A 576,716-nucleotide genomic window follows, 5' to 3' on the forward strand; every position below is an offset into this window, starting at 1 on the left:
TGGGGTGGATGAGATCTATCCTGGGTCTCTCAAGGCTTTGGATGTTGTAGGACTTTCATGGTTGACACGTCTCTGCAACATTGCGTGGTCATCGGGGGCAGTTCTATTTCGTCTAGTCTTAGCCCTTAAGCTAGCTGCTATTGGAAGGATGATCTCCGCATCAGCCAATCATGAAGAGCTTAAATGTACGCCCACCAATAGTGGGCCCCCTCGTGGTATATAACCGCAGTGACCCCACTGCTCACCTCCTTTTTCTCTTCATGCCAAGCTTGAGAGCTTTATTAAAGAGCAAATATTATCTCAAAAGAGCGAAACTATCCGAAGACGACTTACCAGCCATGTCCAGCGACGCCAGACCCTGCCCGACCTGCCAGACGGGCTCCATTTCCAGCGGCGACCTGCACGCTAAGTGTGAGGTCTGTCTCGGGGCTCACCACGCTGGCCTGGCCTTGACCCCGCAGGCCTCGTGCCCGTTCTGTGCCGCTCTGCCCGTGGCAGAGAAGATTCGCCGGGTCGAGTACTTCACTCCCGCCGCCGACGAAGAATTTCCGGTGGCTGACTCCTACCCGCTGGACAAGGCTTTGGTTTTCTTCGACGCCGGTCAGGAGCCGGCTGGCTTTAACCGGCTGGATGACGTCACCGACAGCGAAAACTACGATGAGGCGGCATCCCTCCTAGACATAACGGAGGTCGACGAGCTTCGCTCAGCGGGTCCTTCTGCCCCAGTGGCTTCTCGCTCCTCCCTGCCAGCAGTAAGAGCACTGCTCCAGGAGCTGCCCGCCATCATTTCTGCGGCAGCAGCCCGCAAGGGGCTAGCTGTGCCAGAACCGGCCCTGCCTGAAGCGGATGATTTGGCGGGAATTTTCGGGGCAACTCAGACACGCTGTCCAGACCCTGTCTGGCCGCGCTTCCGAGCTGCTATGAGCTGCTGGTCTGCCGCCTTCTCCGAGCCTGCCAAGCTCAAGGCGCCAGTCTCCACGTATGCGCCCATCACCAAGGTCGAGGGGTTCTCTGACCAAGGCTGGCCGTCCGTTCCTCCACTAGAGCCGGATTTGGCCTCGCTGTTCGGCGCCAAGAACCACCTCGCTGGCCCGCGAGCTGTTCCCGCTTCAAAACATGACCAGCTGCTGACGCGGCTCACCGACCGCGCACATCAGTGTGCCTTTCAGACCGGCGCTGCAGGGAATAACATCGCCCTTCTTGCCTTCGGCGTCTCCAAGATGATGGAGGAGCTGGAAGCTCCCGAGGAGTTGAAAGCCGTCATAACTAAGACTGCTGATGCTATCCTCAATCTGTGTGCTGCTGTGCTCACCGGTTCCGCTCGCATCGCTGCCTGGCAGAACCTCATCCAGCGAGCGATCTGGCTGAAGGCCCTGCCCTCCATTCCGGAACATCTGCAAAGGGAGATGCTGGATGGCCCCATCACCACCGATGTTCTGTTTGGTCCCCATCTTAGGGGCGTCATTGAGAGGGCTCAGAAGACGGCCGAACTATCGGCTATGGTGCGAGACCTGGTCCACCCTCGGTCAGCCTCGCACTCCGGCCGTTCAGAGGATGGGACGAACGGCGCGGAAGCTTCAGACGTCCAGCTGCACCGCCCGCTCCACGGAGCCGGCCTCCCGCTTCGGCTCCACATCAGCGGGACCAGCGAGATGGCGGACAACGGTTCCGGCGGGGCCAGCAGACGCCGTCTTGGCAGTCCCAGGTGCAGGAGCCTCGCCGAAAGTAGCCACGGAAGTGACTCTTTGGGGGGAATGTGTGTGTTACTGATTGTTCTGATGTTGTTGGTTTTGAAATAAAACCCAAAAAACGTCACTCAAAGAGCTCAATCCTACAGTCCTCCGCAGAATCCTCTGCCGAGTTTTCACACATGTTCCCCATACCAAGCACTGCTGCACACGCACATGTTCCTGCAGGTAGTCATAATACACGGCCAGCCGTAAGGGTGCGCTCCATTTGCGCTCTGGCCCCAGCATCCGGCCAGGCCCAACTCTTCCCGCTCTCCCCATGCCGTTGGGTGGGGCGGGATGTCATGTCGCTGTCTCGACCACGCGCGGCGGCACAGTGCGTGGCTCCATCCGCTAGCACTCTGTCGCCCCCGTGCACAGGCCCGGCTCCCACTCGTCCTTCACTCTCGGACTCCACGCTCCGCGGTGTGGACCAGCCTTTTCCAGCTGTTTCGCACTTGCCCTTTCGAGCGCAGCCCTCCATGGGTCGCCCCCAGTTCTCTGGTACGGGCGACGGCGGTAAGGGCGCATGCACAACCCTCAGACGTTGTTCACGTGACCGCGCACACGCGTCCACTGTCGGAATGCGCGCACGAGTGGCGCCGCCTTTGCATCATGAGCAAATGGATTTCGGACACCATTCATTGCGGTCACACACTTCATTTTCAGGCCACTCCACCTCCCTTCAACGGGATCGTGGAGACGACGTTCACATCGCAAGTACAGTCTCAGGCGCTAGAGCTGGAGCTGCGGGAACTTCTGTCCAAAGACGCTATTTCCCGAGTCCCTCGCGGACAAGAACTCTCAGGTTTCTACTCCCGCTACTTTGTAGTACCGAAGAAGTCGGGAGGAATGAGGCCGATTCTCGACCTGTCCCTGTTCAACTGCTCCATAGCAGTAATGCATTTCCGCATGTTAACGATGAGACAAGTCCTGGAATATGTGCGCCCCGGGGATTGGTTCACGTCAATCGACCTGAAAGACGCATACTTCCACATACCAGTAGTTCCAAACCACCAGAAGTTTCTGCATTTTTCGTTCAAGGGAGTTCAATATCAGTTCAATCGCCTCCCTTTCGGCTACTCGCTAGCCCCGCGCACCTTCTCCAAATGTCTGGAGACCGCACTGCAGCCACTGCGCACTGAGGGAATGAGGGTCTTATTTTACCTGGACGATCTTCTCCTGTGCGCTCGGTCCAAGGACGAGGCGTCACAGCAAACCAGGAGGTTGACAGGGCATCTGTCAACCCTAGGGTTTTCTATAAACTGGGAAAAGAGCTCCATCCTTCCATCCCAGTCGATTGTGTATCTCGGGGTGGAGATGGACGCCTCCCTAATGAGAGCACGTTTGTCGCCTGCAAGAGCGGCAGATCTCCCCACGGTGGTCTCCCGTGTTCAACCCCGCAAGATCGTGAGAGCCCGGTTAGTCATGAAACTCCTGGGCATGATGTCCGCAGCCCATTCAGTAGTGCCGCTAGGTTTGCTGCGCACGAGGCGCTTGCAACGCTGGTTCGTCCGCCTCCGGGTACACCCGATACGTCAGAAGAGACGTATGTTGAGGATTCCCCCTTCAGTGGGCGGGGACCTCGCTCACTGGGGGAACCCCTGCATCCTCTCACGCGGGGTTCCCATCGGACGTCCTGCGTCACACGTATCTGTGTTTACGGATGCGTCACTGTCGAGGTGGGGGGGCACGTGCTTGTCCCATACGGTGGCAGATCGCTGGCCCTCCCACACGCACGAGCACTTAAATGTGTTGGAGCTTATGACAGTGAGGAAAGTGATCATACACTTTACTGCCCTTCTAGAGGGCCGTCATGTCGAAGTTCACACAGACAACCGGGTAGCGGCAGCCTACATAAATCGCCAAGGGGGAGTTCGATCCCTCCCACTGTTGCGTGTCGCCACAGATTTACTGTGTTGGACACATGTCCACCTGCTGTCCATCAGAGCCATCTACATTCCGGGGGTACTGAATGTAGCGGCAGACATCCTGTCGAGAGGGGGACCCCGCGACTCCGACTGGCGTCTACATCCTGCACTGATATCACAGATCTGGATCAGGTTCGGGGAACCGTCTGTGGATCTGTTCGCGGCTCGCGAAAACACTCAGTGTCGCCTGTGGTTTTCCCTGAGTCCCCGGGACGGACCCCCGCTCGGGGCGGATGCCTTCTCACACCAGCCCTGGCCTCGAACGCTCCTTTATGCGTTTCCACCAGTCCCTCTGATTCCCCGTCTCCTGGACCGAATTCGGTCGGAACAGCTCTCGGTGATTCTGGTGGCTCCCAGACGCGTGTCCGCGTCATGGTTTCCGGACCTGCAAGCGCTAGTGTCCGGCTCCCCGTGGAGGCTCCCGTGGAGGGCGGACGCCCTTCTCCAGGCGGATGGGATAATCAAACATCCTCCGGAAATAGGCCAACGGCTGTGGGTCTGGCCGCTGAGCGGTCACGCTTAGAGGCTTCTGGGCTGCCGCATGATGTGGTCGCCACGATTCAGAGTGCGTGGGCGCCCTCTACCATTGCGTCTTACGCTGCTAAATGGGCAGCTTTCCAGAAATGGTGCGCAGAACGGAATGTTCAAGCGCTCTCCTGCCAGCTGGCGGATGTCCTATCGTTTCTGCAGATACTGATGGACAGGGGCCTCGCATTCAGCACTGTTAAGACATATGCTGCAGCTATCTCATCATGTCATCAGGGTTTTGGAGATAGATCTGTTTTCAATCATCCCCTCACAAAACGTTTTCTAAAAGGTGTCAGGAGGAACAGACCTGTGTCCCGCCCGCTTTTTCCCCAATGGGATCTAACGGTGGTTCTGCGTGGCTTATCTGAAGCTCCATTTGAACCCTTGGACCAGGTCTCACTCAAGTTCCTGTCGCTTAAAACTGCATTGCTGCTGGCGCTAGCATCAGTTAAGAGAGTGAGTGACCTAATCGCCCTCTCAGTGGCTCCCGCATGCCTCAGGATCCGGGAGGATGGCGGGTCTGCTGTTTTATGCCCCAACCCAGCCTTTGTGCCCAAAAGCATTAATGCTTCCTTCAAATCCAGGTCAATTTCATTGGCTGGACTTTTTCCTCCTCCCCATAATTCTGAGGAGGAGGCGGCTTCTCACCTTCTCTGCCCGGTGCGCGCGCTTGCACGATATGTGTCACGCACTTCAGGGATTCGTCGCTCACAAAACCTGTTTGTGCACTACAGGGAGTCTTCCCTTGGTCAGGCGCTGTCGGCCCAGCGCCTTTCACGCTGGCTGTGTGACGCCATTTCCCTCGCTTACACATCATCAGGGCAGGATCCCCCTGAGGCACTCAGGGCTCACTCAGCCAGAGGGATTTCCTCTTCGATGGCGCTCCTCAGTGGTGTGTCAATGGAAGACATTTGTCAGGCTGCTTCATGGGCTTCACCCTGTTCCTTTACTCGTTATTATTTACGAGATGTGTCTTCAGGATCCATCACTCGTTCAGTGCTTGGACCCCAGCAGGCTAAATTAATGCTTATGACACCTCATTGGCCTTGCTGAGATGGATTTCATCCTCTTGTGGATGATGTTTTTTAGTGGGGGCCCCTCTCTTATCGTGCCTGCCTCAGTCTTTAAGCCTGGTCTGAGGCTGAACGTCCCCCACTAGAGGAGATTTGATTGGGTGTGTCCATTGGTTGTGTTAACCAGTGGGGCGTAAACCCATCCAGCTGCGCTTTATTCCAATAGCAGCTAGCTTAAGGGCCAAGACTAGACGAAATAGAACGTTGGTTACGTATTGTAACCCCAGATTCTATGAGTCTAGTCGCAGCCCTTAAGCCACAGGCCCCACTGGTTATGATGGGAATAAGAGCCATTGGACGTGAGCAGTGGGGTCACGGCGGTTATATACCACGAGGGGGCCCACTATTGGTGGGCGTACATTTAAGCTCTTCATGATTGGCTGATGCGGAGATCATCCTTCCAATAGCAGCTAGCTTAAGGGCTGCGACTAGACTCATAGAATCTGGGGTTACAATACGTAACCAACGTTCTTGTGGAGTGGCAGACTGGAATGGTGGTCCCAATTTTTTAAAAAGGGGGACCAGAGGGTGTGTTCCAACTACAGGGGGATCACACTCCTCAGCCTCCAGGGTATCAATCAAAGGGGTCAAATTTTCACCATCGAATTGACACACCATAACCTTTCCATACACCAGAGCTGCAAAGTTGAGGCTGCACCAGCTGGAGGATCCAGACGCACAAATCAACCCTTTGCTCACTTCTTGTTTCTCAACGCAGACAAAATAAACTGTCAAGGTCTCCCGCAAAAGCCCTTATCTCTCTACGTAAAAGTCAGAATGCTGTATCCGTCACGCTGAATAAAAAGTGAATCTACACAAATCCTGCAAGGCTTTATAACTTATAAGTTAATTAATCATATGGTTGAATGAACAAGATGTTTAAATGAAATGTTTGAATAATCTGTGCTTGAAGCAATGATGGCTTTAAAAATGAATATTGCTCTTACAATGATTCATTTCAGATCTTATGATCAGTGTGTGTTTGATTTAACAAGTTAATCATTATTTACACTCACACACATTACAATAAGATACAAATTAAGGTTAATATTCACCTTACGTAACTGTTTTAAGACATTCTCATTCACAAAGTGTTAAAACCTTTTGTATCCAGAAGGCGTGGCTTTCTGAGGGATGTTGGTAAAACTTCAAGACATGGCACATTCTGATTTGCCAGAATATGTCAGAAATGATAAATAATTAGTCTATTAAAACAGGAGTAACTTCCCAACTAATTCAGTTTCTAGCTGAGTTTCAAACCGGCCAATTCGGGACAAGCATCCTTGAGACGTCTCTTTTGACATACAGTCAGAAGCCTGTTTGTACGCTGCAAGCTGACACAGCCAGATGGCTCCTTAAGAGCCACATCCACTTAGGATGCAAACAAGCATTCCATCTGTTGTGACCCTGAGATATGCCAAGACTGGACGGGTCATCCAGGAGCGAATCTACGGGCTCCAGGTACTGTGAGGCCAAGGTCCACCTGACTTTTGGACACTCCAGACCTGCTGGGAGTCACCGCCAGGGTTTGTAGAGACAACAGATTGCATCTGATGCTGTTTTATTAATAATCAACTCTAGTATAACAAATTCTTTTACACCCAGATTTCACAATTTCTGTCAGATTCTAAGATTCTGATAAACATCTAACTTACATCACACCACCTCACACATCACATTCCATCACCACATATCCACTCCATCACATCTCATTATTCATAGCTTGTCATGTATAATCATTAGTTTAGAAAAGAATAAAATTCATTTTTAACTATAGAACTGACTCTGTCTGAATTAATAAGTGTGTTTATGGTCCATGAACAAGTAAAAGTAACAATAAACTTCTGATTAAACTTCAAAGATCAATCAGGTTGATATTTCATATTTATATGGAATCATCACATCTGATTGGTCATAATTAATTTGCAGTCGTCATGGTATAAAGTGTGACTGCTACAAGGGAAAGGTCTACTCCAAGGTACTGGAGAGGAGGGTCCGGTCAACAGTTGAATCTCAGATAGAGGAGGAGCAGTGTGGTTTTCGTCCTGGCTGTGGAACTGTGAACCAACTTTTTACCCTTGTTAGGATGTTGGAGGTGTTACGGGAGTTTGCCCAACCAATCCACATGTGTTTTGTGGATTTGGAGGAGGCTTATGACCGTGTCCCCAGAGGCACCCTGTGGACGACACTGCACAAGTATGGGGTGGATGGTCTTTTACTAAGGGCCATTCAGTCCCTGTACCAGAACAGTGTGAGTTAGGTCTGCATAGCAGGCAGTAAGTCGGACTTTGACTCAAATCCTGTCAAACAGTGATGTAACTCAAAGCCGTGAATGAGTCGTCCAACACAACTAATAGTTCTGTGTGTTTTAAAAGCAAACAAAAAGAGAAAGTTGAAATGTGTCCATGAAGGAAACATCTTCAGAGCCTCAACACCTCTTGTCTTGCACTCTAATGATTTCTCAGTAGTTACCTAATTAGATGCTCACAGACAGGGTCAAGTTCTCCTTCAGTTTCTCACATTAAACTAAACTATAATTTCACTGATTAAAGGAGACACAGAGGACTGATTGTGGACCTGACCTGCACCCTGATTCAGGATTAGTGGAGGACTAACATAATAAGGTTCTTCAGTGTAGCGTCATGAATGTCCTGTTTTTGACCTAAAGGTCTGCGTCTGCTCGAGCAGAGACATACAGTCTCTGACAGGCTAATCTACATGCGATAGTGGCCAAGGTCTTTCATGCACTCTGCTAATCTGAACTGCCTCACCTTTGTTACAGCTCAATACGAAGACGAAGACATACATAATCAACAACTTTGTTATTACTATTAATAATGTGAGCCCAATGTTCAATCAAACTGTGAAATGACAATGTTATTACTTGATATTATAATCCTGTGATCAGTAGTATTTTACAAGTTATTATAATCTTGGATATTTGCACTAGACACTAATGACACGTAATGCTAAAGCCACACGACACATTTCCTTTTGTCTGATCCAATCAGAACCTTCGTTTCTGGTGTGAGGCTTGGTTATCTGTGATGTTTGTATAAACCCTCTTTTGCATGTCAAATTCTGATTCGCCAGTAAACCAAAATATGACAATTATAAAAACTATTGCACACCACCTTTTCTTTAGTTCAAGTGTTCCAGAGAAGTCTCGGACAGGCCATCCGGACTTCCTCTTCAGCCAAAAAGAACCTCGACAAGCTGGATTAAATCTGTTGCAAGTTACACCTGGCCGCAATGGTTCCTTCAGAATAAAAGCTGAACCTCACGACCCCTTCAGGGTGTCAGAGACGCCTGTGATAGCCTGTCGTGACCTGGAAGCAGGGCCGGCTTTGGCGACAGGCGACACAGGCGGCCGCCTGGGGCGCCATCTGTTGGACAGGGCGCAAAATAAAAAATAAAAAAAAAGTTTATTAAATTTGTGTTTGTAATATGAAATGCACTCTCTACATACTCAAAATTCCCCTCTGAAATGCAGTAGCGGTTTTAGGCACGGGCAGACAGGGCAGTTGCCCGGGGCGGCATTTTTTCATGACACAAAAGGGGCGCACAAGCGCGGAGTAATAAAAAAAGGAAATCTGCGCCGCACCGAGGTTTTCTATTATCTGTCATATGACAGTGTCTGGATTGGAAACAGCAAGTTGGCGCCCCCTGCAGTTGCAGGCGCTCCTGCTGACTTAGAACGTTCACGTGCTCCGTGTGTCTAAAGAACAGGAAGGGGAGGGGTGCGGCGGGGGAATTCACCTCTGCGTCTTTCCCAAATGAAATGAGCGTGCAGGGGCTGAATCAACTGTATTAACATGGCTAAAGTCAATCACATCTTAACGTTCTTCCATATTTCATTCATAATATCATAAACACAGGCCTATCATTCTTTCAGGTTTCTCTGAATTGTGTGAAATGGCCGAATAAAAAAAGGAAAAACAAAACGATTTTGTGGTCACCCCCCCATCAAGGTCAAATTGTTTAGTCCTGACTAAAGGAAACTTACTGAGTCAGGAGCCAAACAGAAGAGATGAACATAAAAAGGCTAAAACCACCAGGTGCCCAATTCAGGGGAAAAAAAAAAGAAAAAAGAGCAGAAAGATAAAGGTATGTAGCTCTCATGATGCATGTTTTCAATTTTTTGAACCAGTTAACTGGGATTTTAACGGTTAAATGCGGTCAACTAATTGCTAACAGAGCTAATAGGGCTGAAATATTTAAACGAATATTCAAATGGTTTGAAAAAAGTCCTTGAATCGTTTTTTACTGATTCAAACTAGGATTTGTTAAATGCTCACTGCAGCCCGTGGCCTGCCTGAACAACAGCAAACACATGTTGATCATGTTCACATACCAATAAATAAAACAATTCTACAAGCAGAAGAAAACACCCCAGTCACCACTAACTATCCTGTTTATTTATTGCAGATGGCTGCACTGATTATTTTTTACATGATTTGTTCTGTAAAAGTTGGCATTTTTGGTAGTCTACAGTTTTTTATGTCAGTTTAAATTACAATTTCAGAGGCAATTCTAAAATATTATGGATCATGAGATCTATTGGAGATCTACCCCAACTTTTGGACTGCTCTGCCAGTCACTGTGGCTCAAGCTGAGAGGAGCTTTTCAAAACTTGATCAAGTCATACCTGAGGTCACCTAATTTTCAGGGGCGGCTCACTAACCTGGCTCTGATTAGTATCAATCACTCAGTAGGGGAGCAGAGTTCATGTGATGACATTATTGATGACGTTGCATCAAGGTTAGGTTTTAATTTTAGTTTGTGTTTTCTATTCTAAGTGCAGTGCTGTAGTGATTATCTTTAGTTTGTTATGTGTGAAATATTTTTGCTATTTAGAATATTTATTATCTATTATGTTCATATATTCTTAATATTTAGTTATTGTTTGTTTTTGTATATTTGATTCTATATATTTTGATACAGTATATAATGCATAGTGCTTTACATTCTGACAACTTCATAGTAATTAATGTAAATATGTGCAACTTAGAAAAATGAATGTTCAATAGTCGTTCTAATAAAACATGCCTGTTTGTAGAAAACATGAGTGTGTTCATGCAGGTGGGGTGGTGTGGTGGTGGTGGTGGTGGTGGTGGTGGTGGGGGGGGGCGGCGCTCAAAGGGGGCCTCGCCCGGGGAGTAATTCGATGTAGAACCGCCACTGCTGAAATGACATGAAATTAAAACATCAATATTTAAATTCTAATGATCTGGCTGCATGACGAGCTCCCGCTTGGGCCACCGCTCCGATGCATTTGACCATTAAGGGTGCCGTAGATCACGTGCGTGGGTAGCGCTGTAGGACATCCTGTTGTCGTCGCGTTTAAACTTTTGATATTTTATGATGAAAAGAACACCTAAGCCATCGGGATCAGCATTCCCAAAGCGAAGGAAGGAGGAAGAAAAAAGCGGGCCCAAAGCAGAGGTATGTAGACTTTATAAATTTGGCAAAGGAACTTTTTGCGTTCCAATTTTAGCTAACTGCCTCTCCTGCCACACACGGTCCATGGACGGACCCTCGCTAGCTGTTTACATTCACAATACATTATCTCACAACTTTAACCAATTAATTTTACTTTTGAATCGTCGTGTCCAGATGCAGTGAGACAATATCTGCAGCCTGTCGACAGGCACCTGTGGACACCACGGGGGTGGGACTGTCTTCTACACCTGTTGAGTCTCACTGTGATGATGAAGAATGTAAGATTATTTACCGTTTTTTGGAGTATGATTGCAGCCTTTTTATGAACTTCGATTCAAGTTTTAAGTACGCATACAATATGAATTTAATATTTTCATATCAGAAGAACGTTAGGTGTGAGTGTAGCAACATTTCAACTTTGTCAGACACATCGGGCGGGCGGTGTCGGTACAGAATCTGCTCGGGTTCAAGATCGGCTCGGGGTCCTTCGACTGCCGATGACGTCAAAGTACGGCAAACCGACTCGGACAAAATATACTACACCTCTATACTGTTGGAAAGAATTTAGCACTTTCGTTATTAAAATAACGTTTCTTAAGACGTAAGTTTGTGTTTATAATGGTATTAGTAAAATAAAACACTATATCTTATTCATAATGTTGAACTCCTCTTTGAGCACATCCCTTGAAGAATCATAGGTATTAGCAACACCTGTGAAATTGTATTTGCAGGAAAGAAGTGTGTCCCGTTTATTTAAGTATTTTGTGTTTAGAGTTTTTGACGTCTTGTCATAGACTGTAGCTGCTAGCCAAACCTCTGGAGTTAAAAGTTTTCTGGCTTTACTAAAAAACCTGTCTGTATTTATTTGATTTGATGGTATTTTTACTTTCTTTTAGACTCCAAATGTAATCATTTGGCACGTTTGTAATTCATTATTTGCAATAATGTAATCGGCGATATTAGCATTAGCATTCCTATGGGTTTTTCCATGTATATTAGCATTGCGCTAACCACTCGCTGCCAAATTGCAGCCTTTGAGATTAGAAAATCTCCTGGCTTTACTAAAATACCTGTCTGTACTAATTTGATTGATGGTATTTTTACTTTCTATAAGACTCCAAATGTAATCATTTGGCACGTTTCTAAATCATAATTTGTAATAATGTAATCGGCGATATTAGCATTAGCATTCCTATGGGTTTTTCCATGTATATTAGCATTGCGCTAACCACTCGCTGCCAAATTGAAGCCTTTGAGATTAGAAAATCTCCTTTTGTCACATCGCAATTTAATTGCACATGCAGTTAATCGTTCAGCCCTAATATACATGCAGCTCTATGCTACAAGCGTATTTTCAAAGAGGTAATGATGGATTTCTTTGTAAAAGTTGTCCATCTTTCCATTAGAAAGATTTGCCTGGACCAACGTAACATGATAACAACGTAACGTGATTACGTAATTCCGTAAGGTTCATGTTCAGCCAATCAACTACTTAGACGTCATCGGCAGTCGACGGACCCCGAGCCGATCTTGCACCCGAGCAGATCCTGTACCGACAGCGGCACCGCCGTGGCCGTGGCGGGGACTCCCCCGCTACCGCCGGTCCCACGTCGGTGTTTCCTTGTTTAATAAATGAAATCCTCAGAGTGCCTCAGATCACCGGTTCTTCTTCCTCATATTCTACATTTATTTGATGCTGAAGAGCACCTGAGAGTGATACATACGTTTTTTCAACTATTCCCCATGGCTGCACTCACTTCCACCTGTTTTTGATAATTTTATTCATGTTTTCATAGAACAGATTAAAAAAGATCAATAACATTAAAAACATTAACATTAAAAATAATGAAAAGCATCACTGCACATGACTGAGGAATATTGAATGTGAAAGTGGCACTGTTCTTAATTCATGTATCAGAGGGTTAAGTTGCTTTGTGTGTGTGTGTGTGTGTGTGTGTGTGTGTGTGTGTGTGTGTGTGTGTTTGTGTGTGTGTTTATTTTCTCACAGAAGAACCCAACACCAGCAGACTCAGTGCTCCAATCCAACAGCCTGAAGAGACACCATCATCAGCTTCAACAGATGTCTGTGAACATGTATGAGCTGCTGGCCCCATGGATCCTGCTGACTGGCCACAGCAGTTGAACAAAATGGAAAGCAGAACTTTCTTTATGATGACACCAATATTGGAGTTTTGCTTTTGATTGCACAGTTTAATGCTGCTTTTGATTTTGCATCACCCCCCCCCCCCCCCCAATAACATTTGCACAACATTTTGAGTTGTCGGTTATTGTAATATTCCCAGGTTACTTATCTTTCAAGCTTACATTTATTCTTCAGGCTGTTGACTTTAAAGAGTTGCTGTGTGAATATTTAAAATAAAAAATAGTTACTAAGGAATAACTGTGGAGTTGCTTTTTCCAATGTGTGGTGGGTGGGTGGACTTGGGTTTAGGTGAGAGGCGTGCGGGTGGGGGGGGGGGGGGGGGCAAATGGGCAGCCTCGCCTTGGGCACCAAATTACCTAGAGCCGGCCCTGCCTGGAAGCATTCCAAAACTAGTTTGGTCGGCACCGCTGCTTTTCTACCGACTTCTGTACCAAGGAGGGTCCAAGAGGACCTGGGCATTCTGGATCTAACGGAGGCTTCCCCTGGGGTCCGTAATCCGACAGATGGTTTTCATGTGTGTTATAAATCTCCTACTAAAGTTTAGAGTGAAACATTCACTCCCACTCAGAACTAAATGCTTCTCCAGATCCCAAGGTTCCGATGACCACATTCCACACATACATCGTTCATCTCACGTCTCACTCCACCTTAGTTCCATCAGTACACAGCAGTGGCGGCTCCAGAAATTTTTTTCTGCAGGTGCTATGAAGGAGCTAGTCTTTTCATTGAGGGTGCTATGAAGGAAGTGGTCATGCTTACCTATTGTTCTCTAAAACACCTTCAACACTAGCAGATACACATGCGTGCACAAAACCTCAACAACACCTGAAACAATCATTAATATACATCGTAAACATATGAACAATCACTGACTTGTCCATGAAATCATAAACACATACAGCTACACAGAAAATCATCTATAGTGTTGCAAGGTTAGCTAACGTTAGTGTTAGCATTTCCAGCGGCAAAACCCTCGACTGCTGCAGCGGTTGAGGGTTGACTCTCTTCATCCAGATCCATAGGTTTTTGTGGGTCTGAGATCACTTCCCAAGATTCATTTGTTTCTGACTGAACCTGTGGAAATTTGGGCAACACAAACCGATCCATTATACCACTGGCTCTAACTTTCAGTGGTTTGCAGGTGGAAAATGAGGTCAAAGGTTAACTTCAATTTCCTGTTTTGTTTAAGTTTTTACTATCTATATGATAATTTACTGATCATTTTTGTTGTGTATGTAAAATATTATCACATCCACACATTAAATTAAAATAAAATTGTAAAAAACACAAATCTAACATTTACATGGGGGTGCTATGTGGGTGCAATGACTAATCCAGGGGTAGCTATAGCACCCCCTAGCGCCCCCCTGGCGCTGCCACTGGTACACACTATGTTTAAGTTAGTCCTGTCTAAATTGTCTAAATTGAGTAGAAATAAATTTCTTAACTATTTTAAACCCGACCCTCTCTCTTTCCTTGGAGTTAATACGAAGTGTTGCTTAATCCCTGCAATAAAAAGTTCCGATCTTCTGGTTGAAATATTCAAAGATCCATCAGATTGATATTTCATATTTCTATGGAATCTCACATTTTATGGTTCATATATAAGATGCAAATGACCCATCCTTTACATCAGTAACAAATAGCTTCATGCAAAGCAGCATCCATCCATCCATCCATCCATCCATCCATCCATCCATCCATCCATCCATCCATCCATCCAGTAAAACCCAGAAAGTTTTTATCCTTTAATGTCTGTCAAGTCAAAAACAACAAAAATCATTTATACACTGACGCCCAGATTCACCAAAAATACCCTGCTATTAGAACAGCACATTAGCGGACACACGCAACACCATTATGCATTGGCGCAAGGGCTCTGCAACATGCTGACGGAGATATGCTCCAATGTTTAACTATCCACTGAAAGCGACGGAGACAGCAAGCTTGTGATTGGTCAGGACGCCAATTCCGGTAAATTCGTCAAAAGCATTGTCCAAAATGCTTCAAAATGCCGCTTCAAAAAAATGAAAAGACATTTAGCGGCTGAAACGGAACAGACTGAAGAACATCTCGTGGAAAGTTAAAACATTTGAGCATTTATTCACCCTTGACTGAAGGAGTACAAAGATAAACAGCAACCATTTTTTAAGGACGCAAATGACGAGAAATGTGGGGTTAGAGGTGCAGATCACAAGAAGAAGTGGAGGAGAATGGAGAATGAGTGACCGTAATGGTGGTAGGGTACCCCAGAATAGCGCTAGGCCCTCTGTTGCCCAGGCGAAATGCTCTGCAACACTACCCAGGTGATGGAGAAGGCCAAAAGTAAAATGTCTCTATCAATGCGTGTGTGTCTCTCCCTCGCTGAGCTGATGGAAAAGTATAAATAAAGCTTTGTGTTAATAAAAATGTAACAGGGTGTTTTTAGAGGCAGTAGAGACCCTCAAGGAAATGCAAAAAGATGCAAAACTTAGATTTGCATTAAAAAATTGTCACTGAAGGCTTTTGTGACCATCTTTTACATCCACAACCCTGTTGAAAAAAAAATTCTATGAGGCAAAACCTAATAAGTTTGTAGATCAGTTGTCAGATACATGCAAACATATTTTCTCACTGTGTGAGGTTCTGAGACTGACACAAAGAGAACAGGCAACATTTAGCTTCAAGCTCATTAAGTATTGTCTTTGGATTGAAAGTTTCTCTCTACTGCCATCCCCCCTCCCTTGACACACACACACACACACACACACGCACACACACGTACACACACACACACACACACACACACACACACACACACTATACAGGATGTGTGTCAGGAAGCATACAGTGTGTGTGATAAGGGAGCAGCAGGTTGCCGTTGATTCAATAAGAAAGCCATTTTCTCTCCCCCTGCATCTGGGCTGGAAACAATCAGTCTTCAAGGTGATGTTCCTCTTCCACCTATTGATTTTGTACGTGTATGCAAGTGTGTCAACGTGTGTGTAGAACCAACAAATAATCCTCATTCATCCTCTTATTTCTCCTCTCTGGTCCAGCTGAGTTAACCTACACAATTGTAGAGAAGGCAATCAATGACACCCCCCCCCCCTCCACACACACACACACACACACACACACACACACACACACACACACACACACACACACACACACACACACACACACACACACACACACACACACACACACACACACACACACACATCACTTAGCTCAGCTGTGCGATGATTCGGCAGACTTGAAGATGCTCAGAGTTTGTGTTTACTGCTGCCAACTGGCTTTTAAAGATTTATGACTGTTGCACTTCAGGCTTCTTCAAACTTTCTCACAGTCATCCAGTGCTGGATGTTTGAGGCTTCCGATTCTGTTTCATTTTCAAAAAGATGCCAATAAAACATTAAGGACAACAGACTGACATCCACTTTAGTCGTAATATTGTTTTTCAGTTCTATAATTGGTCAGTTTTCTATTATTTATAAGACAAGTAAAACATCATTTTTCAAGATATCCCCATGTGTCACGTTGCGGAGTTGGTATGACCCAAAATGCAGTACCCAAGATGACATGAGGCAGGGATGAAGATTAAGTAAAATCCTTTATTTAAAGGTGAGCCAAAAACAAAGTAAATCCAAGGCTGGGAGCCAAATTCCAAAAACCAGATAACGATCTGGAAATCCAAAAATCTTAGAGAACTCGAGAAGACCAAAAAACCCCTAATAATCCAAGAGAGACAAGACTGAGAATTACAAACAATGGACCGACAAGACAATGAGAAACAGACAGGGCGTTATAGACCACCGCTGAGGCAGGGTGCGATGCGTCCTCTTGGACCACCGCTGAGGCAGGATGCGATGCGTCCTCTGGGACCACCACTGAAGCAGGATGCTGCGAGTCCTCCGGGACCACCACTGAAGCAGGATGCTGTGAGTCCTCCGGGACCACAGCTGAAGCAAGATGTGATGCGTCCTCCGGGACCACCGCCGGAGTAGGATGCTGTGAGTCCTCTGGGACCACCACTGAAGCAGGATGCTGTGAGTCCTCCGGGACCACAGCTGAAGCAGGATGCTGTGAGTCCTCTGGGACCACCACTGAAGCAAGATGCGATGCGTCCTCCGGGACCACCGCCGGAGCAGGATGCGATGTGTCCTCTGGGACCACTGCTGGAGTACGACGGTTGCGGCGTCGTCTGCGTGTTTTTTTTTGGCTCAACAGAGGCATGGAGATGATGCTGGCAGGAACCGAGGAGGAGTGACAGCCCACCGGAGAGGACGCAGCAGCGCTGTCTGGTCCAGGCGAGGGTATGGTGGCTGGGCCCATCAAAGATCCCGAGACGGCTCCAACCGGTTCAGAGGAAAAGGAAAGGAAGCCGGTTCTGATGTTTTGGACCGGGGCAGGAACGGACTGGAGTTCAGGAACAGGAGGAGGAAATGTGGAGGAGGAGGTGGCAGGAGCGATTGGTGGAGGAGGGTCTCGGCCGAAAGTGTGGAGGAGCAACAAAGCAAAGTCCCAAAACGACACAGTCTTATGATCTTCTATATCGAATAGATCAGCAACCCACCGCATGGCTTTACCTCTCAAACAAAGCACCATAAACGATACCTTGTTGAATTCAGAGGATTCCAAGTCCAGACAACGGGCACAGTCCCGAATGAAATCCACACACACGTATGGATCACCATAGTAATGGTACATCTCCTTTTGTGTACCTGGAGGTTCTGCTGGGTCCTGGGTTGGTCGGTCCATTTTGTCACATTGCGGAGTTGGTAGGACCCAAAATGCAGTACCCAGGATGACACGAGGCAGGGATGAAGATTAAGTAAAATCCATTATTTGAAGGTGAGCCAAAAACAAAATAAATCCAAGGCTGGAAGCCAAAATCCAAAAACCAGATAACAATCTGGAAACCCAAAAACCTTAGAGAACTCGAGAAGACCAAAAAAAAAAAAAAACCCTAATAATCCAAGAGAGACGAGACCGACAGAATTACAAACAATGGACTGACAAGACAATGAGAAACAGACAGGGCTTTAAACTGGGGCATGATGGGAGGCAGATAAGCTGCAGGTGTGTGGGGAGAGAACACGGTGAAGGCAATAATCAGGGAGGAGGAGCAGGAAGGAGCAGGGGAGGACACCAGACCTGACTGGGGAAGGACACACACACACACACACACACACACACACACACACACACACACACACACACACACACACACACACACACACACACACACACACACACACACACACACACACACACACACACACACCTAGCTGAGAAGGACATACACACACACACAAAACTGAAATAATAGACCAATAGAAATATGGTGGGGAGACCAAGAGAACATGAAGAAAACCAGGAGGGAGCTGGGGACAAAAAGGCTGGGGCTACAACTGGAGGGGCTGGAGATGACCTGAAGGGCTACAAACAGAAGACACATAAATGAGACGCAGACAAAGGACACACGAGGGCGGTATGGGACACAAAAGGGGAATCTAGAGCAGGATGGAGAACACCAGGAGACACATGGGGAAAGACGCAGACCATGACACCATGTGGATTCTCAGTATTTATTTTTCTGAAGTCACCAGCAACTGAAAAATATCTCAAGATGTCAGATTCATTAGAAAATGTAATTGATTTTAAAAGAGGAGGCATCATTTTCAGGTCATTAAATGATTCTTCCAGTTTGCATATATTGGTGAACTGTCACAGTTCTGCATCTGGACCTCCACTCCAGCCTAATCACCCCTGAACTACTCCAGTCCACGTTTGAGTCTTAACAACATGCCACATCCAAACTTAAGCTTCTGTATTCTCAGTCCTAGACAGATCCTGACAGGATGACTGAGCTCAAGATTGACCCAGTGGTGCTTGCTTGCCTGCAAATGGAGGCTACCTAGCTGCGAGTCCTCGTTGAGTGTGTAACGGAATAGAGTGATGTAACTATCTAGAGTTGTATTTTAACACACTGTAAGTAGATCACTTGTTATAATCAGAAGATGGGCTGTTTTTATCATCAGGGAGTTTAATTAAACACTCTGTATTGACTTTGAGACAAGAAAAGAGAGAGAGTTGGGATCGTTTAAGAATCTTTAATTTCTTAATTATAAATTCTTAACAATCTACCAGGACTAACTGTGATGGATGTAAATGGATTTGGATGTTGTGTTGGTGCGTGTGTGTGTGGGTGTGTGGTTGGTTCAGACTCCTTAGGCTGACGTCATTGAATCTGGTAGTCTTTGTTATGACTAGATATCACGAGGCTTATAAAGTGATGACATGAGCTGCTATTTTGCCGTGTACGTACCCAGTGGGGGGCCTCCCAGGTAGATCAGGAAATGCCAGGTCCAAGAACCTCGGATGTGTACTGGAGCTGTTCGAAGCAGCGGTCGCAGCACGTCAAAGCCCGTCTGAAGGGTCGACCCCGGTACCAATCGGCAGCGTCAGCAGGTGCTCTTATTTTGAAAGGATGTCGTCTGGTTGTTAAACGACAAAAATCTCCAACTTCACAGTTCTTAGTTTAAAGAAGAAAACACATCTGGCCAGGCTGTGCTTTTCTTTAGGATGACGGTGAATAGAACTGAAGTCAAAATGGAACTGAGCTTAAAATGGCGTTGCCTTGTTTTATATCTCTGAATTGTTGATAAGTTTTAGTAAAGCGGATTGGACACTTTAAGTCAACAAGCCAGATTCTCCTGCGGCAGCCGAAAGCTCTGATTGGTTGGAACAATGTGTCATGCGTTTCTATGGAGATGAGGGTCAGTCTGTCTGTGCAGTAGTCCTGTTTTCATTAAACACATAAATCATGACAACTTTATTCCACAGATCATTCACTTGATTATTATTGATCAACATCTGTTTCGAATAGCTTTAATCACAAATTAAGTACTTTGATTATTGAAAAGCGTTCTTCTTCTCCTTCTGGCTCTTCTCCTGGAATGTAAACAGTCTGAGGAACACCCGACCTTGGCGTTTCCTACACGGGTGTTACTGTGTACAGGGGCAGCTGTGTGGAGCTGAAAATAATGAACTTCATAACCTTACAAGTGCAAGGCATCTCAGATTGACTTGTCAACTGCCCTGGCTCTCCAGCTGTCTGTCATCCTGCAGCACCAGGCTGGTAATGACCGAGGCCAGCCCTACATTAGCCTCCATGAGAAGAGGCATGATGCACAGGGCTCCTCCAAAGGCTCATCTGAGCTCCGGCCACCGGCCGTTAATGAGGCCCCTGCTGTGACACCCCAGACAATCCCAGTTGTGCCACCTAAGGCACAGGTCCCAGCTTTACCACCCTCCATGAACTTGTCCAGCCAGTCCTCTCCAGAGATTCTGCCCAAGCCACCCTTTCCTGTGTCCCAACCTTCTGAGTTCCTGTCACAGGTGTTCCTGCCTCCTCCTGAATTCCAGTCCCCTGAGTCTCCACTTCCTGCTCTTGCAGCTTCCTGCGTCCACCTCCCGAGTTCCTGTCAGTTGTGTTTCCATTTCCTCCTCAGTTCCAGTCCCCTGTGTCTTCACCTCCTGTATCCCAGCCTCATGTGTTTCATTTTTGTGAGTTTCTCTCCAAGGTGTTCCTGCCTCCTCCTCCTCGGTTTGAGTCTCTTGTGTCGCCACCTCCATTCTGGTTTCAGTCTAGTCAATCTGCCATCCAGTTCAGTCAGTCAGCCGTTCAGTTCAGCCAGTCACCTGTCCAGGCCTGCCCATGACCCCCCGCAGCCCTGCAGTCTCACCTGGTTCAAATCAAGGGCTGCTGGTGCCAGGCCAACTCTGGCCGTGCCAGTTGGCGCCATTGCCGCCGCCCTCCCAGGCCTTTGAGGTTCCTGTACCTCTGCCACCGGTCCCCCAGGCCCCCAATGTTCCGTCATCTCCACCGCTGGCCCCCCACACCCCTGAGATTTCTTCTTCTTCTTAGGTAAATAATGAGTACACTAACCATAACAGCCAGTAGAGCGGGCAATCAATGCCCCCCCACACACACACACACACCTTTTCTGTGTGAGAACCTTAACGTCCATTCCATACAGCTAATGTGGATTTGGGACAGTGAGGTGGAGAGGGAGCCAGATTGTGTACCGAGACTCAGACTGTGTTTTAGTCCTTTAGGTGTCCTCTTTGCCTACATATCTTTGGACAGTAGTCTCCTTTTGGGTTCATAAATCTTTACCTGACCTGATTTCATGACAGTTTTGGGTTTCATTTTCTTTGTAGAAAAAAAGAAGAAGCGTTTACCGTCGTTGCTATTTGGCTTTCCATTTTATAAAATCTGATTTTATAGTTATTGTAGATTTTGTGCTAGAATACTTTTTAATTTCTATATGTTTTACTGATGTCAATAAACTATAGCTTTAGTCTTTTTGATCTCTTTTGCAATCATAATTTTGAGTGTCTGTTGCACGTTCTTATTCTTTAAAGCTTTCATGGATGAGTAGCTGCAGTTTTTATTTGGCCACTGCCATTTTAGTAAATAATCTGGCCCATCTCTCGCTTGGATTATTATAATTCCCTCCCCTTTGGTCCAGAACAGAGGACCCTACGTTAACCTGCAGCTTCACTGGTTGCCATTAAAGTTCAGGATAATGTAAAAATCACTTCTTACATATAAAGACATTCGCAAGCTTGCACCTACATATCTTTCTAAGCTCCTATATCTACACCCTCCTATAAACTCAGATCCTCAGCCTCTATCAATTTTTTTAACCCCCACTCAACTGGTCACCAGGGGAAGTCGAGCATTCATTAGATCTGCACTGTCCCTGTGGAATTCTTTACCTGTTGAAGAGAAATACACCTCATCTCTCCATCCCTTTAAAACTAAATTTAAAACCCACCTGTTTATTTGATGCAATCATTTGTGATCAAGTATCTTAATTCTGTCCTGGGCTTGAAGCGCCGGATGTGGCGGTGCTGACTGGGCTTGAAGTGTCGGACGTTGCGACGGCTGGACTTGAAGCGCCGGACTTGGCGACGACTGGACTTGAAGTGGAGACATCGGGGCGGAGCCTTTTGGATAGGCTGGGCCGGGGCGGTGCCGCTGCAGGAGGTGATGCTGACTGGACCTGAGGCGGTGCCACAGACCGGACTGGAGGCGCTGACCGGAGTACCACCTCCTGGAGAATCAGGGAGGATAGAGTGTCCAGCTGGAACTCCTGGAGGCTGATGAGATTTTTTAGACGGACCAGCTCAGCCTGGAGAAGGGCAAACTCCACCGGGTCGACCACCGGTTTGGTCCCTCTCCTTGCCTCCTGGAGTGGGAGGAGACCGTGCAGCCGGGGATGACGTCAGCCAGCACCGCAGCCCGCCCGTGGCACAGCTCTTGGGCTGGAGGTGAGGGCGGGACCTGGGTTCCCTCCCAGTGCCGGGGACCAACTCCAGGGGAGCACACCGCCAGTCTGGTGCCCAGAAAGCCGGAGCGGTCCAGCTGCGGCTCCCAGGCCATCCTCCCATCTGGCTCCGGGAGGGTGGAGGGATCACCGAGGCCGAGGTTCGACGGCGGCATCTGCGGCGAGATGGTGGAGGAACTTCACCGCTGGATCCTTCGGTTGGTCGGTTCATTCTGTCACGATGTGCGGGTGAGGTGAGCGGACGTGAGGATCCACACGCAGGTGAAGAAGGCAGATGGGAATGGTTTAGCAAGGTTTTTAATATAAAACACGTTGGACATAAAACAATGAACCGACAATACAAAAAGGACTGACAAGGTTTAAATACAGAAGGAGCTTGGACCTAGGGTGATTGGGTGACGAGAGGCAGGTGGGAGCAATCAGGAGACACAAGACTGAACAGAGTGGGGAGACAGGACAGGTGTGACAATGGTGACCTTCAGTTTCTAGAAAGGTGCCATAAAAAGTATTATTATTATTATTACTACTACTACCACTACTACTACTACTACTACTACTACTACTACTACTACTACTACTACCACTACTACCACTACTACTACTACTACTACTACTACACTACTATTACTACTACTACTACTACTATTATTATTATTATGATTATTATGATGATTATTATTATTATTATTGTTATTTCACTGAAATGCTGAAATAATACATGATTCTAAGGCAGATTCAGGGATACTTCATAGAAAGCATTCTTCTGATTATGTGTGCACTTCCAAGATGGACAATCTTCTGGATTTCTTAAACTGTTGGATTTCCAGGAATCTGTTTTGTTCTGTTTTCCGATCCCTTCTTGATGAGGCCAAGTGCTCCCACTAGAATGGGCATTGTTGTCAGCATTGTTGTACTTTGATAGCTTCTCAAGCTTCTTGATGGGGAAATTGTTTTCAGATAGGATGGTCATATCAATCATGATGCAGGTCTTTGTTCTTACTGAAGATGTCTCGCCTATTGGCCATGATTTTTCTAACTATGTTAATTGTTATGTCCCATATGTGATGTTGCTTTCAGTCATTGGCGGTGGTTGGTGTTCACATCAGTCATCTGTTAATGATAGATCTACATTGGCTGCCTGTTAAATTCATAATAGATTTTAAGATCCTCCTTCTCACATATAAAGCTTTTAACAATCAAGCTCCATCATACATCAGTGACCTGATTGTTCCATAGGTTCCTAACCAAGCACTTTACTTTCCTTGACATTGAATGTGCTACTACTAGTTTACCCATTTAATTATAGATTCACTAATCTGTCTTTATCATATATCTATATTATTTTTTCATAAGCTTGCTTTACTTTTATAAACCTGACTCTTTTCTGAACCAAAACAAAGTGTGTACAATCCCCTGATAAAGCAAGAATCCTGGATCTTCTGACTAAACACCGAAAAGGCCAAGCAGTGTTGATATTCTATATTTGAATAGAGTATCACATCTTATTGGTCACAAGTAGAGGTAATATATATCTTGAGCTCTTAAGGCACTAAATTTGCCAAACCCAACACTCTCAAAAAATATCTGTAAACAATTGTGAAAAACATAATAATAATAATAATGATAATTATTATTATTTATTATTATAAGTATTGTTATTATTATTATTATTATTATCATCATCCTGAGCAAGTTGGCCTCAGAACTAAAGTTGTAACAAACTTTCACTTTTATTAGGTTAACCATAAATTATTATGCTAACTATTATTAGGGAATTAGGTTTTCTCAAACTATCTAGAGACTTAAATGATTTAAATAATGATGTGATGAGCCTGTAGTCTGTATCCAAATAGTAAGACCTCTGCAGATCTAATACAAACAAGATGTTTTTTGAGTGTTTCCATAAATTCATAAGAACATGCAATACTTTTATATAGTTAGTCGGCTTGCCTGTCATCTATAATATGATAGAAGGCTTAATGCACCTCTAAAATTCATAAATCCCAGTAAAATGTGAAGGCAAATCTGAAGTTGATGACTAAATTAACTTAATCCTGCTCACAAGAAAAACGATGCCAGCTTTTAAATTACAAGACAGATTGCCTTGGACTCCTAATGTTCATCAGTTCCTGTCTTGAAAACTGTGAAATAAACAAGCTGAAGTTTCATTACTTTAGCTCAGTATTAGAACTCATGATTTACATTTTAAAAACAGAGTCATTGTTATGGAATAGCCTATTCTCTGTATTTGCATCAGATTAAACCACTCACATGGCTTTATTTCTCTAACGTTCCTCTCAGTGGGATTGAAGATTTACACAAAGCCCTACAGTCACTGTCTAATTAGACAGCCAGCATCTTTTCCAACAAATCTTTTTCCGTGCACTAACATCTGATTGGAGTTATACTTGTGTGTGTGTCTGCAGCATCACACCATTGTGGTTCTGAATGCTGGCTGGGAATAGCGTCCACCTCTCAGCAGCTCCTGTGTGATGCTGTTGGTGTTTACAGCAGCATTTATAAATGCCAGCTGGCAATATGAAAAGGCAGAAGTAGGGTCGGTACGCAGAAGCAGATGTGATTTTAAAATGTCAATCATCAAAGGGAGAAAATAAAGTATGACCTGCACTGCTTTCCATAGATTCAAACAAATTCTCATTAAAATAAAGTCCTTTTAATAAACTGGAAAGAAAAATTGCATGAGCAGAAAAAACGTGAGTGTGTTTCTCAGATCTTGAGCGACTAAGGAGGGCGCCGCTCGTTACGGTCAACAAGTGAGACATGCAGATACTCCGATCCTCTTAGCAAATCAGCTTTAATCAGCCCAATCAATCTTCACACCCATTCCCATTCTCCGTACTAAACACACACTTGTCTGCCTGCTCTCCACTGCTGCTCCTCTCCCCTGGAACATTTATTTGCGGGTACTTGACTCCCCCTCCAGATGAGCTGGTCTACAAGCAAGCTAATAAAGCGGCTAATTGTATGGTTGTCGAGGCAAGATTGATTTGTCTGTTTCAACACTGATAACACAAGCAATCATCTCTCTCTGTGAAGCCTCCGCAGTCGGCAGCGCTCTGCTGTAACAGCTGACATTTGACAGCCAGGAGTGTGTGTGCGTGTGTGTGTGTGAGAGAGAGAGAGAGAGGGGGAGAGAGAGAGAGAAGAGAGAGAGAGAGAGAGAGAGAGAGAGAGAGAGAGAGAGAGAGAGAGAGAGAGAGAGAGAGAGAGAGAGAGAGAGAGAGAGAGACAGGGTGTGTCCTCACAAGATTTCTGTCGCAAACCTTTGATGGCAATGCAAGTAAATTTGCAAAAGTTTTTGTTTGTTTCTAGAATATCAAACTACTAAATATATAAAAATAAAAACATGCAGTCATATATGTATTTGTACCTGCTATTTCCTGTTTGCAGCTGTGTACTGTGGAAGGAAGACTACATCCTGGACCAGTTTATCACAGACACCCAGCTACATGGTGGCCTCGCAACACGAAGGTCGCAGGATCGAAACTCGGCTGCGGCCTTTCTGCGTGGAGTTGCGTGTTCTCCCCATGCATGCGTGGGTTTCCTCCGGGTACTCCGGTTTCCCCCACAGATCACAACATGCCCTATAGGTAAAAAAAAATTGTAAGTCGCTTTGGGTAAAAGCGTTTGCTAAGCACATAAACATAAACATAAACAACCAGACTGGATCAAGAAGCACTCATTATTCTAACCAGCACTTCTTTAAAAAGTGGGAAGAAAAACCTGGAAAAAAATCCTATTGCACATATGAAACCTATTGTTTGAAATATGAAGATACAAAGATTTGAAAACTTTATCATCATTCTTTACATACAGAGAGTACAGTTGATGACATGTTATTTTGAGCTGACTCCCTGTGTAATACATCAAGTGACAATGCCCCCCCCGCCCCACACACACACACATTTATGTTGAGACAACAACAATGTAAAAAAAAGACACAATGTCAACCTGCAAGAGAGTTTCTACAGCCTAGTCAGTCCAAAATGTGAGTGCACTGCGAGGTTTTTATTTCCTTGGGGGTGAAGGCAGAAGGTTGTTTGTGTTTAAGGCTCTGAAGGTTGGAGGGAAGAAGCTGTTAGAGAACCTAGCAGTTCTAGTCCTAATGCACTGAAGGCTCCTGTCTGATGGCTGGAGGTCAAATAGTCCACAAGAGGTTCAGGAGGGGTTCTTGACTATTTTATGCTCTTTGCATGCAGCGTGTGAAAAAAATGTCTTGAATTGAAGGGAGACTCTATGCTTTTCTCACGTTTTCACCACTTTTTTCAGGGTTTTTGTCTTGAGTGCTGCAGTTACCCAACCACGCCATGATGAAGCAAGTCAGGACCCTCTCCACAGTGCCCCCATAGAAGATGGTGAAGATTGGAGGAGGGAGGTTGGCTTGTCTCTGCCTCCACATGAAATAGAAATGATGCTGCACCCTTTTCACCACAGAGTTGGTGTTGCTGAAGCACGAATCTCAAACTGAAGTAAAAACTGTATAGAATGTATTGATTTCCATGGATGATAAAGAGAATACTGCATGCTTTACATTTGCAGGTAAAACAATTTAGTGGTGTTCTGGTTTAAATGTGATGGTTTAAAGCACTTCTCTTGCATTGATTACTCAAAATATTTTATTTACCCAAGCCACCACTCACACACTAGGAATACTAGCTTTGTTTGAATGTCTCCCCCTTTAGGACGCTGACACGAGAAGCAAGAACTGAACCAACAACCTTCACACTGGTAGACAAACAATCGAAGTCACAGCCACCACAGCGAGTGACATGTTATGTATAAATCTGACACCAACAAAGAGCCATATTTCAGTGTGTAATAAATAATGGGTAAAATAATAATCCAGTGTCTCTTTTTCTTTCTTAAAAATTTTTAACAGTTCCCAATGATTTGAACAACAAGCATAAGCTAAAGGGATATTTTGATAATTTGGAAGTTGTACTTCAGATATTCATTAGGACCATCTTCAGGTGACATGCCTCAAAGCAACATGAGGAAGCCCTCTGACCAAAGAAATGCTCATGATGAGCCAGATCAATAACATAGTAAGAACAGTTTTACAGTATTTACCCATTTTATTTGTTTGCTTAAAAAAGTTATTATAAGCAGAGTGACGTAGCAGCAGCAACTGAATATATAGCGTAGTAATGTGGACGGTGTTCAGTTGTGATGTGTTGTACAGAAATAATTGGTCAGTTAAAAAAATTAAAACAAGCAAATGGCATTCTCATGCATTCATATGAGCTTGAGCATGAGTTGTTTTTAATTATGAGAAATTAGCCACTGACTAGTGAATGATCTGACTAACCATCATTTGTATTACAGTCAGATGACTTGAGTGATCTCACTTTGAGTGAGATCACTAGTGGATCCTTACAATTACTGATCACTTTATCCCTTTTTAAGGGTTCAAATTAGATTACTCTATTCTAATCTACTCTATTCCCATCTACCTGTCCCTAGCTTGGATGACTTCCACTCTGTTTCTCTCGTGTTGCTTCAGCATAACAGGGCGAGCAGTAGCTCAAGAGGTAGAGCGGGTCGTCTATTTACTTGATGGTTGTAGGTTGGTAGACATGTTAAAGGCATGTAAAATCCCAGTGTGATGTAAGAAACTAAGATCAATGTTCACAGATTAGGTATCTGTTGGTCAGGAGCCCTTTGATAGAGTATAAAAACTTCTATGACATCTTAATGAAATGTGCCTAGGGTATTGTCGCTTAGCAACACAGAACTTGCTTTCTGAAAAAAAACCGCCAAAGAAAATGAGTTACACCAAAGAAGACCAGAATGTTCTCAAATGGATCAGTGTTGTTCATTCCTCAGGAACTCATCCAGCAGCTCTTCAGCAGAGCAAACAGAGACGCTGCTCATAAACACAAACAAAAATGTTTTATTCCTTCAGAATAAATAAAAGTCATCAAAAGAGTGAAATGCTGATGGGGAATTTGTAAAAAAAAAAAAAAAAAAGAATAGAAACCTGTATCTCAATCAAGAGAGAGGATATTCCTATGGGTTCAGGGCGATTTAAATTGAATGGATCCGAACAGAATTTGGAAAAATATTAATTTCCAAAATTGTATTATTGGTATGATTTGTTTATTCATTCACATCTCTACCCAAGCTATCTTCTACCAAGCACTTGAAATAATTGATAAGAACTCTACACCTTTTAAATGAATGAATAAATAAACAAATAAATATCTTGCTAAGTTCATAGACCAGAAAAAAACCTGCTGTTAAACTTGTTTTTGTTCTGACTTTTTCTCAGCATAAGACTACATTCCCTCTTACTCATCGAACTGTAAGAAAAGGTTACGTTTCCATGTTCATCACAGCTCCATTCAAAGCCACACACAATCAGAGGATAGCCAGTGTGTTGAAATGTCCATGTATAGTCTGGATAAAGTGTAGAAGATTCTTACATTCAACAATACAATTATTATTAATTATAAAGTTTTCATTTAGAACACCAGGGGACCTCATTTTCACAATCACTTATGGATTAAATGATCAGTCTCTTGTTCTAAAAGTGTAAAGTTCTCTTTCTTTTTTCCTTTGATAAGAATACATCAGACACATTTTTAATCAAATGAAGATTCTTCAACATATTCCTGAATAAATGTGATGAAAAACGTGAATGTCTATCAATCAACTTGTAAAAGCAAATGACAATCAATTTCCCTCTGGGATTAATAAAGTATTTTTGAATTGAATTGACAAAATGTACTCTAGTTTAAAATATTACATGTAAATCAATCTGAAGAATTTCTGTGGTAAGAAAGTAGTATTGCATCAAATATTGGTCAACACTGTAGCGGAATTCCACATTTCATATTCTCAGATTATCTTTAGTTGGATTCACATGAAGGACATAACCATTTTCACACAAATCTTTTCTCACACACACACACACACACACACACACACACACACACACACACACACACACACACACACACACACACACACACACACACACACACACACACACACACACACACACACACACACACACACACACGACCATTCACTTTGTTCCCCTGTAGAAATGATCCCCAATTCTACTATAATCTTGTATGTCACCAAATTTCCACTTTTATTACAGATCAGTTACTTCATATCACTGCCTTAAGGCTTTGGGTTTACCGATTTACTTATTCCCATGCATGAAACTACAAATATGTTAGGTCCATTTGTCATTTGTATAACTGATGTTTGTAATAAACTCACAAAACGTAAATAAAGCCTGATCATTTCTAGCAATCTCGAGAATAGTCAGTGCATTCTGGCAGGAATTCATCCTTTAGATTAATTTGTGGTGTTAAATTTGAGACTGATTACATTGAACAAATCTGAATATCAGTTCAACTGTTCACACTAACTATGACTTGGTGGTGCCCTGATTAATTAATATAAGATTATAAACAACTAGACAAGCTAAATCTACAATTTGATCTACAATCTACATTTGAAATATAGATATAAATCTATATTTATCGCAAACTCATAAACAATCAATATCTTTTTTACTCTACAAATGGTAAATGGTTGTATTTATATAACACTTTCTTAAGCCTGATTTATATTTCTTTGTCTGCGTCGGTGCGGAGACACGCAACGCCATTATGTGTTGGCGCAAGGGCTCTGCAACAGGCACACAGAGGGTGACAGAGACATGGAAGATTGTGTGTGGACATTCTGCCCAAGAGGCATCCACTGTCTGATGACTGATCTCGCCCAGCAGTAGGAGGCTCTCAGCTGGCAGGACTCGCAGAGAACTGAGCTGACTTTAGTACTTAGGTAGACACAAATCACCAACCAGAGTCAGAGAGATGTGGGTGGATGCTCTGATGCACCTGTTCAAAACTACCTCAAAACATTTTGAGAAAAAGTAAGAGTAATATTTGCTTTACTGACTCTGATCACTACTTCAGCCTGTTAGTAGCCTCGGTAGTTTGACCTTGTACCAAATTTCCAAGTTTCTAAGTTATCATTTGGGTGAAGCCTTTTGTTAGAAAAATATTGTTTACCCTGATCAAACAATCGGCTACAGATTCTGGGCTGAATCTCAGTGTGGACTGAGACTTTTATTGTTTAAAAACAACTCCCTCACCTCCACAAGCTATCCCTCTGAAGGAAGCTATTGATATCAGAGACTTAATTTGATAATCCTTATTCTTTTGTGATATTGTCCCCCCTTGACTTTTGTAATGCTTTTATATGCCGGGCTGAGTCAGGCAGCGACTTCACGGCTCCAGCTAGTCCAGAACTCTGCTGCCAGATTCCTGACCGGTACAAGAAGGAGGGACAACATCACGCCAGTGCTGGATTATCTGCACTGGCTCCCGGTGTTTTTTCAGGCCAGATTTAAGATTTTACTCCATGTTTTCAGGGTTCTGCAGGGTAGCTCTCCCCTATATCTGGCTGAGCTGCTGTCCCTGCTCATGCCCTTTGCTCTGCTGAGCAGGAGCTGCTGGAGGTTCCCCTCTCTAAGCTGAGATCAAGGAGGGACAGCGCATTCTCAGTAATGCCCCCTACACTGTGGAACGAGCTCCCCCTGACAGGGAAGCAAGCGCCTTCTCTTCAGGATTTCAAATCACGCCTAATTTATCAGCTGGCTTTCCCCAACATTGACACTTTCTCCACAACTTGACCACCATTTAGATTGATTGGGAATAACTTTTCACCTAAATGTAAAATAAGCCAAAGAAAAAAATCAACAGATCTTTCGCAAAGCCTTTGGATGGCACCAGAAAGCCATACCAATGTCTGATCTGAAAATATCTTATCCTCACCCTTATCATGCTGATTTATCACAAACACTGAATAGTGTGTGAAAAAACTTTCTAAAGCTCTAAACTACAACCACAGAGCAAACATATATGAGCAAATGCTTTGCTCTGTATACAGATACAGACAACTGCAACACACAAAACAGGACGTTTGTATTTAAGGCATCAGACACCACATTATCCACTGAGCAAACACAAATTTGTTGCAGCTCACATATTAGGTGTGTGTTGGAGATTCCAGCTCTAGTTGTATAGAGGGTTGCCTCTATAAAAGTGGGAGTTTGTGCTGCATCTAGGTGTGAGATTCCTGTTTATTTCACAAAACAGACCAGAAACCCAGTAAGCTGATGTACTTTTATACATTGGTGGAATTAAACTGCTGCAGCAGCCACACTCTGGATGTAAAGCTATGTAATGAGAGATTTTTGTATTTTGGTTGCTGCCTAATTTATCCTCAGCTCGGTTCACAACACATGCACCTGAGTTTTCCTCACCTCTGTTGCTGCATGCTTGCTTAGAATGAGGATTGCTGTAAAGACTCGGACACTAAGTCAGTGACTCGATGCAGCCTGCTGGGTTCCTTATATAGGAAACTTTTTACTGATTGGCTTAATGAACTGACCTGCATTGGAATGTTTACTGCGTGAAGTGCTTTGAGATGACTCTTGTTGGAATTTGGCTCTAAGTAAATAAACTGAATTGATAAGCGTTCTATAGAACTGTAGCCTAGAAATCTGGACAAACTGTAACAGTAGCTATGGATTTTGCTCTGAAGTTCAGTCCAGCTCCATGGCCACAGCAGGTCTACCATTAGCTCAGTTTAGCCTGGGCCAATCAAAACGCTCTATAGAGATGTTGGGAGGGCTTAGTTCTATTACAGGAGAGCTGCTCTTCTATGAAGATGAAAAACTGCAACAGAGAAAAATGATAAACATGGGGTGACTCAGGAATGGTGCTTGTTTGAAATGTTTTTGCATCATTTTTGGATGATTTATACTTGGGCCATTTATCAATATGCATACTTGTCTGCACTTGTGTACTCCTGTCCGTGTGAAACGTCATCATCATTGGACTAAGGACTGTTCCTGTCCTAAGAATGCTCTCATGCTAGTATGCTCCAAGTTACCTGATGTGTTATATCGTTATATCAAGGATATATTGGATGCATCAACTTGTGGACTTGGCCGACATGGCATTAAACAATGCACATTGTGGCAAACCGTTATGTTTTAAACGGCTGAAGAGGAAGCTCATAACTGTAGAATTTTAACTTGCTAGGTTAATAGAACTGTCAAAAAAAAAAAATAATCCACATGCATTGACACACACTCAACTCATTTAAAACAAACAAGACTAGATACTTGTGAAATCCATGAACCCAGATCAACAACATATAAAGGGATAGAAATCAAGAGTTCAACTTAGTTTTAAAAAACACTGTTTGTACACGGAGCGGTATGAACAGATCAGTTTGTAGAGTAGATTTATGGAACGGCATGAGAAGAGTTGAAGCAGAGATTAAATATAAGCAATTCTGCAGAACAATATAAAAAGAAAATGTTTGAGAAATAAATGTTGGATGAGGTATTGTAACAATGATTATAACAGAGGAAATAGTTAAGTTAAATATTTAAAAGATGGGACAGAGGTGTTGGAAAGAGTTATGGAGTGTTTGGGTAGCTTTAGATCCTATTAATCATCATTTATCTGAATTGTATCACATATGTAATCCAAACATCCCTGTGTTTGCTGTAAAGAGTTAAAAAGGGGTATGGGAAGAAGTTTTGTACCTCTACCCCTTTGCAGGCTCGTTGTTTTTTGTCTTCCCTGTTTTGTATTCCACTACGCTTGTTTGTGATAGAAATAAATCAAATAAAGAAATTCTCATTCAAGCCAGTAAATAAAATGCACAAATATGAATGACAAAATGGAGTCATTTCAAGTAACCATCACTGCACACACACACACACACACACACACACACACACACACACACACACACACACACACACACACACACACACACACACACACACACACACAGAAGTACTAATGCATTAGGCTTTAGAGATTTTTATTGGAACACAAACTGATAAAAGGTATCATGAGTAAAAACTAAGTTTATTATGATTATCACCATCATCAGAAATAATAACTCTCTATCCACATTCACTAAGTCAGGCTCCCAGTGAGTGGCGTGTGTATTTGCCTTTATTTATCCTTGTTATTTCTCTACCAGGTATCTTTCTTCCTTCTTTACTTACCTGATGTGATGCTATCTGAATCTGACAGGTTTTCCACAGCACAGGTGCTAAATGTTACGCTGGTCAGTGGAATACAATCATACACTTAAGTCTGATTTGGGAAAATGTGCAGCCTTTCGACACAAACACTGAAATATATATTCTCTGATCAGTGACAGAGCCAGTATAAGATACAAACTGATGGGTGATGAACAATAAAGGATGAACAGGCTAAGAAAGACGAAAATAAAAAAGATTTAACTGTTTTAAATAGCTGCTTCTGTACTCAGAATTCCCTCAGTCCTGTTTGAGATGTGATACCCTCAATAAACTGAACTTCCTTTTGGAAAGTCGGGCTAATTAAAATCAACAGACAACCAAAAAGTCAAAACTAAAAGGTTATGGCTGCATGGTGGCACAGTTGTTAGCACTGTTGCCTCTCAACAAGAAGGTTGCAGGTTCAAAACTCAGCTGTGGCCTTTCTGCGTGGAGTTGCATGTTCTCCACATGCACGCGTGAGTTTCCTCCGTGTACTCGGGTTTCCCCTACAGATCACAACATGCCCTACAAGTTAAAAATTGTATGTCGCTTTGGATAAAAGCGCCTGCCAAATAAATAAATAAATAAACGTAAACATACAACGGTCAATTATTCCAATTTAGTCTTGAATACAAACTACTGTATGTATGTCCCTTTGTTTCACTGTGTTCAAGAATCACATTGACGGACAGCGTCTTCTTTTTGATGTCAAGGTGTCCATATTTACATCAGATGTTAACTTTAGAGCATGTGTGAACAAAGATGAATTTGCCTAAAGCGAGATGTTGGTTTTGAAAAGAGAACTGAGCTGTGCTAATTAGTCTGCATTGTTTGTCTGCTTTTGTTTTAATCTGTAACTGTTCTGACAGATGTCAAAACCAGAGGCCACATTCACAAAGGATCTTATCGCACCCCTGGAAATCCTTTCAAATGACTCAACTGTTTCATGTGTCGCCTCCTCAGTTAGATTTTCACAGAGAAACTTTCGCCAACAAAAACAAAAGCAGAAATAAGACAAGAGAGGCTTTGGTGCTTTTGTTGTGAAGCTCATCCATCAAGACTCAGAGTTAAACTACTTAGAGAGAGTGGATCTGTTCTGATTTATGGATGCACTTACAGTAATATATATATATATATATATATATATATATATATATATATATGTATATATATATATATATATATATATATATATATATATATATATATATATATATATATATATATATATATATATATATATATATATGTCCATCCATCCATTTTCATCCGCTTATCCGGAGTCGGGTTGCGGGGGCAGTAGCCTAAGGCGAGAGGGCCAGACTTCCCTCTCCCCAGCCACTTGGGCCAGCTCCTCCGGGGGAATCCCAAGGCGTTCCCTGGCCAGGTGAGAGACATAGTCCCTCCAATGTGTCCTGGGTCTACCTTTAGGTCTGTTCCCGGTTGGACGTGCCTGGAAAACCTCACCAGTGAGGCGTCCAGGAGGCATGTTGACCAGATGCCCGAGCCACCTCAACTGGCTCCTCTCAATGTGGAGTAGCAGTTGGTCTACTCCGAGCCCCTCCCAGATGACCGAGCTTTTCACCCTATCTCTAAGGGAGAGCCCAGCCACTCTTTGGAGAAAACTCATTTCGGCCGCTTGTATCCGCAGTCTCATTCTTTTGGTCACTGCCTAAAGCTCATGACCATAGGTGAGGGTAGGAACGTAGATCGACCGGTAAATCGAGAGCTTCGCCTTCTGACTCAGCTCTCTCTTCACCACGACAGATTGGTACAATGCCCGCATCACTGCAGATGCAGCACCAATCCGCCTATCGATCTCACGCTCCAGTATTCCCTCACTCATGAACAGCACCCCGAGATACTTAAACTCCTCCACTTGGGGGAGGACCTCATCCCTGACCCGGAGAAGGCATTCTACCCTTTTTCTTGTGGACCAAGCTCTGACATCAGTCATACAGGGACCTAACAGCCCGTATCAGAGGGCCTGGTACCCCATACACCCGGAGTACCCCCCACAGGGCCCCCCCAAGGGACGCGGTCAAACGCCTTCTCCAAATCCATAAAACACATGTAGACGGGTTGGGCAAATTCCCACGCACCCTCCAGGATCCCCCTAAGGGCCTAGAGCTGATCCAGTGTTCCACGGCCAGGACAAAAACTACATTGCTCCTCCTGAATCTGAGGTTCAACAATCTGACGGACCCTCCTCTCCAGAACCCCTGAGTAGACATTACCAGGAAGGCTCAGGAGTGTGATCCCCCTGTAATTGGATCACACCCTGCGGTCCCCCTTTTTCTCCAAGGTCTCCAAAAAGGGTGGATAGTCTGAACTGTAGTTTGGTGCATAAGCACAGACCACAGTCAGAACCCGTCCCCCCACACGTAGGCGGAGGGATGCTACCCTCTCATTCACTGGGGTAAACCCCAACGTACAGGCACCAAGATGGGGAGCAACTAGTATGCCCACCCCTGCTCGGCGCCTCTCAGTGGTAGCAACTCCAGAGTGGTAGAAAGTCCAACCCCTCTCAAGGAAACATGCGTTGAGGTGAGTCCGACTATATCTAGTCGGAACCTCTCAACCTCACACACCAACTCAGGCTCCTTCCTCACCAGAGAGGTGACATTCCATGTGCCAAGAGCCAGCTTCTGTAGCCGAGGATCAGACCGCCAAGGTCCCCGCCCTCGACTACCACCCGTCACACACTGCACCCGACCCCTTTGGCCCCTCCCATGAGTGGTGAGCCCATGGGAAGGGGGACCCACGTTTCCTCTTTGGGATGTGCCCGGCCGGGCTCCATGGGTGAAAGCCTGGCCACCAGGTGCTCACTAACACGCCCCACCTCCAGGCCTGGCTCCAGAGGGGGGCCCCGATGACCCACGTCTGGGCGAGGGAACACTGTTTCCATTTATATAATTCATCATAAGAGGTCTTCGGGCTGCTCTTTGTCTGATCCCTCACCTAGAACCTGTTTACCATGGGTGACCCTACCAGAGGCAGAAAGCCTCAGACCACTTGGCTCCTAGGATCTTTGAGACACTCAAACCCCTCCACCACCGTAAGGTGACAGCCCAGGGAGAGGGCTATATATACAGGTCCTTCTCATAGAATTTGCATATTGTGATAAAGTTCATTATTTTCTGTAATAAACTGATAAACATTAGACTTTCATATATATTAGATTCATTACACACAGCTGAAGTAGCTCAAGCCTTTTATTGTTTCTAATATTGAAGATTTTGACAGCTCATGAAAACCCAAAATTCCTATCTAAAAAAATTAGCATATCATGAAAAGGTTCTCTAAATGAGCTATTAACCTAATCATCTGAATCAGCGAATTAACTCTAAACATCTGCAAAATATTCCTGAGACTTTTAAAAACTCCCAGCCTGGTCCATTACTCAAAACTGCAATCATGGGTAAGACTGCCGACCTGACTGCTGTCCAGAAGGCCATCATTGACACTCTCAAGCAAGAGGGTAAGACACAAAGACATTTCTGAACGAATAGGCTGTTCCCAGAGTGCTGTATCAAGGCACCTCAGTGGGAAGTCTGTGGGAAGGAAAAAGTGTGGCAGAAAACGCTGCACAACGAGAAGAGGTGACCGGACCCTGAGGAAGATTGTGGAGAAGGACCGATTCCAGACCTTGGGGGACCTGCGGAAGCAGTGGACTGAGTCTGGAGTAGAATCATCCAGAGCCACCGTGTACAGGCGTGAGCAGGAAATGGGCTACAGGTGCCGCATTCCCCAGGTCAAGCCACTTTTGAACCAGAAACAGCAGTGGAAGCACCTGACCTGGGCTACAGAGAAGCAGCTGTTGCTCAGTGGTCCAAAGTACTTTTTTCTGATGAAAGCAAATTTTTGACGTCATTCGGAAATCATGGTGCCAGAGTCTGGAGGAAGACTGGGTAGAGGGAAATGCCAAAATGCCTGAAGTCCAGTGTCAAGTACCCACAGTCAGTGATGGTCTGGGGTGCCATGTCAGCTGCTGGTGTTGGTCCACTGTGTTTTATCAAGGGCAGGGTCAATGCTGCTAGCTATCAGGAGATTTTGGAGCACTTCATGCTTCCATCTGCTGAAAAGCTTTATGGAGATGAAGATTTCATTTTTCAGCACGACCTGGCACCTGCTCACAGTGCCAAACCCACTGGTAAATGGTTTACTGGCCATGGTATTACTGTGCTCAATTGGCCTGCCAACTCTCCTGACCTGAACCCCATAGAGAATCTGTGCGATATTGTGAAGAGAAAGTTGAGAGACGCAAGACCCAACACTCTGGATGAGTTTAAGGCCGCTATCGAAGCATCCTGGGCCTCCATAACACCTCAGCAGAGCCACAGGCTGATAGCCTCCATGCCACGCCGCATTGAAGCAGTCATTTCTGCAAAAGGATTCCCGACCAAGTATTGAGTGCATAACTGAACATAATTATTTGAAGGTTGACTTTTTTTGTATTAAAATCACTTCTCTTTTATTGGTCAGATGAAAGATGCAAATTTTTAAAGATAGGAATTTTGGGTTTTCATGAGTTGTATGCCTCGTTACGCCTCGCTTGGTAATAATATTGCGGTAATGGTCTGTCGTATGCGCCCTGGCGCAATAGAGGCAGATGTCATGATGACGTGGAGAGTTATTGCTGAGCTCTGGCTGGCAAATTTATTGAAAATGAAAGTAAACACAGGCAATAAGGTTTGCTTTTTGAACAAAATCAGCTGTCATGGCAAACTGGAGAGCCACAGCGCTCCACAAGCCTCTCTGTTCAATTCAATTCAATAATACTTTATTAATCCCAGAGGGATGAAGCTCAGATCACCAGAGACTGCACAGGGACTGATGGGGACAGACACCTTTAGGAGCTGCTTGTTATAAAAAAAACTTAACAATCACGGCTTCAATCGCAATAAAAAACAAGTTATGCCCAAGATAAACGGAAGTCTGCGGCAGCGCATTGACTGCCCCCAAACCCCCTTTATGCCGCATCACCTAATCTTTCATAAAATTGCCACGATTGCGCCACATTACCGCCATGGCCTGATCTTATAAACGACCTTTATCCTCCCCAGGAAGCTGCAGCAAATCTCGTTTTGAAAACGCTATAGTCCTGTAAGGTGAGGCAGCGGAGATAAACGGGCAGGCGTTGTAGAGGAGGATGGGACGTGGTTCTGGAAATCTGGGGTTCGAGCGGCGAGAGTAGTGTGTAGAGCGGAGTTTCCTGGACAGCATAAACAAACAGGGTTCAGAGGAGAATCCAAAAAGCGTAATCCAGAAAAACAGTCCAAGGTTCAGAGCCAAAAAAATCCAATATCAAATTCTAATGAGCGAAACGAGCAAACGAAGTCAAGAGGCTGGGGCTACCTAACAGGTGCAATCATCCAGCATAGTGTGGTGTCTCCATCCTCCCTTTATAACCGTCCTCCGGATTGGAGATTAGTCGTACCTGCAGCTCCCTCCGCTCCTCACCTGTGGAAAATTGCCTCAGAGTTGGTTAGCGTGGAAGGAGCACTCACCTCGGCTCAGGAACATGACAAGAACACAGATTGCGTCTAAATGCCTGTTTTATTAAGAAATAATTTAGCTTAACCGCAAACCAAATTCTTTCACCCAGAACGCGTTTTTCTCTCTCTAAGATAAAAACCTTCTGAGACCTACATTCACACATCCAAACAGACACACTTCATGTTTAGTTTCATCCAGACACGGATTGCTTTAATACCAAGTTTTTAATACCAAAGCTTTTATAAATTGTCATTTATGAATTGTCTTTTAACTTGTCATCTTTAAATTGTTAGTAATAAATTCTTAACTTTTTAAACCTGACTCTTCTTTGAATAAAACACAGAGTGGTGTCATGTCCCTGAGCAGAGGTGAGTTCCATCCTCTCCTCTCACCAGAACCTGAGTTCATTCTCCGCAGGTGGGGAGCAGAGGGAACTACAGCTGCAGACGATTCCCTAATCAGGAACGTGGGTTTAAAAGGAGGACGGAGACACTTCATTTCGCCGGATGATTGTACCAGTTCAGGTAGCACCAGCCACTCGACCTTGAACCTTGAAACCTGTTTAACTCGTGTTTGGATTATTGACCTTGGATCGTAGTTTCGGATTTGGATTTGGATATTCCCTTATACCTGTTTGTCTCGCTCAGGATCACCTCATCATCATCTCACCCTCGCTGTCTCCAATTCTGGATTATTCTACACGTCCCGTCCTCCTCCGACGTTCCGGCTCGGATTTCCCTCTGCTGCCTCACTCCTACGACATCTCTCATCCTCTGCTCAGCGTCCTTCCCGGCTACACTTCCTCTCAGCACCGACACCTCAAAGACTCGAGCCGTCTTGGCTCCTCAGCACAGGACTTCCCTGTTGCAGTTCTTAGTTCCGTTTATAATAAAGACATTTTACTTTATTCTTTGGACTTGTGTGATGATTCTGCATGTCTTGGGTTAGGCACTTACCTCGAGCCATGACAGAATCATCCGGCCACGTAGCTAACCCAGCGGAATCAGCACTCGCGGATCTGGCTACCCGGATGTCCCAACAGGAGCAGACACTCCCCGTCCTCGTGGAGCAGATCACCATCTCCAACCAACGTTACCAACGTTTAGAGACCGTACTGCAGCAGCTCCAGGAACAACTCTCCTCTTCCGTCCTCGCTCCAGCGCCAGCCGCCGCTCCGGAGTATGGAACAGCACTACACGCCCACGCCTCTGGAGGAGTGGTTTCACCCGGACAGGAAGCGCGCTGTCTTCCGGAAATCACCCACTGCCGTTCGGCTCCTCCTCGGCAATGCCCGACTTTTTCCGGTGAGTTCGAGGATTGTTTTGGATTTTTACTGCAGTGCCGCCTAGCGTTTGAAGAATCCCCCAAGTCTTTTCCTACTGACTCTATGAAGATTTCTTTTATTATTGGACTTCTTAGAGGAAAAGCACTTAGGTGGGCAGAGGCTAAGAGTAGAAATTCCGATTTTCTGTCTGGTTCCTACTCTGATTTTCTGGAGGAGTTTAAACTCACTTTTTGCAGTTCCGAGACCACCACTGACATCAGGAAGAGACTTTTGCGCCTCTCGCAGGGAAGGAAGTCAGTGGTTGACATGTCTCTGGAATTCAGGACTTTGGCTGCGATGACATCATGGGGGGATGAAGCTCCCAAAGCAGTATTCATCGAGGCTTTAAACGACAGGGTTAAGAACCAGCTGGCTCTTTGCCCCGAACCCCCAACTCTGGACGGGTTGATCACCTTATGCATCTCCATCGACAAGAGACATCGGGAGCTTCTGAAGACATCTTCCAGGGATCTGTCACCACCATCAGCACCTCGCCCATCCTATAGGTCTCCTCCTCTGGATGCCTCCGAGGAGCCTATGCAGGTGGGACGTACCCATCTCACCCCGGAAGAACGCCATCATCGCTTCAGCAAGGGGCTGTGCCTTTACTGTGGTAAACCAGGACACATGGTGCAATCCTGCCCTGCGGCGTCAAAAGGGCATGCCCACCAGTAGTTCCGGGAGTCCTGGTGGGCAGTCAGACAGGTAAAGAAACCTCACGTTTCCTTATAGAATGTGCATTGACTGTTAACGGTCGTCGCTACCAGACGACTGCTCTTGTGGACTCTGGATGTGAACAGTCATTGGTGGACCCGCAACTGGTCCGCAAGTGGGGTCTGTCTACAGTTCCACTGCTGGAACCATTAACTGTGTCCTCCCTAGACGGGAGGTCTCTGTCCACCATCACTCTCCGAACTGAACCACTCCAGCTCCAGGTCTCAGGTAACCACACAGAGACAACCTCACTGTTTGTGTTTCCCTCTCCGCAGAACCAAATAGTTCTAGGCCATTCCTGGCTTGAGGAACACAACCCATGTCTGGACTGGAGGTCTAACCGTGTCGAGACCTGGAGTCCGGAGTGTCTTCTAACCTGTTTAACCTCTGCTGCAGCTGGATCTAAGGACTCTGAAAGGACTATTAGGGAGCCGCCAGATCTCACCCAGGTACCTAGTGAGTACCATGATTTACAGCAGGTGTTTAGCAGAGATAAAGCAGCCACGTTACCACCTCACCGTCCGTTTGATATTGGCATCGACCTGTTGCCAGGAGCTCCGCTCCCAACCAGCCGCCTCTACAGTCTGTCCAAGCCTGAACAGGACAGTATGAGACAGTACATCCACGAGGCCTTGACCAATGGCATTATCAGGCCATCCACCTCGCCTCTGGGAGCTGGTTTTTTCTTCGTGGCCAAGAAGGATGGCTCGCTCCGCCCTTGCATAGACTACAGGGGTTTAAACCAAATAACGGTAAAGGACAAGTACCCGCTTCCTCTGCTTTCGTCTACCTTTGAATCTGTGCAGGATGCCACCGTTTTTACGCGGTTGGATCTCCGCAACGCATATATTTGGTCAGGGTGCGCCAAGGTGACGAATGGAAGACTGCGTTTAAGACACCTCTGGGGCACTTTGAATATTTAGTGATGCCTTTTGGTCTCACCAATGCTCCAGCGGTGTTTCAGAGACTTGTGAACTCTGTGTTGGGGGACTACATAAATGACTTTGTGACTGTATATCTTGACGATATTTTGATTTTCTCTAGGTCCTTGGCCCAACACAAAAGACACGTTCGGTTGGTTCTCCAACGGCTGTTGGAGAACATACTTTTTGTGAAAGCTGAGAAATGTGAGTTTCATGTGTCTGTTGTTAAGTTTCTTGGATTTGTTTTAGAGAGTGGACGGTTGAGGGCGGATCCTGATAAGGTCCAAGCTGTAACGGAGTGGCCTACCCCTACCACCAGGAAACAGCTGCAGCGGTTCCTGGGCTTTGCAAACTTTTACAGACGGTTTATCCGCAATTATAGCCAGACCGCAGCCCCTTTGACAGCCCTAACCTCTGTTGTCAAGCCCTTTTCTTGGTCTCCAGAAGCAGAAGCCGCATTTCGGACACTTAAGAAGAAGTTCACGGAGGCTCCCGTCCTCTCTAGACCAGACCCCAAGCGGCAATTCACCGTGGAGGTGGACGCCTCGGACACCGGGGTCGGGGCAGTGCTCTCTCAGGTATCATCGGAGGACCACAAACTCCATCCATGTGCCTTCTACTCTCGGCGCTTAACACCCACTGAGAGCAGGTATGACGTTGGGGACAGGGAGTTACTGGCTGTAAAACTGGCTTTAGAAGAGTGGAGACATTGGCTGGAGGGGGCTGAACTACCTTTCATCATTTGGACTGATCATAAAAACCTGATCTATCTAAAGGAGGCAAAAAGACTAAATCCTCGACAGTACAGGTGGTCTTTGTTCTTCTCCCGTTTTAATTTTGTTCTATCCTATAGACCGGGTTCTAAGAACGTGAAGCCTGACGCCCTGTCCCGACAGTACGCCGCTGAGGATGAGACGGCTCCTTGCACCATTCTGCCTACCTCCTGCATTGTCGCAGGAGTAACCTGGCCCATAAGAGACCAGGTCCTGGAGGCCCTTAAGACTGATCCCGGGCCAGGTAACGGACCCTCTAACAAACTGTTTGTTCCCCAAGGATTATGGGGAAAAGTTATCCACTGGGCTCACACCGGGAGATTTTCCATCCACCCCGGAGTGGGACGCACAGCGGCTCTGATCAGGCGATCTTTCTGGTGGTCCTCCCTCTACAAAGACGTGAAGGAGTATGTGTCGGCCTGCCATGTCTGTGCTCAGCAAAAGGGCTCTAACCAGCCTCCTGCAGGTCTGCTCTGTCCTCTACCAGTACCGTCCCGTCCTTGGTCCCATATCGCCTTGGACTTTGTTTGTGGTTTGCCACCTTCGCGTGGTTTTACTGTTATTTTGACTGTGGTGGACAGGTTCTCCAAAGCCTGTCATCTGGTGCCGTTAAAGGCCCTCCCTACCTCTGCCGTTACGGCCCAGTTGTTAATAAAACATGTTTTTCGTCTGCACGGAATCCCAACAGAGATCCTCTCTGACCGTGGTCCCCAGTTTGCATCCCGCGTCTGGAAGGAATTCGCCACTGCCTTGGGTGCCCAGGTGGCCCTGACCTCGGGGTTTCATCCACAGACCAATGGACAATGCGAGCGGATGAACCAGGAACTGGACGCTATGCTTCGCTGCGTCTGTGCCACCAGCCCGTCCACCTGGAGCGAGCATTTGGCTTGGGTCGAGTATGCCCATAATAGCCATGTCTCCTCCGCCACAGGTCAGTCTCCCTTCGAATCCTCCCTCGGGTATCAGCCCTCTCTGTTCTCCCTTCAGGCAGAGACCACCCTCACCACTCCTCAGTTCCTTCGTCGGGCCCGTCGCACCTGGGTCGCCACGAGATCGGCCCTTCAACGGACCGCGGAGAGGAACCAGCGACTGGCTGACCGACACCGCCGCCCAGCTCCCACTTACTCTCCTGGTCAGAGGGTCTGGTTGTCTTCCAGGGATGTACCGCTGAAGGCTACCTCTAGGAAGTTCTCTCCAAGGTTCCTTGGTCCCTTCAGAGTATTGGCGGTTCCTAGCCCGACGACCGTGCGTTTGGAGCTTCCTTCGTCGCTCCGGATCCATCCTGTGTTCCACGTCTCCCTGGTGAAGCCCGTCGTTTCCAGCCCTCTGTGCCCGGCCCCGGCTCCGCCTCCTCCTGCTCGGCTCTACAGAGGGGGACTGGTGTACAAGGTTCGGCGCATCCTCGACTCCCGCCCCCGTGGTCGGGGTTTCCAGTATCTCGTGGACTGGGAGGGATACGGTCCGGAGGAACGTTCCTGGGTTCCCCGTTCCTACATCGAGGATCCCTCTCTAATCTCCGACTTCGAGGCCTCCAGATCCCGTGCTGGGACGCCAGGGGGCGTCCGTTGAGGGGGGGGGGGGGGGGGGGGGGGGGCACTGTCATGTCCCTGAGCAGAGGTGAGTTCCATCATCTCCTCTCACCAGAACCTGAGTTCATTCTCCGCAGGTGGGGAGCAGAGGGAACTACAGCTGCAGACGATTCCCTAATCAGGAACGTGGGTTTAAAAGGAGGACGGAGACACTTCATTTCGCCGGATGATTGTACCAGTTCAGGTAGCACCAGCCACTCGACCTTGAACCTTGAAACCTGTTTAACTCGTGTTTGGATTATTGACCTTGGATCGTAGTTTCGGATTTGGATTTGGATATTCCCTTATACCTGTTTGCCTCGCTCAGGATCACCTCATCATCATCTCACCCTCGCTGTCTCCAATTCTGGATTATTCTACACGTCCCGTCCTCCTCCGACGTTCCGGCTCGGATTTCCCTCTGCTGCCTCACTCCTACGACATCTCTCATCCTCTGCTCAGCGTCCTTCCCGGCTACACTTCCTCTCAGCACCGACACCTCAAAGACTCGAGCCGTCTTGGCTCCTCAGCACAGGACTTCCCTGTTGCAGTTCTTAGTTCCGTTTATAATAAAGACATTTTACTTTATTCTTTGGACTTGTGTGATGATTCTGCATGTCTTGGGTTAGGCACTTACCTCGAGCCATGACAAGTGGTGTACATTGATCATTGAACGAGCAAAGATCTCTTTAGATCTTCTGAATTAATAAATAAACTTTTGCTGTTATTTTAAATCTCTTAAATTAAATATTAATCTTTTTGCCAATTCGTTTAATCTTTCTCAGGGTTTAACAAAGCTGAAATGGCAACAGCGTGAAATTCTAGTTATGTAGATTAATAATGCTACAATAGAATAGAATAGAATAGAATAGAATAAACTTTATTGATCCCACAGTAGAGAAGTTCTCTCTTTACAGCAGCACCAACACTTAAAAGAATAATTTGAAGAAAAAATAACAAAGGTACATGGATATATACACATAAGCAGCAATCTAGTATTGTAACAGTTTCAGCTCGATGAATCTCTCCATCCCTACTTTACACTACAGTGTATCATTCACACACACATTCACACACTGATGGTGATGAGCTACAATGTATCCACAGCTGCCCTGGGGCGCACTGACAGAGGCGAGGCTGCCATACACAGGCACCACTGGTCCCTCCGACCACCACCAGCAGGCAAGGTGGGTTAAGTGTCTTGCCCAAGGACACAACACAATACTTCTCCCTAGTCTTTAACTCCTAAACCATAAATCATTAACTCATATTCTGTCATCCTTCTTTCCACCTCTGATGTTCAATTTAAAATCTGATTAGTTTCTTGTGATTTTACTGTTTTTATGACATATGTGGCTGTTTCTGCCTGTATTGGTTTATTATGTGCAGCGCTTTGGTCGGTTGTAATGTCGTGTTAAAATCACTCTATAAATAAAGTGGTATGGTATGGTACCATCGCCGCTGCTGCTGTGTTGAAATTCACCAGTCTGGAGCGGGTCAAAAACACTTAATTCACTTTAAGTTATTGTGTATTTTTTGAACAAATGTGTCACGATTCAACGATGGTTAGGACCCAAAATGCAGTTACCCAGGATGACACGAGGCAGGAGTTGAATATAAAAGGAAAAATCCTTTTATTTGTAGGATGTACCAAACAACAAAAATAAATCCAAAAGGCTGGAAGCCAAAAGTCCAAAAATCCAGACAATGATCTGGAGATCCAAAAACACTAGAGACACGAGAAGACTTGACAGAATTACCACAATGGACCGACACAACACAGAGACAAGACAGGGCTTAAATACACTGGGAGGAACAATTAGGGAAACAGGAAGCAGGTGTGTGGAGAGAGGGCTGGAGGGAAGGCAGGTGACAACAAATATCTAAATGGGGAACCAGAACCAGAGGAGGGAGATAAACCTAAAACTAAAACACAAAACTAAACTTAAGGACTGAGGGAAGGACTCTCTCTCTCTCTCTCTCTCTCTCTCTCACACACACACACACACACACACACACACACACACACACACACACACACACACACACACACACACACACACAAACACCGAACTGGGGCAGGACACACACACACACACACACACATACACACACACACACACACACACACACACACACACACACACACACACACACACACACACACACACACACACACACACACACACACACACACACACACACACACACACACACACAGAGAGATGGGGAAGGACAAGCATACACACGCATACACACACACACACAAACACTGAGCAGGGGAATGACACACACACACACACACACACACCGAGCTGGGGACAAAGAGGCTGGAGATGAATGAATGACACAGGACCTGGGAGGAATGATTTTAAAGGGCTACAAACAGAAGACACATAAATGAGATGCAGACAAAGGACACACAAGGGCGCTATGAGTATGAAGGTCAATCTGTTTCAAAAAGCACAAACCTGTAGATCTGTTGTGTGTATTTGTACTACATGATGGGTGCTTGAAAACAGTGTGTGTGTGTGCGTGCAGTACAGTGTGAGGAGCTGTACACCAACACCCGTAAACCTGTAAAGCTAAATATGCACCTGTAAGAAACACTCACATGCATTTGAAATAAAATACAGTTGTGTGTGACATTTTCAACTACAAGTCTGTAAACACAAGTGTACAGATCTGTTTCTGCACACGCTCAACTTTTTTATTACAGTTGCACAGCTTTCCTCTCACACATCTGATTTTTGAAACTATTTTCACGATTAATATGTGTCAAAATGCACAAGTTTGTAAATTTGTTGTCTGATTCCGTACAACACAATGTGGGCTTGAAGATTGGATGTGAGTGTGTGTACCGTAAAAGCTGAGCTTGAAGTTTTGAGGTGAGTGTCTGTGCATTAAAATGTGAGAAGCTGCACATCAACATGTGTGAAATTGTGAAGATAAATAGTACTTGTAAGAAAAAGTAAATTGTATGTGAAACAAAATAAACTTACATGTAAAATTTTCTTCTGCGACCCAGTAAATACAACTTCTCAAATACGTTTCTGCGCATGCTCAGTTGTTGTTTTACAAGCGCACAACTCTCCTCTCGCGAGTCTGACTTTTGAAACACTTCTGGCAGGTTGTGTGTTGCAAATTGCAGCTGTGTGTATCTGCAGAGGCGAGTGGAGCAGGGGATGAGGGCGAGGGTGGGGGCGGAAGGAGGAGCCACAGAGGAAGGGTTGTCATTGGCCGGCTCTGGTTTCCAGGACAACAGGCTCAACCAATCAGAGTGAGAGCTGCGTTTTTCCCTCGGCTTTCAGTCCGCTGCTGTCTGCAGTTCGCGATGGCTGAACGAGCTGGGGTAAGTACATTTCAAAGGACTTTCTAAACTTATTTTAGTCATTTCCTCGTCTTTTTATTTAAACAAGGTGACACACTAACATAACGTCATGCTATTTATACCATTATTAAGGCCTTATAAGATATTTGTACAAATATGTAGTCTAGCTAAAGTTTATATGAGCTGCTTTGCTAAGTTAGCAGAAACAAAAACGTCACTGCTAACACTGAAGTCTTGCATTAAGGCCACTGTGTTTGGGTATAATCCCAGGGGTGTTTCTCAATGTCAAGGCTTTGAGGACACTGTCCTTCCTTGGTCAAAGAAAACAGTTAAATGGAGCTGACTTGCGTCACGTGACCAGGGCTCCCGTGATGGTCACGTGACGTGCGGCAAAGTTATAATTATACTTATAAGTTGTATAATGAGCATTTTACTTTTTAAATTGCGTGTATATTGCTTGAATTACATGTATAAGGGAGTTACTAATTGCTGGCCATCGAAGCTGCAACGATTAGGCAGCACCAACTAACCAACTTCTGATTAAAAAAATAAACATTTTAGATATCAGCCTGATAGTTGCAATTAGTTTTTTTAATCACCAGTAAAACAATAAAAAGTAATCATTTGAAACCTTTAACTCTTGTTTCCTTTCTCGGGGATCCTATTAATAACAACTGTTACATGTGATATTTAAAATTGCATTTGATTGCTCTTTTAGTAACCCTTCATTTTTGTTTTTCAGGAACTGCTGCTCAACTATCTGCTTGAAAGACTTTACAACCGTTCCTCTAATTGGCTTGATCGAGTTCCTCTAGATCTCGATTTTTTGGAATTTGTATGTTGTCAGGAGCTGGTTATTCTGGGTGCTATCTCAAACCAGTTTGACGTCCCTCAGGACATTTTAAATGCACTTGCCCAAGTTTATCAGAGACCTGCAGTCAAAATAAAAAAGCACAAATTATTGTTGCTCACGAAAGAGGAGCCATTGGTCGTCCCAAACTACTTATTCCTGAGAAATACACAGAACACCTCATTTCTTTAGGTTTACCTGTCACGTGTATTGCACAGCTGCTGGGGATATCTAGAGTTACATTACACAGGCGAGTGAAAGAATGGGGTTTAAATGTGAGCCAAACTTACAGCACCATGACTCACGATGAGCTAGACTCTCTAGTGTCACAGATCCATGCCAGAAACCCAAATGCAGGGTATAGATTGATAATAATAATAATGCATTGAACTTATATAGCGCTTTTCAAGTCACCATTATGAAAGGTCTGCTGAAGTCACAAGGATATAGACTTCAGTGGGAGCGTGTTCGGTCCTCTATGTGCAGATTAGACACTGCAGGCGTGGTTTCCTGAACGTCCCATCTCCGTTGTGTGGTCAGAAGAACGTATTCTGTGCCTAGCCCACAATCATTTTATTGCAGGAGCTTTACATTCCACAGATTGAATGGGAATCCAGTGGACTCATCGACAATGAACACAACTCTGGTGCTCAAGTTCCAGAAGTTGAATGCCCGCTAAGTCCAGGAGAATATTCTGGACTCTGTGCAGCTGTGGATCCACTGAGGTCAATCTTGGGATTGACAGTTATTTAGCCACACGGCATTACATGCAAACCATTGGCTATAATAAAATCTTTCATTTTTTGCATCATGTCATCAATGACTTGTATAAAATGTCTGTGAAGGATCTTGATAAGTCTCCATTATCTAACTGAACACGTTATTTTAATCTCCATGTTTTCTCTTACCACATCTGAACTTGAAAGTACAGATTAAATGACTCATGAGCATTTGAAAATGTTTGCATGTTAATATTCTTCGATGGCAAACTAAAAGAATTAAACCTTCTTAAGTTAAAATTATAGTAATCTTCTTGTGTGTACTAAAAATCTAAATGCCCTTTCTTATTCTCTTGGATATTGAAATTCCCAAATTTGTGAGAATAATGAAAGTTTTGTTGCAATTTGATGTTTTTTTTATTATTTAAAACCTGCAAGTCTAACGTGTTAATATAGGTTACAATCATTTGTGAATTCAATAAAATGTTTTAAGTTTTTTTTTTTAAATTTTATTAATAACATCTTGAACTTAAGCAAGTGACAGGAAAAAAACATTTAGCATTAAGCTACAAAAATATTGTTCTATTGTCATGACCCTGGATGCAGCAATGTTTTGTTTGTTGCATATGTATAAAATGCAATCTTGAAAATGATTTCTCTACTTGTAAAATTACAATAAAACTTTTATCATATAACACAGCTGTGCCTTACTTGTAACTCAATATTCCTGAAACTTTCAGCTGTAACTTGATGATTAAATAAAAAAAAGATTTGTTTGGTATAACCTGAACAGCACTGGCAAATAGCATGACGTTAAACTTTAGATCAATCCAAAACCATGAACATTGGTTGCTATGCAACTTTCAAGATGATTGCGAAACATCAAATGTTGTGTAGTGGCAGGGCAGACATAGAATATGGAAGCAGCTAGATGAGGTTGGATGGTCTGCCTGCATTATTTCCACTTTCATATCCTTCATGGGTTTCTCCCATCCAACCCAAAACTTCACGAGCTGCTTCCTTTGCTCTTCATACACTGAAAAAGAAAAGAAAAAATGGCAAAGACAAATGAGATATAAAAGATCTTCTGTGCCATGTTTACACAAGATACTTAGAATGTAGCAAACCCACCTTATCTGCTGTGTCATATAAAACACTTTACTCATTTTAACCCTCCCACTGTCTACATGGGTGACCCCACCAGGAAAGTTGACCACTGAGCAGGGTTGATGGTTTATCTCTTGAGGTCCATGTGGCAGGGGTGAGGTCTTTCCTGGTGGGGTCACCCATGAAGACAGTGGGAGGGTTAAGGCTTCTAAAATAGTTTGATTGTACACATTTTGTGAAAGACAACTGTTTAAAGATAGAAGTGGAATAAACCTATAATGACTTTAAGGTTTATTCCAATGATTTTCAGGTTTTTGTAATGGTTTTAAAGTGTCTTAATGGTCTTGGCCCTTCTAGCCTTTCTGAACTGACTTTACCATACAAACCCTCACGTCCTCTGCACTCCTCTTGCAGCCATCGCCTTGTGATCCCGAATGTCAGGACAAACAACAATGGTCAGGCGTCCTTACAATATAATGGCCCTTGCCTCTGGAGCAGGCTGCCCGAGGACCTCAGGACCAGAGAGAAACTTTAAGAACAGGCCGAAGAATGAACTTTTTTAGCTTAGCTTTTAACTGCTTATTATTTATGATTAAATTTCTTATATTTTAAGAAAGTTTTGTTATATATTTATGATTTGATATTGTTTTACTATTTCTACAATTATATTGGTCACTACTTATTCATACATTACCTCTTTTTATTTCATTCTTTTACTTATTCTAATACTTTACAGCGTTTCCTCAGTGGGAGCCCTCTGCCTCAGGGCCAGTGGTAAGCGGCAGTGGCCTGGGTGCTCTCCAGGTAGTGCTTGGGTGTAGGTGGGGGCCCTTGTCCTCCCTCCTCTGTGAGACCTGTCTCGGTGCCCTGGCTGCTGCTGTGGATCTACTGGAGTTGGGTCAGACGGCTCGCCTGATGGCGTTTCCTGACTCATCTGAGCTCTGCCCAGTGTTTGCATATGTTCTCTAATGTGTTGTGTGTGCATGTGGGTATGTGTGTGTGTGTATATGCGTGTTACTGGGTCGGGGAAGGGGGTTTCAATTGACAATGAATTTTGTGGGATATGTCAGGTCTTTTCAATCTGTGGGTCATTTTTTTTCTTCCTCTGAAGCTACTTGAGTTTCATTTTTTTGTTTGAAAAGCACTTTATAAACAAAGCTGTAGTTTGAGTGTAACCAGAAAAAAGCCAAATACCTGTCTCAACAAATCTACGCAAGTAGCTTGTGATCTAACATTTCACAGCAAGAGGAGATTCGCTGTCATCCTCCAGCTCTTCTTCATCCGGCCAGGTGATGTGGTCCAGAACCATCTGAATGTGACAAAATAAAATAGCATATGATTAAAAAGTGAAATTAGGAAATGCTCATATTTATTGAGTTTTAAGAAATGAATACCTCAGCATTGCAATCTGCCTTTTCCTGGCATCGGAATACGACAGATAAGACATCTGACCTGGCCAGATGTCAGTGCATCCCTGTCCTGGTGGACCAAGGGCCACAAAGAATGAACCTGCGGGCTGGACGTGGCCCACAGGCTGTCAGCTGAGCACCGCTGGTCTAAACAGTGCCTGAAAATAGGATCCCCGAGAAAGGAAACAAGAGTTAAAGGTTTCAAATGATTACTTTTTATTGTTTTACTGGTGATTAAAAAAACTAATTGTAACTATCAGGCTGATATCTAAAATGTTTATTTTTTTAATCAGAAGTTGGTTAGTTGGTGCTGCCTAATCGTTGCAGCTTCGATGGCCAGCAATTAGTAACTCCCTTATACATGTAATTCAAGCAATATACACGCAATTTAAAAAGTAAAATGCTCATTATACAACTTATAAGTATAATTATAACTTTGCCGCACGTCATGTGACCATCACGGGAGCCCTGGTCACGTGACGCAAGTCAGCTCCATTTAACTGTTTTCTTTGACCAAGGAAGGACAGTGTCCTCAAAGCCTGACATTGAGAAACACCCCTGGGATTATACCCAAACACAGTGGCCTTAATGCAAGACTTCAGTGTTAGCAGTGGCGTTTTTTGTTTCTGCTAACTTAGCAAAGCAGCTCATATAAACTTTAGCTAGACTACATATTTGTACAAATATCTTATAAGGCCTTAATAATGGTATAAATAGCATGACGTTATGTTAGTGTGTCACCTTGTTTAAATAAAAAGACGAGGAAATGACTAAAATAAGTTTAGAAAGTCCTTTGAAATGTACTTACCCCAGCTCGTTCAGCCATCGCGAACTGCAGACGGCAGCGGACTGAAAGCCGAGGGAAAAAACGCAGCTCTCACTCTGATTGGTTGAGCCTGTTGTCCTGGAAACCAGAGCCGACCAATGACAACCCTCCCTCTGTGGCTCCTCCTTCCGCCCCCACCCTCGCCCTCATCCCCTGCTCCGCTCGCCTCTGCAGATACACACAGCTGCAATTTGCAACACACAACCTGCCAGAAGTGTTTCAAAAGTCAGACTCGCGAGAGGAGAGTTGTGCGCTTGTAAAACAACAACTGAGCATGCGCAGAAACGTATTTGAGAAGTTGTATTTACTGGGTCGCAGAAGAAAATTTTACATGTAAGTTTATTTTGTTTCACATACAATTTACTTTTTCTTACAAGTACCATTTATCTTCACAATTTCACACATGTTGATGTGCAGCTTCTCACATTTTAATGCACAGACACTCACCTCAAAACTTCAAGCTCACCTTTTATGGTACACACACTCACATCCAATCTTCAAGCCCACATTGTGTTGTACGGAATCAGACAACAAATTTACAAACTTGTGCATTTTGACACATATTAATCGTGAAAATAGTTTCAAAAATCAGATGTGTGAGAGGAAAGCTGTGCAACTGTAATAAAAAAGTTGAGCGTGTGCAGAAACAGATCTGTACACTTGTGTTTACAGACTTGTAGTTGAAAATGTCACACACAACTGTATTTTATTTCAAATGCATGTGAGTGTTTCTTACAGGTGCATATTTAGCTTTACAGGTTTACGGGTGTTGGTGTACAGCTCCTCACACTGTACTGCACGCACACACACACACTGTTTTCAAGCACCCATCATGTAGTACAAATACACACAACAGATCTACAGGTTTGTGCTTTTTGAAACAGATTGACCTTCATATAGAACGACCTATTGCAATATTAGAGAGGGCGGTTAAGTCTGTGGAGCACAGGTCAGTTTAGGGCATCATATTAACATGTGGCATCAATGCGAACTTGAGTGAAGTGCAGATCAAGGGCGCAAAAAGGGCGTGATCAACTTCCGCACTGGAGAATCGGGAAACCCTTTGTGCTCACAACCTTGGCCGGGATCGCACAATTGAAGGGCGCAAGTGTGAGTAATGGGATAATGCCTTTCTAACATATATCTTCTAAAATAACACCTGCTGTTCCATTTTTGAACCACACAGAAACAGAAGATTTCACCAGTCTCTCATTAACTCTCCCAACTGAAACAAGTCTCATTAGCAGAAACAAAATCTTGTTTTTCAGCTGATGACTTGAACAGTAACAGCAGCCACTAAATGACATCAGAGTCAAACACAAAGCAACAGTAAAGTAAAAACAAAGTTGGAAAAGTTCAGCGCTCCGGCTAAGAACATCCTCAGAGATTCACGCTTTAATCCAAGTGTTTAATAACTTTACTATGAAAAAATAAAGACACACTATGAGTGTGTGAGCACATGGTGGTCAGCAAGATGATTACAGTGTGTGTATTCAGTTTGTGCTGCAGTGTAATCTCATTGCGGCACCTGAAACACTCATTAAACCAGCTTTATACCTCCCATAGAGGGAAAAGAAGATGAATGGGAATGAGAAAAGCATTTTAGTTATGAAATAAATTAATTAGAATGAGTTTTTCTGCGTCACTGAGTGTACAATAACAATTAGCTACTTCCACAGCCTTGAAGTCAACAGTTAATAATTAGAAATTAAATGCACAGAGTATACTAGATCTGAACAAACTTATAATCAGTGTTGGGAACGTTACTTTAAAAAAGTAATTAGTTATAGTTACTGATTACTTTGTCAAAAAAGTCACTCAGTTACTAACTTAGTTACAAGATCATAAAAGTAACTAATTACCAAGACGAGTAACTACTTAGTTACTTTTTTCATTAAAGAATGCAAGAATTACTACAATAGTGAAATATAAATGACTAATGAATGGAATATAATAAAGTGTGTGTCCAAATGTTTTTTATAAACCTGAATATTTTAAATAAATAAGCACTTAACAGGAGGAACTACTAACAGGAACATTACACTAATCTAGACTATTAAAAGGTCACTGTGTGATATTTAACAAGACCCCAATCAGCTAAAATTTATGATTGCAAATAGAAACACCTGTACAAGTTACTGAGCCTTTAAATGGTATCTCAGTCTAGTTAAAATACAGAAATAAACGTAATTTTGCACAGTATTCTAATTTTTCCAGCTTCACATAATTGTGTGTTTTTAGCAGCATTTCTGTTGCTGGTAATCTAGTAACGGTTAAATAAATAAATAAAGTCCTTTAAAATGACACTAGAAGAGGCACAAGCCTGATGGAGGACTTACATTTACTAACTTGGGTCAGACCCAACCACAGAAGAGCTGAAGCTGGGCGGTAAACACACACAGGTAGTTCTAATAACACCTGAGCTCCATGACGTCTGAGACTAATGCATCAGTGTTACAGCGGGACTAAAGACATGATCAGGAACAGGTTACAGCTGGATGATCTAGGAAGGTAGAAGATCAGGATGTCTGAGCGGTGAACAGGTGAGCGGACCTTCGGGACGTCCCGTTGTCGCGCTAAGAAGGGCACGGCTCTGCAGCCGTAGATATTCATCACGTCTTCCTCGTTCTTCACGGGCCGTGATGCGCTTGGATGAAAACATCTACCTCTTTAGCTCCTGATCAGCTGATGACAGCTTCAACACACCACGCTGCTTAACGCACGCATTTACTTATCAGTAACAGAAACAACGTTTTGATAAAAGAAGACGGTAATTAATTAGTTTGCTCATTACTGAAAGAAGTTTTTTTAGTAACGCGGTTATTTTAAACGGTGTTATTCCCATCACTGCTTTGTTGTGTCTGCAGCATGCAGATACTGAGACGGTGAGGGTCTCCGCCCACCCGGCCAATCATCATCGTGTTTGTAAGTGCGTTACCGATACCTCTCTCTCCCTGGCTGCAGCTGAAGTGTGGCGGTCAGAAAGCCTCACACTGATGCTCAACGTTTGACAAGCACATAGTAACGCACAACCTTCCGTCCCCAGTAACGGTAACGGCGTTGCAACAGTGGGAAAAGTAATTAGATTATTCCGTTACCTAAAAAAGAACGCCGTTATACTTGAACGGCGTTATTCCCAACACTGCTTAATATATATATATATATATATATATATATATATATATATATATATATATATATATATATAATTACCTGAAAACTTCAGTGTCATTTAATGTTTATTAAAGTTCAGCAAGATCTTGGATCATCTTATAACGTTAATTAGCAGGATTAGATTCCTACCAGGGCAATGCTTGCCCAGGAATGGCCGCAGAGGCTTCTGGAGGAACGTTTAACAAAGTGCAGCAAAACGCAAACTCTTTGTTGAGCCCTTCTGCATCCGTTTGTGAAGCTCATTTTGCACATCAGTTGTCTTATTGGACTTGTCTAACTCCTCCCCCACATGAGAGCATGCATTACCAACAGGAGCTCTGGTTTTGTTCTTATTTTTATGGAGTCTAGTTTACCTTTTCACTCAGGGTAGAGGTTAGGGTTAGTATCTTACAGTCCTGTGTGGCCTGGTGTAGGTGCTCTCTCTTCTTTCGTTCATTTGGGCCAGCTCGTCACTCTTCTTTTAATTATAGAGTTACTTTGCTGTTGTGGTGTGTGAATGTGTTTGTGTGTGAGCGCTGGGTGGAGTGCTTGCTGCTCTCTACCCCTCCCTTTCTGTTTTACAGGTTCATAGGTGTGACTGGACCAGACCAGAGGCTCTTTGGCTTTGTCCTGGTGGGTTTCTAGAGGATTTCTTTTGATGGGGGAGGACTTACGCCCCTCTGGCCTGGCTGTGTGCAGTCCTTGCTTGTACTGAGTGGCTGCATCTGAGGGTGCAGGGCACAAGTCTGCTTGGTTCAGCTAACCTACGCTACCCGGCCCGGGCCGACCCGGTACAGGTGGGAATGGGGCTTTAGAGAAATCACATTAGGGGACTTTGGTCTGTGTTAGCCATGTTGGTGAGACTTTTAAAAGGCTGGTTTTAATAATAGATACTCCAAACCTTCTACATTAGTTTAGTCCTCATTTTATGTTGCAATCCCACAAGTCATGAAACCCTTCCACAAAAAAAATAAAAACCCTGAGATTTCCTGCTAATAGTACTGAGATTGAAATTATGAATATTCTTGAAAAATCATGTTCTCTGATGAACCCTCTAAAGTCATTTTAAGGCATTGTCAGATTTCCTTTCTTTGCCCCCTTCAGAAAACATTTCCGTGGATAGGAAGGGCAATGCTGCTGGACCGCATAACAAACATAATTTTTAGGTGCAAGAAAGGGGTGGAAAAACACAAGTTTGAGGGGGTTAGAATAAGATTGTTTCACTGTTTTTGTAAATTGATGTTCTCCAGCAGACCCACGAATGTTTGCAAGCAAGTGTTAAGCATTTGGAAAGAAAACCAGCATCTGGACACATGGTACAAGTTAGAATAGAGCTACGCAGACAGCAGCTCCCAAAGGAGCTCCCTAAGATCAGTCTCATCTCTCTGGAGTGGCACCAAGCAGCAGTTTAAGCTGCACCCACAGGTGCAGCCACTCAATGCAATTATAGGTTGAACACAGCCAGACCCATGAGAAAGAAGAAGAAGAAGAAAATATCATTTCTATAGCACCTCTCAAGATAAAAATCACGAGGCGCTTCACAAAAACAAAAACAAAAAATAAAAAAATATGTAAAAATATAAAAAAGCATTTAGAAAATGTTTAAAAATTTATTTAAAATGAGCAAAAATAAGCAATTGCGATTTAAAAGAAAAAATGTTAAGAAAGAGAGAGAGTGAATAGGAAAGAGGGAAATCAGTGGATCCTGAGGAAGGTGGAATAGGTGGGGAGAGCAGAATAAGAGAGGGGGTGTCGGTAGGAGCGTCTAAATCAGCAAATCAGCCGGTCGCTCTGGCACAGCAGCATTTATTTGCCAGTGTCCAAGGGTGCTTTGTTTCTCACATTGGCAGGGGCCGTAATAACTTCACAAGAATAAAAATAAAAATGTTAAAAAATATATTGTAAAAATGGGAAAATAGTGGAAAAAATAAGATTAAAATGTGAAGGAAGACAAAAATGAATAAGAAAAGGCAATCAGGTAGACCTGTAACTGGAGATAACGAGCCACTGCTCCAGGTGGAGGAATTCAGATACCTTGTGATCCTACTCAAGAGTGAAGGTGAAATGGAGCAGGATATTGATGACTATCATCTGCTGTGTTGTAGATACTATGCTGACCTGTTGGCGTGAAGAAAGCTGAGTCAAGTCAAGTCATTCATGTTCCAATTTTCATTCATTTTTATAAGCAGTGACATATCCAAAAGAAAGAAAATATGAGTATAAAATGCTGGAATGGGTTTTCTTACACAGAAGGGTGAGGAGCTCAGAGTTGCTGCTCATCTGCATCAAATATCCAGCTGAGGTGGTTTGGTTAACTAGTAAGCATGCTTTCTGAATGCATTCAATAACAGAATGCTATGCCCGCTCTTGTCTAGGAGGTCATAGAGAGGGAAACACAGGAAATAAAATGAACTGAGGTGTTTGCAACAATTAAGATATTTGTAACAACAATGGTTGACTCGTGAGGAGAGGCTCTGCAAAATCACAAACAAAAACAAATATCCTGCATCTAAGAATAAGTAACTAAAAGAAAATCTTTTATATATGAATTTCAACCCACTGGGAGAAAACCGGCTTGACCAATTAAACACAAAATGCTGGATATACCCACAGCCAAATTACTCAAAAACAAAACAGGAAGGCTCTATTCTAAAGGCACTCTTCCACCCCCAAAGCAGGAAAGTAAACTAAAACAAACAAAAGCTAGAACTGCAAAGCTACTCAAACACTTGTGGAAAACTGATTGCAACAATAAAGAGAATGGATACTAAGGAAACTGCTCCAAAATTCTAAGTTGTCTTAAGGATAACAGTAAACTAAGCATAGTCAAATACTATAAGTTCTCCAACAATTTATTCTAGTAACAGCCAAGTCAAGGGGACAACCAATAGGATCTGCACCTCTGAATGTCTAAAAATCTTGAGCTGCCTAATTTCAGGTTCCTTTCAGCTGGTGCTGCGCAGCAGTGCGCCTCTCTCCCTGGTGCTGAAAGTGCAAGCTGGAACAGAGCCGGAGAGGAGAATGGCAGCTTGCAGGAGCTGTCCAAGGTACTGAATCAGGAAAGACTTTAAGTCTAATTTATGCTTCTGCATTGGTGCGGAGACACGCAGCACCATTATCTGTCTTGGCGAGTTCTCTCCTTCAGACTAGCTAAAATTAGACGGAGTCGAGCCCACTTTTCTAAACACCCTCTGTTGTCCTGGTGGGTAACTGCTTTGCAACACTCCCCAGGAGACAGAGAAGTCCGGAGGCAAAAACTAATCCATCCATGCGAGTGCAACTCTTCCTCGTGGAGCTGACACAGAAGCATAAACTAGGCATTGTGGGGGTCGTAAGACAGGTGTTCAGACATGTCCCATTCAGAGACTTCAGGGCAGGTATGGAAATCACTTGAGATTTTTTTTCTTACAGCCCGGCTAGCGCTGCTGGAGAAGGTAGCTGGGAACAGGTTGGTCTAAGATTCTCTGCTTAAACGCTGGCGTTTGTAAACCAGTTCCAGTAAAGGGTCAGAAACAGATAAATGCATCATCCATCCAGTGTTCAAGCAAGAGAGAAAAAAGGGTAATGAAAAACAAAAAAATAACGGAAACTGCTGTAAGCTGTTCTGATTGGCTGAAAGGAAACTACTCCGCTTTGCCTGATTTGTAAAAATCACTGAACTTTGTACATTTTTCATCAGTGCTGACCTTTAAGGACACATATCTGAACAAGAGTTTAGTGACTACTGATCTAACAGCGATGTGTCCGAAAAAGTCAAAGAGATACGTGACTGATTTTAGAACTTAATTATGGTCCAGCAACATGATTCCCGTAATTCCGCTTGGGAATTTGATAAATGCCAACACGTTATTATCATGCATGGTTGGTTGATGCAAACTAATGTGTGTGTGTGTGTGTGTGTGTGTGTGTGTGTGCGTGCTTGCCAGAGAGAGAGAGAGAGGGAGAGAGAGAGAGAGAGAGAGAGAGAGAGAGAGAGAGAGAGAGAGAGAGAGAGAGAGAGAGAGAGAGAGAGAGAGAGAGAGAGAGAGAGAGAGAGAGAGAGAGAGAGAGAGAGAGAGAGAGAGAGAGAGAGAGATGGCTTTGAAAACACAACACAGGCTGTGGCAATGTCGTTTTTGTGACTGTATGCATAAGTCATGAATAGCAAATTGCATGACTAGAACAATTTTACTGTGGCATTAGTGTATTAAATTGTAGACTGTTCATATATTATTGACATAAACAGAATACACTTTAATTCCACCAAAATGTCCTTCTCTGTAATTTTACAACCTTTACCTCTGACTGAAGGTTGACAAAGCTATAACTATCATCTATCATTGGTGTCATATGTGAAATGACCAAGGCAGAATGAGGGATATGCAGTTAATCCATCACTTTCAAGTCTCTGAAGCAGCTGGGGAGGTAGTCACAGAACTGAGCTGATTAGTGTGTGTGATGTAGGAGGCAGTATGCGCAGCTTTCCCTTGTAACAGCAACACCCCTGTCATTTCACTGATCCCTTGATGCCTTCTCTTTCTTCTTCATCCTCACATCCTCACATGGCCCATGCAGCCGCCAATGTCAGCCATGTGTGAGGTTCCATAAAAAAAAACACGCTATACATTTATTTTCAATTCCAGGCACAAACACTATTAAAAAAACTTGTGTTTTCAACATAAAACCCAGGACTGCAACCATATACAAAAAGAAAAAAATAAGAGCCTCATTAAAAAATGAGTTTTGAGAAAAATATGACTAAATGTCTGCCCTGAGGCTGGGAGATCGGGGGTTCAAATCCCATTTGGGTCATACCAAAACCTTTAGAAATGAGTTCCTCATGTCTCCCAATGGAACTTCTAGTTTTATGACGGACTCTAGGAAACAAAACTGTGTAACTATTCCCAACTTCTACCCAGTACTCTGTATGATGACTGTGTCGACAGTGTGGGTTTAGCTCAGTATGTAACTCGGCTGGATCTTTTGAAAGTGTACTAGCAATATCCTCTGACATCTCGTGCATCAGAACTCTCGGCTGTTGTCACACCTCACTGTGATCCAACGTGTAAACACTGTCATCTCTGTTCATGGTGTTGTGTCTGTGTCTCCTTATCTCTATTGCTTCTTTAATGCATCTTCTGTATTTTTTGTTGTTCCATATTTACAATCCGTGTGCTGTTCCAATCCATTATGTGAATTTCCCTTGTGCAATGGTCCATTACTGATGATTGTTTCATAGAACTTTCCGCTTCCTGTTTTGCTGCTCTTGTGTGTCTTTGTTTTGTTTTCTTTCTCACACTGTTTTTGATGTTCTGTTTTTTTGTGTGTTGAGTTGGCGTCCTGTTTCTCCTATGTTTTACTGCAGAGTTTACATGGGATCTTGTAGATAACACCGCATTTTTGTCCAGCTGGTATTTTGTTTTCTTGACCGTCAGGTATGGTTTGGTTGGTGTGTTGATATTGTGTCTTTTCATCACTGTCCTTATTTTTCTGTTATGTTTTTGATGTAAGGAAGGGTTATTGCTGGTTTTGGTTCTGCTCCATCGGTTCTCCTGGTTCTCCTAGATGGTTCGTTTTTTTTGTTGTTTTTTTTCATTTTGTTGTTTGTTGTTTTCCTTTCTTTAGTGCCCATGTTGGGCATCCACATGTTTTCAGTGCATTTTGCATCTAAGTACCCTGGTTAAGCTAGTCGATCCTCAAGAGCACTAGCCGTGGTGCTGGAACTGGAGACAGACAGCCGTAACAGTCTATGTCAGCTGAAAAAGAAAATATGTTTCAATAAAAACAAACTCTTTACTTAGGACAACTCAAGGTGTTAGCAATAATTGTCTGTACCATTCCTTATCACAACGTAGCAGAGGACATTCCATGAAGCTGCTGAATACATCTGGTCCTCTGATGCCTCTGGGTAGTCATACAGAGAAGCCTTTAAGAGAAGACATTCCTGCAAACACAATTTGGATTCCTGATACTCCCAGTGTGACCTTGTCAGCACCCCATTCGTATCTAATATATTTACTTCAGGATAATATTCCTCAAAGAGATCATGGCAATACATTATTAACTGCTTTTCAACTTGACAGGGAGATAAAGTCTTAATCTGGGTATTAGTGGATCTTTGAAAAGGTCAGTCAAGATCAACTTCTTCATTACAATTATCACTCATAATAACAGATGCTAGAGATGCAAAAACAAATCCTTCAGTAAGGAAAATCATTTAAAAAAGAATTTTTGGAAAGTTTTGAATGTTACAAAAGGAGCAGCAGCAACAAGCCGTCACCACCGCTGAGCCGTTCCAGTCTCCTTGCTGAATAGACTAACACAACCTTTTACAGTAGTCCCTCGCCACAATGTGGTTCACACTTCATGGCTTTGCTGTTTAGCAGATTCTTCCAATCAATGAAAAAAATGCGAAAACGATGATTGACATGAACAAAAATTCAATCAGAGAATGAAAAGTGTAGAAAGTGTGTAGTGAGGGCTTTACAGCCTTAAAACATCCATAATAATTGTAAAAAAATAAAGCTGGCTACTTTGCTGATTTCACCTTTTGTAGGTCCTTTCTGAAACATAATTCCCGTGATAAACGAGGGACCACTGTACTTTTCATTGTGAGGTTTAGAATATCTTTAAAAACAGAAAACCATGGGCAAAACTGTATTTCAACAATTTTAAACAACAAAAATCTCTATGTCTTTGCAGAAAGGAATTTCTTATTTAAATGACCTACTTCTAAGTCTGAGTGAAAGCTAGCTGTGTGTGCTTACTTCTGTTTTGTAGATACCATTTACTGAAAGCAAAATGAGCTTTGAACGTGTGCAAAATGGTGTCTAAATGACATTTTTAGAAACCTAGATGTGACCATGACTGTGTTGTGACCTTTTTAACCATGATCACGGTGTAATATAGTCATGCTGCATCAGGCTGTTAACAGTATTAAAAAGAAATGCTTACTGTCTGAGCAATAAAAATGTCATCATGAAGTGCTTCTTGCACTTGCTTCTTTAATTGGGTTTTAATTAATTTTTTGGGGCTGTGAGCTTCATTGGAATTTGAGCCAATTTTCATCAATTTTTAGCAGCAACAAATCTATTATTTCATCAGTGTGTTCAACAGGAAGCCTGACACTTAAATAGCTACAGCTGCGTAGTCTCTGTCTTTTCACTGGCCCATTTATTTCCCCGTCTTCCTCCCCTCTGTTTATTCACTCTGCTGGATTTGAACTCCCCGTGCAGCAGCACGGCTCACAGAAATCACATAAAGTAAATGTTTATTGAGCAGCATCTTTTTCACACCTCAGAGGGGTTCGCGTAGGAATGACAGACCACAGATCTATTTTCATGTTTCTTCAAACACTTTAAAGCGACGGCTTTAAAAGAATACCATGCTAAACAGTGAACGGCAATTTCACTGCTAATAAAGTGGTTGCTAGGAAACAGGTATGTCTACTTTTCTGTATGGTATACACAAAATGTTCCCACAAACAAGCAGATGGAACTACGGTGATACCGGTTGGATGTGGTGGAGGGTAATCCCAGTGTATGGGAAATGGGGGAAAACATCCCACAGGAGAAAATGTGATAAAAACATGTAAAGAAATTCCTGGCAAATGCAGCGAGTTTATCTTTATAACACTGTGTCCCTCTTGTAGCACTCAACCAATAAAAAACATGGCTTTAAAAACTACGACAAATTATTACAAGAGCTTTGCCACAAATCCTCATTCACAATTTTAGTGGAAAGTCTTCCTCACTTTAAATTCTCAGGTTTCACCAGTCAGAACATGTAAGAGTTCATCTTATGTGGTCAGTACAATCTTAAGTAAATAACCTAAGTCTGTCCTTGCTGCACCAAACAGGTTATAATCTCTACTTTCATTAAAGCTGCAATAGAAAATTAGCAAAACAAGCTAGCTTTTGAACACAAACACAGAACCTCACTCCTCCCATCAGCTATCATACCTAGGCCACGTCCGCACATTACCAGAGGAAATGAGATAGCGCTAAACACCAGTCGCTGCTTTCTAGGAAGTCTAAGTGACTTCATTTTTTTTCTCAATTTTTTTAATCCCTAAACATTTATAGTTATACTAAAGCCTAGGGCACACTGAAGACAGGTGTGCCGTGCTGCATAAGTGCAGCAGTTAAATCAAATGGTCACACAGGAAGCACTGCTGAGCGCTTCTTCAAAAATCGCACGATAGCCACAACAGCACGCGGGAATCGAGAACAGGAAGCAGAAAGTTACTTTTGTTTTTACGTGATCAGACTTGCCGTTGTGTTTTGTGAGACTCAAATTTATTAAAAATCGGTAAGTACACATTTATTAGAATATTTTAGGATCGATAGTACTTTAAAGTTATCAATACTGCTGTTGGGTTCCTGCCAGCGGTTGGGTTTGAGCCGTAAAGCTGTTTAGCATCGTAATGTCTGTTATAAAGTACTCAACGGTGTTGTAAACAGCCGCGCCACGGCGCTTGAAATAGAACTGGCGCCTATCTTTAGTGCCTTGGTGTGGCGCTGCACGCCTCGTGTAGCCACTCTCAGCGACCATAGTGGCTTCTTTTTAAAATGGCGGTGCGAGTGGGGCGTGGTGCATTTGTGTGCCCCTGGCTTACTGCTTTGAAGTGCCTTGGGGAAGGGGGGTTGTACAACCCTAAGAAGGTGCTATACAAATACAGGCTTTTTATCATTTATATTTTGTTAAAACACTGTTAAGCTAGCTTGTTTTGCAGATTGGACATTGCAGCTTTAAGTGGTAAAACGAACATTTTCCTCTCTGGAGCATGAAGGTTTGTGTTAAGCCAATGAGGAAACAGCAACGATTACATCCTGACTGGTGAAAGGGTGATTTGAAATAACACCAAGCCAGCTGAAACTAAACCTGCATCTTTTTTTAACGATATCAAACATCAAACACGAGAATGTCATACAGGTCTGACTGCTGATCAATCAATATGTTATTATGTTCTTTAGTTTAGATGTGCAGTATGTTCCTGCTGATGTTGCCGTAGAAGTACAGTACTGTTGTCTGTCTGCACATTGTGATGTTTACATAGTTTCCTTACCGTTATTTAAAAAGTTCTTATTCAATTCCATCACCTCTGGGTCCTGTTTTAAATCTCTTAGCATGCATATCCTTGGTTAATGTCTTTGGTTAATATACAGGGTAAATAAACTTTCACTACTGAAAAATCAAATAACAATAAACAACATCCATTATGAAGTTTTACATTTTTAAAGCTTCTTGGAAAAAGATAATGAAAAACAAACATTTGACCTGAGCTGCTTATTCACATATATTTTCTCTACAGCTGCCAGCAGCATATTTTGCATCCAAACCTTCAACAGCATCCTTTCTAGTGGCCTTCAAGCTGCCGGCTGGAAGGCAGGTGATTTCTGAGCTAGCTTCCTGTACATTTCAGAGTTGAGATGATCTTTCTCTGGCCATCTTGGTCATTGAGAGTGTCAACAAGAAACCCTATGCAAGTCCAGCAGATGTTATGCTTCTGGATCTTTGGAGAGTTTCAAAGCCACCCAGTGGACAGTTAGTAAAGGACTCTGTTTAATTTTAAATATCCATGTTCTCTTTCTTCCACTCAGTTCTCTCCTGATAAGAGACTGATTCAGCTTGTTCCACTGGCCCTGTGCAGCTCGTTTGTTGCACTGTTATCAAAAATAATTACACCAGTATGATGATACTGAGTTTACAGATGTGTGACATTATTATGTATTCTACTGAGACTTCCCTGCCTCCATCATGATCTCCTCCCATGCTGATGCTGTTTCTCTTCTTGCTTCTCTTCAGTAGCAATGCATGCACTTCAGTGTCAACTCTTCATCCAGCAACTCAATTTATTTATTTGCCCAGTTCACAGAGTTGTCAGCAGCAGCCTTGTCAGCGTGTAAATCTCTGTCTGAGAGCACCGTGTGTCACACCACCATCCTGGATGTCCGTCTGTCCCTTTTGCAGCTGCGTGCGTGGTAGACCAGAATGCTCAAATATCCAAAGAAACAATTAAGCTGTCAGAATTGGCTCATACCTGAGTGGGTCCTCTTTGTACCACATTTTCTTTCTGTGTCCTCTCAGGCTGGCGACTTTTGGAAAGACTCAAAAAAAATTCTGAGCTTCATTTTTCTCCCACTAACACAGCTCTTTGTTTTCCCACCATTTTACTTTGTGTATGGTTAATAAATTCTTGATCAACACAGATGTCTTCAATTCTACATCATTACTTCATGTAGCATAACAGACATCTAACAGCCCTTGTCTCTACCAGTCTGTATGCTCGAACTCTTCTCTCTGTGGCTTTGATGACCTCTGCAACCTGTTCTAGAGCTTGACACTTGCCTTTTTACCTGACCTGTTTGTATTGTCAGCTGTCCTGCTCCCAGTGGGTTGCTGCTGTCAGCTTTAGAGCATTTGAAACAATCAGCTCAGCATAATTTCTGTGTATCAAGCTTTTCTGGTGGTCTTTGGTTCTCTGGTGCTTCCAGTCTAATTTTTCAGTCACAAATATGCAACTGGCACCATCTTTGCTGCAGGCCATGCAAAACAAACAAACAAATAAATAAACAAACAAAAAAACCCAAACAAACATAATTTTTGTTACAAAAACCTCCAGCCATTTTCTGATAGGCCCATCTCGTAGCTTGTTGCTAAATTATAGCATGAATTATGGCTGGATGCTCCCTGATTCTCTTCTCTCCTCAACCTTATTAGAATAACAAACCTGAAAGAGACAGAGAAAGTGACAAAAATGAATGTTTTCTAAGTTTAGTTTGAATTTTTCTGTTTCTATATTCCACTGCCAAGGCTGAGTCATTTGTTCAACATCCATTGCTATTATTTCTGCACAGGCTCAGTAAGAAACATTCAGTTGAGACACATTTTAAGATGACAAAAGTTATAATCTTATTTACATATTACTTGTTCATGCATTTCTTTAGAGAAACAAAAAGAATAAATTGAAGATCTTTTGAAGAAAGAGAATGTTCAAGGACTTGAACAGGCCGAGTCAACCTGGAAGTTCATGACTGTCAGATATTAGAGGTAATTTCCTGACAGGTGGTTGTGAACAATGAAATTTTTTTAGTATAATTATAGGTTGAACAGAAACCATCATTAAGATCTAAAGCGGTTTGTGGTTGTTGAGGATGTCGACTGGATTGGTGTTATCTAGTGTGCTTGAGTTTCTTTGATTGAGGCACTTAAGCCTAGTTGACATAGAATGATTTCTAATTTTCTTTTTTTTTCTGTGTCCTGTCCGACTGGAAAGGGGAAAGAGGAAAGGAAGCGGTCGGGGAACAAAGTTTACAAAAATAAACTATAAAGGATGCACAAGGCTTCTACGCCTGCAGAAAAGAGAAAAAAGGAGACACAAAAATACAACAGAACCAAAATATCACTGCACCAACCACATGAGGTCAGTAACAATTTTTGCTGAAAAGCACATAGTAATTATTTATACTGCATTTAGTGCCAACCACAACCTTAGGTTATGTTAAAAATGACCTGGAGCCTCATTTATCAAGCTTGCTTATGCACAAAATGGGGTCGGACAACTGCGTAAGCAACTTTTTACGCAAACTTTGGGATTTATAAAAGAAAACATAGTGGAAAAATTTGCGCAACTTTAAGGTGACTAAGGACCTGGCTTGCGCACATTTTGGACATGGAGAGCACCTGCAGTGCTGCTGCTGAGAAGGATACAATTATGAATCCCAGCAGTATTACCAATTGTACCGCTTCGTGAGCACACAGAACAAGCCCTGTTTTCCATGTTTGATAGATCACAAATGTACTTGGCGTACGTACTTATTAGGCCCGAGCAGCGAAAGCGCTGCGAAGGCCTCTTGTTTTTGCTCTGATTATTCTTTCTTTCTTTCTTTATTATTCCGGTGCCGCTTTGAACGGCTTTTTGGGGATCTCAGCATACCCCAAAACTCACAATATTTTGCACACTTGTCAAGCCTGGTGAAAAATTCGATATTTTAAAGGTTCCAAAAAAATCGCAAAGAAAATGGCTAAACAGCGCCCCCTACAAAGTGAAAAATACCCCTCTCCATAAAGCTTAGTTTATCGTACAGTTATGAAATTTGGTACACTTGTAGTACTCAACAGTCTGCACAGAAAAGTCTCTTGCAAGCATGGTCAATATCAAACAGGAAGTCGGCCATTTTTGGTTGAAATGGCGATTTTTAGCCGTTTTTGCCGTTTTTAGGGTCCGTTTCTGAATGGATTGCACGATCATCTCAAAAATTGTGTAAAATTGCTCAGAAGGGATGGGCGAACAAAATGAGACAAGGATTCTGACTTTTCGTATATGTTGAAGGGGCGGGGCCAGGCCTCGAAGTTTGACTACTCGCCAAAAAATTTTAAATTACTATAACTTCATAACTGAATGGAATAGAGATACCAAACTTTCTGTGGTCATTCGACATCCACCCACAAAGTAATTTGAATGGTTGGATGATGATATCACACAAACCCCGCCCCCTCAGGACCACAAAGGTCAAGTTTTACTGTGAAAGGTCCCAAATTGTCCCATTTCACTTAATCACCACAAATTTGTAGCTTTTAACTCAAGACAAGTGGGGGTTGCTTGGCGTCACTTTATGGGAGTTTTCGGCAGAGGGCGGGGCTGTGGCGGCGCGGCGAAGTCAGGCGTACCGCCGTGGCCTTACGTTTGCCTCCCATTTCGTCATTTCTAAAGATATCGTCACGAAACTTCTTGTGAGTGATCCTAGTCCAGCCCCCCAAAAGATCTGATGTGCACATCCGGTGGGCGTGGCCTATTTTCTGAAATAGCGCCCCCTAGGACCATTAAAACTGTCAGCCCCAAGCCATGCTTTGACTGAGGATTATGAAATTTGGTACACTAATGTGGTGTCTGGGGACCTACAAAAAAGTCTCTTGGACCCAAGTTCAAAGTCGTACAGGAAGTCGGTCATTTTGGTCCAAGTACGCGATTTAGTGGTTTTCGCACACGTTGTTTGGAGAGTGATGCTCCGTCGCCCTTTTCACCAATCGCCTTCAAACTTCCGCCATATGCTCTTAAGACATAGAGGAAAAAATTCAACCGTCGGATTTTGAATAAGTATAAAGGTGTGGGCGTGGCTAAGCCTCAAACTTTGACCTTTCGCCAGGCCACTCTTTTTTTCACAGCTCCCTATTGGACTCCTTTTACCCAATCAACAGGAATCTCTGGTAAATAGCAGCAGACAAGTTGAGGTCACTTGGTCTCCAGTACTGGAAGGTTTTGAAAAAAGGCGGGGCTTTGGGAGCATGGCGAAATTCGCCATCACGTGATGGAAATACGTTTGCCTCTCATTTCTTCATTTATCGTGATATCACCTCGAAATTTGTTGTGAGTGATCCTAGTCTGACCCCCAATAGACATGGTCAGCTTAAGTTTGTGGGCGTGGCCTATTTTCTGAATTAGCGCCCCCTAGGACCATTAAAACTGTCAGCCCCAAGCCATGCTTTGACTGAGGATTACGCAATTTGGTACACCAATGTGGTGTCTCAGGACCTACAAAAAAGTCTCTTGGAGCCAAGTGCAAAGTCGCACAGGAAGTCGGCCATTTTGATCCAAGTACTCGATTTAGTGGTTTTCGCACACGTTGTTTGGAGAGTGATGCTCCGTCGCCCTTTTCACCAATCGCCTTGTAACTTCTGCTAGATACTCTTAAGATATAGTGGAAAAAATTCAACTGTCGGATTTTAAATAAGTATAAAGGTGTGGGCGTGGCTAAGCCTCAAACATTGACCTTTCGCCATTACATTACTTGACTTAATAACTCCCATGTGCACGATCAGATCTATATCAAACTTTGTCTGTGTGATCACTGACCACATCTCAAGGCAACGTCATTGTGGACAGCTGACATCACCTAAGCCCCGCCCCCTGACAACAGGAAGTCTATTGTTTCATGGTGAAATGCCCATATTTGTCCCCTCTAATTTAGTCAACATGACACTAAGGTCATGCACTGTCTTCATGATGTTGTAATGACCATTCAGATCTGATAGCTTTCCAGATAGGGAGGGGCTTTGATGCCATGGCGAATTCTGGCATGACGCCGTGACCTTACAATTCAATTTAATGGTGAGCTCAGAGGGGATGCTGAGTCAGGGTGAGGTGCGGACTAGGAGGCCATTTGCGGTTTCTGGTGTCGGGGTGGTTGATGTTTCTGTTCTGCCAGACGTGCCCTGGTGCCCCGGGCTGCCGGCCAGGCCGGAGCGGCGCGGAGCTGCGAGGGCCGAACGACGCTGCTTGCAGCTTTAATTATTATTATTTTTTTGCTGAGCTTAAGTACAGTTTGAGTAAGGATTCTATGTTTTATAAAAGAGACCCCTGGACCATACTGGTCTCTCCCAGAGCACAGAGACCCCAGTCTGCTTAGTTTAGACCAGCAAAAGTGACTTAATGCAGCAGAAACCTTCACACGAAGCATTAACTGACATCATTATTTTTGAAAATTATTCTAAATCACCTTTTAAAACTAAAAATCAAAGTGCCTCACAAACAGCATTAAAACAAAAACACGATAAAAGGTTTAAAATCACATGAAATAAGACAGATAGCTAAAATCAATTTTGTTAGAATTGATTACATTTGTTTGTGTAGAATGTGTTTGTGTGCAGCTGCAGAAAGCAGGTGTTGAAGTTGCAACCAGTGAATATTTGCATACCAGGAGTTTCATTTTAAACTAAACATGTTTAAAAAAGATGAGGGAGAGATAGTGAGATAGAAACAGGATGAGATGAGCTGAGCCACTCTCAGTGACAGCTGGGCCACCTAAAAATCAAACGGCCACACTGAACTGAAAAAAGGACACAGATGCTTGCTCCCTTTATTAATATATAACGTTAAATCATCTGTCAAAAGGAAATAATCAAGAAGAATAACCGTTTATGTTGCAGGAGGGCATTGTAGATAATATTTATACAGCTGACAGCTTTGCAAGAATATTCAGCCAGGTTGGTGTTGGACACAGAGCCGGATTAACGCAACGGCAAAGTAGGCAGGTGCCTAGGGCCTGATTGGCTGGATGGGGCCCAGACAGAGGGACAAGATTAAAAATAAATAAATTAAAATAAAATGTACAAATGTCCTATGACAGAATTTGTGGATAGGACTCCTATCTACAATTTATTTCAATATTTATTAATTAATTAACTAAAAATAGTGACAATGTTTATCTTAACCATAGACCGTTACATTAGCTACGTCACATTGACGCCAGCCCATGACTGTAGCCTACAACTTGGATGCCACCCAATTAAGGACGTCAGAGAAGCGGTCAGAGTCACAGCGGGACACAACAACGCTAGTAGGTGTTTTTGAGTAGGCTGACTTTCATGATGCTTTCGGGTGCGGCAAAACATAAAAAGAAAAAAAAAAGAAGAGGAACTAAAGAAGAGACAACGGGGGACGTTACAGAAGTTTCTGTCGGGCTGCTCGGGCAGCCGTCCGACAGCTGTGAACCTGCTCGAGTCAGCAGAGCCAGGGGCCGGGCCCGAGCCAGACCCGGAGCAGAGACGGCCCGAAGATGCGGCGGGAAATGCGGCAGAAGACTCTGTGGCGCCAACGCCGTCAACATCAACGCTGTCACAGAAGGACGAACTGGAAGAACAGCAGCTAGACAGAAGTGAGCTCAATATAGTCTTACAGCAGCCTGCTGCAAGGGTCTGCAGAGGCTGTCAGCAGGAGCCTCTAGACCCAGAAAGGGTGTTAACAAGCTACCCATCTGATCCTGCAAAGTGGTGCCAAATTGATGACAGGATGCGTGAGTACTTTGCTCTAAACCATCCCTCTCAAAATATTGCATATTTCTCTGCATCACAGAGGAAATCTGGAGACATAAACCGAAGCTTAACCAAGGAACATTTCTTAGACGTGTTTCTGCTGTGACTGAGGCCTGTGATGCTGGAAGGCTGAAGATTGTCCCGGAGTGGAGCATGCTAAATGGTTTCTTTGGTAAGTGTTGCTGGTTTTATTAATTATTTTTCTAATATGTTTTATTAATGTTCAAATAGCATAACAAACAATAAGTTCACATTCAGAAAATTCACACAGAATTTCTGATTCAGCAGAGGCAACAACAGCCTGAATGAGCATAAAGCAAGATCAAAACTTAAGATAACGTTTTCATTTTATTAAAATACTTTCTTTTAAGATTATAGATTGTATTGAATTTATACTGTAATAATTTAAGCTGCGTGTTTATAGTTTGTTTTTGCACCTTTAAAACATGCTTCAGTGCATTCAAATTCATCTATTTCTTCTTGAATGTCTTTCCACTATCATGCGATTAATTTGTCAACATTTATAAATGTTGTAAGCTATTGTATTTTGCAGAAAATATTTTTAATTAAATGTGTTGATTAATTCAATGACACCTAGTGGTTATTTACTGGAACTACTGCCTTAACAACGACACTCACAATGGATGAGATGAGGATAATTTATCAGCATTTAATACAGCTGTGTAATGACGTATAAATTATTAATATCAAAAATAGTCTGATAGAATTTTAACGTACAACACATGACTTATTTTGGCATACAAACAACCAATTTGTAACCAAAGTCTAGGCTGTGTAAAATGTGAATGAACTTTTATTAGTAACTTTGGTGAGTTTCAGATTTCATTTCAAAAAATAACATCGATGGGGGGGGGGGGGGGGGGGGGGAATGCAGCCTGCCTAGTGTGGTCCATTTATTTAATCTGGCTCTGGTCAGAGGTGACTAGACTGAACTAACATCAGCTTCAAACCTGGTTTAGTGAAACCAGAACTCGCCACGCTGACTGAGAAAAATCAAGAAGACCAGATGTGAGCAGCTTCTGTTTTTAGGATGTTATCTGAGTTTCTTTTGGACACACACCAGCTCCGAGGGGACAGCAGGAATAGTTATTTGCTTCATGTCAGTGATAGGTAGTTGTCCACACGTTGGTAGCATGCTTCTGTGATGTGAAACATTTAGGAGCATGGGATTATCTGTTGTTTCCACAAGCTGCAAACATTTAGGAATATTTAAGGACAAAAACTCCATAAGGCAAGGCATTCCCCAGAGCTAGCGCCCATTATTAGACACAATAATCAAATCAAATCAAAGATACTTTATTAATCCCAGAGGGAAATTAGAGTTTCAGTACACACAATTCAGAGATCAGACATACATGGGCAAGACACATGACAAGAACTGGTGACTGTGGTCATTTGCAACCCTGAGTCGTGCTACCTTAATGGAGATAAGAGGGGTTACATGAGGATCCCTAATATAGTCGTTGTTTAACATACAACACATGACTTATTTTGGCATACAAACAACCAATTTGTAACCAAAGACTAGGCTATGTAAAATGTGAATGAACTTTTATTAGTAACTTTGTTAAGTTTCAGATTTCATTTCATAAAATAGCTCCAGGGATTGGACTGTTTAGAATAGGGGAAAGTATTTTGTCCAATGAATCCACTTTCTGATCTTTGGAATGTTCAGAAAAAGAACTGCCTGCAGAAACGGTGAGTTTTCCCTTCAGTCAGTTAGTAAAGCATCCTGAAACCATTCATGTGTGGAGTTTCTCAGCCAAGGCAGTGGACTTACTCTCAGTTTAGCTTCAGAACGATGACACGAATAAAGAATAGCACCTAAATATCCTCCTAGGAGAACTCCTTCCATGTATTTAACATCTGCATAACATAAGAGCCTTTTACATGTGTGAAGTGCTTGTAATTAAACTTCAGTAATCATGGGGAAAAAAACTGGACAAGGTTGATAAACATACAAACACTTATGGTATTTTCAACACGGTTGAAAATATTTCAAATACCTGAACTGGAGTTTTTTTTTTGGATGAGACTCCCAATCAATGAAGGTGACTTTAGAGTGACGGAAGAACTTTCAGGAATGTGCCAAACACCAAATCATCTATCCACCTAACTCACATAAACATAACCTGCTGCCTCTCAGCTCTTTCCTGCACACTGAGCTGTATTTTATACTAGATCTCCAGGTTTTCTTGCTGTCTTTTTCTCATCCATCTCTCACATCATTATCAGGTGTCCACCTGTGGGAATGTAAACACTCGTTCTGTCATCTGTCTGCATGCATCAGGATCAAATTCAGCCTGCGACTCCCTGTGGGACAAAAACCAGTGGTTCTGTTTACACCTGTGCAGACCAGTAGCTTAGATGTGACATTTTATAGGATTAATACGTTGTCATGCACAGTTGGATATAAACTTCCAGATGATAGAAGAGGGAAAACAGCTCTTATATTAGTTTATATTTGGGAAATAATAATAAATTAAATGTGTTTAAAACAGCGATGAGTTTCATTAAATAATCACAGATAATAATGATACAAATTAAGAAATAGAAGATGGGAAGGAAGAAACTATGCAAAGTTTATAATGTTAAACTTTTTATTCAAACTTCCATCTACCTAGACTTTCTTTTCATTTTTCTTTTTTCTATTTGTTTTCTGTTTAAGTATGCCACAGAGACAAACATTTACTCTTCCTATAATCATTTAGAGCAACATTTTGTAATCATTTTTTTACCATTTTTTATTTATTTTTAATGTTTTTTCTTGTGAAGCACCTTGTGATTTTTATCTTGAGAGGCTCATTTTCTTTCTTTCTTTCTTTCTTTCTTTCTTTCTTTCTTTCTTTCTTTCTTTCTTTCTTTCTTTCTTTCTTTCTAGTCTTGCTTACTTCTTTCTTAGTTTTTTCTTCCTTCTTTTTTCTCTTTCTTTCTTTTTAACCTTATGAAAACTTGTTGGGGCGCACAGTAGCCTTAGAGCCCAGATAAATACCGAACACAATCCTCTAAAAAGCCCTACCATGGAAAGGCAGTTTTTCTCAGAACAAATCGTTTCTTCATGGTCTTTACTTTTTTGTTATACTACATTAGACACCCCAAGCCGAGTTGCTTCCATTCAAGAAGCAGCAGTAGCTCAGGAGGTAGAGCGGATTGCCCCATGATCAGGCGGTCAGGGGATTGATTCCAGCTCCCGCTAGTAGTATTCTGATGTTGTGTCCTTGGGCAAGACAATTCACTCGACTTGCCTGTTTTGGTGGTTGTCAGAGAGACTGATGGAGCAAAATGGCAGCCTCACCTATGTCAGACCGCCCCAGGGCAGCTGTGGCCACATAGTAGCTTACAACCACCAGCAGTGTGTGAATGTGAAAGTGTGTGAATAATGGAAAGTGCTTTGGGTGTCTCGAATAGCCTGGTGTATATCCAAGCCTTTATTTTATTAGATGTGGTTTTAAATTCTAGAGGCGCTTTAATCAAGAAAGAAAGAAAAGAAAGAAAGAAAGAAAGAAAGAAAGAAAGAAAGAAAGAAAGAAAGAAAGAAAGAAAGAAAGAAAGAAAGAAAGAAAGAAAGAAAGAAAGAAAGAAAGAATGTCATTGCGGAGATGAAAAGACAGTAAATGGAAGAACTGGATAACAAGGGTAGCAGAATTGATGCCCAGATAATTTTTTAAAAGGTGAAATTTAAGCTAATAGCAAGGATGTGTACAGATGGGAGGGTTTCAACTTCCTTGAGAACATGTTGGAAGCTGCACAATCAAGCAAAATGTCCATAGTAACAACTAAGGCAAGCTGACATTTCTTTGAAGAGAGGTGTGTATATCATTGTCCTTTTAGCTTTACATTTGAATACCAGGCTGGTCATGTATAACTTTATTGGACTTAGGGTGATGAACTGAAGACACAAGCATTCCTCTAACCATCCACAGTGGGTCCATTCTGACCATGATAGTGAGACAAATTGTTGCTAAGGATGAACATAACATGTATTTAATTGATCTGTGAATATTTTAGGTACATACATGAAATCACATGTTCAAACCTTTCACCTTTTAGATTTCTAAACTATTATTAGCTGCAGCAGTGGTGCATTTTCCTCCACAGCTTCTGAGGCAAAAGAAAATTACAGTCCTGCCTGTTCACCACAGTTTGTCTGTCTCACTGTGAGCAGCACAGATAATACATAAAACTGTTTCCTCGTGTGAAGTAAACGATAGTGTTTCACTCCTGGTAGCTACAGTGGAAGGAAAACCAGCTGTTCATTAATGTTCAATGTTACGGATCCTGGGCTCTCGCTCCCTGAAAGGCCCAAGTCTGCTCCTTCCTTTGCTGTTCAGGACCTTGGACAGGTCCTCCAGTGGACTGGTTTCCTCCTCTGCTCGCCTTCGGCACCCCAGCTGCGAGCAAACCTCTAATGAGCGCTGATGGCTTAAAAGACGGCAGATCTCACTTCTCTGGGAGAGAATCACAGTTTAACTCCCTGTCTTTCTCTCCTCAGTTTGGATCTTTGTTGACCAGCGGTTTAGAATTGGATAAGAACTTTGACGATAATGATAATTAAGATAGATGGTTCTTTTTGTTAATCCTCGAGTAATCATTAGCCGTTTTCGTTTAGAGATCCATTTGTCTGCTCTTGAGCTTGAATTTTTAGACCTTATTTCAGCTGTAGAGCTCGCTTTTCGTTTGTCAGTTAGATTAATCTATAAACTAAATAGCTGTCGAGATTTGTTATTTTTCTAGTTAGTCAACTCCGGCACTTTTGTTTGTTAAATTATTCTGATGTCTTTTTCCCTGAGGCCTTTTGCCTCAGGTGTTTTGATTTCCCCTCGTCGCCTTTCATTTTATTAGTGTTTGTTGTGTTTAGTCATTTTTTTCTCCCAGTCTAGGATTGAGTATCTGTGTTCAATTTTGGTAATAAAACACATTTTTATTTATACTCCTCCCTTTTCTCCACTCCAGTTATTATGTTACCCCTCCACCACAACGCCTAACACCTGGGATTTGTAACATTCAACATGTAGAAAACAAAAGTTTTTACCCACTGCTGATACAGTTTTCCCATCCACAGTAAACAGTCATACATTATTCATAGGCCGGTAAGGAACTCATGATGTCTAAATAAAAGTGTGAGTGACGAAAAATGATCCATGTCTGAATGATGGAACGTCATTTTGTCAGACTGATGAAGCCACAGATGTTCAGTAATGAGAACATTAGATCCATTTATTTTCAAGCTCAAACATTCCAAGATCTGAATCCAAACACTAACTTGACTAATTACATTAGTCCGAGTTTGTGCTTAGAAATCCTTTATAAAATTTCTTTATTCTGCTTTTTAATTAGAGCCAATCCTCCATCACCAATAATGTGAGAGCCTCTTGTAAATATTAGAGAATGCAGCAAATGAATCACTCATGTTGGATCCCATGGAGTCGTAAAGCAGTGCAAACCTCTCAAATGCAGCATGCCTCATTGTGTTTCAGTCTTACTAGAAAATTTCAACACTTCCAGTCTAACATTGATATATGAAAAAAATAACCTGCATTTAGCACCAGAAAGAGGTAGCATGTTAGCAGGAAATGTTACTTCATCATTAGACAAAGTAAATTAAAACTTAGCGAAAATAGGGTTACTTAGCAACTCTTTAACATTTTAAATTGTTTTCTTGAGCCGTTATGTGCTAAAATGACCCTTTACAGGGTTAATGAAATGTCACTCAGACCCCCACCGCCCTCTTTGGCCACTGGCCAGAATACTGCATTTGCAACTTCAGAGTGCCGTTCTGGTCTGTTGGATTTAAAACAAATTTGAGCTTACATAAAGTGGGTACAGAAAGTATTCAGACCCCCATCACTTTTCATTCTTTGTTAAACTGCAGCCATTTGCTAAAACAAATTAAATTAATTTTTTATCCTAATTAACTCATTCACTGCTAGTTGTTATCTGAGCAGAAAGACCCTCACTGCCAGTGTTTGAGCATTTTACAGTTTTTTGTAGTCATAGAATATTGTGTTCTATGACCATGTTAATACCAAAACTATCAAAAGAAGAAGAAGAAGAGTAGACTCACTGCTAACATCAGGAAAAATTTGTATTTTTCTAGCTTTTTCTGTTCTTTCACAATCCGTTGTTGAAATGTGAGCTGCAGAAGCTCCTCCGGTTAGCGCCTCGCTTATTTCACAGCAGCATTCCAAAACGACCTCCTAATTCATAAGTTTTCAACTTCCTGATCTGGTGACGTGTTACACACTTGGGTGGAGATCAGCTTTAGAGCTGTGACGTTTACTCTCATGGTGCAGGAGCTCATCTTCATGCCCGCCCCATTAAAGAATGCAATTACAGTGAGCGGTTGGATTTAGAGATACAACTTTAGTCATTAATGTACACACAGCACCCCATATTGACATAAAAACACAGACATTTCTGCAGATGTATTATAAATAAAAACTGAAATATCACATGGGCCTAACTATACAGACCCTTTGCTCAGTATTTAGTAGAAACACCCTTTTGAGCCACAAGTCTTCCTGGTAAAGATGCAACAAGTTTCTTTCACCTGGATTTGGGAATCTTCTGCCATTCCTCCTTGCAAATCCTCTCCCGTTCTGTCAGGTTGGACAGTGAACATTGTTGGACAGCCATTTTTAGGTCTCTCCAGAGATGCTCAATTGGGTTAAAGTCAGGGCTCTGGCTGGGCCATTCGAGAACAGTCACAGAGTTTTTTTTTCTTTTTCTTTTTTTCCAACTTTGTTTATTAGTTCAGTATAGTACAAGCATTAAGAAAGACACCAGTAAACTGACAAATATAAATAATGTGATGTACCATACATTTTTTCTCCCCTCCCCCTCTTCTTTCCCTCCAGAAAAATGGATAAAGCTCGCCCCAACACGCACAAGCACAAGCCCGCACAGTTGCAACGACACAGAATAATAAAAATAAAATAATAATGTGCCAAAAAAAATTATAAGAAACGAACAAACAAACAAACAACAAAATAATCAAAATAATAACAGGTACCAGAGTGGCGGTTGTGTCAGAGCAGTCACAGAGTTGCCATGAAGCCACTACTTTGTTATGTTAGCTGTGTGCTTAGGGTCATTGTCATGTTGGAAGGTAAACCTTTGGCCCAGTCTGAGGTCCTGAGCACTCTGGAGAAGGTTCTTGTCCAGGATATCTCGGTACATGGCCACATTCATTGTTCCCTCAATTGCAACCAGTCGTCCTGTCCCTGCAGCTGAAAAACACCCCCACAGCATGATGCTGCCATCGCCATGCTTCACTGTGGGGACTGTATTGGACAAGTGATGAGGAGTGCCTTGTTTTCTCCACACATACCTAGAATTAGAAGTTCAATCTTGGTCTCATCAGACCAGAGAGTCTTATTTCTCACCATCTCGGGGTCCTTCAGGTGTCTTTTAGCAAACTCCATGCAGGCTTTCATGTGTCTTGCACTGAGGAGAGGCTTCCAACCGGCCAATATGCTATGAAGCCCAGACTGGAGGAGGACTTTCTAAAACTTTCTCCCATCTCCTGACTGCATCTCTGGAGCTCAGCCACAGTGATCTTTGGGTTCTTCTTTACCTCTCTCACCAAGGCTCCGCAGGGCCTACTCTAGGAAGGGTTCTGGTCATCCCAAACTTCTTCTACTTAAGGATTATGGAGGCCACTGTGCTCTTAGGAACATTAAGTGCAGCAGAGATGTTTTGTAACCTTGGCCAGATCTGTGCCTTGCCACAATTCTGTCTCTGAGACCTCATGACTCTCATTTGCTCTGACATGCATTCTTCTTCTTCTTCTTCTTCTTCTTCTTCTTCTTCTTCTTCTTCTTCTTCTTCTTCTTCTTCTTCTTCTTCTTCCTTGCTCCACTACATATTCCTAAAGCCTGATTTTGTAAACTTTCTATCCTTTTTAATAAAGTCTTGCAAGCTGAACCATACATAATACTACCATAATCTATCACTGTCCGAATCACGAATATATAAATCTGCTTCAATGCCTGTGCACTAGCACCCCAGTCAGTTCCTTAGAAACATCTCATTATATTAATTATTTTTTTACATCTTTCTTCAGTTTTACTTATATTCTCCTTCCAAGTTAATTTAGTATCAAAAATAACTCCCAAATACTTAAAACTCCTTACTTGCTCTAAATTTTCTCCATACAACTTAAGATTAACCACCACATTCCTCTTTCTTGTAAAAAACATAATTTTAGTTTTGTCTACTGAAAACTTAAAACCCCAATCATAAGACCAACTTTCCACCTTCTATGTTGCTTCTTGCAAGTTCTTCTGTAAATGTTGAATATTTCTTCCCCTTTTCCATATGGCTCCATCATCTGCAAAAAGTGCTTTCCCAAAGTCATAACCTATATTTTCAAAAGCATCATCTATCATTATAGAAAAAAAGTGCTGGGCTAATTATACTTCTTTGAGGAGTCCCATTCTCAACTAGATACCTATTTGACATTGTATCCTCTAACTTCATTTGAATACATCTATTAAATAAGAAATTCTTTATCCACTCATATATTCTACGATTAAGTCCTACTCTATTTAGTTTTATTAACAATCCTTCTTTCCAAACCACATCATGTGCTTTTTCAAAATCAAAAAATGCAACAACTAAACTTTCTTTATTAAATTGTGTTTTTCTAATTTCATTTAAGATAAACCAATGGATCCATTGTTCCCCTACCTTTCCTAAAACCACTCTGATATTTTGTTGTTAAATTTCTACTTTCAAGAAAATAATTCATTCTCTCCATAATCATTTTTTCCATTAGTTTTCCAACATGTTAAGTAAGAGCTATTGGTCTATAGTTTTCTGGTCTATTAAATATCTTCCTGGTTTCATGATAGGTATTATTACTGCTTCTTTCCAAATTTTTGGTATTAGCCCCTCTTCCCAAACTTCATTATACAAATCTAATAACAACCTTCATTTTACTCCCCAAGTGTTTAAGCATCTCATAAGTAACTTTATCATTCCCAGTAGAAGTTGTTCTACTCTTCATCAATGCTTGCTTCAACTCAAAGTAAACAGAACATCCATAATGACAGAATATGTCCTTGATCACGCTCTACCTCATTTTTCTTTCTAGTTTCTTCTCTTCTAATCCTTCTGTCCTCTGATAAATTATCACTACTATTAATTTTAACAAATATTTTAGCTAAGAGCTCGGCTTTATCCCATTTTTAACGGCCAACTCATCTTCCATTTTAAGCACTGGATATCTCCATTCTCTATAAATTCCTTTCATTTTCTTTATCATTCCCAAAACATCACTGAATGGGGTGGTTCTCCCAATTTTATCACCCCCCCCCCCCCCAACTATCCCTTTTAGCACTTTTTATAACTCTCTTTGCTTCTGCTTGCAGCCTTCTATATTTTATTAATTTTTCTAAATTATGAGTCTTTCTTCATTCTTTCATACTCTATTTCTCTCCTTAATTGCTTTTTCACAGTGATCTTGGTACTGACAAGGCACTTTCTTTCTTTTCATACTCCCTTTGCTTTTGGGAATTGCTATCTCAGCTGCTTCAGCAATCACTTTTCTAAATGTTTTCTCCACCATTTCAACATTTTCTCCGTGTTTAGCCTATCTTTTTTTTCACATATACATTAGAATTTCTTCCAATGTGCCCTTTTTAGTACCCACCTTCCTTCTCTTTCTCCAAATGTTAATTCCTTAAATCCAAAAACCTGAATAAAATTTGGATAATGGTCACTCCACAATAAACTATCCTGAACATCCCACTCACTTCTCCCCGCCAACTCATTTGAAACTAAAGTAATATCAATTGCAGAAATGCTACATGTGTTAACATTTATTCTTGTCCCTCTTCCATCATTTAAACACAACAAATTCAAAGCATCCATTAGCTCCTCAGTTACAGCACCATTTTGCATCTGTCTTTGTTCCACACCATGATGTGTTATGTGCATTAAAATCCCCACATATCAAAACATTTTTATGGATAGACTCTGTCATCAGTTTAAGATTATTTAGATCTAACTTCTTACATGGATTATAATGATTGATTACATGGAATTGCCCACTACTTGCATGCATTTCTATTCCAATAAACTCTTCTTTCCCCAGTTTTGACAGTTCTATAATTTAAGTTAGTATTAATAAAAGTAGCACACCCTCCTCCCATGCCACCTTCTCTATCCCTTCTAATCACAGTATGTGGAAATAATGTAAAATCTAATTTTTTATTTAACCAAGTTTCTTGAATACATAAAATATCTGGTTTCTCTGTTAGTTCTTCTATATACACCTCTTAAATTCCTGACTGTTTTCTATTAAGCTCCTTGTATTCCATTGTAAGATCAACACCATTTACTAGTCTATGCTTCCACCATCTTGACTTGAGCGGGCCCCGAGACTCTGTGCAGCATGAGCAGCACTATGTTCTCCTCCACAGTTACAACATTTTGGTTTCATCTTGTTTCCGCAGTCTTTAAAGCCATGATTCTCTCCACACCTACGACACCTCTTCCTCCCTTTAAAAACATTAGCCGTATGTCCAAATCTCTGGCAGTTGAAACACCTGATGGGTTTTGGAATGTACTCCCTCACACCATATGACAAGCAACCTAAGAAGACTCGGTATGGCAGAACCTCTCCTTCAATCACTAACAAAACTGCCTCCTTTTCTTTCTTCACCCCATCCTGAAAACCAGTTAATCTTTTGGCAACTTTCACCTTTGCTTCTCTCAGATTACCCTTGATTTCATCCACTGATACCTCATACCTCCACAGGTATTCCCCAATTCACTCCTTTTGGCCCTTGATCCCCCATTCCCACCTTGCTCACACTGATCTCTTTGTGTTTCCCCACTTCACTCATTTTACGAGCCTTCTCTCTCTGTTCTTGCACACAATTAGCAAATTTCCATCTCTCAAGACTTTGGCAAGTTTTATGTCTCCAACCTGATTTTTCAAAGTAGATGTCAGTTGGACCGGACTCATCAAATTCACTCCATTTCCCCCACTGAATCTCAATATGAGTTTAAACTCACTCTCATCTTCTTCTGCACTTTCATTTGATGCAACCTTTCTCTGTTTCCTTGTTTTATCTTCATCCGAATTACTACCTCTCTTTCCCTTCATCTCACACTGTACAAAACTCATCTCCATCCTGTCCTCACTTTCATACATCTCCCTACTCCTTCTCATTCACTACACAGCCGCGCCTACCCGCCGTTGCTTGTGCTGCCCTTCTTGATCTCGGCATATCGTCCAAATGAAGACCTTTTCTTCTGAGCATCAGAATATTCCCAATACCTTTATGTTTTCCATTCAATATCACCTTATTATTCCCCGACAACTGTCCTTTTATCATTAACTATTTCCAGCATGAAGCAGCCCACAGCTTGTAAACAGCGTCTTGTTCTGCTTCCACTTCAGCTGTCTGGTCTCTGACATGCATTATGAGCTGTGAGGTCTTATACAGACATGTGTGTGGCTTTCCTAATCACATCCAATCAGTATTATCACACACAGCTGGACTCCAGCAAAGGTGTAGGATCAGCTCAAGGATGATCAGAAGAAAGGGAAAGCACCTGAGTTAACTGAGTGTCACAGAAAACGGTCTGAATACTTAGAACCATGTACGTGTTTTAGTTTGTCTTTTTAAAAGGCACAGTGTGTGATATTTTTACATGTTTACTATCAAACCCTGTATTTCCAGTTCACAAACGTGTCCTTTATCGCTAATATTTCTCACCAACATCAATTCTAAACATTCCTCTCAACTTGAAATTATAAATTTTTATATACATGAACTGTGGTCGATGCTCCATGGTCATCCACCATCTTAAAATACAGTAGCTGTTTAGGGACATACAAGCGCCACGTTACTCGTTTGGACTATGACTTTAACCTGAAAGAACCAGCAGAGGGCAGCTTGCACCCTGGAAGCATGGAGTCCGCTAATTAACTAAGAAATAGAAAAAGATAGCTACACTGTTGCTTTACTTGTTAATTTGAATAAAAACAATTAAATCAAAAGACAAATAAAATTTGTCAGCTCGTCATCATGTCCAACACAAGAAAGCCGCATATGTTCAGACCCCCGCTTACTATTATCTGGACGCCAGCCTCCGATCAGTGTCTCTGACTCCCAAACTCACCTCAAGTTGTTCATTCATCTTTTCCTAGTACCAGAAATCCCGATCCAGTCCCAATGTGTCAGTACCAGAACTCCCGATCTGGTCCCAACGCGTCTGTTCCAAAGTCTTTCTACTCAAGTTTCCTCTCTTCCTGCAGCCTGCCGTCTCGCCCAGCACGCTGGACAATGGGTTTCCATAGACTCCAATAACAAGTTTTTTGTCTGAAATGGGATGTGGCCACCACCGCCATTTTGACCGTGTCACAGGTTCCTTCCAGCCCAGACAATTCCATAAAAGGGAAGAGAGGAGGAGCTGAGGGTGGGGCAGTAAGGCTGAGATCGACTGACGACACCCGGTCGAGCTAGCCACAAGCTAATCTGAAGCTAACCCTGGCTAACCCAAAGCTAACACGGAGGTGGGAGCCGAGCTAACAGATGTAGTCACCTAGCTACAACCCAACCGGAGCTAACTGTGGAACACCCATCTACCTGAACCTCACACGAAGTTTAGGTGGAGGTTTTTGGTGCTTTTTCGTGAAAAGTACCTGGATTAAAAAAGTACTAAATCAGTGAGTTTATAATTTATTTCCGTAATGAACCCATATTTTGCTTTGAGCAAGTTTTCAGTACCGTATTTTCCGGGCTATAAGTCGCTCCAGAGTCACACCAGCCATTAAATGTATAATCAAGAAGAAAAAATATATTTAAGTCGTATTCACAAAATCTGAGACCAAGCGTTTGCAAGACAAGCACCAGTAACCATAACAGAAAGAACAACTCGGGCGCAGCAGCGCTCCATGGTCTCCAGCCAGCAGAGGAGAGGATGGCGGTGTTTCAAACCCTCCCGGCGGGCAAGGAGAGCTCATTCCTGGGCTGGAGCCGGCCCTCAGCACCCCGCCACAGGCTACAGCAGATGCTGGCGGTGTTTGAAACCCTCCCAGCGGGACAGGGAAAGTCATTCTTGGGTCGGAGTCGGCTCACAGCAGCGCGCCACGTTCTCCAGTAGAGGATGGCGGTTTTTGAAACCCTCCCAGCGGGACAGGAGAACTCATTCTTGGGCGGGTGGGAGTCGGCCCGCAGCAGCGCGGTGTAGCCTACATATTTTGTTATATAAGTCGCTCCGGAGTATAAGTAGCAGGACCGGCCATACTATGTAAAAAAGTACGAGTTACAGTCCGGAAAATAAGGTAGTTATTAGTATTAGAGCTAAATTAGCAGCCTAAATCCATTTAATATATTTCCAAAGTGTAATACTTGTTTGTATTTTGTACAGCCAAGTAGCCTTTATTCTGGGACTCAGTACAATTTACCAAAAGTAAAGAGACATTATACAGATGAAGTAAGCACAAGATAACTTACTGGAAGAAACGGAATTATCATGAGAACCAGAACAAGACAGCCTGATAACAGTCATGTGAAAATAACAGTTAAAAAGTATTTATGTGTAATAGAAATAAAAAAATATATTAGAATTAGTGTAACTCACTGTGTTCCAAACAATTAATCAGCCATAGCTGATTAGCAATCATGAAATGAGGTCTGGGAGTTTTTAAGTTTCATTCTTTTATTACATTTTTTTCTCAGATCTGTTTAAAGGTTGTCGCGTGCACGTCCCATTTGCCGGTTCCGTTAAAACCCAGTTCCGTTAGAACTTATGAGACTGTGCATCTATCAGGGTTCGGTGGGGATGTCGGTGAGGATTATCGTACTAGACCCTGGTTTGGACGTCCTAAGTTAGAATCATATCTTCTATTTTAAAGGTGAAATGATATGCAAGACTTTTCCTTTTGTAGTAGCCCACTTCTTTTTAAGCAATCCCGTTATTTTTTGGTTAAAATACTGGGGACGAAGCCCGGCGGGAGGCCAACCCTTCTGGCAATTGTTTGGGTTATTTGGATTAATTGCGCCCCTATCAGCTTATGTGGGTGGTTGGTAACTATAAAATGATCCTTGTTAGTTGATCAGGCTAACATAGATTTATCAATTTATTTAATTAATCCAACCCTCCAGCGCTGATAGAGACTTTTCAACTTGCGAATCAGAGCCAGAATTAACCACTAATGTTCTGGTTTTATCACCCTTAAGACAACTCGTTACTCGCGGGTGAGGGAGGAGGCAAGCTCCTCTTATCTTAAGGTTTCTTTATATTAATTCGTCACAAACCGTAAAGTAAGTCCTGATAATTCAGGAACCTATAATTAATATGCTTACCTCTGTGCAAGATAATGGTCAGGGCCCCAACCGTGAAGCTTTAGAGAAAACCTGAAAGAATCAGGATTATGTTTCTTTTTCAAAAAAGTTTATTACAAAATCAAAAATACAAAAATGAGTAAATATAAAAACAACCGCTTCCCCCAAGGAAGAATTAGTTCTAATGATTGACTAAGAAATAAAGAGTTGATTTACACCAACTCGGTCTTCTGAGAATCGCCCCAAACTTCTCTCTGCTTCTCTCCAAAAAATGACCTGTCATCCCCCGTCCTCCGTCCAGAGGACGGAGGATGACCTCCCCAAATCTGGTCTTTCTCTTCTTGTCGTTCACCCCAGCTGCTTGTCGAATCTCCCCAGCTCTCTCCGAGCTGCTCTTTTATACCATTCCTGGGTCAGCTTAGACAATGTAAAAGTCACATATATCATTATCTCATGACGGTGAGGTCATGAGGTCATTTACCAGATACACTTTTTAGCTCAACACAAAACATCTGGTGTCATTATCACTTCATGCAGCATTCACATGAGGGCACAAATCGTTACATGCAGCACTCTTCATGAGAGCACAGGTCATAAATCTTCATGTTTGTAGCAAATTGTAGGTCTTCCTTCAACATTCCTGGGAGGACTTCTGAATCCAATGGGCTGCTTTCACTCTAGTCCAGTCCTTCGTTTCCCGCCAGAGGTGGATCCAGAGGTGGGGCCAGGGGTGGAACCAGAGAAGCCAGCCCGCCTCTTGACCTTTTGCCTAGTTCTGTCCCCAACAGCAAGTTCTGAACTCTTGTCCTTTTGACCCTCCTGTGACCCTCGTATGTGCAGCTGGGCTCCTGTCTTCTGGCTGATTTTACTCGCATAAGCCAGTCCAGTGTGTTTCAGCTTGCCACTGTCTTTGGCATGTGGGGACTGGCAACAAGGTCACCATGGCAGCCTGTGTGTCTCCAACATCAGCTACACAACGCAGCAAGTGTAAGTACCAAGTACCTGTCTTGACCACTTCATGTATGGTTTTGTACTTTAAACAATTATGACAAACCTGTTATTTTTTCCCCACAGCCATTTGGATCATTGGAGACAGCTACGTGAGGCGCGGTGCCCAGAGAGCTGCAGAGAACCTCGGAGACAACATTGGCCTCCCTGACGTCTGTGTCTCCTGGTTCGGTTGGGGCGGACTGAGGTGGAAAGACCTTCTCCCCTTCTTTTTTCACTCCCTGCATGGAAGAGCAGCTCCTCATGTCCTCTTCATTCACTGCGGCGGCAATGACATGGGGGTGGTCAGCAGTGTGAAGCTGGTGAACATGATGAAGGAGGACCTGCACCGGCTTCACCTTCTCCACCCATATATGACCATCATCAAGATGTTTGGACCTAGAAAACGGCAACTGATGTTTAGCGCTATCTGGTTTAGCAGGTTTCTGGTTCCAGCAGAAGTGTCTCAGGGAAGATACATGGGGGAGGGGGTAGTGCTTCATGACCGTGTTTAAAAGCAAATCATAGTTTGTTTGCAGATTCACTATAACAGTTTCAAATGTTTCTGATCAGCAAATAAATTTCAATATGAGACAAATATAACCTGAGTAAATATGAAATGTCATTTTAAACATATAATGTTTTAAAATAAAAAGACTGAAGCCACACAAACCAGGCAGGCTACATTTGAAAAAAGTAATTTTTAGCAGAACTTAGAAAGTAACTGTACACTTAGAGGTGCAACCTACATTTGTCATAACGGTAAAGGAGCCTTTAACATCACTGTGGAGGACATTTGACTTACTCTTCTTCACAGAATCCTTTCATTTTTTTTAGCCACATTAGAGATTTTTATTTTTATTTTTGCATGAACAGACTGTTAAGTTCAGCTTTCATTTCACTTAATATCTCCCTCAGGATTTTATGAGAGCAGAAATCATGTGTTCATGAATTACTCAGTCAACCCCACTCAATCTTTATTTATACAGCGCTTTACAAATACAAAGTAGCACCAAGCGCTGTACAGGAAATAAAAGAGGCTGAACAACCAAATTAAAATAAATTAGTACACAATAAACAGTGGTTTGAAACAGAATAAAATAAACCTCATGTCTTTAAAGATGTTCTGAGCACAGAGAGCGGGAGACGGTCCCCCCGTCCCGGGGTATAATGCTGTAACACAGACTGTCAGTAAGGCGGAGCCAAACCATGCAATGATTTAAAAACAAATTAAAGGATCTTAAAATGAACTCTAAACTCAACAGGAATTAAAGCAAGTGGTCCAGGTCCTGAAGCAGCAAGTCAGCCCCAGGCCATCACACTACCACCACCATGTTTGGGAGCAGTAGCATGATTACTTCTCCAGAGAGCTACGGACGTCTCAGTATCACTTATATAAATTCATGTTACCACGTGTTTGAGCTCATTTTACAAAAACCACATTGAAAAGCTGTAACTGGAAAGCTGGAATTGACTGAACAAAATCGTAGTAGCACAAAATTGTGCAGTCCTGGGAAAACAGAAAGAGGTTTATGGGTAATTTGAGCAGCTGAAATCATTTGCAGCCTCCATGCTGAAGTGATTTGACAGAGCGGAGAAACAAACCTGGGAGGAAGATTATTACTCTTCCTGTGGATAAAGGCACAAAAAATGTCTGCATTTTTCTTTTGTTCAAATGAAAGTAGTGTCTGCATTATGATATTTGTTCCATAAAAAACTTTTCATCTTGTTGCAAAAACCTTTCAGAGGTCCACCAAGTAATAAATATATTCAGTCAGTGTTCCCACGGCAGCCTGCAGCTTTAAATGTCTTATCTTTCTGTGTTGATGAGCTCTGAAGCTCAGCTATTCAGTCTGGTTCTTGAGGGCCACTTCCTGGCCATTTTTTATGTTTCCCTACATCAACACACCTAGTTTGAATCAATGGCTGAACTACAGACTTCTGAAGAACACGAGGACCTGCTGAAAAAGCAATTATATGAACCAGATGAGGAAACGGCTAAAACATGCAGGGTAAAGCTTCCCATAATTTCTTTTTTTTACAGGTATTTTGTTTTCATTGCATTCTGACCAACTGCCTCAAATTAATGTTATCATTCAAAATAAAAAAAAGTCTTCACAACACTTTGAAACATAAAGTGACTTTAATGCTCTTTGTGATATTTGTAATGATCTACGGAGCTCTAGGAAGAGAAATAAGAAATATGAAAGGTCATTACACATGTGCAGTACACTGGTTTTCATCTGTTGTTTCAAGTCTGGGAAAAATATCTTCAAAAGAGTTTGGATACTTTGTATAAGTCAAGCATTTTTTTCTTTTTAAGCTCTTAACACCAAGAGATATCCAGTGGAAACAATGTTTTTTTTTATATATATTTATTTAATTTTTCATATGTCTGGGGCAAAAATTCATATAAGGTAGTAAAATGTATGAAATATTTCTCTGGTTCAGCACACCTGGTTTTAATTGGTAAGCGATTAACAGGCAAGTTTTATCTCATGCTCAAAAGCTGATACAACAAATGGGACAGGGGTCCTAGGGGACCAGGGTTGGACATCACTGCTTTAGCACACACAACCTGCCCAAACTGTTCAACTGCTAATCATGAACCAGTAAGAAGCCAGTCATACACATGTGACTGGAAAATACCTGACAGCACAGAACCAGAGATAATACCAACAGGAGGATTTTGGAGTACATTTTGGGATGGGTTTGGAGCATCGCCCACATGATAAGCCATGTTGCTCATTCCACAGTTACACATTCTTCAATGTGGTGAAGAGGTGATCAAAAGGTTGCAGGTTTGCGCCCTGCTCAGTCTGTCGCTGCTGTTGTGTCCTTGGGCAAGACACTTCATTCTCCGCTAGTTGTGAGGGACTGGTGGCACCTGTGTACGGCAGCCTATCCACTGTTAGTGCGCCCCAGGGCAGCTGTGGCTACATTGTATCTCATCAGGGCTGCATGGTGGCACAGTGGTTAGCACTGTTGCCTCGCAGCACCAAGGTTGCAGGTTCGAAACTCGGCTCGGCTGCGGCCTTTCTGCGTGGAGTTGCGTGTTCTCCCCATGCATGCGTGGGTTTCCTCTGGGTACTCCGGTTTCCCCCACAGATCACAACATGCACTATAGGTTATAAATTGTAAGTCACTTTGGATAAAAGCGTCTCCTAAATGAATAAACATAAACATAAACATCACCACCAGTGTGTGAATGTGTGTGTGAGTGAGTGATGATGTTGTAAAGTGTCTAAGGGGGTTCTAGAACTATTATTGATGAAAAACTGATTGACAAAACATTTACAAACATTTTTTACAGTTTCTGTTGTACACTGACTTTACTGATGGAGATAATCAAGGGAGAAAAATACTTTCTTGCTGCTGAGCTGTGACGCTCAAATGCAGCATAAAATAATCAACAGAATAAAAATTGGTTTTCAGTTTTCTCCCTAAATCAGATCGTAATTGGTGTGACATCAACTCAACCATTCATTTTCAAAAGATTTTTTTATTTATAGTACAAAATACCTTTGGTACATTCTAAAAAAACATGTACATGTGATTGTGTTCATAGAATGTGAGTGTGTGTGTGTGTGTGTGTGTGTGTGTGTGTGTGTGTGTGTGTGCACATGTGCATGTTTATGTGTGTGCGTGTGTGTGCGTGCATGCTTGTATATGTGTGTGTGCATGCATACATGTATATGTGTGTGTGTGTGTGTCTGCATGTGCATGTGTGTGTGTGTGTGTCTGCATGTGCATGTGTGTGTGTGTGTGTAGGAGCAGAGAGCTGTTTTACTGTGCCCTGCCCAGCTCAGTGGTATTAGTTCAGCTCTGAGAGGTGATGTTTCCCACTGCTGAACTGCCTTCGTTTTGTTCTCATATTCATGACCTGTTTCTATTTCATTTCAATGGCAGACTGCTAATGGTTGCTGCAGCTATCAGATAAGGTCGACAGAAACAGATTTTCTCTTCGAACTCTGGTAATAAAATAAACTGGAAGTGTACACATCCCAGATTGCCTCCTCGTGGTATATTTCTTGCCCCCACCCTCAGCAGGTGTTCACTGCAGGTTAATACGGGATGTGCCTCCTTCTCCTCTTGTGTGGCTTTGAAAAAAAGAAATTAGTGAAAAAAGCTGCTGACTCAAATCCTGTTAACATCACCAGGTTGTCAGCTGCTTTGTTTTTCTCCTTTGATTTCTGCTCAGTGTGTGTCCCTCATTGGGGACGGATTCCTTGTTTGATGAGTGTCGCCTAAAGTTATGCTTTCATCAAATGGGGCACGCCTACCTCCAAATTCCTCTGCCTCATCCTTTAAAACACTGCTGAGAAGAAAGAAGGCTTTTTTAAAAGTATAAACACCATAGATTCCTTTAGCGTGCATACTTTAATGCATTTCTCTCCAATTGAAGCCCTGTGATTGCATCTTATTTTGGTTATGAGTGACGTCTTTAAAATGCATCAACATAGCTTGGAGAAGAGCTGTGAGATCAAACAGGGTCGCCTTTTGTTAGAGGAACAATTTGAAGCTGAAAAGTAGATGTTAGTCCAGCTGCGTTGCAAATTTGAGTCGTTGTAAGGTGGAAAGATGAAAGGATTTCTCTGCCTCCAGTTTCTTGCTCATAAAGACATCTGAACCTGACAACAGAAGGTGTAACTGTAGATTCTAGAGCTGATTAGGTTTCTGCTTCTCCCAGCTGAGCCGCGAACACTTGGAGTCTGGATTGTGGACATGACGAATGGATCAAAACTGTTCAATGAGTCAATGAAGCTTCTAAAGACTCGACTCACAATGTTAGAAACTATTGGAAGACTTTAAGGCTATTTAAGAGAAAGAAAGCATTTTGAGGTGTTTGGAAAAGCTTTCAGGTTTAAACCAGATCAGTGATCAGGGCCGTTGCTAGCTATTTTGGTGCCCTAAGCACAAAGTCTTCGTGGTGCCCCCCCCCACACACACACACAGAAAAAACAACACAATCACTGGCATGTGACATGACTAAATTCAAAACTATTTAACCTTTATTAAGAACTAGAGAGGCACAATATACACAACTAGAAAATCCTGATATGAAGGGAGGAGGTTAGCATAATGGACTTTTTTCTTCAAATTATACCATCAGCAGCTGATGTTCCTCTTGGCCCGTAAATGTTTATGAAATATAAATCAACATTGAGCAAATACCTAATTTGAAAATAGGTTTGTCAAATTTTTCATATTAAATCTCAGTTACATAGCCTATAGACCACATAGGCTATTTAATAATGATATAAATCATGTCCATAGTTAACTCATGATTAATCACAAACAGCCGCTTATTTAAAATTAAAATTTCTTACTTTACCTTGACGGTGTTTTTGTCCTTCCTGTTTTTGTGACATTTAAGTATTTGGGTGGACAAATATGATTCATTTGTTTATTTCTGTTACAAAACAGCACAGATGGGCCTATCTGACCTCACAGAGGAAACTTTATTTTACTTGAGAAAGATGTTTTAAGATGAACTTATCAAAACAAAAAAATCTTCAAACTCTTCAAGGTTTATTTTTAGATGAACAACCTTTAACACTGTTCAGACTTATTTGTTGATCCAAGTCGCATGAACAGGCTGAATAAAAGGATTTTTCCCTTTGTTGCATTTAACTATTTCTTCTTTGAAGAAGTGCTGATTCAGAAGAGAATAACTGCATTTAGGAAGATGATGACTTGTTACGTTTTTTCTCCAGCAGTAAAAAAGCTCCAAAGCTTCTCTGATTTTCTCTCCCTCTCAGCCTCTTTCACTCAGCTACTAATGAATGCCCGGTAGGCAGGGCCAGATTAACACTTTGTTGTGCCCTGGGCAACAATGTTCAAGGGCCCCATCATCACGACCCAAGGATCACCATAATATGGCCACTCACAGAATATTTTACTGTAATATGCAGTAAATATACTCAATACTTGAATACCTGATGTCACGTAACCCTCTCAGGGTAACCTTTGACCCACCTCGTGTGGACTGACCAATGAGGAGAGGGTCTTAACTTGAGGCCCTCTCTTCATTGGTCAGTCTGCATGAGACTGACTCTCAACTAACGTTCAAAGTCATAGGCAGCGAAGCCTCTCAGCGTAAAAGCCCGGGTGGACAGTTTGTTTAATGTAGGGTGACCGTATTTCCATTTCCAAAAAAGAGGACAGAGGATCTGTGCCTATGACATCACACTATGGCAACGCCACACAAACCACGTTGGGACCCATTTTTTTGTAAGAAGTAAATTAATATCAGATTCTACCAATAAAAGGGCTCGAAAACAATTCATATGTAAATATTTTGCATATTTATTGCAAAATCTCATTTTTCTGCTTTAATGCTGCAACAAGGTTTTATTAATAATAAATTATTATACCTTATGTTTTACTACAGCATCGGTATGCTTCCTGTGCACATATTATTAAGGATGCTTGTTTCAGCTGTGAGATTAGACGATAGGATCAATGAATGTCACACACTCCATGGAAACTTTCAGAGAATCCACAAATAGTGGCTTTCACATGGTTTTGTTACTTTTAGCAGGTTTAGAAAAGCAGCAGATGAGACAGCATGTCTGATAATTTAGTTTTTCATCTGATAATATTAGAACATGTCAGCAATGTCTGAGGGGCTTTTATAAACACCATATAACTAACACTACTGGAGAGGGCATGAATTACACAGAGGCTTCTGGGGAGCCCAGTTTTGGGGGTGGGGTGGGGGGTGGGGTGGGGGGGGGGGCGGGGCATTTTGCCTTGGCCCCCAAAATGTCTTGAAACGGCCCTGGGTGTGTGACTGAGTTTTGAAGGTGATCTGAGCTGTATCAGATGTATAAATATTACAAGTGTGTAACTTAATGTTTTATACATGTAAAAACGTGTAGTGTAGATTAATCTACATTTTACTTTTCAACACTTTGTTTAGTTTTCTTGTTTTGATTTAACTATATTTTCCTGTCCTGTCTGTCTCTCATCTTCCTGCATCTCCTCTAAACTCTCCAGAAAATCTGCTGCCTGGATTCTTACTTTTTCACCTCATCAGTTACTTTTGAGCAGATCAAAGGGATATCCTGACCGCAAAGCGGAGTGCGCGATTCGATGCTGCGTCTGTGAGGTGAAATCACCGCAGCACAGGTGATGAGCTCCGCAGTAGCAGAGCGCTTCAGGCACAGATAAGACAGAAAGTAGAGAACATGTGCGGACATGAACGATCGTGTGTTAATTATAGTTTTTTGGTTGCGCCACTTTGAGAATGGACCGTGCGCTGGAAGCAGCTGCCTGGAGCGCTGCGCAACAACGCGCTGTGCCGCTCTCTGCTCAGAAGAGTCCATAAATGAAGTAATATAGGTAGAAAACTTTTTTCCGGCTCCCCTGGATGTGGGATATACAGCTCCCCCATAATTCGATCACTGCTCCTGGATGAAAAGCCGGACATTTTCATCAAAACAAGAACCCCCAGTCTGGACGTCCCTGACAGAGTAAAAAGTGGACACAGTCCATCTCTACTTTTTGTATTGTTTTCTCTCTGTAAACATGCTGTTAACTTGCTTTGCACATCTTCCAATTGAAATCTGTCTTTATCATATATATTTTATTTCTTCATAAGTTTGCGTTTGGTGCCCCTCCCCCGGCGTGGTGCCCTACGCGCTATGCGTGGTGTGCGTGTGCGGAGCGCCGGCGCTGCCAGTGATATTAGGATGTTTCCTGTTTAGAATGATGAGACAAACCCTGTGATCCACAAAGATAAGCTAGAGGGTCCAGGAGGGCTCGTTACCATAGTGATGAGCTGCACATAGGATACCCTACAGCCTCACAATGCCAATATGGATGCAGTGAAAGAATTACAGCCCGGGAGACACAAAATGCGTACAGCAGGGCAGCATTATGTATTTAGCACATTTCACACACAGAAGCAATTCAGTGTGTAACACAACAAAAAAGGGTGGAGGAGGCTGATTGCAGCCAAGGGACCAGAGAAACTAAAATATGATTTATTGACAAACAATGGTCAACATTTATTTACAAAGCTAAAAAAAAGGACAATAAAAATAGCTGAAAGTAGAGTCAAAAGTTAAAGTACCCTTTATGCTTAAATCGAGTTTTCTAAAGAGCACATTCCTAGTCCAGGCAGCAGAACTACAGTAATCCAGGGTCCTTCTTGGATCGCCACTTTTACTGCAGTAGGGGGAACCAGTAGTTATTGGAGGTAAACATTTAGTTGTATTTCAAATATTGCAGCCACGGGTTACTTTGTGAGGTAGAATGCCTATTCCCAGGGGCATGTCTAGAAAATTCTTGGGTGAAAAAGCCTGTGGGCTTGCCACTGTTGTCTCGGGACTCTGCCGTAGAAATCTAAAAAGCGGTTCAGTTTATAGACATTTTTTGTTTGTATATTTGTTCTTTAAATTACATTTTAGGCAGAAATCAGCCAGAACGAGTTTGTATCGCGGGTCCCAGTTATTCCCGTGTGTGTGTGTGTTCATGAGTAGCGAATTAAACTTGTCATTTGTTTTAAGGACAACGGAGCAAAGAAGCCTTTTTATTAAGCTTAGAGGTGAAGAGTGAAGCTGTTTACGCACACAACCACAGAAGTTGTTCTGTGAAAAGTAGTTTTACATTCAGGGATTTACACAGCTGACACGTTATAATGAAGTAAAAAGTTTGTGTGAAGAATATAATTTTTATCTTCTCATGTGGATAAATGTAAAAATGTGTTTATTGCCTTTTTGTCACCTGTGGTCTCTGATTTTCTCTGTAGGACTGCAGGTGTCCAGGGTCAGAAGAGGCTTTACCTGGTGGTCCTCCTGGGAGAGAAGCCTTCTACAGTCATCATGTTAATGTTATTTAGCTGTTTGATATTTGAACACGTTTATTAAAACAAATACTAACTGATAACTCTTTCTGGTCATTGATTTTATCACCAATTTTATTAGATGTTTTTGAACATGTTACATGAACAGAAAATGAAAAGATGGTAAGGAGACAAGATTATTTATAATACGTTACACTAGGGTTGTCACGGTATGAAAATTTAACCTCACGGTTATTGTGACCAAAATTATCACGGTTTTCGGTATTATCGCGGTATTTTTTAAACGGTGTTGCATATGTTCAGAAAGCATTGATAGTCCTGTTCTACACAAACTGAAATAGGTTTGAAAAGGTTTAATATTGTTTATTAAACCTAAAATAACACAAAGTCTTAGCAAAAGTGCAACTTTTCACAAGTAAAGGAACAAATAGCTTCTTTTTCTGGAACATGTTACAGTAGTCAGTGCAGGTTTAAATTATACAAATCCAAACATTCAAAACATAAACAATATGTAAACAAATCAAAGAAACACCACTTGTTTTCTCATATACTTGTTTTCTTCATTATCAAAATGAAAATCTAAAACTCCAGTCCACACTTGACTTGAGCACTGTACAAGTCATCCTTAAAAAATATGTATTTAAAATAAATAGCCACTTTAAACAAATTACTAAAATAACTACTACACTATGTAATCAAATCCAAATGTTCAAGTATAAATGGCATTGAATAAGTAAACAAATCCATGACAAGGAACTAATTGTATATTTCTCTTCATCATCAACAAATACGATGCTTCATCCAGCAACAGGGTGTCCGTGACACGGTTTAAATGCTGGCAGAGGACGCTGCGCCTGCAGTATATAGTGACTCGTTGCATTCTCTCTCAACCAAAAGTCCTCACGTCATGCATTTCAGCTAAAATGCTAATGCTAACTTACCTTGCACTGGCTGTAGAGACGTGGGTGATGGTCACGCAGATGTGCCATTAGATTCGAAGTGTTGCTGCCTTTTGCAGACACTTGTTTCCTGCACGTTCTGCAAACGGGATAGCCGTCTTCTATTAACTGTCCCTCAGCGTTTTTCAGAAATCCCAAATATGCCCATACTTCTGATTTAGTCTTCTTTGAGGGCTGATGGATGTCCTGGGCGCTGCTGTCTCCTCCTTCCACCATTATTTCAGCTTCAAAGTTTTGGTGCCGTTGCAAACTAAAAAGTGCGTGTGCGCGCCGCGGGAACTTCAGCTGAAGCGACGGTGGCTGGTAAGGGTCAAAGCGCCGAAACCGCGGCCACGGTAAACCCACCGAGATAATTTAGTTTTTTAAAAACTGGACGGTTATTTTTATTGTCAACTTTTTTACCGGGGTTTACCGCTATACCGGTTACCGTGACAACCCTACGTTACACTTATTTACAGATCAAAACCAGTATGGACCAGTTTTGTACGGTTAAAGCAGGATTAACCTGAGTGACTCTTCCTGGATAATTTATTTAAACTGAGTGAGCAGGAAGTCTTTAACAGTGCAGCTGGATCTGCTGCAGGAGGATCCAGGCGTGGATGGAGGGCTGGAGCAGACCCGTGGCTGCACGTTTCTGGTCAGAGGAACATCATACAGGACGGTCTGCAGAGAGCTTTGGGATGCCTCCTCTCACTGTCCACTCCATCGTCCATCTACAGGGACTGGTGGGTTGGCTCAGACGACGGCTGTTACATCTCTGAATGACTTGCCTGTTAACAATAGTGGTGGTCTGCTGGTACCTCCTCCAGGACAGAGCACCACTGACCTCCTCCACACACATCTTCCTCACGCTCATCCTGCAGACCCACAACTTCACCAGCACAGAGGCAGATGTGCAGCACAGTGCATGCTGACCTGTAATAGATTAAATAAGAGTTTGTGTGTTTTTTAATGGAAAAATGTAAAACAAAACATAACCTGCAGTACACTGATTCTGTTCAGTTTAAAGAAAAGCAGCAGGGAATAGTTAAATAAAAACTACAGAGAATTTACATTTTTAAGACAGATCTAATCATTAGTAGGCTTAAGTTGAGTAAACAAATGCACATTGAAAACAGTTCAATGCCATTTTATTTAAAAGCCTGTTTTTTAAAACGTTTTACCCCCATTTGATGCAAAATAAGTTCTAAGGTCCAATTTACATTAGAAAACATCTATCACCAATCCGTGCTGCCTTCTCGAGTTACAGAGTTACAGCCTCTCCCCTAGGATACCGCATTCCAGAGATATCAGCGGGCCTACACAGGAGCATTCACACAGTTAAAATACTGGAAAGGAAAGAAAGAATGTCCTGAGATGTTCTTTAGGATTCAAAAAGGAACATTAAATACAGAAAAAACCTATCAGGTACATTTCCTGGAAGGTGCTGGATACTTTGCGCCTTATCAGAGTGGCTTTTGGTTGGGGCGCTCAAAGATGGACGCTGTCACGCCTCTGTACTTGGATGTACGGAAGGCCTTGTCCAATAGGAAGGTGGTGGTGGTGGTGTTCTTGGATATTGAAAAGGCGAATGACATAATATGGCGAGAGGGTCTGTTAAAGACCCTTCACGAGGCTGGGGTGAGGGTTGGAATGCTGAGGTGGATTGGGGATTTTCTGAGTGACAGGACGATGCAGGTGAGGGTGGGATTGTCCCTGTCTAGGTCGGTGGTCGTAGAGAATGGGGTCCCTCAGGATAGTGTCATCAGTCCAGTTCTTTTTAATATTTTAATTAATGGACTGTTTAGCTCGCTGAGTGTCGGAATGGGTAGAACCTTGTATGCTGATGACAGAGCCTTTTGGGAAAGGGGGCGGAACCTGCCCCATGTGTTCCGTAAGATGCAGGACAATCTGGACAGGGTTGAGAGGTGGGTGAGCTGTTGGGGTGTTATGCTGTCAGATACAAAAACACAGTACATGATATTTGGTCTCAGGAGGTCGTCACGGGAGGAAGGTCTGAGGTTGGATCACCGAGACTGGAGAGGGTGACCTCGTATAATTATCTAGGTATGTGGATGGATGAACGGTTGACATGGAGGGTTCATGTGATGAATCTGGTGCACTAAGGTGCTAAACGTCATGCGGTGTTTGGCTGGGACAGACAGGGGAGTAGATAGGTCCACCCTGCTCATGGTTTACAGGGGTGTGGTGCACTCTGTCCTGGATTATGGATGCTCTATGTATGGCTCTGCAGCCCCCTCGACCTTGCGGAGGTTGGATGTGGTGCAGGCAGCTGCATTGAGAGTATGTAGCGGGGCCTTTTGTACAACCTCTGTGTTGGTGCTTCAGGTGGAAGTAGGAGAGATGACCCTGGAGTATCGTCAGGCCAAGCTGGGGCTACGATACCTGATAAGGGTACAGGGCATGGGGGATGCGGCTGTGGCGTCGGGTTTGCTGGAGGAAAAGTGGGAGTTTGGTGGCCGGAAAGGGCGGGGAGGCTTTGTGGAAAGGCTCAGGGGACATGCAGGTAGGTTGGGTCTCCTGGGCTGGCCAGTGGTTTTTCTATTTGGTTAGGGTTAGGGATGTTCCACCGTGGCAGTTGCCCGACCCAGAGGTGGAAGTGACTCTCTTGGGGCAGGGCAGGGGGAGTGGTCAGGCGGAGGTGGTAGAGGAGTACTTGAAGACAGGATGTCCTCGTATGTAACCGATATACACGGATGGCTCTAGGGACCCTGAGAGTGGCAGGGCTGCTGTGGTATTTGTGGTTCCTAGCATGGGGCACGTGTTTGGTAGCCGCCTACGTGACCACAGTTTGGTGTTCACGTCGGAGGTGGTGGCTATGCTGTGCGCCTTGAGGTGAGTGGGGGAACATGGGTCAATGAGTGCGGTCGTGTGTTCCGACTCGGCGGCAGCGTTCAGAGCGCTGACGGGTTTGAGAACAAGACTCTAGGCCGGATTTGCTGGTCTCCGTACACCAGTTGCTCTGTGCACTGCAGAAACAGGGCAGTGTTGTGGGGTTCATTTGGATTCCCGCCCATGTGGTAGTGGTTGGAAATGAGGAGGCAGATCAGGCGGCGAAGGGCTCCATTAGGAACGACATATTGGGACTGGACTTGGGTATAGGGTTGCAGGAATAACATGCTGTTACATCCCTCAGCTCGCTAGGAGTGATGTGTAGGAGGGAGTAAAAGATGCTGTGTGTAGATTAAATAATAACTGAGTAAATGTGTCTTCAACAAAGGATTTTTATTAACAAACACAAAGAGCCTATGCATACAAAAAGGAAACAGGTTAACAAAAAGCGCCAAGCAAAAAAGGCTGGGAGGAGGAAAAATATCTAACTGAAATATTCAATATATACACAAAACACTGAATAAACAAGAGCCATCCTGTTAGGCAGAGACGCTCGGGAGGGGAAATCCAAAAGGGGAGTCGAAGGCCAGTCCAAAGTCAAAGTACCAGAAATCCTAACGACCAAGAGTCTAAACCACTAAATCACCGAAGTACCACGAAGCAACGCACACACACACAAGCACACGAGGAGAAGAGAGCAGTATGAACACCTTCGTGCCCACACTTGCCTGTACCTTCTCCTAGACCGAGGACAGCAGAGCAGCTTTTAACAGCTGTTCAGGGATTACTGGTGATTGAAAACAGCTTGGCACCGGGAGACGGGTGAGGCAGAAGCCACTGAGGCCATCTTGTGGCCGAAAAGGGGCAAGGCACGTAACACATGCGGTGATCTGCCGGGAGGTCAGATGCTTGTGGCAGGTCTCCTGGTGCACAGAGCAATAGGGTAGGAGCTTTTTTGAACTGCAGGGGATGGTGGGGGAAGGAAGGATGTAGCTGGATATAGGCTGTGGGAGGAGGAATGAGGTTGTGCTGACCTGTTTGAGGCTGGGACATTGTGGACTGGGATGTGGCCTATTCCTGGTGGGCAAACACCCAGATAGTAGATGTGTTTGTGGGGAACCGGAAACTGTCTCCCATGTATTGCTGAGCTGCCGAAGGTACGGGGATGAGCCGCAAGTCCTGTATGGGATGTTGGGGCAGTGTGGGGTGGAAGTTTCAGTCTCCCAACGTTGTTGGAGGCTCGGGATAAGCAATGTCTTAAGCTGTTGATGGACTACTTGTGCACTATGGGTGCATATGAAAGGATATAGTAGGTAGGCATAGCCGTAGCATGTGATGTTGCAAAAGCAGCAGTATGCCTATATGGCATCTAAGCTGCTGGGTTCCTGCAAAGCACGCAAGCAGTCTGGGAGGCAGCATTGCAGGGGTCTGCTCTCCTCAAGACCTCGGTTTGTTTAGAACCCCTTCATTTAGATGAGTTTTAACTTTCATAGTTTTAACTCTGAAAGATTCAAAGAGATCTTTGGTAAATGTCAACTTGGTTGACTCAGTTTTAAGGTTAACTCTGTTTTGGTTTTAAGAATTCTATCAATTTATTTGTGTTTTAAAACACCTTCAGTTTTGGTGACACTTTTAACAAAGCTTTAACCAGGTGTTTTATATGTTAAGTTGTCTTTTAACTGTTAAACTTCTTGAGAATTTTTTTGTCTTGCACTATTTTAATAATGCTCCCCATCTGTGTGCTCGCTTGTTTTAAAACTTTTTATGGCAATTAAACCCATTTTTGATCCACTGTCATGTTTTTATGTTACCCCCTTTTTCACATTTTAACAGCACATGTCGGGGTTGTAACAGGGTGACTAAATTGACAAAAGTGATGAGATGGACCTTACTTCACTAGGCAACTTATTCCAATCCTGAGGAGCTTTGACGCTAAAAGGGAATCTCCCCACCTCCTTTTTAAACCGAGGAACAACAATCGGTTAGTCGAGTGGAATTCAAGGAATCAATGGGAATCAACAAAACTTTCAGATAAGATGGAAAATTAAAAATAGATACATTTAAAAATAAATACCAACCAATGAAATTGACGTCTAGATTTTAAGGGCAACCAAGCAAGAAGTTCATACATATAACAATGATGAGTATTGAAAAGACACCATAAAGCAAATCAACATAAGCTGTTGTAGATGACATCAAAGGACTGCAGGCTAGCAACTGTAGAATTTAGATTCAATATATCTGCAAAATCAATAATCTGCAGCAGAAGCTGAGTTGGTTTGAAACAATTTATTGAGTTATATAGGATTCTTAAGCACAGTGTGACCTTATGATATGTCATGTCAATACGGCATTTAAAAGACAACTCTGGCTCAAGCCAAACACCTAAATATTTGAAGTTAACAGAAGAATGTACTGGAGAGAAATCCAAACAATGCAGATTAAGATACCCATTGACACCAGAGTAAACACTGCTTCTATGGAACAGCATGGAATAAGTTTTTGATTTATTTAGAAGATGTTTGTTCTGAGCTAGTCAGAGCTGCACTTCGTCAAAGATAAGCTGAAGAGCATCATTTATCTCAGTGTAGTGGGAGTATTTTCTGTCCCGATTAATGGAAGGTGTTGTCAGTCAGCGTTTGTAACCAATTAACTGCTGGCTGCTCGACTATAAAGGGCCAGTAATGTTCAGCAGTGTTAGAACGCTGAACTATCTGTTAACTAAAGGGCATGCCCCTTGTCTTGTCCTGCAGGTAATGTCGCAAATTTAGTCGTGTAACTTTCTTTGCCTTCCATCACTTATTACATATTGTTGTACAGATTATCCCGTCGTGGGTCCCTCTGGTTCATTCATCTGGAGTAGAGCTGGCAAATCACATTTGGTTTTACGTGCCTCTCGCTTTGTTTGTTTGTATTAAGTCTCCGCTTTGAATAGGCCGAACACCAGTTAACAAGCTAAAACACACACATTGCTGTTGAAGGAACTGCCTGATTGGTATGTAGCTGGTACATGCTTTGCTCCCCAGTTAGGAAAATGGGTTTTAATGGTTTTTCTTCCCTAATTATGGGAAGGAGGCAGTAGCCTCTTTTATGACAGACCATCGCGTCATTACAGAGTGATAAATCCGAATTTGTGGGTCTCGTAAATGCGGCAAGGAGCAAAGAGTAAAGGTGATGAAACTAGATTTTGATGTGCCCAGCGACCTCCCTTTATCCCGTCTTGGTTTTAGAGGTGCCTGATGGCAGTTTATTCTAGCTTCAGCGTTGCTACTATAAATGTCAAAATCCTCCCCAGGAAGCCGTGGCAAATCCCGTTTTGCAAACACTATGGTCCTGTAAAAACAGCTAGTGATTAGCTGCTGTTACCAGAGCGCTGCTGCTTTGCTTGGCTGTGCTGTGACGTGTATGAGTTGCTGTGCTCTCTTTGTTTTTTTTTTATTCGCTTGGAGCAGCATGCTAACAGTGTTGACGTGCTGGAGCTGGTGTAACCAGAGGAGCTCCGTGGTGACTGAGACCCGAACGGCGGGTTGGAGTGGGAGTCTGGTCCGGTGTTCCTGCCCGACGTCTTCTGTGGCTTGGTAGGCCTGTGAGCGGACAGTCGGTGGAGCCGGCTGAAACTGAACTGTGCATCTCCAATGTAAAGGACTGCAACACTGACAACGATTGGGTGGAGCCATAACATATTTCTTATTTTTGTTTCTATAGTATTTAATTAGGTGTCCTTTTTGTTTCCGGTTTGAGACTGCCGGCGGGTGTGGCTCTTTTCCCTGGTGTGGCATCCTGTTCCCCTTGAGTGGCGTGCAGTTTCATTGGTGGTGGGGTTTTGTTTTCTTCGTCTCCCATGTTTGCAGTGTTTCACGGGTGTCCTGGTGGTGGTGGATGCCCGCTGTTCCCATTTTAGTTGCCCCCGTCTGGTAAGCTCCAACTGAGTTTTAACAATATTAGATCTGTTTTAATCGGACTCTTAATTTATTTGTTTTTAAGCTGATGAATAAACTTGGAGAATGGAACCCCCAGTTTTGAACATTTCTTGAGCGAATGGCTTACGGTGTTAATTCCTAGGGTGCAATTCCCTAGGTGGCATTGTTGTTTAATTCCCCTTAAGCTTTTCCCTATAATGCAACATCAGATTTACTTGGCTTAGAAAAATATAAGACCTGAGGGCTTGTTCTTTTAATAGTAACTTTTAATGCAACTTGTTTTACATGTTGTGTTTTTTTCTCCTCTTTGTGGTGCCCCCTGGATGGCTGGCGCCCTTAGCATTTGCCTATATTGCCTACAGGACAGGCCGGCCCTGGTAACGATGTCCAATCCAGGTCTTTATGGGCCACTGTCCTGCATGTCTTAGATTTTTCTAATCTCTGACACACCTGGGCTAAATCAATGGATTAACATCTTTTTGAGGAACATGAGGTCAGGTCATGTTGAACTGTTAATTAATCCACTGAATTCAGGGTTTTGGAAACATCTAAACCAGCGACACTCAATAGGCGGCTCGTGCTTCCAGGTTGTTTTGTGGAGTGGCCCTTGGACCATTATATTTGTACAAAACAGTGTTTTCTAACCAGGGGTATACATGCCCTTGGTGGTCTGTGAGTGCTTTACAGGGGTACATGGAAAAATATATATTTCATTACCCACACTGGAATTGCTGTGCCCTGGTAAAATAGAAAAAAAGAAAAACACTGTTCTGGAATGTGTTATGCTTAGTAGATACCCAAATATAGTAATGCACAGTAATATATGGTTGACATCATATTATGTTAAAGGGCCTGCATTTGTATTGTGCCTTCTTAGGGTTCTACAACCCCCCAAGGTGCTTCACAACACAATCAGTCATTCACCCATTCACACACACATTCGCACGCTGGTGGGGATGAGCTACGATGTAGTTACAGCTGCCCTGGGGTGCACTGACATCAATTATCAATTATTCATTTAGGCCAAATCAGACTGCATGATTTTTGTCAAGCCGCATCAGTTTTGTACTAGAGGCTGTTGCTGCGGTGTACAGTGCATGGATTAAGATTAAGATTAATTGTGAATAAGATGGGGTAACATTGGTTACTGATGTTGAACAGAGAAGCATCCTCAGTTCATAATTCTGGAGACGGTAAAGTCGTGTCTCCGTTAACAGCTTGTCGTTTTTTAACACATGATGAATTCACAGACGTCCAAACTTTCAGACATCTCCCGTGATTTAGTTGTAAAAAATTCCCATCCGCAGCTGTTTCTCTCATTAAAAATACTCAAGTTTATTTGTGAGGATTTTTGTGCCACATTGTTTGGAAAATGAATCATAAAAACAACTTGAAAAGTTTTGTATTTTTAAAACAAAGTTTTTAACAATGGAATTCTATACCTTTTAGAAGTATTTTTTCTGCTGCCAGTAATTTTGACAAATAGAATTAGAAATAAAGAATATATTGCGATATAGATTTAAGGCCATATGGCCCATTCCTACCCAAATGGATAATAAACCAGCTTTTATCAAGCGCTCCCCTGTCCTGCATGTTTCCGTGTCTCTGCTTCAGCCCACCTGATTTATATATTTGCATTGCCTTCTCAGGATGATATCAAGTCCTTCAGAAGCTTGTTCATCACTCATTCATTTAGATCAGATGTGTGGCAGCAGGGAAACACCTAAAACATGTAGGACAGGGGGGTGCTGGGACCAGGGTTATGAAACACTGAAGGAAAAACCAGAGCAGGGCTGCAGCTGCTAATGAGAGAATGAAGCCTCAGTTTGAATGCAGAATGGATGCAATTCAGTTTCACATAGATCAGAAATCATTGAGTCTAATCAGAGCAATTACACCAGCTGACTCGGATGCAGAGCTCCAGAAAGTTTCCACATGAAGTCTATTATTTTCTGAACCTTAAAGTTAAATAATTCACCTGAGCCAAACAGGAACTGAGATGTGGAGATTTTATGAGATGATGTTCAGTTAATAATCAGTCAATATGTTTGGGGAATTGCAGACACATATGAATAAGGGGCTACTCGTGGTATGATAAAATGGCTGAAAACAGTAGCTGCTCCAGAGGTCTAGGACTCCCTGCAGGAGGTCCTAAAGGTATAAGAGATAGATTGTCAACGAAGGACTGCAGTTGTCCAGTGGTCTTCTGTCCTTCAACATCTCAAATGTCTCTAAGTACATTTCACAGATTTTGAATCAATGAGTTTTTCTAAATATCTTATGACTTTAAATGTGTTCAAAAGAAAAACAAGAACTCACAGTTACAGCACTTCAGGGAAGCTGAAGTTAAATACCAGGAGAGACATAAAATCCTTCATGATTCATACTTGAGAGCTTATTTCAGTGTTTAGGCAGTCACCTCACACCTGAAAGACCTGGTAAACCTGGTACATTCAATGTAGGGAAGGTAAAGAAAATAGACTGCATGCTTTGTGGATAATGAAGCTATTCATATGATCTGCTGGTAAACCTTTTCACATGCTGGGCCACTTTGAATCATTACATTAACAAGGAGGAGGAAAATAGTCCAAAAGCACTTTATTTTGATGGAGGGCCTCCACTTCTGTGGTGAGACAATGCAGTCGAGAGCTTTGTGAGCTGCTAATAAGATTCTGGGGCATTATCATCATCAGACCTCTGTCTGGGCATCCAGAGGGAGGGGAACGGCTGACATTACGACTAAGACAAAGAAACGTCCTGACATTAAACACCAGCTATCCAAAGCTATCTTCCTGCCATTTCCTAAAAGGAATGTAATTTCTGCAGAAATCAAAACAGAAAGCCAAAACAAATCACTTCTGTGGCAATTTTCAACTATTTACTTGTCACGTTGAGCTTTTAAAGATGCCAGACAGCTCAGACAGCCGCTGACGTTCACAGACAAATTACAGATGGACACTTCAGCTGAGCGCAAAGTATTCAAACCCAATCAGCCAGTGCTGCTTGCAAGCATCACTGAGTCAATCATATTATCGACGGCACGCTGCTCTGGGACAACGCTGCACTCACGTCACATTGTTTGATAACAAAACAACATTTATTTGTAATTGGACTGCAACAAAAACCTCAACATGTTGAAAAGATGAACACAAGCGGCAGCTAAATGGCTGCAAAGCTCAGTCCCCAGTAAAGAATAGAAACACCATTTAAGCATTGATGAAAAGGAATTAGTCTGGCTCTGGATTGATTCTTTTATCATTGTTTTATAAGTCAGTCTGATTTTAATACACAAAATGACATCAGCAGCCCCTAACAAAACACCTGTTTTTGCCTTGCAGATTCAAGTCCTTCAGGTCCAAACTTCAGGTCCCGCTGCCTGCTACACTTGTGAGTGACATGCAAGGGTGACAGGTAGAGTGCTGAATCATCTGTAAAATACAGTTTTTGTGTGAACAAGAAAAACGTGTCAAAATTCCGGATCGAGAAAAAAACGATCAGAATCACAGCCTAATGCCTCGACTTGCTGATTGTTATTTGTTGATCAGGTCAAAAAGGAAGAAATGTTCAGTCTTGATGCATGCCACATACACGCAGCCGTCAAACCTGATGATGGGTTAAAGGTTAAATTATGGCCAGGACCAAAGCGGATTGCTAGCAACATGACCACAGATTCCTGCAGGATGAGCGGCAAGTTGCACAGGAAGTGCTGCAGCTGGCTTCCTTCTGGTGCTTACAAGTCAGACCTTCATAACCATGTAAAACAGAGCTGACTCGTGGAAAAGTTTGTAAAATTATGTCCAAACGAAGAACCACAAATTAGTTTCAGTTGTTGTAAGATGGCAGCCCTCCACATACCTTTTCTACAGAAAACCACTTCATATGGTAGATGCAGTTTTTGTTCTTGTAGAAAATAAATGCATTTGACCATATCAACAAGCTGGTTCAAAAAGCAAGCACGGTTCTGAGCTGCCAATTAGATTTAGTTGAGGAGATGTGTGAAAGGAGGATGCTGGTGAAGATGACCTCCATCTTGAACCCCCCACCCCCACTGCATTCCACTGTGGAGACCATGGACAACTCCTTCAGAGGCAGACTGAGACATCCCAGTGTCACGCTGCGAGCGCAGGAGGATTGGACCCAAAACGCAGAACACTACACAACTCAAGGCAGGAGAGGTCGTATAAAATAAAAATCATTTTATTAGGAAAAACAAAACTGCAGGACTCTAAGCTAAAAATCTGAAGTTCTAAAGACAAAAACGAAAGCTGACTCATGAGCCAGGAGCTATGGGTCTGTACAGGACAAAACAACGCTGACACAAGACAATGAACCGACAACACATTGAGATGCAGACAGGGTTATATACACAGAGGGAACACGGAGGGAAACAATCAGGGAAACAGGTGTGTGGGGAGTGAGATCTGAAGGGATCAGGTGAGACTAATTAACTGAGTGGGCAAACTGACTAGGTAAACGTAATCTACAGAGAACTAGTGACAAGTGAACTAAAGAATCTGAAAACTAGACATCAGAAGAAAAACATTAACAAGGATGGGATAACAAAATCTGAAATTCTCAAAGGGGGAACCTGAGGGAAACCTCCCACCCCTTAGCCGGCCAGCTAGGGGGTGGGAGGCTGCGGGCGGGCCTGAGGGCTTGCCGCTGATGTCTCCCGGGACTCTGCCGGCTGCTGGTTGTGGCCCCCCGGGGCGATCCTCTGTGCCTCTCGAGGGGGGCGGGGGCCTTTCTGGTTGCAGTCTCCTTGGGGTTCCTGTGTTCTGGGGCAGCGCCTGGATCTCTGGGACTTGGAGCTCCCTCCATCTCTAACACATCTTTGGGGGGCAGATCTGTGGTCCCTCACACTCTCTATTGGACGCTTTTATAGATAAACCTTACATAAACAAGCACGTGTACACACACAGGTGCTCACATGGTGCTCTCAAAAGTATGGGCTTGGGCACGTTCAACACAGGTCTTAAGACTGCCGTTGTCACTAAATGCACTATGATTTATTATCGTGTGATTGTTCAGTTGATTTTCAATGTTGATTTTATATTTCATCATCAGGCTGACACAGTGATAGCTTGCTCCTGATGTATTGTTGTGTGTCCCTTTTTTTCTATTCTTTCTCTTTCTGCAGGTCTAGAAGCAGACTCTTGTTCATTATTGTTTATTTTTGTGGACCTTGTGGACCACCCCCCCCCCTTCTCCCCACCTTTTGTCTTTTCCTTTCTCACCTCTGTCTCCGTGTCTGGTCGGAATTAAAAAGCATTCAACAACAATAACAATAAAGTTTTAAGTATCAGGCGTGACATTAAAAGCAGACGCTTTGATGCTCCACCTGAGAGTAAATCTGCAAGGCTTGTAACCAGCATTCAGACATCAATTCTGTTTGCTTCACAGCCAGACAGGACACGGGGGGAAAAAAAAAGAAACATGGAGGGAGCTGAAGACCTAAGGGGCACAGAAACCTAAGGGGAAAACCTGGAGTGGGCTGGGGAACACAAGGAGGCACCTGAGGGGGTGGGGGGTGGGGGGGGGGGGTGGACGCAGACAAGGAGACACATGAGGAACCTAAGGAGCCATATAAAGGGGAACCTAGAGAAGGCAGGAGAACACAAGGAGACACATGAGGGGGACGCAGGATGTAGAACATGACACCCAGATGTAAAACAGAACACTGGTGATTCATCCCCTCTGCAGTAAGAGTGTAACATTCCTCAGTTTCACTGATGCTGGCATTTTCCTGTTCACACCATCTCAGTGGCTCAGTGGTACAGTGGTTCAAATCCTGGTTGGGTCACACCAAAGACTTCAACAATGGGACCCAAAGCCTCCCTGCTTGACACTCAACTTTTAGGGGTTGGATTAGGGGTTAACCACCAAATAGTTCCCGAGCGCAGCCACTGCTGCAGCTCACTGTTCACCACGGGGATGGGTCAAATGTGGAGATGAATTTCACCAGTATGTGATAAATTAATGTGACTTAAACCTTAAATTAATAACATCAACGCAATATTCAGTATAATCAATACATGTAGAATACTAGATGTGCATTAGCATGTTTGTGTCCCTTATGCTGCATAGTTCTGGAAACAAACATTTCCGTTTTATTTGTTGCCTTTGATGGGTACAATAATAGCTTATTGCCTTTGTGTGTTTACCTGTAATATCTTTATTTTTCTTCTTCCTTTTCTTTAAGTGTTTGTGCTGCTGTAGCAAGTGAATATCCCCACTGTGGGATTGATAAATTCTATTCTATTCTATTCTATTCTACTTGAGCAAAGGCAGAATCATCATCTCAGTAGTTTAAATGGGGCCTATCACTAAGTCATCAGCACACTTTGGTCCTAACTGAAACAAACAGAATAAAGTCAGTGTAGAATGAATGCTTTTTATTTGGTTGTTTGTTGTTTATGTAATCAAACATCTTACGGAGTAAGATAATATATGAAAATGAAACGTCTCATTTGAAAGAGAAACATGTCTAGGTCCTGTTGGTTGTTCAGATATTTGTTTGATGCCAAACCCCTCTTCCACAAAGAGAGAAAGATAAATCAACAAACACTTCCCTTTATGATTTCATGCAGAGTTTTATATTAAAAACTTCAAAGACGCATTATCTTCCCATTAGATGGTTGGGTCTAACTCCAGACACGCCTCTGTGAACTGTGCCAGTAGTGACCTAATGCAAAGCACCCTAAAGCCATCAAGAACCAGTTCAAACAGCTTCACTCTGACCTTTCCGTGGAGACAGCTTCTGACATTTTCTAGCATTGATCACCCTGTGGTTTTTAAACTGAGTGAGCTGCTACCAAAGGATGCTGCGGTTCCTCTGCTGTTATGTGGTAGCAGAACACAGACGGGTCAGCAGGAGTCACCACGCTTGGTTGCATAATAGTTCTAATTTTGAAGAGAATGTCACACAGCAGTTTGTGCAAGCAAATTACCATATTCACTTACATAGTTAGCCTTCCATGATTCCTGATCATTTGAATACATTTAAATGTGATTCATATGATTATTAAAATTTAAGAATTACGTTTATTATTGTTTTTGAGAGAACTTTTAATGAATTTGCTTCTTTTACTGTAGAAGGCTTAGAGACAACTACACTTTATTTACATGATGCTTCTCGTCCAAGGAGCCCTCCAGACTCAATCATAAACTACAGAGTAACAAGCGCCTAATTTACAGATAAGCCTCATTAAAACAAGTTAGCTCACAAATCAGATCTGCTCTTCGGTTCTGAATGGGTTTCACAATCAGAGTTCAAAACAAGCATAAACACATCTGTCATCAAGCACACTTTGTGTGTCAGTTGCAAAAATGTAAAAACAAACCCTGATAATTCTTATAAACAGATCCCTTTGATAGATTCTACTCTATGAGGTGGACTGACCAACATTCATAATGGTAACGCAACCAGTAAGTAGAAATCTTCTGCGTTCAGATAATTGCAGGACTATTTTTACTGCTAATGAAAAGCTTTTTGTTGTTCATTTAGGCAGTCAATTCCAAACTAAATCACTAAAACCTAAAACTGTTATCCTAGAAATCTAGACCAAAAGCTGCAGTAACAGAAGATTTTGCTCTGCAGGTCGGTCTAGCCTCGGTCATATATATATATATATATATATATATATATATATATATATATATATATATATATATATATATATATATATATATATACATACATATATATATATATATATGTATGTATATATATATATATATATGTATGTATGTATATATATATATATATATATATATGATTATTCTCTTAAACCTAATAAAATACCACCAAACTGTTTTCAACTAAATTCAGTTGAAATTGTCCTTACTGCCACTTCTGTAAAACACCCTCAGCTTAGGAGTGAAATTTAGTTCTCCACAAATGTTGCTACAAAAGAAATATTAAAGCAGCCATTTAAAGTACTTTGATTGCCTCTAGAGATCAAATCCATTTCCTTAGATAGTACTGCTAAACAAATGAGTAACATAAATCTGTATTTTGGCAAATAAATGTGAAAACTATTTTTGAATGTCACAACTTTATTGAACTGAACTGTGTTTTATTAGTCTTATGCTTGACGTGTTTGCTTTCTGTGTTGTGATGAGACATCTGTGTGTAATGGAGAGCTAGATACAAGCTGAATCAACTGGATAAGTAGAGAGTAAATAAAAGACAAACAGCTCCTCCACCAAAGCTGAGGAACACCAAACGCAGCACATTTATGTGTGGCTGTCTTGCTGAGAGGATACACAGGTCTCTGGCTCAGAGGTGTGAAGGCTGACTGAGGGGAGCTGGAAGTGCACTACAGTGTCATGACATGTTGGCAGACCTGCATCCTGTGGAGATTGTGAGACCACCTTCTGCTTCACAGTAGCAACGGGCCTTCACCAGGAGTGCCCCTCTTCCTCACCTGCACTTCATACTGCTGCCTATTATTTCCTCTGAGCTGCTGTTCGGCATCGGATTCTATGTGTTTTTATGGTAGAAGTCTCCCCTCATGCCTCTGCTTGCTCTCAGTGGGAGCTGCCTCTCTCTCTCTCTCTCTCTCTCTCTCTCTCTCTCTCTCTCTCTCTCTCTCTCTCTCTCTCTCTCTCTCTCTCTCTCTCTCTCTCTCTCTGTGTGTGTGTGTGTGTGTATGTGTGTTGCCTGCATCATACAGATGCAAGAACAGTTTTGTGGACAGACTTTTTTATTTATTATTATTTCTTGAAAAACACATCACGGTCAATAATCTATCATTAATTTAGAAGTTATTTTGTCTGATGTCCTTCATTTTCTGGTTTAGGGTTTCTACAAAGTTGATGGTAAATGGTGAATGTTTATCAACCTTTCCAAATATATACATTTTATAAATAGTGTCTTTTTTTTATCTTGTCCTGTCTGGCTGTTAAGCAAACAGAATTGATGTCTGAATGCTGGTGACAAGCCTTACAGATTTACTCTCAGGTGGAGCATCAAAGTGTCTGCTTTTAATATCACGCCTGATACTTAAAACTTTACTGTTATTGTTTGTAAATGCTTTGTAATTCCGACCAGACACGGAGTCAGAGGTGAAAGAGAAAGGAAAAGACAGGGGGGGGGGTTAAGAGTCTGCTTCTAGACCTGCAGAAAGAGAAACAACTGAAAAAAATGGGACACACAACAATACATCAGGAGCAAGCTATCACTGCGTCAACCTGATGATGAAATATAAAATCAACATTGTTTAACTGAACAATCACGATAATAAATCATAGTGCATTTAGTGGCAATGACAGCCTTAAGACATGTGTTGAACGTGCCCAAGCCCATACTTTTGAGAGCACTATGTGAGCACCTGTGTGTGTACACGCGCTTGTTTATGTAAGGTTTATCTATAGGAGCATCCAATAGAGAGTGTGAGGGACCACAGATCTGCCCCCCAAACATGTGTAGGAGACGGGGGGAGCTCCAAGTCCCAGGGATCCAGGCACTGCCCCATAACACAGGAACCCCAAGGAGACTGCAACCAGAAAGGCCCCCGCCCCCCTCGAGAGGTACAGAGGATCGCCCCGGGGGGCCACAACCACCAGCCGGCAGAGTCCCGGGAGATATCAGCGGCAAGCCCTCAGGCCCGCCCGCAGCCTCCCACCCCCTAGCCGGCCGAGCCCGGGACCCAGGGGCGACCACCCCCGCTGGGGACCCAGCAGAGCCCAGGGACCCAGACCCCACCAGGCAGCCACCGGGATTGATCAGGCAGATGCCAAAAATCTTAAACCCCCTGACCCGGGAGCCACGAACACTCAGGCAGACCAAGGCACCACACCCCACACCAGGAGTGGCAGGGGGAGGGGAGACGAAGATCTATACCATCAAAATAAGTCCCAGGAGAAGAGAGGAGTCAAAGGCCCCACCTGACATATACAGTCATACACAAACACAGTGACACACTCCCTCCCTCATGCTCAAATAAAATTGGCGGGCAGGTTGCCACAGGAATGCGGAAATGGGGTCCATGCCCGCATTCACTGACTCGTCCACCCCCCAAGGTCCTATGTGCATGTTTGTGTGATAATGTGAGGGAGCAGGAGGAGAGAAATATGCGGGGATGGGGAGGAATGGCTGGTTGGGCTTGCCCTCCAGGGAGCCAGCTCCCCCATTGGACCCAATAAGCACCTCTGTAGTCAAATTGCCACCTAGGGCATGGAGACCCCAGCCCATCCTGCCAGGGCCCAAAGCAGCAGCATTGCAGAGCCTCACGGAGTCCAAGGACACCAACCCAGCCCCACCCCAGCAGGACATCTGTGCCCATCCCTGCATTTGCACAACTTCCAGAATATATAAGACATAGGACATCCAGGTAAGGTTGGGTCCTCCCCCTCCTGGACCTCCCCCTCCCCTGTGATGGGACAGCAGAGGAGCCAAGGTCTACCCGAGGCCCCTGAACCCGGGCCAGGCACTGGTGCATGTTCCTGCCTTCTTCCCGGCAGCATACATGTCAGGACCCGACTCCCAAGGCCCCGTCCAGATCCCCACACGGGGCCGGCCACCCAAACACCCCGAGCCCCCAGGCCCCCACCCAGAGCCGTCCAGGGGCAATGCAGCTGCCAGGCAGTGACCCATGGCTGTCGCCAAGACCTCCAAGGGGCCCCACTCACAATCATCAGTAGTCCACCCCCCGAGGCAACCCAAGCACCTCCAGAAGGGGGCAACGGCCCCCCAGTCCCAGACACCCCCAGTGAAACCACCTCCAGGGAACATCCGGATACTCCAAACTCAGACCCTCCACCCCCCCATCCACATCATCCTGCAGGACAATATCAATGGTCCCCCATCATCGCTATGTGATGGAACCGATCAAAGGAGCCCAGAGAGATTGATTTGAAGTGGAAGCAGAGGCTAAATCAAGTGTAATATGATCTAACAAAAGATTTCTATACTGGTTAATGCAGAGAGTTTCTCTATTTTTCCAATTCAAGAGGATAGTTTTCTTAGCGATGCATATGGCAGTCAGAACCTCGTGAACTAAAGATGTTTCAATCGGGACATTGTCCAGGTCTCCCAGTAAACAAAGAGAGGGGGAAGTTGGGATATGACATTTTGACAGATCCTCACATACTCTACCCCAAAATTCCTGGACAGGTGGACAGGACCACAGTGCGTGAATGTAATTGTCAGGAATGTAGTTTGTGCAGTGTGTACATGTATCAGATGACACAAACCCCATCTTGAACATCCGATGACCTGTATAGTGTACTCTGTGTAGAATTTTGTACTGAATTAATTGTAAATTGGGGTGTCTGATCATTTAAAAAGTTTTTAAACAAGTTTGGGACCAGAAGTTCTTGTCAAAGCTAACTGACAGATCCACCTCCCATTTTTCAATAGGGACTGCAATTTTATCATCTATTTTGGACAGTGTCTTATATACTTTAGACAGTAGTTTGGGGGGTTTGAGATTATAGAAGTCAAATACCCTTGGTGGTGTTTGTAATTCTATTTTATTGAGCTTAAATTTTTGTTTGACTACAGATTTAATTTGGTGATATTCTAAAAAGCTATTCTTATCCATTTCAAATTGGGAGACTATTCGATTAAATGGGATGAAGTCCAATCCTTCATATATGTGTTCCAGGTGTATCCTTTATTTTTCCAGTCCGGAAGGTTCATCATTTGGTTATTTTGCAAAATGTCAGGATTATTCCAGATAGGTGTGTGTCTGCATGGTACTAGTGAAGACTCTGTCATTTTAAGATACTCCCACCATGCTGTCAGAGAGGTGCTGATACTAATACTTTTGAAGCTTTCATGTTTTCTTATGCTTGAGCTAATAAATGGTAAGTCTGAAAGCTCTATCGTATTGCAAAGTGTCTGTTCTATATCTAACCAGGACTTCATCTAGTGGGTTATCTTGCAACCATCTTGGTATATATTGCAGCCTGTTGGCTAAGAAATAATAATAAAAGTTGGGTAAATCCAGTCCTCCTCTGTCTTTGGTCTTCTGAAGCGTTTTTAAGCTAATTTGTGGAGGTTTATCCTGCCAAAGGAATTTAGTAATTGAGGAGTCCAGAGATTTAAACCAGTCAGCTGGTGGTTTGTTTGGGATCATCGAGAATAAGTAAGATTATGGTAGTTTTGTCTTTATTAATTTTTAACTGGCTAGCTAAGAATTTACCTGATATATTACTATGTTCAAAGTTTTCTATTCGTAGTCTTTGTGCTAAAAATTGTGTCTTTTTGTCAATAATTCCAAGAGGTTCTAATTTAGCTTCACGTAATTTGCTCAGTAACTCTTCTTCTGTGGATGCCTCTAAAGACTTAATGATTTCTTCTGACTCCTGAATACGTTTGTTTTCTGTTTTTTTCTTATGGAATGAGAAAGAGATTATTTTACCTCTCATCACTGGCTTTCCTGCCTCCCAGAGAATAGATGCTGATGTTCCAGGCAAGTCATTATGTTCTAAATATAAAGCCCACTCCTTTTTTTAAAAAATCAATAAAGCATTCGTCTTTAAGCAGTGAAAACCTCCAGTTTTTGCTTGGTGGGATTGTCTTCTTGTTTACCAGAGTTAAAGAAACCGGAGCATGGTCGCTGACAGCTATGGGGTGTATCTCGGTGTCTGAAATGTCAGCCAACAATGAGCTGCTGACTTGAAAATAATCCAAACGTGAATGAGAGTGATGGACGTGTGAGAAAAAAGTATACTCTCTACGGTTGGGATGAAGAGATCGCCATGCATCACAAAGCCCATAATCACTTATGTACTGTTTAACTATGTTAGTGGATTGCCAAATGCGCTGAGGCCCAGCTGTACTGAGCCTGTCTCTTAAAGTGTCCATCCAAAAATTAAATTCACCTCCAAGTATAAGTGGACAGTCCAAGTGTTCGGAGAGTACAGAGAAAAAATTATGAAAGAATGGAGGGTCATGAATATTTGGACAGTATATGCTGACGATAAATAAGCGTTGGTTTTGTATAGATATTTTTAACATTATAAATCTACCCTCTGGATCTGAAATTGTGTCCAATACTGTGAAATTGATGTTTTTGTGTATTAAAATAGCTACACCCCTTTGCCTAGAGTTATAGCATGCAGAGAACATGCTGGGAAACTCAGGTGTTTTAAGTTCATCTGCAGATGTGGCAGATCTATGAGTCTCTTGTAAAAATATTACATCTGCTTGCACTCTTTTTAACTGATCAAAATTTTTTAATCTCTTCTCTCTGGAGCCAGCTCCATGTACGTTCCATGAGACAAACCTTAGTGCAACCATAGATGTGTGTGTGTGTGAGTAGCTATAATATGACGCCTTCATGTGTATGAGATAAAATAAGTAATTAAACGCATAGATTAATCTTATAGTAAATAATAGAGAGTAAATAATAAGGGTTTTACCGTAAATCCTCTAATATTAGCCTGCATTTAATTAACTGCCGGGTATCACATTTTGGCCGGTGTTGGAGTCGGTGGAGATGAATAATGGCCGTTTTTTTATTGTGGCCGGGTGGAATGTGGTAAAAAGCAAGTATGGGGGGGTGGGGGTGGGGTGGGGTGGGGGTTGTGTCATCCGTCTCACTTTTGATTTGCCAGTGATAGACCGCGAGGGTAACTTTAACCATGCGGAGACGAAAAGGAGGTGAAAATTTGATATCAAGTTCAAAGAGAACGTGCTGATTTTGCTGCAGAACATTCTGGGGAGCAGTAGGGGTTGTATGAACTAGTCACTAGTCGACTTCACCGCTCTATAGTGACTTTTTATGCCTGTCATCGACTAGTCGCTGTCACGTGATAATGACTGGCAAGATGCAGTCCTCGGAAAAGACAGCAGCCTGCTGTCAGCAGGTGACAAGCTCCTGCGCGTCGGGAGGCAACGTGCTGTGCCAGAGCGTCGGTACTGACACCCGCCGTAAAACGGACATTTAACCAAATTGTGATGTTTACCCTCTTGCAGTTTAACCTTTCCCTCACCCCCATCCTAACCTTAACCAGCTTGCGCATGCAAAGCTCTGATTGTTGACATGCTCCAGACATCTGCGTCCTGAGCACGGCCACAGTAACATTATCAAATCAGGTGTCGCCACCTCAAAAACTAATTTAACATGCGATCGTTCATGTCGGCTCATTTCCTTTTATGTTTTCTGTCTTTTATTCTTTTATTTGTGCCTGATGCTTTTCGCTGCTGTGGATCGGGGCGCATCACCTGTTTTGTCCTCGGTGACGCACCTAACTGATGTGGCCGGCGAGCAGCGCGCACTCCGCTGTTTTTGCGGTCGGTAGATCTTTTAGAACTGCAGTTCAAAGGTAACTCATAAGGTGAATATATATGAACCCAGGTAGCAGTTTTTCTTTAGGATTGAGAGGAGATGCAGGAAGATAATAAACAGAGACAGGACAGAAAAATAGTCAAATAAAAACAAGTTTGTTTTGTACCTGGTGGTTGCAACAAACAGACACCATTGAAGGTAATCAGAAGTGAGGAACAGAAAATGAAATAATTATTTTAATGTTTAGAGCAGCAGGAACTCTGAGAGGCTGCAGGCGCATCAGTGAGTTTGCAGCCACTGCGCGCGGGAGGGGGGAGAGGGATGAAGCAGAATCTACCATTGTTAAAAGAAATGTGTTTAACTTTGAAAATGTGAGCGCAATTTTAATTGTCAAAAACTCCAGCGAACCATTAGTTCATTTTGCTCAAATAGAAATTGAGGCCTGCATCTAATTCTGGTCCTCCTTCCAATAAAGGCCTGGAGCTTGATGAGCTTGAGTAAAATACAGGCCCGGGCCTGTATTAGAGGATTTACGGTATTATAATCGTTATTATCATTTGCAAAATTATTAAAAAATAATACTAATAGTAGCAAAAAACTATAAAAATAATAATAATTTAATTATATTTTTTTCATACAATATTAATATAAAAATATTAATGCGGACAATGATAAAGTATTCATAAATAATAATAAAAACAAATACAACAACAACAACAAGAATAATAACAACAACAACAACAACAACAACAATAATAATACTACTACTACTACTACTACTAATAATAATAATAATAATAATAATAATAATTACAATAACAAGACAAGCCCAACAGTGTTTTGATTGTGGAACGCCCTAGGCTACTTATCCGTGTGACTGCGTATGGAGTCTATGTGTGTGTGTGTGTAAGTGCGCGCGCAAGTTGTGTGCTGCAGTGTGGAAAGAGGGAACAAAAAATGTGCATGCTATGCAGATGTAAAGACCCAGAAGCAGATAAAAAAGGGAAAGAAAGGATTTATAAAGGTTAAAAAAGGAAAAAAGATGAAACTAGAGAAAAAGTGTTGTGGGTGTGAGGTGGTGAAGGAACAGGTGAACATTTCTAAATGGATCTAGCAGCTAAATATCCTGACATGTTCAAACCCAGTGAGTGCTTTTAATAATGATAAAGTTGTACCTGAAGTTTGTCTATTAAAGCCAGTCTGTTACTCCTCGTTCTTTGTAGATCTTACCGTCAACAAACAGTTTATCTACGGAGATCACAGCCCGCTTCCCATCCTGGATGAACTTCTTGCGCAGCGGGAAGAGAACTCGGCGGCGATCCAGAATTTCTTTCTTTTTTTTTTTTTTTTTTTTTTTTTTTTTACCGTGTCCTGTCTGGCTGTGAAGCAAGGAAAATTGATGTCTGAATGCTGGTGACAAGCCTTACAGATTTATTCTCAGGTGGAGCATCAAAGCGTTTGCTTTTAATGTCACGCCTGATACTTAAAACTTTATTGTTATTGTTGTTGAATGCTTTGTAATTCCGACGAGACACTGAGACAGAGGTGAAAGAGAAAGGAAGAGAAAAGGTGGAGAGAGAGGAGGGGGGGGGGGGGTTTCCACAAAAATAAACAATGAACAAGAGTCTGCTTCTAGACCTGCAGAAAAAGACAAAAAAAAAAGGACACAAAAAAGGGACACAACAACAATACAACAAGATCTACCTATCACTGCATCAACTTGATGAAAAAAAAAAAAAAAAAAAAACAATATAATCAACATTGCTTAACTGAAGAATCACGATAATAAATCACAATGCATTAAGTGCCCCCCATAGTCTTAAGACATGTGTTGAACGTGCCCAAGCCAATACTTTTGAGAGCACCATGTGAGCACCTGTGTGTGTACACGCGCTTGATTATTTAAGGTTTCTCTATAGGAGCGTCCAACAGAGAGTGTGAGGGACCACAGATCCGCCCCCCAAAGATGCGCAGGAGACGGGGGGGAGCTCCAAGTCCCAGAGATCCAGGCGTTGCCCCAGAATGCAGGAACCCCAAGGAGACTGCAACCAGAAAGGCCCCCGCCCCCCTCGAGAGGCACAGAGGATCGCCCCGGGGGGCCACAACCAGCAGCCGGCAGAGTCCCTGGAGATATCAGCGGCAAGCCCACAGGCCCGCCCGCAGCCTCCCACCCCCTAGCCGTCCGAGCCCGGGACCCAGCGACCCGGGACCCAGGGGCGACCACCCCCGCCGGGGACCCAGCAGAGCCCAGGGACCCAGACCCCACCAGGCAGCCACCGGGATCTATCAGGCAGATGCCAAAATCTTAAACACCCAGACCCGGTTGCCACGAACACTCAGGCAGACCAAGGCACAAGCCCCCACACTAGGTGTGGCAGGGGGAGGGGGGACAAAGATCTATATCATCAAGAGAAGTTCCAGGAGAGGGGAGGACCCAAAGGCCCCACCTGACATATACAGTCATACACAAACACAGTCACACACTCCCTCCCTCATGCTCTCACATGCACATACAACCCAAGACTTACAAAAATGCACGCCGGACACTCACTCATGCTCCCCATACACACCCTATTAACTCTGGTCCCGGTACTGCTGCACATGGGGTACAACCATCACCAGTAACCAGAGTTTGACCCTTTCTGCTGGGGTGCTGATGAGCAGGCTCCCCCGCCCAACGCTGAGCACAGCAACCCACCACCCCAGACCCCAACCAGACGGCCAGATCTCCCTCCTAGCCTCCAGCCCCAGGAAGCCTAGCAACAACAGAGGTGGCTAAGACCCCTAGTCTCCCTCCACCTGCTCCAATATAGTGTTGTGTGATCATGAGGTGTATTCCATGGATGTGGTGAGTGGGCAGTGCGGGCATCATCCGGCATATGCCAGCTGATGCCACCGCACCAGCCCACTTACACCCTCAGCCATCAGTGTCTAAGTGCGGTTTAAAATTGGAAGTGGGCACCGGCACTCGGGAGGAGGCTGAAATATCCCCCAGCCAAATGCCGTTGAATGTGCTCACTCCCAAGCATGGACGTCACTAGGATTGAGATATAGGGGGGGCTTAGCCCCAGGAGCTTGACCTTGAACATTTTTTTCACACTCTGCAAAAATTTTGTCAAGTAATTCATTATCTGAAGAACATTTAACAAAACCTATTATTTTATCACTTTCTTTTCCTTTCCTACCTTTGTGCATTTTCTCTCTTCTTTTTATAAAAAAAATAACACTTAATCAGTTTATTAGTGGGGTCTATGTTGAAGAAAGATTTTATAAAAGTCCATTAAAAATTAGATATGTTATATTTCCAAATTAAGCTATTCATTTCAGTCTACTGCACTTAACAGGGGGAAATGTTGCAGTCATTTGTTTAATTTGTTTAATTACAACTTGCTTAATTATAAATGTTACTGAAATATGACAAAGAACAAATGAATAATTGTCAAACTTTTATTCTGCCAAATGAGTGTGCAGTTGACAGTTTTAATATATGAATAACACTGATATGATATGGAATAAAGGAGTATGTAATTAACAATTACAAGACAAAATAACAGTATATATAAAAATTAGGGCTGGGACTTGATTAAAATTTTAATCTAATTAATTAGAGGCTTTGTAATTAATTAATCTAAATTAATCGCATTTTAATCGTTCTGGAAAATGTGCTCTCAAAGCAAAACTTAATTAAAATTATGAGACAGAGAATTAAACATTTGACATGGTTATTACTGTAAAACTAAAGATTTTAATTAAAAAAATGCATTTTAATTAATCAAATGTCACTGTGTGATATGAAACAAGACCCAAATCAACTAAAATTTATAATTACAAATAGTAAACGCCTGCAAAGGGTTCATGAGCCTTTAAATAGTCTCTCTTTCTAGTTGAATGACTGAAATAAATTTGACTTTGCACCAGATTCTAATTTTTCCAGTTTTACTTGTTTGTATAATTGGGAGTTTTTATTAGCATTTCTACTCATAATGTAGTAAAAACACACATATAAATAATAATCCTTCAAAATGACAGTAGAACAGGCACAAATATGATCTAGGACTTAAATGTACTAACTTTTAACACCAGAGCAGGCGTGACATATTCTGAGAATGATCAGGAACACTAACTGGTTCCAGTTGGATGACTGGAGGATGATGGGATGATAAAAGATCATGGCGAGGAAATAATGATGTGACGAACAGATGAGCGGACCTTCCTTACATGGGAAGTCCTGATGTCACGTTAAGAAGGGGATGCTGCAGCCCCGCTGATTCACACATGCAGCAGTGAATCTGGTGTGATCTCCAGCCTGATCACAACTTCCTCGTTCCTCGCTGCCCCAGATACACTTAAGCATCCGCCCCTTAGCTGATGACAGCTTCAACACACCTGCTGCTTAATGATAGTAATGCATGTGATGTTTAGACAGCGACTCGTCTCAGAAACGTATAACTCCCCGACAGAATTGTTTAGAAAATCATCAGAAAAGTTTCAGAGTGTTTCTGTTTTAATGTAAACTTCTGTTTTCAACTTTAAGACACGTTGTTTGTGATTGTTTAAAGAGCGTTTACGGAGCGTTCTCCCAGCGACAGCCAGGTGCCTCTCGTTTGTCTGACTACTTTCATAAACTACTGTTAGGGCACAGAATTATTCTGTCTGGTTCTTTCAGCGCTGCACAGATGTTACGTAAATGTTAAAAATATAGCTTACCGCAACTTTTGTAAAGTTTCCGGTGACATCGGGCAGCTGCAGCAGAGACGATCTTTGAAAAATGTCCGCGACACGGACTCCGTTGTTGTCTGGAAATTTTTTTTTTTTTCAAGTTAAGAAAAGAGGCGGACGGGTTTCCTAAATCCTGCATCAGTCCAAGCAAGGCAACTTCTTTCTGTTTTTATTCCGTTAGTAGCCATTAGCACTGTGCAAGTGCGTCAGTGATATTCTGTCTACGAGGAAGTCGTGCAATGACAAAGGTTCCGCCGTGCTCGAAATGCAAGCTGCGATTAAATGCGTGAATTTTTTTAACGTGTTGTTTTTTTCTAATTAATCATAATAATGCGTTAAAGTCCCAGCCCTAAAAAAACTCAAAATGATAGGGGGGCTTGTGATTATTTTAGGGGGGCAGAAGCCCCCCTAAAACGGACCTAACGACGTCAGCGCTCCCAAGGCCCTAAGTGTGTGTTTGTGTGGAATGTCGTCAGTGGAAGTGTATAAGGTGCAAATAAAATTGGGGGGCAGGTTGCCACAGGAATGCGGAAATGGGGTCCATACCCGCACTCCCTGACTTGCCCACCCCCCAAGGTCCTATGTGTATGTTTGTGTGATCCAGAATTTCTTCAGGAAACTGGTCGTTTACGCTGTAGTTTTTACCTTTAAGCTCTCTCCCGCGGCTTTTAACGAGATATTTCTGCTTAAAGTGCTCAAATTTAGCCACGATTGGACGAGGTCTTCTGCTGTTTGTTCTCCTGGCTCCAAGGCGATGTACCCGATGAAATGTGATGTTTTTAACCGTTTCCTCAGGTATCTTCATGTGGGTGCGGAGAAAGTTTTTGGTTGTTTGTTCGCAATCCTCCGCTTCTCCTCCGGTCTGCTCTGGAAGGTCTGCGAACACCAGGTTGTCTCTCATGCTGCATGATTGGAGATCCAGAACCGTCTCCTTTAGAGCTTTGTTGTCCTGGGAGATCCGATCTAGTCCTGCAGTCAAGGAGGAAACCGATTCCCGCAGAGACACGTTCTCAGCCGCGAGCCGCTCCACCTGCTCCTGGCTAAACTCCAGAGATGTTTGGAGGTCCTGGAACTCCTTGTGAAGCACCTCTAGCAGGTGGAGTCCTCCCTCAAATCCCAGAAGCCGTGTATCTATGGACTGTAGTAAATCTAATACATCCTTATGGGGAGATGAGGCCTCGGGCGAGTCCTGGGGATGGCTCCTCTCTGTCCCAGGTGTTTCCGTTTCAGCTGCTGCTGCTTTCTTCGGTCCCATGACAACAAGCTCAAAAACCTCGTCAATATATATTTGCAAATTTTCTAAATTTTCTCCACTTACCTCCAGGTTGAGTGTGTTATATTTACCAGATTTATTAATTTTTTTGCGTTGTCAGTGAGTAAATTAGGCAAAAATCTGTCTTAATTGTTTGTGGAAGTTGATTAACAAGCTGCCATCTGCTTTAAGACGCCGCCGTGTGTCCGGTGATCGGGCCGTCAGCGCAGCCATCTGCTTTAAGACGCCGCCGTGTGTCCGGTGATCGGGCCGTCAGCGCATGCACATCCTCTCTGCTCTGCGCATGCTCTCTGCTAAATAAAGTGTCTAACAGAAAAACAGCACTATATAGACTTCAACAAAGGGAGGTCATATAGCTCAGAGGTGCAGTTCACTCCTTGCAGTGAAGTACAACATGGTCTTATAAAACTTTAGTTCTCTCATAAAAGCTGTAATGCAGTATTGAGTAAGGGTACTTTAAAATAAATAGTGAAATGGGATAAGAGATTTTGCTAATGTTTAACCATGAAAAGGTGGATAGTCAGAAGGTTGACGGTTCTTGGGACTTTAATCAAATTGACATAAAAAAGATCTGGGGCCTCATTTATCAATCTTGCTTACACACAAAACGGGGTCGGAAAACTGCGTGAGCAACTTTCCACGAAAACTTTGGAGTTTATGAAAGAAAACTTAGTGGAAAAATGTGTGCAACTACTAAGGACCTGGCTTACACACATTTTGGACATGGAGAGCACCTGCAGTGCTGCTGCTGAGAAGGATAAAATTATGAAATCCTGCAGTATTATCACTTGTACTGCTTCGTTTTCACACAGAACAAGACCCCCCACACTCACACACAGACGCGCATACACACATATGCGCGCACACACACACACACACACACACACACACACACGCACACACACGCATGCACACGCACGCACGTGCACACACACACACACACACACACACACACACACACACACACACACACACACACACACACACACAGAGCCTGAAGCGCAGAATACGGACAGGGGGACAGATTGAGACAGAATGTCATGCATCTGTGACAGTGTGTGTGTCCTGTCACTGTGACCCAATTGATCATGCGCCCTGGCGAATTGAACAGGGGAGATCTCCATTTGGCTGACTGGTTAGCGCATGTGACTTTCTCCTGGGAGTCTGGGGATCGAATCCTGATGGCACCATTTTTTTTATATCCGCCACAGATCTCTCTGAAGAATTCACGACATTGACGGCTTCAGCAACGCTGTGCCACTCCGTGGATTTTCTCTTATTTGTTTTGCAAAAGCACTTCCTTTCATTTCTCCACCTCACCCACAGGTACATCAATTTCTGCTTCTGTGAAACTGCGCTTCCTTGATCTGCCTTGATCTACGGTCGCCATCGTCATTGGCGGAGCGCTGCAACAGCCAGCTTATGTATATGCATAAGATCCACAAGACACTTTGCATTGACTATTTATGGCAGTAAGTGGGCGTGGTGAGGGCGGGATGTGACTAAAATGCAGCTGAGAAACATTCTCCTTAGTCTCCGATTCATGAAGAGGAGATTGCGTGCCACTGTGCATACTCCATGTTTGATAGATAACAAACCTACTTGGCGCAAGTACTTTTTTTTTTTTTTTTTTTTGCTGAGCTTAAGTACGGTTTTAGTAAGGATTCTACGCATTGTTTGATAAATGAGACCCCTGGACATTTCGCAGCATAATTTAACTGTAACAGTGACATATTTATAATAAAATGAGGCAAGTCTGATGCAAATAAAAGGGATTTCTTACACATAGAAAATGTGTTGGCAAGAGTAAATGGAGGTTAAAGGTTGGTTTATGCTTGACACGTCTGCGAGGCCCGCATGGCTCCGCGTGGAAAAGTTGCGTCATTTTGCGTCATTTTTACAACCACGCCCCTCCACCGCGCCTCCGCACGGCCCAGAATTTCCGCAACGCGCACCTCGGAAAATTTCTAACCACGCGGACGGACGGACGCGGAAAAACATGGCGGAAGGGCAAGAACTAGTACGGCAGAGGTTCGTAAATACAGACATTTGTATGATTCAGCTCTCAGAGATCACCGTGATCAACATGATGTTAATAATTCTTGGAGAGAAATAGCTCGCACTGTCGGAAAAGACGAGAACGCTGTTAAAAATGCTGAAATGCCATGTTGTAAACAGTAATTTCTACTTCTACTATGGTGTAGTTTCGGATGCATGCTGTAGAGCTCCATGCTGCCCCGTTCAGTTTGGGAGAATATTGGCTCACCGCGGAAACGAGCTGCACAAACCATAAACGCTGCGAGTTGTGAAGCGCGTTCCATCCGCGAGCCGCAACACCGCGCGGAAAGTGAATGCGTCAAGCATAAACCAAGCTTTAGGGTCCTAAACACTGTTTCCCTGTCAGGTAAGACTAAACTTACAGCAGGTGATCCTGAGGCTGCGCTAGCTTTAGCATTTTAGTCATGTAGGTACTTTGTACAATTAATAGGGACCCTCCCCTGCATCAGGGACTGCAGTGTCCCTCCCGTCTGCAGTACCTATGGAGCTCCTGCTCCTGCCCAGGGACAGACTGATGGGGTTTCTTAATTGTAATCATTTTTTATTAGTGGACATAAATATCACCTGTGCTTTCTCTGTAGGTGCCAGCTGGCGTGACCTACTGTGAACCCCTTCTCGTCTAAACACTTACTGGCTGGCCTCACCTTCTCCCTACTGCATCATGATGAGTTTCTTCCTCAGACTCCTGGATTCTCTGACCAGTGACATCCTCCTCGCCTACAAGAGAGAAATATCTGGAAGAGCACTTCAATCCCTTAAAATTGCATTGTCAGTAAAACACAAAGGACACATGAACTTACTCTGACCTCAAGATCTCCTGTTTTCCAGCTTGCCTTCAAGCATATTTATTAAGCCTAACAATGAATGGTACTTAGATTTAGGCATTTCAGAGTCCAATAGCTCTGCCTGGCCTGGGGTGGCTCCCTGTCCACATGCTGTAATGAGTTAGTCCCTGCTTAGTGATGAGTGCTGAGGACAATGTGATCCAGTCTGTCCTGGAGTTAAATGTTGATGAACCAGTTGCTCTTTGTGGGTGGTTTGAGGCAACAGGTGAGTGTGATCCCATACAAGTGTAATAACGTGAGATGAATATTAGCCTGTGGCATCTAACTGCAGTCAACAGAATTCATGTGTACAAAGGTGCACCTGCAGCTGCACACCTGCCCAGCTTGATAAACATGCTGAACAAATGACTGCTCTGTTGTGTCATGTGGAGGATTTCCTGGTGATGAACATGAATCTCAAATGTTTTTTTAAATAATTGTCAAAACAAGATGGATTGGTGTACTAATCTCATCAAAGTCAGAATGAAACATTTAGATTTTTTGAACAAAGACTTGTTCTAAACTCTCCTTTTCTCCTTCTTAAGCTTTTGCATTTATTTATGAGATATGAGGTATTGTTGTAGTGCAGCATGTTCCTTCAGATGTGCGTCATGCCCACTGTGCTTTATGGCCTTGGAAGACTCAACAGTACTTTCATTCCAACAGAAGGCAAAAGTTTAGTTGTCTGAATGTCCTAAACACAAAAAACACTGAGATTAAATAACGTAATACTTATTTAACGTTTGTTAAATTTGTATAAAGCAAAATAAATAAATATACATCAGAGTGAGATTTCTGATCACTTCCAATAACAGAATTAAACACAGTTTTACTCTCTAAATGTGTAAAAGAAATCATGCATAATGTCAAAGAGAAATGGTTAAATGATTAACAGTTCTTTTAATAAATTCTGTGCATCATGTAAAATATTCCTACCATTTAAATAATTTAGCTATGGTTTATAAGGCATTAGTTACACTTTACACATCGAAACAATTTCTGTTTGCTCTGGGATGTAGGCACCATAATTCAGTTTAAAGTCAGTCTTAATTCTCTCATTACTTTGCTCTGTGCCGCTCCAGCACAGGGGGTCCTGAAGATGCAGCTGACAAAGAATTAGGGTAGAGTTTCAGATTGTGTTTGGTTACAAACATTGCTGCTTTGCAGGTCTTGAGGCCTCAGAAGTACTAACATTTCATTGAAGATTTATGAAATTCAGCGACTGTTGATGAAAACCTGCACTGTGGTTATAGCTCAGAAAATTGTTGCCCAGTTTAGGTCCTGCTGATGAGAAAAAAAAAAACTTGCAATGTAGTTTCGTTTTTTTCTCCAAGGTTTAGTTGCTGGGGTGACAATTAAAAATAAACAAATAACAGCCCTCACTGGAGCGGATCGAGCCAAGTGTGAAGCAGCTGGGATTAGAATCAGCTCCTCTAAAGGGACAATGGTCAAGGAAAAGGGTTGGGTGGCCTCTGCAGGTCACGGACGAGGTCCGGTGGAAGAGTTAAAGTATCTCAGGGTCTTATTCACAAGTGAGGGAAAGAGGGAGGACAAGATTGACAGGCAGGTTGGTGCTGCGTCTGCAGTGATGCGGGCGTTGTACCGATCTGTCGTGGTGAAAAGAGAGCTGTGCTGGAAAACTCTCTATTTACCAGTTGATCTACGTTCCTACCCTCACTTATGGTCACGAGCTTTGAGTAGTGACCGAAAGAACAAGATCGTGGGTACAAGCAGTCGAAATGAGTTTTCTCCACAGGGTGGCTGGGCTCCCTCTTAGAGATAGGGTGAGAAGCTTGGTCATTTGGGAGGGGCTCGGAGTAGACCCGCTGCTCCTCCACATCGAGAGGAGCCAGTTGAGATGGCTCTGGCATCTAGTTAGGATGCCTCCTGGACGCCTCCCTGGTGAGGACCAGGAGGAGACCTAAATGAAGACCCAGGACACGCTAGAGGGACTATGTCTCTCAGCTGGCCTTAGGATTCCCCTGGAGGAGCTGGCTCAAGTGGCTGCGAAGAGGGAAGTCTGGGCCTCTCTGCTTAGGCTTCTGTCCCCATGATCCAACCTCCAAAAAGCAGCCAGATGGATGAATAAATAAATAAATAATAGAAAATAAAATAATAAATTTGTTATTTTTTAGTCCATCCCCAGGGTCTCATCATCCCCTCGTCATCATTTCATTATTCATCAAAGTTCCAATTTTTTTATTTCCACTCTTTTTGTTTCAGGTGTACACATTTAGAGCTAAGTTGGCAGTTGGCAACTTCACCAACTACAAGAAGTTAATAAGAAAAAGCTGCCGCAGCTGTAATATCTCAGGTCTTAATGGTTAAATGCCAAACATTGTGTGGTTTAGCTTCAAGCTCAGAGGTCACTGACCTCATTATCTGAGGCTCTGCAGACTGCACACCTTCTCTGGTTTTAATCCTGACACAGCAGGACACAGCAAAAATAAAGATTTTGAACCGTGGAGCTGCAATTTAACCAAACAAACATCTTGACCCTCCAAAATAAAGGTCTGAGAGTGCTGCGGTCTGGTCAGACCACTCTGCCCATCTACGGGATGTATTCTGAGTGTTCACAGATAAAAGCCACAGAGCAACGATTGCTTTTATTGTCTGCCTCCTGGCTGTCAACAGTAATTTATTAGCATTCACAGTTGTCAGCCGTGTGCTCTCAGAAGCAGATTTAAAAGCTGGACTATATCCATAACTGCCATCCAAACTGTGTGTGTCAGGAAACATTCATGTGTGAGAGAGAAAAAGCTGCTGTCAGGACTGTGAGTTGAGATAAAGGTGAAGAATAATGTGTATGCGTGGAGACAACAGACACATGGTCAGACAGACAGCGAGGCTAAGTGATGATCAGTGAGACACACGGGTAGACGACTGGGCCAGTTTCCATGGAATGCTGCAGGAACACAGTACAGCAGCGAAAAGTTAAAAGAGAAAACCCAATTAATGTTATCTGAACGTCTCTCAGAGGGGAGCTGAAATTAAATTAAATTAAATCAAATTAACCGAGCATCGGCTCTGGGGGAGAGAGTGAGAAAGTCCCCAATTACATCTGAAAGCTTTACCTAACAAACATGTCTCATGTTGATGCTCCTGCACAGGTGGGCTTTCTATGCAAATGGGTGTCTGAGCTTTGTAGCACAGATGTATGAGAAGGTGGATTTATTTATTTATTTATCTTTACATGGATTAAACTTCATGCATGTGTAAAATGTCATTTTCCTTCTTTGGAAAAAGGTATTTTTATTCATGTTTTTTCAGAGTATTTATGTTTATTCACTCGAATGTTCACTCCCACATGGGTCCCACACGGGTCTTTTGTCTAACGCAGTTCTTCTGAACTTGTCTTATAATTTCCAACTATTTCCAAACCACTCGTCATGAACAATCTGAATGAGTTTATTATGCGTGACATCGTCTCTCCTGCTGAAGAGGCTGGCTAACTGTGCACACAGCTTTCCTGACAACACTGAACGGTGTTCTCATTCCAGTTGTTTCCTCTCCGATTTTCAGACGCGTCTCACTCATTTAAACCAGAAAATAGCTCTTGGTTCTGCGGCTGGATCGTTTGAAACAAATATTAATTCACCAGCTACTTTATTATTGTGATTGAACAGTGTGAGATACTTTCATCCTAGAAGCCCAATCCTAGAAAGAGTGTGTGAAAATAAAAAAGACAAACACGAGCTCTGACATGATGTTCTGGCATTAGATACATCTGTACAACTCTTGTTACCTGGTGCAGAGAACCAAGACAGCTGCTTTCTTAGACCTTTTTTAGATTGTTTTCAAAGGAACAACATGTAAGAATTTTACTGTGAGATATTCACAAAACAGTCTAATGTTTCAATCATATTAGAACAAAGGTTCCCTTTTCAGCTGGCTGTGACCTTTCAACATGACCAAAGAGGGATGTAGTCTTACAATCTCTAAGACCGCAAGGTTGCCAAGTCTGCTTTGGATAACACTGTGCTGGCATTTGTAATTTGACACCAGCAGACAAAATTTAAGATTAAAGTTCCAACAGTTGTCACACACACACTGGTGTGTGTAAAATGTGTCATCTACATTTGACTCATCCCTGTGGGGAGTGATGAGCTGCAGACAGGGCTGCGCTCAGGAACCATTTGTTGGTTTAACCCCTCAATCCAACCCCTATTAAAGTTGAGGGTCAAGCAGGGAGGCACTGGGTTCCATTTTTAAGGTCTTTGGTATGACCCAGCCGGGATTTGAACCCCGATCTCACAGTCTCAGGGCGGACACTTATACTATAGTCAACTGAGCTGGTAGCCTTTCTATGTAAAAAGGCAGCAGTGTTTTGTAAAGATCCTGTTATGGAAAAATTTATGTTGATCAATTCTTGATCATTGACTCAATCAACTGAATGTAAATGTATTGCTCTATGCCTCTTTGATCATGCTCACTCATTCAGACACACCCACACAAGCCACTCACACACACACACACACACACACACACACACACACACACACACACACACACACACACACATTCTTGACTTCCCACTCACACACACACACATCTCTCTCTCCCTCTCACTTCCTCTCTCTATAAATAAACTCTGTGACCAGATGTTTGGTGCATTTGCCTCGAGCATCTTGACACACTTATAATTGTTTGACTTGCTGATCATTGTCTCCTTCTCTCTTCACTATAGGAAATGGGTTATTGATAAACACATTGATAAATCCATGACAGATTTATTTCTTGTACCCCAAAGCAGCCATGACACCTTTTTGTTTTACTCTGATATCAGGCAAAGACGCTAGACTAATGTTGAGCTAAGAATGCTAACGGTGAACTATCAGCAAATAGTCGTCTCTAAAATTATCTCAAGCTACTTTTTTATTTACCAACAACTTGATATTACAGTGAAATGTGTTTTTATCAACATACCATGTATGACTCATCTTTTCTCATCATCTAGAATCTTCTGGAGCTTATTTGTAACTGACATTCACAAGTGGGGGTGAGGGTGTCATTCATTTGTTTTGAAACATAGACTGCAGTGCCTAAATGTGCCCACAGGGTGTCGTTCTTACTTTGTGAACCTTTAAGAGTTTGCTCATGTGTATCCTCATGTCAGGGCTCCTCCCCTCCTCTCAAGCCCAAGTGTGTAATGACCTCCATCGTAAATGGCACATGACTTCAGGTAAGAAACTGAGGCACAACAGAATCAAAATGTTCACACTATACATAAAGTCCCCGCTCAAAAGAAGTATAAATTAATTATTGAAATTGAATTTCACTTTAATTTTCATTTCTTTTGAAGAAGATTAGATTTGTGCAGCTTGATGGGATTTGAGAGGGTATTAAACATGTAGAGAACCCCCCAGGAGATGTCTGCATCTTCATGTGTAATTACACCTTCATTAGTCTGAGTTTAACTGCACGTGATGTTCTCAGCTCAAACACAGAAGTCACTGGACACTACATCTGTATTCTTATAAAACATGGAAAGCTCAGAAGATGAAAGCAGCTTGAAAAGTAGACGACATCAAGCTGGAGTCTGCTGAAACAAACAGCTGTAACAGGAAGTGTGGAGGATCTGTTTGATGCTGCAGCCTGACTCCAGCTGGAGATGATATACTCACATAATATATAATTAAGTCTCATGCAGCTGATGCTGTGTGGCAGCCTCAATGTAAGAAATCAAAGCTGCTATAGGTAATCTAATTTCTTTTTTTGCTTAGAGGTATTGTAATTCTACTGTTTGGTGTCAGTCGCTGCTTCACTGTGTAAAATTTAGTTTTCTATACATCAATTCAATTCAATTAAATTAAAAAATACTTTATTAATCCCAGAGGAAAATTGATTGCTGTAGTAGCTCAGAATAATAATAATAAAGATCAAGTCATCAAAGAGTTATTGTATATTACAATGGCTGTTGGCAGGAAGGATCTCCAGTAGTGGTCAGTGTTGCAGTGAAACTGAAGAAGCCTCTGACTGAAGACACTCTTCCGTTGTTGGAGAGTCTTGTGAAGAGAATGCTCAGGGTTGTCCATAATTTTCTTGATTCTCTGGAGAATCCTTCTTTGCATTATCTCCTCCAGTGGTTCCACAGTCATCCCCAGAACAGAACCAGCCTTTTTTATTAGGCTGTTGAGCCTTTTCAGGTCCCTGTTTCTGATGCTGCTACCAAATCCAACTAAAACTTTGCCAAAATTAATAAAAATAAATAGAATTCAAGTTTCTTCTTTGCAGTATTTTTTAGAAGTTGCTGAAAAGCAAAGAGGATGAGTAATACTAACTCTACCACAAAAAAAAAAAAAAGAAAAGAAAACTTTCTGTTCCATGCTACATTTAGGCCCAGTCCTCCTTGAACCGTCACCTTATAGTGGTGGAGGAGTTTGAGTGCCCTAATGATCCTAGGAGCTATGTTGTCTGGGGCACTTTGTGCCCCTGGCAGGGTCTCCCATGACAAATTGGTCTTAGGTGAAGGGTGAGACAAAAAACGGTTCACAGGATCTTTCATGGAGGTGCAGTCAAGTAGTCGGAGTACCCGGCCCGGAGGGTTACCGGGGTCCCACCCTGGAGCCAGGCCTGGGGTTGGGGCCCGTGAGCGAGTGCCTGGTGGCCGGCCTTTTGCCCATGGGGCCCGGCAGGGCCCAGTCTGAACCGGATACATGGGCTCATCCAACTGTGGACCCACCACCCGCAGGAGGAACATGAAGGGTCCGGTGCAGTGTGGATCAGGTGGCAGACCAAGGCTGGAGCTTTGGCGGTCCAATCCCCGGACAAGAAAACTGGTTTTTGGGACATGGAACGTCACCTCGCTGGCGGGGAAGGAGCAGGAGCTCGTGGCAGAGGTTGAGCGGTACCGGCTGGATATAGTCGGGCTCACCTCGACACATAGCATTGGCTCTGGAACCCAAGTCCTTGAGAGGGGTTGGACACTCTCCTTTGCTGGAGGTGCTCCGGGTGAGAGGCGGAGGGCTGGGGTTGGCGTTTTGTTAGCCCCAAGACTCTCTGCCTGTGTGTTGGGGTTTACCCCGGGGGACGAGAGGGTAGCTTCCCTGCGCCTTTGGATCAGGGAATGGGTCCTGACTGTTGTTTGTGCTTATGGGCCAAATATCAGTTCAGAGTACCCACCCTTTTTGGAGTCCCTGGGACGAGTGCTAGATGGTACTCCATCAGGGGACTCCATTGTCCTGCTGGGGGACTTCAATGCTCACGTGGGCAATGACAGCTTGACCTGGAGGGCTGTGATTGGGAGGAATGGCATGCTTGATCTGAACTCGAGTGGTGTTTCGTTATTGGACTTCTGTGCAAGCCGCAGTTTGGCCATAACGAACACCATGTTCGAACATAAGGATGCCCATCAGTACACTTGGTACCAGGGCAGCCTAGGTCGCAGGTCGATGATAGACTTTGTAGTCGTATCATCTGACCTGCGGCCGTATATTTTGGACACCTGGGTGAAGAGAGGAGCGGAGCTGTCAACTGATCACCACCTGGTGGTGAGTTGGATCAGATGGCAGGGGAAGATGCCGTGTAGACATGGCAGACCCAAACGCATAGTGAGGGTCTGATGGGAACGCCTGGCAGAAGAACCTGTTAAGATGGTCTTCAACTCCCGCCTCCGGCAGAGTGTTGACCGCGTCCCGAGAGCAGTGGGGGACATTGACGCCGAGTGTGCCTTGTTCCACTCTGCGATCGTTGAGAAGGCTGTTGCTAGCTGTGGTCACAAGGTGGCCGGTGCCAGTCGTGGTGGCAACCCCCGTACCCGCTGCTGACGTCAACTGAGGCTATAGTCGGACGGTGGAAGGAATACTTTGAGGAGCTCCTCAATCCCACCTATGCGCATTCCGAGGAGGAACCAGAGCTGGGAGACCTGGGGATGGACTGTCCAATCTCGGGGGCAGAAGTTGCTGAGGTAGTCAAAGAACTACACAGTGGTGGAGCCCCGGGGGCGGATGAGGTTCGTCCTGGGTATCTCAAGGCTATGGATGTTGTAGGGCTGTCATGGTTGACACGTCTCTGCAACATTGCGTGGTGATCAGGGGCAGTTCCTGTGGAGTGACAGACCGGGGTGGTGGTCCCCATCTTAAAGAAGGGTGACCTGAGGGTGTGTTCCAACTATAGGGGGATCACACTCCTCAGCCTCCCTGGAAAGGTCTACTCCAAGGTACTGGAGAGGAGGGTCCGATCGATAGTTGAATCTCAGATTGAGGAGGAGCAATGTGGTTTTCGTCCTGGCCGTGGAATTGTGGACCAGCTCTGTACCCTTGCAAGGGTGATGGAGGGGGCATGGGAGTTTGCCCAACCAATCCATATGTGTTTTGTGGATTTGGAGAAGGCTTATGACCGTGTCCCCAGGGGCACCCTGTGGGGGACGCTCCAGGAGTATGGGTTGGGTGGCTTTCTATTAAGGGCCATTCAGCCCCTTTACCAGAGGAGCGTGAGTTTGGTCCGCATAGCCGGTAGTAAGTCGGACCTGTTCCCGGTGAGGGTTGGACTCCGCCAGGGCTGCCCTTTGTCACCGGTTCTGTTCATTACCTTTATGGACAGAATTTCTAGGCGCAGCCGTGGTGTGGAGTGTGTCGAGTTTGGTGGCAGGAGAATCTCTTCTCTGCTTTTTGCGGATGATGTGGTCCTCCTAGCTTCATCCAGCTCTGACCTTCAGCTCTTGCTGGGTAGGTTCGCAGCCGAGTGTGAAGCGGCTGGGATGAGGATCAGCACCTCGAAATCTGAGACCATGGTTCTCGACCGGAAAAGGGTGGCTTGCCAACTCCGGGTCGGGGGAGAGGTCCTACCTCAAGTGGAGGAGTTTAAGTATCTCGGGTCTTGTTCACGAGTGAGGGTATGAGGGATCGGGAGATCGACAGGCGGATTGGTTTGGCATCTGCAGTGATGCAGACGCTGAGCCGATCTGTCATGGTGAAGAGGGACCTGAGCCAGAAAGCAAGGCTCTCGATTTACCAGTCGATCTACATCCCAATCCTCACCTATGGTCATGAGCTTTGAGTAATGACAGAAAGAACGAGATTGCGGATACAAGCGGCCGAAATGAGTTTCCTCCATAGGGTGGCCGGGCTCAGCCTTAGAGATAGGGTGAGGAGCTCGGACATTCAGGAGGGACTCGGAGTAGAACCGCTGCTCCTCTGGATTGAAAGGAGCCAGTCGAGGTGGTTTGGGCATCTGGTCAGGATGTCTCCTGGACCTCTCCCCGGGGAGGTGTTTCGGGCATGTCCTGCCAGCAGGACGCCCCCGGGTCGACCCAGGACACATTGGAGAGGTTACATCTCCAATCTGATCCAGGAACGCCTTGGGGTCCTGCCGGAGGAGCTAGTGGAGAAGGCCGGGAAGAGGACGGTCTGGAGCTCCCTTGTTGGTATGCTGCCCCCGCGACCCAGACCCGGATAAGCGGAGGAAGACGACGATGATTTAGGCCCAGTCTAAAATGATGACTAACCAAAATTTTACCAGATGTTTTGTTTTCTTTTGGAGTGAAGCAGTGGTTATATCGCATCAGCAGAAGCTTCTCAAATCTTCTATCAGATAGTCGGTTTCGTTTTGGGGAAAGCACCAATCCACCTAAGCTAAACAGCCTTTCCACTGGTGCATTGGAGTGTTGTCCTTCATGTAAATCTTTTTGACAGTTGGAAACTGATTCAGAATCTCAAGTTCATCCCCTGACCTTATATAGTCAGTTCAGGGCCGGCTCTAGGTAATTTGGTGCCCAAGGCGAGGCTGCCCATTTGCCACCCCCCCCCCCCCCCCCGCACGCCCGCACGCCTCTCACCTAAACCCAAGTCCACCCACCCACCACACATTGGAAAAAGCAACTCCACAGTTATTCCTTAGTAACTATTTTTATTTTAAATATTCACACAGCAACTCTTTAAAGTCAACAGCCTGAAGAATAAATGTAAGCTTGAAAGATAAGTAACCTGGGAATATTACAATAACCGACAACTCAAAATGTTGTGCAAATGTTATTGGGGGGGTGGGGGGGGTGGGGGGGTGGGGGGGAATGCAAAATCAAATGCAGCATTAAACTGTGCAATCAAAAGCATAACTCAAATATTGGTGTCATCACAAAGAAAGTTCTACTTTCCATTTTGTTCAACTGCTGTGGCCAGTCAGCAGGATCCATGGGGCCAGCAGCTCATACATGTTCACAGACATCTGTTGAAGCTGATGATGGTGTCTCTTCAGGCTGTTGGATTGGAGCACTGAGTCTGCTGGTGTTGGGTTCTTCTGTGAGAAAATAAACACACACACACACACACACACACACACACACACACACACACACACACACACACACACACACACACACACACACACATACACACACACACACACACAAACACACACGAACACACACACACACACACACACACACACGAACACACACACACACACACGAACACACACACACACACACACACACACACACACACACACACACACACACACACACACACACACACACACACAAAGCAACTTAACCCTCTGATACATGAATTAAGAACAGTGCCACTTTCACATTCAATATTCCTCAGTCATGTGCAGTGATGCTTTTCATATTTTTAATGTTACTGGACTTTTTATTTTATTGATCTTTTTTAATCTGTTCTATGAAAACATGAATAAAATTATCAAAAACAGGTGGAAGTGAGTGCAGCCATGGGGAATAGTTGAAAAAACGTATGTATCACTCTCAGGTGCTCTTCAGCATCAAATAAATGTAGAATATGAGGAAGAAGAACCGGTGATCTGAGGCACTCTGAGGATTTCATTTATTAAACGAGGAAACACCGACGTGGGACCGGCGGCAGCGGGAGAGTCCCCGCCACGGCCACGGCGGTGCCGCCCGCCCGATGTGTCTGACAAAGTTGAAATGTTGCTACACTCACACCTAACGTTCTTCTGATATGAAAATATTAAATTCATATTGTATGCGTATTTAAAACTTGAATCGAAGTTCATAAAAAGGCTGCAATCATACTCCAAAAAACGGTAAATAATCTTACATTCTTCATCATCACAGTGAGACTCAACAGGTGTAGAAGACAGTCCCACCCCCGTGGTGTCCACAGGTGCCTGTCGACAGGCTGCAGATATTGTCTCACTGCATCTGGACACGACGATTCAAAAGTAAAATTAATTGGTTAAAGTTGTGAGATAATGTATTGTGAATGTAAACAGCTAGCGAGGGTCCGTCCATGGACCGTGTGTGGCAGGAGAGGCAGTTAGCTAAAATTGGAACGCAAAAAGTTCCTTTGCCAAATTTATAAAGTCTACATACCTCTGCTTTGGGAACGCTTTTTTCTTTCTCCTTCCTTCGCTTTGGGAATGCTGATCCCGATGGCTTAGGTGTTCTTTTCATCATAAAATATCAAAAGTTTAAACGCGACGACAACAGGATGTCCTACAGCGCTACCCACGCACGTGATCTACGGCACCCTTAATGGTCAAATGCATCGGAGCGGTGGCCCAAGCGGGAGCTCGTCATGCAGCCAGATCATTAGAATTTAAATATTGATGTTTTAATTTCATGTCATTTCAGCAGTGGCGGTTCTACATCGAATTACTCCCCGGGCGAGGCCCCCTTTGAGCGCCCCACCCCCCCACCACCACCACCACCACCTGCATGAACACACTCATGTTTTCTACAAACAGGCATGTTTTATTAGAACGACTATTGAACATTCATTTTTCTAAGTTGCACATATTTACATTAATTACTATGAAGTTGTCAGAATGTAAAGCACTATACATTATATACTGTATCAAAATATATAGAATCAAATATACAAAAACAAACAATAACTAAATATTAAGAATATATGAACATAATAGATAATAAATATTCTAAATAGCAAAAATATTTCACACATAACAAACTAAAGATAATCACTACAGCACTGCACTTAGAATAGAAAACACAAACTAAAATTAAAACCTAACCTTGATGCAACATCATCAATAATGTCATCACATGAACTCTGCTCCCCTACTGAGTGATTGATACTAATCAGAGCCAGGTTAGTGAGCCGCCCCTGAAACATAGGTGACCTCAGGTATGACGATCAAGTTATGAAAAGCTCCTCTCAGCTTGAGCCACAGTGACTGGCAGAGCAGTCCAAAAGTTGGGGTAGATCTCCAATAGATCTCATGGTCCATAATATTTTAGAATTGTGTAGCGTTATGGATTTATGCTCTTTTATGAAAGAGAAACCATGCTACGTATTAATTCGGAATATTAATTTTAATAAATCAATAACCAAATTTTATATTGTTCAGAAGACTCAAAGGTTGTTTTCATCCATAAACTGCCGATAATATCTGAGTGTCTGTGTTTCAGTTCAATGAGGAAACAAGTTTGAAGGATTAAAAGTTTTAATTCTTCAAGTTAAACTAATGATTTTGAAGATTGACAAACAGGAAATAACAATCACATTGGCAACTTTGTGGGACAATCTTTTAACAGTTTATATGCTGTTCTTGCTCAAATAGACCTTCTGGTGAATTTATGAAGATTGAGAATGTTGTGACATGAATGCGTGTGTGAGTCTGATTTTGCTTCAGGAAGAAACAGGTGTCTGAGTGAAGTGATGGTTTGGATAAACTTAGGTCTTATCAGAGAACTGCATCAAACGCTAAAACCGTGCTCTGTCTCACCGAACTCTTGTGGACCCTCTTTCGGATCCGGGCCGTGGAGGATGTTGTGGTTCATCCAGATGACACCGGCGGCTGACAGGAGACGTAGGTGTCGAACGGAACCGGTCCAGAGTTGCCCTCGGTACACGTGGATGGTAGAGCGTTTTATCGATGCGCTTTCTTAAGTTAATTCACTCAGAAATCAAAAGACTCGGTAATGAGTCTGCGTTAGAAGTCGCGATTCAGCTATTCTGCCTGGCTTGGCAGAAACAGCGTGAAAGGGGGGAAGAACGAGCCAACAGGCTCTGCCCCCCCTTTGGTTTTCAGGTCTGTTCTCTCCCGTTGTCCAACACGAACTGAATCATAAAACTGAAAACTTACCAAAAACCTCTCTTCTCAAAGCAAAACATGTGCGTCATCAAATGTGTCTGGAGTTTACTGTGGGCAGATGTGTGTGAATGTTTGTGTGCTTGAGTGTGAAGGTCAGTACCACACATTCAACATTATCTACTTAAGTGTGGATTCATTAATCCATTATAATTACCCCAAAGCATACTAGTCATTCATTTGATTAAACACATTTATAATGAGCAAAATGATAATGGTTATTTTAACATTAAAATCACGAAAAAGAAGTTTAAACTTTATGTGTTGACTTGGTCTGGGTACAACTCATGTAAACACATCTTCTGGTAGACTGCAGGTGGCAGATGTTATGGTTTCCTCTCAGACTCGCTGGCGTTCAGGTCTTAATCTGTGGGTGAAAGTTCTCAGCGACCCAGCTATGACCCAGCTGCGTCCAACACCACCATTGTGACAGAAAACCCATATTTCCTCACGTTACATTCCCCCCTTTTTGTGACGACATGGAGGTCAAGCAGAGGCCACCTGACGTCACAACCACAATAACGTGATGTACTCGTGAAGGTAGACATCCCAGATGAAGGCAGGAACGATGAAGCGTCACCACAGGTCTCGTGTAGAAGGGAGTCTATCCTGATCAGATGATTAAGGCCAAAACTGTTGCAATCATTGTAAAGTAATCCACTTAGGGAATCTTGAAAGCAGAGCTATTTCAATAGCAGTTAATTTTCATCAGCAATAATGCAAAGGTATTCAAAGGATAAGCAGCTCGTGTGTCACACGGAGCTGGGCAGGTGATGTGTTCCTCAGGCGTAGTCCAGGCGAAGTCCAGTGACGACCTCGACACCGCTCGAACCACGACCGAAGCCCCATGCGACAGGAAACCAGTTGAAGGATGGTGAAGACGACCCCTCTGATGGGACGTAGTCCATACGAGCTCGGAGAAGGAGACAAAGTGAGACAGCCCACACGATAGATAGCATTTGATGCAAAACAAAGAAATCAATCAAAACCTATTTTATGGGTGCCTCTGGGAAAATGTGGATGCCTTTTGTGAATTATCTAAAGAAGAAATGTACTGCACCCTGTTCTACGTGTCATGTAAAAACGTGATGCAGAGAAAACACAAATAAAAGAAAGTAAATCCTAACTGATATGTGAGACTCAGCAGGCTGCATTAATTAAAGGCATATATATAAAAGAAATAATCATGAAAATGAAGGGCAAATTGGCTTGTGGCCCTTTAAGGGAAATAGTAACAAAATAAAACCAAATTTGTAATCAAATATAATCATGCTACACAAAGCACTAATAAAAAGATAGAGATGTAAATCAGTTCTAAAAATGTAAATCAGTAGGTTAGTAATCCCTAAAGATGTGAGTTAGTAACAGGACCCTGGCTGGAGGCAGGTATCCTGAAAAAAAAAAACCAAAGGATATCACATTTGTTAAAAATTCATCCCACAAACGAGAGAATTTGTAACGGTCCACCAGTCAGTGGAAAAGAATCCGGTCAGAATAGAGTCGGTCAGAATAGAGTTTTGAATCTGGTATTGCGGACCCACAGAGACACGAGTTTGGACGTATCTGTGGGAGCAGGCTCATAAGCGATTTGGTTATCAAACTGTTTGTATCTTGTGTTACGAACCCACAGGGAAACTTGTTTGAATTTACCTGAGGGTTCCGTCCGGAACACGAGTGAAGCTGATGGTTTAGCTGTTAGATCAGAACCTGATTTTACCTGCTCAAAGTTGTGTTGCAGCTTTACGGAGGCGACTTTGTTGTGATCAGAAATAGTAGTGAACTGGAAATGCGAAAATGATGCTCGCAAAGCAGGAGGAGGCTCTCCACCCCCCTTTTGTTGCTCAAACCTATGCCATGTCTGTGAGACAGGAGAAGCATAACAAACAGTTCTTAAGCTCTTAAAAGCCCTATTACCAAGAAGATGCACAGTGTCACCTGGATCGTGCTGAAAGAGTAGGTGTTCAGATGTCCAAAGACCTGGAGGTGTTGGACTTGGAGGTTCTGAAAAGGAGTGATCCAAGGATGGTTGTGTCACGGGTGTCAAAGCAAACCTAGCTATGTTTAGAATCAGATACAGACATGACACTAGCTTTAGGAACATGGTCTGTCCTGAAAACTGAAGCCAAGAATACTTTATTCCCAAGAATGATGGAGGTTCCCACACTGAATCAGAAAAACCCGGTTTAACCAGAGTATTTACAGACTGACTAGAACTCCGCCCCGTAGAAGGTGCAGCACCTAACTCCGGGTCGGAGGTCAATGTTGTCAGCTGAATTGGTGGAAGGTCAGTGTCGATTTCTGCAATGACCCGCCCGCTCGGAGGAGGCGTTCCCCCGAACCGGTTGAAGTCCGCAACGGAAAACTCAGAGCCACTCAGCACCCCCCCTTTGTCAGGAGGGGCCCCGAGCATAGCATCACTGCACGCACCTACACCTCCCGGGCCGGGTTGCCTTCCCGAGCCCGTGAGAGAGGTGTGCGCAGCAACCACCGAGCCACCTTTAATATCGCCACTGACCACAGGACTGCTGGAAACCGCAGGGTTTTCCGTGTCGTCGTGGTCACCTGTAAGAGAAATCACAGGAAAGAGAGCACAGAGGCCCGAGACTAAGTCACACCCCTGTGAAAGGAGAAAAGAATTGGCCACCGTATTAGCAGAGGTCACAAACTGAAAAGTGACAAGGTCATTCACATAAAGGTCAAGATGTCCAGGCACAAACCCCTTAAATGGCATGGTAGCTCCGTCCGGAGACCACAAGTGTTTCACGGCGGCTGACTTTTCCATCACGCCCCGATAAAGAAGCTGGTTTGTGCATGAGGTGGACTGACGAGTAAAACAGACCTCTGACTGAAGTGGTGGGTCACAGCCTGACGATTTCACATCCATGCTGGAGAGATGTTCAGCCTTTAACATGGATCACAGAGGAGAAGCATTAGGAAACAAAGGGTTAAGCACAACCTGTTTGTCAGAGAGGTTAACCATAGGCTCAAGAGATTTATTCAGCCTAAAAGCAGCAGAGAAAGTGTTGTTTATTTCAAACCTTGATATTGATGGTGGGTTTTTGACCCCCTGGAAGAAATAAAAGTAAAGAAAAAGCGTTATGACTGTAAACAGCATGTTGCATGAATTCACGTCATGAATTGCAGACCAGAACCACCTCCGACCCCGAGCAGCTGGCACCGAACCGCAGCCCCTAGTCCCCACTGCTCCCGACCGGCGGCACCCGCCTAAAACGGGCCCGTTTGGGCGGGCGGAGGGACCAGCGATGCTCGGCCGGTGAACAGTCTCCTGCGTCTTGGCATGTTCTGGAAGCAGAACGTCAGAGAACCTTACACCAGGTGTAACAGTGCAAGAAAGATTTTGTCGTGTCTCGTCCATCTCCCATTAAGTTCAGAGCAACTCGCGTTTTTACCTTCTGAGCCGACGTAAAACTCCGGGCAGATTCCTTAATATGTCTCACACAAACAAGGACTGTCCGTAGCCTACTTAACTTTATGACACAGGGTAAAACAAGGAATTGTTGATAGAGAAATGAATACACACAACCTCACAAGATGGAAGAAAAAGGCATGGAACCGAGCAACGGAGGCTGTGAAAGCCGACCCGTCCACTGGTCCAAAATAAAAATAAAAAAATAATAAACCCTACGCTGCCGTGTTGTTATCAGACGGACAACCGTAGCAAACTGTAGATTCTACACACTGTAGCGATTTACAAGAACCACCGCCAATGCGGGTTTTGTGAGGACACAGACTGACTGTGTCAGAAATGGTTTGACAATCTAACGGGACTTTAAAAAACGCACGCAATCTGAATGCAGTAACGCGGGACGGCCATGCTTCGCTTTACGACGTTTACCTAGCAATCAAGATACGGTAGGAGTCACCGAGCATTCCGTCTAAAAAGCGCACGCAATCTGAATGCAGTAACGCGTGACGGCCATGCTTCGCTTTACGACGTTTACCTAGCAATCAAGCTACGGTAGGAGTCACCGAGCATTCCGTTCAGATTCGGTTTCTATAAGTCGCCCAAGCAATGGAGATATTTTCCACAATAGCTCGCCCACAGTGTCAACACACTGAGACGAAAGGTGTCCGAGAATTTAGTCTCGGTTCTGAGGTTCGGAGAATTTAGTGATAATTTTAGGAACTGAGGATAAGCTGCTCACGGTAGCTCACCCAGCAATGGTCAGAGCGGAAACGTAGCTTTCCGACCTGAGGTTAGACTAGAGACGCGGCGGCGCGTCAAAATGGACAGAATTGAGTCAAAAGCACAACTCACACGTTCGCTCCGAAGGCGAAGATGGGATAAATCAAAGTTAGGTCTGTAATTTGCGGTCAATTTGAGATCGGAGATCTTCCCGGTCAAGTTTCCACCAGGACGCCTCCCGGAAGAGTGACTTCAGCGGAACAATTTCCGGTTAATTTCAAAATAAGACATCAAAGTGAAACACAGAGAAAAGCGTTGTTTGTAGCTTTTAGATGTAAGAAAGCAGACATATCGCAGATATAGAAGACTGGATACGCTCGCCATTAAATGTAGCGTTATGGATTTATGCTCTTTTATGAAAGAGAAACCATGCTACGTATTAATTCGGAATATTAATTTTAATAAATCAATAACCAAATTTTATATTGTTCAGAAGACTCAAAGGTTGTTTTCATCCATAAACTGCCGATAATATCTGAGTGTCTGTGTTTCAGTTCAATGAGGAAACAAGTTTGAAGGATTAAAAGTTTTAATTCTTCAAGTTAAACTAATGATTTTGAAGATTGACAAACAGGAAATAACAATCACATTGGCAACTTTGTGGGACAATCTTTTAACAGTTTATATGCTGTTCTTGCTCAAATAGACCTTCTGGTGAATTTATGAAGATTGAGAATGTTGTGACATGAATGCGTGTGTGAGTCTGATTTTGCTTCAGGAAGAACAGGTGTCTGAGTGAAGTGATGGTTTGGATAAACTTAGGTCTTATCAGAGAACTGCATCAAACGCTAAAACCGTGCTCTGTCTCACCGAACTCTTGTGGACCCTCTTTCGGATCCGGGCCGTGGAGGATGTTGTGGTTCATCCAGATGACACCGGCGGCTGACAGGAGACGTAGGTGTCGAACGGAACCGGTCCAGAGTTGCCCTCGGTACACGTGGATGGTAGAGCGTTTTATCGATGCGCTTTCTTAAGTTAATTCACTCAGAAATCAAAAGACTCGGTAATGAGTCTGCGTTAGAAGTCGCGATTCAGCTATTCTGCCTGGCTTGGCAGAAACAGCGTGAAAGGGAGGAAGAACGAGCCAACAGGCTCTGCCCCCCCTTTGGTTTTCAGGTCTGTTCTCTCCCGTTGTCCAACACGAACTGAATCATAAAACTGAAAACTTACCAAAAACCTCTCTTCTCAAAGCAAAACATGTGCGTCATCAAATGTGTCTGGAGTTTACTGTGGGCAGATGTGTGTGGGTGTGTGTGAATGTTTGTGTGCTTGAGTGTGAAGGTCAGTACCACACATTCAACATTATCTACTTAAGTGTGGATTCATTAATCCATTATAATTACCCCAAAGCATACTAGTCATTCATTTGATTAAACACATTTATAATGAGCAAAATGATAATGGTTATTTTAACATTAAAATCACGAAAAAGAAGTTTAAACTTTATGTTTTGACTTGGTCTGGGTACAACTCATGTAAACACATCTTCTGGTAGACTGCAGGTGGCTGATGTTATGGTTTCCTCCCAGACTCGCTGGCGTTCAGGTCTTAATCTGTGGGTGAAAGTTCTCAGCGACCCAGCTATGACCCAGCTGCGTCCAACACCACCATTGTGACAGAAAACCCATATTTCCTCACGTTACAATTGCCTCTGAAATTGTAATGTAAACTGACATAAAAAACTGTAGACTACCAAAAATGCCAACTTTTACAGAACAAATCATGTAAAAAATAATCAGTGCAGCCATCTGCAATAAATAAACAGGATAGTTAGTGGTGACTGGGGTGTTTTCTTCTGCTTGTAGAATTGTTTTATTTATTGTTATGTGAACATGATCAACATGTGTTTGCTGTTGTTCAGGCAGGCCACGGGCTGCAGTGAGCATTTAACAAATCCTAGTTTGAATCAGTAAAAAACGATTCAAGGACTTTTTTCAAACCATTTGAATATTCGTTTCAATATTTCAGCCCTATTAGCTCTGTTAGCAATTAGTTGACCACATTTAACTGTTAAAATCCCAGTTAACTGGTTCAAAAAATTGAAAACATGCATCATGAGAGCTACATACCTTTATCTTTCTGCTCTTTTTTCTTTTTTTCCCCCTGAATTGGGCACCTGGTGGTTTTAGCCTTTTGTGTTCCTCTCTTCTGTTTGGCTCCTGACTCAGCAAGTTTCCTTTAGTCAGGACTAAACAATTTGACCTTGATGGGGGGGTGACCACAAAATTGTTTTGTTTTTCCTTTTTTTATTCGGCCATTTCACACAATTCAGAGAAACCTGAAAGAATGATAGGCCTGTGTTTATGATATTATGAATGAAATATGGAAGAACGTTAAGATGTGATTGACTTAGCCATGTTAATACAGTTGATTCAGCCCATGCACGCTCATTTCATTTGGGAAAGACGCAGAGGTGAATTCCCCTGCAGCACCCCTCCCCTTCCTGTTCTTTAGACACACGGAGCACGTGAACGTTCTAAATCAGCAGGAGCGTCTGCAACTGCAGGGGGCGCCAACTTGCTGTTTCCAATCCAGACACTGTCATGTGACAGATAATAGAAAACCTCGGTGCGGCGCAGATTTCCTTTTTTTTTTTACTCCGCGCTTGTGTGCCCCTGTTGTGTCATGAAAAAATGCCGCCCCGGGCAACTGCCCTGTCTGCCCGTGCCTAAAACCGCTACTGCATTTCAGAGGGGAATTTTGAGTATGTAGAGAGTGCATTTCATATTACAAACACAAATTTAATAAACTTTTTTTTTATTTTTATTTTGTGCCCTATCCAACAGATGGCGCCCCAGGCGGCCGCCTGTGTCGCCTGTCGCCAAAGCCGGCCCTGAGTCAGTTACTTCATTTCCTGCTGAGAAGGATTCTTTGGGTTGGATCTCAAAGTCAAAAAAGTCCATCTCATCTGGACTGGCTGGAGGTTGGGAGTCTTGGGGATCATCAGCAGTTGCAGCAGCAGCAGTTGTACGACATTCTGGAATCAGAAGATCCTTCACCTGCACTCGGCTACACTCATCTCTCAGCCAACGCAGCTTAAACTTTGGACAGGTAGCCGCTGCAAGACGTCCTTCTTGGCTCTCCAGAACAGCATTAAAGTGAGCCTTGATGGCCTGTAACATACAATAAGATGTATCTAAGAATTTATATATTTTATCATATGTTATATTCATAATTATTTTCTCTTTTAGATTATTGTGATAATAGTTTTGTATGAGAGTCATTCATTTTTATTTAATCTGACCATTTTATTTTAATCCTTTGTTGATATCATGATTAATGTTCACCTTTAGTAATTATTTTTAGGTTAGGTTTTTTATTCTATCATTTTAAAATTTGTAAATACTACTTAACACACAGTGAAACATTCATATTCCATGTAGGGTGTAGAAAATATATAAATAAATGAAGAGATTTCTAAATCCATCCAATGAAAATATTAATTTATAATCTTACCTTGACAATAACATCTGGAAGGGTGGCTGTCATTTTAGAGAAGTCATCTTCAGGGCAAGTGTCTTTGACATCAGGCTTGTGAGTGTTGTAGTAGAGCCCCATAAGTGCACTCATATCCTTGCAAGATGTCCAGAGCTACTTCATCACACTGATGTATTCTTTCAAGAACTGATACTCATTTTCAGTAAAGCACTTGATTCCCAGTTTTACACACAGTGGATTAAGTTCATTTGAGGGTATAGAGAGGATTCTTGAAATTGCTTCATACAGGGAATTCCACCTTGTGGATGTAGGAACCATTAGCTTCCTGCGGCTGATTTCCTCCACCTGTTCAGCGGTTAATGTCGATCGACTTGCTTTAGTCCAAAGAGCAGAGCACTTTGCCATGCTGCTTCTGTACACACTCTTGGTTTCTGCACTGGAGTTTAGATGTTTCTCAACGTCACTTGTTGAAATCAAGTTAATGGTGTGTGATGCACACCTGTAATGTGGAGGCAGGCTAAACTTATTAAGGTAGCATGACTCAGGGTTGTGAATGGCCACAGTCACCAATTCTTGCCATGTGTCTTTGCCTATGTATGTCTGATCTCTGAATTGTCTTCGTCTTCGTCTTCGTCTTCGTCTTCCTCCGCTTATCCGGGTCCGGGTCGCGGGGGCAGCATCCCAACTAGGGAGCTCCAGGCCGTCCTCTCCCCGGCCTTGTCCACCAGCTCCTCCGGCAGGACCCCAAGGCGTTCCCGGACCAGATTGGAGATGTAACCTCTCCAACGTGTCCTGGGTCGACCCGGGGGCCTTCTGCCGGCAGGACATGCCCGAAACACCTCCCCGGGGAGGCGTCCAGGAGGCATCCTGACCAGATGCCCAAACCACCTCAACTGGCTCCTTTCGATCCGGAGGAGCAGCGGTTCTACTCCGAGTCCCTCCCGAATGTCCGAGCTCCTCACCCTATCTCTAAGGCTGAGCCCGGCCACCCTACGGAGGAAACTCATTTCGGCCGCTTGTATCCGCAATCTCGTTCTTTCGGTCATTACCCAAAGCTCATGACCATAGGTGAGGATTGGGACGTAGATCGACCGGTAAATCGAGAGCCTGGCCTTCTGGCTCAGCTCCCTCTTCCCCACGACAGATCGGCTCAGCGTCCGCATCACTGCAGACGCCGAACCAATCCGCCTGTCGATCTCCCGATCCCTCCTACCCTCACTCGTGAACAAGACCCCGAGATACTTAAACTCCTCCACTTGAGGTAGGACCTCTCCCCCGACCCGGAGGTGGCAAGCCACCCTTTTCCGGTCGAGAACCATGGTCTCAGATTTGGAGGTGCTGATCCTCATCCCAGCCGCTTCACATTCGGCCGCGAACCCACCCAGCAAGAGCTGAAGGTCAGAGCTGGATGAAGCTAGGAGGACCACATCATCCGCAAAAAGCAGAGACGAGATTCTCCTGCCACCAAACTCGACACACTCCACACCACGGCTGCGTCTAGAAATTCTGTCCATAAAAGTGATGAACAGAACCGGTGACAAAGGGCAGCCCTGGCGGAGTCCAACCCTCACTGGGAACAGGTCCGACTTACTACCGGCTATGCGGACCAAACTCACGCTCCTCTGGTAAAGGGACTGAATGGCCCTTAACAGAAAGCCACCCACCCCATACTCCTGGAGCGTCCCCCACAGGGTGCCCCTGGGGACACGGTCATAAGCCTTCTCCAAATCCACAAAGCACATGTGGATTGGTTGGGCAAACTCCCATGCCCCCTCCATCACCCTTGCAAGGGTATAGAGCTGGTCCACAGTTCCACGGCCAGGACGAAAACCACATTGCTCCTCCTCTATCTGAGATTCAACTATCGATCGGACCCTCCTCTCCAGTACCTTGGCGTAGACCTTTCCAGGGAGGCTGAGGAGTGTGATCCCCCTATAGTTGGAACACACCCTCAGGTCACCCTTCTTAAAGATGGGGACCACCACCCCGGTCTGCCACTCCCTAGGAACTGCCCCCGATGACCACGCAATGTTGTAGAGACGTGTCAACCATGACAGCCCTACAACATCCATAGCCTTGAGATACCCAGGACGAACCTCATCCGCCCCCAGGGCTCCGCCGCTGTGTAGTTGTTTGACTACCTCAGCAACTTCTAGCCCCGAGATCGGACAGTCCATCCCCAGGCCTCCCAGCTCTGGTTCCTCCTCGGAATGCGCATTGGTGGGATTGAGGAGCTCCTCAAAGTATTCCTTCCACCGTCCGACTATAGCCTCAGTTGACATCAGCAGCTCCCCATCCCCACTGTAAACAGTGTGAGCGAGTTGCTGCCTTCCTCTCCTGAGGCGCCGGACAGTTTGCCAGAACCTCTTTGGAGCCGATCGATAGTCTTTCTCCATGGCCTCACCAAACTCCTCCCACGCCCGAGATTTTGCCTCGGCAACTGCCACTGCTGCACCCCGCTTGGCTATCCGGTACCTGTCTGCTGCCTCCGGAGACCCACAGACCAGCCACGCCCTGTAGGCCTCCTTCTTCAGCCTGACGGCTCCCCGAACCTCTGGTGTCCACCAGCGGGTACGGGGGTTGCCACCACGACTGGCACCGGCCACCTTACGACCACAGCGAGCAACAGCCGCCTCAACAATCGCAGAGTGGAACAAGGCCCACTCGGACTCAATGTCCCCCACTGCTCTCGGGACGTGGTCAAAGCTCTGCCGGAGGTGGGAGTTGAAGACCGTCTTGACAGGTTCTTCTGCCAGGCGTTCCCAGCAGACCCTCACTATGCGTTTGGGTCTGCCAGGTCTACGCGGCATGTTCCCTTGCCATCTGATCCAACTCACCACCAGGTGGTGATCAGTTGACAGCTCCGCCCCTCTCTTCACTCGGGTGTCCAAAACATACGGCCGCAGGTCAGATGATACGACTACAAAATCTATCATCGACCTGTGACCTAGGCTGCCCTGGTACCAAGTGTACCGGTGGGCATCCTTATGTTCGAACATGGTGTTCGTTATGGCCAAACTGCGGCTTGCACAGAAGTCCAATAACAAAACACCGCTCGAGTTCAGATTAGGTGGGCCGTTCCTCCCAATCACACCCCTCCAGGTCAAGCTGTCATTGCCCACGTGAGCATTGAAGTCCCCCAGCAGGACAATGGAGTCCCCTGATGGAGCACTATCTAGCACTCGTCCCAGGGACTCCAAAAAGGGTGGGTACTCTGAATTGATATTTGGCCCATAAGCACAAACAACAGTCAGGACCCGTTCCCCGACCCGAAGGCGCAAGGAAGCTACCCTCTTGTCCCCCGGGGTAAACCCCAACACACAGGCAGAGAGTCTCGGGGCTAACAAAAAGCCAACCCCAGCCCTCCGCCTCTCACCCGCAGCAACTCCAACAAAGTAGAGTGTCCAACCCCTCTCCAGGTCTCGGGTTCCAGAGCCAATGCAATGTGTCGAGGTGAGTCCGACTATATCTAGCCGGTACCGCTCAACCTCTGCCACAAGCTCCGGCTCCTTCCCCGCCAGCGAGGTGACGTTCCATGTCCCAAAAACTAGTTTTCTTGTCCGGGGATTGGACCGCAAAGGCTCCCGCCTTTGTCTGCCACCCGATTCGCATTGCACCGGACCCTTCATGTTCCTCCTGCAGGTGGTGGGTCCACAGTTGGACGAGCCCATGTATCCGGTTCGGGCTGGGCCCGGCCGGGCCCCATGGGCGAAAGCCCGGCCACCAGGCGCTCGCTCACGGGCCCCAACCCCAGGCCTGGCTCCAGGGTGGGACCCCGGTAACCCTCCGGGCCGGGTACTCCGACTCTTCGTTTTAGCCGCCATGAAAGATCCTTCGAACCGTTCTTTGTCTCACCCTTCACCTAAGACCAATTTGTCATGGGAGACCCTACCAGGGGCACTAAGTGCCCCAGACAACATAGCTCCTAGGATCATTAGGGCACTCAAACTCCTCCACCACGATAAGGTGACGGTTCAAGGAGGAGTGACGGTTCAAGGAATTACCGTCAGTAGATGGGGCTGAAAGAACATTTATGACATCTTCATCATCTTCTTTTTCAGATTCAGACTCCAAATCACAGGACTGATACACTCTGAATTCTCTGGCGAAGTTGGATGCGTTATCTGTAACCGTGGCAACAACTTTGCCATGCATCCCATAGGTGGAATGAATTTCTTCAATCTCTGCTCCAATCACATCAAATGTGGGACTGCCTTTAATCCTCTTACATGCAAGGGCTGCCTTGTTGCACTGTATAGTGGAATTAATCCAGTGAACTGTTACACCCAAGAAATTTTTGTTATTTACCGTCCAAATGTCAACAGTACTGGAAACGAAATCTACCTCTTCACGTGTTGCCTTCAAATTAGAGTTCATGATGTCATATTCTCACTCAAGGTATACTTAGAATGACTTTCTCTGGGGTAGTTTGACACCACTTTTAGTTGGAATTTTGTCTATGATGCGTCAGAATGATTCAGAATCCACAGTGGAAATCTGTAACATCTCGTCCACTACATAGCCAGCAATGAGCTTTTTCAGTTTGGCGGCACCAAGTCCGGCGGGTTTTACATCTATTTCACCTGTTTACTAGCAGTAGGGCCGTCTGATGTAGAATCCACTTTAGCAGCTGCAGCTGTGATGCCAGTCGGGCTCTCAGTGAGCTTCACATTCCTATGCCGGTTAGCTAGGTGCTTGCTGAGGTTGGAAGTTGAGTTTTTCGCTGCAGATAAAAGTTTCCTTCCAACGCAAAGTGTGCAGCGGACACTAATATTTTAGTCATTTTTTACAGAATCAAACTGAAAGTAGCAGCGATGCTTCCAACCATCAAACGCCGAACGCTCATGCTCTCTGTCACGCTCCATTGTTTTCGTCTGTTGTTTTCTATCACGGACGACGCATGTGTTTATACGTCATCGTCAGGAGACGCACTCTGCTCAACTAAGTAACATAGTAACGTAGCTTGCTTGCACCAAAGTAACGGCAGTTAAATTATTTTTTTGCCATTGTAATCCCTTATTTTACCTGTTACTCGAAAAAAGTAATTGGATTACTGTAACACGTTACTTTTAATGCATTACTGCCCATCACTGGTTATGGGATTACATAAATGTAACTGTTCACTTATGATCACATTCAAATCTTCCTCTCATCATCAACCATCTAAAATTATCTCACTCTTCACTGTAGCACCTACCTGCACCTAAGCAGGTCTGGCTCTCCCTGTCTCACCCTCAGCAGGTTCCTGCTGAACTTCATCTGATCTCTAATATAAAAACAGTGGGCATGAATAAGGAGTAAAAAATACTGTTAGAAGACCAGTGCAACATGAAAATCAAGCTAGTTATAGTATTATTTAGCCGTGTTCACTTGCTATCATGCTCGAATCGTCCTCTCATCATCAACCATCTAAAATCTCAGTCTTCACTGTAGCACCTACCTGCACCTCAGCAGGTCTTGTGCTCCCTGTCTCACCTTCATCATCATTTTTCTGCTGAACTTCGGCTGATCGCTTACATGAAAAAAAAATGACATGAATAAGGTTTTAAAAAATTTGATGAGAATGTCACAAACAAGCAACAATCATACTTACAAACTCCATTTTTAAGTGGAGATTCTACTTATTTTTATTTATTTCATGTCAAATGGTTTTTGTCTGTTACTGTCAAATTCACCATTTTTTTGTTGACTAGTAGTGTTGTTTAATGTTTAATGCTACCTAGCAAGATGTTTACATTAGTCAGCCAGTCTAACGTTTGACCAAAAATACAATTATCCTCTTGGACAAAATTATTACCAACTCACATTTCCTTTCTTTCTTTTTTTTTTTTTTTTTTTGCTCATGAGAAAGAACTCGCTGAGCTGCTGCTGTCGTCTCATCTCTGACACCTGTGTCTGCACCAAGCCCCCACAATGCGGGTGAAAACTTGAGGCCAATGCGGACGTGACAAAAATTGCAGTTCCACCCTCATCCGCTGGGGGCTGGTGTCAGAAGTGAGCAATCCTCATTGACTCCCATGTTAAAAATACCAATTTCACAGCAGAAATAAACATGTTTACAGCCTGGTACCAAAACATGTATTTGTTTAAATTATCTAGTTTACACTCATGACAACTCTGAGGGGGGTGAATTTTTTTCTCACTCTTCTGTTTAAGTGTATTAAAAGCCTAAAATTCTGTATAATTAATGAGCATCAGACCCATGTGACCGCAGAGCTAGCTCCGTGGAAAGGCCTCAGTAGAGCCTCGGTCTGGCTTGGAAACTGTTCCGGGATTTTGAGTCTCTGTGTGTGTGTATTCTTTTTTGGATATTTTTAGTGCAATTGTTGGACAAAATGACTTGCTGTGGCATTAATTGCACGAATAGAGCATCCAAGGAGTCACCACTTCATTTTTTTCAGTAAGTAAAATTATATTTATGTATTTTAGGTCACTGCCAAGCTGAGCTTAGATTTTAACATGTACTGTTTAACCATGAAATTTAAATGTAATAGGGTAAAACCCAGTGCATTTAACATATTGCTGCACTTTAGAAAATGGGTTGAAATATAACATGTTGGTGGAGCTGGGTTCCGACTATCGGCTTGTGGAGCTCTTGGGAGACCTCTGTTTTCCACCCGGTTCTCCCCTCCCCGCAGCTCGGCGCACCTCTGTCTGATCGCAGCTTCTGTTTGCTACGCGGGCTGTCGGCTTGTGGAGCTCTGGGATGGAAACCTTTCCACCCGGTTCTCCCCAGTGGCAGCTCTGCGCATCTCAGATCGCAGCGGCGCTTGTCTGCTGTGCAGCTACCGGCTTGTGGAGCTCTCGGGAGGCCTCTGTGTTCCATCCTGTTTTACCCAGCGGTCAGCCCGGCGTATCTCTGACTCAGAAGCTCTGGTGTTGTGCACAGTTAACTCCGGTTGTAGCTAGGTTGCTACCTTCATTAGCTTAGCTCCCACCTCCGCGTTAGCTTTGGGTTAGCTTCAGGTTAGCTTGTAGCTAGCTAGTTCAACCGGGTGTCGTCAGTTGATCCCAGCCTTACAGCACCACCCTCAGCTCCACCTCTCTTCCCTTTTGTGGAATTGTCTGGGCTTGACGGAACCTGTGACACGATCAAAATGGCGGTGGTGGCCACCTCCCATTTTTCTTCAAAAACGTGTTATTGGAGGCTATGGAAACCCATTGTCCAATATTTATATGTCGATGGTCTGCACACGGCCAGCCAGCCAGCCAGCCTGTCTGACTTCCTGAGGGGAGGGGCTGTGCCAGTGAGAAGTCTGCGGTGTCTTTCAAAATAAAAGTTCGTGAGCCAAATATTTCAAAATCAATGTTTTTCTTCTCCATGTTATTGGGGGGGGGGGGGGGGGGGGGGGGGGGGGGCTAATGGGTGTTGGTTCAATATTGAAGGGGACACGTCCCACCCTTATTTTGAGCCTGAGAGGGCTAATTTGAAGTGTGTTCATGGTCCCTGACCAAGTAAAAGTAACTATAATCTTCTGATTAAACATTCAAAGATCAATCAGATTGATATTTCATAATTGTATGGAATTATCACACCTTATTGGTCATAATTAATTTGCAGTCGTCACGCTATAAAGTGTGAACGCTACACCTGAATCAGTCTTAGAGACAAGATGAGGAGCTCTGTCTGGAAGTAGAGATGCGGTGAGTAGAGCTACATGAAAGTGAATCTACAGATGAGTACAGCTGCAGGCAACTATAGCTTCAGGTGAGAAAAGCTACAGGTGAGTAGAGCTACAGGCAAGTAGAGCTACAGGCAAGTAGAGCTACAGGTGAGCAGAGCTACAGGTGAGTGGATCTCCCAGAGGAGCCATTTTAGGTAGTCCTGGCACATTAGTGATTCTCCTGTGTTTTTTCCCCCAAAATGTCTTACTGAAAGCAGACTCAGAACTAAATCTGTTCTGATGAAAAGCACTGTACGTTTAGTCTGATATGACTTGTGTTTAGCAGGATGTAAACCTGTGGGTTTCAGTCTCAACACATCAGTTCTTCCTTCCTCCACTGAGTGTGGGTGTGATACCATAATTGTCCTCGACTAATGTTGTCCAATCAGGCGATCACTGATGTATCCTCTGGCTTCACCTCATTAATCAGTGTTAATTATAATAGTGTTTTTCTAGTGCTTGCTGTAATTGAATTTGTGCCAGGAGACCAAGGTAAAAGAGGTCAGCACAGCAGCAAGTTAAGATTTGGGAAGGAGAAAAGAATAGTGACAAAAGAGAAAAGAGCAATCAGACTTCTCCACTTAAAAACAAGAAGGAGGAGTGAGAGTGTGGACGAGTGGAGGGCATGAAACAGAAAGGATGTTGAGAGGGAAATCATGGCAGACTAATCCTGAAAGTTTGTTGTAAAAGTGATTTCCCAGCAGACTGCATCTTGTTTCCACTTTAATTACAGACAGGAACGGTTATTCTTTCAGACTCTGTGATTTCTTCCAATATTTGCCCCTCGCTCAGATGAATTCCAAACAGATCAGTTCCCCGTCGCATGTGATCCTATTGACTTCCTCCTTCTAACGCTCCTTTTGGTCTAGTTAGAAACCGACACAGGGCTCCATCTTCACGCTGTTCTTGCTGTGTCTTGTGATGCGAGGCTGGGTGTGTTGAAGCCAAGTCACCAAAAAGATTTTCTATTATTAGTGTTTGGATGTCAGGCATCAATTCAATTCAATTCAATTCAAGTTTATTTATATAGCGCCAAATCACGACAAGAGTCATCTCAAGGCACTTCACATAATAAACATTCCAATTCACAGTTCATTAAGCCAATCAGAAATAATGTTTCCTATATAAGGAACCCAGCAAATTGCATCAAGTCACTGACTAGTGTCAGTGACTATACAGCAATCCTCATACTAAGCAAGCATGCAGCGACAGTGGAGAGGAAAACTCCCTTTTAACAGGAAGAAACCTCCAGAGAATCCTGGCTCAGTATAAGCAGCCATCCTCCACGACTCACTGGGGATCGAGAAGACAGAGCAGGCAGACACACACACACACACACACACACACACACACACACACACACACACACACACACACACACACACACACACACACACACACACACACACACACAAGACAAGTAATGTGTCTATAGTTATATTGTGATGTCTTAGTAAATATTGTATTTGGTGAAAGATAAACTTTATTGTATTTATCCTAGTGGATCTATAATTAAACGGATAAACTAGTAGTAGCACATCAAAAGTCAATGAAAACAAAAAGTTATTATCAGGAGAGAGAGAATGTATTAGTGGTTAGCAGCAGTGTGCTAGTCGATGGCCCCCTCCATGAGGCCACCACAGCTCAGCAGAACGTCATTGTAGCTTCTTCTGGGGAGAAAAACACTTACAGAGAAAATAAAGTTACAGCTGAAATTGCACAAAATAGTACAGTTAAAGAGCAGACTGTAGAAGAAAGCAGTAGAGTGTGAAAAGTGGTCAGTGTGTCCTCCAGCAGTCTAAGCCTATAGCAGCATAACTACAGAGTTAACTCTGGATAACCTATCCTATTTAGATGTAGGCATGTTGGAGGCAGGGCAAGGGAGAGCCGTCTTTACCAACTGTACACTCCACCTCCCTGTAATCCCCCACTTGTCCAGATTTAGGCTAACATCAGATTTTAACTATAAGCCCTATCAAATAAAAATGTTTTAAGCCTATTCTTAAAAGTAGACAAAGTGTCTGCCTCACGGACTAAAGCTGGGAGTTGGTTCCACAGGAGAGGAGCCTGATAACTAAAAGATCTGCCTCCCATCCTAAGTTTAGATATTCTTGGAACCACCAGTAGACCTGCAGTCTGAGAGCGAAGTGCTCGGTTAGGAACATATGGAACAATCAGATTACTGATGTATGATGGACCTTGATTATTAAGAGCTTTATATGTGAGAAGAAGGATCTTAAAATCTATTCTGAATTTAACAGGTAGCCAATGTAGGGAAGCTAAGACAGGAGAGATATGATCTCTCTTTTTAATTCTCATCAGAACTCTAGCTGCAGCATTTTGGACAAGCTGAAGACTTTTAACTACATTCTGTGGACTTCCTGAGAGTAATGAATTACAGTAATCCAGTCTTGATGTAATAAATGCATGAACTAGTTTTTCAGCATCACTCCTGGAAAGTATGCTTCTAATCTTAGCAATATTCCGAAGGTGGAAAAAGGAAATCCGACAAACTTGTGAAACCTGGGATTTGAATGACATGTCCTGGTCAAAGATAACACCAAGGTTCCTTGCTTTGTTCTCGGAGATTAATGTAATGCCATTAAGGTCAGGCGATTGGCTAAGCAATTTCCTTTTCTGGATTTCTGGTCCAAAGATGAGAACTTCCGTCTTGTCTTGATTTAAAAGCAAGAAGTTAAGAGTCATCCAATTTTTTATGTCCTCAAGACAAGCCTGTAATCTACCCAACCGATTAGGTTCATCAGGGTTAATGGATAAATATAACTGAGTATCGTCAGCATAACAGTGGAAGTTTATCCCATGCTGTCTAATGATTTTACCAATTGGGAGCATATATATAGTAAAAAGAATTGGTCCAAGCACTGAACCCTGTGGTACTCCGCAAGTAACCCTGGAGTATGAAGAAGATTTGTCATGTACATTTACAAAATGAAATCTGTCAGACAGGTAGGATTTAAACCAGCCTAACGCTGTTCCTTTGATCCCTACAACATGTTCAAGTCTTTCTAAAAGAACATTGTGATCAACTGTGTCAAAGGCAGCCCTGAGATCTAACAAGACTAGAACAGACACAAGATTCTTATCTGAGGCCATAAGAATATCATTTGTAACTCTCACTAACGCAGTTTCAGTGCTGTGATACTCTCTAAAACCAGACTGAAATTCCTCAAACAGAGCATTAGTGTTTAAATGCTCACATACTTGGATGGCCACTATTTTCTCCAGGACTTTGGATAAAAATGGAAGGTTAGATATTGGTCTGTAATTCATTGGGTCATCTGGATCCAGAGAAGGCTTCTTAAGTGAAGGTTTGATTACAGCCACCTTAAAATCTTGTGGTACATATCCATTCACTAAGGATAGATTGATTATATCTAGAATGGGGGCAGTAACCAAAGGAAATGCATCTTTAAATAATTTGGTTGGGATTGGATCCAAAATGCAAGTTGAAGGTTTAGATGAAGCTAATATTTTTGATAACTCTGAAAGCTCAACTGGATCAAAACGGTTCAAGCACAGATGAGGTTCTAGAGTCACCTCTGAAGCTGCCTCACTCACTGAGGAAGAAGAAATCGCATTAGGGAGGATGCTAAAGATTTTGTTTCTAATAGAATTAATTTTACTTGTAAAAAATCCCATGAAGTCATAAACCTGACCTGTATACTTTAGAGGAAAGAAAAGAGGGAGATGTCATGGTTGGAAAACGGTTAATATTCTTGATCATTCTCCTAGAATAATCAGCTGATGCTTTGCTCCAGGCAGGAAATATACAAACGTCAGTGAATTCTACCAATCCCAGAATGCACTTCCAGCTGCTGGTGGTTGATTGACACAGTGGAAGATTGTCAATAATCATCTGTTATTGTGTTTGGTTTTCAGTTCGGCAACTTTTTTTTCTAATACTTTTTATCACAATTTTTGCCATTTTAGCTGGATTTGTGAAATTAGGATACGTTTAGATTATTTTTTTAAGTCAATGGATTCTATTGTGTTCTTTTCCCGCTGTTCCTGTCAGATGCTTTAGCTCCCCTCACACCTGTCAGTCATCTGCTCACCTGTCTGTGTAATCTGCCTTCCCAGCATTAAAACCAGCTCACTGGTCTAGTAGCAGGAGTTTCTGCTCTGGGACTGGAGATTGTGGATTCAAATCCATGGTCGGGTCATACCAAAGACTAAAAATTGGACTCAGTTCCTTCCTACTTCATACCTCTTGACAAGGGGTTGGAATGGAGGGTTAATCCACCAGATCGTTCCCGAGTGAAGCCATTGCTGCCGCTCACCTCTCATCTCTGACACCTGTTGACACCCTAGGGGAGGAGTCAAATGCAGAGAACCCATTTAACCACACATCAGTGTGTGTGACGACTAAACTTTAAAACTCCTGGTTTTCCATCAACTTTTGTCTTACTGGCTCACTGTTTTCCATGTTGTTTTCACCTCTTTTCAGTTTAGTTCAACTCCTCACCAACTACTGCTTGTGTGTTTGTGTTTGGTGCATCGACAGTCTTACACATTTTATAAATCCAAATTATCATTTAAAATTTCCTCAGAAGCTTCTGATTGTGCAGATTAATCCATTTAAACAACTTACCTGATCTAATACATAACCCTCTTTAGAATAATCCCACTCATTTAAGCAAGCAGTCTTTAGGTAGATCCCCTCTAACATGTTGGCATAACATTTCTGTTTCCTACAGCAAAGAATCAGAAAGTCAGTTAATTGATGACATCCTCGCTCCGTTCTATAAGACAGAGTCACCTCCTTTGTGATTTTAATGCATGTCACCTGAAGTTGGTTAAAACCAGGACAATCAGCTGTGCTGCTGCATGTAAACACAACACAGACTGACTGACAGAAGAGCAGACAGAGTCTCAGGTTATCTATTTATTTTGCTCATCTTCCATCTGAATGAGTTGTGTTTTTAAGCAGATCAGAGCTCTGAGTTTCTGCTGCAGCTCCTTTGATCTGTGGAGCCAAATTTGAGTCGATGAGGGAGTTGCACGCGGCTCTTTGTAGCATTCTACTGGTTGGATGAGCACATCTTAAATGAAGTCATCCAGTTTATTTCAGAAAGGAAAGGCCTCATGGCTTCTAATCTCCTGCTACACACTTCCACATATGTCCATGCATCCATGTTGCATAGTAAACTCCATTTTCACTTCAGGGTTCTGAACGGACCAGGAGTCCTAATTCAATAAAATAAGCTTAAACATATCTGAGGGACATAATTTTGCACAGTGGCCATTGGCAGGAGCTTTTACCATTTATCTAGACTGCTGCCATTTCCATCCTTCACAGCGTAAATCTCACACAGTCGCCTGGAAGGCAACAGCAATTAAACTAGATTAACTCATAAACTGAGCAGTTATCAAACCGACCCCCCTGCAGACCTCAGATCTTCAACAAGGCAGTTAAATCAAATATCAGTGAAGATGTTACATTTTCACAAGAGCTTACTTTGTAATAAAGTGCTTGAAATGTAAGTAGTTTTACAAAATGATGTTTCATTTTAGTAATATTTTGTGAGTTACTCTGAGACTTTGATAGAAAGAGGATGAGTTTGAGCATCGTGGTGTCTCGCTTAAGAGTGATGGTAGGCTGGAGTGAGAGTTGGACAAGTCCTTTGTGGCTTCGCCTTCAGTGAAGGTCTTGAAACGAATATCCCCCCCCCCCCCCCACACACACACACCTCCCCCCAGAAGAATTGTGGAATGCTGCCATCGCCAAGTTTGGACTATTGTGACTTTATCTTTTGTTTGAGTCAAGGTCAGATAGAAGTACTAATGTTTATTTAGGAAAAGGATGTGTTTTGCATCTTCTTTGTTGGAGTTTGGTCGACTGCCTCATTGACCAACATTTGTAGCGTTGAGTACGTCATGGCTTGCCAGGCTAGAAGAAACTGAATTGTTATCATCACGCTGGTGTCTAATAAATACTCAATACAGACGTTAGATCGTTTCTATCGATACTTTAGATCGATCCTCCCAGCCCTAATTCCCATCACTGCTGATGAAGATTCATATTGTTGCCTGGTGAGAGCCATTTTCATTGATTTGCTGTTCTAATAACATTATCTAACAAAGTTTTAAACCATATTTATTTCTGACTTTAAAACTTTAAACACGTTGAAGATGCTTTATTGTGACTAGCCGCTAGCTCAACTACAGCTGATCTCTGCTTCTCCAAACTAAGGCTGTACAACATCTTATCTACAAGGGCTAAGATGTTGGTTGATAGTAACTTTTCCACAGAGCCCCGCCCTAAGTGAGTCTGATGTTTATGTTAATGTGTTCTGCTGCCATTGTGTGATGATTACAACAGAAGCCTGCAGTTAGATGTGTGTGCTACATCAAGATTAAAAAGACAATAATTTTATAGTCAGTGAAAGGCTTTGGCATCATGCTGAGAGGAACTCTATGTGATATCAATGCGTTGCCAATAAAAACTTTTGCTTTCTGCCCATGGCACCATATTGAATTGGCAGCTAATTACAAATGTGCTTTGATTCCAGGTAGACCTGCTGACGTCTCTCCAAGTATTTAATTGCTAAATTAGATGCAATTTAGAAGCTAAAAATACGTATGGAAAAGCAGCAGGATGGCTTTTATTGTGTTAGACATCAGAGTTTTATTTTAATTGTGTGCATTTGACATGAAGTTCTGACTCATGAGTTGCACTGGTCGATGCAGGGGAAACTATTCACGAACAAAGATTTTTTAGATATACTGTGAAAGGCTCAGTGTTCTAAAGTTTTACAATACTTTTAACCCTCTGGAGGCAGGCGTTGCAGATTTGCAACATTTAAACCTATCTACCTGGTTACTTCACATACGTACTTCATGAGCATTTTTTTAACTCAGAAGTACTCCTGAAGGACTTAGTTGTTCGTCCATTTATCAAAACATATTTTGAGCCTGAGAGGGTTAAAGTCCCACAGCCTACAGTTACTGCTGCACCTCCAACGCAGGCGAGCCTCCTGATTGGTCCTTTATGTAAAACTATCAAATTAAACCTGACCTGTATACTTTAGAGGAAAGAAAAGAGGGAGATGTCATGGTTGGAAAACGGTTAATATTCTTGATCATTGTCCTAGAATAATGATTTGTTTTTCTTCTTAGAATACATTATGTAAAATGTTGGAGTTTATAATGAAATCAAATCTTATGAGAGCCACAGCTAGAGAGGTGGAGATATGTGCTGTGAAAGAGAGGATGGAAGATTATTTGCTGCAAGACAGAATATATGTGTGTAAATGAGAGGGACACGAGTGAAGAAGGTGAAGGACTTTAGGACTTGGGGTCTTCGTCCCAAACAACCGAGATTGCGGAGAAGAGGTAAAGAAGCATGTGAAACAAGTTGGAAGCAGTGAAAAGCATCAGGTGTGATAAAAGGGTTTCAGCTGTAGATGTAGTGAGAGCAGCCATGTTGTCTGGTTTAGAGACAGTGTCCACGAGGATTAGACAGGAGACAAAACTGGAAGTTGTGGAGCTCCAGATGATGAGGTTTTCTTTGGGAGTGATGAGGATGGATCAGGATAATTAATGAGTCCATCAGTGGGACAGATCATGTTGGATGTTTTGGAGATAAATTCAGAGAGACCAGACTGAGATGGGTTGGACACGCCCAGAGGAGAGACAATGATTACATGAAGGATGCTGAGGTTGGAGCCACCAAGCAGGAGACATAGAGGAAGACCAAAAAGGACATTTATGGATCTGAATGAAGGGGACATGGAGTTATTTGGAGTGAGGGTGGAGAATGCTGAAGACAGGACTACATGAGGACAGATGATTCACTGTGGAGATGCCTGAAGTGCAAAGTCCTAAAGGAGGATGAAGTCAAAGGTCAACAACATCTGCATTTCAGTAGTAACCCAACTTTTAGGTGTTTTAAGCTATTTACAGCTGCATGTCTTCAAAACCACCAGCAGAAATAAACGTCTAACATTTGATTTAAATACCATACATGTGTTTTGATTTATCATCTGTTTTTAAATACTGTAAATAAATCACTTTCCAAAATCCAAAGATCTCCCACCTTTAACGCCATCACAGCCTTGAGGCTGCTGACCTGCATCTCGTTGAGAATTTAGAATAGTGCTTATAAAGCAAAATGTCTCTGGCAGCCCGTCGCCCCTTCAGGGAGAGTGTTTCCTTTCCCCACAGGCAGCTGAGTGATTACCTATATGTGCAGAGAGACGTGTGTGTGGTGTGTGTTGATACATTTGTGCTTTGAGACACTGCATGCGTTATTTTTCCACGGAGGAAATTAGAAGAATTTTAAATGTCTCATTCTGGAAAAAATAAAATTAAAACAACAAAAATATTTACCCATTCACCCCTTTAGGACGGCCAGGTTGAGCTACACAGAGAAATAAAACCCAACGTACCAAGCTGCATGTATAAGATGAGTTAACATCTACCTAGACTATAAAAAACTTAAACTGATTATTTTCCTATTTGGTTAAACCTGGAGCAAAACACTGATCATCTGCACCTTAAATGTTGGATAATACTGAACATTATTTATACAATATTTTCAAAAAATGACAGTCAAAACAATTATAAATGTGGCACACAATTTAAAACGTGAAACAAAAAACAATCAGAGAAAGCTAAAAATGATGTAAATAGAAAAGGATTTAAACTGTAATACAAAAGAAAACTAACCAATCATTAACACAATTAAGCAAAAAGATCGGGAAGGCACATTTATGATTTATAATAAAATAAAAATATCTGCATTACATGTTTGGGACAATATGGAGACTAGAAATTTAAAACGATTACACACACACACACACACACACACACACACACACACACACACACACACACACACACACACACACACACACACACACACACACACACACACACACACACAGAGCTCTCCGCGCGCGCATTTTCACCTCGTGCCATTGCGCGCCGCGCGCTGAGCTCGTGTTCCTGGTGGGAGGAGGGAGAGGGAGAAAGACATTCCGTTATACCGGATCCTCCGAGTGTGTGTCAGTATCTGTGTGTGTTTGGGGCATGAGGGGGTCAGAAGCTGGACGACTTATGATTTTCTCCTCTCAGTCGGTTTAATGAAAGACGCTGGCAGGCGCGCGAGGCACCTGGAGTGGAAACCCTTTTACTGGGACACGCGCTGCCATTACGCATCGGGCTACTCCGGCGTGGGAGACTCGTTTCTAGTGGGAAGGCAGAATCGTTCTGTTCGTGTCTTTGCTGCTGTTTAGGTTTAGAGGAGGACCAGAAGGCAGTCCGGACTCGGGCAGTCTCTCGTGGAGCAATCATCAGGGGAAGTTGGCGGTCGGGGCAGCACGTGGACGTCCACTGGTGACAACAACAAGGGGAGTCTTTATTTGATCGTGAATGGATATTCGTCAAAGATCCGCCAAGCAGCACTTCACCCGGAAATGCGTTCTGTGACGAAGTCCGCAAACAGTTCCAGAATTAGGGGGGTTCGGTTCGGTTTGTTCCACAGTGTCAATGGGGAGTGAGTGAGAGACACCGAGTCCTACAAAGTGAGAGGAAGAAGCAAGTGAGAGAGAGATAAGCAGCGCCTCCCACAGGCCCCCTCCCCTCCATCCTGCCATCATGACCTGGGGGACAACAGCTGGACGCCACATGGTCCTGATCAACATCATCTCTCTGGTGTTTGTGTTGGGTGAGTACACTACACCAACGCGCGCGCTCTCTCTCTCTCAAGGTTGTTCTTTGGAGGTCCATTCCGTATTCCTCCCTTCCCCATGAACACCCCTGGGTACCACCAGGACCATGACACCCATTAAGATGTGCCCTAACGCACATGTCCCCGAGGAGATGCCGCACGCGCATTACTGAAACCAGGTTTATCCCGTTTCGAGAATAAAAACACAAAAATGTCAGAAAGTGGGAAGACTTGAACTGAAACTCCCCAGACAACATAAAGACCAGATTCTAAACATTTATTTCTCATTAATTAGTAAAAATAGATTGAAGGTCAAACAAGTGAACTTCAGTAATTGTCATCAAATGTTATAAATTATTAGACTGGAAACTGGATTAGCAGCTCTCATAAACGTCACCCTGCAGTTGTACTGAATCAGACCAAATGATTTATTCATCATATGATGCTGTGTGTGTTTTCTGTTCTGCAGCAGCTCCTGTACAACATCTGTTTTTTTTGACATATTTGTGTTTCTGCGGGAATTGGAACTCAGATCACCCCACTTGAATCCCCTCTACTGATAGATCAGGACTTATCTAATCTGATCTGATCTTGTCTTGCATGCAGCCTTTCACATTACAGACTGTTGAAGTGGAGTAATTTACACAGTGTTGGTGGATTATCTTGTTCTGTGGCAGTGTTTCCTTTCTTATAATCTGATAATCTGGTGTAAAGTTAAAGAAATGCAGTAACTATGCACACCCCCTCAAACGATTACTAGGTATGGACATATAATTAGGAAATAAATAGATACCTATTGACGCTTCGCCTACTGAAGGACTCTTTCCTTGGTGTATGGGCTTGAAGTTCTCCTGTCTTGTACAGGAAGTGTCTGAGCAGCAGGTGTTTGAAATCAGGACAGTTGATCTGTTGTTCCAGCAGAGGGGGCTTATGGCCCTCCTGAACCAGCAGCAAACAAAGCTCAATAATACTGCATGGTGAAGAAAGTTGTCACTGATATATCTGAGGAGAATTGTACTTTCCTCACTGCGTGTTGTAAAATGTAATCTACCACAATGCTGCTGTTTTGTCAGCTGCTGCTAACCAGATGAAACCAGATGTGCTCTGACTCTCTTCACCTGTAAAATAAATACCACCAGCACCAGCTTTAAACAGATGAGTGAGTGACAGAAATCTAGATCCAGTCTTTATTTGACTAGAAATGTTTTGTTTGTGCCCAATCAGTTTTTATGTACCTTATCAATTGATTTATAGAGCACTTTCAACTGCATTGCAACTGACCAAAGTGGAAAAAGCATAGGGCACAAAAGAAGAATTAGATAAAAATAAATAAAGCAGACACAGGATGAAAACAGTTAGGTAAAACACCACCAATGAAATAGAGCATTTAAATTGTCACAAGGACAGAATTAAATAAATGAATAAATTAAAATACATTCTTCTAGAATATGCCAAGCAAGGAAGAGATAAGAATAAGCCTGTTTAAAAGTGATATTAGGGATTAAAAGCCTGAGAAAAATAATAGGATTTAAAAACAGCTAGGGAGGATGCCTGCCTAACCTGGAGGGGAAGTCAATTCAAAGCTTCAGGCCACTGACTGAGATCGCTTTCTCTCTTCTAGCTTTAGCGTGTCTTGGGGACAAACAGAAGCAGCTGATTGGTCGGTCTAAGAGCATGCATGGGGTGATAATGATAAATAACTCACACTTGTATTGCAGCCTTCAGCGTCAGAGGACTCCAAAGAGCTTTACACTACAGTGTATAGTTCATCCATTCACACACACATTCACACACTGATGGTGATAAGATAAAAATAAAGTTAATTTTGTCTTCGTTATAAATCAAATTACTCATTTTTATTTTTTAAAGACAAACGTTTTGCTGTTTAAATTTTCCCCAGAACCGATGAGAGGGAGGTTTGGCTGGTCTGGGGCGTGGCTCGACAATGCTCCCAGACCAGCTGATAAATGGCACAACGGCAAAAAGTCAGATGACACCCTGAGGATGACTCAAGGCTTCATTTGAAACTGTTAGCAGGTATGAGATAAACATCTTTAAACCAACAAAACGTTTGTCTTAAACAAAGAAAATTGAGTAATCTGATGATAATGAGCTACAATGTAGCCACAGCTGCCCTGGGGCACATTGACTGAGTCAAGGCTTCTGAGAACAGGCACCACTGGTCCCTCCGACCACCACCAGCAGGCAGGGCAGTTTGTGTCTTGCCCAAGAACACAACAGCAGAATTCTCTGTCCGGAGCCAGGATTGAACCTGCAACCTTCTGATTACTGGACAACCTGCTCAATCTCTTGAGCTACTTCTGCCCTAATATGGGTGGGTGTTAAATATCATTATGATTCCATAATATCAATCAACTCAACTCAAATCAAATCAAATCAAATCAAATATACTTTATTGATCCCAGAGGGAAATTAGAGTTTCAGTACACACAATTCTGAGATCAGACATACATAGGCAAGACACATGACAAGAATTGGTGACTGGTCATTCGCAACCCTGAGTCGCGCTACCTTAATAGAGATAAGAGGGTTACATGAGGATTGGTTCAGGTGGAGGGAAAAAAGGCACTTCAGAGTTACCCTCCACAGGGAGGGTAGCTTTGCTCTGCAAAAAACACCTCAGACAGATATGCAACAGACTTCAGACATTACACAACTTAAGAGTCCACTAGGTGGGGTGGTGGGTTGGGACTATCCCCACTTCAGTTCCTGCAGCCACGATGAAGCAGCGCATGTCACCTCAGTGTGGATGGGGGAGGAGCATTGAGGGTTGGAGGGTTGCAGTGACCCTGGAACGTTTAAGCGGCCTTCCCGCAGTCCCGCCCAGGCTGGGATAGGAGACAGAGTTGAGTTGCCATAGCGACGGCACATTCCACATATCTTCTGAGGGGGGAGTTTTCGTTGGAGCCTTGCAGGCTCAAGGGCGCCAGATTCCGATAAAAATTGTTTTGGGGCCAGACAGAGATAATTTCCTCTCTGTCTTACAGTTTGTTGGTCCTCAACCTCTCAAAATCCCAATAATGGACATTAAACTATCCCAATCCGCGCTGATTCATCCACTCTATCCTTGATGGCATCCATCTTCTGTGCCAATGAATGATTCTCAGCCAAAGTTCCAAGCTTACGATTCATCTCGACAATTATGTAAGTCTGTGAATTCACAGCGCGGTGCAAACCATCTCTGAGCTCCGGGTTCAGGCCAATATTCCTTGACAGCTCGTTTATTTTCCAGTAAGCCAGGAAGCCTCCATGGCCAATGAACAGGAAACCCAACACCAACACCACGAATATCCACACATCTTCAGAGTCTTCCACAGACAGCTGAGATAGACACATCAAGTTCCAATGTTTCCAGGAGTCTATGATGTGTCCAACTGGGTCTGTTGTGGCGGGGCATCTGGGAGCACCTTCTCCCGTTCGCATCGTTGAAAAATTTTTATCAATCGCGTTGAACTGACGAGATTCATTTTAGTGAATTTCAGTTTCTAGTTTCCAGAAAAAATGCAGAAGCAGCCGTGCACCCAGCACACACAGACAGAAAAAGGCCTTGAGGATAAGCTATGGAGGAGAGGAGAAGAAAAGCGTCTGCACCTGCCAAGAGCCGGGAGAAGAAAAAAAAATCAGAATGGTATAGAGCTCTGGACGTCAGGTGACTCTCGGAGAGTATAGACGCCATGTTGGCAGGCAACAAAGGTAAACAAAATGAACGGGATTGGCTTGGATTTTACACCGTTGGAGTTTACTTCACACTTTAAAACCGAAGAAATCATTTAATATAGTCAGAAATTAAATAGACTAAACATCTCCGACCCTTACCGTGTCCCTGTGATACTTTTTAAAAACGGCAGAAGCTGTCGGAGCGGACCTCTTACCGAATTTGAGATGCCCTGACATTTATAATTTATAAAACTAATTAAACAAAAACACAATTAACATAGATTTACATGTAAGAAGTTTAAGTAGAGTGCTGTGCTGTTTGAATGTATAAACTGAACGCCAAGAGAAATCACTAGTCTGATTTTTTTTTCCGTGAATAAAATAAATATGTCAGGCAGGAGCGTCTCAGGATTTGTCTGAGATCTGTCTTGGTGAGACAGATAATAGCAATCCAAAGTGCTTTTTATGTGTGATCTGACAATTGATCAACCATTGCTTAAAAATTAAATGCAGCTTAGCCGGTTAATTGCTGTGATCATAAAACATGTAAATGGCAGCACGCAGAAATCACGAGGCAACGTTTTACGTGATGTTTACTTGTTGCTATGAGTAATAAGACAGAAAAAGCCACGCCAAAATAAGTTTAGGAAGCCCACTAAGATCCGTAATAAAAGCATTTAAAATAAATACCATACACAGCTGAGGAAACGTTGGTTTAAGTACCTGATATGAAGTGGTCGCTGCATAAGCAAAAACCTGTACTCTCGGGATCCCACAGCTTCATTTTAGCCCGGTCACTAGCGCGTTTTATTGCAATGATCCAACGTTTGCGGCGCTCCGGATCTTGGGGAATCCTGTAGAAGGCTCTTCCCTTATCTTGTCCGCTCAGTTCTGGCATCCTGGGGCCCAACAGGAATCTACAATGTTTCCTGTTTGATTGAGTTTTCTGACAATAACAAACAGCCTAGCTGGCCAAGATGGCGCCATTTCGATTTGAACAGTTGCATGCTGGGAGAAGTGACGTCATCTTACTCAAACAAAAATCTTACATAACCTTTGATGAAACCAAATAATAATGTCGAAGACACTTCCTCACCCATTCCAACCTACACTTCTTTACCTCTTCTCTACTTTGTCTGTTGCTTTGGACCGTAAACCCAGTGCACTTCTTCACTTCTACTCGTTGTAACATTACCATTCCACTTGTGTCCCTCTCATTTACACACCTGTTCAGACCTGCTGTAACTAATCTTCATCCCCCTCATTTCCAGTACACATCTCCACCTCTCTAGCTTTTCTTCTACCTCTGCTCTCACAGCAGATCACAATGTGATCTTCATACACCATAGTCCATGGAGACTCCTGTCTGACATCATCTGCCTGCCTGTCCATCACCAAAGCAAACAAGAAGGGGCTTAGAGCTGATCCTTGATGCATTCCCACCATCAACCATTCACGTTGTCACTCTTACAGCACACCTCACTGCTGTCTCACAGCTCTCAAACATGTTCTGCACCACTTTAGCATACTCCTCTGTGTGTAAATTGAGTGCTTTAAGAGCTCAGTATATATTATGACCAATAATATATGTATGACCAATAAGCTGTGATACTCTATATAAATATAGAATATCAACCTGCTTGGTCTTTGTGTGTTTCATCAGAAGATTCTAGGATTCTTTGTTTTATTCAGGGATTGTAAACACTTCATTTTGATTCAAGGAAAGAGTCAGGTTTGTAAAAGTAAGAATTTGTTTCCCCAAACAATTAAAACATAACAAGTTAACTAATATTTACTGTGATGGATGAATCTAGATGGAGTAGTTGTGGTATATGGTGCCTATGTGTGAATGCGATGTTATGAGAACTTCCGTATCTAGGAAAGCTGAGTTCTGAGTGTAAAATAATTTGGTTGGCGTTAAGCTATGAAGTTGATTCTCATCAAAAAGCATAAGACGCAATCACACTGTGTTCTACCTCACCCTTCAGAGACCCTCTTCACGGATCCGGAGGTCATCGAGGTCGGATAACCCCTTAGCACCCAGGTCCATTAGATTGACCACAGCGCCGACTTCTCCAGTCAAAAGATGTTGCCAGGCACACAGGTTGGATGGAACCGTTTGCGTCTAGACTCTTAAGGAGTCAGAACAAAATCAGCTTTGTTCTGCAGGAACCATTTGCTGTGTCAGCTTTGCAACAACCTCGACCGCGTGTCTAGGCTGCTTCTTAGTTAAAGAGACTTCACCACGGACGGCCGTTTCCGTAGCTTCCTCTTGAGCGGAATGCTGAGTGATGAGACCTGGAACTCGAACAAACTGCAACTGCTGAATCACCAGAGTGATTCTGTTTTAATGTTCTCATGTTATGATTTTTGTGGCCAACCAGAGATTGACATGGTGAGGAATACCAAGTTACCAATGTTCTTTACCATGAATACCATGTTCTTTACCAAGACAACCTCAGAAAACACGCCTTCTTTCAGATACCAGATGCTCTGATCTCGGGTAAAGAAATATCTATGTGTCACGCGTTTGACTTAACTTTACCTTGCCCTTGTGTGAGTGTAGATGGTGATGGCCTTGTCAATCAACATTACTGATCCATCTATAAATCAATGTAATCATAACATAACATTCATTTCAAACTTCAGCCATTCAAACAGAGATTAATGAAAGCATTTACTTAATATTATAATTATTATAAGTGACAATAAACAAATGTTTATTTAATGATTATTTAAATTATAAGTTTTAAATGTTCACATTATATTTAAGAATTCATTCTTTGAGTGACTAATCCGAGCTGCGAGTGTTCACTTTATTCAGAGGCATGAAGAATCCTGTAGGACGATAAGGGAAGCTTGAGGCCTTGAGGAGGGAACATCATTGTTGGCAATACGTTATCATGTGTTCAGAGCTGCAGAGAGGCTCTGAACCCCAGCTGATGGGATGAAGGCAGGCAGATTAAAGGAAACACATGCAGTCTTGTGTCTCCATTTTGACCAGATATTGAAGGGTCAAACTGTACTTAAAACTGACCATTACTGGACATTACATCTGCCATTCCACACCTCCTCATACACCACAGCTTCTCTATTTTTTGTCATACAATGTCTCTGAATCTACAAAGATACCCATCCTTCTGACCTTCCTTACTTCTCCGTCAGCATCTTTAAAGCAAAAGTAGCATCTGGAGTACACTTTTTTGGCATCAAGCCATTCCCACAATTATGCAAGCCCTCTCTGCTGCCATGTTTTGATCACATAAAGTACAATTAAAAAATATTGCAGCAGAAAATAATATTTTAGAATTTGCCGAGCGGTGAATTGTGCTATTTTTACAAAGTGCCTAAAGGAAACTTAGTGCCCACCTGCAGCAGGTTGGTGACTCCTGAATTAAACAGACTGTCCCTTTACATGATCTTTACTCTTTTGTGTCCTGAGTTTTGAACACTCGGGAATGACAACATAGTTATTGGTGTGTATTTTCCTTGGAGATCAGAGGCAGTACATTCCTAAATCATTGCAAGCAAGCAGTACTTTTGTGTTGGAGTAAGACCTTACCAACAGATGGTCATTCAGGTAAAAGGATTCTGGGAGCACAATTTTCGAACTAGTACTTTGTCAGGTCATTCAACTTGTAGCAAAAGGACAAGCACATCACACTCCCTTTCATCACTGGCAAATGACATCAAGAGGCAAATGTGTAAAACATCAAGGTTTATGGATGGTGAAAGTTTGTAACTGTTTGTTACAAATCAGCAAATTAATTTAGTCCTCACAGGCTCCCATAGAAAGAAACATGGCATCACCCAGAGACTTAGACCTGCTCCCATGCATTTTAGACCTGATTTTTATGGTTGTATGTTGCAAAGCTGCCAGTATTTTTCAACAGCTGGGCATCATTTCATTCATTTTCAGCTAGATTTTGATCGATATTTCCAGAGATTAACAGTAAAAACTACACATAGTCTCTTTAAACGTTTGAGTAAATAAAGCAGACATTTCTGTTCCACAAAACATTTACCTGAAGTTTTAACAAGACTTAAATGTCATGGGAAGCCATCTTCCAGCAGGTGTGTTGCTTTAGAGATCATGAGTGGATCTGTGTTTGGTGAAATAGTAACACATTTATTAACTTGTTGCAACAGCACCTGTTAGAGGATGGGCTCTATAAGGCAGCAAGGGGACATTCAGCCCTTAAAGTTGAATCATTGGAAACACAGGAAAGGGGAACCAAACGACTTGGGACATTTTAGCCTCTCAGTCTGAGCCTGATACATCTTCACTGCACTACAGTGTCATGTGTGAAAATACAGAGGCTGAGGTTGAGTCACTGCTTCGAAGCCTCAGGGACCCACACAGGTACAGCAGTTACAGACACAAGCTTGTTTGTATTTGTGAACAGGGGCCCAGTGTGAGCTGCACACCACTTTTAATACCACAGTTGTTAGCCCATTTGCTGATTGCATGATCCAATGGTTCTGAGTTTTAAGTTGTTTTTAACACTCAGCTGCTTTAATTTAACATTCTTATTTCTTCTAAGATGTTTAAACCCTGATGAGACACAAGAGCCAAACTGTTAGTTTTATGCGTCAAAACATCTTTACATCTGTAGTTCCCCCAAATAGCAGCCAAAGCTCATTGATTGATAATGTGAAGCAGGACCTTGTGGTGTTGCACAAACTAGTAGGAAGCCACCAACTCAGTGTGACCAAAACAAAAATATGAATTACAAAACAAAAGAGTAAAACCTACAGTGCATCACAGTTTGTTGTGTATGGTGCTGCATAGCTACAAAACCATGAGATGCTGTGGTTAATCTAAGCTCAATGCCAGAAATCCACCCAATGCACATGTGAATGTCAGCACTGGACGACTGGAGAAAGAAAGAACGTTATCTGGTTTGACTTTGATCTGATTTTCAATTTCCTGTTGACATGGATTTCATGTTTCTTAATCCTGTTTCACGCTGCAATAATCTCACAGATTTTTTACCTGCTCCTCCCCTTCTGACCATCTTAAGGACGTGCATGTTTACTGTAATGGCTCTCCTACCTTCTGTGGCATGTTATGAGTTCTCTGGTCCACTCGGAAAACATCGGGACCTCTCCGATCACAAATCCGGGCTTTCAAACATGTTGGATTGTCTTGATTTTACATTAGAATAAATGAACGTGCAGTCTGTTGGATGTAATGTACAGCCAGTCAGAAAGTGAAACATGGCCTGCATTTGATATAGCGCCTTCCAGAGTTCTGGAACATCCCAAGGTGCTTTACAACACAATCAGTCATTCACCCATTCTCACACATTCACACCCTGGTGGGGATGAGCTACAATGTAGCCACAGCTGTCCTGGGGCACACTGACAGAGGCGAGGCTGCTGAGCACTGGTGCCACCGGTCCCTGCGACCACCACCAACCGGCAAGGCGGGTTAGGTGTCTTGCCCAAGGACACAACAGCAGCATTCTCTGGTCGGAGCCAGGATCGAACCTGCAACCTTCCGATTACTGGACAACCAGCTCTAGCTCCTGAGCATGCTGTCCCAAATTGGCCTGTACTATTATAGTGCTTTTCTGAGTCAGAGAACTCCAAAGCATTTTACGCTACAGAGAATCATCCATCTTTTTACAAAAACATTTACACACTGACAGTGATGAGCTTCATCATAGCTACAGCTCTCCTAGGAAACACTGACTGAGACTGCTGTACACAGGCACCACCGGTCCCTCCGACCTACAACAGCAGGCAAGAAGGGTGCAATTGTCTTACAGGTCACAACAGCTGAGGGGTGGGTTTCGAACCTACAACCCTCCACTTATTATAATGAGTGGAATCTGCCATTGTGACGACCCTCGTCCCTTCGGTCCTCACCGTCATGTTTTTATCTGCGCCCTGGCCTCATCACCACTGAGCACTCAGCACCAGGGACAGTTCCGGAGCGGCTCACCCTCGCTTTGTGGAAATTCAGGACCCTGGAGAGACGCACACCAGCAGCAAGAGCTACTGATCCAAATAGGCCATCATGCAGACCTGAGGACTTCAAAAGCAGAGGATTGCTTTCACTCAGAGAGATCCAGAGTTAGTCTGCGATTCTCCTGCGCCGGTGTATTAGTTGAAGCTACGGATAAACTGTGGTTTTGTGCTTGTCTTGGAGCTATTTAGAAAGTAGTAATTGTTCCTGTCTGACCCGGGTAAAGGTGTTAAACAGAGTTGAAAGCTCTGGTTTTTGATGTTTCTCCCCAAAGGGCTTGTAAGCTGGGGATTCCTGTTTTAGGTGTTTTAACTATTCGGCCGTAAGCCGCTTCATAAGCTATTTTTAGCTTACGTTTTCAGTTATACACCTTTATTGCACCGTTCTCTGTTTTTGCCTAATTTGTGCCTTCAAGAGAAGGACTCCCTTTGTTAATAAATCATTTTACCTTTTACTCATCACCTCACTATTTGCACCGTTGCACATATTTTCACTGTGTTTGTCCCCTCATACTCCTGGTCGGTCAGGAGGAGACATAACAGCCATGGCTAGACTAACCAGACTATGGAAAGGTGCAGCTGGAGTGGGAGTGCCGGCCGGCGGCACCAGCTGGCTGGCAGTGCTGCTCAGTGGTAGCTGGGATGCACGTGGTGTGCTGAGGATTCAATGGTGAGTGAGGAAGGACCTCTGACAGAGACAAGAAAAAAATCAATGACTGAGCATTTGCCCTGGTAAGAAGAAAACTTATGTGGGTCCTAGGATGAGTGTATGATCGGTGCCAGAAGGGGGCATGATCACTATCGCCTGACAAACATATTTAGAAATAATGAAAAACCAGGGAAAGCTAAAACATGCACAAGTAAAACCTATCAGTTTCAAGCACAGTAGGATGATCGTCTGCAACCAAATTAAATTCTTATTTGACTCTGAGCTCTCGTGATTCAGAAACTCCTGATGTTGACTCTTGTTTGACTGCTATAGTTGTCAGACAATTCAGAGGAGCAGTCCGGAGACTCCGAAGTTGCAAGTGAGCGGAGGTGGCTGAGGGACTTTTCAGTACCCTATAAAGGGTCATTTTAGCGCATACTGGCTTAAGAAAATTATTTAAAAATATGAAAAATGTATTTAGTTCATCTATAAATGTGGTCGGGGGGGACAAAGAAAATCCTTAATCAGAACGCTTTTATGTTCTGTATTGTACATAACTGTTGCTGTGATTATGCAGAAGTGTGAGGAAGTCAAAATGCACATCTTATTACAACAATAAAACAACACATAAAAGGTCCGTCAGATTAGGATAAAGAAAAGCTGCCTTTATTATGACTTTACATACAGCAAGTGTAAAAGCAGCACATTTAGCAGTGCAACACAATGTTAATAAAACAATTATCTATGATAACACACATTGCACAAGGGGGTGGTGGGGTGCTGGTGTACATTTCAACTATGAAAAATGCTAGGATGGAACAAAGAGGTTTCTAGTGAGGTTCACAGCATGATTATTGCACAGAACATCCCATAGTAATGAATGCTATACTGCCCAGTGTACAGGCTTTTTATGGTGTTGTCAATCAAACTGAATATGAATTGTTTCACAAAACAAGTACACAAATATCCTACAAAATGACTTTTTACAAAATCAGGTGTTCTGACATTTCTAGGCTTAGTTTAATTTAAAACAACAGAAATTATATTTATTTAAAGACGCAACGTACTGTCTAATAATGTAATCTAAAAATTTAAGAGAAAAACAATATTTAAGTAAATCTCCACCTGAGTGTCAATGTGTGTGTGCGCATGACTGATTTTGTTGCAAAGCACCTTGGGGGGTTCTAGGTCTCTAGCAGGCATTTTATCAAATAATTCACACTTTAAGCATGACTAGTACAGTATGTGTATTTCTGTAGTTGGAGTTAAATTATGGGACCATCTAACAGAAGAGTTGAGACAAAAAAAACCCTCCTCAAGCCAGTTTAGATGAAAATACTGAAGATGTCAGATATTATTGACGTATCGATATTATCGGCCGATATATCGGAAAATATTGGTGTGGGTTTTTACTTCTTTTTTTCTCGTGCCCTGCTTGGCTGTAAAGAAATCAGAATTGATGTCTGAGTGCCGAGGACAAGCCTTACAGTTTTAATGTCACAGGTGGAGCAGTATAGCTTCAGCCATAATGCCTCGTCTGGGTGGGTTTTTACTTCTTAGTGATCCAGCTTTTACATACCATGCACATATTACACATCAAAACCTTCAGCTTCATCTCCTCTCTCTCAAACTTCCAAAATATAACAGACCTGATATTTAGCTTTTGAGATATTTAAGTGTTATTTAGCACAACTTGTGAATAATTAGGAATCTGTGTAGTGAGAATCTGCTGCCCTTAGAGCACATAGCTGAGTGTATAGCTAGCCAGCAAACAATAACGTAAAACAAGCACAAGTATCTTCACCTAAGGCTTGCTTTTCTTAAATTGGGTGGGGAACCATGGTCCATCAAGGGCCGCTATCCAGCATATTTTAGTTTCAACCCTGCATCATCACACCTGATTTTAATCAGCGGGTGATTAACAGGCTTCTGCAGAGCTTGATGAGCTGCAGAACATGTGAATCAACCACTGAATCAGAAGTGTTGGAGCAAAGACATGCAAGATACCGGCCTTTGAGGACCAGGGTTCCCCACTCCTGTCTTAAATTAAAACCTTTATAAAGGTTTATCAGTAACTGCAATATACAGAAGCAGACAAATACATCATGAATGTTTACACACATCGCGCTTAGCATTTAGCCTACCTAAGCATGCGTATGCTCATGTTGCTTACATTCTATCAACTAAGTAACTTCAACACACACACAAACATTCCCTAAACAAATCAATACTTACAAAACAAATGTTTTTCAAGGCACAAACATATAAAGGAAAATCAGCATGTTCATGATTTGTTTATTCTCTTGTATTTTTCCCATGGGCAAGGGAAGCATTGGGTCGGGGAACTCTTCTATTCAAATAACCCCACCCCCTGAGGATCCTAACCAAGCCAATCAGCACTGAGCACCATACATCACACACCGCACCATTCCGTTTCTCATAAAACAACGAAGATGAAGTCTAAAGCGGACCTTGCTGCAGCTCTTTCCTCTGTTATAAATGACTGGAACATGTCTTTAAAACCACAAGAAGAAGAAGAGCTAAAAGCCTTTCTTCTAAAAATGATATTTGTGCCGTCGCCAGACACCATTTTTAACTACGACTAAAAAGACTACAGTGTCGCCGTCGCGTGATGCAGTCGACATTTCCACCTTTTTCCTGATTGGTTATTTTTGATCTGGCTAGTCCCGCCCTTTATGTGCCTCTCTGTCTGTGAAGAACCCAGGCAAACATTGTCACGACAATGTCCAAGGCCAAAAACGGTCGCAGTCGGACGTCTTAAATTTGTTAAAAGATATTTATCAGAAAATTCCCTAAAAATCCATTCAAATAAATTTGTACATGTCAACAGTTACATGTATAATTGTTGTGGTGACAATTAGTTACGTGTAGTTCAACATGTAGCATCCCAGCAAATATTGGTCCGGCAGCATTGTCCTTTCCACGGCCAAAAACTGTCGCCGTAGGACGGTTTAAATTGGTTAAAAATATGTAACAGAACATTTCCTAAGAATCCAGTGAGATACATTTATACATGTCTACAGTTATCTGGGGTTACATCAGCTTGACAATTTGTTACGTAGTTCAACGCAGAACATGCTGTGAATCAGATGCAACCACATCTACACAAAGATATGGCTCAACTGGTAAGGCATCTGCCTTTCATGTCTGGGACCTGGTTTGAATCCAGCCTGGGACATATGAGATTTACCCTCAGATGGCATGAAGAAATGTTTTTTTTTTTTATTCCAGTAATGATATTTTTGCGGTAATTATATAATTTTTACAATAATACAGCAATAAGAAACCTACATTTGAATTATTAAACGTCCAAAAAAGACAAGCTGAAAAACGTTTATGTCACGGCCAGAAAAGACATCACTTCAACTTTCATTTTGGAACTATTTTTCAGCCATACTGGAACGTGTCGGTTTGGTGCTGTTTCAATGGTCAATAAACATCCGAATGTTGGCTGGGACCAGACTAGTTCTCTGTGTGAACAGAGGACGAGTCTGGTAGGTCAGACTATCACTCAGCTGCAGTTGGAGACATGGGGAGACCACGCACATATCGGTATTGATTTATACCCGTATCGGAAATTAAGACTTAGACAATATCGAGCATCCCTAGCAAATACAAAGTGCAAATTCTAAATACATACAAACATGAGTTGTTGAAAGAGCGGGTCAAGTGTGCCTCAGAGTCCTTCTCCACCCACATATCAATTTTAAAAACTGCAACATTAGTAGGCGTTGCCTGGCAGACCGAGAGGGCGGAGCCGCGGCAGTGACGAAGACGATAAGTAACGAGACGATGCTAGCTCCCTTCACCCTGAGCAGTCATTAGAAGTGGAGGACGTTTCTCCCCCTCCTTACCCAGACACTCGAGAAGAAAGGAACCAAGTCTATTTGGAGGAGACAAGCGAACCTGAGCCTTATTGTTTTGAGCTTGTGAGTTGCCTGAAACTACCGGAACTGACTCAACAGAACCAGCTCTGAATGGTAAGTAGCCATTAGCCATAGCATTAGATTAGCTGCAGGGTTTGGCTCCACGGCCCTAGAGAGCTAGTATTCAACATGTTTTAGAGATTTATCTGCTTCAACACACCTGGTTTTAATCAGCAACAAATAGCTGAGCTGCTTAACAGCTAATCTAACCTGTTAAAGCAGGAAAACCACTGAGACATGCTGGATAGCAGCTCTCCAGGAGCCCTGGGCTTAAGTTACAGTCTGCTGCATAGAAAGTTATGAAAATATCCCATGAGAAAATTATTCTGTAATGTGTTCAGCCCACTAACACTGCCCTGATTTCATTATTTATTTACTGATACTAGCTGCTCTCTTGAGCCCTTTTCAGACAGACATTCTGGAACATTTGTGGACAATTCAATCCGGTTTTTAACCGGAACTGTGTTTTCAGACACACCACTTTTGTACCGGAACTTGTCCTTTCGGCTGCGTTCACACAGCAGGGAAAAGTTCCAGATGTCTGACTTATGTTAAGAAGAAGAAGAAGAAAATATCATTTCTATAGCGCCTCTCAAGATAAAAATCACGAGGCGCTTAAGCATAATTCTGCGCACACGAAGACGCATAAGAGACCTGGATGATGAAGCTCAATGGTTAAAGGAACCACTGAAGCGGTGTGAAGCGCTCCGTCGCGTGTCTAGGCGGTACCGTAGGAGGCGAGCTGCCGTGGTTCGCTGCATGCTACAGCAGCGAGCTATAGGTGCGCACAGCGTCCCCCGGTCCCCTCCTCCTCCCCCTCCCTCTTGTCCGGAACTTTACCTCACCAGTCTGAATCAGCCACCCTGTCCGTAACAAGTCCGGACCTGTTACTAGGGGCTTCGTCCGGATAAATTCCGGAACACATTATCCGGATGTTTGTATTCAGACAGAAAGGTCTTACGGACAGAGTCCGGAACATTTCCGTTTTTCATGGCCTGTCTGAAGGGGGCTTTGGTTGTAGGTGATCCTCTGGTGTCTGCAGCTGGTCTCCTCTGCTGGTGTCGTCAGGATCAGGAGCTTCCAGAAGAATGTGCCTTTCAATGACTCTTTCCCCCTTATTTGTTATATTAATTAAATAAATCTCAATTTATATATTTCCTGTTTTTGTTCATGTCCATAAATACTTAAACATGCTTGAAATTAAAACGAGCTTTTAACAGTGAGGTGCTAGTTTAATTCATCACAATAGAGCTAGTTAAACATGCAACAATGTGATAATTCAATTAATGTAATTTATAAATATCCATTAAAATATCAAAACTGGAATCAAAATGAGACATGTGGCAGCACAAAGAACTTGTCAAACACAATATTTATTATAATAATTGTGGGCAGACAGGAGACAGAGCTGATGGAGGTTCTCAGTCATCGAAGGATGGCTGAAGGCTTTCCAGGAACAGGAGATGCGGTGTTGTCTCTTCTCTCTATTCTGCTAGATGAGCTGATAGGTTACAGGTGTGTGAGGACATCCTCGTGCTGTCATAACCAGATGACAGGAGTTATCAGGTGATCAGCCAGGCTAATGATGAGATGTAGAAAGAAAACATATCCAGGACAGTGTACAATAATATGTGGTGTTGCTCACTTTATGTGCTCTTATAGAATATTAACGTGTGCCTGCCTCATGGTGTAGAGTCCATATTTTGCCGAGTGTCCTGCAATAATGCAGGTTATTAGTTAATTTACTTTTGATAGCAAAGAACAAAATATTTAATGTAAAAGATATTTACCAGATGAATCAGCTCACACGTCACCACCAAGTGTCACAGGGGCAGAATCGGTAGCCTCCTTCATGATGTCATGATGTAATCACATACTTATTTAATTGTTAATATCTTAAAAATTCTGAAATTTTTTAATTTTTTTTTACCTTGAACAGTTCACTGAGCTTGCACTGTCACTGAGGTGGAAGCTGGAATCAACAGCAGACACCTCACATCTTGGTCTTTTCAGGGGTGTGGACGCTGCTCTGGGACTTTCTGGAAGATTAATTTCCGTCATGGTCTCTGTGTCACAAGACACACTGAGGCTGTGAGCTCTAAACTGGGTGGCTATGTAAAAACAAATAAGCAGCACATTTATAAATGTTTAAAAGAGCATAAAATCACATGTAACAACTAGAAGGTGATAATAAAATGTTTACATAGAAGATTATTAAAAATAATTCACCTTTGCTACGCCGGTAAGGCTTCACGTCAGGCTGGACAAGTGCATTCTTGCAGACTACTGAATCAGTCTGACAGCCAGTGTCTTGGACAGATTTAGCCTGAAAAAAATAGAAGCACATTGTTGTTGGAACTTATAAAGTCAGATAATAAACAAAATAAACTGTCCCATATAGGCGCTTTATAACATTCCTAGTGTGTGATCCAAGGGCGTAGGAACCGGGGGGGATGGGTGGGACGTGTCCCCTCCAATATTTGACAAACGCGCATTTGTCCCCCCCAATAACATGGAGAAGACTCGCGAGCTTTTATTTTGAAAGACACCGCGGACTTCTCTCCGACACAGCCCCTCCCCTCAGGAAGTTAGACAGGCTGGCTGAGAGAAGCAGGAGTCAGAGAGCCGGGGCAGACACAGGGAGACAGACGGCAGCAGCTCAGCGAGTTCCTCTCATGGGCAAAAAAAAAAGAAAGAAAGGAATTGTGAGTTGGTAATAATTTAGTCCAAGAGTATAATTGTATTTCTGGTCAAATGCTAAAATGGCTGACTAACGTAAACATCTTGCTAGTTAGCATTAAACATTAAACAACACTACTAGTCAACAAAAAATGGCGAATTTTACAGTAACAGACAAAAACCATTTGACACGAAATAAATAAAAAAGTAGAATCTCCACATAAAAATGGAGTTTGTGTGATTGTTGCTTGTTTGTGACATTCTCATCACATTTCATTTTTAAACCTTATTCATGTCACTTTTTTCATATAAGAGACCAGAGGAAGCTCAGCAGGAAAATTATGAAGAAGGTGAGACAGGCAGCGCCAGACCTGCTGAGGGTGAGACAGGGAGAGCCAGACCTGCTGAGGGTGAGACAGGGAGCACCAGACCTGCTGAGGTGCAGGTAGGTGCTACAGTGGAGTAAGATTTTAGATGGTTGATGAGAGGAAGATTCGAGCATGATAACAAGTGAGTACGACTAAATAATACTATAACAACCATGATTTTAATGTTGCACTAGTCCTCCAACAGTATTTTTACTGTCCTGTCCACTGTTTTTATATTAGAGATCAGATGAAGTTCAGCAGGAACCAGTTGAGGGTGAGACAGGGAGAGCCAGACCTGCTGAGAGTGAGACAGGGAGAGCCAGACCTGCTGAGGGTGAGACAGGGAGAGTCAGACCTGCTGAGGGTGAGACAGGCAGCGCCAGACCTGCTGAGGGTGAGACAGGGAGCGCCAGACCTGCTGAGGGTGAGACAGGGAGCGCCAGACCTGCTGAGGGTGAGACAGGGAGCAACAGACCTGCTGAGGGTGAGACAGGGAGCACCAGACCTGCTGAGGTGCAGGTAGGTGCTACAGTGAAGAGTGAGATGGTTTTAGGTTGCTGATGAGAGGAAGATTTGAATGTAATAATAAGTGAACACAGTTAAATATATGTAATCCCATTACAAGTAGGGCTGGGCAGTATGGTTTAAGAATAAAATAAATGCTTCCTTAGAAATATCAGAAAAATAAGTGTTAAACTCTGCTTTCTGGTGCATTTAGACTGCAATTTTGGCCACTGTTTTTTTCTTTTGTCCCTCTGAAAATTAACGTAGTTCCAGCTGTTGTTGTGAGTGAATTATTTCTTTTTTCATTCTGTCAGAAACAAACTGATTTTTCTGATTGTTGGTCAGCATTGTTGGCTGATGCAGTTTAAAATATTCTGATGAGAGTCAGATCAATTCAGACTGAATATTCACAGCTTTAGTCTTGTATTAAATCTGTTTACACATCTCTACCCATAGGAATAAGATAATATATCCTACATTCATATTATTAAAATATATCCTACATTCATATTAAATAAAAAAAGAAACATTACTGATACATAAACAGCTTTTTTATAATTAAAACGTCCACGTTGGCCGGTAATCACCTGGATCCGGCTAATGGGGAGTAAGTAAGTAAGTAAAAGTTTATTTATAGAGCGCCTTTCACAGATATAAATCACAAAGCGCTGTACAACATGATAAAGATCAGGGCAAATACCTCTAACCAATAAAAACATCAGGAAAAACAATAGCAGTGATAAAGTAGAAAATAAAATCATGAGTATAAACAAAGTGAAGGTGTGAACCCGAACAAAGCCATCTTTTTGAAACATTTAGGGAGGGAACGCCTGGATGAAAAGGTGAGTTTTTAGATGATTTTTAAAGACCTCTACAGTGTTAGAGAGACGGAGATTTGAAGGTAGACTGTTCCAAAGTCTGGGTGCAATAGTCTGAAAGGCCCTGTCCCCTTTGGTTTTCAGTCTGGTTCGAGGAACAGCCAGGAGGTTTTCAGATGTGGATCGGAGGTTCCGAGAGGTGGTGTGTGGGGATAAAAGCTCAGATAGGTAGCTTGGAGCCTGGTTGTTAAGCGCTCTATAGGTCAGGACTAAAACTTTAAACTGTATTCTATATTCTACCGGGAACCAGTGGAGGGACCGTAAAACTGGAGTGATGTGAGCCCGTCTGCTGGATTTGGTTAGGAGTCTGGCTGCTGCATTTTGGATGGCTTGAAGGCGTGAGAGGGTGGTTTTGCTGAGACCAGTAAAAAGAGCGTTACAGTAGTCTAAGCGTGATGAAACAAAGGCATGGATGATTTTTTCCAGATCTGCAGTAGAAACCAGTTTACGGACTTTTGAAATGTTTCTCAGTTGAAAGAAACTAGAGCGGGAGATGGTTTTGACGTGCAAGTCTAAACTTAAAGCTGGATCAAAAATAACTCCTAGGTTTCTAATGTTGGCCTTGGCTGATGGGCAAAAAGACGCAATTTCTTGCTCGATTTTTGGCTGAAGTTCCGGGGGTGCAGAGATCAGGGTCTCTGTCTTGTTAGCATTGAGGACAAGAAAGTTGCTGGACAGCCAGTTACTGATCTGGGTCAGGCAGAGTACAAGTGTGGCCAGCCTGTCCAACTGGTGTGGCATAAAGGACATGTAGAGCTGAATATCATCAGCGTAGATGTGGTAGGAGATGTCTGGGAAAGACTGAATGATGCCAGCTAGGGGAAGAATATAGAATGTGAATAGTAGAGGCCCTAGAACTGAACCTTGTGGGACCCCGCATATTAGAGAGGCAGTATCTGAAGAGAAGGTTTCGGACTTCACTGTGAATGTTCTGTTGGTGAGATAGGAAGAGAGCCAGTCTAGAGCAGAACCTGAAATCCCAGCCAGGGCCTTCAACCTGTTTAGTAGAACGTTGTGGTCTACAGTGTCAAAAGGAGCCTAAGTCTCCTCCCCTTCTGGCCGGCTCATGGGTCCCCGATCAAAAAAAAAAAAAAAAAAAACAGAATGTTAGTGAACTGGTCTATAAAAGTTATTTTCTTGTCTTTCTGGGCTTTGCCTTACGCCCTGAGTCACATCTGTCAGACTTTTCTAATCCTAGAGTTTCACCGTCTATCAGATTTTCTATTAGAAGCTAAAGCAGGAGATAGCGGCAGGAGACTATGTTCATGTTCAGCCTGCATGAAACACTCAGTGACACGTTAGAATCAGAAATAATCATTTAATGTATTTTTTTCAGTGAAGTTGACCTACGGTATATATTGACCTACAAACAGATTTGTTAGATTTCCAAAATGTGTCCCCCCCAATATTAAACTCGTTCCTACGCCCTTGGTGTGATCGTTATTATAACGTATAGGTCAGTCACATATGATGTGGAGAGAGCCTGAAATGCGATCTCCTGAACAGAATTCCTCACAGAACCGGGTCACGCTGTAATGCTGTCTGTCAACTAGTGCTGTGTTAGTTAGAGTCACTGTTGCAGAATTACCGACTGACACAAAAACAACCCGAATTTTCTCCGAGCCTGACACTAATAGTCATGTGGACCGTTTCGTCGGCCAGGGCTTCGAGATATGTTCTGATTCGCCGCTGATTCTAACCTTACATCCCGTTCCATATTTTCCGAACTTGACAAATTAGCCCGAAGGCAGTGCAGACTGATATTAGCTAAATGAAGTGAACCACGTTTCTCAAACTTTGCATTTAGGTAGGGAATTGTCTTTAAAAGATGTTAAAACTTTTATTTAGCTTACTCACCTCAGACTGGAGCCTGCCATGGTGGGGGAGCAGAGTCAGTAGGCTGCATCTAAATCGCGAAAGAGCCACGGTGGGCACAGCCTCCCTCTTCAAACGGAGACGTGCAGAACAACCCAGTTCAAACTCCATCATGCTGGCGAAGGAATCACGGGTAAAATGCTGGTTGCAAACTACACCACCAGGCGGGAGCTGACTGTTTTCCAGACACCAATTGCGCGCCATCACTGGCGCCTAATTTCTAAGTCCAGCGGAAAGGAGTGCAACCCCACAGAGCAACCGAACCCACTACACTACACCTTCTCACCACACTAACACAATATGAGCACTAAACCTGAACTACTTTCCTAATTACACAAACAGCCAAATACTAACTAAACTACAATATCCAACAGCCAAGCTAACACTAAATAAGTATGTATAACACTAAAAGCTATACTAAAGATTAGGATATGCTAATGCTATACGCTAATTCTGAACGACCGCTAACCTCCTACACTCGCTTGCAAATCCAACTCCCTAACTCGCCACAAGGCGTGGCCGAGACTCTCGATGCTTTATAACTTTGACACAGAGCTGCTACGTAGTACTCTACTGGTTTACGTAGTATCTTTCTCTTTAGCCATTGGCTAAAGTGTATTCAAAATGACTCAAACTCTATGTTTTAAGTTGAAGGTGGCGCAATACTGTGGTATTTAGGCAGAATTTTTAATTTTTAAAGAAAATGCCCCAAAATGCTAAAATAATGAATACACACATTTAAAACACCATTAGACACTCATTTATACAGTTCATCAGCAAAAAAAAGTTAATTTAGACGTTACTTGCTCTTTAAACAAGAAAGGTAAGTTAATATTACTGTTAAAACATGTGTTGTTTAGTTTTATTGTCTTTATTTGAAATATCTTTTGTTATTGGGGTAAAACTCTGGATAATATTTATTTGGCTTTGCTTTTGTTAACTGGAAGAAATTGTTTTTGGGAATTATCTGTTTCTTCTGAAACAAAAGAACATGTTTAATGTAAGATACATATAAAGGACGGTAGGGCTGAATCCATTCACACTTCATTGTCTTGTGTAGACGTGTTGAAAGAATGTGAAAGTGAATATATTTGAAATAAACAAACACAATAAATTAATAGAGAAATACTAAAACAACCCAGCTGATCAATTTTTCAATGAGCCAAAGTTTAATTTGCATAACTGGATCTTTTCCACCATCCTTGAAGGTGAATTTAGCAGCGGGTTTTTTTCAGCTGGTTTCTCCAGAGTTAATTAGGCCTGCTGCCTGTTGATTTCTGTGCAGTGTTTTAAACTGCAAATAGATGAAACAGAAAACTTTCTTTTTTTTCTGAAAGGTATTTTCATCTGCTGAGGTCAATCGATGACTGTGTGGGAGCCTGCTTGGTTTTGCCTGGAGAACAAAGAGAAATGATGAGGTGGAGGAATGTTTGTCGTTGTATTTACTTTTAGTTTAATGTGAGTTTTCATTGTGTTTACAGATGCCCTGGAATGAGCATACGTTAAAGATGTCGAAGTATTAAAAATAAAGAGAAAAGAAAGCTGCTGTAGGATGCAGGAACATGCAGTCTTTGGTTTTGGTTTGGTTCTGGATTCTGACTCTTAGGACCTGTTAGTGGTTGCTATGATACACGCAGCCTGCAAGCCTCATACCTGCACACAACACTCAGAGCTAAAAATGTTCTGCATGGTTTATCTTCCACTGTTTTCTCTTCTGTAAGCTGACTTTTTGTTTCAAATTGTTTTATTTGTTAAATTAAAACTAGAAACATCCCCTTACATGCCTGGAGTTCCTCGTGGTCTAGATTTCTTCTACAGACCAAAAACATGCTTTTTAGGTGTTCCCTTCATCCATCCATTCATCCATTTTCTTCCGCTTATCGGGTTGTGGGGGCAACAGCCTAAGTTGAGAGGCCAGACTTCCCTCTCCTCAGTCACTTGGGCAAGCTCTTCTGGGGGATCCCAAAGTGTTCGCTGGCCAGCCGAGAGACATAGTCCCTCCAGCGTGTCCTGGATCTTGCTTTATTGCTTCTCCCAGTTGAACGTGCTCGGAAAACCTCACCAGAGAGGTGTCCAGGAGGCATCCTGATCAGATGCCCGAGCCATCTCAACTGGCTCCTCTCCTTTTAGGTCTTAAAGGTGTTTCTGCCTCTGGGCAAAATCCTGAATCAGCATGGCCTGAGCTATCACATTTACACCGATGACTGTCAATTATATGTAGCAATGGATGAGAAGAATGCAGGCTCATGATTGGCTGCATGTTTAGATGATGTGAAGGGCTGACTGGCATCCAACTTCTTAAAGTTGAATGAAAGGAAGACTGAGTCTATTGTTTTTGACCCCCACTACCACCGTTGCTCTCACCCTGTTTGTGACCTTTTTAACCCTCAACCCCAAACAGTGCGTGACAAGTCTCGGGGTAAAGCTGAATGCTGAACTCTCAATGGCCTCACAGATAAACTCCGTAGTGAGGTCTTGCTTTTATCAGCTTCGTGTTATTGTTTTAATGTGTTCTTAGTATTCCTCATGTTTTATCTACTGTTGATTGGTAATTTCATCTTCTGTTTTAGTTGCTTGGATTGGTTGTGTTTTGTTTTAGCCTGTGCAGCACTTTGGGCACCTCCCATGCTGCGTTTTAAACATGCTATATAAATAAACTATGGTATGGGATGGTTAAAATGATGAATGCACATTGAGGAAATAGGTTTTGGTTTTGGTTCTACAAATGAACCCTGGGGGTGCTAAAAGCAAGCTAAAACAACCTAGTTTCTCTTTTAAATAGTAATTAGGTGTGGTTGAGCATGTTTGCTACCTGTGACAGTTACAGGAAGATGATTACAAGGCATTTATTAATGCATTCATGTGTTCTTAGAATCTGTCACACTGAGAAAAAAAAGTGGCCTTTCTGCCTAATTTCATCTAAAAAGGTTTCACATCTTTTTCTTCTCTAATAATATCAGGGATGTTGGCCCATTTAGTTTGGATGCTACCCACATGTTACACCACTGTGTGATAATTGTGTTCAATTACCCACCAGTAGCTTGCTATAATGGAAAATTATCAAACCAAAAGACTAAGTCAGACATTGGAGCTCGTGGTGTAAAGGAAGATGACAGAAACAAGTAATTGTGACTTTAAAGGAACTTAATTGTATGATGCACCAAAAAAAACAAAGAAAATAAATAAATACATACAGAAAACAGAAAACACATTTTTTTCAGGAGATAAGACAGTGCGTGTTATTTCATTTATATGGAAGTCTACAAAATAAAATAAAAAAAATAAAATAAACAAATAAAATAAAAGAGCTAATTTATTCCCTTCTAGAGTTTTTTCCATTCTTTAAAAGTTCCAGAAAGGAACGACTTGTTTTCCAGGTCAGAAACAAATCACAGTCACAGGAAAGTTCATATTTTCTACACCTGCTCAGGCGGTAAGTGCATACTTCACTTCTGCATAAACACATTGTGGCTGTGGCCAAGGTTCTGTCTGATAGGTCAAGAAGTAAACGTTCATACTGAAGCCAGCAGAGTGCTGTTATCTTGTCTTGTGATGCTGAGTTAATTGGATTTCACCTCCATGCATTGTCTCTTCTTTGAAGAAAGAGGTTTAACTCTATGAGAAAATCAACCCTGAGCCACACCACATCAGACTGTCCTATCACTGTAAAGGTCCAATCAGCCAGGAGTCAAAACACGAGTCTGGAAACCACACAGAGTCTACTTTATCTATAAGGTCACAGGAGCCCACTCACAGCATCTGAAGCATTAGAGCATGAACACATCTCTAATGATACATGGGAGCCTCAAGCAGACCTGAAACAAACAGAATAAAATCAAAGACAGACTAATCCGCTTCAAGTCCCATAGTTTTTAAATGAACCTCTAAAGATTCTAGATTATTGCTAAATTACATCAATAAGTAATCATGCATAAGGGAACTAATACATCTTTTTATAACTTAATCTAGTTTCAGTTATTTTTGAATAAAGTTATATTTTAAGCATTTGTTTGTTGGGATGAAAACAGTATTACACTATTCTGAAAACTCATGTCTCAGTTCTGAGTCACCAGAGATGCAGCTTTTAAGGCACCTGTGGACTGAGAGTGGAAAGTTTAGAATCTTGTTTTTCGGTCTCTGCTGACGCATATTTGTTTCATAAAGGATTAAAACCATGACAACAACTAAGAGCATGACAAAACTTAAAAGTACTGAATCTGGTAGTGTCTTGTGTAATGCCAAATGTAATGATCTGAAGTTGTATATTTATACACTGTAATTAGATCTAAGTCAATAATCAGAAGTGGTCGTTTTTATCATCAGGGAGTTTACTTAAACACTCTGTATTGACCGAGAGACAAGAAAAGAGAGAGAGTTGGGATCGTTTAAAAATCTTTAATTTCTATAATTATAAATTCTTACAATCTACCAGGACTATCTCAATGATGAATGCATATGGATTTGGATGTTTCGTGTTGGTGTGTGTGTGTGTGTGTGTGTGTGTTTTGTTCAGAATCTCTAGGCTGACGTAACGAATCTGGTTGTTATGACTAGGCTACCACGAGGCTTCAGAAGCTGATGACATGAGCCGCCATTTTGCCGTATTTACGTACCCAGGGGGAGCCTCCCGTGTTAGATCAGGAATTGCCAGGTCCTCGGACCTTCAGCAGTACTGGAGCTGGTTGAAACAGCGGTCACAGCACACAACGCCCGTCTGAAGGGTCGACTCAGGTAGCAGTCGGCAGGCGTCAAGAAGTTCACTCTTATTTTGAAGGAACGTCGTCTCGTTGATACAAACGACGGAAATCTCCAGCTTGACAGATCTCAGCTTAAAATAGGAAGTACATCTGGCCAGCCTGTATTCCTCTTTGCGGTGATGGATTGAGAGCTGGTTGAAAACAATGTTGAGAGTATGATGTAACTCCTTTGGAGCTCGGATCGAACAGAGCTGATGTCAACGTGGAACTTAACGTGGAACTGAACATAAAATGGCGTTGCCTTATTTTATATCCCCTAACTGTTTACAAATCTCAGTAAACCGGATTGGACGACTTTCATAAAACAACCCAGATTCTGCCCTACCACAGACGAAAGTTCTGATTGGTTGAGAATAATGTGTCATGCGTTTCCATGGTAATGTATATCAGTCTGTCTGGTGCAGCCCTGTTTATTCATTTAAACACATAACTCATGACATCTTTATTTCACAGATCATTCACCTGATTATTAATGATAAACATATGCTTTGATTAGCTTATCACAAATAAAGTACTTTAATTAATCAATGAAAAGCGTTCTTCTTCTCTTCTTCTCTCTCTTCCCCTGGAATGTAAACATACTGAACCAAGCGTCCGACCTTGGTGATGTTACTGTGTGAAGGGGCAGCTGTTAAGGGCAGACAATTATAAGCTTCATAACGCTACACTTGTGAATCCTGAAAGATTGGTCTCAGACGCAGGACGCTTGATGACTTTTCCACTATATGACAGATTTAAGTTAGGGTGTAATTTAAAAGTGACATAATGAAATCTACAACAGAAATGTTAAAGCTGTTCCCAGTGGATCATTGAACTCATCATGGCAACCACAAACCTATGTTTCTCACTCCATGACAGCTTACATAAGGAAACAGGCAAACATGCAGATGTAGGAATGTAAAAAGTTCAAAACAAAGTTTAATTCCAGTTTGGGAAATACTTTTTTGACATCATAAATACCTAAGCTTTTGTTATAAATGGCAAACCTGAAAAGTTCAGCAGGTAAGAAAAACAGGATGTCTGCCCTTTAGCAATATGAGTATGACTGCAGCTCAGTCTTGGTGCAGTTTGTAACTTTGCTGCTTGTGTGTTCCTCTCTGTTCTGCAGATGTGTGTGTTTGTGAGTCTGAGCTGGGGCCGCCAGACTGGAAGGAACCTCTGGACTGTGTCCGAGCCTCAGAGCTGTGCAACCAGAACAGCCAGTGCAGTTCTCGCTACCGGATCATGAGACAGTGTCTGTCTGGTGGGGACAAGGAGCGCAGCACTATGCTGGCCTCAAAGGAGTGCCAGGGTGCCCTGGAGGTATTGCAGGACTCACCGCTGTATGACTGCCGCTGCAAGAGGGGCATGAAGAAGGAGCTGCAGTGCCTGCAGAACTACTGGAGCATCCACATGGGCCTGACTGAAGGTAAGCTCCCAACACGGTGAGGGATGTATCAGCAGCTAGGCCTCCTTCTGCCTGTTGACTTTTTCTTCTTCAGTGTTTTGAGCTATGAGTTGGTTATTTCTCTCGATGAGAGGTTCACATGTGAGGTCAAAGTTATTCAATATTGATTATTGTGTGGGCAACTGGTGAGTTTTACCTGAAGTGCAAAGAAGGGCCATGATGCTTTGTTTGCTTTTACTTTAGTTTTAAATAAATCTGCAGTGATTTTCCATCTGAGGTTACATCTTAGTATTGTGGAGTGCTTGTGCAAGTGTAAAATACAACCTGAAGGAATTCACTCAGAGATTCTGACAATTTCACTGTTAAAGGATCTGAGTGCTTGTTTCTTTTTTCTTAGGGTCTCTCAGACAAAAATAGAATGACAAGGAAGATTTATTTAGGATGTGTCTCCGTTTTAAGAGAGAAAGATTGTAAAGCTGAAATGGAAGTGAACAAAGTCAGAATGTTGAGAATGAAGTTTACTTAAGATTCATTTATTTTTGTCTTTTGGACTTAATTCTTGACCATTACATCGACTTTCTTGTCAACATTTTCCTTTAATCTCAGCGTTAGGAGTTCAACTCGTCACACTATCAACTCTAAAGTTGTTTTAACGAGAAAAAAATAACATCTTTCAGTCAGTCTGTCAGTCTTTAAAACCATTCTGCAGAAAAAAAAAACAACTTGAGATTAAAAATCTATAACAAGACATGAAAAAAGGTTCTGGTCTTAGGCAAGTTCTAAAAGTAATCAGAAAATATAAACCATAAAAACTTGATTCCGTTAGGTCTTTAGTTATTCAACAAAATGAAAACAAAGTTTAGAAGTTGTGTGAAAATGTTTCCATGGGAATTCAGAAGTCCAGTCAGCTCTACCTGAAAAGCAGGAATGTTGTCCTGCTGGTCTGGAGCATACAGGTGTGTGTTAATACAACCCCAAGGAGGAACAACAGACCCTTTCCTACCAATTTTGAGTCCAAATAAGACAATTTTCTGGTCCTTTTTCAGGTTACAATGGAGTACCTGAACTGGGGCAGGCACTTGTAATAGCTCAGTAGAGTCACAGAGCAGAACTTGTGGTTAACTCATGCTGATTGGTTGTAACTCAGTAGGAAATGACATCGGCATATGTCCCAAACAACTGGCATTTGTAAAACTGGAAAGGTTGCTGGTGAAGCAAAAGGGAAGCAACAGAAAATGTGCACTTTGCACGCTGCTCTACAACCGCTAAGCTAATCTCCCAACTCCGGAAAAAGCAGCAGATATCCCCCACAGGGAAGTTGTTCATGGGGCTTTGTTGTCTCACAGGGCAATGTAAAAAACAACATTTCTTCTGGTCATTGAATGCCACATTTTTTACATCACACAGCCACTCCCCCAGTTCTCCAAATGGATTATGGAGTACTTCGACAGAATTAAACTTTTACTGTTATTAAAGTCTGTGGACGCTTTTCGGCGCTGATCAATTATGATAATTATGACTCACTGCAGAAGCAGTAAAATGCTGAAGTTTTAGCAGCGAATTTATTAGGAGACACAACAGTTGAGAGGACCGAGCCATTGTATCCCCCTGTCAATTTTCCACCTCCCTGAAAATTTCCGGAGCTCCTTTAGTGGAAACACGACTTGAGTCATTAAATAAAACAAAGATTTCCAACACAGCAGCAAATCTACAGAATGACTGAAAAAAAAAAACATCAAGCTTGGATCATGGGATGGGTTCTTATATCTTCACACACAGCCTTTTTGTTTAGAGTATTTGCTTAAATGAAGACACTACAGACTTTTCCGTACGTCTTTTGCCCCGCCCACATGCTCAGAGATTTCCATGTTCTTGAGAAGTGTGTGTGAACAAACACTGCTGGTGCGGGACCTGGACCGATGCTACCCAACCTGGACCGGACCGGACCGATGAGGAGGTGGCATACTAATTCTGTGGATAGTCTGCTTTGTTTGTTTCTGGCGTTTGTTTGTTTCTAGAGAGTAAAACCAATTACTGTGTAAAAACTAAACAGACTAGAGAGTGAACAAAAGAGAGAAACTGGTTTAGAACGCAGTGCCATTTGAACAAAAATAAATAAATCCAAAGATAAGTGGTAATATATCCTGCAGGCAATAAGGAAGTTCAGGTGCTTATTGTTTTCTGGTCAGAAGTCTAGGATTCCTGTCTGTTTTTTTGAGTTTCACCTGCATCCTTCCCTCTGACAGCAATCTAAACCACATGATGGTGTGAAATGTTTTTCCAGTCATTTGAACAGAGTATCCTGTAATACCCCACTCTCTCACAGAGGTAAAACAGCAGTAATTTGAATGTTTGAGGCAGAGTGTTTATTTGTCAACTAAAAGGCTTCCCTGTGGCCCGGTCGCTGAGCTCCAGCAGTGATAGATCAGCTGTTTGAGGAAACTTGAATCCACCAAACAAGGATGGAACTGGACCATTCCCATTCCCCTGGCTCGCGCCTGTGACTGGTTCACAATGCAGTGCTGGTCTTACTCTCTGCTTATGTGTGTGTCAGCATTACCAACACACACACACACACACACACACACACACACACACACACACACACACACACACACACACACACACACACACACACACACACACACACACACACACACACACACACACACACTGTTGGCTGGCCTAGTTTGGGTCCCAGCAGTGGCAGAGCTCATTAAGAGCCTTTCTCTTTGTTCTCTGTTCCACTGAACATGTCTCTATGGTGCCATCAATACTCACACACACATGCTCACACACATACACAAGTGGTGGGGCATGCAGGGTGGAATTGTTAGGCCGGTTGTGTTTGTATGTTTGGACAAAGTTGCAACGTATGGAAAAACAAACTCAAAGCCTCAGACATCTTACACACCACAGCTTCACACACCACAGCTTCATGGCCATGGTGGTGCGTTCAAGATTTCCTTTGGTCTGTGTGTTTCAGCCTCAGAGTGTGTGTTTTTGTGTCATAATGCAAAAAGTAATGTTTTTATACTAAGTGATTCATCAGCATTTGGCTTCCTTGTGTCTTTAGTTCTTGTTATCCTAATATTTTCCCTCTGATAAAAGTGTGTTTGGCCACTTGTGGTATGTGTGTGTATGTGTGTGTGTGCGTTGGTGTGTTTAACGCTGCATTTGTGTTTCTAAAGGCTACATCACATTGTCCGGTTGTAGGATTATGACACATCCACTGTAAATACTAAAATACTAATACAATATAAGTGTGTGTGTGTGTGTGTGTGTGTGTGTGTGTGTGTGTGTGTGTGTGTGTGTGTGTGTGTGTACACATTTCTTCTGTGTTTTCTACGTCATCTTCATTCTTCTCTCATACATTGTCAGCTAGGCTGTACACACTGGTACAGCATTAACTCAGAAGGTGGAGTGGGTCGTCCAGTAACTAGAGGGTTGTTGAATCCTACCAGAGAATGCTCCTGTTGTGTCTTTGGGCAAGGCACTTATCCCACCTTTCTTGCTGGTCGTGGCCGGAGGGGCCAAGGTGCGAGTGCTCAGCAACCTCACCTCACATTGTAGCTCATCACCACTAGAGTGTGTGTGTGTAAATGTTAGTGTAAGTGTGTGTGTTGGATGGACAGTAATGTGAAGTGCTTTGGAGTCCTCTGTCACTGTGTCATTGTGGTGCAGCTGGTAATACTGTTTCCTTGCAGCAAGAATGTTGCAGGTTCAAATCCTGGCTGTTTCCTTTCTGCATGAGGTTTCGTGTTTTCCGTAGAACATGTGGGTATCTTTCGTGTACACTTGATTTCTCCTTCAGGACAAAAACAAGCATGTCAGTTTAATCTGTAAACTGGATTAGTAAAATGTAGGGCTGCAACATATATCGCAAACATATCGTTATCGCGATATCAGCATGCACAATGTGTGTATCGTAAAGAAATATCACAATGATTTGTCAGCTCAAATGTTTGCTAAACATAATGCATTCTGTCGATCAAACAGAAGCATTATGATTTTTTTAACAAATGTAATAGAGCTCATCACCCATTTGGCCAACTGGGTGGGTTAGGTGTCCGCCCCTGAGGCGGACGACACTTAATTTTGATGGTTAGCAAACAACTGAGTTAGCTTTGTTCTGCTCTTTCTGCTGATTCTGCTTTTCCCGGGATCCGCTGATTGCCTTTTCTTCTTCATTTTCTTTTTCCCTTTCCTCACATCTTTTTCTTTTCTCATTTTTAGAATTTTTGTTGTCATTTTTTTACTTTTCAGTTTTTGATTATTTTTGTTTTTGTGTTAAGTTTTTATTTATCGCAAGTAATATCGTCATCGAAATATTAACCCTTTGATGCATAATGGTCACTACAGTGGACAGGTACTCAAAATTGTTATTTATTTATTTTTACTATTAAGCACAGCTGTTGAAGACTTTATTATATTTGAGCCCCTCTATTTGGACTTCAGTAAGTCAAGCCAACCTATTTCATGTTCAGAATGCACGCTGTCCACTGAGGTGGACATGTAATAAATTATTTGTAAATTATTAATTATTACAAAAAATATGTAAATATGATATTTGTTTCATTCACACCTAAAGATGAATGAAAAAAATTGTTTTAAAAAAATCATGGTTGAAGATTTCATATTTCATGCATGAAAGGGTTAATCACTGTTATCGCATATCGCATGCTTTCCTAATATCGTGCAGCCCTAGTAAAATGTATAAACACATGAAGGACACCCTGCTTCGGTAGTGTTAGATTTACATATCTTGGATGCATTAATTATAACTTTACAACTTAACCCTCTGGAGGCAGGCGTTGCAGATTTGTAACGTTAAAACCTACCTACCTGGTTACTCCACATACGTATTTCATGAGCATTTTTTTTAACTCAGAAGTACCCCTGAAGGACTTTGTTGTTCGTCCTTTTATCAAAACTTATTTTGAGCCTGAGAGGGTTAAAGTGAAAATACTCATTTGCACAGGCTCGTTGAAATAAGCCATTTTGGAAACTAGCCCAGTTTCACACTGGAAGCATCAGCAGCATGAAACTGCAGCGGAACTATTTACTCGCGAATTTCAAAGCGGTCCTTTTCACACCGAGACAGTCTTGGCCGCAGTACAGCTTCCTGGCTGTGTTCACAGACATTTAATACATAGATGCCTCGTAGACTGGCATTGCCTATTGGAGCTACTGTAGTGGGGTGGTGTAGTGGGGCGACGGTGGCACAGGAGTTAAGGAGCTCGCCCCGTAATCGGTAGGTTGCAGGTTCGAGTCTCGCTCACTCTGTCGCTGTCGTTGTGTCCTTGGGCAAGACACTTAACCCACGTTGCCTGCTGGTGGTGGTCGGAGGGACCGGTGTTCTAAAATAAAATGTTTTATTTTATTTTAATTACCTTAAAAGACTCAAAGTCTCTTTTTACACTTTATATTTATTTAATCAGGATCGTTGTCAAGTCGACGCCAGAAACAATGAAACACAACTTGAATATCAGATGAACAACAAGGCTTTATTCAACCGGCATTCATACAAGTTATCAATCATGAACGAAACATTTCTCTTACCGTTGCTTATGGGTGGAGAGCTGAACACCCCAGTTAGAAAACGTAATCCATGATAGGTGAAGAACTGAACACATGTAATCCATGAACCTCGTCAGGTCGAATCCTTCAAGCAGCTCTAACCCCCTGAGCCCTGCTCTGCTCCTTATACATTCCCTGATGTGCGTGCAAAGCTGCACACCTCCGCCATGATTACCTTGATTACATCCTCATGATCACATTATGTTCGGCTCTACCATGATTACCCTTGATTACATCCTCATGGTAAATGGCCTGTATTTGATATAGCGCCTTCTAGAGTCCTGGAACCCCCCAAGGCGCTTTACAACACAACCAGTCATTCACCCATTCACACACACATTCACACACTGGTGGGGATGAACTACAATGTAGCCACAGCTGCCCTGGGCCGCATTGACAGAGGCGAGGCTGCCGAGCACTGGCGCCACCAGTCCCTCCGACCACCACCAGCAGGCAATGTGGGTTAAGTGTCTTGCCCAAGGACACAACGACAGCGACAGACTGAGCGGGGCTCGAACCTGCAACCTTCTGATTGCGGGGCGAACACTTAACTCCTGTGCCACCATCGCCCCTATGATAAGTGTGATTGACAAACAGTAGTGATCAATAACTTGTATAAAGCAATTATACAACAGATGACAAGTTCATTTTTATTACATTCCACTCTTGAACTTTTCATCTAATTTATGTGACATATCCATCACCATTTCCCCATCAAAACCAACGTCATTTATAACATACCTTGTAGTTCCACTTTAATTTTCATCGTAGTCTTTGCATTATTACCCAATTTATTTCTCTTCTTAATCGAATAACATACCAACAAATAATAAGATTACACAATGTTAGAATGCTGATTATAATTAATGCTGCAATCATAGGTGGAATTAGCACTTTATTAGCGGTACTCGACATGCCTGTAAATATATCCCACCAATGATGAGCGGAAGCCTGTTCAATCAATGTAGCAACATGTTTTATTTCCCCTTGTGCCACAAGAGTAGACACCATGAGCCTGGAAAGGTTGGACCTATGAGAGTCAATCAATTTTGCCACTTCAGTGGAACCATCCAATGCGCATTTGAATCGTTCCAGTGAGAGTGTCCAAGGGGAGTGTAAAACCTCCCATTGTATCTTAGTCAGCCGACTAGATACAGTGTAATTACTCAACCAATAGGTCACGTTATTCCATTCCCACATATGTATACCCTTGAGACAACCTGAAAAGGGAACTGAAGGTACCTGTGGGGAATTGGTCATTGTAGCCACGCATAAGGTGTTAGGACCCACCTGCCAAAACTGTTCCTCTGGGGGTGTGACCGTCCAATCACAGAGTATGACCCTTGAATCAGTGAAACATGGATTGCTATGTCCTTTTACCAATGGGCAGGCTAAACCCTTATCAGTCTCATCACAGTGTTTTACTTCATATGTTCGATTTGTTTTAACATCCCACCACTCTCCACTAACATGGAGATACCAAAACCCTTTAGTGGTTATCACCGGCAGTATCTGATATCTACACACAGTCATTACTGATGTCATATTATACTGATCCCAGTATCCAGTACACATAGATTTATTACAAATCGTCATTTCTGCATGTGGCTGTAGCCATAATGAACTACTGATGTTCCATAATGTTCGCCATGCATGATAGTTATTACTCATTACCTGTATTTGAAACCTATTTCTTTGTGTCTCAGCATGAATAGTCTGCAAGGAACAGACTGTCCAATTTCCTATGTGTGACAAATTATGCAATGCATCATAAGTTTCATTCCAAAGCTTTAGATTCCATTTAAATACACTTTTCCACACATCACTTCCTTCTAACTGACTAGATACAGTCGAAGGCATCCATCTTGCAGTCTTGGTGACAGCTTGTGCGGTGTATTCTCCAGTGTTGGACAGCATAGTTCGTGTTACCTCATTGTCTGCTGTGTTAGCCAGACCATACAAAGTTCCAGTTCCTCCTAGCACGGTGTCATACCATGCTCGCCTCCTCCTGTTGCAAGGCGGAATAGGAGGGAATTTCACAGTCCATCGCACATATTCGGCTACCCTTATTTGTCCCATTTGTTGACAAGTGTGAACCAGGGGAGCTACAGCTGTCTGCGTAGCTCTAGCTGTGTCGGGCAGCACCCAGAATATGTACAAATAGGCGTGTCCTCCTGTGATTACAGTTCCATTCCTGATCCAGAAATCGTGATCAACCTTCATACTCCAATTTGTGCCATTTTGTATGCTAGTACCATTCCCCTGATGGTATGCACAGATGCGCGCTGCAGAATTAAAGGTTACTGTTGATCCTTGAACCAACACCCCCGGGCTGATCACCCTTCCTCGGAATTTAAGACATCCTCTGCACCGGTACATCTTACCGGTAGATGTTAGGTTTCCCAAGTAGCAAGCGTCATTTGCTCTGCATGTGAATGTGCCTTGAGTGCGGTTGGACATACTGCTAACCAATTCCAGATGGCCCATGACCCCTTCTTCCAACACTTGTCCTTCCGTGAGCCCCCAACAGAAATGTGCCCTCAGTGCGATGACAGCGAGGACATGGAGGACGATGACCAAACATCCGACACCACCAGGTCCGCGGAGCCCATCCATCGCCTCGACAAGGGTTCAATCCTTTTGTAGGGGAAGGGGACCCAGTCAACCACCGTCACTCAGACACCCGCCTATGGGATACATACAAAACTGCAGATAGAATGACAAGCATTAATTTTCTCTCCTGTAACATTTGTTTATCGGAATATTAATCCATTTTTCCTCTCCGGGGAACAATACACTTACCACAGCATCTTTTCCCTGTGCAATAATCTCTCCAGCTCTGGGAGGACCATTGAGCTGCTCCACCCACACTTTTGCCCCCGCAGTAAAGTCTGATGATCCAAACCCAGTTTCACCCCTCTGAGTGATAGTGGTAGGTTTAGTAATCTCTTCAACTTTGGACATTACACACCGTTTGATTACTAACTGAGCTATCTTGTCTCCTTTTTCCAGTACCAACGGTTCTTTACCTGTATGCTGACACACCACACCTATTTCCCCTTGATAGTCTGAGTCTATTACCCCAGCTAAAATGGTTAGACCCCTCAAAGCTAAACCACTTCTTGGACACACATGAGCATAAGTTCCTGGTGGACATTGAATTCCCAATCCTGTTTTTACCACTGTCACTTTATTGGTTACTAAAGTGATGCTTTCCAAGATTTTAAGATCTAATCCCACAGAGCCCGCAGTTGCTCTAACAGGGAGTTCTGCCTCAGAAGTTAGTTTCCACATTCGTATAGGAGGGTCAGTAGAAGTTGTTTCCCTTCCTGCCCTGACAACCATTAGCATCAGTGGAGTAACTCCATCCCCCACGGGTCTGTTATTTAACTGATGTACTGCCCTAGTCAGATTTTCTCTCCATTTGTCCAAAGAATTAGTAACCGATAGTTTCCTTAGTTTCTCTTTCAGTAACCCATTCATTCTCTCAATGAGTCCACTAGCTTTCGGGTGATATGCTACATGATAGATCCATTCTACCGCGTTGTTCTCTGCCCATTCTTTGATCTTATTTCCAGTGAAATGGGTACCATTATCAGTCTGAACCTGCAAAGGTAGTCCATAATAGGTCTCTATTAATGACAGACATTTCAATGTAGCCTCCTGATTGGCGTTATGACACGGATGCACCACCAGTACCCCTGACACCGTATCCACGGCTGTGCATGCATACTTACAGTTTTTACTTTTTGGCAATGGTCCAATGAAATCAATCTGCCAACACTGTCCCGCTTGTTTACCTCGATGTATCTGTCCCTGTATATGTCGAGGGATTCTCTTTTTCTGATGTTGACAAGGTTCACAATCTTCTATGGCAGTTTTAATATCATCAATGATGAGATCTATTCCTCTGTCCCTCGCCCATTTCAATGTTCCCTGCACACCCCAATGTCCAGCAGTAACGTGAGCCCATTTGGCTAATCCAGGACTTGATTGTCTTACAGCCTGAATTTTCACTATCTTATCTACAGTCTGATTATGCAGGGATTCAGGATCATTGTTATTAGTATGAGCATCCACATGTAATACTGACACAGGAATATTTTGGCATTTCTCCCAAATGTCCTTCCATAGGTCAGCTCCCCAAACCTCTTTTGAATGTATCTTCCATTGTGTAGCATGCCAAGTTGGCATCCAAGTTAACATTCCTTGGGCTACTGACCAGGAGTCAGTATAAATACTTACTCCCTGCACCCCAGCCGCCATTATTACCATGTGTACTGCTTTCAACTCCGCCCATTGACTACTCTTTCCTGTCCCTGTGAATTCCATAACTTGTTGTGTACCAGGGTTAAATGCCCCAGCCTTCCATTTCCTGGTTCCTGCCACATATTGACAGGAACCATCAGTGAACCAGGCTCGCTCCTGCTGCTCTGGGGTGAGTTCGCTCCATCTTACCCCCAGTTTCACAGGAGAATCCTGGATTGGTTTTACCTCAAAAGGCACTTCATCCATTTCTGGAACGTCTGCCACTTGCTCGTGGAGCATTGATACTCCTTTTTCTCCTGGTTTCATTCTCTCAGAAACATACCACTTCCATTTTATGATGCTAGCCTCTTGAGCTACCCCTATGCGGTGAGTTGTAGGATTGCTCATGACCCAATTTAGAATGGGTATATGTGTTCTCATCATTACTTCATGCCCCACAGTTTGGGCTTCTGTTTCCAACAAAGCCCAATAACATGCCAACAACTGTTTTTCAAATGGAGTATATCTCTGTCCTGCATCAGGCAATTTCCTAGACCAAAAACCCAAAGGTTTTCTGCACCTATCTTGTTTTTGCCACAAACTCCAGTTAGCATAATCATTTACTGCAGAAACCTGTAACTCCACTGGTCCTGACAACATCTTCCCCAAAGAAACAGCTTGTTGGATTGCCTCTTTAGCTAGTTCAAATGACTGTTGTTGATCAGGCCCCCATTCAAACTGCTCCTTCTTCCGAGTGCATCTGTACATAGGCTGCAAGATCTGTCCTAAATGAGGTATGTGGTGTCTCCAGAACCCGAACAACCCAATATACCGCTGAGCATCTGTCTTATTCTGTGGTATTGGGAACCGTGCTATTTTCTCTTTAGCTTTAGTTGTTATCTCTCTTTCCCCTCTATTCCAGATAATTCCCAAGAACTTCACTGACTGTGCAGATCCCTGCACTTTCGCTGGATTTATCTCCCATCCATGATTCTTCATATGTGTTATCAGAAGTGGGAGCAATTGCTCAACCTCTTCTTTAGTGTTTCCCTGAATCATGATGTCATCAATGTAGTGTGATAGCAATATGCCTGATGGGATCTTTAAAGTCGACAGATTTTCAGCCACTATCCTATGACAGATTGTGGGTGAATGCAAATACCCTTGTGGTAATCTGGTGAAGGTGTACTGTCTTCCTTCCCATGTAAAGGCAAACTGTTCCATCTTGTCCTCAGGGATAGGTATGGTAAAGAAAGCATTGGCCAAATCTATCACCGCATACCATGTACCAGAGTGATGCTGCACCCTTTCCACAATCGTGATAACATCCGGAACCGCAGACGTTAAAGGAGGAGTATGTTTATTCAGCGCTCTATAATCCACAGTCATTCTCCATGAACCATCTGATTTCTTCACTGGCCATAAGGGATTATTCCACCGTGTGGTGCATGTTTTCAAAACTCCTGCCTCCAGATATTCTTTAATAGTGTCCGTAATTTCTTTCTGACCCCCAGGCAACCGGTATTGTTTTTGTGATACCACCTGTGTTGCTTCAGGAATGGGAAAAGGTGTCATTTTGACCTTGCCTACCAAAATGGTGTGGATTCTGTTTATACCAAAACAAAATCGACCATGTTTCAGATGAAGAGTCATTCCGGCCAATATATCCATTCCAATAATCCATTCCCTTGCAGGAGCCACTACTACACTGTAATTTCTAATAGGTTGATTTCCTATTTTTAAGGGCAAAGTTACTCCCTTTCCTACTAACATCTGCCCCCCAAGTCCAGTCAAAGGTACAATGTTTCCCTTTATTTTATCAGGATTGCCATGAATTACCGAGGCCTCCGCCCCAGTGTCAACCAATGCCATTACTGTCTGTACTGATTTTTTCCAATAAATCTGTAATTCCACATGTGGTCTGATATCATTTATTGACCATCCTGAGGCACTGGCAACAACCCGAGCTTGACCTTCATCCTATTCATCATCATGTTCCCTTCGGTGCTGTTTTTCCTTTCTACGCTTCACTGCCGCCACCTGATAACACTCATCTGAACTCTCCTCCTCTGAAGATTCCTTGGGAGGGGCGGAAGGTTCAGCAGGCTTCGACGCCACCTCCCTGATCACATTCTGCAACATTCCAGCCAATTCTGACACAGACATCCTGTCGTCCTTTTCAGGACAATGTCTGAACTGACAATGGACCTTCAGTCCCATTTGGCTGCATTTCTCCATCAATGCATTTGTGGGCAATCCATCAATCTCCTCAAACGGCACTCCCGCTTGTCGCAGTGCCCTCCACAGATCTGTTCTAGAGGGGCCCATTGCCCCCCCTTTACGACCCCTTGAATGTGGATCAATCCTGGGTTTATTTTCAGTTCTAGCTCCCTCTCTCCTCGTCTCAGACCAATCACCCAGCGTGGTGAGTTCGCCAAGACGATCTTTTATCGCGGCAAAAGTCTGGTCTGCCGCGCCAAACAACAAGCTGGTCACCATGGGTTTATAATGTGGTGGGGCATGTCTGATGAGGTGATCTCTAGTTGCCTTAGAGATGTTACAGTCCACCACTCCAGCTCCCCCGTTTCGAGCCACTTGCTCTCTAATAGTGAGTCTGGTGAGCCGCTGAATGGCATCTCTCACTGTCTGCCATTGCCCTTTAATCTCAGACCAGTCCGCCGTGGTAGGATAGATTACATGACATGCCAGAGCATATGCATCCCCCCACATTGAAATCTTCATCAGCTGGCAATGCCCGGACTGTAGCCCGGTATTCAGCATTTATCTGTGCATCAGTACTTAATCCTGAAAATCTCATGGCATCACCGGCATCTATGGCTATATCACACGCGCCATCCTCCATAAGGCGATTAAGCCAGGAGTCAGTTGGTTCGCCTGGGCGCTGTTTCAGCTTCCCATTCATGTGATTTAACTCATCTTGTGAATAATCCTCTAGCGTTGTTAGCAGCCTAGGGGCGGGTTGTGGCTGCTGTTGTAACATCCTTCTTATATTACCCGCCTCATCGAGTTCCGGCCGTCCCTGATCATCCACCATATCTACCAGTATTGGTGGAATAATTTGCTGTTCTCGCCGACGCCTAGTAATAGGTCTTTGTTCTGACATCTTTATCCCCTGTAATGATGGATACAAGGGCTGAGGTGGTGGGTCAGGTTTAATCGCCCACTCCTCCTCCTCATCATCCCCCCAAAGATCCCCGTTCCATTTCTCCGGGTCCCAATCTTCACCAACATTCTTTACAAACGCCCGGATCTGAGCAGGACCTGTTCTACGAGGTCGCTTCTTTTCCTTCCTTTGCGCTCGAGACACAAAAGTCAGCATTTTATCCAAAACATTCTGAGCATGCTTTAGCTCTTTCCCCATCACACACACTCTCTGCTCAAACTCTGAGTATGATTTTTCAACTTCTTCAGCATGGATTTTCTCCTGCGCCGCTCGCTCTCTACAACTGCTCAATTCTAACTCCTGTTTTTTCCATGCTTCTGCAAAAAGCCACATCATATCTCTCACTCCTGCCAGCGGCGCTTTTTCTTTAACTTCTATCCGCGTCAAACGGTCCAGCACCACGGCGGGGCTGACCACTCCATTTAACTCTCCCCACGGCCCAGGGCGTCCACCGCGCTGCCTTAACATATCACCAATGGTTCGGAACTCCTCCGTTTCCCAGCCGGGAATCGGCACGGGAATCGGCGTTCCCTCCCCAGAAGCACTCGGCTCCTTTTTGCTTCTCCAAAAACACTTCATTGTTGCTGGAATAGCTTGACTGATCCTGTTCGTGACGCCAAAAATGTTCTAAAATTAAAATGTTTTATTTTATTTTAACCCTTTGATGCATAATGGTCACTACAGTGGACAGGTACTCAAAATTGTTATTTATTTGTTTTTTCTATTAAGCACAGCTGTTGAAGACTTTATTGCATTTGAGCCCCTCCATTTGGACTTCAGTAAGCCAAGCCAACATATTTCATGCTCAGAATGCACGCTGTCCACTGAGGTAGACATGTAGTAAATTATTAGTAAATTATAAAATTTTACAAAAAATATTTGTTGAAATTTGTTTCATTCACATCTAAAGATGAATGAAAAAAATTGTTAAAAAAATCATGGTTGAAGATTTCATAATTCATGCATCAAAGGGTTAATTACCTTAAAAGACTCAAAGTCTCTTTTTACACTTTATATTTATTTAATCAGGATCGTTGTCAAGTCGACGCCAGAAACAATGAAACACAACTTGAATATCAGATGAACAACAAGGCTTTATTCAACCGGCATTCATACAAGTTATCAATCATGAACGAAACATTTCTCTTACCGTTGCTTATGGGTGGAGAGCTGAACACCCCAGTTAGAAAACGTAATCCATGATAGGTGAAGAACTGAACACATGTAATCCATGAACCTCGTCAGGTCGAATCCTTCAAGCAGCTCTAACCCCCTGAGCCCTGCTCTGCTCCTTATACATTCCCTGATGTGCGTGCAAAGCTGCACACCTCCACCATGATTACCTTGATTACATCCTCATGATCACATTATGTTCGGCTCTACCATGATTACCCTTGATTACATCCTCATGATAAGTGTGATTGACAAAAAGTAGTGATCAATAACTTGTATAAAGCAATTATACAACAGATGACAAGTTCATTTTTATTACAACCGGTGGTGCCAGTGCTCGGCAGCCTTGCCTTTGTCAGTGCGCTCCAGGGCAGTTGTGGCTACATTGTAGCTCATCCCCACTAGTGTGTGAATGTGTGTGTGAATGGGTGAATGACTGATTGTGTTGTAAAGCGCCTTGAGGGGTTCCAGGACTCTAGAAGGCGCTATATCAAATACAGGCCATTTACCATTTAGTGGCCGGTCGCCATCTTAGATAGGTCTCCATTCTCACCTAGTGCATTCATTTCTACTGAGGAAGGATCTTACCCAACTAAAAAACACATTTTATCTCGCTTTTTCACAGACCCAGACAAACTGTGGCATGAAGATTAAAATACAGAACAGGCCAAAAGTTTGGGCATGCCTTCTTACAAAGGGGCCAACAAGTGCTAAACACCTCTGGGATCTCCTGTTGCAAAACCATTTCAGGTGACTACCTCTTGAAGTTCATCAAGAGAATGCCAAGAGTGTGCAAAGCAGTAATCAGAGCAAAGGGTGGCTATTTTGAAGAACATAGAATATAAACTAGGGCTGCAGCTATCAAATATTTTTGTAATCAAGTACTCTATCGAATCTTTTATCGATTAATCGAGTACTCTAATAAATTACCCTTTTGTGTTTGTAAACCATTATATCAAATATCATGTCATAAAATATGAAAGACCTCTTAAAATGAGCAAGCAATTGCCAGTTATTCTTCAAGTTTTTTTCAAAATTAGTTTGCAAAACTTCAGCACTTCAACTTTACTTCACAGTAAACAAATTCCTGTGCAAAAAATAAGTATACAACCTGAGTCGATTTTACCCTTGTGCGAGAAGTAGCGATGCGAGCGGCTGCGGCCCAAACAGCACCAGAACCACTCACAGCACATGCCTTAACATGCCTCGCCAGCTGTTTCCTTATTAACACACGTCTGTTTTAATTTCTACCTTTTTTCTCACACAATAACAAGGATTGTCGAGAAAGCATGTTTGCCGTGGCTATGTCAAATTATACTGATCACAAAACATTTATTTACTTCATTTCGTTTTCCTCTCATAAATACGTGTCCTCCTGCAGCAATCCTGAGGGACAACAGACATCAATAACAACACAATAAAAAGTCTGACGTGTCGTGTAAAAACTGCTATTTTTAGCACATTTTTACGTCCGATGTGTTGCTACCAGAAGCACAATGTGAGCTAAAACTAAGTGCTACAAATGAAAAAGTCGCACAGTATCCGCAGAATATATAGCGGACCTTCGAGTGCGCTTGCAGAAGTGACATTTACATGTGTACGCCTTGCGAAGTGAAAAATGATCCCACACCTTTGACATTTTATGTCGTTTTCGCGCTCCACCGGGGTCCACGTTGTCTGCCATGGCTTAAGAGAAAATTAAGTTACATTCATTACTCGCGTGTGCATGCAGTGCAGTGTGTCTGTGCGTCACTTATTTCGGTCCGGGTGAAACGTGACCACGGGCGTTTGCAAAGCCATGAATGAATTAAACGAAGCCTCGAGGCAGAGAATTTCACTCAAGGCTTTTTTGCATTCAAATTATTCGAGGAACTCGAGGAATCATTTCAGTCCTAATATAAACCTTCTTTTTTCACCTTTTTTGGTTAAGTACATAACTCCACATGTGTTTATTCATAGTTTTGATGCCTTCAGTGAGAATCTACCAATGTAAACAGTCATGAAAATAAAGACAACGCATTGAATAAGACAGGTGTGTGTCACGTTGCGAAGTTTGTTGGACCCAAAATGCAGGAACCCAGGATGACACGAGGCAGGTGATGATATAAAGAAAAAATCCTTTATTTTGAAGGATAAAACAAAAGAATAAATCCAAGGCAGGGAGCCAAAGTCCAAAGTTGTCCAAATACCAAAAACTAGAGATCAAAACACTGAGACACGAGAAGCACAAGTAATACTAGAGATCATGAACAAAGACTGACAGAATTACAACAATGGACCGACAAGACACTGAGACAAGACAGGGCTTAAATACACTGGGGCAAAATGGGAGGATGATGAGCTGCAGGTGTGAGGGGAGAGAACCAGGTGAAAGTGATAACTAATCAGGGAGGAGGAGCAGGAGAGGACACCAGACCTAACTGGGAAAGGACACACACACACACACACACACACACACACACACACACACACACACACACACACACACACACACACCTAGCTGGAGGAGGACATAAACACACACACACACACACACACACACACACACACACACACACACACACACACACGCACACACACACACACACACACACACACACACACACACACAACTGGAATAATGGACCTATGGAAATTATGGTGGTGAGACTGAAGGAACACAGGACCTGAGAGGGAATGTCTGGAGGGCTGAAGACCAGGGGACACAAGAGGAACACAAAGAGACACAGACACAGACCATGGCAGTGTGTCCAACCTTTTGACTTGAACTGCATGAATATAACATAATAAAAATAAAATAATGTAAAATCCTATCAAAAAGGTTAGAAAGGTCACTAGTAATCCCATGTAATCTTTTTTCAGTTGTACACCAGTTGTTGTAACCATAGGCTGCACAGAAACGGGCATAGTTGCCCACTCTGCCTTAACTTTGCAGAGTGAGGAGACCCAACCAATATGGTGGTGTAACGTGATGAAGGAGCCATTTTCCCCCTCTAACAGCTGTTAGCTGCTACACTTTTACGCTCTCCAGCACCCAATGGGGACTCGCAAGACCACAAGATCCCTCAAAACTTCAAAGGCCACGGTTTGTTTATGCAATCCGTATGGGGAGAAAAACGTTTCAAAAGATCTGTGCGTGTGAATCTAAATTTGTGCGTGTGTGTCTATATTTCTGTGTGTGTATCTATATTTGTGCGTGTGTATCTATATTTGTGTGTGTGTAACTCTTGATTTGTAACTTGTGTTTACATTTTCGTGTGTAACTTAATCTTCTACACATACAAATCATTGAATACACACACAAATCACCTGGTAAACAGAGAAAACTACATTACACACAGATCAGTTTACAAGAACAAAAATCCTTTTGAGACTATTTTCACACCTGACTGATTTGTGTGTACATAGTGCATTTGAATGCTGGGTGGAAGCTGGGAAATTTGAATTTCCTTTGGATTTAGCCTAAACTGTATTGATGGGACAATTATGTTTTTCTGTGGAAAAATATAGTATCTCAGGATCCTGTAGTTATAAAAGATGGACCAACATTTCATTTTTAATAATCTAAAATTGTTTATTTAGACATACTGTATGTGTTTGTGAGCCATGAAAACATAGTGAAAGGGTTATAACAAATAACTAATAAATGGCAGAGTGGTTCTCTGACAAGAGCAAGCTATCACTGCGCCAACCTGAGGAGGAAATATAAAATCAACATTGTTTTACTGAACAATCACACAACAATAAATCCCAGTGCATTTAGTGCCAACCACAGCCTTAAGACATGTGTTGAACTTGCCCAAGTCCATACTTATGGGAGCACCATGTGAGCACCTGTGTGTGTACACGCGCTTGAATATGTAAGGTTTCTCTATAGGAGCATCCAATAGAGAGTGTGAGGGGCCACAGATCTGCCCCCCAAAGATGTGTAGGAGATGGAGGGAGCTCCAAGTCCCAGAGATCCAGGAGCTGCCCCAGAGCGCAGGGACCTCATGGAGACTGTAACCAGAAAAGCCCCAGCCCCCACTCGAGAGGCGCAGAGGATCCCCGGGGGGGCCACAACCAGCAGAGTCCTGGGAGATATCAGCGGCAAGCTGACAGGCCCACCCCCGCAGCCTCCTACCCCCAAACCGGCCGAGCCTGGAACCCAGCGACCCAGAACCCGGGGGAGACCAGGAACTCAGATCCCACCAGGCAGCCACCGGGATTGATCAGACAGGCATGCTGGTTTTCACTGAAGCAGCTTTGCAGGTAAAGGCTGTGCTGTTATAATTAGTAAGCACCATTTATGAGTCAGAACCACACAACAGATAAAAATGGGATTTGAGTATGAAGAGCAGGTCAGACTGATGGCGTGTGTCTGCTGACTCACAGGGAGCTTCTCAGGACACACTCAGCCCATCACTTTGATTGTGGTGTTGAATGTTTTTGGTTTCTAATTTCATCCCAAAAAAGTGACATGCATCATCAACACACAGTGACTAAACTGAACATACAAGAGTGAGTTTAGAGAACTGTGGTTTCCTCATTCTTTATAAAGCTGTTTGGCTTTTGCATTTTCAAGTAGGGAAGTGTGTATTTGATTTACTACCATTTCTTTTAACAGCAAGTGAACTTTCCTCAATAATGTACACACAGTACCCCATATTGACAGAAAAACACAGAATTTTAGAAATTGATCCTGATTTATTAAAAAAGGAAAACTGAAATATCACATGGCCTTAAGTAGTATTTAGTAGAAACGCCCTTTTCAGCTAATACAGCCATGAGTCTTCTTGGTAAAGATGCAACAAGTTTCTTACACCTGGATATGTGGATCTTTTGCCATTCATCCTTGCAGATACTCTCCATTTCTGTCAGGGTGGGTGCTGAACATTGGTGGACAGCCATTTTTAGGTCTCTCCAGAGATGCTCAATTGGGTTTAAGTCAGGGATCTGGCTGGTCCATTCAAGAACAGTCACAGAGTTGCTGTGAAGCTACTCCTTCGTTATGTTATCTCCATGCTTAGAGTCATTGTCAGTCTGAGGTCCTGAGCACTCTGGAGAATGTTCTTCTATTCCTGTACTTGGCCACATTCATTGTTCACTTTTTTTTTTTTTTTTTTTTTTTTTACCGTGTCCTGTCTGGCTGTGAAGCAAACAGAATTGATGTCTGAATGCTGGTTACAATAGAGAGTGTGAGGGACCACAGATCTGCCCCCCAAAGATGCGTAGGAGACCGGGGGAGCTCCAAGTCCCAGAGATCCAGGCACTGCCCCAGAACACAGGAACCCCAAGGAGACTGCAACCAGAAAGGCCCCCGCCCCCCTCGAGAGGCAAAGAGGATCGCCCCGAGGGGCCACAACCAGCAGCCGGCAGAGTCCCGGGAGATATCAGCGGCAAGCCCTCAGGCCTGCCCGCAGCCTTCCACCCCCTAGCCGGCCGAGCCCTGGACACAGCGACCCGGGACCCAGGGGCGACCACCCCCGCCATAGACCCAGCAGAGCCCAGGGACCCAGACCCCACCAGGCCACCACCGGGATTGATCAGGCAGAAGCCAAAAATCTTAAACCCCCTGACCCGGGAGCCACGAACACTCAGGCAGACCAAGGCACCCCACCCCACACCAGGTGTGGCGGGGGGGGGGGGGGGGGGGGGGGGGGGGGAACACACGGACGGACGGACGGACGGACGAAGATCTATATCATCAAAAGAAGTCCTAGGAGAGGGGAGGAGTCAAAGGCCCCACCTGACATATACTGTCATACACAAACACAGTCACATACTCCCTCATGCTCACACATGCACATACAACCAAAGACTTACAAAAATGCACGCCGGACACCCACTCATGCTCCCCATACACACCCTATTCACTCTGGTCCCGGTACAACCATCACCGGTTACCAGAGTTTGACCCTTTCTGCTGGGGTGATGATGAGCAGGCTCCCCCGCCCAACGCTGAGCACAGCAACCCACCACCCCAGACCCCAACCAGACGGCCAGATCTCCCTCCTATCCTCCAGCCCCGGGAAGCCAAGCAACAACAGAGGTGTGCTAAGACCCCTAGTCTCCCTCCACCTGCTCCAATATAGTGTTGTGTGTTAATGAGGTGTATTCCATGGCTGTGGAATACAGCCATACAATTAATTTAACATGTAAGAGTTGTATCTAATCAAGTAGGAAACAGTTGGATATATAGGAACCATGAAACTTTATTTGCTTAACTTAGTGGAGTTGATTCTGAAACAGACAGGCAAGGCAATTCAGCTTTACTTACATAGTGCATGTCATACACAGAAGTCTTAGTCAAATAAACCTTTGCTAAGGTGGTTCTGACTTTTGAAATATCTGGATCTATTGCTCTATAACAAACATTTTTTAGATAATATTATAAATACAATCAAAAATTGATTGTACGTAAACTTTTGCATTTTACTTTAAACTGCAGTATGTTGCAGTCTACCTTCTGTCACAGAGACTCCAACAAAGTAGTCTGACTAACTGCAGGGAGGTTTTGTACAGTAAGTCATCATATGAAAAATCTGTGTATCTGCCATGGCCTTGGGCTTGTGTACTTGGTTTGTTCTGTTTCTAATGGCTTTGCATGCTGTGGCTGCTGCCTGTCATATCCCTCTGATAATCATTAAAACATGTTGTGTTTTCCAAGAAAGCAGAGAAAAATGTAAATCAGAATACTGTAACATCAGATTACTGCAGCAGTAGAGGCACAAACAGATGGTAAGATAGTATCTGACAGTAGGCACATGTGGCGTTTCATATTAATATGGTAAAGAAAACACCAAAGCTGTTATATCTAAAACGTATTTTTAAACATCTTGTTGCTGAGTCTTAATAAAACGGAACCTCCTGTACAGATAGCTGGTATCACAACAGACTTGTCGTGTGAATAAAACACCTCACATCCATTTATTATAGCTATGTGTTTGTGAATCTCTGCTGTACATTTCCCTATAGATTGTTGTCCTGTAAGTGTATGACAACAGATCGCTGTCCGTAGTTTCTGCAGGCTTTTTAAAGAAACACGATTCCAATTAAGTGAAATTGTTTGTGTTTGGACCAGAGCAGTCAACAGAGAAACAGGATGAACCCACATGGCCAAAGCATATCCAAAACCTGAAATACACAGAGGTTGATAAATGTGTGAAGATACCTGATGACAGAGGAAGGAGCAATTTGAATACGTGGGAGGGAAGAATTGGAGTAGAGAAGAGAGAGAAACATAAGATCAGATAGACGGGGGTGGGGGCGCTCAGACCGAACCTATATCTGTTTCCTCAGTGATTCCTGTTCATTAAAGGATGAATAATGGTGTTTTCACCAGAGGTTTAACCAGTGTTTTCCTGTTTTAACTATCTTGTTTGTGCAGACGATGTTGTTCAGTTGGAGGTTTAAAGTACGAGAAAACTTTGGGATTTTGATTGTAAAGTTTCTCGATCCATTTGGTGGCAGAAAGTGAAACAATCATTGACTCGCCGTCTGACTCATTCATTACTGTCAGCAAGCTGCTGAACACATCTGAGGTGATGTATGGAGATTAGATTAGATTAGAGGTTTGATTGCCATGCACAGATCCATCACAGTGCCACTGATGTGTGTTGTTTGTCTCCTTTGTGCTGTGATGTTTGTTTGCTGGTCCATTAAACCGCTTCTCCTCAGAGTGACAGTCATTTTGTGTGTGTGTGTGTGTGTGTGTGTGTGTGTGTGTGTGTGTGTCAGCAAAAATAGGAGAAAGAAAACATCAAAGTGTAGACAATGTGCAAAGCCAAAAGGAGGTTTTTAAGTGTACTGGATACATCTGTGGTCTGCGAGGTGTTGTAAGGAGCAGCTTTATTATTGATGTTGCACCTGAATGGGGAACATACTTTAAAATTATCATAGATAGGCCAGTTAAAAAAATGGAAAAATGCTAAACTGAATAATTTAGTGAACAATTTTACATTCATCTTTTACCAAAGATAATGGATGGAAAGTCAGACCCCCCCTTTAATATCACACAACAACAAAAGTAGATTTGAACAAAACTATGGGATGCTTTAGCTAACAAGGCTCTCCTGTAACCTGCATTCATGCACTTTGTGTTGCTTTAGCAGGTTTTTATCACAGCAGGAAATGCTTGTGAAATCCATTCCTGCAGCAGAGCCACAGCTACAACTCCTCCTTTGTTCTTGGTGCTTGTTGATTTGGGTCATTATGCTGTCAGAGGAGCTTTGAGATGTGAACAATCCCCTGTTCAATTGAGGTGCTTCCAGTTCTGGTTCAAAGACAATGCTCAACTGATAATTTGTGTTTTGACAGCAGCGGGACTACCTGGACCCAACATGCTGGTTCCAGGTAGTTCCACAAACTGTCTCCCAGCGCTGCGGCTGTCTGTAGAAATTCCTACACATTCAAACCTGATGTTACCAGTAGTGGCACAGATGCTTATACTGGTGGAAAGCAAATCAGTTACTGGAACTTTCAGGAACAAATGTTACTTTACTATTCAAAATGAAGTTCTAATTGTTCATTTTTAAAAGCCACTCATTGGCTGGGCAGTAATCGAGTAACTGTGTGTGTGTGTGTGTGTGCGTGCGTGCGTGTGTGTGTGTGTGTGTGTGTGTGTGTGTTCTAACAAACCTGATATGAACTTGTTGCTTTTTTCTTAACAACCTTAAAGTGGCTGTGTGTATTTTTCTGCCACTAGGGGGCGGTACATACATTTCATGCTAGTTTTACACCAAATCACCATGACTGTCGCTAGTTTAAAAAAACATTACGGTAAATGTTGTTTCCTGTGGAGCAGAAAGCATGCAACCTCAGCGTGACCCATCAGACTTTGAAGGTCCTTCAGCTGATTCCATTAAGAGAATGCAGTGCTGGTGCTAGTTTTCTGGTGCTGTATTTTCCAGATCTGCTCTGGGTCCTGCGATTGTCAATGACATCATCATACTACGGCAATAATGCTCGGTCAAAATAAATTGCATCCCTTCTTCAATTCTGTTCATTCACTCAGGTTTTGGGAAGAGTTCAGCAGTTTTGTTATTGAATTTGTGTTTCTTACTGCCTAAATGCTTTTGAATATGGTTACTTCCCTAAGTCGTATATCTAGCCAGTTATCTAGTGTGATGTCATCGACAAGTTAGCAGAACAAAACATGGCATCTAATATGGCATCCCCAAAGATGCCAGACCCGCAACCCATGTACTTCAGACCAGACTTTTATGATTATATTACAAAGCTTTCAGTATTTTTCAGCAACTGGACATCATTTTATTCATATCCATTTTATTAATACTATTTTCAGAGATTATCTGTAAAAATTACACGTTGTCACTTGAACGAGGTTCTTCACTCATATTTTAATACATCTGCAGTGGTCTCTATTAGGAATGAATGCTTTGTAAGTCATTCTCTGGGGGAAAAAAGCTCCAGTGCACCTGTTTCAGCATGACAAATTCAGCTGGAGGAGAAAGTAGCGTCAGACGACTTGAGTCTTATTTCCTGATATTTGGACATCTTGCCTCTGATTAGCAACAGCAGCGTGACTCTATCACTGGCTCTGTTTGCTCTGCAACATGGATGTTTTATCTCCACAAATCCACCAATGTCAACAGCTGTGTCTGTGAAATGACTCCTTGTCCTGGTGGAGATGCTAATGTGTGGAGCATCCACACATTAGCATCTGAAGAGCGCTGGGTCTGAAAACCTCCTCACACTGGTGAAGCGAACTGCTAACTCACTGTTGGACTGATATGTGTTCCATTTCTCTCTGTGGTTTTAGCCTTTAGCCTAAAAGGGCAGATAATTAGGTAGGTTTATGCAACCAACTCATTTCCAGACGCTGTAATGTCTGTTATTTGTTAGATTTGGCACAAAAGGCTGATTTAGCTGTTGCTGCAGCATCTCATAGACATTTTCATGGTTGCCAAAACCTAAAATGACCAGTAAATATGAGTTTGGTGCAGTATTTCAAAAAAATGGAAGTGTTGTGAAAACAATTTTTTTTTTTTTTCAAATATCAAGAAAAAAAATCAAATGTAGCAGTAAGTGCTTCTGGTAACATCCTAAACAGACTAAACAAATCAGAGCCATGAAAAGCAGCATAGCATTATGATTTAATGCAGTTACACCCTTAGCCACGCTGCAGTATATATGTATATAAATATGGGCTTCAATTGTGCTCTGAAACAGCCCGTTTCAGTTTAAGCATTGTTTTCAATAAATTGCATGCTCAAATATGTTTTCTCTCACTCCCATTTCTACTTGTTGCAGGTTGAAGCTCTACTTGTAAACTTGTTAAGAGCCAACCATGCAAAGCATGGTTTTGGCCGTTGTTCATGTGGTCTTACACTTTTCGTCAGCACTTGATATATACCTATTACTGCTCTGACAGGCTAAAAATAGGATGCCATAGATCAGAAGTGTCAAACTCCAGCCCTCAAGGTCCAGTGTCATTTACATGCTCCAATACGCCTGAATTCATGATTGAAATATCTGTTCAGTATCTTCTAGGTCTTTTGTAAACCACCAACATACATCTAAGAAGAAAAACGACTAAAACATGTAGTACAGTGGCCCTCATAGACTGGAGTTTGACCTCCCTGACATACAACCTTTAATGCATAGCCGAAGTATCAGGATCAGTACTGGCAGGTACTTCAAATGACTCAAATTCGGACCGGGTGCAAAAACGTGATCGGAACATCCCTGCAACTAGGCCATGCACTGTACAAACACCTTCTTCCAACTTCTGCCCATTAGCCAGGAAATTTCAGAAAACAAACCAAAGAGCCCTATCCCCTGTCTGCCTTGTCTGACTAGAAGAGCCATTTTTAGCTCTCACTGGGTCCACATTTACAAGGCAGTAAACATCACAGAAACTGGTGCATACCTGCTCTGATCCATTATTGTTGGTGCTTCTTAAGGTAGCACTTCTTCCTGCTGTCAAAATCCTTTCCTCCATAAAATATAAACCTTTTCCTCTCTGCTCATCATTACTTCAGTACAGGTTTTAGTGCAGGCAACCAAGGAGGACTTGTTCCACTAAATATTAAGTCTATTTTTTCTCCATGCAGAGAAGGTTTGTGGAAAATATGAATTAGCCCAAATGGCAGCATCTAAACATTATTCCTGCAACAGTTTAAGATTATATTCTTACAAACAAATGCTCTCATCATTGCATCAGTGATGCTAAAGTTAGACGTCGGGTAAACATGCATCCACTTTATGTTGATGGGTTTTTGTAACCATGTTAGTTTTGTGTCAGATAACTCTTAGGAGAAATCGTTGATGTCACAAGTTTATGGTGAGTTCTTTCTTTGAGTGCTGAATTTCCAGTTTGGACGAGAAACTGTGGAGCAGATGGAGAAATTGTAATGTGTTTATACTCCTTTTTGTTTTTTAAATCCTTTTGAACCCACTCTAGGAGTATTACAACCCTCTGTGGTGACATGGAGAATGATGCTGGTGCTGCCATATTTCTCTTTATTTACTAGGAGACCGAGTTTAACGCACCAACACATTATTGCATAGTGTGAGTTATGAGTTGATAACATAAGGTTATTGTGCTTAAAAACGATTCAGTTCCTAGAGGATTTCATTAAAATGTTTTAGTAATGCATATTTATCTGCCTGCCTCCATCCGTCTGCAACATGCTGCAGCTGTGGTCTTGTACAGTACATATGTTGAAATCATTTGATAAAAATAACATTTGGTTCTGATGTTGCAACTACAATTCCAGATCAACACATGTTATTGAAATCAATTTTATGGAACCACAGAGGCAAACACTCAGAATTTGAAGAACATATTTGAGAACATGGTTTATTAAGACGATAAACAAAAAGACAACATTTATTGTCTGTATAGACTAAATTAGTTCTTCACCGAGTTCAACTCAACCAGACTAACCTAAATAAAAACAGCCAATTTCTAATCCATCAATCTTCTAAACCCACTTGATCTTGGCCAGTGTTCTTTGGAGTTGCTGGAGCATCACTAACAACTACAAAGAAATTAATCACCATCAAAACTAATATCAGTGTTTTTGATGCTTGAGGAAAAAAAACCTTTTATGCAGGGGAGAGAATTAAAGCTGCACACAGACAAGCGTCAGTGGGAGTCAAACCAGTGGCCCTTTCCAAAACAGGGGATGGATGGATTGATGGTGTCATGTTGGGTACCAGGTGTTTGACCCATGACCCACGACATACAGAATCAACAAAGACAACAGAAGGTAAGATTAATAAGAAGTATTAAAATAAGGGGGAGAATAAACGTGAACTCAGGGCACTGCAAAGAAGCAGGAATAACGGCTGATTCGGAGAATGGTGCTCGGCGGGACGGGATCTAGAGAGGAGAACAGAGTGAGTATGCAGAGAAGTCTGAGAGGGCGGATGGCAGGAGGATATGAACAGTCTCAGAGGCTTACATTCTTCAGGATGAAGGGAAGCATGGGGGAGGTGAGTCAGGTCTGGGTGGGGGGATGATCCTGGAGGTAGCAGTAGGTGGGGGACTGAGAGCGGGCAACCAGAGGAGGGCAGCGAGACGTAGTGTGAAGATCTGGAGTTACTGTCACAGGAGTGGATGAAGCAGACGAGAACCTGAGCAGACGGGCAAAACGAGTTAACACACAAGCAGGCGGATTGCTCGACAGCAGTGCAGGACTGGTGATCAGATCTACCCAAACGGAGTAATCAACCACCGTCGAGAAGTGTCACGCTGCCCCTTAAATACTCTGGTGCCGTGATGATGATGCCAGACAGCTGGGGAATCTCAGCCACACCCACCTGGAGGGAGAAACTCAGGAAAAAGCAAACAGAGCAGTACCCAGACCGTGACAGGTGGATGGATGGATTGGTTTTTTTGTTTTATTTTTGTTATTACTGGGGTTTTGTTTCAGGCCAGACTAAATAACTGTCAGTGCAGCATTTTAGCTCACTGCAGTTAAATGTTCAAAACCTAATATTGACTATAGGGAACCCGCTTATGCAGTTAGACATTAAACATTCCCATGTGCTCGGTGACAGCCGGTAATAAAACAACATGAATCCACCTGGGAAATTCAGAATTTATCCCATTTATTTTCTCACACAGAGTTTTTCTAATCCGGTGCCCAAAAAGCAAAAGAAAAAATACACAAACTACTTTTACTTAAAGGGATATTCTGCCCAAAATTTTAATTTTGACCAATTTTTCAAGTTTGGGTGAAAAATCACTTTAAACATCCTGTGTTTTGTCACAACGTGCAGAAGGATGAAGGTGGTGAACACTCAGCTTGTTGCTTCAGTTAAAATAAAATAGAAAGCAGAAAAAAAATCCAGAAACGCCATTTTAGGTTTCATTTTGACATCTGAATAAAAGTTTTACTCACAAGTTTGAAAACATAGTGACGTGTAACGAGCTGGTCAACACTATCTGCTCACATCCCTTCACTGGGCTTTTAAAGACTTTTCATTAGTATTTAAATTATGAAATCTTATCTGATTCTATATGAAATCTATCTGTCCTCTTTAATCTCCATAGAAACAGATTAAATTCAAAGGAATCTCAGTTAAACATTTTTTCTAAACTGCCTAAAAGCTGCATTTTTTTAGTCAGCATTTCATTACATTTACTTTTATAATAAATAATAAAGAACAATAAGTTCAATTAAAAAGTATTCATCACTGTTAGTCTTTAGGAATCTAAAGCCCATGCTGCCCTCTCACAGCTTCAGGCTGAGCTGCTGACAGTGCAGGACGTCTTGTGGTTCAGACAGCCTAAGACCAGACAGTATGTAAGTAATTGCCCCAATTCAATAACTAAATCCTTCAGCTAATAGATCTGGCCACTTAGTATTGACCGTAGCCGTTTGGCATGCGGTCTAATGTGTAGGCCTTTAAGTATTCTGTCCAATATACGGGCCTGCACTGCATCTAATCACAGAAGTGCTTTAGAGTTCAGTTGGCTAAATTACACATTTAACTCTGACATTGGTATTTAGCATGCAGCCAAATAAATGGCTAATTTAGCAGTCTGACTCATGACTGATGTGTTTAGCATGCAGGCTAATGAGCAGAGTATTTAGCATGCAGGCTAATGAGTGAGCTGCAGGCTGATTAGTATTGCTCCACAGAGACACGCCACTGTTCTGTTTACTCATCTCATTCTCAGCTGCCTGACACACGCCTGCACAGAAACAGTCGCTGGCAGGTGAACAGGAGCACATAGAGGCAACCGGAGTGTGTTTTTTGGGACACACAAGTGAGAATATGAGCTTTTGTTTGAACAGTGGGGGGATAACAACACTTCACAGTTGAATCTCATTCTGTTTTGGCTCATGGATTTCTGTTAAATTGGAAGGTTTGCGTGCTAGAGAGATGTTCCCTTTAGCTGTCATCGTAAAGGGCTCGTATTACATGTGGAAAGGACATTTTTTGTTTCCAGTCCAATGAATGAAACATGAGACTGCCCTTTCTATCATGAGCAGGATTTTCTTTTTGTCAGGAAAAAAAGTCATATTTTTAATCTTAGTTAGAAAGTTTTTTTTATGCCTGGTAAATATGTGTGTGACAAGAAAACTGACACTTTTGAGGCTCCTCACATGGGCTCAATGTAGTGAGCAGTGAGGAGAGCTGTTGCGTGTGTCAAGACCCAAACGCGAAGTGCTAACGATGGGAAACATTTGACGCAGTTAATCTAGGAATGCCGACACAAGCCTGAAAAGGGAACGAGGGTGTGGCGGCGTTCCAGAAATGAAAAAGATTGGGCTTACTGTTCAGATGCAGGTGGATGAGGTGAGAGTGGAAGCTCTGTGTCGTCTGAAGTTAATCTGAGCCGCGGTGACAGAAGTGCATGAAAGCTAAAACAACCCGGCGCGAATCTGAGCTGCGGCGGTGAGGGAGCTAAAGAGTGAAGTGAGCGTGGGAGCTGTAGGCGCTCGGCGTTACCAAGTGAGCTTATGTGCTTGTTGAGGTGTAAGCCGGATGAGATGGACATGGGAGGCCTGAGTCGTCCGGTGTGGAACTGGAAGCTGGACAGGAACAGATGCGAGATGTGACCACCTGGCTTGAATCATGAGCCAGCAGCCAGTAAGCCACGGAACAAAGTGAGCTTGGCAGCTATAGGTGCACAGTGTGACTAAGTGAGCCGACATGCTAAAACAGTAAAGGCTGAACTAAACACGCTGCAGCGTTACACTGTGTTCTCTCTGACATGAAACGGGAGCGATTGTTGTGGTGGACTTCCTGATATAGGGTGAGCATGATGATTATACATCAAACTTATATAGTGCTTGTTTAGGACACTCAAAGATGCTTTCATGCACTCTCACATTCACACACTGCTAGTGATGGTAAGCTACTTTGTAGCCACAGCCACCCTGGGCGGTCTGACAGAGACGAGGCTGCCATTTGGTGCCGTCGGCCCCTCTGACCACCACCAACACAGGCAAGTTGAGTGTCTTGCCCAAAGACATGACAGCAGATTACCCCAGCTCCCATGACCCTCCGATCATGAGGCAACCCGCTCTACCACCTGAGCAACTGCTGCCCCCATGATGTGGAGAGGTGAACACCAGTGCAGGGAATGCTGGGAAGGGAAGTCTTAGGTATGGTCTGGTGTAAAGTGGATGGCTGGAGGGCTGGAAACATGACAAAACTATTAATGCAGTGAACTCCAAAGTAGATTCTATACCTCTTGTCACATTTTTAGTCCCAGTGGACTCATTTTTCATTTTCGAATCAAGTATTTCACCTTGATGAAAATAGCTCTGTCATTGCTGGAGGTGGTGGGAGCAAAACAAGTGACTAATTGTGTTTAAACAATTATTGCACACTTCCTGTAAATCCTATAAACTGTTTCACTTCTCAAATATCACTGTGCCTCCTAAGTGATACATTTAACTGACATTACTTAACATAACCAATGATTTATAGAGGAACATCATGAAGATGAACAAGGCTGTCCACTGTATAAGCAGCACTTGTCATGTAGGCTGAATATGCTAAAAACACAGTTTGTGTTACTCATGATCAGATCCAGATCTATCAGCTGGTGGCATAAAATACCTGACTTTGTTTATTAGCAAAATGTAAAACAATGTTTATGAATTTGGCTGAACATTGACAACAGCTTTATGTAGTGATCTGACCCAGTTTAACAAGCCCTGCAAGCAATCAGTGTAGTATGGACGTGCAGATCATGTCGGCCCAGACCACATTCATAGGGCGTGCAAATGGTCTCTGCACAGTGGGAGTGATCAAAAACAAACAGAGACAACGAGCTCCTGTTAATGTTGTCATTCTGATTACCTGTGTCGGTTAAAGATGATAATTTATCAAGCAAAGCTATCAGAGAGATTTTTACTGTGGTGCTCACAATACTCTAACTGTATGCTGGTGAAGGTTCTCAGTCATCCAGGTCATGGTAACTAGAAAAATGAAGGCAACTGGACTTCTATGGTTCTCAATATTCTCATATTTTGGTTCCTAATCAAAGAAGTTCAGTTGCATTTATCTGAACCCTTTGGAATATTCTAACTGGTGTTTGGTCACCTTGAACCAGTGTCCTGTACCAGGGGAAAGGATTCCTTTCCTCTGGGTTAGCTAAGACTATAATATAATATGACAAGACTGATGTAAAACCAGAGACTGATGGTCAACAGAGATCAAAAATCGTCTCTAAACCAGTCTGTTATAATATAAATTAGTAAAAGACTTTGATGGGTTAGGGCTGGGATTACCTAATCCAATACTTAAAATCAGATATAGACTTTTCTCTTCTATAATCAATTGAAAATCACCTGCTACCCAAGTTCTCACCAGCTTTGTGAATAACAAAATATTATGTATATAAAAAATACATCAATATTCTCATATTTGGTTGCTAACTCTACGCTCACTTCTGCTCTTCAGAAGCAACTTTCAGTTCATCTCAAAGTTTTTTCCAATCCAATCCAGTTTCATTTCTATAACACATTAAAAAAACATCATGGCAGCTGACCAAAATGCTCAACAGCGAACAATAAAAACAGAATACATAAAAACAATAAAACACAATCAGGAAGTAAACACAGCAAATCAGTTAAAATAATGTTTTATTATTGATGAGGTAAGGTGTCAGGGTTTACAGTAAGGAGGATAAACTGTTTGATTTGGCAGAAACTGGATTTGTTAATCCCAGTTTCTGTCACTGTAAAACAAAATTACTGTTGTTTTTTTATTTATAGCAGTGTCAGACTTAGTGGAGTTTTTGAGAGTGTTAATTATGAACTCCCCAGAGGAGCTGGCTCAAGTGGCTAGGGAGAAGTCTGGGCCTCTCTACCTCAGGCTGCGGCCCTCATGACAGTCTAAAAAAACTTTTTACATGATTTTATCTAGTTCGGCAGTGAGATATTTTCCTCAGTTTAAATACCTTTGCAGAGTTTCAACACACTTACCACAGTTACACTTTTTGAGTCAATCCTTGAGGTTGATTGGCATTAACTGTGTTCAGTAGTGGTGTTTGATCAGCCACTGATCATTTGTCTGGTGATTCCAGCAAAAAGAATGTGTATTCTGATCAATGTCTTTAAATGCAGATCATAAAAACCAATCACCTGTTGCTCATACTTTGCAGCATACTTAGGCTGCGTGGGCATCAAGCAGCACATGCATCATGAACATACAGGGGACGCTTGTTAAAATGCTTCAACACAACACATTTGTTATGACATTTAAAGAACAAACACTTGACAGATGGAGGTGAGTTTTCAAAGATCACTGCAGATAATAAAGGCACCCTGAGCGGCAACAGCCAGACAGCACAGCTACACTCACCAATACTCATCTATATAAGTGTGACAGTCAGAAGGCTGAGCAAAGTTGAACCATGCGGCTTATAATGACGTGCGGCTTTACTGAAGATTTTCCTTCACCTGCCAGGGGGCGCTTTAGCAGAAAGTGAAACAGGTGGAAGTCAAAAGTGGAAATCGAAGAAAGTGCTCATTTTAATTAAGCACATGCAAGCAGCCGGCACGACGAATAATTTTTTTCAAATTCATACCCCCTCATCATGGTAACTACACGTATGAGTTAATAAGTTGCCGCATTTAAGTTGAAGGCCATCGATCTGGCAGTAAAGGAGGGAAACGGTGCTGCCGCACGTGAGCTTGGCATGAATGAATCCATGGTTCGGCGCCGGAGACGGCAGCGGGAAGAACTCATTCAAGCCAGCTTCACCCGGGGATGATGACAGCAACACGGACAGCAACACTGACATCGCCACAGAAAAGGTATGTGACGAAGCTCTTCTGAGGCTGTTCAACTCCGACACTGAAGAAGATGACTTTAATGGCTTTAGTGCGCAAGAGGAAGATGAGAGCGAATAACTTTTTCTGGTAGGCAAGTGTGTTTTATTTACTAACCAGGCATGTTTTGTGTGCAGTTTTTATTTTCTAATCATCCAGGGCTTATTAATGCTGTGTCAGCGCTGTTCTCTTCTTCTAAACATGCAAATTACCGGTAATAACGTATCAGTGCTGTTTTTGTTTCATAACCATCCAGAAATATGAATGCTATCAGTGTTGTTTTCTTTTCTAAACTTGCAGGCACGTTCACCCGTGTTTAAAATTCATTTTGTTGAATTAAAACAACGTAAAACCTCCGTGTAGCGTATTTCTGTCTAATTATCTATGTTATGGCCATACATGCGCTGTGCGCCGGAGACATGCATGTGGCCGCTGCGCCGCGGCTTGTATGCGAGTGTGGCGTGTGTGTGTGTAGAAAACCTTTATTTATTTTTTTGCTGGTGCGGCTTATAATGAGGTGTGCTCTATAGTCCAGAAATTATGGTATATTATATATATATATATATATATATATATATATATATATATATATATATATATATATATATATATATATATATATATGCGCGCAGGTCCTTCTCCAAAAATTAGCATATTGTGATGAAGTTCATTATTGTCTGTAATGTACTGATAAACATTAGACTTTCATATATATTAGATTCATTACACACAACTGAAGTAGTTCAAGCCTTTTATTGTTTCTAATATTGATGATTTCGGCATACAGCTCATGAAAACCCAAAATTCCTATCTCAAAAAATTTGCATATTTCATCCAACCAATAAAAGAAAAGTGTTTTTAATAAAAAAAAGTTAACCTTCAAATAATTATGTTCAGTAATGCACTCAATACTTGGTCGGGAATCCTTTTGCAGAAATGACTGCTCCAGTGTGGCGTGGCATGGAGGCAATCAGCCTGTGGCTCTGCTGAGGTGTTTTGGAGGCCCAGGATGCTTCGATAGCGGCCTTAAGCTCATCCAGAGTGTTGGGTCTTGTGTCTCTCAACTTTCTCTTCACAATATCCCACAGATTCTCTCTGGGGTTCAGGTCAGGAGAGTTGGCAGGCCAATTGAGCACAGTAACACCATGGTCAGTAAACCATTTACCAGTGGGTTTGGCACTGTGAGCAGGTGCCAGGTCATGCTGAAAAATGAAATCTTCATCTCCATAAAGCTTTTCAGCAGATGGAAGCATGAAGTGCACCAAAATCTGATAGCTAGCTGCATTGACCCTGCCCTTGATAAAACACAGTGGACCAACACCAGCAGCTGACATGGCACCCCAGACCATCACTGACTGTGGGTACTTGACACTGGACTTCAGGCATTTTGGCATTTCCCTCTGCCCAGTCTTCCTCCAGACTCTGGCACCATGATTTCTGAATGACATGCAAAATTTGCTTTCATCCGAAAAAAGTACTTTGAACCACTGAGCAAGAGTCCAGTGCTGCTTCTCTGTAGCCCAGGTCAGGCTCTTCTACTGCCGTTTCTGGTTCAAACGTGGCTTGACCTGGGGAATGCGGCACCTGTAGCCCATGTTCTGCTCACGCCTGTACGCGGTGGATCTGGATGCTTGTAGTCCAGACTTAGTCCACTCCTTCCGCAGGTCCCCCAAGGTCTGGAATCGGTCCTTCTCCACAATCTTCCTCAGGGTCCGGTCACCTCTTCTCGTTGTGCAGTGTTTTCTGTCACACTTTTTCCTTCCCACAGACTTCCCACTGAGGTGCCTTGAAACAGCACTCTGGGAACAGCCTATTCGTTCAGAAATTTCTTTCTGTGTCTTACCCTCTTGCTTGAGGGTGTCAATGATGGCCTTCTGGACAGCAGTCAGGTCGGCAGTCTTACCCATGATTGCGGTTTTGAGTAATGGACCAGGCTGGGAGTTTTTAAAAGAATCAGAAATCTTTTGCAGACATTTAGAGTTAATTAGTTGATTCAGATAATTAGGTTAATAGCTCGTTTAGAGAACATTTTCATCTCGTCTCGTCTCTCGTCTCGTCTTCCTCCGCTTATCCGGGTCCGGGTCGCGGGGGCAGCATCCCAACTAGGGAGCTCCAGGCCGTCCTCTCCCCGGCCTTGTCCACCAGCTCCTCCGGCAGGACCCCAAGGCGTTCCCGGACCAGATTGGAGATGTAACCTCTCCAACGTGTCCTGGGTCGACCCGGGGGCCTTCTGCCGGCAGGACATGCCCGAAACACCTCCCCGGGGAGGCGTCCAGGAGGCATCCTGACCAGATGCCCAAACCACCTCAACTGGCTCCTTTCGATCCGGAGGAGCAGCGGTTCTACTCCGAGTCCCTCCCGAATGTCCGAGCTCCTCACCCTATCTCTAAGGCTGAGCCCGGCCACCCTACGGAGGAAACTCATTTCGGCCGCTTGTATCCGCAATCTCGTTCTTTCGGTCATTACCCAAAGCTCATGACCATAGGTGAGGATTGGGACGTAGATCGACCGGTAAATCGAGAGCCTGGCTTTCTGGCTCAGCTCCCTCTTCCCCACGACAGATCGGCTCAGCGTCCGCATCACTGCAGACACCGAACCAATCCGCCTGTCGATCTCCCGATCCCTCCTACCCTCACTCGTGAACAAGACCCCGAGATACTTAAACTCCTCCACTTGAGGTAGGACCTCTCCCCCGACCCGGAGGTGGCAAGCCACCCTTTTCCGGTCGAGAACCATGGTCTCAGATTTGGAGGTGCTGATCCTCATCCCAGCCGCTTCACATTCGGCCGCGAACCTACCCAGCAAGAGCTGAAGGTCAGAGCTGGATGAAGCTAGGAGGACCACATCATCCGCAAAAAGCAGAGACGAGAGTGGACCAGCTCTATACCCTTGCAAGGGTGATGGAGGGGGCATGGGAGTTTGCCCAACCAATCCACATGTGTTTTGTGGATTTGGAGAAGGCTTATGACCGTGTCCCCAGGGGCACCCTGTGGGGGACGCTCCAGGAGTATGGGGTGGGTGGCTTTCTGTTAAGGGCCATTCAGTCCCTTTACCAGAGGAGCGTGAGTTTGGTCCGCATAGCCGGTAGTAAGTCGGACCTGTTCCCAGTGAGGGTTGGACTCCGCCAGGGCTGCCCTTTGTCACCGGTTCTGTTCATCACTTTTATGGACAGAATTTCTAGACGCAGCCGTGGTGTGGAGTGTGTCGAGTTTGGTGGCAGGAACATTTTCATGATATGCTAATTTTTTGAGATAGGAATTTTGGGTTTTCATGAGCTGTATGCCAAAATCATCAATATTAGAAACAATAAAAGGCTTGAACTACTTCAGCTGTGTGTAATAAATCTGATATATATGAAAGTCTAATGTTTATCAGTACAATACAGAAAATAATGAACTTTATCACAACATGCAATTTTTTTTGAGAAGGACATATATATATATATATATATATATATATATATATATATATATATATATATATATATATATATGTATAATGTGTTTTCAGATTAGATTTTTTACCAGTTCATTCCAGTTAATTCCATACTCGGAAATTTCAACTTCCGAGTAGAGATCATGAACTGGAACAACCCCCAAAGTCAGAGAATGTTTTTTTATTTCAACACTGAGGTTCAATAGAGCAGCTCCTTGTATTAACCCTTTGATGCATAATGGTCGCTACAGTGGGCAGGTACTCAAAATTGATTTTTATTAATTTTTGCTATTAAGCACAGCTGTTGAAGACTTTATTGCATGTGAGCCCCTCCATTTGAGCTTCAGCAAGTCAAGCCAACATATTTCATGTTCAGAATGCACACTGTCCACTGAGATGGACATGTAATAAATTATTTGTAACTTAACAAAATGTTACAAAAATATTTGTTGAAATTTGTTTCATTCACACCTAAAGATAAATGAAAAAAAAGTTTAAAAAATTATGGTTGAAGATTTCATAATTCATGCATCAGAGGGTTAATAGTTGTTAGCATCTTTCTTTTACAAGATAAACTTTTAAGGGTACGTCTAAAATGGATGTTATGTACAGTCGTATATTTTCTGAGGTTAAGGGAATGTACCATGACATCTGTCTTTCACACATCATAGGCATAGAACAGTAGATGCTGCACTGACTGCTACTGCCTATGGTGGCCACATTTGCGGGTTCTACTTTTTAATAGACTCCATGGTTAGGATGTTTTAGCTAGGCTTTAGCTCTGTGGAGATCTGGAGCTTGAACATAGATAGAACACGTTCATAAACCCATTGTCACGTTGAGAGCGCAGGAGGATTGGACCCACAATGCAGAACTACTAAAGGCAGGAGCGGTTGCATAAAGAAAATTCCTTTTATTTAGGATGATGATAAAACTCAAAAGGTGCAGGACTCTAAGCCTAAAATCTAAAACGCTGAAGGAGAAAAACAAAAGCTCACATATGAGCCAGAACCTAGAGTTTCTAGAGAGGGACAAAACAACACTGACAAAGACAATTGACCAACACACACTGAGAGACTAGACAGGGTTTTATACACATAGGGAAGCAATCAGGGAAACAGGTAGCAGGTGTGTGGGGAGTGTGAGCTGAATGGATCAGGAGAGACTAATTAACTAAATGGGGGAGAAACACATTGTACTAAAGGGAGATACTGACTAGATAATAAAAATATACAGAGAACTAAAGATAAGTGAACTAATAAACCTGAAACTAGACACCAGAACAAACAAGAAACACTAGATCTTCAACTTGGGAAACTAAAGAGACAAGAAGCAAAAGATAGGGTTAGATGAGGGAAACCAGGAGGAGCTGGGGACCAAAAGGAGACAGAAACGCTAGGGAGGGGACACATGAGGGAAACCTGAAGGGAAACCTGGAGGGAGACCTGGAGGGGCTGGGGACCAAAAGGACACAGAACATGACACCATTCACGCACGCTAGAATGAACACACTGGCTTTATTGTTTGACAGGCAAAATAGGAACAAGTTCACATTCGCAAAAAAATCAAATTATCACAATAAGTTTACAAACGATCGTTCAATGAATGCGTTCAGGCACAACACTGCCTTTCTCAGTGCTGAAAAACCCACTGCTCTCAGTGAGAACTGCTCCAGGAAATAAATAAATAAATCTCACAACCAATACCAATACTTAACTTGATACGTGATTAAGTGGTATTTAAACAACTTCTCATTAAATCAGAACCAGCTTTCAGGTTACTACCACATTCCTCAAACTCAAAGAAATATGCATCTCATTGTGAAAGTTAGAAATAGCCAAAACAGGAAGCTGAAAGCAGCACTGTTTCTGAGGATGAAACACAATGGGTAGGATTCTTAATGGGTATGCATGCCATGAAGCTGATTAATTCTGTGTAACACTGAAAAACTGTCCACTGCACTGTTGCAGATCATAGGAACAGTTTGGTAGGTCAATTTGGAGACTGCTGACATTGCATCCCTCTGGAGAAAAATGGATGTTTGTGTTTTGGAATCTTTAGAAGTGCCAGCTGGTGTATTTCACTTTGCAATGGAAGCAGTCTTTAAAAATACACACGGAACCTAGAATGAACAGCAAAACTAAACAGGAACATCCTGATGCTTAGGGCAACAATTATGGTAATGATCATGTGATGTAGAAAATGTGAAAATCCATGTCTCAGCAAGGGTTTGATGTAGGTTTTCTCATCCAGACACACACACACACACACACACACACACACACACACACACACACACACACACACACACACACACACACACACACACACACACACACACACACACACACACACACACACACACACAAACTTGCCACACACCCACGCACGCACACCCACACAGACACACCAAGCATGCATGCACACACACACACACACACACACACACACACACACACACACACACACACACACACACACACACACACACACACACACACACACACATACATACATACAATGATAGCGTGAGAAAACAATAAGCACATCGCATTTGCGCAGGAGAAATTTTGAGCTTGTGTTTGTATGTGTGTGTGTACACATGTAAAGTATGCAAACTTAGTAGATAGGTACATAGTTTCACTTTTATGTCTTTGCTATATGCTCTCTCTCTCTCTCTCTCTCTCTCTCTCTCTCTCTCTCTCTCTCTCTCTCTCTCTCTCTCTCTCTCTATATATATATATATATATATACACTCACTCACCATCACTAAAATGAACCACTGAATTTTGTTGCAAATGTAGTGATTTGAAGTTGTATATTTATACACTGTAATTGGATAATTTAATTATCTGATTTTGTATATTTATACACTGTAATTAGATCTAAGTAATCAATCAGAAGTGGTTGTTTTTATCATCAGGGAGTTTACTTAAAGAGCAAGTCACCCCCTACCAGAGTATTGCTCCACTCCCACTTCCTGTTTGAAAAATGCAACAAATGCTGTTGCCGAGCAGATGGAGAGGGCAGAGCCGCTAACATATAGACACACACACAGGCTCACAATGACATTGTGACATCATATGGTACCAGCTAACATTCTAGGGTACCTCTTAGCCAATAGCAAAGGCAGATTTAAATTCAAATGCAGTGCAGAGTTTTTACCCGACAACGGCACAACACTGACAGTTTTAGGCAGAAAATTCTAATTTTAACTAAAATGCACTAAAGTGCTAAACTATTGACTACACGTGTCTGCTGCACGATTAGACACGCATTTATGTAGTTTATCAGGAAAAAAAGTTGATTTGGGGGTGACTTGCTCTTTAAACACTCTGTATTGACTGAGAGACAAGAAAAGAGAGAGAGTTGGGATCGTTTATGAATCTTTAATTTCTATAATTATAAATTCTTACAATCTACCAGGACTATCTCAATGATGAATGCATATGGATTTAGATGTTTCGTATTGGTGTGTGTGTGTGTGTGTGTGTGTGTGTGTGTGTGTGTGTGTGTGTGTGTTTGTGTTTTGTTCAGAATCTCTAGGCTGAGTAGCGAATCTGGTTTGTTATGACTAGGCTACCACGAGGCTTCAGAAGCTGATGACATGAGCCGCCATTTTTGCCGTGACCACGTATCGTATATGGAGTCTCCCGTGTAGATCAGGAATTGCCAGGTCCTCGGACCTTCAGAGGTACTGGAGCTGGTTGAAACAGCGGTCACAGCACACAACGCCCGTCTGAGGATAACTCCGGTAGTAGTCGGCAGGCGTCAGCAAGTTCACTCTTATTTTGAAGGAACGTTGTCTCGTTGGTACAAACGACGGAAATCTCCAGCTTGACAGATCTCAGCTTAAAATAGGAAATACAGCTGGCCAGCCTGTACTCCTCTTTGCGGTGATGGATTGAGAGCTGGTTGAAAACAATGTTGAGAGTATGATGTAACTCCTTTGGAGCTTGGATCGAACAGAGCTGATGTCAACGTGGAACTTAACGTGCAACTGAATATAAAATGGCGTTGCCTTCTTTTATATCTCACAATTGTTTATAAATCTTAGTAAACCGGATTGGACGACTTTAATTAAACAATCCAGATTCTGCCCTACCACAGACGAAAGTTCTGATTGGTTGAGAATAATGTGTCATGCGTTTCCATGGTAATGTATATCAGTCTGTCTGGTGCAGTCCTGTTTATTCATTAAACACATAACTCATGACATCTTTATTTCACAGATCATTCACCTGATTATTAATGATCAACAAATGCTTTGATTAGCTTATCACAAATAAAGTACTTTGATTAATCAATGAAAAGCGTTCTTCTTCTGTTCTTCTGTCTCTTCTCCTGGAATGTAAACATACTGAACCAAGCGTCTGACCTTGGTGATGTTACTGTGTGAAGGGGCAGCTGTTAAGGGCAGACAATTATAATCTTCATAACGCTACACAAACCATAGATGAACCTGGTACAGTGAGCAGAGTGATGAAGGAATAGAGAGACTGTAAAGATGTGAAACTGAAATGATTTCTGATTGTAATCGGTCACTCTTCCAATGACTTTCCACCATTCAACCTTTATTGCTGACAAAGCAAAGGTATCAATAAGGCTGCAAAAATGATGTTTTTCACAACCTTCAGTTGTTCAGAATGGTGAGAGACAGAAGGATGATGGTAATACGACAAATCCTAACAGGATGTTATTTATCAGTAATGTACTCATAAGGATACCAAGTTCTGACGGATGAATGCATTAAATGACCAAATTTATGTCCTGATAGTATAAGTTACACACACTCACCATCTGTCTCGCACTCTCTATCTCTCATTCACTTATAGACACACACACAGGGTAATTACAGTCATTAGGGCTGTAATGATTCTCAGTTTCATGTTTGCCAGAGCTCATTTCAGTGTGTTTGTACTCATTAAGCATAAAGAAAACAAATGTTTCCCCCACCCTCTCAGCCCCTTGTATCACACACACACACACACATACACACACACACACGCACGCGCACGCACACGCACACGCACACGCACACGCACACACACACACACACACACACACACACAGGTATTTCTATTCTTGTAAGGACCTGTCAATGACTTATATGCCTAACCAATACACTACACTACCCTACCAATACCATAACCATAACAAAGTGTGTTATATATATTTGAGATTGTAAAGTTCTACATCCTGCATTTCCAGGGGTGGAACTAGTTTAGCAGCTCAAACAGATTGATAGTTTCCCCAAACTTTGTCAGTACTTGAGCTCAACAATATTTTTGGTGCAGCTACTTTGTTTTTTATCTGACTTTAAAAACAACTAACTTATGTCCACATGACTCTTCAGTCTTTTAAATGACAATGATGTTTTTCACTGTATACTCCATCTTTTTCTTTCAATCTGGAGTTGCTCATAAGTTCAACAAGTTCCCACCAATTTCCTTCCTGTTGCCTGCAGTAAAAACTGCAATTAGTTCCACCTGGACATAAGCCGCTCAGATTCATTGACAAAAGTGTCAGACAACTCGGAGCTGCTGCCCTGGCCAGATCCACGAGGAAAGAGAGGTGGAAACTCATCCCCTCACCTTCAGCGTGCTGCTGTGCTGGTGAAGGGAGTAGGAACAGGCGCTGTCCCTTGTGCTGAACTCCAGCCCCCAGGGCAGACAGGCAGTGGCCGTAACACCAACTACATGGGGCAAATTTCTATTTATTCACAAGTTGTTACAAACAAACACATTTTTTCTAAAACAATACTTTGGATCTATCATATTTTGATATTCTGAGTGAGAGGAGAAGGAGCTGTAGATATGTGTATGATACGTGCCTGCCAGGTAAAAGTTAAGTCAGAGTAAAAACCGATATAGAAAATTTCCAGTATGTTTGAAAGCTAACATCAGTAGGTTGATAATAACAAATGTTGCTTAATATTAGCTTTGCTAACTGTCTAACATCATGTTTGACTTTTCTGGTTGACACATCCAAGCCGTCCCTGATTGAAGATGCCGTATTGGGATGCCAGTATTTCCAAACCTCAAATCTTTTATGGTAAACAGCAGTTTACTGGGATGAAAAGCAATAGTATTCTCCAAGATTTGTTTGCCTTTTTACCTATTGAAGTGTGTTGAGGCTTTTCTACATAACAGATTGTTTTAGTTCTGAGTTTTCTCTGTGTCCCAATTCAATAGGTGATAAATGTCCTCTTGGTACCAGCTCAGTGTCCTAGTGGTAGAGTGTCCACCCTGGGAATGGGAGATCGGAGTTCAAATCCCGGTCGGGTCATACCAAAATACACCAAAAGTAAGGTCAAGACTAATAACGGCTAAAATATTATTAATAAATAAAAACATTCCAAATTTGTAGCTAATCAAAGGCTAAATAAAACCACCAAGTAGTTACATAGCTTTAAAATAGCGCCTGAGTTTAGCTTTAAAACTTCTGACATTAGTTGATCATTTGATATCTAGAGGTAGTTTATTCCATATATCTTGGGGCCAGGATTGCAAATGCTCGCTTGCCTCGGGACCTATGTTTAAACCTAGGCTCAACCAATAAATCACAATCTGCGAGTGAAGAGGTTGTTTTGGAACATATCTTGTTAAAAGCTCAGAAATATATGGTAGCATTATTCCAGCAACTGATTAAATAACATAAACAGGGATTTTCATTTCAATACAAAATTTCACAGGTAGCCACTATAATGCATTCAAGGCAGGAGACATATGCTCCCATTTTTTTTCCCCAATAAATTAACCTTGCTACTGCATTTTGTACCATCTGCAGTCTTGCAATTGTGGATTGAATCATTCCCCCATATAGCGAGCTGCAATAATCAAGTATTGAAATTACAGAAGCATGCATAACAATCTCTAGGTCCTTCCTCAAAAACATTGACTTGATTCTCACCAAGCGACGTAGCTGAAAAAACATGATTTGATCACTGAATTTACTTGGGCATTAAGCAATAAGGCGAAGTCCAGTTTCACACCCAAGTTATTATTAACAGTTTATTCATATTGACCAAGAGACATTAGATCCACACCATGAGGCTGGCACTCAGTGCAAGAAAAAACAATAAGTTCTGTCTTTTTGTCATTGGAACACAGAAAAATAGCTGCCATCCAACAATGTAACTTATTTAAACAATTAATTAAAAGATGAACAAATCCTAAAGAACCTTTGCTCATTGGCAAGTAGATTTGGCAGTCATCAGCGTACAAATGAAAACTTATGCTATGTTTTCTAAATAATGTTCCCAGGGGAAACAAGTACGTTGAAAAAAAGCAACGGCCCTAAAACAGAGGCCTAAGGGACTCCCCATTTTAAAGAAGCATTCTTTAATACATAAGTGCCCATGGGGACACAAATGGCCCGTCTGATAGGTAGGATCTAATCCACTGCAGGGCATCTCCAGTGAGCCCTACCCATTGTTTTAGGTGGTCCAACAATATCTGGTGATCCACCGTATCAAATGCTGCCATAAGATCCAGGAGCATCAAAGCCATATTATCCCCTCTATGCGTTGCTATAATACATCATTCAGTACCCTTAAAAAAAGTGTTTTGGTACTATGGTTTGTCCTAAATCCTGACTGCAGAGGCTCTAGGATATAATGGTCACTCAAGAATTGCAACAGTTGTTTGTAAACTACACTTTCAATAATCTTAGCACAAAGGGAAGATTAGCGATAGGCCTATAATTAGCTGAAAGGCCTGCTTCTAGCCCTTCCTTCTTCTGTAATGGCTTTGCAACTGCATGTTTCAGCTCTTGAGGAATCATGCAAGTGGAAAAGCTATTATTCACAAGAGTTAAAATCACTGGGGCTAATACATTAAAAACATCCTTAAAAACTGAACTGGCATAGGATCACATTGAGAGCCTGATGGTTTCAACTTAGAAACCGTCTATCAAATCTGAGGAAGACACTAAAGTAAATGAGTCGAACACAGCAGCATGGGAACATGATGGCTGCAATAAAGCTGTTGTAGACCGCACCAGGGATGACTCAACAGCTGCTGTTTTTTCTAAAAAATGGAACTAAACTTCTCACTATTTTCTACTGGAAGTTCAATTGAATGCTTCACAGTAACAGTCTCCAACACTGAATGTAACGTTTTAAAAAGAACCTGTTGATCACCTGATGCTGTGGAGATAATACCTGCAAAATATTTACTTCTAGCATTCTTAACTGATTTACTGAAGCTTTCCAATTTACTCCTAAAGATATTTTTGATGCTTTCTGCTTGTCTTTCATCCATTTCCTTTCAGCCTTCAGCATTCATGTCTGATAAATTTAATTTCATCAGTGTACCACCCCTTTAATAAAGACCTAGATTTGCCCACAGAGAATGGAGAAATCTCATTAAGGACAGATGTACATAGTGAGTTGACCTTACCATAAAATGTTTCAGGACTTATCGGTGCAGAGTACAACATGGGCCATTGTCTAGCAAACAACTCAATACATTCAGAAGATTTCTGTACATTCAGAAAACGCGATAATACCAGTGGAGCAGACTATAGTACAATGTGGTTTTGTACATTACAGTCAAACATCAGAGCACAATGATCGGAGACAACAATTTCAAGCCCATTAACGCTTATAGTCGGAATTCCAAAAGAAAGTACTAAATCAAGAGTATGCCCATTCTTATGAGTTGGAGATGAATTCCATAAAACAACATTAAAATAATCTAAAATGTCCAAGAAATCCCTAACAAGTGGTTTGTCTGGACAACACACATTGTAGGAGCCAAATATGTTGTTTCCTTTTCTTTGGTCTCGATGTCTTAATTGATATGTGGGCGTGTCATTGTTACTGGTCGGAATAAAGGTAGTGATGTCATTGTTGGTGTCAGGCACTATTCCGGAAGGGCAAACATGTTTTTGACCGCTGTGACGTGAAGACGTTTGAATGGGAAAGTTAGCAATTACTCCTATCATTCACCTGGAATGCAATCAACATTAAACAAGCATTATCATAACAATTCCACGCTTAAGGCTGTTTTTTTACGTAATTTAATCAGTCAACATCGGATCAACACAGAGCGTCAACCAGGTCCCAGTCTAGCAGCCTCAGGAGTTCGAGTACTGGACTTGACTTCTACACACATGAATGTTGAAGTCAACTATGATTACTGCATGATCATAATTAGGAAGTAAAGCTGCGAAATCAGCTAAAAACATATATTTTAGAGGACGATAAATGAGACTTCCTAGAAGTTTAGAAACAGTTCCAAATAAACAACATTCAAAACTATCAATAGCTTCTGGGGGACTCAGTAATTTTACAGTTAAGGCAGCTTCTGACAACGCAGAGCAGCCCACCACCTTTCCAGAACTTCGTGGACCATCAAAACAAATGCAATCCTCTGGTACTACTACTGCAAGCACTGCAGTTTGCCCAAGGGGGACTCTACTTTGAACAACTCCAAAAAATCAAGTCTCTGTGTTTAGAAATAATCATGTAAGATAAATGATTTGTTCATCACAGATCTTGCATTGAGAAGCCCAAATTTTATAATGGATAGGGGCAAATTAGCACACTGTTTCTTTAAAGGGAAATTGCTAGTTTTAATAAGGTTGCTCTCATTTCTTTTGTTTAATTGGCAGACATAGGGCCTATTTCCATAAAAAGGTGAAAGGTGACACTGCCTGTACTAGCGAGGATCATCACTGCACCCGTTTTATTCTTTAGATCATTTTTATTGCTCTATAGCTTCACAGTGCACAGGTTTTGACCACTTTTTTCATGCATTTTGTTACAGAAATCAAATTATCTTCAAAGTGAGATTCTATCTCGTAAATATACCAAACAGAATCAAAGCTGCAACGTTTGAAACAATAGTATTGTAAGTTAAAAAACGTATTAAAATACAAACTGGTTCTTCACATTTTATTCTGCTTCATAAATCCTTTGTAATTTAGCAAAAGCAACAAATAAATCAGGTGAATGACCAGCAGAGTTTTTAGATACAAAGTAAATACTTTTAATTCAGTTTCTACACTTCTGTCATTCAGGAGTGGACCTGGGAACAGTTACAAACCTAAACATTCTGTTCAAATCCTTTGAAAATACTTACACGACTCAGTAAGCATAATAAGAACTGCCCCTAGCAGAAAACTCTAATTCATTTCCTTCACACACACACACACACACACACACACACACACACACACACACACACACACACACACACACACACACACACACACACACACACACACACACACACACACACACACACACACATACACACACACACTGGGCAGGAATGCTGCACTGCCAGGTATGTGTGAAGCCTCAGTGAGTCGAGATTGGTGTGTGTGTGTACGTGCCTCCAGGCTAAATAGACATATTACAGCTTAATGCATAAACTGGTACCATGTTTATTGCTCCTGCTGCTAGCCCTTCACCTACTACAGGCTGGATCACCTGTGTTCCTACGAGGCTCTCTGTCTCCTTTTTGATATGTACTATATATACATGAACAGGAACATGCAGTTTTCCTGAAGCACTCAGTTCAAGGTGGCTCATCATTCAAGAACATAATAACTGTTCTTCAGGTTAAACATGGAGCATGTTATAATTAACCGTGTGACTGAGCAGAAAGTTTAAATGAGCTTGCTTTAAATTGAGGGTTTTGCTTTTCAGATTAGTTTTCTTACTTGTACTATACTTTAATGTTAAATCAACAAAAATTCTTGAGTTTTCTGCAGCATAATCTTGTTTTCATTGTTGACACTGAGGAGCTACTTGAAAGGTCTTGTTTAGTGAGAAACTGTGTAATATTAGGAATACTTGATCAGCCTCTATGAGTCTCATTCAGGGCATACTTGAAAAAGTCAGATATTTCAAAAATATTATTTTTATTTCATTATATAAATGTATGCATTTATACATACAATATTGTATATACAATATATTATATATTTATAATTCTAATTATATAATATAGATTTGTTATAATTGTGATGATTATGACTCACAGCTTATGAAGCCTTGACTTCTACTTCTCTATCTAAACTGCTCAAACTTTATGTCCCTTCCAGATCAGATCAGCAGATTACTTACTCCTGTGTATCCCAAAGATGTATTGCAAATCTCGTGGGGGGCAGGCCTTCTCATTCACGACCCCAAAACTCTGGAATGCACTCCCCCTTCATGTATGACAGGCTGCGCCACTAGGTCAGTTTAGATCGGTGCTGAAGGCCTATTTTTATCACGTAGCTTTTGGTCAGTGACCTGGTTTTATAAACTTTTAGACTGGATGCCATTAGTGTTTTATTCTGTGGTGCTTTCCCTGCTCATATTTTTATATCTTTTAAATATGGTGTTTTATGTTTTATTCATCGTTTCCACCATCGTTATCAAGAAAAACATGTTTTTATCTAATCTTTAGGCTGTTGAATTTTGTCTTATTATGGAGCTTCCCTGTTAAATACTGTACAGCACTTTGATCAGCTTTCATGCTGTTTTTAATTGTGCTTTATAAATAAACTTGGTATGGTATGGTATAGTATGGTATGGTATGTTATGGTATGGTATGGTATGGTATGGTATGGTATGGTATGGTATGGTATGGTATGGTATAGTATAGTGTGATGAGGTATGGTATGGTGTGGTATGGTGTGGCATGGTATGGTATGGTATGGTATGGTATGGTATGGTATGACATGGCATGGTATAGTGTGGTTTAACCTTATATGTTTTTACCCCTGTACAGCACTTTGGTCAGCTCACATGCTGTTTTTAAATGTGCTTAATCAATTAAATGGAATGGTATGGTATGGTATGGTATGGTATGGTATGGTATGGTATGGTATGGTATGGTATGGTATGGTAGGGTGTAGTCGGGTGTGGTGTGGTGTGGTGAGCTATGGTATGGTATGGTATGGTATGGTATGGTATGGTATGGTAAGGTATGGCATGATGTGATGAGGTATGGTATGATGTGGTATGGTATGGTATGGTATAGTGTGGTGAGGTATGATATGAAATGGCATGGTATGGTTTGGTGTGTGGTGTGGTGTGGTGATGTATGGTATGGTATGGTATGGCATGGTATGGTATGGTATGGTATGGTATGGCATGGTATGGTACGGTATAGTGTGATGAGGTATGGTATAGTGTGGTGAGGTATGGTATAGTATGGTGTGGTGTGAGATGGTGTGGATTGGTATGTTGCTTTTCACCAACTGACTCCTTCAACCAGAAGTGGAAAGTAACAAATTACATTTACTCACGTTACTGTAATTGAGTAGCTTTTTTGTATATTTATACTTTTTAATTGGTTTTTAAAAGCTGTACTTTTACTTTTATTTGAGTAAGTTTAAAAAAAATTGTAATTCGCTACATTTTAAATCATATCCGTTACTGAGTAAAAATAAATTATAGGCTTAATAAATTAAAAATATTATGTGTAGCAGCGTTGGAACTTGCCTCCTCTCTAACATTTTCAACCCTTTTTTCTCTCTCCACCACTCTGTGCTTCCTCGTAAGCATAATGCATTTGTGACATGTCAGCGGTTATCAAAATCAAGTATTTCCATCAACCACAGATACAACAACACAGAAACAACAACACAGATAACTATAGAGTTGCATTTCTATTCAAGGCAAAAACGCTCAAAAACCCAAGCCAATGCAGCATTCCCGGAATCTGTTTATCATTCCAGGAATCTGTCCGCGTCTATATTTTCCGACTAAAATGCTCAAAAACCCAATTTAACCTCTTAGTTATCACACCGGTCCATTCATTAATAATTTCATCACACCAGAGTTGCATTTATATTTTGGCAAAAACGCTCAAAAACCCAAGCCAATGCAGCATTCCAGGAATCTGTTTATCTTCCTCTCTGACCAAAATAGCATTCCAGGAATCTGTCCGTTTTTATATTTTCTGGCTAAAACGCTCCAAAAACCAATTTACCCCCTGGTCACCTAGGATTTCTCTCGGTACCACAAGACAAAACGACAAAAAACAACTTGGCTCACCAAATCTCTCCACTCAGGGCTTGAGTTAGTGGATCCGCATTCCTCCTAACGACATCAAGACCTCACCGACCCCCCAGCAAACTCAACTCTGGAGGAGATTAGGGAGTCGACTAGGGCTGCAACAACGAATCGATAAATTCGATGAAAATCGATTACTAAAAGCGTTGGCAACGAATTGCGTCATCGATTCGTTGTGTCGCACAACTCTTCCAAAAGCGCCCCCCCTTCCCGCCCGCCGTTGCGCGCAGACAGATCAGCGCGAAGGAGAGCCGGCAGGTGTTTGGAAGAGGAACATGGCAGAAGCAGCGAGAGTCAAAAAAGTAAAAACTTTTTAAGTTTGGGAGCATTTTCAGTTAAATCAGGCGAAGACATTTGTTACCTGCAACGTTTAGGTCAGACTTAGCATGGCACGGGATGATGCAGCGTCTTAAACGCAAGCTTGTCGGGATCATCAGCGAGGAAGGAGAGAACTCTGTGTCCGGGTAAATTAAAAACTTTTCAAAAGTGATTCATCCAAGTCCCGGATTATTACACAGGCTAGACATGCCCTGAGCTCGTAAAAAAAGAGTCTAAAGTCGTGAGCGCGACGCTTATTAGATGAGCGGGGGGACTCGCGCTGCTGTGAACCGGTTCCGCCCAAGGCCGAATTAACTGGGCAATTGCCCAGGGCCCACAAACTCTAAAGGGCCCAGGGCACGAGCACAATACTGTATCTATAATTTCCCGCTTTATGAGGACTATGGTGACCGTACGTTCTGTTTTCCCCGGACGTGTCCACTTTTCACTCTGTCCGGCGCGTCGGGACTGCGAGTTCTTGTATTGATGAAAATGTCCGGCTTTTCATCCAGGAGCAGGGATCGAATTATGGGGGAAATGGATATCCTACACATCCAGGGAGCCGGAAAAAAGTTTTCTATATTATATCATTTTTGGACTCTTTTGTGCAGAGAGCGGCACAGCGCATTGTTGTGCAGCGATCCAGGCAGCTGCTTCCGGCGCACGGTCCATTCTCAAAGTGGCGCAACCAAAAAACTATAATTAGCACACAATCGTTCATGTCTGCACATGTTGTCTATTTTCTGTCTTATTTGTGCCTGGCGCTCTGCTACTGCGGAGCTCATCACCTGTGCTGTGGTGATGTCACCTCACGCAGCATCGAAAACGCGCTCTGCGCTTTACAGTCAGGAGATCCCTTTGATCTGCTCAGAAGTAACTGATGAGGTGAAAAAGTAAGAATCCAGGCAGCAGTTTTTCTGGAGAATTAAGAGGAGATGCAGGAAGATGAGAGACAGACAGGACAGGAAAATAGTTAAATAAAAACAAGAAAACAAAACAAAGTGTTGAAAAGTAAAATGTAGGTAGATTTATCTCCACTACACGTTTTTACCTATAAAACAATAAGTTACACACATGTAATATTTATACATTTGATACTATTCAGATCACCTTCAACACTCAGTCACACACCCAGGGCCGTTTCAAGACATTTTGGGGGCCAAGGCAAAATGCCCCCCCCCCCCCCCCCCCCATAACTGGGCTCCCCAGAAGCCTCTGTGTAATTCATACCCTCTCCAGTAGTGTTAGTTATACAGTGTTTATAAAAGCCCCTCAGACATTACTGACATGTTCTAATATTATCAGATGAAGAACTAAATTATCAGACATGCTGTCTCATCTGCTGCTTTTCTAAACTTGCAAAAAGTAACAAAACCATTTGAAAGCCACTATTTGTGGATTCTCTGAAAGTTTCCATGGAGTGTGTGACAACTTATTTTTTCAGTCATTTTTGGAAATAGTGATCAATTTTGATTAATTCACAGCCTATGTTTAATTACATTTAAAAATTAGTTGTTTGACATCCCCAGTTATAATAAATGTCTACAGATGAGATCAAACAAAACAGATGAGAATTGCCCTAAAGCTGTTTAACTTGGACCAAGCATTTTAGGTCACAGATAGATGTAGCTTAGGGTCTCTGTCTATACACCTTATAAGACAATTTAGGTGATGGCATGTTGTTTTTCTGCTATTGAACTGTTTTCTAATAATGTTGTGTTAAATAAAGTGAAGGAAGGAGAGAAATAACATTTCCCTAGCAGTTTTTAAAAATTTCCCCATGTGATCCGATTAATCGATTAATCGTGTCGAGACCCCATCCGATTAATCGATTATCCAAATAATCGTTTGTTGCAGCCCTAGAGTCGACAGTCCTCCGGCGTCGGCTCTTGGCGCCGCGAGGTGATGGAACATCGGCTTTTGAAGGACCAAATAATGTCAAGGATTTTCTCAATATGTTTCTCAATAACCCATTTCCTATAATGAAGAGAGAAGGAGACAATGAACAACAAGTCAAACAGTTATAACGGTGGCAAGATGCACAAGGCAAATGCACCGAACATCCGGTTACAGAGTTTATTCATAGAGAGAGATTGTGTGTGTTTGTGGGAAGTAAAGAATGTGTGTGTATGTGTGTGTGTGTGTGTGTGTGTGTGTGTGTGTGTGTGTGTGTGTGTGTGTGTGTGTGTGTGTGTGTGTGTCTGTCTGAATGAGTGAGCATGATCAAAGAGGCATAGAGCAATACATACATCTACATTCAGTTAACTGAGTCAATGATCAATAATTAATAAACTTTTTTTTCCATAGCACAAGGCCTAATTTGTGCTAGAGGCCAGATTTATTGAAAAATTAATGAATGAGACCTTTTAACAACTGCATGTTTCAGAAGACTTTTATCATGATCAGGCTGGTGTTGGATCTAGAATTCAAGTGAATGACCAGGACGCAAGCTGGTGAACTCAAGAAGAAAAATATAATACAAACAAATAAATAAAATACAAACAAACAAAAAAAAAAAATAAATAAATAAACTTGATAAAAGGGGGTTGAAGTCCACCTGAGTAAAATGGTGTTTTGGCTCAATTCTGTGACAAGTTTACAAAGGATGTGAAACCAGTGGACATCGTAAACAGTGCTGTAATATTTTTACAATCGCTAGAATTTGACGGTTTTATACTTTAAAGTGGATACAGTATGGAATGTATTACTATTTAGTGACAAATGTATCTTTGTGGGGAGGTAAAAGCAGCCTTTAGTGGCAACTGTGATACAACAACACGTGTCAGGCCAGCTTGTTTCTTGTATCCTGTTTTAGTTGGTCAAGTTAACCAGCATAATCCAGGATTCTGCCTCTGGAAAAATCAGCAAAAGCTTGATGCTGTTTTTTTTTCCCCAGGACTAGCATGCTAAGGCTGTAAAATACGCAGAAATGGCTTGAGATCAGTTTCTTTGCTAAAAATGCAACAACCGAGTAAAAAAAAAGGAAGGTCCCTTTAGTATCTGGACCTTCTGAAGCACAACCTGAAAAAAACCAGTCTGTGTTTTGCTTTGACTGTCCGTATGGCAACCAGCGTCATCCTACAAACAAAGACAATCTTTCGAGTTTTGAGGTATTCACATTTCATCCCTCTGTAACATCCTTTATGAGCCGTTACTGTTCACGATTTGCATTAAATTAAATGTCAAACATTACATTATTTTTTTCTTTTTTTCTTTTTTTCTTTCTCAGCTTTCAGAGAGTACAGACGCTTTTTTTCTCTGCTCCCTTATCGGCTTCCCCAAGGCTCTCTGTCCTGTCTGCCTACAGAGCACTTCTCTGCATTTCTCCTGAAACCACTACTCTTTTTTGGAAATATGGACTTAATTAACTGGTCATTCAACGTGATTGACAAAATTTTCTCTACGATGAGAACGGAGAAGGGGGCTCCCACCTGTCCCGAGGGGACATTCGCATCGGGATATGCACTCGATTCTTGGGAGGTCTGGCGAATCGTGTGCCTCTCTCAGCTGTCCATCGAGGACGTGGAAGATTTGTGGATATTCGGCCTAATGATCACTGGATTTCTTCTGATTGGAGTGGGAGGATATCTGGTTTTCTGGAAATTTGGGAAGACGGGAGCGATTGGAGTGCGACCCGTACCCACGGAATGCGCCGCTCGGGCGGTGACCTCACAGACTGGGACGTTACTCGAGGTGAACCGTAAGCTGTTGCCTGTGTTAGTGCGCAAGATGGATTTGATCTCGGAGAGGGTCGCCGGACGATGCGGGGATGTTTAGAATGTAAAATTGGCTTCACTGGTGGACATGAATGACCACTTATAGACTCCAAGGCGGAGAGGAAGATTATCTCTGCCTGCCCTAAACAAAATCATGTTTATCCTTATCTGACGCCATAGCAGCCTCTCAAGGCTGCCTCAACACACCCCCACAAAAGGAGGAATGCCGACAGATGCTGTGTCCCGACCTTCACCCTCTTCCTTCAGGCTGACATGTCTGCAGGAACTTCAATGTGCTCTCTGTTCCTTATCTCTCCCTCCCACCTGTTGGTCTGCAGCTGGTCGATGCGCCGCAGTGGCAGCTCCCATTGGAGGCTTCAGGATCCCGCCCATCCCCACCTCCCCATAGGACTCTGATGTTTGTATCTGTGCTGTTTTGTGCTTCCATGTTGAAAGGAGGTTTTTTTTTTTGTATAATAGAGTTACTCCCCGCTGGGGCTAACACTGCTATGCCTTTTTTTTTTACCTACCCCCACTTATCCTCATGTAACACCCTTTTCATCTATCTATTAAGGTAGCGCGACTCATGTTGCGAATGACCGCAGTCAACAATTCTTGTTATGTGTCTTACCCACGTATGTCTGATCTTTGAATTGTGTGTGCTGAAACTGAATTTCATTTCTCTGCATGTCCTGCACATGTGGTAGAAGATGACAATAAATGACTTTGACTTTGGTTTGTTTGTTTTATCAGATGGAAAAGGCAAATGCTGTTTGGTGAAATGACAGCATTCATATTTTTTATCCAAATGATCTCAGAATGTGGTCAGTACTGAGTTCTGTTGTTAGTTACTGTCAGGTTTAAACATTTGAAAACAAATAACTACCATAGTCTCAATGATGAACACTCGGTCAGAAAATTCAAAAGTGATTAGATGTAATTATCTACAAGGGCGTCAGTTTGTTTTCAGAATTGCTGGGGACAATAACCATACACTTGAGTGGGGTTAAAAATTGCTGGGGACAATAAAGTAGGCTAGCACAGGAGTCTGCGGCTCTGGAACCGCATGCGGCTCTTCCATCCATCTGTTGCGGCTCTATGTGCTTGTGAAATAATGAATGGATATTTAAATAAAAAGCTTTATATTTTACTGCATTAATTTTACATCTGTATGTCAATTCTAAATGTAAAGATTGTCTGCGTAAACCTGAACAGTTCCAACCCGGTCTTACTGTGAGACCGAGTTGACGCGTCCTGAGCTGGAGGATGTCAGATTCTGGGCTTCTCCTCAGACAGGTTCCTGGATGCATCGCCACATTGGAGACAGGAACAAGCACTATTCAACCAAAGTTTCATAATCAGGTGTGGCAGTGTGAGTGTCCTGTCACAGTGTCCCGATAGATAATGCGCCCTGGCTACTTGGCCAAGGGGTTGTCCCTTTGGCTGACTGGTTAGAGCGTATGCCTCCCACCCGAGAGTCTGGGGATCGAATCCCGCCCGGGCCCTCATTTCTCCACCTTGCCACATATTGACGGATTAACTCAAGGATGTCGGTTGTTTTGAAAGAATTACCCCGACGCACACTGATGCGCATGGATGAGCTGACATTTTAATCGTTACGCAAATCGCAGAGGTAACTTGATTCCCATCAGAACATCAGAGCTTTATACTGGACACTGTGTTCAGTGCGGCACGGAGTGCCCACGGTGGACAGTGAGCTGAAGATCTGTAGAGGGGTTCGCAGCGCAGCGCAGAACCACGGTGCATGCGATAAGATTTCCTCCCACTGAAGCGTTCTGGAAACCCGGTCTCTCTGAGGGATGTGTCACTTGGAAAAATGTTCTTTTTATGAAATTATGAAGCTTTGGCTGAACAGCGCTTGTTCCCATCTCTAATATGGAGACGCATGACACATCCAGTCTGAGGCAGAATAGTCTCTTCAGCTCAGAAAGCACCTGTAGAGACATTTGATTACGCACAAAGTTTATGTGGAGCAGAAGCGGTCGGGCCACGGCAGGTGAAACGTTCTTAGCCTACATGAAGTGTAACATTAATGTGTTACTGGACACACTGGTCTGGTTGGTTAGACCAGTGTTTGAAGTGGAAAACACACACACACACACACACACACACACACACACACACCAATTAAAATAATGCTGACAGCGTGGACTAGAAGACAGGTGATGGGTTACGTATTTAAATGATGATCAGGCTGCTGTAAAATGTAATCTCCATCCACATCCAGACAGAATTATCCTCTATTCTTTCTCTATTTGCTCTGCTCTTGTCTGGGCTGACGTAGCTGATGGTGCGCGGCGCGCCTAACCAGCGGCTGTGATGCACATTTTACGCATTTGGAGAGGTGGGCTGGATGCTTTGCTTTTACTGGAAGATGGTCCACTTAACGCACGGGTGTAGACTAAATATTAATGACAAATGAATGAAAATTAAACTGGGAGTTTTTACTTCATATTTTATAAATAAAAATGACGGGGGGAAACATTTATGACGTCTTTTTTAACTAAATTTTCTAGCGCGTCCTGCCTGCTTCACTTAAGCCACTGCTTATTAAGGTCCGTCCAGAATTACCGTGGCCCACCCAAAAATGAAAACCTGGCGCCGCGCCTGTTATAAACCTCTGCAAATTGTTGTTCTTCACTTTATCAAACTCCGACTTTGTACAGCTAATGTCAAGATGTAAAATTATGAATTCAGTCGAGCTCTTCCGTCCCTCCCTCTCCTGCTCTCCTGGAAACACGACATCGGCTGTGAGAAGCGGGAGGTGAAGAGGGAGATGAGGCAAACAGAGTGAGTGCGACATAAAGAAACCAGACTGGTGTGGAGGTGAGCAAAACAGAAGGAAAAGTGTGGGTGTTGAATCCCCCACGGGTGCGACGCCCATGCGAGCGACCGGTACCGGCTGCTGTCACCTGCAGCTCTCTGCTGTCTGAGGGTAGGCCCCGCCCACAATGCTGCAGCCGCTGTGGCTCCCAGTGTTTTCTTTACTGTGGGAAACGGGTAATAATAGCTCTTTGATGGGAACAGGTTGCCGACCCCTGGCATAAGATCTGAGCTGGTAAAACAAAAATCCTCATCAGCAGGCATTTTTTAAAGTGGGGGGTACACAGCTGCCACTCACAAATTTTGCCGGGGACATGTCCCCGGCGTCCCCGGTTAAAATGACGCCTATGTCTACTGTACTTCAACTCAGTGAGGCGATGATGGCAGAGGAGTTAAGTGCTTGCCCCGTAACCAGAGGGTTGCAGGTTTGTGTCCTGCTCAGTCTGTTGCACTCGGCTTGTCCTTGGGCATGGCACTCAGCTTCCGTACCTGCTGGTGATGGTTGGAGGGAGCCTGTGTACGGCACCCTCGCCTCTGTCTATGGGCCTCAGGGCAGCTGTGTCTACACTGTAGATCACCAGTGTCTGAATGTGTGTGTGAATCTGTGAATATCTGGTGTGTTTTGAAGAGCCTTGGGGGGTTGTAGAACCCTAGAGGGAGCTATATAAATGCAGGCCATTTAGCATTTATCATTTAACTCCACACTGTATGTGACAAGCTGAAAACCGCCAAATAAGTAAACCCAAACAGATTATTCCACACAACTGGATTATTAAATGAAAATTAGAAAAGCTTTAGCGAACTGTGAAGTAAGCTAATCAACTTCTTAAAGATTTAAACTTTTCATTCAGAATCTGGAAACAATCATGTTCTGTGTTTGAAAGTCTTGCTGGAATCCGCTAAAAGCTTGTCCTTCCTCCAAAAGCTTCTCCTGCCCGTAAAGGTGATGCAGCACTTCACCCGGCACTTTTCCTCAGTATTCCTTTCATCTACACTCAGCTCCAATCTATGGACATTAACCTGACTGCTGGAAATAGGCACGAGTCTGGATATCCGTGTTTATTTAGAGGCTGCAGAAATCCATCCTCTCCCAGAGTCAACATTTCTGTCTTAATTCTTTCTCCTCAGTTGTTTAAGGACACGGATCAGAATATGATCTGATAATTTGTTTTACCAAATGTCCATGGAGCCAATTAGTTTGTGTGAAAAAACATAATTTTGCTTTGTGAGTGTGAATGAGTTGGAAAGTCTGTGATGATCTAAACAGATCTAAACAGTGTAACGAAGGCACAGACATTAGAGGCAACACAGTAAATGTGCTGAAGGTGTCACTATGGGGAAGCGCCACTCTGAGGTTTCCACACTGTCTGCTGGAAAATTAGGAGGTTTTACAAATCATTTATTTATTTATAAAAATATTTGTAGTTGGCTTGGGTGATATTACGGCAATACCGTATACACCCGATGTTAATAAACAGAAATGATGTCAGTTTCAATACCGCCATGAAAAAATAATAAAAACACAGTGCAGGTAGGAGACAAGGATTTCAAAAAAAAAAAAAAAGATGCAAAAGATGCAGACCTGGTCAGCGCAGGAGCGCGAGCCTGAGCTGAAATAGCAGCCTCCAGTTTGGTAATTAAGAGAATAAATTCATTCACTGCTAGCTATTTCCTGATCGGTAATGTCATGTTGGGTACCAGGTGTTTGACCCACGACATACAGAATCACCACAACAAACAGAAGGTAAGAAAAATACAATTTATTATAAAAGATAAATGAGGGAGAAATAATGGGAATTAAAGGCTCTGCGAGGTAGCAGGAAATAACGGCAGACTCAGGGGTGGGGGACTGAGAACGGGCGACCAGAGTAGAGCAGCGAGGCGTGACGTGAACATCCGGAGTTATTGTCGTAGTAGCAGGTGGAAGCAGATGAGGACCTGAGCAGAGCGAACAAGTGGGTTAACTTACCAACAGACAGAACACATTGGATTAAGTGCAGGACTGGTGAACAGATCTATCCAAACTGAGAAATCAACCAGCGTGGAGAAGAGTCACGCTGCTCCTTAAATACTCTGGTGCCGTGATGACGATGCCAGACAACTGGAGGACTTGACTGGAGGCGCCGGAGCTGGTGCTGACTTGACTGGACGTGCAGAAGCTGGCGCTGACTTGACTGGGGGTGCCGGAGCTGGTGCTGACTTGACTGGAGGCGCCGGAGCTGGTGCTGACTTGACTGGACGTGCAGAAGCTGGCGCTGACTTGACTGGGGGTGCCGGAGCTGGTGCTGACTTGACTGGAGGCGCCGGAGCTGGTGCTGACTTGACTGGACGTGCAGAAGCTGGCGCTGACTTGACTGGGGGTGCCGGAGCTGGTGCTGACTTGACTGGAGGCGCCGGAGCTGGTGCTGACTTGACTGGACGTGCAGAAGCTGGCGCTGACTTGACTGGGGGTGCCGGAGCTGGTGCTGACTTGACTGGAGGCGCCGGAGCTGGTGCTGACTTGACTGGACGTGCAGAAGCTGGCGCTGACTTGACTGGGGGTGCCGGAGCTGGTGCTGACTTGACTGGAGGCGCCGGAGCTGGTGCTGACTTGACTGGACGTGCAGAAGCTGGCGCTGACTTGACTGGGGGTGCCGGAGCTGGTGCTGACTTGACTGGAGGCGCCGGAGTTGGTGCTGACTTGACTGGACGTGCAGAAGCTGGCGCTGACTTGACTGGGGGTGCCGGAGCTGGTGCTGACTTGACTGGAGGCGCCGGAGCTGGTGCTGACTTGACTGGACGTGCAGAAGCTGGCGCTGACTTGACTGGGGGTGCCGGAGCTGGTGCTGACTTGACTGGAGGTGCCGGAGCAGGAGCTGACTTGACTTGAGGCTGGGCCGGGGGTGGAGCCTCTTGGACAGGCTGGGCCGGGGGTGGTACTGCTGACTGGAACAGTGGCAGTGCCGCTGACTGGACTGGTGGCCGTGCCTTTGACTGGACTAGTGATGCCTCCTGGAAAACCAGGGAGGATAGAGTGTCCAGCTGGAACTCCTGGAGGCTGAGGATCTGACGGAGCCGGACCAGCTCAGCTCTGAGACTGGCAAGCTCTGTTGGATGGACTGCCGGATCGGCCCCTTGGCCTGGAGATGAGGGAGGTGCTGACTGGACCAAAGACAGAGGCTGGGGGTCCAAGATGGCACACCGAGCCAGGGTAGCGGTGAGTCCTCTGTCCTGCTCCGGAGCTGGAGGTGTCGGTGGAGCCTGGGTTCCTTCTCAGCGCCGTGGGCCAACTCCGGGGTAGCACACAGCCAGTCTGGTGCCCACGTAGCAGGAGCGGTCCGGCTGCATCTCCCAGTCCCACCTCCCATCTGGCTCCGGGAGGGTAGAGGGGATCGCTGAGGTTCGTCGGTGGCATCTGCCGCGAGGCGGCGAAGGAAGGGAGGCCGGCCGGTGGCTCGCAGTGAGCCACCGGAGCAGGTTCTCCCAGGGGAGACTTTCCCCACTGGATTCTTCGTGAGGTCGGATCGTTCTGTCACGAGCGCGGGTGAGTTGACTGGAGGTGAGGATCCAGGTGCAGGGGAAAAACAAGGCAGGCAGACAAGAATGATTTCTAAAAGGGGTTTTTAATGATGAGCACACGAGACAATGAAACAATGATCCGACAAGACAAAAAGGACTGACAGGGTTTAAATACAGGAGGAGCTGGGACCTTGGGTGATAGGGTGACGAGAGCCAGGTGGGAGCAATTAACATGGACACAGGACTGAACAGAATGAGGAGACAGGACAGAGTGTGACAATATCCATCTAATAATAATGACTTGTATGTCTTTGTAACCTGGGTTAAATAATCTTCTTATATAATTACAAAAACTGTGTTCTGTAATTGGAGCGGGCAGTCTTTAATGTTGCTTTGTGTTTATTGAGCTTGTCAGGTATGTCACATTAGAAGTTATTTATAACTTTATTTTTAAATTAATATATTTTTTATTTATTCAGAATTTATTAAATTTTAAATGTATTTATTATTCATAAATCCAGGTGTGTCAACCAAATGATTGTAGATATTCCCAAACTAGGTGTTAGTTCTAAGGACAACTCTTGAGCTATTTCAAACAGGATCTGAGAAACTTTAGGCTCAGTCCTGGGTTTTCTGTGTTTCCAAGCTAATAGTTTATTTCTTATCAGGATGTATCTCCATGGCAACATACGCACAAATATTTTTCCTAGAAAATGGAGACCTATGTGCATTGGTGTGAGTCTGTCTTCTCTTCCATTTGTCAGAGAAAGTCTGAACAGTTTGACTCATCAGGCCTGTTTCCAGCTTTGGTCACTAGATGCCAGTACGTTTTATGGGACAAAAATCAGCCATCTGCAAACACCGTTTTCATACTCCACATGCTTTTTACCCACCTTGGCAACCACACCTGTGAGTTGGGTTTTGTAAAGTCTTGACTTAAGGAATAACGATAACCAGTTTTTGATTATTAAAAATTTGTGAGTACCCCTAACAAAATCGGGGCTGTAGCACCAAAGGGTTTCAGAGTGACCTCAGACATCAAGGCAGTCTATGGTTGAGCTACAACGTCTGCCCAATCATGTTGTCTATGAACTGAAGCACAGCTTTATGCTCTACTGGGTTGCATAAAGTGGTCTTGGGAAATGTGTGGTGCATACAGGATTGTTCACCAGAGAGAATGTGTGTAAATAAGTGCATGGGTGCAATGCCGTAACAGTTACATGCTGTACTGGTACAACAAGCTCTGAATGAAACATTATTACTTAGTGAAGGGACAAACAGACTGGCACCTATTTGTCTTCCATTAGGAAGCATCTCGGTAAAGCACCAATTACCTGCTTGATGGGTCCTTGAGCAACAAGGACCAACACTTAACATATTGGCTTTGCATAAACTTATTATGATTATTAACAGAAAGATTTAAGATTGGTTAGGGTTATTGGTTGTTATTCTACTTTAGGAATCACTGAAACATTTTGACAGAAATGATCTAAACACTAATTCAGACAGCTGTAAAAACCAACAGTCATTGTTTAATTGTTTCTGCCATCCAATCAAATCCAACCAGCTTTATTGTGGTAGCTTTACACTTGCAGAGTAATGTAATGAAATAAATGAATGAATGAATTAATAACTCTGTTTTAGAGGGACAGTGTGCATTAGTAAACATTTTACAATGTAAATGTACCCAATTATAGCCAAAGGTCAACTTTCCACTGATAGCCTGAAGCCTGAAGGCACATAGCTATTAAAAGCACCAATTCAGTAGAAAACATATACAAAGAATTAAACACCCTTCCTCCACACACACACACACACACACACACACACACACACACACACACACGCGCACGCACGCGCGCACGCACGCACGCACGCACGCACGCACACACACACACACACACGCACGCACACACGCACGCACGCACGCACACACACACACACACACACACACACACATTATATGTGATGTACCGACGGTTCATTTGTAATGATGTTAATTACAAATTTTTACAAGCTGATAAATCTCATAGTACATGACTGACATGGTCGAAACACTCATAATTACTTTTCATTGAAATTGAAGTAAAATGTGTGATTCTGGGTGTAAGGCATAGTGGGTTAGAAAATAGCTCTTTTAGCCCTGTCCCGTCTCTTGTCTCGTCTTCTTCACCTATCCGTATGGCACGGTATGGGGGCCAAAATTAAGACTACTGCCCAGCAGCAGGAGGCTATATAATTTCCAAAGCAAACTACCGACCTGATTAATGATAAGCTGGCGCCGGTAACTGAGGGGCTGGCGCTGCTTACTGAGAAATAGCACCTTTACCGGCGTTACTACTAGATACGCTAGGGACTAGCAGCCCTCGGCTGGTCATTGACTGTTTCACACACTCCCTCTGCTGTCTATTAGCATGGATAGACTAGCATTAGCCTGGACGGGCTGGTGTTAGCATTGGAGAGGCTAGCCATTAGCGTGCCTCACCATAAGTGAGGACTGGGCGGTAGATCGACTGGTAAATCAAGAGCATTGCTTTCCGGCTCAGCTCCTTCTTCACCACGACAGATCGGTTCATTGTCCGCATCACTGCAGACGCTGCCCCAATCCACCTGTCGATCTCCCGCTCCCTCCTTCCCTCACTCGTGAACAAGGCCCCGAGATACTTGAACTCCTCCACTTAAGGCAGGACCTCTCTCCCAACCTGGAGTGAGCAAGCCGCCCTTTTCCGACCAAGAATCGTGGTCTCAGACTTGGAGGTGCTGATCCTCATCCATTTTAGCCCCGTTAACTTTAATTCATTTACGTTCTTCCAGTCCCACGAGCCGACCGGAAGGGAGAAGACTTGGGCTCCCTATATTAAATGGTGACATTTGCAGAGCCCCAAGTAGATAGACAATAATTCATGTGAGATATTATGAGAGAAAACATGTCCATTTTAGTAACTTCTGTTGACATACGGTTTTTATGATGCAAGTGTGGGGTTTATACATCTGGTCACTTTTTTAACATGATGATTAAAAGTAAAGTCATTGTCTAAACTAATTCCTAGTTATTTGTTTTCATTTACAATTTGAATCCTCTGAAGTGATTGAAGCATTCACGCCAGGGGACGGGTTAGGACATAGATCACATTTGTTTTTTCCTTAGAAAGTTACTAAACATTTATATAAAGTGATAAAAGTAACACGTGAGAAGTTCAGTATCCTAACTCCTTACACCCCTCCTGTTTTAGTCGGCAGAAGCTATCCTCAGCTTTATTTCTCTAGATTGAAAATAATTATTGTTGATATACCAAGTATTTTTTTAAGCTGTCATTATTTTGTAGCTAATAAACAACTAATTAGTTGCATGTGGCTAACTGATGTTGACAACAGTTAGCCACACTGGCTAATTATTTTTGTGATCCAAAAGAAAGTCTTGCTGCACAAAACAACTCGTGGATCATCAGCTGCATTACATAATTGTACAAAACAATAAAGAAAGGTTTAGTTCTAATCCATGCCAAATTTCTGTGGCCAAATTATTAGGAGATGTTACTAAAATCAAAATAATATAGGCCCAGTATCGTTTAATCAAATATGGCAGGGATTATTCTAGAATAATTTATATGTAACATGTTTTCTAACTAAATTAGACATAGTTGTTGAAATCCAGATTATGAATCCCTTTTTGCAAAGGAATAATCTTAGTTACTTTCCATGCCTTTGGAGCAGTGCATGAGTTAACGGAGAGTTTAAAACGTATCAATAGAGGGAAGGCAAGAGCCTCAGCAGCTATGCTGACAAATCTACCATACAGAGGGTAGATTTACAGATCAAACTCTCCTGTGTTTATTTCTTGTTAAATTATTCCCTGTTCTCAGTCCGAAATCACCAGGTTGTTCCTTCATAGAGATAACTAAAATAATACAACTCAACTGGAACAAACAATCTGGTAAAACCATTTGGACTCTATTCATTGCCATTTGGATGTGAAACACCATCTGTTTAAATGACCCATAATCATACATTATTTTAATCACTGTAAAACAGCAACAACATTTTTATTTGTTTCTTGACAAAAAAAAATAAAATAAATAAACATGCAGAAATACAGCGTCTTTGATAAATCTGCCTTTTAGTGTGGGAAGCTGTACAGCAGATTGCTCTTCTCCCTCTGTCTTTTCTCCTTAGATAGAAATGCCTATGTTTCTCAGGAACTACAGGTAGTATGTATTTCACAGTAAATAAGGGTTGTAAACAAATTAGATTTTTGAGAGTTGGATGCTTTCATACAATAGTAGTTAGTAACTTACGTATATGTGGGTGCTGTTTTTCTTTGTCATTTAGTGAATTTCACACTAATTATCTAAATGTTATAACTCTGCCATAGCTACACAGGAATAGTAATTCAGTAATAGTTTTGTTGACATGTTACTGAGCACAGCCTGATAATGACACGTTAAACATTCATATGTGAAGCAACAAGGTGAAAGAGTTGATTACTTCAGAGATATTTATTCTTTTATTTCAAAGATAGCCACATTTGGTTTAATAAAACCAGGTGGTAATGGTGTTACACATAATCATAGCTGGTGGATCTACACATGGGTTGACTTGATCAGCAGCTTAACCTTTTTGATGGTCAGTTGCAAGTTATTGTTGATGATTGAATTCCATCTTTAAACCACAAATTCTGCAGTAAGATTGTGTTGGAAAAAACTCTGGAGGCAGCAGAGGAAACAATACAAGGACATCTGTGTGCAGACACAATGTAACAGGAGATGTCATCATACTGTACTGAAGGTCATGCCTTTAACAACGCTCTTATATATGTACTCTTTATTTTATGCGGTCACCTGCTGCAGGGACAGACTGTACAGATATTTACATCAGGTTCGCTCCTCTTTGGGGTCTGTCATTCTCTCAGGTCGTATCAAATATGTACCCCTATATGCTTGTTGACTTCTAATTACCTTTACCCAAAGAGAACATTAATTTCTCTGAAAGCCAGGAGCAAATGCATTTAAAGGTTAAATATGGAACAATATATTAAAAAGACATATTTAAAAATAATAATAATAATACCTCCATGGGGCGTTTAGAGGTGTGTAAAAGGTACAGTATTTCCTTTAAAAGCTATTTCATTTAAAAAGAATCAAAATCGTTTTTGATAGGTTTATGTTTACATCTACCAGCCAGTAGAGGACACCATAGTGGTTTTGCCAAACAGTCTGTTTGGCACAGCGAGGCTGGCAATGTGGAAATTGGTGGATTTGGCAAGTCAAGCAGGTGCTTCTGAGCCCAGAAGATGTCGTCAAGTTCTCCGAAGAGGAGCGACCAAAAAAATATCCAAAACCAGATTGGGTTTAGGTGAAGCCTTCAACAGATGGACCCAAATAAAGAAAAATCATGTATCGCCAGTCAACCTGGTATCTCAACGGCTAGAAACCTCGTTCTACTGTTGCAATTACAACTCCCACACATTAGATGTTTCTTTGGTGTTCGTGATCAAGTTTACACCTTTAAAAGCACACTTAGCAGTTTTGCTTGCTTTTAGCACCCTCTAGTGTTTGTTATTAATGCTCTGTTTAAACTTACTGTGCGTTCATTGTTTTAACACCATAATCAAACAGCTGAAACATCTCCCCAGCCTTCATTAGTGTCTACAGGAGTCATTCATCACCAAATTAAACACATCAGCTGTGTTTGTGATCTGAAACATGCTGGAACCAGACGTCAATGCCAAGTCCAACAGGTGGTGACCCGCCTCTCTGAAGTTGCAAATGCGGTATCCTGGGGTGTTTCTCAATGTCAAGGTGCCTGGCCTTGCGAGGCGATGTCTTGCAAGGCCAGGCGCCTTGCTTACAAGGACACTGTCCTTCCTTGGTCAAAGAAAACGGTTAAATGGAACAGACTTGCATCGCGTGACCGCGGCTCCAACGGCGGTCACGTAACGTCACGTGACATGGGAGATAATGTTATATTTTATACGTATTCGTTTCAATATAAATATATAACAAGGCTTTTACTTTTGAAATTGTGTATATGTTTATTAAATTAAAAATATAAGCGAGTTACTACCCGCTAGCCACCGAAGCTGCAACAACTAAGCAACTAACTAACCATAGATAACGTCTTTGGATCTATAAAAACATTTTAAATTAGTTGACTTACTATTAAACTTGAAAATTGTCCCCAAAGTAGCTGCCGGCTTCTGATCTGCCATCTTTTTGAAAATGTTGCGGCGTATTCTGGGTAATTTTCGATCAAGGCTAGGCTACAAGACACCTCCCGTGTGTCCTTGCTCAGCTAGCTAAATGGCTAACAAACAGAGAACACACGCCTCGGTAGAACATGAACATTGGAACAGACTGGAACACGTCCTGGCGGCTCCTGATGACGCATCTCCTAGGCAACCGTGGCGGGGCCAAGACATCAAGGCAAGGTTCCTTGACACTGAGAAACACCCCTGGCCACAAAGGGTGCCGGTGAGGGTGTAAGTGTTATTTCATTAACCCTGTATAGGGACATTTTAGCACATACTGGCTCAAGAAAATAATTTAAAAATATGAAAAAGTTGCAAAATGTCTCTTTAATGTATTATTGCCCAAAGAGTTACAGAGAGAAACTGGTTGTTTTATTATTTTATTTCAGTGGAGAAGAACTGGCACATGATATAGAAGCTCACTGAATTATTTAGTTATTGGGCAATATTTAGAAAAAATGTGTAGCAGAAATGCTCTGTTGCAATGTTGACGTCTTTTTTTTTCTCAGATGCTGTTTTACATTAAACAGACTGATACTGAATGCTGCAGAACTCCTCTCAGATGGAAAACATGAGTACCTGGGCCTGTAGTTTTTAAACCATGTAGCAATTTATTGTGACCTCCATGCCATCACATCTGAAATGTTTTCAGTCGCTTTATTTGGTGTGTTTCGTAAGCTCAGTACTCTGAGAAAGGTCAGTGGTCAGAGCGGGGCTCAGAGAAATGCTGATTAGAGTATGTTTTTTTTAATCTTGGCCAAACCACAACCTGCAATAAAAATGTTTCTGCTTATGCATCACTGCTCCCACTCAGATATGTTTGTGTGTGAGTGGTTCATTGTGATTTGCTGGCTGAGTAAGTCCATGCTTGTTTGCTGTCAGTGTGGCTTCTGTAGAAACAATCTGGTGATAAGCTCTCAGCCGTCATCTTCTGTTGCAGGATTGTCCAGAAGTGACATTTAGTCATTTTCACGTTGTTTGTCTTCTCACTGCAGCACAACATAAAAGAGCCAACAATATGACAAGAATTTCTGATTGACTTCTGCAGGAACGATTTACAAAAATACACTTTTGGTGATGCACGACTGAGGAAGGCAAACTTTCACTGACTTCTGCTGCAGTTTCTTACATCACCTGGAGCCCTCAGGTGGCTTGACTTCACTGATCACCAGCTGTGAAGGTTCTCTTCTCTCTAAATTCTTAAACCCATCTGGATGAAAAAAAGTAACCCACCACTGAATCCAGTTAATTTACTTGGACTTGGTAAAGTGTTTTTTTTTTTGTACCATTGGAAAAGTGAAACACAACCTGCAAATAAATAAATAAATAAATAAATCAATAAAAATAAAAAAATAATTATAACGGCTAAAATCCAGACTTTAGTTGGATGCCATTGGAGTACATTGGAATTCCCATAGAAGGGGAAACCATGTTTGAAAATTCTTCAAAAATTGTTATGCACAATAAATGAAAATCTTCCGTTGCATCTTCTGCTACAGAAGCTTCTTAAAATTGTATGTCTTTGACAGAAATACAGTGGGTGCAGAAAGTATTCAGACCCATTGATTTTTCACTCTGTTATATTGCAGCCGTTTGCTAAAATCAATTGAATAAAACATTTTTCCTCAATGTAAAAACAGCATATTGACAGAAAAACACAGAATTTTAAACATGTATGCAGATTTATTAAAAAAGAAAAGCTGAAATTTAGTTAGACCCTTTGGTATGACACTCATATCTAACTCAGGTGCTTTCCATTTCTTCTGATCCTTGAGATGGTCCTACACATTCATTGGTGTCCAGCTGTATTTGATTATACTGATTGGACTTGATTAGGAAAGCCACACACCTGTCTACATAATGCATGTCATGGCGTCTTGCTAATTCCAGACTGGAGCCAGACGACAGAGCGGGTACAAGGAAGAAAAACTGGCTCAGATTTTGAACTTAGTAAAGGAAAGTAGTTCGAGAGTCGGTTTGAGCTGACAGGAGTGTGCTGGATGGTGGATCGGCATGAACTGATTTGAGACTGGACAGGCATGGAGGTTAGGCGGTGAGGTAGGTTAGGTTTAGGGAACTGGACGAAGGTTGCAGGTAGAAGTAGCAACAACACACACACACACACACACACACACACACACACGCACATGCACACGCACACACGCACACACACACACACACACACACACACTTAGTCCCCCGTTCCATGTTTTCCTGGTTGCTCTGCTCTGGTGCACACATGGAGAGAAGGGTGTCGCTGCACACCCGGAGACCGCAGATTCAGGCCGACTGCAGCCATACATTATTGGAGAAAGGTCCATACCAAACCTCCATAATTCTGCAGCAAATATGAAGCCAAAAAGGAAGTGGCAAAAATTACAGTTCCACCCTCATCCGCTAGAGGCTGGCAGCAGAAATGAGCTAATCCCCGTTGACTCCAGCATTGAAAATACCAATTTCACAGCAGAAATAAACATGAAGTATTATGTTTACATTAATGACAACTCTGAGGGGGGTGCATTTTTTTGTAACTCTTCTGTTTAAGTGGATTTTAATGCTTAAAAATGTGAATAATTAATGAGCATCCACGTGACTCCAAGGCTAGCTCCGAAGAAAGGCCTCGGCCTCACGTTAATAGATATTCGGCCATTTCGACTCTCTGAACTTTAGACTTGTCTGTGTTTGTGTTTGAATGTTAATCATGGAAATATTTGGACATAAGGTCAAGCTGTGGTAACGAACAGACCATCCAAGCAGTTTTTCTTCTTTTTATCAGTATTTTGCTGGTTGAATCGGGGGGATTGCTGTGTCATTTAACTGTTTGGTCAAACATGTTAGCGGGATTGCATAAGAAACTTGAGCAGGTGTCCAGCTTCTACTGTCTCCTGCCTGAGAATAGCAGGCGGCTGCCTGTTCCTGTTTCCTGGTGCAGCCGGGCCGGCTCCGAAGCAGGCTGTAGTCATGCCGATCTCTAAGCAAGACCACAGAAACACTGCAGCTCATTTTGTTGACGCTTCTTCACTTTTGAGATGCTCAACGGCATTTTTCTCGCTGAAAACACCCAGAAAAACTATGTTTAGCTTTGGGTTAATCTGTAGCTAATGTTCTGCTGATCTCCAGCTCCCAGAGAAGGGAACATCAACAATGGCGGACACGCTGATCTTTCACTGCGATGGACCAAGGAAGCCCGATCCTCGGTCATGATTTAATTACTAAGCAGGCCAACGTGTACATGAGAAAGAACGGAAGACAGGGTTGGGGACAGTTAGTGCCTTGGTGGACATCTGAGTGTCAAGAGGCAATCAGGGAATGTAATAGGGCATTCAGGAAGTTGAAGAAGAACTACACTATGGAAAATTTGATTCAGTACAAGAGTTGGCAAGGGGTTGTCAGGATAAAAATAAAAGGGACTAAGAGGGAAAAGTCTGTCAGACTGTGGGGAGACAGACAGATGTAGCTCAAGTGTGGGATATGGTCAGGAAGATGAATGGGGTGAGGAGGGAGTTTGGTTATCCAATCTTGACTCATGCTGTGACGACCACGGTGGATGATGTGGGGAAGGCCAAACTGATGGTGACTACCTTGAAAGAAATTGTGGACTGGTTGAGGGTGAGGGTGGTGAAGATGTGATGTGGAATGTGGAATGTGGATATTTCTTTGGTAGAACTAAATGGGGCACAGAGGAAGTTGAAGGTGTCTGCACCAGGATTGGATAGAGTCAGTTATACCATGTTGGGTAGGCTCCGTGATGGGGCAAAGGAGATGGGACTGGGCATGTATAATCACGTTTGGGAGAGTGAGATAATACCAAAAAGCTGTAAGATGGCTGAAGTTATATCAATCCACAAGCCAGGGAAGAAGGGGTCTAAGCCGGGGAACATTAAGCCGATAGCATTGACGTCTGCATTGTGTAAAGTGATAATAAAATAATACATGATCGATTAAGTATTTTGTTGAGAGTAAAGAGATGTTGCCATAGACTTCATGTTCTGGTTGGAGGAAGGTTTTAGGAGAGCTCTGGTCAATAAAGAAAGAGTGGTGGTTGTCACGCTGCCCCCTTCTCAACCCTCAACATCCTCCGGGGAAGGACCACACACCCACTCAGGCCAACCGAACTCCACTACCCTGCATTCCCAGCATCAATCTTCCATTCCATGTCACCCGCCACTTCTACATAAGGAAGTACAGCTCAACGCCAAACCACTCAGTCATCGTTCTAACCGAACTGTGCTCTGAGTTCCGACCAGATCCAACCCGATCACTCAGCCCGTTCTGACCAGATCAGCTTGTGCTACTCACTCTGCCGACTCAAAGTAAGTCAGCTTGTTACCTTTTGGAGCCGCCGTACTCTCCAATCATTATACGGTTGACTCCTAGATCAAACCGCGTGTCAGTCTGCCCGGCGTCAGTACTCCGCGCTTGGGTTTAAAAACACGCTACATCCCGAACTCTCACTCCGGTTCAGCTCAGCTCGAGTCAGGCCTTACAGTGGTTGGGTTTTTAGATTTTGAAAAGGCAAACAATTTGTAGTGGAAGGAAGGAAGGGCTGTTGAATAAGCTGGCTAAGATGGGAATATCAGGGTGGATGTATGGGTGGGTGTGGGATTTTTGGGATGAGAGATACATCAGGGTACGAATGGGGGTGGGATAATTGTCTAAAAGAAGGATGGGGGAGAGTGGGATACATCAGGGGAGGATAGAGTCTGCTTTTTTCCATCATGTTCAGTGATGTGAAGGGGTTGGAGAGGGCTGGGCTTTTACTGTGAACTCTGCTCACTTTTGTTCTGAATAAGTCCTTAAAAAAAGCCAAAAAGCTTCCCTTTTGCTCCATTTTCATTTCTGCCAATCATTTCCCACTCAGATGGCTTTTATCTCAGAATGTTGCCCTAGATTAACCATATAAACAATCTTCTGCAAAATGTGTTTTGTGCGTAATGGGAAAAAGTGAAACGCTTCTCACGTGATCATTTCAGATCAATGCAGTGCATGCATTTAGTAAAGCGAATTCCAGCATGGCGGTGTCCTCGGAGTCTGATAAAGCAGCGATTATGTTTTTAGTACCTTAGAAACTTCTGAATTTGTGACAAAAATTATTTCTATGGAAACGTTGAGCTGCAACACAAGCTTGACACTTTGTGTTTTATTAGAGAACATATTTATGTTTACAGTCTTTCTCAACAGGCCTTTCCGGTATATGCCTGGACATTTTTAATGTATCATTTTTATTTAGTGGGGAGTGGGGTCAAGTGAAACATTTTATTTAGAGTTTTAATTGATATTGTGTACTGTTGTTATGTCAGTGCTAAATAAATATTTACATGGGTTTGTAATTAAGTTATTGCAATGCCTTGATTTTAGTGAGGTTAGTACACACTGTAGCCATAAATGGTATGGTTCTAATTGTTAATATAATAATTTATTCTGGTGTTTCGGTTTTCGGCCTTGGTTTCCTCATTTTCAGTTTTCGGTTTCGGACAAAAATATTCATTTTGCTGCATTTCTACATAGAACAGTACGTTTGGGCCACTGCCTAAACAACATCTTGTCTTTTTGATTGAAAGTTTCATCTTGCACAGTAAAACACAAACTGTCACTTGAGTCTAAATAATGTGTTCTATTAGGCATTATTTTCTTTAGCCACTTTTTATTTGCCAGTTTAAAAAACCCACCAATGATTCAACATAATCAGACATGGCGCTGTGAATAAGAAAAAAGGCTTACCAAGCTTGTTTCAAACACAGCTGTGATGTTTATAAGATGTTCACGTAGGTCTTGTGGCAACAAATTCCACACGTTTTCACAGCCGAGAAACAGAAAGAAAAACATAATCTTATGTCCTGAGGTGGTTGAATCTGCAGTTCAGAGAGAGCTGTCGTATTTTAGGATGACATAGTGTTTTTTTTAGAAACTTTCACGAGTTACACGTAGAATCAAACTGGAAGTCAGAATGTGAAACTGCCTCCTATCGCGACTTAACGCTGAACTGTCTCAGCCATTTTCCTGATTGTTGACACTTTCTTCAAGATCAAGCTGCACCCCCTATTTTTCAAATATTTATCTTTCCATGTCACACCCCACTCTAGTATTTATTATGTATAGTTGGTTCATTAAAATGAATAGGTTTGATTTCATCAGCTTTGCACACGTACCCTGATACAGCGGCATTCTCCTTCAGCCATCTGTCAGAATTTGTTGATTCTTCTTTCAAACAATGATTTTTTTCCTTCAGTATAAAGAGATCCACCAACACTAGAGACCCATTTCAGCATTTATGAGCCAGAAAATCTGTGAATTTATTGTGAGAAGTCACCAAGTCCTTTTCCAGGGTTTTATTCTGACTGCAGAGTGCACTGACTTCTACTACAATGTAGCTAGGCTTTTGTTAGTCAAAACCTACATCTTCTGTCAGGGCTAAACTGGTAGTACTGGTTTAGTTATGTACTTGAGAGTTGTAATTTGCTTGGAAACCATACCATGTTAATGTGCAAACCAATGTTCTGAACTGCAAAATTAAACTCAGCTCACATCATCAGACTACTCTGGATGTTTAAAAAGAGAAATGGGAGCTGGACCTGCATGTTAGATTATCAGACTTTATCTGGCATAAGATCCTATGAAATGTTCATGAATCCTCTATTTGAGTGCCATATTTGCATTGGTCCAAAGACAGATTGTGTAAGATTGAACCAGACTTGGACCCGGCATGTGAACATTGCTGACTGTCTTCTGTCAAACTACTTCACATGTTCTGATTGATTGATTGTCTATGTATTCTCCAAGATTTGTGGAACCACTGCGTTTCCAGACTCTTTGACTGCTTTGTTTCGCTTTGTCATGGTGGATGCTTCAACGACTCATCTTGTTCAAGTGTAAAGCTTCTCATCCGCCAATATACAAGCATTGTTTTAGGGAGATCATGAGTCGTGCCCATCTGAGAAGGTTCAGACATTGTTTGGGCTCTGTGGAGAATTTCAGTGTTTTTTGGTTATTGTCTGTGTCTTATTTTGAGAATTCATCCATCCAGTTTCCTCTGCTTAACTGGGGTTAGGTCGCGGGGGAAACAGCCTAAGCAGAGAGGCCCAGGGAAATTCCAAGGTTGTCCCTGGCCAGCTGAGAGACATGGTTCCTCCTGGGTCTTTCTTTAGGTCTCCTCCTGGTTGGACATGTCTAGAAAATCTCACCAAGGAGGCACCTAGGAAGCGTCCTAATCAGATGCCCGAGCCACCTCAACTGGCTCCTCTTGACGTAGAGGAGCAGCAGGTCTACTCCAAGCCCCTCCTGGATGACCAAGCTTCTCACCCTATCTCTAAGAGAGAGCCCAGACACACAGCAGAGAAAACTCATTTTTGCCACTTGTATCTGTGATCCCATTCTTTTGGTCACTACCCAAAGCTCGTGAGGGTAGGAACATAGATCGACCGGTAAATTGAGGGCTTCGCCTTCCGGCTCAGCTCTCTCTTCACCACGACAGACCAGAACAATGCTCACATTACTCTCTACTATGAGGTGTTAAACTGAAACTTGTTTTGTGCTTGTTTTTTTTTTTATTTTTTATGTTTTTCTAGCACAGCAGGGTGGGTGAAGTTGGGAATTTTGTAAAAAAAAAAAAAAGTGAAAAATGAAAAGAAAAAAAAAGCACAAGAAATAGGTGAGGATCATTAGTGTGAGTTTCTGTGAGTTGTGACAGTGACAAAAGTTTACCCTTTCCTGTGTTTTAGAACACATTTCCAGAGTAGAGAAAGTCATCTGCAATTTAAATCAGGAATCAGCCCGTCAGTTTTTTTTAGAAAATAATAACACCATCTTACTGAGTATTACAAACACTAAACTTTTTAATACTCAGTAAGATAGTTAAAGGAGAATTTGCCTTTCACTGTGTTTATGAGTCACATTTATATGTACAAAGATTTGGGTGAAAATCTGAATCTCAGAAAGTCAACAAAATGGATTAAATGCTGCATCAGTCAAAGTCTCTTTCCGGAGTATTTCTCTTATCCGATTGCACCAACTGGCTGACAAGCATATCACACAAATAATTTCTTCTTCAGTTTTTTTAAGATGGTGACTTCACCTGTTCTTATTTAAAAATGTCCTTCTGTAGCTGACAAACAGAGCTAAAACACGTTGTTTTACATGTATTATTTTCATATAATGTTGAGTTCTCATATATTCATGTTTTAGAGGAGTGTCCATGAAAAGTTCCTCAACTCTGCGTCAGCCGAGGTATTCCTTAAATTTGAAGCATGTAAGCGGTAGTCTAACACTATTGGTTAGTTCTGGTCGGCGCTCAATTTCCTATTGCATGGAGCTCTGTGGGGCAGGGGGCGTGTTTAGCAAATAAATAAATAAAAGATTTATTGCTTACATTATATCACAGTACATGATGAGATAATCACTTTTGCAGATTTCTGAAAAATCATACATCATTTCTGAAAGGGGAAAACTCTGAAACGCTACTTTAAGTCAACTTGCTACCTGCATATGTTTTCATATATTAACTGTGTGTTTAACGGTCAAAAATCACTTTGCCAACAATTTATTTTTCTGTTTCACTAATTACCGCAAAAGCTGTTTCTATAATGATGGACCACACTATTTTATGAACCTTTTGTTAATCACCACTTTCCTGAGTTGACTCGGGGAGCCACTGTGGGACATTAAACACCAAGTTGGGTTTGGTGATCCCCAAAAACCAAATTAATTATGACTCTGATTATAATAATACTGTTACAAAGAGATATGACATTTGTAGTCATACAAAGATTAAAACCAGTGAAATGATGTATGAGGCTCTGTGTTGAATATCTCATTATCAGTGCTCATATTTCTTTTGGGTCTTGACTCGCTGTGACATTTATTTTTGGATGATAAGCTAAAAAGTTTGGTAACCGTTGCTGTAAATTATTCAGTTGTCACAAATGTTTCATGGAGTTTAAAATGCATGACTCCATGTCTGCTAAATGTTGTAAATAATTCAGAATGTTTCATTCATTTTTTAAAATACAGCAATGCATTTCCAAAAAAATTCAATCACATTCACAATTTCCCTGTCAGACAATGTTTAAATAGAAAGAATTATTAGTGAATCTGTATTCTTTTTGGTTGTCTTGTCATAGTGTTAGGGCAAATAAAATAGTATATATGTATGTATAATGCCTTCTAGCCCCCCCCCCCCCACCCCCCCCCAACACACACACACACACACACACACACACACACACACACGCACACACACACACACACACACACACACACACACACACACACACACACACACATGCTCGTTCATTAGTTCAGAACTGTGGTTGTCTTTACTTCATATCTGTAGTGGGGTTTGTACTTGGGGGTAGGTTTGAGCATTGCGAGCCATTCTCTGTGTGTGTGTGTGTGTGTGTGTGTGTGTGTGTGTGTGTGTGTGTGTGTGGAGGACCCCCTTGAAAACGAGATGTTTCATCTCAAGGGGTTAAATCTTCTTATAAAGATATGTAAATAAATAAATAAATTCATTTGCTGCTGTGGCCCTCTGGAACTCTCTCCCCCTGGGCCTGAGATCAGTGGACTCAGTGGTCTCCTTTAAATAGCAGCTGAAGACTCACCGGTTGAGGCTGGTTTTTGCATGACCTTCACCACCCTCTCCTTATTCTGCTCTTCCTACCTATTCTGCCTTTCTGGGATCCACTGATTTCCCTCTTATCTTTTCTTGTTCTCTCCCTTTTCCAACATGTTTTAACCACAAATTTTATTTTAAATTGTTTTTTTCTCATTTTAACCTCATTTTATAATAATAAAATATAATTTTTATATTTAAAAAAATTCTGTTTTCATGAAGCGCCGTGTGACTTTTATATAAAAGATAATTTTCTTTCTTTTTTCTTTTTTACTTGCTGCTCTATAGTATTAATATTTACTGTTGTTTTGAACAAGCCCAACAGCAGCATGTGTTTATCTCAGCAGTAGAACCATTATTATGTGTTTTATTTCTCAGAAGAGCCACTTCCTTTTCCAGCTCTACTCAGAGCCATTAGCTAAAAAGCAGAAGAAATGTTTCTGTCTCTCAGCCTTCTTTTGGAGCTTGGCAACAAAAACCTGCAGCAATGCCCCCACAAAGCCCAGAGAGACGTTGGTCCTGGCTGTCTCGTTCCACAGCAGACAGCTTAGCAAAGCACAGGTGTGTCTGACAGAAAGAGCTGTCACAATTTAAGTCTGAGAAAAATTTGTTAATTCTACCTAGAGGCTATTTCTCATATCAGATGTGTGAATTGACTCATCTCACTTGTTTTAGGATAGTCTGTGCTATTAAATGATGCTTTTTTGCAAATCCATCCATCACTTCCATTAAGGGCGTCAAAATGTTGCCTTTTATTGAAAAAGACATCAATCATTAAAAATTCTAGTGGGCATTTTGGAGAGATTAATAAAAGTAAAAATGGACTTTTGAAGGCTACCAATGCAGCTGGTGCATGAAATTCAAATGCCAGTTGCCCACCTTTCATAAGAATTTCAGAAAAAAATTAAATGCTTACATTGTCATGTACAAAATGCATAAAAAATGAAGACCAAACTAAAGTAAAGCTTGATGAGGTGGTCACCTGCCTGTTAGACCAGGGCACTGACACACATGAGCATTGTCAGAGGAAATGACGTCTCAAACAAAACAAGTCATGCCTAAAAATGTTTTAACCATAAGTGGCAGATGGTCTGGTGGTCACAAAAACACAAAGTGCTTTCTGTAGAATATCAAAAACAACCCTTCACTTCCAGTTTGGAGGAGGAAAAGATAGGCTTTGATACAATGGAAGTATATGTGAGCTTCAGCAGTGCTAAACACTCTGGAGGGATCTGTCATGATGTGAGGGTGGAGATGGCGGACCAAGTGTGGTGGAGGGTTCAGGAGGCAGGAAAGCAGGCACGGATGAAAAAATAAAAATGGCATAATGGTGGAACGGGAGAGACAGGACAAAACGCGCATGAACAAACAGTGATCCGACGAAGACAGCAACAAGGAGGGAGGTATAAATACACAGGGAAATCAGGAACACATGGGCAGAGTAACGAGGGACAGGTGAGAACAATAAGGTTAATCAAGGCAGGAGAGACACAGTCAGGGAGGCCGGGGCGGATCATGACAGGATCTGAGTAAAACATATCTGTCTGAAGCAGTGAGAGACAAAGTGAGGGAATGGAGACAAAAACTCAGAAAAACACTTTTGCTTGCAAATGTTTCTGAAAGTTTAGAAATCTCCAAAATTAGTTAAATGTGTGGTTTACTCATTTATTTAACACATCTGCCGTGTATTTCTAGTGTACATCAAGGCCTTATGACTTATTAAAAAATAAATAAAGCTACAATGCTCCTGTTCTGAGATGCAAAGTTTGCTGGTGCAGAGGTGGGCTGAAAACAGCAGAGTTACTCATTATTATTAATGATATGCACACACCTCACTTCTGATTGGCTAACAGAATGCATTCAACCATGATTTAATGTCACTATCACAAAGACACTCTCCACTCTCTCACTCTCACTGCAAACATCCATCCATCCATCCATTTTCAGCTGCTTATCCAGGTTCGGGTTGCGGGGGCAGCAGCCTAAGCAGGGAGGTCCAGACGTCTCTCTCCTCAGACACTTGGACCAGCTCCTCTGGGGGAATCCCAAGGCGTTGCCTGACCAGCTGTGAGACATAGGCTGTGTCTCAATTCAGGGTCTGCATCCTTCGAAGGACCCAGCCCACCCGGCCGACATGGGCTGCGTCCTCTGTCGACCGGGTAGACCGGATGTTAACGGCTGTGAATTTGGACAGGCCTAGCCTTCATGAACTCCCTCGGCGAACATTCTGTCGCCTAGCAACCGTGGAACCGCTGGGCAGAAGGCAGAAGGAACCTTAAACGATGGAGCTCGACGTTTTATTTAGCTATTTAACCCCCAGAAACTCAAAATTAGAAAACAACTGCAAAATCTTTTTTTAACCTTTCACATGTTGTTCTAGGAGGCCAGATAAACGGGCCTATTTACACATTTTAACAGCCAATAGTGTTGCAGAACTGAACAATAGGACCTATTAGCAATGTAAATGTGGTTTTAAAAAGAAAAAAAAATGGGGAAGGTTTATTCTTGTAGACTTAAATCTGATGTTGTAATATTACAACCGTGGGTCTCTGGGGGTTAATCATTTCATTGACTGTTGGAGAGCTAATTCAGAGAAAATACTTTAGACTAGCTGAGCCTGAGCAAAGATGTGATAATAGTTTTTAATACTTTCTAAGGGTCTTAATTTGACCAAAACCGATTTATCACCTTTTAAGACTTTTCAAGACCCAGCGGATACCCTCTAGTAAACAATTCTCATTTGTAAACAAAAATAAAATTCAAGAGTTTAATGCAGAACTGATTTTATTTAGATATTTCTTTTATATGTACATGTTTAATCTTCCTTAACCATTTCTTTCTAGCAAAGTAAAAAGCTGTCAAAGTTCTTCCTTCTCTCCTGTGCCCTCTGCTGCTCTGCCTCCCTCTGCAGCCTCATGTCCTCCCTGATCAGCTCCAGAAGCTGGTCATCGCTGGCACCTTCCCCTGGATGCCCATTTTCTCCAGAATAGTCTTAACAAACATGTAAGAAAAGAAACAGGAAGAGAAAAGAGGACAACGGGTTATTCCTTTCATGTTTTCGCAGATAAAAATAAACTCAAACGAGTTTTTAAAATATGAGATGTTATTGTACCTTCATGCCACAGCCGCCGAATACTTTGCTCCGGTGATCATGTGGTCCATCTCCGCCCTAAGCTTAATAAATTCCCTGGTTTTCTCTTTTGTTCCTAAAATACAAACTTCTATTAAAATCAGGGGGAAAACGTAGCGGGAGAAGTACGACACCGAGCGCGGCCGAACATACGAGCCGAGACCGCAATACAAGCACTTTTACTGTAACATTTCTAACTAAAATAACGTTCATGTATCACCAAAAGTCCTAAACCTAACAGTTTTCAAGTTTATACTGACATTTATATGCGCAATCCTCTCCGACAGCTCCCGCTTCACTGTCCGCCATTGTTTTTAAGTTTTTCTGCCGGCCGGCCCGCAAGGCATCTTGGGAAATGCTACCTGTTGAAGGATACACCCGACCCATCCTTCATTCAGGCGAAAAGAAGGCCGGATTCGTCGACCGCATTTGAAGGAGTCTTCGAATTGGGACAGGCCTAGTCGCGGCGCTGTGACGTAACCGGCCGACGAATCCGGCCGACGTAGGATGCAGACCCTGAATTGAGACACAGCCACAGTCACTTCAGCGTGACCTGGGTCTTTCCTTATGCCTCTTCCGAGGCATCCAGGAGGCATCCTGACCAGATGCTCGAGCCACCTCAACTGGCTCCTCTCAATTTGGAGGAGCAGCGGGTCTACTCCGAGCCCCTCCCAGATGATCGAGCTTCTCACCCTTTCTCTAAGGGAGAGCCCAGCCACCCTGGGGGGAAAACTCATTTCGTCCGCTTGTGTCTGCAATCTCCTTCTTTTGGTCACTACCCAAAGCTCATGACCATAGGTGAGGATAGGAGCAAAGATCGACCGGTAAATTGAGAGCTTTGCCTTCTGGCTCAGCTCTCTCTTCACCATGACAGATCGGTACAATGCCCGCATCACTGCAGATGCAGCACCAATCCGCCTATCGATCTCATGCTCCATCTTTCCCTCACTCGTGATCAAGACCCCGAGATACATAGACTCCTCTACTTGGAGGAGACAAACATTTCCTATGGCCGGGCACAAGCCAAGGTGTGTTGGGCCATGAATGCAAATTTGCAATGTGACATAGGGATTTTTTTCTAATCCTAGCATTTCACCATTTTCTATCAGTAGCTAATGCAGGAGATAGGGGTAGAAGACTGTTTTCATGTTCAGTCTGCATGAAAAGTGACCCATTTTAATCAGAGTTTGGTGGCAGGAGTATCTCATCTCTGCTTTTTGCAGATGATGTGGTCCTCCTAGCTTTGTCCAGCTCTGACCTTCAGCTCTTGCTGGGTAGGTTCGCGGCCGAGTGTGAACTGGCTGGGATGAGGATCAGCACCTCCAAATCTGAGACCATGGTTCTCGACCGGAAAAGGGTGGCTTGCCAACTCCGGGTCGGGGGAGAGGTCCTACCTCAAGTGGAGGAGTTTAAGTATCTCGGGGTCTTGTTCACGAGTGAGGGTAGGAGGGATCGGGAGATCGACAGGCGGATTGGTTTGGCATCTGCAGTGATGCGGACGCTGAGCCGATCTGTCATGGTGAAGAGGGAGCTGAGCCAGAAAGCCAGGCTCTCGATTTACCGGTCGATCTACGTCCCAATCCTCACCTATGGTCATGAGCTTTTGGTAATGACCGAAAGAACGAGATCGCGGATACAAGCAGCCGAAATGAGTTTCCTCCGTAGGGTGGCCGGGCTCAGCCTTAGAGATAGGGTGAGGAGCTCGGACATTCGGGAGGGACTCGGAGTAGAACCGCTGCTCCTCCGGATCGAAAGGAGTCAGTTGAGGTGGTTTGGGCGTCTGGTCAGGATGCCCCCTGGACGCCTCCCCGGGAGGTGTTTCGGGCATGTCCTGCCGGCAGAAGGCCCCCGGGTCGACCCAGGACACGTTGGAGAGGTTACATCTCCAATCTGGTCCGGGAACGCCTTGGGGTCCTGACGGAGGAGCTGGTGGAGGTGGCTGGGGAGAGGGCGGTCTGGAGCTCCCTAGTTGGGATGCTGCCCCTGCGACCTGGACCCGGACAAGCAGAGGAAGATGATGACGATAAAATTCAAAACACTTTTTTTTTCAGTCAACCACACCTTTAGGTGGAATAATTATCAAAAGTAATAACTGAGTGTAAAAAAAAAAACAAGCTGGGTTTTCTGACACCTTTGTCTGCTGTATATTTAAATTGTTAGCAGTCTTTTACAAATGACATCAACAACATTCAGTAAGCAATGTTCAAAATGTACAACACTACAACTCTCATCAAGCTGCACATTTTTGTGGATTTTTTATGAGAATGAGAAAAACTGAATATCCTCTCAGAAATGGAGGAGTCAGAGGTCAGGTGAGGGGCTTTATTGTGCTTCATGCAGCAAAATGTTTAGCTACAATGAATTGACATCACCTCCTGGGACGAGTGTGTGCAACATATCCGCAATGATGCAGAAACAAACTGAACAACTCTCAATGAAATCCACCTTATTGCGCTGAATTTCACCCACCGTGCTCGCTACATGGGTCAGAATTAAACAGACATCCTAAAATCACACAAGCTGCCTTCATGGAAATTTGCACTGAGCTTTTCTTCCAAACCAACTTAAGCCATATTGGTGTGCAGAGGAATAACGAGCCTGTGTCTGCAGATCTGCACGGGTCTGGACTGTCATCAGCAACATTCTGTCACGCATGTTCTGCTGAAGTTTAATTTAGCTGCAGATTAAAGCCAAATGCACTGGAATTTATTCTCCACATGAAACCTTTGTTTCTCAAGTGAATAATATCATCCCAGCATGTTCTCATGTTCAGCAGAGCTTTGTCAGTTAGGCACTTTTCATCACATGTTGTCTTAGAACTTCAGTTAAATGTTTGCTTATAAAAATATTTTCTCTATATTACTTTAATGTTTCCACAGCTCTAAAATATGGCTTTACATCTAATGCAGCATTTCTTCTGTCCTCTGAGAACGTTTGTCCATCCATCCATCCGTCCATCCATCCATCCATCCATCCATCCATCCATCCATCCAACCATCCATCCATCCATCCATCCATCCATCCATCCATCCATCCATCCATATTCTTCCACTTATAAAACAAATTCCACAGTCATTTCTTTAACATATATTTTTCTGCACTGAGCCAGTCTTTTTGTAAGTGTGTTCAGTTGAACTTAAATATGGTGCATTATTCAATAGTTATTCCAATGTTTTCAAGCTTTCCAAAAATATATCCTATCATTTATCCTAAATATAGCAAATATGCAAATACTTGTACGAGGGGCAGCTTTTCAAAACTGCATGGTTTAATGTGCCACTCTGGAACGTGCTGCTGTCTTTTTACAAGCAGCATTCTGGATCTGTTTCTGTTGCTGTAGCACAAAACAGCCAACAGTGATGACAAGTGATGAGAGAAGAAGCACATCTATTAAGTTGACAACATTGCCTTTGAAAAGCACAAGTCAAGGTTTTTGCAACCTTGAATGCTGATCAGATAAAAGTCTGCCCTAAGAAGAGACGTACACTGTCTATTAGCAGCTGGTTATTGGATGGCCAGTGTGTAAACTAGCATCAGAGTTTTTATTTATCCATGCGCGCCACAGTTGTGTTAAGGCCACCACTTTGTTTCAGGGGGCCAAACGGGCAATTGCAGTCAGGTTTGTTACTCTGAAGGCGACCTCCAAACCTGCCACAGTCTTTAGAGAATGATTCATTTATGTATTCAAATCTTCTTATGTTTCTCCTTTTAAAATCAAAGCTCTCAGTTCTTGCAAGGTCACTTTCACCACAATTCCTCCATAATGCAAATGTTATGGTTATGCAGGTTGACTGATGAGAATCAAATCAATTCAACTCAGCAAATCCTGTGAAAGTGAAGTTGTTAAAGTAAACTACTGTTTTCAGCACCTGTGCTAAAACGCAGCAGTCTTTAGGGCTGAATAAGTAATTTAATTGCATTGCGAACCCCAAACCCGCTCCTGTGTTTAAAGTTTGGGGTCATATGAACTCTAGTTGAAATTTTGAGTTAGAGCGGATTGTTCCGTTTGCTGGAAAGAGCCCAGAACTGGGATCCACGCTTTTGACCAATCATGATCCAGCCACATTATTGTAGAGCCACAACGTTTCAAACATTGTGCTTTTTTGCAACTCTTCTTATGTAAGCATGAATAAAACAGGGAAAATTCATTCAGCTGACAGAGAAAGGTATGGTAATTAACAAAGAGAAATTGCCATACATCCCAAGTTTGGGTCATAAGTTTTTCTCTTCTGTTTGGATATCAATTATAATGATTTTATTAATCCTTCAGATCAAACATAATTAATGTTTGAAATAATCTTTAAAATCTCACATGGAACTAAACTCAACCAAATTTCCAACTCACCCACACATGCGCGCGCACGCACACACACACACACACACACACACACCTAAGGAAAATTTAGACAGACCAATGAAGTCATGTTTTTGGACTGTGGGAGGAAGCTGGAGTACCCGGAGAGAACCCACGCATGCACAGGGAGAATACGCAAACTCCATGCAGAAAGATCCCAGGCTGGGAAGCGAACCCAGGACCTTCTTGCTGCAAGGCAACAGCTCTAACCACTGCGCCACTGCGCAGCCCCACATTTGCACAAATATTGAATGTTTCGGTTCACGCAGGTCCTCATTCTGCCAACATTATGACACCTTTTGCCCCCACCTCCTTAGAACTCACAGCTTTTTCATGTGCAAAAGCTGAGGTGTTCTTTTGTTTGGTGATAAAAGTAATCACAGTTGTTAGTAAACCAAACACCTTAGATCTTAGTGTAGTGGGATTAGTTCACCTGCCACCAAGTAACTGGGCGACCTATCACCGGTGGAGGTGCTTATATGAGGAGAGCCTGGGATGGCGCTGGTGCTCTCTTTGCTTTGGTTCAACTTACACTTCCGCTTACTCGGTGAGGTGTGTTTGTGCACAGGACTCCTGTGTGTCGGATTGAACTGTTACATGTGGTCCACCTTGAGAAACTGAGCGCTTCTCCTTAGGTGTTTCATAAATGTGATTAAGGAAGTTGTGGATCTCCACGGAATACTCTGTTGTTCTGCCTATCTTCTGCTCTGGTTCTGTTTGGGTTTTATTTGGCTGGCTTTTGTTGCGTTGTCCTGAACCACCGTGCCCTGTTCCACATTGCCCATCTCGCATTGAGGGTGTCCCAGCTGTTCTGATGAGCCCTGGTGGTCTACCAGTGCCTCCTGCTATGTTTTATGTTCATCCTCTGTTCACTCCGGATCACCCTGGTCTGTTAGGACTCATGGCTCCAGCGCTGACACACATGTGAGACTGCTGTCAATAGGCCTGCTAGGACGCTCCAGCGGTGCGCACAATAAGGAACTGAAGCATATGAATCCAGCAGGGCTTAAGGAATGGTAAAGGCCTAGTGGAAAGGCGTGCTCTTAGGTATGTGATTGTGGGTGTGCAGAAACTTGTGCAAGGGATAACTTGCATTGGGTAATTTGTATGTTTTTAGAGACACCAATGTGTTTTATCTTTTGTTACAGGCTGAGAGCTGCAGGTGCATGGTGGCAGGAAGGTCTTTAGGTGGCGGTTCGTCTTTGTGTGTGTGCTGTGTCCAAGGTTTCCTTCACTCCTGAACGCAGACTCACGAGTGCTTGTTCCTTTTGATTTAGTTGGTTTTGCTTTATGGGGCTCTGCCTCCTAGTCATAGACGGGTCCCCACGGTTAAGCCTCAGCCTGGATATTTTAGTAGTTTTAGAAATTTGTTTCAACAAATTTTGATAGAGCTTTTATTTTAACTGAGGTTTTATTTGTTCAATGAACTGTAATTATAGTTTAGAACCATGTCTCTCCTTACTTTGTAGAGTGGACTTGTGTGTCCTTTAGTTCCTGGTATTATCATGTAGTGTTGTTAGATTGTAACTAAATGACAAACTCCTAATCTTGGAGCAAGACCTCTTTTGGAAGATTTTAATAGTTGCCCATGCCACATTAGTGAATGCATGTGTCTCATTCATTTTAATAATTTATTTTCCTAATTTTTGCTTTCTGAAGAAGAAAAATCTCAAACATACAAATAGAAAAGGACGAGGCGTAATGCATGGCTTTCAGAGCAAATCTGGAGCTCTGCTTAGACATTAGAGCCCAACGTGTAAACCAGTTTGCTCATAGTTGTGTAACTACTAATATGACATTATAATACTTTTCTAATATTCCATGTTTTAAATTCTTAGCAAAGATCAAAACACAACAGCAAAACACGACATTAAAACACTGGAACATTTGAAAGAGTTTTTTTTTTATTGAGAATGATGTGTTTTGTATAGAATGAGTTATTTAAAAACATTGCTTTTTTTACCTGGTTTTGTTGGTTTCTATTAGTCCCAGCAGCCTGTGGTCTTGGTTTTTTTTCCTTTCATCCTTGATGTTTTTGAGAAGAGAGCGCTCCTTGTTCTTGGCAGTGAACCAGACAGCTACAGAGCTTGAAGGTCTGACAACACGACAAACCATGACAACCAGGCTCAGGCTTTGGCTGGGGCTGTGATTACTGTTCAGTTTAGTAGAAATGATCACACAACAGAACCCAACACCTACGCCTAATGAAAATGCAAGCACTAAAATTGTTTTTTGCTGTTTGATTCAATTCGTGTTGTAATAATTCTGTCCGTCGTTTCATGAGGAAATGAAGGCCAGAGATAAACAGAAACTCCTATTCTGAGCCCCCAGAATAGGAAAGTGGCTCTGATAGATTACAGGAACAACTAAATAGATCTCTGTCCAGAACAGGGATGTTATAGGATCAGCTAAGGTACTGAGGAGAACCTCCGAAGCTCCCAGGCCTCCCAGTGGTTCCCAAAGTCAGGGTTGGGACCTCATTCTAGTCACCAAGAGCTAAATAGGGGGTCTTGAAATTATTTCCGAATAAAAATAAATAAACCCACAATCACTTCAGCTATATTTCTGGCATGATTGTTACAGAAACCCAACTAAATTGCCATTGATGTTATGAACTTGGATGGAGGCCCCATAAGGACAACAAAACACAGTAAAAAGTTTTTATTGAACAGTTTTGGTATTTGTTACCAAAAATCCCAAAAGATGTCAGGGGCTTGGTCAGGTGGAAGCATGGGTCAAAGCAGTGAGGGATAAGAGGAGACAGGTGAGAGGCTTGAAGTCAGAAGACAGGTCCGAGGTCAAAAATCCAGGAAATCCAATAACGAGGCAGGGATCCAAACAGGGGAAATGCAAGGCAGAAATCCGGGAGTCAGAACAGCGTTGAGGTCCCAGAGGGCTGGAGAATCTACTTGCTGTGGCATTCAATAATCTGGCAGGGAACTGGTGGCTGGCTGGGGAATATATAGCTGGTGGGACAGGTGAACAGGATGACATGATTACAGGGTGCAGGTGTGGTGAATTAGGTGGATGAAGGCCTGGCTGAGGAGGCAGAGGAGGATGGCAAGCTGGGAGACATGACAATTAATGAATATAAGTGAAGATGAGCTGAAGTGTTTTTCTGTATTCCTTGAATTATTTAGCATTTTAATCATGTTTGTATTGTAAAATCAAAGATAGCTGGGGTTGCATGTGTAGAAAATAGCTATTTTGTGTATCTGAAAAGTTTGGGAACCACTGTCAGGAAGACGACCTGAGATTAAGGAGAAAAGTGCAACCACTCATGTGAAAGAAAGGGTGAGCTGATATCTTTTTGCAAATAATTTTTCTCAGTCATCCAGGAAGTGATCATGTTGCGAGTTTTAATTTAAAACAACTTGACTGGACAAGTCCAGTAGTGTTCAGCTGCTTTACATGGTAATGGTCGGCACTCATAGCGCCTTTCTGTGTCAGAGGACTCCAAAGCACATTAGTGAGTCATTCAGCCATGACTTCCAGCTGGGACGATTTCACTGCTACACACTCCAAACTTCACAGAGTGTGCAAAAAGTTAAGTAAACATTTAACATTCTTAATGCTAGGCTAGCAGAGATAGCTGGGTCAAAAATCGATACTAGTCATAGGGCCACCCATTTCAATCATTTTGAATTTTTGATTCAAAAAAAGGAGCATGCGGCCTGCGTGTAGCAGCTGTTCCCTTGCTAAATGTGTGTGTGTGTGTGTGTGTGTGGGGGGGGGGGGGGGGCTGCCTCAGAAAGGATTAGCAGCAGATTTGTGATCTTCAATTGCTGTTAATTACCGATACTTGGTGAAACTCCATTCTGCAGTAGAAACCTTGCGGATATTTGACCGCAGTGGACCAGCTAATCCCCGAAGTCTCCATTAGCTAGACTCGGTTAGCTTACATAGCTCGAGTTTCGGTACCAAGCTGTAGCGTTAATAAACTAAAGGCTGTTGCTATTCAGCTTATGTTTTATTTCCTAAGAAAGATCAAACAAATTAATGAATGAACTTTACATGCATGTATACATATACGGATATATGTATATAATAGATGTAAATTCATACACCAACTTGCTTGTAGTGATGGGAATTCCGGCTCTTTTTAGAGAGCCGGCTCTTTCGGCTCCCAAGTGGCTCCTCAGATTTTCTGTTGCATAGAGTCCATTTATAACCAAAGTAACACAAAACTATATGTAAAATGATTTACTAATCTAAAAAAATGCAATATGTCAAATATTTATCATTTATATGGATTTAATAACTGAACACTTTAAGAAATCTCCACTTTCCGACTGCTGGCGCTCATTTTCTCGCCATCTTTGTCGCACTCTCCTCTCTTGCTCGCCTTTTTCCTCCTCATTCCCTCTCGTCTCCCTCCACCCGCATGTGCTCTGCTGTGTGTCTGAGTCTGATCCTCCCTCTTCCCCGCCCCTATTGCTCTGTGTGTAGACAGTCTGGACACGCAGTTACACATGTTGACCAATCGCCTGTAGCTTTCACCAAAGCGGGGGGGTGGGGGGGTGGAGGGGAGGGGACGGCTCCCAATGAGCCAGTTCCCGTCGTTCACTTCAAAGAGCCAGCTCTTAGAGCCGGTTCGTTCGCGACCGACACATCACTGCTTGCTTCGTCTATGTTTAATCAAAAGATTAATATTTAATTTTAAAGGTTTAATTTAATAGCAAAGTTATTTATTAATTCAGAAGATCTAAAGATCTTTGTTTGTTCAGTGATCAATATACACCCACTCTGTGTTTATTTCAACAAGTTTAAAAAGTTAAGAAATGTATTACTAAACAATTTAATACGTGACAATTTATAAAAGCTTTGGTATTAAATACTTTGGTATTAAATAGCAACCCTGTGAATGGCTGAATCTAAGCTAATGCAATGTTCTCAGAATGTGTATCTTGAGCGAAGACACGTTCTGGGTAGAAAGAATTTGGTTTGCAGATAAACTAAAGTTGTTCTTATTAAGAGCATTCAGACGCAATCTTGTGTTCTATTTCACCGTTCAGATGACCCTCTGTTCAGATCCGAAAGTCAAGGGAGGGTGTTGATCAGCCTCTGGGTACTCGGTCCGGTAGGGAAGACCAGTGGTACCGACTCTCTGTTTCTAGAGATGCTGCAGGCACACAGGTGTGGAATTGGTTTGCGTCTGAGCAGATTCTTAAGGAATCTCGTAGCATCAGCTTTGTTCTGCAGGTGTTGTTTGTTGTGTTGTAGCAACTCTGCCAGCGTGACAGAGATTGCTTGTTGGTTAAAGAGCGTTGGGTGGCCATCCCAACTTCTCTAGAACTCACTCTGTTTTATAATATGGGCATTTCCTGGACTACGAATCAGGTTTTGACATGTAGAGATTTTTATATACCTCAGAAGCCTGCCTTCCCAAGATAGAAAGCTCTGGTGTTATGGAAAAAGACGTGAGTGCAGTTAACCTTAACCTGATTTACTGTGCCCTGTATGATTGTGTATAAGTGCACCTGATCTTCTTGTCACTGTTAAACATTACTGATTATCATAAATAATAATTATTATTAACCAAAGAATAATAATTCATTTCAGTAATTAAACACCGTTAAAATGAACCATGATGATTTTTTATGAACATTGTAATAGACAGTGAAAAGAGTTTATTAAAAATGATTCTTTTAAATCTTGAAGTCTCCTTCGTCTTGCGGATGGAACAGCAGTCAGATAAAGGCAGTCAGATTAAAGGGGTGATAGACAGACATTTAGTGTCCTGTGAAAGAAACACTGTAGATTGTCGTAGCAGCCAGGATCAAGGTGACCCAGGCTGTGTCTCTGATCTGAGGGTCAAGAATCAGGCCATTCAGTGATGCTACAAAGCCAACCCCACCCACATGTGTTATTTCAGCCCATCTTTGACCAAGCAGTGTTATGTTAAATGAACACAAATGCGCAGTATTTCCCCCCATTCAACCGGCAAAGTAAAGTACAGAAATATAATTTTACATACCGATAAAATAATAGAGACTTCTTGGATGATCTCTTAGCGGAATCAATACCACAGCTTTCCCTTTGTCCAAATAAATCCATGATTAACATGCAAACACGAATACACAGAGAACACAACTAAAATTCAGAGAAAGAAATGGGCAAACACCTATTAATGTGAGACCCAGGCTGAGGCCTTCTACGGAGCTAGCCGCTCGCTACACATACTACTCACGCCATTTGCTAGTCTGCTTCTGTCGGCCGTAGTTACACCCATCTACTTCTGATGCTCAGGCTGCCTGTCAATCAAATTTAAATATTCATCCTTTCAAGCACTAAATTACACCTGAATGAAGAGTTACATAAAATTAATTCCCGACTGTAAACTTGCTCTATTAAACCTGAAATAGATTTTTCTGCTGTGAAATTGTCCTTTTTAACATGGGAGTCAATGTAAATTTGCTCTCTTTTGGATACAGCCCTTAGCGCAGGGGTGTCACATTCAAACTCATGCGGGGCCGAAATGAAACTCTGGGACGGAGTCGAGGGCCAAACTTAATATTTTTGAAAAAGTGATGGCAAATTTGCACATTTTCTTTATCAAAATATATGCAATTTTGAACCTTTAAATTTGGAAACAAACATATTTCTGCATTAACACTGAATGTGGAATAATAAAATTACACACGAGCAAGTCAGTTTTAAATAAAAGGCATCAGTGGTATTCATTACTTGTGGTATAATCAGCATTTTTTAAATCTATTCAAGATTTATGTTTTCTTATTTATTCATTTTTTAATTTTATTCTACCTTTTTTTCTCCTGTAATAAGTGTCATCGCTGCTGTGACATCTAGCTTTCTCCACTGAGGAACAATACTGGGATTTTCTATTCTATTCATCTGTCTGCAGCCTTTCCACTTCCTGTTTACTGTAGGTTAAATCTTTTCTCACGTGCCAACAACAAAATAAAAATATCATTTTATCTTAATTGAAAATGCAACATCTCACCTGTTAACTTTCATGTTTTGGAGCAGAAAAAGAGCATAAAACCAACATATTTAAAGCTCAGTTTGCTCGACTGGTTTACTGTGATGCTCACCTGTTCCAGCCAGATACCTGCATCATGGGGTTGATCTGAGCTGAGGAGGAGACTCCTGTTGTTTTGTTCATCTTCATCATAATAATGACAACATTAGATGACAATAGGTGCTCACATAGGTTTGTGCTGATGAACATGTCTGAGCAGCTTGACCACGTTGTTGTGTGTCGGGGAGGAAACACAACGACAGCAACCACGGAGTCATGCTGGTTTGAGCGTGTCGTTGCTCGCTGGAGTTATATCAGCTGTGTCTGGACGTTAGTTGGAAAACTTTCTCTTTCAGTCGTGAACATATTACTGAGCGGCTAGAATCTTCGTTTCTGGGCTTCAACGTCAGAAAATAGCTGAGTGAACTCTGTGCTGAGTGAGAGGAGTGTTTAGTTTGTCCGAGACAGCGGAGCTGCAGACACCGGCAGCAGACGCTGGAAAAAAACACAAAGGAGGGGGCGCGTTGGCTCCGCGCTAATGCCGCAAAGCATCATGGGAGTTGAAGTCTTTGCAGTAAAATCGGCTAGTGGGCCAGTTTTAATATATAATTGATATTTATCTTGCGGGCCACATAAAAATGCTCCGCGGGCCTTGTGTCTGACACATGTGCCTTAGCGGATGAGGGTGGAACTGCAATTTTCGGCACTTCCGTGTTGGGATCAGTTCTGGGTGCCGGGGTTCCCACTTGTCAAGGACGCACAAAACTACGTGTGTCTAGCTCATGAAAAGTAGCCGTTAAAGTGCAAAAACAACATAGTTAGTGTTAGGGCTGCAACAACGAATCGATAAAATCGATGAAAATCGATTATTAAAAGCGTTGGCAACGAATTGCGTCATCGATTCGTTGTGTTGCCCCCCCCCACCCCCCCACCCCCACCCCCGCTGTTGCGCGAACACCGGAGCAAGTCAGATCAGCGCGAGGGAGAGCCGGCAGGTGTTTCGAAGAGGAACATGGCAGAAGTAGCGAGACCCAAAAAAGTAAAAACTTCTGAAGTTTGGGAGCATTTTCAGTTAAATCAGGCGATGACATTTGTTACCTGCAACGTTTGTAGGTCAGACTTAGCATGGCACGGGAGTACTACGGTGATGATGCAGCATCTTAAATGCAAGCATGTCAGAATCATCAGTGAGGAAGGAGAGAGCTCGGTGTCCGGGTAAATTAAAACCTTTTCAAAAGTGATTCACTTAAGTCCCGCATTATTACACAGGCTAGACATGCCCTAAGCTAGTAAAAAAAGTATATAAAATCGTAAGTGCAGCGCTTATTAGATAAACGGGGGTGGGGGGTCTTTCCGTAGACTTGCGCTGCTGCGAACCGGTTCCACCATCACATTCCCGCAGAAACTGGTTGATCACACCGGGGCCAGACTACTAACATGTGGCTTTACAACCACAATGTCCTCAGAAGCGAAAACACTTTTAAAAGGGAGGGGGGTGTCCTAACTGTTGCTGTAGGCGTGTTGTGAGAGTGCAGTTATATCAGAATCAGAATCAGAATCAGAAAAGGTTTATTGCCATTGTCAATGAACAAGCAGTTCACAAACTAGGAACTTGTTTCGCTACTAATGTGCCACATATAACATGAATAATAAATTTCAGAAATAGAATAAGTAGAATAAAATATAATAAAACTAGCTTAAAACATTCAGCTATAAAAAAGGCAGGTAGTGGTAACATGGCCGATAACGTGACGTAGTGTCGAGTACAGAAGACGAGCATGGTTGTGTGATTATAAGCTATTTACAAGTCTAACGGCAGATGGAAAGAAGCTGTTCTTATGGCGGGAGGTTCTGGTCTGGATGGACCGTAACCTCCTGCCTGAGGGAAGCGGCTCGAAAAGTCTGTGTCCCGGGTGAGAAGGGTCAGCTGCAATCCGGCCTGCACGCCTCCGAGTTCTGGAGACGTACAGGTCCTGGAGAGATGGAAGGCTGCAGCCAATCACCTTCTCAGCGGAGCGCACAATGCGCTGCAGTCTATGTTTGTCCCTCACCGTGGCTCCAGCGTACCACACAGTGATGGAGGAGGTGAGGATGGACTCAATGATGGCCGTGTAAAACTGCACCATCATCTGGGTCGGCAGCTTGGCCTTTTTCAACTGCCGCAGAAAGTACATCCTCTGCTGGGCCTTTTTGATCAGGGAGCTGATGGATGGCTCCCACCTAAGGTCATGTGTGATGGTGGTTCCGAGGAAGCGGAAGGAGTCCACAGTGGTGACGGGGGTATCTGTCAGGACGAGGGGGAGAGATGGGGCTGTGACTTTCCTGAAGTCCACAATCATCTCCACTGTCTTCTGAGCATTGAGCTCCAGGTTGTTGCTGCTGCACCAGTACGCCAGCTGTTCCACCTCCCTCCTGTAGGCGGACTCATCACCGTCAGAGATGAGCCCAACGAGGGTGGTGTCGTCCGCAAACTTGATCAGTTTAACGGAGTCATGGCTCGAGGTGCAGCAGTTTGTGTACAGGGAGAAGAGCAGAGGAGACAGTACACAGCCCTGTGGGGATCCTGTGCTAATTGTCTGAATGGTGGAGACATTCTTCCCCAGCCGCACGCACTGCCTTCGGTCCGTCAGGAAGTCAGTGATCCACCTGCAGGTGGAATTGGGTACGTTAAGCAAGGAGAGATTGTCCTGGAGCAGAGCAGGGAGGATGGTATTGAACGCAGAGCTGAAGTCCACAAACAGGATCCTAGCATAGGTTCCCGGGGAGTCCAGGTGCTGCAGGATGAAGTGGAGGGCCAGGTTGATGGCGTCGTCTACAGACCTATTAGCTCTGTATGCGAACTGCAGAGGGTCCAGGAGGGGGGAGGTGAAGGACTTGAGATGAGGGAGGACCAGGCGCTCAAAAGACTTCATGACTACAGACGTCAGCGCCACAGGCCTGTAATCATTCAGTCCAGTGACATGGGGTTTCTTAGGCATAGGAACAATGGTGGACAGCTTAAAGCAGGCTGGAACATGGCAGGACTCCAAGGAGATGGTAAAGATGTCCGTGAAGATTGGAGACAGTACCTCTGCGCAGTGTCTCAGGGTTGCGGGGGAGACACCGTCCGGGCCCGGGGATTTCCGAGGGTTTTGCTTACGGAAAACCCTGAGCACATCCTTTTCTTTCACTGAGATGGCAATGGAGGGGGAGGGGTGGTCAGCGGGGACTGTACTATTCACAGTGGTGAAAGTGGTGGGGGAGGCATGTGACACCAGAGTGGCTGAAGAAACCTGTGCAGTAGGGGGTGTGGGGGATGGGTGTTGCACTTCAAACCTTGCATAAAAGGAGTTGAGTCGTTCAGCCAGTTGTAGGTCGTCAGCAGCATGTTGGGCTCTGGGCTTGTAGTTTGTGATTTGCCTGAGCCCTCTCCAAACAGAGGCGGAGTCATTGTTAGAGAACTGCTCCTTTAGTCGCTTGTTGTACAGAGATCTCGCCTTCTTCAACTCTTTTGAGAACCTGTACTTAGCGCCCTTGTAGCTCTCTCTGTCCTTAGCTCTGTGAGCTGCTTCTTTCTCCCTCCTCAGCTCCCTCAGTTTGGGTGTGAACCAGGGCTTATCGTTGTTAAAAGTGGCCCTGGTTTTAGTTGGAATAATGCTGTCCTCACAGAATTTTATGTATGATGTCACAGTGTCTGTATATTCATCCAAGTTGTCTGTGGCAGATCCAAACACGTTCCAGTCTGTTGTGTCCAGACACACGCGAAGCTCCTCCACAGCCTCGCAGGTCCACTTTTTAGTAGTCCTCACTGCAGGCTTGGAGAGCTTCAGCCTCTGCCTATATGAGGGGATGAGGTGAATCATGGCGTGGTCTGAGAAGCCGAGAGCAGCACGCTGCACGGCTTGATAAGCTCCACTGACTGTGGTGTAGCAGTGATCCAGCGTGTTCTGCTCTCTTGTCGGGCATTTAACAAACTGTCTGTACTTAGGCAATTCCTGGCTCAGATTTGCCTTGTTAAAGTCCCCGAGTATAATAACTAGAGAGTCCGGAAAGGTCTGTTCCACACTTAGGATCTGCTCCGCGAGCGCACGTTGTGCCTCGCGCACGTCCGCGCACGGCGGGATGTAAACAGAGGCCAGAATGAATTAAGCGAACTCACGTGGGGAGTAGAATGGCTTACAGTTTATGAAGAGGAATTCCAGGGCAGGAGAACAGTGCTGGGAAATCACAGTCACATCCGAACACCAGGCATTGTTGATGTAGAAGCAGACACCTCCACCTTTTGTCTTTCCTCCGGATAAGACCCGCTGTCTGTCGGCGCGGATGAGCTGGAATCCCTCCAAATGGAGCGCGCAGTCCGGGATCTGCTCGCTGAGCCATGTTTCCGTAAAGCACAAGACAGAAGAGGAAGAAAAGTCTCTGTTCCGTCTCATCAGCAACGCCAGTTCATCCGTCTTGTTACTGAGTGAGCGGACATTTGAGAGGAAGATCCCAGGTAAGGGCGTACGTGAGCCGCGTCTCCGTAGACGCACGAGCACTCCCACACGTTTACCTCTTCTACGGCGTCTCACTTTCTTAATAAAAAAGTGGACCAAATCCACCACACTCACTAAAAAAACTGGAAGTAGGTCCGTCGGTGTTGATGATCTGACGCTTAGAAGCTCTTCACGGGTGTAAGAGCACGCTGACACACAATTAACAGACAAAAACAAACAAAACACGACGCACGTTAGCACCAGGGCGACCATCCTCAGCGCCATCTTGGTCTGGTTAATACTGGTTAATACTGGTTAATGTGTTTTTGGGTTCAGTTGCTTTCATGTGGCCTAATGTGAGTCTATTTAAAATGTTAAGTTGTTTGGTGATGTTTCGGAAATGGAATTTGGGATCATTGGAATGATCAGCCGCATTTCTTGATGTGACTTTATGGCAGTTGCCCAGGGCATCATCACAAGGAGGGCGGCATTCATTTACTTTTGTTTTATTTGGTATTTTTTCAGTCATTTTTGGTGCTGATGATTAATTTTGATTAATTCACAGCCTATGTTTAATTACATTTAAAAATTAGTCATTTGACATCCCCAGTTATAATAAATGTCTACAGATGATATCAAACAAGACAGATGAGAATTGCCTGAAGCTGTTTAACTTGGACCAAGCATTTTAGGTCACAGATAGGTGTAGCTTAGGGTCTCTGTCTATACACCTTATCCTCCCTTGCTCATCCCCTTCCAAAGTATTCTGAAGGCTTCATTTCTGTTTTTTCATTTTTTGAAAAATGAGGCAGAAAGAGGTGTTGTCTGGCGAACCGCATGGTACACATGGAAGGGGCTGGGTGGAGTCAACACTTTCTCACTTGCTATGCTAAAAGTTCATGTTGTGTCATAATAGGCTGACTTTATTCTTTATGATCTCCAGGGGAAAACAACAAACACTGACCAGCTTATTATTGTCAAGCAAATCATGCACACCTCAACAAGCAGCAGTCATCACAAATAGCAGCTGTGAGACATTTTAGGTGATAGCATGTTGTTTTTCTGCTATTGAACTGTTTTCTAATAATGTTGTGTTTAATAAAGTGAAGGAATGAGAGAAAAAAAAAACGTTTCCCTAGCAGTTTAAAAAATGTCCCCATGTAATCCGATTAATCGATTAATCGTGTTGAGACCCCATCCGATTCATCGATTATCCAAATAATCGTTTGTTGCAGCCCTAGTTAGCGTAATATATACGTGCTGTCTCACATGGAAATTTCATGTGTATTTGGCATTTTTGGCTGAGGCCAGACTAGTCTCAGTTCGTTCACCTAGTTGTTTATAGGCAGCTAAGACCTTGGGTTAACCAGTGCCCCAGGGAGAGGGGGTTGACCGAGTCACAGCACAGACAATGCTTTAGTTTTTCATGCACAATTGTTTGAAACCTTTGAAGAGTAACATGTCATGATGATCACTACCAGTATACTTTAATACTTTTATTATAAATGTTATCATCACTCTGGCGTTTATCTTGCTAACAGTTGTAGCCTAACAAACATCATCTCTGTAGCTGGCACTTTCGGATACAGACTGGCTCCGTGTTTACGTGTTTATAAGGAAATAAAAATGGCCAAATACTGTAAAACTGATATGATTTATTTAAATCTGTTGTCATCGTCATCGTCTTCCTCTGCTTTTCTGGGTCCGGGTCACGGGGGCAGCATCCCAACTAGGGAGCTCCAGACCGTCCTCACCCTGGCCACCTCCACCAGCTCCTCCGGCAGGACCCCAAAGGGTTCCCGGACCAGATTGGAGATGTAACCTCTCCAAAGTGTCCTGGGTCGACCCGGGGGCCTCCTGCCGGCAGGACATTGCCCGAAACACCTCCCCAGGATGGCGTCCAGGAGGCATCCTGACCAGATGCCCAAACCTTTTTTTTTTTTTAACGTGTCCTGTCTGGCTGTGAAGCAAGCAGAATTGATGTCTGAATGCTGGTGACAAGCCTTACAGATTTATTCTCAGGTGGAGCATCAAAGCGTTTGCTTTTAATGTCACGCCTGATACTTAAAACTTTATTGTTATTGTTGTTGAATGCTTTGTAATTCCGACCAGACACGGAGACAGAGGTGAAAGAGAAAGGAAAAGAAAAGGTGGGGAGAGAGAGAGAGAAGGGGGGGGGGGGGGGGGTCCACAAAAATAAACAAAAATGAACAAGAGTCTGCTTCTAGACCTGCAGAAAAAAAAGACAAAAAAAAACAAAGGGACACAAAAAAAGGGACACAACAACAATACAACAAGAACTACCTATCACTGCGTCAACTTGATGAAAAGAAAAAAAATATATATATATATAATCAATATTGCTTAACTGAAGAATCACGATAATAAATCACAACGCATTAAGTGCCCACCATAGTCTTAAGACCTGTGTTTAACGTGCCCAAGCCCATACTTTTGAGAGCACCATGTGAGCACCTGTGTGTGTACACGCGCTTGTTTATTTAAGGTTTTTCTATAGGAGCGCCCAACAGAGAGTGTGAGGGACCACAGATCCGCCCCCCAAAGATGCGCAGGAGACGGGGGGAGCTCCAAGTCCCAGAGATCCAGGCGCTGCCCCAGAACGCAGGAACCCCAAGAAGACTGCAACCAGGAAGGCCCCCGCCCCCCTCGAGAGGCACAGAGGATCGCCCCGGGGGGCCACAACCAGCAATCGGCAGAGTCCCTGGAGATATCAGTGGCAAGCCCACAGGCCCGCCCGCAGCCTCCCACCCCCTAGCCGGCCGAGCCCGGGACCCAGCGACCCGGGACCCAGGGGCGACCACCCCCGCCGGGGACCCAGCAGAGCCCAGGGACCCAGACCCCACCAGGCAGCCACCGGGATCTAACAGGCAGATGCCAAAATCTTAAACCCCCAGACCCGGTTGCCACGAACACTCAGGCAGACCAAGGCACAAGCCCCCACACCAGGTGTGGCAGGGGGAGGGGGGACAGAGATCTATATCATCAAGAGAAGTTCCAGGAGAGGGGAGGACCCAAAGGCCCCACCTGACATATACAGTCATACACAAACACAGTCACACGCTCCCTCCCTCATTCTCACACATGCACATACAACCCAAGACTTACAAAAATGCATGCCGGACACCCACTCATGCTCCCCATACACACCCTATTCACTCTGGTCCCGGTACTGCTGCACATTGGGTACAACCATCACCGGTAACCAGAGTTTGACCCTTTCTGCTGGGGTGCTGAAGAGCAGGCTCCCCCGCCCAACGCTGAGCACAGCAACCCACCACCCCAGACCCCAACCAGAAGGCCAGATCTCCCTCCTAGCCTCCAGCCCCAGGAAGCCTAGCAACAACAGAGGTGGCTAAGACCCCTAGTCTCCCTCCGCCTGCTCCAATATAGTGTTGTGTGATCATGAGGTGTATTCCATGGCTGTGGTGAGTGGGCAGTGCGGGCATCATCCAGCATATGCCAGCTGATGCCACTGCACCACCCCACTTACAACCTCAGCCATCAGTGTCTAAGTGCGGTTTAAAATTGGAAGTGGGCACCAGCACTCGGGAGGAGGCTGAAATATCCCCCTGCCAAATGCCGTTGAATGTGCTCACTCCCAAGGCCCTATGTGTGTGTTTGTGTGGAATGTCGTCAGTGGAAGTGTATAAGGTGCAAATAAAATTGGGGGGCAGGTTTCCACAGGAATGCGGAAACGGGGTCCATACCCGCACTCCCTGACTTGCCTACCCCCCAAGGTCCTATGTGTATGTTTGTGTGATGATGTGAGGGAGCAGGAGGAGAGAAATATGCGGGGATGGGGAGGAATGGCTGGTTGGGCTTAGCCCTCCAGGGAGCCAGCTCCCCTCCTGGCCCCAATAGGCACCTCTGTTGTCAAACTGCCACCCAGGGCATGGAGACCCCAGCCCATCCTGCCAGGGCCCAAAGCAGCAGCAATACAGAGCCTCACGGAGTCCGAGGGCACCAACCCAGCCCCACCCCAGCAGAATATCTATGCCCACCCCTGCATTTGCACAACTTCCAGAATATATAAGACATGGGACATCCAGGTAAGGTTGGGTCCTCCCCCTCCTGGACCTCCCCCTCCCCTGTGATGGAACGGCAGAGGAGCCAAGGTCTACCTGAGGCCCCCGAACCCGAGCCAAGCACTGCTGGGTGTCCCTGCCTTCTTCCCGGCAGCATACATGTCAGGACCCGACCCCCAAGGCCCCGCCCAGATCCCCACACGGGGCCGGCCACCCCCAAACCCCGAGCCCCCAGGCCCCCACCCAGACCCGCCCAGGGGCATTGCAGCCGCCAGGCAGTGACCCATGGCCGCCGCCAAGATCCCCAAGGGGCCCCACTCACAACCGCCAGCAGTCCACCCCCCGAGGCAACCCAAGCACCTCCAGAGGGGGGCAACGGCCCCCCAGTCCCAGACACCCCCAGTGAACCCACCTCCAGGGAACATCCGGATACTCCAAACTCAGAACCCCCCCCCACACACACACACACACCCACACCATCCCGCAGGACAACATCAACGGCCCCCCACCCTCGCTATGTGATGGAACCGATCAAAGGAGCCCAGAGAGATTCATCTGAAGTGGAAGCAGAGGCTATATCAAGTGCAATATGATCTAACAAAAGATTTCTATACTGGTTAATGCAGAGAGTTTCTTTATTTTTCCACTTCAAGAGGATAGTTTTCTTAGCGATGCATATGGCAGTCAGAACCACGTGAACCAAAGATGTTGCAATTGGGACATCGTCCAGGTTTCCCAGTAAACAAAGAGAGGGCGAAGTTGGGATATGACATTTCAGACAATTTGACAGATCCTCACATACTCTACCCCAAAATTCCTGGACAGGTGGGCAGGACCACAGTGCATGAATGTAATTGTCAGGAATGTTGTTTGTGCAGTGTGTACAGGTGTCAGACGACACAAACCCCATCCTGAACATCCGATGACCTGTATAGTGTACTCTGTGTAGAATTTTGTACTGAATTAATTGTAAATTGGGGTGTCTGATCATTTTAAAAGTTTTTAAACAAGTTTGGGACCAGAAGTCCTGGTCAAAGCTGACTGATAGATCCACCTCCCATTTTTCAATAGGGATTGCAATTTTATCGTCTATTTTGGACAGTGTCTTATATACTTTAGACAGTAGTTTGGGGGGTTTGAGATTATAAAAGTCTAATACTCTTGGTGGTGTTTGTAATTCTATTTTATTGAGCTTAAATTTTTGTTTGACTACAGATTTAATTTGGTGATATTCTAAAAAGCTATTCTTATCCATTCCAAATTGGGAGACTATTTGATTAAATGGAATGAAGTCCAATCCTTCATATATGTGTTCCAGGTATAGGATTCCTTTATTTTTCCAGTCCGGAAGGTTCATCATTTTGTTGTTTTGCAAAATGTCAGGATTATTCCAGATAGGTGTGCGATTGCATGGTACTAGTGAAGACTCTGTCATTTTAAGATACTCCCACCATGCTGTCAGAGAAGTGCTGATACTAATACTTTTGAAGCTTTCATGTTTTCTTATGCTTGAGCTAATAAATGGTAAGTCTGAAAGCTCTATCGTATTGCAAAGTGTCTGTTCTATATCTAACCAGGACTCGTCTAATGGGTTATCTTGCAACCATCTTGGTATATATTGCAGCCTGTTGGCTAAGAAATAATAATAAAAGTTGGGTAAATACAGTCCTCTTCTGTCTTTGGTCTTCTGAAGCGTTTTTAAGCTAATTCGTGGGGGTTTATCCTGCCAAAGGAATTTAGTAATTGAGGAGTCCAGAGATTTAAACCAGTCAGCTGGAGGTTTGTTTGGGATCATCGAGAATAGGTAATTTATTCTGGGTAAGACCATCATTTTAATTGTAGCAACTCTCCCCATGAGTGATATTGGTAAGCATTTCCATCTAGCAAGATCATCTTCCACTTTCCTTAAAAGTGGGATGTAATTTAGTTTGGTTAGATCTGCTAACTTGGGAGAGATATTAATTCCCAGGTATGTGATATTCCCTGACTCCAATTGTGTATTAAGCAAATTGACAAATGAAAAATTAATTGGTAGAACTGTGGATTTTAACCAGTTTATAGAGTAATCGTAAACTCTGGAAAAAGAGTTTATCAGTTCTATTGCTTGGGAGAGAGAGGATTGAGAATTCTGGAGAAAGAGTAAAATATCATCTGCATAAAGACTGATCTTATGTTCTATTTTCTTACACTTTATCCCTTTAATATCTGTTGTTTGCCTAATTGCTGCTGCTAGTGGTTCAATAAAGATAGCAAATAGTGAGGGGGAGAGTGGGCATCCCTGCCTGGTCCCCCTCTGAAGACAGAAGCTAGCTGATATTTGGTCGTTCGTCCTGACACGTGCTGTTGGTGAACTGTATAATGTTTGTAGCCAGTTTATGAAGAAGTTCCCAAAACCAAATTTATGTAAAGTTGCAAATAAGAACTTCCAGTTAACTCTATCAAAAGCTTTTTCTGCATCTAGAGATAATATACTAGTTTCTATGTTTCTACTGTAAGAGAAATCTATCAAATTAAGTAATCTGCGTGAATTTGTGAGTGATTGTCTACCTTTAATGAAACCAGTTTGGTCAGGGTGTATTATGAAGGGGGTTACCTTCTCTAATCTTTTGGCCAGGGCTTTACAAATTATTTTGAGATCAACATTAATAAGAGAAATTGGGCGATAGCTGGTAGGAAATGCCGGGTCTTTGCCTGGTTTTAACAAGAGACTAATATTGGCTGAATTCATGTTTGGTTGTAATCTGCCACTCTCTTCGATTTCCCTCACCATTCTGAAAAATGTTGGAGCCAGAATGATCCAGAATTCTTTGTAGAATTCTACTGGGAACCCGTCTGGACCTGGAGCTTTCCTATTAGTCATGGATTTAAGGGCTTCCTGGAGCTCCGCTGATGTTAGTGGCGAGTCCAGGACTGTAACTTGGCTGTCTGATAATTTAGGAAGTGTTATCCTGTCAAGGAACTCATTGATCTCATTATCTGATGGGTTTATCTGTGGTGAGTACAACGTTTGGTAAAGACTCTCTGAAGGTGTTGTTTATTCTTTCAGGATCATATACTATATTCCCGGTTGAGTCTTTAACAGCAGATATGGTAGTTTTCTCTTTATTTATTTTTAATTGGCTAGCTAAGAATTTACCTGATTTATTACTATGTTCAAAGTTTTCTATTCGTAGTCTTTGTGCTAAAAATTGTGTCTTTTTGTCAATAATTCCATGAAGTTCTAATTTAGATTTACGTAATTTGCTCATTGACTCTTCTTCTGTGGACGCCTCCAAAGACTTGATGATTTCTTCTAACTCCTGAATACGTTTGTTTTCCTTTTTTTCTTATGTGATGAGAAAGAGATTATTTTACCTCTCATCACTGCCTTTCCTGCCTCCCAAAGAATAGATGCTGATGTTCCAGGCAGGTCATTATGTTCTAAATATAAAGCCCACTCCTTTTTAAAAAATTCTATAAAACCATCGTAAAACCAGATGCCCAAACCACCTCAACTGACTCCTTTCGATCCAGAGGAGCAGCGGTTCTACTCTGAGTCCCTCCCGAATGTTCGAGCTCCTCACCCTATCTCTAAGACTGAGCCCAGCCACCCTACGGAGAAAACTCATTTCGGCCGCTTGTATCTGCGATCTCGTTCTTTCTGTCATTACCTAAAGCTCATGACCATAGGTGGGACGTAGATCGACCGGTAAATCGAGAGCCTGGCTTTCTGGCTCAGCTCCATCTTCACCATGACAGATCGGCTCAGCGTCCGCATCACTGCAGACGCTGAACCATTCCGCCTATCGATCTCCCGATCCCTCCTACCCTCACTCGTGAACAAGACCCCACGATTTTTAAACTCCTCCACTTGAGGTAGGACCTCTCTCCCCACCCGGAGTTGGCAAGCCATCCTTTTCCAGTCGAGAACCATGGTCTCAGATTTGGAGGTGCTGATCCTCATCCCAGTCGCTTCACACTCGGCCGCGAACCTACCCAGCAACAGCTGAAGGTCAGAGCTGGATGAAGCTAGGAGGACCACATCATCCGCAAAAAGCAGAGGCGAGATTCTCCGGCCACCAAACTCGACACACTCCACACCACGGCTGCACCTAGAAATTCTGTCCATGAAGGTAATGAACAGAACCGGTGACAAAGGGCAGCCCTGGCGAAGTCCAACCCTCACCGGGAACAGGTCAGACTTACTACCGGCTATGCAGACCAAACTCACGCTCCTCTGGTAAAGGGACTGAAAAGCCCTTAACAGAAAGCCACCCACCCCATACCCCTGGAGCGTCCCCCACAGGGTGTCCCTGGGGACACGGTCATAAGCCTTCTCCAAATCCACAAAACACACGTGGATTGGTTGGACAAACTCCCATGCCCCCTCCATCACCCTTGCAAGGGTATAGAGCTGGTCCACAGTTCTACGGCCAGGATGAAACCCACATTGCTCCTCCTCAATCTGAGATTCAACTATCGATTGGACCCTCCTCTCCAGTACCTTGGAGTAGACCTTTCCAGGGAGGTTGAGGAGTGTGATCCCCCTATAGTTGGAACACACCCTCAGGTCACCGTTCATAAAGATGGGGACCACCACCCCGGTCTGCCACTCCACAGGAACTGCCCCCGATGACCATGCAATGTTGCAGAGAGGTGTCAACCATGACAGCCCTACCACATCCATAGCCGTGAGATACCCAGGACGAAGCTCATCCGCCCCCGGGGCTCTGCCGCTGTGTAGTTGTTTTACTACCTCAGCAACTTCTGCCCCCGAGATTGGACAGTCCATCCCCAGGTCTCCCGGCTCTGGTTCGTCCTCGGAATGAGAGTAGGTGGGATTGAGAAGCTCCTCAAAGTATTCCTTCCACCGTCCGACTATAGCCCCAGTTGACATCAGCAGCTCCCCATCCCCACTGTAAACACTGTGAGCGAGTTGCTGCCATCCTCTCCTGAGAAGCCGGACAGTTTGTCAGAACCTCTTTGGAGCCGATCGATAGTCTTTCTCCATGGCCTCACCAAACTCCTCCCATGCCCGAGATTTTGCCTCGGCAACTGCCACCGCTGCACCCTGCTTGGCTATCCGGTACCTGTCTGCTGCCTCCGGAGACCCACAGACCATCCACACCCTGTAGGCCTCCTTCTTCAGCCTGGCAGCTCCCCGAACCTCTGGTGTCCACCAGCGGGTAGGGGGGTTGCCACCACGACTGGCACCGGCCACATTGCAACCACAGCTAGCAACAGCCGCCTCAACAATCGCAGAGTGGAACAAGGCCCACTCGGCGTCAATGTCGCCCACTGCTCTCGGGACATGGTCAAAGCTCTGCCGGTGATGGGAGTTGAAGACCGTCTTGACAGGTTCTTCTGCCAGGCGTTCCCAGCAGACCCTCACTATGCGTTTGGGTCTGCCAGGTCTATGCGGCATCTTCCCCTGCCATCTGATCCAACTCACCACCAGGTGGTGATCAGTTGACAGCTCCACTCCTCTCTTCACACGGGTGTCCTAAACATACGGCCGCAGGTCAGATGACATGACTACAAAGTCTATCATCGACCTGCGACCTAGGCTGCCCTGGTACCAAGTGTACCAATGGGCATCCTTATGTTCAATCATGATGTTCGTTATGGCCAAACTGCGGCTTGCACAGAAGTCCAATAACAAAGCACCACTCAAGTTCAGATCAGGCGGGCCGTTCCTCCCAATCACACCCCTCCAGGTCATGCTGTCATTGCCCACGTGAGCATTGAAGTCCCTCAGCAGGACAATGGAGTCCCCTGATGGAGCACTATCTAGCACTCATCTCAGGGACTCCAAAATGGGTGGGTACTCTGAACTGATATTTGGCCCATAAGCACAAACAACAGTCAGGACCCGTTCCCCGACCCGAAGGCGCAGGGAAGCTACCCTTTCATCCCCCGGGGTAAACCCCAACACACAGGCAGAGAGTCTTGGGGCTAACAAAACGCCAACCCCAGCCCTCCACCTCTCACTCGGAGCAACTCCAGCAAAGGAGAGTGTCCAACCCCTCTGAAGGACTTGGGTTCTAGAGCCAATGCTGTGTCGAGGTGAGTCCGACTATATCTTGCCGGTACCGCCCAACCTCTGCCACAAGCTCCTGCTCCTTCCCCGCCAGAGAGGTGACGTTCCATGTCCCAAAATCCAGTTTCCTTGTCCGGGGATCAGGCCGCCAAGGCTCCTGCCTCAGTCTGCCACCCGATCCACACTGCACCGGACCCTTCATGTTCCTCCTGCGGGTGGTGGGTCCACAGTTGGATGAGCCCAGGTATCCGGTTCGGGCTGGGCCCGGCCGGGCCCCATGGTCGAAAGCCCGGCCACCAGGCGCTCGCTCACGGGCCCCAACCCCAGGCCTGGCTCCAGGGTGGGACCTCGGTAACCCTCCGTGCCGGGTACTCCCACTCTTTGATTGTACATCCATTAAAGATCCTCTGAACCGTTCTTTGTCTCACCCTTCACCTAAGACCAATTTGTCATGGGAGACCCTACCAGGGGCACAAAGTGCCCCAGACAACATGGCTCCTAGGATCATTAGGGCACTCAAACTCCTCCACCACGATAAGGTGACGGTTCAAAGAGGAGCAGTTGAGCTTCCCTGAGCAAGTATTTAAATTTGTGTTATGGAAAATTTGCCACACTGCCCAGCCCTGGAAAATCTTAAGGCAAAAGTAGACTGAAATAAGAAATACCGATGGAGCTAGCTAAACTGTTTCATATGTTGGACTGAACTAAAATAAAAATGAATAATTTTAATCTGTAGTCATGAAGATGAATATGTCCTCCTCATTCTCTGATTTTGTCTCTGTGCAGCTGTAATTGACTTTATGAAAGCACTAAGCAGCATATTCTCAACCAATTTCAGCTCCCTGAATTATAGTCCCCAGAACTTTGTCACATTTTTCTAAGAGATTTGTTCATAAGGAAGTGATTTCAGAAAAGTTTCCAGACATATCCAGATGGCCAGTTACTTGTTTACTCTCTTAACAGTTTTCTGCTTTTCTTTTTAGGTGAAGAGTTTTACGAGACGTCTCCGTACGAGCCCATCCACTTCTCTGAGGAATTCAGACATGCCTCCATCATTTCAGGTAAACCTGCTGCTGTGTCTGTGTTTGTTTTTGAGCAGACTGAGAGAGGCAACGTTTTCACCAAAGTGTGCAGCGGAGGTGGCTGGCACTGGGTTAAAGGGGAGCTCCTCCTGCTGATTCAGATGAACCAAAGCCTGCTCGCTCCATCTGGAAGAATCTGAATGAATGGATGTCTTTGTTATTACAAACCCATCTGCGTGCGAGCGTGTGTGTGTGTGTGTGTGTGTGTGTGTGTGTGTGTGTGTGTGTGTGTGTGTGTGTGTGTGCTTGCTCGCATATGTGTGTGTATGTGTGTGTGCATGCATGCGTGCATGCTAGCATTTGTGTGTGTGTGTGTGTGTGTGTGTTTGTGTGTGCGTGCATAGTTGCATGTGTGCTTGTGAATTGAAACTGAACGACTGATGAATTATACTTTACTGCCACTCTATGTGAGACAACATAATGTTACCTTTATTTTAGTTTTGATTAATTTGCTTTTATGTATATTTTTATAGATGTAAAAATCAGAGCAGGTGCAGGGTTTTTGAGTAATTAAATATTTGTCTACCAAAAGTAAAAATCATTTGTAACAGTACATATTAAACATTGAGAGCTTCTAATTGTGTTCATGGCATCTCTCAGGTCATGTGCTTCAGTGGTTCTAGAACAATCTTTATGTGTAAAATAATACATTCTACAAATCTCTCACCATTAGCTATGGGGTTCCTCAGAGGTATGTTTTTGGTCCGCTAATATATCAGGTGTACTTGGCACCTTTGCATCAGGTTATTCAATCATTTGTAGTTTCCTTTTATTCCATTCAGTGTGATAAACATGGGAGGAGCCTGGGTTAAAACTGGCTATTCACTGTTTACAGGGTGAACTCCTAGCCCCAGAGCCACTGTCACCCAACTCGTTAGAACTTCATGTTTTTCTCTGAATATCTGATGAAACAGCTTCCCAGTCAGCAATTGATCACACCTGTTTCAGCTCCCCTATCCCAGTTTTGTAATCGCATTCCTCCATATATATATATATATATATATATATATATATATATATATATATATATATATATATATATATATATATATATATATATATATATATATATATATATATATATATATATATATTTATATATATATATATATGATGGCAGAAGACCTTAGCCAGCCCAGCAATCGGAGGGTTGCAGGTCCAAGCCGTGCTCAGCTTGTCACTGTTATTGTGTCCTTGGGCAAGACGCCTGCTGGTAGTGGTCGGAGGGACTGGTAGTGCCTGCTTCATCTCTGTCAGTGCTCCCCAGGACAGCTGTGGCTAGGATGTAGCTCATCATCACCAGAGTGTGAATGTGTCTGTGAATGGGTGAATGACTGATTGTGTTGTAGGATGCCTTGGGAGAGGGGAAGGGGGATCTAGGACTCTAGTAGGTGCTATATCAAATACAGTCCATTTATCATTACCATTTACCATATACATGCCTTTTCTTTCCATGTGGATGAGTGCAGAGTTAGTAAGATTTGAAGGAAATCAAATCAAAACAAATAAGCAAGTAGGGAAACACATGGTTCCTGAGGTATTTTGTGAGCTGCATACCCTGTTTCCTGGTTATGGGGAGGGTCGGTACATTTCGTTGCACAAACATAAAAAAAAAAAGCATAAGCCAGGGTGAACAAGTTTACCGAAACACCAATATCCCTCAAAACCATTAAAACTGTGAAGCTTAGTGCAAATTTAGGGTGGATTAATAGCGTACAAAAAACATGGGATGACTGTTACGTCCCCGACATGTGTTGTTAAAATGTGAAGGAAGGGGTAACATACACTCAACAAAAATATAAACGCAACACCTTTGTTTCTGCTCCGATTTTTCATGAGATGGACTTAAAGATCTAAAATTCATTCCAGATACACAATATTACTAGCCTGGCAAACCAGACTAAATAAATGTATTATTCAGTCTGGCAACGCTCCATTGACAGCTCTCGGTTGTGGGACGGGTTCTACCGTTGTCTTTCAAATGATCTCCGCATGCTACTGGACAATGAATGTGACATACTCTTGTTTCACTCTGTTGCATCATCCCACCCACCAGGCATATAGAGTGCCCTGATTGGACCACAAAGCGGATAAAGCTCTGGGATTTGTTCACTAAGCAGATAGAGCACTATGATTGGCCCACCATTATGGACCAATCACAGCTTTTTATGTGTTTGAAACCCCTCTAGAGAGCTGTGATTGGCCAGCCAGAATGCTGGTGGGGCTGCAGAGGTTCCAGTGGAGCATTCCTAGACCAAACTTTGCAGAGCAAGAATTTGGTCTAGTTCACTAGGCTACAATATTACCATTTCTCTCAAACATTGTTCTCAAATCAGTCTAAATGTGTGATAGTGAGCACATGCGCTTTGCTGAGATAATCCATCCCACCTCACAGGTGTGACACATCAAGATGCTGATCTGACATCATGAATAGTGCACAGGTGTACCTTATACTGCCCACAATAAAAGGCCACCCTGGAATGTGCAGTTTTTTGGCTTTTTGGGGGGTCTGGGGACTGGTCAGTATTTGGTGTGACCACCATTTGCCTCATGCAGTGCAACACATCTTCTTCGCATACAGTTTATCAGATAGTCAATTGTGGCCTGTGGAATATTGGTCCACTCCTCTTTAATGGCTGTGCAAAGTTGTTGGATATTAGTGGGAACTGGTACACGCTGTCGTATACGCTGGTCAAGCACATCCCAAACATGCTCAATGGGTGACATGTCCGGTGAGTATGCTGGCCATGCAAGAACTGGGACATTTTCAGCTTCCAAGAATTGTGTACAGATCCTTGCAACATGGGGCCGTGCACTATCTTGCTGAAACATAAGGTGATGTTCATGGATGTGCGGCACAACAATGGGCCTCAGGATCTCATCAAGGTATCTCTGTGCATTCAAAATGCCATCAATAAAATGCACCTGTGTTCTTCGTTCATAACAGATGCCTGCCCATACCATAACCCCACCACCACCACCATGGGCCACTTGATCCACAACATTGACATCGGCAAAGCGCTCACCCACACAACACCACACACGCTGTCTGCCATCTGCCCTGAACAATGTAAACTGAGATTCATCCGTGAAGAGAACACCTCTCCAATGTGCCAGACGCCATCGAATGTGAGCATTTGCCCACTCAAGTCTGTTACGGAGACGAGCTGGAGTCAGGTCAAGACCCCGATGAGGACGACGAGCATGCAGTTGAGTTTCCCTGAGATGGTTTCTGACAGTTTGTGCAGAAATTATTTGGTTATGCAAACCAATTGTTTCAGCAGCTGTCTGAGTGGCTGGTCTCAGACGATCTTGGAGGTGAACCTGCTGGATGTGGAGGTCCTGGGCTGGTGTGGTTGCACGTCGTCTGCGGTTGTGAGGCTGGTTGGATGTACTGCCATATTCTCTGAAACGCCTTTGGAGATGGCTTATGGTGGAGAAATGAACATTCAATGCACGAGAAACAGATCTGGTTGACATTCCTGCTGTCAGCATGCCAATTGCACGCTCCCTCAATGCTTGTGGCATCTGTGGCTATTTGCTGTGAGACAAAACTGCACATTCCAGAGTGGCCTTTTATTGTGGGCAGTATAAGGTACACCTGTGCACTACTCATGACGTCGGATCAGCATCTTGATGTGGCACACCTGTGAGGAGGGATGGATTATCTCAGCAAAGCAGAAGTGCTCACTATCACACATTTAGACTGATTTGTGAACAATGTTTGAGAGATATGGTAATATTGTGTATCTGGAATAAATTTTAGATCTTTAAGTCCATCTTATGAAAAATCGGAGCAGAAACAAATGTGTTGTCTTTACAATTTTGTTGAGTGTAAGAAACATGATAGTTGGTTTAAAATGGGTTTAATAGTCAAAAGGTTCTAAAAAACAAGTGCAGATGGTGAGCATTATTAAAATAATGCCAAACAAAAATTCTCAAAAGTTTAACATTAAAAGATCAATTACCAACATTTAAAAACACCTGGTTAAAACTTATGCTAAAAGTTCTACCAAACTGAAGGTGTTTTAAAACAACAGGAGCCAATAACATTGTCACCTTCAAAACAATCCCTCTGAATCACTCAGAGCTTTACCCTTTAAAACCTCTTCTTCTTCTTCTTCTTCTTCGTTGAAATAAGGCAGGCTAGGCGCCAGTGGCGGCTCCAGAAATTTTTTTCTGCAGGTGCTATGAAGGAGCCAGTCTTTTTATTGAGGGTGCTATGAAGGAAGTGGTCATGCGTACCTATTGTTCTCTAAAACACCTGCAACACTAGCAGATACACATGCGTGCACAAAACCTCAACAACACCTGAAACAATCATTAATATACATCATAAACATATGAACAATCGCTGACTTTTCTATGAAATCATAAACACAGCCACACAGAAAACCATCTATAGTGTTGCAAGGTTAGCTAACATTAGTGTTAGCATTTCCAGCGGCTAAACCCTCGACTGCTGCGGCGGTTGAGGGTTGACTCTCTTCATGCAGATCCATAGGTTTTTGTGGGTCTGAGATCACTTCCAAAGATTCATTCATTTCTGACTGAACCTGTGGAAATTTGGGCAACAAAAACCGATCCATTATAACACTGGCTCTAACTTTCACTCATTCGCAGGTGGAAAATGAGGTCAAAGGTTAACATCAATTTCCTGTTTTGGTTTAAGTTTTCACTATCTATATGATAATTTTCTGATTATTTTTGTTTTGTATGTTAAATATTATCACATCCGCACGTTAAATTGAAATTAAATTGTAAAAAAAAATATCTAATATTTACTTGGAGGTGCTATGGGGTGTAATGACTAATCCAGGGGTAGCTATAGCGCCCCCGGTGCCGCCACCGCTAGACACCCTTAAGGCATATTGCTGCCACACCAGCCAACACGAGCCAGCATAACCCACTACACACAACAGTCACACGTTCCATCCCACCCTTTGTTCCCACATAACCACCAACACCCAAAGACCCACCACCCGCTCACACCCCAGTGAAAACACACAACCCCACACAGAGGTTCACCCCATACTCACACTCCCACCCTCACCATCAACACCCACCACCAAGGGAGTCCCACAATCCTCAGCAGACCCAGAACCCCAACACCCCACAAACACGTCGCCCCCCCAAACCTCCTCGGGGGACACGTCAGAAAAACCCAACAAGGCCCCCGTCACTGCTGTCACCTCACGAGCTACATTGGACTTGTTGGACGCTCCATAGGAGCGCCGTCACGGCTGCTCCCATGGTCTGCCTGTATCTGTCCTGTCTATATGTGTGTGTGTAACCTTGGTCAGGTTGTACTATGGATTCAAGTTCCTATGCTCTGGATCGCTGGAGCGCTGGCAATAAAATTCATTCAGATTCTGATTCTGATTCTTCACCCTCCACAAGGCCTCAACCAGAAACGCCAAATATTTCTTTTTATCCCTCACAACCACCACACCCGCCCCCACATCCCCACCACCAGTTGACAAAGACACATTACAAGGCCCAGACGCACCACTATTCCGCACCCCCATACGACGCACCACCTCAGCATATGACACCTTATGCTCAGCCTGAACCTTCCCCACCTCCACCGCCGCCCTATATGCCACACAGCCCCTACAAGCTGCTTGATGATTCCCACCACAGTTACAACATCGGAGCGGTAAATCACAACTCTTGCCATCATGGTCACCCCCGCACCTCCGACAACGCACCCCCACCACACAGGCACCGGCCACATGGCCATATCCCTGACACCTAAACCAACTCAGAGGAGGTTCTTCGTACGCCCTCACTGTGAAACTTAGGAAGCCCAACTGGACACGAGCAGGGAGCTCCACTGCGTCGAAAGCAATCAGTAGCGGAGTGGACCCACGTGCGTTAACAGCCACCACCGCCGCCCCACTCATGAAACCAAACACCTCCGACTCAGTGACCTCGATGGAAATGCTGCACACCACACCCTCAATCATACAACCAGACCTCAACTCAGAAACCACCACATCCACCCCCAGAAACTTCTCAAGCCACAGAGCTTTGTGGCACAGTGACTTATTCTGGCACACCACCACCAACAGCCCACTGAACACCACTGCAGCGTCTAGTAGCGTCTAGTACATACCCTACCATGGCACTCAGCTACCTGGACACCGCCAACGGATTAGAGGTAGCAATAGGTGCATCTCTCACTGCCCTGATTCACATCACAAAGCCACCCTCCTCCAGCCACTGTTGATACAGCTGCACATCCCAGTCACAATCCGATGGGTCACTGCTGCTCCCACGGTCCCTCTTTGTCGCCTCCACCGACTGAACCAGCGCTCCAGCCCTACTCGTCCCTTTCTTCCCCATTGTCCACAACAACCGAGGCTGCTCCGAAGCGAAGTCGGGCCTCTGTCTTACCGGGCCTGTACAGGCCGTCGGCCAACTACCCAAACAACCCTCGAAGTCAGCCTAAACCCCAGCCCGCTGTAACGCTCTGAAAAAGTTAGTCCAATCCACAAGCACTGCTGTCACCCAACCGCTCCACGTTCACCTAGTCCTTCCCTTTAAAAGCTCATCACTCAGAGTTAAAACTACCAAAGTTAAAACTCATCAAAAGAAAGGGGTTGAAACCTAAATCTGAGGCCTGGAGGACAGCAGAACCTGCACTGCTGCCTCACAGACTGCTGAAGGCACAGCCTTTTTTATCCCAGGTGTGGGTCGCCAGAGGAATTCGTCTGAGCTGTGCTCCTCAGCAGCCTGGAAGAGAGGAGGAGGAGCGGCGTTGTCGGGCTGATCACCAGGGCTGGGTGATCCTGGCTCTTTCATCCAAGTGGCCAGGCTGGTGCCCATAACAATGACCTCTTACAGCACATGTGTCAGACACAAGGCCCGCAGGCCAGATGTGGCCCGAGGAACATTTTTATGTGGCCCTTGAGATAAAAATAAAAAATATATTAAAACTGACCCGCTGGCCATTTTTACCGCAAAGACTACAACTCCCATGATGCTTTGCGGTGTTAGCGCGGAGCCGGAGCGCCCCCTCCTTTGTGTTTTTTCCAGCGTCTGCTGCCGGTGTCTGCAGCTCCGCTGTCTCGGAGAAACTAAATACTCTTCTCACTCAGCGCCGAGTTTACTCAGCTGTTTGCCGACGTTGAAGCCCAGAAACGGAGATTTTAACCGCTCAGTAATGTGTTCACGACTGAAAGAGTAAGCTTTCCAACTAAATTCCAGACAGAGCAGATATAACTCCAGCGAGCAGCGACACGCTCAAATCAGCATGACTCTGTGGCTGCTGTCGTTTTTATTTTTCCTCCCCGACACACAACAACGTGGTCAAGCTGCTCAGACATGTTCAGCAACACAAACCTATGTGAGCACCTGTTGTCATCTAATGTTGTCATTATTTTGATGAAGATGATCAAAACAAGGGTCTCCTCCTCAGCTCTGGACTAGTTGAGCATCACAGTGGAGCAAACTGAGCTTTAAATATTTTGGTTTTATGCTGTTTTTCTGCTCCAAAACATGAAAGTTAAAGAGCAAATTGCAGGTTAGAGACTCCCATGAACCAATGTTTAGAGAAGCATAATAGAAACTTGTTTTAAATGTTTTTTATACATACATGAATTATTTAGGCGTGTAGAGCCTTTTTTTGTGAGAAAGTTTTTTTTTTTTTACCAAACCAAATGACGTCAGCTGAGGGAGTCCTGTTAGCTTAATCCAGAGAAAAACATGGATTCTATTGCGGCTCTGACACAGAGGAAACTTTAAATGTTTATAGTTCTACTTCTGATGGACCAAAACCATAAAGTTCTGAGTTTGCTGCACGCCCCAGAGAGCAGAGACAAACCAGAGGGAGAAACCATCGGCCAAAGCAGAGATTGAGGAGGAGAAGCAGCAGGGGGAAGCTGGTGAGTAAATGATGCTAGCTTAAACTCGTGTGCTAACATTAAAATATTGTACAGATTACTATCGTGTACCAGACAATTAAAATAGTATTGGTCAGCTAATATAATATTAATATTAAAGAGCGTCTGTCAGCTGTCTCATACTCGTTAATATCCGTCCATCTAACGTAGTTTAGTGCTTTAGAGAGAGTTCTGGAGCTCATGCGGGCTTCTGTGAGCTCGATCCAACCCAAACACCAGCGAGCCAGTCCAGTTGGCATTTTTAAAAGCTGCACATGATCCTCTTCTAGTTGTCCGGGCGGCGGTTCTGATCCGGTTCCGACCCGGAAACCAACTGGCCCGTTGAGCCGCTCATCTCTTCTGGTGGTTGGTTCTGACCTGGTTCTGACGGTGATCTGAGCTCCAGAAATCCACATTTCATATTTTAAACCCCACCACGGGTGTCCGGAGCCCAGCACGGACCTCTCTGTCCCGGTACCGACTGATGTGGGCTACAGAAGTCCGTCTTTTCAGCTGCAGAAACGCCCTCAGGCACGGAGATAGAGGCATTGTTTCTCTTATCTGGAAACCCATGGACTCGATGTCCAGACAGGCTGGAGTTTGTACAGCCTTCACACACTCTAGTTTATCAAAATGAACACAAACCAACACTAGTTAACACACACACACACACACACACACACACACACACACACACACACACACACACACACACACACACACACACACACACACACACACGCACACACGCACACACACACGCACACATTGACTCAATAACATGACCTCTCTACCCTAAAACTAGCCACTCTCCACACTGAGCTGAGGCAACCTAGCTTCTAACTCCCTTTGGTTACATCAGAGGTTCACATTTCGAAAAAAGAGCCTTTTTAGAAGCTTTGCTAAGAAAGGTCACTTTTAATTAAAAAATTCTGTTGTTAGGTATTTTAAAATTAAATATCCACAATACAAATTTGAAATAGGATTTTTTGGACAGCATTTTATATGAATTAGAAAAAAATTTTTACCTGCAATTTGCTCTTGAACAGGTGAGATGTTGCATTTTCATTTAAGATAAAATGATATTTTCATTTTGTTGTTGGCCCGTGAGAAAAGATTTAACCTACAGTAAACAGGAAGTGGAAAGGCTGCAGATAGATGAATAGAATAGAAAATCCCTTTGTTGTTCCTCAGTGGGGAAAGCTAGACATCACAGCAGCGATGACACGTATTACAGGAGAAAAAAGGAGAATAAAATAAAAATAAAAATGAATAAACAAGAAAACATGAATCCTGAATAGATTTTAAAAATGCTGAATATACCACAAGTAATGCATACCACTGATGCGTTTTATTTAAAATTGACTTGCTCGTGTGTAATTTGGTTATTCCACATTTAGTGTTAATGCAAAAATAAGTTTGTTTCCAAATTAAAATGTTCACAATTGCATATATGTTAATGAAGGAAATATGCAAAATTGCCGTCACTTTTTCAAAAAATATTGAGTTTGGCTCGCGACTTTGTCCCAGATTTTCATTTCAGCCCCTTGTGAATTTGAGTTTGACACCCTTGTCCTACAGTCAGAGACATCAGGTGATCAATAAAGTTTTTATTATGTTAAAATTATTATTTTTTCTGTACCTGGGATGACCTGATGACTGAAAATCTCTTCCAGCATATTTTGATCTTGGTAATGAAACAGCAATTGGATCAGTCATATGGTTGAAATGGGCATGCTTCCCGCTGAATCTGAATGGAGCATCTGGTGTATGCCCTAACTGAGCCATGAAACGATGTAAAAATTCTGCATATTCTGCACTGCATTTGCAGATTTTTAAATTTGGAACCATTGAGAGATGAGAACAGAAAAAATAGTTGGCAAAATATCTATTTTTGAAGGGCAGGAATTCAAAACAGGCAAGGCAGGCAAGATCTACAGGAAGCGTTGAGATAAAAAGGTAATAGATCTGCAACCAAACTCCTGAATAGGGTTTTATGATGTCAGGTATTGTTGAAATTACAGTGGAAAGACTTTTTTTGTGCCTGATCTGCTTGAAATATGTGAACGTGTGCAGCCCAAACAGCCCATGCATCCATCCATCCATCCATCCATTCATCCATTCATTTTCATTTATGTCATGTTTAAAAAATGATTGCACATTTTGTTTTATTCATATGTATCTTTAGAAAGCTGACAGAAGTGTATTCTGGCAGTTTTTTTAAGTTTTTGAATAATTTTAGAAAGCTTGGTTTGAAGGAGCACTAGAAGAAAAATGTCACAAACCTAGTTTACAGTTTTTATTCTGTTTTTCAACAGCACAACACAACTGTGAGAACATTTTAAAGAGTTATTAGTTTATTATGACCTGCAGAACCAGAGAGAGAGAGAGAGAGAGAGAGAGAGAGAGAGAGAGAGAGAGAGAGAGAGAGAGAGAGAGAGAGAGAGAGAGAGAGAGAGAATGGAGGAAAACAAGACTGGTCTCATTCAGCTGTTTCTGTTGTGTTTGAACAATGATCCGGTTTCTTCAGCCATCACTCATGCATACTACACATGGATGGAACGTGTGCTCGGTCTGGGTACCTCTCTTCCATACTTTATGGTTCTGCCTTTGATGGTCTGATGCTAAAGCTGCAACAGCAAATCTGCGAAACATGCTCGCTTTTAAACATATTCAAAGAACTCTCACCCTTCCCGTCGGCTATCATCTGTCAATTTTTGTGAAGAACTTTATTACTTCTTTTGGTTAAAGGTGTTCTATAAATAAATGTTTTTACAAAAAAAAACTATGTTAGGGACAGCAGGTTTTCTTTAACTGTTGGATTATGTTTAGTATCTGATAAATTAGAAGTGTGCTAATTATCTGTATGTCTCAGTTTTTACCGTCACCTGATTGTTTATGAATAATAAGCTCAGTAATCAGTCAGGTATCACAAAGTAAACTGCTTTTTAAGAGATTAGATTTTTTTGTACCATACAACTCCATCACTAATTCATCCAAAAGAATCCAACACACAGTTACATGAAAATAAATGTTAAATAGCGTGAATTTATGAGAGCATCTCTCCTCACTCCTTATTGGACATTTGACATTAAAGCTGATGCACAACTTGTACCGTGCCGAACTTCGTGCAAATTTCTGAAGAGTGTTTAAATGTCAGGAGCCTCCAGCAATACATTGTCATTTACACTTTTCCAATCTGTGTGTGTGCTTGTGTGTACGTGTGTGTGTGCGTGTAGGTGTGTGTACGTGTGTGTGCGTGTGTGTGTTTGTGTGTGTGTGTGTGTGTGTGTGTGTGTGTTCAAACAGCTGTGAAATAGACTGGAAGCTCTGTAAATTGGCCTCTGCTCTCTCAGATTAACACAAGTACAAACACAGTCAAAACAGGAGAGCTGCAACCAATGCAGCTTCAAAAGCACTTTGTGTTTCTCTCTCTCTTTCTCTCTCTCTGACACACACACACACACACACACACACAACAACACATACACACATGCACGCATGCACACACAGGCACGCACAAGCAGGGTTTGAAGTAGTGCAGGTGTAACTCTTCACTTATTTCTAATTCCATAACGACTTTGGAAAACATGACATCCTCATGTTTGTTTGTGTGTGTGTGTGTGTGTGTGTGTGTGTGTGTGTGTGTGTGTGTGTGTGTGTGTGTGTGTGTGTGTGTGAAGGAGCAGCGTTGCTATTTGTCAAAGTGTTTGCAGTCAAATCACCTGTCGACTCTATCCTGAAGGCACGGTGTGAGAATCCACAGCAAGACTGTCTGTGAATGCCCAGAGCAGATAAACACAGAGAAAGACAGGAGGAGGCTGGGGATGGAGGGAGGGTGAGATAAGAGGATAATGCAGGAGGGTGTTAAATAGCAATGGCAGAAGAAAGAGCACTGGAACATTAAAGTATGGTTCAGACAAGAGTGTTGCAAATTGATTGGAGGGAAAGGCTAGGCATGACAGAGTGTTTATGAATAAAGAGTTGTGTGTTGGCGTTTGTCTTTATGTGACAGAGAGAGTTTGAAAAGTGGTTAGCTGTGTGGGGAAAATAGAGATGCAACCATTAATCACACAAGCAGCCACAAACACCGTCATGCGATGTAAATGTCATTGAATACCTAATGCTGTCCTGTGGAGCTTTTAGCTAATTAAAATGTTGTTTGGAATTTTCACCGTGATATTTTTCTTTAGGCAGAACAAACAACGGTGGTTTCAAACTATTTAAAATGTCTTCTGTTTGATTTTTTCTTATGCTTGAATAAAAAAAACACATTTTGGGATCTTAACTTGTCGCGTGCCCGTCCCATTTACCGGTTCCTTTAAAACCCAGTTCCGTTAGAACTTATGAGACGGTGCATCCATCAGGGTTCGGGGGTGTATCGACGAGTATAATCGTACCAGACCCGGGTTTGGACTACCTAATTAGAATCTTGCCTTTTATTTTAAAGGTGAAATGACTTGCACGAATAGCCAGCCCCAGAGTATTACACTTCTTTTAAACTCGTTACCTTTTGGTTAAGATACTAGAGAGAAGTCTGGAGGCAAGCCAAGCCTCTCAGCAATTGTTTGGATTATCCGGAATTAATTGCGCCTCTAACAGCTTATGTGGGAGGTTGGTAACTATAAAATGATTTATGCTAGTTGATCAGGCTATCATAAGTTTATCAATTTATTTATTAATCCAACCTTCCAGCTGATTAGAGACTTTTTCAACCTGCAATCAGAGCCAAAATAACCTCGAATATTTTGCTTTTATCGCCCTTAAGACAACTCGTTACTCGCAAGGAGGGGGAAGTTAAAACTTCCCTCATCTTAAGGTTTCTTTATATTATTCTGTTATAAACTGTAAAGTAAGTCCTGATAATTCAGAGACCGATCTTCGACATGCTTACCTCTGTGCAATTATGGTCAGGGCCCCAAACGTGAAGCTTTAGAGAAAACCTGAAAGAATCAGGATTATGTTTCTTTTTCAAAAAAGGTTTATTACAAAATCAAAATACAAAAATTGGGTAAAGTGAAAAACAACTGCGATCCCCCACGGAGGAATTAGTTCAAAATGATTAAATAAGAGTTAGTTTACACTAGCTCTTGTCTTCTCAGAATGTCCCCAAGAACGAAGCCCTCTAGCTCTGCTTCTCTCCAAAAAACTGCCTGTCATCCCCCATCCAGCAGGACGGGGGATGACCCCTCCAAATCTGCTCTGTCTCTTCTTGTCGTCTGCCCCAGCTCTCTCAATCTGATCTGAGCTGCATCCTTTTATATCATTTCTGAGACTGCTCTAAACAATGTAAGAGTCACAAGTCATTCTCTCCTGACAGTTTAGGTCAAGGGGTCATTTACCAGATACACTTTTTTAGCTCTACATAAGACATTTGGTATCATTTTCACTACATGCAGTATTCACATGAGGGCACAAAAGTTACATTCTGCACTCCTGGAATGAGAGCACAGGTCATAAATCTTCATGTTGGTAGCAAATTGTAGATCTTCCTCCAGCATTCCTGAGAGCTTCTGGGTCCAGTTGGACTTTCCTCACTCCATGCCAGTCCTTCTTTTCCCGCCAGAGGTGGAGTTAGGGGCGGGCCCAGGGGTGTGTCCATGGGTGGATCCAGAGAAGACAGCCTGTCTTTTGACCCTTTGCCTAGTTCTGTCCTCACCAGCAAGTCCTGAACTATTGTCCTCTTGACCCTTGTGTGACCCTTGTCTCTGACCACTGTTTCTAAGCCTTGACCGATTGCTCGGACTTGCAACATCCCCCATGGGGACGAACTGAGGCAAAGGACCATAAAAAGATAGAGCAGCAATGCAAGCCTTCATAAATCTAGCATCCATCTCACTCAGGAACGGCTGAACACTCAGACACCTAACTGTGGCCTCCACATCAACCCTCATTCTCATCATAATGCCATCATCAGCTACGGGTAAGCACAAGGTCCCTTTGCGGGTTGTTACATAACCTTTAAACTGCTTTCTCCCATCTGCGGGATCTTCACCCAAGAAGAATAAAGATAAATCCATCACCGGAGCTTCTCCACGTGGAAGCGATCCCATCATTTGAGGTGGGAAGCTGGCGCTGAAAACCAAAACATAATTTTTCGTATCCAACAAAGGTGCGGTCCCAAAAGAGTCACAGACTTCTGGGCCGAACCATCCAGTCTTTACAGACAAAATATTCATAAACTGAAAGCAATCTATAATCTTGCCTTGACAAACAAAGTAACACCCCTTCTGGGATTTAATCCTCCATCTCATTTCTCTCCCAGGTGCAATTCGGACAGGGGGAGGAATGCCTGCTGGCTCACTACTTAGACAGACCATAGGGATTTCACGTATCACATCAGGACACGGGACGCATGTCGAAGCTGCCGTCATTACTGATACAACCTCTTCAGCCACGTCAGATGAGGGCGCAGTTGTCAGCTCCTCGTCGTGGGCCTGCTCAAGCAGGGCATCTACTCCCGGGGAGGACAACATTAGTATGTCGTCTTCCTGATCAGTCTCCCGCTTGAATCCCTTTTCCATTTGGTCTGGACGTACTGAATAAACCTGCAAGACACGCAGCGTTTATTCATCGTAGCATGTTCACACTGGAGCCCGATCGTCTTAGTCTGAGGCAATCCATCCCTCCCGCGATTCACGGTGCACAAATAGTATGTGCCATTCAGAGAGAAAACAGTTGATGGACCTGCGGAGGGGATTAATCCCTCTATGATATTCTGCCGAATCGAGTCCATCTGGAAGGAACATAAAATATGTTCCACATTAGATATATAACTCAATCCATGAAGCAATAAGTAACTGCATTACTGCATAAACACTTCTTAATTATAGGAGAAAATAGATCATCAGAAGCTGCAGGAAGAACCACACTACAATTCCTATCTGCAGGCATAGTTTTACAACAATAATCCTCACAACAAGTGTACACCAGTTATGAAATGTCTACAACATCCTAAAGACAAACTGGATAAAATAGTTACAAAATCCTGACATACCTCCAGATTCAGAGCGTCAATCAGCTCAGATTCAGGGTGAGTTTGATGAGCCATTTGTTCACCTCAAGTTACATACTGACAGTTAAGGAGCAAGTGACACGCGGTGCAGAGAGGCCTGCACTTAAACAGGAGCAACAAGAAGGGGGGCTAATGCTCCCTCCACCTTGACACCTCTCTTCCCATCTTATCTGGATCTACCAGGTCCTTTCTCCTTTCTCCTAACAGCTTTCTTCCTGTCAACTGCCACTTGTTGTTTTTACAGGCCAAAATCATACCGATTATTATACCAATGCGTAATATTTCCTGTTTGCCAGGAACTTAAACTACTGTCTTTGGTCTGAAAACACCCAAATTCGATTCTACGAGGCCACCATCTTTCTATCTTTATCACTTTGAAATTGGTGAAGTTGTGTCCCCATTCTAAATAATTTCTAAGGCAATATTTGTAAACCCACAACTCTACTTCACCTGAAGTCTGATTTAAGATTTTCTTTTTCCTCAATATTATCTGACAAGATCGATCAAGCTCTGTGGATCCTGTCTGATCCATTAAGACTGCCATATACTCCGCCCATGGGCCGGTCTCACCACACTCCGTGTCATTCTTCTCCTCCTGCTCTGCTGCAGAAAATGATGTCACGGAGGGTGTAGCCATGATCCGGTCAAATCCATTTTCTCCACAGGGCAAGCGCAGGCAGCCAGTTTTGTTCCCTGTTACACTACAAATCTTGAATCCAATCTGTGTTGCTATCATGCAGGTGGTTATATTCTCATTAAAATCTTCTTTGGGCCATAACAGCTTAATTTTGGATACATTCCAATTCCCTACTAATTGTTGTGGTCCTCCGTGAGTTATGTTATATGTCACTGAGGACACATGATACGTTCGGAGATATACATGTACCCCATATGCAATCGCTATACTTAATCCTATGAGGCTAAATTCGAAAAGGATAAAAAAGGCCCATTTAATCCATTTTATTATCCAATTCTTTCCTTTCGGAATATTCACATTTTTCTTTTTAACTTTGGGGTCAACTCCCGCCGGAGTTGCATACCTGACCACTTTTCGTTTTCTGCTGCTTTCCCTCTTATGCTTCTGAGGAGACAACATCTGCAAAAACAGAAGCATAAAAATCAGCAGGAAATGAAAGCGCCCTGCTCTAGTTAGTTAGAGTCAGATTGGAGACCAGCCTTCTACGAGACATTCTAGTGTGAGCAGTCCCATAAATCTTAGGCCAATATGCCTCTCCTCTCCGGGTGGTCACTATGTTAACAGCCGAGCTGCAAACGCGACCCGACAGGTCTATTACCTCCACCAAAGTTAACTGATAAGGCATGAACTTACGCTCCGCCCCTGGTCCAAGACTCTTCAGCTCAACCAGGTATGATGTCACACGCTTACGCATCCCTGGGGGCTCCTGAACAGACAATCCTGTATGCCAGTCCAGAGTCCCTGACAGATAAGTTCCCCATCTGTCGTCTTTATACTCTTGAGTTACCCCAATCTGTGTACCTGTTTCCCATGCATCAGCCAGCGTACCAAATTGCTGTCCTAATATCAAGCTCTTAATAGACTCAAATTTGGACCGAGCCTGAAGCTCTTCCAGTCCTTTTTCTCTGGTCTTGAGCTTGAACACAAATGGATAAGCTTCCACCCATAAATCTCTAACCGGCTTCACCAGGCTAGGATTCCTGAGCAGCTCTCCTACAAAAAACATACTTGGCTGGCTTGTCGGTAAGCAGGTAGTCAAAACACCATTCTTCGTGAAACAGCACCCATCTTTGATTTCACCTCTGTGGGTGCATTCACAGACCTGCCAGGAGATGATGCCTGGATTATTCCTCAAGCAGGTTCCGCAAAAACATATTTTAATGGGAGCAGACAGCTCCACTGCACCTGTATGTAAGTCCGTTCCTCTCTCCAGGTGAGTGGGCTTCTGCTCCCGGAGCCCCGACCATTTAATTAGGGTGCACAGAGATCCGCATATCACGCATGTTCCTGGCCTCAAGCCTCCCCATTGCGCGTAACGATACACATTTGCAGATTCTATGAAGCCCGGAAACATAGCCACTTTACAATCTTTAACACAATCCCCCTTCGTTAGCAAAATTAGGCCCGTAGCACCTGGGATCTTACAAGTCATTTCTTCACTAGATTTTGGCCCAGCCATGACCTTTAATCAAGTAATTAATTAAAAAAAAAAAAAAAATTTTTTATTTATTTATTTATTTTTTCAATTAATTACTTTTATTTTTCAGAGTTATTTTATAACTTGATGAGGGTGAACGCGCAAACCAGTGTCAGTTAAAACCACGTTCCCAGTTACGTCTTTTATTATAAAGGGACCACTTACGTTATGCTTAATGCAATCTCCTTTTCGAACCGGTCCTCTTTTGACCCAAATTCTTTCACCTTTCTGTAACACAGAGACGTGTTCCGGGTTAGTTTTTTTCTCAGTTCTTTTCAGCTTCGTCCTATTAAGGATCACATTTAGTTCTGAAACTCCCTCCGGTGTATCCCATCGGGAACTCAGGTTAGTCAGGATGTGATTTTTTATCGTCCTAACTGCTCTTTCTGCTATTCCGTTAGTGTGGGACTCGTATGGGATAGAAAAATTGTGTCTTATCCCCCTTGATTCAAGCAGACAAGAAACTTTGTCATTCTTAAATTCAGGTCCTCCATCCGAACGGAGTGACTCACACGTGAGGGGCAGGTGTAGAGATAAGGCCATGCTGACCGTATTTCCTGTGACACGTTTCAGCGGTATTATCTTGCTCTGATCACTTGGTCCATTATCTTTGATTACCAAAAAGAACTTATGTCCGTTCACTCCTCTAGAGGCACATTCACCAACATCCGTGCTGAAATGCACCCCCGGCACATCACACATGATGGGCAAATGGTCATAAATCACGGGTTGAGCCCCTCCTTTTACTTTACACGACTCACACGTTGCTTTTACTCGTGCTGTTAGTTCTTTCAGCTTTGGTACAGAAATATTTTCTTTTTTGAAAACCTCACGCAACCGTAATACTCCTACGTGTCCGTAATTTTTATGCGCAAATGTCACCAGCTCTTCATCAGCTGCAGCGCTCCTGTTCTGCAAAAACGCTGTGGGTAGAAACAAAGCGCGAGCTTGTACTAATTCATCCACTTCTGCGTTTCCGATCTCATCCTCGCTTTTTCCATTTGTATGGCTATTTACATGTGTCACCTGAATCTGTAATTTTTTCTTATAACACGATACTAAAGTCCACAAGTCAGCGTGTTCCAATCTTTCTCCATCAGTTTTCTGGAAATCTTTAGCTTCCCAAAATGCTAAATGATCATCTAGCCCGTCTTTAACGTATTTAGAGTCTGTGACCAATCTCACTGATCTGAGCTTCAGCTTACACGCGTCAGCGAGCGCCATGACAACGGCCGTCAATTCTGCAGTTTGAGCGGATCCGACAGTCTGTCCAGCTTGTTGATATTTCCTGTCCTTTAGCAGTCTCACAAACCCCCACTTACAGAAGTCTGCATCTGCTGTTTTCTTAGATCCATCAGTGTAGTAAACTGCCTCTGGTTTTATGGCTTTAACAACCTCTTTCCTGTCAGGCTTAAGTTTTGTTTCTCCTTCCACGTGAATCTGCGGGTTTGCCAATATGGGGAATATTCCTGTTCTAGGATTCTCTCTTTAGGCATTGAATTAAGCTGTCCTCCCTGCGGAGTGCTTCGGTTTACATCTAAAGGTTGGTAGGGGCTGCACAGCGAGTAGCAGTGAGTTTTCACTGCCGAATCTCTAGCCATACATCCACCTCGATAAAAATCATATCCTTGGCCTAAATAAGCATGCTTAAAAGGTTGCCCCCATCCTGGTTGCAACATGACTTCTTCCCTACTTTTTGCAGCTCGAATTGCCGAAGCCGTGAAGCCATCTACAGGGTACCAGTCTGGAAAAGGATTATCTGCTACTTCTCCTGCATAATTCTGGTCTCCCTCTGTATTAATTGCAAACTGGCCTCGTCCTGGTTCTGGAACCGGTCTAACTGGGCCTATGTTAGGAGGTGCCTGAGGGTCATAATATTTCATCTGTACTGGACGGCTTTTCTTATTTAGTCCTCTAATGCCATAAACCATAGGATTTGTCTCATCTTCTTTTTCTGCTCTCTGGGGTTGCTGCTCTACATTTTCTCTGTTCTCACCTTGCTCATGGGCTGTAACTGGGGATAACCAACTCACTTTTTCAGGTGTTTTGCCTCCAGGGATCCGAGTGCTGCATTTTTGTTGGGATCCGCATTCTGACCTGAGCGTCCCTTTGGGTGTGCCACGCACCACCAGTTGGGAACCCTGTTCTTCCTCCGATTCAGCCTCACTCTCGCTGCTTCTGTCTCTGGCCTCAAACCAATGTTTGACTTTCTTCTCTACTCGCGGCAAGGCTGACTTATCCACTAAAATTACGACCGGGATGTCTCCTAGCCTGCTAGAGGCTTCGGAATAAATCACTAAACCTGCGCCATATGCTTCAGTTATCCGACACACCTGGGGTTTGTTATTAAGCTTAAACACTAGCCGTCGCGCTCCTAAATCCAAGGCTTCTGACACCACCCGCTCCCAAGCTTGGTGAAAAGAGATGTCGGGATTATGAGGGTCTACGTTAATTATGGAAATCGCGCTGACACGACCTTCCAGATTCCCTAATTGCTTGTCTAAGAGAGTAGTAATTTCTCCTGCTTCGTAATTACGATCTACCAGCGGAATCATAGAACTTCTGCTTTCTGCCCCTAAAAGTCTCCTCAGAGAACTTAAGGAGGACGTAGTACTGGCAGAACTTTGTGGATCTTTCAGAAAGATCAACACATCTTCTTCTCGGATCTCCGCATCTATTTTCTCGCCTGACAAAATTATCACCGGTTCTTGACCTATCGTAACATGATTCGGAGGAGCCGCGGGACTATGCGGTTCTAACGGGGGAAAAGGAATTGGGTTTGGAGTCCTTTCAGCCCCTGACCGTCTCTGAGTCTCATCTTTGTCCCATGCAGCAACATGCTGTTCAGTGGGCGGTCTCTCCGCTCCTCTCATGGGCACCTGAGAAGTGGTTAGTACATGTAGAAACGGGTTCCACTGCGCCGGCCGAACCGCGTCAGGCGGGTTCGGTGGGGGTGGAGGAAATCCGCTCTCGGAACCGGGGCTCACAGGGAATTCCCCGCGGAGCGCTGGATACAAAGGGGGCGCGGTCGGAACCGATTGGACTTCATCCCAGGAGGCCGACATTTCGACTGCAGCTCTTCTCCGGTACATTTCCGCTTGGAGCTCCGTGATCCCCAGTCGGTTACATAACGCCTGTCTCATTTGAATTGCCTCATTTTTGCTTCTAGATAAGAAGTAAATTGTTCTACTATTAGCCCGTTGAACCACGAACTCCGCCATAGCAGAGTACATCGCTCCCTGATCACATCGGTACTGCCCGACTCCAAATGGAGTGAGAACTAAAGGTTCCGGTCCAGTTGGTATTTGCTCAAGCAATCCCAGAAGGATCTCATATTGCTCGCCCGTGGGGAGTTTCGCTGGATTTTCCCAACAACACCACGCTATCTGATTAAAAACAGGATCATTTTGTTGTTCTGCTAGAATCACCAAATCACCCACTAACGGAAATACATGATTATTCTTTACTTGAGTTTCAGCATTCGGACAGCGCTCCGCTGCGGCTTGAGCCGTTCCGGCCTCGTTCTGAAAGCTCCGGTTACAGGATACTGCTAAAACGCTTTGTGGTTCACCTTGAAATGTCGCTATTTCTCCGGTGACAAATCTCACATTAAGGAGAACATTTTCCGGTTTTACCGTTAAAGATCTATCTGCCATGGCTGGTTGAAAGTTTCTCTTTTTTATTATTTGTTTTATTTTTATTCGTTTTCACGTCTTATTCTTTATTCTTACTCTTTATTCCTTTTTATTTTTTGCCTAGCTTTTATCCTTGGCTTTTCTTACGTCGGAAAGCCGTGATTTCTTTATACCTCTTTGAGTTAATCGTCCGTTCTCCCAAATTTCTTTCCTTTTCGAGAAATTGGTGCGGTTTTCACTCCAAGGTTATAAGCGTATCAGGTCCATGGTGCGTAAGCTTTTATCAGCCTAAAAGACATAGTTCTACGTAGAATAGTCCGGTATCTAATATTTGAACCTTCGCCGATTAGCCCCACGTTGCAGGCGCCATGTCGCGTGCCCGTCCCATTTACCGGTTCCTTTAAAACCCAGTTCCGTTAGAACTTATGAGACGGTGCATCCATCAGGGTTCGGGGGTGTATCGACGAGTATAATCGTACCAGACCCGGGTTTGGACTACCTAATTAGAATCTTGCCTTTTATTTTAAAGGTGAAATGACTTGCACGAATAGCCAGCCCCAGAGTATTACACTTCTTTTAAACTCGTTACCTTTTGGTTAAGATACTAGAGAGAAGTCTGGAGGCAAGCCAAGCCTCTCAGCAATTGTTTGGATTATCCGGAATTAATTGCGCCTCTAACAGCTTATGTGGGAGGTTGGTAACTATAAAATGATTTATGCTAGTTGATCAGGCTATCATAAGTTTATCAATTTATTTATTAATCCAACCTTCCAGCTGATTAGAGACTTTTTCAACCTGCAATCAGAGCCAAAATAACCTCGAATATTTTGCTTTTATCGCCCTTAAGACAACTCGTTACTCGCAAGGAGGGGGAAGTTAAAACTTCCCTCATCTTAAGGTTTCTTTATATTATTCTGTTATAAACTGTAAAGTAAGTCCTGATAATTCAGAGACCGATCTTCGACATGCTTACCTCTGTGCAATTATGGTCAGGGCCCCAAACGTGAAGCTTTAGAGAAAACCTGAAAGAATCAGGATTATGTTTCTTTTTCAAAAAAGGTTTATTACAAAATCAAAATACAAAAATTGGGTAAAGTGAAAAACAACTGCGATCCCCCACGGAGGAATTAGTTCAAAATGATTAAATAAGAGTTAGTTTACACTAGCTCTTGTCTTCTCAGAATGTCCCCAAGAACGAAGCCCTCTAGCTCTGCTTCTCTCCAAAAAACTGCCTGTCATCCCCCATCCAGCAGGACGGGGGATGACCCCTCCAAATCTGCTCTGTCTCTTCTTGTCGTCTGCCCCAGCTCTCTCAATCTGATCTGAGCTGCATCCTTTTATATCATTTCTGAGACTGCTCTAAACAATGTAAGAGTCACAAGTCATTCTCTCCTGACAGTTTAGGTCAAGGGGTCATTTACCAGATACACTTTTTTAGCTCTACATAAGACATTTGGTATCATTTTCACTACATGCAGTATTCACATGAGGGCACAAAAGTTACATTCTGCACTCCTGGAATGAGAGCACAGGTCATAAATCTTCATGTTGGTAGCAAATTGTAGATCTTCCTCCAGCATTCCTGAGAGCTTCTGGGTCCAGTTGGACTTTCCTCACTCCATGCCAGTCCTTCTTTTCCCGCCAGAGGTGGAGTTAGGGGCGGGCCCAGGGGTGTGTCCATGGGTGGATCCAGAGAAGACAGCCTGTCTTTTGACCCTTTGCCTAGTTCTGTCCTCACCAGCAAGTCCTGAACTATTGTCCTCTTGACCCTTGTGTGACCCTTGTCTCTGACCACTGTTTCTAAGCCTTGACCGATTGCTCGGACTTGCAACAAACTTACTAATAAACTTGATTTTTTACTTTGGTGAAAAGGTTAGTTGTTTTTTAAAAGGTTCAAAGTAGAGATGGATGATAGACATAATCATTGAGTTTCGTTAACATAATGTTTGGTGTCTATGCATTTGATTGATTTAAAAAAAATTAATACTTCTTTAGATAAAAAATGCAAATAACAGCAGTGATTGCTGTCCCTTTTATACACAGATTAAACATTTACACAACTGAGGAAGACCGGTAAAACAGGAGGATCATAATACAGTAAAAGGCTCCAGCATGCTGGTCTTTCCAGGAGACAGCAGACTACCAACTTTCCTTTCACAACCCAGTCAGAAGATGTGCAGATGTCATGAGATTTTATAATAATAATAATAATAGTAATAATCAAACTTATTTAGCGCTTGTTTACATGCACTCTCACATTCACACAGTTCTAGTGATGGTAAGCTACTTTGTAGCCACAGCTACCCTGGGGCGGTCTGACAGAGGCGAGGCTGCCATTTGGTGCCATCGGCCCCTCTGACCACCACCAACACAGGCAAGTTGGGTGAAGTGTCTTGCCCAAGGACACAACAGCAGAATACCCCTGGCGGGAGCTGGAATTGCACCCATGACCCTCCGATCATGGGGCAACCCGCTCTACCACCTGAGCTACTGCTGCCCCCAACATTATTGAACGATATGGACGTTACAATGTGTCTAAATGATTTTGTAGTCTCCACCACCACAGTAGCAGTCTGCCCTACATGAACATGCTCTGAATTACACTCCTAATCACTCCCTGGTGATGATTTTCACAAGTCCTCCAGTCAACATGTCGGAGTTTACAGAAAATATGCTGTAAAGTCTGCAGTACCCTTGCAAACAGCAGACACCATTGCAGGAATGGCAGCAGAAAATAGTTTGTTTGAAACACATTTTTAACAGACACACATATGCAGAACCGCATGCACCCACACACACACACACACACACACACACACACACACACACACACACACACACACACGCACACGCACACACACTTATATTCAAGGATAGAAATGTTTGTAAATTACATGCTACAGTGGCCTGCCATATGGATGCAGCGGTAAGGAGCAGCAGACTTGTAGCAACAACTGGACTCCAGGTATCTTCTGCTCCATACCGCTGCAGGCATCTACAAATAAATAACAAATAAACCTTTACAACAGGCTAGTAAGGATCTTTTCTTCCACTTGTACAGTTTAGTCATTCAGTTTCATGATCATTGTGTTTTTTAAGAACCCCATTTGATCGGTAGCATGCTACCCACTAGCAGCATGAGCCAATCTGCTTGTAGTTTTCACTCGATCCCAAACTTTGGACCATTTCTGCCTTTTACAATGGTTTGTGTCTTTGTGTCTGCTGGTTTCTCTATTTTCCTCCACAGCACCTAGATTACCACACTGTGCACCAGACTGTAGTGCACACATTTAACAAAGCCTTGAGTCAGTAATACATATTTTGAGGAATTTTTTTAACTGAAGTAGTCGAGGATTAGTTTCAGCCCTAATTACATGTGAAATATTCTCTTTTACTTTTCACTTTATCAACTCCAAACAAGAACAGTTTACTCTTAATTTTTTTGTGATTAAAAATTATCAAAAGCCTAAACATGCACCAATTTGTTTGAATATGAAAGGAAGTAAAATGATCTGTTAGAGTCAAGGTTTGCTAACGCCACCACCTACTACCTACAGGAACTTTCCAGATAATCTGAGGTGTGAATGCATAAAGGTAATCAACCATGATACAGGCCAGAGATTTACCTAGCTGCTTCTCACTTTGATTCTGATTTATTATTATATTTTACCAACCCTGTTAAAAGTGCTAACTTGGCCATTTGCTTCCTTATCAAAAAGCAAACTTGTAAATTTTTTACTAAGTTTCATTTTATTGCTTATGTAAATCTAGATCAACACACACACACTGACTGAAAAACTACTGAACAGCCAGGAACAAACAAACATGTAATGGTGTTTGGAAAACACAACTTGCTTTTGTAGAATGAGAGAGGAGAGCACAGAGATGTTGTACAAGCAAGTGAAATTGCTCTGACTGACTGATATGAAGCTGTATTTGAACCATACGGCGAAGATGACAGCGGACCCACATCAGTAGCACACAGAAGGAACTGTCAGCTGCCATCCCCCATGCTGTCATTCACCTGGAGTCCCCAGACTTGTATGTCAGATGGATCTCTCTGGATTTCAGTTCTAAGTTTTCCACCTTTATTCCACAGACAATATCATTAAACTCAACGTGCAACTGGGCTTTGGACTTCTGATGGACAGATGTAAATATCCATGGTGTTTTCCACCATTGTTCTCAACACAGGCATTTCACAAGGATGTGTAATGAGTCCACTGCTGTAACCTATCCTTTCAATCGTATCGTGTTGTTTGCAGATGACACTGCTGTTGTTTAAATCTGAAAAGCCTATGTACCAGAGGGATGTCAGAGCTTGCAGAGTGGTGTAGGACAACCACCCCAACCATCAATGTGGAGATAGGGGTGGACTTCAGAACGAAGGCGTACATGCCTTGTACCCTCTTCATTGAAAGCTTAACTGGCGCTGGTGAAATCAGCTAAATACTTGGACCTGCTCATGATCTCTGACTGTACATGAGCCACTAACACAACTAACATAATTAAACAGATTCACCAAAGGGTCTTTATAATGATGATGATGAAGTGTTTCCACTATTGAAATTTCAGGGTCGTTTTTCCAGAAATTCACACCATGTGCATGTCTCCACTTCACCGATCTGGCCAAACTGGCCACTTTCAGGGACTAACAGTGTACTTGAGCAGGTGAAAGGCATGGTAAAGTCACTGAGTGAACTCAACCTGAATGGTTGAAATTCAGTAGGAAATGACATCAGCATAAGTCATCGAAAAACACAAACAACATTAGAAGAGTTTCTGGGGAAGCAGAAGGAAGCACAAGCAAATAAACACTGTTCATGCTGCTTTTAAATTACTGTTAATAAACTCCCAACACCTAAAAACGCAACACAAGCTATGCCGTAGTTCACAGGGCTTGATTGTCTTTGAGTTTTACCTGCCTGCCTTTTGGAGTTATCATCCTGCACTTGGTCCTTTACCACTGCATTTTGACATTAGGAAGCAGGTGGTGGTGAGACATTATTTTAAATGGAAGATGTTTGGAATGGGCATTCTCCTTCCATACAAATAGATCTAATTTTTCATTCCCAATTCCCAAAACCTGACCAAATATTTACCCTATTACCAGAAGAGCTATTTGTTCATGATCTGCTTTTAAGCGGCTAACCTGTGGCACTGCTGCATGTACAGAAGGTCAATAATCTGGATAACATGTTGGATGAACATCAGCTGCTCGTGAAGTAAGCATGCATGCTTTGAGACCACGTAGTTTGATCATTCAAATACAAAGGCACATCATGTTTGAATGGTGAAGAGCAGAAAGCATTAGGGAAATACTACCTGGCAGCAGAGCTGAGATGTCATGTTACAGACAGAGAAAGGCTGATAGAAGTTAAATCACATCTTAGGAGGCTACAGGGCTCTGTGACCAGAAGGAGAGGCAGTACTGTGACAATGTGAGAAATCAGAGAGAATATTACTGCCTGCAGCAGGTAATGTTACACGGTCAGGTGTTAGAACGGAGGAGGACACAGGATAGAAACCCACAGAAAGACCCTCAGGCCCATACAAAGAAGAATTAAAGGAAATACTGCTGATCTGTGAGATTGGGAGCTGGAGTCGTGTCAGTGGATTTACAGCAGGGATCATCAGAATCAGATGAGCAGAGCTCCCTCATTTGCTTTGAGACTTTTTCAGTTTTTTTCAGTTTGATATTTTATTCTAGTTAACTTTGGTACTTTTGCTACTATTTTGTCAGTAACAGAATATTAAATTGGCTTATGTTGGCTTTTTGGCTTTTATACATTAAGTTTAAATTCCTGGAACATCCATCCATGAATCTAAAGTTGGGTCATAGAGGTACCATACCATACCATAGTTTATTTATATAGCATATTGAAAACGCGGCATGGGAGCTGCCCAAAGTGCTGCACAGGCTAAAAAAACACGACAATTCTAAGGAACTAAAACAGAAGATAAAAATACCGGTCAAAAGCAGATAAAACATGATGAATACTAAGAACACATTAAAACAATGACACAATAAAACATCAAAACGAGTCACTGTATAAAAGCCAAATCGTAAAAGTGGTTCTTTAAACGAGATTTAAAAACCGCCAGTGATGGAGCCTGCCGAACTCCAATGGGCAACGAGTTCCACAACTTTGGAGCAGCATGCACAAATGCTCGTTCACCCCGTGATTTGTATCACATCCGCGGCGTCCACAGCAGCAAAAGGTCAGCCGACCTCAACGTGCAGACCTCCCTCTCCCCATCAACACCCTAGCCTCTCCTGGGAGATGTTTATACATCCATCTGAATGGGCATAAGAGGCATCTGGTAAGTTCTAGGTCCATCACATGTTATCTTCTCAGTACCACAAATCCAAACCTTTATTGGGAAACATGAGGCATCGTATGTTTGAACAACTTCAGCCATTTGCCTTTAATGCAAATGATCGGAGATGTTTTTCTTTGAATCAATGTCAATATCTCCTGACCATAGTGACTGTTGAAAGATGGATCAGGAAGTTGAGAGGTCCACAGTTTGGCTTAGCACCTTCTTCACCATGACAGACCAGATCAACACTCTCATTCTGATCAGTTCATCTCTTATCTCATCCTAGCATCACTGGTTGAGATCCATAATCTCAGACTCTTCCTGTCTCACTCGGCTGTGAACTATCTCAGGTCACATTGAAGGTTATACATGCCAACAGTACCACACTGGCTGCAAAAAGCAGAGAAGAGGCCCAGGGGTCTACAAGTCAGACACATTTCTCTCCATGTCTACACCTTGAAACTCTGTCCATAAACACATCTACACTTTGAAAATCTGTCCATAAGCAACAACAAGGGCATCTCTGGCAGAGTTCACCATTCTGCAAATGCATACACAGCTCCAGATTTGGTTGAACTCGGGACTTATAGACTTAAGAAGTGATTGGAAGAGGCAAGTGTCCTGAAAATGTGACCTTTTTCTAGACACTTGTAGACTACATAACAAATCTCACCTACAATAATCTCCTCAGCACATCTGCAATGCTCAAGCTCTGGTCCACTCAATCATCTGGACAAAAGTCATGCTATGCCATGTAGATCTCATGCATATCCCTTACCCAACATTTAAATTTTCTAACGTTAAAGTCATTGGAGCACAAAAAAAATGCACTTAGAAAGCTTCCTTTAGAAATATTATATAATATTTCATAAGTCCCAATTTTTTTACAGGAATTTCAGCCTTGGCTTCAGCCCTAGCAAAATATAATAAAACATGTGTGTGTTTCTCAGATTTAACCCCTTTATTGCCAGGTGTATTATAAAAACCAGAAGTTTGAAAACTGTACAAAAAATGAAAAAAATCAAATCATTTTCTGTGTGTTATGTCCAGATGACCTTTTTTGTGGGTAAGTTGTCACAGCCTTGGAGTGTCACAAATAGGCATAAAAATATTTTTGCTCACTTTGTAGTTTTTGTGTAATGTCATATTTTCTAAAATACTCACGTTAAAGTCATTAGAGCACAAAAAAATGCACTTACAAAGATAGCCAGTTGAACACTTTATTAAAGCACACGAACAAAGAAAAAGTGTGTGTGTGTGTGTGTGTGTGTGTGTGTGTGTGTGTGTGTGTGTGTGTGTGTGTGTGTGTGTGAGAGAGAGAGAGAGAGAGAGAGAGAGAGAGAGAGAGAGAGAGAGAGAGAGAGAGAGAAACTTAGAGGGGAGTGAGTTAACAGCTGCAGGCTGAGCACACAACAGTTGAGTGCTCCTTGCACACAGCCTGTCCACATGCTTGGCAAAAGCGTGCATGCACGCTCCTCTTCCCCCTGCAAAGGTGGCACTTTTTCTTTTTCTGTTCCTGGGCTGGAGCTGTCTCTGCCTGCTGCACCTGCAACAAAGCTGCAGCGCTGCTGGACCGCGACAAGCGAGTGCTTCTCGCCTGGGCTGGTCTCACCATGGAGCTCCCAAGCTCCTGCAAGAACATCCTTCGACGGATGCTCCTCTTCTGCTGGTTCCAGGCCGGTTCCACAGACAGCCACAGGACCAGGGCATTGTAGGCGCTCACATGTAACATGTTGTAGAAGAGCGACATGGGCGAAAGTCTGGTCTTGCGGTGGCAGCTGTATGTTGCAACGAGCTGGAATAAAAATAAATGAATTAATAAATTACATATGCAATTAGGTTGGTGAATTATAATAAAACAAAATAAAATAAATAAATTACCTTGTCCAAGTTGTCAACTGCCCCTTTGCATCGGTTGTAATAGATGATTATGGTCGGCTTCTGCTGCGGTCCCTCCTGGATCTGAACCTGATGGTGTTTGGTGCTGAGGAGCAGAACGTTCCGCCGGCGCTTTGGAATGTAGCTCACCGCGGTGGAGGTGAAGCCAAACAGGGAGGACAGAACCACTCTGCTTTTCATCTGGAGCAGCTGTGGGGGCAACTCTGGCTTGTTGCGCCTAACTGTTCCCACAAGACAGATTTTTTTTAGCAGCTCCTCTCCAAGAACCAGCGAGGTGAAAAAATTGTCCGTGGTGACAGTGCGGCCGCTCAGTCCCTCGGTGAGTTCCAGCACCACCTGCTTCCCTTGCCCCCTTTCTGCCGGGGCGTCTCGAGTCGTCTTGCCCAGGTAGGGAATAATCCCCCAGGCATAGGAAGTGGCCACATCGCACACCACCCACAGCTTGATGCCATATTTTGCCGGTTTTGTGGTTGAAGTAATATGTGTGGATCTAATTACCGAGGAGCCAGCCATCACGCGCAGCGCCTGCCTGGTGTCTGTTGCCCACACTACTGTGCGTCAGGATAAATGAGTCATGTGTAGACCCAGGCCAACTTGCCATCACATTTGTTGGAACCATGTCTGGCCCACAAATAATTTGGACGTTGTTGGAGTGTATGTTTTTTCTATTTACATAAACATATTCATTCTCACTCGGAGCCCTTATAGCAACATGAGTGCAGTCAATAGCACCTATTACGTTTGGAAAACCGGACATTGCTGCAAATTGCGCTTTAATGTTGGCCTGTTCTCCGACAGTGTAGGGGAACTTCATGTATCGGACTGTCATTTGAATTATGCCATTTAAAACTGCAGGCATTATGATGCTCAGGGATGACTGAGATATTCCAGATCTAAGGGTTACATGTATGTTATCCAAAGAAACTTTGGGCAGTAATTGAAATAATATCCATTCGATCAAGCCAAGATGACCCTTCCTGTCTGCTAATTCCTGTTGGAATGAGCCGGTTTGCCAGGAACCCAAGAGTAGTCAACAGCTGGAGGTGCACTGGAATTGAATGAGTCCGGCGGGTCGGTCACTCTAGCACCGGGCTCAGCTCAGCACAGAGGTTTAGGAGGGGGGCTCTGGGGAATCTAAATCTGCCGATCAGCCAGTCGTCATCATGTGCCAGGAAATCTGTGTGATCTCTGAACACTCTCTCCATCCAGATCCTGCCATTGGCATAGTCATCCAGGAGTGCCAGCGCATCCATTGTGACACATGATGCATGAGTGTATCCGCGGTATACATGTTTACTCAGTAATCACAGTAATTGCTGCAGACCTGTCAAAATTGATACGCCAATAAGGCGGGGGGGTTGCTTGTTCTGTGTGCGCACAAAGCGGTACAAGTGGTAATGCTGCTGGAATTCATAATTTTATCCTTCTCAGCAGCAGCACTGCAGGTGCTCTCCATGTCCAAAATGTGCGTAAGCCAGGTCCTTAGTCAACTTAAAGTTGCGCACATTTTTCCGCTATGTTTTCTTTCATAAGTCCCAAAGTTTGCGCGGATGTTGCTTACATGTATGCAGTTTTCCAACCCCGTTTTGTGCGTAAGCAAGCTTGTTAAATGAGGCCCCTGGTCCACCGAGAAACCATTTTTTACCTTTTTTTTTAATGATCAGTCACTCTGAGTTTTTCATGCAGGCTGGACCTAGGTTACACCTATATTAGCTTCCAGCCCAGCGACCTCCCTATATCCCGTCTTGGTTGGAGAGGTGCCTGATGGCAGTATATTTTAGCTTCAGCTTTGCTACTATAAATGCCTAAATCCTCCCCAGGGTGCCGCGGCAAATCCCGTTTTGAAAATGCTATGGTCCTATAAAAACAGTTATTGTGTGAGAGTTGGCAAGCCTGGTGCTAGGATTTGAAAAGCCTGACACATTGCTGTTAGCCAATCCAAGGCGAGATGTCTGAATATCAGGAAGTAAAACTCCAAATCCTGTTGTCTGAAGCTATCAATTTCCCTCTGGAATTAAAAAAGTATTTTTGAATTGAATTGAATCTTCTCATCTAGCCTGAAACAGGCACATCGGAGCTTTCTCCCCCAGAGTACGACTCACAAAGCATTCGTTCCTACCACTGCACTTTAAACCATTAGGACCCAACCAGAGACATGCTAAATGTTAAACAATTCTAAAAGTTTTTCTCTCTTTATGTTAATTTGACGTTTTTTGTGAGAGTCAGCCCAAGATCAACCCTCAACTTTGGTTTTGTGTGATACTGCAGAATCCTCATCATCCACTTCATTCCTTGGGGTGTTTTTAGGATCTTAAAACACTGGAGGCTTTGGCAGTCCAGAAATCTTTAGATGTTCTTCCTGTGTGTGCACAATTTTCATGTCATTTCACGGTATGAGGAGTAGAAGATCTAATGTACATTTTGAGGACTCATTCAGCTTTATCATGACTTTTATTGCCAACGGCAGCAATTGAGAAGCGCTAAACAACAAAAGTAATTCAGCTTTAAAGCTTTTATTTGAGGACACTCTCATACAGCTCTGGTCCCAGAACGTGTGTCCCAGACACTGACTGGGTTTTATCCGTTTGAGACACTTGTCTCCATTTCTGCTGGTGTCTCATCGGTCTGTTCCACTCTTTTTATGTGCGACAATCAGATACCAAAAAGAATCAAATTAAATCTCTCTTTTTTAGATCAGAGCATCACAACAGTCATTCATCTTATTTATAGATTTGATCCAGACAGCAGCTGCCTGCTGACACTTCCCTGATGATTATTGCTGTTTTTTCCCTCTGGTAATCTCTCTGAGCAGTTTTATTTTATTGTGCCATTTGTAGCTGATTTTAGGTTTTCCTCTTAACTTTTTAGGATTCCTGCTGTTCTATAAGTTCTTACAGATTTTAATGGAACTAAAGCAAAAATCTATATGGAAGTGTGATGTAGGATAGCTTTAGTTCACAATTTCATGCTATAAGAGCAGAAGAGCTGCTCTGGAGCTGGAATTCACTAGAGAGGGGTGAGTTGAAATAAAACGTGCTTTTATGCTGCTGTGGATGGGGTCAGGCCTGAACATAGAAGCTGCAGTTGTGATAATGAGCTAAAAACAAGGTTTTCAAGTAGACATAAAGATCTATATTTACAGATTCACGGTTCAGATGTTATGGAGCTGCTTTGAATAGGGTGATGAGGTCATAGCCAACAAAAGGTGTTACAGTGAGTTTGTTTGTTAAAAACAACGACGAACGTGTTAATAACTAAAGCTTGTCAAAATGTATAACATGCTGTTAAAGTTCCAGTTACTGAAAAGTGCTTAATTTTACTGCATTTAGCAACATCCCTTAAAATGGATTTAACTGATTCACCTATTCCAAAACTGTTCAAATGAAGGCAACTGGACTTCTTTGGTTTCCTGAAGACGTTTCGCTTCTCATCCGAAGAACTTTGTTTATTGACACATTGAATTGTTTACTTTGTAAAGTACATTGAGATGTCTCTTGTGGTGATTTGGCACCATATACATAAATTGAATGAACTGAGTCACAACTTTCGAGTTTAATATACCCTTTTCAAAATCAGCATGAGATTATAAAAGCCAACTATATGAAAGTCTTTGTCAATGTTTTAAATCTGTTCTTTTCAAAGTCAGTAGAAAGTAAAATGTATTCATATAGCACTGATCACTAAGAAAAATCACACAGTGTTTTACAAAGATCAATGTATGGCATTAAATTCAAATCAGAAAACACAATCAGTTTTAAATAAAAGAGTCCTCAGCTGCTTTTTAAAGGTGTCCAGACTCTCGATACAGCATAAAAAATGAAATGGATACCAAAGTTGGGTTGCAACAGCCTGGAAAGAGCAATCACCTCGACTTTTGTATGAGGTCTTTGGAACTTCTAGAAGGTTTTGGTGTGTAGACCTGAGAGCTCGAGTTGGAACATACAGCTTTAACAGTTCAGTAATATAGGGAGGAGCTTGATCCTGTAGGTCAGGGGTGTCAAACTCAAACTCACACAGGGCCGAAATGAAACTCTGGGACGGAGTCGAGGGCCAAACTTAATATTTTTTGAAAAAGAGACGGCAAATTTGCACATTTTCTTTATCAACATGTATGCAATTTTGAACCTTTAAATTTGGAAACAAACTTATTTCTGCATTAACACTGAATGTGGAATAACCAAATTACACACGAGCAAGTCAGATTAAATAAAAGGCATCAGTGGTATTCATTACTTGTGGTATATTCAGTATTTTTAAAATCTATTCAGGATTTATGTTTTCTCGATTATTCATTTTTCTTATTTTTTCTTCTCCTTTTTTTCTCCTGTAATACGTGTCATCGCTACTGTGACGTCTAGCTTTCCCCACTGAGGAACAATAAAGGGATTTTCTATTCTATTCATCTATCTGCAGCCTTTCCACTTCCTGTTTTACTGTAGGTTAAATCTTTTCTCACGGGCCAACAACAAAATAAAAATATCATTTTATCTTAAATGCAAATGCAATATCTCACCTGTTAACTTTCATGTTTTGGAGCAGAAAAAGAGCATAAAACAAACATATTTAAAGCTCAGTTTGCTCCACTGGTTTACTGTGATGCTCACCTGTTCCAGCCAGATACCTGCATCATGGGGTTGATCTGAGCTGAGGAGGAGACTCCTGTTGTTTTGTTCATCTTCATCATAATAATGACAACATTAGATGACAACAGGTGCTCACATAGGTTTGTGCTGCTGAACATGTCTGAGCAGCTTGACCACGTTGTTGTGTGTCAGGGAGGAAACACAACGACAGCAACCACAGAGTCATGCTGGTTTGAGCGTGTCGCTGCTCGCTGGAGTTATATCAGCTCTGTCTGGACATTAGTTTGAAAACTTTCTCTTTAAGTCGTGAACACATTACTGAGCAGCTAGAATCTCCGTTTCTGGGCTTCAATGTCAGAAAATAGCTGAGTGAACTCGGCGCTGAGTGAGAGGAGTGTAGTTTGTCAGAGACAGCGGAGCTGCAGACACCCATCTACCCCTGACTGCCTCGGGCTGGAAAAAACACAAAGGAGGGGGCACGTCGCCTCCGCGCTGACGCAGCAAAGCATCATGGGAGTTGAAGTCTTTACGGTAAAATCGGCCAGCGGGCCAGTTTTAATATATTTTTGATATTTATCTCGCGGGCCACATAAAAATGCTCCGCGGGCCGCATCTGGCCTGCGGGCCTTGACGCTGACATATGTGATGTAGAGCATTGAAAAAGAAGCCTGGGGCATACCGGAGGTGGATGCGCCACAGAGCGTCGTGCCCGAGATCTTGAGAAGTCAAGTGATCACACAGGATGCGCCGCTGAGCGCTTCTTGGAAAGTCGCGCGATAGTCACAACATCACACGGGACTTGAGAACAGAAAGCGGGAAGTGTCTATATTGTTTATACGTTATCAGACTTGCCGTTGTGTTTTGTGAGACTCAAATTTATTAAAAATGGGTAAGTACACTATTTATTAGAATATTTTAAGATCAATAGTACTTTAAAGTTATGCTGTAAAGCTGTTCTGTATCATAATGTCTGTTGTAAAGTACTTCACAATGGGTAACCAGTGCAGACACATTAGAATAGGAGTGATGTGAGCTCTTCTATTTGCTCCAGAAGCCATTAGCAGCCATTTGCTAAACTTCCATTTTTCCTCGTTAATGTATACACAGCACCCCATAATGACAGAAAAACACAGAAATTTAGACATTTCTGCAGTGTTGTTAAAAAAGAAAAACTGAAATATCATCCATTCCACCCATCCATCCATCCATCCATCCATATTCATTTTCATCCGCTTATCCAGAGTTGGGTCACGGGGGCAGTAGCCTAAGCCGAGAGACCCAGACTTCCCTCTCCCCAGCCACTTGGGCCAGCTCCTCCGGGGCAATCCCAAGGCATTCCCTGGCCAGGTGAGAGACATAGTCCCTCCAACGTGTCCTGGGTCTACCTTTAGGTCTCCTCCTGGTTGGAAGTGCCCGGCAAGCCTCACCAGGGAGGCATCCTGACCAGATGCCCGGGCCACCTCAACTGAAATATCGCATGATCCTAAGTATTCAGACCCTTTGCTGTGGCACTCATATGTTTATCTCAGTTCTTGTTTCAGTTCTTCACCACAAATTAATTTTTACATTGTAAAACTGTCAAAACTAGTTCTATTAAGTCAAAGAAATATCAACCAATAATCTGTTAATGGCATTGTTTCTGTCCTCCTCAGATGTATTGATCGGTAGGGGCTTCCGTAAGTATTCAGAGAAACTAATTCTGGTCATTTATTCTGTAGGATGATACTTTATTTAGAATAGAATATATGAACCTAATGCTATTTTATATTTCTGGTTTCCCAGGAAGGTATTATAATATGAAAAATGTTTTTATTTTCTTTTTCAGAAACTGATGTCATGTTCATTGTCTTTCTATCAACTATTTGTTTAAACACTATGGTGGCTGCAGTTCTATTTTTATTTTTTATGTCTAAATGACATTTTTCTTCAGATGATTTCTTCTAACAGACATCTGAAATGGCAGCCGATCACATCCACCAGATGATGCTCTAAATGATAAAAGAGACGTCTGCTGACCAAACTTCATTTTTTATCTCTGGCATGCTCACATAAGTAGCAGGTCTTTGGTCGACACACAGAGAAAATCTAGAAGACACAGTTTATAAAGGGTAACGTGTAAAAGGGGAGTGCAGACAAGGATTGATCAAATAAGAGTAAACCAAAAGAATGCAAGAGACATGGGGAAAGAGAGAAAAATGACTAAAAGTTGCAACACATGCATGAAGGGGAAAACAGGAGAGGGGAAAGGGGGAAAATGTAGTGGATGAAACATGAGACAAGAGCTTGAGGAAGCTGAAAGAGGAGAGTTGATGGCAGCAGAAAAGAGAGCAGAGCAGATAATCTATCCACAGGGGAGAGGAGTAAGTTGCTTCCTCCTGACACAGCTTCTCTCTGTGTGTGTGTGTGTGTGTGTGTGTGTGTGTGTGTGTGTGTGTGTGTGTGTGTGTGTGTGTGTGCGTGCGTGCGTGCGTGCGTGCGTGCGTGCGTGCGTGTGTGTGTGTGTGTGTGTGTGTGTGTGTGTGTGTCAGGATGTGGTTCATATAGCGACCTGAACAGTCTTTAAGGAGGATGTCAGAGGACCATCCTTGTAATAAGAAAAAGGCCAAAATGTATTGCTCCATGATCAGGAACTGTGATCATTCTGTGAGGTGGTTTAAAATCCCAGAACATGAAAGTAGAAAGGTTTCACAATCACCTCATTCCTCATACCTCATTCTGAACAGTGGCATTACCCCAGGGATCTGAGCTTGGACCACAGGCGTAGCCCTGCAGGTGCCCTCCAGTTTTAGTGAGACACATTTAAACAAATGCTTTGTTCAAGTTTAATGGGTAGAGTTCAGATGTCTGAGTGCAAATGAACATAGAACCACAAAGCTCATCCTCACCCCGCCACCTCTGTCCACACAGTTGCAAGGTGCATCAATAAAATTGAGAGAGTTTAGGAGACCAGTGGTGCTTTAGGATGAAAATCCTCGCTGAGTTCTGTTAAAGGTTCTGCATGTGTAAAAGTGTGGACATATGAGAGTTAACATTTATGGATTTGACAGATGCTTTTATACAAAAGACCCTTAAGGCTGACAATAAACTATTACAGAGTTCAACGCTTCTGTTAGAGAACTACATGTAAGCAGTCTCTTCTCTTTTAGAATTAGATGACTCTTATCTGTATGAACACACAAAATGAACACATGGCTCAGTTTTTACCAACAATAGATGATTGAATATCAACACACCATTGAAACACAAAAATGTATGAAACAACTTTCTAGTCTTTGTTTATTTTGATGCAACATTTTACTATAGGGACTTTTACGGGTTTTTGTTTAACATTAAAGAGCAAGTCACCCCCTACCAGAGTATTACTACACTCCCATTTCCTGTTTGAAAAATGCAACAAATGCTGTTGCCTAGCAAACCGAGAAGGCGGAGCCACTAACACACACACACACACACACACACACACACACACACACACACACGCACGCACGTACGCACACACACACACACACACACACAGGCTCACAACAACATTGTGACATCATTTGGTACCAGCTAACGTTCTAGGGTACTTCTTAGCCAATAGCGATGACAGATATAAATTCAAATGCAGTGCAGAGTTTTTACTCGACAGCAGCACAACACTGGCAGTTTTAGGCAGAAAACTAAAATTTGAACTAAAATGCGCTGAAGTGCTAAACTATTGACTACATGTGTCTGCAGCACGATTAGACACGCGCTTATATAGTTTATCAGAAAAAAAGTTGATTTGGGGGTGATTTGCTCTTTAATAAACAATATTAGCTGATGTTTCTTAATCTTTCTAAGGAGAGAACTCGAGGTCTGAGCCAGGTTTCTATAAGCCCAGCTGATCCACATTTACCTGATGTACAGACTTGGCTGACCTGTTGTATATGGATATTTAGTCTAATGCTTACTTTTACACTGGTGCCAGAGTCCCATCTTCATTAAGTGGTCCTGTGGAATTAAAATGCACATATTTGATTTCAAGCTCATTGTAATCATATCTTCATTTTTAATTGGTTACAGATTGTTTCATATTCATGTCCTTAAGCTGAGGGGAAACTTGAGAGCATAAAGTAATTTATCTGCCAGTGCTGTGCAGACACACCACAGCTGGAGAAACACAGTGGCAGCCATCATCATACTGGAGTGTTTGACTATGAATAAGTGAGTGTATTTAAAAGGAGAGGAAAAGTTGCATAATGTTTAAAATAGATAATTTTTATTTTCCAGTTTAGCATCATTGACTTTTCAGTTCAGATATCAAATGTCCTTGTTTTGGCCAAAGGTAAGAACAATGTTGTGTTTAATTTTAAAACTCTACTCCATAATGAAACCACACTTATTCCACTGACTAATGTATACGTATGTCTTGTGTTCTTATGCTTGCAGTCTGTGCAAACAGAAGAGCTTGTCTGAAGAACAAGAGAACTGAATGGTTGTTTCCTTTGTTCCTCTTTTAATCAACCTTTGATTACAGTTTTTCTCAATTGCTAAAGCATGATTCCTGAAACCTTGCTCCCTTTTCTCAAAACATTAAACACAAAACCTCAGCTTCAAGCACGGTTTACAAAACCTCTCATTCCTCTTGCAAAATCTAACTTTTGCCTCAAAACAGTTTCAGCTGTGCTCAAAATCAAACACTACCCTCAAATCATAAACAAATTACTCACAATTACATACACCATCAAGCAGTCAGTAAACAATACACCAAAAAATAGAAAGCACAATGTTCAGGGCCATACAATTTGTTTATTGTACCATGAAGAACCTGCAGTCCATTGTGCTACAGTGTACAATGACAGTGAAAAAAATACATAAGATGAAAAACATCAAAGGACTAAACATGTTATCAACGGGCTTCTTCTTGTCTGTGGGCTGGGTCAGGCCACAGCACTTCATCGACATCACATGCAATATTTTCCCTCCTGAGGCTCAAATTGGGTTGCACTCTAAGTCCTGCTTCCCTCTTTGTCAGCCCATGGACAACAACACGGTCTATGACTGTTGCTCAGATTTCATTGGATATTTCCACTCTTTGTCTTGCTCTTCCTCTTCATCCTCCTCTTTCTCTTTCTTGCCCTCCTCCTCATCCCCCACCTTGCATACACACCCGTCCTTGTCCTCTCACATGAATTCTTCTATCCATTGTCACACTTTCTCATTCCCACCTTCAACAACCTGTTTGCTCTCTGAACTTGCTTGTATTGGCTGTCACATCATTTGAAACAAGTGAAATCTATTTTGACTGATTGAGTTCAATCAATGAAATTTGTGCTCTTGTTATGGATAAATGTGTGCCACTTGTGTTTACCGTTAAGGATGACATGATGTACATTAGAGTGCAGAATGTGTTTTAAGAATGAGAATGTGTTTAGAGTTTTGCTAAACCGTGTGAAATTGTTGAAGGTTTTGACAACAGGCTCAACAGTTAGCTTGAGTTCAAGCAACTGAGAACTTTCTTCAGTCAATGGATTTTAGTGTTTTAGCAATTGAGAAAAACTGTAATGCATACCCAGTGTGATTACACTCGCATTTAAAAGTTTGAGCCAGATTTTAACCTTTCTCCTTTCATTGTGAAATGTACAACTTAAAAGTTTTTGAGCAACAAATAAGTGCATAAATGTGATTTTTTTAATCTTATTCACACCAGATTAAACCTATGTGTACAGGTCTTAATGTGTTCATGTATCCTTGCTAAGATCTAATCACTTATCTCTTAGTTATGTGAATCTTGAATTTTGCTTTTTGAAACCATCAGCAAGCTTCTGACATATTTCTACCTCATTTTTGACGACTCTACTTAGCAGAATTTGTAGGGTTCATCTAAATGTGGTTGGTCTGTTGCATGGCCAAACTTTTTAACTATCTAGGGTTGTGGTGAGATTTTAAAAGGGTGTGCTTGATAGTAGCCTTCTTTATTCAACCAGCAGTCCTTTTTTGATATGTTTTTGATGGCATGTCTCTGTTGGAATGCCTAACTGGGGACAATATTGAAAATTTTGCTGATTTCAGATCAATGTAAAGCAACACATTCTCACACCCTAAGCGTCGGAAACAAACGCTTGGTCAGCCACCCTCCACGTCAGACCCCAGATGCCAAAAGTGCCCTTTTTCGTTACTTATGTGCGAAAAGGGGTTTTCCCTTTTGTAACTGCAGATCCCAATGCAGCGTAAAACTGACGTGATGAGATATCCACTGATGCAGCACCGAACCAGCTCATTTAACCGCACCTAAACCGTAACGTTTCACTATTTATAACCTTCCCCTCTCCCTCATCCTAAACTTAACCTTCTTGCTACCTAAAACGTTACTCTCACTGTGATCAAGCATTTGTTTCCCATGCATTCTGACTCTGACAGTCAGAGTCTGACTGTGAATGTTCGTATTTGCCGCCCAAGGGGAACGTTGGAACATACCATCTGGCGAGGGGGAGGTTACACATACCCTCTACTTTTAACCTCCACCGTGGTAGTTAAAACCTCCCCCTCACGTTGGCTCGGTCCAAACTCGACCAATCACGAGGCGGCTTCCGCCGTTCACTTCATAAGGCCGGCTTTTAGAGCGATCGACACATCACTAACAAGTTCGCTAGCAAGATGGTTAAGGTTAGGATAGTGGTGAGGGGAAGGTTAAATAAGAGGATAAGGTTAAGATGAGGTACAGTGTGCTTGTTTGGTGCCCTGGCTGCGGACATCCCATCGCTTCAGTTTACGCTGCATTGGGATCTGCAGTCAAATAAGGGAAAAACCCCTTTTTGCACATAAATAATGAAAAAGGGCACTTTTGGCGTCAGGGGTCTGACGTGGAGGGTGGCTGACCAAGCGTTTGTTTTTGACGCGCTGGGAGTGAGAATGTGTTGCGTAAAGACAAAAACTTTTTTTGGGCTGTACCATTCCATTTGCACACCATTTCCACATCTTGATGCTACCATCGCTGTGCTTGACAGTGGGGAGGGCTAAAAGCCTCACCCTCACCAGAGCATAAAGGTGACTCCTCTGGAGATGCAGGGCATTAATAACTAAGAGATCTTCAAGAACATTTAATTTTAGGTGACATAAATGGCATTTAATAAAAATGAGGAAATCCACCCAAAAATGAAAGTTCTGCACCAAGCTCTAGCTTTACCAAATGATTTGGTAAATCCCTGCCCTCCCTCCCTCACAACAGCAATGAGAGGCCTGAACAGCAAAACCTGAACTAAACAAAAGGGTACTAAGCCAAGGCAGGCTGGTGTGGAATGTGCATGAACCGGCGAACCTTTAGCAGTCAAAAGTGGAACAGGAACCCAGAAAAGGAAGATCCATACCTGGACTTGTTTGACTACGGCAGTGGAGTGTTTGGAGGCCCATGGGCTGTTATCAGCTAAGCACAGTAACTTCAACTCTAAAAGCTGCAATGGTGCTGGGGAAGCCTGAACAATGGAGGGTGTATTCTTTGGCGGAGGCATGGATGTGGCAGAAGCCCAGGGAACCGTCATCAGTGGAGCAGGCGCAGGATCCTGGAAACAGCAGCGAGGGCTCGGCATGGACCTCTGAATGAAGCGAGAAGTGGGTGTGGACCCCTGAAATGACACCTCAGTGACATCTTTGTTGTGAGAGTTGGAAGTGTGGAGGGATCCGACCAACCCACCATGGAGAAAACAGCGTCAGCTGGAATAGCAGCAGAAGAGGTGGTGTTGATGGTTGTGGAGGAGTTGATTCGGTCCACCAGGAGTAAGAAAAGTGGTACCAATAGAATCATCTGCTGCAACAGTGAATGATGGGATTTGACTCACCTGAGAGGGAGACCAGGACTGATGAGGAGGCATTGGTCTGAACAACAGCAGAGGTGAGGTTTGTAAAGGAGGGTTCTGCCTCACCCACCTGGGTGAAGGAAAGAAAAGCAGAATGGGGACAGCGCTGCAGCCGTCTGCTGCTGCATGTTTGTCAGCTGCAGGTCCATGATGTGATTCTCCTGTTTCACCACATTTCAAATATTTCATAGTGTAGAAGTGGTCTGGTAAAAAAGACAGAGAGCATTCAGTCTCATGTTGACAGCTCTACTAGTCCTTCATATTTTCTGTATTTCTCTTTAACAACACATTGTCTTTTCCTCTTCCCATTTCACATTCCCTTTCCTATCTGCCTGCTTCCACCCCCAGTTCTGTTTCTGACCTTGTTATATCATGTCTCCATGGTGTGTAAATATATATCTATAATGGACTCAGGAGCACACAGTTTTAGTAAAACATTATGTATGTGTGTGTGCGTGCGTGCGTGCTCCCCTGGGCTGGGTTTTGTCTGCACATCCTGTTAAGACTGGGTGAGAAAGATAACAGGAACACCATGGGCAATTCTCTAATTGGCCCGCACTCATGCCCTGAATGCTCACTCTCCTTCTCTCTTTATCTGCTGCCTTTCAAATACCGCTTCACCGCTGCGGCTGCTCTTCTGTACGGCAGCCAATGAATTAAAGGCAGGAGAAAGTGAGATGGAGGAGAGGTTGGCCTCGGAGGTGATGCTTCAGGTTGGGAGGGCTAAACAGTGAGACTGACTTTAATAAAAATATCACAAACAACAAACAGTTCCAAATCCAGTCTGTCAACATGCTGTGGCATCCTTTCAAGCCTGTGACTTTTTTTAAGCCTGTGACTTGAGCGAGCTGCTGAAGCAGTTAGAGATGAAGAGGGATTTAAGTGTTGAACAGGAGTGCTGGTGTAGTCGTCCGTCCCTGGTGGGAGGAAATATGCTTACTGTTTGCCTATCTTTAATTCATGAGGTTTCTCCCTACAACTTAACGTTACACATTTGCTTTTTTCTTGTTTGCAAGTATTCAAGTGTAAAGTCTTTCTTTGACTTTTTGCCTTTTTGGCGTTTTTGTGTTTTCTGTTAGATAATGAATTCTGTTCAGCGCTACACTTCATGAATGCTTTTCTGCAGTCTCTGTGAGGTGGATTTTACAATTTATTTAGCTCCAAAATATACCTAAAGTCAGAGTAAAGTCTGGTGCACTTTACACACAACATGGGCAGCAGAAATCTGTTCTGTTAAGCATCCAGTGTGTAGGACGGAGTCCTGTCTAGCATTTCAAACTAAGAGCTAGAACATTCTGAACTTTAGGAAAGGCAGATGGTTAGGTGGGACATAAACGTTATGTGAAAAACAAACCCCAAAACCAACTGACGTATTTTAAGGATTAGCTGTTAACTCTGTTTTAGATGCATATTCTAAAAAATGCCTGATCAACAACATCAATGTTCAGAGATCAGATTACTAAAACTTTCCGGCAGACACATGCGGACAATTCGACTTATAACAAGTATAAAGACCCTCATTACACTATGTGATTAGTTTCAATTCAAATTTACCCCAAAAGGGAAAAGAAAACGTAAAAATTGAATGGCCTCATGATTCTGTAGCTTTTATCTTCATCAGTAATGACTTCATTTTATCTGATCTGCTTTTCACATTGCTGTGGAGGATTTTAATTCCACATTTATTTCACAACTTTGCTCCAGTGTTTTAATGTTTGTCTGTATTTGTTTACAGTTTTTCAGTCATGTTCAGGTCTGGACGTTGGCTGGCCCATTGCAGCACTTTGTTCTTTTCTTTTTCAGTAATTTTGTTGAGGATCTACACACACACACCTGCCTCCTGCTTTAGCTTCTGATAGAAAATAGATGGTGAAACTCTAGGAAAACCCTGACAGATATATGTCTGTCACACCCTGTCCTGTCTCTCCATTTGGTTCAGCCTGTGTCCCTGTTGATTGCTCCCACCTGCCTCTCGTTTCCCAATCACCCAAGCTCCCAGCCCTCCTGTATTTAAACCCCTCCAGTCCTTTGTCTCTTGTTGCTTCATTGTTACTATGTCCTGCGTGCGTGAATCATTAAAACCCTTTCAGTTGTCCAGTTTGTCTGCCTGTCTGCTTTCTCCCCTGCATTTGGATCCTCGCCTCCGCTCCACTCACCAGCGCACCCTGACAGAATGAAGCAACCAATTGAAGGAACCAGCGGGGAGATTCTCCCGAGGGAGTACCTGCTCCAGTGGCACGCTCCAAGCCACCACCTGGCTTCTCCAGCTCCAGCTCCGCCTCGCCGCGGACGACGGCGCCGGCGTGCACCCTCGGCCTTCCTCTCCACCCTCCCAGCGCCTGATGAGAGACCGGATCGAGAGACGCGTTCGGATCACTCCAGTTACGTGGGCACCCGTCTGGCTGTGTGCTCCCCCGGCGTTGGTCCACGGCGTGGGGAGAGACGCCGGGCTGCCCCGCAGTCCGGTGTACCGGGATGGAGTTGTGTGCCCGCCGCTGCCCCTGCTCTGCGCAGCAGTTTGGACAAGCCCCCGGCCAGACCAGCAGTTCCGGCTCCGACCCAATCGGCGCCTCCGTCATCTGCTGAGGGAGGAGCGTTGGCCGCAGCCCAGCTGACTGAGCTCGTCAGTCTCCAGGCGGAGCTTGGCCGGTTCCGCCAGCTCATCAGCTTCCAGGAATCCCGCCTGGGCGCTCTATCCTCCTCATCTCAGGACCAGACGAGCGAGCCCGGTGTTCACCCAGCGGAGCTCACCGATCTCCGGGCTAAGCTGGCCCAGCTCCATTGGACCCTCAGCCTTAAGGAGCGTCAGCTGGACGGTCTGTCCTCCCTGCTTTCACAGTTCTCAGCACCACCTGGTCTGTCGCAGCCAGCTCCAGCAATGGCCCCGGTGGACGCTCCGCATCCAGTTCCAGCGGTGGTCCCGGAGGTCGCACCGCATCTGGTCCAGCCTGGCCAGGCAGCTCCTCCTGCAGCAGCTCTGCCTCCAGCCCAGAAGCTGATGATACCGGTCCGGAAGCAGGCGGTCCCGGCCCAGAAGCAGAAGGTTCGGGCCCAGAAGCAGAAGGTTCCGGTTCTGGCCCAGAAGCAGACGGTTCCGGTTCCGGCCCAGAAGCAGACGGTTCTGACCCCGAAGCAGATGGTTCCGGTTCCGGACCAGAGGTTGACGGTCCAGGGGTCAACGGTCCAGGGGTTGACGGTTCGGAAGTCGATGGACCAGAAGTCGACGCCTCCAGACCAGGAATCGACGCCCCCGGACCAGAAGTCGATGGGGGTCGACGCCTCCTCCAGTTCAAGGGTCGACGCCCCCGGGCCAGAGGTCGACGCCCATTCCTGTCCAGAAGTCGACGCCCATTCCTGTCCAGAAGTCGACGCCCGTTCCTGTCCAGAAGTCGACGCCCGTGCCTGTCCAGAAGTCGACGCCCGTTCCTGTCCAAAAGTCGACGCCCGTTCCTGTCCAGAAGTCGACGCCCGTGCCTGTCCAGAAGTTGACGCCCGTGCCTGTCCAGAAGTCGACGCCCGTGCCTGTCCAGAAGTCGACGCCCGTGCCTGTCCAGAAGTCGACGCCCGTGCCTGTCCAGAAGTCGACGCCCGTGCCTGTCCAGATGACGTCTCCTCTGAAGTCGGCTCGTCTGATGACGTCTCCTCTGAAGTCGGCTCGTCTGATGACGTCTCCTCTGAAGTCGGCTCGTCTGATGACGTCTCCTCTGAAGTCTGCTCGTCTGACGACGTCGCCTCCCGAGTCTGCTCGTCCGACGACGTCGCCTCCCGAGTCTGCTCGTCCGACGACGTCGCCTCCCAGGTCTGCTCGTCCGACGACGTCGCCTCCCAAGTCTGCTCGTCCGACGACGTCGCCTCCCAAGTCTGCTCGTCCGACGACGTCGCCTCCCAAGTCTGCTCGTCCGACGACGTCGCCTCCCAAGTCTGCTCGTCCGACGACGTCGCCTCCCAAGTCTGCTCGTCCGACGACGTCGCCTCCAGGTCTGCTCGTCCGGCGACGTCGCCTCCCAAGTCTGCTCGTCCGGCGACGTCGCCTCCCAAGTCTGCTCGTCCGACGACGTCGCCTCCCAAGTCTGCTCGTCCGACGACGTCGCCTCCCAAGTCTGCTCGTCCGACGACGTCGCCTCCCAAGTCTGCTCGTCCGACGACGTCGCCTCCCAAGTCTGCTCGTCCGACGTCTGCTCGTCTGACGACGTCGCCTCTGAAGTCGCCGACTTTGAAGTCGGCTCGTCTGACGACGTCGCCTCTGAAGTCGGCTCGTCTGACGACGTCGCCTCTGAAGTCGCCGCGTCTGAAGTCGGCACGTCTGACGACGTCGCCTCTGAAGTCGCCGCCTCTGAGGTTGGCTCGTCTAGAGTTGCCTTGTCTGAGGATGCTCTCTCCAGTCCAGAGGTCGATGCTCTCTCCTGTCCAGAGGTCGGCGCTCTCTCCTGTCCAGAGGTCGGCGCTCTCTCCTGTCCAGAGGTCGGCGCTCTCTCCTGTCCAGAGGTCGGCGCTCTCTCCTGTCCAGAGGTCGGCGCTCTCTCCTGTCCAGAGGTCGGCGCTCTCTCCTGTCCAGAGGTCGGCGCTCCCTCTAGTCCGACGTCTCCACCGTCTCCAGTGCCAACGGTGGTTCTGGAGGTCATCCCGTATCCGGTCCAGCTCTTCTACGAGTCTCCGGTCCAGCCCGTCCAAGGGGCTTTGTCCCCGGCCCAGCCTGCAGAGACTATGTCCCCGGCCCAGCCTGCAGAGACTATGTCCCCGGCCCAGCCTGCAGAGACTATGTCCCCGGCCCAGTCTACAGAGCTCCTCTGCCATAGACGCCGGCCCCCAGGAGCCCGTCGTCGCCTCCTCCTCTACCCCAGGCGCAGGCCCCCAAGAGCCCGTCGTCGCCTCCTCCTCTGCCCCAGGCGCAGGCCCCCAAGTGCCCGTCGTCGCCTCCTCCTCTGCCCCAGGCGCAGGCCCCCAAGAGCCCGTCGTCGCCTCCTCCTCTGCCCCAGGCGCAGGCCCCCAAGAGCCCGTTGTCGCCTCCTCCTCTGCCCCAGGCGCAGGCCCCCAAGAGCCCGTCGTCGTCGTTGCCTCCTGATCATCGGGCGCTCTGTCCCTCTCGGCCCTCCATCCGGGTTCCCCTCCTCCGGCCCTGTTCTGTGTTCCTGTGGGCTTCTGGAAGCCGCCCTTTGAGGGGGGGGTACTGTCACACCCTGTCCTGTCTCTCCATTTGGTTCAGCCTGTGTCCCTGTTGATTGCTCCCACCTGCCTCTCGTTTCCCAATCACCCAAGCTCCCAGCCCTCCTGTATTTAAACCCCTCCAGTCCTTTGTCTCTTGTTGCTTCATTGTTACTATGTCCTGCGTGCGTGAATCATTAAAACCCTTTCAGTTGTCCAGTTTGTCTGCCTGCCTGCTTTCTCCCCTGCATTTGGATCCTCGCCTCCGCTCCACTCACCAGCGCACCCTGACAATGTCACACTGCCACTTTACATTCACTCATCCACATTGTCTCACGACTGGGAATGCTGTTTATGGTTTAGCATCCAGGAAACAGCAGAGGATGTGTCAACTAGCAGAAGCTTACTGTTAGCATTAGCAGCTCCAGGAACACCAGGTCTTGTAGCTGCAGAGCAAGCCTCTACATGCATATCATAGAAAGAAGAAAGCAAAGAAAGTCGTCCTTTTTCATTTTTTTTATCTGATTGTCCAATAACAAACTTTAACCTTTAACCCTCTCAGGCTCAAAATAAGTGTTGATAAAAGGACGAACAACTAAGTCCTTCAGGGGTACTTCTGAGTTAAAAAATGCTCATGAAATGCGTATGTGGGGTAACCAGGTAGGTAGGTTTTAACGTTGCAAATCTGCAACGTTTGCCTCCAGAGGGCTAAACTGCTTTTTTCTATGATGTGTGTAGGGGTAAACATGTTGCTTTTCAGTTTAATATATTACGTTTACTTATGACCAATAAGCTGTGATATTCTATATAAATATAGGATATCAACCGTATTAGTTTTTGAATGTTTAATCAGAAGAATTGGGATTCTTTACCTTTCCAGTGATCAAACATACTTCGTATCAATTCAGACAGAGTCAGGTTTATAAAATCAAGAAATTTATTTTCTAAACAAATCAAAAACAAGACAAGTTAAATAAGACGAATGTGATGGATGAATATAAGTGGATAGATGTTGAGATGTTCAAATGTGTGTACTCACGTTCCAAGATGTGTAAACTGAAGTGTTATTGAGAAGGTTGTGCTTTTAGTTTTTCACCACCAGAGGGGCACGCACACTGCGTCAGTGCGTAACGGTCGTTGAGGAGAACGTGGTCTCCGGTGTGGATGTTAAAAATGTGTGTCGGAGTTCTAAAATAAAGACACCAGAAGAAAGCATTTTTGGTCCCATCTTTTCTTTCTTCGAGTTCAACGTTGTTGATGCTGCAACGCTCAACAGGTTATGGGCCCGGGAGCAACTTGAGGAGGAGCCATTTTTTTTCTTGTCTGAAGGATCCAGAAAGCCTCATTGAGACGGAGGGCTAAGGGCTAAAGCAGCGACATGGATCAGCGAGGAGCAAGCAGGCTGCCTCGACTTATGTTTGACGGAGACGAGACCAAATACGAGCTTTGGGAAACAAAAGTGTTAGGACATCTGCACTTACTAGGATTAAAAAACACCGTTCTGAGGGAACCGAATGGAGAGGCTGAAGTAGCAGCAGACGGTAAGAAAAATGCAGGCGCTTACGCTGAAATGATCCAACTTTTAGACGATAAAAGCCTTTCATTGATTATGAGAGATGCACCGGATAACGGGAGGTGAGCATGAGAGATCCTGAGACTACGCGGGGAGAGGAAAGCCCCGAATTATCACCCTGTACACCACTCTGACATCGCTCCAGAAAAGTAGGGAAGAGACGGTCACAGACTACATCAGGGCGGAGGCAGCCATTACAGCTCTACGCAACGCGGGTGAGACTTTGAGCGATGGCCTATTGATTTCTATGGTTTTAAAGGGACTGCCGGAAAATTTTAAAGCATTTGCAATACATGTGACACACGATAAAGATGATATCACGTTTACGGAGTTTAAAACAAAACTACGAAGTTTTGAAGACACTGAAAGGTTGGCTGTAGCTGAATCCAGCGACAATGTCATGAAAACTGATGCTGGGGCTGGGCAGAGGCACACCAGGTCAAGTACACGAGCCAGAGACAAGAGTGATGTGGATATTGTTTATTTCAAATGTGGAATAAAGGGCCACCGAGCAAAAACTTGCAGGCGAAAGACGTGGTGTGGTCACTGCCGGAGTAGCACTCACTGTGAGGCCACGTGCAGACACAGAGCTAAACAAGATGGCGGGAAGAAGGTCGCAGAAGAAAGCGGAAAAGGATATGCAGCGAAGGCAGAGGATTATGTTTTCAGCGTAAAGGACGCGGACATCAGAGGTCAACAGCCAGCACACAGCCTTAAGGAGAGAGGTCTGTTGGTTGACACCGGTGCTACTTCGCACATCATCAATGACATGACAAAGTTCAAGAGCTTTGATGACACATTCAGTCCGGAAACACACTGTGTAGAACTGGCAGACGGCACCATGTGCAGAGGTATTGCCCAACGGAGAGGAAATGCAGAGGTACTCTTGATGGATGACACAGGCCAGCAACGTAAAGCTACGCTGAGAGGCGCATTGTTTATCCCATCCTACCCCCAAAATATTTTCTCTGTTAAGTCAGCCAATGCATTGGGAGCAACAGTCACCTTTAAACAAGGGCAGGACATGTTGACCCACAAAGATGGTACTAACTTTAACATCCATGTGCATGACAAGCTATACTATTTGGAGACAGATGTTGATGCTAATGATAAATGTAGCACGTTATGACATGCAGGCATGGCATGAGATATTAGGCCACTGCAACTACCAGGACATACTGAGACTACAGGATGTAGTTGATGGTATGCAAATTAAGGGGGGAACAGACAAAGCAAAGCAGGAATGTGAAGTGTGTATTCAGGGAAAGTTTGCACAGACACGAAACAGGGATCCAGATAAAAGAGCAAGAGCTCCGCTACAGATGGTGCATACAGATTTGGCAGGTCCGATAGCCACAGAATCTATTAATGGGTACAAATATGTACAATTGTTCACTGATGACTATTCAAACGCGATATTTGTATACTTCCTGAAAACTAAGACTGATGCAGTGCAGGCAACGGAAAAGTTTCTTGCAGATGTTGCCCCTTATGGTAATGTGAAGTGCCTTAGATCAGACAACGGCACCAAATTCACCTGTGGAGAGTTCCAGGCTCTACTAATGAAAAATGGTATCAGGCATGAGACATCTGCTCCATATTCACCGCATCAAAACAGGACAGCCGAGAGAGGGTGGCGTACCCTTTTTGAGATGGGTAGATGCATGCTGATAACAAACTTTAACCTTTAACCAAAGTGTCTATGGAACTATGCTGTCCAAACAGCAGCTATAACACGAAACCAATGTTTTAACAGGCGAACAGGGAAAACCCCTTATCAAATGCTGACAGACAAAAAGCCAGATGTATCAAAAATGCAAACGTTTGGATCTGCATGTTTTGTATACAAACAACACAAAGGTAAGCTTGATCCAAAATGTAGACAGGGATTTTTTGTAGGCTATGATAAAAATAGTCCAGCCTATCTCGTTTACCACCCGGATACAGAAACAGTTCAAAAACACCGACTGGTTAAGTTTATAAGAAAAGAAAATGTGGTGAGAGAAACACAGACAGATGAGACAGAAATAAATGAGGATTACACCAGTGTAGAACAACCTATGACAGACTAAAACTCAGATAAAGTCGAACACAATGAGGGAGTTCATGAAACGACAAGTGATAAACATGTACAAGATGACATACCAGATGAGCATGAACCAAAGGTGTCAGATGTAGAAAACAAAGTACCTGGTTTTAGAAGGAATCCTACTAGGGAGAGAAGAAAACCCAGTCATCTGAAGGATTTTATAACTGATCATTGTGGTAGCGATGAGGTTTACACTACCATAGACTATTGTTACCGAGTGGTTTGTGGTATCCCAAACACATTTGAGGAAGCTATGGGATCAGTTAACTCCAAGAAATGGGTAAAAGCTATAGATGAAGAAATAAAATCCTTAAAAGAAAACAACACTTTCACCCTTACCACTTTACCAAAAGGAAAGAAAACCGTGTGAGGAATGTGGGTTTATTCAGTCAAAAGTGACAGCGGACAGGACAGGTACAAAGCAAGGTTTGTAGCCCAAGGTTTCAGTCAGAAAATGGGAATAGATTATGGCGAGACATTTTCTCCAACCGCTAACTTGACCAGCATGAGTTCTTCTACAGAAAGCAGCACAGGAGAATCTGTTACTCAACCAAATGGACGTGAAAACAGCATATTTACATGCTCCCATCGACTATGAGATCTACGTTGATCAGCCAAAAGGTTATGAGAAAGGGGAAGGTTTGGTGTGTAAACTAAAGAAATCCTTGTATGGTTTAAAACAATCCGGTCGAAACTGGAACAAGATCCTGCACGATAACTTGACTGTAAACACTTTTAAGCAAAACCCCGCAGACCACTGTGTGTACACCAAGGAAACAGAACAAGGAAAAAGTAATTATGATTATTTGGGGTGATGACTTCATAATTGCAGCAAGCAATGAAAAAGAAATGGAAGAAGTAAAAAAAAATGCTCTCAACCAGATTTAGGATGAAGGATTTGGGCAGACTTGAGCATTTTCTGGGTATTGATTTCACTCAGTCTGATGGATGTGTAACAATGTCACAAGAAACATATATTAACAAAATACTGACAAGGTTTAACATGGAGAACTGTAAGCCCAGGGAAACACCATGTGAACAAAAGTTGAGTTCCACGGGAGATGCTACTAGGATGGAAGATGTGAAGATGTATAGGGAGGCTGTTGGAAGTCTTATATATATTGTAACATGTACCCGTCCAGATTTGAGTTTTGTGGTCAGCAAATTGTCTCAACATCTCCAGGAACCAACGGAAGAACAGTGGATAACTGTAAAACATGTATTGAGATACCTAAAGGGAACAAAAGACAAAACGTTGTGCTTTAGGAGAAACAACAGGGAAAATCTAGGTTTAATAGCCTACAGTGATGCTGACTGGGCAGGAGACAAAAATGATAGACGCAGTACTTCGGGTTATTGTGTCAGTTTATGCAACAACAGCTGTCTGGTTTCATGGAAAACCAAGAAGCAACCTACTGTGGTGCTTTCTACCTGTGAAGCAGAATATATAGCTCTAGCCTCCACAATGCAAGAGTGTATATATTTAGAACAGCTTTTGAAAGGTATAGACAACTACAAATACAGACAGTGGTGTATGAGGACAACCAGGGGACGATCGCTTTGGCTAATAACCCTGTGAGTCGACAAAGGTGCAAACATGTGGACATTAAATATCATTTTGTAAGGTCAATTGTAAATGAGAGAAAAATGAGCCTGTTATATTGCACTACTGAAGAGATGGCTGCAGATATTATAATCAAGCCTGTTTCTAGGTTAAAACTTGGAAAGTTTGCAGGTATTTTGTTTGGTGTTTAAAAGAGATGAAGAGAGGGAAAACAAGATATTAAAACCAATATGGTTGTTTTTTTTTTTTTTTGAAGACTTGAGCAACATGAGTTCAAGAGGGGGTGTTGAGATGTTCAAATGTGTGTACTCATGTTCCAAGATGTGTAAACTGAAGTGTTATTGAGAAGGTTGTGCTTTTAGTTTTTCACCACCAGAGGGGCACGCACACTGCGTCAGTGTTTAACGGTCGTTGAGGAGAACGTGGTCTCCGGTGTGGATGTTAAAAATGTGTGTCACAGTTCTAAAATAAAGACACCAGAAGAAAGCATTTTTGGTCCCATCTTTTCTTTCTTCGAGTTCAACGTTGTTGATGCTGCAACGCTCAACATATGATGATTGAATGGTGTGTGTTTATCAGAACCTTGTATCTAGAAGAAACTGTTTTGGGTGTGAAAGTAATTTGGTTTGCATTAAACTGTGAAGTTGGTTCTTATCAAAACGGCATCAGATGCAATCTTGCTGTGTCTACCTCAACCTTTTGGAGACCCTCTTCGAGGACCTGGAGGTCAGGAAGGTCGGATGACCTCTGGGTACCGAGGTTCAGTAGATTAACTGCAGCACCGACTACTCCAGTCCATAGATGTCACCAGGCACAACAGGATGGAACTAGTTTGCATCTAAAACTGCTGTTTCTGAGTAGCTGAAGGAACAAGTTGCTGTGTCACTGCAGGCAGCTTTTAGCTTGTCGAAAGCTTGTCAAGAGATGCGGTGGTTAGAGAGAGTTTTCCCCTGGTAGGCAGTCCGGAGTTCTGCTCAAAACTAACTGAATGCTGAATCTCACAGAATGCTGAATCACTCCGCAAGTGATCCTGTTTTAATATTCTCATATTATGATTTACTTGGCCAATCGGGATGTGCCATGTTAAGAGCTGTTAACAAACTACCCTCAGAACATCACGCCTTCTCAGATACAGGATGCTCCAATTTGTGGGCAAGAAAATATCTATGTGCAGTGATGCTAACTTTAATTTATCTCTAATGAACATTGTGCATGAGTGTAGATAATGATTCACTTGTTAAACCAAACATTACTGATCATAACATCAAAATGTTTCATTGTAATATTAAAATTCATTTAAACTTCATTGAATTAGGCACAGATTATTCAAACATTAATATTATTATTCATATAACATTTGTCCATTCAACCATATAATTAATGATTATTTAACTTATGAGATGTAAAAGTTCTTCTTTTGTCCTGTGAAGAAAGCGGATAGATAAGGCCGCAGCTTGGCAGAGAGCAACCTTGAGGGAGGTACATGATGTTGACAATCAGAGTGTAAACACACAGTGGTGAATCTTTCCTGCAGCTTGGAAGATTAAGAGAGGCAGATACATGTCTGTAGATGACCGGTCACTGAAAAGGTCAAACCGTAGATGAATACTGACCCTTCCTGGATGCTACGTGTGTAACTTTGGGTTAAGCTTGTTGATACATTTGTGTCTCAATAATATTGTTTTTATGTCCTGACATGTTGAGCTTTGGTCCTGTTCTGTATTGGATTCCTGGTCATGAAGAGGAGGTTGTTTGCTTTGGGAACCTCAGGGTCTCAGATCTGCTCTTTGCAAGTCATGTGGTTCTGTTGGCATCTCCATGGCATCCATCCTAGAGTGGTTTGGAGTTGACCAAAATGAGAGTATGATCCTCCAAGCTTGAGGTCATGGCTCTTAAGTTGAAAAAAGGTGTGATTCCTCTTTCTGGGATTTACTTTGTTATGACTAAGAACTGATCTCACAGACAAACTGGTCCATCTACATTTCAGTACTCACCAATGGTCATTAACTTTGGATTAAAAAACATCCTGGATCAAAACTGATCTCCTTCAGTGGGCTGGCTGGGCTGAACCTCAGTGATTCAGTAAGGAGCTCCATCATCCGAGAACAGTTGTACATAGAACAGCTGCTTCTCTTTATCAAACGAGGTCTGCTGGAATGCCTCCTGGATGCACCCTGCTAACATTTCCCAGTTAAAGAGGGCCCAGGGCAGGCCCAGAACACACCTGGTCTCTGGGAAGGCACCTAGTTGGAGCGGGGTGAGAAGGGCGTCTGGGCTCCCATCCTGGACCTGGGATTTGAAAAAGAAAATTAATAGATGCCAAATTAACCCTTTGATGCATAATGGTCACTACAGTAGACAGGTACTCAAAATTGTTATTTATTTGTTTTTGCTATTAAGCACAGCTGTTGAAGACTTTATTGCATGTGAGCCCCTCCATTTGAACTTCAGTAAGCCAAGCCGACATATTTAATGCTCAGAATGCACACTGCCCACTGAGGTGGACAGGTAATAAATTATTTGTAAAATATAAAATTTTACCAAAAATATTTGTTGAAATTTGTTTCATTCACACCTAAAGACGAATGAAAAAAATTGTTAACAAAAATCATGGTTGAAGATTTCATAATTCATGCATCAAATGGTTAACAGCATAACACAAATTCATTAATAAATCAAAGGTTCACACTTTAATTATCTATGCTCAATATCTGTCTTAAGCACTCAATAACCTTCTTGTCAGTGACTGAGCCAACAGAGGGTAAAATGTTGGTTAAAAGCAGACCATCTGCTCTTGTATCCATCTCTGTTCTGTTGACCACAATGCATCAGGCCTGTCAGCTTGGTATGCATTTTGCATGCCAAAGTAAGATCTTGTTACTAACATGACACCCTGGGTAAATCTATCAGGAATTCAGTGGACTGCAGCTCTTGTGTGGCATTGTCTTCAGACAAACCTCTGAGAGAGATTCTTTTCTCAGATCTGTAACAATCTGTTGTTTTTGGTTAACATCTATGTAGATTGTAACAAGCTGATGATCTTCCCATTAAGAAAGAAGAAGAAGAAGAAAATATCATTTCTATAGCACCTCTCAAGACAGAAATCATGAGGCGCTTCACAAAAACAAAAAATGTAAAAATATAAAAAAGCATTTAGAAAATGTTTAAAATATATTTAAAATGAGCAAAAAGAGACAATTGTGATAAAAAAGTTAAGAAAGAGAGAGAGAATAGGAAAAAGGGAAATCAGTGGTTCCTGAGGATTAACCCATCATGCTGGCAGCAGCAGCAGCTGTGAGGTCTTTTGTCTGCTGTCAGTAAGAGATGCTTTACACTGCAACAGGGTTGAGCTGCACGGAGCATTAAGCCAAGTCGAAGTCTGCTTCATTTCACTGAATCGATCCGCTCAGCAATGAGGTGTTAGCTACACCTTAGGGACCAAACATGCTCATTTAACTGAGTGCATCATAGTAGGACATTGAAAGGAGGGTAGAAATTCATCGTAGGACTGTGTGTGCAACTTTCTTGTGTGTCCCTGAATGCATCTTGCTTAACAAGCACTTCCTAAACCTCAGTGGTGCTGAGCTGCCTTCATTTAGATTTCTGGGCATAAGCTGGTAAATCCTGCAGCGTGTTCTATGGCTGCATTGTCCCACTTCAACGGCTCCTCTGTTTGGATGTGGAGAATGAAAATCTTCTGTCCTGCAGGAATTTCGTAGCTCTCTTTCTGCTGTCTGTCAAGGATGAAGATGCAACGGGGTTCCCTTCAGATTCAACAGAAAGAGAATAATTGTGAGGGGTTTTGAACACAGATGAAACAAGACCAGATGTGGTCCACCTGCTGGTAGCAACTGTAGGAACATTCCTAACAGATGTGAATTTGTATTACAAGCACAGATCATATTAATTCACAGGGTTTCTATTTATAATATTGAAGTTTCATTAAATGTTTATATTTCATCATGGTTTTGCTTCACCTTCAAGAAAGTTTCAGGGAACTGGATTTAGAGTGATGCAAAAGCAGAGCTCACTGCTTACATCACATCAGAGGATGCAGGTTTTTTTTAGGATTGATCCTGAAGTGATGTGATCTATAAGGATTTATATAACCTCCCCCATTCTATAAGTGCACAGTGTTTCCTTGGTTCTTGCACCAAAAAGACATTAGATCCCAAATAGCCTCTCCGAGGAGTCAGAATGCATTTTGGCGTTAAGGTCAGTTGTTAACAAATTAATTAAATGATTCACTCCCCCTTGAATATGTTTGTGTAAAATTTACCTGCGAAAGAGACGGAATTTAAAGATTTTAAAAGAATAGACTGAAATGGTCCAACAGGAATATTCTCTGTATTTAATTATTGCAGATATAAATCTAAGATTATTTGGAGCATGAGGTCATTTACAGGGAAAAAACTCTGAGATTACAGGAAATCATCCTAGATCCTGATTTACTGTTAGTTATTGTCTGAGCAAAAATCACGTCTGCTTTTCTGCTTTTGTCTTCTACCATATTTCCTCTCTGATTTGGAGACAAAAAACCTGAAAGAGCCATCGTTTTGACTCATCAGCTGACATTCTGAACAGCGTCAGGTGCTGTAAAACACTTACGCTGGCAGCTCATGAATATGTCTGGTCCAGTGATCATCTTCTTTATGGGACATACTCTTTTTTTCCCTTTTACTCAGATCAAAATGTAAAAATCATGTAGATCACAAGATCAATTTTTTTTATATGTTATTTTATATGATGTAAGTCATTTAACCAAAAAAATGTATAATTTGGGGAAAATAATGGTGTAACCTGAAGCTATTCTGTTCTGTTACTTATTGGTGTTGCAGTGAAGCCCTCTCTGAGGTGCGCATACCTGGTATGCAGCAGGTGGGGACAACAGTGATGCACGGTAACACTTTTATTGCCAAAGTGCTTCATTGCGTACTGGTGTGTGTTTCCACGACTGCTCTGCACATTTCCAAACTCAAACATCATGTTTGGATAAACTTCAGACCTCACATGGAGCAGATTGTCTCCTCATTCATATGGGTCATGGTGTTTTTGTCCAGATGGTGGATCAAAATTTGTTTTGTTTCCGCAATCTGATCTCAGCTCAGAGTCCTGATGAAGACATGTTTAATATCTGAGCTGCCTCATGTTTACTCAGTTCATAAGCTGTTTGAAACACAGTTTAGACGCATTATAATAGACCCAGCTTTTCTTCTTTTATCTTAGTTGTGTGTAACTTCCATTCCCGATGTTTTATTGTTGGATTTGGTCTTTTTTTTATCAGATTTGTTTTCTTTTTGAAAGAAAATTATAAAATAATAGAGTGATGTGATTCTGCATGTGGAGATCACTGTTGAGTTGACATGACTTCGCTGATTTTCATCTCAGAACATTTTCTATTTTTACATTCAGCTGCTAGAAAAACAGCCGATCTGGTTTCATTTAGCTCTGAAGCAGCAGAACAGCTCCGCAATATGTGATCAGCCTTTCCTGGAAACACACCACCTCAGTGCCTCTCAGCTATACAGCTGAGGGATGTGTGTTAGAGTGTGGATGTGTAGATGCTAAAGTGCCAGTAGTCGTTTGAGTTCCCAGAACAACATGCTCCATTAGAGTGGACTTTGTCAGATATAATAAAACGCTGCAACAAGCATCAGCGCTACGATTCAGTGTGAATTATATCACAAATCTCTAAAGTGACTATTATTTATAAATACAATAATGCACAATCAAATATTAAAAATTTCATTTGAATAACACGTGATTAAATAGTGCAATAAAAAATAACAAGAAAGCTTCTGGCCTTGTAAATGTACAATGTCACAATTACTTTGATAAATAATAAGATCATGGCCATTAACTTACTGAAATTCTATTTTCCCATGGCATATTTTTGGTGGGCATCATATTCTGATGGTCTGTTTTTTCCTTCAACCTGTCATCTTTCACCGACATTTTAAAATTCCATATTTTAAAGAGAAACATTTCTTGTCTATTTGTTTTGTGATTATTTAGAGCTGAATCAGGAATTGAAAGATACATTTTATAAGTGCAGCTGCTCTAAAATGTGTTAAATGCAAAGAACACCGAAAATCCATTTGTTTATGATTTTTCCAGATTATAATTGGTTACTCTAAGTTTTTCCTGCTGGCTGAACGAGAAAATAGTCTCCTACACCTATCTCCTGCATTAGCTTCTGATAGAAAATAGACGATGAAACTCTAGGATTAGAAAAGCCTGACAGATCTACGCCACAATGTCGCTTAACATGAACAGACTCACCCATCTTTGCTCACAACGAAGAGGCTGTTGTTGGTTTAACATTCAGGAAGCAGCAGAGAATGCTTTGGCTAGTAGAAGCTAACTGTTAGCATTAGCAAACGCACCACACGGCAGAACTCCTCCAGGCCTGTGTGATTTTTTGTGATAAAACATCAGCGTTGGTAGTCAGTGGTAGAGTTGCATTGCTGTTATCCAATCTTTGTTGCGATGTCCACATATCAGGAAATAAGACTCTGAAACCCACCATCTGAAGCTCAGCTGTGATGTGGCTCACTTCTATTTTTTTCCCATCTAAGCACATGTTAAAAGGCATTCATTCTTACTAGAAACCACTGCAAATGTATTCATTAAAAACAAGGGAACACCTTTAAACATAAAAAATAGTCTATAGTAAAATTAAACAGACAATAGTTTCTCTGCTTGTTGGGCACTCAGCCAATCAGCATCATGCCATCACAGCTCCAGGGGTGAATGACTGGTATGTTGTAAAGCACCTTGGGGGCTTCTGAGACTCTAGAAAGCATTATACCAAGCACAGGCTATTTACTATTTACCATTTGCTGATCACAACTTTTTAGATCTTGTGTATCATCATCAGAAAAAGTTTCTCACTGACAAAGCTTCTTGTTACATCCTTGCTGTCACCACCAAGCTGTTCTTTTCTCACGGTTTAACTAGCTGCTGCATTTAGCTGGGCACATGGCTTCATGACACACATCAGTGTTGTGTCTCCTGGCTGGCAGCATGATGAGTGAGCAGAAAACAGTTTCATTTTCTATGGGATCCGATTGCAGTATATTTAATTTGGTGTTACTGTGTTAGTTCATGTGACTGTTGCAGCATCTGCTATTGTTTATAAACTAGTGTACTGTATTATTCCATAGAATTTTTTTTTCTGTGAAGTGACAGTTAATTATCCACTATTCTTTCTAAACACCAACACATAAAATACGTGGGATCCTGGCCCAAACCTTATCCTGTTATCCACTCCAGCAGGACATTCACAGAGATGATGATTATAATATCAGGATGTACCAGAAGGAAGGTACTTTAATTACCTTGTGCGTGCATAGCAGAATGAAAGGGTGGGCGAGGCTCCCCACATAGAAGAGACTATTGCGATGCCACCTAAATTTGAGAATATCTGAAACATTTGGTTGGTCCAATCCAGAATATTCCTGACTGCATTCCACGGATGAGGAGGATTTTGAATGTCATTTAGTTGATGGTAAACTGACTGGAGTTGCCCTACATTTTTTGCCACTGCCACTGCTGGGGAAAACAGCTCAAGTGTTTTTGATTTGTTTTGATGAGTAACCACGCCAGCAGGGGACTGGGCTACATGCAACAGAAGCTGATTGAGTTCAAAAACTGTAGAAAATGAGCTGGAGCTGCACAACATCTCAGTAGCGTACAACAAGAAGCATTGTTAACCCTCTGGAAGCAGGCGTTGTAGGCAGGGGTGGACTGGGACCAAAATTCAGCCCTGGCATTTTTACAAATCGTTGGACCTCAGTCGGCCCTCCCCATTGGGAGAGTGGTGGGGGCCGGGAGTGTTGCCGGACTCATCTCTAGGCCAAATGTGAGATCTAATATGGACTGGGATTGTTGAATTACAAGCAGGGCCAGACCGCTGCGACCGGGTGCCCTGGCCTTCCAGATCAGCTCATTCTCTACAGGCGGAGATCAGTGGGACTTTAGCTACATGCTGTTGTTATTGTTATCTCTTTTGCAGTAAATATTCCTTTTTGGGAAAAATAGAGCATTTGTAATTTGGTTCAAATATAAAAGAGTGAATCATTGAAATTGTCTTTCAGTGTGCCTCAGTCTTTCAGTGTTATTATATGGAATACATCGTACTCTCAAGCATAAAGGTACGTTTAAAAATGTAACAAGAAAGACTGTGAAATCAACCAAAAGCTCCTTTTTCAGTAAGTTTTATTTTTGACACACATGGTTGCATCGCGGCACAGTTGGTAGTACAGTTGCCTGGAGGTGGAAGGTTCAAATCTCAACAACTGCGACTCTTCTGCAGGGAGCATGCATGTTCTCTCTAAGCATGCATGGGTTTCCTCCATGATAATCAGGTTTCCTGCCACAGGTAAAAAACATGCATGAGAGGTGATTAGGAACTTTAAATAATTTCTAGGAGTGAGTGAGTGAGTGAGTGAGTGAGTGAGTGAGTCTACATGGACCTGTGATGGACTGGTGACCTGCAGGCTGCCCCCTGTATCTGGCTTGTTGGCTGCTGAAGATCTGGGCACCAGCTGCTGAGAAATAGAATCATAAAGGAATACATTTTTTAAACATAGAATATGAATGAGGTCACAGTTTGTGACTCGTAGTGAGATGTAAAGTTTATCTACAAATCTCCAAGTTTAAGCCAGTGTCTCACTGCACTGTGACTGATGGGGACTGATTCAGAACAGCAATTACTAAAATATACTCTAAACAGATGTGAGTGCTCTCAGTTTTCAGGCTTACGGTGCTCAGCATAAATGAGTACACCCCCTTTAAATTACACATTTAATCAGTAGCTCAATGAACAAAAGCACAATTTCCAGAAGTTTTACAAGGCTGGGTTTTATTGAACACTTAGTTAACTCATAACATACAACTAAGGTTAATAATTCAGATCACAAAGTCTTCTGTTTTACTGAAACTGGTCGAAGCAAAAATGAATACACCCGCAGCAAAAACTACTACATCTAGTATTTTGTATGACCACCTTCATTTTCAAGGATAGCACCAAGTCTTCTAGGCATAGAATGAACAAGCAGGCGACATATTGCAACATTTATCTTTTTCCATTCTTCAGTAATAACCTCCTTTAGAGCCTGGATGCTAGATGGAGAGTGGTGCTCATCTTGCTGCTTCAGAATCCCCCACAGGTGTTTGGTTGTGTTCAGATCAGGAGACATACTGGTCATTCAATCACCTTCACCGTGTTCTTTAGGAATACAGCAGAAGCTTTAGATGAGTCAGAGCTGATCGCAGCCGAGTGTGAAGCACTTGGAATGAGAATCGGCTCCTAAATTCGAGACCATGGTCTTGAGTAGGAAAAAGGTAGGATGCCTTCTCCGGGTCAGCGATGAGGTCCTGCCCCATGTGGAGGAGTTTAAGTATCTCGGGGTCTTGTTCACGAGTGAGTGAAAGATGGAGCATGAGATTGATAGGCGGATTGGTGCTGCATCTGCAGTGATGCGGGTATTCTACCGGTCCGTCGGGGTGAAGAGAGAGCTGAGTCAGAAGGTGAAGCTCTCGATTTACTGGTCGATCTACGCTCCTACCCTCACCTATGGTCACAAGTTTTTGGTAGTGAATGAAAGAACTAGATCGCAGATACAAGCGGCTGAAATTAGTTTTCTCCGCAGAATGGCTGGGCTCTCCCTTAGAGATAGGGTGAGAAGCTCGGTCATCCGGGAGGGGCTCGGAGTAGACCAACTGCTACTCCACACTGAGAGGAACGAGTTGAGGTGGCTCGGGCAGCTGGTCAGGATGCCTCCTGGACGCCTCCCTGGTGAGGTTTTCCGAGCACGTCCAAGTGGGAGGAGGCCTAAGGGGAGACTCAGGACACATTGGAGTGACTATGTCTCTCATGACTGGCCAGGGATCGCCTTGGGATTCCCCCGGAAAAGCTGACCCAAGTGGCTGGGGAGAGGGAAGTCTGGGCCTCTCGACTTAGGCTACTTCCCCCGCGACCCGACTCAGGATAAGAGAATGAAAATGGATAGATTGATGGATGATTATAAATAAATACATCAATGTAAACTGAAACTAGAAATACACAAACATTTTGCAGCCTTTCAGAATCTGTTATTATTTAAAACTCATTCTCACAACCTTTAAATTGTTAAATATCCCAAAAAATAATTCACAACACAAACAAATGCTGAACGAAACATGCAGTGTTAAGATTTAGATCTTTATTTGCAATGTTTTTTTTTTTGTTGTTTATTTTTTATTGTAACAGTCACTGTTGAAATGTAGTTTAGTCCCTTAATCTTCCAGGTTTAATGAACGCGACGGGGGTTTTGTCCCATGGGCAGGAAGTTTGAATGCTAAGGGGTTAAAGGGAAATTAATAATGCAGTATATTAGAATATTTTTGTAATTGTGTCACATAAATTCCCTTCCCACAAATACAGATGGCAATATACGGTATATCTTTTAATTTTTCTTGATAGACAAATAAGTAAGGGTCGACATACACCCTCAATATACATAAGAGATGCTCTGCACTGGACCAGTCATGTGGCTGGAATAGAGCCATGCAAAGTTAGGTTAATGCAGAAAGCACAGTATCAGCCAGCCAGAATGACGGAAGACACAGAGAATGACATGATGACCGTCATGAAGGACCTGAACATTTTAGCTGTGCGAGTGTATTTTGGAGTTTTAAAGTCAGGCAAAAACAAAGGGATGTAAGAGTAAACCCCCCATCTGCTTTACCACATGACAGCACCACTCGCTGGAGCACCCAGAATGTGAGACTTCATCATTTAAGATGCTAAGCACACCCCAATTCAAAGTAAAAATAATGGGTTGGAAAACTTTACAATTTACTTAATGTGCTCCCAGTTGTTCATCTGAAAGGCATTTAATGCATTTGTAAATTTCTTCCTGCCTTTGTGACTTACCTTTGACAGTCTTGTTTCGACTTGTTTCAGACATCAGGATCCAAATACAAGCTCTTAAAAACCTTTGTGGATTCTTAATTAACAGAGCTTTAAATGTGGTGATTATTTGGTGACCACCTTTAATTCCTGAAGTTTTTTTCTGGCATCACGTTTCAGAAATTAGCCTCATCTTGCGCACCAGAAGGCATTCATCTGGAGCTGTTGCAATAATAATAAAATATGTATAAAAAATAAAATAAATGGTGAAAATGCCCTCACCACCACACTTAAAGGGTCATTCCTGTGCCAGAGTTACAGTTGACTCTCCCATTAGACATGTGTAATTGGATGTGCTGAGTGTGTGTGTGTGTGTGAGTTCACATTTAATTTTGCTGTGTGAAAGTCACTGGTGTGATTGATTCTTGCCATAACTTTAAAACGCAGAACTTGTCCCAAATCTTTGGGGAGGTGAAACTCAGGGGAAGGTGCATCTGAGTGCAAACTCAGAGTGATGATGTTTGCATGTGAAAACTGCATCTCAACAGCTTCAGTTTAGTTTCCCCAAATGGAGTTAAACCACTGGTGTGCCTGATTAAAAATGTACTTCCGTTGCCTTTGACACAGTTGAAGTCAGACATAACTTTGACTGGAGGAAAAAAAAGTAGATTAAATGTTTTTTTTTTCTAATATTACTGGTCCGGTCTGTTGACAAGAGTCATACACTTTTATTCAAAAGATATTTAAAATTTTCAACGATGCCAAAAAAACATCTAAATTATTGTTTATTATTATTGTTGTTGATGTTGTAAATCATTCTAAACAGAGGTCATTTACCCCTGAGATCCTTACAAATAATACATGATGTTGATTATGGAAACAGTGACAACCTGAAAAGCAACAGCAGGACTCAGAAAACATTTGTAAATCATATTTTACCTAATTGTTCCAATCGTGAAATGTTCTTTTTTTATCGTGTTTATAGCTGCTACAACGAATCTGCAAACAAGCTAGGTTTTGAATGCACGCTACAATAGTCACGGGCCACTTTGATTTATATTAAAGTATTTATTCTAACTCCAACAACTGACCATACTGCATTTCAGCAGAAATTACGGCATGTAAGTTTTTTTGTTTTTTTACTTTGTCAATTTTTTACTGAATATTGGAGTAAATATTTAGGTTTATTCTAGCTAAATAAGTAATTGACCAATCAGTAATGCTCATTGTTTGCATAAGACAGCAGGTGACGCGAGAAAAAAAAAAGTCATTCAATAAGGAAACACTTAGCAGAACCAGACTCAGTGACAGTGACTCTTCACTTCTGCAAAGGTCACTGGGGCATATTATTGCTTTTAGTCTCTTCTGCAAATCTTTTCTTCAGTTGTCTCTCCTTCATACATGTTTTTTTTTAAATGGAGGCCAAGTGTCCTTTTTAAGGATGCATATTCCCTTGTTGTAACAATTAGAAAACTGTTCAGGCTGCACAAAATGGAAAATAGACACAAAAGAAAAGGCTGTGTCAGAAAGAGAAAAAAGAATGTTTCTCATCGTGAGCTGCAAGTCTAAATGGTTGGAGAACAAAGTCACTTCAAAAATTAAAAGTTAGACTGAAGCTTGCTGATTTATTTCCAGCTTTGCAAAATCTAGCCGTTTCCATCAGTGCCACTTGTCCTCAGGAGAAATTATGTTCATCTTCTTATTTTCACTTTCCTTTAAAATAAACATCAAAGACAGGGTCTTTCAGATCTCGATTTTAACTAAACTTGATAGATTTGCCCTGGACTCCAAAAGAGAATCAGTTGTGGCTCTTCATCCAGTAATTACTCTCTGAGGGTTTCATTAAAATTAATACAATAGTTCACACTATTGTCTAACACATTTCCATCTGGTGACCATTTAGGCATATTATAAAACATTTGCTGGTGAAATGTTATCAGGTCTGAGTCTCGAGGAGAGAAGAAATGAGGAAGCACAAAAATGAAAAAAAAAAAAAATTAAATGAGGCTAATTCTGACAAATTCTGTGTTTTTGGTACAGAGATTCAAAGTCAATGGATTAAAATGTCAGCAACAGATGCAGTCAGACAGCCTCTCTATGTGTGTGTGTGCGTGTGTTTTTGTAAAACTGCTTAAATTTTCTTTTATCTTTATTTTTTTAGACTCGTCTCTGTCCAAAATGAGCCCCTGTTCTGAGGCAGGGAAGCCCTGTAACCCCTGCCTGGATGCAGCCAAAGCCTGTAACCTTAACGAGACCTGCAAACGTCTAAGATCTGCCTACAACTCCATCTGCAGCAAGGCCACGCCTCCACAGCCTGCCACAGCCAATCAGGAGCCGTGCAGCAAGAAACGATGTCAAAAGGTGGGTGCAGCGATGGTTCAGGATAGCCTAACTTAAAGTGTTTTATCATAGAGCGTAGTGAAGGAGAAAATTATCTGGCTGTCCATTTTTATTTCAAATGTCACAACCAAGTTAATGAAGAATAAACCCAATAGTTTCATGACATCAGTATTTTACACCAAACTCTATTTTGTTGTTCTGTCTCATTTTGTTTAAGGCTTTCTTTACCCATAAAGGCCAATCAAAAATAATAAATAAATACACTCAACAAAAATATAAACGCAACACATTTGTTTCTGCTCTGATTTTTCATGAGATGGACTTAAAGATCTAAAATTCATTCCAGATAAACAATATTACCATTTCTCTCAAACATTGTTCACAAATCAGTCTAACTGTATGATAGTGAGCACTTCTGCTGAGATAATCCATCCCACCTCACAGGTGTGCCACATCAAGATGCTGATCCGACATCATGAGTAGTGCACAGGTGTACCTTATACTGCCCACAATAAAAGCCCCCCCTGGAATGTGTAGTTTTGTCTCAAAGCAAAATGCCACAGATGCCACAAGCATTGAGGGAGCGTGCAATTGGCATGCTGACAGCAGGAATGTCAACCAGATCTGTTGCTCATGCATTGAATGTTCATTTTCTCACCATAAGCCGTCTCCAAAGGCGTTTCAGAGAAAATGGCAGTACATTCAACCGGTCTCACAATCGCAGACGACATGTAACCACACCAGCCCAGGACCTCCACATCCCGCAGTTTCACCTCCAAGATAATCTGAGACCAGCCACTCAGACAGCTGCTGAAACAATTGGTTTGCATAACCAAACAATTTCTGCACAATCTGTCAGAAACCATCTTAGGGAAGCTCAACTGCATGCTCGTTGTCCTCATCTGGGTCTTGACCTGACTCCAGCTCATCACCATAACAGACTTGAGTGGGCAAATGCTCACATTCGATGGCGTCTGGCACGTTGCAGAGGTGTTCTCTTCACAGATGAATCTCGGTTTACATTGTTCAGGGCAGATGGCAGACAGCGTTTGTGGCGTTGTGTGGGTGAGCGCTTTGCTGATGTCAGTGTTGTGTATCGAGTGGCCTATGGTGATGGTGGGGTTATGGTATGGGCAGACATCTGTTATGGACGAAGAACACAGGTGCATTTTATTGATGGCATTTTGAATGCACAGAGATACCGTGATGAGATCCTGAGGCCCATTGTTGTGCCGTACATCCATGAACATCACCTCATGTTTCAGCAATGCACGGTCCCATGTTGCAAGGATCTATACACAATTCTTGGAAGCTGAAAACATCCCAGTTCTTGCATGGCCAGCATACTCACCGGACATGTCACCCGTTGAGCATGTTTGGGATGTGCTTGACCGGCATATGCGACAGCGTGTACCAGTTCCCACTAATATCCAACAACTTTGCACAGCCATTGAAGAGGAGTGGACCAACATTCCACAGGCCACAATTGACAATCTGATAAACTCTATGCGAAGAAGATGTGTTGCACTGCATGAGGCAAATGGTGGTCACACCAGATACTGACTGGTTCTGAGTCCCCACACCCCCAATAAAGCAAAAAACTGCACATTATAGTGCGGCCTTTTATTGTGGGCGGTATAAGGTACCCTTGTGTACTACCCATGATGTCAGATCAGCATCTTGATGTGTCACACCTGTGAGGTGGGATGGATTATCTCAGCAAAGCAGAAGTGCTCACTATCACACATTTAGACTGATTTGTGAACAATGTTTGAGAGAAATGGTAATATTGTTTATCTGGAATGAATTTTAGATCTTTAAGTCCATCTTATGAAAAATCGGAGCAGAAACAAAGTTGTTAGGTTTATATCTTTGTTGAGTGTACATAATAATAGCTCTAAAATACACCAGAAAAAAGGTATATGCCTGAAGACGTGATCTATTGTTTGGTTTCAAATAAATCACCTCAGATACAGGTAGTCTTACTAAAACAGGGACAAATTATAACTTAATAACCAAACAAAAATCAGCTTAACAGACAAATGTAAGTGTTCAGTCATTACCAAAGAAAAAATATTTATCATGTTTCTTCAATATTGAGAACACACACGTTTTATCAATTTTTGTTCAAGAACATTTTAAATAAAGGTATTTATTTTTTAAGCTGCAGGGACCAAAATGAGCTGTTTGAAGAGGTTGACCTGCATGTCGAGGGGATAAATTCTGAAATGGTCTGTAGTTAAAGTTGTTGCTGAATTTTATTGCAGACTTTAAATTAAATTTGTCTGCCATCTTGAAATGTGTTTTGTGTAGCACTTAGAAATAATTCGAGTCCTCATTGAGCATAGGTTCCTTAACAACGCCATCTGCTCAGAAAAATGTCTTCATTCGTAAGAACAGATTAACTAAATGTTTTACAGGTGATTCTCTGTGGCGACCCCTGAAGGGGAAGAGAAAGAGAAAGAAGGATAGAAGAATTGATGGGCTAACAGCTAGTCTCAGTACAGCTTAGACTAAAGGGTGTTGCAGCCACTTTTAAACAGCTAACCAACAGCAGAAAGGTGTGCCATCAAAACATCCCAGCCAAAGGGATTTCCTAACATTTAACTTAATCACAAAGAAAAAAGCAAGGGAATTTTTCCCCTTGTGCATTTTTGAAATTTGGGGCAATGAGGGCTTTAGTAAAAATAAACTAATAACAGTAATACAATCATAGTTGTCATTATATTAAGGTAATGGTAATGTGAAGTAATAATTTAATGCCTCTTCTTTAAACTTTTTTTTTTGCTTTAGCATTCCTTTATTGCTTTAATTACATGTAGGGACCTAAAGGTGCAGTATAAAAGAACAGATTGACAATTTTACAGAGAGAAAATCCCAAAAGAGTCTAATGTTTCGGTCATTTAGGAAGGAACAGATTGCACATCCAGCTGGCTGCAGGGATTGTCCGTTGTTCTCCTTTCAAAATAAAAGGGGGAGGGACATAACTACTGTTTACCATCAGTGAGTGTGGGGGTGCTGTGTCTTCTGTGAGCTAATACTGCAGCGCAGACAATTGTAATTTTATGACGGCTGGCAAAAAGCTCCAGAGTTGTTTAAAGTCATAGCAGTAACCAAATTTTACCACAGGATGCCATTTTTACTCCATTTATTCATAATGCATCTTTAAGATATGCTCTACCAATTGATTGGCCATACAGATAAAGGGCTACATAAACATTTATTGTAAAATGTATGCTGCTGCAAATGTTCACAAAACTAAGTTTGCATATGGTGGTGACACTATGGCAGTTGGTGTCATTTTAAGACAACAGTAGGTCACCAAATTTTTCACCTTCTCCTGCCGTAAACAAACATAAAAACTTAACATGAAGTTTGCATAAATTGTAGAAGATTGAAGCTGTTTCGTATGAGACCACAACCATGACGCTACCTGAACTAGACTAAACCTTAGAAGGAAAAAAACAAAAGTAAAGAACAGTAAATGAATGCCGAGCACAGGCATTCTGAACCACCTGTAGACGGTTCAGGGAGGTTCTGCTCAGACACGTGAAAAGAGAGTTACAGTAGTCTAAGCGTGAGGAGATGAAGGTGTGGATAACTGTCTCAAGTTCAGAGCGAGACAGAATGGGACTCAGCTTAGCAATGTTCCTGAGATGGAAGAAGGAAGAGCGAACAAGAGAACTGACATGAGAATCCAGGGTGAGAGCTCGGTCAAAGGTCACGCCAAGATTCCTTACAGAAGGTTTGGTGTGAGAAGCAAGCTGACCAAGAGAATCTCTGACTTTGGGAACCAGCTTGTCTGGGGCACAGATGAGGATCTCTGTCTTATCTTCATTCAGCTGAAGAAAGCTCCCAGCCATCCAGGTTTTGATAGAGTCTAAGCAGGTGTGTAACAGCTGCAGCTTAGACATCTCATGGGGCTTAAAGGAGATGTACAGTTGGATGTCATCTGTGTAAAGATGGTAGGAGATTCTTTTAAAGGAGCTCAGGATGTGCTGAAGAGAAAGCAGATAGAGGAGGAAGAGCAGAGGCCCCAGCACAGAACCTTGTGGGACATCATGGGTGAGGGAGGTGGAGGAGGTCCAAAACTTGGAGACGGCCATAGAAAAGGAGCGCTCAGAAAGATAAGAGGAGGACCACTCCAGAGCAGATCCTGATAGGCCTACCCAGTCTCTCAGCCTCTCCAGTAGCAGGTGATGGTCAACGGTGTCAAAGGCTGCAGTCAGGTCCAGCAGGACCAGAACAGAACAGTCCCCTGCATCACTGTGAATCAGAAGGTCATTAGAGACCCTAAGAAGAGCTTTTTCAATGGAATGAGCTCTATGAAGACCTGACTGGTAACACTTAGTTTAGTGCTTGTTCAATGAAACATAAACATATCAAGAACATTGGTACATTTCTAGCCAGAAATAATGTTAAGCTGAATTTCAGAGAAAGAATCATTACATCTATAGACAATATGTTGGCTTATGTTTTTTATTTCATCAACAACAATTAGATCTATAGAAAAAATATGAAATTTTCAGGATGTTTGTGGCTCTTAAGGAGCAAACAGCTTTCATTGTTTTCTAAAGAAATAACATGACACATTAGAGATGTTTCTGGCAAACAGGATCCAGCAGATGTGATCTCTCAACAGAGGAGCAGACAGGTTCTGGTCTCAAGAGGACTTTTCTTTATTTTAGGACAGTTTTTACATATTTCTCTAAGCCTAATGACTTTATTACATACTTTATGTAACCAGAATGGTTATCTGGTTAAGGTGAGCTAAATTATTATTTTTTAATTATTCCCTAGTATGTTTAAAATAGTCTCATGCCCTTTGCATTCCATATTTCCATAGATGTCAAAGTCCACCTGAAAAAGTTTATATTAAAACTAATGATTAAACTGTTCTGTACAAACTGAAGGCATCTGCATCCGCTTAGCGGGGGTGCTGCAGAACTGAACAGAAATGAGTATGTTGCTAATGAAAACCTTTTTCTTGTGTGTGTGTGTGTGTGTGTGCGTGCGCGCGTGCATGCGTGCGTGCATGTGTGTGTGTGTGCGCGTGTTTCAGGCCCTGCGTCAGTTCTTTGAGCGTGTTTCGTGGGAGCTCAGCTACCCACTGTTGTTCTGCTCCTGCCCGGACCAGGCGTGTGCCGAGCGGCGCAGACGAACCATCGTTCCATCCTGCTCCTACCAGGAGAGGCACAAACCCAGCTGCCTGGAGCTGCGGCACACTTGCCGCTCAGATGCCCTGTGCAGGTGAGCAGCACTTGGCGGCCAATCAGGCGTGAGCTGCGGTCATCATGTATGCACTCACTCTTTAGAGCCTGATGCACCCTGTTCTGCTGATTATGATCAACGCCTGGGAGGAACTAATCAGGGAAATCAGAATCCGGAGAGCTTAATTGCAGAGATTCAGAGGTCAAATTTGCACCTTTCATAACTATTTAGAGGTTAGAAAGGCTTGAAAAGGGGGCAGTGAATAAAGGAACACCCGCACCCACCCCATCCTCTCAACTATGACAGGTAAGGTGTCCTTGATCAGAGAGCAGGGAGGACAAAGAGGTTGGAAGAACTTAAAGGGCGGGTCAACCCTGCTTCAGAGTCCTTTTCCACCCATATATCAATTTTGAAAATTTTAACATTAGTAGGCGTTGCCTGGCGGACCGAGAGGGCGGAGCCGCGGCAGTGACGAAGACGGATGGGAGCCGAAGCTAGCTTGTTTTACTCTGAGCAGTCATTAGAAGTGGAGGACGTTTCTCCCCCTCCTTACATAGACAATCGAGAAGAAAGGGACCAAGTCTATTTGGAGGAGACAAGCGGACCTGAGCCTTATTGTTTTGAGCTTGTGAGTTGCCTGAATCTACCGGAGCCAACCCAACAGAACCAGCTCTGAATGGTAAGTAGCCGTTAGCCATAGCATTAGATTAGCCGCAGGGTTTGGCTCCACAGCCTCACAGAGCTATTATCAATCATGTTTTAGATGTTTATCTGCTTCAACACACCTTATTTTAATCAGCAGCAAATAGCTGAGCTGCTGAACAGCTAATCTAACATGTTAAAGCTGGAAAAACCACTGAAACATGTCGATAGCAGCTCTCTAGGACACGGACACCTACCCTGGACTAAAATTACTGTCTGCTGCAGAGAAAGTTATAAAAATACCCCATGAGAAAACTATGTAATGTTTTCATTTATGCTACACAATCACAAACATTCCACTAAAATTGCCCTGTTTTCATGATTACCATACCATACCATACCACCTTTTTTTATGTAGCGTAATGGTTGTTGGCTCTTTTATGAAAGATAAACCATTCTACATAATAATCTGGAATATTATTTTTTACAAATTAATAACCAAATGTTATAGAGATAAGAAGACTCAAAGGTTGTTTTCATCGATAAACTGACTATCATATCCGTTTGTCTGTGTTTTAGTTCAATGAAAAGACAAGTTTAAATTTTAAGAGTTTTAATTCTTCAATTTAAACTAACGATTTGAAGTGACAATCATAGGAAAAACAATCAACATTGGCAACCTTGTTGGACAATCTTTAACAGTTGATATTTTAAGCTTGCACAAATAGACCTTGTGTTGGATGTGCTAAAATTTGAGAATGATGGAATTATGAATGTGTGCATGCAGGTGTCTGAGATTGCTTCAGGGAGAGAGAAGGTGAATCTAAGTGAAAAATTATGTTTTGCAATTAAACTTTAGTTCTTATTAGAAAAACAGCATCAGAACGCTATCTATCGTGTTCTGCCTCACCACATTTAGGACCCTCTTTTAGATCCGGACCTCCTAGGATGTTTATCCAGATGCCACCTTGGCTGACAGAGAAGACGAAGGTGTGCTGACGGTCCAGTCCAGAGTTGACCTCGGTACACATTGCTGAAGTGTTCGGCAGATGCGCTTTCTCAAGTTTTAATTAACTCAGAAATCAAAAGACTCTGGGACCAGTCCACGTTAGCTGGTTGCATTTCAGCTATTCTGTCTGGCTTGACAGAAATAGCGTGGTGGGAGAAAAGAGCCTGCAGGGCTCCTTTCCCCATGGTGTTCGTTCCGCACTTCCGCTCTCTTCCGATCTTACTCTCAAACTGACTAACTTACCAAAACCACTTCTCTTCCCAAAGCAAACTTGTTGTGCGTCAGAGCAAATGTGTTTTGAGTTACCGTGAATACAGCCCTGTGTGAGCGAGTGTGAAGGTCATCGCTAAACATCTTTGAAAATATTATTTAATTAAGTATACTGATTCATTATAGTTCATTATGATTACCCAAAGCATAATAATGATTCATTTGATTAAAATACATTTATAATGAGCAAAGTGATCAAATGATTATTTAACATTAAACAAAGAAAGTTTAAGACTCTGTTTTATTATGACTAGACTGTGGGTTGAAGTCCTTCTTCTGGAGACCAGGTGTTCGGTTGTTGTGGAATTCTTCAGACTTGCTGGCGGCAAAGGTCTTAATCTGTGGGTGAAGGTGCTGCGTGACCCAGCTTTGCCACAGCCGGGCAAATACGACCTTTGGCGCAGAACCCATACTTCCTCACGTTACATTTATATAGCACTTTAAAAACACAGCCATACGGCCGACCAAAGTGCTGAACAGTCGCACAAATAACAGAGATAAAAACATAAAACAGAGCAATAAAATACAGTCAACAAATAAGAAACAAGCCAATAAAAAAGTACAGATAAAAACCTTACAATGGATGATAAAATAGGAGTAGTAAAAACCAAAATAACAGCTAACTGTTAAAAGCAAGGGTAAAATAGTGTGTCTTCAGTCTAGACTTAAAAATTGCCAAGGAGGATGCCAGTCGAACTGCGGCTGGAAGTTCGTTCCACATTTTAGGAACGGCAACAGAGAAAACTCTTTCTCCGCATAATTTATAACACGCTTTTGGTACCTCTAGGAGCAACAGGCTGGAGGACCTGGGTGTGCGACCGGGAGTATAAATCGCAAGAAGATCAGATAGGTACACGGGGGCAAGACCATGGAGGGATTTGAAAACAAAAAGCAATATTTTATATTGGACCCTGAAAGTGATGGGCAGCCAATGAAGGGATTTTATAACTGGAGTTATGTGCTGGCGCCTGTCAGTATGTGTGAGGAATCTAGCCGCTGCTATTTACTGATACCAGCTGTTCTCTTGGTCGTAGGTGATCCTCTGGTGGTGTCGTCAAGATCAGGAGCTCCCGGAAGAATGTGCCTTTGAATTATTCCTTCTTCCTCTAAACAGTTATTTGTTATATTAATTAAATAAATCACAATTTATATATTTCTTGTTTTTGTTCATGTCCATAAATATTTAAACACGCTTGAGTTTAAAGCGAGCTTTTAACAGTGAGGCGCTAGTTATATTCATCACAATACAGCTAGTTAAAGTTGCAACAATGTGATAATTCGATTAATGCAATTTTTAAATATCTATTAAAATATAAAAACTGGAATTAAAATGAGGCATTTTGGCAGCACAAAGAACTCGTCAAACACTATTTATTATAATAATTGTAGGCAGATAGGAGACAGAGCTGATGGAGGTTCTCAGTCATCGAAGGATGGCTAAAGGCTTTCCAGGAACAGGAGATGCGGTGTTGTCTCTTGTTAAGAGACAACACCGCAGGTTGATAAGCAGGTTACAGGTGTGTGAGGCCATCCTCTTGCTGTCATAACCACATGACAGAAGTTATCAGGTGATCAGCCAGGCTAATGATGAGATGCAGAAAGAAAACAAATCCAAGACAGTGCACAATAATCTGTGGTGTTGCTCACTTCATGTGTTCTTATAGAACATTAACGCATGACTGCCTCATGATGTAGCATCCATATTTTGCTGAGTGTCCTGCAATAATGCAGGTTATTGGTTAATTTACTTTTGATAGCAAAAAAAATGTTTAATGTGAAAGTTATTTACCAGGTGAATCAGCTCACACGTCAGCACCAAGTGTCACAGGGCCAGAATCGGTAGTCTCCTTCATGATGTCATGATGTAATGTAGCTCCAAGCTCACGGTAGCAACACACGTGTAGCAATAAGCTATGAAACAAAAACATAGGTAATGTTAAAACTCGTCATCCTCTTCCTCCGCTTATCCGGGTCCAGGTTGCGGGGGCAGCATCCCAACTAGGGACCTCCAGACCGTCCTCTCCCCGGCCACCTCCACCAGTTCCTCCGTCAGGACCCCAAGGCGTTCCTGGACCAGATTGGAGATGTAACCTCTCCATCGTGCCCTAGGTCGACCTGGGGGCCTCCTGCCGGCAGGACATGCCTGAAACACCTTCCCAGGGAGGTGTCCAGGGGGCATCCTGACCAGATGCCCAAGCCACCTCAACTGACTCCTTTCGATCCGGAGGAGCAGCGGTTCTACTCCGAGTCCCTCCAGAATGTCCGAGCTCCTTGCCCTATCTGTAAGGCTGAGCCCGGCCACCCTACAGAGGAAACTCATTTCGGCCGCTTGCATCCGCGATCTCGTTCTTTCGGTCATTACCCAAAGCTCATGACCATAGGTGAGGATTGGGACGTAGATCGACCAGTAAATCGAGAGCCTGGCTTTCTGGCTCAGCTCCCTCTTCACCACTACAGATCGGCTCAGCGTCCGCATCACTGCAGACGCCAAACCAATCCGCCTGTCGATCTCCCGATCCCTCCTACCCTCACTCGTGAACAAGACCCCGAGATACTTAAACTCCTCCACTTGAGGTAGAACCTCTCTCCCGACCCGGAGTTGGCAAGCCACCCTTTTCCGGTCGAGAACCATGGTCTCAGATTTGGAGATGCTGATGTTAAAACTCAAAGGTTGTAATGAAGATTACATGATGATTCAAAACAACTCACCTTTACTACACCTGCAAGGCTTAATGTTAGTCTGGACCATTTGTAGCTGCAACAGTCAGTCTGACAGCAGAGTTCTTGGGTTCATTTAGCCTGAAAGAAATAAAATATTATATACAACATCCCAGTGATGTGGGAGGTCGCTTCCAGAGATGGTGAGAAACATGTGGAAAGCAGAGCAAGGATGGAGCTACAATTTTTTCTGTTAGATCAGGAGGCCCTGAGGTAAAACGGGATGTTAGTGTGAGTCTGGGAAGCTACTCCTCTCCAGTGGTGACCAGCCAGGCTGAGATGTAAGGAAAAAAAAAACAGAATACAGAGTACAATATTATTATTTAGAACGTTTTTACCTGGATCAGTTCATGGAGCTTCATTTGGAGTCATTCAGATGGAAGCTGCTCAGAAGCTCTCCACCACACCTGGGTCTGTTCAGGAGTATAGAAGCTGCTCAGGGTGGAATTCCCATCATGGTCCCAGTGTCACACACACTGCTGCTTGGAGGCTATGTGAAATATAAAGAAACAGCAAATATATTTATAGTTGTCTTTAAGAGCAGCAAGTGTGCACGTACAGCATGCACGCCTCGTGCACGAGCCTCCTATTGAAGCTGCCATTACGCTTTTGGCCAGAGGGGGCAATCGCGAGCATAAAAGTTCAAAACCCCCTAAAGTCCCTTTAAATATTCATATTTTACTGAAAAATCTACGGCGCCTAAAGCGTTACAATAATGTTGCTGTGGGAGTTTAGTAACTTAGATCATGTACAAAACAAACTGTCTAATATATGTGCTTTATAACACGGCTGGTGAGTGATCGGACTGCTTTCAGAGCTTACTCAGTGTCGAGAATCAGACATGTTCTAATAAGAATCGGACTCAGCACCAGTTCAGAACCGGGTCAGGTCTGCTGCAGGAGGAGCTACGCTTCAGTGTCCCTCCTGCTCTGCATCAGCGCTGATATTACTAACTGGCACAAAAACTTAACCCGGACCCGTCTGTGACATTATAATACACAACACTCGCTTCGAGCCTGCGGCAGAGTGGACCGATTGTCTAAATTACGTGAACCACGTCCATGTCTCGCTTACTTTGTAATTATAAATGTAGCGAATATAGCTGCAAAATTACAGGTAGGGAACGATCTTTAGAAGCTGTTAAAAGTAATTATTTAGCTTACTCACCACAAATTGGGCCCAAAATCTGCGTTTTGAGGAAGCAGCAGTCGGTGGGATCTGGCTAATTACTGGAACGGCTTGGACTTATTTGTGAAATGCTCTTCAAACCAGCATAACCTGGTTCAAACTCCATCCCAGTTCAAACTCATCAAGTTGGTGAGAATAACATGTAAAAAACACTTAACTACAATATTAACAGCCAAGCTACTAGAACTAAATAACTATAATACTAGAAGCTTTGCTGGGATTCTGACAATGCTCCCAGAGTTTGCCCCTTTCTGTTGGGGGTGATGATGAGAAAGCTCCCCCGCTCAACGCCGAGCAAAGCATCCCACCACCAGCTCCCCCGCTCAACGCCGAGCAAAGCATCCCACCACCCCAGACCCCAACATGACGGCCAGCTCCCCCTCCTAGCCTCCAGCCCATGGAAGCCAAGCGACAACAGAGGTGTGCTAAGACCCCTAGTCTCCCTCCGCCTGCTCCAATACAGTGTTAGTGCATGTGGATGAGGTGTATTCCATGGCTGTGGTGAGTGGGCACTGCAGGCATCGTTGGACCTACACCAGCTGATGCCACCACACAACCCCACTTCCCTGGTTGGTGGGATTTTTAGGAGTAAAGATGGTGGGATTGCCAGGGGCTGGAGCGTTCATTGCACATAGGTGGTCTTCTTCAGCTAGGGATGTGAAAATTAACCAGTTTAACCAATCAGCATTTTTCACTGAGTTAGAAAGAGGAGCATGGTGATACCACTTGCAGGGATGCTTCCAACAGGTGGTGTCACAGCCCTAGCAGACTTCCTCTTTCCTAAAACGGCATTTCCAGCCTGAACAGTCTATAGAACAGAAGTGCCCTATGTGCACAAAAGAAGACTGGAATTCATCATGAATGTCACATGTCAGCATGTGTGTGTGTGTGTGTGTCGGTTTTGAAGTTATGCAATCAAGACTGACAAAGCAATGATGGTGTTGATTCTGTCTGTGTTTCCCAGGGCAAATGTGGCTACAATGTAGCTCATCACCACCAGAGTGTGAATGGGTGAATGACTGACTATAGATTAAAATGATAAATGACTTTTTTCATTCATCATTTACATCTCATCTAGCCATTTTCCTCCTCCACTCTGGAACTGAGAAGTGTCACACTTCAGGGATGGAGGTGAGATAATAGGAGATATGTGATGCTGTTAAATCAGTCTGTATGAAGACTTTCCTTCATTCAGATTTGGAATGTTTTATTTTTGTGTTCCCTTTCTTTAGCAGTGTATATATGTTTGGTACATCAGGAGTATGGGGTACCAGGCCCTCTGACACAGGCTGTTAGGTTCCAGTATGACTGGTGTCAGAGCATGGTCCACATTGCCAGCAGTAAATCAAGCTAATTTCCAGTGAGAGTTGGACTCCGCCAAGGCTGCCCTTTGTCATTGATTCTGTTCATAACTTTTATGGGCAGGATTTCTAGGTGAAGCCAAGGTGTTGAGGGGATCTCTTTTGGTGGCTTAAGGATTGAGCCTCTGCATTTTGCAGATGATTTGGTCGTTTTGACTTCATCAGTACGTGATCTCCAGCTCTCACTGGAGCGGTGCGCAGCCGAGTGTGAAGCAGATGCCTCCTGGACGCCTCCCTGGTGAGGTTTTCTGGGCACATCCAACTGGGAGAAGACCTAAAGGAAGACCCAGGACACGCTGGAGAGACTATGTTTCTCAGCTGGCCAGGGATTATCATGGGTTTCCCCATCAGCCCAAGCAGCCAGGGAGAAGGATGTCTGGGCCTCCCTGCTCAGGTTACTGCCCCCGCGACCCGACCCCAGATAAACAGCCTAAATTTAATAGATGGATAGATACATGTTTGTGTGTGTCTATGTATATGTATTTATTTATGTATGTAGTGTGAAAAGAGTATACTAATCCCTAAAATATCTTGCTATCCTCAAAATATTATTGCCCCTCTTTTGCTGCTCCATAATTCTATTTTCTTTCCTAGATCCACCACAATACAGTGAAGAAAAGTTTTACTGGAGAAAAATAGAAGCTGTAGTAGACTGCAACCAGAACATTAGTGAAAGATTAGGAAAGGAAAAAAAGTAATTGAAAACATAAATATCAATATGTCATTAAAACCTGTTTAATCTTTCACAAATGATTTATTTTTTATTTTTATTATTATTATAATTTCTAGTGGTAGTATTATCAGTAGAAGTGCAGAAGCTGGAGGAAGTAAAAAGTGTTTTCATTTGACCTGCAGATAAACATGATATCACTTTGTACTGGCTGGTCGGTGGGCTGATGCCTTCTTCTCAGGGTTTTCCTCAATGCTGCTTTGTGATCAAGTCCAGTCTTGCTTGACAGCTGGAGGCTGAATTCAAATATTTATTTTTTTCAGTAACTCTTCAGAGTGCGTCACGCCTTGACATAAATAAAATGGGATTCTGATTTTAATCTGAAGTGAAAAGTTTTACAAACACTTCATCAGTGTGTAAACGCAGCATGCGTGTAGGAGTCCAACTCAGTGATCTCAATTCACACTTTTGTTGTTATCCGTCATGTCCATCAGCAGAGACATGTTGAAATGTGGTCAGCATAATGAGATGAGTGAAGAAACATTTACTTTATTGCACTGCCTTTTGGGGGCAATTAGAAAAAGCCAGCCTTCCTTTATCCTCTGTGATTCAGTGAAAAACAACAAATTAAGACCAGGAGGAGTTTCTAATTACTGTCAATAACTGCCGTGTAAGCTAACTCATAACTGCAAAAGGGAGTTTTTAGAGCTGGCATGTTGTTTGCTAAGACAACCACTGTTTAGTTCAAGCTGCAACCTTTTATTTTGATCCTAATGCAGAAACACTCCATAGGAAATCACCACAAATCACATTCCTGCAGCAGCATTGATGATTCTCATCCCAGCTGCTTCACACTCTGATGTCTTGAGAGCTTTTCATCTGAGACACCTGGACAAGTCACAGACTTTTAACAGTTATCGCTTATTTCAGTATGTTAGAGATTCCTTTCCTAATTGCTCAGTAGGGTTGCAGTTAGTTGGTGTCACACTTTTATTGAGTGAGAGGCGGGGGACACCCTGGACAGGTCACCAGTCCATCACAGGCCCAAACAAAGACAAAAGAGATGTACAACCAATCACAAATTCACTCACAGCTAGTGATGGAATGAAGAGCAAAGTTACTTTTCATTAACACCTCATGGTTGGTGTCCAAAGAAAAGAGAAAAAGAGCTGCACAACAAAGTCTGGCTTGTTGAAAGCAATGTCTACAGACTGAGAGGATGTTGTTTATGAAAATGTTTTCACTTTGTCCCTTAAATACACAGGAAGCTAATTAATGTAAAACAGCTGGCATTTTTTATTGAGCTGATGCAACATAACGAGATGAGGAAATGTGTTTGTACAAGAATGGACAAATAGTTGAGAAAAACAAAATCCCAGTCCCCTTTCTTTGGGTCCTGACCTGATTCCAATAAGTGACTCTCACAGAAACGTCTCACGCTGATGTTGCTGTCACCTGCAGAGCTGATTGGTCCTCCTGGCCTCTCTGAAGCAGCTGTCTGCTTCCACGTCAACTTTGAATATCTGCCTGTAAGCCTGCAGCAGTGTGCTGAATGTTGATTTTATGGTACGCTTAAAGAAGGACCGAGTGGCAGCATTGCAAGCTACACACTGTAACAGAAACTGATTTAAACAACAACTAGCAGACAGTCAAATGGTCTATTTCAGGAAAAAACACCCTGTTAGTAAAATTATCTGAATGATGTGGAACCTGGAAAATGTTGGATTATTTTTATTGCTGCTTTGCTGCAGCAGGCTCACAGAACCCCCAAAGTCAACAATAAAAAGAGAGGACATCAGAGTTGGGACAGTTACGCAATCACACCAGTTAGAAAGATTGTGTATATTGGCCAATTCTGATCCCCAGGTCATTTCTCATGCATCTTAAAGTTAAAGTATATGGTGGTTTAACCCCCCAATCCAATCCCTTAATGCTGAGTGGTAAGCAGGGAGGCACTGGGTCCCATTGTTAAGTCTTTGGTATGACCTGATTTGAGCCCGATCTCCCAGCCCCTGGGCGGACACTCTGCCACTAGGCCACTGAGAAGGTTTGATTCAACGACACAATGTAAATGTAACAATCTAAAAAATATCATATGGAAACATAGCTGTTAATCAGAGGTACAGAGTTCCAGTCACATTGTTGATTAAACACGTTTTAAATTAGACTAGGCAGGTTAGCACATCTATTTGGAGGAATAATACATCCCGTGATCTGCATGGATAAACTTCACTTGCTTTCTCCAGAGAAACTCCTGCATTGATTAGAACATTTTTAAATTACATGGTTTTCATAACTGCTGTTTTTTAAAAGCTAAATAATTATCAGGATTGAACTCAACAACAGAGTAAACTTTATCTTATAAGACTATAAACTATAAAACATTTTTCTTTTTTCCACATGATGTTTTTCAATCTGCTGCTAGATGTGTTCTGCACTACTTTTTGCGGAGACAATGACAGTGCTGTTGACAAATGTAAAGACAGTGGCGTGCTGATCAGTCACAAGCTTGCGCTCTCCATCACCTTCGACAGATATTTTAAAAAATTGGACATGTCTTCGTCACTTTCTGTGAGCCTGCTGTAGAGCCCTTGTGTTGACGCATCGTGGCGTGGTTATGCGCCAACGCAGACGGAGAAGTAAAGCAAGCGTTATTCTGTGATTTTAGGCAGAGGTAAGAAATATGTGGTTTTGTATTCCTGTCCTCAACCCAGAGAACAAGCCAGATCAAATGTTGCCCTACATTTGCTGTTGCATTGCTCCAAATTTCATACACATGTGCAAAGCAAAAGATCACTCTTCAGGGCATGACTTGAATTTGGTTCAAATACTGATTGAAAATCCATAACTAGTGGATCTTGTTGACTTCTCTAACTACAGTTGTACTGCAGGACTAGATAATTAGCCATTGTCTCACTTTGCTGAATAAATCTTCTAGAAAAGCACTGTAGTATTTTTAGAGAGAGATTAGCACCGTAGGTCAAACTTTTCCTATCCAACAAAACTGAAACTCCCAGCTTGATTTTAAGGATAAAGGTTTCCAGTGACCTGCTGTGTTCTTTCAGCTGCATATTTTGCCATTTTTAACGTAGTCTACTTTCATCCAAAAAACCTAGAAAAGCTGATGCATGTAAAATCACCCATTCCTGCTCTGCTGGGTGAGCAGCTTCTGCTTGCTGACAACAAAGACTAAGAGCAGAATGAGAGAAGCCATGACAAAGCTCTGCTTCTGCAGGGTGATCCTCTGTGGGGCTTAGCTCTGCCTGTTGCTGCTTTGTTGTCATGTAGTGGTAGACTACTGACTTTCATCCCAAATATGAACTCAGCAGCTCATAATATCTCATAGGACATGAGGGGGTATTTATATGCCTTAACGTTTACCTGAATGGCATTCTGGGAGGTGTTCAGCATGTTTTCAATTAACGTATCAAATTTATCTGAGTTACATGTCAAGCAGGAGCACGTGCTTTTTTTTTTTTACTGTCTCTTTCTTACACGTATGGGTTGAACTCACCATTACCATTACTTCATCAAGACTGTCACCCAAAATATTTGATCTGTATCCGGGACCATGAAATAAAGTTTGAGGTTTGTAAGAGAAAAATAGTTAAGTTGACATCAGAAAGAAGACATCAGAAAAATAAAAGAAAAGAAGCTATTGAGGCTTCCCTGCTGAGGTTTCTAATAGCTGTTGACTGGTGTGAGCCCTGGCTATCTTCTAATCACACGTTTTAAGCCTGGGCCTGGGAGCATTGAGCAAAAATCCTGATGACACTTCAGTTGTCAGGCCACTGGTCCTGGAGGATTGCCCTTAAACCCACCCAGTGTTTGGTCCTTCCATAAATCACACCGAAATTGAAGGACTGCATCTCAAGACAGTCTTTTTAACACCTAAATCTAACAGCTGAAATGTCTCGTCAGCCTTCATTAGTGTCTACAGGAGTGGATCATCACTAAATCAAACAATCAAAACAAAAACCAAATTAAACAAATCAGCTGTGATCCAAAACATGCAGGAAACGTGCTGGAAGCACCGGGCATATCAGCTTCATCGATTATAAGCTCAACAGGAGGTGGTCCGCCACTCTGAAGTGGGATATTTTGACCATGGAGGGCAGTGGGGGTCTGAGTGACATTTCATTAACCCTGTAAAGGATCATTTTAGCACATACTGAAAGAAAATATTTAAAAATATGAAAAGTCCAAAGTATTGCTTTGAAGGGGTTATTAAATATCTCACAAATAGCTCTGAAACGATCCCCCTCGGTGTGCACTTTGCCCAGAATGTACTGCAGCTGTAAATATTTGAAGACTTGTGCGAAGTGGCAGTCATGGTAAAAATAAGAACACCATTTTTCTTCTTTACCTGGGTGATCAAACATTGCTAATCGTGAAGAGCTAGGTCTTTCTTAGTGAGCTAATCCCATTGAGGGAGAGAAAAATCATCAGGGACAGACTGATTCAGGGGTCATCCATTAAAAAGGTTATCTAGAGAAGAAAACATGAATGATACCATCACAAAGAATGATGGAGAACAATGTTAATTCAACATAAAGTAGGATTAAGTCAGAACAAAGTGGCTGTGACAATATCAAAATGTTGTGTTAATGCCTTCAAAACTCCCATTGAAAATGTCGATCATCAACAGGGAATTCATATCCTTAAAACGCCATAGAAGCCTTAACTAAAATATCCATATTTAATCGTCAGGCATCATTGGGCAACATTTAGTCCATTTGTGCAGTTTTTTTTCCTTTTGTTGGTGGTGGGTGGGGGGTGGTGGTGGTGGTAGCAGTGTTTGTGCATATAAAATGTTGTCGCAAAACCTCTCTCTTGACATATTTAGAAAATCTATTTGAAACTTAGAAAAATGACCAAGGGGACACTATGAAGAAAAAAAAACACTACCCTCTTGTGACCTTTGAGGACAAAAACTTCCGCTCCAAAAAACTGGCTAGAAAAATGTATACATTCATATTTTGTATTTTATCTGTTTGCCTTTTTTCTGTTAGATCTGTTAAATTACTTCAGCCCTACTCAAACCTATAAAGTGTTTTATCAGTTTGAGGATTTTAACTCTTTAAATTCCAGTTTGATTACTCATTAATTACAAATCAGTCTTGGTCACATTGAAATATCTTTTAAAAAATTTAAAATTTTGCAGATTTGAAATTTGTCATCCTCATATGACTATCAAGGATTAAAACATCCCATTGACTTCCATTCAAACCACAGGTTTTGATCCTGTACGATCTGCAAAAAATAGCTATGCATTCTGAGATTTTAGGGTTTCATTTTGGGGAAAAGTAGTCAGATTTGTGATGTTTACTGTTCACCTCCAAATTCTGTCATTTCTCCATTAGTAGCCCAGGTGAGAAACCTTAACCATTTCTTTAGATCTTCTGCTGTTTGTATTTAAGTCAAAATGTCAACCTGACCTCTGAAACGTAAATAAAATACAGTTTCATGTTCTTACTGAACTTCAGTGTAGAAAACATAAACAATTAGCACGTTTATGCACCTGGCTGGAAGCAAATAGATTTTTTGGAAAATAACAAATTTTTGGTCTTTTCCTTTAACCACAGCAATGGCATTGAGTAATAAAACTAGATTTTGAAGGGTTAAAATGCTCAAAATGACTTAAGTTTTTATAGAATTTGTGCAGGCCTGAATTTGTTTAACCCTCCCACTGTCCTAATGGGTGTGACCCCCTGAGGAAAGTTGATCATTGAGCAGGGTTGATGGTTTATCCCTTGAGTCCATGTAGCAGGGGTGAGGAGTGAGCACCACCTCACCCCTGCCACGTGGACCTCAAGGGATAAACCATCAATCCTGCTCAATGGTCAACTTTCCTCGCGGGGTCACCCATAAAGACAGTGGGAGGGTTAAGAGATCTATGAAACAAAATCAAAATAAAATATGAATGTATATATTTTTTTACCACTTTTATGAATGAACGTTTTTGTCAAAAGAGGGCAGTAAATTAAATTCCCGCCTGAGGGTTAAGGCATTAAAATCCTTAACAATGAGCGAAGGTTAGATGAGCGATGGAGTTCTGAATTCTCTGCATGGATTGAATGAATCAATGACTGAGTAAGGAGTGGATGAGATGATTTCTCTTCATAGTCGAGAGTGAGGACCTGGGTGCTACTTGGCACGCTTGGGCCAATGAGAGATGGAGTCCCTGACAGAAATAGCAAATTATTTTTGTGAATTTTGAATTTGTGTTTTGCTTATTGAAATGCTTTCAATTCAGTAGACCAAACTAATTGTTGTAAAAACCAACACTTGTGTTGTTTTGTACTGTAGATCTATGTTACTCCTTCTGGTCTATGAAAACCCAGAAGAGGGCAACTCAATAAATAAACATGTGGAGGAGGCACAAGGAGAAATCCACTTACGGGAGTAAAAGGTTCATTAAACAAAAGGTGTCTCAGAAGACAACACCAGGAGATAAAACAGTGATATCAACAGAAATTATATGAGCAGAGAGATAATCCTAAAACCAAAATGCATCTAACTGACAACCAAGCTAATTACAAACACCTAAGAAAGGCAAATGGCTAATGGCCTCAAACTCAGTATAAAAATACGAAACCAAACTGGGGTCAGAGTCAAGCAGTCTGCAGGAGCACCAGCTTGGCTCAGCGTCACTCAGACATGGCAACAAGCGAAACTCTTCTAATGTCGTTACTCAAACAACAAATCGGACCAAACACGCTCCTCACCCAAGCTTGGCAGCGGGCTTATGCTGTCCAAGGTGCTGAAAGGGCAAAGTAGAGAGAGAGAGAGAGAGAGAGAGAGAGAGAGAGAGAGAGAGAGAGAGAGAGAGAGAGAGAGAGAGAGAGAGAGAGAGAGAGAGAGAGAGAGAGAGAGAGAGAGAGAGAGAGAGAGAGAGAGCTGGCGATAACCATTGCTGTGGCTCCGTGATGCTGAAGAACGGGTAGCCAAGACTCATAACTTTCTATAGTAACATTGTTGCCATGATGGGTCAATGTTTATAGCTCAGGTGGGCGATGTTATTGTTGTGACTGATTGGTGTAAATAAGTTAGTGTGTTTAAATGTGTAGCTCTTCTGTGTTTGGAATTGTTACTTTGTTGAAAGACTCCATTTATATTGTACCAGTGACCAGAATAAGGACATCTTAAGACATGTTTCTAATCTAGAATCTCTTCACAGACAGCTCTAATGTGCTTTAAGCTGCAGTGCTCTGTGTTGACTCTAAAAACTATTATAATTCCAAGCATTTCCGCTCTTGAATAAAAAAAAAATCATACCTTCCTCTTTGGAAACTTGTTTTTGTATTAGTTTAGATCAATATTCTTTCAGGAGTCCAGCCTACAGTAAACTTGAATTTAAAAATGCACATATTCATAAGTGGTAAGCACCACTGATTATTTATAATTTATTAATTTGGTAAGTCTTGCATTCATTTATTCTTTTGAGGTTTAATAAACCATCAGGTCAAATTAGCAGGTGTATTCATTCATGAGCTATCACCAGAAGCTATTCCTGATTTTATGTGGGAGTGTACAAACTGGGATATAGGTTAATCTGCATGCTTACAACGTATGCAGGTCGTCATTTACCCATTCATGTTAACCTGATTTTTTACAGGCTGGGATTTATCATAGGGTTTTACGTAAAAGGTTAAGTTCACATGATTTTATAATTCATATATTATTTTCTTTTAATTAATCTTTTTTTCTGTGAGCCACTTTCTGTAGAAGAATTCCAGCACTTTCTAAAAGTGCTTCATATGTTCCTTTATTAGTAAATGTACACATTTTTACTTATAAAGACCTTCCTGTTTGTTATTGCACCTCCAGCTGAAGGCTTTGGTTTATGCAACACCTTGTTTTCTATTGTGTATGCATGTGTCATTAGCCATGTAGAAAATGCTCTAGTTTAAAGATTTGTGTTTGTTTAGTTAGGCTGCATGGTGGAACATGGATAGCAATGTGGCTCCACTTGTAGTCTGAAGGTTGCTGGTTGGAACCCCTGCTGTGGTTTATCTGCACAGGGTTTGCATTTTCTCCTCAAAGGCCAAAATGTGTAAATTGGGTTAATTAGAGACTCCAAATTGTCCCTAGATTGAGCTGGTTGTGTGTCCTGTGTGGCTCTGAGATGGACTGGTGATTGGTCCTGGGAGTTCCCTGCTTCTCCAGACACCAGCTCCCTGTGACCCCACTGAGGAGTAAGTACATTTAAAAGATGAGTGAGTCTGAATGCAGTGTCTACCTAAAGGGGAATTTGAAAGGAGAACAACAAGGCTAAGTTGTAATCTTTATCAGTCTACTTATTTTTAGGTCAGTGGTCTTTACGAAACATGTTCATGAAGGTGTTTTGAACAAAATCATCACATTACACAATCCCACCAGCTCTCATCTTGATCTTTTCAGTCTCTTTTCAGAATCAGCTTTTTCAGGGTTCCGTCCCTTTAAAATCAAACAAGCTGTTGCTGGCCTCGTTTTATATTTATCCTTTTTATTGTACAGACTGTTGATGGTTTCATTATTATTGTTTCTTCATGATTGTGGATACAATACAGCAGGGCCCGTTCCAGACTAGCATATGTAAGCGGCAGACAGATTTGTGAAGGGGGCAGACTGCGGCGACGGAGGAGGAAAAAGCGTGTGCTGGTGGTGGAGGTGCTCTGGATGTTTTTGTCATGTGATTGGAATAGCGTTTTGTTAAACACTGACCTTCCCTTTCCTTCTATGTCCTTGAAACTCATTCATCACATCATAAATCGACCACAGCAGGAGTTCCCAAATTGAGGGTTGGACCTACCACTCTGCTCCATCTCTCTCCCTCCTCTTCCTCCCCCACAGGACCAAGGTCTTAAATTGGGTGGACTCCGCTTTCTCCATTTCTGCCCCCACTCTCCCAAAACCCCTCAAAAACTGTTCTGGCCCCTTCGCCTTAAAAACCCTTGTCAAGATTCATTTCAAAACTATTTTTAAGTTTATTTTTATTGTTGGATAAATAGCCTGTTTTATCTTGACTTTTTAGAGAGTCTCTGAGTGTATAGAAAAGCACTTTATAAATAAAATGTTTTATTATCCTATATTATGACCCCACGCCTGTCCTATTATGGTGTCCCACCTGAAGGCTGAGCTCCTGCTGATGTAGCTCCTAGACTCACTGAGGCATGTAAACCCCCAGACCAGAATAAGCTGGCAAAGCCTCAGGGGAAGCTGAAAACTAAATAGATAAAAACCAAAGTGCTGTACAGATAAAAAAGTTAAATGCAAAATAAAAACAAAAGCAGAATCATGGGTGGCACTAGCTAGGGTTTGCTAAAGCAATCCAAAGATTGGGCCTAGCAACAGATTAGCAACCCCATCTCTTGAACGCCCCCCTTCTCACCCCCAGACTGTCCCTCATTTTTGACAGCCTCCCTTTTCCTCTTCAAATCCAGCATAAACTGCGTGGAGAAAGCCTTGGCTAGCATCAAACCAGGAGGCGGGACCTTAGCGCAGGTCTGGAGCGTGTGGAGCTCTCCCAAACCGTCAAAACGAATGAGTTGAACAAGCTGGGTGAGGAACGTGCTGTTAAAAAAAAAGACTTGTTTCTGCTTTGACAGAGTCTTTGTGATGTTTCTGTCATTTCTCCTTGTCACGGCAACTGTGCAGAAACTCTGAGTCCCGGTAATTAGACAGGTTCATGTTAAAATCCAAAGACTATAACACAGATGAGGTGCTGGGTTGTGGCTAAACCATGTTAAAGCACATTACAAAGATGCTGAGGTTAAACAGAAGGCTTACTTATGATCTCAGAATTCTGAGAAAAAAAGTCAGAATTGTAAGATTAGATCTGACTTTTTTCAGAGAATTTGGTCTGTGATGAATTTTTCGCTTAAATGTTTAGAGATTTGTTGTCATTGTAGAATAAATACCTTGTATGTTTAAAGTAAGAAGAAAAATTGCGAGAATATGGTTATTTTTTATGGGATGTTATATTAGTGGAAAATAATTAGAAATTAAACATAAATGGATCTAAAAAATTACTGGCAGTTTTCTTATCATTCTGCTGTGGAAATTCAGTAGAAATTTTTAAATGAAAACTGATAAATAGCACATTTGTTTTGAATTTTACTTACATTTTTAAAAAGGATTTCACTGTTTTGAAATGATTGTAGCCAAAGTTACACAGAGCCACTTGTAGACGAGCTTGAGTTACCCCGGAACTGTGAGATAGTATGCACGCTTTTGCTGTTGAAGTTGAATTCAAGTAGACATGATGCGCGCGTGTGTGTGTGTGTGTGTGTGTGTGTGTGTGTGTGTGTGTGTGTGTGTGTGTGTGTGTGTGTGTGTGTGTGTGTGTGTGTGAGAAACAGTGATGTTGAAAGGCAGGATGCAAATTTTCACCTACTTCTGTACTTCATTTTGTTGCAGTGGAACTTCGTGTTGTTCCACATTTGGCACAACACCACCACCTGGTTTGGAATGTGGACCAGATTAACTCATATCACCATTTCTTAAGCCCAGCAAAGCAAACCAAGAAAAAGAAAAGAAGTTCTCTAATCCTCTCATAAAAGTCCTTTCATGTCCTCTCATATAATCAAGTCATTTCCAGAAATCAAAACAAACCCAGAAAACTCAGCCTGAATCCCTTAGTGGTAACTTCTTGTCAAAGCGCCTAAACTGAATTCTCCCCTGATCTTAAATCATTTGTCGCCTCTGCCTCATACCTCTTACAGTGCAACAGCACATGGCCATGGACTATGGTTTTGTATTGGCCACACTTACCTTACCGATGTTTCCTCCAAATTGCTAGCGTACTGTTTAATCCCTGTACCCAAATCTGAGTCAGTATATGATGGTCTCCTCTCCTGGTCCTCCTTGTTCTTCTCGTCTCTCCCATCTTCCTCTGGACAGATTAACACCATGTCCTTTTCATTTCCTCCTCTCACTGCTTTTGCCATCTTGCCTTCATTTTCTGTTTAATTATAGTCTTCCTTTCAGCCTTGGTGATATTTATGTTTAATTCAACCAGATCCTCTCTTGCAGCTTCCCTTGCCTATCTGCCTTCCATTGCCACTCGCATCATGATGTGTGTCTGCTTAGGCAGATTGGAAAGTGACCACCTCACCACTGTTGTAAAGCTGCTTCATCATGGTCCGTGATTTGTGATGGTTTTCACTAAAATCATGTCACTTGAAAGGAATGTAGAGGATTTCAAGAGCAGATGAAAAGATGCAGGAAATAATCCCCATGCAGAGGACAGCAAGAAAGGGACAATTTAGTCTTCACAAAACCCCCATGTGTCCGCTGGCTCAGTTCGACAACAATGCCTGTGGCAGGCAGCAGCTTCTCCTCAATATGAAACATGACTCATGTTTGATTGCCTGTAAAAGAGAACCCAAAGTACGCTTGCTCACTTCCTTTTAGCCTCCATTAACCTCAGACAGAAAGCAGAGAGCTGAGAGCTTCATAAATCCTGCAGGCCCTCTGGGTCCTCGTGGTCTCAGAAGGTGTCTTGTCCCCCACTGAGCCAGCAGAAAGTGGCTGTAGGGGGAGCGGGCCTGACTGACACAAAGAGTAATTAAATACAGTCTGCCACAAGTAATGAACAAGGAACCCGCAGAGAGTTATGAAAGGGCTTGATTTTTTTTAAATAACATTATTTGCATTTCAAATAGAAGTTCAGTCACACTTACAGTTAATTTTCATTAAAGTGGAAATCATACCTCTAGTAAATTTCCACAGGTAGCAAAACCTGAGAAAAGTTTGAGCACACAAACTTTTTCATAAAAAAAACTCCAGAATTCAAAAATGTTTTCCTTTTATTGTTTTTATTTTTTTATTTATTTTACTTTTTATATACTTTTAAATATGTGGCAATAAGATAAAACAGAACTTGAAATATCAACCCCACTTCCAACATCAACCCTCAACCAGCAGCCGTGCCAGAGGCCCAGGAGATAAAACCTGCAAGCCCCCAGGCCCGCTCGGAATTCAGCAGCTCGGGACCCAAGGGTGCCCATCCATGGCGGAAACCTAACAGAGCCCAAGGATCCGAACCCCACCAGGCCAATTTATGGCCTTTCCAATATTTTTTATGCTTTGCATTTGGGAGATGCAACCATCGGCATTGTGTTTATATGCATACAATACCATCTGTTCCAAAATGCCATCTCTGCTCAGTCAGATTGGTCCCGGAGGAAATCAGGAGGAAATCCCAAAGGTGTAGTGTTGGAGTAGAAGTAAAAGATTACATCAACCATCATAAAAATACAACAGGCATGATGAGTTTGCACTAATTCAGCTCAGACAGGATACTGTGAAAGTTTGCTTTTGTCCTTCACAAAGCAAACATGCGGACCTGCATATAGTTCAAACATCTGCCTACACCCTCTTGGATACATAGGTCAACTGGATGCAGTTGTTACTTGTACCAAATAAATAAATAAGTTCAAATTCAATATGGAGCCAGGATTATTGTAAAATATTTTTATTCATAGAATTACTTTAGGCTGAAAGCTACAGAATTGACAGTTTATATTTATGTTGTTGGGATCATAAGTGGTGTTGGATTTAAAGGCATATTCCACACGAAAACGAAATTTTGTTGACACATTTTCCTAGCGTTAGATAAGTGGGAGAAAACAATTTGCAACCAGTCCAGTCATTGTGTGTTTCTCAATGTCAAGGCACCTGGCCTCGCAAGGCGATGTCCTGCAAGGCCAGGTGCCTTGCTTACGAGGACACTGTCCTTCCTTGGTCAAAGAAAACGGTTAAATGGAACAGACTTGCATCACGTGACATGGGACGTAACTTTATATTTTATACGTATACGTTTCAATATAAATATATAATGAGGCTTTCACTTTTTTAATTGTGTATATATTTGTTAAATTAAATATATAAGTGAGCTACTACCCGCTAGCCACCAAAGCTGCAACTACTAAGCTAACTAACCAACCATAGATAACTTCTTTGGATATAAAAAACATTTTAGATATCAACCTGATCGACAATTGGTTGGATCACATTTAAACTTGAAATTTGCCCCTGAAGTAGCTGCCGGCTTCTGATCCTCCATCCTTTTGAAATACCGCACTGTATTCTGGGAAATTTTTCACCATGGCGAGGCTACAAGGCACCTCCCGTGTATCCTTGCTCAGCTAGCTAAACGGCTAACAAACAGAGAGAGAGTCCTCTGTAGAACATGAACATTGGAACACGCCTTGGTGGCTCCTGATGATATATCTCCTAAGCAACCGTGGCAGGACCAAGACATCAAGGCGAGGTTCCTTGGCATTGAGAAACATCCATTCTCCAGCTGAACTCCTTTAGCTTTAGCTTAGCGGAAAACACAGTAAGTGAATAATCCAACTAGCATTGTGAGTAAAAACATCCTTAAAATTGTTCAGTAGTGATCCCAATTCTGCTAGTGATCTATATAATCAGATTGACTGCAAGTGAAAATATGAAGTAGCATAACAGAGTCACAGGTGCCCTTTCAGATGGGACTTCACTGAAAGACGCAAGGCGGCTCCACTGCCCAACTGCACTTTTCTGGACTGAGATGTCTGATGTTCTTCCTGGAATCTGCTTTAGTCACTCCTCCAGTTTCGGGGTTAGTGCCCCGATGACCATGGGCCTCACCAATGTCTTCACACTGAGACATTCTGAAGTTCTTTTTTTGAGGCCCTGATACTTCTCTAGTTTCTTATTTTTTCCTGATGTTGCATTACTTGGTATCGCCACATCAACACAACTGTCCTTGGTTTGTTGGTTCGCCATCACCATTTTGTCAGTCTGGATCTGGAACTCCCACAGGAGCTCAGCTCTTTCGTTCTCAACCACCTTAGAGGGTGTTACCCACTTTGACCTTGGGGCTTCTAGTCCATACTTTACACCGATGTTTCTGTACACGATGCCAGCCACTTGATTGTGGCGTTCCATGTATGCTTTCCCCGCCAGCATCTTACATCCTGCAGTTATGTGGTGGACTGTCTCAGGAGCCTCTTTGCATGGCCTACACCTTGGGTCTTGTCTGGTGTGGTAGATCTTGGCCGCTGTTGCTCTGGTGTTCAGGGCCTGTTCCTGTGCAGCCATGATGAGTGCCACTGTGCTGTCCTTCAGACCAGCTCTTTTCTTTGGTAGGATTTCTTGATATCAGACACTTCAGTCTGTCAGTGGTACATCCCATGTAGGGGTTTGTCCTCCCACGATGGTATTTCCAGCACCTCCTCCTCTTTTCGCCATGGTCTGAGACATCCACTGAGCACGTCATATGGTGGGGACATGTCCCTGGTATCCCTGGCTCAAATGACACGTATGTCTCTTTCTCGCTGCTTGGTGAGAAACACAGAGAGAGTAGATCAATAACAAACAGTTGTTTGAGGTCCCAGAGTGGAACTAGTTATAATGAACCAGCCAGAGCCGAGCAGAGTTAACAGCCTGAGAGAAAGAATTTCAGCACTTGGTTTTAAAATGACAAACTGCATTTTTTGTGAGTTGGTTGATTTAATTGAATGGATTTTTGTTCTTTGCTCCATCTGTCCACATTGCTAAAGGAGCTGCTTGAAGTGTCTGCTGATTACCTTGAGTCTGTAGCACTCCCACATCATTATCAGGGATAACTGAAGCACAGTCACTGCTTCCTTTGTGCAGGATAAAATGTCCTGTCTAACTATTGAGAGACAGTAGCTGAGAAAAGGACAGTGTCTGAAAATCTGATTAATGTGACCTTTAATTATGGCCGTCCTCAGTCTAGTAACTGCTTTGTGAGAGCAAAGTGAGTTGTCACGCTTTTACGTGTGACCCTCATTGAAAACATGGCTGTAGGGGAAAACAAAGCTGTGGCATTTAAAGCTGATTGTGTTGTCCCAATAAGTAATAAATGTTTAGTTTGTTTTAAGATTGAGGACGAGCAGCAGGAAGCATGTTGCTTTTTGACTGATGGCATCATTACACAGCCATGGATCTGATGCTTCTTCACTGTGATGATGTGTTTAACCTTGTTTTCTTGTGTGTGTTGAGTGTGTGTGTGCATCTGTTTGGTTTGGTGATTAGCTCCTTTGTTTTGACTTGATAATCTCTTTAATTAACAGTCCCTGAGTGGGACGCTCATTTGCATATTTACATATTTGCATGGCTTATGAGCTGCTGGTTGCCTCTCTTGCTCAGCATCAAAGCAGCTTGCCCTTGGTCGCCCCCGTCATCTACTGTGTTCTGCTTCATCTCTGCAGGGTTACCTCACCTTCATTCCTCCCTTTAAAAATTGATCCACCACTCCTCATCTCTGCTGTAAGCCAACGGGATGCTTTTTGACGAGCACAGAGGAAATGAGATGAATCGGGGGATGTTTTTGTGTAAACCTATACACAAACACACACTGAGAGTAAGTAAGCGGGACGTCTGCGTTGACGGTGTCCTCTGTGACCTACAGCAAAGAGGCAGCTATTTCCATCATGCCACCACATCACCTCACTGACCATGTAATGGAGCGCTGCCATCACTAGATTGGCTCCCTCGCCTTAAAACACCACTCATCTGCTGCAGTCTGCGTCATTGCCGCTGGGTTTGAAAAAGCAGTTTAGCTTGGCGTGCCTCAGTGCACAGGGTGTGTGAGTGTTTGCATGTCATTACAGCGAGCGTTCACCATTTGATGGGGGTCATGAGGGACCTGATACACATAAATTCTTCTATTTGCCATAGGTGTCCTGCTGGGAAAATCCAACAAGTGTATTAAAGTAAAGCTCTATTGTTGACCCTGCTGAAGGTCTTAGAGGGCCATTTCCTACAGATTACATAAGTATTGTTTCTGATTTGTATGTAGCAACACAAACACACATCATCACATGATGGGGGTGCTGGGATTTCTTATAAGATTTAAAAAGTTTGCTGTCTTGTATTTTATGTATTTATTTATTTTGACAAGTATAAATTTTTTTCCAGAATTCCACCTCCTGAAATACAAAAAAAAAGTACAAAATATTGTAAATACATTACTTAAATGAGCAGAGTGTTTTTTTTTACTAAGTGATTACTACAGATGTACATAGTCATTATGATGTGACCGTTTGGTTCATGCACATTAAGCTCAGATTTTAGCATTTTAGCAATCAGTTAATGAGTTACGAGCATGTTCATACTGTTTTATAGGTCTGATGAGTGGCCCTGCATCTAATGAGAGGGCATTTTTACTTTAGGCCTTAACAGAAATATGCTTTTAGAGAATTCATGCAATAATGTGAATTATAGTTGGTAATGCTGCACAAGGCAGCAACATTTATAGTGATTTGCTGTTAACACTTTGGCTGAATTTCACATGACAGATGTTGATGTTGATTCTTAAAGATGTAGTGTTGAAGATTGACTAATTTTTTATTAAAAATGACCAATGAGATGTGATAATTCCATATAAATATGAAATATCGATCTGATTGATCTTTGAATGTTTGTAAAAATGAATTTATTTATTTTCCCTAAACTACTGATTGTACAAGACGAAGTATGAATAGTGGATATGTGATGAGATGGATATGAAGTGATTTAATGTGATGTGTGGAATGTTGTAACGGAAGCTACGTAGATGTTGTGGCAAACCTTATTAAGTATCTGAGAGAATTTGTAGAGTCTGTGTTGTAAAACAATTTGGCTGTATGTTGGTTTAATTAGAGATTTATTTATGAATAAACCAACCGACGCAATCTGTGTCAAATACTCACCTTCTGTGTGGAGATTCTTGTGCGATCCAGGGGGTCACGAGGTCATGCTGGTCACTTCCAGTGGACTGAAGCTCTGATATCAACAGCCAGTAGATTAGCTCCGATAGGACCCGTCTAGTCTGAGATCTCTCCAGGTGAAGACAAGAAGCTGGAAGGCTTGTTTGCTTCTAAGTCTGTTTGCTTGGCTCTTAGAAGAGCCTTTTGTCTGATATCAGCCGCAGCGTTGCTGAGAGGTTTTGACCCGAGGTCAAAAGATGGGATGGTTTCAAAATTGCTGTTCGGGAGTCAGCGAGAAACTGAATAAATCAGGAAGTAATTATTGTTTTATGAAACCCAGTTGGCAAATTTGGCAAATCAGAATTTGACACGTTTGAAGGCTTTACCAAAACATTTCTCAGACATCACGCCTTCACTCAGATCCTCGGGGAGGTTAATTCTTTGTGTGAATGAGAATGTTTTAAAAACACTTATGTGAAGTGGATAATAACATTAATAAGTATCTTATTACAATGTGTATGAGTGTAGATATTGATTACTTACTATCAAACATATCCTGATCTGGTGTAGATAAGATCTTAAATGGATCATTGCAGGAGCAATATTAGCGTTAAAGCCATCATTGGTTGAAGCACAGATTGTTCAAACATTTGATTTAAACATCATGTTCATTCAACACATATGATTATTCCAATTTATAAGCTGTAAAGTTATTTATAATTCCAGATGACTTTTCCTCAGAGTGAAAATGCAGGAGTCTGCATGAGACCTTGGGTGTGAATGTTTTGACTTCTTGCAGAAGCAACAACTGGGACAGATGCATGTTTGGATTTGGGGCCTAACAGATGGTGTTTTCCGGTCTGCAAATGAAAGGTTATTATGTGATCAATATGTAGGTGAAAATTTGACCACTTGGTACATTACGAGGAGATTTCTATGAAAAAAGAGTTTTACATATAAGGTCATCCATTATTGTTGGTATTACAGACAGCCATGTGTCGTGTTACACTGACCGCCAGCTGTATGGTGTAAATTTTGGACATCCTCAGAACAACACTGTTGGACATCAGACCATAGAGAAAAAAGCTTCTAGTTTCATTTAAGAAGCCCATCAGAATTCTGAGTAAAAACTGTCAGACATAACAGACTTAGGAAGGCTGCTGTCAGAAAAAAAATGTACATTGTACAGCTGAGTGTGACACGATGAGTGTAATACTGGCAGTGCAACAGAAATGGTGTATAACTGCTCCTAAGTTATACTGATGTGTGTGTGTGTGTGTGTGTGTGTGTGTGTGTGTGTGTGTGTGTGTGTGTGTGTGTGTGTGTGTGTGTGTGTGTGTGTGGCAGGGCTGGCCAATGAATTTAATTTTGAATAATCATTAAAAGAAAATTAGCTGATTATTTATTCCTCCTTCTCAGTTTATACTGTACTCCATGCTGCTCCAAGGTGCAAATCAAGCACACCTACCACTGAAGTGTTCCCAACTTAACAATGTGGTCACCATTTGTAAGAACTGTCTAGACCCTCTTAACGGCTCTTTTTTATTTATTTATTTATTTTTTTTTTTTTTCAAAATTCACCTAGCCAACAAACTAGCAACATTTCAGACAACCCTTAGCTAATGTATGTTTTTTGTTGCCGATATGCAGGTTAGGAAAACGCCCAGCCTGTGCTCCCAACATTTTGGAAAAGAAATGATGTGCGCGCGTGGAGCATGATCACGTTACCTTGACTGACCAATCATAAATCAAACCAGCTGTTTCACAAGCTAAATAGATTCAACGTACCTTGAACCACATCTGAAGTGGTTGTTTATTTTATCATGGCTGCAAACTCTCACACAATGAGCATGAGACACACATTTATTTTCACACCATCACAACACACCTCCAATTTCTCACGCTGATAAATACTAGTTTATCAACCTGAGCACCACTGTTCACACTCCCCTATGGCACTGTTTTATTTGACTCCCACTATCATGTTCTGCGTCCTGCGTCCTCCTCATGTGACTCCTATTCAGCGTCCCTGTGCTCCTGTCTTGCTCTGTGTCCCTGTGGTCCCCAGCCCCTCCTGTTCTCTCTCCAGGTTCTCCTCTTGTGTCTTCTTTATTATCATCAGCTCTCTCTAGGCTTCCCTCAGGTGCCCTCCTAATCACTCCCTGTTAGTCCCTACTTGATTTTATATTAGTTCTCCTCATCCCTCTAGTTATTAGTTGTTTATATTTGCCCTCAGTCTCTAAGCTTAGTTATCAGTGTTTTATAGGTTTAGGTTTATCTGCCCTCCTGCTTGTTTATTTCCCCCATTTAAATTATCGTATGCATCGGCCTTCCCTCCAGCTCTCACTACTCACACCTGTCACCTGTTCCCCTGATCACCTCCCTCTGTGTTTAAAAACCCTGTCTTGTCCTTCAGTGTTTGTCGGTCCATTGTATGTGTCTGTGCTGTGCTGTGCTGTGCTGTGCTGTGCTGTGCTGTGCTGTGCTGTGCTGTGCTGTGCTGTGCTGTTCCCTCCTGTGTTTTGCGTGAGTCCGTGCTTATGTTTCGAGCTCCTGTTTTGTTTTTGACCGCTGGATTAAACCTCTGCCTTAAAAATAAAGAAATTACTTCTAAACATCCGCTCCTGCCTAGAGTGATCTGGTGTTCTGCGTTTTTGGGTCCTAACCTCCTGCTCAGCGTGACACCCACGAGAAATACATTTGTGTTATCAGCACTAATGAAAGATTGTGCTAAATAACTGAGATCTCAGTTTGAATCTAAATAATTGTGATTATCATTTTTGCCACAATCGAGCAAGCCAAGTGTGTGTGTGTGTGTGTGTGTGTTTGCTTGCAGAATCCAATGATGTATTTCCTTCACACCATCTTTACTCACACTAGTCACACTGTGTCCTCAAAGTTTGAACCCATTTTGTTCACATGTTTAAAGTGTTGCAGCTGCCAGAGAATCAATTAGGTTTCTGCTGCTGGAGACCACTTTTGTTTTCCTGAACTGTTTTCTCCCTCTCCCACGGGGCAACTGAGTACATGCATTTTTCAAAGTGAAGCATTTAAAATGTTACACATTTCCACATCATTTTAAGTGATATTTACTCATGTTTAAAAATGTATCTGCTGTGAAAGAACCTTGGATTGGTGATTTGTTGGCCTCCCTGTCCTATTCTGAAGCTAGCTATGCTGCTGGGCTTTTGCAGTCTCTGCAGCTGATTGAAGATTGGGTCTACAAATAATAGGCATTCCTGTTGTTCAGCTGGAAGTTTACAGATTTCCAAGGTGAACCTATAGATGGTGGTTTTTAAAGTTTTAAAATTCAGCAGCACCTAAACAGCACAACACTGAGTATGCAGAAACCAACATCAGCAAATGCGATTCAACCACCTTCTTCTTGAAAAGGAGGACTGGGACAAAACCAATGTTGAAAATATCCAAAAATAACTTCCAGAGGGGAAAGCTTTAGGGTAGCTTCAGTGAATAAAACCAGCAGCCTTTACATTCATAAAAATTTTAACATGTTTTTCTATCTTGTTTTATGTTTAAGTGGATTGTAAATCATTGAGGGCATGAAAATCCTGAAAGTAAAAAATATATATAAACTCCCCAAACCATGTGTAACATTAGCTAAACGCTTTTACTGGTGGTTACAGTGTAGAATGTGCAGCATAAGAAACATTCACTCAAAGGCTGATTGTTACAAGCCAATTTACCGGGCTAGCTCTACTCCTCTAGATGTTATTCAAACCTCAGGGTTTGACTTGTAATCGATGTAGTGAGCGTGGCATCAGTTACCAACAAACTGTCAGGTTCGTTGGCAGATCTGAAGCGTGACTGAGAGTTCTGTTGCCCAGACGCGGAGAGACGGAGATAGCCGGCGTGGTTATCTCCTGTAGGTGTAGTCTGAGTGTTTTGAGGGCTGGTAAGCCTGGAGACTCGATACAAAGTCTGGTGAGAAACGATGACTGAGCAATGAATGAAACGCCGGCACTTCCTTAAGTAGTGCCGGCGTGATGACGTCAGTCGCCACGTTGGTGGCAGGAATGAATGGAATGCAGTCAGCTGGAGGAGTTCGTGACAGGACCCCCCCCTCGAGGGACGGCTCCCGAAGTCCCAGGACGGCGGGCCCAGAAGTCAGTCAGCAGGGTAGGGTCGACAAACGAGCTCGTGGGCTCCCAAGAGCGTTCCTCAGGCCCGTACCCCTCCCAATCCACGAGGTACTGCCAACCTCGTCCCCGGCGGCGAGCGTCCAGAATCCTGCGGACCGTGTAGGTGCGATCCGCCTCAACACCGCGGGGCGGAGGCACCCGGACCGGTGGAGGGTGGAGAGGAGAGGAGATCACCGGCTTAAGCTGGGAGACGTGAAAGACCGGGTGGATCCGGAGAGTAGCCGGGAGGCGCAGACGGCAGGTGACAGGATTGATGACCTTAAGGACGGGGAACGGACCCAGGAAGCGAGGAGTGAGCTTCCGGGAGCCAGCCGGCATCCTCAGGTTAGCGGAGGAGAGCCACACCTGGTCGCCAGACCGGAAGACGGGGCCAGGCCGGTGGCGGCGGCGATGCTGACGGGCATACTCCGTGTTGGCCCGGGTGATGGCCGCACGGGCCCGGATCCAGGCGAGCCGACAGCGGCGGACCAGCGTCTGGGCAGCAGGGACCTCCACCTCCGGCACCTGATGATCAAACAGAGGTGGCTGATAACCGTAACAGGTCTCGAAGGGAGACAGACTCGTGGCTGAGGAGGTCTGGAGGTTGTGTGACAGCTCCGCCCACAGGAGAAAGCGGGGCCAGGTGGTCGGCTGGGACGAAGCGAAGCAGCGCAGGTAGCGTCCAAGCTGCTGGTTAGCTCTCTCTGTTTGTCCGTTTGTCTGCGGATGGTATCCAGAGGACAGACTGGTGGAAGCACCGACCAGGCGACAGAACGCTTTCCAGAAGCGTGAGACGAACTGGGGTCCTCGGTCGGAAACCACGTCCTGAGGGAAACCATGGAGCCGCACCACCTGTTCCAGGAGCAGTTCGGCCGTTCTCTTGGCCGTGGGGAGGCCGGCCAGGGCCACTAAGTGCACGGCCTTGGAGAAACGGTCCGTGATAGTCAATATAGTGTCCAGGTGGTCGACCGCCGGCAGTCCCGTGACAAAGTCCAGCCCGATGTGTGACCACGGCCGCTTGGGCACAGGGAGAGGCTGCAACTCTCCAGCGCCGGGTCGGTTGGAGGACTTGGATCGAGCACACACATCACATGCAGCTGTGAACTCGCGGACGTCCCTCCTCATGGACGGCCACCAGAGAGCCCGACGGAGGAACTGGAGGGTACGGGCTTGCCCTTGATGTCCCGCGAGCCGTGAACAGTGCCCCCACGTGAGCGCCTCTTGCCGGCAGGAGGCGGGAACGTAGAGGCGGTTCGGTGGGGTCTCCGGCGGTGCTGGATCGCCAGGAAGTGCCGCCTGTATGGACTGCTCCAACGGCCATTGGAGGGAGGCCAGGAAGCGTTGAGCCGGTAGAATGGTCCGAGGCTCCGGGGGGCCGGCATCTGGTGCGAAACGCCGAGAGAGAGCGTCCGCCTTGAGGTTCTTGGAGCCGGGCCGGTAGGCGATATGGAAGTGGTACGGCTCGAAAAAGAGGGCCCACCGAGCCTGACGAGGGTTGAGCTGGCGGGCAGTCTGTAGATGAATGAGATTCTGGTGGTCGGTCCAGATCAGAAAGGGATCGGTGGTCCCCAGGAGCCACTGCCTCCATTCCTCCAGCGCCCACTTTATTGCCAGCAGCTCTCTGTCGCCGACCCCGTAGTTCTGCTGTGTGGGGGAAAACTTCCGGGAGAAGTAGGCACATGGGTGGAGCTTAGAGTCTGGACCCCGTTGCGAGAGAACGGCCCCCGCTCCCACATCCGAGGCGTCCACCTCCACGACGAAGGGCCGGGTCTGGTCCGGGTGGAGGAGGATGGGTTCCTTAGTGAAACGTCCGACCAGCTCATGGAAAGCACTGACAGCCTCTGGAGTAAGGCGAAACGGGCGAGGCTGATTGGTGGTTTTGGTGAGTGAGGTCAGAGGTGCTGCGAGGGAACTGAAGTTGCGTATAAACCTCCGGTAAAAGTTCGAGAAACCCAGGAAGCTTTGCAGCTGCTTCAGGGTCGTGGGTAGAGGCCACTGAGCTACGGCCTGAACCTTCTGGGGGTCCATCTTCAGGCCCTGGGAGGAGATGGTAAAACCCAGGAAGGAGGTGGACTCCTGGTGAAACGCACACTTCTCCAGTTTGCAGTAAAGTCCATGATCCAGGAGGCGGGACAGAACAGCTCGAACATGACGGATGTGCTCTTCGGCCGTGCGGGAGTAGATGAGGATGTCATCTAGATACACAAAGACCCAGCGACCCAACATGTCTCTCAGCACATCTGTAATGAACCGCTGGAAGACGGCGGGGCTGTTGCAGAGTCCAAAAGGCATCACCAAATATTCATAGTGGCCAGTGGGCGTGATAAAAGCGGTCTTCCACTCCTCACCTTCCTTAATACGGATGAGGTTATAGGCGCTGCGCAGATCCAGTTTAGTAAACACTGCGGCTTGTGTGATGGCGTCCAGAGCGGTGCCCATGAGAGGGAGAGGGTGGCGGTCCCGGATCGTTATTTTATTTAACCCTCGATAGTCTATGCAGGGCCGGAGATCCCCCTCCTTCTTTTTAACAAAGAAAAACCCCGCGGCCCCGGGGGACGTTGAGGGACGGATGAATCCCTTCTGCAGGGCATCAGTTATGTAATTGTCCATAGCCCGGGTTTCCGCCGGAGAGAGGGAGAACAGGCGACCCCGAGGGGGGGTGGTGCCGGGCTGGAGCCTGATCTCCAGGTCGTAGGGTCGGTGAGGAGGTAACCTGGTAGTGGGTTCTTTAGCGAAGACCTGAGCGAGGTCGTGGTATTGAGGAGGGATGAGCGTCAGGTCTACGTCTTTGGGAGGAGCTGCTGCTGCCCGAGGTGCAGGGGAGTCCCGGTGGTTATGACAACCCGTGCCCCAGGCCAGGACTTTACTGGTGGACCAGGAGATGTGAGGCTCATGGCGGCAGAACCAGGAATGACCTAGGATGAGAGGCGTAGCCGGAGCCTGGATGACCAGGAAGTGGAGGGTCTCCCGGTGTTGGTCAATAGTCATGTGGAGACCCTGAGTTCGGTGGGTGAGAGGGTACGGCATGATGGGCCGGCCGTCCACAGAGGTCACGGGAATGGGTCGGTCGAGGGCGGTGAGGGGTATCTTGAGCCGAGTAACCAGTCCGTGGTCGATAAAACACTCCGCAGCCCCAGTGTCTAAAAGTGCCTCCAGTCTGGTCGGGCCTTGGTCCAGGTGGAGGGAGACCGGGAGAGTGGTTCGGTGTGGAGCCGGAAAAGTGGAGACTCCGGGCGGGACAGCTCCTACTCCGACCCGGAGGGACCTTTTCCCGGTCGTTTTGGGCACGTGCCACGGTGGTGACCCAAATCCCCACAGTAAGCGCATCTTCCCTCCTGGTAGCGCCGTGCCCGTTCCTCAGGGGGAAGATGTCCCAGCTGCATCGGCTCCTCCGTCGGTTGGTGAGCCGGCCGGCGGGGTGACGTCCTGGTGTGTACGGGGGCTGACATGGTGCTCGGCCGGTTCAGGATGCAGCGGTCCAGTTGGAGAGCCAGATCCACTGCCAGGTCCAGGGAGGTTGGGACCTCGTGCCCGATCATGCCCTCCCGGATTCTCGGTGACAGTCCCTCCAGGTAAACGGCCTTTAGGGCGGCGTCATCCCACCTCAACCGAGCTGCTGTCGTCCGGAAGCGAGAGGTGTACTGAGCCGCCGTCTGGGAGCCCTGGCGAAGCTGAAGCAGCCGCGTCTCGTCCGAGACCTCGCTGCTGGGGTGCACAAAAGTCTTTTTCATCTCCTTTACAAAAGTCTCATAGTCATTGCAGGCAGGAGATTTTTGATTGTAAAGAGCCGCCGCCCATTCAGCGGCTCGACCTGTCAGCAGTGAGGTCAGCAGGGCGACACGAGAGCAGGATGTGGGGTAGCGTGCCGGCTGGCACTCGAAAGTCATGGCCAGGGTCGCCAACATGCCCTCCGGGGATCCCCTGGTTCCGTCCCACTTCTCTGGAAGGCTGAGGCGTGGTTCCATCCTGTCAGGAACAGCTGCGGTCTGACGTTGCAGAGCGGTGGTCAGCTGGAGTACTAGCTCGGTGAGTGACTCAATCTTTGTGGCTTGGCGATCAGCTATTGCACGGAGCTGGTTCATGTCTGCCGTCTGCTGATCCAAGATTGCGCGCTGTTGAGCCACTTCGGCACGCAAACGCGCGAACTCCGCTGGGTCAACTTGGGGCTCAGTCATCCTGTCAGGTTCGTTGGCAGATCTGAAGCGTGACTGAGAGTTCTGTTGCCCAGACGCGGAGAGACGGAGATAGCCGGCGTGGTTATCTCCTGTAGGTGTAGTCTGAGTGTTTTGAGGGCTGGTAAGCCTGGAGACTCGATACAAAGTCTGGTGAGAAACGATGACTGAGCAATGAATGAAACGCCGGCACTTCCTTAAGTAGTGCCGGCGTGATGACGTCAGTCGCCACGTTGGTGGCAGGAATGAATGGAATGCAGTCAGCTGGAGGAGTTCGTGACACAAACACCCTTACTTTGTAGAGAGTTGATTAGCAAATCACCAAATTACCCAGGGCTTCTAATTCTGACCAAACACACCTACACACACCCTCAGTCCATGAAGCTTATGTACACTTCAGGTTAAGACTCTTGCCAGCTGTTCCTTTTATGCTGAGGAGACAACTGACTTTACCTGTAGCCTAGGATGGAGGAAACACTTATACCAATAACACCTAGGGATGGCAATTACAACCAGCATCTCTCCTTTGCTCGGTTACCAACAGGAGGAGACCCAACTCGTAAATCCTTTTTCGTTCCACGAATCCGAGGAACTAGGTTTTATTTCACACAGATGAAAAAAAGAATAATAATCCAAACGAAACCCCGGCACAGCGGATTTAAAAGTGAAACAACTCTTTGCCAATAAACTGAGATATAGCAAAGTTGAGCGGAATAAGCTCTCCAAAAAGGACACTATGTCAGATTATCACAGACAAAAAGCGCAAAGCAAAAGCTTCCTTCATCCATCTCTCTACCTCACAAACTCTTCCCATCAAAGGCAATCCTCTGCAGGCCCAGTAGCTCCTTTTTATTTACTCTGTCCCACCTCCCTCATGGTCATTTCTTTGTTTGCTGCTTCACAGGCCATCGTCTGGTCACTTCTGGTAACATGGCCTTCCTCTTCTCCTATCGGCCTTCAGCAAACTCCTCCGTGATTGGCCGCCTACCTCTTCCTCTTCCCAGCTCCTCCTTCAGGCTTCTCTCTTCTCCTTTGGGATTACGTGACATGGCCCATCCTTGCCTCTCCTTCCTGCTTGTCAGGGGGAGCAATTTTCTTGATTCTAAAAGTCTATGTTTTGATGCAACACATTCCCACTCCCAGCGCGTCAAAAACAAACGCTTGGTCAGCCACCCTCCGCCTCAGACCCCTGACTCCAAAAGTGCTCTTTCTCGTTACTTATGTGCGAAAATGGGTTTTTCCCTTATTTGACTGCAGATCCCAATGCAGCGTTACACTGACGTGATGGAATGTCCGCAGCCAGGGAACCAAACAAGCTCATTGTACCTCACCTTAACCTTATCCTCTTATTTAACCTTATCTTCTTATTTAACCTTCCCCTCACCCCTATCCTAACCTTAACCATCTTGCTAGCGAACACGTTAGTGATGTGTCGGTCGCTCTAAAAGCCGGCTCTATGAAGCGAACGGCGGGAGCCGCCTCATCATTGGTCGAGTTTGGACTGAGCCAACGCGAGGGGGAGGTTTCAACTACCACGATGGAGGTTAAAAGTAGAGGGTATTTGTAACCTCCCCCTCGCCAGATGGTATGTTCTAACGTTCCCCTTGGGTGGCAAATACAAAAATTCAGTCAGAATGCATGGGGAACAAACGCTTGATCACAGTGAGAGTAACGTTTTAGGTAGCAAGAGGGTTAAGGTTAGGATGAGGGACAGGGGGAGGTTATAAATGGTGAAACGGACATGAGGAAGCTGATTCCATCTGTGAGCAGCATAGTGGCTAAAAGCAGCTTCATCCTGTTTGTTTCTGACCCAGGTTTCTACCAGCTGACTATTTCATAAGGATCTCGGAGCTGTATGGATATCCAATAAGAATTCTGGCCTCGTGCCATTGTGTGTTTTATAAACTAGTAGAAGTACTTTGAAATTGATTCTGTAGTTTACTGGAAGCCTGTATAGATCTATTTTTCCCGTGTCCTGTCTGTCTGTGAAGCAAACAGAATTAATGCCTGAATGCTGGTGACAAGCCTTACAGATTTACCCACAGCTGGAGCATCAAAGTTCCTGCTTTTAATGTCACGCCTGATACTTAAAACTTTATTGTTATTGTTTTTTGAATGCTTGTAATTTCGACCAGACACAGAGACAGAGGGTAAAGAGAAAGGAAGAAACAAAAGGAAGAGAGGGGGTTCCACAAAAATAAGCAATCAATGATGAACAAAAGTCTGCTTCTAGACCTGCAGAAAGAGAAAAACAATCAAACAAAAAAGGGACACACAACAATACAGCAAGAGCTAAATATCATGTGTCAACCTGATGAGGAAATATAAAATCAACATTATGACAATGTTATCACACGATAATAAATCACAGTGCATTTAGTGCCAACCACAGCCTTAAGACATGTGTTGAAAATGCCCAAGTCCATACTTATGAGAGCACCATGTGAGCACCTGTGTGCGCATACGCGCTTGTCGACGTAAGGTTTCTCTATAGGAGCGTCCAATAGAGAGTGTGAGGGGCCACAGAGCTGCCCCCTAAAGATGTGTAAGAGATGGAGGGAGCTCCAAGTCCCAGAGATCCAGGAGCTGCCCCTGAGCGCAGGGACCCCAGGGAGACTGCAACCAGAGAAGCCCCATATAGAGAATTAAGAACAGGAGTGATGCACTCGGTTCTCTTGGTTCTTGTTAGGACTGTAGCAGCAGCATTCTGAATTAGCTGCAGCTGCTTCACAACTTTTTTGGGAAGACCACTCAAAATATCATTGCAATAGGCACAAGAAGGTAAATTAGCATCGAACCACCTCTTGTGATGGAGGAGCAGCGGCTCTAGTCTAAGCCCCTCCTGGATATTAGAGCTTCTCAGCTTATAGCAGCTTAAGCAAGAGGTGGGTGGGCGTGGTCAGCTCCCGCTTGTTATTTTACAGGTGACAGAGCCCTGAAACAGCTCATTCTGGAAGGTCCTGAAACGGTCGAGTATAAAACTGCTAAAATTGCTTAACGTTAGAGGGAACTTTGGGCAAAGAACTAAATAAACATCTTTAAATAAACCATAAAACTCAAAAAAATTTTCTGACTATTTGAACTTTTTTTTCTAGATCACAACGACTCTATCATTTCATATAGCAAAGCTAGTTGATAATACTACAAAAAGTTTAAGTCCTAAGAACTAAAATGGTTTAAGGACTATTGTTTTCCTGAGTTTTTGCCTCAAACTAAAACACTGACTTCCACAAATCTCTTCAGAAAGCTCACTTTTGTCTGGTTTTCAGTGGCGTTTAAGGAAAGTGCTTTCTGGCAGTGTTTAGAATCAAAGTGAATATTTCATGCTGTGTCACTGCCTATAAAATGTAAGTGGACTCTGATAACTGCAGCACAAACTGGTCCCCTCAAGTATGCCAGCCAAATGTCAGAGTATGTTTGAGGTCATTGCTGGTGCACACTCTGTTATTTCAACTCTGCACCTTTTGTGTCTAAGACTCAGAAAAACAGCCCAAAACTCACTCAGAGCAGCACACACCTGGGTAACAAGCAAAAGCAAACCAACAGTTTATCAAGTTTCTTGTGTGCGCATGAGACATTTCCTCACAGATCACAGGTGGAAGATCCCACTCCTCCTTTGCTTCATTTACTTCATGTTTTTATTGGACTAAGTGAAGCAAAGCTATCTGAAGATAAGTGTGCTAATTTGCTGAGAATTTTGTTAAGGAACCAACAAATCATTTAATCATAAATCATTTAATAGGTATTTTTGCACATGAATACATTAGCTCTGGTTCATAACCATTTTAAAATTATTTTCCTAACTTGTAAAAAAAATGTGGAGTAATTAGCTAAATGCTGATTTCAGTTAAGGGTTTGTTTACCAGATTTCTACATGAGCTCTGTGAAGGAATATCCTGAAAAAATAATCAGTATTAACAGAAAAAGTCAGCACTTACACTCAAGAAAATATGGAGAGATAAATAAACGATCTTGCTGCCAACACTCCAATTCTACTCTTTATTAACCAAATATGAGGAGTTTAGTAAATAACGTGAGCGACATCAGCTAAACTGAAGTCAGTTAACATTATTAACTGTAATATGCTGTTTATCGGTCAAACACCATGCCACTGTTCCATACATTTTACTGGTCCTGTGGTTGATTTAGAAGCAGAGAGAGCATGTTTGTGTTTTTTATCTTGAGGTAGGTGTTGGTGTAGCTGCGGGTATGCGAGCTTTGCTTATCCTCATTAATGCAGGCATGGTAATTAAAAACACTGGGGGATGTCTACATCATTTATACCATAACTGACAAGTCAGGGTCAAGCAGAAAGTGAGATAGTGAGGGTGGGTGAATCACTCACAGCAAAACGTCTCACACACAGACTGTATGGATATGAATGAAGACCTTAAAGCTCCATATGTGACAGTTTGTTCCTGTTATTCTCTTCACATGGTTTTTGTGCACCCTCACCAAGCGCCTTGTGTAACAGAGAGGTTTAATGCCGTCATGCTTACTTTTACTGAATAAAGCCTAATTTATGCCTCTCCGTCTGCGTCGGTGCGGAGACACGCAACGCCACTATCCGTCCTTGCAAGGGCTCTCCGACAGGCTCACGAGGACAAACGGAGTCCAGCTCACCTTTCTAAACATCTGTCGACCAAGATGGAAAGCTCAAGCTCTTGATTGGCTATGATGCCGCTTCCTTTAAATACATCAACAACAGTACCATTGCCCCCTCAAAGAAAAATAAAAAGACAGCCGACGATATCTAGCGGCAGACACGGAGCAGCTTGAAGAATACCTCGTGGAAAAACTCTAAAAAATATAAACGTTTTATTCATCCTTGACTGGAGGACTGAAAGGAACAGAACAAGCATTTTATTTGGGACAGAAATGACCGGAAATGTGGGTTTAGAGGTGGAGAGCGCATGAAGAGTTGGAGGAGGATGAGGGACAAATTTGTCCACGTTAAAAAGTCTCTGAAATACAAAAGACACAATATATAAACACAATAGTATATATATATCTTGGACCAGATACATGGCAGGATACCACAGAACAGCGCAATGCCCTCTGTTGTCCAGGCAGAGAACTGCTTTGCAACCCTTCCCAGGAGACGGAGAAGTCCGAAGGGCTAAATGTCTCTACCAATCCATCTCTACCTCATGGAGCTGCTGGAGAAGCTTAACGCCTGGAACACACCAGCTACAAAGCGAAATGCTCACGAAATTTGCGCTCTGCCCGTTGCTCCTCTTTTAAAGCTTGGTTTATGCTTGACGCATTCACTTTCTGCTTGGTGATGCGGCTTGCAGATGGAACGCGCTTCACAACTCGCAGTGTTTATGGTTCATGTGGCTTGTCTCTGCGGTGAGCCAATATTCTCCCAAACTGAACGGGGCAGCATGGAGCTCTACGGCATGCACCCAACACTACACCATAGTAGAAGTAGAAATTACCGTTTACAACATGGCATTCCAGCATTTTTAACAGCGTCCTCGTCTTTTCCGACAGTGCGAGCTATTTCTCTCCAAGAATTATTAACAACATGTTGATCACGGTGATCTCTGAGAGCTGAATCATACAAATGTCTGTATTTACGAACCTCTGCCATACTAGTTCTTGCCGGTCTGCCATGTTTTTCCGCGTCCGACCGTCCGCGGGGTTAGAAAATTTCCTAGGTGCGCGTTGCGGAAATTTTGGGCCGTGCAGAGACGCGGTGGAGGGGCGTGGTTGTTAAAATGACGCAACTTTTCCGCGCGGACCTCGCGGACGCGTCAAGCATAAACCAACCTTAACACCAGGCGAGAATTTCTGATGAGTGCTTCTGCTCACTCCTACTGTTTTCCAAAATTCCCCCTACCCCACCCTCGTGCCCTTGCTGTGTGTGTGTGTGTGTGTGTGCGCGCGCGCAAACTATTGCAAGTGCCTTAACTAGAGCTCAGTCAGTTTGTGTAATTTCATCCAATGGTTTACGTAAAAACTAACAGTTATTTATACGTGTTTGAAGCCATTATGCAGTGGAACGCTGGCAACATAGCTCTGCCTGATCAGCACTATAAATGATGAATGATCCGCACTTGTATAGCGCCTCTCAGAGTAAGGACTCCAAAGTGCTTTACACTACAGTGTATCATTCATCCATTCACACACTGATGGTGATGAGCTACAATGTAGCCACAGCTGCCCTGGGGCTCACTGACAGACGCGCCCCACTATTCAATTCAGTCATTTGTTATTCTTCCAGTCAATTACTAACCAAAACCTCATTCTTTATGCAAAACATTAAATGATTTTCAGCATACCAATCTTTACAGGAAACATTAAAGCCCTAAAAAACTGCACATAAAATATAATAAGAAACAATATTCACTTATCACTTAGAGCTGTGGTGCCTAAACTTTTCAGCCTGACCAACAGATGTTCCTTCGTATTTTTACATTATTTATAAATTTTCATTATATTTGGAAAGTTTTAAATTATATATAAATATATAAATCTCTTTTTAAATTTTACTTTTTTTATGATTATGTGGCACACTTGACTTCCATACCTACCGCATCGGCATCTGCCTCTTTTTAACGGCTTTTGTTTTTTTTTTACATTGTCGCTACGTCTGTCACGTTTGCGGTGTTTTACCATAGTTTCTACATCCATCATGTCCCAGAGAAGGTTAAACCAACATCAAACCCAATGTTTGGAGCTTGTAAACTCCACACACCTCTCGTGCAGCACCAGCTGTCTGATGCTGCAGCAGCGTCAATCGTCCCGGCTGGATGAGTGAATTTCTTCATCAGAGTCAATATTCTGCTTCATAAAGAGAGTCAGTCATTACCAGACAAACTGATCAGTCAACAAAAACCAGACCTGCTGGCAATTATACGTTTTATCTAATATTTGCGATCTTCATGCTGCACGCATCTCCTCCTCTCCCCGACTGGGAGCCTCTCGGCGGGAGGCGTTTTTCAAACTCTAAAAACTCCCAAACTTTGCTCAGCCTGATGGTTCCACATCTCCACTATCTTCTGGTGTAAAGTAGTAACTTCATGAGGGATCATATTTGTAGATGAGACTCGTTAAAGTCAGCAATGAGGCTTTGGCACTTATAACGAGTAAGTCCCAACACTGACAACAACGTACTAAAACTAGAACCAACATGCATAAACAGACAGATCGGTCCCGCCTACTTACACTGTTGGTCTTTTTTAAATACGCAGTAATCACTGTTTGCTTCATCCTGCATCCTAGCAGCAACCACTTTGGCACCTCTGGAGTCTGTTTGTTTACGTCATGCTGCATTCACTGTAATTGGAAAAGGGAGCTTCAAGCGCTTAACCTCCGACTTTGTTTTCTTTCTGGCCGTAGTTGAGGGGGGACGGATCGGGGTCGATCTGAACCTGGGGGGTTCTGCCCCCCCCCCCCATCCCCCACCCTATCTGCTCGCCTGGTGTGTAACCAGTTTGCCCTGCATGTTGATATCAGAAACTGTGCTGATCCTGATGCTGTTTTGTGGACCAGTTCTGTTCTGTTTTACGTAAATAACTAGTGTTTGTGGTAGTGTACAATGTTATTGTATATTCACCTTTGAATTAAATGTATTTGTTTGCATTCACATTTATTGTAAAAACTGCATTTAAAATTATGGAAACTATGTTTCTCCGCAGGAATGTGTGTGTTTGTGTGTGTGTGTGCATGTGTGTGTGTGCGTGCGTTCGTTTGTGTGTGTGTGTTTTGTGTCTTTGTTTGTTTTCATCTTCCTAATCAGTTTAGATACACAGAAATTATCACATGTATCAATCGCTGTGTTTTATTTAGAACATTTTCTTTATTTTGTTAAATATATCAGCCTTCTGTTTTGGTTTGACTTCATGCCAGAGTTGACCCGGCTCACTCACGGCTCGCAAAAAAAATTTTGCTCACGCCAAAACGACCCAGCAGTGTTTTTGGTGTGAGCCTTTGTGGAGCTTTGCAGCTGATGTGACCGAGAGCGAAAGTTAACAAGGGCGTCAATTAGAAGCACTCGTCGTTCCATGGCGCTTTGCAGCGAATCGTCTCGCTTCCGCGTCTGGTGTGTTCCGGGCGTAATACCACCAAAAACATTTCTGGCAACATTTAGGTTGAAATTGTGGGTTCAGTTCTGGTTTTGGCTTGGGTTTGTCATTACCAGCTTTAAAGTGTCAGCCTAATGTAGCTGTTAGTGCTACATTGTCTCCATCTCCCCTGCAGCCGTGTGCACAAAGACTAAACAACACATTGCCTTTTACATACATGTGGCTGTACCATAGCTGCAGTACCTACTCTGTGCAGTGCAGCACTAAAGAGTTGAATGTTTGTACACACTGGGGCTTTAAATCAGACATTCACCATCACTGTGAGATCTATTACTGTTTGATTTTAAAACAGGATGGTGTTACCTTTGTGTCAGAACTCAACATTAATTACAAAAATAAAGATATGAGATGCAGCTTGTCATTTTGTTTGTTTGTGGTTGTGTTTGTCTTAAAATGTTGTTTATTTTATTGGTGGACACAGCTGGAAATGTTATTGATTTAATCAAAAGTCTTGGCCATATGGCATCAGGGGCCTCAGAGTGCAGCTGCTGCTCCTTCAGTGTTGAGAGGCTTTGGTGATTCTTGATTGTGACATCACAAACGGGGACTTTTTGAAACAAGGTGTTTTAGGCATGTAATTCCTTAGCAAACACTGATACAAAATGGAAGGATGGTTTTAATTTACATTAGAAATGTTTATAGAGGCAGTAGAGGCCTACATTGCAGCACAAAGGGATGCAAAAGATGAGTTCAGCACAATATGTCTTTAATAGTTAGAGGAAATTGTCTTGAAGACATCACATCCATTTATGTGCATTCATCTTCTTTATCCATTTGTTCCTGTTCAGTAGCAAGGAGATCATGTCAAGCTCTCATCTTTGAGTAGGAGGGATCATACCTGGACAGGTCACAAGTCCATTACAAGGATAAGAAGATACAAATAAGACCAAAACATTCACACACTCACACCTAGAGACACTTAAGAGTTGTTAATTACTCTAACACACATGTTGCAAAGTAAAGCCCACCGGAAGCCAGGTGTTGAGTATCTGATACTGTTGCTGTGAAGCAGTGATGCTGCACCGCCTTGCAGTTCACACTAAAGTCAACAAAAAGGGCTGCCTTTTGTGTGACACTCATTTTATTCTACCTGACTACTTTTCATACTGATGTTTCTCACAATCCCATCATTACCTTTTCTTATTCATTATTGTCTTCCTTCTCATTTTTTACCCAATTTTTCCATTTTCTCCTTTTTTTATTGATGATGTGGTCCTGTTGGCTTCATCAGAACGTGATCTCTGGCTCTCACTGGAGCAGTTCGCAGCTGAGTGTGAAGCAGCTGGGATGAGAATCATCTCCTCTAAATCCGAGACCATGGTCTTGAGTCATTAAAGGGTAGAATGTCTTCTCCAGATATGAGGGACGAGGTCCTGCCCCAAGTGGAGAAGTTTAAGTATCTTGGGGTCTTGTTCACGAGTGAGGGAAAGTTGGAATGCGAGCTCGATAAGCGGATTGGTGCTGCATCTGCAGTGATGCGGGCGTTGTACTGATCTGTCATGGTGACGAAGAGCTTTGGGTAGAGACCAAAAGAATGAGATTGCGGATCCAAGCGGCCGAAATGAGTTTTCTCTGCAGGGTGGCTGGGTTCTGCCTTAGAGATAGGGTGAAAGGCTCCGCCATCTGAGAGGGGCTCGGAGTAGACCTGCTGCTCTTCCACATCAAGGGGAGCCAATTGAGGTGGTTCAGGCATCTAGTTAAGATGCCTCTTGGACGACTCCCTGGAGAGGTTTTCCGGGCACGTCCAACCGGGAGAAGAGTAAAGGAAGACCCAGGACATGCTGGAGGGACTGTTTCTCAGTTGGCCTGGGAATGCCTTAAGCTTGGTTTATGCTTGACCCATTTACTTTCTGCTTGGTGATGCGGCTCGCGGATGGGCAGCAGTAGCTCAGGTGGTAGAGCGGGTTGCCTCATGATCGGAGGGTCATGGGTCGGATTCCAGCTCCCGCCAGGGGTATCCTGCTGTTGTGTCCTTGGGCAAGACACTTCACCCAACTTGCCTGTGTTAGTGGCGGTCAGAGGGGCCGACGGCGCCAACCCTAACCCTCTGTCAGACCTCCCCAGGGCGGCTGTGGCCACAAGTAGCTTACCATCACTTGCAGTGTGTGAATGTGAGAGTGTGTGAAAGCATCTTTGGGTGTCTTGAAAAGCGCTTTATAAGTTTAATGCATTATTATTATTCACAACTTGCAGTGTTTATGGTTCATGCGGCTTGTCTCTGCGGTGAGCCAATATTCTCCCAAACTGTAGGGGGCAGCATGGAGCTCTACGGCATGCATCCGACAGTAGAAGCAAAGATTACTGTTGTTTACAACATGGCATTCCAGCAATTTTTTTAACAGCGTCCTCGTCTTTTCCGACAGTGCAAGCTATTTCTCTCCAAGAATTATTAACAACATGTTGATCGCGGTGATCTTTGAGAGCTGAATCATACAAATGTCTGTATTTATGAACCTCTGCCATACTAGTTCTTGCCAGTCCACCATGTTTTTCCACGTCCGACCGTCCGCGTGGTTAGAAAATTTCCTAGGTGCGCGATGCGGAAAGTTTGGGCCGTGCGGAGGCGCGGTGGAGGGGCGTGGTTGTTAAAATGACTCAACTTTTCCGCGCGGAGCTGTGACAACCTCGCGGACGCGTCAAGCATAAACCATCCTTTAGGATTCCCCGGAGGAGCTGGTCCAAGTAGCTGGAGAGAGGGAAGTCTGGGCCTCCCTGCTTAGGCTGCTGCCCCTGCAACCTGACCTCGGATAAGTGGCCAAAGATGGATGGCTTCTTCTTCTTCTTCTTCTTCTTCTTCTTCTTCTTCTTCTTCTTCTTCTTCTTCTTCTTCTTCTTCTTCTTCTTCTTCTATGCTTTCGTTCTTTTTTAAACACACAAACAGTTTTGTTTACCTGTTTGTAGCTACAGTTTCGCCGACGGCTGCCGGCTTCTTCAGGCTGACGCTCAGAAGACCGGGAGAAGAGTAAAGGCCTGAAGAAGCCGGCAGCCGTCGGCGAAACTGTAGCTACAAACAGGTAAACAAAACTGTTTCTGTGTTTAAAAAAGAACGAAAGCATGGATTTAGAAAGACACAGCAAGAACACACCTAAGATGTTCTTCTTCTTCTTCTTCTTCTTCTTCTTCTTCTTCTTCTTCTTCTTCTTCTTCTTCTTCTTCTTCTTCTTCTTCTTCTTCTTCTTCTTCTTCTTCCAAACTATCTAAACTGAAGAAACCCAGTACATAAAAATGAAAGCAGCTTATTTTCTTTATGTTAAAGTCACAGAATAAAACATTAAACACTGCTATTAAAACACCCAGACGGCCTTGCAGCTATCGTGTGCATGTGTTAAAATGTTCTATTCACTTCTGTGTCCTCTGAGCCCTAAGTTACTGTAAACCCTTTGATGATGTCATTTAAATGTTTACTTCTTCATAAATACTGCTTAAAAGTTATGAGAGTCTGGAATGTTATCCAGAAGAAAGCTTTTGGGTCAGAGAAAGTACTTTGTATTTTTCTTGCTACTGATGATTAGTTTGATGAATGTTTAACAAGCCCTGCAGGAAAACGAAGGAGCTCTAGCAGGATTTGATCAAATGGTTTCACAGGCGGCAGATTGGACTACTCAGCTCTTTCCCCTGACTCTCCTCTGCCTTTGGCTGTGCTGCCATCACTCTCTGACCTTCATTTTTCACTTGTTAATCTGTTCTTCAACAATTACAGTGTTTAACTTATAGATCAACTTTTTGTTTCATTCTGCTGTTGGTAAGAATCCTGGCTTGGCATATTTAAGTAAGCTGTAAAAGCCTAATTAGCTGGTTTGTTATATTAGGTTGTCATCTAAAGCAAGTTCTCTTACCCCCAAATTCCACTACCTCCGCTCCGCTCCGACACGAACGCCGGAGCAAAATCGGTCCCGTTGTAGTCAATCAGAGCAATTCCACTACTGCGGCCGTGCTCCTGCAGTGCGGCGCAGTGCGCCGCCCTCTGAAAAATAGAATCGATCCTATTTTTGCCGGACGCCGGAGCACCTCCGCAGTCAATGGAAAGAAATCACAACCGCCCAACAGGAAAAGGAGCAAGCACAGCTTCCGTTTTTCACAATAAATCGATAAACAAAAGGCGTTTTTTGTTTCATATGCACAGGTTTAACAACTTTTAACAACTATCAATGGGGGCTGAAGTTTAAATGCTCAAAAGTAAGCCATAAATACAGTTTCCACTATCAAAGTAGTCACACTTTGTTGATCCAAACACTGCTGATCTCTCAACACAACTGATGGGCAGATTAAACAGTTCATTTCAATGCTTCTCCCACACAACGGGTGTTTGGATCTAACTTCTGCGTTTATTGCTTGGACTGTATCGCAAGATCTCGAAAATCCTGCGCATGCTTGTTTGCGCACCTCAGGTCTCCGCACCGGAGGCGGAGCCGTTGTAGAGCGGGTACCAGTAAAAATTGAGTTCGGAAGCGAGCGGCTGCGGAAGGCGGGGGCGGACCGGAGCGGAGGTAGTGGAATTTGGGGGTAAGGCCCCTTATAACAAACATAAAAGGCTGAATCCAAGTCCACTTACTGTAACCTAAAGGAAACTAACCCTCTCAGGCTCAAAATAAGTTTTGATAAAAGGATGAACAACTCACGCCGGGGACACACTGGCCGCGGAAGCGCCGCGAAAATGGGACCGCCTTCATTCGGCGCCCTTGTTAAGCTATTCTATAGACCACATGGGCCGCCGAAGCGCTGCGAATCACCTCGCGCCGGCGCTCCAGCCCGCGCCGTGCAGTGATCATTTCGGCGTTGGCTCTATTTTTTTCGTGAGCCGTGGGTGAATCGTGTCAATTCTGGCAGGAAGTCAAACGTAGACATAAGAGGCAGGCCGGTAAAGTTAACAAAATAAAGCATTTCAAAATAAAATCCCACAATAGTCAAATGTGTTCGTAAACAGACACTGCAGAAAAACCACACGAACACACACACACACACACACATCGAACTTGTGAGCGTGTGTGACCACGTGAAGGGGGGTGTGGTTTTGGGTGTCTTTTCACCGGAGCAAACAGGACAGAGAGGCAGAAAGTCTGAGGCAAGCAGTTAGGATGGATGACTTTAAATTAATTATGGAAGTTGAGAAACACAAGGAGCTGTACGACCCCCGAAAAACATGGTTATTTACCCATTTCAGAAGAAATTGCTAGGATACAGCTGCAGAATTGGAACGGGTTCCAAGAGATTCATCTGGCAGAAACAACTCATACCATAGGTTCACACACACACACACACACACACACACACACACACACACACACACACACACACACACACACACACACACACACACACACACACTCACACACACACACACACACACACACACACACACACACACACACACACACACACACGCATGCACGCGCACGCGTACAAACACTCAAACGTAGCGGAAAAGAGCTGAGAAAAGGCAGAGAGGAAATGGAGGACACCAAGTGTTTAAAAGAAAAACTACAGCTGAGCCGAGGCGCGCCTCGACTGGGGTGCGTCTGATCTGAACTGAGGAGCGGCAAGCAGCGGCCGAATTTCGTGAGCGATTCGCTTCTCGGCGCTTCGCGGTGCTTCCGCGGCCGGTGTGTCCCTGGCGTAAGTCCTTCAGGGGTACTTCTGAGTTAAAAAATGCTCATGAAATACGTATGTGTAGTAACCAGGTAGGTAGGTTTTAACGTTGCAAATCTGCAACGCCTGCCCCCAGAGGGTTAAAAGGGACATTCTGGAATGTTCACAAAAAGTTGTACAGTTTCATGGCTCCACCACAGTAGTCTTCCAACTGTTTCTGTATTTGGATTAATGATGAAGGATAGGACAGTGGCCTTGGACAGCTATATTGGTTGCAAGCGTTTGTGTGAAAATTTCAGACCCTGTGTCAGAGGAGAATGGGTGGACAGATTCAAAAGAATCTCAGCTAAAAGAATGAGATCAGCAGAACAGCATCTCTGAACCACAACATGCTTAAAGTAGATAGACTAAAGCAGCAGAAGACCACACCAGGTGTTGTTTCTGTCTGCTAAAATGAAGAAACCGAGGCATCAATTTAACCAGGATTACCAGAGCTGGATCCCACAAGACCAAAAGGAATGCTTTCTGGTTTGATGAGTCTTGATTGCAACATTCAGATGGTCGGGTCAGAATATGGCGTCAACTTGAAAGCACGGATCCATCCTGCCTTGTTTCAGTAGTTCAGGTTGTTGGGGGTGTCATGGTAGAGCAAGGCAAAGCAAGGCAGCTGTATTTGTAATGCACAGTAGCAATTTTATGTGCCTTCCATGAGCAAAAACAGCAAGAACATAAAACATTAAAGTCAATGTGATGAAATTTAAAAACAGAAATTAAAATTTGATTTAAGAATAAGATTGAAAGGAAAGAAAAGAGTTAGCAGTTACAGTGCAGAAGGTGCAGCATATGAGACATTCAAAGGCTGATGAATACATGAACGTTTTCAATGATGATTAAAAAGTTACTAGAGTTGGGGCACATTTGAGGTCATGAGGAAGCTGATTCCATCTGTACAGCATTATAGGGGGTATTTTCTTGCCCCACTTTGGACCTCGTAGCTTGGTTTAAACACCACAGGCTACCTAAATATTGTTGCTGACCATGTCCACTCAGTAACTGAGTTTATCATCCTAACCCCTACTGCATACTAGAAGCATCAGTGGTGCTGAACGTCACTGCTTCAGAAAGGATCCATTATAGTTTATGGAGTGTCACAAACCAGTCGTGATGCAGCAATTTTCAGACGCGCCCCTGAAGATGGAATCGGGTTCTATTTTTGCCACGAGCCGACTCTGGGACACAATAATTTCCACAGTAATAGGGCAGGACAGGAAGTCACACATGGTTTAAGTGTAAAATCTCCTGCAATTTTCAAAATAAAAGTATTGCAGCAATTCAATTTCATATATGTGGAGCTTATGTGGGACCTAACGGTTTATTCAGTTCAGTTCAGTTCATTTTATTTCAAACATATACATTCACCAACATTTCATAAAATCATTCCATGCAGTTGTTTGAAAAGGAGTAGGGAGAAGTATATACTTATTTAGCTCTACCCCCTCAGGTTTATGCCCTCATCATCTAAATTTGAACAACAAAAACATTTACAATGCCTTAAAAAAAATAATAATAATTCTCATGTTCAACTAGAACTATATTTTGATTTGCCAATTTGTAGAAGAGATTAAACATCGGTTTGCATGCCGTCCTGGGTTAATTGCATTTTCTTCATTCTTATACTTATTTAACATTTCTTTTTTTAGTTTTATTTTAAACTGGTTTATATCACTACTGACCTTTATTTCTTCTGCTAACTCATTCCAGAATTTAACGCCCGCTATTGAAATAGCCATCCTTTTCAATGTTGTTCTTACTCTTTGTACTTTTAAATTCCACTTCCCTCTAACATTATACCTCCCTTCTCTTTCTAAGAACCATTTACTTATTTCAAGAGGGAGCATCCCTTTCCTTACCTTATATATTATTTGCACTGTTTTAAACTTGACCAGGTCCTGGAATTTTAAAGCTTGCATCTTAATAAAGAGTGTGTTTGTGTGAGCCCTATACCCCTCCTGATTTATTAGTCTAATAGCCCTTTTCTGCATTATGATTATAGTCTGAATATTACTTTTATTTGTGTTTCCCCAAACCTCTACACAATAACTCATGTATGGTAATAATAAAGCACAATATAACATATATAATGTTTTCCAATCCAGAAAATGTTTTACTTTCCCCAAGACAGCAATGACCCGTGCTAACTTTCCCCTCACATAAGTGATGTGTGATTTCCAACAGGCCTTATGATCAATGATCACACCAAGAAATTTTATGGTATTAACCCTTTCTACATATACATTATCAACACAAATTTCAATGTCAATGTTTTTCTTATAGTTTCCGAATAACATAAATTTTGTTTTATTTGAATTTACGGACAATTTGTTTCTATCAGACCACTTCTTTAATATCTTTAACTCCTGTGTGATCACCTCCACAACCTGTTGAAATTCCCCACTTGAACAAAGTATATTGGTATCATCTGCAAAAATTACAAACTTTAGGATCTTCGATACTTTACAAATATCATTTATATACATTATAAACAATTTTGGTCCCAATACTGATCCTTGAGGTACTCCACATTCAATATCCCTCAATTTAGATTTAAACTCATTTATTTGTAAATATTGCTGTTGATTCATCACATAGCTTTTTATCCAATCCAATACCACACCCCTAAACCCATATTTCTCCAGTTTGATTATTAGAATTTTGTGGTCAACAGTATCAAATGCTTTTTTTTTAGATCTAGAAAAACTCCAAGTGCATACTTCTTGTTATCCATACATTCAGTTATTTCTTCCATTAAATCCTTCAATGCCAAAACTGTTGATCTGTTATTTCTAAACCCATACTGGTAATTTGCCAACAGATCATGTTTTTCCACAAAGTTATCAAGTCTTTTTAGAAATAGTTTTTCCAGTATCTTAGAAAACTGGCAGAGTACCGACACTGGTCTATAATTTGTAAAACAATGCTTTTCACCTGATTTATAAATGGGGATAATTTTTGCTACTTTCATTTTTTGTGGAAAAACCCCTTCCTGGAAAGACAAATTAAAAATATATTGTAGCGGTTTTACAATACCATCAATTACTCTCTTTACTGTTAACATATCAATATCATGGAAGTCAGTACTTGTTTTGTTCTTAAGTCCACTGACAATATCATATATCTCCTTCTCTTCTACTGCTCTTAAAAACATTGAACTTGCATTCCTTTCAATGTTTGCTCCAGTCTCCCTTTCTATCACATCAACCTTTATTTCCGCAGCTAGTTTTGGCCCTATATGTACAAAAAAATCATTTAATCCATCTACTACTTCGCTCATTTTACTCATAGTATTTGTCCCTTCCATAAAATACCCAGGGTAGTCATTAGTCCTTGGTGCATTTTTTATTATACTATTTAATACATTATCCCTTTCATGCTATCTTTATTATCTTCTAACTTTTTGATTAAGTATTCTTTTTTACAAGTTCTCATTATGTTAGTGAATTTATTTTTATACTTTTTATATTTCTTTTCAGATTCTGTAGTTCTCTTTTTAATGATTAATTAATTGTCACGATCTGCCCCTGCCTTCCTGACTGTGTCTCTCTCCTGCCCTGATTAGTCTGTATTGTTCTCACCTGTCCCTCGTTAACCTGCCCATGTTTTTCTATTATCCTTGTGTATTTATACCACCTGTTTTGCACCTCTCCTTTGTCGGATCATTGTTTGTTCATGCGTGTTTTGTCCCGTCTCTCCCGTTCCACCATTAAACCATTTTTTATTTTTTCATCCATGCCTGCTTTCCTGCCTCCTGAACCCTCCTGAACTTTCCAAGTGTTTGTTACCAACACTTTGGGAGTGAGAATGTGATGGTGCAGCAGGCAAATCTGCAACAAATGTTAGATGATGCCATGTCTCTAAGAGGACCAGAACCTCGGAGGAATGTTTCCAATAGCTTGTTGAATCCATGACACCAACAATGAAGGCAGTTCTGAAGGTAATCAGGTACTAGAAAGGTCAGCAACATCCCATATCATTTCTGTGGGATTTAAAACCAAGTTGTATAATGTACTGATGTTTCCTAATTATTATCTACTACTCAAATGTTCACAAAACTAGGTAAGTTTAAATGTGTAACAAACATCTTCATGTGTGAAATACATGCACTTATCCCTCTTAAACTTTATCTTATGAGGCAGTCAGACGCCTAAGAACAAACTGATTAACGTATCCAAAAGGCCAGAGGGGGAAAAAAATTACATTGTAAAATAACTTCTAGCATCAGAAATCATGGAATTAAAACAAGACATACTAGAACAAAGCAAAGGAAGAGACATGGTGGAGGAACACAGAACTAGGACAGGCGGTATATTATGCTCAGCAGCTGCACAGTTATTGTCTCTGACAGTTTCTCGTACATTAACATATGCATGATGTAGTGGATCCTGCAGGACACGCGCTGGAAATGCAGATAATCTCCCAAACTACTGTGTGAATCAGCCTTCTTTTCTTCAAGGATTTTCAGCTCAGGAGAGTTTTATGTGCATCTCCATCTGTTCAGATTCGCTTCCTAGTTCTTTTCTCAAGGACGTTTTACAAAGACAAATTTCGCCAGAACATGCTGTCTCTACATCTCTGTTTGGTCTGGCAGTGGATATCAGTGGGGAGAGCCGTTGTCTGCCAGTTGGAAGGTTGGGGGTTTGAGCCTCGTTTGCCCATCACATATCAAAGTGTCCTCTGATTGGACACTGAACTCCATGTAGCCCCTCATTCTGTGAATTGGGAGTGTGAATGTGTGCATGGGCGAACGGATTTACAGTATAAAGCACTTTGAGTGGTCAACATCTAATTTAGCACAGCATGTTGTCTTAGAACAATTGTGATAAAATATATTATAGCAAGTAATAGCAATAGTGGAGTCAGTTAGAGTTTAACCAACTATAGGGATGTCCCAACATGCTACCCTGTTACACCCCTCCAGGCCTAGGATTACCAGGAGGGGCAGCACAAGTGTGGTGGGAGCAAACACGAGGACAACTAAAAGTCAAAAGGAGTTTATTTAACTAAAAATGTCTCTGGCGAGTGAAAATTGGTCCTTTGAAATAATAAAGCCAGAGGTCTGATTAATCTAGTCTCTTAAAACATATAACTGAAGATCAGGGCAAGGCCCCACGCTCGAATAATACCCTCCTTTTGGGTATGAGTTCTCCTTCTGGTCTTGTGCTGCTCCTGACGTGGCCGACGTGTCATGCTCTCCCGTTCTCTCTCTCTCTCTCTGGAAGCGGATGGTTCTCCTCCAGAATAGATCCCCGTGTTGTCTGTCTTTTCTTTCATTCAGGTAGTCCACGGATGGTGTATGTACCTCGTCTCCACGATTTCCAGATGTAACTCTCTTCCGGAACACCGCTTCTTTATTCTGCTCGGCGCTCTCGTTCATCTGCTGCTCCTCTCGTGTGCTCGATCTCTGTTGTGTCTCTGTGTCTGTTCTCCGTGTGTCTGCTCCGTGTGTCTGCTTGGTGTTTTTCTCCCTCTTCTTCCCGGTTCTCTCCGCTGGATCTCTTCTGTGAACCGCTGCTCGTCTTTTGTAGAAAGTCCTGATGAGCGCTGATGTGAAAGTGAGTGAAGCTGGTGTCAGTGGGCTGGCGGGAAGGGTGCGTCTCAGCGTGCCTCTCTCCATGGTGCTGATCCTGTACCAGTGGGGCCAGGGCGAGGAGCTGTCCCTGGTGCGGTGGTCTAAAATCGGAGCCCAGGAATGCAGGGGTCATAACATACCCCCTGTCTTATACTAGAAATTCAATTTCGATTTATTCAGTCAGAAATAGAACAAAACATAATGTAATCATAAAACATAAAACATTACATTTAAAGTGACTGAAAAGGCTCAGGCAGAAGCAAAAGGCTTATATTTATGCCTGTCATTTTTATTATATTATAATATAATAATGCCCTTGTTAATATAATAACAGTAAATAATTTAAACACAGACCCTGTCAAACTGAAATACCCTCCACAAATCTGTACCTGGTATAAATATTGTTTTTGTATTTATTTTTAAACTGAATCATAGTAACACATTTCCTTAGTGTCCCCTCCATTCTATTCCACAGTCTTGCTCCACATACCGAAATACAAAAGGTTTTACTTGTTGTATGTGCAAAAGGAATCCTGAAATGAAATTGTTCCCATAATTTATGACTGTCTCTAAATTTTAAGAGTGTTGACTGTATAAAAAATTTATTAGTGTGATCCCTATATCCTACCTTATGAATGATTTGTATTGCTTTCTTTTGCAACAGTATTAGTGGTTGGATTGCACTAATGTAATTATTACCCCAAACTGCTGCACAATAGCTAATATATGGAAAAACTAATGAGCAATAAAGTAACCTGAGTGATTTATAATCCAAGATATATTTCACTTTGCTTAATACTGCAATGGATCTTGAAATTTTAGTTTGCACATATTTAATGTGTGGTTTCCAATTAATTGTATCATCTATAATTACCTCTAAGAATTTTGTTGCCTTCACTCTTTCAATATTTACTCCATCTAACTGTACATTCAGATTCATATTAGTGTTATGTCTACCAAACATGATTAGTTTTGTTTTGCTCATATTTAAAGATAGTTTATTTATATCCAACCATGATTTTAATTTGATCAATTCAGCATTCGTCTCTTGTATTAGATGTTGTAAGTCACTACCAGAACAAAATATGTTGGTATCATCAGCAAATAGAACCATCTTAAGTACTTGGGAAACCTTACATATGCCATTAATGTACATTAGAAATGGTTTAGGGCCCAATGCTGACCCCTGTGGGACGCCACATGTATTATCCTGACAGGATGAACAAACATCATCTAGTTTCACAAGCTGCGTCCACTCAGGTAGAAAACTTCGAAGGCAATCTAATGATTTCTCTCTGATGCCATACCAGTCCAGTTTTTAAAATAATATACTATTGTTTATTGTATCAAATGCCTTTTTTAAGTCTATGAAAATTCCCAGTGAATAATGTTTTTGGTCAATTGAGTTACTGATTCCCTCAACTGCATCAATTAATGCCATTTTTGTCTCTCTTTTAGGTCTGAACCCATACTGACTCTACCCAAGTAGTTTATATTTTTCAATGAATTTGTCCAATTGGTTATTAAAGAGTTTTTCAAGGATTTTGGAAAATTGAGGTAATAATGATACAGGTCTATAATTTGTGAATTGGTGCTTGTTCCCAGTTTTGTACACAGGAATGACCTTAGCTATTTTCATTTTATCTGGAAATGTACCGGTCTGTAATGATAAATTACCAATATATGCTAGTGGTTTTGAAATCTCCTCTATCACCTTTTTAATCACAATCATATTTATTCCATCACAGAAATATTCTATTGAAGATTTAAGACCATTTCCAACTAATAGGATCATAATTACCGTTTAGTGAGAAATAATTCAGAAATTCAAAAAACATACAAAACACACCAAAGATAAACAACTTTGCTTGCTTAAACCGGTTTCTCTGTGCTGGTTGCATTACAGTGATGTCTTTCACAATTTCCATCCACCTTTCTGAGCCATCGGTTTGTTCATAAAAACCACAGTGGCAAGCAAATGACTGTGGAGGGTTAATGTTCTATGTCAAACATATGGTGTCTTGTCATTTGATCTTTGACTGCAGCTTTTTTATTGAAATTGTCTCATTAAATTATCTTCTTCTGTGGTGATTTAACATGGCTGACTTAAGCAACAGCAGCTGTTTGTGATGTGTGCAGCCACTAATAAAGATATATAGTTACGTCATTATGATGCAGAGTTTGTTAAAACGTGAAGATTAGATGTTTCAGCAGATGAAACCTGCTACTGTTTGGAGCCCTCAGTCGACAAGAAACTGATGAGAACGTTGGTTACATATTGTAACCCCAGATTCCATGAGTCTAGTCGCAGCCCTTAAGCTAGCTGCTATTGGAAGGATGATCTCAGCATCAGCCAATCATGAAGAGCTTAAATGTACGCCCACCAATGGTGGGCACCCCTGTGGGTATATAAGTGGAGCGACTCCACTGTTCGCCTCCGATGGCTCTTAGTCCTAACAGAACCAGTGGGGCCAAGTGGCTTAAGGGTTGCGACTAGACTCATAGAATCTGGGGTTACAATACGTAACCAACGTTCTATTTCGTCTAGTCTTAGCCCTTAAGCTAATTGCTATTGGAATAATGCGCAGCTGGATGGGTTTACGCCACACTGGTTAGCTCAACCAATGGACACACCCAACATGTCTCCTTTTAGTGAGGGTCGCTCAGCCTCAGCCCAGGGCTTAAAAGGCTGAGGCAGCCAGAGAGAAGAGTGGGTTCCCACTAAAATATCATCCACAAGAAGATGAAATTCATTCAAGTAGGGCTGATGTGGTGCCATAACGCTTTCACTCAGCCTGCTGAGGTCCAAGCACTGAATGAGTGATGGATCCTGAAGACACATCTCGTAAATAATAACGAGTAAAGGAACAGGGTGAAGCCCATGAAGCAGCCTGACAAATGTCTTCCATCGACACACCACTGTGGAGCACCATAGAAGAGAAAATCCCTCTGGCTGAGTGAGCCCTGAGTGTCTCAGGAGGATCCCGCCCTGATGATGTGAAAGTGAGTGAAATGGTGTCACATAGCCAGTGTGAAAGACGCTGGGTCGACAGCGCTTGAATCAAGGGAAGAATCTCTGTAGTGCACAAACAGACTTTGTGAGCGGCGAATCCCTGAAGTGCGTGACGCATATCGTGCAAGCGCATGCACTGGGCAGAGAAGGTGGGAAGCCGCCTCCTCATCAGAATTATGGGGAGGAGGAAAAAGTCCAGCCAATGAAATTGACATGGATTTGAAGGAAGTATTAATGTTTGGGGCACAAAGGCTGGGTTGCGGCATAAAACAGCGGACCCGCCATCTTCCCGGATCCTTAGGCATGCGGGAGCCACTGAGAGGGCGGTTAGGTCGCTCACTCTCTTGACTGATGCCAGCGCCAGCAGCAAGGCAGTCCTGGGTGACAGGAACTTGAGTGAGACCTGGTCCAAGGGTTCAAATGGGGCTTCAGATAAGCCGCGCAGAACCTCCGTTAGGTCCCACTGGGGGAATAGCGGGCGGGACACAGGTCTGTTCCTTCTGACACCTTTTAGAAAATGTTTTGTGAGGGGATGATTGAAAACAGACCTATACCCAAAACCCTGGTGACAGGATGAGATAGCTGCAGCATATGTTTTAATAGTGCTAAATGTGAGGCCCCTGTCCATCAGCATCTGCAGAAATGATAGGACATCCGCCAGCTGGCAGGAGAGCGCTTGAACATTCCGCTCTGTGCACCATTTCTGGAAAGCTGCCCATTTAGCAGCATAAGATGTGACGGTAGAAGGTGCCCGCACACTCTGAATCGTGGCGACCACATCATGCGGCATTCCAGAAGCCTCTAAGCGTGACCGCTCAGCGGCCAGACCCACAGCCGTTGGCCTATTTCTGGAGGATGTTTGATTATCCCATCCACCTGGAGAAGGGCGTCTGCCCTCCAAGGGGAGCCGGACACTGGCGCTTGCAGATCTGGAAACCATGACGCGGACAAGCGTCTGGGAGCTACCAGAATTACCGAGAGCTGTTCCGACCGAACTCGGTCCAGGAGACGGGGGATCAGTGGAACTGGTGGAAACGCATACAGGAGCGTCTGAGGCCAGGGCTGGTGTGAGAAGGCATCCGTTCTGAGTGGGGGGTGGTCCCGGGGACTCAGGGAAAACCACAGGCGACACTGAGCGTTTTTGCGAGCCGCAAACAGATCCACAGAGGGTTCCCCGAACTTGATCCATAGCTGTGATATCAGTGCAGGATGCAGACACCAGTCAGAGTCGCGGAGTCCCCCTCTCGACAGGATGTCTGCTGCCACAATCAGGACCCCCTGAATGTAGGTGGCTTTGATGGACAGCAGGTGGGCATGTGCCCAACACACTAAATCTGTGGCTACGCACAATAGTGGGAGGAATCAAACTCCCCCTTGGCGATTTATGTAGGCTGCCGCCACCTGGTTGTCTGTGTGAACTTCGACATGACGGCCCTCGAGAAGGGCAGCGAAGTGTCTGATCACATTCCTCACTGTCATAAGCTCCAACACATTTATGTGCTTGTGCGTGTGGGAGGGCCAGCAATCTGCCACAGTATGGGACAAGCAAGTGCCCCCCCAACCCAACAATGACGCATCCGTAAACACAGATACGTGTGACGTAGGACATCCGATGGGGACCCCGTGTGAGAGGATGCAGGGATTCCCCCAGTGAGCGAGGCCCCCGCCCACTGAGGGGGGAACCCTCAACATACGTCTCTTCTGACATATCGGGTGTACCCGGAGACAGGTGAACGAACGCTGTAGGCATCTCGTGTGCAGTAAACCTAACGGCACCACAGTGTGGGCTGCAGCCATCATGCCCAGAAGTTTCATGACTAACAGGGCTCTCACATTCTTGCGGGGTTGCACGTGGGAGACCACCATGGTGAGATTTGCCGCTCTCGCCGGAGTCAAACGTGCTCTCATTAGGGAGGCGTTCAGCTCCAGCCCGAGAAACACAATCGACTGGGATGGAAGGATGGAGCTCTTTTCCCAGTTTATGGAAAACCCCAGGGTTGACAGATGCTCTATTAACTTCCTGGTTTTCTCTGACGCCTCGTCCTTGGACCGGGCGCATAGGAGCAGATCGTCCAGGTAAAAGAAAACCCTCATTCCCGCCGTGTGCAATGGCTGCAGGGCCGTCTCCAGACATTTGGGGAAGGTGCGCGGGGCTAGCGAGTAGCCGAAAGGGAGATGATTTAACTGGTATTGAACTCCCTTGAATGAAAAGCGCAGGAACTTCCGGTATTTGGGAATTACTGGGATGCGGAAGTTTGCATCTTTCAGGTCTATTGACGTGAACCAGTCCCCGGAGCACATGTATTCTAGGACTTGCCTCATTGTTAACATGCGGAAATGCATCACTGCTATGGAGCAGTTGAACAGGGAAAGGTCGAGAATTGGTCTCATTCCTCCCGACTTCTTCGGTACCACGAAGTAGCAGGACTAGAAGCCTGAGAGCTCTTGTCCACGAGGGACTTGGAAAATTGCGTCCTTAGACAGAAGTTCCCACAGCTCCAGCTCCAGGGCCTGAGATTGTTCCTGTGACGTGAATGTCGTCTCCATGATCCTGTTGAAGGGAGGAGGAGCGGACTGAAAATGGAGTGTGTGACCGCAATGAATGGTCTCCGATATCCATTTGCTCATGAGACAAAGGTGGCGCCATTTTTGCGTGCATTCCAACAGCGGACGTGTGTTTGAGGTCACGTGAACGACGTCTGAGGACTGGGTTCGCACCCTTTACCGCCGTCGCTTGCACCAGCGAACTGGGAGCGACCCATGGAGGGCTGTGCTCGAAAGGGCGACTGTGAAACAGCTCGAAGAGGCTGATCCGCACCGCGGAGCGTTGAGTCCAAAGTTAAAGGATGAGTGGGAGCCAGGCCCGTGCATGGGGATGACAACGTGCCAGCGGATGGAGCCGCGCACTGTGTCGCCGTGCGTGGTCGCGACAGCGCCATGACATCCCGTCCCACCCAACGTTGTGGGGAAAGCGGAATGTGTTGGGCCTGGCTGGAAGCTAGGGCCGGTGCGCAAATGGAACGCACCCTTACAGCTGGCCGTGTAATATGACTGACTGCGGGAACATGCAGATGTGTCGCAGTGCTTGGTGTGGGGAACATATGTGAGGATTCGGCAGAGGATTCTGCAGAGGCCTGTAGGATTGTGCTCTCTAAGTGACGTCTTTTGGGTTTTATTTCAAAACCAACATCATTCACAGTTATTACAGTCATAAGCACACACATTCCCCCCAACGAGTGATTTTTGTGGTTGCTTTCGGCGAGGTTCCTGCGACTGTGACTGCCAAGACGGTGTCTGCTGGCTCTTTCGAAACCGTTGGCCGCCAACTCTCTGGTCCCGCTGAGGTGGAGCCGAAGCGGGAGGCCGGCTCCATGGGGCGGGCGGTGCAGATGGGCACCTGAAGTTTCCGTGCCATTCGTCCCATCCTCTGGAGGAAAGGCCGGAGTGCAAGGCTGACCGAGGGTGGACCAGGTATTGCACCGTGGCTGACAGTTCAGCTGTCTTCTGAGCCCTCTCGATGACGCTCCTAAGATGGGGACCAAACAGAACGTCAGAGGTGATGGGGCCTTCCAGCATCTCCCTGTGCAGGCGTTCAGGAATGGAGGGCAGAGCTTTGAGCCACAAGGCCCGCTGGATAAGGGTCTGCCGGGCAGCAATGCGAGCAGAACCGGTGAGTACAGCAGCGCACAGATTGAGAATGGCATCAGCAGTTTTAGTAACGATGGTTTTTGACTCGTCAGGAGCGTCAAGCTCTTCCACCATTTTGCAAACGCCAAAGGCAAGAAGGGCGATGTTATTTCCTGCAGCGCCGGTCTGGAAGGCGCACTGGTGTGCGCGATCGGTGAGCCGCGTCAGCAGCTGGTCATGCTTAGAAGCGGGAACTGCTCGTGGGCTAGCGAGGTGGTTCTTGGCACCAAACAGCGAGGCCAAGTCCGGCTCCAGTGGAGGAACGGAAGGCCAGCCTTGGTTGGAGAAGCCCTCGACCTTGGTAATGGGCGCATATGTGGAAATTGGCGCCATGAGCTTAGGAGGTTCGGAGAAGGCGGCGGACCAGCAGCTCATGGCAGCAGGGAAGCACGGCCGGATGGGGTCCGGACAGCGCATCTTTTGTTGCCCCGAAAATTCCCGCCAAATCATCTGCTTCAGGCGGAGCCGGTTCTGGCACGGCTAGCCCCTTGCGGACCGCAGCCACGGAGATGATGGCAGGCAGCTCCTGGAGCAGTGCTCAAACTGCTGGCAGGGAGGAGCGAGACGTCACTGGAGCAGAAGGACCCGCTGAGCGAGGCTCGTCGACCTCCGTGTTGTCCAGGAGGGAAAAAGGGCTATGGCAGCCAGCCTCGTCTTACTCCTCACTGTCGATGACTTTGTCCAGTTGGTTGAAGCCAGCCGGCTCCTGGCCATCGTTGAAGAACTGTAAGGCCTTGTCCAGCGAGTATGTGTCAGCCACCGGAAATTCCTTGTCGGCGGCGGGGGTGAAGTACTTGACCCGGCGGATCTTTTCAGCCACGGGCAGAGCGGCACAAAACGGGCACGAGGCCTGTGGGGTCAAGGCCAGGCCGGCGTGATGAGCCCCGAGACAGACCTCACACTTGGCGTGCAGGTTGCCGCTGGAGATGGAGCCCGTCTGGCAGGCCGGGTAGGTTCTGGCATCGCTGGACATTGTAGGAGAATGCTTCTTGGATAATTGCTCTTTAAAGGAAGCTCTTAAGCTTGACTTGAAGAGATAACGGAGGCGAACAGTGGAGTCGCTCCACTTATATACTCACAGGGGTGCCCACCATTGGTGGGCGTACATTCAAGCTCTTCATGATTGGCTGATGCTGAGATCATCCTTCCAATAGCAGCTAGCTTAAGGGCTAAGACTAGATTAAATAAAACAGAGGAGGGGTGGAAGCTGGGAGCAGGATTACAGCAGATAAAAAAATAAAAAGCCATCATTAAAGACAATTTAAAAGGTGAAAGTTTTAAGTATAAATAATGATAATTATATTTTATATAATTTAAATAGAAAATGTTTGAGGTTTGCATGAAGGAAAATCCCCATGGAACATACCACATGCTGGGTTCTCGGGTTTGACACGTTTGCAGAAGGAAAAAATCTTCTGATGAAAGACAATATAAAAATGTGCTGGGAACTTAAAGAATGCACAGCTGGCATGTGTGCATGCATAAAATGACTTTTGTTTAGTTTCAGTCCCAATTTTACCTGGTTAGAGCATAAAAAGACCATGAATATTTAAACAGTTTATTTTGTGTACTTTACATGCTGTTTTATTTTTTTACTTACAGTGAAATGTTGCCAACATCAGCCGATCTGGAAGTGGAGTCATAAGATAGGATATTTTTGCTCTTATGGGTTCTGGGATGTACACTGGTATCTTTTTGCTGTGCTGTTGTAGGTCTCGGCTCGCTGATTTCCACATGAACTGCCAGATGACGCCTCATACTGTCACCAGCTGCCCTTATGACAACTACAACGGCTGCCTCATGTCCTATGTCGGCCTCATCGGTACGTCTGACAGACAGCTGGAATCTGTGTGTTGCTGTTGTCAAATATGAAACAGCATGGCAGTAGTCTGACCTGAACTAATCATCAAACAGCAGCCTATGAAACATTTATCTGTGTAGGAAATCTTTGAGTGATTAGCCAATAATTAGAGAGACAGATTTTTACTCATTTTAGCTTGTGCACAGATCACGGGTCTCTTTATGTGTGGGAAGTGGCAGTTCTGTTGGAGTATGGGGTCAGGGGTACAACTGAAGCAAAAGCTGTTTCTGTGTTGGTTAGAGTTAGTTTGGCTTGTTCCCTCTATGAGCTGGGCTCCACCAGGGCTGCCCCTTGTCTCTGACCTTGTTTTATGTGTTCATGGAGCTCAAAGTGTTTTATGGAGAGGCTGTGGTCAAGGGACCCCAAATGGATGATCTCTCCTTTTGGACATGACGTAGTTCTGTTTGTGTCTTAAAGCCACAACCTTTACTGGGGTGGTTCACAGTTGAGTGTGAGATGAGAATCAGTTTTTCTAGACTAGTAAAAACTGGAATATTGCTTTTGGGGTTTCAATGAGTGTCTGCTTCAAGAGGACATAGGCATATTGATGACTTGATTGCTATTGTTTGTAGGATGGAACAAGAGATGGATGAAAGGATCGAGACTTAATCTATGGTGATAAAGACACGTGCCTCGGTCTGTTATGGAGAAGAGCTAAAGTGAAAGGCAAGCTCCTGATTTACCAGGCCACCTGTATTTCAACTCTCATTCAGCAGATTTAGATTGTGAAAGAATAAAGAAAATTCATATACAAGCCTTCTCTGTTGGGTTGCCAGGCTTGGCCTTAGAGATAAAGTGAGTAGGTCCGACTTAGGGAAGCTCGGCATAGAGCTGCTGTTCCTCAGCATCAAGACGACATTTGATTAGGATGACTCATGCTTCCTCTGCAGGTGTTCTGAGACTATGGAGTGACCCCAGGACAGACCCAAAGCTCACATGGCTGGTGGGGTTGGTGGTGTTATGCATCCTCTCTTGTCTGAGTCAACCTTGGGGAGCTTGGGAGAGGTGTCCAGGTTTTCCTCCTCGACCGCTTACCTATGCCACCCAAAATTGGATAAGTGATGGGAAACTGTTGCAAAGATAGAAAGAGGACTTTGGACCCAGATTACGCTATTAATGTATAAAATCCTTTGTATTAAATTTGTTTAGCTGTCTTTTACATCTTCCATAAGCATTATTTAAATATTTAGTTGGAGGAACAATCTGGTGACTCATTTCTGCTCTGGAAATATCCACAAGTCCTTCGTGAACTTCTCCCTAGATAATCTTCACTTTAACATTATTCTCAGTTTTTTCCTCCCATTGTTTTATTTCAGGCTCAGATGTGACACCAAACTACAGTGACAACAGCCCCACCAACATCACCATCAGCCTCTGGTGCAGCTGCAGGAGCTCTGGCCATCAGGAGCAGGAATGTGATGCCTTCCACCGCGACTTCACACACAACACCTGCCTCAGTAAGTTCAGCCTCATCAGGGCCAAACTTAGACTCAAAAGTACATTGAGGTCAGCCTTAGGCTGGTAATGAATCATATATTATTATTGAAAATAATAAATTATTTGACCTTTTGTTATTTGTGGTAATATTTGTAGATCTGATTCACCTTTTAGTGGAAGCAAACAAAAGAACTAAAACTTAGTGTAAAAGACAATTTATTACTTTAAAAACATAAGTTTGTATTTGAAAGAATGAGATTGCTTCAGAAAACTAGCAGATCTGATTTCAACGTAATAAGATGTTTCAGTTTAGATAAATTGAAGAGACAGCAAAATTAAACCATGAAGAGAATGATTTTGAATGATTGCTAAAGCATTTTCTGCCAACCCTCACCCAAAAAAAGCAGTTAATTATTTACCTTTGATAAGCTAATCTCAGCTCGTCTCAGCAATCAAAATAAATACAGCTTCCAGTTTTGAGAGGTACCACTTTGCACTCAACTCAACATCACATTTTATCTCCTAATTTCTGGATTTACCCTCAGGTGTGTTATTTTTGCTCCATCTTTGAAAAGATTTCGAGCAAACACTTAAATCAATCTTTCTGCTGCTTTAAACGCTTCTCAAACCACAAGAGGAAGCTTATCCGGTCTTTTCTGTAAAACACATTTGCAGTTTCAATCTTCCTGTGGGTAGAATAAAACAGACATTAACTGTGCAATCATGCAAGTTAATGTAACTAATATTTTTATACACTCACTTATTTTCTGCACCATTCATTCCTGAATACAGTTGCAGGGAGCTGATGCCTATCTCCAGCAATCACCACAGGAGATGCGGGGTCACCCGTTCATCGCAGGGCCACATTTAAAGACGAACAGAAATTCAGCCATTCTCACACTCACTCATATCTAGTCACCTATTATCCTGAATAAGCAAGATTTTGGTCTTTGGGAGGAAGTTGTCACCAAGAGAAAACCCATCCACCCTGCAAGGCAACGGTGCTACCACCCATGCAGCCCCCTATTCTCATTATATTGTTTTCTGTGACTCAACTAAGTGCTAGTCTAACAAACTCCCTCAGTTTACAAAGGCATGTAACAGAATGAATTAACATTTTCATGTAGGATTTTTATTTATTTATTGTAATTTAAGACTTTATAAACAAACTCAGTTATAAGACAATCAAGCAATTCTTAAACATCAGAATTATTTTAAAGAAGACATTCACTCAAATTTCTAATACATTTGCAGTGGTCTCTAGTAGGAATAAATGCCTTGTAAGTCATACGGGTGGGTGGGGGCGGGGCTAGTAGATGCGCCTGTTGCATGGAGAATTCAGCCAGATGAGAAAGTCGCTTCAGACGGCAGGATTTGGAGTCTTTTTTTTCTGATATTTGGACATCTCACTTCTGATTGGATAACAGTAACACTGACTCTATTTCTCCACAAATAACACAAGCCTGAAGGAGTTCTGCTAGGTGGTGGAGTTGCTAAAGCTAATGGTTAGCTTCTTCTAGCCAAAAGGTTGTGAATCAAGATGGGTGAGGCCAAGCGACAGTGTGATGTACATCTGTCAGGCTTTTCAAATCCTAGAGATTCTCTGTCTATTTTCTATCAGAATCTAATGCGTGAGATAGGTGTAGGAGACTATTTTCATGTCCACCCTGCATGTTAAACTCAGAGTGACCAATCATTTTCAAAAATTATAAAAAAATGTTTTTGAAATACTCAGTGGTCTCCTTCAAAAAGCAACTGAAAACTACATGTTCAAGCTCGCTTTTGCGTGACCTTCATCACCACCCTCTCCTTATTCTGTTCTTATTCCACCTTTCCCGGAATCCACTGATTTTGCTCTTTTCTCTTCATTTTCTCTCCCCTTCCTTACATTTTTTATCACAATTTTTATGTTTTCTCATTTTAAACATCTTCCTGATCATTTTTTGAAATCTTTATTATACTTACATTTTTTGTTTGTTTTTTGAAGCACCTTGTGATTTTTATCTTGAGAGGTGCTTTAGAAAAGATTATTTTCTTTCTTTCTTTCTTTCTTTCTTTCTTTCTTTCTTTCTTTCTTTCTTTGTTTCTTTCTTTCTTGCTTGCTTTCTTTCTTTCTTTCTTTCTTTCTTTCTTTCTGAATTTATCCCATCCGACCAATGGGATGATGACAGTGAGTATGTTTTTCCATCTCTGGAGGTTAAAGCAGCTGGTGAGGGATGGCAGGAGGAGAGTGGATTACTGCTGAACCCGAACACTCCAGTGTTGGGCTCCTTCCAGTCTTGTGGGAAGAAACAGCTCTATCAAACTTGTGTGAAGGTTATCAATAGGCGCTCCTTGTTAGGAGTCAAGGAGTCGAGGTGGACTCAGGTGTTTGATGCTGTAGTGAACCTGATTAGGCTCTGCCAATTATGTAGGGTAATGGTTTATGCTTTTTTATGAAAGAGGAACCATCCTACATTTTAATTTGTGATATTAATTTGTAATAAATTAATAACCAAATTTTATAGTCTTAAGGAGACTCAAAGGTTGTTTTCATCGATAAACTGTCGATAATATCCGTGGGTCTGTGTTTCAGTTCAATGAAGAAACAAGGTTGAAAGTTAAAAGATTTAATTCTTCAAATTAAACTAATGATTTTGAAATGACAAGCATAGGAAACAACAATCAACATTGGCAACTTTGTTGAACAATCTTTAACAGTTGATATTGTAAACTTGCTCAAATAGACCTTGTGTTGAATGTGTGAAAATTGAAAATGAGGTGATATGAATGCGTGGGTGCGTCTGATTTTGCTTCAGGAAGAAACAGGTGTCTGAGTGAAAAGTGATGGTTTGAATAAACTTAGGTTTTGTTGGAAAAGATGCATCAAACGCTATCTATTGTGTTCTGCCTCACCATATGAGGACCCTCGTTCAGATCCGGAACGTCAAAGGACAATGTTTCATCCAGGGCACCTCGGCTGGCAGAGAAGACGAAGGTGTCCGCCGATCCGGTCCAGAGATGCCACCTGGTACACGTTGATGATAAAGCATTTGCAGATGCGATTTCTTAAGTTTAATTACTCAGAAAATCAAAGACTCTGGACGAGTCTGCGTTAGCAGTTGTAATTCAGCTATCCTGTCTGGCTTGGCAGGAACAGCGTGAGGGGGGTGGGGGGTGGGGGGGGGGGGTGGGGGGTGGGGAGAAAGGAGCCGCAGCCCCGTTCCCCATTGGCGTTGTTCACAAGTCCTCCCTCTTTGGTTGTCAAACACCGAACTGAATCATGCACTGAAAACTTACCAAAAATCTTTCTCTTCTCAAAGCAAAACTTGTGCGTCAGAGCAGATGTGTTTTGGAGTTTACTGTGAGAGAGTGTGTGTGTGTGAAGGTCATTATAACATCTTCAAACATTATTTAATTACGCATTGACTCATTAGTTATTATGATTACCCAAAGCATAATAATCATTCATTTGATTAAAACACATTTATAATGAGCAAAGTGATAATAATGATTCTTTAACAACTTAAAATAAAGGGAAGGAAGTTTAAGACTTTGTTATGTTATGACTAGCTTTTCCATGAGAACACATCTTCTGGCACTGCAGGTGTTCAGATGTTATGGTTTCTCCCAGACTCGCTGGCGTTCAGGTCTTAATCTGTGGGTGAAAGTTCTCAGCGACCCAGCTTTGACCCAGCCGGGCAAAGTATAACCTTTGGCACAGAAAACCCATATTTCCTCACGTTACAATGCGGACGATGCACCTGGGGGCAGCTGGAGGAGTTTGTATAAGTCTCCAGTGGAAAAAAGGATGGCAGACCTCCAGTGGAGGATTATACATGGAGCTTTACCTACGAACAGACACAGAGCCCGCTTTGATCCAAGCACCGGGGAGGGATGTCCTTTTTGTAACCAAACAGAGACCCTAGAGCATCTAGTGGTAGCTTGTTCTAGGTTATCAGGGATGTTTAAGGTTTTAGAACAGTGGGTTAGTGCACTGGGGGAGGCTTTTACCCTACCCTTATTTGTTTTCGGGCCCAAGTACAGTGTCAGAAAAAAACGGACAATATTGTTAATTAACTTTTTATTTGCATGTGCAAAACTAGCCATCTGGAAAACCAGAAAAAAACAGATGCTGGGACAGAGCTGGACTGATGCTGAGAGGAGCCCGAAGGTCCTGGTGGAAGCTCGCTTAAAGATCGAACATGCTTTTTATGAACTTACTGGGAACCTGGACTCGTTTAGAGCAGTGTGGGGGATCGGGCAGGTGCTCTGTCTGCTGGATGGACAGGGCTCCCTAAAGATCACCTTCTAAACTGGTTTATCAGTTTTCCTGGTTTTATTAGGGGGAAACAAGTTTCAGTCATTAATGCTGATTGTTGATCTGTAAAAAAAATAAATCATTTAAAAGTCAAAAGTCTTTCTTTCTTTCTTTCTTTCTTTCTTTCTTTCTTTCTTACTTACTTACTTACTTACTTCTTTAAAATCAGTTAATTAGATGAAAAACTATTTAATATGACCTGGTTGTAGACAGGCTCACGTTTGTCTAGGTGCTGAACTGATGAAGAACCATCTCAGTTTCTCTGTTAACATGAAAAGTAGAGTTAGTGTAAGAAAATGTCATTTAATTACATACTTTAATTTTTTAACTTCCGAATCAATGCTGCTTCAAATGTGGTAAATAATAAAACTGCATCATTTCTAAAGAATCTTCACACCACTTCCAGTGTTTTAAAGATTTGCTCAATTCTCCACAAAAGTGGAAAAAGTGAAACTGAGTCTGTCAGATAATGGAGAAGAAAGGTCAGACGGAGGAGGAAAAGCAGTGAGAGACAATGTGTTTAAGATCCCAAGACACTCTCTTTAAATAACACTGACCTAGCTACAGCACGACTTTTGGACCTCCTATCAAACACACAGGCTCTTGTGTTTGCTGTGAACACACAGGCATTAAATTCTTGAGCAGAGCAAAACTATAGACATAATTAAACTCTATAAACAGGACTCCAATAATTAAAATATTACAAGAAAAGTTCTGTAAAATGCTTTTATCTTTTGTAAGTATACTTGTTCAGTTATTATGATACTTTCTTGCTATCTGTAACTTTTCCCAATCCTGGCTCTCTAGCCCAACATATTTGTCTCCTCCAACATGCCTGTTTAAAATAAATAGGTCAGCTTGATAGTGCCTCGTCAAACTCTGCAGGATCCCAGTAATGAGATATTCATTTGAATCAGGTATGTTGGAGCAAAAACATGAATAGCATGCATAGCATCAGAGCCAAGGTGCTGAATTTAGTGTAGCACAAATACATATCAATGTTCAACTGCACAAAGATATTCCATCATTTCAAATATTTATTATTAGGAAGGAATTAAAATCTGTGTTAAATATAGCTAATGCCTGTGGTGGGTTGTTTCACTAAACCTTGAAAAATGATCAGCTGCCTATTCTGCCATTTTTAAAATGCAGTAAAGCATCAGAAGGATAACAGCAAGCCAACCTGGGTCTGTATTATTGCTCAGTTTATGCTAATTCGGTGCTGTTTTGAGTCTTGATGTGACGTATTAACATGGGAGGAAATTGTTTCCATGTCAGTCAATGCCAACTCTCACAGAATATAAAGAATTACAGTCCATAAAATAGTTTTTTGAGGACGGTATGTGTCCTGAAGCTATTACAAAACCTGGTCTCAGAGCCTTTGGTAACGCTTGTGAAGTGGATTCTGTGTTTAATAATTCAATTCAAATATTAAACTTGTTTAAAACGCCAGTGAGGCATGATTATTGATCAGTTGTCAATCTGAAGGTGTAAAATTCTTTTTCACAGCAACTTGAATTTCAGACTCAAAGATTACTTAGTCTCAACACTTAATAAAGAAAAAAAATATTTCTAAAACAGTAAAAGGGTTAGGGTTAGGCTTGCTCTTCCTCTTCCTCTTCATCCTCCTCTTTCTCTTTCTTACCCTCCTCCTCATCCCCCACCTCACATACACACCCGTCCTTGTCCTCTCACATGAATTCTTCTATCCATTGTCACACTTTCTCATTCCCACCTTCAACAACCTGTTTGCTCTCTGAACTCGCTTATATTGGTTGTCACATCATTTGAAACAAGTGAAATCTATTTTGACTGATTGAGTTCAATCAATGAAATTTGTGCTCTTGTTATGGGTAAATGTGTCACTTGTGTTTACCGTTTTGGATGACATGATGTACGTTAGAGTGCAGAATGTGTTTTAAGAATGAGAATGCATTTAGAGTTTTGCTAAACTGTGTGAAACAGGCTCAACAGTTAGCTTAATGAGTTCAAGCAACTAAGAACTTTCTTCAGTCAATGGATTTTAGTGTTTTAGCAATTGAGAAAAACTGTAAAGTAACTTGTAATCTAACTTGGATAAATACTTACTAAAATAAAGCACTTTGTCAAGGTAACTGTAGCATCATTTGTCATGACTCATACTCCTTGTCCTGTTTGGCTGTGAAACAGTCAGGATTGATGTCTGAACGCTGAAGACAAGCCTTACAGATTTATTCTCTTAAATGGAGCGTTATAGCTTGACTCACACTCCAAGCTTATTATACCCAGGCAGAACTTGTGTCTGGTATGTTTTAACCATTAATGGTCCAGATAGGGCACTTCCACACTTTTAGAGTTCCAACTTTGCATTCTTCAACATCAACTTGCAAAAAAGATACATTACATGTGACAGCAGGTGAACTGTGACTGTCTAAAACAACAGACAGATAATTATTTGACTGCAGTGGATGTTTTTCTCTAAAGATGAATCCCACAGAGTAGATTGGGGAGCTCCAGACCGTCCTCTACCCGGCCATCTCCACCAGCTCCTCCGGCAGGACCCCAAGGCGTTCCCGGACCAGATTGGAGATGTAACCTCTCCAACGTGTCCTGGGTCGACCCGGGGGCCTCCTGCCGGCAGGACATGCCCGAAACACCTCCCCGGGGAGGCGTCCAGGAGGCATCCTGACCAGATGCCCAAACCACCTCAACTGGCTCCTTTCGATCCGGAGGAGCAGCAGTTCTACTCCGAGTCCCTCCCGAATGTCCAAGCTCCTCACCCTATCTCTAAGGCTGAGCCCAGCCACCCTACGGAGGAAACTCATTTCGGCCGCTTGTATCCGCAATCTTGTTCTTTCGGTCATTACCCAAAACTCATGACCATAGGTGAAGATTGGGACGTAGATCGACCGGTAAATCGAGAGCCTGGCTTTCTGGCTCAGCTCCCTCTTCACCACGACAGATCAGCTCAGCGTCCACATCACTGCAGATGCTGAACCAATCCGCCTGTCGATCTCCCGATCCTTCCTACCCTCACTCGTGAACAAGACCCCGAGATACTTAAACTCCTCCACTTGAGATAGGACCTCTCCCCCGATCCGGAGTTGGCAAGCCACCCTTTTCCGGTCGAGAACCATGGTCTCAGATTTGGAGGTGATGATCCTCATCCCAGCCGCTTCACACTCGACCGCGAACCTACCCAGCAAGAGCTGAAGGTCAGAGCTGGATGAAGCTAGGAGGACCACATCATCTGCAAAAAGAAGAGACTAGATACTCCTGCCACCAAACTTGACACACTCCACACAACGGCTGTGCCTAGAAATTCTGTCCATAAAGATAATGAACAGAACCGGTGACAAAGAGCAGCCCTGGCGGAGTCCAACCCTCACTGGGAACAGGTCCGACTTACTACCGGCTATGCGGACCAAACTCACGCTCCTCTGGTACAGGGACTGAATGGCCCTCAACAGAAAGCCACCCACCCCATACTCCTGGAGTGCCCTCCACAGGGTGCCCCTGGGGACACGGTCATAAGCTTTCTCCAAATCCACAAAACACATGTGGATTGGTCGGGCAAACTCCCATGCCCCCTCCATCACCCTTGCAAGGGTATAGAGCTTGTCCACAGTTTCACTGCCAGGACAAAAAACACATTGCTCCTCCTCAATCTGAGATTCAACTATCGATGGGACCCTCCTCTCCAGTACCTTGGAGTAGACCTTTCCAGGGAGGCTGAGGAGTGTGAACCCCCTATTGAAAGAACACACCCCAAGTTAACCCTTCTTGAAGATGGGGACCACCACCCCGGTCTGCCACTCCACAGGAACTGCCTCCGATGACCACGCAATGTTGCAGAGACGTGTCAACCACGACAGCCCTACAACATCCATAGCGTTGAGATACCCATGACGAACCTCATCCGCCCCTGGGGCTCTGCCGCTGTGTAGTTGTTTGACTACCTCAGCAACTTCTGCCCCCGAGATTGGACAGTCCATCCCCAGGTCTCCCGGTTCTGGTTCCTCCTCGGAATGCGTATAGGTGGGATTGAGGAGCTCCTCAAAGTATTCCTTCCACCGTCTGACTATAGCCCCAGTTGACGTCAGCAGCTCCCCATCCCCACTGTAAACAGTGTGAGCGAGTTGCAGCCTTCCTCTCCTGAGGCGCCGGACAGTTTGCCAGAACCTCTTTGGAGCTGATCGATAGTCTTTCTCCATGGCCTCACCAAACTCCTCCCATGCCCAAGACTTTGCCACGGCAACTGCCACTGCTGCACCCCGCTTGGCTATCTGGTACCTGTCTGCTGCCTCCGGGGACCCACAGACCAGCCACGCCCTGTAGGCGTCCTCTCTTCACTCGGGTGTCCAAAACATAAGGCCGCAGGTCAGACGATATGACTACAAAGTCTATCATCGACCTGCGACCTAGGCTGCCCTGGTACCAAGTGTACCGATGGGCATCCTTATGTTCGAACATGGTGTTCGTCATGACCAAACTGCGGCTTGCACAGAAGTCCAATAACAAAACACCACTTGAGTTCAGATCAGGCGGGCCATTCCTCCCAATCACACCACTCCAGGTCAAGCTGTCATTGCCCACGTGATCATTGAAGTCCCCCAGCAGGACAATGTCATCCCTGATGGAGCACTGTCTAGCACTCGTCCCAGGGATCCAAAAAGGGTGGGTACTCTGAACTGATATTTGGCCCATGAGCACAAACAACAGTCAGGACCCGTTCCCCGACCCGAAGGCGCAGGTAAGCAACCCTCTCGTCCCCCGGGGTAAACCCCAACACACAGGCAGAGATTCTTGGGGCTAACAAAAAGACAACCCCAGCCCCCCACCTCTCACCCGGAGCAAATCCAGCAAAGGAGAGTGTCCAACCCCTCTCAAGGACTTGGGTTCCAGAGCCAATGCTATGTGTCGAGGTGAGTCCGACTATATCTAGCCGGTACCGCTCAACCTCTACCACAAGCTCCTGCTCCTTCCCTGCCAGCGAGGTGACATTCCATGTCCCCAAAACCAGTTAGCTTGTCCGGGGATCGGACCGCCAAGGCTCCCGTCTTGGTCTGCCACCCGATCCACATTGCACCGGACCCTTTATGTTCCTCCTGCGGGTGGTGGGTCCACAGTTGGATGAGCCCACGTATCCGGTTCAGGCTGGGCCCGGCCGGGCCCCATGGGCAAAAGCCCGGCAACCAGGCGCTCGCTCATGGGCCCCAACCCCAGGCCTGGCTCCAGGGTGGGACCCCGGTAACCCTCCGGGCCGAGTACCCCGACTTCTTGAATTTACCTCCATGAAAGATCCTGTGAACCGTTCTTTGTCTCACCCTTCACCTAAGACCAATTTGTCATGGGAGACCCTACCAGGGGCACAAATTGCCCCAGACAACATGGCTCCTAGGATCAGTAGGGTACTCAAACTCCTCCACCACAATAAGGTGACGGTTCAAAGAGGAGATCAATAAATATGTTTGTGTTATTTTGTCTGAATATTAATGACTGGCTAAAGCTCAACACAATTTAATATTATAGTCCAGGTCAACATTCTCATCTATTGAGGCCAGTTATCAGCAGCTTAAGAACAGAGACACACATGAGACTTAGAACAGGAATCGTATAACCCTTATGTCCATCCACCTGTCTAACCCTTATGTCCATGCACCTGTAAAAAGGGATTCAACAGTTCAAAGTTTGTGAGGTGCAGTGCCTAGATTAGAGCATACAAAATGAAAGAGACTGTAAAGTTTGGCTTCTTTAAGTATTTGAGAATCTGACAACCAACATTTTACATTTTTAAATAGATTGTGGATAGAAATATGTGCATCTATGTTACTGGGAACATTAACACTATGAAAAGTAAGAAAAACAAAAGTCTCTCACTCTAGCTTTCTATGCCCCATCAGGACATGAAGGTAGCAATAATGGCTTCATCAGTCAGTTAAAGTGACAGCACCTTCAGCTCAGCTTTTGGTCACATTTACATAAATGTTCCCCAGGGTTTCATTATGAGAGATGACAGTGACAAAGAACAATGGGAAGATAGCATTTTTGTTATTCCCATTTTTTTTTATGTGTGTGTAATTTTAAGGAGAATCCTCTCACACTGCACACCCACAGACATCCAGGAAGCAGCAGATTTTTGTTCAGCGCCTTCTTTTATCTTCATTTTTGGTTTATTTTTGCTTATGCATATATTAAGTTTTCATAGTTGTAGGGATTCACAAAAACATTTAAAAATTTAATTCCTAGTAAACATCACCAAAACAAGTTAATCAAAGATAATTGGTAAGAGAATCAGGAATCAACAAACAGCACGGATACATGTGCATGAAATGTGAGGTGTGCAATCTTACAGTGGTACAACACACTTGTTGACCATTTGAACAACTATGTCACAATAAATAAAAACTGCAAAGAAAGCATCACCTTGTTGACCCATGGAATGAAAAGCAGTGGCTCTTTTTACATTGTGGACAAGCTTTTTTTTTCTGTTTAAACAATTTCATGCTGAATGAAAGACTCAGTTGTTGTGGGATTTGTTCTCTGCTCTATGCAAAGCACAAGGGCCAGTGTACATTAAGGAGTACTTCATTCCCCACCTGCCATGATGGGTGCCCCTTGTATTCCAGTTTGGTTCTTGCCTTCGCTCCCTAGTTAACTGTTTGCACCTGTCTTCCATCACCTCATGTTTCCCAGTGTTGTAATCCCTCTCAGAGTATAAGCCTCCTGTGTTTAATCACCACTTGTCAGGTCCTCCTATTATTTTAGCTCCCAGTTAGTTACTGGTTTGCACTGTTTAGTCCTGTTGTCTTCCTTCTAGTTTCAGTCCTGCTTCTCAGTTTGTTAGCTCTGTTTTTTCCTGGTCCGTGACTCATTACTTTTGACGTTGAGGAGCAGCAAGTCCTCTCAGATCTCCCACCAAATGACAGATCATTGCTAAGGATTAGCCCAGCCAGCCTACATGAAGGTCAATATCCAGGATTTGATTTACTCCGTTTCCATTCAGTCATGTGATAGGTAGAATACAATAATAGCATTTCATATCTGTGTAGTGCTCGTCTCAGTCAAGCACACTGATGATGAACATTTTAGCCACAGCAGCTCTGGAGCACAGATGCTGCCATGCAACATGTGCCACCGGTCCCCCTGACCAGCACAAGTAGACAAGGAGGAGCATCCTGCCCAGTGTAACATCCAAAAGGGTTAATTTTCAAGCACCTTTCTACCTTTTGTTTTGAGGTGATTTATACTTTTTGTATTCATTATGGCATAGTGAATCACTGAATGGATCACAAATCGAAAATGGTTCTGTTGTATTTTAATTAATTAATTTATTTATTTGTTTTCGGATTTGTTTCTGTTTAGAAAATAAGAGGTGAGTGGGGATTTGGAAAGGTAACAAGGAAGCAAAAACAGCAAGGCTCCCTTTGTTATCAAACAGCAATTTTGTTATCAGAGTGATTTTGTTAGTTGGAGAAACAAGTGATGAAATATCTGTGGTGGAATTATATGGTTATTCATATTGACTGCTGTGCCCTGGTGATGCTTCCTCATACTTATTTCCTCTGTTTCCCCTCTCTCAGAAAATGCCATCTTGTCATTTGGGTATGGTTCAGACGGGGTGGCTGCACCTGTAACTGAGCTCCCGTTCACTTTCTTGCCCCCCACCCAGCCACCAATCGCCTCCAAACCTTTCCCCTCTCTACACCAGAGCACCGAGAATGCCATCAAGCCCATGGAAAGTGCTTGTATGTTCTCCACGTGTGCCAACCTGCAGGTGGGTCAGACACTGCCTTTTTGTTTCTTTTTGTCTGTATATTGTACCATGAGGAGGCAATCAGTTTTAAATGACTATAGAAAAAACAGACTTTTTATTTATGGTAGCCCAGAATTGTGGGAAATCATGAGAGCGCATTACACCCATTTTAATTTCCCTTCACTGGCTGCCTGTAACTTACAGAATTAGTTTCTAAACCCTCTTGCTTGTTTCTAAGTCTCTGAATGATATTTAGTTCATTTGATCCAATAGTATGTTCCATCTCTGCTTTTACAGTCAGTGCAACAGGGTGTGTTGGCAGTCCTAAGATATCAATGGTCTGTGCTTCCACTGTTGAGGCAGCTGACCGGAGCTGTGGCCGCAGGCTCATTGGTACCTGTTATGGTGGCAACCCCCAAACCCGCTGGTGGCTAGGGATGCTGTCAAGCTGAAGAAAAAGTCCTATCAGGTCTTTTTAGCCTGTGGGACTCCAGAGGCAGCTGATGGGTTCCGGCAGTCCAAGCAGAATGTGGCTCGGGTGGTCACGGAGGCACAAACCCAGGCGTGGAAACGGTTTGGTGAAACCGTGGAGCAAGCCTTTTGTATGCCTTTGAGGAGATTCTGGTACACTAACTGGCATCTCAGCAGGGGAAACAGTACACTACCAACACTGCTTACAGTGGAGACAGTGTGCTGCTGACCTCTACTCAGGACGTTGTTCAGTAGGCGGAATATTGCTCAGCTCCTCGACCCCACAAGCACGTCTTCCAGTGAGTAAGCAGAGTCTGGGGACTTTGGGTTGGACTCTCCAACCGAGGGCACAGGTCACTGAGGTGGTCAAAAAACTTCTTGATGATAAAGCTCCAAGGGTGGATGAGATCATGTCCCCCGGGGAGCCCTGTGGGGGGTACTCTGAGAGTATGGGGTGCCAGGCCTTCTGATATGGACTGTTAGGTCCCTGTATGACAGGTGTCAGAGCTTGGTCTGACTCATTTCTGATGAGAGGGCCCCTGGGCACAATGTGTTTACCCCCCCCCCCCCCCCCCCCCCCCCAGCCTACCCCAACATTACTGCCACCTAGAAGCACTTTTTAGATATTCTGTAGCATTGTCAATCTTAAAACTTGCTTACTTACGTTGATACAAAGGTTAAATATCTGCATGCTTTTTGTTTGTCTCTTGTCTCCTTCCTCCTCTTGTCTCAGGTTTCCTTTCTCATCTTGTCTCCTATCTCCTTCCTCCTCTTGTCTCCTTCCTCCTCTTGTCTCCTTCCTCCTCTTGTCTCCTGTTTCCTTCCTCCTCTTGCCTTATGTATCCTTCCTCCTCTGGTCTCCTGTTTCCTTCCTCCTCTTGCCTCCTGTCTCCTTCCTCCTCTTGCTTCCTGTCTCCTTCCTCCTCTTGTCTCCTGTCTCCTTCCTCCTCTTTTTTATCCTTCCTCCTCTTGTCTCCTGTTTCCTTCCTCTGCTTGTCTTCTGTCTCCTTCCTCCTCTTGTCTCCTGTCTCCTTCCTCCTCTTGTCTCCTGTCTCCTTCCTCTTCTCTTTTCCTGTCTCCTTCCTCATCTTGTTTCATGTTTCCTTCCTCCTCTTTTCTTCTGTCTCCTTCCTCCTCGTGTCTCCTGTCTCCTTCTTCATCTTGTCTCATGTTTCCTTCCTCATCTTGTCTCCTGTCTCCTTCCTCCTCTTGACTCATTTCTCCTTCTTCCTCTTAACTTCTGGCTCCTTCCTCTTTTTTTGTTTCCTTGGTGGTCTCCTGTCTTACCTTCAGAAAAACTACTTTCTGGATTTTCTTTTAGTAAATTCATTTACAATGTCATCAAAGTCCAGATTCCTGACAAGCTTATATTCAATTGCCATCAGTGACAGTGTACTGAGGCCCTGTTGAGTTTGTGTTGTTCTCAGTTCATTTTTTATTCTTGCTATTTGTGAAGATCATTCCCCTTCACAATTTGTAACTGGTAGCAGGTGCATTGCAAGATTTTCAAAAGTGTGTGTGTGTGTGTGGGGGGGGGGGGTTCTCTGTGCCTACAATAATTTTATGTTATTCATCTTGTTAGTTAAATTTCCATAATAGCTGAGCAGGTGCGAACTTTAGATGTGTCACGCATGTCTCCGTTTTAAACATGTTTAAACTGTTCAGAATACTAATCTGGGCTCTGTCTCATTAGATTGGTTCAACTAAAGTTTGTACTCAATGAAATTTTTACATTAAACCATGTTGAAATGGTAAGAAAAGGATCTGATTAAATTGTTTCCCCCTCATTTACAGTCAGTACAGCACAGTGCGCATGGCTCTGGGGTTAATCAAGTTTAATTGTTTTTCTTTGCAACAATCTTCACAAGAAGGCAAAACAGTTAAATGGCAGGTTACATATATTTCCATTTGACTGTTTATTTTGACGGATATACTCACGGATGTTGGTTGTTTTGAAAGAATTACCCAGACGCACACTGATGCACACACAGATGAGCTGACATTTTAATCGTTACACACATTGCAGAGGTAACTTCATAAATCAAGAAAAGATTCCCATCAGAACATCAGAGCTTTATACTGGACACTGCTCAGCGCAGCTCGCAGCGCACATGGTGGACAGTGGGCTGAAGATCTGTAGAGAAGTTTGCAGCGCAGAACCACGGCGATGCGGTAAGATTTCCTTCCACTGAAGTGGTCTGGAAACCCGGTCTCTCTGAGGGATGTGTCACTTGGAAAAATGTTCTTGGATTATGAAACTTTGGCTGAATAGCGCTTGTTCCAGTCCTCAATATGGAGACGCATGACACATCCAGTCTGTCTGAGGCAGAATAGCCTCATCAGCACAGAAAGCACCTGTAGAGACATTTGATTACACACAAAGTTTATGTGGAACAGAAGCGGTCGGGCCACGGCAGGTGAAATGTTCCTTGCCTACATGAGGTGAAATTGTGTAATTGTAACATTAATATGTTACTGGACATGCTGGTCTAGTTGGTTAGACCAGTGTTTGAAGTGCAAAACACACACACACACACACACACACACACACACACACACACACACACACACACACACACACACACACACACACACACACACACACAAATGCACCAATTAAAATAATGCTGTTAGCGTGGACTGGAAGCCACGTGATGGTTTACGTATTTAAATGATGATCAGGCTGCTGTAAAATGTAATCTCCATCTACATCCAGACAGAATTTTCTTCTATTCTGTCTCTATTTTCTCTTCTCTTGTCTGGGCTGACGTAGCTGATGGTGTGGTACACTTATGAAAGAGTCCTACGTTGAGAGGTACATATAAGAAGTGCAGGTAGAGTTGGAAAAATCCACAGGGCCACAAACACATAAGGGAAGATGGGCTGTAGGCTATTTTTTAGCCTGTAAACGATCATCGTTCTATTTATATTACATTATTCATGTGGACTCTGCTGGGATTATTTAGAGCTGAGAGGCACAGAGCTCTGATCGTTGACGCGCTCCAGACAGATGCGTCCTGAGCACGGCCTCAGTAACATTCTCAAAGTGTCGCCACCTCAAAAAAAATATTTTGCATGCGATTGTTTATGTCGGCTCATATCCTTTTATGTTTTCTGTCTTTTATTTGTGCCTGATGCGTTTTACTGCTGCGGAGCGGATAACCTGTTTCGTCCTCCGGTGATTTCACCTCACTGGTGCGGCCGGCATGCTGTGCACTCCGCTATTTTTGCAGTCGGTAGATCTTTTTTATCTGCAGTTCAAAGGTAACTCATAAGGTGAATATATATGAAGCCTGGTAGCAGTTTCTCTTTAGAACTGAGAGGAGATGCAGGAAGATAATAAACACAGGACAGAAAAAAATTGTCAAATGAAAACAAGTTTGTTTTTGTACCTGGTGGTTGTAACAAACAGACACCATTGAAGGTAATCAGAAGTGAGGAACAGAAAATTAAATGATTCTTTCAATTTTTAGAGCAGCAGGAACTCTGAGAGGCTGCAGGCGCATCAGTGAGTTTGCGGCCGCCGCGCAGGGGGAGGGGGGAGAGGGCTGAAGCAGGAACAGTAAAGACCTACCGTTGTTAAAAGAAATGTGTGTTAACTTAGTAAATGTGGGCACAATTTTAATTACTTGTCAACATTTTTCTCCAGCGTTAAGACTGCTGCACAAAAATAAATAAATAAATAAATAAATAAAGATTACTGCTTGCGTGGGCCCTCTTGTGGCTGGGGGCCCCTGGACCCAGATTGCCCATATTATAATCCGGCCTTGCCGATTCTGTTCATAACTGTTATGGCCAGGATTTCTAGGCACAGCCAAGGTGTTGAGGGGATCCGTTTTGGTGGCCTAAGGATCAGGTCTCTGCTTTTTGCAGATTATATGGTTCCTGTTAGCTTCATCAGAATGTGATCTCCAGCTTTTGATGGAGCAATTCGCAGCCAAGTTTGAAGTGGCTGGGATGTGAAACAGCTCCTCTAAATCCAAGACCATGGTCTTGAATCAGAAAAGGGTAGAATGCCTTCTCTAGGACAAGGACAAGGTCCTGCAGTCATTGTACCGGTCTGTCGTGGTGAAAAGAGAGCTGAGTTACAAGCCGAAGCTCTTGATTTACCAGTTGATCTACGTTCCTACCCTCATCTATGGTCATAAGCTTTGGGTAGTGACCGAAATAATGAGATTGCAGATACAAGCGGCTGAAATTAGGTTTCTCTGCAGGGTGGCTGGGCTCTCTCTTAGAGAAATGGTGAGAAGTTTGGTCACCCGGGAGGGGCTTGGGGTAGACCCGCTGCTCCTCCACATTGAAAGAAGCCAGTTGAGGTGGCTCGGGCATCTGGTTAGAATACCTTCTGAATGCCTCCCTGGTGAGGTTTTCCAGGCACGTCCAACTGAGAGGAGATCCAAGGGAAGACCCAGGAGACACTGGAGGGACTATGTCTCTCGGCTGGTCAGGGAACACCTTGGGATTCCCCCGGAGGAGCTGGCCTAAGTGGCTGAGGAGAGGGAAGTCTGGGCCTCCCTGCTTAGGCTACTGCCGACCTCGGATAAGCGGCAGAAGATAGATTGATTTTTTCTTAATTAAATAAAAGCTAAATGTGATGAAAACACAAAATTATAAAAAACTAAAACAATTTATTAATAAATCGGGGAGAAGCTGAAACTCCAGATGGACTTTTGTTCAAACTAAATCACAGCAGATGTCTAAAAAGTTTGGAAGCCTGTGTGTTGTGGATATTTTTAACTGGACCACACATTAACAAGATAGAACATTCTGTCTCCATATATTAGGCATAAACAGCATCAGGGTCTCACTCTAATGGGCCATTCCCATCTGTACCGGGTCGGCCCGGGCCGGGTAGAGTAGGTTGTTTACATATCTGGGTGGTCTGGTATTTTTCCGGGCCAACCAAGGCTCATTCTCAGCCCTCTTCTCGAGGGGGTCTGCTTCAGGCCGACCAGGGCCAACACACCCACTGCTGACAGCAAATTCACACCTTCCATTAGAGCAAGCCTCTGATTGGTGGTTAGAATCAGCCCACATGGGCTTAAGACACGGATGTGTGGAATCAACCGGGCCAGGCTGGGGCCGACTGGGGCTACCCGGCCTGGGCCGACCCGGTACAGATGGGAATGGCCCATTAAGATCAATGAGTGAGCCAAGAACCAGAGAAAAAAAGAAAAATAATGCAACACAGGTTTTATTTTGAAATTACCAGATTCACCTCAGAGAAACACTTCTTATAGTTTATTTTACTTCATGACAATCTGTAATGGAATCTGCTGTAAAGTCACTGACACTAGTCAGTGACTTGATGCAATTTGCTGGGATCCTTATATAGGAAACATTATTTCTGATTGGCTTAATGAACTGACCTGAATTGGAATGTTTATTATGTGAAGTACCTTGAGATGACTCTTGTTGTAATTTGGCGCTAAATAAATAAACTTGAATTGAATTGAATCAATTCCATGCGGAAACTTTCTGGAGCTCCACATTCGGATCAGCAATTCACCAAAAACCAGTTTGATTCTGGACCACATCCATTCCATAGTCGGTGTGAACGAGATGTGAGAAGGTCAAACAGAATGTGACTAAAGAATTCTTTGTTCAGATTTACTGCTCATACATACTGTGGACACTTGGGCTTGGTTTGGTTTTGCAAGAACTGGTTCTCCATGTTTAATAGTATACTAGCTGATGAAACAAAGACACATGAATAGGTCATATGTTGTTTTTGCTTACCTGTGGTTGAATTTAGGTCAACATAAGAGCAACAAGATCCAGACAAAAATTTTATGCCGTGATATTTAAAACTGAAAAGGATGTACTTTCTATTGCCATGAGGCAAGCCCACAAAACAGCTTAATTTGCAGTTGGAATTCAGACTCGCAGAAGCATCACAAAAGCCTTTTCATCTCATCCAGACATATTATTAAGAAAATACCTCCTTGGTGTAGGTGAATTGGCTCTCATGATGGTTTTGTGAGACCTCTTGACACCTGCAAATGGAAGTGCTTTTTTAAACGTACTTTCTCAAATGTCTACTCGTCCAAAGCTGATGGATTTTCTGGGCTGCGCCTGCAGCCTCCTCATCAATACTTTAGGAGGATCTAATCATGTTGTTGCATCAAGTGGACTTCAAATAGAAAACTGAAGGTGCAATGCCACCGAAATACTAAATCCTCACCTGATACAGAGCTCAGACATGTTCACTTTAGATTCACACAAGAAAACACTTGACCTCAACCCATAAAAAAAAACAATCATAGTTTATTGTGGAAGAAAAGTTTACCACAAAGATTAAAGAGGGTGGCCTTTCATAATGGCTGCCTTCATTATGATTATTTAATAATCATTGACTGTTTTCCCCCACAGCTGCATAATTAGTTTGGGTGATCACCATCTTTGGTGTGAGTTTTCATCCTGCTGCTGCTAAAACACTTGAAAGGTTTAAACAAAACAAACAAATAAATAAATAAATAAATAAATAAATAAATAAATAAAAATATAGACACACACACACACACACACACACACACACACACACACACACACACATATATATATATATATATATATATATATATATATATATTTCATGTCAAAGGCTTTAGCTGCATTATGTGTAGTATGCTTGTTTTTAAGGCTGTGGTGAACAAGAAAAAAGAAAAAAAAAGGAAGAAAAATCAGAGAAAACAAGGCCAAAGCTTGGGACCATTCCACACAGAAGATGATTGACACTAGAGTGCACGTTCATTTGAAATAAAATCACAGCTGCGTCAGATCACAAAACATCCAGTTACAGATGTCAAATGATCATTTTTCAGGTTGACTAAACTAAATAACAGATTCCACCATCTGATCATTTATTTAACAAAAAAAAGTTATAATGGAACAGCTCTATTTGAGAAATTGTGTCCATCTTGTGATCCTCATTTAGCTACAATAACTCAGGAGAGGAGCTCATCAATATGGAAGCCCATTCCTGCCACTAAGATTAAAAAAGTAAAAATAATCTCATTATTAGGGAGATACTTTCTCATTATCACAATCTCAACAAACTAATTAGCAAAGATGTAATACGTTAGAATCAGCTCTGTGTGACATAAAGACAACATTAGGCACCTGTGATCACACCACTTATTTCTATGTGTTCTGCATTTTTCACGAGAGCATGAAATACATTTTTCAAAGCTGAAGAAGGAAACAGTAACATAAGAGGAGTGGGTTTCTTTTTCTGTTTTCCAGATGACAAAAGCCAAGGCAGCAGAGTGCTGTTAATATTCAATAAATGTTTTCTGTCAATGCTTTATTTAGGCAAAACATTTGGTCAGAAATACGGCACTTCTGTTACTTCTAAGAAGTTTGAATAATGAGCGGACAATAATGGGTCTTGTAAATAATGAGAGAAGAACAATGTATCGGCTTCAGATAAAACATAATCAAACACACAAATGGATTAATGTGCTGTTCTACCTGCATACTGCAAAAGTGGACATTTTTTAGACACTGAGAGGAGGTGTGAGGCCATATGTTAAAGGCCAATGCAAACTGTTATGTAAGACATTTAAAGCAGGATTTATATAATAGATCAAAACTGAAACATATTATTAAACTGTTTCATTTCTGTTGCACTTATATGTAGCTTTTATTTTACCCTATTACACAAAAAATTACATCTTTTATTTAAAAGAGGTTTCAGCGTGTAGTTAGATAGTTTCCCTCAGTAACAACTAGCTGAATGCCATTGTAAATGCCACAGAGCCTTGCCCCCCACCCCCTCTACAGTGAAACGTCTAGCAAAACCTGTCTGAACATGACATGCCCATTTATTATGCTAGCCTAAGTTATACCCTTATATTGCTTCTGCCCTTGTTTTTCATAACATTTTCTTAGCTATTTTTTTCTTTTTCTGTCATTCAACATATAAAACTTGAGGTTTATCTGAAACCACTTTTTGCTTTTAGAAAATGAACATGACTAATATGTACTGACTGGTAAGAAAAAAGTACCGAATCCCAAAAATAAGATGATGCCTGGAAGTTATGCATTCTTTAATTTGATTCCATTCAGCCAGTGAGTACATATGTCACCATAATTATAGAACATAACCTTGAACCATGCCAAAAAAGCATATGGGTTTTTGTTTTCCAATAATTTTCTATATTTTATGTAAAAGTGCTTGTAGAACAGGGGTCACTTTTCCCCGAGAGCCCCGTGGGCCACCCCCACTGGTATAGTATAACATAGCATATTATAGTATAGTATAACCTATAATAGTATGGCATATCATAGTATAGTATAAGATAACATAGTGTAGCATAGCATGGTATGGTTTGGTATAGTATAAGATAACATAGCATAGTATAGCCTATAGAAATATGGTATAGTGCAGTATAGTATAGCACAGTATAGCACAGTATAGTATAGTATAGTATAGTATAGTAAAGTAAAGTACAGTGCAGTACAGGGCAGTACAGTACAACATAAACATTTTCCTTTAGAGACAGAGTCTAGGATATGCTGTTCCTGTAATGAAAAACAACACAAAACAATCACAAAATCATTTCTTTTGTCCTTAAACAATCATAGCAGGTATAGGGAAAAATGAAAGAACAAATCCAGTTACACAAACACAGTCAGCCTTTTAAATTTATTTTTTTACTGCACTGCCTGCAGCATTTGTTCTGTCCACGAAATGCTCTGAATATTTGGCTTAGGTAATATACCAAAAGAGCAATCAGAAAAAGGTTCATTATTCCTCATAGCAACCTATTTTCACAGCTGAAAATCTAAAGCCTAACCTCAGGAAATCTGAACATCCTCAGCCTTTTAAGGCAAACCGTCTCACTGAATAGATTTTAATTCTAGAGCAACAGAATATTGTATTACTTGCCTTTTGATCCATTTGCTTATTTTTCATTGTTTGTAAAACATTTTTGGAGATGCTGGGAGCATGCCGGAGCTGATTGTGGGTTTGTGTGTGTTTGTTATTTCATCTCAGTGTTCACTTGTGGTTGTTCACAATTTGGAGGTTTAACTGAACCTTATAACTCAAAACTTCGATTTGATTTGTTTTCCTCTTCATCAGATATTGCCTTTCTGTTCATTCTTGGAATGCAGTATGTGTTTGTTGCCATCAGATTTCTCCACGTACAGTATGACTGGATTGTGGTTGTCTTTCACCTGGCATGACCAAGCTTGACAGGTGGGTTGTTTGAAGACAACTGCAAAGCTGCAGGCATTGAGGCAACAGGAAGGGTAAAAGTAAACATCAGAACTTTACATACATGATGATGATACATTCAAGAGGTAATAGCCTCTTCGTCAAAGAGTTGATGAAACAGACTTTCTCTGTCATTTGTGTTACACACTCTTGATACATATTTCTTTTTGACAAATGATTTTTACCTAAATTAAATTGGTTTGTGTAATGTTAGATAAATAGAATGTTTGGTTAATTAAATTGCTTAAGAGCTATTTATATTATTGACCCTACCTGAAACCAATAAGCTGTAATACTCTATTTTAATTATAGAATATCACCTTGCCTGGTCTTTATTTGTTTTAGACATAAGATTCTGGGATTCTTTTATTCATTAAGAGATCGTACCCTCTTCGTTTTGATTCAAGAAACAGTCAGGTTTATAAAAGTTAAGAATTTATTTTACAAACAATTAAGACTTGACAGAATGTTTAAACCATTATTTACTGTGAGTGGATGCAAACTAAAAGGATGGTATCTGGAATTTATGTGTGAATATATTGTGATGAAGTCAGAATTTCCGTTTCTCAGAGCTGAGTTCTGGACATGAAAGAATTTGGTTTGCAAACAAGCTATGAAGTTGTTCTTATCAAAACCACATACAGACGCTATCTCGCTGTGTTCTACTTCACCCGTTCTGAAGACCCCCGTTTGGATCCGAGATGTCAAGGAGCCGACGACCCCACTGCACTTGGTTCATAGAGAAACCTCGATGCAACCAAATCAGTCCTGGGATGTCTCCGGGTCACAACAATAGATGAAATGGAGCATCTTAAAAGGAACTCTGAAGGAGTTTGCGTCAGCTTTGTACTGCAGATACTATCTTGTTATTCTCAGCTTCGCAGGTGCGATAAAGGTTTAAAAAGAGTTTGACGACATGTCAAACTCCTTGTTGGTTAAAGAGGTGCTAAAGATGGTCGCTCTAGAACTGACAAATTACTCAAAGCCATCTTGTTTTAAGGAATCGATATTATGAATTGGCCATCCAATCAGGGGCTGGCAAGTTTGAGAGATGTTACCAAGCATCTCAGAGACTCACCCTCTTTCATATGGAGACTATGAATCTGGGCTAAAGGTTAACTAAATGTTATGCGTTAACTTAATCTTACTTTGTTTTTGTTTGAGTGTGCAAATGGTGATGACCGCATCCAGTAAACATGCTAAGCATATATCATTAAACAGATCAATGAACATTTCATTGTATATAATTATAAAATCTTCTTTCTTCTGGGAATAAAGGAGTTCGTTTAAAAGAGTTTCTCTGTGAAGGACCTTGGAGGAGAGAGAATGTTATTGTTTATCTTTTATTATCTCTGTCAGCCTCTGATTCCAGCTAGTGTGAGGAAGCAGGCTCTGATTTAAAGGGACTATGTGTAGACTTCAAGTCTCCTGTGAGGGGGAAATATTGTAGGTTGTGTCATAGCCAGGTTAAGTTGACCTGGCTGTAGATCTTGACCTGTGGGATCTCAAAATCAGGCCATTTCATGACGTTACATTTGTGATACGGACAGATGCAGGCATGCAGCATTGACCTGAAGCCGGCAGCAGGCTGAGTTAGACACCAGTTTACATCTCAGCACACCATGCCAACATGGACTTATGCTGAAGCTTCTCAGCAGATTAGGATTCAAACTGCTTTGTGTCAGCGTTGTGCGAATATTTCTAAATAGCTGGAATGTCAGTGTTTGCAGAAAATGTGAAACCTCTGTGGTCTCTCAGCACAGATGACTGAAAGTAAAGATTGAAACAGGCAGTTGATAAGATGCATTGCAAAAAATAAAAAATAAAGTAGGCATGTTGCAACTACTAGTGTATTACCTCACTCAAGCTGCTCTGTGCATTTCAGATTTGATCAAATCACCACCCCCTCTTTTCAAAGCTATCATCTTCCTGTGCAGCCAGTTGCCAGGAAGGAGATGAGCAGGAGGTCTGGTGTCCGACGGGGGCGCAGCAGCTGATAGAATGTTTCTTCTGCATGGTTTAATGATCTCCACAAATAACTGTGTGTGTGCGCGCGCGTGTGTGTGCGCGCGCGTGTGTGTGTGTGTGTGTGTGTGTGTGTGTGTGTGTGTGTGTGTGTGTGTGTGTGTGTGTTTGTCTATACATAAAAGTGAGGCCCAATGATGATACATTCAAGAGGTAATAGCCTCTTTGTCAAAGAGTTGATGAAACAGTGAGGACCAATATCAAGCTTTTTACCTGCAAGCTGAGGACACGAAGGGAGGACATTTTGTTGGTCCTCACTTTGGTACAATGTTACTCATTACTTTTAGAGGTATGGTGCAAGTTAAGTTTTAGATATAGTTAGGATTAGGAATGGTCTGGTCAGGGTTAGAGTTATGGTTAGGGTTAGGCACAATCCAGTCACTAAAATGAATGGAAGTCAATGACGATCCTCACAACGAATGCAAGATGAGAATGTGTGAGTGTGTGGGGGTAGGTGGTCAGTTACTCTTTTCCTGCCATTTATTTAACATTTTTGATTAATTTAAAAAAATTACATTACACTTCTCCATTTGAAATACCCACGTTATACGCTGTTTATTTAATCAAATATTATTATTGATGTTTGAGTCCACTTCCAAGGTCAGTTTTATTGTCAATTCCACCACATGTGCAAGACATACAGAGAAATGAAATTGAGTTTCAGTACACACAGTTCAGAGATCAGACATACATGGGCAAGACACATGACAAGAATTGGTGACTGTGGTCCTTCGCAACACGAGTTGCGCTACCTTAACATTACAGCTATGAAAAATGAAGAATGTTTTCAACTGAAAACAGGAATGACCCCTACATCACACTGGAAGCACGGAACAGCAGCAAAATGGTTTACTCACGAGCTTCGCCGCGTGGCGGTAGACATCGGGGAGAATCTCAGCTGCGGAACAACTACTCTGCTGTGCTCTTTGCTGGACTTGCAAGATCACAAAACCCCTCGACTTCAAAGGTCATGATTTGTTTATGCCATCCAACATTAAACCAAAAAAAAAACAAAGGAGATTACATTTGATATCGCTGTTTGATGTTGTTCCTCTCCACTGCCAGGATTAAAGCCATGAAAAACTGACCGTTGAACTTCTCGAATGACACCAGGAGTAAATAAGCCCTTGGGTCAATTGTATTGACATAATCCACATAGATATGAAATTACATCACTGCAATAGTCTTTTATTTTGAAAGTGACTGGAAGTTTTAAACTGAAACCGTATGTGATTTCCTGTCTAGTCCTATGTTAACTGTCTCTGAAGGGACGCTGTAAAAATAGAACTCAATCTTATCTTCAGCTGCGCGGCGAGCTGTTTCTGGGATGAGCCTGAAGACTTCCACGTCGTGGCTGGTTTAAACTGACCCCATACATAGACTATAATGGATTCTAATTTGCCACTGATGCTTCCATTGTGAAGTAGGGGTCAGCGTGTGACAAGCAAAACCTCTCTGGCCACCTTGTCTCACTGTGAATTGTTTTTCAGGATGGAGGTCAAAAGTGCATTCCCTCTGATGACTTTGAGTGTGAAGAGGTGAGTAGATGTGACTACAAACATTATGTTGTAAAGTTTTACAGTAGGTTAATCAGGCTTCATAAGAGTGTATTTCTGACATTATTCAAGAATCTGCCATTCAATTCAAACTTGGCAGAAAAATATTTTTACTAGAAGTTTTCTGATGAAATTATGAAGGATGCAGCTTTAGCACCAAAGTCAAACACAAATCTCTGCAATCACTGATTGGTTATTTTTGAGCTGGCTAGTCCCGCCTCTCTGCCTGTGAGTAACCAGACTAGTTCTCTGTGTAGAACAGAGGACGAGTATGGCAGGCCAGGCTACCGAAAACGTGCAGTTTAACCAGATGTGAACACAATTAACCTAACTGGGTTAGACCGGGCCGAGCCAGACGTGAATGCGCCAAAAGAGGTGCAGTGCAAATGTGGACTCACTACTGCCAGTCGAGCTTCACATTTTGGTGTGTTTTATCCAAGCTTGTTCCAAAACTGCTGGAGGGAATTCCAACAACAACACGGGACAGAAACCAAGGATAATGGCTGAATAACGAAAAGAGTGCTTCAGTGTGATTAGTGTAATTTTTGAGACTTTTGTTACTGCCAGCAAGTCTCTTTTCAGAAGAATTCAAAAATGTGCAAATGAAATACAGTTTAAGATGCTTCCCCATGACCATGAAGATTTAACTTTTGGCTTATTCATCATCTAATTTAAAAGATAGATAAAAGACTAAAAACTAAACAATCTTTTGCGTTTAACAAATAATTAAAATTAGTTTGTTCTACAAAAAAATGATTATGTACATTCTGTCGGCAAAGCAGTTTAAAGAAACTATTTGTATTGTTGTACAATACAAATAAACTAGGGCTGGGACTTTAACGCGTTAATTATAAGTAATTAATTAGGAAAAATTATGCATTAAAATGTACGCATTTAATCACAACTTGCATTTCAAGCAATGATTGCATGATTTCCTCGTAGACCAAATATAACACAACAATGCACAGTGCTCAGCTAACGTCTACAGGTGGTTCAGAACGCCTGTGCTCGGCTTCTGACCAAGTCCTCCAAACACACCCACATCACCCCGCTTCTCCTCCAGCTTCATTGGCTGCCAGTCAACTTCAGGGTTCATTTCAAGATCCTGGTTCTGTTCTACAGGGCCTTACATGGACAGGCACCATCATACATTGGTGATCTACTTAGTCCCTACACTGCCAGCAGGTCCCTGAGGTCCAGTGATCAAAGCCTACTGGTTGTGCAGCGCACCAGGCTAAAGACCAAAGGTGACAGATCATTTGCTGCTGTGGCCCCCAGACTCTGGAACTCTCTCCCCCTGAGCCTGAGATCAGTGGACTCAGTGGTCTCCTTTTAAAAGCAGCTGAAAACTCACCTGTTCAAGCTGGTTTTTTGTTGTGACCTTCATCACCCTCTCCTTGCTCTGCTCTCCTTATATACCGTATTTTCCGGACTATAAGTCACACTTTTTTTCATAGTCTGGCTGGTCCTGCGACTTATATACCAAATTATGTATATCGCGCTGCTGCGGGCCGGCTCCGGACCAGGAATGAGCTCCCCTGCCCCACCATCACCTGCTGGAGACTGTTGCGCACTGCTGCGGGCCGGCTTCGGTCCAGGTTTCAGCTCCTCTGACCCACTGGGAGTGTTTGAAACACCGCCATCACCTGCTGCAGCCTGTGGCGGGGTGCTGCAGGCACTCTCCCCGTCAGCTGGGAGTGTTTGAAACACCACCATCCTCTGCTGGAGACCGTGGCGCGCTGCTGCGCCCGCATTGTTTATTCTGTTTTTGTTACCGGTACTTGTCTTGCAATGTGAAATGCTTGGTCTCAGATTTTGTAAGAAAAATAATAAAATTTTCCCCCAAAATGCGACATATAGTCCAGTGCGACTTATATATGTATTTTTCTTCTTCATCATACATTTTATGGCTGGTGCGACTTATACTCCGGAGCAACTTATACTCCGGAAAATACGGTATTCCACCTTCCTCAGGATCCACTTATTTCCCTCTTTCCTATTCACTCTCTGTCCTTTTTTTTTTTTACATTTTTAATCAAAATTGTCTATTTTAGCTAATTTTGAATATATTTTTAATCATTTTCAATTTTTTTTTATATTTGACATTTTTTGTTTGGTGAAGCACCTCGTGATTTTATCTTCAGAGGTGCCATAGAAAATATCTTTTCTTCTTCTTCTTCTTTTACTAAAACAAAATAATTTGAAGGAATTGCCTTGCTTGAACTGATGTAGTATTTGGAAAATACGTCAGCCTCTTAACTTTTAAAGAAAAAAAACTTCCTGAAAACTACGGCATACGTGTCGTGAACATTTTTCATAGTATTTGATCTCTGCTGTTGCCCGGTGGCATCAGAAACTTAACAAAAGTCAAGGTAAGCCATATTTTTTTACATTTATGTAACAATTTTGCAGCACTGAAAGAACCAGACAGAATTATTTTTTTGCCTTAACAGTAGTTTATGAAAGTTGTCAGATGAACAAGAGGCACCTGGCAGCAGCTGGGAAAATGGTCCGTGTTCTCACTACTCTGTAAACAGTCATAAACAACATGTCTTAAAGTAACAGAAACACTCTAAAATCTTACCGATATTTTCAAAAAAATTCTGTCAGTTCATTCAATGTTTCTGAGACGAGTGACTGTCCAAACACCGCATGCGTTACCATCACTAAGCAGCGAGGTCTGTTGAAGCGGTCATCAGCCGATGGGGAGCTAAAGGGGCGGATGTTTAGGCGCGTCGGGGCAGCGAGAAACAAGAAAGTTGTGATTCATGCTGGAGATCACACCAGATTCGCTGCTGCAGGCGTGAATCTGCGAGTCTGCAGCCATCCCCTTCTTGACGTGCCAGGGGGACTTCCCACGTAAAGAAGGTCCACTCACCTCTTCATCAGATCATTCATTCCTCATCATGATCTTTTATCTTCCCATCTTCCTTCAGTCATCCAACTGGAAAAAGTTAGTGTTCTTGATTATTCTCAGAGTCACGCCTGCTCTGGTGTTAAAAGTAAGTTTAAGTCCTAGATCATATTTGTGCCTGTTCTACTGTCATTTTTTAGGAATTTTAATTATACAGGTGCTGGCCAGTAAATTAGAATATCATCAAAAGGTTGAAAATATTTCAGTAATTCCATTCAAAACGTGAAACTTGTACATTATATTCATGCAATGCACACAGACCAATGTATTTCCGATGTTTATTACATTTAAATTTGATATTTATAGGTGACAACCAATGAAAACATCAAATCTGGTATCTCAGAAAATTAGAATATTCTAAAGGCCAATGAAAAAATGTTTGTTTCTCTAATGTTGGCCAACTGAAAAGAATGAACATGAAAAGAATGTGCATGTATAGCACTCAATACTTAGTCGGGGCTCCTTTTGCCTCAATAACTGCAGTAATGCGGCGTGGCATGGACTCGATCAGTCTGTGGCACTGCTCAGGTGTTATGAGAGCCCAGGCTGCTCTGATAGTCGTCTTCAGCTCCTCTGCATTGTTGGGTCTAGCGTATTGCATCCTCCGCTTCACAATACCCCATAGATTTTCTATGGGGTTAAGGTCAGGCGAGTTTGCTGGCCAATCAAGGACAGGGATACCATGGTCCTTGAACCAGGTGCTGGTGGTTTTGGCACTGTGTGCAGGTGCCAAGTCCTGTTGAAAGGTGAAGTCTGCATCCCCATAAAGTTGGTCAGCAGCAGGAAGCATGAAGTGCTCTAAAACTTCCTGGTAGACGGCTGCATTGACCCTGGACCTCAGGAAACAGAGTGGGCCAACACCGGCAGATGACATGGCACCCCACACCATCACTGACGGTGGAAACTTTACACTGGACCTCATGCAACGTGGATTCTGTGCTTCTCCGCTCTTCCTCCAGACTCTGGGTCCTTGATTTCCAAAGGAAATGCAGAACTTGCTTTCATCAGAAAACATAACTTTGGACCACTCAGCATCAGTCCAGTCCTTTTTGTCCTTGGCCCAGGCGAGACGCTTCTTGCGCTGTTTCTTGTTCAAGAGTGGCTTGACACACGGAATGCGACACCTGAATCCCATGTCTTTCATGAGTCTCCTCGTGGTGGTTCTTGAAGCGCTGACTCCAGCTGCAGTCCACTCTTTGTGGATCTCCCCCACATTTTTGAATGGGTTTGTCGTCACAATTCTCTGCAGGGTGCGGTTATCCCTAGAGCTTGTACACTTTTTTCTACCACATTTTTTCCGTCCCTTCGCCTGTCTGTTAATGTGCTTGGACACAGAGCTCTGCGAACAGCCAGCTTCTTTAGCAATCACCTTTTGTGTCTTGCCCTCCTTGTGCAAGGTGTCAATGATTGTCTTTTGGACAGCTGTTAAGTCAGAAGTCTTCCCCATGATTGTGGTGCCTTCAAAACAAGACTGAGGGACCTTTTAAAGGCCTTTGCAGGTGTTTTGAGTAAATCAGCTGATTAGAGTGGCAGCAGGTGTCTTCTATATTCAGCCTTTTCAGAATATTCTAATTTTTTGAGATACCAAATTTGGAGTTTTCATTAGTTGTCACTTATGAATATCAAATTTAAATGTAATGAACATTGGAAATACATTGGTCTGTGTGCATTGCATGAATATAATGTACATGTTTCACGTTTTGAATGGAATTACTGAAATATTTTCAACCTTTTGATGATATTCTAATTTACTGGCCAGCACCTGTATATACCGGTATGTGTTTTTACTACATTATGAGAAATAGAAATGCTACTAAAAACACCCAATTATACAAACAAGCGAAACTGGAAAAGTTAGAATCTGTAACTCAACTAGACTGAGACCCAGACTGAAAGACCACTTAGAGGTTCAGGAAACATTATTTTATGGGTATTTGGGATTTTCATATATGTAAGCCATAATTGTACATAACAAGAAATAAAGATTTGAATTATCTCACTCTATCTGAACTGAATCTATTTAGTGCATGAATTTCACTTCCTGAAATGGATGACAACAAAGTACATTAGGTAGTAAGATATTTCCAAGTCATCAGTTTAATATTTACATCAATAAAATTTGGGAATAAATTAAAAAATCTAATGCTGCTTTGGTGTTATTTCCTCAGGTGATGTTCTGCGTTTTGCTTTGTTCATTGAGGTTATTTGGCGCAGACACAAGAAGAGAATGAAGGACATATTCATGTAATGTTTTTCATAGAGAATAAGTATTTGACACAGCATTTTCATCAGTTGGGGTATTTCTAAGTGAGTTATTGACACAAAATGTCCACCACATGTCAATATCAATTCAATTATTTTATTAAAAGAAAGATATTTAAACATTTAAGTCTATAAATTCAGTAATGTGTAATAAGGTGAAAATACACAGGGAAAGCATATTAAAAACATAGACAACAACGTGAAAAATGGCATAAAAAGCCAGGAGATCATCTGTCAGTATTGCGAGAGAAACCCTGCCTCATATCAGTACAATGAGCTGATTTAGTACTAATTGATGGCCTATACAGCCTTTTCATTACACAGGACAAACAGAAAAGACTCCAAAGCAAAGAACTCTCCCAAGATTTTCGTAATCTTTTCGTTGAAACGCATTTAGATGGGAATGGTTACAGGTGCATGTCCAGAATGCTGAATTTGAACACTGTGGGTGCCATTATCCGCAAATGGAAAGGGCATCAGTTCACCATAAACAGGCCACAATTAGGTGCTCCACATAAGATTCCTGTCGAGAAGTCCAAAGGATAATCTGGAGAGTTCTCCAAGGGCAAAGGGCCATTCGGGAAGAATGTCAGCAAGTTCTTGCATCAGCAGGTACTGTTGTTTCAAACTACAAGCAATGCACTTACCTGCCATGGCATCCATGCACTCTCACCACGCATGATTCTATTGCTGAACAAACACATGTTGAGGCTCAGTTAAAGATTGTGAAACAGCATTTGGAGGAGCCTGTGGATTACTGGGAAACTATACTATGGTATTTTGGCTGTCATTCTACACAGCATAGGAGAAGAAATGTTCACCACCCCTGGAACACCATAACAACAGTTAAGTTTGGGGGTAGAAGCATCATGGTGTGGGGTGTCTTTTCAGCAAGGTGTACTGGCAGACTTCACATTAATTCAATTAAATTTTATTTATATAGCGCCAAATCACGACAAGTCATCTCAAGGCACTTCACATAATAAACATTCCAAATCAGGTCAGCCAATCAGAAATCATGTTTCCTATGTAAGGAACCCAGCAAATTGCATCAAGTCACGGACCAGTGTCAGTGACTTTACAGCAATCCTCATACTAAGCAAGCATATAGCGAGAGTGGAGAGGAACACTCCCTTTTAACAGGAAGAAACCTCCAGAGGATCCTGGCTCAGTATAAGCAGCCATCCTCCACGACTCACTGGAGATCGAGAAGACAAAGCGCACACACACACACACACACACACACACACACACACACACACACACACACACACACACACACACACACAAACACACACACCAAGCAATGTGTCCATGGTTACACTGTGATTGCTTGGTAAATTTTCTATTTGGCGAGAGATAAACTTTATTGTATTTATCCTAGTGAATCTATTGTTAAATGGGTAAACTAGTAGTAGCACATCCAACGTCAAGGAAACAAAAAGTTATCAGAAGAGGGAGAATGTTTAAGTGGTTAGTAGCAGTGTGCTAGACGATGGCCCCCTCCATGAGGTCACCACAGCTCAGTAGAACATCATTGTAGCTTCTTCTGGGGAGAAAAATACTTACAGAGAAAAAATAAAGTTAATAGCTGAAGTAGCAGGAAATAATACAGTTAAAGAGCAGATTTGAAGTCAGGATGAATGGACAAATGTACAGGCATGTTGGATAATTTCTCTATTTATTTTTTCATCAGGGACATGGCTTAGATCATCACACAAAGTATGCTGGAGTGTTTGTTCTTGCACAATCAGACTAGATGCAACAGCACCCAAGATTTTCACATCTTGTTCAGTTAGGATAAGATTCGTGAGTCACATGGATCTTGACACATTTCCATGCACTGATCCAACAGAAATTCTATTAAATTCAATTCAAGTTTATCTGTATAGCGCCAAATCACGACAAGAGTCATCTCAAGGCGCTTCACATAGTAAATATAGTAAATGCACTATGCAGTAATGTCTCAAAGGATCCTTTTGTCACGGTCTGCGTCTGCCCCTTCCTTCATGTGCCTCCTGGTGTTTCTCCATCCTCTCTAGATTCCCTTCTGTGTCCTAGCGCCCTCACGTGTCATGTCTGCGTCTTCCTCATGCGTCTTCTGGTTTTCCCCATTTGCCCCTAGATCTCCAGCCCTCTAGGTTTCTCAAGTCATTTCCTTTAGTTACAGCCTTTCATGATTTAGTATGTTTTTTTCCCATCAGTGTTTATGTTTCTCCCCCCTCCCTTTGTATTGTAGTTATGTTTCCTGCTCTTTTGTATTAGGTTTTATTCTTAGGGCAAGTTAGTTTCTCCCCTGATTAGTCATTGCCTTCACCTGGTCCTCCTCCCACACCCCACACACCTGCAGCTCATCTCCATCTCATCCTCCCTGTGTATTTAAGCCCTGTCTTGTCTCAGTGTCTTGTCGGTCCATTGTTTGTATTCTGTCAGCGTTTGTTCGTGCTCTTGGTGAGCTTTGTTTCTCCTGCTTTGGAGTTTTGGACTTTAGGCTCGCTGCCTTTGGATTTATTTTTGTTCATCCTCAAATAAAAGGATTTTTTCTTTATTTCTACTCCTGCCTCGTGTCCTCCTGGGTATCTGCATATTTTGGTCCTAAACATCCTTGTAACGTGACACCTTTTGACTGATGACCATGAGGGTTCGCTTCAGGTGGTCATATTGTCTTGTTTTTACTGTTTTCTGTACTTTTTTTAAAATATAAACTAATTTCAAACCAACCTACTGGAAAAACAGTCCTTTTTGGAAGTGTGTCAGGGACGGTGTTACCAATCTTCCTTGCCTGGATCCAGACAGGGAAGAAGCTTTCTACAGACCTTATTAATAACAGGGACATTCTGGATAAAAACCTGCTGCCATCTATAAGAAAGTTGAAAATGAAAAGAGGGTGGAAATTTCAGCAAGACAATGATCCCAAACATGAGGCCAAGGAAACATGAATTGGTTTCAAAGAAAGAAAATCAAGTTGCTTGAATGGCCCGGTCAATCACCTGACCTAAATCCCATAGAAATCTGTGGAGAGAACTGAAGATCAAAGTTCATAAAAGAGGCCCAAGGAACCTTCAAGGTTTAAAGAGCATCTGTGTGGAAGAATGGGCCAGAATCACTCCAGAGCAATGCAGATGACTGGTCTCTCCATACAAGAGGTGTCTAGAAGCTGAAATCAAGGCTTCTAGAAAGGCGTTTCCACTAAGTATTAAATAAACTGCACCCCGCTTGGCTATCCGGTACCTGTCTGCTGCCTCCAGAGACCCACAGACCAGCCACGCCCTGTAGGCCTCCTTCTTCAGCCTGACGGCTCCCCGAACCTCTGGTGTTCACCAACGAGTACGGGGGTTGCCACCACGACTGGCACCGGCCACATTGCGACCACAGCTAGAAACATCCCCCTCAACAATTGCAGAGTGGAACAAGGCCCACTCGGAGTCAATGTCCCCCACTGCTCTCGGGACGCGGTCAAAGCTCTGCTGGAGGTGGGAGTTGAAGACCGTCTTTACAGGTACTTCTACCAGGTGTTCCCAGCAGACCCTCACTATGCGTTTGGGTCTGCCAGGTCTACGCAGCATCTTCCCCTGCCATCTGATCCAACTCACCACCAGGTGGTGATCAGTTGACAGCTCCGCTCCTCTCTTTACTCGGGAGTCAAAAACATATGGCACTTGACTTATTTCACTTTGTGTAATGTCACCATTTAATGAATGAGTTTTACTTTATGGAAAATTTTAGCAATAGTCTATTTTTGAGATGCTCTAAATTATTCTTTTTCTTGCTAACATTTGCTTCTGTCTCTCTGTTTATGCTCAGACTCTGTTGGCCCACGGTTCAATCAACTCCCTGGACTCTGCTGCACCCAAAAGCAGCAGCCAACGTTCAAGTCCACTCCACCAACACATCCCAGTGACTCTGTGTGTGTTAGTTTCGTCACCATTTCTACACTACATCTCGTAAATGTGAAACAACACACACACACACACACACACACACACACACATATATATATATATATATATATATATATATATATATATATATATATATATATAAATTTAAAAAAAAATATATATATATATTCCATTTTTGTAGCAGAGGACAGTGCATCAATGGCAGCCTCTGTTAGGAGTATTTTTGGGGCCACACAGATTAGCTGTCTCTGCTGAAACACACACACACACACACACACACACACACACACACACACACACACACACACACACACACACACACACGAGTCATGATGGGAGAAGGGAAGGAGCTGGACTGTGCTGTGGTGTGTGCGTCTGAAGGGCACAATATGAAAGGCAAATACAGAGATACTCTGGGATTCTGGATCACAGTGACTTAATTTCCAATCCTCTGTCTTTGGGGGGGTTTCCGCTCGTTGCTAAACCCAGTTCAGACTCACTCCCTCCAGTTCTTCTGGATCTGAGACAGCTGGGCAGAGAAGCTCAGAAGGCAAGCATGGACATGCACACACAAACAATGGAATTTGGTGTTTTGTAGTTGGTAGCATGGATGGAGAATGAAACACTGGACAGCTGGGACAGATCCTTCTATGGTGTTTATCAGCTCAATTTGTCACTCCCTGAACCTCTTGTGACAAGAAATCTATACAACAAACATGCGACACACATACATACATTCTGTCACTTTCCCGTAGACCTCGTTAGCGGGCAAACAGGGTTCCCACATGGACACCAACCCTCATGCTGTGCACCGGTGTGCTTCTTGCGGGTCTTTATCTTCATTTTGTCGTCAATAATCTGTAAAATTTCATTCAGTGTAAAATACAAAAAGTAAAAAGTCCAGTGGAAAAGTGCATATGTCACATAAGTGTGTAGTTGTATGAGTGAGGATGTGTGTGCATCAGTGAGTGAGTATGGGTGTATATGATGGCACACAAAGGAGGAAGCAGCTGAAACTTGAATCGATTGCACAGCTCAGCAAACAAATTGAAAAGCTCATGTGATGTAGTTTTAAACTAAGTCTGTCTAAGCAAACAACACACATCACAGCTGCAGAAATCAGTTAAGAGCATTTGATGTATTGCTTTTAACCATTTCTTTCTCCAGTATTTGATTATTGTTGCTATATAGTTGCTACACTTGCAAGGGAAACTTTGTAAATGCTTTTTACAACAAAGAAAAACAAATTGATGTTATCAGGGAGAAATCTAAATAATAGGGCAAAACTTCACATAAATTAATAAACAGACTCGTCCCAAATTTACAAACTCTAAACTTGTCTAGATCTTCTTGTAAAACTTTGTCTTTTTTTTGTAACTTCTTAAACTAAAGCTTAAAGTCTACCAAACTTAAAACCCTTAAAACCTGTAACTTTGTGCATTCTACGCTATTCTGACTCAAGGCCATGGTCTCAGATTTACAGTAGAGGAGCTGATTTTCATTCCAGTTGCTTCACACTCAGCTGTGAACTGCTCCAGTGTGAGCCAGATATCATGTTCTAATGAAGCCAACAGGATGTCAGATATTATTGACTTAAATTTAAGCTGAATTAACTCAAAACTTTGGGTGTTTATGTAATGTGATTGAATTGGTTACTTTTACTGAATGATCAATAATTCCATATAAATATGAATTATCATTTAGGGATGTCCCGATACAACTTTTTCATTTCCGACACGATACCAATATTGCAGCCTTCAGTGTTGACTGATATCAATCTGATATGAATTCAGAACAAATCATACATACTTTTACCTATTTCGTAGTGTGGAATGTATGAAAGGCTTCATCAAGTTGTATTACTCATTTAGAGAACAAGAGCCAATAACAGTAAGTATGAAAACATGATAATTGTATCTTAACTCATTCGCTGCCAGCCGTTTCCTGATCGGTAAAGCCCTTCACTGCCAGTGTTTCTCACCGTTTTTGCTGTATTTTTAAGAGTCACAGAACGTTGCGCACTAGTATGATGTCATCGCCAAAACAACCAAAACAAAGCAGAGACTCACCTCTTACATCAGGAAGAATCCGCACGTTTCGAGCTTTATCCGTTCTTTCATAATCCGTTGTTGAATTGTGATCGACAGAAGCTTTTCCGGTTCGCGCCTCACTTTTTGTACAGCAGCGGCACAAAACGATCTCCTAACACATTAATTTCTGCTTCCTGATCATGTGACGTGTGACGTATGCGGATGAAGATCGGCTTTAGAGCTGAGGTAGTTGTTCTCATGGTGGGGGTGCACGTTCCGATGCCCACACAGTAAAAACATGCAAATGAGTGAGCACTGAATGAGTTAACAACTGGTTGCAAAAATGTGAACCTTAACGGACTGCTTATATTGGAGATTTTTGATGCTGTCCAATATAATCCGATACACTGTCTTTGGACCCAAATCAAAACAGTGGGCCGATGTCCGATATTGAATTACTTCCGATAACGATGTCGGAACAGGACATCCCTATTATCAGTCTTAATGATCATTCAGTAAAAGTAACCACTTCCATCACGTTACATCAATGGCGAGCCAGCCAGGAGAGATAAACTTTATTCAAAGAGGATAGATGGGAAGTCCTGTGTCACCTGCAGCCTTGATGACTTGTGATATACCACAGGATAAGTTAAGAATATTGGCTCAAGTTCATATTGGCACCACGGTGTCAGATTGACCAGTATGAAGAAGTTAAGTTTTGGTCATATTGATGAAACACTTGGCCATTTAGTATGCTACAATTATGTAGTTTTCATGACTAAACTTAGAGGTTATGGGTCTGTACTGCATCGTGTCAGAGCCACCAAATAGCCTAGTCACCAGATTAACATTCTAAGGATGTATCCCTTTTGTTTTGCTTCCATAAATGTGTAAAACTGTGTGTGCGTGTGTTTGTGAGTGTGTGTGTGTGTGTGTGTGTGTGTGTGTGTGCGCGCTTGTGTGTGCTTTACCTCTGGCCACCCTGCGGAGTGTTTTTTTATGTTTTGTAGAAGCTACGAGGTGGCCATCAGGTCAGATCTGATACGGATGTCTTCTCCTTGCTCCACGAGCTGGAAGAAAGATCAGTTTCTGTGATTATGGTGTTGCCTTACTTTACTGTTCTTTCTTTCTTACTTAAAAGAGAATATAGAAAAGATTATTCCTGCGCTGCTTTTGGTTAAGAAAAACAATGCTGTTTGTTCAGCACCTTGCTCCTGTTCATGATTGTCCAGACTAGCCATGCTACTGTTAAATTTGGATTGAATATTTTTAATCCACACAGAGTTAAACATTTTCAACATGTGTGCTGCATCAGCAGAACTATTTCTGATTATGACCAAAGTTTTACATAATATAATAAGTATTGATCTTCACACGTTTATTATTTTTTCTTCAAACATTCCAGAAAGGTAAAATTAAACATTTTGTGTTGCCAAAGGATGAATTCTGACGATTTTGTGTATACCCCAAGTTTTTATGTCATACCATTTTCAGAAAAAAAAAGAAAAAAATTGTATTTTATCATACTTTTTCTTGGAAATTTTAGACTAGACATGTTGCTACTCTCTAGAAGAGAAAGCGTTTTTGTTTGGCACAAAATAATTTCCACTTGCATTATTTTTCCATAGTTACACTTTTAATCATGTATATAATAGGATTTCTGTTAAATACTGCAGAAATTTTTGATCATGTATGTGGGCCTCCTAAGCTGACTTGTTTTACCCCACAGTAAGGAGAAATTGTGAATTTTGGAGAATGCCAACCCTAACCCTAACCCTTTTGTTTTTTTTTTTGTTTGTTTGTTTTTTTAGAAAATATTGTAAGAGCTCATGGTTCATTTTGTTATGTTGGTTTAATGATTTTTTTCCCCTGAAAAATAAGATGCCATAGTCAGCTAAATGTAAACCAATGAAGGTAAAGTAACCTATCATTTGGGGGAAAGGTGTTGTTCAACAGAGGATCTTTGTGGGACACCAGATTTATGTACTACATCATTTTGATGCAATTAAAACACAATTTAAAGGGAAGAAAACTTTATAAATACTGCTATATAGCTGTCCATATGACATCTCATCATCTTACCCTTCTGAGGGTCAAGAAGGAAAAAAAATAATTCTGTTTACTTTAAAATCATTTGTCCTTTATTAGTTTTTTATATAATTTGCATTAAACCAGATCACAATCTATTTGTTTATATTGTATTTCCCTTTCTTAAGTGCCCATCCTTTTTTCTTTTTCATTTAATTTGTTTGATTGAATAGATATGGTCCTGCTGGGGAAAAAAACAACAACACTCAACTGGACATATGCACCCAAAAACTGTTTCCACAGCAGCTAATTCTTCCACCTGGCTTATTTCCAATACATCATTACTTCTACTGTGTCATACATAGAAGCAAAATGGTAACTCTTTAGTGTAGAAAGACTTGCAGTAAAAACAAATGAAACTGCTTATTCTCAGTAAATAAAAACAGGCATTTTCTAAAGAACAAATATAGTTTTTGATGAAGAATTTCTAACATACATGTACGATTGGTTAACACAGTTTTGATTTAAGGTTTATAATCATTTAAAGCACCCTGTACCTGCATAAGAAGCCAACACTTATTCAATATTATTTCAGTCAGAATGATTAGCATATTTATTTCTAACACCAGCCATCTAAAATCCCAGCTACAGAGAAAGTAAATGATGACTGTAGTGGTGGTGTAATAAAGAAGACAGCTTCTACAGGATGCTAGCAGAGCTTTTGTTGTCATGGTTATGTGAAGTCACATCAAAAATAAATAAATATGATGAAAAAAACATGACGGCAAGGTTGTAAATTTGCTGAGTTGTTTGTAAACTTTGACAGCGAGACCACAGTGTAAAAAAAGTCTGTCTGGAGATCTCAATAAAAGTAACATCTGTACAAACATTGCTTATTTTTGTTATTGTACATATGTATTTTTGTACCTTTTCATGCTGTTTCCCGTTAGCATATTTGCTATATTGTAAATTACTTGCATAAGAACAGCTTGAGAAATCAATAAACCATTAGATAAGAGAAAATAGTAGTAGAAGTCATGTGTAAATAATCAGAAAGCGTCCCACTGGAGTTTTCTAGTGAGAGGTTAGAGACAACTCAGGCTCTGCTGAACCAATGGGACACAACAAAGACTTTAACAATAGGTTGTCCTTGCTTTCTGCAACAATAACCTGGTATGGGATGACACAGCCTGAAATGATTACATGCAAAAGTATAGTTGGAAAGTTGGTGCATATTTTGGCCAGTGTAGCAATGTAATGTCAGGGGTTCAGACCAGCAGGCCAACAAATCTTTAATCACCTTACTGCACAGTGAGTGAGAAACAAAGAAATGATGCATCAAGGCAGCTGACCTATAGGTGAGGGAGTGCTACTGTGTGCAAACTTAATGAAAGGGGTTTTATAGACATATTTGAGAACTATGGACACTTTGAAACCCACTGTGCAAATGTATTTATTTGTTTGTTTGTTTTAGAAAGGAAAGGTACAATGCATATTAATGAACATTTTCACAAATGTAAATATGCCAGATTGTAGCCTTCGGCTACTTTCCATCTGCAGACCCCCTGGCAGGTTGGTGTTACACATTGGTTAATAAAAATTCTAAAAGACAGAGTATATAAACTCACCTAAAGGATTATTAGGAACACCTGTTCAACCTCTCTGTAATGCAATTATCTAATCAACCAATCACATGGCAGTTGCTTCAGTGCGTTTAGGGGTGTGGTCCTGGTCAAGACAATCTCCTGAACTCCAAACTGAATTTCAGAATGGGAAAGAAAGGTGATTTAAGCAATTTTGAACGTGGCATGGTTGTTGGTGCCAGACGGGTCGGTCTGAGTATTTCACAATCTGCTCAGTTACCGGGATTTTCATGCACAACCATTTCTAGGGTTTACAAAGAATGGTATGAAAAGGGAAAAACATCCAGTATGCCGCAGTCCTGTGGGGGAAAATGCCTTGTTGATGCTAGAGGTCAGAGGAGAATGGGCCAACTTATTCAAGCTGATAGAAGAGCAACTTTGACTGAAATAACCACTCATTACATCCGAGGAATGCAGCAAAGCATTTGTGAAGCCACGACACACACAACCTTGAGGCGGATGGGCGACAACAGCAGAAGACCCTACCGGGCACCACTCATCTCAACTACAAATAGGAAGAGGCTACAATTTGCACCAGCTCACCAAAATTGGACAGTTGAAGACTGAAAAAATGTTGCCTGCTCTACTGAGTCTTGATTTCTGTTGAGACATTCAAATGATAGAATCAGAATTTGGCGTAACAGAATGAGAACATGGATCCATCATGCCCTGTTACCACTGTGCAGGCTGGAGGTGGTGGTGTAATGGTGTGGGGGACGTTTTCTTGGCACACTTTAGGCCCCTTTGTGCCAATTGGGAATAGTTTAAATGCCACAGGCTACCTGAGCATTGCTTCTGACCATGTCCACCCCTTCAAGACCACCATGTACCGATCTTCTGATGGCTACTTCCAGCAGGATACTGTACCATGTCGTAAAGCTTCAGGAGGCTCCAGGAGGCATCCTGACCAGATGCCCGAACCACCATAACTGGCTCCTTTTCGATGTGGAGAAGCAGCGGCTCCATTCTGTGTCCCTTCCAGATGTCCTTACTCAATCCCTAAGGCTGAAACTGGCCACCGTACAAAGGAAACTCATTTAGGCCGGCTTGTATCTGCGATCTCATATAAAATCTACTAAATAGATTCCATTTTTGATATTAAATGATTGATTAAAATTTATCACAAATGTGTGCATCCCTGAGCCACTCTCTCAAATAGCAATAAACAAATCTGAAGAGGACAAATTCTTGCAGTTTGCATGTTGACTCTGATGGACAGTAAAATGTGTATTAGAATAATTGTTTCCCAATCGGATTCGGAAAGGAGTAGAATGCCTTCTCCGGGTCAGGAATGAGGTGGAGGAGTTTCAGTATCTCGGAGTCTTCTTCACGAGTGAGGGAAAACTGAAGCGTGAGATAGATAGGCAGATTGGTGCAGTGCCTGCAGTGATGTGGGCGTTGTACCGGTCTGTCGTGGTGAAGAGAGAGCTGAGCCAGAAGGCAAAGCGCTTGATTTACCGGTTGATCTACGTTCCTACCATCACCAATAGTCGTGAGCTTTGGGTAGTGACAGAAAGAACGATATCGCAGATACAAACGACCAAAATGAATTTTCTCTGCAGAGTGGCTGGGCCACTCCCTTAGAGATAGGGTGAGAAGCTCGGTCATCCAGGAGGGGCTGATCCTCCACATCAAGAGGAGCCAGTTGAGGTGGCTCGGGCATCTGGTCTGGATGCCTCCTGGACAGCTCCCGGTGAGGTTTTCCGGGCACATCCAACCAGGAGGAGGCCTTAAGGTAGACCCAGGATGCAATGGAGGGACTATGTCTCTCACCTGGCCAGGGAACACCTTGGGATTTCCCCGGAGGAGCTGGCCCAAGTGGCTGGGGAGAGGAAAGTCTCGGCCTCTCGACTTAGGTTGTTGCTCCCGCAGCCCGACTCCGGATAAGCGGACAAAAATGGATGGATGGATGTTTCCCAATCAGATGGAGGTCTCTTGTCACAAAGACAAATCTGTTGAAAAAATGGCCATTCTCAGTAGTTATTTTGTAGGAAACAAAACAGAAAAGTTTTTTAATTCCTAAAACACTGCTGCTCTTATTATTGTCAACATGAAAATTAACACCTCATCAAAAAATTAAGATCCCCATAAGATTTGCAGTAACGTTATTCACTTATTGTCCTCTGATATTTTGTATTCTTGTAAATACTGATAATAAAGAGTCTCCTACAAACATTACTTTTTTGTTGTATTGCTTTCTTGATGGCAGAAAAAGCTAATGCAAGAATGACCTTTGTGGGAAAAAATCATATTTGTACTTCAGCTGAAGCTGAAGCATTGTTTAAAACTCAGACCCCCTCTTTTCTCACACAAGTGGCTTTTTCAAATTTAACATTTGACCTGACATTTTTGTGCATATGTTTTTAACCAAGCACTGAACAGTTGTTGTGCTGATGAGATGGTGTAGCACTGATTGATGCAGTCACACAGAAACAGATCTGAGATGAGCAGGTTGCATGTGCTGACAGCCAGCACTGTTTGTGACAATCAGGCTTCAAAAGGACAAGCAAATCAAAAGAATAAAACAGAGCAGTGACCATACATGTGTGTGGGTGTTTGTCTTCATTTCACAGCTCTTATCTTGCCTTTTCATGCAGCTCTGCCTCACCGTAATTCCTTTACATGTCACCCTCTCTCTCTCTAAGCATGGCACCCCTTCTCAGTTTGGTTTAGACTACGCTGATGGCAGGTGGTGTGAAATCATCCTCCATGCATCTATTCATCCAACCATCCATCCTCATTATTTTCATTCCCACACCAACTCTTCATGTCATATCATTTTATCCTACTTTATGTCTCCATTCCCAAGATCCTTCTGTCTCTCATCTCTGTTCCCCATTCTCCTCTCGTGTCTTAGGCATGTCTTCAGAGGAAAGTGGAATTGACACATTTAAAATGTATCTGCTATACTGCTGTGGGGTCTAGCAGGTTGACTGCTGAAGAAAATCTGGTCTTATTTCACATGAACCAGCAAGAATAAATCACAGTCCAAGATCTATTGTATGACTGAACTGAGATTGAGCTGTAATAAACTCAATCTAGATTTGTTTTGGACTAAATTGGGTTGCATGGAATTTTATATTATCTAGAGCATAGTTATGAAGGCTATGTGACAAAGGATTTTTGAGCAAGACGCTACAGCTAAAAGCTACCCCCTGGGCACGATACAAAGTGCAGCCCACTGCTTCTTCCTGAGGTAAGGATGGCTCAAATGCAGGGAAAAAAATGTCCACAAGGAGACCAAAAAAAGCAGAAGTAAACAAGTTACTTTTGTTGTGATTCTGTACAAATACAATTCATTTGGAGGATAAATGGCTTCTTTAGCCTCATATCATGGTTGAACTTGAGGATCCCAAAGTGATGTCAGTGCTGGAAAATACTGATCTTTTGCTGCTGTAATGACTTTTGTTCCAAACAATCAATCAATTTTTATTTATATAGCGCCTTCCACTGCCTTTGTGGGAGCCCAAGGCGCTGAGCATAAAATACACTAAGAACATAAAGAGCAATAAAAAGGAAATAAAAGCAACATACAAAGTGTAAAAGCAGCATAAATGCATAAAATCAGGTCACATAAAAGCCAAACGATAAAAATGAGTCTGGAAACGACTCCTAAAAGCCGTTGTTACTTTTATTTGATGATGCATTGTTTTGTGTGTGTGTGGTCCAAATCCAAATGTTAACCTGCGCTGGACTATCTATTCATGAAATAAGTGTATTGTGCTTCACTGAGTCCTATTTTTACACACATATATCTTGGCTCACAGCACTGCATCACCTGGTCTCAGGAGCGTTCGAGGAAGAGTTTCATTAGATGGTGTGATGCTGGATATGTTCACGTGAGGGAATGTCTCTGTGACTTTCCTTGACATTAAAGTTGTCCATCACTGAAAAAAAAACATGTTTTCTGATTATTTCTGATTATAATCATTCGCTCTGAGTTTTTCATGCAGGCTGAACATGAAAAAGTCACCCATTTCCAGCATTAGCTTCTAAAAGAAAATAGACGGTGAAACTCTAGGATTAGAAAAGCCTGACAGATCTAGGTCACACACACATTTAACATTCACGGACTCACCCATCTCATGATGGAGAAGACTGTTGTTGGTTTAGTGTCCTGGAAACAGCAGAGAACATCTCAACTGGTAGAAGCTGACCGTTAGCATGAGCTTGTGATTATGGACCTTATACATGACAACAGCTGTGCTAAGATCTGTTAAGTCATGTATTTTAATGTTGTTGATTTAATAAACAAAGGATTGTTGTGGCATCAGAATCTGCATAATGAAAAAACCTGGCTTTTTTTTTTTTTTTGCAAACTAACATTGGATTATGCATTTACAATTCCCCCAAAATTATGCACCGCAAGTTAGGTATGGCACAAAGAAGGCCTTGTATAATAGATGGAGTGATTTTTGATTGACAACTGCCTTAATTCTACACAACATACTAACTAGTTTTGATACTTTTGTTTTCACATAGTTTATGTGCACTTTCCAATTTATTCTTTCATCATTATGCAGCTCCACAAATGTGTCATTCACCTTTTCGATTTCCATTTTGTCGAGTTTTTATTTTATCTTATTTGTAAAGATAATATTTTTTCTTTTATTTACATTCATTGATAACTTAATATAGTCAAACCACTGTTTTAATGCAATATGCAATAGCTGTTGGATATTTTGTCCAGAACCACAGAGGCTGATGTCATCATCAAAAAGAATACACTGCATGTTTTTAATGACTTGACTATTGCCATTAATGTACATGAGTACTTGGGTTGGTAGTAAAGGCAAATATCAATCTAATCTGATTGGTGGTACCAAATATATAACCTGAAGTAACTCTTTCTAACTCTACTACTAGGCCACCTTCTCAAAGGCCTACTGGTCGAATGTCAATACCGGGTCATACCAAAGACCCTAAAAATGGAACCCAATGCCTCCCTGCTTGACACTCAGCTTTAAGTGGTTGGATTGGGGGTTTAAACCACCAAAACTTTCTTGAGCACGGCCATGTCTGCTGTTCAATGCTCCCCAAATGGATGGGCCAAATGTAATATCACCAGAGTGTGATGACGACTAATAGGACTTTAATAATAATATAATAATGCATTGAACTTATATAGCGCTTTTCTAGACACCCAAAGACGCTTTCACACTCACAATCACACACTGCTAGTGATGGTAGGCTGCTAGTAGCCACAGCCGCCCTGGGGAGGTCTGACAGAGGCGAGGCTGCCATTTGGTGCCATCGGCCCCTCTGACCACTACTAACACAGGCAAGTTGGGTGAACAACAACAGGATGCCCCTGGCAGGAGCTGGAATCGAACCCATGACCCTCCGATCATGAGGCAACCCACTCTACCACCTGAGCTACTGCTGCCCCAAACTTTAATTCACTAATGTCTTGGTCTCAGGTAATACAATCAAGTGTCAGAACCAAGCCCCCACAATGCGGCTCAAAAATTTAGTCCAACCTGGAAGTACCAAAAATTGCAGTTCCACCCTCATCCGCTGGGGGCTGGTGTCAGAAGCGAGCAAATCCTCATTGACTCCCATGTTAAAAATACCAATTTCACAGTAGAAATAAACATGTTTACAGCCTGGTACCAAAACATGTTTTTGGTTTAAATTATCTAGTTTACACTCATGACAACTCTGAGGGGGGTGAATTTTTTTCTCACTCTTCTGTTTTAAGTGTATTAAAAGCCTAAAATTCTGTATAATTAATGAGCATCAGACCCACGTGACCGCCGCCTCAGACCCACGTGACCACAGAGCTAGCTCCATGGAAAGGCCTCAGTAGAGCCTCGGTCTGGCTTGGAAACTGTTCTGAGATTTTGAGTCTCTGTGTTTGTGTATTCTTTTTTGGATATTTTTGTGCAATTGTTGGACAAAATGACTTGCTGTGGCATTAATTGCACTAACAGAGCGTCCAAGGAGTCTCCACTTCATTTTTTTCGGTAAGTAAAATTATATTTATGTATTTTAGGTCACTGCCGAGCTGAGCTTAGATTTTAACATGTACTGTTTAACCATGCCATTTAAATGTAATAGGGTAAAACCCAGTGCATTTAACATAATGCTGCATTTTAGAAAATTGGTTGAAATATAACATGTTGGTGGAGCTGGGTTCCCACTATCGGCTTGTGGATCTCTCGGGAGACAGATGTTTTCCACCCGGTTCTCCCCTCCCCGCAGCCCGGCGCATCTCTGTCTGATCGCGGCTTCTGTCTGCTGCGCAGGCTGCCGGCTGGTTCTCCCCGCAGCCCGGCGCATCTCTGTCTGATCGCGGCTTCTGTCTGCTGCGCAGGCTGCCGGCTGGTTCTCCCCGCAGCTCGGCGCATCTCTGTCTGATTGTGGCTTCTGTTTGCTGCGCAGGCTGCTAGCTTGTGGAGCTCTGGGATGGAAACCTTTCTACCCGGTTCTCCCCAGCGGCAGCTCTGCGCATCTCAGATCACAGCGGCTCTTGTCTGCTGTGCAGCTGCCGGCTTGTGGAGGTCTTGGAGACCTCTGTGTTCCACCCGGTTTTACCCAGTGGTCAGCCCGGTGTATCTCTGACTCAGAAGCTCTGGTGTTGTGCACAGTTAACTCCGGTTGTAGCTAGGTTGCTACCTCCATTAGCTTAGCTCCCACCTCCGCATTAGCTTTGGTTCAGGTTAGCTTAGCCAGTTGGACCAGGTGTCGTCAGTTGATCCCAGCCTTACAGCCCCACCCTCAGCTCCACCTCTCTTCCCATTTGTGGAATTGTCTGGGCTTGACGGAACCAAATGGTGGTGGTGGCCACCTCCCATTTGGCCTCAAAAACGTGATATTGGAGCCTATGGAAATGAATTGTCCAGTATATTTATGTCGATGGTCAGAACAAAGGAAACTGAGTTTATCTGATGAGAGTTGCTAATTTTTATCTTTTCATAAACATCATTTGCTTAAAGTGGTTTAGGATACTTTTGTGTCAGTGACACATGTGTTTGTGTTCCCTACAGCTAGAAAGGTGAACAGTGTTGATTCAACATTAGAGTAAATGTAGCTGTTCATGGACACTCTCAATGTTCAAATGCATTCGAAGGCATTTAATTATACTTTTTTATCATGTGAGGACTCGAGGCATCACCAGATGTGTCCAGGAGTGGAGTTCTTCTCACCTCTGGAGAACAAAGCTGGTTAGTGGTGAGCAAGGTGAGACTCACTGTGTTGGACATTTACTGTAATGATTAATGTCAGCTGGGCTTGCAGCGACTGTGTCACTGCTCCACCTTGTCTCCATCAGGACACCGAGGTCAAGGAGGGAACAAAAGCAGGAGCCATAATCAGCCATCAGAGGAAGTTGTGTGAGTGTGGGCAAAGCTGCAGGCTTGGGTTAATCAGAGCTGACACACCTGACGATACAGCCACCTCCAAACAGAATAATAAACTTTAAATTTGAGTCGGCATTGTTAAAGACCTCTCAAAGACTCACAGACTTGGAGCCTTGCAGCTTGGCTTGTAGCACAAAGCTTTCACACATTTAATCATGTTTATTTGTGTGTGCACACTCAGTTATGTGACTTTTTTTCTGGAAACCTTTCAGAAACATTTAAATCAGTAGACCCCTGTTAAACATGACCTTGACTTTGTGTTCACACCTGTGTGTTTCTGTCCTTGAAAAGATCACTATAAGCTACAGACAATTAAAGAAACTCTGCTTTGTAAAATATGTATGATGATGATAATAGTCATTGCATTTACCACTTGATGAATTAATAGGGTCCGGGTGGAGGAAATGTCTAAAAAGCTCTTGACCCAAAGCTCATTACTATTGATTTGAATGTAGCCTTGCTTTCATGATTAGCTTCTGCTTCTCCACAGAAGTGGTTCAGTGCTTCCACGGACAAGGGCTTGTCTACCACAAAGATTTCTGCGTACTGGGCTTCAATCTCACACCTGATTCCAGCTCTCTGTCCTATATCCCCCCCCCCCCCCCCCCCGGACAACAGCAACCCCTCACACTCATTAAAGGTGCATTATGTAAAAAGGTAAAGATGACATCCTGTGATGAAATTTGGTTCCTGCATCCACTACAAACAACCCCACACTTTAATTTTGAAAGGAGAAAGACTGACAATCCCCACAGCCAGCTGGATATGAAATTTGTTTCAGTATGACCTTCCTTCCAAAATGACTGAAACATTAGACCCTTTTGAGATTTTCTCACTGTATTCTTAAATACTGTACCTTCGACCTGAATCACCCAAATTTGTGTTTGGTGTGATTTCAAAGAAGAAGAAAAAAAATCATATTTAATTGATATTATGTTAATTTTCTTGTTTTTGTCTTCATTTTTGGAATCATTTTCATTTGTGTGTTTATGTTGTCATTCTTTATTGCTGTGAAGCACACTGAGTTGCTGTACAAGAAAAGCTGTTTTGTATTGTCTTATTTATGGAAATATGGATGGGATGGAAGTTATTGCTCAGCTTCGCTCCAGGGGAATAAAGAGTAACTTCACACTGGAAGCATCAGCGGTGTGGAACGGCAACAGGACATCACTGCTTCAAATAGAAACCATTATAGTTGGGGGTGATTCGAACCAGTCGCAATGCAGACATTTTCTGTACTGCTCCATGCCTCCCCGCTAAAGATAGGATCACATTCTATTTTCTCCAGGAGCCACTTCAGGGACACATCAATTTCTGCAATTAATATATGGTTAGACAGGAAATCACACACGGTTTTAGTGTAAAACCTCTGGTAATTTTCAAAATAAAAGACTATTGCAGTGATGCAATTTCATATCTGTGTAGATTACATCAATACAAGTAACTTAATGGCTTATTTACTCCCAGCATTGTTCCAAAAGTGCAGCTGTGTATTTTTCATGGTTTTAGTACTAGCAGTGGAGAGGAACAACATCATATATGACATCGAACAGTGATATCCTTCTTGTTGGTTTAATAGTAGATAGCATACAAAAACCATGATCTTTGAAGCCTCAAGGTATTTTGTGATCTCATGAGTTAAGCAAGGAGGATGGCAGGGAAGCTGCTCCACAGCTAAAATGTTCCCGTTATGTACCGGCACGCTGCGAACGTTGCGAGTAAATCGTTCTGCTGCCATTCCGCACAAATTGCTAACACCATATTCTGCCCACAGGGAGCAGAGGGAGCTGTAATAAGTTAATTTAACACCTTGTGGCCCCAAATTTTTTTTTAAACATGAAAAATGTATGTAGTGTACCTTTAATCATCACTAAACCTACTTGTTTATGGAAAGAAAGAAACTGTCGTCCTCTGTTGTTTATATGTCTATGTATTGTAGATATCATGATCTTCATCCGTTCTTATCCTTTATATGACACATAGACTCCAATTATCAGTGACTATAGAACTTCATACAGTCACCCTTATTTCTTTCAATCTGTGACACCTTAGAGCACTTGCGATTTGTATTGTCTGTTTTTGTTCTTATCCATAAAACAGCATGTTTTACGACTTGAGTTTTTAGTCTCCAAAGTGTGTGTGTCCTAATTAATCATCCACGCAAAGCCTCAACAACCCTATATGAAAAATAACTGTGTATGTCTGTGTGTGTGTATTTGTATTATTTTTATTATATTTCATTCTACTCATTGTTTTTTAATGTTTCCCCTTCACATCAGGGAGGGAACACCCCTGTACTCTATATGGACAAGTCACCACTGTTGATACCTGCAGTAAATGTAAAGTAATGTAAGAAAATGAAATCACAAATCACAATAGAAGTAGGATGAATAATGATACTAATGTCAACATTTAAAGGAATGTAGCATGTGTAAACAGTGAATGTTGGCCTTTTGATTCAAGAAAACTTGCTGTTTCTATGGAAACGACTCAGTGGTAGTTGCGGGGTTTAATTGTGTAAAAACAAAAGAGGGCACAAAACCAGGCAGGTATGAATGAATAAAGCAAAGTGATTGCTTCAAGGACAATCCACTGCCTCTGCCTCTTCAATTCTCAGTCTGACGCTTTAGCTTGTCCATCTGTTTGCAGCATCGCCTGTGTGATTCTCAGTGTAATGTGCCAGTCACAGAAGCTATCAAAAAGAGCAACCCCAATGTGCAAACAAAAATGTATGAGGAATAATGCTAGAATGCCATGCGAACCAAAACAGCGTGGAAATGTGTTGAATGTGGCATTTTTTGGCTGAGAAGGAAAGTCTTGTTTCTTGACAGGATTTTAACCAAGTTTCTTTCAGCTTTAGTAACGCACATAGCTAAAGTATCAGACAAGTCATAAATTTGTTGCTTTGTAAAATCTAAATTGATTACTCAAAAGTGACTAAAAGCTATAAAATAATGAGCTTAAAACTGACCAGTCTTAGGCCAAGGACACTGAATCAGCTTATTAACAATGAAACTTTTAAGGGATATTCCACCCAAAATTGAATTTGTGTCTTGCGTTAGATGGGTATAAACTATTTTTAACCTACCCAGTCATTCTCCTGACACAGCTGTACTCCTTTAGCTTTAGCATAGCACAAAACACAGTAAGTGAATGGATCCAGCTAGCATTGTGAGTAAAAACATCCCTAAAGTCACTCAGTAGTGATCCCAATTCTGCTTGGTGACCTAGATAATCCGACTGAATGCAAGTGAAAATAATTAGTACCATAAAGGAATCACAGACTCCATTTTAGACCTGGGACTACTTTATGACAAAACACAGCTGTAAGCCTCCACTGGCAGCCACAAAGACTTTTGCTTCTGTAAAACACAGATGCAGATATTAGCAAACCAACATAAACACACACACAAGCACACACACAAGCACACACACACACACACACACACACACACACACACACACACACACACACACACACACACACACACACACACAACAAGTGTCCTCTCTGGACCTCTGCATGTTCATAAGGTGAGAGAGTTCCTACCCCTGTGCTGAATGAGCTACCAGTACAGTTATTTTGGTAAGCAAACCCAATATTTATCAGTCTAAGCAAGCAAGTGAAAAGTTATTTGACTTTTACAATATAGTTGTCCAAAGGTTGTGAGTCCACATTAAATGGTAAATGGCCTGTATTTGATATTGAGCCTTCTAGAGTCCTGGAATCCCCCAAGGCACTTTTCAACACAATCAGTCATTCACCCATTCACAAACACATTCACACGCTGGTGGGGATGAGCTACGATGTAGCCACAGCTGCCCTGGGGCGCACTGGCAGAAGCGAGGCTGCCGAGCGCTGACGCCACCGGTCCCTCTGACCACCACCAGCATTAGCCCTAGGAAGTCCTATGTATCACACACGGACTATTCATGGTGAGTCCCATTCAGAGTGTGTGTTAGCATAGCATGGTAATCATCACTATCCTTGATGCTAATATTCACTAGCTATTTTACAACAAATAAGGCACTTTCTGTCTCACTAACACAACTCAGAGAGTTATATCGACCCACTGTCCTACGGTTGTGAAATGCACTGATGTTGTGTTTAAATTATCGTGTTAACATTGTTCATCCATTTTCATAAGTCCAGGAGGAAGATTCACGAGTTCATCTTGACATCCTTCAAAATTGTAATTGTAAAATTATGGTAACACTTTGCTTACCTCAACCACAAAATTCAGTCTTAGCACTAAACTCTGCATGCAACAGGGCAGATCTGGTTTTTCATCACAGTGTTAAATCAAGCTTGATTCAATATTTGAGACTAATTTAATTACTCAGCCTCACATTAGTGCATTCTGTGGAAGTCAAATTTTGCTGAGCATGATCTTGATCTATCTTTCAGAATGTAAGTTTTAGTATTTTTTATTATCAGTCATTTCATTCATTTTATTATCAATCAGTTTAAATTCCTACAGCATCAAGAGGAACCAGATGAAGTGGCTCAGGCATGTTATTAGGAGGCCTCCTGAAAGCCTCCCTGGTGAGGTTTTCCAGGCATGTCTTTCCAAGGGAAGACCCAGGACACACTGGAGGGACTATGATTCTCGACTGGCCAGGGAACGCCTTGGGATTGTCTTTGGAGGAGCTGGCCTAAGGGGTTGGAGAAAGGGAAGTCTGGGCCTCTCTGCTTAGGTTGCTTTTCTCGAGGACCCAAGCCCTGGTTAAGTGGAGGAAGATGGATGGATGGATGGTGGATGGAACGCTTTATTTTTATGTTGATGCTGATTTTTTACATTTACAATAAAACAAGTACAAATTTCTTCTATAAAATGTAGTTTATACATGCAAGCTGGTGTTGGTTTGGACACTGGAAGCATGATGGATAAAACTTAAATCTAGTGATGCCCAGTAATATACGATTGATTCAATATAAGTTTGGGCCAACGGCGACTGTGCATCAATGTTGTCGAGCTGTGTCAGCTTTGGACGGAAGCAGCTGCTGTGCCTGCTGTGGACTTGCAAAGAAAAACGAGGCAACGTTGGTCACAAAGACCTTTTTTAGTTTTAAGGAGTCGGATGCTGAACAGAAAAACCTCCTAAGTTAAATATTCTGGGCTTTCAGTAAAGTCCTATCGGTGTTGATAGCTTGTTAATGCTAATTCCCTTAAGTGCCGTTAGTTTTTTTAAAACATGATGAATGATGGACATTTTTTACATCATACAGTGTTTTAATATCATGGCTTAGTAATGTTCTTAGTGAAGGTTTTCCACCTGCAGACAAGATTTTCATTCAGGGTTGGTTTAACAGTTGTTTGCATCCTGCCAGTGTGTTGTGTCGGGTAAGAGGGGGAGATTTGGGCAGGTGGGCAGGATTATGGGAGGTTCTTGTACTTTGCTTTTGTCAACATGTGTCTGTGTCCTGTTGGAGCTGTATGTGATCCCTGGTTCTTGGCTCACTCATTGACCTTCAGAGTGAGACCCTGATGCTCTTTATGTCTTTGGTAATAAATAATATATGGAGACAGAATGTTCTATCTTGTTAATGTGTGGTTCAGCGGATCAGTGAAAAATCTCCACAACACACAGTTTTGCAAACTTTCTAGACGTCTGCAAAACAAATTTTCATCTGGAGTTTCAGCTTTTTTCCCATTTATTAATAAAGCGTTTTAGGTTTTACATATAATTTTGTGTTTTCATCACATTTAGCTTTTATTTAATTTAAAAAATCAATTTATCTGTGCCCGCTTATCCGTGGTCAGCAGTAGCTTAAGCAGGGAGTCCCAGACTTCTCTCTCCTCAGCCACTTAGGCCAGCTCCTCCAGGGAATCCTACAGTGTTGTCTGGCCAACTGAGAGACATAGTCCCTCCAGCCTATCCTGGGTCTTCCTTTAGGTCTTCTCCTGGTTGGTTATGCCCGGAAAACCTCATCAGGGAGGCTTTCAGGAGGCATTCTAACCAAATGCCCGAGCCACCTCAACTGGCTCCTTTTGATGTGGAGGAGCAGCAGATCTACTCTGAGCCCCTCCCGGAGGACTGAGCTTCTCTCCCAGACACCCTGCGGAGAAAATTAATTTCAGCTACTTGTGTCCGCAATCCCAGTCTTTCGGTCACTACCGAAGCTAGTTGGTAGGAGCGTAGATCGACCGGTAAATCGAGAGCTTTGCTTTCTGGCTCAGCTCTCTCTTCACCACAACAGATCGGTAAAAGGCCTGCATCACTGCAGATGAAGCACCAATCTTAATCCATACAAATTTTCTGAGAATTTTTGTGTTGCATTGTTTAGAAAAGAATCATAACATGTTATGAAAAGTATCAGAAAGGTTTAGTATTCTTTTTAGAAGTTTTTACGTTAAATGTCCTTTAAATTAAATTCTATAATTGTTTGGTGTAATTATTCTGCTGTAATTTATCTATGCGAGATTGTTCACAATTTTCACACAGAAAAGACTATATTGCATTACAGATTTTAGGCCATATGTCCCATTCCTACCCAAATGAATAATAAAACAGCATTTATCAATGAAAGGAGCAAAAAAGCTTTAAAAACAACTACATGAAGGAAAACCAGAACAGGGCTGCAGCTGCACAGCACACTGCTACCGAGAGGGCATGAAGCCTCATGTACACCTAACGCTGAATGGATGTGGTCCAGTTTCATATAGGTCAATAATCATTGAGTACAATTAGAGCATCTACACCGGCTGCGGTGCAGATCCAGATGTGGAGCGGATCTGAATTGGAGCTCTGGAAAGTTTCCACATGGATATTTTTTGGACGCCATAAGGGGTGTCATAGAATTTAAGAATACACCAAAGTCAGACAAAAAGTGAGAAGTTGTTCAGCATTAGAGTTTAGTAAAATGATTTCAATTTAATAATCCGTATGTTCTACTTTTGGGGAACCATCAACACAAATTCACTAAGGGGGCACTGTGGTATGAGAAAATGGCCCAGGGATCCACTAGTCAAAAAAGGTTGGAAACCACTGCACAAAAGAATAAAAGCATACTGCGATATTTCCTCCTAACCTGGGTTAATAACACACTCTGTTCTCCTGTCCATTCTCCTTTATACAACATGCACACAGAGGAGGTCACCACCCACCAACCTCTGTGAAGGTTGGTGCTGCTAGCCCAGCAAAATGAGAGAAAATTAAATGCCACTTGTGGTTTTCTCCTGAAGAGGTAGGGGTGAAAGAAGGACGCCATGCTTATCTAAGCAAGTGAGCAGCAACCTGCTTCACTGTTCAAGTCTCAACAGCAAAAACGCAAAGGAATAAATCCGTGACCAACTTGTAAACATCCATGGCAAACAAACCATGACGATCACCTCTCCAAGCTTGCAAATGACAATGAACTGAAATGTTTGTTTGAAACAACATCTCTGGCGGCACTCTGGACCAAAGTCCACACAGAATATTTTACATAGCCAGATAGGCTCTACATAGTTTTCCAATCCCAAATACATAGAAATTCTCTGAGAAGCAGTTTTTTCTTTTATGAATCAAATAAATCTGACCTGTAGAATAAACTATGATCCCCTTTATCTACAGGAGAAACAATAAATGTTGCAACGCCATGTCAACAACCTGATACATGAACAAAAGCAGCAGAAGCTGAGATCCAATGGCATTTATCCCTCAGTGAGGCTAAAACGGTTGTGTTTGTTTAGATTTAAGATTAACAAAAACTAATACCTGATCCTGGCTTTATAGACGTTATGCTTTTATGTGTGTCGAGGTTTCTGAGTCAGTCACACCTTTAATCCATTAACTCATTATCTCCTTGTGTGGCAAGTTAGAGAAATGAGGGCTCGGGTCAATCCCCAGACACCCAGGTGAGAGTCACGTGTACTAACCAGTCAGCCAAAGGGACATCCCCTTGGCCAAGTCGCCAGGGCGCATGATCAGTCGGGATACAGTGACACTCACCCTGAACACACTCGCAGTTCAGGATATCCAAAATGTTGTAAGGGTGTTCGGATACTTACGCGGGGATCACATCAGCTGCGAAGCGGGTCGCTCACAATATTCACGTGCTGCCCACTGTTCTTCCTTCACATCAGGCGAGAACTTTTGACGTGCACTTCTGCACACGCCTACTGTTTTCCAGACCTCACCCCCACCCTGTGTCCTTTCTGTGAGTTTGGGTGTGTGTGTGTGTGTGTGTGTGTGTGTGTGGGGGGGGGGGGGGGGGGGGGGCAGTTTGCCCTGCTCCTTGATATCAGAAACTTTGCTGAACTTGCTGCAGTTTTGTAGACTAGTTCCTTTCTAAATGGTTAAGTAAATAACTAATGTTTGTGGTAGTGTACAATACTATTGTATAGTTACCCTAGAATTAAACGTATTTGTTTGTATTCACATTTATTAAATCTATCTTTTGCTGTAAACGCTATGTTTCTCCGCAGGTGTGTGTGTGTGTGTGTGTGTGTGTGTGTTTGTGTGTGTGTGTGTGTGTTCATTATCATCTCTCTAGTATGTTTAGACACAAATTATCACATTTATCAATCGCAGTGTTTTATTTAGCAAAATTTCTTTATTTTGTTAAATTTACCGCTCTGTTTGGGTTTGAGTTCCTGCCAGAATTGACGCGGCTAACTCTTGACTCATGCAAAAATTTGAGCACACGCCGACACGATCACTGCACGGTGCGAGCCTTTGTAGTGCTTCGCAGCTGATGTGACAGACAGCGTAGGTTAACAAGGGTGCCAAATAGAAATACCCGTCGTTCCACAGAGCTTGCTTTCGTGTCTGATGTGATCCAGGGGTTGCATAATTCCTTGCAATTTTGTTTTACCTACTCCATCCATCCTTCTCCGCTTATCCGGCGTCAGGTTGTGGGGGCAACAGCCTAAGCAGAGAGGCCTACACGTCCCTCTTCCCAGCCACTTGGGCCAACTCCTCCAGGTGGATGCCAAGGTGTCACTCCAGCGTTTCCTGGGTCTTCCATTTGGTCTCCTCATGGTTGGACATGCCTGGAAAACCTCACTAAGAAGGCATCGTAAGCAGATGCCCGAGCCTCCTCAACTGGATCCTCTCATTGTGGAGGAGCAGCAGGTCTACTCCAAGCCCCTCCCAAAAGACCAAGCTTCTCACCTTATCTCTAAGAGTGAGCCCAGCCACCCTGCGGAGAAAACTCGTTTTGACCACTTGTGACCTCATTCTTTTGGTCACTACCCCAAAGCTTGTGAGGGTAGGAACGTAGATCGACCGGTAAATCCAGAGCTTTGTCTTCCGGCTCAGTTCTCTCTTCACCATGACAGACCGGTACAATGCCAACAACGGAGCACCAATTTGCCTCTCAATCTAATTTCTCACCCCATTTTCCCCCCATTAGTAAACAAGACCTTGAGATACTTAAACTCCACCACTTGAGGCAGGTGTTACCTTCTCATACCAACAAAAATGCTAGATACTTTTACTACTTATTTGCCATTTGTTCTGATGTTTGAGAGACATAGCTGCTGCAGGTTAGACAAAAACAAACCTTACTAAGTTGGATCAATTTAAAAATGTCCAGCCTTATTATGCAACAAACCTTATCAATACAGATGTAATGGGGAAACTAACTGGCTCCTCAACCATGTGAGAATTTGTCCACCCTGTAGAAAAGAATGGATGGAGTAGGATGAAGGGATGGAATAGGATGAAGTCTGAGTAGAGGTCACCTTAAACCAGCTGCAAACAGCTGCAGTGACAGCTTATATAAGTATACTTTGGTACTGTAGCCCTGTCATACTTTGACCAAATCAAATCACAGACATTTCAGTAGGACCTCAGGAAATTGTATCAATTTGTGAAATGGGGCATAATGTGTCTCCCGTAAAATGTTGATACCCTGACATGAAAGGGTGTGGATCATCAAAGTGTTCTCAGTGTATCCCAAGGGGAACACATTTCCTCACCACACGTCATCACTATCCACCCGTTTGCCATTGTGACAATTCACTCAGAACCAAAACACAAAAATGCTGAATTAACCCTGAACTCAGTGGGCAGGTTTACATAGGGTTAAAAACCCAACATAGAGCCAGGATACTCACTGCATGGATTTCAACTCTCTGAAATAAATCACATGATGTTCTTGTGCTTCAGCCGCATATGACTGCTGCTGAACCTCATAAATCAGAAGGGAGGAAGTGAGATGTGGTAGAAGTGATGAAAAGGTTGCAAATCCAAACAAGGGGTTATCAAAGGTGGAATAATTCCTAATTTTGAAAGTTAAACACACAAAAAATGATAATAAAAACAGAGAATTTTATGGACCTGATCAAACAGGGAAATCTAACTGCCTCACACACGGATGGACAGAGCTGAAAAATGCTGTCAACAATGCAGTCTGAGATAAATACAGCATACTCACACAGAGGTGACAGTGCTCTGAAGATGTCAGCAATAATCAAGATAACTGCTGTGACTGGTTTACGCACTGCTGACAGGTAACCTGACAGCTATGAAGGTGATGTGTGAATCTGGAAGGAGATCACTTGAACATGTAAAAAAAAAATACTGCAGAAAGTGTGAGTGGTCGGGACATTACATCTGCTGAAAATGACCCTGCTACAAATTCAAATATAGGGTACTGAGTAAAGAGTATTGATTGTTTCCTCTTGCTGGTTGGTTGTTGACCAGCATTACAAGTGTACTCAGGCACAAACTCAACACTTCCCCCTCACAGCACACACACACACACACACACACACACACACACACACACACACACACACACACACACACATCTAATCATTATTCAATAAAATAAGAAGGTTTGCAGCTAGCGGGGCTGCAGGTGTATTTATAACTATTAACAGTGTGGATACATGTGAGGAACAACCGTGTTTTTCTTCCATTTTAGACTTCTTTGTTCTTTCTCGTCGTTTTATTTTTAGTTGCCTGCCTGGTTCTTCTCTTTGGTTTTAGACTTCAAGGGTAGCTTTGACTCTCCACTGCCTTCGCTTTAGGGTAGGTTTGTGTTCTTTAAAGGTGACATTTTCTCCAAAGAACAACAAAGGAGAAAATGAAAAATGGAGTTTTGTCATTTGTTCTGCTGATGATTTCCCCCTGTTTGTTGCTAAAGGCGCAGTCAGTGTCCCCGCTGAATTTTTAGTAAAATCAGAGTGCAGCTTGCAGCTCTGAGTCGTGTTATCAATGGGATAGGGTGCTATGTTTAAAGGTGGCTGTATCAGTTAAATCTGCAGTCCTGGGAAGAAGAATGGTAACATCCGTCACCCACGCAATACAAATCTGCTGGATAAAAGCACTATAAAGTGAAGACGAAGCCAGAGGAGGACAGGATAAAGAGTGGGTGCAAAGAAAAAAAAGAAGAAAATAAACTAAATCTTCCTTAGTTGTGCATTCTGTTGATCTCCTTCCAAATCAAACCCACCGTCTCCACAAAATCTTCTCTTTCTTTTTTATTTCATTTCTCTGTTTGTAGCCACATGCATTTTATTTCAACTATTAAACCACTACACAGAAGAAAACTCAAGACTAGAAACAGAAACATAACAGTTCAAATGTCTTATTAAATACAAATAAACAGATGCAAATAGATGCGATACCAACAGCATTTAGTGGGAAGAAAGACAACAATCTTTTAAATAGAGAAAAAAATGGTTAGCGTTAGGCTAAAATCCAGTCTGAACAGGTGAGCTTTCAGCTGTTTTTTAAAGGAAACCACTGAGTCCACTGATCTCAGGCTCAGGGGGAGAGAGATCCAGACTCTGGGGGCCACAGCAGCTGGTCTTTAGCCTGGTGCGCTCCACAACCAGTAGGCTTGGGTCACTGGACCTCAGGGACCTGCTGGGGGTGTAGGGACTGAGAAGATCACCAATGTATGATGGTGCTTGTCCATGTAAGGCCCTATAGACCAGAACCAGGATCTTGAAATGAACCCTGAAGCTGACTGGCAGACAGTGAAGCTGGAGGAGAAGCAGGGAGATGTGGGTGTGTGTGGAGGACGTGCTCAGAAACTGAGCACAGGCATTCTGAACCAGAGATGTGAACTCCATCTGTTAATTTTTAAATTGCAGTTTTTGAAGCTCAACAAGTTGAACTGAAGCTAGATTGTGTCCTGATCTTGTTTTCAATTATGTTTAAAAGAAATTTAAATAAATAAATGAATATATATATATATATATATATACACATATATATATACACATATGATTTTTTTTACCAACACCGACACACGCATGCACATCACACCCATCCTTGCAGATTTACACTGGCTCCCATCAAATTTAGGAATAACTTCAAGGTCTTGTTATATGTTTAGAAGGCTTTGTACTGCCCATCCTATCTGACGGACCTGCTGAACCCATGTGTTCCCACCTGTGCCCTTTGGTCATCAGATCATCTGCTGCTTGTTGTTCCGAAGGTTCGGGACAAATCACGAGGGGAGCGTGCCTTCTCTTATGCAGCCCCAAAACTCTGGAACTCTCTGCCCCTCCGTGTGCGTCTGGCTCCCTCTGTTAGCAGTTTCAAGTCAGCCCTGAAAACGCACTTCTTTAGTATTGCCTTCCCTCCGTGACACTTTTCATGACAATCTAGCACCGGATTTAAGTTTTTAATTCCGTTTTTATGATTCAGTTGCACACTTTTGGAACCTCGCACCATCTGTTATTTTTTTTTCGTTTTATTTGTGCCATTTCAAATGTTTATATCATTTGTCGCATTATTTTATTTTTTATAGTGCTGTTAACTGTTCTTCTATTTTGTTCTAACGTATTTTGCCTGTTCTTTTATGTACAGCAGTTTGGTTAGCTGCCATGCTATTTTGAAATGGTGCTTTAAAAATAAATATGGTATGATATATATATATATATATATATATATATATATATATATATATATATATATATATATATATATATGCAAAACCGCATCTGACTTGTTTCGATTTTTTTTAAATGTCAGATAAATTCTGCAATTTGTTGGAAAAGTATGAGTTAGTTCACTTTGTTCAGGTCTGTCTTCTGAGTTTTTGGTACCTGTTCTTTTCAATCTAATGTCAGAAAAAATTGAGTCTTGTCAACATCACTTGAAGTAGTGATGGCTCATTATGTATTTCCATTATAAACTATAATCAAAAATTATAATCCAGTTTTCTGCTCAATTAATAAAACATATTGACCAAAAATCTAAATTTATTGTATGAAATGAATAATAAATATAGTTTGATTTTTCTGTGGATAGTTTTCATTTTATGATATTTGAAGGTCCCCAGGTTATAGCTATTTTAGTTTTAGTTATTATCTACTCAAGTTTAAAACAGAAATACCCTCATCAGAATGGGACTGTGTAACAAATTTACCTGGTGAAGAAAAAGAAAATTCAATCTCAGCTCTCCTCAGAATGAATTCAACTCCAGTCCTGGAGTTGTCAACTTGATAATCAAATATGGTAGTCTGACAGACGGATTCAAAATGAATCAGTGGAGAAGAAACTTATTGCTGTGCCATGTATTATAATATGTAGTTCTGTGAAACCTGGTGGGATAAATTGTTCTTGCTATGTGTACCAAAAAAGGGCATTGTCATTCAGACATAAGAAAACACTCATGCACAGGTCTTTTTCTGCAGTGCTAAAGGTTATGCTTGGTAACTACACATGTGTGAAATAAGTTTGTCACTCCTGTGAAAAAAGGCAGGGCAGTAAACATGACACCCAGAAGAATGTGTGGAAAATGCTTGTGTCACCAATGCTCTTACAAAAACACAATCTGGCTTTGCACATCAAGCTTTGCACATGAATGCACTAAAACCAGTGTTATAGCTCCTAGAAAAAAAAGAGACACAAAGAGCCCATACAAAAGTTTTTGTGCTATGCTGGGTGATGCTTTTTATTGTCAGTGTCGATGTCAGTGTGCCCCAGGGCGCATCACCACCAGGGTGTGAGAGCGTATGTGAATGGGTGAATGACTGATTGTGTTGCAAAGCACTTTTGGGGGAGGGTTCCAGGACTCTGCTATATCAAATAAAGGCCATTTGCCATTTACTCAAATTGTTTAATACCAAAATCCAAGGACCGAAGAGAGAAGAACAGGGTTTATGCTGTAATTCTCTCCTAGAGAAGCAATCAGCTGATGACAGCTGCAACTGGGGTGCTGAGAGCAGGCTGAGAGGAGGCTCAGCCTGACTGAGGACCTGTCCAGGGTCCTGAAAACCAGGAAGGGAGAGGGCTCAGTTCTTGGCCTGGAAGCGGGAATCCAGCGTCCGTAACATGCAGAAATAGAGGGTCACCGCTCATTGGGCCCAGCCGGCTTGGGGGTGGGAGGCCTGTGGGCCTGCTGCTGATATCTCCCGGGACTCTGCCAACTGTACAGTATATATTTAAGTCCAGTAACTAGTGATGAAATAAGAAATATTATCAATAAATGTTTCAATAAAATAAGTACTGACTATGATGGTTTAGACATAACATTCCTAGAAAATATAATAGAATTATTCATCCATTGACTTACCTATGTAATTTATCTTTTGCAACAGGGACATTTCCTACCAGTATGAAAATTGCAAAAGTCATACCACTTCATAAAAGTGGAGACAAACATTTCTTTTCCAATTATAGACCAATATCTTTGTCACAATTCTCAAAAATAATAGAAAAATTATAAAATGCTAGGTTGGACCAATTCCTGATCAACAAAGAGATATTAAATGACAGTCAGTTTGGTTTTAGAACAAATCATTCAACATCCGTGGCAATGGAATTAAAAGAAATATCGGAAGCCATTGACAAAAAAAAAAACTCATCTCATAAGTATCTTTATTGATTAAAAAAATACAATACAGTGGATCATTAAATTCTTATTAAAAACTTAGTAAATATGACATCACAGGGATTGCCCTAAAATGGATACCGTAAGTTGTCTAACTGATAAGCAGCAATATGTTCAAACACAAAATTACATATAAATAACATTACTTGTGGTGTACCACAAGGGTTGGTATTAGGCCCTAAACTATTTATCATTTATAAATGACATTGTTGACGTGTCCAATATATTAAAATGCACCTTGTTTGCAGATGATACAACTTTTTATTATTCAGGAGATAATGTTGAGCAGATGATAGTGACATGATGGGTGGTAATTTCTTAACCCACATGAAGAATCACTCAGGGATGAGGTAAGAGATGATAATAAAATATCTTTATTTTATAAAGAAAACAAAGCGAAAACTGAGGGCGCTGATCCAAACGGGACAGGAAACGAGGCAACTCCGACTCTAAGAAGAACAACGGTGAGAGTGATTAGAAACTGAGAACCAGGAGATGAATAATCATGAGAGGAACGGGCTTACTGAGTTGAGCAGGACGAGGGGCAGGAGGGAGAGGCAAGTCGGGTTGATGCAGGGAGGAGATGGTCGCTGGAGGAGATGCTGGATCCAGGAAGGCAGGTGAGCAGTGGAGAGCAGGAGGCCAGGGAAGCTGAACGACACTGTGATAAATCACACCTCAGGCGGGTGGAGGGAATCCAGGGCTGGTACAGACAAGAATGCAGAGCTGGGTTAGTTCAGGTAAACAAGTCTTAGAGTCAAGGCACAGATAAGGACGTGGCTAGATGTACCCAACAGTAGAGTATCAACCGGCGTTGAGGTGGGGCAGCACCGCTCCTTAAATCCTCTGGCCAGGCTGATGGTAATTAGCTGCAGCTGCTGCTGCTGCTCCCCAACACGCTCACCTGCAAACAATGAAGGGAAAATAGCAGCAGAAGCAGAGAGAAGGCAGAACCATGACAGATAGAAGTGATACAAACAGAGATGAAAAGAATTAAACTATGGTTAGATGGGAACAAACTACCATTAAACTGTGATAAATCATGCTTTATGATATTTAGTAATACATATTCAGATGATGCCATTTTATTAAATATAGATGAGATTAATATTAAAGAATTAAAGAAGTCAAGTGTCTGGAAGTCATCATTAATGAAAAAATGTCTTAGAAACTGCATATAAACAGTGTCAAAACTAAAATATCTAAAACTATTGCACTATTACATAGAACTAAATGGTTACTTGATGATAATTCCCTATATTTGTTATGTAACTCACTGATCATACCGTACATGAACTACTGCACTGAAATCTGGGGAACAACATATAAAACTTACACAAATTCCATTTACATCTTACAGAAAAAAGCAATAATAATCACAAGGAGCAACTACAGAGATCTGTCCAATCCATTATTTATAAAATTAAAAATACTAAAATTCTATGATCTGGTGGACTACAATATTTTCAAATGTATGTATATTGCAAACAAATGGTACGCACCTGCAGGTTGAATCTAACGATTTACAAAAAGACATAGCAAATATGATTTAAAAGGACATGAATTATTTAATATACCTAGACATAGGATACTCATAAAGGAACATTGTGTGTCCATACATGGAGATAAAATATGGAATAAATTAAATACTGAAATCAAGAATGCAAAAACAATATTGACTTTCAAAAAAGAGATAAAAAACAAAATGATTAACTTATATAGATCTGTCACATAAAAGCGTGAGGGGAGGGGGGTTGGGGGGGGGGGTGAAAGAAAAAAAAGGGAAAAAGGGAAAAAGTCTATGTATGCATATGTGTATACATGTAAGTATATATGTATATAACTTTGTGCTTCTTTCTGTGTAACTTGTTTTCTCTCTTTTGATCAATTCATGGGTTGAGGTTGTGTCGGCCAACCAGTCCAGAAACAATACTGTTCATATTTTTTAACAATCATATGTTTGTTTCATTTGTATTAATGTTATTTTAGTTAAAAGGGGTAGATAACATAAGTTTTTCTTCTTTCTGTCCCCATTTTCATTTAGGCTTTTAGCAATTTTGTTTTGTATTTTTATTTTAATGTCAATAAATGAAAATAAAGTTGAAAAAAATAATAATAATTGCTGGTTGTGACCCCCGGGGCAATCCTCTGCGCCTCTCGAGGGGGCCTGGGGTTTTTCTGGTTACAGTCTCCCTGGGTCCCTGTGCTTTGGGGCAGCTCCTGGTTCTCTGGGACTTGGAGCTCCTTTCATCTCCTACACATCTTTGGGGGGGCAGATCTGTGGCCCCTCACACTCTCTATTGGACGCTCCTATAGAGAAACCTTACATATACAAGTGTGTGTACACACACAGATGCTCACATGGTGCTCTCATATGTATGGACTTGGGCACGTTCAACACATGTCTTAAGGCTGTGGTTGGCACTAAATGCATTGTAAGTTATTAGCGTGTGATTGTTCAGTAAAACAATGTTGATTTTATATTTCCTCGTCAGGTTGACACAGTGATAGCTTGCTCTTGTTGTATTGTTGTGTGTCCCCCTTTTTTGTTTGTTTTTCTCTTTCTGCAAGTCTAGAAGCAGACTCTTGTTCATTATTGATTGTTAATTTTGCTAAAGTGAATTCTGACTATGAGAAACTCTCACTTTAAACATCTATAAACCAACTCCTACTAGTAAAATGTCTTATTTTAAATAGATAAAATTAAATAAATGTCCAGCTATCAGGAATTTTATTTTTATATCTGAACTCATATTTAAACTGGAACTATTTTCATTTCAGATAGGTAGAACTTCAGTCTCCTGCTGCAAACCCAATACACATGAATGGGAAAGGTGACATAATTTGTCATGTACTGAAGTGTTCGGTGTAGATAGTAAGAATGATATCATGGATATCTGGAATATAAAATGTACTTGGAACAACAGATTCATAGATATCTAGAATACATGTCCACCCTGCCTAATAAACGTTGCTTGTTTTTTTAAGGATTTGGGTGTTCTCAAACCAGTGCACTTGTTGGATATCCTTAAATAAAAGTTCTACTACTAGACAAATACCTGTTTATATCTGTATTTCCAATTTGACCAGTACTAATACTATTAAGATTGGGATAAATTATATTGTCGCTGTGTAAAATAGGGATATAACAAAGATGTGTGGTTGTTTTAAATGTTAAAATGGTTCATTAAATTTAAATGCTGTCCATCGTGGCCTGCTGCTATTTTTATTATCAATAAGAATAAAATAAACACACAATCAACATTTTATTGGAAGTGTCTATTTTTTAGTGTTGCTTCTGACGCCCATGCCTATGCATGTCCACCTGTTTGCTTCAAGGGACACTTAACTAGGCCTTAATTTGGTCGAAATTGGCTTTCATTCCTTTTCCTTCCTTTTATCGTATCTGATGTTTGATTTTTCTGTTAAATTACTTTCTCATTTACATTCTAAAGTGTACAAGATTGTGGTATGCATCAAAACATTTTTCTGAGTCCTCTATTCTCCCTTTGCCAACCACACTTCCTCCCATCCTGTTCCATGGGGCAGGTTGCCACATCACTGCTCAGAGTGTGGGCTATTTCAGGAACAACAGTGTCATGTTACTGCATTTTTATTTCCCAACAGTAGTCTTCAATGGGACACAAGCTTTATTCGCGGCACACTGAGTATTTAACAGGACACCGGGCGCAGCAGCCTGGTAATCTGGCCCTGCAGCATCCAGCTCCAATCACACTGATATCATCTACAGAAGTCATTTCTGAAGCAAATCCAAGGGTCATTCATGAGCATAGCAGCTCGGCACCGACACCACGTCAAATGTCTTTAACACAGTTTGGAGCTTAATTTCACAGCGATTATCACAGAGCTGTGTTTTAAACACTGTGTTTTTACACGTTCAGCTAGAGTAAGCCACACACACACACACACAATCCTACAATTAAATTCATTCACTGCCATGGCTAAGTGAGGTTTATTGTGCTGAACGTAGAAAATCGAAGACGTGTCAGTTTTGCTTCACAGCCTCCAGAATATTAACATCAGCACAAATACACACACACACGTTAGCATATATTCATGTTAACATGAAAGTAACAGGCTTTGTATCCTTAAAAATATTTTGCTTTAATTGTGCATATCAACGTGTCAACATCACTGCTTGGTAAATATCTACGATGACGGCGATGACGATTGTGGCACAGGAGTTAAGTGCTCGCTCCGTAATCGGAAGGTTGCAGGTTCAAGCCCCGCTCAGTCTGTCACTGTCGTTGTGTCCTTGGGCAAGACACTTAACCCACCTTGTCTGCTGGTGGCCGGAGGGACCGGTGGCGTCAGCGCTCGGCAGCCTCGCCTCTGTCAGTGTGCCCCAGGGCAGCTGTGGCTACATCGTAGCTCATCCCCACCAGTGTGTGAATGTGTGTGTGTGTGAATGGGTGAATTACTGATTGTGTTGTAAAGCGCCTTGGGGGGTTCCAGGACTCTAGAAGGTGATGTATATCAAATTCAGGCCATTTACCATTTACAACAAAACCAGCTGTTTATCTTGGTTATGAGGCTTATTCATACCTCATCTAGACTTGAAGTCTGAATCTTTCAGTAGTAGGTTTTTGGTGTGACTTCTGCTACAGCAGACGAACTTATGTATATAGAGAGCTTGTGATTCCAGAGGGTAAGTAGTCAGTTTTTCTGCTTCGATCAAGTAATTACACACTTGACATGGAGTTGTTATAAAGAATAAAATTAGAAGGAGAAAGTCTTTTATGTAGCACCTCTCAAGATAAAAACCACGAGGTGCTTCAAAAGAACAAAAAATTGTAAAATAAATAAATTCAAACTTTAATGATTACAAAATATCATTAAAACTGGAAAAGTATAATTCATGATTCCAAAACCTGTGAGAGAAGCGAAAAAGAAAAGGAATAAGAAAGAAGTAAGCAGTGGAGCCACGGAAAGGCAGAATTTGTAGAAAGTGCTGAATGAACCAACCAAAGGTCAAGCAGAAGTCAATCTGAACAACAACCTGAGTCTTCAGCTGCTTTTTAAAGGAGACCACTGAGTCCACTGATCTCAGGCTCAGGGGGAGAGAGGTCCAGAGTCTGGGGGCCACAGCAGCAAATGATCTGTCACCTTTGGTCTTTAGTCTGGTGCTGCACATCCAGTGACATCAATAAGAAAGGTTTCTGCTACATGGGCCCCATCCATCCATCCATCCATCCATTTTCCTTCACTTATACGGGGTGGGGTCGTGGGTTCAGCAACCTAAGCTGAGAGGCTCAGTTTTCCCTCTTCCCAGCCACTCCAGCTCCTCTGGCGAAACTCTAACCCAAAAATTCCACTATCTCTGCTCCGCTCCGGCACGAACTCCGCAGCAAAAACGGTCCCATTGTAGTCAATCAGAGCTGTTCCACTACTGCGGCCGTGTGGCGCGGTGCGCCGCCCGCCGTTCTGCCATCCGGCAAAAGTAGGATTGATTCTATTTTTGCCGGATGCTGGAGCACCTCCGCAGTCAATGGACAGAAATCACAACCGCCCAACAGGAAAGGGAGCAAGCACAGCTTCCATTATTTCACAATAAATCGATAAACAAAAAGCGTTTTTTGCACAGGTTTAACAACTTTTAACAACTATCAGTGGCGGTTGAACTTTAAATGCGCAAAAATAAGCCATAATTACAGTTTCCACTATCAAAATAGTCACACTTTGTTGATCCAAACACTGCTGATCTCTCAACACACATGATGGGCAGATTATAAACAGTTCATTTCAATTCTTCTCCCACACAACGGGTGTTTGGATCTAACTTCCACGTTTATTGCTCAGACTGTATTGCAAGATCTCAAAAATTCTGCGTATGCCTGTTTGCACACCTCAGGTCTCCACACTGGAGCGGAGCCGTTGTAGAGCGGCTATAGTATAATTTAAGTTCGGAAGCGAGCGGCAGCGGAAAGCGTGGGCGGAGCGCAGCGGAGATAATGGAATTTTGGGGTAAGGCATTCCCTGGCCAGCCAAGAAACATAGTCCTTCTGGCATGTCCTGGGTCTCCCCTTAAGCCTGGGACACTCAGGAGACAGATGCGCTGTGCCACATCACGCCCGTGATATCATTTTAAAAAGAAGCCATTATAGTTTCCGAGAGTGGCTACACGGGAAGCGCCTCACCGCGTCCCAGAAGCACTGGTCCGCGCAGAGACGCTGAAAATAGGCCCCAATTCTATTTCATGCGCTGTGGCGCGGCTCTTTACAACATTGTGGAGTACTTTACAACAGACATTACAATGCAGAACGGCTTTCCAAGAAGCGCTCTGTGGCGAAGCGATTCCTGTGTGACCCCAAAACCGCAGCGCTTCCATGGCGCAGCACATCTGTCTTCTATGTGCCCCAGGCTTAAAGCACCTTTCCAGAGTATTTCTCTTATCCAATGACACCATCTAGTGGCTAACAAGCACATCGCACAAATTTTTTTTTAAGATAGGACATCACATTTTTTGTTTATTGATGTGCTTCTGTAGCTGACAAACGGAGCTAAAACATGCTGTTTTACAAGTATTATTCTCATGTCATGTTGTGTTCTCATATATTTATATTTTAGAGACTTACTTGTTTGTGAAAAGTTCATCAACTCTGCATCAGCTGAGGTATTCCTTAAATTTGAAGCATGTAAGTATGTGACCGGTAGTCAAACGCTATTGGTTAGTTCTGGTCGGCGCTCAGTTTTTTATCACCAGGGAGTTGTTCAGGAAGCATCCTTATCAGATGCCCAAGTCACCTCAACTGGCTCCTCTTGCTGTGGAAGAGCAGCAGATCTACTCTGAGCCCGTCTTGAATGACCGTGCTTTTCAACCTCTCTCTAAGGGGGAGCCCAGATAGGGTGTGTGCATGTCTGATAATATTGTGAGTTCATGCACGCATGTTGCATCAGTAAGTAAGTTCAGTCACAGTGTCTTTTCTTGGATGTGATGCATGTTCCTGGTGAACTAATCCAAGGAGTCCACAGACTCATGTGAGGAACGGGGGAGGGAAGGGCAGAGAAACCATCTGTATCCATTTCTCCAGGGGAGTCTGAGAATCTGAAATTCAGACAACAGCAATTGTTCTGGAACAGGCCAGAGACAAAATGTTTCTCTTCCTTCTGTCCAAATTTGAGGGGTCAGTTTCCACCAAGCCGAGCTGAGAATTTGTCCAAGCTGTTATCAGTTCTGCATATTCCTAAATCCAAGGTTCAACAGAAACACCAATTCCTATATTCCTTTGGGTCGAGAAGCAAATGCATTTGTCCACAGTTCATTGGGTCAGCGGAAGGGTAAACCCTGGACAGATTAGTAGTGCATCACAGGGTTACCCAAACTAATAACCACACATGCATTCAACATAACATGTATCCTGTTGTTGAAGTTATGTTTGTTGTCAACCACAGGAGATTGTATCTGTTTTTAAAAGTCAGGTGAAGAAGCAGCTGATACTTAACAGGGACAAGGCTGCAGATCCTGATGATGTCCACCCCAGAGTCCCCAAGTCCTGTGCAGACCAGCTATGGGTCTATGCAGCACCTCATCAATCTCAGCCTGACTGCAGAGAAGTTTAAAATACTGTGGATACTACAAAAATCTCTTGAATCAACAAGTTCTTGACAGCCTCCTTGACATTATGAAACCTAAAACATCCACTTTGATTTCAAGCTGAAAAGTAAAACAATTAGAAAAAAAAAACACAATTGAGATTTTTGAAGTTTAAGTTGTTTTAAATGTTGAAACATGTTGTCTTTTGAATGACATTTCTGTTGAATAAAAGTATTTTCACTCCACAAAGCCAAAGCCCAGCAGACCTCTGTCCTGTGCTGGTAAGGCACTGGATAAAAAAAAAAACACCAAATCCTGATCCGTAGCTGTTGAGATCAACCCTGAGACACTTTTATGTCTGCATGACAATAAATGGGTTTGACAAAGCTAAACATGAAAGGACATCTCTTGGTTTGAGGGCATCCCAAACTGCCAGTTTCCCCTATTTCCTGACATTTTACAGACAAAACAATGTATGAAAAAGTAAATGCAAGCACAGCAGTTTTCATAACAAGTCAAGCCAAGGTTGTTAGTGAGAGACTAGGGCACAAGTGTTACATCTGCATAGCAGTCTTAAACAACACTCAGTATAAGTGAGGAATATAAATAACCAATTGCCACAACACAGACAATGGATAAAAGGGGAGCTGAGGCAGTTTGTAATCTGTACAAATAAATTGGTTGTCTCTTCAAGTAATCATTGAGACAGCCGACACCAGTAAGTAGGTTGCTCTAAAACGAGCAGGCCCTGAAGGAAAGTCACGCAGTTCCCTGGTGTTCTGCGTCTGAGGCAGGAAGTGAGAAGAGTCCTGGGAGACCACTGGAGAGATAGAACATAATGGACCAACTGGTTGTCTCTCCCTTTCCTTTTTACAGAACTACAACAGACCGCATACTGATCAGATGTAACTAGGCCTTTTACAGTTCCCACTGTGGTCTTTTATCAACTGAATCTGAAGATATTTTAGGAGCAAAGAGAAACATGTCCCCATTAGCGACCCTATTCAGTTGATGTTTTTATTTAAAGATTATTTTAAACTGGACAACTCACTTTATGTGGAATCACCAAAACCCTGCAGTGTCCATGGAGAACAATCGGAGTGAAGAGGTGTGAAACAGCCCGGAGGCTGTATGCTTGTTGGAACAAACCTACAGCTTTCTGCTAGTTCAGTCTCAATGTTCAGGACCCCATTAATGCTTAATGGACTGGCCTGTTCCTGAATACCGACCCACTGACTAGTATCTTCTGTCAAGAAAGGATTTTAAATATGCTATTCTACATCTCTCTTTGTGTTTTGCCAAAGTAGATGGATCTTTGGACTCTGTAGAAGGTTCTTCAACAACAAGACTGTGTGAATTAGAGGTGGGAAAAGAGGTGGAGCTGAGGGTGGGGCTGTGGAGGTAGGAGCAAATGATTGACACATAAATTCTGAACCAATGAAGCTACGAGCTAACCCAAAGCTACACGGAGCATGAAGCCAATGGAGACAGCTAACTACTTTAGCTAACCCGAAACTAAAAGAAGTTTTTCGGCACTTTTAGCTAGAAAAACGTGGTTGAGTGACTCAAACATGAAGCACACATCAACTCAAGAGCTGTAGAGTTTCTGTGATCTCCCTCAGAGAGCTCTACATGCAGCTAGGACGACAGCTCACATAAGACTCGGGTGAAGCTGGGCGGTCATGCGGCTTGACTGCTGTGGGAGACGGTAGAAGTCGGGTGCCTGACTCGCTGGGCTGCCTCCTGGAGGCTGGAGTGGCAGATTCATGGATCTCTGATTGCAGGGTTTCCACTGCCGAAGGGGGAGAAACCACAACTTGGTTATCATCCGCTGATCTATGACCACGGTGAATCAGCGCAGCCTAACGGTTTTTGATATAGGCGACCTTGTTGATATGGGTGACCTCACTATCATCGTAAGGGGGGCAGCAAAATGAGCCATTTAAAAAAAATGGCGGCTGCTTGGGGCATAAATATATCAAATTTTGTAACTAATAAGTTGGTCAGGTAAATCATGCTAGTTTTTTTATTTTATTTTTTTTACCGTGTCCTGTCTGGCTGTGAAGCAAGCAGAATTGATGTCTGAATGCTGGTAACAAGCCTTACAGATTTACTCTAACGTGGAGCATCAACGCGTCTGCTTTTAATGTCACGTCTGATACTTAAAACTTTATTGTTATTGTTGTTGAATGCTTTGTAATTCCGACCAGACACGGAGACAGAGGTGAAAGAGAAAGGAAAAGAAAAGGTGGGGAAAGAGGAGGGGGTGGGGGGGAGCACAAAAATAAACAATGAACAAGAGTCTGCTTCTAGACCTGCAGAAAAAGACAAAAAAAAAGCAAAAGGACAAAAAAATGGGACACAACAATAATACAACAAGATCTAGCTATAACTGCGTGAACTTGATGAAAAAATATATAATCAACATTGCTTAACTGAAGAATCACGATAATAAATCACAGTGCATTAAGTGCCCACCATAGTCTTAAGACCTGTGTTTAACGTGGCCAAGCCCATACTTTTGAGAGCACCATGTGAGCACATGTGTGTGTACACGCGCTTGTTTATTTAAGGTTTCTCTATAGGAGCGTCCAACAGAGAGTGTGAGGGACCAAAGATCCGCCCCCCAAAGATGCGCAGGAGACGGGGGAGCTCCAAGTCCCAGAGATCCAGGCGCTGCCCCAGAACACTGGAACCCCAAGGAGACTGCAACCAGAAAGGCCCCCGCCCCCCTCGAGAGGCACAGAGGATCGCCCCGGGGGGCCACAACCAGCAGCCGGCAGAGTCCCGGCAGACATCAGCGGCAAGCCCACAGGCCCGCCCGCAGCCTCCCACCCCCTAGCCGGCCGAGCCCAGGACCCAGTGACCCGGGACCCAGGGGCGACCACCCCCGCCGGGGACCCAGCAGAGCCCAGGGACCCAGACCCCACCAGGCAGCCACCGGGATCTATCAGGCAGATGCCAAAATCTTAAACCCCCAGACCCGGGAGCCACGAACACTCAGGCAGACCAAGGCACAACCCCTCACACCAGGTGTGGCAGAGGGAGGGGGGACGAAGATCTATATCATCAAGAGAAGTTCCAGGAGAGGGGAGGAGTCAAAGGCCCCACCTGACATATACAGTCGTACACAACCACAGTCACACACTCCCTCCCTCATGCTCACACATGCACATACAACCCAAGACTGACAAAAATGCATGCCGGACACCCACTCATGCTCCCCATACACACCCTATTCACTCTGGTCCCGGTACTGCTGCACATGGGGTACAACCATCACCAGTAACCAGAGTTTGACCCTTTCTGCTGGGGTGCTGATGAGCAGGCTCCCCCGCCCAACGCTGAGCACAGCAACCCACCACCCCAGACCCCAACCAGACGGCCAGATCTCCCTCCTAGCCTCCAGCCCCAGGAAGCCAAGCAACAACAGAGGTGGCTAAGACCCCTAGTCTCCCTCCGCCTGCTCCAATATAGTGTTGTGTGATCATGAGGTGTATTCCATGGCTGTGGTGAGTGGGCAGTGCGGGCATCATCCGGCCTATGCCAGCTGATGCCAACACACCACCCTACTTACACCATCAGCCATCAGTGTCTAAGTGCGGTTTAAAATTTGAAGTGGGCACCGGCACCCGGGAGGAGGCTGAGATATCCCCCTGCCAAATGCCGTTGAATGTGCTCACTCCCAAGGCCCTAAGTGTGTGTTTGTGTGGAATGTTGTCAGTGGAAGTGTATAAGGTGCAAATAAAATTGGGGGGCAGGTTGCCACAGGAATGCGGAAATGGGTTCCATACCCACACTCCCTGACTTGCCCACCCCCCAAGGTCCTATGTGTATGTTTGTGTGATGATGTGAGGGAGCAGGAGGAGAGAAATATGCGGGGATGGGGAGGAATGGCTGGTTGGGCTTAGCCCTCCAGGGAGCCAGCTCCCCTACTGGCCCCAATAGGCACCTCTGTTGTCAAACTGCCACCCAGGGCATGGAGACCCCAGCCCATCCTGCCAGGGCCCAAAGCAGCAGCATTACAGAGCCTCACGGAGTTCGAGGGCACCAACCCAGCCCCACCCCAGCAGAATATCTATTCCCATCCCTGCATTTGCACAACTTCCAGAATATATAAGACATGGGACATCCAGGTAAGGTTGGGTCCTCCCCCTCCTGGACCTCCCCCTCCCCTGTAATGTGTTCAGCTCTACCTGAGGCCCCCGAATCCGGGCCAGGCACTGATGCTAGTTACTCATTCCAAATAAAGCACAATTCATTCCTAACATAGAATAAAGTCAATTCTGATTCCAACATGCACAACTAAAGTCTTGTAAGGCAAGTGAGAAAATCCAGCTCTCTTTGGAATTATGTAACTTGTTTCACAGTAGAAGCTGTGAGACTTGTCTGTAGGCACGACTCTAAACATTTCCATCACAAAGTCCTCTGCTGTCACTTTTGGGTCATTTCAGGAACTTTGCAGAACATGTGTTTTTCTTAAGAAGTTGTGCAGAGTCAATACTTCCAGATCTGTGGTCCAGGGATGACCGGGACATTAAAGTAGGACTTCCCTTTTCACAATGTATTTTTAAGTTTACCTTCCTTCTTTTCCTGTATTTGATTGCTGTGTTTTCGGTGGTGAGAACAAGCATTCATTTGGGAATATCTACATTTGGGGACTTTCTTTGATGTTCTGGCAGTAACTCATAGCCTCTCGGCATCATGCCACAGTTGAGATGCTCTCCTTGCCTCCACTTCAATCAGCTTCACCTTTTAACAGGACTCCATTTAGCATAAGTCCCAGTAAGCAGGACATATTTTTCAGGTCAAGCTGTGTGTGGTCTCTGTAAACTACAGTCTCTGACAAGATTCATTATTCTCTACATGCAATCTGAAACAACACTGAATGAGAACACTTGGCTGCAGTTGAAGTAGAGGAAATGACATTTCTTTATGATTTTTGAAAAGCCTGAGGGAACCTGCTGCTTAAGGAATGTGATGTCCCCACGGATGAACCTGGATAAATGTGTCACGGTTTATGACATTCAAAATGTGTTTCACCTTCATAAGCTCCACTTTCTTCTTTCTCACTGCCTTTCTTTTCTGTACCCATCAGTAAAATATGTTCTCAAATGTACCAATGTGACCGCAATCTTTACCTTAATCACCGATAAAAATAAACAATCTGAAAATAATCTTAGTAGATTAACATGCTTAATCATTTTTCATGATAACAGATAAATTCACTTTCCACAATATTGTAGTTGAGTATTTGCAGGATTCCTTTGTCCTCAAACATGCAGCCAGAGGTTGGCCAGAAGATGGTATTTCAAGTCATGTTGAGCTTTGTGATTGTGCATTATGTCTTTGAAGAAGGGAAGGTTTTGCTCCACCTCCCTTAACAAAATGTGACAAACATTATCACTGCATAAATGAAGGTACTTCTGAGAACTCATATAATGGTAATTGTTTAATCATCTTTAGCAATGGAGGTCACAACAAAGCTAAATATGCTTCTGCAGGTTTCAGATCCCATGTTTTTAGATCAGTGTTAAGGAACCCTGGTCCCGGAGAGCTGCTACCCAGCATGTTTTAGAGGTTTCCCTGCTTCAACACACCTGATTTTAATTAGTCGGTGAATAACAGGCCTGATGAGCTACTGGGTTAGGTGAATGTAAAACATGGTGGATAGTGGCTTTCCAGGACCAGGGTTCCCTACCCCTGTTTTAGACACTTTAAGTTCTTGAAAATACTTTACCCACTCTCAGTTTTCCTCGGATGCTGGAATGTTTGTCACAAGTGAAAATGTCATGTGACCACAAAGGCATATATTTACATTATAAACTGCTCACACCAGATGGTGTTTTCTTATTTCAGAAAACACACGTTTCATTCATCTTGGCAGAGACTGAGTTATTAAAGCAGGTGAAGACAGTCATTTCTGCTTCGTGAGCAGAAGGCAGAGACATTCATTGAAATGCTGTCAATAAAAACAGCTACAATGTTTTATAAAGCAAGAAAATTGAATATGATGCAGACTGCATAATCAACAATGTAGAGTCGCTTACAGCTGAGATTGCTAATTGAAACATAGAACTAATACGAAATGTTTAAAAAATGCACCATTTGTAAACAAACTTATTACATCGCCATGGGTGGAAATGGTTCACAGCACGTTTGCTCAGCGACCAAATGCATCGTTTGCAAACAGTCGGTGGTCACGGATGATCATCGCTGTTTTATTCAGCTTGAAAAAAAAGATGACGGTTTAACGGAAAAGGTTATTTATTACGACACTGAAACGTTTACGGATCAGAACGGTGTGCATACACCTTTTTTAATCTGTGCAAAATCCGATTCAGGCGACGTTTGGGAGAAATTTGGTTTAGATTGCATTAAAGATTTTATTATGCAGATGCGTCGTCCTAAATTCAGCAATTATACATTTGTTGCACACAATGCGTGTGGATTTGATGCTTATATAATTTTGAGAGCTATGTGTCAATTAAAAATTGTTCCCAAAAATATACTCATGCAAGGCTGTAAAATCCTGAGTTTTCACGATCCAGACTTCGGGCTGAGATTCATAGACTCCTTAAGTTTTCTCATGATGAAATTAGCCAACCTTCCAGCTGCTTTGGGCTTTACAGATAAAACTAAAGGTTATTTTCCTCACAGATTTTCATCGCTTGAACATCTGAATTATAAAGGACCTTATCCAGATGTCAGCCATTATGGGTTTGAACAAATGTCTCCGGAGCATAAAAAAATATTTTTAGAATGGTACACCGATGTGTCTAAACAGCAGCTGTTTGATTTCAGAAAGGAGGCCGTGTTTTATTGTAGAAACGATGTGGAAATTCTGCGTAAAGCATGCGGTATTTTCAGAGAGGAGTTTTTTAATGAAACAGGTATCGACCCGCTGAAATCTGTCACGATCGCTTCAGCTTGCATGCGCGTGTTTAGATCAAAATTCCTAAAACCAGACACATTGGCCATTCCTTGTCCGCTCGGCTATCGACCGCAACAAAAACCATTTTCAAGTTCAAGCATCGTGTGGCTGGAATGGGTTTCACGCAGTCAAAATGTAGACATTCAACACGCTTTAACGCCTTTGGGGGAGTATAAAGTGGGAGATTTTTATCTCGACGGATATGCTGTGATTTCAGGCGTCGAACAAGGGTTTGAGTATATGGGTTGTTTTTTCCACGGCTGTCCAAAATGTTTCTTACAGTCATCCATCTGTCCTCTGAGAAAAATCACTTTTGGTGAAATTTATGACAAAACCGTCGAAAAGCTTCAGTCGTTGGAAACTGTGCATCGATTAAAAATGAATGTCATTTGGGAACATGATTGGCAGGAGATGGTAAAAACTGATCTGGACGTGAAACAGTTTGTCTCAAGATTTGACCCACCGCCAGCTCCTCTCTCACCTCGTGAAGCCCTGTATGGAGGCAGAACTTGTCCGGTTCGGCTGAGGCATTCGGCTCAGAGCGGTGAAAAAATCCACTATGTGGATTTTACGAGTCTGTACCCTTATGTAAACGCCACACAGACTTATCCCATAGGCCATCCCAAAATTCATGTTAAAAATTTCAGAGATCCAAGTCACTATTTTGGCTTGATTAAAGCTGTCGTTTTGCCACCCAGAAAACTGTTTTTCCCTGTTCTGCCTTTTAAAACATCCAAAGGTAAACTTGTTTTTACACTATGTCGTACATGCGCTGAAATGAATAATCAATCTGATTCTTGTTCACACAGCGCGTCTCAACGTGCTTTGACGGGCGTTTGGGTGAGTGTAGAGTTCAATTACGCTTTGGAGTCAGGTTACCGTCTGGTGAAAATGATTGAAGTCTGGGATTTTGAGAAAAGCAGTAAAGATGTGTTTGCAGGTTACATTAACACGTTTCTCAAACAAAAACAGCAAGCGTCTGGTTTTCCTGAAGGATTGATTGACGATGAGTCGAAAAGAAAATACATTCAGGACTACGAGCTTCATCAGGGAATACAATTAGATGAGTCTAAGATTCAACACAATCCTGCTAAGCGTGCCATTTCAAAATTATGTCTCAATTCACTCTGGGGAAAGTTTGGCCAAAGAGATGATCTTGTACAAACCACATTTGTTCAAAAACCTGATGAATTTTTTGACATTCTGTTTTCAGGGAAATACAAAGTTAAATTCTTCAGCTTTGTCACTTCAGGAGCCGTTCTGGTGCAGCACAGTTTGACAGAAAAATGCCTAACGACTCCTGGCAGAAGCAACAACATATTTATAGCCGCTTTCACCACAACTTATGCCAGATTGAAATTATTAAATGCGTTGAACAAACTGGGAAATCGCGTCATTTATTACGATACAGATTCTATAATTTATTCTGTCAAAGAGAATGACTGTGTTTTACCAACAGGACCGCTGCTGGGGGATTTAACCGATGAACTGCACGGCGATTCCATCACGGAATTTGTTTCAGCCGGTCCAAAAACTTATGCTTACAAAACCCGGGACCGCCAGCAGGTGGTGATAAAGGCTAAGGGTATCACACAGTCATTCATTTCATCTGATCACATCAATTTTGACAGCTTAGCACTGCTGGTTGAGGGGTACGTCGCTGGAGAAAGGGGAAGATTTTTGCAAACTCGGCAGGAGATCGTCAAGAGGGATAAAAAAGGCCTCACTCTCTCGAATGTTTCATTTGTGAAAAGGTTTCGTGTGATTTTTGATAAGCGGAGGTTATTTGCTGACGGCTGTACAGAACCATTTGGGCATTAAAAATGGAAACTGATTTTGACGCTAGACTAAAATCTCCATTCAGTGTACAAATTGCTGGTCCGTCAGGCTGTGGAAAAACCTTTTTTGTAAAAAGTATTTTGGAAAACTGTATGCAATGTTTAACTGAGATGCCAAAAAACATCGTGTGGTTTTTTACATCTTATCAACCTATGTATGATGATCTTTGTAATAAAAGTATTAGATTCATTCAAGGTCTCCCGCTTTCATTCGAGGATGATGATTTATTTCCATCGGGTCACAACCACTTGGTGATCTTGGATGACATGATGTCTCAAACGTCCAGCCATCCTGGAGTGTTAAAATTATTTACGCAGCTGAGACATCACAGAAATATGAGCGTCATTTTAATCACTCAAAATGTTTTTCATCAAGGAAAACATAGTCGTTCCATCAGCTTAAACACCAATTATTTGATTTTGTTTAAAAACCCTCGAGATAAATTGCAAATCAATGTTTTAGCAAATCAAATACATCCTAACCAAAAAAGATATGTCATGGAGAGTTTTCAAGACGCTACGTCAGAACCGTACGGTTATTTAATTGTGGATTTAAAAGCGGAAACGCCAGAATCTTTCCGTCTCCGTACGGGTTTACTTTCGGATCAGCTCACTGCGGTGTATTTGTCTAAAATAGAGCCATGTCAGCCTGGATAAAACGCAACGCCAAGATTCTACGTGCTTTGTCACGTATGAAGCCTCGCCAATGTCAGGAGTTTTTAAAAGGGTGCTCCGAGGACGTTCTGAAGGCTTTGTGCGAGATAGCTTTAAACGTGATCAAAGGAAATATACGTCTGTCGCCGCGTCAATTTCAAAAGTTGTCTAAAAGCAGAACGGTGCTCAGGCAGTTGACTCATGACAAAACTAGCCTTTTTAAAAAAAAGAAGCTTTTAGTCGGCCAGAAAGGCGGATTTCTACCCATACTCTTAGCAGCCGCTGCGCCTTTGATAGGTGAACTGATAGGTGGCTTAATAAGGAAATAAACAATGGCTTCTCAAAAAATGTTTATGGTGACCCCCCAACAATTACGTCAGCTTGTTAAACCTACGATACGGGACGTGGCTGAAGAGAATCTTGACTCTGAAATGAAATTAATTATGCAGGAGACGGGATTAACGCCGTATGAGAAAATTAAAAAATACAATGCGCTGCTACAGCGTTATTTAAAGTTGTTGAGAAGCGGATTACACGAAAGTGCACCTCCCACTGAACCGCCCACTGTGACGGCTGAGCCTACGTCAGCTGTAGAAACAGCGGCTGACACACTCATTAATGAAACGCTACAGAATCTTCCTGTACGCGGAAGAAAAAACGCCGAGTACCTGCTGAAAATGACACGATTAAACTGGACTCCGACGGGGGAATTTAAATGTAAAGGCGATGTGCAGAAAGGATCACACATCCTTGACTTGATTAAAAGCATCAGCAACCCGTTAAAAAAACATCCACAATCAGAACCGACGGGTTGGACTCCTTTCCTAAAAACTCTAGTAGAAAAAAATGTGCCCTTATCTATCGTGTCCAATCCGCTAGCGAAACGTCAGATTACGCAACTCAGGAACGGAGGGGTTGTGCTTCCGGATTCTGAAGACGGTGTTTTGAAGAAAAAAAAGAAAAAACCGAGGAGAAATATCATTTTATCACCAAGCTGGAGCGATGTCCCCACTATGAAGAAATGGATCAGCTTTACACCTTAACTCTCTTGTTTGTTCAATAAAACTTTATTCAAAACAAATTTCACAGTCCGTGACATTCTTTAAACATTTCAAAAGTACAAGTCACCTGTGTGAAGTATACATCATGACGTTTGATACAATTTGAAATTTTTTTAACAAAATGATAAACCATAGCATCATTTTTATCTACATTTTTATGATATTTAGACAGAATTTGTTTCAGAGAAAGTCCACAAGCCTTATGACACAGGAAAAAAACACAATGCTGGCCACAACGGTTGGATGCAAAACTCTGTAGCTGACAATCCTGATATTGTATTCGTGAACAACGTTCTGTTAGAAAATTCAGGATGTTTTCAGGGTAATATTTAAATTCAGGCGATAGACCGTAAGAGTCAAAAAATGTCCCGAGGCCATTTTGTTCCACAGCTAGCGCCAACCAGTGTTCACCGGGTAAATGGACAGGATGAGTGTTTACCACAAAGTAGGCCGGTAGTCGAATGTTTTTTGGGACGGTAGACAGCTGATCAGACGCGTACACGCCACCAAAATAATCTCCCAGCAGGTTCGATAATATGCCATCCAATTCGTGATTATCCATTAATAATAATCCACCAATACCTCTCTCTTTGAGTTTATCTCCAGAATGGAGTCGTAACACGCATACACAATGAGTGTAGCCGTGGCTCTCAGAGGTTCCCCAAAGCGCATCTCCATCCTCAGGTTGCCGGTGGAAACGGTTGAAAGCGCCTCCGAGTCATCCGCTGTGTTCAGATTAAAGGCAAAGAGTGTATACCCCTGTTGATATTCGTACCTATTAATCGATAGAGGCAAATCTTTCAATTGTCTTGAAGTGGCTGTAAACAGATTATAAAATTCTCTGACCGATGTTCCCTGGTAAAAAGTAGGTTGAAAGGCTTTCGATGGAATCTGTTTTCCGTCTCTGGACAATGCCAGATATTCCACATTCATGTGGCGAAAATTAAAAGGCGAAAGATCTCTACGTCCTGTGTAAGCCTCGTGATCCACTAATCCTAAGACGATATATTTAGGAATGGCGCCGAGAAAGAGGTTCTCCAGATTACATATCCTCGAATTTTGTGGAATGGAATAAGTTTTGACGGTCACGCGTGAGAGCGGGTACATGGCGTTTGCTTTTAGTAAAGCAGACTCGTGACCCAAACGTACGGCGGGTGAAATATTAACTTTCTTCACAAAAAGCGATGCACCCAGCAGTTTCAGCTTGTAGGTGGAATCACGCGCCCCCATCAGGCAAAAAGCATCACACGCGCGTGTCAGTTTAATTCTGAGATCGACAGAATTTAAATGCGCCGGTCGCTTCGTGATGTAGATGTCTTTAAACGCCTGCCGGGGGGTCTTTTGCGAACACGCCTCGACAGAACCATGAGGCCTGACCCCTCTTGGGCATTAGGGTCATTGATTTTACCGACGGCTCTCGTCAACACATCTGACACGATTCCTGTAGCGGCCTTTTTGAGATGCGGTTTAGCCAGAGCAAATCCTTTTTTAACAAAAGGTGATATGAATCGAAACAGTCTTGAAAATATCGATCCAAAGCCACGTCCGTACATATAAGGAACACCGCTAAAACCTGGTAAACCATGACCGGCCTGAGTGACGTAATAATTGATAAAACGGTTGGGATCGTTTCTCTGCAGGTGATAAATCATGTTTGCAAGACGTACGAGCATAACTGACTCTCTCACCCTGTTTCACGAGCGTTATATTATTGTATTTCTCTGATGGGCGGGCCTGAAATGAAGCCTCACCGTTGTTTTTCCGTATAAGAAGTGAATCGGCTCATTCTGATCAGATTTTATTTCGATATGAATGCTTTCTATATGATTCGTAGAAACGCTGATGTAATCCACAGGATTAAACTCATGAGTGACCGTGTGACCGAAGGTCCCTTCAACTTTCACCGTACGTAATAAAGGCGCAAAGACGTCGCCGACCAACTGCTCGGTCACGACATCCGTGTAGCAGTAAAATTGATATAGACCGCCTGTTAAATCGGGTGGGTAAGGCGCAGATTTGATCGGTTCATCGAGGCCTGAAGTACCTTCAGGCGTCAACCACTCACCCGCGTTGAAACCTAACAGATAGGCCAGAGGCGCTAAAAATCTAAATTCTATTTCATCACCGATCTGATATTTGAGAATGGGGTCGGGGAATCTGTGAATGAGATAGAAATCAGGATCAATCTTTCTCATAGCAGTCTCACATTCCATTCTAAGTGTTTGGATAGCTTTATAATATCCGGGAGTAATCGGAGCTCTGTTGATTTTCTTAGGTTCTTTCACTCGTCGCCATTCAACAAACGCACAATCGTTCGGTAAATTAAACCACGAGTGCACGTAAGTGATTTCAGACAGTCCCACTTGCCACCTGCCATTGAGATTGATGTGACGGGCTAGATCGGTTCTGTAACTGGCAATCGTGTTATTTTTAAACACTTCGTTACTGGAATTAGAGGGTAATGTGATATAAAAACCCTCCTCTTGTCTCAGATCCATTTTTTTTATTGTATCTGTTTTTAAACGTCGTGCAGGTCTGAGGCTTTAATCCAACTGGAAAATTTTTGAGGCCAGCCAAGCCATTTAACAAAAACTTGCTTCTGGCCTCTGTAAGTTCTGCGCTTTAAAATTTTTTCAACGTGGAAGGATCGTTCGGTCGATAAGTTTACTTTCTGCAATTCGGGTTCATAAAATGACCCTTCAATTTTTTCCCCATCAAAATCTTTGAGTTTATAAACCGGCGGTGCTCGATGAAGACACTCGTCCACTGTGAACAGCTCGTGCGTGAAACTCTGTTCATATTTTTTATCAAAAACACCTCTGAGTTTGGAAATTCTCACAACGTCACCCCTGTTAAACTTCATTTTCTTTGCAGGCTTCGGTGCGGTGGTCCCGTAAAGGTTGCGAAACACTTGCCATTGATTTTCCGTGTTAACTTCAAAGGGGGCCATTTTGATAGAAGTGTGGTAGCTATGATTATAACCTTTCACCAAATCTTGAATCACATCTATGTAGCGATGGGTGTTTTTGGCTGTGAAATATCTCCACATTCTACCTTTTAGAGTCCTGTTAAATCTCTCCACAACGCTGGCCTTTACGCTGCTGGCTGTGGCAAAATGCACAATTTCGTGTTTCTTCATGAGGGCTTCAAATTTCTTATTAAAAAATTATTTACCGGAATCTGTTTGCAATTTTTTAGGGACACCGCTGTCTTTCAAAACTGAAGCAAAAGCTTCTGTAACATCTTTCCCCGATTTGTTTTTCAGGGCTCGTACATAGGCTTTCTTTGAAAATACATCTATGACGGTTAATAGGTAATTAAAGCCGTCGTTTGATTTTGACAAGGCCTGCATGTCGCATAAGTCAGCTTGAAACTGTTTTAGCGGCCCTGAGACAAAAACCTTATTTCTCGGAAAATGAACTCTTGCAGGTTTGTGAAGTGTATAGGCGTCTTGTTCTGAGAGAAAATCGCGAGCCTTATCCGATGAAACTTTCTCCCCAATATCTTGTTGTAAACCGGTTCTAAACCTTTCCACACCACCGTAACTACCCTGATGTTCTGGTGTAAAATAAACCTTTTTCATTACCTCCTCCTCCATCTCTGATGAATGGTTGGCAAAAATGATGCATATTTGTTTTCATTAGTTCTTTTTATTTCATAAATTGTACACACAATCTAATCAGAACTAAAATCTAACGACGCTACCGTCAGAAATAAAATCTAATCATACTGTAAAAAACAGCAGTCATCAAATAAAATCTCACAGTCTAATCATACTATAAAAAACAGCAGTCGTCAAATATAATGAATAAAATCACACAGTCTAATCATACTGTCGTCAAATATAATCTAAACACTAGTCAGAACTAAAAACAGTCGTCAAATATAATGAATAAAATCACACAGTCTAATCATACTGTCGTCAAATATAATCTAAACACTAGTCAGAACTAAAAACAGTCGTCAAATATAATGAATAAAATCACAGTCTAATCATACTGTTGTCAAATATAATCTAAACACTAGTCAGAACTAAAATCTAATCATACTGTCGTCAAATATAATAATAAAGTTGTAGAAGAGACCCTCCGCAGCTCGCTCACTCCATCACCACCCCGGACAGCGCGTCCAGGTCAGCTTTGGACAGGCGATCGTACACCGGAAAAATGTCTTTGTGAATGGGCATCACAGCCCTGAATCCGTGCAGCTGCGTCACAGCCATGGTGAACAGAATCTCAGTGTCCAGAGGCTGGAAGCCGTGCAGACTGAGAAAACTTTGAAGAGCCGGAATCAGTTTAGGTGTTAAAACCCTGCGAATAATGTCCGTAAAGTGAAAATCGTAAAATAATTCATTTTCAGCTACGTAAAGACATTCGTGTTGCCGTTGACTGGGGTGATCGATCTTGCATCCGTGGCAGATGGTTGGTAAGTGAGCTTTGATCGCCATGTTGACCAAGTGAAGAAGACCCATTTTCACACGGTCTACTTTGTCTTCTGAAAACACCCAGTCAGGCAGACGGTGAGGCTCCTCATCGGTGCTCTGGATGTCGAGGGGTTGCACATCCTCCTCCTCCTCATGACCTGGCGGCGGCTCAGGGTTTGATGTCACCAAAGGTGGATCAGCCCCATCGACCCAGGGCCTGAATGGTACGTTCTCCGGAACCTCCATGATGGTAGGGAGTCGTGGTAGGTTATCCTCTGGAAAACACGGTGGCGCCGATGCGGGCCTCGGACTGCCGTTGTATCTCGGCGGTGGTGGTGATGGTAGCGATCTGGACCTCGGACTGGTGTTGTATCTCGGTGGTGATGAATCCGTTAGTACCCAGCTCGGTGGTGGGCTCCAGAGGTCTTTAAGGGTCGTCTGATTGTAGAACCCCGTCATGCTGATGCCTAGATCGTCTGGATGAAATGGTTTCTAACTGTAAGCTCTTTATAACTAGTGCTGGGTGGGGGGGCGTGGTATGATGATGCAACCTCCTCCTCCTCCTAAGGCAGGTCTTAGAACTCCAGCTTTTTTCGCACTGTCAGAATGTCGTTCCAACAGCGGCTGGTACAAAAAAGTGAAGTAATACGATCCTCCACTTCATTTATTTTTTCACACCAGGCTTCGAAAGGTACAACCTGTAGAAGGCGGTAAATTCCGCATACAGAATGCACATTCTCCAGCACAAAAAAGAGCTCAAATCCTCTCACACGGACCGAGGCCTTGAACATCCACTCTCCATCAGCATTCTCTCCCCCTCCCATGAAGCGCTGAATGCTGTCACAGCGTTCTGGATTTCATCCAACGTTGGAAGAGCTTGCGGCCCGCTGCGATTGACAGGCGGACGAGGTCTCTCTTCATCATCTCTGTGCACCTTGCGTGGAACAGCCAGCCTGAGCACAGCCCAATCGTTGTAGGAGAGAACCGCTGGTGAGTTTGATAAATAGGTTTTAAGAGGTTCCCCCTCAGCCACATCTTGGATTAAACACAGTTCCTTAGTGTCTTAGCTGAACCGGTACCCAAAACTACCGCTATAGCCGTAAGGTTCCAACTGCCATATTTGCTCCAAGATCTCTTTACCCCCGAAAGGAGGAACCTGCACTCTGCAGATGTAGAATGTAGATTTGCGGGGAGCTCCAATTCCAGCCGGCATCTGATGTATAGCGATGGATTTTTCACAAAGCATGGTTTTTGACAGCGGCGTATCCACGCTCTCTTCTTTCACTTTTTGAGTTGAAGTTGAAGCGTCGGATGTGGTAGGCACCTCTTCCTCGTGGCTTGGTGCTTCATGCATCTCCTCGTGGTTCATCATTTTTTCTTAGAGCTCGGCTTTTCACCATTCGGACAGATCTGAGCTTTTAAAGAGTTATCCGCTATAGGATTACACTCAGAAGGGAGGGGGCTGTGGGAACCGCTGGGGTAACACAATAAGAAACTTCACGCGCCATTACACACATTAGCCTATGACGTGGGGGATCATGGACATCTGGACGCTCAACAATACGCCATTGATGATGCGGCGTGGGGGGTCTAGGCCATCTGGACGTTCAACAATACACATGTCCATTTGATTAATGATACGTAAGGGGGGGCAAAGATTGAACAATACACCTGTCCATTTGATTAATGATAGGAAAGGGGGGCAAGGTCAAGGGTCAAAATGAACAATAGGACTGAAAGGTCAAAAAGGTCAAAGAACAATAGACCTGTCAAAATGTTTGACGAAAGGTATCTTATTATGTCTCTGTCATCTGTAAAGGAAAATACAGTATACTGGTTTTGTAATCCTAAATTTTGCAGTAGACAATGTTTTTTTAACAAAATCATGGTAAGAAAAAAAACTAATATATTTGTCAATTATAAAGTAATTTCATGCAAAAAATGCAACTTTTTAAATATATATTTACATTGATTTGTTGTTACTTTAACAGTAATAGGATAACCCTTATTACGGCTAATAACTGTAAAAATAAAAATATGGGAAACCTTATTAAAACCTTTGATCATAAAAACACAGTGAAACTGTATAAGAAATTACAGCATTTTATTTTTACTTAATACATTTTACGGTAAATTCCTAGCAACTACAGCTGCCGGTATTTTACCGTACATTTGACAGTCCAATGAGAAAAAAAATATATTTACTTTACATTTAACATTTGCAACCGTTAAATATAGAAAAATATAAAGATGCTCAAATAAGTTAGTGAAAATTACCGATAAACAATGAGAAAAATTGACATAGCATTTGAAAACAAAATAAACATATTTGTTCTATTCCTACCCACAGCATAGATCTTGAGAACACAACATGTGTTCATATATTATGGCTGCTAATCTGTGAAGGAATAAATAAACATGAAACACAAAAATACCTGCCCCTGACCGATCAACAGTAATGAGTCACTGGGTCCGGCCTTGGTGAAGGAAAGCACTGAGTGGAGTTTCTAAAGGCATGGTGTCAAAGATCCAAGCTCTGCAGGAAGACTTCAATGCCGATCAGGAGTTCGCTTTGGTCTAGCAGAATCCCTTCTGCAGGAAAAAATGGACAAAGTTTCAAAAGTTTGATCAGTGCTTGAGCAAAATGCACAGAAATGAGCATGCTCTCAAAAACAGATCTAAAGATAAATTATTTCTGAAGTTTTAACAATACAGTTCTTCAACCTACTTATGTAAAAGTGATACATAGACAACACAGCCCTAATCACAATCATAATTTATTGGAAAACATTGTAGTCAAGTCTCCTATTGATTTATCATAGAACTTGAATTTAATGACTGAATCAGGGTATATGCAGGAATCTTGAAGTTTATTTTAATACCTTTTCAAGACTGTTTTTTTCTAGCAGATAAAGTGACCGTTAGGTATTAAAAATACTAAGAATTTCTTAAAAGGCAGACATTTTTGCTTTCTAAACTTTTCCTCATCAATTTAAAAGTATTTGTTCGTCATTTTCTGACCTTACAAGGTCAGAAAATATTAATTTAGATGGCGAAAATGTCTGCCTTTAATTACAAAGAAATTCTTAGTTTTCTCTAGTTTCTCTAGTTTTTGAATCCATGTAATACGGTAAAATGAAGTTTTTGGTTGCACGCTCCATTACCGTTGGAATTTGACGGTGTTTTACTGTATATTTTACTGACTTTTCTTTACAGTGCAGCTAAAGCAACATTTGTCTTATTCATATAATTTAGTTATATCATGCCTTATTCTTTGGTGGAACTGTCCTACCAAATAACAAAAAACAATTCATCATGAAGAAAACGAATCACTTGCAGCCCAGAGCTGAATGTTGTGCCCACCAGCATTTCAACCAGAACCCAAATCTTTTTAAGGTCAAGAGCAAACTGATAAATCCAAAGAGATCAGCTGAATATCAGCACAGTGACCTCTAAATGCTGATACATCAGGTCTGCTGAACCCTACCTGCTCTGAGAGGATGTGCTCTAGGAGTGTTAAAGTGATCATTTAGCTCAGTACTGCAGCCCAGGCTCTGTGCGGTTCCGCTTTAGGCCTGGATCAGATTTGTGAAGCGTGCTTGCTGGCTAAGCAGGGCGCAGCTTGATGCAAAGCCACAAACGTGAATGAGACATGACTATGAAACAGTTTGGTGCTATAAGTAGTCTTATCTTGTAGAGCAGTGTGCCTGACACATATAATGAAATGAAATGGCACCGTTCACTGCAGCACTTTGCTTACTTTCATCAGCTGCTGATGACGGTGGTGCTGAGATCTGTCTTTAGCTGAGTGTCGATCCTTGTGTGCATGCTGACAAGAACTGCTTCTGAACTGTAATTTCAGACTCAAAACAGAGACTAAATCTGCTTGAGCCAGAGGGTATTGGTAGAAAATGAGACTAACCCCGTTCTCTCTGTGCAATGCCTCAGCTGTAAGGAAGAGCTGTCTGCACTTAATTGGGTTAAAAAGTCGAGATGGGCAGCGATGGTAAAGATGAGCGTTCTTCAAGAAGAAACAATAAAAGCAATCAAAGGGGAAAACACTGATAGGTTCACGCTAATTATGAATTAAATGTCAGGCAAAATAAACAAAGGTTCAAACCAGTTAGTTAGGCAGTGATTTCAATCTGAATCAGGAATCAGGTTTTACTGTTTTACAAACATTTTGAAAAAACATATATATAAAGAAAAGAATAGAACAGAATGAAAAAGATGACAATAGAATTACTTTATCTGTCCATTGGCAGAAAAGAAAGTATTAAATGAATGAATAAATGTTATTTGAACATCTTTAATATGTTACAGGAATATTTGTATGAATAGTCTTACAAGTATTCATTTATTCAAGTATCAATAACAATGTGGAGTGCTGAAACATCCATATACTCCTTCTAAAACAGTCATCTATTCATGTGTACATCATGTCTGGGCAGTGATACCATAACGTGTTACTCTAAAATGATCACTTTTTCCAGTAACGACTAATCTAACACCTTACTAATTCCACGAGTGGGATTTCACGCACACATTTTTCTATAGTTCTTAGACTATTATATCTTTTTAAAAATGTCATAATATATTTATGTAGAAGCTATTGTTTTCTTAGAAACTGGAATGCTCATAAGAAATATATTATAATTATATAAATCGTTTGCTATAGAAAAAAATGTATATTTCATCAAACTCTATAGTTTGACTCTTTAATTTCTCCCTTAGAGAAGTCTTTCTGAACGTAGATGAAGCTCATAGTTTGTTCCTTCATGCAGGCAGAGGTTTAGGGACCTGTGTACACACACACACACACACACACACACACACACACACGCCTGCTAATCATACTTGAACAGCTGAGCTTATTGAACAGTTTACGCTGACCATCTGCAGTGAGGCACCCAGGGAAATCAAATACCAAACAAGGGTAATCAGTCAAAACAGTCATACTTCACTCAGCCATCCTCCCTCAGTCATCATTTATAAAAGGGAAGAAAGCTGCTACAACACACTGATTATCTCAGAAAGAAGCTCTTGGATTTCAAATATATTAAAGGGGACATGTTATAATTCTGTAATTCTATAGAGCTCAGGAAGTCATGTGACTCTCAGAAAGTAGACGCCATGTTGGCAGGCAACAAAGGTAAACAAAATGAACAGGATCGGCTTGGATTTTACTTCGTCAGAGTTTACTTCACACTTTAAAACCGAAGAAATCATTTTATATAGTCAGAAATTAAATAGATTAAACATCTCCGACCCTTACCGTGCCCCTGTGATACTTTTTAAAACGCCAGAAGCTGTCGGAGTGGACCTGGCCAGGGAACACCTTGGGATTTCCCCGGAGGAGCCGGCCCAAGTGGCTGGGGAGAGGGAAGTTTGGGCCTCTCGACGAGGCTACTGCCCCCGCGACCCGACTCTGGATAAGCGGATGAAAATGGATGGATGGACAAATACATGTAAGAAATTTAAATGGAGTGCTGTGTTGTTTGAATGTATAAACTGAACGCCAAGAGAAATCACTAGTCTGATTTTTTTCCGTGAATAAAATAAATATGTCAGGCAGGAACGTCTCAGGATCTGTCTGAGAGCTGACTCGGTGAGACAGATAATAGCAATCCAAAGTGCTTTTTATGTGTGATCTGACAATTGATCAACCATTGCTTAAAAATTAAATACAGCTTAGCCGGTTGATTGCTGTGATCATCGTCGTCGTCGTCGTCTTCCTCCGCTTATCCGGGTCCGGGTCGCGGGGGCAGCATCCCAATTAGGGAGCTCCAGGCCGTCCTCTCCCCGGCCTTGTCCACCAGCTCCTCCGGCAGGACCCCAAGGCGTTCCCGGACCAGATTGGAGATGTAACCTCTCCAACGTGTCCTGGGTCGACCAGGGGGCCTTCTGCCGGCAGGACATGCCCGAAACACCTCCCCGGGGAGGCGTCCAGGAGGCATCCTGACCAGATGCCCAAACCACCTCAACTGGCTCCTTTCGATCCGGAGGAGCAGCGGTTCTACTCCGAGTCCCTCCCGAATGTCCGAGCTCCTCACCCTATCTCTAAGGCTGAGCCCGGCCATCCTACGGAGGAAACTCATTTCGGCCGCTTGTTTCCGCGATCTCGTTCTTTCGGTCATTACCCAAAGCTCATGACCATAGGTGAGGATTGGGACGTAGATCGACCGGTAAATCGAGAGCCTGGCTTTCTGGCTCAGCTCCCTCTTCCCCACGACAGATTGGCTCAGCGTCCGCATGACTGCAGACGCCGAACCAATCCGCCTGTCGATCTCCCGATCCCTCCTACCCTCACTCGTGAACAAGACCCCGAGATACTTAAACTCCTCCACTTGAGGTAGGACCTCTCCCCCGACCCGGAGGTGGCAAGCCACCCTTTTCCGGTCGAGAACCATGGTCTCAGATTTGGAGGTGCTGATCCTCATCCCAGCCGCTTCACATTCGGCCGCGAACCTACCCAGCAAGAGCTGAAGGTCAGAGCTGGATGAAGCTAGGAGGACCACATCATCCGCAAAAAGCAGAGACGAGATTCTCCTGCCACCAAACTCGACACACTCCACACCACGGCTGCGTCTAGAAATTCTGTCCATAAAAGTGATGAACAGAACCGGTGACAAAGGGCAGCCCTGGCGGAGTCCAACCCTCACTGGGAACAGGTCCGACTTACTACCGGCTATGCGGACCAAACTCACGCTCCTCTGGTAAAGGGACTGAATGGCCCTTAACAGAAAGCCACCCACCCCATACTCCTGGAGCGTCCCCCACAGGGTGCCCCTGGGGACACGGTCATAAGCCTTCTCCAAATCCACAAAGCACATGTGGATTGGTTGGGCAAACTCCCATGCCCCCTCCATCACCCTTGCAAGGGTATAGAGCTGGTCCACAGTTCCACGGCCAGGACGAAAACCACATTGCTCCTCCTCTATCTGAGATTCAACTATCGATCGGACCCTCCTCTCCAGTACCTTGGCGTAGACCTTTCCAGGGAGGCTGAGGAGTGTGATCCCCCTATAGTTGGAACACACCCTCAGGTCACCCTTCTTAAAGATGGGGACCACCACCCCGGTCTGCCACTCCCTAGGAACTGCCCCCGATGACCACGCAATGTTGTAGAGACGTGTCAACCATGACAGCCCTACAACATCCATAGCCTTGAGATACCCAGGACGAACTTCATCCGCCCCCGGGGCTCCGCCGCTGTGTAGTTGTTTGACTACCTCAGCAACTTCTGCCCCCGAGATCGGACAGTCCATCCCCAGGCCTCCCAGCTCTGGTTCCTCCTCGGAATGCGCATTGGTGGGATTGAGGAGCTCCTCAAAGTATTCCTTCCACCGTCCGACTATAGCCTCAGTTGACGTCAGCAGCTCCCCATCCCCACTGTAAACAGTGTGAGCGAGTTGCTGCCTTCCTCTCCTGAGGCGCCGGACAGTTTGCCAGAACCTCTTTGGAGCCGATCGATAGTCTTTCTCCATGGCCTCACCAAACTCCTCCCACGCCCGAGATTTTGCCTCGGCAACTGCCACTGCTGCACCCCGCTTGGCTATCCGGTACCTGTCTGCTGCCTCCGGAGACCCACAGACCAGCCACGCCCTGTAGGCCTCCTTCTTCAGTCTGACGGCTCCCCGAACCTCTGGTGTCCACCAGCGGGTACGGGGGTTGCCACCACGACTGGCACCGGCCACCTTACGACCACAGCTAGCAACAGCCGCCTCGACAATCGCAGAGTGGAACAAGGCCCACTCGGACTCAATGTCCCCCACTGCTCTCGGGACGTGGTCAAAGCTCTGCCGGAGGTGGGAGTTGAAGACCGTCTTGACAGGTTCTTCTGCCAGGCGTTCCCAGCAGACCCTCACTATGCGTTTGGGTCTGCCAGGTCTACGCGGCATGTTCCCTTGCCATCTGATCCAACTCACCACCAGGTGGTGATCAGTTGACAGCTCCGCCCCTCTCTTCACTCGGGTGTCCAAAACATACGGCCGCAGGTCAGATGATACGACTACAAAATCTATCATCGACCTGTGACCTAGGCTGCCCTGGTACCAAGTGTACCGGTGGGCATCCTTATGTTCGAACATGGTGTTCGTTATGGCCAAACTGCGGCTTGCACAGAAGTCCAATAACAAAACACCGCTCGAGTTCAGATTAGGTGGGCCGTTCCTCCCAATCACACCCCTCCAGGTCAAGCTGTCATTGCCCACGTGAGCATTGAAGTCCCCCAGCAGGACAATGGAGTCCCCTGATGGAGCACTATCTAGCACTCGTCCCAGGGACTCCAAAAAGGGTGGGTACTCTGAACTGATATTTGGCCCATAAGCACAAACAACAGTCAGGACCCGTTCCCCGACCCGAAGGCGCAAGGAAGCTACCCTCTTGTCCCCCGGGGTAAACCCCAACACACAGGCAGAGAGTCTCGGGGCTAACAAAAAGCCAACCCCAGCCCTCCGCCTCTCACCCGGAGCAACTCCAGCAAAGTAGAGTGTCCAACCCCTCTCCAGATCTCGGGTTCCAGAGCCAATGCAATGTGTCGAGGTGAGTCCGACTATATCTAGCCGGTACCGCTCAACCTCTGCCACAAGCTCCGGCTCCTTCCCCGCCAGCGAGGTGACGTTCCATGTCCCAAAAACTAGTTTTCTTGTCCGGGGATTGGACCGCCAAGGCTCCCGCCTTGGTCTGCCACCCGATTCACATTGCACCGGACCCTTCATGTTCCTCCTGCGGGTGGTGGGTCCACAGTTGGACGAGCCCATGTATCCGGTTCGGGCTGGGCCCGGCCGGGCCCCATGGGCGAAAGCCCGGCCACCAGGCGCTCGCTCACGGGCCCCAACCCCAGGCCTGGCTCCAGGGTGGGACCCCGGTAACCCTCCGGGCCGGGTACTCCGACTCTTAGTTTTAACCGCCATGAAAGATCCTTCGAACCGTTCTTTGTCTCACCCTTCACCTAAGACCAATTTGTCATGGGAGGCCCTACCAGGGGCACTAAGTGCCCCAGACTGCTGTGATCATAAGACACGTAAACAGCAGCACGCAGAAATCACAATGTAACGTTTTACGTGATGTTTACTTGTTACTATGAGTAATAAGACAGAAAAAGCCACGCCAAAATAAGTTTAGGAAGCCCACTAAGAATCGTAATAAAAGCATTTAAAATAAACACCATACACAGTTGAGGAAACGTTGGTTTAAGTACCTGATATGAAGTGGTTGCTGCATAAGCGAAAACCTTTACTCTCGGGATCCCACAGTTTCATTTTAGCCTGGAGGCTAGCACGTTTCATTGCAATGAGCCAACGTTTGCGGCGTTCCGGATCTTGGGGAATCCTGTAGAAGGCTCTTCCCTTATGTCGTCCGTGTCTGTTCTGGCATTCTGGGGCACAACAGGAATCTACCATATTTTCTGTTTGATTGAGTTTTCTGACAATAACAAATAGCCCAGCTGCGGGCTTCTGCCTGCCAAGATGGCGCTGCTTCGAGCATGCCGGGAGAAGTGACGTCAACTCCCGGAGCTCTATAGTAGTTTTATGAATTATACAAAACATGTTCATGAAGGCTTTTGCAAAAAAATCACTTTCACATGCAGCATTATCAGCTATTTTATTCTTGACATTTTCAGTACCTTCCAGAATGTCCTATAGCAGTGGTTCTCAATCCTGGTCCTGGAGGGCTGGTATCCAGCATGTTTTAGTTGTCTCTGCAACACTTGATACAACAGCTTATCAAGCTTTGTCTGTTAATTGCCTGGTGATTGAAATCAGGTGTGTTGAAACAGGATTAAAACTAAAACATGCTGGACTGGCCCTCCAGATTGAGAACCACTACCCTATGGACTGCAGACCTGGAGACTGCAGATTCAGACCTGCAATTCTACACCAGCAGTTTCAAACTGCTGCTGTTTTAGAAACAGTGTCCTTAAGGGATGGATGTTTACCTGCAATTGTTGATTTAAACCCGCCCACAGTTTCAGACCCGTACTGTGTTACCTCTTGACCGGGTCTTGTTCCTTCTATGTCCCTTTTGAGGTAAAAAAAAAATAAAAATAAAAATATGTCATGCTTTCTATGTCTATATAAAGGGGAGCAGAGCACGCCTCTCTCAGATATTCAGGCTCCTCACCTCCTAGCAGCAAGTCAGGGACTGGGTGGGCGTGGCCAGTAATAGCTTGCTCTGAAATGGCTTATTCAGGTACTAAAACTATCAATAAGGTGGGTGAAATCACTTTATGAGACTGACTTTGTGAACAAAACTTCATGAACATGTTTTGTACAATATAACTTACAAAAAGTTTTTATATTTTCCTTTAACATGACCGCAGATTACAGCAAATATTTGCATCAATGTACTATCAAAAACCCTAACCCTAACCAGAAGTGAATCTTGTTTTCATTTAACTTGACTTTGCTAAACACTTTTAAGACTTACAAATGTCACATATCGGTTTCTAACACATTTTTTATGCGTAGTGTTTGATTTATAATAATGTGTCCTAGTGCAAGACACTGAACCCACCTTTCCTGCTGGTGGTGTCGGAGGGACCGGTGGCACCTGCGTACGGCAGACTCGCCTCTGCCAATGTGTGGGCAGCCAGGGTGTGAATGTGTGTATGAACGGGTGAATAACTGATTGCGTTGTAAAGTGCCTTTGGGGGTTCCAGGACTCTAGAAGATGCTATATTAAATACAGGCCATTTGCCATTTTACTAAACCTCACCCTCTCATCATTGGCTGTGGTTTATCTCGATGTTTAGTCAGAGCTGACTACAATCTGTGCGGGAACATTAAAGTTGTGTATTCTACTGTTGAACAACCCATGCTCTGATGTTTTACACAATGAGAGAAGCAGGGAAAAAGCCCTATTGTCTAAACCTTTGATGTCTGATTCATGTCAAACTGATGTTTTCATGCTCTGCAGCTGATGGTTTGAAATTTTTTTGTGCCTGACAACATTTCCATTAGAGCTCCTGAGGTCTGCGTGTCATACAAGTCTTAATCTAAAATGTCACAGGAGATGAACTTTTGCAGAGAAAATCTGTCAACCCATAAGGCTATACTTGCTTTTCAATCTCGCACTGATGCAGGCAGCAAGCTGCATATTTGTTCACATACTTGCTGCTGCACTGCACGTAGTACTGGAGTGTTTCACTAGGGGACACAGTACAGAACTCAGACTGGATAGAGTCCCGGGTTTGTAGGGTGCAATCAAAAGAAACATGGCATCAATAGAAGAGAACAGTAACTGGTTACATTTGAGACCCCAACAGAAAAAAGGACAGCAGCAGTATCGTAGATACTATGTCAGACCACTAAACCAGAGACGGAGTGATCGTGGCCAATGTGTCTTGCTCGTTTAGTCAACTCAGCCTACTGGTTACTCACATATTGCAGCTTGCAAACGCATCACCTTAACATCGGTGGGCGCACACAAACAACACTTCAAATCAAGGCAAGTTACGCGAGGCAGCCATTTTAAACATGTGTACACATCAGTAAAAATCAAGTGTATTGCCAGCCAAAGCAAAAGCTTCCCTAGGAGGATGTAGGTTCCAAACATCTGTCTCTGTCTAACTGTCTACAGCGGTGTGAAAGTGTTGCCCATTCCCGGTATCTATTTTTTTTTGGGGGGGGGGGGGGGGGGGGGCATTTTTGCCACACTTAAAGGGTCAATGTGTAAGAATTATACAGTGAAACAATGACCCAAAGGTCTAACGTCTCAATCGTGTTGACTAAAAGCTCAAGAGTTGTTTAAAGAACCGAAGCCAGTAAACAGAAGTTATTTCTTTAACGCCAAGCAGCCAAGGCATCTCTTTGTTTTACTCTAATATCGGGTAGAGAAGGTTTTTGGACTAATGTTGAGCTAAAAATGCTAACATTGAATTAGAAACAGTTTGTTCTAAAATGTCTCTAGCTACTTTTTCAATGAGCAACATGATAACACGATATTACACGATAAACATCAACAATTGTAATCAGGCTTTTGCAAAAACTTGCAATGAAATTCTTTTTCAGCACTGTGGAAGATTTTGGGCCACCCATCTTTGCCAAATAGTTGTAATTCAGCCTCAATGGATGGTTTTCCAGCATGAATTTCTTGGAAAACATTTGGATGTTTTCTGGCAAATTGGAGACAAGCCTTAATTTTTTTTTTTTTTTTTTTGTTCAGGAGTGGCTTTTGTCATGGAACTCTGCCATGTAGGCCATTTTGTCCAGTCTCTTCCAAGTTTAAGTCCTCCACCACCTCTCTTACCCATGGTGTCCCACAAGGTTCTGTGCTGGGGCCTCTGCTCTTCCTCCTCTATCTGCTTCCTCTTCAGCACATCCTGAGCTCCTTCAAAGGAATCTCCTACCATCTTTACATAGATGACATCCAACTGTACATCTCCTTAACGCCCTATGAGATGTCTAAGCTGCAGCTGCTAGACTCCTGCTTAGACTCTATCAAAACCGGATGGCTGGGAACTTTCTTCAGCTGAATGAAGATAAGACTGAGATCCTCATCTGTGCCCCAGACAAGCTGGTTCCCAAAGTCAGAGACTCTCTTGGTCAGCTTGTTACTCACACCAAACCCTCTGTCAGGAATCTTGGTGTGACCTTTGGCCCAGCTCTCACCCAGGATTCTCGTGTCAGTTCTCTTGTTCGCTCTTCCTTCTTCCATCTCAGGAACATTGCTAAGCTGAGTCCCATTCTGTCCCGCTCTGAACTTGAGACAGTTATCCACACCTTCATCTCCTCATGCTTAGACTACTGTAACTCTCTTTTCACTTGTCTGAGCAGAACCTCCCTGAACCGTCTACAGGTGGTTCAGAATGCCTGTGCTCAGCTTCTGACCAAGTCCTCCAAACACACCCACATCACCAGGCTTCTCCTCCAGCTTCATTGGCTACCAGTCAACTTCAGGGTTCATTTCAAGATCCTGGTTCTGGTCTTTAGGGCCTTACATGGACAAGCACTGTCTTACATTGGTGATCTTCTTAGTCCCTATACCCCCAGCAGGTCCCTGAGGGCCAGTGATCAAAGCCTACTGGTTGTGCAGCACCAGGCTAAAGACCAAAGGTGACAGATCATTTGCTGCTGTGGCCCCCAGGCTCTGGAACTCTATCCCCCTGAGCCTGAGATCAGTGGACTCAGTGGTCTCCTTCAAAAAGCAGCTGAAGACTCACTTGTTCAAGCTGCTTTGGTGTGACCTTCTTCACCCTCTACTTGTTCTGCTTTCCCCACCTATTCCACCTTCCTCAGGATCCACTGATTTCCCTCATATCTATTACCTCTCTCTCTTTCTTTACATTTTTTAATCACAATTGTCCATTTTTTGCTCATTTTAAATATTTTTTAATCATTTTCTAAATTATTTTTTATTTTTACATTTTTTGTTTTTTGTGAAGCACCTCATGATTTTTATCTTGAGAGGCGCTATAGAAATGATATTTTCTTCTTCTTCTTCTTCTTCTTCTTCTTCTTCTTCTTCTTCTTCTTCAGGTGGAATGATGAATACTGACCTTAACTGAGACCAGTGAGGCCTGAGGTTCTTTGGCCTTTTCTGACTGGTTGGATTAACTGTTTCTGTTCTTATGACTTTGGTCAATGCCCACTCATGGGATGGTTCAACACTGTTCCATGCGTTCTCTACTTGTGGATCATGGCTCTCAATGTGGTTCTCATGAGCCCTGAAGCTTTGTAAACGGTTGTATAACATTTCCGAGATTAATAGTTTGTAATTATGTCCTTTCTCATTTGTTCCTGAACTTTTTTGGATCTTTGCGTGATGTTTTTTCAGGGCCTTTTGTTTCGGTTTCAATAAATTCACTGAGAACAGGTGTGGTAGAAAGCAGGCCTGAATAAATCAAATCAAAGATTCTTTATTAAACCCAGAGGGAAATTAGAGTTTCAGTACACACAATTCAGAGATCAGACATACATGGGCAAGAGACAAGAATTGGTGACTGTGGTCATTCGCAACCCTGATTCGCGCTACCTTAATGGAGATAAGAGGGTTACAAGAGGATTGGTTCAGGTGGAGGGAAAAAAAAGGGAACTTCAGAGTTACCCTCCACTGGGAGGGCAGCTTTGCTCTGCAAAAGAAAAAAAGAACACCTCAAACATATATGCAACAGACTTCAGACAACACAAGATAAGTTAATCATACAAAGATAAAGTACATGTCATGAAGGCTTTGAAGAAGATCGAGAACTACAAGGAGAACAAGAAAACCAACAAAAATAAAAAGAACATAGACAAACTACAAGATCAAGGGAAAGTAGGAGAACAGAAACTACAATAAGAAAAGAAGATGAAGATGAAGACCTTCTAGAACAAGAGTAAGAAAAAGACAGTGAAGAACAAAAACAAGAATAGAATAGAATAGACTTTATCAAGCCCACAGTGGGGAGATTCACTTGCTACAGCAGCACATACACTTAGAGAGAAAAAACAAAACAAATACTAACAAGATTAGACAAAGGCAGTAAGCTATTATTGTAACCATCAACCATTTTAAAACAACAAATATGAAGAAAATGTGGGTTTCCGGAAATATGCAGCATTAGGGTAAGGGACATACTAATGCACATCCAATAATGCACAAGTATTGAGCACCTAGTAAATATTGCATTGATGCTACTGTGTAACAGGATAATGCCAGTACCAGTTAAACCAACACATTCTCACACCCAAAACGGCTAAAACTGACAATGGGTTAACAAGCGTTTGTTGTGCAAATGCAGGGGTGGGCATAGATATTCTGCTGGGGTGGGGCTGGGTTGGTGCCCTCGGACTCCGTGAGGCTCTGTAATGCTGCTGCTTTGGGCCCTGGCAGGATGGGCTGGGGTCTCCCTGCCCTGGGTGGCAGTTTGACAACAGAGGTGCCTATTGGGGCCAGTAGGGGAGCTGGCTCCCTGGAGGGCTAAGCCCAACCAGCCATTCCTCCCCATCCCCGCATATTTCTCTCCTCCTGCTCCCTCACATCATCACACAAACATACACATAGGACCTTGGGGGGTGGGCAAGTCAGGGAGTGCGGGTATGGACCCCATTTCCGCATTCCTGTGGAAACCTGCCCCCCAATTTTATTTGCACCTTATACACTTCCACTGACGACATTCCACACAAACACACACTTAGGGCCTTGGGAGTGAGCACATTCAACGGCATTTGGCAGGGGGATATTTCAGCCTCCTCCCGAGTGCCGGTGCCCACTTCCAATTTTAAACCGCACTTAGACACTGATGGCTGAGGGTATAAGTGGGGTGGTGCGGTGGCATCAGCTGGCATATGCTGGATGATGCCCGCACTGCCCACTCACCACAGCCATGGAATAGACCTCATGATCACACAACACTATATTGGAGCAGGCGGAGGGAGACTAGGGGTCTTAGCCACCTCTGTTGTTGCTAGGCTTCCTGGGGCTGGAGGCTAGGAGGGAGATCTGGCTGTCTGGTTGGGGTCTGGGGTGGTGGGTTGCTGTGCTCAGCGTTGGGCGGGGGAGCCTGCTCATCAGCACCCCAGCAGAAAGGGTCAAACTCTGGTTACCGGTGATGGTTGTACCCAATGTGCAGCAGTACCGGGACCAGAGTGAATAGGATGTGTATGGGGAGCATGAGTGGGTGTCCGGCGTGCATTTTTGTAAGTCTTGGGTTGTATGTGCATGTGTGAGCATGAGGGAGGGAGCGTGTGACTGTGTTTGTGTATGACTGTATATGTCAGGTGGGGCCTTTGGGTCCTCCCCTCTCCTGGAACTTCTCTTGATGATATAGATCTCTGTCCCCCCTCCCCCTGCCACACCTGGTGTGGGGGCTTGTGCCTTGGTCTGCCTGAGTGTTCGGGGCAACCGGGTCTGGGGGTTTAAGATTTTGGCATCTGCCTGTTAGATCCCGGTGGCTGCCTGGTGGGGTCTGGGTCCCTGGGCTCTGCTGGGTCCCCAGCGGGGATGGTCGCCCCTGGGTCCCGGGTCGCTGGGTCCCGGGCTCGGCCAGCTAGGGGGTGGGAGGCTGCGGGCGGGCCTGTGGGCTTGCCGCTGATATCTCCGGGGACTCTGCCGGCTGCTGGTTGTGTCCCCCCGGGGCGATCCTCTGTGCCTCTCGAGGGGGGCGGGGGCCTTCCTGGCTGCAGTCTCCTTGGGGTTCCTGCGTTCTGGGGCAGCGCCTGGATCTCTGGGACTTGGAGCTCCCCCCGTCTCCTGCGCATCTTTGGGGGGCAGATCTGTGGTCCCTCACACTCTCTGTTGGACGCTCCTATAGAGAAACCTTACATAAACAAGCGTGTGTACACACACAGGTGCTCACATGGTGCTCTCAAAAGTATGGGCTTGGGCACGTTAAACACAGGTCTTAAGACTATGGTGGGCACTTAATGCGTTGTGATTTATTATCGTGATTCTTCAGTTAAGCAATGTTGATTATATATATATATATATATTTTTTTTCTTTTCATCAAGTTGACACAGTGATAGGTAGATCTTGTTGTATTGTTGTTGTGTCCCTTTTTTGTGTCCCTTTGTATTTTTTTTGTCTTTTTTCTGCAGGTCTGGAAGCAGACTCTTGTTCATTATTGTTTGTTTTTGTGGAACCCCCCCCCCCCCCCCCCCTCTCTCTCTCCCCCCACCTTTTCTTTTCCTCTCTCTTTCACCTCTGTCTCCATGTCTGGTCGGAATTACAAAGCATTCAACAACAATAACAATAAAGTTTTAAGTATCAGGCGTGACATTAAAAGCAAATGCTTTGATGCTCCACCTGAGAATAAATCTGTAAGGCTTGTCACCAGCATTCAGACATCAATTCTGCTTGCTTCACAGCCAGACAGGACACGGTAAAAAAAAAAAACCAAAAAAAAAAAACCAAGCGTTTGTTTCCTACGTTTTGGGGCTCCGAAGCCCACGGGAAAGCACTTACTATTTAACCTTCCCCTTCCCCTTACCCCCATCCTAACCTTAACCCAGTTTCTCGTTCTAAATTTCTCGTTAGTGTCATGACTCCCAGGCTGCCACCTTCCTCTGCCTCAGCTACCTCCTCAATCAAGTCCTCAGCCACTTAATTATCATTACCTGCACCCTGTCATCAGCTCATGCCACACACTTGCCTCCTCTGCTATATAACACCCAGCCTTCTCTCCAACCGGTGCCAGATTATTCAACGCTTTTGCCAGTAAATCTTCCAGCCTTCCTTCCTGTCTGATCACAGTCCCTTGACCTTGTTTCCATGCCTGACCATCACCAAGAACTCTGCCTGCCACCACGACCCTAGCCTCTCTGCGACCACGTCTCCAGCCTGCTCTCTGTACCTGCTTAGTTTTGATCTGGTTTCGACCCACGCCTGCCTTCTACTCTGCCCTTACCTGAGTTTTCTCCGGTAATGCCTCCTATTAGCTTCTGGCTAATAAAGACTGTTAAAAACGTCTTACTGTGTTTGGTGTCCTCAAGTTCCGCCCGTTACAGTTAACTGTGTTTGAGATGGACGACGCAACTAGAAACAAAGTTTTGCATGTGCAACTGGGTTTAGGCAAGGATGGGGGTGAGGGGGAGGTTAAATAGCAAGAGGGCAAAGGTCACAATTCTGTGAAATCTCCATTTTACCGTAGGCGTCGGAAAGCAACGCTCTGGCACAGTTCATCGCCTCCCGACGCGTTGTCGCTCCCAACGCGTCGGAATCAAACGCTTGGTCACCTATCAGTTTTAGCTGCTTCGGGTGTGAGAATGTGTTGGTATAGTATGTAAAATTTTGGTAATTAAAGGACTGAAAACTGATATTAACTGATTTTACATTTTTATGCTGATATTGGCTAACATTAATGGTAGACCGATAATATCGAACATCCCTATTAAAAAGTAATGATATCTCAGTTTCTCAGCCTGGCTAAGAAGCAGGAAGAGGAGATATAATTAAACAAAGGACGTGTTTAAAGCTAAAATACTAATTATTTTACTGGGTTTCCTTCTTTGAACTTTTTGGCCACTGCAGAGGAGCAGCAGCAGTGGTAGAGACCTCAGTCAGAGATATCACAATCTTGTACAAAGTATTACGGGAAAACTACTTTAGACTCTTTTTCTATTGTTTTAATAGACATTTATGTTGGTTAGAGCCATGTTTCCTGTCAGTCATGTCTAACAGCTCATTACAGGCACAAAGCATCGCTGAACTGTTTTAGAAATGCAAATTACAAGGTGACTCTAAAACTGCTTCTAGCTCAAGTTTGAGGGACTCCAAAATGTCCCCTGTTGGCATAAAAATAGGTAATAGCAATAATAATAATTTTATTACCACTGTGGTCATGTTTGTTCTTGTCCATAGTGATTTTTATTTTAAATGTAAGGTTCTGTGTTAATGAAATGAATCAGATGACTGTCAAGCACTGTTCCTCAAAGAATCTCACATAGATTACATTTGAGAATGATTTCCTGTTCTCCCTGTGCCACTCTTTCACAGTCTGAACCTAATGAACCATGATATCATTGACCCATGAAAGATGGTCCCTTTAACCACTCTTCTTTTTAATGAGAAGCTCCTCACTGCATCAATTAAGGTACAATAACTTTGCGCTCACTGAAACATATGAATCACCTCTGTGCTTTAAATTCTTACTTATGTAATTATATTCTGGAGGTGATTTTTGAATTAAACTTTTTTCTTTACTTTTTACAAGCAGAATACTTGGGTACTTTGTGAATGTCTGAAGGATGTGGTACAACAGGATGAGTCTGAATCTGTGAAATCTGCACCATTGTTAACAAAAATGAAAGCGGTCAGATTCATTTTTGTATTTAATGACAACATTGATCATTCGTTAATTTTCTTCTTCTTTTTAATCATACATTTGAATGTATAAATTAAGTTGTATTAATCTTTAATTGTGTTCTGATGTCACCAACAGTTTGCTTGCTTCTATAGCAGAACAGACAAAAGATGGTAAGGAAAGCAATCTTCCAAACTCATCTCTGATGCATGAATTGGCTTCCGCTTATCATAAATAAAGAGGAGGTGAGACACTTCCCGTCTTTTGGAGCAGAGTCTCCGAATGCCAGAAATGCTTTGGCAATGACCATCGCACAGCAGAGAAATTAATATCATCACATTGTAAAACAGAACAATAAAAATAAGACCATTGAAACATTTTCCAGTGTAGCTGCATTTCTAATACTGTCACAAATGAAACTATTCAATGAATAAAATTCCTATTAAAGACACAGTGAGAAATTATGTTCGACTGTCTAGAGAAATTATATTCGATTCTCCAGCACCACACATTTCAAAGTAGGTTTTGCGGATACAGTAGCCCACATTCATCAAAAAGGCAATATGTCGTGGCGGTGTGCGCAAGTCTGCGGGGGAGAGGGAGACACTGTAGCACTTTCAACCATCTGTGAGTTTTATTTACTGTTCCTGCTACTCTGCTGCTTCCTGCAGTCAGTGTCTCTCTCAGGAAATTGAGAGTCCTCTGTCTGTGACCTGTGAATATGTGCAGAAAGGGCCTGATTAGTCATTTGCAGCTGCTGTCTTCTCGCTCCGTTGCTACCGCTTCTACTATGCCCCCTTTCTCCCAGCTTTAAATCCAGGGATCACATGGTTAGAGCAGGGCAAGCAACCCAATTGGAAGGAGCAAAGTTTTCCGAAACCAGCAAAGTTTCCATGGAAACAACCGGCGCCACCCTGGCATGTTTGGAGGGAAAAGGAGAACTTTCATGTTAAAGTGCAAACACAAAACATGGAGCATTATATCTTTTTGTGTCTCAACTGTATTTCAACATGGCACATGCCTGTGGAGCGCCCATTTAAGTACATAAAAATGTAAAGTTTCATGCTAAACAGATACAGAGTAAAAACATTACACACAAAGCCTTTAAAGATATGTTTCATCTGGGTGAGGTACTGCTACTACTTCATATCAGCTAATGGTATTTGGGCAACTTACTAAAATTCCTTCTGGTCACTTTCATCTGGAGGATTTCCAGATGCATCTTCCCTGGGAGGAGTCCTCAAAGTAGACTCAAAACCCGCTGGAGGGATTGCACATCCTTTCTACCCTGGAATTGGAGAGAGTGGCTTGGCAAAGAAGCATCAAGCTTTCTTTGATGGAACAACCTGACCTTCTGTAAAAAGAGGGAAAATGGACGTACAAACAGGCAGATGGACGGACAGATGACAAAAGGAAAGGGAGTCTGAAGGAACTCCTGAATAGCAATTTTTTAAGTACCTCATATAATCTATTAGAGTTCAACTTCCTTTGCAAGTGTTCACAAACATTGTGTGAATTATGTTCTAGAACACATTTAAAGCATGCAACAACACACTCCCCACTGATTTAGCTCTGTAGCTACTTCAGCTTATGAAGTCTTAATCAAGAGACCAGTAACAAGGTTACATTAAAGCAGATTCACATCCACAATAAGACATTTGACATGATTTTCTAATCAATTAGAATTTGATGAGATGTTTGTATCTTAAGAACTTTATATTTTGCACAATCTAAAATCAGCTGTTGTGATTAGAATGAAAATCATTATTCTTTGATGAGGTCTTCAGATGTCCTGTATTAGTTCTGATTACCAAGTAGGGAGGATAAAAGTTTGATACACAGAAATGAATTTGCTGAAGCAGATGTTAGATTTTAGGTGGCTTTGAGATGCTGAAATCTAAAACCTGAACTATAGATCACAAAGAGAGCTGTGTGAAGCAAAATAGCACTTTGTAAGCTGCTATTACTGTGCTTTTTCAGGCTTTCTGAGATGAACAAGAGGTCAGCAGTGAGTGTTTTTTCTTTTTTTTTTTGGTCTTGCCATCATTTCTTTTTTCTTGGATGATTTTGTGTCCATCCGACTTCGTGCAGTATCTGTCAAACACCAGGTTTCAGTGTAAAGCGAGCCTTTCAAAGCTCGAGCTGAGTCAGCGCATGTTTCCCTGCTATTGTGCACACGTCGAGTATGCATGTGTGTATGTGAGCGAATAACAGAGAGAAGGAGAGAAGGAAAGATGTTACTGCTCAGCAGAAAAATGGTTGAGAGATGAATATTGCCTCTGACCCAGAGTCTCGGAGGACTAATACCCAAACAGCTAACACAAACATATTCTGTTTACATGGGCTCTTTCTCCTCCTGCATACAGCCATGAACAAAGACAGGCTGGGGTACTTATATGAGACACACTTGTATGGCTACAAGCTGAACAACTTCAACTCATGCACAGACACAATTTATTCCGGCTGTCCAATCACGATAATACTTACAGCACTCAGTTTGGGAGTGGCTCTATTTAAGCTCCAGTAGATTTCCGTTGTAGTCTACTCTCTAAAAACATATACTGCTGTCCCGTTTAGCCTGTTACTTTAGAAAGTGATTTACGTTTGCATCAAGGTCAAAACAGAAGTTGAACTTCAATACAGATTCGAAATCTGGGCCTACTGGTAAAATCCGATATCTCTCTTGCATTTGTTGGAATGGAGCTGATTTAATCTTTCGGAATATACACGTTCACACATTTGCATTTCATTAAAATGACAAAAGATCCCGACTGTTGCTACATTCTGGATGAGAGAAACCTTGCAATAAATCCAAAACACTTAGGACCTGCAAGTTTTTTTGGATGAAATTCAGGCCCACCTGAAAACTGGACTATTAAAAATGTTAAGTTCAGAATCAGAACCAGAGGGGTTTTAATGCCATATGTGTAAGCACAACATAAGGAAACTGCTGCGGTACTTGGTGCAAGAAAAAATAATCAAAAATTAGAATTAAGAAACAAACACCATGAAACAAAATTAATATAAAAGGGCAATAATTAGAGAAGCAGCTACTATATACAAGACAGTGTACTGGTCAGAGCGGATCAGCCATCACAATACTAGGGTCATGTGACTGAAACAAAGCAGCTGGAGTGGGCAGATCTACAATTGCCATTCATGATTCTGACCGCAAATGGGAAGGAACTGTTTTTGTGATGAGAGGTTCTGGTCCGAATGGATTGGAGCCTTCTGCCAGATGGGAGCGAGTCAAAGAGACCGTGTCCAGGGTGAGACGGTGTCGGTACAAGATCTGCTCGGGGTCCGTCGACTGCCGATGACGTCAAAGTAGTTGATTGGCTGAACATGAACCTTACGGAATTACGTAATCACGTTACGTTGTTATCACGTTACGTTAGTCCAGGCAAATCTTTCTGTTGGAAAGATGGACAACTTTTACAAAGAAATCCATCATTACTTCTTTGAAAATACACTTTTAGCATAGAGCTGCATGTATATTAGGGCTGAACGATTAACTGCATTGCAATTAAATTGCGACGTGACAAAAGGAAATTTTCTAATCGCAAAGGCTGCAATTTGGCAGTGAGTGGTTAGCGCAATGCTGATATACGTGGAAAAACCCATAGGAATGCTAATGCTAATATCACCGATTACATTATACAAATTATGAATTAGAAACGTGCCAAATGATTACAATTGGAGTCTAATAGAAAGTAAAACTACCATCAGTGAAATAAGTACAGACAGGTATTTTAGTAAAGCCAGAAAACTTTTAACTCCAGAGTTTTGGCTAGCAGCTATGAGCGTAACTGAACTACGCATGGACAAGACGTCAAAAACTCTAAACACAAAATACTTCAATAAACGGGACACACTTCTTTCCTGCAAATACAATTTCACAGGTGTTGCCAGTACAATTCTTTAAGGGATGTGCTCAAAGAGGAGTTCAACATTATGAATACAATATAGTGTTTTATTTTACAAATACCATTATAAACACAAACTTACGTCTTAAGAAACATTATTTTAATAACGAAACTGCTAAATTCTTTCCAACAGTATAGATGTGTAGTGTATTTTGTCCGAGTGGGTTTGCCGTACTTTGACGTCATCGGCAGTCGAAGGACCCCGAGCCAATCTTGCACCCGAGCAGATCTTGTACCGACAACGGGTCTGCTGTGGTCCGACTCAATATCCTGGAGGTGTACATGTTCTGTGTGGAGGGGAGTTTGCAGCCCAAGTTTAATATATTACAATTGTTTCCCCGGAAAAATGATTTAGTTTTCTTTACAAAAAGCTTCAAGTCCAAAACATAGCAGGTCACTATTAGCTAACAGCAACAAAAGTTAATAAAAACATGGAGGGTTGAATGTAAAGACAGCAGAGAAAATATAATCTGTGTGTGCAGCTGAATATAGCAACATAACTCAGTGTGTTTACATGTGCGTAGGTCGATCTAGGTCAAACTACAGCAATAAACTGGGAGCCTTCATCCTGGTTCACATGTACGTTCGAAAACCAAACTCTAATGAAGTGTGTTCCTATCCTGCACTCCTTGTGTGTATGCTACACAATTTAGCAGTAGCCTAACTTCACTTGAAATGAGGCGCGAGTCAGGATGTAGTGTCCAAACTCCTTTTAATTATGCATTTTTACATGGAGTGAAACTAGAATGCAAATGAAATAGCTACAATTAGTTTAGCAACATTAGCATTACATAAATGCATTTCAATGTGCGCCATTAAGTATCAGTACACGATCTGTCAAAAATATTCATCTACAGCAAATATTTCCACAAAATATACTTAAATTATAATCCAGGAATTTAAAACGAATGAAAATTTACAGACGGTGATGTCGATGGAACAAACAAAGAGGCAGATATTACTGGATGAACTTCATCCCATGTGGCGTACAGAGAACTAAAACAAAATGGCTGACTTCCTGTCACTCCTAGAATGGATTTTCAAAGTAAAACAAATTTCTAAATAAGAGTAGCTCAAACCCGTCCATATCACAATAGCATTAGGGGCAGAACAGTTCAACTCCGCTGCAGACATGTGCACTTTTGTGTCTGCATTCTTCCAGTTAGCTCCTAACAACACAGATAGTAAACAAACGCTAGTGGGAGTGAAGCAGACATGGTAAAAGCAGGATAAGCACCATGGCTGAAGAACAACAACGCTGCAGCACAGATTATTTAGTATGCACTGTACTGTTTGACGATATTATCAGAAGACTGCTTCCACTTACGCTCGATTAGAGCCAGTTCGCCTTCAGCCAGACTAACGTGTTTACAGGACTACTCAAGTTAACTCTACCTAGAAGATTTATCAAAAAGAAAGTCTGAAGCTGAGTAACAAAAGTAGACAGCATGGCTGCCTCGTGGATTGAAACTAGAATTTGGTTCGGCAAGACATGTGTCTGGGAACTGAAAGCTTTGCCTCCAATTCTAATTTCAGAAATAATGAAATGGAGTTTGGTCTTTGGGAGTTTTGTAAGATAGAAATAATGTGTTTTATTCATTTCTGTCTCACATGGAGACAATGAAGTGATGCTAAAACTTGAGAGATGTGACCTCTCCTCCTAACTCTCATAAGAACTCTAGCAGCATTATTTAAAGAATATTGTGAACATCCTGACAATAACAAACAGCATTAACCAAGCCTAGAACTGAAAAATGCATAGACATCACTTCCATCATTTTTGATCAGTTGTTCCTAATTTTAGCAAAACCATTCAGATGAAAGAAAATGATTACATCAGCTTGCTTTTTATGAAAGTTAGAGGACAGATACTGGTCTATAATAGTGCCATTGTTCCATACATGAGTACCAGAAGTCAACTCCATTCAAAGAAACTGCATGGCACTGTTCCTAAGGGGCACAGGTCTATACAAATCCCAACCTCTGTCTTGTCTGAGGCCCTGTCCACACGTAGCCGGGGATCTGGCAAAACGTAGATATTTTTCTACGTTTTGGCCTGTCATCCACACGAAAACGGAGTTTTTTCACATGAAAACGAATCGTTTTAAAAACTCCGGCCAAAGTGAAGATCTGCGTTTTCTCCGTTTTGGGTGTCTGCGTGTGGACGGACATAACCGGAGTTTTAAGGTCCGCAACGTCACTTTCCGCGACAAAAAAATGCTGACATCACGTGTGCGACCTGTGTTTACACTAGCTGGCATCATGGAAGCCCTCAGAGCTGCGCCCTGTCACTACCCGATCCATCAATTGTCCAAGCGCTTTTTGCTTGTTTGTTTTTGCAAGCAGAATTACTGCTCCTTGCGGAAGACCACAGATGAAGTACGAGGTTAACGGGGGAAGTACTGCCACCTACAGGTCTGGCATGTCCTTAACAAAGTATTTATCTGGGTACGTGTGGACAGAGTTTGTTTTTAAAACGCGGTGGTGTGGATGCAAGTCTTTGGAGGGGCGGACATTCGTTTTTAAAAAACCCCGGCTACGTGTGGACTAGGCCTCAATTTCAACAGAAAATTAAAAGTCATGTAGGTTTCTTTTGTCTTTAAGACATAAATTCTGATTAGCTGTATTGTATTCTGATTTTAAAAGATTAATCAGGCCTCATGGATAAATAGAACTGAGTTTCATCAGCATAACAATGTACATTTAAGCCATGCTGTCAAACTATTTGACTCATAGAAGCATATATGAAATGAGGAGTACCAAACCCTGAGGAGATTCATAACTAATTCTGTTGTAGAAAGAAGATTCATCACTTACATCAATAAATGGGAACATGTCAGATGAGTTGGGCTTAGTGCTGCTCTCTCAATTGCAATTTATTGTTGAAGATTGTGTACCAAACACTGCAGATCTAATATATGAAAAATGACCTGCATGGTACAGCTCTTTTCTGAGTCAGAGGACTCCAAAGTGCTTTACTCTACAGTCAGTCATTAATCCATTCACACACTGATGGTGATAATCTACATCATAGCCACAGCTGCCCTGGGGCACATGGACAAAAGTGAGGCTGTTAGACACAATGGATTCTCTAGACTCTAGAGTCTAGAGCTCTAGAGTCTAGAGCCATCAGAATGAAAGTCACTGTAGGAGGAATGTCCCAAACACGGAATAACTGACAATGGGTTGAATGAAGCATACAGTTTGTTCCAGAAACACTCCAAACACTAAAAGCAGATTTGGAAAAGGATCAATGTAACAAAAGGACTGTATAACCACACAGGAAGGCAGATAGACTTAAAGACGTGGTAATGTCCCCCTCAGAGTCTTACTCGACCCACGTATCAATTTTAAAAACTGCAACATTAGTAGGCGTTGCCTGGAGGACCGATAGGGCGGAGCCGCGGCAGTGACGAAGACGAAGGCTAACTAGACGATGCTAGCTCCCTTCACTCTGAGCAGTTATTAGAAGTGGAGGACGTTTTTCCCCCTCCTTACCCAGACACTCGAGAAGAAAGGGACCAAGTCCATTTGGAGGAGACAAGCGGACCTGAGCCTTATTGTTTTGAGCTTGTTAGTTGCCTGAAACTAGCGGAACCGACCCAACAGAACCAGCTCTGAATGGTAAGTAGCGGTTAGCCATAGCATCAGATTAGCTCCACGGCCCTAGAGAGCTAGTATTCAGCATATTTTAGAGGTTTATCTGCTTCAACACACCTGGTTTTAATCAGCAACAAATAGCTGAGCTGCTTAACAGCTAATCTAACCCGTTAAAGCAGGAAAACCACTGAAACATGCTCAATAGCAGCTCTCCAGGAGCTCTGGGCTCAAGCTACAGTCTGCTGAATAGAAAGTTATGAAACTACCACATGAGAAAATTATTCTGTAATGTGTTCAGCCCACTAAAACTGCCCTGATTTCATTATTTATTTACTGATAACAGCTGCTTTCTTGGTTGTAGGTCCTCTGGTGTCTGCAGCTGGTCTCCTGCTGGTGTCGTCAGGATCAGGAGCTTCCAGAAGAATGTGCCTTTCAATGACTCTTTCCCCTTATTTGTTATATTAATTAAATAAATCTCAATTTATACATTTCCTGTTTTTGTTCATGTCCATAAATACTTAAACATGCTTGAAATTAAAACGAGCTTTTAACAGTGAGGTGCTAGTTTAATTAATCACAATAGAGCTAGTTAAACATGCAACAATGTGGTAATTCAATTAATGTAATTTATAAATATCCATTAAAATATCAAAACTGCAATCTAAATTAGATATTTGGCAGCACAAAAAACTTGTCAAACACAATATTTATTATAATAATTGTAGGCAGACAGGAGACAGAGCTGATGGAGGTTCTCAGTCATCGAAGGATGGCTGAAGGCTTTCCAGGAACAGGAGATGTGGTGTTGTCTCCTCTCTCTATTCTGCCAGATGAGCTGATAGGTTACAGGTGTGTGAGGACATCCTCATGCTGTCATAACCAGATGACAGGAGTTATCAGGTGATCAGCCAGGCTAATGATGAGATGCAGAAAGAAAACAAATCCAGGACAGTGTACAACAATAATCTGTGGTGTTGCTCACCTTATGTGCTCTTATAGAGTATTAATGTGTGCCTGCCTCATGGTGTAGAGTCCATATTTTGCTGAGTGTCCTGCAATAATGCAGGTTATTAGTTAATTTACTTTTGATAGCAAAAACAAAATATTTAACGTAAAAGTTATTTACCAGGTGAATCAGCTCACACGTCACCACCAAGTGTCACAGGGCCAGAATCAATAGCCTCCTTCATGATGTAATCACATACTTATTTAATTGTTAATATCTTAAAAAATCTGAAATGTTTAAATTTTTTTACCTTCAGTTCACTGAGCTTGCACCGTCACTGAGGTGGAAGCTGGAATCAACAGCAGACACCTCACATCTTGGTCTTTTCAGGGGTGTGGACGCTGCTCTGGGACTTTCTGGAAGATGAATTTCCATCATGGTCCCCGTGGGTCACCAGACACACTGCGGCTGTGAGCTCTATTCTGGCTGACTATGTAAAAAACAAAGTAGCAGCACATTTATAAATGTTTAAAAGAGCATAAAATCACGTGAAACAATAATCTGTAAAACAAATTTTAACTAGAAGGTGATAATAAAATGTTTACATAGAAGATTATTAAAAATGATTCACCTTTGCTACGGGTAAGGTGTCACGTCAGCCTGGACAAGTGCATTCTTGCAGCTAAATCAGTCTGACAACCAGTGTCTTGGGTAGATTTAGCCTGAAAAAAGAAATAGAAGCACATTGTTGTTGGAGTTTATAAAGTCAGATAATATACAAAAGAAACTGTCCTATATAGGCGCTTTATAACATTCCTAGTGTGTGATCGTTGTTATAACGTAAAAGTCAGTCACATATGATGTGGAGAGCCTGAAATGCGACCTCCTGAACAGAATTCCTCACAGAACCGGGTCACAAGCTGGATTTCAGGCTGTAATGCTGTCTGTCAACTAGCGCTGTTAGTTAGAGCCACTGTTGCAGAATTACCGACTGACACAAAAGCAACCCGAATCCTCTGAGCCTGACAGTCATGTGGACCGTTCTGTTGGCCAGGGCTTCGAGATATGTTCTGATTCGCCGCTGATTCTAACCTTACATCCCGTTCGACATTTTGTGAACGTGACAAATTAGCCCGAAGGCAGTGCAGGCTGATATTAGCTAAATGGAGTGAACCACGTCTCTCAAACTTTGCATTTAGTTAGGAAATTGTCTTTAGAAGATGTTAAAAGTTTTATTTAGCTAACTCACCTCAGACTGGAGCCCGCCGTGGTGGGGGAGCAGAGTCGGTGGGCTGCATCTAAATCGTGGAAGAGCCACGGTGGGCACAGCCTCCCTCTTCAAACGGAGATGTGCAGAATTGCGGGTAAAATGCTGGTTGCAAACTACAGCACTAGGCGGGAGCTGAATGTTTTCCAGACACAGATTGTGCGCCATCACTGGCGCCTAATTTCTAAGTCCAGCGGAAAGGAGTGCAACCCCACAGAGCCACCGCAACCATACTACACTACACCTTCTCACCATACTAACACGATATGGAGCACTAAACCCGAACTACTTTCTTAATAACACTAACAGCCAAACACTAACTAAACTACAATATCCAACAGCCAAACTAACACTAAATAAGTATGTATAACACTAAAAGCTACGCTAAAGACAAGGATATGCTAATGCTATATGCTAATGCTGAACTACAGCTAACCTGCTACACTCGCTTGCAAATCCAACTCCCAACTCGCCACAAGGCGTGGCCGAGATGCTCGTTGCTTTTATAACTTTGACACAGAGCTGCTACGTAGTACTCTACTGGTTTACGGAGTATCTTACTCTTTAGCCATTGGCTAAAATTTATTCAAAATGAGTCAAATTCTATGTTTTAAGCTGAAGGTGGCGCAATACTGTGGTATTAAGCAGAATTTTTAATTTTTAAAGAAAATGCACCAAAATTCTAAAATAATGAATACACACATTTAAAACACTATTAGACACTCATTTATACAGTTCATCAGCAAAAAAAAAAAAGTTAATTTAGACGTTACTTGCTCTTTAAAGCTTCTTTCTGGAGTATTTCTCTTATCCAATGCCACCATCTAGTGGCTGAAAAGCGTATCACACAAAACTGCAGTTCCTTTGTTTTTTTAATCAGAATCAGAATCAGAATAGGTTTATTGCCATTGTCAGTGAACAAACAACTCACAAACTAGGAACTTGCTTCCGTACTAATGTGCTACATATAACATGAATAATAAGATTAAAAATAGAATAAAATAGAATAAAAAAACTAGAATAAAACTTTCAGCGATAAAAAATGGCAGGTAATGGTAACATGGCCGATAACATGATGTTGTGTCGAGTACAGAAGACGAGCATGGTTGTGTGTTTATAATCTGTTCACAAGTCTAACGGCAGATGGAAAGAAACTGTTCTTATGGCAGGAGGTTCTGGTCCGGATGGACCGTAACCTCCTGCCTGAGGGAAGCGGCTCAAAAAGTCTGTGACCCGGGTGCGAAGGGTCAGCTGCTATCCGACCTGCACGCCCCCGAGTCCTGGAGACGTACAGGTCCTGGAGAGATGGAAGGCTGCAGCCAATCACCTTCTCAGCAGAGCGCACAATGCACTGCAGTCTATGTTTGTCCCTCACCGTGGCTCCAGCGTACCACACAGCGATGGAGGAGGTGAGGATGGACTCAATGATGGCCGTGTAAAACTGCACCATCATCTGTGCCGGCAGCTTGGCCTTTTTCAACTACCGCAGAAAGTACATCCTCTGCTGGGCCTTTTTGAGCAGGGGGCTGATGGATGGCTCCCACCTAAGGTCATGTGTGATGGTGGTTTCGAGGAAGCGGAAGGAGTAGGGTTGTCACGGTAACCGGTATAGCGGTAAACCCCGGTAAAAAAGTTGACAATAAAAATAACCGTCCAGTTTTTAAAAAACTATATTATCTCGGTGGGTTTACCGTGGCCGCGGTTTCGTCGCGATGACCCTTATCAGCCACCGTCGCTTCAGCTGAAGTTCCTGCGGCGCGCACACGCACTTTTTAATTTGCAACGGCACCAAAACTTTGAAGCTGAAATAACGGCCGAAGGAGGAGACGGCAGCGCCCAGGACATCCATCAGCCCTCAAAGAAGACTGAATCGGAAGTATGAGCATATTTTGGATTTCTGAAAATGCTGAGGGACAGTTAATAGAAGACTGCTATCCCGTTTGCAGAACGTGCAGGAAACAAGTGTCTGCAAAAGGCAGCAACACTTCGAATCTAATGGCACATCTGCGTGACCATCACCCACGTCTCTACAGCCAGTGCAAGGTAAGTTAACATTAGCATTTTAGCTTAAATGCATGACGCGAGGACTTTTGGTTGAGGGAGAATGCAACGAGTCACTATATACTGCAGCCGCAGCGTCCTCTGCCAGCATTTAAACCGTGTCACGGACACCCTGTTGCTGGATGAAGCATCTTATTTGTTGATGATGAAGAGAAATATACAATTAGTTCCTTGTCATTGATTTGTTTACTTATTCAATGCCATTTATACTTGAACATTTGGATTTGATTACATAGTGTAGTAGTTATTTTAGTAATTTGTTTAAAGTGGCTATTTATTTTAAATACATATTTTTTTAAGGTTGACTTCAAGTCAAGTGCGGACTGGAGTTTTAGATTTTCATTTTGATAATGAAGAAAACAAGTATATGAGAAAACAAGTGGTGTTTCTTTGATTTGTTTACATATTGTTTATGTTTCGAATGTTTGGATTTGTATAATTTAAACCTGCACTGACTACTGTAACATGCTCCAGAAAAATAAGCTATTTGTTCCTTTACTTGTGAAAAGTTGCACTTTTGCTAAGGCTTTGTGTTATTTTAGGTTTAATAAACACTGTTAAACCTTTTCAAAACTATTTCTGTTTGTGTAGAACAGGACTATCAATGCTTTCTGAACATATGCAACACCGTTTAAAAAATACCGCGATAATACCGAAAACCATGATAATTTTGGTCACAATAACCGTGAGGTTAAATTTTCATACCGTGACAACCCTAGGAAGGAGTCCACAGTGGTGACGGGGGAGTCAGTCAGGACGAGGGGGATAGATGGGGCTGTGATTTTCCTGAAGTCCACAATCATCACCACTGTCTTCTGAGCATTGAGCTCCAGGTTGTTGCTGCTGCACCAGTACACCAGCCATTCCACCTCCCTCCTGTAGGCGGACTCATCACCGTCAGTCATGAGCCCGATGAGGGAGGTGTCGTCCGCAAACTTGATCAGTTTAACGGAGCCATGGCTCGAGGTGCAGCAGTTTGTGTACAGGGAGAAGAGCAGAGGAGAAAGTACACAGCCCTGTGGAGATCCTGTGCTTATTGTCTTATTGGTGGAAACATTCTTCCCCAGCCACACGCACTGCCTACGGTCTGTCAGTAAGTCAGTGATCCACCTGCAGGTGGAGTTGGGTACGTTGAGCATGGAGAGCTTGTCCTGGAGCAGAGCAGGGAGGATGGTGTTGAACGCAGAGCTGAAGTCCACAAACAGGATCCTAGCGTAGGTTCCCGGGGAGTCCAGGTGCTGCAGGATGAAGTGGAGGGCCAGGTTGATGGAGTCGTCTACAGACCTATTAGCTCTGTATGCGAACTGCAGAGGGTCCAGGAGAGGGGAGGTGAAGGACTTGAGATGAGGGAGGACCAGATGGTGACCTCACGTTTCTGTTTATTAATGTGTTTCTGTAGCCGACAAAACAGAGCTAAAACATGTTGTTTTACAAGTATTATTCTCATATCATGTTGTGTTTTCATATATTTATATTTTAGAGACTTACTTGTCCGTGAAAAGTTCATCAACTCTGCATCAGCCGAGGTATTCGTTAAATTTGAAGCATGTAAGCGGTAGTCTAACACTATTGGTTAGTTCTGGTCGGCGCTCAGTTTCCTATTGCACGGAGCTCTGCCGGGCAGGGGGCGTGCTTCGCAAAAAAAATAAATAAATAATGACGTATTGCTATCACAGTACATAATAAGATAATCACTTTTATGGATTTCTGACAAATCATACATCATTTCTGAAAGAGGAAAACTCCGGAAAGCAGCTTTAAAGGATACAATTACACCATATTATGGAATTAACTGGTTGTGGATCTGGAAAGATCAGAGCTTTGGATATGGAATGAATGAAGCAATAAAGGAGTGAAACAGGTGGGTGTATCTACCTACAAAGGCAAATCTATGGTCAGCTGATACCTCAGAATAGGAACCATGTAGATTATTTACAACATAAATAAATGTTTTATTTATTTTTTTATTTATTTCTTTAAATAAAAAAATGTATTTGGATGAGAGAAACTGACTTTCACAGAATGCAAAAAATATAAATAAATTATTAAAACTAATCACTGATTTGGAGCTAATTGATGGACCAACATATAAAAAACTCCCACTATCCTCTTTGAACTGAGTCAGTTCATTGGAGAAATAAATACTTACATTAGTCTCCTGCTCGGGGGCCGTTCTATGCTAATGTCCCTAACTATGATGTCACAAACAGGGGCATTTTGAAACTGCTTGTTTCAGGCACACACTTCCTGAAACCAAACACTGACAGAAAAGGAATATAAAGTTTTTTATTCACATTTACATTCACATCTACCAAATTAGCTAAGGTAGTCCTGACTCTCACTGGTCTCAAGAATATAAAATTGCCTGCAGAAAATATGAAGGACGCCCCTGGAGGACAAAATAAGTTTGACATTTCTTGTGGACATTTCACATGGACAAAAATATGCACCACTGTTCTGTCAATATTGGCATTTTTCTGCATTTTGCAGCCTCTCTTTGTTTATCTTGTTGCTTTTCCATGAGTGAAGATGACTTGGCCAAGATTTGTGCTGTGTAATGAAATGACGACCTTTTGTAAGTGAGGGTACAAATGGCTGCATCAACAGGACTTTTCTATACACTACAAGACAACTCACTGCAATTAAAATCAGTGAATCACACGTTTACCTTAACTATTGGGATGCGGGCCAATACCTTGTCAGTAACAACATTTTTAGAATTAAGTTACATCATTATGTAACTGTCTAAAAAATAAACATATAGATCACACATGTAAGGATGTTCAACACTGAAGAACTACTGTTTACTGTTGACATGACCTTTATTATGGACTTTGCTGAATAATTACTTCATTAACTCATTATTGATTACTAATCAAGTCATAGTGTTGGGAATATTCACATTAAGTTTTAAAACCGATACCCTACATCTTTATTGATTACAAATTATGTTGCTAAAATATACAGAAATCAAAGTATTGTTTATAATTTTTTGAAATGTATCATTATGATAGGTAATTAGATTTATCCCATATTACCTTAAAGGACGACACACACAGAGAGAGAGAGATTATTTGTAATGTCCATGTGGGCGAATCAACATGCGAGAAGCTGGACTCAACCAGCCCCCCCTCTGCTCCAGCCTCAGCCTTCTGCTCTTACCAGCTCTGCATACCCTCCACCAAGATGTTTGGTAATTAAATGTTAAGTAATATTTAATCTCCATAACCCTGGAACCTGAAATAAACACACATGACAACAAGGAAGACATTTTACCCTGAGTCTCCAAAATATGGAGAGTTAACGCAGAGAAACCTCCTCCGAGGCTTCCCCACGTCACTCCCGTGTGCTCCTAGTTCGTCGGGGCTTTATTCACCAAGGATGGGGGAGAAGGCGGGCCTTCTCAGGTTACAGAGGTACAGTTCAGTTGGAAACCCACAATCAACATCTTGCTCAACCTTTCATGAACAGCAACAGTTGGTAAAAACAGAGATTCATGAAGTGTTGATAACACAAAATGGGCATCTTTTAGGCCTCAAAAATGTACAATTATAAAAATACCCAACACATTATTTCCTCATTACTCAGTCTGCTCTCATAATTTTTTATTGCCATTGAGTTTAAATGTGCTGCTTTCACTTCCTCTGAAAGAAAATGTCATTGCTATGTCTGTCTGGTCTGTTGTTAAACATTTAGCATTGAGTGTTGTGACTAAGTTTAAAGAATTCAATCCATTTATTTTACAGTCCCACATTAGAACAACATGAACTTCCCTTACTCACTAAAAATCTATGTATTTCCACTTATACAGAAATTTTACGTTGAATAGACTTATGTTCAGCCGCATGAGAAACTCAGAGTGACAGATTATAATCAGAAATATTCATTAAAAATGGGATTTTCAGTCAAACACACCTTTAACAATGTTCTAACATAGTAAAATGTATTGTGGAGGGGAAAAAATTCAAATATATCATTAAAGAAGTTTTCATGCATTTTCTAAAAAAAATGTCAGTCAATATCACGGCTTGGTGCAAAACCAACACACTTTAACTCATTACTTGTACATTTAGCAACAGCACACCGCTGGTGTGAGAAGTTCTCCGCTCAATGACATCAGAGAAGGAGAAACAGCCGGCTGCTACAACTTCAGCTTTTGAACAAACTACCAGAGTCCCACAAAGGAAAACACCATTCGAAGTTTGGATGTAAACAGTGACTGGTGTTTAGCACTATCTCAATCAGTCCAGCATTGTGGGTTTCTGGCTCCGGCAGAAGCGCCTTAGAGAAGATGAGTTTTTCTTTTTGCGTTTAAAACCCAGCCTGTTTGTAGATTTGTTATAACAGCTTTAATTTCAAAAGACACAAACAATGCATCAAACAAACACCACTTATTTCAGACCAGCCATGATAAACACACATTTGCGTAATTATGAGCAAGTATAATTCAACTGTTACTTCCTTTAATGATAAAACTGGTGTTTTGCTCTCTCCCGTTTACTGTGGCATTTGTGTTCCCGTATCTGACAGACATGGCCTAATGGTGACAGCCCAGGGGGTGAGAGTTTTGTGACTGTGTTTGTGTTTACAAGCTAGCTTGTTTTGCAGATTTGACATTGCAGCTTTATTATTAATCATCGCTGTGAATTTTTCACTTAACATATGTATTACCAGAATAAGAACTTTGTGCCAAGTTACATTAACTGATGCTTATGATTAATATGTTACATCACAAACACACATTTTTAGTTTGGTCCAAATTAAAACAGAAAAGGACATGCAAAAAACTGTCAGAGTCAAAAAGGATTTAAATACACTTTAGTTTTAGAAATAAAGTGGAACGGTCTTTAGTTTCCTGACTGTCATCAACATCTGATGTCTCAAGTTTTCCCGTGGGTTCTCTTTTTTTCCAGTGTAACCAGGGTCAGTGAGAAAATTTGCAAATGCATGTCCATGCAGCTGTTACAGGTTTGCTTATGCTTCACACATTACTGTAAATTGGAACTGAACTAATTACAAACAACCTTTGTGTTGTTTTTTTCCGCATTATCTTGTATATAATGTATATTTTGTAACCCAGTTGTAATTTTAGGTTGCGCTGTGCTTAGAGGCTCCCTGCTACCAAATTGGCCTAAAGAGCCCAGTTCTGTTCATTTTGGTGTGAAACTTATTTGTTCCCTTTTGTTGTTATTCCTTTATGTGGTTTAGCAGAACGTAGCACGGTGGCATGCTTATGATTAAAGGTTGCAAGATGTGGCCTTTCTTAAATTGTTAAAAAATATCGGACTCATAATCTGACTAACATTTAACAACATTGTGAGAGGTTGTTGTTCATGGAGAAGGATTCAGATCCTGTGAAATCAGGAGAATGAAAGTTGTCATAAAGGCCTGAAACAAACAAACCAAAAGCAAAACAAAAATCTGCTTTCACTGTCATCTTTGAATGCCAGTGTATCGTGATATACTGCAGAAACCTCTTAGTTCTATTTCATCTAGTCTTAGCCCTTAAGCTAGCTGCTATTAGAAGGATGATCTCAGCATCAGCCAATCATGAAGAGCTTAAATGTACGCCCAGGGGCGTCAGACTGGGGGGGGGGAAGGGTACCGTTTACCCAGGGCCCACTGCAGGCAGGGGCCCTGAGACAGCTTTGAATAAAAATGTTTTATTGTTGTTGTTCCCCCCCCCCCCCCCCCCCAACTTACTTAATGTCTTAATAAACTTCCCTTTACCTGGATAAAGAGGTTAAGAAACAGAATTTCGCCTTAAAAATAATAACTGAATAATCTCTGAGGCATCTATCACCCCTTAAAAATGTGCAAAGAGGTTTAGTCCACACCTGCGGCCAGGGGCTGCACTGCCGCATGTACAGCTAATGAGACATCGCAGATGCCGACAGCCAGAGCTGGAGGCAGGAGAGTCAGTCATGTCTTTTCCCAAGAAAGGGAAATCTGGCTTCCAGAAAAGAAAAGAAAAGAAGGAGAAGGAGAAAAAGTTAATTGAACAGAAGCAAGTATTGACTAGGTTCTTCAAGAAGGAAGGTGAGCAGAGCCAGCAGCAGCAGAACACAGTTTTAGCTGATATTAGCTAGCTCTCAGAAGCTGCATTCATGTTAGGTGTTCAGTATTAAACACCTTTAGTTTCACCATCAAGATCAAATATAAATTAATTTGTGTTATCAGTGAAAACACTAATTAATATATATATATATATATATATATATATATATATATATATATATATATATATATATATATATATATATATATATATATATATATATATATATATATATTAATCAGAATTATTACCGCGGGCGGCCGCCGCCAATTAATTCGCGGACCTCGCAGTAAAAATAGGTTCACTCTGTGTGGATATTTCAGCTCCTTCCCAGTCATGGACCAGGACAAACTTGGTATCGATGGATTCGTGGTAATCTCAGGAATGAGAAGCTGCCACTGTTTTTCGTATCGCATGATGACACTGGTGTTAGAGGATTGTTATTGACTCGTTAAATATTTTAAGCCTATTTTAAATTTCTTTATATTTGATCTTGAAAAAGGACAATCTTATAATTTGGCTGATAATGCAGGGATTGTAAAATTTAGAGTACATTACATTCACAGAGAGAACCTGGTTTATTTCATGTCATATGTATTTAATATATCAAAACATATCAGCAAAGCTTAATATCACGAACCATGACAGACATGACTGAAGAGCAGATGAAGATATCATGCCAGGCACTGATGAGAAAATATTACAAGGATCTCACAGCTGAATTTGAGAATGAGATGCTACACCTGAGAACAATATATGGTGCCACATTTCCACAAATTCGGTCTCCTCTTGAGCTGCTTAATGCCTTACAGGATGCAATTACAGAGCATTTTTGGAGAAGTTTGTATTGGACTGAGGATATTTTGCACACTACCTGTGACTGTTGCTGGGGGTGAACGGGCTTTTAGCAAACTGAAACTGGTGAAAAATTATTTGAGATCAACAATGTCCCAGGATAGACTGAACAGCCTAGCTCTTCTGTCTATTGAAAGCCAATTAGCCAAAGGATTGGACTTTAAAGATCTCATGAGTGATTTTGCTAACATGAAGACCCGTCAGTGGGCATGTACTGGAAAAATAAATTCCAGGATTTTTGTTTGAACACATTGTTGGCAAATAAAAATAATTATATGTGAAGTCTGGGCATTTCACTTTTATTATGCTGGCATTTGTATTTGCTCAATTTAGAGGTTAAACTAAGATCATATTTATTTTCTTGTCTTATAGCATGACAAAAAATGTGTAAGAGAGATATTAAGTAATTGAGCATGGGGGCCCACCTAGAAGACTTGTACCTAGGGCCCAGAATTTGGTGCTACGCCCCTGTGTACGCCCATCAATGGTGGGCACCCCTGTGGGTATATAAGTGGAGCGACTCCACTGTTCGCCTCTGTTATCTCTTCAAGCCAAGCTTAAGAGCTTCCTTTAAAGAGCAATCACCCAAGAGCATTAATCTACTCACCTACCATGTCCAGCTACGCCAGGACCTGCCCGGCCTGCCAGACGGGCTCCATCTCTAGCGGCGACCTGCACGCCAAGTGTGAGGTCTGTCTCGGGGCTCATTACGCTGGCCTGACCTTGACCCCCAGGCCTTGTGCCATTTTTGTGCCGCTCTGCCCATGGCTGAAAAGATCCGCTGGGTTGAGTACTTCACCCCCGCCGCCCATGAGGAATTTCCGGTGGCTGACATGTACTCGCTGGACAAGGCCTTACAGTTCTTCAACGTCGGCCAGGAGCCGGCTGGCTTCAACAGACTGGACGATGTCATCGACAGTGAGGAGTAAGACGAGGCTGGCTGCCATAGCCCTTCTTCCCTCCTGGACAACACGGAGGTCGACGAGCCTCGCTCAGCGGGTCCTTCTGCTCCAGTGACTTCTCGCTCCTCCCTGCCAGCAGTTAGAGTACTGCTCCAGGAGCTGCCTGCCATCATCTCCGCGGCTGCGGTCCGCAAGGGGCTAGCCATGCCAAAACCGGCTCCGCCTGAAGCAGATGATTTGGCGGGAATTTTCGGGGCAACACAGACGCTCTGTCCAGACCACATCTGGCCGCGCTTCCCCGCTGCCATGAGCTGCTGGTCCGCCACCTTCTGCTAAGCTCAAAGCGCCAATTTCCACATATGCGCCCATTACCAAGGTCGAGGGCTTCTCCGACCAAGGCTGGCCATCCGTTCCTCCACAGGAGCTGGACGTGGCCTCATTGTTTGGCACCAAGAACCACCTCGCTGGCCCGCGAGCAGTTCCCGCTTCTAAGCATGACCAGCTGCTGACGCGGCTCACCGATCGCGCACACCAGTGCACCTTTCAGACCGATGCTGCAGGAAATATCGCCCTTCTTGCCTTTGGCGTTTCCAAAATGGTGGAAGAGTTTGACGCTCCTGACGAGTCAAAAACCATCATTACTAAAACTGCTGATGCCATTCTCAATCGGTGTGCCACTGTACTCACCGGTTCTGCTCGCATTGCTGCCTGGCAGACCCTTATCCAGTGGGCCTTGTGGCTCAAGGCCCTTCCCTCCATTCCTGAACACCTGCACAGGGAGATGCTGGAAGGCCCATCACCTCTGATGTTCTGTTTGGTCCCCATCTTAGGAGTGTCATTGAGAGGGCTCAGAAGACAGCTAAACTGTCAGCCACGGTGCGAGACCTGGTCCACCCTCGGTCAACCTCACACTCCGGCTGTTCCTCCAGAGGATGGGACGAACGACGCGGAAACTTCAGGCACCCAACTGCACCGCCTGCCCCACGGAGCCGAGGCTCCACCTCAGCGGGAACAAAGAGTTGGCGGCCAACGGTTTCGAAAGAGCCAGCAGACACCGTCTTGGCAGTCGCAGCAACTTCGCCGAAAGTAACCACGAAAATGACTCATTGGGGGGAATGTGTGTGCTTCTGACTGTAATAACTCTGAATGATTTTGGTTTTGAAATAAAACCCAAAAAACATCACATAGAGAGCACAATCCTACATTCCTCTGCAGAATCCTCTACCGAATCCTCACACATGTTCCCCACACCAAGCACTGCGACACATATGCATGTTCCCGCAGTCAGTCATATTACACGGAAAGCTGTACGGGTGCACTCCATTTGCACACCGGCCCTATCGGGTGTACCCGGAGGCAGATGAACCAAAGCTGTAGGCGTCTCGTGTGCAGTAAACCTAACGGCACCACAGCGTGGGCTGCAGCCATCATGCCCCAGAAGTTTCATGACTAACAGGGCTCTCACGGTCTTGCGGGGTTGCACGCAGGAGATCACCGTGGTAAGATCTGCCGCTCTCGCCGGAGACAAACGTGCTCTCATTAGGGAGGCGTTCAGCTCCACCCCGAGAAACACGATCGACTGGGATGGAAGGATGGAGCTCTTTTCCCAGTTTATGGAAAACCCCAGGTTGTACAGATGCTCTATTAACTTCCTGGTTTTCTCTGACGCCTCATCCTTGGACCGGGCGCATAGGAGCAGATCGTCCAGGTAAAGTAAAACCCTCATTCCCGCCGTGCGCAATGGCTGCAGAGCGGTCTCCAGACATTTGGAGAAGGTGCGCGAGGCTAGCGAGTAGCCGAAAGGGAGACGGTTGAACTGGTATTGAACGCCCTTGAATGAAAAGTGCAGGAACTTCCGGTGTTTGGGAATTACTGGGGTGTGGAAGTATGCGTCTTTCAGGTCTATTGATGTGAACCAGTCCCCGGAGCGCACTTATTCTAGGACTTGTCTCATTGTTAACATGCGGAAATGCATCACTTCTGTGGAGCAGTTGAACAGGGAAAGGTCTAGAATTGGTCTCATTCCTCCTGACTTCTTCTGTACTACAAAGTAGCGGGAGTAGAAGCCTGAGAGCTCTTGTCTGTGAGGGACTTGGGAAATGGCGTCCTTGGACAGAAGTTCCCCCAGCTCCAGGGCCTGAGATTGTTCCTGTGACGTGAATGTCGTTTCGACAATCCCGTTGAAGGGAGGAGAAGCGGACTGAAAATGGAGTTTGTGACCGTAATGAATGGTCTCCGATATCCATTTACTCGTGAGAAAAAGGCGGCACCATTCTTGCGCGCATTCCGACAGCGGACGCGTGTTCGAGGTCACGTGAATGTCGTCTGAGGACTGGGTTTGCGCCCATACCGCCGTCGCTCGCACCAGAGAACTAGGAATGACCCATGGAGGACTGCGCTCGATAGGGCGAGTGTGAAACAGCCGGAAAAGGCTGATCCGCACCGCGGAGCACGGAGTCCACAGTTAAAGGACGAGTGGGAGCCGGGCCCCTGCACGGTGACGCACTGTGTCACCGCGCATGGTCACGACAGCGCCATGACATCCCATCCCACCCAACGTTGTGGGGGAAGCGGAATGTGTTGGGCCTGGCTGGAAGCTACGTCAGCAGAGACGTATGTTGAGGGTTCCCCCTTCAGTGGGCGGGGACCTCGCTCACTGGGGGAATCCCTGCATCCTCTCACACGGGGTCCCCATCGGACGTCCTATGTCACACATATCTGTGTTTACGGATGCGTCACTGTTGGGATGGGGGGGCACGTGCTTGTCCCATACGGTGGCAGATCGCTGGCCCTTCCACACGCATGAGCACATAAATGTGTTGGAGCTTATGACAGTGAGGAATGTGATCAGATACTTCACTGCCCTTCTCGAGGGCCGTCATGTCGAAGTTCACACAGACAACCAGGTGGCGGCAGCCTACATAAATCGCCAAGGAGGAGTTCGATCCCTCCCACTATTGTGCGTAGCCACAGATTTAGTGTGTTGGGCACATGTCCACCTGCTGTCCATCAAAGCCACCTACATTCCGGGTGTCCTGAATGTGGCAGCAGACATCCTGTCGAGAGGGGGACCCCACAACTCCGACTGGCGTATGCATCCCGCACTGATATCACTGATATGGATCAAGTTCGGGGAACCCTCTGTGGATCTGTTTGCAGCTCGCAAAAACGCTCAGTGTCGCCTGTAGTTTTAGCTGAGTCCCCGGGACCACCCCCCACTTGGAGCGGACACCTTCTCACACAAGCCCTGGCCTCAGATGCTCCTGTATGCGTTTCCGCCAGTCCCACTGATTCCCCGTCTCCTGGACCAAGTTCGGTCGGAACAGCTCTCGGTAATTCTGGTGGCTCCCAGACGCTTGTCTGCGTTATGGTTTCCAGACCTGCAAGCGCTTGTGTCCAGCTCCCCGTGGAGGGCGGACGCCCTTCTCCAGGCGGATGGGATAATCAAACATCCTCCAGAAATAGGCCAACGGCTGTCGGTCTGGCCGCTGAGCGGTCATGCTTAGAGGCTTCTGGGCTGCCGCACAGTGGCGGCTGGCCAGTAGAGGGTGATAGGGCGCCACCCTCCCAGTTTTTCCGTGTCTTTAATTTTTATTTAAAAAAATAAATAAATAAAATTAACAATAACCACATATTCTAAGTTAATTGTGTGTTTTGTAACAAAAATAAATCATATATATATATATATATATATATATATATATATATATATATATATATATATTGGTCTCTGCCAGTCTCTGCCGATCTCTGCCGGTCTCTGCCGAGCGGTGGAGGCTGTGTGCTGTTTTTCAATCGCCAAAACAGGATGAGACCAGCTGTCCAATTGCTGACAAGAATATCAAAGGGTAGGAATGGGAATGTATCCAATAAGCGTCGACGTTGTTTCAGAACGTTTCAGAAACATGATGGGCGATGGAGCTACCGCCAAAGGTTTCGTTGGTGTTCGGTAGAACTCGGCAGAGTCGTTTTTGGTCGTGACACAGATGTAACATGGACGCCGCCGGTGACTACAACCAGCATGGATACCGGATCTCAGCAGCCACTGAATTCAGTTCGGTCTCTTCTCCATTATCCGTTCGAGAGGAGAACTATGGTGGAAAAACTAAATGTCAAAGAGCTTGGACCAGATCAGCCCGACGTAAAGATAAGCCAGCAGGAGAAGGAGAGAGGTAAACTGTACACACGAGGCTTCTCCCGAAATTGGTACACCAGGAAGGCTTGGCTAGCTGGATGCAATCACGCTAATGCGTTATTTTGCTTTCCGTGTTTGTTATTCAAAACGGCTGGGACAGATAAGGCATGGATGAGTCAGGAGTTACAGACATGAAACATTTTTCTGAGAAGGTGAAGAAACACGAGTCATCCCGGGCACACATGGACAACAACACGGTGAAGCTAGCCATGCTAGGCAGCAGAGCTAACGTTGCCATGCAGGGAACAACAGCAGCTGGGTGCAGAGGTAAGCTGTACATTACATTTCTGTGAACAAGACAATCAGAATCAGAAATCCTTGGTTGTCCCACAAACCGGGACATTTGTTTAATAACATGTTTAATGTGCAATAACTGTAAAAACTAATTTCAACACACATACTTATTATACATATTTAATCACGTAAATGTGTATTTCATGTAAATTTGTACATACATCAGTCTGAATCCATTTTACTTGTTACACTTCTGCTGCAGCAAACAAATTTCCCAGCTTTTGGGACAATTAAACATTTCTGATTCTCAATTAGATGTTTTTACCTCAAATGTAAAAACATCTGATTGAGAATCAGAAATGTGTTATTGTCCCAAAAACTGGGAAATATGACATTTGTAAGAGGATACTGATGACATTATTTCCTATGAAAGTGTTTCCTATGTACTTATCTGTTGTTTTTTTATTTATCTACTTTAAAGAGGATTAAGACTTTCCTTGAGGAACACCATGACACAGGATGGGCTGAATGCTCTTGCCATGCTCTCCATGGAAAAAAAGCTTGTCACAAACATTCCTGACTTCAATAAAAAGCTCATTGAGAGCCTTGCCACTCAGGACAGAAGGGCAAAATTTCTGTACAAATGAGGTATCACACACACAAATGCATCCTCTTGATCTTTGTATAAAGTTGACCTTAGCACAACACTCCAGAAATATTTAGCAGTGTAAATTTCTGGCATTTTGTCTAAGTAGTGTTTACTACCATTACTGTAACAGTGACCTGCTCATAATTTTTCGTGTTCACTCAAATGTTGAAATTAAACAAAATGTTTTTGTTACTTGCCTCTTGCATTGCCTATTTACCATTTATGGTCATGTAATTTTATGTGCAATTTAATGCAGTATTTTTCAACCTTGGTCTGCAAGGCAGCGTGCCAATAGTCAGACACACCTGGATTAATCAGTTTGTCCAATGATGTAAGACAGGAAATAAAAGAGCTGTGCTTAATTCAGGAAATAGTGAAGTTGTGCACAAAGCTCAGAAAGCACAAGTTTGTTTAAAAATAAAAAATAGCACAGCCCCACCAAAAATATTTTTCACCAGCCGCCACTGCTGCCGCATGATGTGGTCTCCACAATTCAGAGTGCGCGGGCGCCTTCTACCGTCACATTTTATGCTGCTAAATGGGAAGCTTTCCAGAAATGGTGCACAGAGCGGAATGTTCAAGCGCTCTCCTGCCAGCTGGCGGATGTTCCATCGTTTATGCAGATGCTGATGGACAGGGGCCTCGCATTCAGCACTATTAAAACATATGCTGCAGCGATCTCATCCTGTCACCAGGGTTTTGGAGATAGATCTGTTTTCAATCATCCCCTCACAAAACTTTTTCTAAAAGGTGTCAGAAGGAACAGACCTGTGACCCGCCCGCTATTTCCCCAGTGGGACCTAACGGTGGTTCTGCGCGGCTTATCTGAAGCCCCATTTGAACCCTTGGACCAGGTCTCACTCAAGTTCCTGTCACTCAAAACTGCCTTGCTGCTGGCGCTGGCATCAGTCAAGAGAGTGAGCGACCTAACCGCCCTCTCAGTGGCTCCCGCATGCCTCATGATCATGCCTCAAGATGGCGGGTACGCTGTTTTATGCCCCAACCCAGCCTTTGTGCCCAAAAACATTAATACTTCCTTCAAATCAGGTCAATTTCATTGGCTGGACTTTTTCCTCCTCCCCATAATTCTGATGAGGAGGCGGCTTCCCACCTTCTCTGCCCAGTGCATGCGCTTGCACGATATGTGTCACGCACTTCAGGGATTTGCCGCTCACAAAGCCTGTTTGTGCACTACAGAGATTCTTCCCTTGGGCAAGCGCTGTCGACCCAGCGTCTTTCACACTGGCTATGTGACACCATTTCACTCACTTTCACATCATCAGGGCGGGATCCTCCTGAGACACTCAGGGCTCACTCAGCCAGAGGTATTTCCTCTTCTATGGCACTCCACAGTGGTGTGTCGATGGAAGACATTTGTCAGGCTGCTTCATGGGCTTCACCCTGTTCCTTTACTCGTTATTATTTATGAGATGTGTCTTCAGGATCCATCACTCGTTCAGTGCTTGGACCTCAGCAGACTGAGTGAAAGCATTATGGCACCACATCAGCCCTACTTGAATGATATTCATCCTCTTGTGGATGATATTTTTAGTGGGAACCCCACTCTTCTCTCTGGCTGCCTCAGCCTTTTAAGCCCTGGGCTGAGGCTGAGCGACCCTCACTAAAAGGAGACATGTTGGGTGTGTCCATTGGTTGAGCTAACCAGTGTGGCGTAAACCCATTCAGCTGCGCATTATTCCAATAGCAGCTAGCTTAAGGGCTAAGACTAGACAAAATAGAACGTTGGTTACGTATTGTAACCCCAGATTCTATGAGTCTAGTTGCAGCCCTTAAGCCAATGGCCCCACTGGTTCTGTTAGGACTAAGCGCCATTGAAGGCGAACAGTGGAGTCGCTCCACTTATATACCCACAGGGGTGCCCACCATTGGTGGGCGTAAATTTAAGCTCTTCATTATTGGCTGATGCTGAGATCATCCTTCAATAGCAGCTAGCATAGAATCTGGGGTTACAATACGTAACCAACGTTCTTCTAATTATGGTCTGAAAATGTACGAGTAACATAAAACAGATGTGTTTAACTAAAACAGAAATTTTCAACAGACTATTTTCAAACAAAAATGTATTATTAATATATAACAGTGCCAGTAACTTTTTATGACATTTTTAAAGAAGTGGTAATGCCCCCCTCAGAGTCTTACTCCACCCATGTATCAATTTTAAAAACTGCAACATTAGTAGGCGTTGCCTGGAGGACCGAGAGGGCGGAGCCGCGGCAGTGACGAAGACGATGGCTAACTAGACGATGCTAGCTCCCTTCACTCTGAGCAGTTATTAGAAGTGGAGGACGTTTCTCCCCCACTTATCCAGACACTCGAGAAGAAAGGGACCAAGTCTATTTGGAGGAGACAAGCGGACCTGAGTCTTATTGTTTTGAGCTTGTGAGTTGCATGAAACTAGCGGAACTGACCCAACAGAACCAGCTCTGAATTTACACACAGCATAGCATAGCATAGCATAGCATAGTTTATTTATATAGCACGTTTAACATGCAGCATGGGAGCTGCCCAAAGTGCTGCACAGGCTAAAACAAAACACAACCATTACAAGGAGCTAAAACAAAGGATAAAAATCTCAATCAAAGGCAGGTAAAACATGATGTATACTAAGAACACATTAAAACAGTGATACAATAAAACACTAAAACAAGTCACTGTCTAAAAGCCAAAGTGTAAAAGTGGGAGCTGCTACGTAGTACTCTACTGGTTTACGTAGTATCTTACTCTTTAGCCATTGGCTAAAATTTATTCAAAATGACTCAAATTTGATCTGAAGGTGGCACTATACTGTGGTATTTAGGCAGAATTTTAAATTTTTAAAGAAAATGCACCAAAATGCTCAAATAATGAATACACACATTTAAAACACGATTAGACACTCATTTATGCAGTTCATCAGCAAAAAAAGTTAATTTAGACTTTACTTGCTCTTTAAAGGTGCAGAATGTAAGAATACAGTGAGAATTTTACTGTGACAAAATCCCAAAAGAGTCTAATGTTTCAGTAATTTTGAAAAAAAAAAGGTTCTACTGAAACATATTTCATATCCAGCTGGCTGCGGAGATTGTCATTTTTTCTCCTTTCAAAATAAAGGAAGGAGGGACGTAACTACTATATACCATCAGTGAGTGTGAGGGTCCATGTGTCCCGTGAGCTAATACTGCAGCGCCGACAATTGTCATTTTAGAACGGCCAACAAAAAGCTCCAGACTTGTTTAAAGTGGTTGCAGAAAGCAGATTTTACCACAGGACATAATTTTTCCTTCATTTCTACATAATGCACCTTTAATTATAAGAAATATAAGCATCTTGAATGTATTGACCTGGCAAATAAAACTTCCTGTGAAACCAACTACAGTTTTACAAAGTCTAATTTCTGCTCCCTTTCACTGTAAAAACACACCTTTAGTAGGAATGCCTCCCTAAACTTCAAAGTATCTAACAAATGCAAATAAACACCTGCAGCAAAACTGCTTACCTTTGCTTTCACCATGCGTATCCACCTGCTAGCTGACAAGAACTCAAATTTAAGGATCCTCTTTCGTTTATCACAAAGCTCAGCTTTGACCAATCACATTATACACCTGCATAACTACAAAGTCTTAAAGTTAAAGAAAGGAAGGTATAGGTTCATTTGTATTGATCTATAACAACAAAGTGGGGAATGGGCTGGAAATGGAAGAGAGGAAGAAGAAAGTCTATTATTAACACAGGTGCAGTTAGCTGAAGATAAAAATGAGGTTTGCTTGCAAGCAGAAAGGAGCTTTTTTTTAATCACCGGAGGAAGAAAAGCTTCTAAATGAAAAATAAAATGAATAATGGGGGTCGCTGCTCTCTACCCAAATGTCTCTCTTACAGGAGTTGCTGTTGAAGGGGTTCAACTCTGAGGCTTCAGTAGTTCTTTTTCACATTTTTTTTTGTCACATTGTGTTAACATGCGTGTTTGGAAAAAAACTTTTTGATTTAAATATATAACTTATATTTAAATCTTCGTCTTCGTCTTCCTCCGCTTATCCGGGTCCGGGTCGCGGGGGCAGCATCCCAATTAGGGAGCTCCAGGCCGTCCTCTCCCCGGCCTTGTCCACCAGCTCCTCCGGCAGGACCCCAAGGCGTTCCCGGACCAGATTGGAGATGTAACCTCTCCAACGTGTCCTGGGTCGACCCGGGGGCCTTCTGCCGGCAGGACATGCCCGAAACACCTCCCCGGGGAGGCGTCCAGGAGGCATCCTGACCAGATGCCCAAACCACCTCAACTGGCTCCTTTCGATCCGGAGGAGCAGCGGTTCTACTCCGAGTCCCTCCCGAATGTCCAAGCTCCTCACCCTATCTCTAAGGCTGAGCCCGGCCACCCTACGGAGGAAACTCATTTCGGCCGCTTGTATCCGCGATCTCGTTCTTTCGGTCATTACCCAAAGCTCATGACCATAGGTGAGGATTGGGACGTAGATCGACCGGTAAATCGAGAGCCTGGCTTTCTGGCTCAGCTCCCTCTTCCCCACGACAGATCGGCTCAGTGTCCGCATCACTGCAGACGCCGAACCAATCCGCCTGTCGATCTCCCGATCCCTCCTACCCTCACTCGTGAACAAGACCCCGAGATACTTAAACTCCTCCACTTGAGGTAGGACCTCTCCCCCGACCCGGAGGAGGCAAGCCACCCTTTTCCGGTCGAGAACCATGGTCTCAGATTTGGAGGTGCTGATCCTCATCCCAGCCGCTTCACATTCGGCCGCGAACCTACCCAGCAAGAGCTGAAGGTCAGAGCTGGATGAAGCTAGGAGGACCACATCATCCGCAAAAAGCAGAGACGAGATTCTCCTGCCACCAAACTCGACACACTCCACACCACGGCTGCATCTAGAAATTCTGTCCATAAAAGTGATGAACAGAACCGGTGACAAAGGGCAGCCCTGGCGGAGTCCAACCCTCACTGGGAACAGGTCCGACTTACTACCGGCTATGCGGACCAAACTCACGCTCCTCTGGTAAAGGGACTGAATGGCCCTTAACAGAAAGCCACCCACCCCATACTCCTGGAGCGTCCCCCACAGGGTGCCCCTGGGGACACGGTCATAAGCCTTCTCCAAATCCACAAAGCACATGTGGATTGGTTGGGCAAACTCCCATGCCCCCTCCATCACCCTTGCAAGGGTATAGAGCTGGTCCACAGTTCCACGGCCAGGACGAAAACCACATTGCTCCTCCTCTATCTGAGATTCAACTATCGATCGGACCCTCCTCTCCAGTACCTTGGCGTAGACCTTTCCAAGGAGGCTGAGGAGTGTGATCCCCCTATAGTTGGAACACACCCTCAGGTCACCCTTCTTAAAGATGGGGACCACCACCCCGGTCTGCCACTCCCTAGGAACTGCCCCCGATGACCACGCAATGTTGTAGAGACGTGTCAACCATGACAGCCCTACAACATCCATAGTCTTGAGATACCCAGGACGAACCTCATCCGCCCCCGGGGCTCTGCCGCTGTGTAGTTGTTTGACTACCTCAGCAACTTCTGCCCCCGAGATCGGACAGTCCATCCCCAGGCCTCCCAGCTCTGATTCCTCCTCGGAATGCGCATTGGTAGGATTGAGGAGCTCCTCAAAGTATTCCTTCCACCGTCTGACTATAGCCTCAGTTGACGTCAGCAGCTCCCCATCCCCACTGTAAACAGTGTGAGCGAGTTGCTGCCTTCCTCTCCTGAGGCGCCGGACAGTTTGCCAGAACCTCTTTGGAGCCGATCGATAGTCTTTCTCCATGGCCTCACCAAACTCCTCCCACGCCCGAGATTTTGCCTCGGCAACTGCCACTGCTGCACCCCGCTTGGCTATCCGGTACCTGTCTGCTGCCTCCGGAGACCCACAGACCAGCCACGCCCTGTAGTCCTCCTTCTTCAGTCTGACGGCTCCCCGAACCTCTGGTGTCCACCAGCGGGTACGGGGGTTGCCACCACGACTGGCACCGGCCATCTTACGACCACAGCTAGCAACAGCCGCCTCGACAATCGCAGAGTGGAACAAGGCCCACTCGGACTCAATGTCCCCCACTGCTCTCGGGACGTGGTCAAAGCTCTGCCGGAGGTGGGAGTTGAAGACTGTCTTTACAGGTTCTTCTGCCAGGCGTTCCCAGCAGACCCTCACTATGCGTTTGGGTCTGCCAGGTCTACGTGGCATGTTCCCTTGCCATCTGATCCAACTCACCACCAGGTGGTGATCAGTTGACAGCTCCGCCCCTCTCTTCACTCGGGTGTCCAAAACATACGGCCGCAGGTCAGATGATACGACTACAAAATCTATTATCGACCTGTGACCTAGGCTGCCCTGGTACCAAGTGTACCGGTGGGCATCCTTATGTTCGAACATGGTGTTCGTTATGGCCAAACTGCGGCTTGCACAGAAGTCCAATAACAAAACACCACTCGAGTTCAGATTAGGTGGGCCGTTCCTCCCAATCACACCCCTCCAGGTCAAGCTGTCATTGCCCACGTGAGCATTGAAGTCCCCCAGCAGGACAATGGAGTCCCCTGATGGAGCACTATCTAGCACTCGTCCCAGGGACTCCAAAAAGGGTGGGTACTCTGAACTGATATTTGGCCCATAAGCACAAACAACAGTCAGGACCCGTTCCCCGACCCGAAGGCGCAAGGAAGCTACCCTCTTGTCCCCCGGGGTAAACCCCAACACACAGGCAGAGAGTCTCGGGGCTAACAAAAAGCCAACCCCAGCCCTCCGCCTCTCACCCGGAGCAACTCCAGCAAAGTAGAGTGTCCAACCCCTCTCCAGGTCTCAGGTTCCAGAGCCAATGCAATGTGTCGAGGTGAGTCCGACTATATCTAGCCGGTACCGCTCAACCTCTGCCACAAGCTCCGGCTCCTTCCCCGCCAGCGAGGTGACGTTCCATGTCCCAAAAACTAGTTTTCTTGTCCGGGGATTGGACCGCCAAGGCTCCCGCCTTGGTCTGCCACCCGATTCGCATTGCACCGGACCCTTCATGTTCCTCCTGCGGGTGGTGGGTCCACAGTTGGACGAGCCCATGTATCCGGTTCGGGCTGGGCCCGGCCGGGCCCCATGGGCGAAAGCCCGGCCACCAGGCGCTCGCTCACGGGCCCCAACCCCAGGCCTGGCTCCAGTGTGGGACCCCGGTTATATTTAAATATAAATCTTATAGTGTCTTCCTTTATGGTTCATTAAAATTAACTCTTTATTATTAATTAATAATTTAGCATATAATTTGAAGCAAACATGCCTTCATTGTTGTACATGCATGAATCCAAAGCATGACTCTGATGTCTGGACTAACATAACAGAAAAGAAAGAAAGCTAAATGATAAGTTTCCATAATTGTACTGATTTCCTTGTGTTAAACAATTTTTGAGAAGTTTTTGGTGTATTGATATTTTGAGAATTATTGACTTTTAGACTGTTTAAGAACTTTTTGATGAAACACAAATAAAAAGGTATCTCATTGCTTGTATTTACCTTTTTTAATGTTCTCTCTTTCCCCTCTTACTATGGCTCTTTTAGGGAAAGTGGCCTTTATCATACAGGTGTGCACACGCATACACACATACACACATATATTATGATGCACAAACACACAGCGTAATGGAATTCAAACAGATGAAAACAGTCTGCGTTACTATGCAGCGAGATGAGGCATTTTGCTATGATGAAATAAGGAAGAGGCAAATCCAGGGGGGTTTATAAATCTTCAGGCTGCAGATAAATACAGAGGTGAAGAAAAGAGGAGAATAAGGAAACGAGAGACATTTTTATAGGCCCATTGCATGTTATTGTTTACATCCGGGTAACTGCGCACATCCATACTAGCTGGAGGGCAAGAACCCCATCTCCAGCCATTACGTAGAGCTGTATCTATGTAATGGAGACCTAGTGATTAGATAATACTTACCCTGCTTGCAGCTTCCAGATGCATTTGAAATAGCTAACCATATGACAGTCCTCCGAACTGGCCATCTGGACTTCTCACAGCTGAACTGAAGGAGTAACTGGATCTCATTTATGTTTGTGGTTTAATGCTGAAGGGTCACCGTGGCACTGCTCATCTTTGGAGATTAATGGATGCTCCATTTATTCTGATGACAACGTAAACAAAAACACAAAAGAATGGCTGCCTGCTCCAATTACACAACACGTTTTGTGTAATTATTATGAAACAAGACTACACACCACACTGGCATCATTTTCATACATAATTATTTTCCTGGACTGATCAGCCGATCGGTGCCGCTGCTGGTTCTGCTCGGCCAGTTCCACGCCCCTGAGGTTGCACGTAATTATGTGAAAAAAAAAACACAAAAGTCATTAGATGGCAATAACTTGTTTCTGGCCATTTGGGGCAGATATTTTACTTTTTATTCTGTCACGAGATTTAGTCTGCCACTATGTGGGTGGTTGAGCCACTAAAACTGGCCGTTAACCACTGCCTTCAGCGTTTTTTATCATCTGGAAACCTGAAACATTTCATTTTACTGTCCTTCTTTCATCTACTTGTGCAGACTACAGATCTACTTATGTTAACCATGCGGATAGATTTTATTTTGCCGTTATTTAGCTCAGATTATTGATAACTAACAGATAAGCACAACTGTGGTTAATGGGGAGGTGCACACAGCAAGTTTTTGTCACTCTGTGAGGCAGAAAATATCAAACCGGTCAGATATTCACCTCAGCATCTCGTGAGACGGAAAACTCGGTGAAAATCAGGCACACACAGTGAGGTATCTGCTGAGCAAGCGGTTATTCGAGGCTGTTAGCTCAGCTGTTTGCTCTCGTGTGTGACTGGCTTTAGGGAAATGGACTGCAGTTGTCTCATTTGACCACAGGATGTCATTCTTACATATTGCACCTTTAATCAGTGTTTCCTTTCCCTTATTTTGTCTTCTGTATTGTATCAGCTCAGTATGAAACATATTTTGTGTGTGAAAATGGATGACGTGGAAAATTATTCTGTCAGTCTGAATGAAACCCATTAACACAAACACACAGGTCTGGTTGAGCACAAACGTGGTCCTTGGAAGACAGAAGGTGTCAGCATAGCTTTGCCCAGAAAGCTCATTAATGTGATGGTATATTGTCAGCTACAGGTGGTTCTCTCGTTGAGTCACATATTTCAGCACTGATTTGTTCCCATTTTGGCATTTTGGTTACATTACAGTTTGGGATTGTTCACATGCACACACACACGCACACACGCACACACACACACACACACACACACACACACACACACACACACACACACACACACACACACACACACACACACACACACACACACTAACACACACCCTTTGCTGTGTGACCCAAGCACCTGTCCTGAAGACAAAAGTCCTGAAAACAATCAGTGGGAGGAAAGCAAAATTTATCTTCTAATATTACTCTAAATTTTGAATATGTCTAAAAAAATGTTTTTATTAGTTTGAGACTCAATGGCTAACTTTAAGTTAAATTCCCATTAGTCATCAAGACACACTGGTGAAATGGCATATCTGCACTGACCCATCCCTGTGGGGAGCGAGGACCTACAGCACGGGCTGTATTTGGGAACTATTTGGTGGTTTAACTCCCCAATTCAATCTCTTAAATCTGAGGGTTAAGCAGGGAGGCAGTGCGGCCATGGCAGACACTCTCTCCTAGATGGATTGGTAAAAAAAATACTAAAAAGAGCAAAAATGCTGGCGCTTCCACCCAGGAAGTGGATGGATCCCCAAAATGAGTTGCGGCTGCCAGAGTCTCGGATCCACTGATGCTGAGTTCCTATTCTAATAAGTTGAATATGTTGAAATTGAAAGATGACATAATCACAGCTCCCCTGCCGAGTATGGTTGTGGAGCTAAAGAAGGACATATCAGCACTACTAAATACAATGTGATGATTTTAAAGATGTAATATTTGGATTCTCTGAGTTAAAGAGTTCGTGGGCTTGACTTACGAGTGAAAATTATAGAGGCAAACTCTGGATTACCAGAATGTCTTAGAGATGTCTTGTTTTGTAGAGAGCTCACACAGATCACTGAACACCCAACATCCAAACCAGAGTTAAACACACTTTTTATTTTATAGCGCTATAAGGGATCGTGGTGTCATCACCGACGCGGCCATCCTGTTGGAGGTCTACGAGTCCTTACTTGATTACTTGTTACTACTGACAACAGCACGCCCAGTCTTGTTCTTACTGCTTAATTAATTCTATTATTCATTTGATTGGTTATATTATGCAACCATAGTAAATCATTGCTGTATTGTGGGGTGCAACACGTGATCGCCAGGAAAAAGGTGGAAAACAGACTAACTTTTCACGGTTTTCCTGCTTGGAGGCATAACCATGGAGACCAAGTATCTAACACATCAAAGTCTCGTCGGCTCACTTAGCTCTCATCTGTAAGACAACCAAACATCACCTTCTTGGGTATTTTCATTCTGGTAAGTTACGGATGGTGTACGTTATTTATACTTTGTTTTTATTCTTTCAACCACGACATGCACACACAACACACACACACATGCTACACACACATAAACTAATGTGGGCGCAGTGACATACAACAAAGCTTCTCCTGCTAAACTTCTTCAGTGGGATGAAGTTTTTTAGTGTTTTACTAGATAAATCAGAAATCTCTCATCCTGACATTAATGTTTACTCACACTACAAACAAATTGGCTGAAAATATTCGTTATGCAAAGCTGAAGTGGCAACAAGTTGTTGTCGGTGCTCCAGTCTCAGGTTTTTCATCCACATAGTTTATAACGCTGATTTTGCCAACATACCAGTCCTTGATGTCTTTATTTAATGTATTCCTGTATATTCGGCCTCCTTTTCTGGGATTTTAACAAGTTTTTTAACACTCCCTTTCTCCCAAATCTGCTTCGTCTCTGCAACATACAGTTTTGTTTTTGCGTTTGTGTACACTCATAAGGCCATCAACATGTCTGCGCACATCTCAGAATGTGTAATCATGTGCATCACGAGCCCTATTAATACAGCTCACAAAGAGACAGACATGCTGTAAAATAAGACTTTTTCAAAATAACTAGTCCCTCCCCTCCAGCTGAACTCACACATGATGAACACACAAATTCCTCAATGGTCACAAGCATGACTGAAGAGGGAACCAACAGCCTGGAGCTACAATCTAGTGAAAATCATTCAATAAACACACCAATCTCTCCTCTAATATCCTGCTGCCATGGGACCGCCATTTACACAGACACTGTTTACATGTTGTAATTTCTCAACAGCAATAACACATTGCTCAATAGCAACTCAGCAAACACAAGATCAGGTTCAGCAAGAAGACAGAGGGGGAGCAGTGAGAGCACGGGCTCAAGGGAAAACTGATTTACAGACTAAATAAGACAAGGCAGGATCTTATAAGCATGCACAAACATAAAACCACACATGTGAGCACTGTGTGTGCAGCCGAATGGTAAGAAATCAATTTACCAATGTTGGGAGTAACAGCATCTAAGTATAACAGTATTATCAATTGTGTTATTTTTTAGGAAACAGAGTAATGTGATAAATTACTTTTCCCGTCATTGCAACGCCAAGTGTCGGTCCAGAACGCAACTTTCTAGATAGTAAAAATTATTCAGTTATGAAAATCTTGATGAAAATCTTAGAAATGATGGAATGTAACTGTGTCATATATCATATACTAAACATCACAGTTACTTTGCCATGTAACTAATTACTTTCACAATGTAGCAACTAACTAACTCAAATACCTTTTTGTAAAAAATTGTCACCGTGATGAATTACTACATAATGTAAGAAGTCCAACAGTGAAGAAGAAGAAGAAGAAGAAGAAGAAGAAGAAGAAGAAGAAGAAGAAGAAGAAGAAGAAGAAGAAGAAGAAGAAAATATAATTTCTATAGCTCCTCTCAAGATAAGAATCACGAGGCGCTTCACAAAAACAAAGAAACGTAAAAATATAAATAAGCATAAAAAAATGTTTAAAAATGTATTTAAAATGAGCAAAAATAGGCAATTGGGATTTAAAAGAAAATATGTTAAGAAAGAGAGAGAGTGAATAGGAAAGAGGGAAATCAGTGGATCCTGAGGAAGGTGGATTAGGTGGGGAGAGCAGAATAAAGAGAGAGGGGTTGAAGAAGGTCATACAAAAGCCAGCTTGAACAAGTAAGTCTTCGGCTGCTTTTTAAAGGAGACCACTGAGTCCACTGATCTCAGGCTCAGGGGGAGAGAGTTCCAGAGTCTGGGGGCCACAGCAGCAAATGATCTGTCACCTTTGGTCTTTAGCCTGGTGCGCTGCACAACCAATAGGCTTTGATCATTGGACCTCAGGGACCTGCTGGGGGTGTAGGGACTAAGAAGATCACCAATGTAAGATGGTGCTTGTCCATGTAAGGCCCTATGGACCAGAACCAGGATCTTGAAATGAACCCTGAAGTTGACTGGCAGCCAATGAAGCTGGAGGAGAAGCGGGGTGATGTGGGTGTATTTGGAGGACTTGGTCTGAAGCCAAGCACAGGCATTCTGAACCACCTGTAGACGGTTCAGGGAGGTTCTGCTCAGACACGTGAAAAGAGAGTTACAGTAGTCTAAGCGTGAGGAGATGAAGGTGTGGATAACTGTCTCAAGTTCAGAGCGAGACAGAATGGGACTCAGCTTAGCAATGTTCCTGAGATGGAAGAAGGAAGAGCGAACAAGAGAACTGACATGAGAATCCAGGGTGAGAGCTGGGTCAAAGGTCACGCCAAGATTCCTGACAGAAGGTTTGGTGTGGGAAGCAAGCTGACCAAGAGAGTCTCTGACTTTGGGGACCAACTTGTCTGGGACACAGATGAGGATCTCAGTCTTATCTTCATTCAGCTGAAGAAAGCTCCCAGCCATCCAGGTTTTGATAGTCTAAGCAGGTGTGTAACAGCTGCAGCTTAGACATCTCATTGGGCTTAAAGGAGATGTACAGTTGGATGTCATCTGCATAAAGATGGTAGGAGATTCCTTTGAAGGAGCTCAGGATGTGCTGAAAAGGAAGCAGATAGAGGAGGAAGAGCAGAGGCCCCAGCACAGAACCTTGTGGCACACCATGGGTAAGAGAGGTGGTGGAGTACCGAAACTTGGAGATGGCCACAGAAAAGGAGCGCTCAGAAAGATAAGAGGAGAACCACTCCAGAGCAGATCCTGATAGGCCTACCCAGTCTCTCAGCCTCTCCAGTAGCAGGTGATGGTAAACAGTGTCAATGGCTGCAGTCTGGTCCAGCAGGACCAGAACAGAACAGTCCCCTGCATCACTGTGAGTCAGAAGGTCATTAGAGACCCTAAGTACAGCTGTTTCAGTAGAATGAGCTCTACGAAAACCTGACTGGAAGCTATCATTGATGTTATGTTCATCAAGAGCAGCTGTGAGTTGTTTAGCCACAGCATTTTCCAAGATCTTGGAGATGAACAGAAGTTTAGAGATGGGTCTGAAGCTGCTATGGAGAGAGGGGTCGAGACAAGGTTTTTTAAGAAACGAGTGGATTACAGCATTCTTAAAGTAAGCAGGGACCTGACCGGAAACCAGAGAAGCATTAATTATAGAGAGCACACTGGGACCGATGGACTGAAAAGCACTTTTAAACAAAGATGAGGGTAAGATGTCGAGGAGGCATGCAGAGGTCTTCATAGAGTTAACTAGTTTGGTTAACTCAGGCAAAGAAACAGGAGCAAAGCTATCTAGGATGATGGGCCTGGTTGGAGTCCGGAGAGGCAGCGATAAGGCTGAAGGAGAGATGCTAGATCTAACTGTCACAAACGTGCCGGTGAGTGAAACGGAGGTGAGGATCCACACGCGGGTGAGGAAGGAGGCAGGCAGATAGACAGGAACATTTAAAACAAGGATTTAATCAGGACACATAGGACAATGAAACAATGAGCCAACAACTGATGGGGTGTAAATACATGAGGGCCCAGAGCTTGGGTGATTGGAAAACGAGAGGCAGGTGGGAGCAATTAACAAAGACACATGACTGAACAGAATGGGGAGAAAGGACAGGGTGTGACAGTACCCCCCCCCCCCCCCCCCAAGGGCGGATCCCAGACGCCCATAGGGACACAGAGCAGGGCGGGAGGAGGGAGACCCGGAGGGAGGGCCGAGAGAGACCAAGGGAGGAGGCAGGGACCAGTAGAGTCGGGGGGCCTGGGTCTGGGGCAGAAGAGGAGGCGACGACGGGCTCTGGGGGGCCGGTGTCTGTGGCAGAGGAGGAAGCGACGACGGGCTCTTGGGGGCCTGCATCTGTGACAGAGGAGGAGGCGACGACGGGCTCTTGGGGGCCTGCGTCTGTGGCAGAGGAGGAGCCGACGACAGGCTCTTGGGGGGCCTGCGTCTGGTGAGGGCAGGACTGGCGGTGACCGGAGGCAGAGGCGCCGGAGGAGACGTCCTTGACTTCTGGACTGGAAGCGGCGGCGACGACATCTGGACTGGAGGCGGCGGCAACGACCTCTGGACTGGAGGTGGCGGCGACGACCTCTGGACTGGAGGCGGCGGCGGCAGCCACTGGACTGGAGGCGGTGGCGTTGGCCACTGGACTGGAGGCGGCGGCGTCGGCCACTGGACTGGAGGCGGCGGCGTCGACCTCTGGACTGGAGATGGCGTCGTCGACCTCTGGACTGGAGATGGCGTCGTCGACCACTGGACTGGAGGCGTCGTCGACCACTGGACTGGAGACGGCGTCGACCACTGGACTGGAGACGGCGTTGACCACTGGACTGGAGACAGCGTCGACCACAGGAGTGGAGGAGGAGACGTCGACATCTGGAGTGGAGGAGGAGATGTCGACAAATGGAGTGGAGGGGGAGACGTTGGCCTCTGGACTGGAGGGGGAGACGTTGGACTGGAGGGGACGTCGACCTCTGGGCAGGAGGGGACGTCGACCTCTGGGCCGGAGGGGACGTCTACTTCAGGGCCGGGGGGGACGTCTACTTCAGGGCCGGAGGGGACGTCGACTTCAGGGCTGGAGGAGGAGTCGATCTCAGGGCCGGAGGAGGAGTCGCCCTCAGGGCCGGAAGGGGCGCCGATCACAGGGCCGGAAGGGGAGTCGACCACAGGACCGGAAGGGGCGTCAACCACATGACCGGAAGGGGCGTCGACCACAGGACCGGAAGGGGCGTCGACCACAGGACCAGAAGGGGCGTCGACCACGGGGCCGGAAGGGGAGTCGACCACAGGACCGGAAGGGGCGTCAACCACATGACCGGAAGGGGCGTCGACCACAGGACCGGAAGGGGCGTCGACCACAGGACCAGAAGGGGCGTCGACCACGGGACCGGAAGGGGCGTTGACCACAGGACCGGAAGGGGCGTCGACCACAGGACTGGAAGGGGCGTCGACCTCTGGAGTGGAGGCGTTAACTTCTGGACATGAGGAGGCATCGACTTCTGGACACAAGGAGGCGTCGACTTCTGGACACGAGGAGGCGTCGACTTCTGGACACAAGGGAGCATCTATCCCTGGACTGGAAGGAGCGTCGACCTCTGGACTGAAAGGAGCGTCGACCTCTGGACTGGAAGGAGCGTCAACCTCTGGACTGGAAGGAGCGTTGACCTCTGTCGGCTTCTGGTCCGGAGGCGCCGGCTTCTGGACCGCCGACTTCTGGCCCTTGACCGCCGACTTCTGGACCTGGACCGCCGACTTCTGGACCTGGACTGTCGGCTTCTGGTCCGGAGGCGCCGGCTTCTGGACCGCCGACTTCTGGACCCTGACCGCCAACTTCTGGACCTGAACCGTTGACTTCTGTACCAGACCCATCAACTTCTGGACCGGAACCTTGGACTTCGGGACTGAAACCGTCAACTTCTGGACTGGAACCGTTGACTTCTGGACCGGAACCGTCGACTTCTGGAGTGGAGGCGGAGCCGCTGCAGGAGGGGCTGCCGACTTCTGGACTGGCCGGCCCGGGGGAAGAGCCTCTTGGGTCACCGCTGGGACTGGAGCAGACTGAACTGGTGGCACCGGAAACTGGGAGAGCAGGGAGGATAGATTGTCCAGCTGGAGCTTCTGGAGACTGAGGCTCTGATGGAGGTGGGCCAGCTCAGCTCGGAGCCCGGCGAGCTCTGCTGGGTGGGCTGCGGGCTCGACCCTTTGGCCCTGAGACGAGGGAGCTGCTGACTGGACCGAAACCTTCTCCTGGTGATTCGGGGAGGATTGGGTGTCCAGCTGGAACTCCTGGAGGCTGACGAGCTGACGGATCCGGCCAAGCTCCGCCTGGAGACCGGCGAGCTCTGTCAGCTGGGCTGTAGGCGTGGTTCCTGCGCCTGCAAATGACGGAGGCGCTGATTGGACTGGAGACAGGACTGCTGGTCTGACTGGGGGCGGGTCCAAGCTGGCGCGCCGAGCCGTGGCAGCGGCAAACTCGCGGCTCCGTCCTGGGACAAGGGGTGCCGGTGGAGCCCGGCATCCTTCCCAATGCCATGGGCCAACTCCGGGGGAGCACACAGCCAGTCTGGTGCCCACATAGCAGGAACAGTCCATCTGCGCCTCCCCGTCCGAGTCTCCATCCGGCTCCGGGAGGGTGGAGAGGATCGCTGAGGCCCGGGCTCGGCGGCGGCATCTGCGGCGAGGCGATGCCAGAGGAAGAGGAGCCGGCCGGTGGTCCGCGGCGAGAAACTGGAGCAGGTACTCCCAAGGGATAACCTCCCTGCTGGATCCTTCTGGTGGTTGGCTCATTCTGTCACAAACGTGCCGGTGAGTGAAACGGAGGTGAGGATCCACACGTGGGTGAGGAAGAAGGCAGGCAGGCAGACAGGAACATTTAAAACAAGGATTTAATCAGGACACGTAGGACAATAAAACAATGAGCCAACAAGGGGCACAGAACTGAAGGGGTTTAAATACATGTGGGCTGGGAGCTTGGGTGATTGGAAAACGAGAGGCAGGTGGGAGCAATTAACAAAGACACATGACTGAACAGAATGGGGAGACAGGACAGGGTGTAACACTAACCTTATTGACTTTGTCCACAAAGAAAGACAGAAAGTTCTCACAGTCTGTAACAGAGTGGATGGAGGCTGTAGGAGAGGCAGGAGAGACGATGCTGCTGATGGTGTTAAACAGCAACTTGGGGTTCCCTTAGCTCTGGGACACCAGGTTGGAAAAATAGTAAACCCTGGCGTCTCTGACTGCAGAGTTAAAGGATGACAGAAGATCCTTTAGGTGCAGCAGATGGACGTGGAGATGGGTTTTCTTCCACAAATGCTCAATTTTTCTGCATTGGCGCTTCAGGCAGGCTGCGAAGGCTGTCATTCAACCAGGGAGTAGGGTTCACTGCAGGAACTGATCTGATTAGACAACAGATGTTGTCCAGAATGGAGAGGCAGTGCTCGTTAAACTGAGAAGTTAAGGAATCTGGGTCGTTATCAGAAGAACAGGGTGGATCAAAAGCAGCAGAAAAATTGCTAGCTGTGCTCTCATTAAGAAAACAAGAACTAACCATTGGCGAGCAGGAGGTGGGGACACAGAAACTGACAAGTTAAAGAAAATGCAGTGGTGATCTGAAATATAAACGTCCTCAGGAAAAACACTGTCAGCATTTAGACTCAGGGTAAAAACAAGGTTTAAAGTGTGTCTCCTGGTGTGTGTGGGGCCAGAAACATGCTGGGTAAAGCTGAAGGAGTCCATGAGGCTGGAGAAATTCATGGCAAAGTGATCAGAGGGATCATCAAAGTGGATGTTAAAGTCACCAACAATCACCAGTCTGGACAGCTTCACAGTGGAGGATAGAAAGTCACTAAATTCCTGAAGGAAAGAACAGTTTGGACCAGGTGGACGATAGACCACAGCACAGTAGAACGGGTCCTTACGCCCGACTTTAATCAGCTGCAGTTCAAAGGAAGCAAAGTGACCAGAGGTTGTAGAGCTACATGGAAGATGGTCTCTGAAAACAACAGCTAGGCCTCCACCACGACCAGAACCCCGAGGCTGGCTAAGAAAAGAATAACCACTCGGGCAAAGTTCAGTCAGACCAGAATAATCAGATGTTTGCTGCCAAACTTCAGTCAGAAACAGAAAATCCAGGTTTTATAGAGAGAATTAGATCATTGAGCAGGAAAGACTTATTGTTAATAGAGCGGGAATTTAATAGAGCTCTGAACTGTTCTTCCAGGAGCAAGGAAAGAGAATGATAATCTGTGCATGTGCACGAGGACTGACCAATCATAAATCTGGGCCAGGCCAATGAGAAAGGTACAGCTGTAGACCTGGAGACTGCTGATTTACACCAGCTTCTGCTGCAGATTCATGCTTCTATTAGAGATGCCGCAGGCGTCAAGCTGCAGTCTGCGGGTCAGCAGCCATCAGGCATTTTGGCTCATCCTCCTTTTGACAAATATAGTCAGCAGGAGCTTGGACTACTGTCTCGTTAACATGCTCTATGGCTCATCTAAACTTCTTTCAGTGACGCGGGGAGCAGAAGTTCTTAATATCCCTTTATTTATTCTTTTCAAATGAATTTTACACATCAAAGAAATTTGGGCCATTTTAATCATACTGATTAATCATTGTAACTAATAAAATAGTTTATATTTTCTTCCCTTTAATATATATACATATACTGTATATACCCTCCAAAGAGAGGGTTGCTTGCAGTAGAGGTTTTTGGGGGCTTCTAAAATATAAACAGTGTTGTTCCGATGTAAATCTTGATTTTTGATTTTACTCATTCATCCTTTTTCTCTTTTCATGGTCCAGGTCACTGAGGCAGCATCCCTGATGGGGATGTGCAGAACAATCTCTTCTCAGCCACTTTTATTTATTCCTTTGGTATAGCCTCTTTCACACCGAATGCAGTATGGATGTAATCCGGTTTCCGTATGGCTTCCACATAGATCAACAATCATCAGGTCCAATCAGAGCATTCATGCCAGCTATGAATCAGCATGGATATGGATGCAGAGTTCTGGAAAGCGTCCTCAAGGTTTTCTGGATGCTGAGTAAGGATCATCATGAAGGCAAAGAAATGACATGAGCTCAACAGGACGTGAGACATATAGTATTTCAGTGAGAAGCATTCGGTGTATTTCAAAATGAACCCTGTGTCACATTGTTTTTTTGGGCTACGTTTTTGTTACTAATGATGAGGATATCAGTTCATGTTAGTATAGTTCAAGTATAGTTTCAAACTGATTGTTGAATTTCTAATTATCAGGTGCTCTTGTGGGAGCAGATATCTGGAGATGTTCAGCACTTGAACAGCAGTCAGTGTGAATGGCAGACCATCCATAAGCCATACAGCATACTGCCTCCGTAGGGCCTTAGGTGTGAAAATGTTATGAGTTGTTACTTTTTATTCAGTTTTTTGTTTCTGGTACTGGTTGTCTGATCATCTCTGTTTCTGTGTTTTGTGCAGGTCAGCTGCAGCTCCTTCCAGGTGCCCTGTACCCCTGTGGACCTCTCCGGAGTGTCGCAGCTGACTGCAATTGCCCAATTACCACCCTTACTTAAGCCACTGTTTTCCCAGCCCTCAGTGTGGCATTGTTTTTTCTATACTGCCTAATTGAGTCAGTGTGCCTTTGTGTTTGTGACGTCTGATTAGTTATTCCCCACTGTGTGTGGTGATTTTTGGTTATTAAATACCCTGAACCAGAACCAAGGCTGGTTATTCCTGCAATTGGGTTACTGCCTGAACCCCACTGTGATAGAAACAGGCTAAAGCTAGTCTGTCTAGAAAAATACAGTAAGTAAGCATCCAGGAGGTATTCTGACTACGCAAACCAACTCAGCTGGCTACACTGGACCTGTCCCAGATGACCCAGCTCCTCACCCCATTTCTCAGGCTGAGCCCAATCACCATGTAGAGAAAACACTTTTTGGCCATCTGTATTAACAGTTGCAAGAAAAATTATGTGAACCTTTGAAATTATTTGAATTTCTGCAAAAATTTGTCAAAAAACTTAATCTGATCTTCTTATGAGGCCGAACAAAAGACAGTTACAGTCCGCTTAAATTATTACCACAAACACCATATAAACATTCACAGTGCTGGTGCAAGTATGGGAACCCCTAGGCCAATGACATATCCAAGTGCTAATTGGAATCAGTTGTCAGCTAATTGGAGTCCAATCAATCAGATGAAATTGGAGGTGTTGGTT

General features: G+C 43.2%; 1 protein-coding gene and 3 long non-coding RNA genes across 5 annotated transcripts; 2 read left to right on the forward strand and 2 right to left on the reverse strand.

Moving 5' to 3' along the window:
- Window positions 1-47,363: 47,363 nt before the first annotated feature.
- On the forward strand, window positions 47,364-49,100 carry LOC129167149 (uncharacterized). The gene is made up of 2 exons (XR_008565990.2): window positions 47,364-47,463; window positions 48,185-49,100. It is a non-coding gene; the product is annotated as an uncharacterized lncRNA (long non-coding RNA).
- Window positions 49,101-50,053: 953 nt separating this feature from the next.
- On the reverse strand, window positions 50,054-52,818 carry LOC129162181 (uncharacterized). The gene is made up of 3 exons (XR_011520834.1): window positions 52,336-52,818; window positions 51,513-51,685; window positions 50,054-51,427 (listed from the first exon to the last, which is right to left on the reverse strand). It is a non-coding gene; the product is annotated as an uncharacterized lncRNA (long non-coding RNA).
- A 110,572-nt stretch (window positions 52,819-163,390) lies between these two features.
- gfra2b (GDNF family receptor alpha 2b) lies at window positions 163,391-466,797 on the forward strand. Of its 2 annotated transcripts, XM_054747149.2 has the most exons (10): window positions 163,391-164,281; window positions 190,701-191,000; window positions 296,070-296,147; window positions 360,928-361,127; window positions 366,169-366,356; window positions 426,889-426,998; window positions 428,354-428,494; window positions 440,337-440,530; window positions 453,719-453,766; window positions 462,765-466,797. In XM_054747149.2, exons 1-10 carry the CDS (start codon window positions 164,212-164,214, stop codon window positions 462,906-462,908), a joined length of 1,473 nt encoding a protein of 490 aa, XP_054603124.2. In that variant the 5' UTR covers window positions 163,391-164,211; the 3' UTR covers window positions 462,909-466,797. The 2 variants fall into 2 exon arrangements, with proteins under 2 accessions (XP_054603124.2, XP_054603125.2); XM_054747150.2 differs by lacking the exon at window positions 453,719-453,766.
- Window positions 466,798-540,114: 73,317 nt separating this feature from the next.
- LOC129154619 (uncharacterized) lies at window positions 540,115-540,594 on the reverse strand. Its single transcript, XR_011520932.1, has 2 exons — window positions 540,408-540,594; window positions 540,115-540,338 (listed from the first exon to the last, which is right to left on the reverse strand). It is a non-coding gene; the product is annotated as an uncharacterized lncRNA (long non-coding RNA).
- Between the last annotated feature and the right edge of the window lie 36,122 nt (window positions 540,595-576,716).

The sequence above is a fragment of the Nothobranchius furzeri genome, chromosome 6 (assembly GCF_043380555.1).
Source record: "Nothobranchius furzeri strain GRZ-AD chromosome 6, NfurGRZ-RIMD1, whole genome shotgun sequence".
NCBI classification, from domain to species: Eukaryota; Metazoa; Chordata; class Actinopteri; order Cyprinodontiformes; family Nothobranchiidae; genus Nothobranchius; species Nothobranchius furzeri.

Coding starts and splice junctions, on each gene's coding strand:
- gfra2b (XM_054747149.2), top strand. CDS start 164,212: ATGACCTGGGGGACAACAGCTGGACGCCACATGGTCCTGATCAACATC. Junction 361,128..366,168: donor GCAAGAAACGATGTCAAAAG/GTGGGTGCAGCG, acceptor CGCGTGTTTCAG/GCCCTGCGTCAGTTCTTTGA. Junction 426,999..428,353: donor GTCCTATGTCGGCCTCATCG/GTACGTCTGACA, acceptor GTTTTATTTCAG/GCTCAGATGTGACACCAAAC.